The sequence below is a fragment of the Aquila chrysaetos genome, chromosome 13, assembly GCF_900496995.4.
Source record: "Aquila chrysaetos chrysaetos chromosome 13, bAquChr1.4, whole genome shotgun sequence".
NCBI classification, from domain to species: Eukaryota; Metazoa; Chordata; class Aves; order Accipitriformes; family Accipitridae; genus Aquila; species Aquila chrysaetos.
Genome location: NC_044016.1, coordinates 39,247,994 through 39,692,472, shown reverse-complemented (window position 1 = coordinate 39,692,472; position 444,479 = coordinate 39,247,994). Strand labels below are relative to the sequence as shown.

The following is a 444,479-nucleotide window of genomic DNA, read 5'->3' as shown; positions in this document are numbered from 1 at the left end:
ATAAGCATCACAGTGACAAGCTCTCTCTTTACTGTTACAGAATAAATAATATGAGACCAGAGGAGAACCACAGACCATTACCTTGTTTGACAGGAGACCATGGCTTCTATGCTATGCAATTAGGGATGCAGTCTTAATGTCATATAGTAAAATAAAGCTAAAACCACAGTGCCCATGGGGCTAAAGAGCAGCAAGTTATTTTAAGGCACTGTTATAGTAGGTACTGTTCTCCAGTGCCTTGCCCTTACGCAGTCATTTTTACCATGCAAAATGAGCATACACCGCAGCTAATGCTATGAAGCAGTGTTTTGCAACTGGCGCTTGCTAGGGTTTGAAATATTACTATGAAAGCCTCTTTATGCAAACAGAAATCCCACACAGGGAAAAAAATGCAGACATGTATCTCTGAGGAACTCTGTAGCCTTGGCAATCCACAGTAGTACCACACCAATAGGTTTTGTATTATTTCTTTTTAACAACTGATTTCAAAGCACTTAAACTTAGACCAGTATCATTAAACCCATTTCATATCTGGTGATAAAAGCAGTGAAGTGAGGGACGAAGACTATTCAGAAAGCAATGGCAAACACGGGACCTGCAAGTTTCAGTCTGGTGCTGTAGCCCAGAGCCTATAAATAAAAACATCTGTAGTGTCACCGATAACAACTTTGGGACCTTTGAATAATGAGCATTCTTAAATAGCCATAACAGTATTTCCTTCTTCTGAATCCAGATATTAGGCTTGCCTTAACTCCTCCTATTAAAACACATTCCCACACAGACTTTTCCTGAAAGGCATAAAAGGCTGCAGTGCTAACGTTGGTGCCGTGTCGATTACCTTTGCTCGCAGGATTCATTCCATGTGATCCTTTCCTGATGAGCTTGTAATGTATTAAAGAAACAATTCCAACTCTCCATAAAAGAGAGAGCAAGTTTCTCATAAAGTAAGAGCACGTTATTTCATGAGCAAAAAAAGAGATACAATTTAATCTCCAAAAATTAGCATAACTTTCCTATTATTCTAGAGACTGCTTGATTAAATTAGCCTATATCAGTTTTAAAAGAATGAGATATGAATTCTAAAGAAAAAGAGCTTAAAATTGAAATTCAAAGAATAAAAACCTAACAGGGATGCATAAAAGTGAAAAAACACAATATTACCCATAACAACAAACATCATGTAATCCCATAATACAAGACTATGTGTCAGTCCACCCAGCAGGGGGGACAAGTCATCAGGCTTGTGCTCTGACCCACTGAGACTGCATTCAGCCGGTGGTACTGGGGAGTCTTCTTTCTTAACAAAGACCCCGGTGTCCTGACAACTTGCAGATTCACTATAATATTCCAGCTTGGTCTTTCTCCCGGGTTGCCTTCTTACTTGCACTAGATAGATGATTTGGAAGATCAGTCACTCAAGTCCCACACTTAACAGGCAGGTGAAATAAAGGGAAGCTTACTGGACTCTTCAAATTGCAAGGAAGAGTAGACAGACTGGTGGGTTGAGCTAATACTTACAACAAGGCCTTTCTCTAGCTAATGCTTGAAAAATACTTGATAGGTACTGCAAGACAATAAAGGTAGAACTTAAGGCTGGTCAAGTAAGAGTTTTTGTTAGTACTTTCATGTAAAAGATGCCTTGAGTACCATGCTGCTATGATTTCCTTACCTGGGTTAAAGTACAAGAAGTAAGAATAACACTCTAATTGTCATAAGTTTACACAAACATGACTCTGTATGTAAATATACTGAAGCACGTATGTACTTAAGATATTAATAGAAGGTTTGTCTACATAGTATAGCATCAGTAACCAAGAGTGAGCGCAGTTTACATTGCAAAGAGAGAATATCTTTCTGACCAGAAACCCACACCACGGTAACATCAGGCTAGTAATTCCCTTTGAAAGAAGGGGCACGCTAGCTCAGTCTTGGCTCTGTCTCATTAAGTCCACACTATATGGTGCAAATACAGGCTGAGGACAACTGATCTTGAAAGGCAACAGGAGAGGAGCGGCAATATTTTCTTCACTCTAAACTATACTAACATTTTCACTGCCTTGGAATAATTGATTGCCTTTCTTACCCCTAGCAAAGTTCACAACCCACTGATCGAAACAGTGATCTCTCTGATCCCTAATGTTAGTTTTGGTAATGGAGAGAAAGGATTTCATTGAAGCCATATTCCAATTAGGAACTGCGGTTATCTGAACATAAAAGATCCAGTAATTTTTGCTGATGCGATCGTTATTGCAGAGACTTAATTGGCCAGAACTGTCAATGGCAATTAAATGCTTACAGTTGAGGCTCTCGGAGGCTCAGTGACTTACTGCGAGTTTTTTAAAGCATCCCATTTGTTCAGTCACACTAGATGACTGCGGTAGTGCCTGGAAACCTGAATTTTATTCTATGGTAACAGTTAAAATACCCAACAAGCAAATCTTGTATAATTGGTAGCTTTATAGGTTGCAATCAATTGTGTTATCTTTGCATAGAGAAATTATGCTTTTTGTGGGTTTTTTTCACTTCTCGCTATGGGAGATTATTCTGATGGGAGACTGTAATTAGAACCGCAGCGAACCATTTGAGATTTGAAAGGTTGAAAACATTATCCTTCTGGGATGCTATACTTTGAGAGCACTTTGGCTGGTGGCCAAACCTAAGCTTTCTTGAGTTCAACTCGGTGATGTAACCTCGAAAGTTTTACAAAAAGGAACCACAAACCTAAAACCTAGAGAGTCAAAAGGGTGGGACAGATGACTTAATAAATAGCTTGGAAGGCTGATGTAAGAAGTTGTCTCAAAAATCTTTCCTAGCCTCTTAAGGTCAACATTAGTTTGGGAAACAATACATGACATATATCACTTCCATATTATTTAGTATCTCTAACACAATGGCGCGACCACACACAGGTCAGGCTCCGGCATTAGATGTTATCCAAACATAGGGAGGCACAGTCACTTCGTAAGAACATCACACATCAAGGTTTAAAAAGCAGGAACAGATGCAGCAGGCATGATGACAAAGCTCATTTAAAAGCGTATGGCAGAAGTCTCACTGCGATACATCAAGGACAATAGCATAGAAAACAACCCACTGAAGAAAGGTCTATGAGATACTTCCTCTCGTTACGGTCCAGCCATTACTTCTCACGCAACTTTCAGCTCCCACAAATACCTACCTCCACACACAGGTTTTGATTTCATCCAAATTAAAAATCCCTTCTTCATCTGAATTGGTGCCAGTCCAAATCCAAGATAGCAAATCTGTGTTTTGGGAGTGGTGGGGGGCTAACAAAAGGTAAAGGCTGTTGCTGGACTGCCTGTTCCACTGATTTAGCCCTCCTTTTGCCTTCAGACAGACAGAACACCAAGCAATGATTCATCCAGTTTAGCCAATTATTTTGTATGACATTATAAAATGGGTACACACTCGGTAGATTTACGCGTGTTAATACAGAAAGACATTTTTCCCGACATACGGTACACATTTTTCAACAGATTATGACTTTTGAATATTAGTGGTCAAGAAACAACGTGTATACTTCCACCTTACTTTCAGCAAAGACAGAGCTTCCTTGCAAACCTGGAAAAAATTATTCTATAGAAGCAGAATTCTTTTTTTGAGATTGTTTTCTAATTCAAGGTCTTGTCTGTCACAGGAAGTCTCTCTGATAATTTAGAATTTATGTCATGGTGTTTGATACCTTACCACTGGATAAGAACCAAATCATACAAAACCTCTGTGCACACTACATAGTCTTATTTACATTCTTACTTTTTAACAACATTTTATCATAAGCCACTGTACAAGAAAACATATCATTAGTGTAAGAATTGGCTTCATGCTAAAAGAGGAAAAAAATAAAAGGGGGAGACACGTCCAAAGATCTGTAAAAGAAAATAAAACCACTGTATAAATCACTACAAAACCAGGTACCTTTATTCTAGTCTGGAGAAAGCTGCACTTCATAAAATCTGACCCTGTTACCTAGAGTCTACAAAAGGGAAATAGAAAAAGGAATTTGGATGCTAAATTTGCCCTTTATTTAGAGTCTGAAAATTATAACATCATAAATTTGGAATAAAACAGTCAACCTTCAGTCCCTTAGACTACAGGCATTCTGTATTATAGATTGTACGTTAGATACTAAGAATTTGGATGCTAAATTTGTCCTTCATTTAGAGCCTGAATATTATAACTTCATAAATTTGGAATGAATCGGATAACTTTGGTCCCTTACACTACAAGCATTATTATGGATTGTACGTTAGATACTAAATGTTAATATTAAGATGTATTCCTCTAGGAGTAGGGTTTTTTGTGCAGTCTTCATTATTTTTCACAGTTAGACAAGGAGCTTGGAAAAGGCAGCACGACTGGCTTTTTCACTGATACTTCCAGCCAGAGTAACAACAGGTAAGCGAAAAAATAGAGTAGCCTGACCCTCAGGTACTGAGCACTTGAATTGGAAAAATATTTTTAGCAAATCCTCTGGAAAGTGCAGTGCAGAAAGCATAAGGAGGAGGGAAAAGAATACCAAAACTTGTTTCAAACATGACTGAAAGCAAGGGCAAATATCTAGGGGGAAAAATTCAACCGCTTGCATAACTGATTTCAATTTTTGATGTATATTTTTCTTTTTCTGTCTCTCTCTGGTTTTTGTTTTGTTTGGGTTTTTTTTTTGGGGGGGGGGGGGGGGGGAGGTGTCTCTTTCTAAAAAAAAGAGTTAAATATTGGAAACAGAAGGGGATCCAATTCCTGGACAAAAAATGAATTTGACTTTTCATTTCAGTCACTAACCCACAGAAGCCACTATTTGCTCTCAGTTGCTCATACAGCTCCATTGATTTCCAATGAATTAAAGATAGATTACTGAGAATCTGGTCATAAAAATATATGTGTGTGCGGTCTTATAATTGAAAAACAGCTACCTTAGCAAGGAAACATTCGACTAGAAAACCCTGTACCTTAGTAAGACTGCTTCTTATAAGAACATAATCCCTGTTTGCACGGCTGGAGGTCAACAACAGGCTAACAAGAAGCATCTTGGCATCACGTCCTCCGATACAACTGGATGCATGTCAGCTGTACTGTTAAAATATGTATTTTTTAAAAAATGATGGAACATCTTCAGGCAGAGGTACACATGACATGAGAGCCTGCTCTAAGAGCTCCTGTGTTCAAAACTCCTGCAGTGAGGATGCATTCAAACCCAAGCCTCACGCCTTGGAGGTAACAGATCCCTCACCTACTGGGTAAACAGGATAAAATTCTCCTCTTTGTTTGCTGTGTAGAAAAATACACATACCTGAGCCAAAACTAATAAGTGTGACCTGAATTTGCAAGTAGTTTCTTTGTGACCCATTTTGAATTTTTCAGAAAATATTTTGTAACCACTAAAACCTCTACCTGGCTGTACCTGCCACATAAATATCAGACCGTGCTGCTGCACAGGCACCACTAACACCTCTGCACACGCAACTTGGTCCATTTCCCAAGCCAGCACGCTAAGGGAGTCTGAACAACAGAGTCTGTGCTTAAAATCGTCAAGGTGTTGAGGAATAATTGCAAGTCATATCCAGCTGCCTTAATTAAAAACAAATCCATTGTATTCATTACAAGCTATGTCCTGTTTCCACAGAGGGAAACAAGAAAGATTATAAACAACCCACTACATGGTACTTAAGAGAACAAAGCCTAAGAAACAGCAGAGTACAGCTGGCACGCAGGACTGCAGCCACACAGGACGGTTCTCACACCCTGTGCTGCTATCAGTGCAGATTTAGTAGCAGTTTCTCACAAGTAGTTGTGGCTGTGATGTACAATTTTGCAGGAGGTAAAAGGAAGGCAGCCCCAAAAGCAAGATCTGCTGCGTAGGAGGAGATGATCTCGGAAGTGGTCCTAACATGTAACTAAACCGCTACAATTCCCGCTCCATGGAGTATGACACTGGAGCATATAAAACTAGCGGTCTAAAAAAAATTCCACAATGCTTCTAAATGTGAAAAATGAGACCCATACAGCTTGTGCGAGCAGATGAGGTAACCATACTGTGCAGGGCAGATCCATGCTTGCAGTTTCACACCTGCTGAGGCTGCAGCCACCATTTTTCTAAAGTGACAAATAACATTGGTTGTCAAGACTGAGAGACTAAGGAAGTTTTAGACAGAAGAAAGAAAATCAGACCTTTTTAAAAGCTATGTGAATTGGGGCAAGCAAAGAAATGGATGCATCTTAAGTAAACTGCCATTTCTGGAAATACTCATCTCTTCATGAAAGCATTCCTTGGCAGGTATGTGCCTTTCTTGCTCAAATCTCAAGTAAAGCAAATGCATTGTTTGCAAATTCAAACATCTGAAACTCTTTTGCCTCATCAGTTGTAAGCTAGGTCACTACCGAGACCTCAGTTTGAAGTTTGGGGGGGTGGTGGGAAGCATGAACCACAGGAGTAAATGCAGCGTATGAAAAACAGAGCTAACAGGATGCATCTTTGTAGTAGTTATGGATTTTTTTGAGCAAAACGGGTGGAAAGAGGTAACGCTAAACCTCCCACTCAGTAAGTGAACAAAGTGTGGAAAGAAGATGAGCGATGTAGTTCACGTTTCGTGAACTGATTTTCAAGAGGTTAGAGAGAAATTAATTAGGCCTACAATGGAAAAACTTCCACACAGTAATTAATGAAAACACTATATTTGGACAGGTTGCCCAAATAGTACAATAGTATTTGCAGGATTTTCAGATATGCAAGTGTATAAATTCTTCTTTGTGCTCTTGAAAATCTTGCCTAAAATGAGGCCAAAGGGACCGTGCTGAAATCAAAACACTACTTATTGCACTAGACAATGCTATTAAAAAAATAAACTAACGGTGTGGATAAGCTTATAACAGAAAACAGAAAATTAAATAGAAATATTATAAGATACAAAAGACAACCAGTTGCTCAATTTAAGTAATCTGGAAGAGAATTCAGACAAACAATCCCCTGCCCAAATCACTAGAAGCTAGATGCACTAGTCCTACATTTTCAACCACTAATCTGGCAATGTGAGTTTACTCCTCAAATAAGAAAAACTTCTTGAATATCAGATGTTAAAAAGCACAAAGTAAGGTACATTCACATTGCCTTACAAACTGTTTTTGCCCAAATGTTTCATTTTTCTACTATGACAGCAGATAATAGTGGTGAAATGCTCACTGAATTTGTAAACCAGGTGACTATAATGTGGCATAAACATGTTCATTATGCAAATCTGATTGCTTAAATCTTCAGATGTAGCTCATTTATTTGTATGAGACAGAAGATACTCAGTTCTTTGCCTTTCCTTGGCTAATTCACTAACAGATCTTTCTAGATAATTGTTCATACTCCACCAAAAGCTATTCACTTCTCAGTGAAAGAAAAAGAAAGCACCTTACCCTGCAAAACAGTTCTGATAAGAGAAGAAAAAGTGACCCGGGGTTTGAGAGCTTGAATTTCACTTCCTAATTCAGTGGGATGGGTTGCAATGATAAGAAAAACATAAATGCCACATCTTTGAAATAGTTCGAGACCTTTTAATTTAATTCTTTGAATACCACTGATGTTGGGTAGAAAGAAACTCAATTGCTCTTGGAAATTGGAGGGTAGATACTAAATAATTGCATATCATAAGAATGAGGAAACAGGAGGACTGAGCTTAGAAAACACCTCCTTAGAGGCAAAAAAAAGGTGGATGCTTAGTCCATCACAACAATATTCCCTAACAAGACTATTCATCCTCTTGTATTTGTGGAGAAACTGGCTTCCCCTCTATAAAATGAACATCTTTTTCTTTTCCTCCAAAATCATAACATCCCTATTGAAGTCACTAGTGCCATTGCCATGTAAGTCTGCAAAAGGTGATGCACGTCCCAAACGAAACTTGGATGCTTCTGTAAAAATTTTCAACATATGGCTGCACACGTAAGACCTCTCCTCTCTACTGTTTTTCTCTTTCAAGGCAATGTGATCCTGTTCTTGGTGTTCTGCTGTGTAGTGGAAATAGAAGTATTTGTGACGCATCTCCTATAGGCCATAAATATATTGTTGTTCTTCCCTCTGTGCTAAGCGTAGGTGCTGACTCCGTGAAATCATTGTAGCTGGCTGTGAATGAAGCATGAAATGAAAAACCCTTGTCCATTCCACAGAGAGAATACTGAGAGTGCAATATCATTTATTACACTGTGATAAAGACTGTGCGCTATACAAACAAAGCAGCTGCTAGTACTTTGATATTCTCTACTACTTTATATTTTTACTCACCACAGTATCCCCTTCTTCCTTACCTAGCTGTATTGGGTTTGCGCAGCAAGCTTTTGGTAGCGGGGGAGCTACAGGGGCGGCTTCTGTGAGAAGATGCCAGAAGCTTCCCCCATGTCCGACAGAGCAAAACCAACCAGCTCCAAGACAGACCCACCGCTGGCCAAGGCCGAGCCCATCAGCAACAGCGGTAGCGCCTCTGGGATAACAGATCTAAGAGAGAAAAGTTGCTGCGCAACAGAAAGCTGGAGCCAGAGAGAGGAGTGGGAATAAGTGAGAGAAACGACCCTGCAGACCCCCAGGTCAGTGCAGAAGGAGGGGGAGGAGGTGCTTCAGGCGCCGGAGCAGAGATTCCCCTGCAGCCCGTGAGGAAGACCATGGTGAGGCAGGCTGTCCCCCTGCAGCCCAGGGAGGTCCACGGGGGAGCAGATCTCCACCTGCAGCACGGGGAGGACCCCACGCCGGAGCAGGGGGATGCCCAGAGAAGACTGGGACCCCGTGGGGAAGCCCACGCTGGAGCAGGCTCCTGGCAGGACCTGTGGCCCTGTGGAGAGAGGAGCCCACGCTGGAGCAGGTTTGCTGGCAGGACTTGTGACCCCGTGGGGGACCCACGCTGGAGCAGCCTGTGCCTGAAGGACTGCAGCCCATGGAAGGGACCCATGCTGGAGCAGTTCATGAAGAGCTGCAGCCTGTAGGAAGGACTCATGTTGGAGAAGTTCGTGAAGAACTGAAGTTCATGGAGGACTGTCTCCCATGGGAGGGACCCCACTCTGGAGCAGGGGAAGAGTGAGGAGTCTTCCCCCTGAGGAGGAGGATGAAGCGGCAGAGACAACGTGATGAACTGACCCCAACTCCCGTTTCCCCATCCCCCTGCGCCGCTGGCAGGGAGGAGGTATAGAAAATCAGGAGTGAAGTTGTGCCAGGGAATGAGAGAGGGGTGGGGGGAAGGTGTTTTAACATTTGGTGTTATTTCTCATTATCCTACTCTAATTTGATTGCTAATAAATTAAATTAATTTTCCCCTAAGTCAAGTCTGGTTTGCCCATGACGGTAACTGGTGAGTGATCTCTCCCCATCCTTATCTCGACCCACGAGCCTTTCATTGTATTTTCTCTCCCCTGTCCAGCTGATGGGGGCAGTGACAGAGCGGCTTTGGTGGGCACCTGGCATCCAGCCAAGATCAGCCCACCACACGAGTTCAATGAATCAGTTAAGAAATACAGATCCACTTCCAGCAACTAACAACTCTCTCCTCGTAAATACAATGGGGTCTGATTCACGTAAATCCATTTTAACTGACTCATTTAATATTAGAATGAAAGTGCAGAAATAAAGTCAATCAGAAAAATGCTGATATATAACATTTAGAGCATGCACATAAACAGTACCTTTGTTTAAAACATGTTAAAGTGTTATTTGAAGCTTTTCTTCAGCTATTCTTTTCCTACATGATCTGCTAAGATGATGTTTCATCTCACCTGTTTGGGAAAAGGGTAACTCTCAACAGGTCTTTTAGAAAATGGCTCCACATGAAGCAGCGTTCTCAAAGGGTGCAAAAGGCAGGTTCAGGGCCTGCTTCTTGCTGAATACAAAAGCAATCCAAGACACACCTGAAAACCAAATGGTAAAATATTCAGAAGTTCATAAGAAACATTATACACTAACAAACTTTTTCAGGGTTTGCAAATGTTTCTCAGGAGCTCGGGCTATGTCATATCCTTAAATAAAGGCAAGTCAGGGATCAACCGTTGGCTCTAAGCCAAACGCCATGGGCAGGCTCACACCTCCACTCCTCACAGCCAGCCTGCCCTACAGCAGAATTGTCTTCAAAAGCACTAATTGAACAAGTCCAAGCACTTGAGTTTACTCCTGGGCCTGTAGTGTAAGCATACCATCAGGGACTAAAGCTTCAGCATAGACTGGAAACCTGACTTTCTCAGCCCAAGATTCCAGGTCCTCTTTGAAAACGCTGATATGAAATTAAGCCTGCTTAACACACAAGGAAATACCCTGCATCCATTGCTGAAGAAAAAGAAGCTTTCTGTATGAGCCCTAAAAGATTACAATCTATATTAGACATTATTCAGAGTGAAGATAACATATGATAGCAGAAGGAAAAAAGAGCCGCATCAGTAATCACAGGCAAACTTAAATGAAAAATATACTTGTCGTAACAGTTGTGCTGCAGTTTGTGGAGATATACTTGTTCCATTGTGCAGTTCAAATAGGCAACTTTGGCGTTTCGGAGTAGAGTCTTTGGCCAGTTTTGATCAGATAGCAACTCGAATTTAAAAGTAAAACTAAGTAGTACTGGGCTTTTCCTCATTTACATCACATGTATGCAACTGTATCATGTACGCAGAACTCCTTAAATCCTATCTCATCATTTACGGCTTCTTAAACATAACATGGCATTGCAACAGCCTTTCTTTTTGTTACACCACTACTCTGGAAAATATCCTTGCCAGCAATTAGAAATGAGAGTACATCAGCACTAATATTAAAAGGTCACCACACAAGCACAAAAGAGGCTGCAAGAATATTGGTACAAAGGGGAATCCAGTGATGGCAGCAGTGGTGAAAGATGGGATTATTCTCTCTGTCACCCAAGAAGGATTGCTCCTGGGCTGCGCTCTCTCATGCAGAAGGTCCTCCACTGAAATACAAGGTTGTGGAGAATCATTATCAATCAGCAAACACTGAATTATACCAGAGGTACACTAAACAGCGATGGAAGTGATGCTTTAAAAAAAATAAAATCTAAAAACTAAAAAAAATAAAAAATTGTTGGGGTTTTTTTTTTTTTTTTTTAAACCTCCATTTTCTTACCAGACTTCTGAAGGTTTCTGAAGGTTGGGATTTGGGCGATTATTTTTAGCATTGTTTTGTTGTGAGATTTGGTCTGCATTCTACCTTCCTATCCTTTTTGAGGTGGCAAAAGAAGCTAAAAACCTGAAAACCCCGAAACCCAGAAGAACTCTTCAAATTTAAATTTGGGTTAAAAGATCTAATATGCCACTCACAATGTATCTAAATATATCCACCTCAAAAGACGCATCTCAGCTCCTACCCCAGTTTCCCGATGAATATGCTCTTTCTTGTCAGCTTGTTGCATCAGGGACAGAACAGCAGTAACTAGATGTGTACTTAGCAGAGAAATGTAAGAACAGGATGTCAGGCTATGTTAAAACCCAGGTTGTAAAACAGGGCAGCATTAATTTTTTTGTGATGAAATAATCATATCTAGAGTTTTGTTCTGTGTGAGGAGGAATGTGTTAGGTGGTGTCTTCTCAGTGTTAATTGCCCAGAAGTGAAAAGACTGACAGCGCAATGGTTCTGTGAAGTGATGCTGCTCATGGACTGCGTATGCCACAAAATTATTAAAATATGGAGGAAAGCACGGCTTGCTTTTTCTCTTAGTTCTATCCACCAGAAAAATCACAAAACCAAATCCTCACTGAAACTTCCTTTTAACATTCTATTTTATTTATAAATTGTAACTACTCTAGAAACACTTTGATTGGGTATGTCTACAATTAAGCCAGAGGTGTGACTGCAGTGAGCGCAATTAAAACAGCAGCAACACAGCAATGTCACTAGACTGCCAACACTTGATCAGTGTCACTGAGGGTCTGAGAAAAATGCCATACCCTGCACCGAACTCTGTGCTGCTGGGGTATATCATTCATTGCCCACAGGCTACCCACGTTCAGGTGTTCCAGGATCTATCTGCTTTAAAATTCAGCATTTTTAAATAGCATGTTATTCAGCAGAAGCATCTTAATTTATCAGACAGGTGGCCTCAGGACATCTTCTGAAAGCAAAGAAAGAGGCTATATTGTGCTGCATTCTGTATGCAGCTGTTTAGAAGACAGTCCCTATCCTAAAAGCTCACAATCCAAATATCAAATAGAGGCAAAGAGAGTAAAACAGGATGGTGCACGGGTCTGAAGGAAAAGCAGCAGCAGGAATACCACTCTAGCACAGTGCCACTGCTTCTCAGTTCTTCCTTTCCGCTATTCTTTACCTATTTATCTTATGAAAATTTAACAGGAACAATAGCTTCCTCCAAAGTCTCAGCCTCTACAGGGGGTCTTATTAGGTCCTTCAGGAGTTGCCATTTTGCACGCATGTTTGTGTATTTATACGAACGTACACATGCTTCTTTGTTTATTTGAACACCAATCTTCACTCCATTCCCTTTTGGCAGGTGTTTTTTCCCAGTAGCTAGGGATCTATGGAATCTAGACATGAAATCAAGCATCGAGCACATGTATACTCAAACCTGCCTTTTCTCCTCAACCTGCTGATATTTTGAATACTTAATATTCAAAGTAAGTTCCTGATCCTGCCATCCTCAAACAAGCAAAAATCTCCAGGGAGCAACTGTAGGATCAGAACCATAACGTGATACATGCCCCTTGGTCTTTATTTATTATTAACTTCTCAGCAGAATGGCTGGAATTCAGGCTGACAATAACAAGCCAAACTCTCCCTTTCATCCAGAAATTTACTATCTCGTGTTTCAAAATGCTTGCTATTATTAGAATACGCAGCACTGCATCCATGCAGAAATGATAGAGAGTTGTGCTTCATCTGGTTAGAATTCTGCACAGCCTGCATTCAGTGATAAAAATTAAGCTAACTCATATACATAAATGAGTTTAAAAAAAAAAAAAATATCCACTGCATCCTTGGTATTTTAGTTCCCTGGAGAATTCCCTGGGAGGTTGTGATTTTTCATCCAAGTAACTACTGTATCTCTATGATAAAACAAAGACTGCATGACATGTTTTAAAACAGAATTAAAATACATATAGTGGGCAGAGGGTCATGAGTGAGTCTACACTTTGTTGTTAGAAGAAATTTAATATCTAGGCACAAGTGAATGGAACAAAACCAAGGACTTAATGGTCAGATTTAGAAATGTTATTATTGCTGTCACTGAAGGCATCATTAACTTAAGAATATTTGCATAACTAAGTTGAAAAGATTTTAAATCTAGCAAAAAAATTCATATCTACTTTTTATTTTTATCCCTGCTCTCCAATTACTATTTGTGTGCTTATCTAGACACAAAGCCCCTAGTGATTTCATCAGGATATATGGAGATTATTTGATAACCTAGCTTCATGGTATTTAATTCCCAGAAGATAAAATTATTCTCCAGCAATGATAATATAACAAGAAAGTTTTAATATGTTTTTCATCTGCACAAATCATCACCTTGCTTTTTGTTCATTACGTGAGAATCACTATGAACATATTTCCAGGATAGATGGCAAAAACCCAGTGCTATGTAAGAATCTGCCTATTGTTCTCTTTCACATCCGTATCTTTTTAAGGTGAACTTATATAGTAACGGAAAACAGATTTTTGGACCCTGAAAGGCAAAGTTTAAAAGGCAAAGAACAAACCGATGCTGAGCAGAGAGATGATTAAGACTTGTTATGTGCACTTCAGTGGCTTTCAGGCCAGCACTAAGTACAAGGCACAGTGCCTACAGCAGAGACTTGGCGCGATAGCTCGAGACTTGGAGAACCACCGTCTGCTCCAGTACAAACCTTCTGCATCACACTGGGCAAGGAGAAAAGATTCTCAATTTCTTAGCAGTAAGAAGCAGACAGTAGTAGTACTTCCAACCCTTACTGCAGGGACAAGGAGGGAAGAGTGTTTACACCCCTAAATTGTTCAATTCTATGGCAATAGAGAGAGCATAAAACAAGCAGGTGAATCAGAGTACTCAGAGTGACCACGCACTCAAGCAAGTGTAGACTGCATATAATTCTGCTGACTTTAGCATAAATACATGAGTCTGTGCCAAGGGAGGATAGTATAGACCATGAACCTTTAGAAAGTTTCTTATCACTTCAAGAACAGACCTCTTTTCATCCCAGCAGGTTTGTTGGTCCTGCATTTCACATAAATAAGGACCTCTGGCAATGATTTTATGCTTGTCAGGTTCTATATTCTGTATAGAGATGTCAAGCACTGTTAACTCAACTTGGAAGCAACTTCAAATGCCTGTTGTCAGCAAAATTTGAGACAAAAAAAAAAACAAAACACACCAAAAAACTTTAAAACAAATCAAAATAAGAAAATCAAAATAAGATGGGGAGCTCCGTTCAAGATGATCCTACTGTTATTTCTATTAACACTTCTTATCCAAATTAAGAAAATCAGCTAAGGGAAACCTCATCTATAGCTAGCGTGTATGTACGTAAGCTTAATAGTGCAAGATACCAATGGCTTACAGAACTTTTATTTTCACTGCCGCTTGCAGCCGTCTAACTCCATGATCAAATCCTCCTACAAACATTGCTTTCCTGTCTCTATCAACATGCCTCTACAACTCTTAAAAAGGGTGAGCAATTATGCTAGTGTTGATGCAAAACAAATCCATTTTCATAAAGCCACCTCCTATCCCAATTAGAATTAGAAAATTCAGAGATGTGGACAGTGCTATTTATGAGTCTGGAAATCTTTTCCATGCAAATTTATAACAGGTAGTGAGCCATATTCAAGCCATAATTTTGTTGAAAATTACAATAATTATGATTCTTGGAATATATGGGGGGGGAGTGGGGGGAACCACAGAAAATCATCACCTGCTGTTTCTAGGTGCAAATTTCAAATGCTAGACTTCATTTTCAAAATGGAAAAACCCAGGCACTCTCCCTCCTTTTTGCTTTTTTTACCAGTTGGAAACCTTGATTGTATTTCTCCTTTTTTGTATGGCCCTGGAGAGAAAACTGGACTAAACATCTGAACCAAGTTTGTACTTCGAGATCTTTGGAAAAGCCTTGTCAGAGGAAGGAAACCAAACATATCTTCATCTAGTGGTGTACATTTTAAAAGCATTAATAGTCTAAGATGGTGAAATGTGTCAGGGGAAGGATCTTTATGTGCTGTCTCTTTTATTGTCCAGAAACATATTAGGCAGGAGATACCCCACTTAGGACAATAAACTGAACGTTTTGAGAAGCTGAGCTCTAGCTACAGATCAATAATGAACAAGAACAGCTTTGTCTCCTTGTGCCACAGCATTTATCCCAAGATGTAAAGCAGTGAATCTGAAAGCTTTAGTTCAAACATAGAACACAGTTACCATTTCTAAGACAGATTTGTGCATACTGAAGAAGTTGCATGCCTTAAACAGAAGTAATATGATCACAGTAAAACCAGGTGAAAACACTGCTAGATTGTGGCTGAGAAAGGAACGGGAAAAAGTAGAGCATCCTTATGCAATCCAGCAGATGTCAAACACACAGCCCTACATACTTATTTTTGCACTCTAATCTGAGATGTGTTCATCTCCAAAGTCAGTTCAAGGGATCTGAACCTGCTTCCTCTAGACCCCTTCATTTTACACACTGTAACTGCTGATCGTTAAAAACGTCAGCCATTCCAAGCTGCCACCTCACTGACCCAGTTTGGGAGGGTGGATAAGTGCACAGCTCAGTTTTGAAAGTTCAGTACTTGCTATTTAACAGCCGAGCTAAAGCCTCTGCCATAAATTGAATACTACATATACAGATGCACCTACATAGCTTTGTATTTTCTTCTTTTTGTCTATTAAGAAAATAATTCTGCAGCTAACACTGGCTGCAATAAATTGTTCTTGCAGCACTGAAGGAGTTCATTTATATGTAATTCTACATTCTTGGACCCAGAATATCTCTGGAAGAGATAAACGGGTCTATCCTATAAAAATTCCTGCAATTCTATAACTAAAGTACAGCAAGTAACACCGAATTATTGGGAGAAACATATCCTTGTTGCCAGACAAAGAGTTAAAAGTCTGTATTTGGGCTACTCCATATGCATTGCATGCCCTCTCTGAATAGGATTATGCTCAAATTCCCCACACCGGTAATTATTATATGTAAATACCCAAAGTCGATTTGCCAACTGCATGGTTGTATTTGACATCTGCATATTTCTTCCATACACCATAACTCCGCATGCAGACAGCTGCCTGCTTGTATAAATCTGCCATTTGACTTTATGAATCTCATGAGTTGTAGTGTAAGCAGGTCAGGTTTTGTGTAAGAATTTTGGAATTAATGAGACCCAACAGTGCAGGTATTTCTGGATGAACAGGTAGAGGCTGGGGCTGGCTGAAGGAGGCGGGTATATTGTTTGTTCGCAGAGATGATTAGCAGTAAAACGCTAATGGTTACGACAGAGCAAGTCCAGCGCTATTGCAATTAAAGCTAACTGGCTTAAAACAGAAGCCTTTTTTTTTTTTTTTTTTTTTAAAAAAAGATAGATGCATTTAAAATTCATCTCTATCACTTTGTTCGTGTCAAAGCACTCAGTCTGCCTTAGAGGCCACAGTTGCTTTGCAGTTATTAAGAAATTGAACTGTAGGCCACAGGTTAGGGATATGTAAGTGGCATTCCTTTTCCAAAGGCAAAAACATGAACACTACAGGTCCACTGAACTGGGAAACTTTGAACTGTTTCAGAAATGAAAGTCAATAACTACTTCATTTTGTCTTGAAAAAACGTAATCTATTATTTCAATTCATAATTTATTGTTTATTTTTAAAGAAAGAATTGAAAATATGAAAATAGAAAAATATTTTAACAAAATGCATTTAATATTTCTGGGTTTTTTCTTACAATTTGCTAAGAAGTAATTTCACACAAAGTTTTGGCAGGAAGTTTTCACTTAGCTCTAGAGTGAGTTGCTTACTTTATTACAGATCTTTCGATAAATGCAGTAAAAGTTCACATGCCTTAAAAGATCTACTCTACATTCTGGAGACATGGGGAAAAGCAAGCAAAAGGGGTCCCGGCATAGAATGTTCGTCCACTTGTGTTGAAGTAGTTATTGCAAGGATTACATAGAGAAAAACTGTATTACTCAGAGACACTGAACAACAGGATTATGGTAGAAAATAAAATGAATCAAGGACTCTTACTGATCAAACGATTCATTGACATGGAAGGCATTAGAAGATTACTTTCGGTTTCTGAAACTTACCGAGTATAAACAAATATCTTAAACAGTGATCTCAGAAGCCATCACCAAGGTGTCTACACTTTTTTATGCATCAAGGCAAAAGAGAGAGAAATAAATTTTTTAAAAAAGGATAAAAAAAAGGGGTGAAATATTACATCCTAGTCCTTGAAGAAATTTCAACCCACAGGATACTCTTGCTGCCATGAATAAAGGAGGCGACAAGGTCTAAGACAAGGTTTCAAAACCAGGAGGAAGAGAAAGTGGAAAAGAGAAGATTTATAAGTTTCATCCCAATAGCAACTAGGATTCTGTTTGCCAAGGTTAGCTGACACAAGCACAAAACTGTAATAGCTATAAATTTGTCTCCAACAAGATCTATTGTCACTTTGAGATGATGGAACCTGTTTTATCATCTGACTTTTAAAATATATACACAGAGCAAGACATGCTATTAACCTATAAAATAATACTGGTTTTGAAATTTTAAGAGGATACACATACCTGGTATGTATTACTTAAAGTAGAAATAAAATGAGTATGTAGTTAACTGTTTCCCTAAAGAAACGTCACTTTCTAGAAAGTGTGCACGAAAGACTTCCGGCCATCTTGTTCATGCAAATAATCTCACATAAATCACCATTTAAAAAAGAAGGGAAAAAGAAAAGACAAATGCCTTCGCACAACACTAGTTCTACTGAAAGCACAAAACTGAAACCACTGTAAGAACAGGACCTTCCTACTGAAATCTCTTTTCTTAGGGCAAAACATTGGATAAAAGAGGATGGTAGACAAACTTACATCCATTTAAATAATCATCAGAATTTCTCTACCTAAATAAATGTAAGCAAGCAGTGGCTTTAAAAAGCTGAAAGCTTCTTGTAGAGGTTTCTTCAAGGTACATTAGCTGACCACTTCTAGTGTTGCAATCATTAATGGATCCTAAGTGATATTACTCGTTTCCAAATTCACTGGGGCAAACAGAAGGAATAATCACTGCTCCATTTCCATCACTATGCAGCATGGTGTACTGCACACACTGCCACACAGCGTAAGCAAGTCACACCCCTATAGCTACACAAGTATACTCCCCAGTCAGACCAACTCTGCTGTATTTGTCCCTGTTGATCATTCTTTTCCTCCTAGTAATATTAGAGAGGTTGAGAGTGAGGAAAAGTCCAAGACTGAGAGAAGCAGTGATATACTGTCACTTGAAGTAGCCTCTAGTTCTGCGCTACAAACGCTGATGAGATCTGCGCAACTGAATCTCATCAGAAGATTTCTAGCAAATATCCGGCAATAAATAAAAAAGGTGAAGATTTTTCTATTAAAAGTCAGGCAGAAGGGTTCTCTAGAGCCCAACGTGTTTTAGGAATTCTCAGGTCATCCTGAAGAAATCAGGACCTCTGTCCATGACCACATCTATTTGTTTGACATTTTAAAAAACTCTAGAGAGGACACTGCTTTTTTTCTGGTTCTGAAAGTGGTCCCTGCAGGAATATTTTTTTAATGTACGGTGCTGAAAAAAATCCCAAATGTGATACAAGAAATACACTCACAGCTCAAGAAGGTGATATCCTAGATAAACAATGAACTTGAATATTGCTCCAAGCATTTAAAAACTTCACCTGTTCACAGCAAACTATCACCCTAAAATCATGTTGGAAAAGAAATCACGTTAACAACTTATTTCTCTGGTGTTGAAAAAGCAGATTAACCTCAACTTCTGAATTCACACAAACTCTGTGAGACAGAGCTAAAGTGGGTGGACACGTTATTATTGCAAGCAGCGATGTTAATGATGAAGCTAGGAAAAAATGATAGCAGGTATTTCTTTGAAACATTCCTAACCAAATAGTCTTTTAAATAGAACTGTAAACATTGGTTTTATAAGCATGTTGGTAATATAAATGCAAGCTCCTACAGACCTGAATGGCACTCTGGCATTTCTACTATGAAAATCTCAGTATAGTGGGTATCTAAAACAATTGCACAAGTTTCCTTAATGCCATTTTCCTAACCTCAGAAAAAACCCACAACCCATAGCTTTTGCTATTATCACCATTATTTTCTGCACAAGCAATGATTTCACTATCACCTTAAAGCAGCACTGGATAGAGTCAGACATTTGATGTGCTTTACTTTTTACTTTGAGGTCTGGTATGCAGCCTTGGAGCAGCAATACTGAAAAATAATAGTGTATATCACAGCCGACCCTTTGAAATAAATGGTCTTTTGAATGATATTTTATCTGCCACATAGGATTCTTCCCAATGGCACTGTATGTTCAGATACAGGAAAAATATGGGACTCAACCGCTTTTCCCTCTTTTCTCTCTTTAAAAGTTTCCATGCCAATTGTAAAACGAGTCTAAAGCACAGTTTTTCCTTAAGCATGAACAACTGAAAAATGCACTTGAATATGAAACCAGAAACAGGGCTGTTTTGAAACCCCTTTGCAGTGAAAGGTTTCTTCCAGTCATCACACAGACTTTAAAGCAAATCACTTCTAAGAATAAAGTCTGTGAAGATCTGAAACATGTTCCAGTGCTAGAAGTGCTGCAGGGTTGTAGGAATACGCTAGCTGGAAGAAGATCCACGAGCATGTAAAAATCTGCATGCATGCTAAAGGAGCTGTTGCCAAAGCTCAGAGGCATAAGATGCACAGGCACTGAGCATCAGATGCAGCTACCTGCAGGGGCAGGAATGCAGTGGCTACACTGGAAGGCGGTCCTGAAAATAAGACCCTGAAAAAGTCAGATCCCTAGACCAAATCAGCAATAATATGCAAAGTGCCATCAAGACAGCAGGCAATAAAGCAGACTTCCTTTCTCCACAGGGGCTGTGCCAACACTTGTCAGTTTAAGTAACTCCGAGGGACTTTTTTTGCAAGGGAGGAGGCAGCTGCGGAACCCGGGCAAGCCCTCAGAGGGACACGATGCATGTCTGTAGCTGTCGATTCACGCTTGGCAAATCAACAGAGGACCTTGGCTGGCACCTGTTGCCTTCCCCAACGCTCTTCCTGCCATTTGCCTTTATGGGACTTTGCACACTATTCCTCACCATCCTCTGAAATATTACCTGTAAAGCTGTCTTTAAAGGGTAGCTGTGCAAGAACCGTAATAACTTCCTTCTTTCTTTGTTCTAAAGCATTGCAGAGGAGAGTCGCATTACAGCCACAGAGAAGTACACCTCTGGATTGGAATGATTCATTCCACAAATTCTCTCTCGTATAAACACTAGCTAAGTAAAGGAAGCAAAAATATATGCCAGATGGAGAATTTGAGCCAAAATGTATGCTGAGCCCTTTAGTTGATGCAAATTAAACAAACACTTGCAGGTATCATTACCCAAATCCATCCCTGGTGCAAACACTACTGACTTCAGTGTGCGAGCTGGTGAAAAGTGCTGCATCTGTTGGCACATCAATTGTGAAAAGAAGCAGCATTACAGGAATAGGTTTCCTGCTATATTTCTCCTAATATATATGTCTCAGGACAGATCTATATATGCCTTTGAATCTATGCTCTCTCTGCTTCAGCTGCAAACAATTTTCTATGGATTGCTCTCCACAGGATCTATGCTGAGAACTCAGATGCACTTCACATTAGCCACCCATGAGCCACAGGACTTTCAGGAAGCCACCAGTTCTAAAAATCAGACAACTGCCAGGAACACTGGATGCCTTCATCCTGTAAGAGCTCCCTCCTCTCCACCTCCTTCTCTCTACATTCAGTTTTATATCTAGACTATAATGAATTATTGGAGACACATGCTGGAGGCATGGTTGAGCAGTCATGCACGTAAAATGGAATACAGCAACAGAGAACCTACAAGAGGTGTGAGTAGAGGTCAGGGGTATTCAGACAAGAATAGAAAGACTGTCCCAAGGGGCAGCTTCCCTGAAAATGGCATCGTTTGGTTACTAATATGCCTACTAAATAGACTAATACAGAAATACAGAAGTAAATAAGAATCATGTGGGAATAAGAAACCATAAGGGAGGAGATTTTCTGTTCTGTTGGGACCATATTAGCTCATTTCATCAGCCAGACCATAAAAAGCAGTACTTTACTTTGCATGAGCTCAGAAAAATATCCTTAACACTATATTCCTGAGACAGGTCCACAGCCTGTTTTACTGAGGGAGACAGATATGTAAAAAGCAGCTGAATTTTCAGAGCAGCTTTAACGTAGGCCATTTTACACAGAATTAGGTATCTCATTAGTAGAGGAAATGGCATGCATACCCAAATAAAGGGACAGACCATGACTTTGAATTAAATCCCAACTAACAGGGAGCATGAATTTGAGCTAACACAAAGTTTGCTTGGGAAGCTGCCAACAATCTACCCTATCAGGGTTTCCATTATACTCCATCATCTAGGAAGCCACAGCCCTCTCCAAGTTCTCCTTTGTTCCCCAGAAAGGAAGGTTTAATCCTGACTCCTTGGTATTTAGAAATTTCTTCTTCCTCACATCAGCTGGCCCACACACAGGACTACTGTACTCTCAATAAATGCCTTAGCTTGCTCAAGGATCGACAAGGGAGATTTTTAAATATTCCTCCAAACAATGTTTAGGGAAGATCTAATCTTAGCTTTGAATGTGGATTCACTTGTCTAGGACAAGTTGCTTCAGTTCTCTGCCTCAATTCCCCACCAGTGAAGTGATAATGATGACAATAGTTACCATTGCTTAAAGCTTAGTCCCAAGTAATATTGTCAGTATAAATCTACAGCACTTGGGGAATTAAATGTACTGAGTACTGTATAGAAACAAACCACAAGCTGTTTTATCATCCTACAAAATATTCAACAAATGAAATATTTTCTCTGCTAAATCAGGGTAAAAAATACAAAATCTCAAATTTCCTCTAACTCTAGTTATATAAAAAGAGGAGGAATTTCATCCAGCTTACTTATTCACTGGGCTATAGACTTGTGGGTTTTTTTTAAAAAAAAGAAAGAAAGAAAGAAAGAAAGAAATAGGCACTTCACAGGCTGATTCATCCCACTCTAATACAGGTCAGATAAATAGCTTTTATATCTTAGCGTAAAAGAAGCCATAAGAACACTCAAAGAATAGGCCTTTAAACTTGACTACCCAGCTCATATTAACAGAGATTAATTTCATTCTAACTGAAAATCCAGACAAGCTTTAATTTTGGATGAACCTTTCATTGTCAATTACATTTTTTCCAAGCCCTTCATTTTGTTTTGGGATATCGGTGTTCCCACAGAACAATTCCTGACCAGCTCTAATGATGGAGTATAAATTGCAGACTTGTTTTCTTTTCGGTCATGTTTTTTCCATAACTTATTTCATTAAACATAAAACAAACTTCCAATATAAAAAACAGATTCTGTTGGAGGTAGCATCCCAAAACCACAGGGTGCCTCAAGCTTTTGCAAAAAACAAACAAACAGCCCACAAAAACAACTACTGTCTCACCATTTGTGCCGTTCATTCTGCTGTTCTACAACTTAACATGCTCAGTTGGCAGAGCACTTTTACCCTAATGAATAATTTGGAGCATTTAAAACCCCCCCACCACGATCAACACAAAAGTACTGCGTGGCCTTGTATTTTCTGTTGGCTGTCCCACATAACGGTGTAATCAGCACCCAGAAGAGCTGGCAGAGGCACTGGTTTTTAAGCACTACATTTTAGTAAAAATTTAATGATTAGGCAAACACAAGTAAAATTTAGCTACGTGCTTATAACTCAGTACTGAAAAATCCCATCTCTCTAACAACACCACTTCAAATTGGTAAAATTGCTAAAAGGAAAGGAATTTGTTTGAAAGTATTTGCTATAAAGCGAACAATAGAATTGTTTAAACATCACAGTCATCCAAATTATAATTGGATCAAAAGCTTCTGCCATGTTTTTATTGTTCATGGGGGCTTGGGAAAAGTTGCTTTTGCTTCCATTAATAACACTCTATTTGATACTCGCTGATTTGAGTTCAGCTCTGCTTGTATTTCCATTCTATTCTTGGGAGCAAAGGGAAGTACTAGACTCTAAAATAAAATCCTCTTGAGATTTGCCCTCTAACTTCCAGTGACTTTTTATCCTCTTCATGTTTCAAACTCGTTTCTGACACGAGCCAAGCAAACGACTCCAAATGGCAAAGGTCACCCAGTATGGCTACTGCTCAAGTGGATAATAGGAAGGAAAGCCCATTACACTAGTTATTTTTCCATTAGATGCCACTGAACAAATAGTGCTCTCATAAGTGGAGTCTTGGCTTGATTCTCTTTTGTAATTAGGGTAGTTCTCCAGTTCACAGTCCTATAAAACCTCTCCACTTACTTGAACACATTTCATCCAGTCTAGGAAGACTGAAAAAGAGTTGAAATATCAGGCTTCATAATTCAGACCAGAATTCTTACGGTTGGGCAGGACATTACCTAGACAGGGTATCACAGAAGCCTGTGTCATGAATAGCGGAGGTGGCAAATAGAAAAAAGCTGCTCGCTGTTTCTCACACTACTAAAAATAAGAGGACTCTGATAAACTTCAGAGGCAGACAAGATAGAGCATACAAACAGAATTTCAACATTCAGAATGATTAAGCTGTGTAACTCATTGCCGTGGGATATAATGGAGGCAAAATTCAGAAGCAGCTGTCATTCAAGATTATATCACTTAATACCTTTCCATCTGCTCAATAAGTAAAAATATACCCCCAATTTTCAACTTAACCTCTATTTTTTCAAATAGATACAAATATTGGTGGGGGGTGTTTAATGTTAAACAAAATGGTTTGGGTTTTTTAATGTTTAATCCCTTTCAAAAAAAAAAAAAAAAAAAAGTATTTTGGCAGTTTCCAAAATACAATGGCAGTAAGAGCATTATATTATGACGATATTAAGTTGATATACTTTGATTTCACCCAAACATTCTGAATTTCATTTAAAGGTATTTCAACAAAATTAATAAACTCTTTTGCTGATCTGTTAAACAGCCCTTTCTGTGAATAAACAATTTAATTAAAGTATATTATTCACTTCTATATACCACAAATGGAACACTGTTAATTAACTATTTATCAGAGCAACATGCCTACCCCCCTTTGTCTAGATTCATGCTTCAAACATGCAAATTTATCTTGGGTGGATCTGCTGTCACCTCCAGTAGTGGTGTATTAAGAATGTTTATACCCATGAGGATATGTTGCTAGTGGATGAAAATGGGAATCTGATATACAGAAATTGGGAGCTTTTTCACTAACCCACTTAGACTAGCCACTAGATCTCTCCTTTTGCACATCTTACCATGATTATTATTAAAGCAGTTTGAGATTCTTGAACTTGAAGGACATTTTGGCAGCAAGTCACAGAGTTGCCATGCTATGCAACAACAGTTCTGAACAAAAGCAAGAATTAATACAAAACAAAACCTGTTTCATGAAGTCTGAAGTGACTTAGGATGATTCCACTGAAACACAACCACAGTAAGGCATTTCTGAAAACATTGCTCCCTGTGCTTAATAAGATCCTGCACTTCAGACAAGGTCATAACAAAACAAGAATGGCCTTTTACATCTGTTTACACACCATCAACCCAATTGGGAAGATGAGCTTCCCATTAAATCTTGAAACGCCTAAGTCTTGCCTGGAACCCAGAATTATATATTACAAGCCAGGCATTTTAAGTTGTACGTATTAATAGCCACAGAAGTACTTTTCTAGCCATCCCCTTCTCCTCCTCCCCTCCGTTTCAGGGAAAAGGGCTAAAAACCACTCCTGTGGACAAAACCTTCAGCCCAAATGAAATTACCAAGTATTAGTAAGATTGGATTTCATGCACAGGTGGCTCTTGCCCATGTAAAACTAAGGGAAGATACCTCAGTGCTGACTAGCTCCCTTTACTTAACAAATACTGTTGTGTGAAAGGATATTGCTCTTTAAAGACCTACCTAACCATGGAACACATGGAATATGCAAATCAGCAGGTCTTGACACTTTTTTTTTTTTTTTTTTTTTTTTTTTTTGCCTCTGGAACATAAATTACACTAGAGCAAAGTTGCAGCCCAAGCTGAGAATGCATCTAGCCCCAAGCCTCCGCTTCTCCAGATGCAGTGAGCTGGTTGCAAGACATTCTGGAGATACCAAACCACCAGTAGCTACACAGGCTCTGGCACTCTGCACCTCAAAAATCATGCCCCAATGCTATCAAGCTTTGCAAATCCCAGTCAGGCAACGCAAACGAGGCTTTCTGCACAGGATAGGTAAATAAGTCCTAAAAAAACCAACACACAAATAAGACAGGGAAGGAATTGGAGAATATACAGAACTGACCCTTGTAAAAGATGACATTTTAATTCAAAGTGGCACGGCGACACAAAAATATTACAAGGGCCTATAGACAGCAACAGAAGTCCTACAAGATTAGCATGCCCTTTAACAGTTGTGGCTTTAGGACTTTTCCGCTAGAAGGTAGTGCTCAGCCAACTAAACCACGTAATTGTAGCATGCATTACTACACAGTAATTTCCTACATCAGTAACCTGAAGCAACTCTGTGCTAGACAGCTTTCTTTAAAAAGAAAGTAAAATCCATAGGTAAAACGAGTGTGTACATTACAGAAATCAAAGTGGTCACTGTACAGTGTAGCACAGTTAATATTAAATATCAATGCTACATATAAAAACTGTAGACAAGACCTTTAAAGTAAACTGTGTCATACAGAGATGCTTTTGATGTGCATGAAAAGCAACCACATGAGAGGTTAGCTCTGAATTCATGCTGCACATTACTTCATGCTAACACCATGTAAGCAACTCCGACATGCTTTAAAGCCTCATGAGATCTAATGGTTTTGTTCTAAAACAGTAAGAGTTACTGGCATCTCTGAAAGACACCAAAAGACCCCAAGACATGGGAACACAAATTGTAGTTGCCTCAAGCTGCCAGTCCATGAGCTGGAGAAGAAAATGGAGGAATAAACTGAGAGAGGCCGAGCGCACAGCATTGAGGTTAGCAGATGAAATACGAAGGTTAAGACCCACAATAGCTGTGTGTCAAGCCTGTAGTGGTGATAGTCAATCTGTGGGTCTGAGATCAGGTGCTAGCACAAAGTGATTTATTTTAACTGAACAAAGTGTCTTGCCCCCTGAGGTCCAAACATAAATATAGCCAAGCTTCTTTCAGCTAGAATCCCAAAAGCAGTCATATAAATTGTGCCTCATTTTAGAAAGGTATTCTCAAGGGGAGAAACAAATAAAATAAATATTTTTAAGACCGCTCTCAACTGCAGGTACATTTCCATGTTTTACTTCCATGACAAAATGCTGCCAGGATCATGCCCCATCTCTACACAAAGCAAACCTCTTAATTTCATGTAGTTAATTTGACACAGAGAACGTTATTGTAAAATCACAGAAGAGAATTACCTTCTTCCCTGCCAGTTTCTGAGGACAATCTTCTCAAACAGGAAAAAAGAATGTTTGTTTGTTTTAGGGATGGTTAAAGAAACATAGCAATATTCAAGACTTCAATTTCATCAGAAGCTTTCCTATGCTTGCAGTTGTTGCACACATCCTTGGCATGCAACAGTCTTACCAAAGACGACAGACAGCAAGATAATTCCACAGTACCTTGGAGCTGTACTGTACTCCATCAGAAGTGAACAAACATAATATGATTACAAATTTTGAATCACATCACCAGATATCTTTTATCTACTTCTGACCTATTACAACAGTGTTAAAGAGTAGCATATGAATGATGCCGAGTATGAGGACTAATGAATACTGGAAAATATTCTTATAGTGATATGCACAATCCGAGAACTTCAGCAGAACTGAAAATAGAAAAGATATTAAACAGGAGAAAAACTGCTTTTGCAAGTATGCCTGTGATACTCTTTTGCAAAGAGGAAAATGCAGTTTTGTACGTTGGTGAGACAACAGGTTTTATTTCCTGGAAAAGTAGGCCTCCTTCAAAACACTGTGCTCTACAGCACCAAGACAAGATGTTGTGTCTGTAGTGATGGTGGGAAGACATGGCCCTGAAGAAGCAGCTGATACTACTTGCAGCAGAAGCATGCTGGCATTTTCCCCTAAGTGTCCCATTCAGCCCAATTTATTCATTTTGCACGTAGAACCTCAGGAAAGTGTTTTCTCAGGTGGGAACTACAAAAGCTAAAACCACAGCATGTTAAATAAGCAACATGCAATTTTTCAGCCTCTGTCATTCCTGCTTCTTCCTCCTGCTTCCACGGTTCCACAGGGGCTTACAGTTGCTGTTCTAAAAAAGCAAGAACCTTCAGGTAATTATCAGATGAAGTCTCTCTCTTGCAAGCAGAGAGTTTTCCTTGCAGGTACTGTGTTTTTCTCCTTTGGGTAAGCATGATAACACCCACTCAGCTCCACACCAAGTTCTCATTTAGTAACTACTTACCAGATCAAAAGAGTAAGTTCACAAAAATAAACTGGGCTGAATTATAGGCTTTTGATTTTTGGCCAAGGGAAAAAAAAAAAAAAAAAAAAAAAAAAACGAAAAAAACCCTAAAACAAAAAACCCAAATCATACAGCCCAAACCGCAAACCTTAAGCCAAAAACAATTCACCTAATGCAAACCGTGAAAAGTATACAACTATAGGAGGTATTTATGCTTCCAGAGCTGCAAATACTGTGCTGCAGGTAACAGTATTCTTCCTATTATGAAAGACAGCCATGAATTAACTCGAAGCAAAAGGAAAGATAATGATGATCTTTTTAAGGATGAATATGTGGAAAGTGCCTTTGAGCTTTTCTGTTCTGTCAGCTTAGTCTTACCATTAGAGACTAAATCAAATAGGACCTGTTTTTAAAAAAAAAACAAACAAAAAAACCCAAAACCAAAACAAACAAAAAAACCAAACCCCAAACAAACAAACAAAAAAAACCAAAATAAAAAAGATAATGAGGGCCAATCGATCTGCTGGTGTAAAGTGATGTTGCTTCAATGTCTTCAGAGCTCTAACATTTTACACCCCCAAGGACCAAGTTCATGCTGTGGATGCTCTATACACAGAGTTAATGTATCTCTAAATCATTGACTTCAACATGTTGCATTAGGCAGAAAGCTATTTTGTATTACTGCTTTCCAATTCACTTTTTTCATAAGGACAATAGCTTAGAAGCAGGCACCTCAATGGATAACAACCCAAAAGTCTGTCTCATATATTCTTTTCTGGTTTGTTTACTTACAGTGAAAGCAAAAGACCTAATGCAAACCAAACTGCTGTATTTTTAGAGCTTGATTCTCCCAACCATTTGCATCAGGATCAACCACTAGTAAATCCAGCAAATCCAATGCAATTTTCCACACCTAAATTGCAGGCTTGTAGAAAGCACAATGAACAGTTTACTTATCCCCCACACCAACAGTTAAACTAACATTAGTCCGAGTATGTCTTTTAATATAATTACCCACCTTTTTGCACTGAATGGAGCTAAGAAAAGGCTAGATACATAATGTGCAGCTGTCTACCTGTGCAAAGCAGAAAGCTGCTTCTTATATCAGCATTCAGCTTCTCTCTATTCGAGGTAAGAGCAAGCGGCCTTAGTCATCTGCTTGCATCATGCTTAGACACAGGTGTTACTGGTGTAAACAGCAAATGGTTAGGATCTTGCCTCCGTGCTAACTGCCCAGATTCACATCTCCTGTTACACTATATTCACAACTATTTTGGTAGGAAAGAACAACTTGAATTCCTACTATTGCACAATGCAGGTGGACTCACATGCCGCTACATGCTGCTGGAGGACTTCACGTGTCTGTCTGAAACTCCCAACACGTACCCCATCCTGGTCTGCAGTTGTGTTTCATAACCGACTCCAAGCAAAATGGTCAGGCTCGTTGCGTAACATAAAGCAGTCAAAGGTGCTGCGTCAAAAGGCAGCAAGCTATGCCATAATACCACGTAACTTCAAAGTAGATATACAAAGCCCAGGACAGTGAATATTTCATGCTAAAACCTGTTCTCTTGGCCTGCGATTTTACACACCATGTTGTCTACACTATTTTCTCCAAAAGGAAAAAAACCCTCTTTGTTCTGCAGAGAAGCAATAATTACGGCTTCCATTTACTGCTCTAAACTGTAAGATAGTGTAAGATGAACCAGCTTGCCTTCCCCATTCCACCTGCTTGTTTCCTGCAGGCAGGCAGCTGACACCAGCAGCCTGTAAGCCAGAACTTACCGTGTAGTATCTCATCAAGAGCCATACAGGAAGTTCTTAACACCTGTCTCACTCCAAGAAAGGGACAAAGAGTCAATAGCGCAGCCTAACCTCTCACATTTTGCCTGTATTATTCCTCTTCAATTTTTCTTTGTACTGTTTTATCCCCTACTGAAAGTTATATCTCCTTAGAGCACCCTAAACTACCCTTTCCCTGTGGGTGCACATACCTTTCAACTGCTCTCAGATAACTTTTATAGCCCAATTTTAAAAATTGTTTAGTCAAGCCATTCATACTTTGTCACTTTAATCTCTCCTTATAAATCAAAACCTCGATCATCATCTTCATTTCCCCTGTCCTTCCATAGCAGTCTATTCCTTCCTAGTTTCTATTCTCTTTGGCAAGCTGATAAAAGAAGACAGGAAATACTTGGATGTGTCCCACATTTTGCAAATTGTAGTAGTAGCTTTGTTGTACTATTCTGACCTATTATGTTGTTTACTCTGCCTGTTCATTGCATTCTTTTGCTTAAAATCTCACTAACCTTCCAGGAGAGAAAGGATAACCAGATAATCAAAATTCTGAATACTAAAAAGGTCAACATAATACTGTACAGTACCTGAGCTACTACAATGTATTGGGTATTAAAATTATTTTATCTCACACTTCTGAGAAGAGAGCCAGAGAGAAAAAGAGCAAAGGATGGAGCATTAATCCATTCAAGTGTCAAAGACTGCAATGAAAGAAGAGAAAGACATGTTCTGAATTACATATTATTTTGTTTTGGTTTGTGTTTTTCCTAAGGAAATGGATTTCCCCTTATCTGCTCTGAGCTAAATATTCAGAATAAAGCAGCCTTTCAAAAGTTCCTAAACAGGGATCTATTCCTGGCCTGGAACAGAATGAGTGGGAAGACTCTTCTACAAATAACTTAAGTATTTACTCCAACGATTGCATCCTTAAGATCCTGGTAATGTTAGTGCTGTTTATATGATGATAGTACACGTACCAAAATGAGACATAGGAATAAATAACCTTTCTCACAGAGGTTTTCAACTGCAATAGATAGGGCAATCAATGAAGGAAGATGCTCTGTTATTCATGCTCAGGAACAAGGACTATGAAGTTGCTGAAATTCCTGCAGAGAGCTCCAACAGCACATACACAGTAGTTGCATTTACATTAAATAATGGCTGAATTAAAAAAAAAATCAGCGTTTCTAGAAATTACTTAGCATTGGGATATTGCTTAATGTTGGATAATGTAACACCATGTCTTCAGGTAAGACAATGACAAAACTGAAGCTCTCCGTGAAAAGTGTATCTGACATTGCTTTTCAATTTTTTTTCAAGGGAATAAAAGTTACCACACTTCCAAAATAAAAAAGAAATCTGTTTTGCCACTTCAAACTGTTATAAAAGTGTTGAAGTGTTGAAGTGTATAAACATCAAAAGAGAAAGTCTCAAAACATTTCAGAGTGTTGTGATTACAGTTTTTTGTTACGTCATATTTTTGTTCCAGAGAACAGAAAGTATTCTTTTAGCTGTTGAAACACACACAAAAAGTCAATTTTTAAGATGTTTACAGAAGAGAATTTATCCACAGCTTTCTGGACAATGGCAAGTTCTAAGTAAAAAGAAACTAACAATTCATTCAATAAAACAGATTCTGGTTTATCTGTCCTGCTGCAAGGACAGTAGGACAGCATATGCATTACATACATGTTTCTTTTTACAGCCCTGCCCCTCGTTTACATTGTTTGCAAGGTCAAAAACAATATAAACACAAAATTTTAACTACATTTATGCGGGTTGGCAAGGTAAGTGACAGCTATCAGGCTGCAAGGGAGCTGTTGAACGAGGATGAATTTAGTCCTTTGGCTATACATCTGTTACAGACTGAAAGCTTTGAACTGGAAGATGGAAAGGCAGTGGCAGCAAACCAGGACTTCATTCATCAATTAAATTCATTTTTCATAGTAGCATAATGAATATCCAAGGGAGTGTTTAATGCCAAGCATAGGAAATAAAGTGGAGCAAACTTACACTTCAGAATGAGGACCTGGAGAAGCATCCTGCAAGCTGGAGAGATTGCTGTTTTCTTGCCCAACAATCCATCCTTCAGCTGAGAACGCATCTATTTCTGCAAGAAAAGAGAGGTCACTACGTTACAATATGAACAAAGAACAAACTTGTCTGAAGTTTGGCTCGTTAACATTCAGCCTAGAATTTTACCTGTTCTTTTCAAACATGTCAGCAAAGGCCAATACAGCCATCACTCAAAACGTGGGTTAGGGAATAAAAAAAGTAGCACTCTGTGCTCAGAACCAACTCTCTCAGTTCCCTTAAGCTATCGCAAGTCAGGTACCAGCTTTTATTTCATACAAATACCAAGCAGCAAAACACAACTTGGACGTATCAGCTCAGGTTTGCAATGTTGTACAGCCCTGTTTACATGAGTTAGACCTGGTGTAATAATTCCTGCCTCTCAGGAGCTGCTCTGAAACAGCACCACAGGAAGATGACCGTATTGTTTACGGACCCAACTTAGTTGTTGTTTGATGAGCTTGGTATTTATCCAGTTCCAGTTCCCAGAGGGTGTCAAAGCTTGCCTGTAGACGTATTATGAGATCCTTGAAAAGTGCCTGCCTAAGATGACTCACTAAGTGGTACACAGGATGTTGTTAGACTTCTCTAAACGGGGAAACTTTCTCTTCTCACAGTAATGTCGGTATCAATGCTGCGCGAATAGAAAACCACCACAGAAAATAACGTATTCAGCACTTTTTCTGCACTTGAGAAGCTGAAGACTTTTTAGAGTTTACTCATCAAAGTGATTCACCAAAGATCTTTTACAATTATTTTTAGGTCCAAAATCAACAAGATGTGAGCAGTTACTCAGAGCGTCATGGAAATGATTGTTTACAATTTGTGAGTACCAGGATGACAGGATGTAACAAAAAGGAAATTTCAGCTCCATTTATATTCTGCCACATACCTCTTATTTAACCATGGGCAAGCTGCAATCTTCCCTAAGCTCCTCTTCCTTCTCTGTACATTGCTTTGGGCCAAACTCCCTCTGGATAACTGACTGCAGAATTTGTTTTCTCTTTTAGGGTATATGTAAAAAATGTGTCACTTGGCAGCCTATCAAGAAACTTACTTCAAGCTCAGAGGAACTGAAGAGTTACCCTTTGTAAGGTAAACAGACCTCATTTACTACATTAAAGTACATAAAAAAGAATTGATGCCAGCTAATGCTATCATCCAAGTAGATACCTGATAGGACAATTACCAGGTGAAACAAGCACTTATAATATCCAGAAATGTTGACATAGCACATGAGATGATCATTACCTAAGTGAATATGGAAAATATGGAATAAGACAGACTGGCATATACCTCTTGTGTGTCTGTTAAATTGGAAGAATACACTAGAATTTCTTTTTCCTGAGTCAATGCCAAATTGCAGCATCCAAATCCAATAGATTTTTCTATTAACTACCATTTTAAGATAATTTTTTAAAAAAAATTTACAGCAATGGGTAGTTATGAAGTTTTTTCTTTAAATGTATATATCATCATCAATAAAATGTCTAGCACAGATGACAACAGTAGATGAAAGGCTAAAGGAAGTGGAGAAGAATACATTCAGATGACATAAATGGGTCCAACAGAACTGTTTTCTAGGGGGTTGCCCCTACTAGCACTTATGTTGGGCAGCGTACTCTAAGGACTGCTCCCCTCTCTGGTTCCTCACTATTCCATGCCACAGAAAACAGCCAGCTGACCTAAATCAGTGCCAACAGTCTCAGCTTAAGGTCAAACCTTTCTTGGGACCTTCCTCAAGAGCGCTATTGCAGAATAGAGGCGTGCAGGCAGCTGAGCTGTGCCGGTCTGGCTTTCCTTACATTCCTCTATCTTGATTACAGAGTAGTCCTGGATTCTTCCTTTCTCCTTTCTGGATCTCTGCCAAGATGCCAAGTGCTCTCACTGAATGCCAGAAACACAAGCAGTGACCGGTTTTTCAGCAATTTCTGCATGTGTTGCTTTCTAGCAATTACATGAATGGAGCATGCATCCAGCAACACACTGGATGAGCAAACTAAGGCAAATTAACACTCTCCTGTCATCTGAAGAGTGGACAGTAATCCCAGCATTGCTTTGCCTGGAAACATCGTGTTCTTTCTCCAAGGCAAAGATTCATCAAGGGGACTGGGAAGGCTGGAAAGTGGAGGGAGAAAGTGAAAAGGGAAGCTAGAGGGCATGTATCACTAAGTAGAAAACTGAAGCCACTGTGCTGCAGCTGGAGGAAAAAAAAAAAAAAAAAAAAAGCACAGTTTTGTCCCAAAAGCAGGTTCCTCTCTAAATTTTTCTTCATTAGAATATTAAAAAAAGACAAAAAGATGACATTATCATGATTTGTGTTTGCCTTTGATTCTTCATTTTATTTAAATCACTTTGCCTTTCACTTCTCAGATAATAGCTCGTTAATAATTTCTTTTTGGAAATCATGGTTAAGTAAGAGTGGAAACAGACACAATAAATTTCTAGATAAGTAACTTAAAAAGATATAATCAATAAAATCCTAGGTGGCAATAATGTTACCATATTAAATTTACGGCATCTGTTTAAACAATACTTTCCTTCCTCCATTATTCTAAATGTTGCTTCAGGAGGTCTTTTTATAGACTATATTTTTTCTTTTACGGTGGGACTGTAAACAGGCAGTTAAACTAATATTTTGGTACGTTCAGCATGCTGGGCTCCATTTTATGGAGTCTTTCAATAAAAGCTCATTGCAACTTCAAATGCCCTCTTACAGCTTGAAAACTGGAACTACAGAAATTTCCTTTCTACTATACCCAGACTCAATGTAGCATGAAGACTCGTCACTGCTTCACACAGGATGTGTTAGCAGCAGATAGGGAAAAACAGGAAAATGGTCTAAACAAAGACCTCAGGCAAAATCCCTATGAGCAAAAGTCTTTAGTTTTATGCCCAGGATGTAGGCCAAAATTAAAACCAAAGCACAGGGAAGCCTGCTTGTCCAAGAAACGTAAAGTTAGAAGGAAAATATAGGGGTTTTTTTAAAAAAATGAAAAAGTCTTCTTCATCTTCACATACATCAGACAACCTGCCCTTTGCTACAGATACAAAGAAAAAAATGAACCAAAAAGTTTAAAAGAGAACATTAAACACTATCAGGTTTCCAGGCATGACCCTGTCCCTCTCTGTGGGACGAGGAACCATTGCACTCGGGTGCTTTTCTCTCCACATCACCTGTGGGAACACACCAGTTTAGGGGGAGTGAAGAAGCAGCAAAGCCGTCTCAGCCCAAAGCACAAAGAGGGGAAGCTTCCCGCAGCATGCGGCACAACAGTTTCCCATTTGTCCTTTTCCATTGCTAATTCAGGCATATGAGTTCAATGTCATATAGGACAGAAGGAGCATGCCCTGACCAAATCCTGACTCCTTCAGCAAGATTTAAATGTGGACCAGGCACAACGTTTGGATTTTATGTAGCAGAAAGGTACAGAGTAAAGATGAGGGTTATGAAGCCACCGTCACAACTGGGGAAGCAGCAGAGCTGGCCGTGTTGCAACACAGCCCGCAACACAAGCCCTGCAGGAACAGACATAGGAAATGCTGTGGCAAAGCAGAAAACTGGGCAACTCTAGCTGGGCCATTTAAAACAGAATTTATTCGTTTACCACTCTAGAAGTTTCTTTAGGGCTACATAAACAAACTATTCTGTTGTCTGCATCCACTTCCTACTCATTTCCCTAAGAAAAAAAGATAAACTCTAAAATATGCAGAGACATAGCCATAGGCATAAATAGTTCTCTACGTTGATTGCATTTAAACATCAACTTTTTTGTTTGGGATGATACATGTAGGGCTTTTTGGGGTACTTCTTTCTGCAGGGGTCCAATCTTCCCTCTGTGTTTGTATAGCACTGAGCACAAAGAAGCCTTTCTGCATAACTGCAAGTAATAGTAATAATACAATAGGGATATGAGTAGGAAATGGCTTTGAGCGAGTGCTTTTCATTTTTTGGAAAAAAAACAGCACTGAAAAAAGGATGATTTCTCTGAAAAGAGAGTGGATGCAGGCTTCTAACCCAGGGAAGCAATAGTGCTGCTTTAAAATATGCCAGTATCCTGAGCTTTGTTTCATCACTGCTCCACATTAAAGCCAGCTCTCCAAGCTGCAGCACTCACAGGAACTTCTTGCCACTGTCACAGTTTTTGGGCAGCTGCAATGATTTGCTATCCAGGCTTAAACTGTCTCCTAAAAGGAAAGAGGCAGGTATTTATGTTCGAAGTATCCAGGCTTGTTGCAACTGGGAAAAAAATAAAAGGAAATGGAGGATATTAACTCTGTTTCTTATTTTTATTGTCTTTATTGATCAGGGGAATTAGTGCTAGGAAGGGACCTTCTGTAAGAGGTTGCTGGATTTCTCTGCATGCAGGTGTCATGGTCTGTGTTCTGCCCCAGATGGATGAGTTCTATGGGATTTAAAGGAAATACAAAAAAAAAAAAAAAACAAACCACCAACCAAACCACCAACACCACCAAAAAACAAAACCAAAGGATTTTTCATAAAATTAATAAGGCTCTGAAGAAACAATTCTAAAATTTTTTAGAGAAAGAGATTTTTCTGTAGAAAAATCAACAAACACTCTTTTCATTGCCTTGAATCAACTTTGGATTAAAATTACTTATCAACAATATTTCATAAAATCTGAAAGAAACTAGACTGCTCGCTTGAGTTACCCTTTGGAAAAAGATTCCTCCCCATAACAGAGACATACCAAAGCCTGGCTGGATTGCGGCTGTGCTTGCACAGGACAGAGAAATACTTAACCCACTCCAACAAGCAAGAGGGGAGCAGACAGTGCGGTGCAAGGAGAACGCACGGGCTCACTGGGCGTGCGAGTGCAGCTGGCTCAATAGCTCTGCAAGCTCTCAGGGCACCTCTTCACCACCTATCTCCAAGAGTTAGGCTTTCTGTATAATGCCACTTCATATAATATTCACTACCGAGGTCTCATATTAATGTGACTCGCCACCTGCAACTGCCTCATTACAAACAAAGCTCAGATGGGACTTGAGTAAGTGGAAAACTACAGAGTTATACTGGATTACAGTCTAGATAGTTCGGCTTTTCCCTCCAGTGTTTTTCTATATTGACTAGTTCAACTAATTATGAAACCTTGTTCCTAGCAGCTGATAGGTTGGGGGGGGGAAAAAAGCATCAACTTTTTTTTCTTCCAAAATAACTGGGTCTTTCAATATTTTTAACAGAAGTTGACTGAAAAAAACGCAGGTATTTGGCAGTTTTGAACAGAAAAGTCTCTTCTTAAAGTGTTTAAAGCACAAAAATAACCATGTGCTTGTTTAAATCAGAACATTTTTCCTTACCGGATACCCTACAATTTCAGTGCTCCTTTGACAATACTTCTTCACACAATTAGTTTGAGACAGAGTGTCAAGAGAAGATGTCATGAGAAAGAAAGGAGAAAAAAAAAAGCAGCTAAAGGGTTATTCATAATTTTGTGATTTGTTGTGGTTGTTGCAAATCTGAAACAAAAATCAATTTTCTTATTGACAGTCTTCTCTCTCCAAAATGTGTATATTCTGCTTTATTGCCAGCGGTTTGTCTATTGTGGGATCTTGCATTGATTTTTATTTTGGTAAGGATAAAAACCATTAATTTGGGGAAAACACCATGAAATATTGTGTAAAGCAGGTAACATAAAACCAGGCCACATTCTAGGGATAAGGTTGAATTTCTGCAATATTTCTAACTAGAAAAATTTACGCATCTAAGAGTATCTGAAGATCAAACAGGATCATTTATACAGTGGCTGGAAAGCTCTAATGAATTTGATAATAAGGGTCTTGGGAATTTGCATAGCCACATTTACATCGTAATGGCTACACTGACATTGTACTGGGTGTGAAGGACCTGGTAAAATGATTGATGACGGACGTAACAAACTAGAGAGCTATCCCATGTTTCTGTCAAGCTTGCTTTCTGTTAGATAATGGTAACTTTTGACTAATGCCTCTAAGTACAGAATTTCTGTGTATTCATCCCAGTGATCAAAAACACTCAGTTGATTTTTCATACTATTCTAGACTAAAAATATAGTTTTGTGCTTAAAGCCTACTTAGTGGTTTGAAATTAAGATGGAAATTCAGTTCCCTCAGCATATTTTAGCTTGTCTCGTTAACCTTGGGCAAATTACTATAGGATTTGGTTACGCAGTGGGTTGCCTTCGTCAGCCAAGTCAATTTAAGAAGTTCCCATTCCCTCTCCTTTTCTCCCCAGTCTTTCCTGTCAGGCGCTCTGGTGCACCCATATGGTCCTACACCCCATATGCATACAGACCTCTCTTACAGCCCCAACTCATGCTCAAAAGTGCTTGAGAAGCATAGGAATTTTGTTTTCATTATTTCCTATAGCTGTAGACAGCTTTTCCTTTCTGAAATACTTATCTGTCCTTAGGAGGAGTTACAAATAGTGAAGATGCAAATAACTAAATCCCATACTGGATTTGGCCAGGGAGTATCACAAGGCATAAAGACATCTATATTCCATTTATTACCTTTTGTTTGTTCTTAAATGCATCTAGGAGGTTACATCCCCTATTAACCATAATAAGAAGTGAACATGCTAAAAACTGAGTCCTAATCACTTAAATAACATACTAAAAGAAAGCAGGAAGAATAAACAAAGGATAGTGAAACACCTATTACAGAATCCACATCCTAAAGCATTTGTTCCTACACCTAAGCGATTTTTGCAATATTTTGCTTGAGCTAGTAAATAGTACCGAAAATTACACAGTATCATACACACACATACCTCCTCTCCCCCATTCAGGGTAAAACATTAATGAATTGTAGATTTTTTTTTTCTCATGACAAGTCTAATATTATTTGACCTGGACACTTCTGGAAGTAACAGACTGAATAAATCTCATTTCTGTCATGTCAGCAAAGCCTGACAGGGCATGAGTAGTTTTGAATATTCTCAATTTGAGCAGCAGGTACAGCAATACACACATCACCATGCAAAGTCATCATCTCATAAGCAAGGCAGTACTTCTCCTTATGTCAAAAGGAAGGGAAATGAAACCAGATTAACAGAGGACCTGAAGTATGAATACGGGATCCCAGGCATAATACCATAAGTAGTAAAAAAAGTAGGTAAGCATTTATTCTTAAAATATACTGAACATTGAAACACAAATATTGGTCCATCATCACATTAACGGCTGTCATGACCACAGATAATACATAACACTAATACATAACATTGCCTACCTACCAAGCACTAACTAAACACATAACACTATATGATGCTATGAATAATGGAAAAACTACGATGAGAAACCAGACAGACCTGACAGCCAAAAACCAATTTCTGTATTAATTTCCAGGGCCATTCTGTCCCTCACTTGAATTTGGCAGCTCAGTTTTTACTACAGAAGCATATAAATAATAAACACAGGCTGCTTGATCTTTCTTTGCAATCAGCCTCCCCCCCCCCCCAAAAAAACCCCCAAAACAACAAAAAAACCACACACCACCAAAAAACTCCATTTGGCAACAAAATGACACTTGACCTTGTCAGCTCGTGTGACACCAGTAACCTTCCCTCATTTGTCAGCATCACAGGTCTGCAAGAAATGCATGTCAGCAATCCAGGCCTATGTGCTACAGCTACCAGAAAGAGGATTTAGCCACACGTGATTAATAAAGATCAATATTACTTTATAAAGAAGGCCACATACAGGTCCCCTTTAGCCAAGTGGAATTAAGGAATATGCATTTTCGCAGAGGAGCAAAACCAGAAAGCTCTGCTCAGAAAAGCATTTGAGCTCATGCTCCATAACCAGACTGGATTGCCTGCCTGAGCGTGCTCAGGGCACAGCGAGCCTTGCAGCTGAATGCTGTGTCATGCAGTGATGGTGTTTCCACACTCAGTTCAGTGTTGGCTAAATGCTTACAAGTACACATACGCCCTTTTGTTTTCGAATTCAGCCTTGCAACACATTTATAAGCAGATGCTCGATATGTATTTGTAGGAATAAATGTTCTGGCACAGGGCAAGACTCCTTCCCTGGGCAGAGGGGCCAGAACATAAAAGCCTCTGCAACAATTAATCTCAGATTAACCAGAAACAGCTCTGCACAAGGGTGATTTCCACAGTGAGGATCTAGCTGGGCACCAACAAAAATCAATGGAAGTTTGTTGTTGGCATAAGTGAATCCGGAATGACGTTGTCAGGCTCCCAGTCTTGCAATATAAAAAGTAGCCTGAACCAGAGAAACACCCCGGCATAGATTTAAGGATGCATCTTCAAGTTAAGCATTCGCATCTGCTTTCTGAGCTGAATTAGCATGTTCTTTGCAGTCTTGAGCCTGAATTGTCATGATGGCATGTGCAGAGCCAAGCTATGGCTGACCCCATGGGAAGCTGGGCAGAAAGGGAAGAGCAGAAACATACCCAGAGACAAGACCACAGTTTCCAGTTGAAATGCTGCAGAAGTTCACTAAGGGCCCGCGCAACACACAAATCCTTCTCAAAACAAGGTTGGGAAGAAGCACTTGTGGAGGAAAAAAAGGCCCTACTCAGCGGTTTCCCAACCAGACACCAATGTCACAAACAGTTTTCTCTTCAACATTGACTATTCCCAATGAGGAGGAACCTACACAGAAAACCTCTACGCAGTTCCCAGATAGAAATCAAAGCATCACACTAACAGCCTGTAGCCAGACAGGTCTCCTGAATAGATTCCCATCAAACTTCCTTTGATATGAAGCAATATCAGTCAGCTGCATAAGCTTGGAAACAGAAGGCATAAACAAGAATGAAAGAAAAATAGGGCTAATAATCGTACTTTAAAGTTTATAACTATGTTATCTCTGTATTCAGAAAAAAATATGCTTGTAAGACCTGGAGAGCTCAAGGGGTCTTTTATCTGTAGATTATAGGTTCAAAGCCAATTTCTGTTAATAGCCACTTAAAGTTCATTTCCATTCAAAAGCCATTAGGTATCATATGCATGTACAAGCTTTGACACAAAATTAGTTGCAGAGGTGAAAATTATCTTGGAAATATCTACAAGAAAAAGACTGACACTACATTGTTCATAAGTAGGTAATTCAAGCTATGACCCGACCTTATCATCTTCTGGGTAAAGAGTGCTGTGTAACAAGATTCTTTTGATGCTATGGAGATGAAAATAAATTAAAACTACTAAGGATTGTTTTATTAAATTAAACATTATTATATAACAGTTTATGTATATGAAAAATTTAAACATTATTATATATTATTATGTATTTAAACATTATATGCAGACAAGACAATACCAGATCATATTGAATTATTAGAAGTGATCGTTATTGTGCTTGCCTCTTCTGGACAGCCAGTGGGTTGTAAAATTCAATAGGAATTGTCTTCTTATCCCTATGTGAAACATTCTGGAATGCTAACCATATAACCTTCATTAGGGAAGAAGGCATGCCTGATGAAGTCCAAGAGGCATGCGGACTTCTTTCAGACTTAAGAAATGCAAAATCAGAAGCTCTGGCTAATCTGCCATTTGGGTTGTAATCTGTTCCGAGAGAAACCTATTTGCCATATGTTGATTTATTTTTAGCCATATAAAAATCATTACAAAAATGAGCATGGCAGAAATCCCCTGCTATAAAGAATGGTAGTCACACTGAAGGCAGGACTAAAACACATACACTCTGTGTTTAGGTCCATTAGACTTCAGTATGATGGCAGAGTGATTACATAGTATCAGTAGGGATCCAAAGTCAGCTGCTAGAGCTGTGATTTATACTCCTCCCAAAAGCTGGCAATGCAAATGATGATGAGTGTGGTCTAATGCAAAGAGGGGCAGATTTCGGAGTTGCGGATTCTAGTGCTGGCAGTTTTACTTATCTGTGGGCAATGACGCTGTTCTACTCTGTGACATGCTTTGAGAATTAGGTTAGAGCAAAAAGAAAGAAAAAGAAAGAAAAAAGATGTAAAAGCTAGCTACATAAAATGCACGAGTTCCTGTGAACTGCCATGGTTCCTGTCCATTCTGTGCTTAACATGCTGGTTATAGCCAGCCCACGTTCTACCTCCTGTCGTATTCATGAAAGCCTTTTACTGCCTGAGACACAGCTATATGTATAAGACAATTTATGACTTAAGAAACCAGCTCCTACTCACAAGCTGAGTTATCAAAACGTTGCAGCAAATTCCTTTGTTCCATTCCATGAACAGGGTTGTTTGGAAGACCGTGATTTTTTTGAGGAATGGGGCATGAAACAGAACACTTTTGTTGGGTTAAAGCATTGAGCAAGTGGAGGTGCCTGTGTTACGGTCATACAGACACAGGAAACACCTTCAGGACACTTCCAAACTAGCCTAGGTGAAGCTTTAACTACATTCTGTTGCAGCAATAAATAAGGATAATACGAAGCAGCAGTCTCAAAAATTTAAGCATTTTAAAATCAGGAGACCTAGATAATGCATATGCAAAAGTTAAGAGCCGCGGCCCGGAATCTTACTAGATGCATAATAGTAGCTTTTAGCATATCCTGTGAAATCAAAGTCGTCCAGAGAAAGTAAAGAAACAATGTTGCTGCAATATCTTAAAAAGGTTAAGTGGGATGATCTTATCAGTCTGGGCAATAGCTATGAGAATAGCTAATAAGGGATCTGATTAAAAAAGGTAATATTCTAAATGTCAATCATATCCAGTTATAGAATATAGGCCTCATCAATCAATTTGCTGTTTTTACAGGATTATATGAATGGATGAAAAAATGTTGATATAATCTACACAGACATTGTTAATAAATTTAGCACTGCATGACCACTTCATAAATTAGAATAATGTTAAACTAGAAAAATGCACATTAAATCGATTTTTTTTTATATATATAAACAGGACTCACACTGTAAGAGAGCTGACCAAACAACAACTTCTTGTCAAATGTTTGTGTTTCCAGCAGAATACTGTGGCGATTTGCTCACTGTCCTATGCTAGTTAACTTATTAATGGCTTAAAATAGACATAAGTGACCATCACACTGACAAAGATGAAACAAGAGTTAGAGAAGTGGTTCCTGACAGAGGACAGGAGATGAGTATGAAATTAAGGAAAACAATGGAATAAATCAAAGGAAATGTGATTTTAGTTTCCTGCTTGTGCCTTGGGGGCACGTTTCACATTTATGTGAAAATACTTTCAACAACAGGATCAAGGTCTGGATTTTCCCGAAGCTCAAAACAGTTCTTCCAACACTGTACACTTAGACACAAACAGGCAAGTGAACTCGACATAAGGAATTTATACCAGGGGAATGTTTTTTGTGGCTGCTCAGCACAGACAGGTCATGCAGCTCTCTAGCCTTCTGTATCTCTAAATGATTAATACAGCTTGTGCTGCCTGTTTTCTATAAATAATTGGGGCCCAAGCAAAGAAAAGATAGTTAATTCCATTACGCTAGAAATGCCAAAAAATGCTAATTATTATTTTAAGTTTCTCTCTGAATAAACTTTATTAATGGTTTCTTCTTCTGCATGCAAATTTCAACAACTCTCACACCATAATTAAATTAGCATTGTTTATGCTTTAGAGTATTTAAAGTCTGAAATTACAGGCAATAACTATAAAATAGAGTGATAATTAATGTTAATAACTCATTCCTGCAGAAACTGGGCTGAGGCTTAGCAGTTACGACACTTTTTATTCCCAACAGCTACTTTATGGTACTTGAAATTACTTAGTAATTCTCCTAAGCTAATTTTTATTACCATGCAAAACTTTCAATAGTACAGGGGCAGGTTATTTGTGTTCACATTTAGATTGCCAGAGTTTTAGATCATTTCTGACTGCTTTCTCTGTGGCATTAAAATATATCACAGAAGTGGATTTGACTACAAGCAGACACCTTGTCCAGATGCTGAAGACCTTGGACTGAGACTTATGTTACGTGCTGTGCCTGGCTCCGCAGCTACATAGACATGATGCTGGAGAAGACCCTCTGTGGTTTGAGTAGACCCTTTGTTCTGCAATAGCACTGGCCATTTCCAGCCAAGCACGTTTCTTCACTGAAGAAAACTTCTCACACAACTTTGGCCAACAACAACAAAAGTCTATGGGAAGTACAAGCCTAAATTCTCCTTGTTGTAAAAGCTGGTACAGCATCTAAATCTTCAGATGTTTTTTGTGTTTTAGCATGGAACAAAGCTTTAAATCATGGAGACTACAGTAAAATTGCTTTTGCTTTTTTAAAAAAATGAGGCCTCATACACCACAAAGTCAAGGGCAAGAGATCAGCATGGCAGCAGCAGCAGCAGCTGAGGGATGACTGGAGACACTCGAGATAAAAACTATTAACTCTCCAAAGTCCAGATCCCCCAAAAAATCACAGGACTGAAAATACTTTGAATGATACGTTTGTCTGTTTTGATAGAGATCTGATACATTTTAAGCTTCTGTATATACAAGTAGTAAAGAAGTTACACATTGAAAAGACAAGAAATATTAGACATCAGTGTTTCTATGCTTTCCAGCTCTAGGTTTATGAAGTCAATACAGAATTGCAGACTCTCTCAGATGCAGCTATATCCTCCAGATATAAACAAATCCTTCACTCAAAATGAGTGCCAACTACCTGGAAAGGTGGAAGTAGTTTATCCAAGACCTAGATCAAAACTTTTACCCAGAGAATTCTCTCCCAAATATTTTTCTATTTCAAGTTCCAAGGCTGCAGCTGCTAACAAGACCCTCACATGAGATGGGACTCTCAGCTGATGTAACTCCACAGAGTTTCAAACAAGTGAGTTTGAAAGAACTACAATGCGCTGGTCTGCCATACTACACAAACTCATACAGGAACACCCAAGTACCACTACTACTAGCGCTACTTTCTACTCCCATCTGTTGATCCAAGAACTGCTCTATATAGGATCTCCACATCTACAGTTTTGCAGTACATGAAATAAACTTTTGTTCGTGTGCGCACACAGTCCTTATATATGCATTAAGTGAGAATGAAGTGCCACCCATGAACCCAACTATGTAGGCAGCTAAGCACACTGAAGGAGAGCAGGGTAACCACCTGCATTTATGAAACAACACAAAGCGTGAACAAAAGTTCTTGAAATTGCAAGGATCGGTTCCGATACACGTCATCGTGATTTGTATGACATGAAGTGAGATAGGTCCACCCTGCCTTATAAATGCCTAATAAAAGACAGGCACTGAAGAATTTACAGCCCAAACAGACAAAGATTAATACAGTGTGAGACTCCTCTCTTGAAAAGTGAGGAGAACTAATTGCTAACATTACAGCCCAGAGCCAGGGTAGAAAAGCCAAAGTTGCTGGACCCATGCTCCTCAATAGCTATTCAGTTAGCCAGGAATCTATGCTACTTTTCCTATACAAGAAGGATTTAAATCCAATTAGACTCCCCATTTTGTTGGCAATGTCTGTCTATGTATTTACATCACACTCCTTACTGTGGTATCTCAGCATCTGTTCCAGGAAATCTTTCCGAGCACAGCTAGGTCACTCTGTGTCCATCCAGTCAATTATTTTAGGAGTGGTTAGAGATTTCCACTTTTGCAAAAGTAGTTTCTTGGCAACTAATAGAGCTCTGAGGAGACATCCCTCTTGATTAGAGCATAGATCTTTACTCTGACACCCCTGAACTTTTTATGGTTGGTTGGAAGTTCTGCAGGCACAGAAGAGAGAAAAAATTCCAATCTTTATCCACTGACGAATGAACATTTAGCTGCTGCTGCCACCTTGCTTCTCAGGCTGGACACAAAAAATGTACTGGTCAACAAGACACCGTTCGTGCCTTTGCCTTGCTTGGCGTGAAAGTATCTATGCAAGGAGTACAAAAGAGCCGCAAGTACTTCACACCTACTTTGCCCTAGTATGAGTGATTTGTGTGAGCACAGGGTTAACAGACCCCTTACTGACCTCTCACATCAGGAGGAGCAATTTCCCTTCATCTTGTAAGAAGCATCTAGGATAGAGCAGAACAACTGCTCTTAGACCTGAGCATTTGCTCTCTCCCAGGAGCACAGCTGGGTCGAAATGGTGACTCAGTGGTTATTGATCCCAGCTTCCTCCAGCCATCCATTACTTCCCACTTATCAAATCCAACTTTGATTCGTTACATTTGTGTAACACACAAGGCCTTTTTCAGTCAAGTATCTGTACTAACAAACCTGGTATTTAAATCTCTTTTAGCTACTCCAGCTCATTTAGACTGGGAATGTGTTTAAAGAGAGAACAGTTAAACAACAGGCACTTGACAAAATATCTCAGGTAGGAAAATGGTAAGAGATCCTGGAGGTGCATAAGGGGCCTTAATCTCTTCAGCCAACACATCTGCAGCTAGAGAAAGCAGTGTGAATAAACCTGCCATGTACTCTCATGCATTCCTGCCTTCTTCCTCTGCTAATAGAAATTTGCATCAGTCCATTAGTACACAACCCTCTCACAAGCATCAGTTTTAACTGTACCACTTTGTACGACAAAGGGGAACTTGTGACTACGTCAGCTCTCCCCTACGTGTACATAAAGATCTTCCAGAAAGGCAGCATCCTCTCCCCAAACTATGCTGCAAGCGCTGGTTTGCTCAAAATACAAGGGCTGGATACAAAACTTCTGGCTCTTATTGTAGGCCTAATGCCTATAAAATGCAGACAATTTCCAGATTATTTCCTGTGTGCAGCTGTTGAAGGTGTTGAGCTGGCTGAGTGGGAAATATATGTGTTGTTTATTTGCAAAGCAGGTACAGCATGAGCATCACTGGTCCCAGCTTTCTCATGCTGCGCCTGCCAATGTATTGTACCTCATCCATGCCTGGGCTAAATTCCAGCCAGCAATGGGAGAATGAATGGGGCTGCATCCTATTATCAGTCCTTGGAGCCATACAATCCCCTCAGTTTATGAGCTGTAAAATATGTACTTCTGCCTAGTGGCTTCCTAGGGCGAGCATCTTCAGCACTGAAATCAGTAGAGCTTTGCCAAGGTACACTGCTGAGTGCATAGGATGCCATAGAGGAGCTGCAGGGCTGGTAAAGGGACACAAACAACACAGACAACTCCTCTGTAAATAGGGCTGAATGGGAAACAGATTTCCTGGCATTATTTCTGTTCATCAGATGGGAACGATAAGTGGATTATTTTTTTTTAACTGTCCAACTAAAAATTTGATACCGGGCAATCGTAGACATTATTATTTATACCTTGACTCATTCTAAATGTTCAAAAGATTTCCAAACCTCTAAAAAATACATAAATGTTGTTACACTCATCAAATCTATCGTATATCCCTAACATTGGATGAATTTTTACCTTCTAGCATTCTCCTCTTCAAACCTTTGAAAATTTTATACCATTTCTACATATATGTTATCAGTTGACTACATAGAAATCAAACTCCAGATCAGAAGAAAAGAAACCAAGTATTTGTCTTCAGTTTCATTAGGGCAGAGAATAGACCTCTTCTCCCTTTTCAGAGATGGTCTCACCACGGGAGATGACATTATCAAACCTATTCATTTTTCTGCCTCCTTATCCCACAATAAACAAAAGAAACATGGTGGAGCACGACTTTCCCACCACGTCAGCCTTGAGACCGTTTACTAATTCCTTGGCAGTTGAAGGAGACAGAAATCAGGAGCTGGAAAGTAGAGATACAAAGAAAGCCTGTCCATACCAATGTTTTTTCAGCTGCTTAGTCTCAGAAGAACAAGTTTTGGGCCAAAGCATGAGCTGGTGTAAACTGATGTAGTTCCAAAGACTTCACTGGGCAACAAACCAGTTTCTACTAGCTGAGCATTTGGAAAACTACAAGTTGCCCCGATGCAACCCTCGCATAAAGCAGCACTTTGAATTACTTCAGAATTTGTCTTATAGCACCCAAGTGCAAATTTTGTCTTTTCCAGAAGGAGGTATGAGCGCAGAAGTCATTGTTAGAAATACCCTTGGAAATTGTTTCCTAACAGTGGTGGCTGGAGGTCCGTGCAAAATCTAAGCTCCATTTCAGTAAACATTGTACATGCCGACATGAACAGCTGTTATTGGTCTAACATATACATTGATATTTTAACAGACAGGTCAGAGAAACAGAGATGAATTAACACACCAAGGTCACATAAAAAGCAGCTGACGGAAGCAGGGATATATCCAAGTCTCCTGACTGCCAATCTGATCGCCCAGCCACTTACGCACCTGCCTCCCTGGTTTGGGAGTCCAGCCACTCAGCCAAACATCTAATGCGTACAGCAAACATTGTGGATTCAAGGCGATAACCGTGGAATTAATTTCCATCCTTCCCAATCAGGGTTCAAGCACCAAAAGAAACTCGAAACAGTCTAACATCTAAGCTCCTCCTTCCTTCTATACTAAATGCTATCGGGAAGGTTTCATAAATAAAAGATTCTCCAACTTTCTAGTTTCTGTGTATAAAGCATGTTATAAATATTCATTTTCAAGGAAGCTACTTCCCACAAGTAAGTATTAATTCTGCTTTTTAAATTTAAGAGCTTCCTTCTTTCCATTAAAAACAAAAAAAAACCCCAAGCAAACAAAAATGACAGAAATTACAGCACAGTGATGGATTACCTGAAGCACAGCTGCACACACTGTGCTCCTACAAAAGATTTACCAAGTTGGCTATTAATTCCAAGAAATCGCGAGGAAAGTTGGAAGTATATTTCTTTGAATGGGAAACCTATACTCAGACACAGCAAGCAGAAAATTGGCTGACACAGCAGCAGCAGTTGAATGTAATGGGTTACCCATATGGGCTTCTTAATCTCAAAACCAAAGCTAAAATTGCTTCATCCAGTTTCTGCTGCATTTTCTTTTCATTCCAGGAAAGATCAAGCCCACTCCATTTCTTTTCCTGACCTTCCTCTCTGCCCTTTTTTTTTTTTTAGGAGACTTGCTTTGTTTGTTGAGATTTTTCAACCCTTCCTTAGCATATACCACGTTGAAATATGCTTGATATTTAAAAAGCACAGTGAATTCTGAAATTAAACTTAACAGCAGTCTACCTATATATGAAATAGAAAATAATGGTTACTTATCTATTAGATTGCTATATTCAGAGATTACATGGTTATGACCAGCAGATTCTTCTTCTTTCCTTCCTCCTTCATAGCTATGATCCGTTTCATTAGCGCCAGAAAAATCTCAATGTGCAGAGAAAAATATTCCCCTATACATTTACTGTTTGCATTCTAGTTGGGCCATCTCTCAATTTAAGCTGCAGATAGCTCTTTCTGCTCTAGTGTCTCAGTACAGCTTGCAGCTCCTCTGCGCAGCAAAGAGCGCTTCACTGGGGCTGGTTTGGGAATGAATTTCAAGTTCACAAAATCCCATGGGAACTGAGGACTGCAATAACCTCGGCATCTGTTGCTCCAAGTAAAAGGTACGCTTTTTTGACCTTGCCTTTTTTTTTTTTAAATAAAAAAAAGGAAAACAAAGAACCCAAAAGCAAAGCAATGACATAAAAACATGAACAGAAAACACTTTGCTGTGTACATCACTGCTTTTAGGGAAAGCTGAGAGAAGCAACCGCACAACAGAGCTATCAGTGATCCTAATTAATATACTATTGAAATGCACTCAAATACTGCAACGAGAAGTACAATAAAAGCTGTATAGAAATACTCAACTCTCCTACAGCTCTTACTCTGGGTACAGATTAAAGAAAAATACCACTCTGCCAGGATGATTGATTACAATTTCATTTGGTAATGAAAATTCTTCTAATAATTATGTTTTGCCAAGAAGTGCGCAATTTCCCCTTCTGAAAGCCTGGTTTCTGTACAGAATACAGACAAAGTAGAAGAGAGGAGGCTAACATCTGTTTAATTTATAACACTGCTGCCTGTAATAGCCTTACAACCATCCATAATTTAAGTAAGTTTCCTTCATAAAATGCCAACAATTTTTGTTTAGCATGCTATTTATTTGCTAACAGGACATCAGTGCCCCGTTTATTTACCTAGCACAGTATCTCCCTTCACCACCAGATGCTAATAAGACTGCAGCACTGAAAGAAATACCAAAGTTACAGAACAACTATTTATACTTGTATTTTACAGGAGATTGATTCAACTGACTCCTGTTACATTGTTTAAGCCGCTATTCACATTCCTCAGATAAAGTCTAAGATTATTTAAAGCTTTAATGCTGTTATTAGATTACTAGGGCTCCTATATTAAAGAAAAGGCAGCTGCTGGACTACCTACCAGTATCTCTGCAGCCACCAAACTTCCAGAACAATGTTAGTGCCACACTTTTCCCTTTGAAAATAGTGCAATTTATATGCACTGTGCAATGGTGCAAATACCTAAATGAAATGCAAAAGAATGCAGACTGAAAGTTTCCTTGCAGGAAAAACTGCAGCCCTAATACAAACAGAATGTTACACATGTAGACCCAGCTTTGAGTCTAATGATGCTCAAGAGCTGGGCTGTTTTTCTGCTGTTGTCAGAAGAACCCAGTACCATGTGTGTGACTAATGCAGGGATCCTTCCTCCTGCAGAGCTCTGTACCCAGAGCTGGTGCCCGACCAACAGTGGCGTGTCCTTACAGTTCTTGCTGTTTGATCGTGATCTCAAACTTGTCGGGGAGTGATTCATCACCTGCGCTGTCCCCAGGCAGGAGTCTGAATGTTCTGCTTATTAATAGCTAGACTGAAATGAACTCAAGTTTAAGAAAAAAAAAAAAAGTAGCAACAAAAATCCCAATCCACAACCCTTCAAGAAATCAAGCTAAAGAGACTTAGCTTAATTACCTGTGCTCTCTACAGCTTCCCTAGTAAAAGGCCGTGCTGATTCATCCTGAAAAGGATGGCGAGACTGATCCACAAAACTTTTCACCCGTTCCTTTGCCACCGGAGATATTAGCAGCCACAGAAAGATTTCAGAGGCATTTGATTCCTCATCAAATAAGACATCTTATTCTGCAGTAACCGTCAAAGCATTAGGGAGCATTTCTGAGAGGTAGTGGTGATGCACCAACTCCAGGAGGAGGACAGTCCATGGAGATTTAATGCTGTGCAGCCACTGAAAACGTGGGAAGGCAATTATAGCTCCTGCAAATTACACTGAGAACATCAATAGATCAAGGCAGTGATCCAGCAAAGCACTTAAGCACATGCTTAACTTTAAGAGATCACTCCTCCCAGGCCTGATTCTGCAGCATTTTAGAGGAACAGCAAAAATCCCACCAAAGAAAAGTTCTTTGCACTGCGCATACAAGCAACAAGGTGCATTAGCTGATTTACAGTAAAGAAAGATTGTCAGAACGGTTTTTTTTGTTACAGTTCAGCCTGCAAATTCCTCATCCTGAAGAAGAATCAATAGAAGACTACTGACCACGGCAGCAGATCAAATGACTAGAGTAACTGTAGGAAAAAATGTTTCTAATTGGCAGAGGGCACTTGCTAGAGCAGTTAAGTAACTCTTAAGCAAGAGAGATGTGTGATATTAAAAATACTGCTCTGGTTTTGCATGCGTATACTGTTGCTGAAGATATCAAAGTGCTCCAAGTAAGTTAAGCTTCGTAATTCATTTAGCAAATTCTGGTGTGAGTATACCACTATCTCCCTGTGTCTGTTGAAACGCATGATTGATGGTTTCTGAGAACTTAAGCATTTTTAAGCATAATTTCTTGTAGCCAACCGTTTAGTTATGGGATCAGCACTAAAAGCAGACACAGACAAAGCATAAGTAGCACAAACTTAAGCAATGGGATCTTCTTAAAGGAAAAGGGTGGGGAGGGAAAAGGTGTTGATCTCATATTGAATGTCAGTGGGATCTGAATACCAATTTAGGCATCCTCAGAAATTCCAGCCTAATTTTTCCAATTCCTTCCTCCTCTATTAATAAATTATCCATATGAAGATTCCACTTCTAAGCATTTTCTGTGATTCAGACTTGCTCAACGTGATTTATTACATATATCTGATTATGAATTGCTCATAATCATTTGTTGCCATCACTACTTTGAGCAGTAGCAATGTGCAATTTGTTGCCTTAGTTGTGATCTTGCAGCCAAATCAGGGAACAGAAGAAAATTGAGCAAGTCTGGAATTGATTACATAAGATGAAAAAACTTTTGTGACACAAACACCTTGGTGGAGGTTTACTTCATACTAACACTTTCAGTATTAATACATCAAGCAGAAGTTTGGTCCCCTGGAACTTGGAATTTGGCTCAGGATTAGGTTTTAGAAGACAGGTAATTCAGTCTCTGCCTCTGAGAGCTTGCACATGGCACAGGTTAGGGCTGATGCTATTCCTCACGAAGTCTCTAAAAATGCTGCTTCCTATTCCTTATCCTTTCCCCGTTTCATTTAGTTAGATAACAGATGCTTCCAGGAGGTGATTAGTTCTACTGAAAGCACAGCAGACCGCAAATCTTGGTTAGGCAACTAAGCATTTTTAAATTAAAATTAAGTATAAATAATAAGGCTAGGATTCAGAGTAGTGTTCCTGTGGTCAACAGAGCTGGCCAGCATTCTTCTGATAGAAGAGATTTTTTCTACAGAATATCAATAAAAGCAAAGACAGCCTATGCAAATACACTGCTTTCATTGAAATAATGTCAGAAATTAATAACTGCAGCAGAAAAATAACATTTTAAATCATTCAAAGCATCAGAACATTGAAGTCAAAGGCACTCACGTCATCTTACCATAACAAAACTGTTTGATAAGGTCAAAAATTCCAAGTGAGGGGTAACCATTTTGCAAATTATCTCTGAAAGAAGATCCAGTTTTGGAGATGCTTTAATTAACGCAGAAGAAATTAGCTTTCTGGCGTGACATGCTGCAATCAACCTCTACCATCTCAAAATCATGAGACGATGTCTAGGTGTAGACACTATAAAATAAAGGCCTAATTAAGTTAATTTCAAACAGCAGAGGTGGAAACTCTGGATCATATACACTAGGTTAAAGTAGAATAAACAACACTTGCAAAGTCACCAAGAAATTATTGCCAAAACAGTGCCAACAGTCAAGGCTCCGTCCTTCTGCCATCAGTCTCCAATTCCAACTCTTTCAAACAACTGTTTCATTAAACTGTGAGATTTGAGTACTGAATAGCTTCTTAAATGAAGAAAATCTTTTCAGTCTACATATCTTTAACATCAAAGTAGGAAAAAAAAACCAACAAAAAAACCAACAGAATCAGACTCTCCTTTGGTAAGCAATTAATAGAAGAGATGCAATGTTAGGGTGAAGAGCAGAAAGCTATCCTCTCTGGAAGCTAACCAGTTAGTTACAGATGTAGGTAGCGCATCCACGTGAGACTAGTGGGCTATAACGTTTTGCTGGCACCAGCCAATTCATAATTGCTACTGGGCTCTTAATCAACGTTCTACTGCCACCAGCATAAGATAACTTCATCCATGTCCTTGTCAAACTGCAGAACATTCAGGATATAAAATATAGACATACATATAGACTTTATTTTCTCCTTGGAGAATTTATGTACCATTACATTCCATTATATTTTTTTCAGCTGAACATTTAAATGATGTTGAATCAGTGATCACTAAACCAAGCCCCTTTTTATTCAGCAAGGTTAGGATCTTTGACCCCCAAATGCCTCTAACTATAAGACAAATCCTTTTATAATACTGATAAATTATTACTTTTCCGCCTTGACTTTTAATTAAATGTTTGGAGTCAGCAGCTGTCGAATCATAACTCCCATACCAGCTACAATTTCTAAGTTCTGTACATGACTTTATATCTTTCAAACGCGAGAAGCCAAACATCCTGAAAATGAAACACACTCATTATTATGCCCATTTGTGATTGAAGAAATGACTTTTTTTTATTTCATTTTCTGTCCAGAAGGGGATGATCAATGGAACACATCAATTCATGACAATGCTGTAATGCATTTTTGAAACATTGCTCATATTCTGAAACAAACACTTTTCAATTTGTAAATTTTCTGCAAAATACTTTCCTTCAGCTATCCATTAGTCAAAGTAAATTGCAGCAGAAGTTTGCATTTTAAACAGTTTCACACGCCCTCAGTTTTTTTAGGCAAAGAAACTACACCTGGAATGACAGCACACACTGGAGTGTCAGCAGGATATCAGAGAGAATCTAGCTCATGGGCTTCTCTGGCAAAGCTCCTGCTCTCTCCAAAGCCCCATAAGGATTGTTGATCAAATCAGGCATGGGAGCCTCTGCTTCACACAGCAGTAAAATTCTGCCAGCCTGCTCATCAATGGCAATCTCTTGCCATCAATTCCAATTTGTGCTGCAGCTCGATCCACCGCTTTGTCAGGAATCTACAGGGGGGAGCCACGCTCTTGCTGGGAGCAGGTGACCAGGTACTTCTTGTCCTCATGCAAGGCCACAGGTCTTGGCTGATGCTGAATTTAAAGCTATGCTTCTCCTAGTGAGGAGCCACGCCCTCAGATGTTTCTCACCACCTCTTAGCACTTTAAGCATTGCACAATTAGCTTGCAGAGCACAGGGTCTACAATGATTTCTGAGGTCAGGGATATCAGCCTGCACTAAGGGGCTAACGACACAGATTGAAAGGTGGTAAAACCTCAGTGTGTCAATGTGAAACAGACCCATTGGTTTGGTGCTGATTTCCTTGGGGGAAGATTATAGTATACCAGTGAGGTATTTTTCCTGTCTAGACCTACACTGCAGAGTTTCAGTGACTACAATTTCTTGTTAGACACGTGGGATGGTTCAAGATTATGTTTGCTCAAGCATTTAGGACACCCTCTCTTAGGCATAAACAGCAAGTACACAGCTAACTCCCATTAACTTCCCAGGGAAAGAAGGTACAGAGATTCAATTTGTGCTGCCGAAAGCCCCCACCAGTCTAATTTTCTGAGATAAGATAACACAAGCATAAAAAAGGGTGTTAGGTATACAGGAATTTTAACATACAGATAAAGAAAATGGAGTTTCTTCTTCCAATTCTTTATTTAGAAAACTATATGTGATTACCACGCCACTATTAAAAAGGCTGCAGTACAGGTAAGGAAGGAAAAACAGGAAAAGTTACTTTTAAAAATTATTTTTTAAGCAATTATAAAGTCAAATTTTCAGTGGGGAGAGGAGAGAGATTTGTTATTACCACATGAAAGGATGAATCTCTTTACACTAACTTGGGTGTGTTGCGTAAACTGGAAAACAATTCTACCTTTATTAGTTTTATAATAGACTAACTATAATTTGTTAATTAAAATCCTAAAATTGCCCTACACATCAAGTTAGACAAAATTGTGCATACTGGATAAGCAGCAACAAACATCTAAACATGTCATTGTCCTCCTTCTGCTTTGCTGCATGTGTAGAGGATGAGTTCATTTCCACAGGACAATTTTCTCTTCCAGCACTCTTTTCATGGGCTTTTTATTGTGGGGCATTTGGAGTCTTCTACCGCAAAACTACCAATAGTTTAGCAAATGCTGTCTGATTTGGGATTAATTTTTCTGGATGATGACCACTCATGCTACGGTTTTAACTACAGACATATATATTCGTAAATCACCGAATTTATACAAACCACAGCAGCAACAGCTTAGTTGCAAAATAAGTGGTAACCCAGTGAGAAAGGTCAGCTAGTAAGATACAGCAGCAAACTGGGATGTCCTCTTAGCTGGAGAGAATACTTTAGTACAATTGTTCTTTGCACATTATTAAAGACGATATGGGTGTTAATTCCATTTACCTGTGACTAATAACACTAGGAAATGAAATCCCTTGAAAACAATTACGTGTCTTCAAAAAAAATAAAAAGTACTTTAGACAGTAAAACAAAGGACATAACAGTGCACTTCACCTCCTAAATGAGTCAGAGGGTCATTTAAGTGCAGAACAATCTATTAATCTTAACTCTTAGAATAAGAAAAAAACCCCATAATCTGCTTGGTTAATCAAAATCTAGAGCTACAGAGAAAATGCCTATCATCTGTTCTCCTGCAGTTTCTTTAAAAATTCAGTAGGTAAGTTGTATTTGTAGAACATACCTCTAATCATCATAATCTACGTTTCTCAGTGTCTCTCACTGAAGGCTACTCACGGTACCTTAAGCACTTAAACATTATTGAAGTCAGCCAAATGATTTTGATGCATAATATCCCCAAGCCTCCCAGAAGGATCCAGTAGTTAAACCAGAACCAAGAAGGAACAACTTCCCTATGGGATGGGAAGAAAAAGGTTTATAAACCAACTTGCCACGGTGTCCTGGTTTCAGCTGGGATAGAGTAAATTTTCGTTCTAGTAGCAGGTCTAGTGTTATGTTTTGGGTTCAGTATGAGAAGTATGTTGATAACACACTGATGTTTTCAGTTGTCACTAAGTAATGTTTATACTAAATCAAGGATTTTTCAGCTTCTCAAGCCCAGCCAGCAAGAAGGCTGGAGGGGCACAAGAAGTCAATGGATCAATGGGCAGAGGCCAATTGTATGAGGTTCAACAAGGCCAAGTGCCAGGTCCTACGCTTGTGTCACAGCAACCCCATGCAACGCTACGGGCTTGGGGAAGAGCGGCTGGCAAGCTGCCCAGCAGAAAAAGACCTGGGGGTGCTGGTTGACAGCCAGCTGAGTATGAGCCAGCAGTGTGCCCAGGTGGCCAAGGCGGCCAACGGCATCCTGGCCTGTATCAGAAACAGTGTGGCCAGCAGGAGCAGGGAGGTGATTATTCCCCTGTACCAGCGAGGCCGCACCTCGAGTACCGTGTTCAGTTTTGGGCCCCTCGCTACAGGAAAGACACTGAGGTGCTGGAGCGTGTCCAGAGAAGGGCAACCAAGCTGGTGAGGGGCCTGGAGCACAAGTCTTATGAGGAGCGGCTGAGGGGACTGGGGTTGTTTAGTCTGGAGAAAAGGAGGCTGAGGGGAGACCTTATCAATCTCTACAACTACCTGAAAGGAGGTTGTAGCGAGGTGGGTGCTGGTCCCTTCTGTCAGGTGGCTGGAGATAGGACAAGAGGAAATGGCCTCAAGTTGCGGCAGGGGAGGTTTAGATTGGATATTAGGAAAAATTTCTTTACTGAAAGGGTCATCAGGCATTGGAACAGGCTGCCCAGGGAAGTGGTGGAGTCACCATCCCTGGAGGTATTCAAAAAGCATGTAGACAAGGCACTTCACAACATGTTTTAGTGGGCATGGTTGATGGTTGGACTCAATGATCTTGAAGGTCTTTTCCAACCTAAATGATTCTATGATTCTAAGTTGGGAGGGGATGCAGCAGCCAGGACAGCTGACCCAAACTGGCCAAAGGGATATTCCATACTGTGTGACTTCACGTCTAGTATATAAACTGGGGGGAGTAGGGGTGGGGGGATCACCGCTCGGGGACTAACTGGGCATCGGTCAGCAGGTGGTGAGCAATTGCATTGTGCATCACTTCGTTTGTATATTATTATTGTTGTTGTTATAATTTTGTTATTATTGTCATCATTTTTTTCTTCCTTTCTGTCCTATTAAACTGTTCTTATCTCAACCCATGAGTTTTACATCCCACTGAGTGGGGGAAGTGAGCAAGCAGCTGCGTGGTGCTTAGTTGCCAGCTGGGGTTAAACCACAACACATGGATTTTCAAACACTGTTCTGCTCAGTAAGGCATTATTTCACAGGTGAAAATTCTTGTTTTCCAAAACAACTAAGTACAGTACATAAGTACCTAAGTCATATTCATGCTCCAAAAATGTTACCAGCTTGCACAGAGGGTGCTAAGTACTTACACCAAGTATAAAAATGGTAATCACACTCCTATGAAAACTGTACTCCTAGCTCTAAAGAAATTATGTATCCGTAACATATGACAGAAAGTAAGTCATAAAGGACTGAATGTGCCTGGACCTAAGCAATCCCTTTCAGCATCCTTTAGCTAGAGGAATTCCAAAACATGGACACTGTTGGACTTTTTTAGCTTAGCATCTTCAAGTTAGTACTCTGCTTTTTCTTCAAAACAGCTCCTGACTTTCCTAGGGAGTTTGAGAGTGTCCATCGTAAATCAGCTGTTAGAGCTCATGACATTTAGCAACATAACAGATAGAAGAATGGAGCAAGGAAGGAGCGCTACCCTCACTCAGGCGCCTGAGGGAAGCATGGGCAAAGGAGACAATTTATATGGATAAACAGACAGCTTCAGACAGACAGCCGTGTGCCTCCAATTCTGTCAAACAGTTGCTCTAATTCTCATTTGGGATTAGGTATTCATGGCAAGTAAGAAATGCAGTGCAAAGGAGCCAAGTAAATGAAAAGGAGAATGTTATAATCAGTTACAATAAATGGATCTTATTTTCTGGGAAAGACCTGAGAAAGGGCAAACGTAGATTAAAAAAAAAAAAAAAAAAAAAAAAAAAAAAAAGAAACGAAACATTCTCTAGTTCCCTTTCCACCTAAGGAAAGGTTTCAAATCAAGCGTAGCTATTTGCTCAGCTAAAATTAAATACAAGCTTTAATAAAGTTGGACAGAAAGCTTATATCCCACTATCAGCCTCCTGGTACCACACACTGTTTACACTTAACAACACCCTGAGTTGTAAGGAAATATTTATAATCCCTTTCTGTGTGGAAAACAGTGTTACTAAGACATAAATTGCCTTGTCTGAAGCTAGAAAAGGCAAACAGGGAGAGAGAGTGGGGGACACAATCTATATTTCTCTCAGCTGAGCTCATGTAAAAAGAGTTTTGGTTTTATTTTTGACTCTGAAAATTTTCCCGCACCCAAGTTTCAACAATCAAACTTTTGGTTTTCTAAGGGTTTCTTCCCAGGACAAAATACAGGTTCCATGACGTCCTTTTTTGAACACCTAATCCTTCTCTCCAAAAGGATTCAAGGGAAAATTATCAGTGAGCACTATAACTGAGCCCTTGTCAGATATCAAAGCTACAAGGCTGGTTTTCCATATTTTTCCCTTATGAGTCTTGTATGCCCGAATGCTTTCATTTGGCTTTCACCCCCGCTAATAGAAAGCAGAACATTACAACAACCAGAAGGCAAATCAAGATATGACAAAGACCTTCTAAAAAGACATGAGTGCATTTCAATTAAAACTTGGATTTTGCTGTACTAATTGTTCCCATTATGTTAATATCATAATTGCTGCCATTTTCCTACATAATCTTGCTACTCCTAACAAAAAAGGAGAGCAACCGGTAGAAAGCTTGAGCGTGCCATAAGAAGTTTTCAAGGCAGAGAACAGGAGGTACAGTTAATTTGTGAGCAGATTTTGCTAGAGTACTATGGAATAACGCAACTCATTAATTCTTCATTAAATTTAGGAAGGCAAGCTTTTAAATCATAATTAAACAGTATTCCGCCCCCCCCCCCCCCCCCAAAAAAAAAAGTCTGTCAAGAATGTGCCTTCTGAATAGACATTACATTACAATGAATTTTTCTGCAATAGAATTGCTAATGGATTAATAATTGGGTAGTTTGCTTAATAGGAGAATGCTTATTATTAACAGAATTGCTAACAGTACAAGGTTTGGGAAAAAAGTCTCGTTAATGATCCCTTACTTTTTTAAAACTGACATACAGAAGAAGGTACATTGCACAATCCTGATGAGAGCATGTATCTTCTTTTGTCCTTTTTCCACTCCTCTTTTATCTTACTCTCCTCTCCTAGAACTTGCATGCTCTATAATTGGACAGTAAGATCATTTGCACCTGGAATGAGCTGTTCAGGATCTTGAAAGGTTATATTGAAGAAAATAATCCTCTTCATTTCACAGAATGCTAGAGAAGCTAGGACAGAGGGGACTTGTTTTACACAAATGCAGAGCAGGCTATTATCAGAAGCCCTTGCCAGCGACATTTCTTAGCTGTTTCTTCTACACTATGTTCTCACGCTGCTTAATGCTATAGCGTTGTGCCAGTATGTAGTTGCAATGAATATGAAAATTCTTGTTCAGTATGGTCACACTTGAGAGACATTTCCCAGTGGCATTTCTGGTCAGCTAACTATCTCAGCCAGCAGTCTTTGGTGGTTTAGTTGAAGAGATCCTCCAGTAGCCAGGCATGTGTCTTACATATCCCTTCCGTAGCAGGCAGCTTTTGATAGACTTTCACCCTCAAATACTCCATAGGAGGGAGAAAGGAAAAGAAACAAACAAAACAAGGGTGGGACCAATGGCACTTCTAGAGAAGGATTAAATGTAACCTGAATTCATGATGGTACCCAGGTAGGTTCTCCGCAAATGAGTAGTGGTTGATAGCTCAATGAATGCAGAAGGAATATTATTTACACAGATGTCTCAAAGCTGTTTCATTAGGGCAATTGGAACGTCCTAGTAACTTCGTAAGGTCTCTCCCACCCCCAGAATGTAGCTCAGACATGGCAGGTATAGACAGTGAAAATGAAGAATATAAATGTTGCCTTGAGTAAACTGGGGCACATCTAAATAGATGGAAATGTTCCTCCTGGCATCATCTTTCTGACTCTGGTGCTAATAAAACATAACTTCAAATGACATGTAAACTCTGTAAATAATAAGTGACCTACTATTACGGAAGGCTAAATGAATTAGCTTTACTGCAGTTCCCACTGCAAGACTGTTGGTAGAGAGTGTCTGATTGTGGTCTATTCTAAGGTTGATTTACATCATTCTGGCAGTGTAAAGGGGAATTAAGTGAACATAAATGTGATCTATGTCCACTTTAAGAATCCCTTCCTGCCTCTGTGATGAATAAAGGGAGCTTACTGTAAATAAGGCTGAGAAAAATGACATTCAGTTTGCTATTTTGGCAAGAGAGTAAAGTTAAGTAATCCTTAGGGTAAGAGGTCTGAAGCAGAGTAATTTTAGCACATGACCTGGGAAAGGAAAGAGAATCCTCACAAGGTACTTGGACAATAAACCCAACTCTCTCCCTTTAGTCAGGGAGACTGAAAAGCATCTTCCAATGCCTTTCCTGCTTAGTGAAATGAAAGCTGAGAAGTATAAGGAACATCACCATCAGAAAGGACTCTGCCAGCATCAGTTAACTTCACGACCAGAAAGTAACATCAGTGTATTGGCAAGAAACAAAGTTCAGCATTTTGAAAGTTAAACATTTTGAAAAAGATTAAATGAAACAAAATTTTAAAGCCAGGGTTTAAATAATCCTCTCCCTCAGCCCTGTACATCCAGTGTACATTTAGTTATTAAGGAGACCAGCTCAAGATACAACACCTCAGGTTCACTTGTTCCTTAAGGATATAGACTGCAGAGGAGTTTTATATGCTTCAAAGTCCCAGAGACTTCTCTCTGGAGCATAAAATGATTTAAATTCCTCCTTCCACCTCCTGTCACTAATGACCTCCATAATTCCCAGAAGCGATCTGAGAAAATATCAAATGTAAATAGATTTAAAGGGGCAAGTTTGGAGAAGAAACAGTGTTGTCTTCTTGGTGGCCTCTCCCCTTTGCATTGGGCTCAACATTCTGCCAGCTAGGAGGAGATGATTATCTGCCAGGAAAGACTGCAACAAATTCAAATGCCACAGTTACTTTTCTGTATGCAGTGAATTGCTAAGGGCAAATAGCATATTTCCTTTCTGATGAAGACAAGCTGATCTGTTTATCCAGGGATACTTGAGAGAATTAGGAAAGTATCAAGTAATTAAAGATAAAAAACAGTGTGTGGTGTCTGCGGAAGGGGATGAGGATTCAAGAGTTCTGGACTCCCTTGTAGAATTATCCTGTGACCTGAGACAAGTCATTTCACCTCTTTAACTCAGTTCCATGCCTGCTATATAAAGAAAATACTTATTTTGCTACCTATCTTCCAATGGCAAGCTCTTTTAGGCAGAGACCAACGGTGCATGCATATGCTACACCCATCCTTATGGTTTTGCATTTGATATATTGGGGTTGGGGTGCAGGGCAGCCACCCCATCCCCCCCAGTGTCAGCTCTTCCTGTCAGCTAAAATTCAAGCAGCAAGTTCAGCTTGTATAGCAAGTGCCACCACAATTCATGTCAAAACATCCTAAGCAGTGACTCTGGTGTCTCAATGGGACAAGACTTTTGAGATTATTAGATACTGGCAGAAAACAAGTGTCTAGGTATTTCTCTTTTGCCATCTGATTTTTTCTGATGTACTTACAGAATAGCCTGGTATTTCTATATAAAAACTGTGTGTCTGCATGAGCCTGCATCATGTCAGTGGACACACTATGCACGTATTACAATCTTTTTCCTCCAGTACTGAGAAGTCAATTCCTGCCTTTTCTCACAACTGCATCCTTCATTGCCAACTTGCTAAGTTTTCCAGCTGCCTTAATGAAATCTGAGACACAGTATCTCAGCCCTTGTTAGGAGCCATCCTACTATTTCCCTTCAAACTCTCTTCTAACACTCATTTTCTTTTTTTATTTTTGCAACAACAACAACAACAAAATCTTGACACATGTGCCAAGAACACTGTCTGACACAGTGACCAATGCTGCTCCACAGCTTCCTTCAACTCCATCTGTCTATACCCACCTGCTTCCTTCCGTTTTATATTCAGATTATTAATGCTTTGAAAAACACACCACTCTCTTGTGCCTAGCGCACTAGGGGATAAAAAAATATTTCAGTTAACCACATGGTCACCAAAACACCTTTGCAAATCGAGTCCCAAACCTCTTGTCACTTGCTGACCAGCTTCAGTCTACCTTACAAGGGTTATGCTGTTTCAGCTCCCTGTCTGCAGTGTTACAGGGAATGCTGACATGGCCTGCATCGACCTCAGCAACACATTTATGAATGTCTTGCCAGCAATAAACACCATCAGGAGAGAAAGAGGATCCAAATATCCTGCATTCTGCCAGAACTCAAAGCAAAGAGCTGCAGGGGCGTTGTGTCTTCCACGTAGAAAAGGCTTTTAAGACAACACACAGTGCCTTCAAGAAATACTTCCTGACTCTGTGGAGATAAATACATGGAAAAGAAAGAAACCATAGATGCCAGATTCCCGACTGATAAAAATTAGCAGAACACAGCATATTCCAAGACACTTTTGAACTAATGAAGACCCAGCACATCAAATGTACTTAGTGGCAGTTGTCACACGTTGCCAATAACCACCAAGGTGCATGTTGTGGCTCTTTTGATGGAGGAATATAAGCTGGGCAATCACAGAGCTTGTGGCTCCTATACCAGCTTGCTTTCATCAAGGCAACTCCGTTTTTTTTTTTTTTTTTTTTGATTCCCAGCTGCACTACATATTTGTCTCCAAGATGCAAACAGAGCAAAAGAGAGCAGGTCACATATTTAGCAAATGACAGTAATTCCCTGAAGATGATAAAAAGCAGCTTGTCTATCACCAGCCTCCTTTTGTGTTTGACTTTGAGGCACATTATCTTTGCAGAAAATAAAATGCAAGTAATGAAAGAGAGAAAAACAGAGCCTGTAAACAACAAAAAGCAAATCTCACAGGCTGACAAACTTAACTAAAGTGTAAGAAAAAGTTGAGTGCCTGCCAGTTTTGTATACTACCATGGGGTTCAGTACTCCCTCCAATATAGGCACTCACACGCCCCCACCATAAAGCACAAGAGAGGCCAGATAGCGCACACACTAACAGAACAAGCAACTTCCTACGCTTGTCCTAAAATGCTCTTAAATTTCTTCTCTCCCCAACTCAGCTTCCTTCCCTCCCACACAGATGTCCCAGCTGCAACAATCCACAGTCACCTAAGCTTGACAACAGTCTATCTTACTGAGCAGCCTTTTGTTTATTGCCTTACGTTTTCCCTACATGGCATCGCTCACGTCAACGTACACTACTCCTACACTTAAAGTTCAGCTTGAGCTTAACACGCTTTATGTTAAGGCAAAAGCCTCTGGTTTAGACCCAAGTACACAGCAGAAGACAATGTCTGTCTTCTTAAAAGGTACGTTGTTCTTGTGTTTCTGGGGAGGGGTGGTGGGCAGTAACACAAGAGCCACCTTTCTATCTTGGGGGTCCATGGCCTGTTACAGTGGATCGTAGGTGTCACTGATGAAAATAACACTAATAACCTTAGCAACTAGATCATTAAGCCATCCCTCCTACTCTCATAAGCTTCATAATTTCAACACCACATATCGTGACCATGTCCATCAAATACTTAGTTCAGTTAACAACATCTCATGTAACAATAGTCTTCAACACTGAGTCCCAGCATGAGACTTTATAAAGGAATTATTGCAGGGGATGCCATTACAGTAAATTTACCTACCACGCTAGGGTCATTCAGCTAAATTACACATATGACGAAGTCCTCATTGGGTGCACAGAAATTATTTTGTACACTAGAACAAGAAGAATGATGAAGCAGTAATTTTTAAACTATATTTCCACAATATTAAGGAATCAATGCTTCAGAGTGAAGATTATTAAATACAAAGTGGAAGTTAAAAAATAAAAAAGCAGAGATTTTAATCAAGATATAGAGGTGCCTCTCATTTCCACCTTTTAAGAAGAAAAGCGACTTGAATGAGGATGAACAGATGGATATTAGGCAGCACTGGAAGACAGTAATGAATAGCCTCGAAATTAAAAGCACAAGGAAGTAGAAAAATCTTTTCTGTTTTATTGATTGTGAGTAACCACACGATAGTGAAATAGTCTTGTGGTATATGAGAAGCAATCAAATACAAGCCTATGAAAAACTGGAAGTGTATTGCCACTAACAGCTGTTTGCCTTCAGAGCACTTCATTTTTTGAGACTACGCAGTCACGTTAGGACCGTGGTACATTTCACTTGGTACATTTGCCCCATTGTTTTCAGCTGCTCATGTTACATCTCACAATTAGGCAACGTGTAATGCAATCAGACACTTACTCTACAAAACTGGAAGCACAAACAGAACTAAACATCGCTGAGAAGGCAAGCATAAAATGCAAAAGCCTGACTGTAGCCCAAACCTCACCAGCAAAACACTGGTATCATCAATGTGAGGTCAAATTTCAGAAGCTGCTGCTGAAGTGACATTATTCCTCTCCAAAGGAGTGTGTCCCCAACACTGCAAAATACACCTGCATTCCAGTTCTGAGCAGCCGTACGTCCCTGTTGCTGTTATGCTGTTTGCGCGTACGAAACATCACTAAAGAGAGAGGACTTCTGTTTCTGCAAATTAAATTTGTCTTAGATCCCCACTAATAATATGAACAAGAGGTTAATTTCGAGTGCAGAAACAGACTTCCATTTCAGTGTTCTGCTACACTGTCTCTGTTAAGATAGATTCTTACTTCAGGCTACAAATACCATTACATCAGTACTGAGCCTCAGGTAAGGTAGACAGTTTACATTAACTTGAAGCCAAATGGCACCCCTTCACTTAAACAAGTTTATGGCTATGGAGGGCCTGGCCTATACAGTAATCCAGCTACCCTTTTATTACATTTCCATGGCACCACTGCCATCATTATGTGTAAATAAATACAGTAATTAAGATTCAGTTTGCATTACCTTCAGCAACCTCTGGTCTTCACCTTTCCACTCTTTGGCAGCTTGAAATATAGTTTGTATAATTTGAGAAACGTCGTGCCATTCACTGGGCAAAATCTTGCATATTATGCAAATTGCCATGCGACAACAGATTAGTATACTGTAATGATTGAGACTAATTTTATATTTAATAGTGCATTATTTTACATTTAATATTTGAAAGCAAACACCGCCAATAAAGACTAAAAAAGTCAAAATCAGACAGTCATCCCCTCAATAGCCTTCTCTCCTAACTGCAAACAATAAATCACTTCATGTAAGTAGTTTTAAGCCATAAAACTGCAAATAAGGCATTTTGTGCTGAAAATTGATTTCTATTGAGAACTATACCTCCATGCAACTTAATTTGTAACTGACATGGATTGCCAACAGGGCTTGCAGTACAAAAAATAGATGACAGTAACTAATCTAGCTGCATATTGGTAGTCTTGCATCTGCAATATAAATGGAACTTTGGGGTGTTTTTTTCATAAATGCAAAGTACCTAAAATAGAAAGCTATTTGTGCAAAATTGAAGTGCAAGTTAAAGTGCTGTTGCAATACATCTCAGGAGTTCAACTATGGTATACTTTAATTTTTCTTTTTCATTTGTTTTTAACATTTATTACAGCAGGGTATGATCACACATTAGGAAGGCGAGATTTAGTGTTTTACAGGAATCGGAGCAGACCTGAACAAAGAGCACTTGTACTGCGATAATGCCAAATAATATCTTTGCCCGATTCTAAGATACACTAAAAATAAAAACTCTGCATTCATGCACTACATTAGAGATGAAAAGGAGCCCCAGAGAATGTCTTATTTCTGCAGTGTGGCTTATCAAGCTGCCAAGAAAGAACTACTGCAAACTACTTTTACGATGCTTGTTACTGACTGATAAAATTTATGTTGTCACATAGGAAACACGGATTATTAATACTTCTACACAATAGCAGTTGTCAATGAAATCAGCCTGCTGTAAGCCAAAATAAAATAAAAATGAAAGTGAGATTATGCGCTGCACAATTTTTGAACTTCAGCATAGATACAAGGTGTTATGATAGACCTGAGCTTGTTCACCTTCTCATCGCTGAACGAATTGGATTAGTGGTTAGTTGTTTGCTTGCTCATTTGCTTCTTGTCTTTAGGGAAGCAGCTGGTTCAGTATTACCAGAAATGAGAACTGATTTAATACATTTCTATTCTACACCCTCAGAGAAGGAATGCAAGTAATAAAACATTGATTCTCTGAATCAATTAGGTTATAATACTCACACAACTGCCTGACCCAAATACTTTTCTGGATTAGAATTACACTGCTCAGTCTTTTGCAGGAAAAAATACTACATGGATTATTCCCAGTGACCGGTGAAGGTACTGCAGTTACTGAACTTCTATCTGGAATTGTCTCAGAGACAGAACAATGTCTGAAATCTTGGCTCCACCAAAAATAAGAGACTTGTATCATCAGCTTCAATGGGGACATTTTTTTCCCAAAATGTATTGTTTATAATAAATAACGTGCCTAGGTACACTTGATGTAAGGACTTCTTTTTTGTTTTCCCTAAACTGTAACCTGGATGCAAAGGTATTTTAAGCCAGCTACACAAAAAGGATACATAGTCTGCAGACATCCCTCACCATTCTGCTGGCCTTTTTACTGATGTGGGAGCCTTACATGCACATTAATACATTTACATACTCTATAAAGTTTATAAAGCCATCACTGAATATAATTAAAGGTATATTTTCTTCCAACTGATTTTTTTAAAGTAGGTCATCACGTTGATTTAAGTAACTGAAATTGTGCCTGTGAATGTTTAATGAAAATAACAGCAAGTTAGTAACATGTAAGCGGAGACAATTTATTGTCTCATTCCCATTTCATTGGAGTTTCTTATTCTCGGTTACAAAGACAGTTTCTAAAGTTGTAATAAGATCATTTCCTCTCCTCTCCTCTTCCCTTCCCCCTACCCTTTTATTCTGTGAAGATTAAAAAGAATAAAAGGATCTGGTCATAAAACCTGAAGGATACAAGATTCACAGTTAAATGCCTCTAATCCCTATTCAGCCTGCAGAGTGTATATCAAATGGTCTCTTTTTCTTGCATTGACAACATTCTCAAGTAGGTCACCATTTTTTAGACACTTTAGGTATCTCCACGCAGCAGAGTGCAGTACCATACAAAAACACCGAAGCAAGTGCGGAAGTATAACAGTAGTAACATAGTGGTCCTGACTGATGTTTACATGCTCTACTTCTAGATGGAGTTGTAACAACATTCCTACTACAACTATCCTGCTGCCTGCCCCTAAGCTAACATGCACGTTTCTGCCTTGTACTGCACACGTTATAAAAACCAACCTTATATCACAAGAATAGCAGCAGATTAAAGAGAGAATGAGTCCAGACTTCAGGACTCATTTCCTGAGCTTTCTACCACAGACTCATCAGTCTGGGGCATGTCACATGTAGTCAGACTTAGTTATATTAAGTTTATTTTACACCACCCCACTGAAGAGAGGACTTAAAGCCAATGTAAATAATTTGCTCCCCTTTCAGGTGTGTGCACAGAGGAGTTACAGCAAATAAGAATCAAGTCCTCTGTGTGTATGTCTTTCAAGGCCCTAGACTAAGAAAATCAAACACAAAATGAAGACTTTGTGATGCAACTGCAGTGATGATTAAACACCACATGATGACGAGGCTAGCTAAAGCACCAAGCTTTGTTACCACCCTGAAACTCGACATTTCCATCAGCCACAAGGTAAGAACTATGAGAATTCAGTGTGATCAAATAGAATTTACACTGTAGTGAAAGAGAAATATTAAAAACCACAATTACCTTTGTGCTCCTTCATTTTGAGTTTTTTTATATAGAGAGCCTAAATTTTCCCATAAATATTAATCTGTGAAAAATCAGCATCACGCAAAAGATTTTCAGTAAACCAAATCTACAGCTATATTTTTCTGAGAGATCCATTAATACCTTTTATTAAGCAGAAGAACACTAAGCAGCATTTGTTGAATCACAGTTCAAGTGGCATTCTCATTATGGGCTTCATTTGCAGCCACTGACAAAATAGGTGCCATGATTGAACTGAACTGGGTATTAATGACCAAACACCAGCTTAGTAGTTCTGCAAAAAAAAAATATGGGTGACTTTTTATTTTTGAGAGAGAGGGAGGGAGGGAGAGAGAGAGATAAAACACATAAGGTCTGTTGTCCAGGACAGGATACTACCTGAGAACAACTACCACTGAAAGATTAATGTTTTTGCGTACTGAGGTGATTCCCACACATTTGCAAGATGGAGTCAACAATGGTTAAAACACAGGAATCTAAGCTGGGAGATTTCCAGTTCCTCATTTCACTATGAACTTTTAAAAAAAGCCACAATCTTTCTGGAATGCAGTCAGTCTCTGAAGTGGTGCTCAGAATATTTCCATGCCTCCCAGAAACCTTAGGAGGATATTTTTTTATTCTGAGGATATGCCTGGACATCACTGCAACTGAGACCAAAGAAAACATGCATTAAAAATTCTCCTTCACTCATAGCAATAGACACCTCTCAACGCAGAAAGTTTCAGCCTGTCACAACTGGCTGAACCTTTGACTGCAATTCCACAGGCATTTCTGCACTTTTAAGCCTGGGCTGATACAGGTCCACCTCCTGACTGCCAGACTCGACTCTCCCACACGTAGCCTGGCACTAGTATCAACACTTCTGCGATAGCACAGCAAGACAATTTAGGAAACAGAGGGCTAACCTAACAGCAAAAACCAAAATCAGAAAAAGGGTTACTTTTCAGCTGGATCATCTCCATCAGTGACTGCGACACTCGGGACTCTCCTGGTTTAAGCTGCCATAGAACAGTGCCAGTGATGAAAGACCCTTCCTCTGTATGTCACCCCTCATCTGGCACAGCCAGTCATACATACTCACTCACTCCATTATACATTTGCTGGGTTTCTCTATATGCTAAACACGGTATTTATCTCCTCTAATTCTTTGAAGAAAGCTTTCTCATCACAATTTTTTTTTAACAATGCACATCTACATTTTTGCTCTGCTTTCCATAGCATCGTTGCCCACTTGATTAATTTTTATTCCACATAATATAGACCATATATTCACCTCTAGAAACTTGAGTCTTGGCCCTACGTGAACAGTAGCTGGAAGGATTTTGATATAAAATTATGGATGACATTAACATATGGTGTGGCACCATGCGAGAAACTCACTTATCTTCCTTCCTGAACATTACACAACAGCAATCTGCAAAGCCTTAGCTCTGCTTTACCAGTTGCAGCACGCAAGATCTTGTTTCACTGCTGAACAAACAAGACGCATGAAATACCATGTCAGTAGCTTTCATGGTAGGCAGTGAGCTGAGCATGGCTCCAAAAGGCAGAATGAGAAAAACACTGCTCAAATAGAGAAGACTTATAATTGCAATATCTACGGGAAGCCTCAGATGCCAAAAACAGAGGTGATAAATCTTGGTGACCACAGAGCACTATCACTCTGGCTCTAACACAGGGCAGATATTGGCCATCACTGGCTCAATATGAAGCACAACAGAAGACCCTTTTCTGTCACAGGTGCACCAAGTGACTCAATGCTGATAATACTCTCTTTCATAACTACCTTAATAATAATCAAAACCGCAGCTGCTTCTTTTGCTTCTTAAAACCTACTGAATTCCTTCCTGCAAGACCTTTCTCCTGTCAGCACCATCTGTCCTGACAATTTTTTTTTTTTTTTTTGTTACACACAAGTTGGAGATAAAGAAAGTCAATGATTTAATTACTAATGTGAGTTAGCAAAGTAGCTGCGCGCTTGTCACAGAACACTGGAATTGTATCTCGGGCACAACGGATATGGTATACTATTTGATATGGCACTTCCCATCTGATGGAAAGGGTGGGCCATGTGTTGATTTCAGTTAAAATTATAGTCAATTAACAACCTTACAAAAAAGACCAAAATTGTTTTTAAAAATATATTTCCATCTTCTCCCCAAACTGCATTTTTTCCCTTTTTCCAACTGTTTTATGTGAACCACATACTATCTACAAAAAGAGTGGTTCACTATGTCAAAAAAAATTTTTGATGCAAATTTATCTAGCTCTTGCTATTAGTGCTCTACAGTAAGTGTACCACGCCCAACAATGGCTTTCATCCACAAAGATTTCAACATTTAAAGGCATAATAAAAATGCAATACAGAACACAGTAACACAAATAAATGAAGGTCCTTACTAGACAGGTCCCCCTAGAACGTCATCTAATATTCTGGGAGAACTTGCATTTTTCCTACCCCTGCTATACTTGTTCCTCCATTTTTAACTTTGTCACTCACTGCCTAACATATAGTTGCAAATTTAAATGTGGAATTTAAAAAATTTTTTAATTGCATTCAGTGACTGACCTACTTGCACCTACTGATCAGTGTAAAAAACTTCTTTGGTTTTCGTCCTCTGAAAGAACTGCTTCTTTAAAGCTTTTTGTTTTCCCTGGCCAAATGTTTTCCAAGAGAAAAGCTGACTTGATTTTAAAAAAAAGAAAAAAAATCACAGAAATATTTTATTTTTTTCTGAATTTACTTGGAAAAATATTCCAAAGAATGTTGCTTTGTTTCCACAGCATTATTTTCACTCTTAAAAGTTAAGCATATGCTACCATTAAAATGCCAAAGTCAAGTTGTTTTGCCCACAGTGAAACAGCACAAATATATAACTGAGTGGAGATACAAATGAAAAGACAAAATTTCAGGATATTTGGATTACTGGGGAAAAAATTCTGAGAATTTTTGAATAGCTCATTTTAACACAATGTCCTGTGTTCCCATATCAAACGCCAGGAATTTAGGAACTACTGCACAGGACCAAACCCAGGATGACATACTGTCTCACAGTGTAAACCTTCCAGCCTGAAGTTTAGTATCTCACAAGATTGTAAAAAATTTGTCATAAACTACTACCTTTCCATGCTTGTCATATGACCAGAAAGATACTGTTTACTCCAAGAGTTTATAATCTAACTATAAGGATAAGAGGCAAGAGACAGATGAAGGTGATACAAAGAAACCTTAAGACAATATTGACTGTCATTAAAGTGACTTCCAACACATCTTCAACAGACAGGGATTTTTGTAGGTACCATAGCAGAGGAATTATCTTTAAGCATACTAAATCTGAGTATTTGCTGCTAACCAAAGCAATATTTTCTTCATCATTGGCATAAGGGGCAGTTTCATTGGATTGCTCAACTTCCAGAGTGCCAGAAACAAAGAGGTAGCTGCAAAAAACACCAGTCATGGAAAACTAGAAAAATTTCTATCTTTAAACATTTAGAACACCTATCAGCAATCTCAAAGATGAGAAAAACGACAGTTTGTTGAAAGTGTTAAAAGGCAGATGCATTACATAAACAGGGAATCTTACCCTTGCTGAATTCTAAGATTTATTTGAAATTTTTAAGAAGAGCTAACTGTGCACAAATAAAAAGTTGGATGTTTCCAGTCACATCAAGTATTTATTAATCTTTCAGGAATACAGCAAAGGAAGCGCATTCAGATAGAACTTCTCTACAGCTCCCTTAAAATGCAAATCAGGCAATTGCTTCTGTTCCAGCTGTCAAGCCATTTGATAGACCTTTACATGATCTTCACAGAAAACAATGCCTGTTCTGTATGCCAACAACTACATCACCAGGTCTAAACAAGTGTCCTGAGAACTTTTTTCCACCAAGAACACCACTCTCAGGTTTGCATGATTCATGCCAGTGCCCTGTGTAGTAGTTTAAAAAAAAAAAAAAGTTTACTTTCTGCAGGGGAATTCAGCAATTATTTTTTCTTCGGCTTTCTATTAAAAGCAAAATTTAAAAGACTCTACTTCGCTCAAAAGCATTAAGTCACATACATATGGATTTAAGAGAAACACTTTGTCCATTTGACTGCAGAGCTCTAAGACACTCTGCAAGTGCCAAAAAAATTAAGAACTTCTATGGACATTTTACAAAACATTATTGGACAATAAGTACCTTGGAGACAGAACAGTAAGAAAGGACTTCAGTTTCTGTAAACTTTTTTTTCTGAAGTTAATGGAAGCACAATGGTTCACACACAAGACACGTCAAAAGCTTAATAACACGAGCCCACTTCTTCCTCTCTCACCACACTGATTTATCTCTCCTTTCCCAGCAAACATTTTTCAAATCCTATTTATATCTTTTAAAAATATTTTTTCCCTTAATGGAATTTGGTGAGTTAGTTTGCTGTGCACATATTCATACACAGACTTCATGAACAGACTTCCAAAAGTGGACCACAGGTTTCTGCAGTTCTCTTTTGGTACAATTATTTCCAGCAGTTTTCTTCAACCCTCTCCATTTGCTGGGTTACAGTCTTAGTCCCATTAAAGCATTTAGAACTGGGCACTTTTAACAATGTCTTTTAAGGCACACAAAATCCAGTTTCAGTTTCTGGAAACTGGAAAACTATGATCAAGTGTGGCTATGTTCCTCTTACAGGCAGTATTAAGTCAGCGTGAATAATTGCTTCTTTTTCTTTATGACTGATCTGAAGAACAAGTAATTTCGTCAGTAAAATTTAATTAAACAAAACCTGGAATAACAGCAAACAGAATAAAAGTATTTCAATTATTTCTCATTTCAACTAAATTTTACTTTTCAATAGCACTTCAGGAAAGAAAGCTGAAGTCTTATTTCCCATGGAAGCATTTCCACTAATCTGACAGACATTTATTGAATTGTAATCAAATTTATAAAAACGTTTGATTACTCCAAAGAACATTTGTTGAAGTTACAAATCTTACACATCCAAAATATTTCACAAAGGTATAATGCCTATTCGTATCATGCTGGTTTTGCTTTTCTGAATTCCTATTGGGTCTTAATAAAACGTAGCATTGGTTCAGCCAAAGTTCCCATTCTATTTATGCATGTTGCAATATTCCTAAATGCAGAAAATGCCCAGGAAAGGTATTCCAATGAATATCGTTACTCCTGAAAAGGCTTTCAGAGTTATAGTGATTCACCTTGTAGAACTAAAACTGGCAACAGTGCTTTGTTACAGCAGCCTGTCCTCTAGGCTGTGAAAAAGCCAACAATGCTGATTTGTTAGTGGCAACAAAACCTTGAAAGAAACTTCATTAACAATTCAAGTTTGCTTTATGAGCCTTGATTCATGTTTTGATTGTTATAGTGATTTTATGTACATCTTTGGCATGAGTAACAAACCTGGAATTTGGATTGAAATTACACTCATAAAACGCAGGTATTTACTCTTCTCTCACTGTACCCACCACCTCATAAACTAGGCTATCTTGACCTGAAGTGTATTTAATATTTAAAGGTTACAATTCATAGAAAGGCTCATGTAATAGAAGATATAGACCAATTCCCAGACTGGCAAACCCCGTCCACAGAAGTTCAGACTTGCTGCCCTTTAAAGAGACTTTGACTTCATTAACAAAGGAACCCAAAGTAAGAAAGGTCATCTCAGTATTCTCCCTGGAGTGGTTATTCTCACGGTTCCTTTTTCCAGCCTTGCCTGACACCTACTTCTTCTTCAGAATCACTTCCCAGTAAATTAGGAATTTATTTACCCTTTTTCCTAAAGGTACCATCTGTCAGGCAGTGCAGGATGCTTCAAACAAACACTGCCAGTCCATCATCTCAAAAACTTTCAAACAGCTTTTTTTCAAGCCCATTAATTCAGAGTTTAGGAAAACTGATAGTTAATATTTAAAATATCTCTCAGAGCATGTTTTTAATTCCACTCTTGGAAATGAGACCTCCATGCTGGTTGCTGGATAAAGCACTGAACTCAGGCTTCTATTCCACATTCTGCCATTTCCAATCTTATATCTCTGGCAAGAAGCTCAAGTGACAGGAGCTCTTCTCCCAGGCTGCAAAGTTATTTATTGGGTGGCCTCAGGGAAGGTCACTTTCCCTTCCTTTTCTCACTGTTTTGTTTATTTACTATATGCACGTTATATATAAAATGCTATTAACTTCCTTTGAAAAGTTTTTTTGAGGTCTATGAATGAAAATAAGGTGGTATTAGTATTCTTAAATAGGTTGTTCATCTGATCCTGTCAGACAATTCTCTGCCTTTCTTAAGGGGAATTCAGGAAAAATAAACATGGGCATTTGCATGATTGGTATTCACCTTGAAAACATACATCACTGTAGATGGTTATAAAAATAAATAAAAACATTTCTATTGTGTCTCACAGTGTTGAAGAAAATCATCTCCAGTGATGGATGTTGCTTGAACTAGAGCAAAGCTACAGAAGTCGTTTCTTTAATGAGTTAAACCAACATACCAAATACTAATTCCTCTAACATAGATTAAAACTAAAGCTGACAGTATGTTGCCAGCCAAAAAGAAACAGAACACACACTATTTGTTTCAGAGAGAAGCCCCTGAAGTATTAAAAGAAGAGATTATTTGCAGCCTGCGTGGCTCAGCGCATTGCTGTGACACGTCTGTTGTGTTTCATCAGTGCTGAGAACTGAACTGCACAGCTCTGGGAGCACTTGTGACCAGAGGGGATAGAGAATGGGCAAACACTGCCAGTTTTCTTGCTGCCCATAGTCAAGCAAACAGTATGTTCTGTGAAGGGTGATGAGCAGAGGCAGCCACCAGCTCATCCGCATTCAGAAAATTTGGCATAGTTTCCCTGTCTCATTGCAGATGCAAAGTGCCAGATCTAGACATTTGACCCGGATAATAACGCTTGGTGTAACAATTGAAGGTCAACAGGAAGAGAGAAGAGAAAGAGACACCTGACAGTGCAACAATGCAGGAAAACATGCACAAGTTCCAAAACTAGATGTAGCTACTGATTCCCTGCAGTCAAATGCAGTGCAAAGACTCCTCAGTTAACCAGACCCAAGATAACTATGAATCAGCACAGAACCATGGAGATCTCTCATCACATTACATGGCTCTACACACAAGCTAAGAAGTGTCTTAAAAGTTCCTTCACATAAACAAAGCCAATTTAAATATCCATGCACTTATATACCATATAAATAATATAGAGTACCGAGTTCAATTGCCCTATCTGTCACAGTACATCTTCTAGCACAAGACTCTCCTCTGCATGCTATTTCACAATATACATTTTATGCTTGTGTGCATATCATGTGCCTTGAGTCTAGCTTCACAGTCACATACAACACAGACGTAGCAAAAAATATCTCATACTGAAGGAGGATAAAAGTATGAAACACAGAAGGATAATCTGTCTTTGCAAAACCCTGTCTCAAAAGCAGTTCTTGTCAGAGACTGTCTGAGGAGGACTTGTGCACACTACTCTCCCAACACGTTCCTTCCTCTAAAGCTAGCTAACTAAACGATTTTGATATTTCAACTTAGTCAGAGTTAACACACAGTTTCTACTTAGTTTTTACTGAGGAGGAAGGGGTGCCCAACATGGGACATGAGGAATTCGAGATAAGGGTAGTAATTGGGAGAGGTAACAGGCAAAACATGGGCTGAACACAACTAGAGAGCAAGAAGCAGAATGATTGTGGGGAATTTATGTTGTAAATGTGGTGAAGGGATGAGGGGTGGATTGTGTGTAAATTGTCCACTTTTGCTCAGTGTTGTGATGATGTTATTTTAATTTTGGTATGGGGAATTTTTTTGTTGTTGACGTGAGTGAAGTTTGTGAGGATTGTGAAGATTGTGTGATGAATGTGGATTTTAATGGTAACTCTTAAATATGTGATGCACAGAGGCAAGGGGTAGAACATATTGGGTTTGCGCAGCAAGCTTTTGGTAGTGGGGGAGCTACAGGGGTGGCTTCTGTGAGAAGATGCCAGAAGCTTCCCCCATGTCCGACAGAGCAAAACCAACCAGCTCCAAGACAGACCCGCCGCTGGCCAAGGCCGAGCCCATCAGCAACAGCGGTAGCGCCTCTGGGATAACAGATCTAAGAGAGAAAAGTTGCTGCGCAACAGAAAGCTGGAGCCAGAGAGAGGAGTGGGACTAAGTGAGAGAAACGACCCTGCAGAGCCCCAGGTCAGTGCAGAAGGAGGGGGAGGAGATGCTCCAGGTGCCGGAGCAGAGATTCCCCTGCAGCCCGTGAGGAAGACCATGGTGAGGCAGGCTGTCCCCCTGCAGCCCAGGGAGGTCCACGGGGGAGCAGATCTCCACCTGCAGCACGGGGAGGACCCCACGCCGGAGCAGGGGGATGCCTGAAGGAGGCTGGGACCCCGTGGGGACCCCGCGCTGGAGCAGGCACCTGGCAGGACCTGTGGCCCTGTGGAGAGAGGAGCCCACGCTGGAGCAGGTTTGCTGGCAGGACTTGTGACCCCGTGGGGGACCCACGCTGGAGCAGCCTGTGCCTGAAGGACTGCAGCCCGGGGAAAGGACCCACACTGGAGCAGTTCGTGAAGAACTGCGGCCTGTGGGAAGGACTCATGTTAGAGAAGTTCAGGAAGGACTGTCTCCCATGGGAGGGACCCCATGCTGGAGCAGGGGAATAGTGTGAGGAGTCCTCCCCCTGAGGAGAAAGGAGCAGCAGAGACAACACGTGATGAACTGACCCCAACTCCCATTCCCCATCCCCTTGTGCCGCTGAGGTGGAGGAGGTAGAGAAAATCAGGAGTAAGGTTGTACCCAGGAAGAAGGGAGGGGTAGGGGGAAGGTGTTTTAACATTTGGTTTTATTTCTCATTATCCTACTCTGATTTGATTGGTAATAAATTAAATTAATTTTCCCCAAGTCGAACTGGTTTTGCCCGTGATGGTAACTGGTGAGTGATCTCTCCCCGTCCTTATCTCGACCCCCAAGACTTTCGTTATATTTTCTCTTCCCTGTCCAGCTGAGGGCTGGGCAGGCAGTGATAGAGCAGCTTTGGTGGGCACCTGGAATCAGGGTCAGCCCACCACACCGTCACCTAACAATAATACAAATTATGTTTTCTGAAAGAAGTGGTGGAAGTTTATGCCTAAGCTATGTCAGCTAAGCTACAGAAAGCGCTCGAGGATGTGCCTAAATTAACCTGGCAAACAAATTATGCAGATGCCCTATGAGATCTGTCTACGTCTTTTAGGACTCTATTTTCCATTTCACTAAGTGCATAAAATTAAGCAAAAAGCCATCTTCAACAAGACAGACTTTAGTCAATTATTCTAACAAATACCTGACATACTGATGCGAATTAATTGGTGACTGATTATACATCTTTTAGGTGTCAAGACAACGACTTAATGTTGAATTTAACGAACAAAGCTGGAGTAGAGTTGCACAGCTACAGTTCATGTCATGCTAAATTAGCTGCATGTTAATTGGATTAAATTACTTCAAATAAGTTACAAAATGTTTGACCAATGCTGTTATGCAATGCCAAATTAGAGAGGTGACATTTTCCTATCTGTCAGAGCATTACAGGATGAGAAGCCAATTTCTTGTCCTAGAAGAGTTCTCGTGGCTGTGCTTTGTTGTGGAATGAAGAAGAGAACCCTAATAGCGATCAATCAGTACCCTTCCATGGAGAATGAACGAGGCAGAGCAAGGTCCTAAATGTTTGCCTCCTGCCCTAAGTGGCCCTTCTGCTTGTTATTCAGGATTGGGCAAGATGTCCCTCTCTCAAATTACATACCTAAAAATATTTCCACATAAACTCCTTGCAGTCTTGAAGAAAACACCCAATCTGCTGTATTCAGCATTTCCCACTAAGGGTAACACGAATTCCTGGAAGCATTAATTTCTTAAATATTATGTTATTGTTTGCATTAGGGTAGCGTCCAAAACCTCTCAGGTGGAGAAAGGTGTTTCTTGTGTTGTAACCATCCAAACATATGACTGGAACCATCATCTAACTATAAAGACAAAGAGCTAAGCAAACAACTGTCTTTTGCTATAATTATAGCACAATAGCAGCAAACTAGAACAAAAGTGTAATTTATTTTTTTTCCATCTAGTAGACCCTAAGAAAGTTCAACAAAAGCCAATGTCTGAAAAAGATTACTTTTTCCTCTTTTCTAAAAGAAAGAGAATGCCTTTAGTGCATAATAAATGAGTAACACTCCATCAGATCTGAAATGGACAGCAAGAAATCCACTGGAAAATCAAGTATGCAGGTATGCTTGATTCACATATAAGGCAAAGAAACTGTACCATTTCTGTGAACACGGCTTTTGAAGGATTATGTCTGTGAACAGGATGTAACACAGACTGGCCTCAAGTAGCATCATTTTCCCCTCCAGGGGTGTGAATCTATTAATGCCTTTATTCTACTGTAATTGCATCTTCAAAACTGTAGTGGCGAGGCCTTATACATTTAGATTCAAAAGTCTCGGATTCAATTCCAGCAGAGAATTTTTCCAGGTCTGTTGACAGTGAGATGAACGCATTTTGAGTGCATACTTGTCACAATACGGGAATGAAAAACTACCAATTTATGCCTTAAACTGAAGAAGAGAGGAAATGGAAAGACAACCATTTATATTCTATAAGACAAATGTGTTCAAAGTGTGGAACTAAGCTTGGCTTTAAGGGTATTAACAATACTTTGCCAGTAACATATTGTGATGCCCAATACTTTAAAAAACACTTGTTTTAAATGGCTGAAAAGTAACATAATAGTAAACTACTCTTTGTTGTGTCCCAATGCCTCTAGAACCTGGCCGTGGTGTGTGATCAGCATCCAGGATGGGCAGAAAGCTGCTGCTTTTCAGCAGATAGAGTCCCAGGTTAAACCAAGCAGAGATACCGTGCACTTTCAAGACTGGTTGATGTCAATTGGAACTAGTAGTATTGAACACATCTGAAAAAACAAGCTACACTTTCCCTCAACCTGCATAGATACTTCACATGAGACTCAGGAACTGAACCCAATTCAAGTGAAACTCAACGCAATGCCTTCTGTTCAGTCTCACAAAAAGCATATTTCAAGAAGTTTTCAAGTTGTTGTTTTTAGACTGAAGAAGCTGAAGCAATCATGATTTGTGGGTGCACACTTGCATCTTGTCTCTCCTCAAGACAGGGAGCAATTGACAACCAGTCTCAATCAAATTTCACAAAGGGAAAGAGATCACAGAAGAGCAGGGAGTCTCTGCTAATGCCTTTTCCCCATCCCACCCAGAAATTCAGACTACTTCTAAGCTTATAAGACACAAAAGAATCCATACACAACAGGCATCAATGCTACCCAAATGGAAGATTATGACTTTTTAGATAGCAAACACATCAACTCTGACTTACGTGATTTCTTGCTTGTTTAGTAGGGAGCAAACACCAATAAATTTTTTATACCGCCTCTTTTCTGTGTAGACTCTCCCATATTTAAAAATGGGAAACTCACAATACAACCTTCAAATAGGACATACTAAGTTGTGATAGAAAAGTTAAGTCACAAGACATGGAGCCACTGGAAAGCAGGCTTCGTTAGCTCTCACAGGCGTGGAGCTACTGTTTACTCACATAAAAGCAAAATGACAAAAGACAAGCCAACTTGTAAGCAACGGGGCGATTGTTCCCAAGTAGGAATAACTGAAAAGGTTGACAGCTTTCTACTTAAAAGGGATAGGGGAGAAAGGAAAAAGCTGCTTGTTGTTTACCCTTTTATGGCCAAAAATGGGCCTGATGTGCAAATTACACTGTTCTTCCCATCAGCTGCGTTTGAACAAGCCCTTTTAAGCCTGCAGAACAGAAAGAAGCTAAATGCCAACTAACTTTCTTGCACATCCTAACAGATGTTGAAATTCACATTCAAACACACAGGTTTTCTTTTCTTTCCCCACTTCCTCTCTTAAAGGTCATACCTAGTTAAAAAGCATTGCATGCTGAGTTACATTTCAGATTCCCAAAAGTAACAAATTTCTTAGGGGCAACTAGATTTCACCTTCAGATGTCCCATTACTTATCTGGGATTCTGTCTCAACACCACTGACTCCTTTCAAAACATTTTTGTTTGCCCCAGCTCAAAATAAAGAATTTTTCAATCCTATTTCTGTATATGAATATATATGTCTATGAATATATTACGGGTTTACAAATCTGTCACTGGCAACAGTTACCAGCTGACACACAACAAAGCTCTCAGGAATTGTTCTTCTTTCTCTTGTCTATCTAACCATAAAGGTCTTTGTAAACAACAATATAACTCTTACTTTCCAACCTGCATCTTCTTATATGGAATATTTTTAGTGCATCTGATGTGAAGCTTTCTCTTCTGCTGTGGAGTTTTGTCTCATGAGCACTTTAACAGAGCCAAAGGAGCTTGTTTAAAGCAAAGCTGAGTGCTCTCCCAGGACACATCTGGCTTGATCCTCCACTCACTCAGAATGATACAGCTCTAGAGCAAGTTGAATTTCTTTGTTCAGACTTTCTTATTATTCCCAAGTATTCTCCTCTCCACTAAAAAATAATAAAAAAAAAAGGTATTTCCTAAAGGCATCAATATACACGTAACATGGTTTCCACATTTCTGTGTGCAAGCTCAGAATTCCACCAAGTGTTAGAAAATGCACACATTTAGGCATTTGCAAGATGCCTTCTGAGTACATGAGGAGCAGAAAATGGATCTATCCGATGTAACTTAGATGTTAAAATAAAGAAAGAAGGGCCATTGTGCTATGAATTACTGCAAGTATTTCTTACAGAGCCTGGAGTTTCAGGCTCCAGCTTACCAGCATGTATAATCTCACCCTTAAAGTCCAGCTCCCAGTGTATTTACCAGGAATGCAAACCTCTGCACAGAAGTACATACATGCACACATACACAAATATACCGCTAGTCCTGAGAATTAAACCCAGCATTTTACCTATACCAATGCATGAAGTCACAGTAATTACACTAAAATAATGTTGTCTTTACTTCAGAACTCACGGAAAACTGATAGTTACGGCTGCAGCCAGCTCTCACAAGAATGCAGGCACACAAGGTCATTGTAGTCTATATCTGATATAGTGATATGGTGATATGCTACACATTCTGAGAAATGCCTTTGTTACCCTCTAAATCATAAATGACAAACTTCACATTAGGCAATATTCAATAACGAGAGAAAACCTTTCAGAACCATTCATATTTATGCAAAAGGGGAGATTCTGTCCCCAAGTTATGGAGAAAGCACGATCTAGGTGATCTTCACTCCCCCACCTAAAGCCCCATCCCCCAAAAAAGAAGAAAAAGTAACTGAACATTGAGAGGAAAACAAACACATCCACTAACACGGTCTGAAGATTGGGAATTGTTGCTCAAACAAGCTTGAATAATCAAGGTTATCCTTGATGAGCGCTGCTCATAAGCAGGCGTATTTTATGTTTTCCACCCTGACATTTAATAGAATGAAACACTATAATCCTTTCCATAATTTTATCAACAGTGGTCAGAGCCAGAAGGCAGGCAGTGAATATTGGCAGAAAAAAAATCATCCGTAAGCTCTGATATCTGTCTAAAGGGTGTGCTCAAATTGCTATGCAGCTCATTCAGTGAAGATGAAATATTCAAAGCATTGGAGAGGTATGACATAAGTTTGGACATTTTATTTTAAGCTTTCGTTAAATAATGATAAATTACAATGAGAAATCTGTATGGAAGATGGATTCTCCTACCAGTTATAAGCATTGCCAGAGAGTTTAATCAAATCAATGTAAAATATTATTTGAAATATTACATCTAATATTTACAAGCATATAACACATGTAGAATTTTGGCAGTTTTAAGAAAATATTTATGTTGAATTATTGAAAGAAGAGTAGGATTCACTCAAGTAGCTTAGGAGAATTAGGCACCCAGTTCACAGGATCTTTTGAAAATCCCAGACTAAATAAATCATCTTCTGGAGGCCTTTTCATGAGCTATCAGAAACCAGGGATTTTATTAATTTTTCTTTGTTATGATCTTTTATGAAACATTGTGACTGTCAGAAAAGACAGGCTAAGTTAATATAACTGCATGTATCATGAACAGTTCTAAAAAGAAAAAAGTTTTTTTAAATAAGAACTATGAGACAAAAGAATTATGACACTTGCCACAGCATACAACAGTAATGCAAAAAGTACAACATGGTCATTTCCCAGTCTTTTCCCTCTTCGCTTTCTAATATTATGCTGATTTTTAAGTGTCTTTTAAAACCAAAAAAGTTTTGGTTTTATTTTACTTCAATAGAAATGCAAAAATTACAATTAAAACTGGTAAGAACAAACACCAATAGAAGTTAGAAAGCAGAGCTCAAGCTACATTTTATATACATACCTGAAGATTTAAGACCCACCTGCCATTTAAAAGACCATCAACTTTTAATCCTTACTGTCCCCTGGGTTGGAGAGGGATTTCTACCACTGGAAGGGCCTCACCCAGCACAAAATGAATGTCAATACACAAGGGAATACCAGGCACTCTGAAGAGGTTATTTCTGGTTTTAAGCAGGAACTCCATTCTGACATCACAGCTTGCATGAAATCTTACCAGATACATTCCTACACAACATCAGGACATCATTCATACTCAAAGAGAACATATCCAAAGTTTGCTCTTCCATTTTTCCTTGTCAGTGAAGGAAATCCCATCAAGCTTGCAATGGGTAGCTGAGAAATGCACAGAATTTCCACCACAGCAAATTACTCTCTCTCCACTGCATTTCAGCTTTCTTCTTCTCAAAGACCACAAACTGGTCGCTAGGGAATTACTTGTAATGCAGAGAATGCTCCTGAACATCACACAGGGAACAAGGATGTAACACCTTCTATTACAGTTTGAAGTCTAGTAGAAAAATCTCTTACAAAGTTACATAGGGATTTAAAACACTGAAGTCATCTTGGAAAGGGGAGGCTTTTGGGCAGACTCCACTGTACTGAAGAAAACAACATATTTAGGGACGTGTTTTGTATTCTAGCTATTGCTCTGATAGAATCCGGTGGCCACCATTGAAGGAAACAAGGCAACCCACTAAAGGACTCAAATTATGTGAAAAGACATTGACAAAATCCAACCATAGGCTGCCTGAACTTTAGAAACTGAGGGGCTTTTGGTGGTGGTGGTTTTTAATTAATCAGAAAGAATTCTTTTTTACAGTTTTTTTGGTTGACTTTTCAACAGTACAAGTCTGCTTGCTCTAGAAAATTCGAGTTTTTTCACTACATGGTTGGAAGGCATAATGCTTAGGCTAAAAATCCAGAGATTTTGAGTGTGCAGTGCCATAATGCTTCAAGTTCTTTCCCATCTCTAAGGTGCAAGCGCTCTCCAGTTTTCTTCGCAGCAGCAGGTTAACAGGATTGTTACGACGCACCACTTAACAATAACCTGCAGAAATCTCATCAATAAAGCTCAACTCACACGAGTAGTGAGAGGGAACAGACAATATCAGAGCACCCATATGAGTTCAAAACAACAGTCCCCTTAAGTCAGTGTTACGCTTCCTTCAGTGGCTTGCAATAGATGACCACTGAATGCAAAAAGGATAGGGTAAGCATGAACTGACTCAGCTCCCCTGAAGTACTTCAATGGAATTATGAAATCAACATTTAACTTTTTTTTTCCCCCCTCCACTGAAAGAAACCTATTTTCCATTAAGCTTTGTAAACAGCCATTTGCAAACATACAGTCTACATTTAAACACCTACGTGACAGAACAAAATGGTCTGGTAAGTGCTATTCCTTTATCAGTAAGTTACCCGTTTGGGAGGTAAAATAATTAAAAATAAACAAGCAAACAAAACAGGAAAGTTTGTTTCTGCAATGCACTGCAAATCTGCATGGCAGGTTTGCAGTATAAACCAAGGGGTTTGGCTGCTGTTTGTGGGGGTTTTTTGTTTGGTTTTTTTTTTTTTTTTTTTTCCAAAATGAAAACTCAAACACAGACTTAGTCCATACGATTGGCACCACTTTGTCCTCTTGGCAGGAAGAGGCACCTATCTAGCACGTAAAACCACGCTATTCCCCAATGGGAAAAGGCAGCCAATTATCCAGAACAAATTGTGACTGTAACAGTGAAGATCATTTTATTATTGCCTGGAGGGTTTTTGAAGCTCTCCCTATGAAATTGTCTTGTAAATAATTCAATGAAAGTGATTTACTTTGGTGGGGAACTTACAAGGGAAAGCCTTTCAAAAGAGTATTCTGTCAAAAGTTATTTAACTTAATTTAATTTTAAATTCCAAACAAATTGACTTAGATCAAATTTCAATATCAATTAACAAAGGCTAGTAATTTCCTTGTGTGTTAAGTTAAACAGCTAAAAAGAAGCTAACAACATGCTGATATTCACTCTATTCCTGTCCATAAGTACTGCAACATGTTACTAAGAAGTAGAAGCCTCTGATCATAAGCCATGAAGAACTTGCAAGGATTTTAAACTGGCTTCTTTAAAGCTCCGCAACTTATCTCATGCACCAACTGTGATGCATCCTAAACTGAATAACCCACAGCACAGCATGCCATTATTCTTTGGCAAAGCTATTGACTGTATTTGGAGCTACTCTAAAGTTCATAGCAGTGCCATTCAGAGATAACAGAACAAAACCTTGTTTACGTAACATAAACTTACCCCCATGACAAATGGAATAAGCTTTTCACTTGAAAAGCAAGCATCCACCAACTTCCTGGACACATCACATTGCTCCTCCACTCCTAAAAAGCCACAAACGGAAAAAAAAAAAAAAAAACCAAAACCAAAACAAAACCAACCAAACATCTCTCCACCCACCAAATAATTGTGGTATAGCTGTCCACAAGGGACAAAGAAAAAAAAGCCAAAGTGAATGTTGCTCCATCTGATTAAGAAACTATCAGAACAAAAGAAGGGCAACCAGTCCTAAATCTGATAATTTCTTGCCACTTTGGGGGAATGTAACCACAGAATTTATTCCTAAATCTACTGTATTTTGCCTTGGGAGAATTTAACCTGGAAAGAAAGATCCTGAAGTGACTTATATTTAGTAGGGAGACTAAAAACACTGTGCCCCACATTAGTCCCAAATGACATTAGATCTCCAGCTCATACTCGTATGATGCAAACACTGTGGCATAGGGCCCTCATATACTGCAGTAGCATCCATTCTTGGCTAAGAAACAGAATGGTGCAGAACGAGAGCCTATGTCCTCTCATAACTGGGGAAGGAACACGACCAAGGCGGCATTTAATGTTAGAGATCTTGAAACCTCTGAATGCTATTATGGATTATGGTAACCTTAAACATGTCTACAGAATTTACTTAAAGGGGAAAGTCTGAGCGTATTCTGAAATACAGCCAGCAGAATGGAAAAGAAAAATGCCTTCACAAATACAATTTACAATGGTTATCTAACTGGATTCTTTTCTATCCTTTGCTATTATTTTCTTTCAGCTTTTGCTGTGCAGCTACATTTTACAGAAACACAAATATTTGCAAACCAGCTCTGGAGCATCTTTTGAAGTCATCTCAGACTCCTGCAAAATTATCGCATGATATCAAACAGGCTAGGTATTGCAGGTTGTAGTATAGAGTCCTCTAAACTAAAGCCAAATATAAAGAAGCACATTTTCAGTCGCCACAAGCTGTCTTTCATGAACTGCCAATCCATCTTTTACAGCTGGGGGCTTGAGAGCCTGTGAGCATGATTATTACAGGACCCTAATCAAAGAATCTAATTTTCAGAAACTCAGATTTTTCACGCGAAGCATGAATTTATAGGGAATTGGACTTTTCTACTAATTCACATGTAAAAAACGCTTTTTATTCAAATCTCTCATAGGGTTTGACAGAAAAAAAAAAAGAGTAGTAAAGGAATAGTAATGCTGTGTCAACTCCCTTTTGGAGTTATTGTTTCTCAGTAGTTAACACAGCTAGTGGGAGGTTATATCAATTCAATTTGCAAACTGAGCTTTCCTTTTCCTCCCCCTCCCTTTTGTTTTATACCAGGTTTTATTGGAAAACCAAGTATGCTTAAATCACAGTAGCTATGATTAAATGCATGGTAACAAGGTTCAGTATGTATCCAGGATGAATACAAAGGAGGAATGCAAACTATAGTAGTTTAATAAAGCACTGCTATATCATGCTAAAGGTGGATGGTTGTGCCACTTCAAAAGTGAGAAGAGCAAACAATTACATGCAAGTTAATCTACTGAGATAGTAGTTCTTCTCATCTTCCTCCCACCACTGAAGATACTTCCTTTTATCAGGACTGCACAAAGAGTTGTGAGTGACCTACCCTACTTCTGCATGATGGAATGGCGCAGGAGAGAATTTCCTCAATTATTTACAACAGTGTCACTCTTTGCCTCCACCTTAGACATAAAAGAGCAGATGCTCTTCATGAAGAAAGCCTCAGCAGAGAAGTGCTAGGAAGCAATTAAAAAAAAGGAACCATAGCTGGTGAACAAATGTTCCATCTGATCTGACTCAGGAAAAACAGGAATATCTAGTTTTTTCCATACCCCAAGTGATAACCTTAACTGCTCAGCTTTTATAGCATTGATAAGTACTCTTCCATCAGTTTTATTGCAACTTGAACTCAAAACATTTTTCTTTGAAAACTTTTTGCTGCATTCCTGTAAAACAGTTCTGCTTCAGTGTATTGACAGGGATAGATAGCAGTTAAGTTAAATATTCCTGACTATATTTAATTACTACCAAGCTAAGGTATAACACAGTAATGTCTCTGGCCTCGTTTAGAACTCTGGTTGTACCTTTTTATCCAAACCGCTGTTCATTTTCTATGACTATCTATTGTACTCATGGAATTAGGGCAATTCTTTCTAAAGCTGTGGACAACAGGAAAACAAATGTAAGGTAACCTGCATTTCACAGGGATTTGAACTCTACTTCTAAAGGACAAATCTCTAATACAGTTTTTAATAATGGTGAAACTTTGACATAGCCGTTTAGAAAATAATGCTATTCTACTAATCCTAATCATCAGATGGGATTATATGACAGACATTACATATTTTAATACTGCAGTAATCACAAAAGTGGAACTTTTTATAGAAGTATTTTAATGCTCTTATTAAATATATATGCTCTATTATTTATACCCAAAGCCCCAAATCTGTATTTTATGCAACTTCCAATTACTCTTCTAACATAGTACTTATTAATGTAAAAGCAGCGATACTTAGCAACTTTGATTCTACCAGATGGCTAGTAGCTTTGTCATCTGTAGGAACAGATTCACTCTTTCCAAGTTTGTCACCACTTTAGACACCTTAGATGTTTTCTAACCACACTCTATATTGCAGAACTAGTTCTCTCACATGCTAATGAAAAAAAAAAAAAAAAAAAAAAAGAGAGAGATGCTCAGGTAATACAAAATGGAATACAATAACAAGGCAGCTGCAGAGATTCTGAAACAAACCTCTTGGTTTAGAAGAGCTTTGGTGGAACTCAGAGAAGAAAAGGAAGAGATTAAGCAAGTGAAACAATAGACAATGTTAAATTCTGCGTTATAAACAAATAACACAGGGAAAGCCACAGACATTGAGAGACTACATTCATATTGTAAGAAACAGCCTGATCAGCTCACAGTTCCGGAGTTCAAGGTGAAGTTTACTTTTTATATACTCCATGTCAACTCTTGAACAACCTTTTCAGTAGAACCAGGAAGAGAATGTTCTCTTTTCTTCTATAATGCACAGCAAAAACTTAGGGTCAGATCTTGATCTAAAACTGATAACCAGAGAAAGAAGCTATCAAAAGGAAAAGAATTCAACCCATGGAAAATCTAAATTATCAGCAGCAACTATGTTTAATATTGGGTTATGAAGACAAACATGGCCAGCTGTGCAAGAAAATTTTAGAGCTATGCATTCACACACAGACACAAAAACAAAAGTTGAAAAATACTGTTACTATGTTTGAGGAAAGGGATTTTAAAAAGTAATTGCTGATTAAGGCAAGAACTGGAAACCAAGAAATCTAGGTTCTTTCCCCTGCTGTGGGGTGCATTTGTTTTAACTTTCAGAAAATATTTCCAGACAGCCATCTATTCCAAACAGGATTTAAATCGAAAGGAGACAATCACTTGTTATTCTTATACTCAGAAGCCTTAAAGACTGAAGGGACACTGCTAAAAGAGCTCTGAAACAATGGAGAAGATGACGTCCCATTTTGAAAAGTAGTATTTTAAAACTGAGTCCCACGAGACAAAAATCTACAGTGCTTATGAAAATTCCATACTGTGAAAAATCAGGGCATTTTCAAAATGCATTTTTCTCTTTCTACGGTCCTCTACAACTCTCTCAAGTTTTCCCCCTCTCCAAAAAAACCCAAACCCTTAAATACTAGCACAGTTTTGATAGACAAAGATTTATACATAAAAATCGTCTTAGGGAGGCAGATTACATGGTTAGGAATAGCTAGAGCTCCCCAAAAAATGAAGTAGTCTTGTATTTATTTTTGTTGTGTTAAAACGATGCCTGAACTGACTGCTTCATAACTTCTTGTGTTTCTGAAGTATTTTCTATCACCCAAAATGCTTCTGGAACAATAAATAGGAGGAGATCTCTCAAAGACTGGAGCAGCAACTTCAAATTTAGAGATTATTAGTTTGAGATGACAAGGTTACTGCAAAGGACAAGTAAAAAGTTACCTTCTCTTGAAAACAGAAATAAATAATAATAATAAAAAATCTATCACTCAGTTTCTTGTGAACAGATATCTGGATTTCAGAAAGAACCAGTTTTCATAAATAACCATAACATTAACTTGAAGGGACCTGAACACAATTTAAAAGGCCTTATTTTCATAATGTCTCAGCACTTGCCTTTCTTTAAATGAAAATAAGTACTTAGAAAACCATGGATCTCAGCATCCAGAAGTAATTTTCTTAAGAAAATTTGAAGGTTGTTCTTCAACAATAGACAAGAAAATTTGAAAGAAGAAAATTCATGCAGTTCTGCAAATGTTTAAGTTTTCAGTAAAGTAAATTCCTTACCTTAATATCTATTCTAATAAAGGTGAAGCAGAGAACAGGAGAGTTGAAGAAAGGTTTATTTTGCACTTTGCACTCATGATGACTAGAAAGTAGTTTGAGAAGTAACAAAATTAAAAGTTAAAATTACTGGAAGTTTTATCAGCTCCTCACTTTATGCAGTATTTTGTTGAATGTGAATAAATTGGTAGGCTTACTACTCATCTTCTGCCTCACAAGAAATTACATACAAGATTCTTCATATTTAAAACTGTTTTTCTGGATAGCCTATGGCATAAGCAGAATACTTAAAAAATGGTATCATTCAAAAATCATTAGCTTGACTAATTTGGTAAAGAATCCTAATTTCAAGCATTATCAAGACATTATTTGCAGAAGATTTGTTCCTTGCAAGACTAAAATAAAAACATCATGCATCTTTCTATGTTAACAATAAATACTTTGGTCTAAAGGTTAATTTAAAAAAATAAAAACTGGAAAATGGCTTAGAAGGTTGACCAAGAGAAAAAGAGGGTTCATCTAATTTGACTAAAGCAGGGGGGGAGGATCTCATTTTCAGTGATTGATAGTTTTGATAAACTTGCAGAGAGTTAGTTTATTGTTGAATTTTTCAATGCTTCAGAGGCTTAAGGAACAACTCCACTGCTCTGTCCCTTAACTCAAGGACTATGATGTTACAGAAGTAAAAATATAGTTGTTTTCCAAGTCCTGGTTACTAGTTTAGGCTGTATATTGTGTAAATAAATAAACTACAAACACCTCTGCAGACACTGTCATAGTAACTACTGACTTCAATAGGGAGGAGGGAGGATAACAAGTATGTGAAAAAGTCCTGCTGCAGTATTTCATCTTCTACTGTGGCTTGTATAACTGCATATGAAAATACATAGCTTGGAAACTGAAAAAAGCTCTTAGCCATTGAAACAATAAAGTTCTGTCCAATTTTCATAGCAAACAGGACTTCAAAAATTCAGTCCTTTTCTATCACCTAAATAAGCAGATGAAATCATGCAAGCCAAAATATTGAAATCAGTGGGAGAATATGAAGCATTTTGCTTGGGTTTAAAGGCAAGAGGAATGTCTGCATTTTCCTGGACTACTGAGAATATGATCCCCCAAAGAAGGCTCTTTTTCTTTTACCATGGACCTTCCCATATTAAGAGAATTAAGGAAGAAATGTATGGAGAGAGTGGAAGTCTTTCCACATACTGAAAAAATCAAGTACCTTCCCCTGATATCTTGCCCTGATTGTTAAAACAAAACGAACAAAAAAACCCATCAAAATTACTTGAATTTTAAGCTATGTGTTGTATCTGTCAGCAAACAAATGAAGGTCATTTCAGAATGTGCAGAGAATGCTAATTTCACTTCGTGAAAAAATAAAAATAATATAAATGAGCCTGTAGATTAAAAGAAAATCCTGTCTGAAAGGCTTATTAAGAGTAATTTGTTATGTTTTCCTCCTAATTACTGGAATTAATAGTAATAATATATCCTACACTCCAGAGATTAATGGGAAACGTTTCCTTTCTTGGTGTATACTTTTTCAGCAGGAAACAGTTACTCAAAGCCCCATTTTAAGAATTTGTTTCATTAGGGAAGATTCAAACAGGTATGAAATGAATCAAGTGTTAAATGTTTACATATAAGCATGATGGATACAGATATATAGAAATAATCTACCTCCTTTTTGGTTAAGCACATGAATACAACTAGAGTAGAGCAAAGACAAATTTCTTGCATGTTTGAAATAATCAAAGGTGATGACACCTTTAACTGGAGGAAACGCAGCCCTCTGGTCCCAGCCTGAAATAGGTCTCAATCAGCAAGCAGGTAACTGCAGCCTGTGGAGATGACCACTGGATCTGAAATTAAATGACTATTCCTGTGTCTACCGAATCTCCCATCAGTATCCCTTGGAACAGCATTTAACCATACAAATGCAAAAATATAGCTCAATTTTCCAGCTTTTTGCAGACAAAACAGCAGCAAATATCCTTACCTCCTTCACAATTAACTGTTTCTCAAAGGCACCTTTGTGTTTTACCAAAGTAACACTTTTAGGCAGATGCTTCAGTATAACCTATACAGCATCTCTGTCTTCTTCTGGCAGAGTCCTCACTACAGAGTGGATGAGACTGCTACTGCCTTGGCTGAACTGGATTTATTTTTCTTTTTTTTTTTTTTTTTTTTTTTTTTTTTTTTTTTAAACCTAAGGTTACACCTACAGGATAGTAAGTACAAACAGTATAATTTGGAGGTGGCACACAAGCATCTTTGATAGAGATGTGTGGTATTTAGCCATGTAGAGTTCAGTATTCATTCAGAAACATTACTTCACTTTTTTTCCACTCATCCTTAAAATGAAGACATTTTTAGAGCAAGAACTAGTTTGTAACCATAGTGGGATCTGCACAAAAAGGTAGCTATTTTAGCCTTGTCAACAATCCTTCTTTTTAAATATTTTTTTTTTACTACACTCAGAAAAAGTAAAAGGGGGGGAGGGAATACCAAAAGCCAGAAATAAAAAAAAATTGCAAATATTAATTTTAAGATCACTTACTTTAAATAAATAAAACATCCATTAGCTATGTCATGTCCTTAAAATAAATGTTACAGCAATGGTAATTGTGTAATTATATTAGCAGGCTTTTCCATCTCCTCGATTCATTAATCTAAGAACTTGTTGCAGAAAATATAGAATTAATAAGTAACTGGCTTATAAAACAGATTTTTGTAATTTATTTGCCAGTTCATTAAATAGAAACAATAAAACAGAAGTAAGAAAGCAGCACAGGGAGCAGTGGGTTTTTTGCTGTCTATATAGGCAATTTTACAGAAAATGATAAATTACTTTTTGTTTGTTGGCTTCTTTGCTATTAATACTGAGAATATGTATTAGAGAGAAAATTATTGCATTTGCATTGTTGCGGGGGCCAGCTATGAATGTTACATTAACTCTCTACCCACTCTCACAGCAGTTCCGACATCCAAGGGAAAAGCAATCTCTGCTAAAACAAAGTGCTCAAACAGCTGCAGACTGATCTGTTTGTCCATGAGAGTTTTGGTTTTTCTCTCTCATGTCCCTGAAAACCCTTATGGTTGTTTTTTTCACCCCTGCTACTTTCCCAGGTAGAAATAACACCTAAATCTAAACCTCTCGTTAGGATAGCCTAAGGTTTTGGTTGTTTGTGAAACAGGTTCCTCAATATAGGTCCGACTCCAGGTTTATCACCTTACCCTGGTGGTCCATGTCAACACAGTTGGTGGACCTCCTGGGTCCTCCTATTTTCTACACTGGGACCCACAGCCTCTATTTTAGCCTGGTGTGAAAAGACGGTTCCTGCTTCAAAACATAAAAGACTAAGAACAGGTCTCCAAGTCCACAAGCACAGCTTGATAAAATACATGCTCCAAATCCCCTCTTACACATGGTAAATTGTGACAGAGTAACACCCAACAGCAATGTGAGAACTATGTGTTAGGTAAAAATCCCTCTGGACTTGTGTTGTGGTACCATCTCCTCTTTACATAAACCTAACCTGGGAACAATGCTGGTGGCTGCTCAATAGTCAAAGCCCACTACAGTAAACACAGCACGGTTAGTCTTCAAACACTGAGGTTTTGAATCAGAATTTCAGTTTAGAAGAGGCGAAAGCATTGTCCAAATGCATCTCTGTCCCCTGCAACTTGTTTTCAAGGGAGAAGTCTTCTAGATCCAGCTGTGCTGGAAGGTTTACTCTCCTAAAATGCTCTTTTCTTCCACAACACTGGCTGAGTATCACCCACATCTCTGGGGAAAAGTTATCTGTTGAAACACTTCCAGTAACTTGTTTCTGTTAACTTTGCTCCCATTTTGATGGAAACAAATAAATGACAACTCATAAGTAGCTCTGCCAGCAGATTTAGGAATTGGTAAGCTCTATCAGCGAAGCAGTAACGAGCACTTAGCGTTGAAGACAGAAAATAGTAGGCAGTAACATCTGCCACAAACACAGCTGTTCATAAACTGCACATTTATCTACACCCAGAGTGAGTGCAGAGTCATGTCTTTGGACTCCTTGCCCTCAGAAACCATTGCCACAGTTTTGCCGCCCTACTCCTTCTCAGTATTTCTCTGTGAATCCCTATTGCTGCTATTATTCTTCTAACCAGAATAATTCATCAACTTCACCATCCAGATCCACAGTGCTAGCAGGCTAATGAACCATTAATTCTAATCAAAGACACTCAATGTTTCCTTTCCATTAATTGTGTAAATAATAAAAAATAGCCCTTTGCCGTATGCCCGGAATCTGCTTGTGTTATCAAGGCCACCTCCAAATGCTTTCCTCTGATAAGATGTGCATCATGATGCACTAAAATGCAGGGTACTCTCCTCCTCTTAAAAATCAGAGGTCTACTTCATGTGCACTGTGGGGCTGACAGAGATAATTAGAGTGGCAGGGTGATTGCCCTTGTTAAATCAAATGGATGAGAAACACTAATGTTTAGGAGACAGGGGAAGTGCTTGCTTCTATTTGCTGCCAGCCTTTCTTGATTTTGCTCATTTGGGCAGTATTGTGGTTCAGAATGTGCTCTCCTTTCATCAAATTAGGAAGCAAGAAGTACATGCTTTTGTGCTGCTGCATGAGCCCTCCAGTGTCCAAACTCTAGCAGTGTAAACAGCACAACAAATATCCCATACCTATGCAGCTCCTGAATATAGTTTGAATTAGTACAGAAAAGTGTTGAGGTTCTGGTAGCTAGAAGCTACCTAGTCTGCAACATGGAGTAATCAGAGATACAGGAATTCAAAACTGTCTTCGCACTGATTTTTAGGCATTGTTCAGGGCTGGGGCAAAAGCTGCCTTTTCACATCCGACTACTGATAAAGCTTGGTCAAATCCTCACTCTGCCAGCTGAGAACTTCAAAAGCAACTTGAGGGCTTCAAGGAATCTTGACAAGAGCTCCCCAAAAGCTTGCAAAGGATACTAAAGGAAGCAGGGGTGACTCTTGGCAAGGGCCAAGATCACGCGGGATTAACAAACCAACCACTAGTTCGATCACCACGGTTTTCAAACCCAGGGCCCAGCTCGTAAGTGCTGCAGATCTCAGAACCACAACTCCCTAAGGACAGCTTCAGCTTTTGATCTCACTCAAGAAAAGGCACATCCTAGCACAACTCATTGCTCAGCTTTTTTAATGTGTGGTTCACTGTGGGGAGGGGGGAATTTCTAACAAAGTCATCTTCTAGAATTGCGATGTGGCTGCTTACCAATCACTGAAGTCTCTCTCCTGCCACCTCTCTGATGTGACCACATATCCTTTTAAAAGGAATAATGTCTCTAAGCATCCCCTAAGCACAGTATTTCTCACTTCTCCCCTACACACTCCAGAAAGAAGCGTGTCACCATTACTTCATTTTCAAGACCATCCCAAATCCCCGAATCAGTCCGTAAGTCTGCAAGCTACATTCCTCACAGGCAGAATTGGCTAGCTCACAATCATTTAAATACAAGTCAGAAGATCTGGCTTCTATTCCTGCCTCTATCCTAACCTTATCTGCCAGAAGGCAGCAGAGGCATACAACCTCTCTCCTCTCATCTTGTCCGTTTGGGTTAAGCTGGATTTGCACAGGGCAGAGTCTTTTAGCATGTGCACCGTCTGTCACCACGGGGGACTCCTGCTGCAGCACGTGGCAATGCATACACAGGGTGGGATTCAGTTTTCCATGGTTCAGCTGACAGATTTTAGGGCTTTTGGAAACAGTGCATCCTGAGAAACTGTGAGTCTTAGCTGGCAGAATTAAGATTTCAGTTTGAATTCCTCCATGCATATGCTTTTAGCAGTTAATTTCACTGACCCCAATACAGCTGTCCAGACTCAAATTGGCATAAATGGAAGTCATCCCCCTGCTTTTTATCCCTAGATAATTAAAAGGGTTAAGAAAATTCATCCTTCTGAGGGATTAACAGCATAATTCAAAACATGTATATTATGTAAACATCTGCCTATGAACTTATGCAAGTAGGAATATTCCACAATGAAAGCAAATTCAGAGCTGTCACAACAATCCTATTCGATTGCCTTCATAAATTCTGGTAATGATATAAATGGGACATTTCACAGCCAGGATTTGGAGCTGAAGGACCTTACAGTGGGCAAGTCAGATTCAACTCCTCTGGAGTCACAGAGGTCGCAAGAGGCAAGATAAAACCCAAGCCCAAGAATAAATATAATATCAAAGTTCAGAATCACTTGAAACAGCCAACTCCTATAGTAATGGAAAAAAAAAAAAAAAACTATCATTTTGGTAAAACTGATTGAAAAGACTAATAACTGCCTTTGTGAGACCTACCTCACAACGTATTTTTATGAAATGACTCATCTAGTTACATTTACAAACCAGTAAACATTTTTTTCAATGCTTCCAGAAGCCAAACAGAGTCAATGTAAAGACTTTGCCAAGTTAAACAGCAATTGAGTCAGACCTTAAGGTAGCTGTCACTGGTCTTCAAACACACTTAGTGTCAGCATTCCCTGCTCTTTGCAGAAGCGTTAGAAAAGTAGGCAGTTCTACAAGTTTTGGCAAATTTATTCTTGTTAGAGAATTACCTCTCACTCTAGAAATAGAAATCATCTGCAGAAAAAGACTGCTTTAACACCAGAAAACCCATGAAAAGTGGTAGCGACTGTTCACACATGATGCCTTCTTATTCTCATGTTTCTGTCCTATCAGTATCTGTGTCCTGGTCTTCTGAGGACTCTGGTTTCATATCCCTACTCACCAATCCAAGATTAAAGAGGAATGTGCATGATACCCAAGCACTGCAAAGGCATTAATGTATATACAAGGAGAGGCTGAGGGAGCTGTGATTATTTAACCTCTAGGTGGGGAAGAGGAAATATTGTCAATGTGAATAAATATCTGAGGGTAGGGACTACAGAAGATCGAGCCAGGGTCTTCTCTGTGCAGTGACAGGTCAAGAGGCAACAGATGCAAATTGAAATAGAGGAAATTCTATTTAAACATAAGAGAAACTTTTTTTTGCTGTGAGGGTGTCACACACATAAACATGTTGCCCAGAGAGAAGGTAGACTCTCCATCCCTGGAGATATTCCAAACCCAATGGGACATGGGCCTGAGCTAGCTGCTCTAGTTGACCCTGCTTTGAGCAGGGGGGTCAGACTACATGATCTTCCAGCCTCAACCATTTTGTGCTATAAAGTTTCTTCTAATACTAGCTTTAACTAGTATATATTTAGCTATATATAAAAAAAACATAGTTCACCTGACAATATTTTGCATTTCTTTTCCAGAGAAAATATTAGCATTTTTCCTCATTGTGACTTGGAAAAAAAAAAAAAATAATCTACTTTTCAGAAGGAAGCATTTAAAATTGTTTCATGTCAGCTGGAACACTGCATTAAATTCCAAACTTCAAAAAACCAAAAACCTCTAACAGTCATTGTGAAATGACACACTAAACCTAGTGATTTCAAAAAGGATCTTCTTCGACTACACAACACTGGGATTTCAGAAATTTTTGTTTTCCCTTTTAATTTAAATAAATTAATTCCTATTGAAAATGTGCATGCAAAACACTTCAACAAAATATTTTAAACCACATTTTCAGAAGAGGGCAAGTTCTCACTTATATCCCCATTCAACATGGACTGGGGGGGGTGGGGGGGGGGGACGACACAAAACAACCAACGAAAACCCAACATCTGTTTTGATATAAACAAAAGCCTAGAGGTCTCACACTGGCTGTTAGGGCAACATAACCAAAGCCCACTTTGTAAATCTAAATTAAACCTGTCTGATATGAGAGTTCACTACAATGAAGTTCTAACTAATAAAGATATTCCCACTCTGAAGAGATTTACAGTAATATAACCATAAAACAACAGGGCTAGATTCTCCAGCATTACACCCAAGAAAAGTCGGTATGATTCCACAGAAGTAGAAACAAAATTGGTGTAAGGCCAAAACAAGGGTGTCAGGATTTTCCATTAATGGAAACATTGCTCTTTCCACAAAACAGTTTTAGAAATAAACTGTTTATAGCTGCATATTAAAAAGAGAAAGCAGATTCTACCAAGAAAACCTTGTTCCCTGGATCCCTGCCACAGTGCACACTGTATTAGGAAATCATTTGAAATATTAATACAGCAGTTTATCCTGGACATTTCTACAGACACTGAGCTCAAGCCATCTTCCTGGCTGTTTGTGCCAAGTTCAACCCTGCACTGGCTCCCTGGAGAGTCTTTGCTAAGCAGAACTGAGAAGGGGAAAAAAAAAAAAAAAAAAAAAAGCACAAAGAAAAACTGCTGCTTTGAAGGAAAGAGGGAGAGACAAAGGGTTGGAGAAAGCACAAAAAGATCCAAAGGACCTTTTCTTTCTACAGCTGTCTTCAGAGCTAAAGAGGTCACACCTTTTAACAAAGCCCCTGGCTTTCTAAGCCAGCAAGGAGTTTCATCTGTGGCCATCATATTAGCCCTACCCATCCCTTCCACTGCTCATAACTGAAAGAAGATTTTCCTCAGCAATTCTGCACCCTAATCTTGTCCAGGAGAAAGAAACACTCTGTCCTTTATTTCTTTTTCTGGACTGGCTTTCAAGTTGACCAACAAACTGAAAGTTACAACATGCAAGGGCTAAACAACCTTTCCCAATACTACCATTTCCATCTCTGTATCTAGGCTAGCCAGTTTAAAAGATGCTCTTCAGTCACAGACTATATATTTTCTGCCCAGGAAATCTAGCAAGCAGGTTCTGCAAACACTGCTATTACCCTCTTCACTGCTGCAGGGCTTTGTCTTATTACACTAGATTGGTTTCCTCTTGGGAAGAGGATGCTCAGGTGTCACTAGTGGGAATTTTTTTACCTTTTACTGGAGCACTCTGTCAAATACATGCAAATAGACATGCAGTTTCAACACATCACCTAGAAGCTAGTGGCAGTAGTCCACAATACATTAAATACATGAACCAACCTAAATTGATTCATCCTGCCAATATAAACAACAACTCCATTAAGTTTTGTAGTGAAGGTATGTACTAGTAACAGATAATAATAACAATAAAAAAAAGACCCTGTGAGATCATTGTCGTCCACTTTCCTTACTTAGAATATGGAGATGCCCTCCACCCGTCCTTCATTTGTACCAGGAGAGCATTGGATGAAATCAGGCTACCCAGGAATGCAAAATCCACACAGAGTAATTGCCACTCAAAGCGAAGAAAAAGAATTTATGGTAAAGGCATTAGATCAGAAATCCAAGAGAGTCTTCATTTCATAGAACTGAAACAAACTCCATTCTGATCTTAGGGCAAGTCAACATCTGAGTTTATTTCCTCCTTTGCAGAAGTAGATAATCTCTTTCTTCCCAGCTCCTATCTACATAGGCTGTAAAGGTTCAGAGCATGGGGTGTCTCATACATTTGGGTTTCAACCAAGCTTAACTTCATTCATGCTGGTTGTTTCAGTGCTTTGCTGCATAGTGTAAGAATTAAATAGAAATTCCCCCATTCTAACTGGTTAACGGAACCAAAAGTAGTAAGCAACAAAACATAAGCAGACTGCAAATTTTGACTAGCTACATTTCCTTGAGTAAATATAGCTAATGCAGATACTGCAGCTGTAAATCTAAAAAGAGGAAAAGGCGGGGGGTGGGGGTGGCAGGGATAGTCACTGAATGACATTAAAAAGACAAGAAAAAGATTAAAATAACTTTTTGGTCACTGCTGATTTAAAAAAAGAGGTTATGAAGCATTAGTAACAAATGGTTTAATGTTTGACTACAGTTTTCTTTAGGAAAACTTGAACATCCTTTGTAAACTAAAAAGATTACATAAAAAATACCTGACTCTTCTCTATTTGTTCTCAAAATGGGAAAAACTTACAGGACCAAAAATACTTGATCAGTCAGGTCCAAAAAAAAAAAAAAAAGACACAAAAAGATGTTATACCTGAAACACAAGAATCCCTGTTTGGGCATTAGTGAATACAAATATTGAATAATAATACAGATCAGTTTTGTTAAATCAGTCACTATGAGCCAAATTCAGTCTCAGTACATTGCCAGTAAAATCAATGGAATTATGTAAAAGGTTATTAAACTAAAACAAACGAAAAAAACCCACAACACCAAATCACCTTCATACAACTGCCACAGTAACCTGTTTTAGTTTGGGGGGTTTGGTTTTGGTTTTGTTTTTTAAAGTGCAACTGATTTTTAATCTTATGAACATTGTACTTTCACTAGCCATTTTACCTTAGAGTCTTACTGTTTGTTGGCTGAAGCAACTGGAGTCTGGAAATTCCTGGATCTGTTAGAAAAGTTCACTACAGCAGCATGGTAGTCAATACCAATGCTCAGTTTGTCTTTACCTGGCAGATCTAGGAACCGAGTGGATTAGCTGGCCCTACCTCCATTTTACCCAATATGATATGTTACTATCCAGAGGCACAAGTCACAGAGAGGGGAAAAAAAAACAAAAACAAAAACCACCCCACAAAACACAGAGAATGGGCAACCTGCATTGTCAGCATGAAATACACAGTAACAGCACAGCAGTGCATAATAGCATGGAAAACATCAAAAAAATACAATACTTTGCTGAACAGGAGGCATCCAGTGTAATTATTAATGCAAAGAATGAACATTATTACCATAATGTAACTCAAGCTGCATCTGAACAGGGCCCCCTGAGGAAAACAACTTGATGTATGTTTACAATCAAGCATACTAGGGAAACAAAAGGACACTCTAGCTAAAGAGATAGATTTATCTGTGCAGTATTCAAAAATGGCGAAGAGCGACTTCCAGATAAATCATCATCTTTCTAGGAATACAGTCTTTGCTCTCAATAACAGCTAAAGCAGTCTCTATTTATGTTAAGGTTACACCTATAAAGGGTACACAGACTGATAAATAATTAATAGATGTTACGGATGAGAATAGTACTTTAAGAGCACATCAACAAAAATTATTTTAGGTGGTTACAATCAACCTGCAGCTTCACAGCGTGTTCAATCATTTGCTAAAGTATTTATCAGTTATTGAACTTTTAAAATATTGTTAGTAGGGTCAAGTTAACAGATTGAGAAAGTCCCAGATCCTGTTAGAGATTAGAACAGAGAACCATGAAGCAGAAATAATGAGCCATCAGTTAGGAAATAAAGCTTGACTCCTGCTACAGACTTCCTGCCACTGCTACAGACCTGCTTCAGCCCCCTCCTCCTGTGTTACAGCTTCAAAATTGTTTATAGACCAATAAAAAAAAAAAAAAAAAAAAACAACAACAACAACAAAAAAAAAAAAAAAAAAAAAAAACCCACAACAACCTCCTGAACATTCTTGTGCATTCCTTTTCAGGCCACAATAATTGTATTCTGCCAGTGTCAAAACATGCCAGCATATTATCATATACCTGAAAAATTAAAAGTTATTAAAATCTTAGTGAAATTAATTTGACTTTCTGAAAACCAAGCTAGAAAGTTGAAGTGATTTGTTTTGACAATTCTTCCACTTAAAACTTTATCTAAGCCTACATCTTCCTGGGAAATGTTTCAATTCTGACAAAATCATGTTTTCCAAAGAAAAACTGTCCATGCTCAAAATGTTTGCACTGCCATGGCAGTGCATAAAACTAGACTGAGTTCTCAGCAAGCTCTTTAAGATGTTACTGTCACTGATGCAGCATATCTGGCACAAACCTGGGGGCAAGCAATGACCTGGAGGTCTTTGTTCAGCATATTACTGCTGTTTGCCTACACATTACTTTCCTTTAATGCTCTGGCACCTCAACCTCTCTGGTCTCCAGCAGATGTTAATACTTTTCTCTCCTAGAAAGCAGTAACTCACAGCTACCTTAGTTTAAGCAAATACTTGTTTGTATCACTCACTCTTTGGAGAATTTTTGGCAGAAAACTGCCTGTTGGCCCACTTTGTAGAAAGTGCTTGGTCAGAAAACAGTGAATACAGTGCATGGATCCAAATTAGCATAGTTACAAGACAGTTTGCATCAGTCTGTCTAAATAAAATGGTTTTCTTTACAACAAGGTGAGGGCTTTGTTAGTTTTTTAACACTATTAATAAAGTTCATTAGTTATAAAGATTCATTTAAGATGGTAAGGGGAAAGGCCATAAGTGCTCTCTAGGCTGAAGGAAGCCTGTAGGCACCATGAGTGTTAAAACATATTAAACAGCGCGAGCCCAAGAGCCCTCTGGAGTTTTCTTTGAGTGTATTACTTTTAAATTAGAGATGGGAAATTTTCCCTGTTGAAGCTGGACAGAAAACAGCTGTGCTCATTAAAAGAGGAGGAACTGCTAAGTGGTTATATAATCAACACTATGTAATTAACAGAGAATTATAATAGTACATCTAACACTGAGCTGAAGTTGTGTGCCATGCAGAATGCTAACAGCTTTGCAGTCGGCTGCCCTTTATGTTGCTCCCCGTGTTCAATCGCGTTGCCCAGGCTGCAGGATCCAAATGCTGCCTTGTTCGTCAGGCTCGCGTAGAAGCTGAGACAAGGCTTCTCCACACCAGCTCAGAGGGGTCAGTCAGTCCAGCATTTTCTTACTGCCAACATGAAAATATCTATGCTGTTTTGTAACAAGAGTATCAGGTAGTCAAGAAAAGCTTCCACAGAGTAGGAGGTGGAGGAACACATCCTAGAATTCTTGGAGCCTTCCACCTGAAAATTTCCATGGGCTCTCAGCCATTGTAAAAGCGTGCTGAGCAACTTGAGTGGAGTACTGAAGCAGTCCCATATGTAGAGCTGTGGAGACTCTATCTGCATGAAAAATCCCATATGCGGCACCTGAAGACTAGATATGAAGATGTCCCTAGCTCATACCATTTCTTTGCAGGTGCCCCTCTGTGGGGGATCACACAGGCTCTTTATCGATGGGATCACTGAGCCAATGAAATATTGCCAGCACAGCAGGTCAACGAACCTAAGACAGACAGGGTATCTGCTATAGCTAGAGCCAATCTGAATGTCAGAAAATATTTGAATGTAAGGACAGACCTCTGTGTGAACGTTACAGAAGCAAACAGCACTAGCATGCAACATGAGAGATGAGGATTCAGCTTCTTGTGCCATCAGGGAGCTTAAACAAACCTCTTTCAAAGATACTCCTGTTGCATAACTTCTACTGATTTTAATAAGAATTACATACACAAATACTTAAAAAAATCCCTGCCTTAGTCCCTCTATACCTATTTCTACTTCACAGACAGGAAATCAATCACTCCTTCCTAAACCATATACATGTCATCTGTAATAAAGGAGTGTGATACACTCCAGTACCATGGTAGCAATGAGAGTCAGCCCCAAATGCAAAAACACAGGGACCAATAACCCTGTGTCATTTTGTTTTAAGGCTGCTGCACTGTGTTAGCCGGAGGGCACCTCATGCAAATTCATTCTTTGGTGCCAACAGTTTACAGCAGGCAGGCTTAACTATGCCATAATTGTTCAGTGGAAACCTTCAAAATTCAGGGAGAAAAGTTGTTAATAACTAAACTATATACAATGCTCTGCCACCCTTGTCCTGCCATCGTCCACTTCCAACTGGCCTACGGGACAGGATCTTCCTAGCTGGGCAAGCGTGCACTACAGCGCCAGGCATCCAAAATGCCGTAAGGATGCACAATGACTATGAGGCTGCAGATTTGCCCTGCTAGTGCTGAGACCCTTCTCAGAAAGGGCTACTGTGGAAAGGAGAAATCCATTACAGCATTTCTCTTCCCCCAACTGCAACACATTCAAGCTTTCTGGGATTCAGCTCTACTACTGTATCCTTCATTGCAGCTTGTTTGCTGCCAAGAAGAGCAGGAGATAATACTGATTATAGTTGATAGAAACAAAAGGTACAGCTGGGAGCCCTCCACAAACTGCTGACATTGGAAGCGATCATTAGCAATGAACACAACTACTACTGAACCACCATAAACTGCTTTTAAGCTGCCTACTAGTGAATATATATACGAAACAGCTCGTTCTCTCCTCCATTATCCACAAACAGACTGACAAGCACATTCCTTACCCCGTGCCTGGATTTGGCACTCTGTGGGATATATAACTGCCAAACTGTTCTGGTCACATTTAAATACAAATGCACCAGAGGCATCCTCCCTGCATTTCCTGAAACAGGACTGAGTTTGCTTCGCATTGCCTCTGTACAAAAGAGTTCTGATGGTGGCACACACATCTTCCACACTTAGCTTTTTGCTTTTTCAAAACTGAGAAGTCAGCTGGGCCAAAAGCTGCCTAATCTGTTGTCCTTCTCCTCCTCCTCCCTTCCCCCAGAGAAATGGGATATTGAGATTTTCAAGTAAATTCATTAACCAGCAAGTTGGTAAGTAAATTTTAAAACATAACCTAGGAGTCCTAATTTCCTGGTCTTTTTCTTTAACCACTAGATGACACTACTTCCTTATATACCAGCCCACTTCCCCAAGGTTTCTGAGCACTTCCACCTCTTGTTGGCTCCAGCTGGACTTCTGGATGCTCAGGAGTTCTGGGTATCAATTCCTAACTTCAACACAGAAATAAAACGATTAACAGACTACAAGATAAACAGCTCAGCTACACTGCAAAGTTTTTCTTTACTATGTGCTTCACTCCTCTCTCCCCAGCCTAATCAGGCTGTTCCACTTAGATGTTTTGTGCTTTTTCAGTTTTCTTGCAGTCTACTGGAAATTCCATAATTACTGAGGCATACCAAAGCAGATAAATAAATAAGGGCTAATATTAACTGAGCCTTCCAAACAGCTCTTTAAAAACTCCTGCATGCAAGGTTATTCTTATGAGTCAAGACACGTGTTCAGGAGGGATTCACTTACAACAGAAAGTTATAGTTCCTTATTCTGCAACAGGATCTGCCAGAACACATATTGAATCATAGCAATTCTCAAGGATCTTAATCTGGATTCAGTGACTGGCATACCAAAACTATGACTTAGAATTACTGCTACTTCCTGTTTGCCCATTTTTAGTGATTACTCAATAGCGCAAGTCAATATTGCACTATTGCAAGTGCCACATGATGCATTAAAAAGTACTTCATCAACTGCTTTTGTATGGGTTTAATGATGAGGATTGGACAGACTATTTTAGCTTCCCACATTAAAACAGAATTGTGTATTTTATTTTACACTTCCAAACCTCCTTTTTTTCTTTTCCTCAAGGGTTATTTTGGGTTGGTTTTTTTTTTTTTTTTTAATTGCTTCTGGAATGGCACACTGTCATTTCACCCTCTTGTTCAGTCTCATTTTCCACCTTCTCTATTTTCACACACAATTGAACTGACTTACAGCAAAATAGAATTTATTAAGCTGAAGACAATGTGGGTAATCAACATAATGCACTGTCTGCTAATCCCTGGTTACTCCATTTGTTTTTTACTGTTTATTCGACTTTTGGTCTATATTGTTTAGAGCAGAGAATATGGATTTTCTTCACTGAGAAGAGTCATTCAATTGGAAAATGTGTGCGATACTTTATATGTTGTATGCACAAGTATGAGCACAGCACTTGATAAAAGAACCATCAATCAAATCAGTGCAAGGAGCTTCAATTCTCAACGGTCTAAAAATTCCTCTTTTAACAGCCTGTACAAAAGAAGCAGCAGCATGAGGCATTACATAAATGTACCTAGCAAAAGCATGGTCAGAAGGTTGTGATTATTCATTTCAAGCAGCATGTACGAGTCCCAGCCAAGACCTGGCTACCTTTGCATATGGGTTTGTATATGCACATTGGTAGAGTTCACCTGTATTGCAAAGGGTTTGCAAATCAAGATCTCAATCCCACAAAGACCCAAAAATGTGATTTACCATGCAGACACTGATTCACACCATCCACCTTTCCCACAACTTGGTTATCCTAAACACACCAGTAGCATAACATTCTGGAACACGTGGGACCATTATTGCAGTGGACATTGTGTGAAAGATGGATGTGTACTCACAACTATTCAACAAAGTACTATTATTTTACTATTTAGTATTTTAAATTTACACTGCAGCAAGTAAAAACAATAACCCAAACAAACAGTAGCAAGCAGGCCTATTTTCCAAGGGCGGGGGGGGGGGGACACGCGGACAGGGGGGACACACAAACGAAAACACACAATAATATAAGAAAGGCTAAGTGTTCGGTGTCCCAGATGGTTTGCTTCACATACAAGCAAAAATCACCATTAGAATAGAAAAATCTATCCTACAACACAGTATTAGGTTTGAGAAGCACAAGTATGGCAAACATGAAACACCAAACAAAATCCAACACATGTCCAATTTCCCCATGTCAAGGCATCTACTCTCATTTGAACAGGCAAACATCTAACCTGAATTACTGCAGATCTGTAGACACCCAGATATCAAATTACAAACAACAGATTCAGTCAACTGAATAATTGACAGGAAATTAAAAGCAGCTCTTTTACATACATCTGATTGCAGTATCTGACAGTGCTTTCTGTAATGCAGGGTGGTCGGAGGGAGGAACATGCTATTATTTGTACCAGACGAACAAGCTAAACTGAAACATTTTACCAAACATATCCTTATGGAGATATTTAGCCCTTTTTATTTTTCATTTAAAATAAATGATATTTCTATTTTTATTTAATTTCACTTTGTTTCATTTCTAACTGACATGTTATTATGCTTCAATTTGCTCCCTGTTCCAGAGCGTTCATCATTTATGGGAATCCAGAGTATTGTAAGTAGTGTGAGAAAATAACTCCACAGACTATATGCTAAAGCAGAACAAGCAACCACTCTCTGCTCACACTAATGAGCTACGGGAGAGTGTTTCCATTGTAGAGTTCTCATTTTGGACAGGGAAATTCAAAGGGCATTATCGGAGTTAACAATGAAATTTCAATGTGAGTTCACCACATAATGTTACCTTCTATATCCATACAAGCCACTAACTTCTTCCTATCTCAGCTACGTATCTGTCACATGGAAGTAACGATTTTCCCACCTCATAGAGTGCTTCAGCATTTGCAACGCACTTTGCTAGTGCAATGATGAGGGAAACAGAAATGCTTATATAAATTGGTCTGCTTAACTAACATAGTTACACTGTCTTCTAAACTCATTGCATGAGTTATTTCTGTGAGTCTTCAACTGTACAATGAAATACCAAATATGGTAAAATATTACCAAAATCTTGATAAAAGAGAAAAATTGCATTGGAAAATTTGGTTTCTCACTGCTGAGAAAAATAAATAAAATAAATTTTATTTGTACAATTTGTAATAAGTTTCCCAGGTTCCTGTGGTCTATAAGCTACACCACAGTTTTCTCTCCCTGTCCATCTCCACTGCAACAGCAGTACCCTTGGGAGTCCCATGAAAAGTTTTATGAGTTTGGAGATTACAGGTGTCCTTCAGTAAGCTCTGTTGTACAAGCAAGCTACTAAGAGATTTTTAAAAAATAGGAAAGTTACACACTTGATGCAGAAGCTCCAGCAAAGCCAGGAGGGTTTGAGCATTCAGAACCCATTTTAAGTTTCTGAAATTAGACACCTGTAGCTACTGCTGACCTTCAAAAAGCCTAGGTTGCTTCCAGAAGCTGAATAAAATTGCAACAAGTTATCTCAACATTTTTCCATAATCTTCATGACAGATAAAAGGTTTGAAAAGGAACATAACAGAGGACATGTTTTGCAAATTAAGTATTAGCTATGTATTTGTGAAGAAAATAAACAACTTAATTCTCTTCAGGTTCAGCTCTCTAGCAGCTAAATTGGATCTTGTCTGTGAGAGAGATAAAATCAACAATTCCCTATCTTTAATCTATGATTTAATAAACCCATTTTTCTCAAAGGGATAAGCAAGCCTGATTGCATTTCTGTAGTTTGTCAGGTGTGGGGTTTTGGGTTTTTTTTGTGGGGAACACGGGGGTGTGTTTTGTTCAAGTTGATAGCATCTTCCACTCTACCTTGAGCCAAAAGACAATGTTTAATGACCTCGCCACCTATAGAGACATAACTGACAAACAGTATGCAGAGTGTACATAAACATTTTTCTGTGTTCCGACTTTTCTAGCAAAGGCATTAATGCAAAATTTTGTTTCATTTACCAGTAACATAAGAAGAGTTAGTTTCCTGCAAAATAATCAATGAAATTTCTGCAGTTTAATCCAGTGAAAAACTATGAAGATCACCCTGTAGGGCAGAATTTATCCTGGCTTCGGTCTGCATACCATCAGCTTAAGTCTGAATAAAGCGATTAGATGCATTTGGCTGGTTCCGTACACAGGCTGGTATTCACCCATGAAGCTCAAAGAGGCTATTTGGGACACTTTGACCAATGTTTCCTACTTCTACGTATCGTATTTGAGTTCCCAAATACTGCCTTTATATTTTCTGTTCCATGCAGAAGTTCATAAAAATGGGTGAAATGTGCATTTCAAATGCTATTGCATAACTGTCATTTATGACATCTGTAATACAGGTACATGCATTCAGCAAATGTTCCTTACCACGTAATTATTGTTTTTCTCAGGAGAGGAAAAAAAATCCATGTACATACACAAGATTTCCTGTAAGAACACATTGTCTTCCCTATTAGCCTGGTGATAAGAAGATGCATAAGACATGATATGAAGTTTACGTGAACTAGGACACACGAGTCAAACTGCATGCATTGGAATTTACACATATTTTCCATTTGAAAAGGTGTATTTATTAAGATCATTCAGTCCAACTTAATTTTTCTCAAGGAAGATAATGCTATAAAACAGTCATAATTCACTGCTTGGGTATTATACGGATTTAGGCAGAAGTTAACTGGTACATCTTGGTCTTGGCCTGGGTACCATTATGCTACGAGTCAAACCACAAACTAGTTTATTCCTACACAGTTATCCAAGAAGTCCCCTTTCGTTCCTCATGTCCTGCAGAAAACACTTCTAAATTCTGATGGGTCTCATCTGTTAGAAGTAGTTTTCATCATTTTCTACCCTTGCTGCACCATTCCTATCCAAAACCTCCTCAGTAGTTTAAATTGCATACGTTAAAACTCTTCACTTCTTCCCTGAACAACTGCATCATACTCATACAGTCCTAGCGCTACTACAGGAACTGGAAAGAGATGAAAAGCCTGTGAGAGCTGAGTATCCTTAATGCCCTTCAGGATAAGGATCTCCAGCGCTTCCTGAGTTACCCTCGTGCCTGAGGACGTAGTCCTTCCTTCATTTTGCCTCTCCATTTCTAGCCATTTATTAACAGCCTTTGGAATCCAGATAAACAACAATTTTAACCAGTACATCCTCACCACACAAAATCTTTATTCGATTAATTGCCACTTTGTGATCCTTGAAGCCATCTTCATCCATTCAACAGGTTTATTTTCTGTATTTCAGTCTCTTCTAGAGACCAAGATTATTAGCGTAAGATACCGAGCAAAGATTCTGAAAGTGCATCATCTGAAAACATGAGACAAGGGCCAGAAAAACTAAATACCACAGGAGCTCCTTTAAGAACTAAGTGATTTACTAGAAACATTGGGAGACACTGTGGCAGAAGCAAAAAACATCCCTGAATCCAGATCTCACTGATATTTCAGTGCTTTATCCCTGAGTCCCATCTTTCATCTCTCATAAAATCTATTCACACAGCTAAGGCAAGTCGCTAATGCATGGATCAAAAGTTGAGAGAGTTCACATTTCATTTCTGCTATGACTGCCAGCTGTCCCCTCCAGCATGCAATTCAGACTCCAACAGGACAAACTTCTGTTTAAAAAAAAAAAACAAAAACAAAACCAACCCCACCACCACCCTTCTAGGTAGTCATTTGTCCTCCCCAACTTACAGAATAATCCACCTAGCTAGTAGAGGATTTCTACTGGTATTTATCAGTTTGCTTGCTTAGCCTTCCTTTCTCTCTTCTGACCATAGTTATCTCTATTTTTATATTATCCACACCTGCCCAATTTGCTACGTCTTATGTTTGCACCGTAGGACATTGGGAACATCCGACTGGCAAATTCAGCACTTCCACCGCCCAGAATACAATGTCCTGGGGAGTCCACCCAAAGCCCAGTAAACGCTGCAGCTTTCTTCTCAACATCTTTGAGTCTTAGATCAATACTGCAGATTGGCCTCACAGAATGCTAATACTCGGTCATACAGCATTTGCATACTTACTTAGCAAGCTTTTGTTACCCTTTTCAAAGAAAGATGCATTTTCAGCTACCTTTCAGTCTGGCCTATTGGTCTGTCCTTCCCAACCTTATCTCATAACATAAGTACTTCTCTAAATGCTTAATAAATCTGTTTCTCCAATAATGGAAAACTAAGTTGATTCTTCTATAGCTCCTGCGGTATGAATTTCTTGGAAAAACTCTGTCATTTTTGACAAATACAATCTCTCTGCCTTGCTGTGTAATCCTACTATAGGCCTAGCAATCAAAAAACTAATAGGCCCTTCACAGATTATATCGGAACTGGAATTACTTCTTTATAGCCTATGAACATTTTTCATATTAAAGTAGTGATGTCCATTTCCAAAAAAACCTGTTTGTCATTTTGTGTGACTTTTAAGTGTCTGTAACTTAAAGTACGACTGTGTTTACCCCCCACACCTTAACATGCAGAGTGAGCAACAGAACCATTATTAATACAGTTCTGTTTCACTGAAAAAATAAACCTCAGATTCAGGCCTGAAGCTAAAGACCTGGTAGACTGATGGGTATTTTTCTAGTACTTCTTTTACTGCAAAATGATAATTTATGAGTTTATGGCTATCCATATGGATTACAACAAAAGCTTAAGTGCCCTTGAGATAAGGGCAGGATGAATAGATAGGTAGGTATGAGGAACTGGATGGATTAGTAGCGTAATAAAAGGATACAGACAACCCCTCCAAACCTTGATTTTTCTCCCTACAGTCACAGATTTGTAGTTGCAAAAATTTATGTTTAACCATATAAAAGGCACTGCACCACACACAATTGGCCCTTTACAATTTCAACCTATTAGCCAAAAGCTGAAAGTATTTTGTTTCTATGCCTAAACATAATGAAAACGTGTCTACTTTATTATTAAAGAAGAAGTTATATCATCATGCTACCTATTTCAAGTCATTACATTGCTTTTAATATTTGGGAAGGGCAATTTACCCCTCTAGTGTTATCTCAAGGTAAGTTTTAAACTGACATCAAATAAGGAGCTCTCTGTTGGTCAATTCTAAACTAAAATTAAATTCTCCCATAAGAACTCCTCTTGCAATGAAAGAGCATGACTGCAATTTAAGAAATACCCATATGGGAAAACTGCATGGCTTCAAAGTTTTACTCAAGCAGTGAAGAATTTCAGTCCCCTTTAGGAACAACTCTGGAAAGATCCTAAAGCTTTCACTAAATACCCTTCATGAAATGGGTTAATTTCTTCGTTAGTTCAAGCTCAGAGTTGTTGCAACTGCTATGCAGCATTTAATTTCTTTTTGAACAGATTTAGGGAGTGGCTTCCCTTAGGTCACCCAGTAGTTCCGTGGAAGAGCTGGAAACCAAATCCAAATCTTAGGCTACAGTTCACAGCACTAGCTATGAAGATGCACAATCTCATATTTAAGACTTGGCCACTACCAATATTCAACATAAAGCATACTAAATTTTTCCATCTCTAAATGCAATTAATAATTTGCTTCACTACTCCACCCCTGGTGGAGTGTATTGCAACTCTTAAAAACATTTCACCATTTAGAACAATTTATTATCAAAGCAAAAAGTTTTAGTTGAATTTTAGCAGCACACATGAATACACAGACTACCACATCAATAATTATTTATACTTTCATTCCTTGGAACCCAAGATGATGCACATTCAAAACAGCTCAAACAGACCCTAACAAAATTTGAATTATTTGTTGGGATTTTTAATCATACTTACTGTGTAAATCAATACCATTCCATCTCTTAAAAGTTGCTGGCTATATCATTTTGAGATCAGAAATGGCCTAAATTATTGATCCAAATTACATATGCATACATGGATTTAACATTTAATTGGACCATCAAATTTTAAGGTTCAAAAAACCAATTCATTTTTACTTCTATTTTTTCTAAACTGAAATTCAATACCTGCAAAAATCCACTGCTTTGAGATACATTGAATATATATTCCAACATTCTAACACTACATAGAGGGATCTTTTATTATTGTCAAGGTCATAAAAGATGAGCAGATTCAATATTTTATATTGCCATCTATTACTTAACATGAAGAGGATTCTGAATCACAATGGTGAAAAAGCATATTTCTTCTACCCGAAAACAAGTCTTACACCTGACTTCAGGTGTATCAATACACCACAGTGCCACACAGACATAACTGACATTGTTCAAGCACCAGGTGTTGAACCTTCACATTACTATGATACTTCGCAGGAGCTAAGAGACTATGCAGCCTCAGGGGGGTCCATCAGGAAACCCAGGTAAAAATACAGTTGTGTTGTATCCAGCATCAAAGCTAAAATGTCCATATCCTCACACTGCAAGAAAGTATTTCTAATACAGCTTCCAGCAAAGTCACAGTTTAAGCGAAATGCACAAAGTCATGAGGAATTAAACCTTCGTCCTTCAAATTTCTTGCTAGCATCCCACACCCCACCAATATTTTTTATTTGCAATACAAATCCCTGGCAGGGGAACAAGAGGGTTACGAACTACTTAAACCTACTTCAAGAGCTCAAATTAGAACAGGGAAAGATTCACAGACCATTGTACTACCACTACAAATTCCTACTTAACGGGAGATGCTTCGCAATGCTATACACATAAACCCATACCTCATATAGTTGATATGAAAAAACTTACCTTTCAACGCACTTAAGCTCTATCCAGTGATCTCACGTAAGGTGAAAATGTCCATGCAGGAAGTTATAAAATAAACAATTGTATCACTTTCTCACTCCTGGCAGATCATGTTTATGTCAAAATTCAGGAGGGGTGTAAAATTTCAGCCTGAACATTACATCTCAACTTCAGAGGCTTATACACTTAGGCACTAATAAAATGAGGCAGAAATTTATAATCCATTAGAGAACTTTGTTACTTACTGAAGAGGTGAAGATTAATACATAAATAGCATTTTTAATCATCTTGAAGTCCAGCAATCCTGAACTGAAGGCAAGTGCAGGGAACACTGTGTTTAAGGAGAGGCAAAAATGCCTGGGCCCAAAGATTTCTGAAAGAAATGTTTTTTTCCCAAAAGCTCCAGAGACTCACAGGATCAGGGAGTCATTTGTTGGTTCTACCACTAACCCAGTGTGTGGCCAGGGCCAGTTGATTTCACCTGAAACAGAGACAGGCCCCAAAAAATAGTACCTTAAATACCCAAGACATAAAAAGGATACTATTAACTACACAAAAATGACACAGATATTTAGGAAGTCATTCAGAGAACAGTGTTTTCTCCTGTGTCTAAAAAATTCCTAGGACAATGATGTACTTTTCTAGGTGGTAAATGTCAGGCATTTACATAATACAAAATAAGAAATAAATTAACAAGGAAGCAATTAACAGACAGGGATAGAAACAAGCTCAAAGTATACAGTTTAGTGGCTGAAAATCTGAACAATTTTTTTCCAGCTGGGCTGTTTACTGCAATTACTTCAACATACAACATCATCTTTCTAATAATTAACAACCCTGTATGATGATTTCTGAGCTCTTATTGTAATCAAATTCTGATTAACTGAATACTTTTACTGATGTGCATGGTTTTGCCATTTTTTTTTAAATCTAAACACACTCAGGCAAGCAGCTAAACAGAAAGAAAAAGACAACTCATAGCAGTAGGTCTTTGCAGATGTCTGCAATAATTTATAGTCTCAATCTTACTTCCTTAGGTGTCAAACAGCACCTACTCCCACCTGAAAATAAATATAATTCCTTACCATTAACATGGTTAAGCTGATTAACATATACAGCACCCTTTCTGGCTGATGATTCACAAAGAAGCACAGATGTTTCCTTCAGAGGGAATACATTTCACATACCTCTTCACTTCAAGAGAAGGGATTTCCTGTGGCTAAAAAAGGCAGTTGTAAATGGCTACTGCCAGAATAAAGAGACAAGGGGAAAACTTATGAACTCCCAGAGCTTAAAAGCTTCCCTGTATTTTCCATAGTCAGTATAACTTCCCAAAGTATGCCTCCAAGCGTATTACCATGCAACTTCAAATTCAGGTGCTGCATACAGAAGCTTGGGCAAAACAGGTTATTAGTTCTGTTCATTACTCTATGCATGGTATTTTTGGACAGTTTCATCAATGGAAAATGCTTCAAAGAGCAGCAACAGCCATGCTCATATGTTACTGTGTTTGATACAGTTGCTCCTTATGCATTTCAAACTGCTTTCCAAACTCTCTTCTCAACATTGAGCATTCGCAGCTCCTGTTAAACCTAAGTGACCCTGTGAACACAAATACAGTTGCAACCAGTCCAAAATATAGTGCATTTTCTCAAAGAAGGATCCTGTGGTGGTGGCTTAGTCTCTGGGTCTTTCCCCACACACACCTTGTTTAAGGTAAAACATTTTGTTATGAGACTTCCTGGCTGCAGTAGTATCAAAGATGCTGTCCGAAACACTCAAGATGTTTTATTTTCTCCTTGGGACGTAATTGTTCCATGGACCATAAATAGCCTAGAAATAACTTCATTTAGAAAATGCTAGTTGAAGTACCAAACAGGCTGCTTGCTTAGTCATTACATTACACATATACTCCGTTCGATCTAATCAGTGAATACGGCAAAAAGCACTAAAGAGCTTTCAATAGTAGGTATACACTTAGTGCATTCTTTTTTTTGATGCCCCAAACCAACTCTTCTCATTTACCATTCAATATCCAAGGTTTTAATTGCAGCCTACTGTCACACACACTACACACTCTTGTTTCTGAAAATCTGTACCTTTAACAGAACTGCAAAGTGCCAAAATGATCTGCACTACTGAGCAGTATAGTAAGTGTTAGGAATGTAAAATAAATCCTCATAAAAATCACCTTTTGCTGTTAAAACTGTGTTCCTTAACTGTCGATCCACTTCAAGTTCTCTTAATCTCCACATAAGACACTAGCTGGTTTAAAACCAATATAGTACTTCAACTTCAGACTGTGGCTTGCACAAATAATGTAAGCTCAATTGCTACCATTTTATTTAGAAGGACCATATTTTATTTTATTTTTTCCTCCTGCTGCATTAAAAGTATAGGAAGAAAAAAAAGTAACGTTCATACACACATAAAGCCAAAATATTAAAAATAATAAAGGCTCTTGGAAGCTCTGATTCACTTAGTGTCCTAAGTTTCACAGATCAAGGACTTTTTCTTTCAAGTTCTTCCAGGTTGGAAGACCCTGACCACAAAAGCTGAAGACACACAACTCTGTCCATCACCAGTAAGAATTTGGCTACAGAACTGCATTTTCCTTGGATAGATACAGACCAATAAATATGAACATCAAGTGAAAACAGTGCAGAGGAAAGTAGCAAGAACAGCAATTCAACCTGAGTGGAAGAAGGCGTCTGGGGGGGGGGGGGGGTCCATAGGCTGTAAGCCAAAGGCTGATTTTCAGCAACAGGAAAGGGGCTGCAAATTAGACGGAAAGTAAACAGATAATAGTGAAGGGGATCATCTTATCTCCACTGATAAAGAACAGCTGATATCACTAGCCTTTTTCCTTCTCAGCCACAAGCAGCTTGGTTTCCCCTCCCTCCCAGGATTAGATTGATCTAAATTTCAAGGAAAGCCCCACAAAATAAGACAAGTCTTTGAGTATTGGCATCTCTCTCTGACTGCTAACTAGGATATTACATTACCTACTTAACATACAGGCATGAATCTACAAAATAGTCTCACCAGCAAAAAAGAATTAAGTCATCCCATACAGTCTGACTGACCTACAAGAGACCTTTTCGATGACATCTCGTCTCTACAAAAAATGAAGTTTTGTGCCACAACAAATCATCATAGTGTAATTTATTATCTACTACCTGCATGTGTGATTATTCAGTCTATTATAGATAATATAGATACATAAATAGCCAATGGATACAACAATTGTGAGTGAATCTCAAAGCAACTAAAGAAATCAATTTCATTTTTTCCACTAAATAAATACAAAAATAAAACCAAGTAATTTGACTTGATCAACAACTCTAAGTAGAGCCCTAGCATGGGTTGCAGTAGAAATCCAAGTTCTGGAGTCTCAGTCAGTCCCACACTCATTGGACACATGCAAGATGACACCAAATGGTACTGCAGGGGCAGTGTCGGTATGTTGTAAATTGGGATTTTTTCTTTATATTGAAAAAAAACAAAGTATGTTTATAAAAAGTCATTTCCCTCGAGAAGTCACATTTTCATGAAAAACTTTTTTTAAAAAAAGACACACTGATAAACCATTTTCAGTCAACATGAATACACCTGCAAATACATACAACATGCACTCCACATCAACCTTCATCAGTACTACTAGTGCAAGTAATAAGGCTTTTTTTCTTTCCTTTCTGAAAACAGCTCTGGGACTACACAGTTGAATCCCCCAAAGACTTAAAAGCATATATATTCTGTTCCTTTCACAACTCATAATTCATTTTTGGAGACATAATTGAGAATATCTATCAAAACCTACAAGCATTTGCTGACCTGGGAAAAAAATGTCTTCCTGGGACTCTGAATTAATACACTGCACAAAGACTTCAGGCATTGCTATAAGCTTCCTTGTTTCTGGGTCAAAAAAAATCTTAAAGTTCAAACCATATATAATGAAAACCATAAGCCAGTTATACAGTTTATTAGTTATAAAAAATCACACTTAAAATCAGGGCTCCATAGGGAATGTACAATCAAATTATATGACAGACAAAGGTAGGAGAAAAAATTAATATATTTGTATAGCTGTTTTAAAGAGGTGCCAGCTCACCTGGGGAAGAGGGAAGGGTAGTGGCTACACTTGCATCCTTGGCAGCTTTGTAAGCCATGTTTGCAGGACAGCAACCCAAACCATACAGGTTGTATTTCTAGGGAATAACCACATAAATGGAGACTCAATTTTGTTCACCAGCCCAACAAATCTCAGCACACTTTAGGCAGTCTAGGTCTATCACAGATTGGTTTACTAGATCTGGGTACTAGAAGATTGTGCGGGGGGTTTTCCCCCCCCTACACAAAGCCAGCTAAAGCCTAGTAGAATGATCACCTAAAGTGATACGTGCCTCTACTTAAGAGTTTTCAATTCCCCCCTTCTATATTTAGAAAAATCACTTTAAATTATTTTAGAATTTGAAGGAAAAGGTGTCGATGTGCTATCCCAGGCTTCATGTCATATAATCCCCCTAACTCCAAATTAGTTCCTCTAAAAAGCAGTTCAGATTCTATTTACCTTTTGCAAAAACGATTAATTCGTACCATGTATTAAAAACAAAACACTTCATTTTCCCTGACTTTACCCAAACATTCCTTATTCACTGACCTTCCTATTTTTTTTCTTTAAGGAATTTAGATGTTGCCCCAATTAGCACTGCACCACTCACAAACTTAAATGCAAACGGAGAAAACACTTAGATAACATAGTTCTCACTCAAATCAAGGTAAGGAGCCTAAAAAGAAAATCTCCATCTGAACCATTTTGTTCCTTAGTTCTTCACTTGTGAAAAGGATAATAGAACTTCTGTAACTCACAGAGGTGTTGTCAGAGTAAGTACATTAAAGATTAAGAGTTGTTCAGATAGTACAGTAATGGAGGACAATACCTAAGATAGTACTTCATTTATTCAAAGCCCTACAAAAAGTGCACAGCTTCAGAAATCCTGCAATCCTAAAATGCTAAAGTATTCTTAAATCATTCTAAATATATATATTACCAAGAAAGATGGGGTTTGTGGCTGAGTGTAAAACAGCTTTGTTCTTAAGAGAAAAAATGGCACTTCTATCATCCCTCCTTTTTTTATTTTCCCACTTTTATCCCTGTCTTCATTTCCCCTTTACATTGTAGTAGAAGTCAACAGTGTAACTCAAAGCTTTGTGAATATATGTTTGTTCAGTAAACAAGTTAAATGCGTTTGCATAACTCTTACTAAAATAAGATTCAGCCTTTACCGAATGGCTACACATTGCCCATTTCTCTCTGCAGATACATATCAAAAATAGTGAGGGTAAAATAAACACATAGACCACAAAAAGTTTCCAACTATGAATCTTATCACGAAGAGGAGAGCAAGCCAAGTTGTGCCAGGGAGTGAGAGAAGAATGTTATAGCAAAGAATCACTCAAAAGGTCCAATACATTTTCATGACAACTTTGCATGTACTAAATACAAGGACAAAGAGAATTATGATGTGAATGTTTCAAGACTAAGAAATACATCAGAAAAAAATTTAAATGCCCATACGCTACTACTGATTTAAGTGGAACTGGTTATGAAATGAAATACTGAATAAGGTCAGTAAAATTAGCTCAGAAGTCTTAAATAAAATCATAAGCAAAAGTGTTGGGCAGTGGCCTAATTCTGCTTCCATTGGAAAAGTTAATCAAAGAAAGCTATGTTTTACTTTGGTTTTCAGTTCCTTAGGGGATTACATTTTGATAGTTTTTGCTTTGCAAAAATGTTTGGAGAATTACAGAAAAAACCCTTCCTAAAACTGACACCTTCCAGCACATTCAATCAGGCATTCAATGACTAAAAATCCCCTCCCTGCAAAAAACAACCATGTATCTTTGAAGCCATGAGGAAAGCTGACTGTATTTTGAATGTATTTAACCTGCTTCTTGCCAAATCATGTGGCAAGATATATTATCCTATAAAACACACAGAGTTGACTGGCCTACCTGTTACATTCTCAACGCGTAATACTCCAGGCATGCAAAACTAAAAAAAAGAAAAACCAACCAAAAAAAAACACTCTCACACTTCTTTCTTGCTTTTTAAAGACTCCAGAGGCACCAATGTTACACCTACGCTGGGGCTGAACAACAGAACAACAGTCTGGAGCTATCCTTACACTTCTGATCTGATCGACTTTTGCCCTAGTCTCAGCTAACCTACTGAATTCCTCCTGACTGCTCTCCTTTGGTGAAAGAAGAATGACAACATCTATCCTAGCTTTCAATTTGCTCACCTTTCCTTCCTTTACTGACAATTTCCTAAAGAAGAATGAGAAACACCTACAGAATGAACCACCTCAGTTTACCTGTGCTTCTCTGAAGTCTTTCAAAATAACCTCTGTTATTGGTGCTTGTAGCTGATACATGTATCTGGACAGCAAAGCAAATGTACCAACACATTTGCAGCATCTGAAACAACTGTTGCACACATGCATACATTTACTATATTAATGATGTCTGACGTCAGTGCCATCCCAACTGCCTAATTGCAAAACTCAATGCAAAGTTTCAAGGCTGCGTATTGCTCTAGCTTTCATTTAAAGACTTGGCTCAAGTGAAGATTGTTCCTATGTTAGCCAGAGAAAAATAGTTTTCTGACAGCTTGTGTATAAATATTCCTAGCTTAAAGGCAGCTCTTTGAAGTTCATAATCTCTTCTCTCTTTTGCACCGTTTTTCAAGAAAAGAACACGTGTGTAAATGCTTTATCATGGCGACTGTGTCTTGGCATTGTCTTTGATACGGTCTTGGTTTGTGTTGTAAAGATAATGAAAATTCTAGCTGCTGGGAACCTGAACAAGTCCCCATGTGCTTTTTTTACTTCTCTGCTATTTATACCACCAGCTTTTTGCAAAGTGTTTACACAGAGCATTATCAGCGGCACAGTTTCTGTTAACACTGCAGTAAAGGCTATTTCTTCCCTAGCATTCTCATGGAGAAACGCTCTGCAGTCCAAAGGTAAAGTAGCAGTGTTCTTCCTTCACTTTTGCACCCTTATTTAAATCAGTAATGCTGTTTCATTGTGCAAATGGGCTTAATGTTCTTGATGGGCCTACTGGTAGAGTAGGGCACAAGCCCAAAGGGTAAAAACTCCACCTCTTGCATTCCATGACTGTGTCAGAATGTTAGGATACTTGTACAAGGGAAGTCATGCTTATACTTAGCCTCTTTTACTGCATTTGCACTGTACTAAATGGAATTACAGACATAATTATACATTACGGCAAAAATAACTCTAGCTAAGCGGAACCACCTCTGCTCCCACTCATTTTTCCTTGTGTTGGGGCTAAGCACAAAAAAATTCTGCGTGAACACAAATTAAGACCTTATTTACTCAAAATGATCAATTATAGTAATAATTAATAACTGACCAATTTTAATAATAATTAACTATGATTACTGCTGCTCGGAAAATAGTATTCCATGTACATCTGGGGAAAAACACTGTACATCAACAGAAGATACACTCGTCACAACCTATTAAAACTCATGTCACAAGAATTCTTACTGGACCACAAACCAAACAAAAATTCCTTTCTAAAGAGTTCACTGGTTCTAAGATCCCACCCAATATTCAGAGAGTTTCTGCCTACAGCTGACTGCTTTAAGCAGCAACAAAAGCATGACACAAACTTACTTTTACACAACTTCTAAAAACAGAGCCTTAAAGAGTTCAGACTTCCACTTATTTTTTCCCCTTGTAAAGGGGAAGACAACATTTCACCGGCTTTACCCTTGTAATTACTGTATGTAGCACAGTGTTTAAATACATAAATTTTGTTGATAGACTGTTACTTCAATTAGTTGACTGGCTGATTTTCTATAATTACAATAGTTTGTCACTAGGTTGTTTTCTCCAATTTGTCACCTCAATTATAGAAATTAAATTGATTTACGGAAGTATATTTATATAACTTACCTTCAACGAAGAATTTGCAAATGGAGCTCTCTATAGGCTCTTCAGCTCTTTGACCGTACTGTACATTTTCCATTGAAAAGCATCCCCTCTCAGTCTGTGGGAGACAGACAGAAAAACACTGAGGACAACCAAAAGCAAATACTGCTTATGCAAAGCTGTTCTTTCTTCAATGCTTGGCATTTTGCCTAGCCTGTACTTTGGAACACATGGCCCCTCCTTAAAAAAAAAAGTAAAGTAAGAGCAATTACCAGGTTTTTTCCTATGGCTAAGGGAAGGCATGGAGGGGAAGATATTTGTGTTTTATTTTCAGCTCTACCACCAACTTGTCATGAGCCCCTGGGGGACTCATTTAGCCTTTTGGCATCTTAACTCAAGTGCAACATAATTAATTCAAATATCTAATTACACATTCACTTTCATCAGGGGACCACAAAGCAACTCCCAAATTATTATTATTATCAATAGTTCTAAATACCAGAGGTCACAGCAATGCTGTTAGTCTGCTCAAGGCCATCATTTTAAAATGCTTCACTATATACATAATCTAAAACGTAAGGCATGTTGGTTCAGCTGTTAAAACGCAAAAGCCACCCAGAGCCAAGTCCTCTCCTGTGATGCACCTTCTGTCAACACCTACTTTAGGACAAAGTAAGCACGAATCATGACTACACCCAAAGTGTAGCATCCTGCACCAACTCTGCTCTAAAAATGAGCGGACTAGAGACAGCTTAGGAGAATCAAGATCTCAGGAGCAGCACTGAAATGCGTCTAGGTGTGATCACTGCTTACTCAAAATCGAAATAAAAGAGATTTATCTTACTTCCAAACCCTTAGAATATAACCCCAAAAGTGTAAGAGAACACCTTAGGATTGTCCCAATTTTCCCACATAATGCTCGATTTCCATATTTTCATATCACACAACATAATATCACATATTATTATTAAAATAATGGAAACATTCTTACTAAGATTTTTCAAAACTCCTTTCAGTTCATAGAATATAGCATTCTGTTCTTTACAACTAAGACTTGTCAGGCAGAAATGAGCTAAGTGCTTAGGACTCCTAAGCAAGCAAGCAAGCAAACAAAAAAAACAAAAAGAAAACCAACTTCTTTCAAACTTAACATGTACCATACAAAGAAATGTGACCCAAAAGTAACTCAGAATTGAGAATGGCTTTCCGTCAAACACAAGGTCAATCCTATAACCTGTAGCATTAATAACCTTGCATAGGCCTTTTTGCTGCAACAAAACGTCAAAAGAAAATGAAAAAGGATTTGCATAGAACTTCTTTCTTAAAAAAGGATGCTGTTCTCATTCACAGTGGCATAACTCAGGAGTCTTTCGCTTCAGTGAGACTGAACTCAGACTAACACAGTCACGTGGGCAAAACTAACATGAAATGTAGAACCTTTAGCTCAACCTAAACCTTTAGCTCAACATGTTCCACCTTTTGTCTCATCAGGCTACTTAATAGTTTTGACAACAATAGAAAGAAGTCTTTAAATGATTTGATTGATACCTTAGAACTGAAACATTACCTCAGGAATGGAGTCATCAAAAAGACCCACATAACCTCCAAGATGTGGATTCGATTTTATGCTCAGCACGTATTACCCACCTAGAATAGCTCACTGATTGTCATGTTGCCCACTTGCATGTCATTTGGATGCCTGCCCCAGGGCATAGGTGCTGAGCAGGAAGATTTTCACTTACATCATGTGGAACAACACAGTGACTGTTGGCTCATTAGCAGTCAGTCACATCTCTGCAACACCAGAGCCCATGTGTCATTGCCACACACTGCTTTACATTTTGGTGCATCCTTTTGCCTCAAATATCAGAAAGACTCAATCAAGTGTTTTCATTGCTCTTTGGTTTTGCCTTCCGAGCTTCAAGACAGACACCCGGCCAACCAATCGCTGTATTTCCTCTGCTAATCCGCCTAACCTCCTGGCTGGATTACATCTTTGCTGCATTTTATCTTTCAGTATGTCATTAGGGATAGCAACAGGCCGTCTGGATTTTCTCCACCCCACTGTTCTCTCCTTAAACAGCGAAACAATACTGTAAAAATCCCCTCTTGCCCAAACACACACATTCTTTGCTCTATTTACTTGAACATGATTTCTCCTGTTTCTACAAGTTATGGTCACTTTACTACTCTGCCAGACGGTCTGCGCAGACTGTAACGCGAATGGGCCAAATGCCGTGTCAGTAAAATGCCATTTCTTTCAGTCACAGCCTGGCTCGACAAAACACAGTGAGGACTTCACCTCAGACACAAACGTTTTACAGTTTATGAGTATTTAGGTTCCTGATAGCACAGACAAATAAAATTTTAAGAAGTTGAGCACCTTAAAAACTTGCACATCCCACTGAGACTTGTTTAGGAGCTTTTGAAAACTTTACCGTTGCAACTGCAAACAGTGAAATCTCACAGGGGTATTTGGCACCACATCTTTTTTTCCCCCATCTTTGGATCTTAGCGTCACAGGCAAAACTGTCTCAAGTCAGGGAATTTCACTTCATTTACCACCAATTACCATAAACTTTTAATTACTGGCTATGGTGCTGAGAAATAGAGACAACCAAGAATTAAGCAGGCGATTAGCGAAAATACCACAGCTTCGCCCCCAGCACCTCACCCTTTGTGCCTCCCTCCCCTATCTCCACGTCTGCCTCCTCCTCTCCTCCGGCATCACCTCACGCGTCCCCTGTCCGGACGCCTCCTGCCCTGTCTCAAACCTGTTTTCCCCGAGCTGCCGCGTGCTCCCTCCAGCAGTCGACGCCTGAGGCAGGCAGGTTGTCCATTTTGTCTGCCGCCGGGCCGGCTGGAACCGGCTGCCACCGGCTCGGGCCTCCCACACAGGCCACCCCTGCGGCCTCCCCGCCGCACCGCTACCGAACCCCTGCTCATCCCACCCGGTGCAGACCACCGAAAGGCAATACCTCTGCTCTCAGGCTTCTGAAAATACCTTTTGCAGGTTTCCTCTCTCCTGTTCAGGTGCTGCCACCAACTGTCCCGCAGAGCAAAACCCAACGAAGGCCCCACACGGCTTAGCAGCTCCTCAGCTCTGACAGATGGGCTTTCTGCAAGAGCAGAAAGCAGCGACCCCTCACAAAAAAAAAAAAAAAAGATTTACCCTCACTAACTATAAACCAGACAGCCAAGCAAAGCAAAAGCTGCCCCAGCCACTAGCCTTTAACGCAGGGAAGGAGCCTGCCTCCCACCCAGCTGCCATGGGAGCTAGCTCCTTCCACAGGCCCTACCAGCAGCCCCAGCTGCAAGGCTTCCCAATTTTTAAGTCCGGTAACTTAACCCTTTATCCATTCTTCAGGTGAATAAGGCTCTTTCACACATTAGATACACGCACTGTCAGGCGTTACAGCTCGAATTGGATGCAAAAAATCTCACTGCAAGTGGCCTGACACACCGAAGCAACAGATACACAGCGGAGGTGCTCTCGCCGTATATTTGTAAAGCTTGTCAAAACATAACCCACATTATTTCTTCTCCCCTTCCCAACTCATGAATGCTTTGGGAAACAGTCAGGGGATCCTTAATTAGGGATTTGTCCTGAGACACAGCTGCTTCTGAACACTGCACACCGCCTTGAAGCATCCAAATTACAGAGGCAAACGCGTTGCGTGCCAGCTTCTGCTGGAGATAACAGCTTTATTACAAAAGCCTACGTTGCGTACTCGCACTTTTCTGACAGCTGAGGAATCCCACTTTGTTCGTATTACCAGCAAAATAATACAAAAACAAGAGAGGAAGGCGTTCAACAAGCCAACGCCCACGGTGGTCTGGCAAAGAGGACGACGCCATGGAAAACGGTTACGGCACCAGCGGCGCGAGACGCGGGCTCCTGTTCTGTGGTCGTGGCTAGTGGTCAGAGCCGCCCGCGCTTCTGCAAGCCCAGGGCTGTCCGGTTTGTACTTGGTTGAGCCAAATCTCTTTGCTGTAAGCAGAAATAACTTTATTATTTGAATTAGGTGGCTGGGCTTTGTGGATATCCTCTTCGCTCAGTGAAACGAGGTCTGTCGTTAGGATTTCACAGTAGGTACTGCCTGAGGTGCTCTAAGTGTTCCTCGGAGAGCGCAGTCCTCTCTCAACTACCGAGGCAACCTCAGCAGACCAGCTTCCTGACTCCAGAGTTTATGTTCGGTATGCAACTTAGCCAGGGTGAGTCTCTCTCACGCTTTCAAGTTTAAAGGATATTGGAAGAGACGAGCAGAACTACAGCTTGGCTACAACGCTAATTTGAGCTGCAGTTCCACGGCAGCTTAAGTGGATCCATTTCATACAGCTAACCTGGCACAAGACTAACCCAACAAAAAAAAAACCCAAAAAAACAGTAATTAGCTTTCTGCTAAGCTTACTGACCTCCAACAGCTCTATACAGGGTCAGAGAAGCACTGGAGCTGGCACAAGCGAGGGTAGGGGACTACAGCACCCAACAATTAGATGAGCACAACATTAAAAGAGAGGCAGACCTCTACAGACAGCTGCAGCTTGAAGTAATGATGAAAGTTTATGATACCATACCCACCCTGGAAGAACTCCAGGATTCCCTCTCAGGGACTATATATTCTTTATAATGAAGCTCTTCAGGGCAGGGATCACGTCTGTCTGTGAGGAGGAGGTAGCAATAAGGGAAAGTGGAATAGAGGATGAAATACTAGATGGAGACAGAAACAATCTGGGATTGAGTCTGTTTCCAGCTGTGATAATTCAGACACTTCTATTCATGTATCTAGAATGAAAAGATAAAATTCCTTCTCCTGCCTCCTGTCAAACTGAGGTCCTGAAGTTGTTCAGGACAAGAAGGGTTTTACAGTGCCTGCCTCAGCTAGACTCCATTTTGACTTTGGTAAAAACACAGTGGTGCAATATTAAAGATTTGCAATGAAAGCAGAAAGAATACTGGAATACAGCTTAGGGAAAGAAGTGGCTGAATACAGTTTTGTACACCACAAGAAATCCAATTTGGAGCCTAAAGCAGAGAAGAAAATGATAAAGGTAATACACTTGACAAAGTTTCAGAGAAAGATACACTGAAGAAATCTATCCAGACCATTTATTCCTCTGTGAGCAACTGGATAGACTCATTACAGATTCTGCCTTTGTTGCTCTATAGAAATGAAAATGCTAATTGGTTTACTTGAAGTTTAATTGAAAATTAATAGAATTTCACTAGAGATTTGCAGAATAGGACTAGAGTTAAAATGACATTTGATTAAAGTCACACTAAAAATGTACTCAAGGACATTCTGAAGACAGCAGCAATGGCATTCCTTTTTAAAGTGGAAATAAATATTTATCATTAGTAGCAACCATTAACAAAATCCACTGTTTTTGAAGGAGTATAGTAACACATAGCAATAGGCACAGGCTTCCTGAAGTTTCCTGTGTGACACAGAGCAGAAAAAAAATAACTTGTTACCTTCCCTGGTTAACAGCACCTCTTTATCCCTCGTTGTGTCTTCAAGGACACCCCTCAAAGTGGTCCTACCTTCCAGCTGTCACGTCTCAAGGAAAGATCCTGCAGTCTGCTGCAGTTCATGAATTATCTTTATATTTCATTAAGACGTACATTTCTGGTCTTTCAGGTGAGATGAGGCTACTCAATAATTGCTCAGTGCTTTTAAACATAAGCAACATTAAGAACTGAAGTAGTTCAGAAGGAGTGTAATCATCAACTTTACAGGCACAGATTCGTCATCACAGGAGACCATTACAGGACTGGTGCTGTACCAGGATACACTTGGCCCTTTTAGGGATCTGGAAGTACATAAGGGAAAACTGAAGTGCTGCCAAATGGGTTTCAGTATAACAGCTTCTTGTTCTAAAGCTCCATAAGCTTTTGTATAAAAAACAAGATGACAAAAAAATAAAGCCCCAAAACTGTATCAAATCCCACGCTTATTGCTGTTTTCTACTAGCTTAATCTAAATGGAAGCCAAAACCCAGTGATGATTTGCATAACCCTGAAGTACTGGACACTACTGCAGAACCTGGAAAAAGCAAGACCTTAACTTTAGGCTATAATTGCAACAGTTGTAGCCCACTGGGTTAATTCCAGAAACACAAACCCTTTGCCCTTAAAAATGTAAACATTATTCATTGCTGTGAAAGAGCTTTGTGAACAGTCTATTGACTACCAGACTCTGGCTAACATCAGACTTGGATCTTATTTTCTTTTAGGTTCTAATGAAATTCATCCATTTACATGGATCAGAATAATCAAGACAATGGAGAAGAGCAACCAGTAAAAAAGAGCATCGGGGTTTTGGACAAATTGTGTTAAAAACTGTACTTGAAGCACCATCTTTTTTTTTTTTTTTTTTTTTTCTTTTTCTCCTTCTGAGATCAACATATAACTGAACACAGCCACTCCATTTCAGTCAGTTTTCTGTGAAGCTTGGTAATAGATGCTGCTTGGGTTAACAATTTTGAATGCTTAAGATCTTTAAATAAGGGGGGGGGGGGGGAAGCAGATACATCACTGTTAGACACCAGCACTGTTGAATGACACAATTGCTGGCCAAATACTTTGTTCATTATCATCCTGTAATAATGGAATAATGGCCATGAAAGATTTGGCGGGGGGGCAGGGGGGGAAGCAAAAACTCCATAGAAGGCAGATCCATCTTCTTGCCATCTCTAACACATTTCTACTTGCAGGCAATGTCTTTATCCTAAACAGAGGATATTTAAATCCACATAGCATGCGCAAGCTATGCATTTCACAAGAAAGGTGAATATGCAAGCTTAAGAATAGAAGCCTAACCAAGATTATACAGAAAATTTCCAGGGAAATCTTGAACAAATCAATTAGAATTTGTCCATTCATCTGTACACGACAGTATTCTCAAACATTAGAAAACAAGAGATATTCAACTGCAAATTGAGTCCTGTGCTGTTGCTGTTCTCTAAACAAATGAGGTCAGGCTCTAACTCCTCCCTAAGCAGGATCTGTAGAGCATTCTCTTCTTACTGACTTGGATATCTAGCTTCATAAAGATATAGAAAACTAATAAAAATTGAACATTGTCTTAGAGTAACAGTGCAATTGGCCAATGTTCAACAAAGGTATTTTCACAAAAAATGCTTTAAAGAAGAAGAAGAAGAAAAAAAAATGTCGGCCAACTGTAATAAAATCTGTGCTTGAATATCATCAAATACCAGTAGGAAATGAGCGTACAATACCTTTGTGGAAATTAACTGGATTAACTGAATATTCATTTGACTGAAATTAAATTTCTTTTATCATCACTATGGTAACTGTTTTGATGGCACTTGATATTTACTTGAAACATGTTACTATTTCAATACTATCATGAAAAGTGGGTCATCTAACTGCCATCTCCATGAATACATATATGCACACTTACAAATTCTCCACGCCTGACTTAATTGCTTTCCTTTCCAGTCAAAGCTAAATCAGCACTAAAAGAAAATATCTATTGATCTGAACCACAGTACCATCCGTTCTGAATATTGTCAGTAGTAGGCTCCATGGAAAATAAAGACATTGTCTTAAATTATCAGCTGCAATAGTATTACTATAGAATCCCTTGATCAGTTTTCCTAGGAGGTCAAAAGAAGGTAAGAGACTAAAGATTTATTGGAATGTAAAAAGCGTGTTTTAACTATACCATTTCTGTTAATGATAAAACCAGATTTTTCTGGATTTTCAGTGGATTTTTCTATTTAAGGACCTGACTGAGCACCCACATTTTCAAAAGAACTGTTACCAAGACAAAATATCCAAGGTGTGCCAATCATGTACGTAACAACAGTGTCACTCTCCAGGTCAATAACTTCTAGGGCATCGACTAGAATTTAAACCACAGCAAGAAAATCTCCTATTTATAACCTAAATTTTAATATTTGGGAATCATTAGCTTTTACTGCACACAAGTTGCCAATACGTAGGACAAGGAAGGATTAATTTCAACTCATAAAAAAACCCCCACAAGATTGTTGCACCCCAAGTGTTCACAATGAGTATTAAGTGGTAGGCAGTTGTGTCTAAAATCCATGCTTTCAGTTTTCCACTCAACTACTGCTGGCGTATAACCTTTATTGCTAATAAAAGGAACACTAAAAAATGTATACCTTCATTGCATCGTATAGCAGAAACATACATTGCCAAAGCTTTAACATTCATTTCTACTGAGACTCCTTCATTCCATTTCAGCATTACAAAAAGTCAGTAAGATTCTCTATCAGAATAATAGCCTTGATAAAAACGGGCATCAGGCCTACGCAATCTCTTTTTGCCACAACTAAATTAAGCAAGGATGATGCCAGTGAGCTTCATAATTCTGGTGTCAAACAGGCGTCATAACATTATATAAGTCTATTTATTCTTTGAGTACTTTCTTCATCAAGACAAGTTCAGTCCACAATAGGGCCCTACATATTTCATAATTTTCAGTCAGACTACAAATGGAATAACTATGGCACCTTCTCCCTCTGATAAATTCTCTTCCGGACCTACATCCCAGAAAACAAATTTCAGCAATAAAATTCCCGTCTTGTGTCTAAACCACCAAGTAGTCTTTTGGCATACAAACACATCTTGTCTGTCGTGTTCTAACATAGTACATAGCAGATGCAAACCCAATTGGAAAACTTAAAACCTCAGTTCACTGAAGTCCTACAGAACATAAGAAAACTTAAATAATACACAATAAAGATACCACATATTTGTTATGTTTTACAGAACTGGATGCCTCGTCCCCTAGAGAATTAGAAGATACCAGAATTTGAAATTGGTCTATCACTAAGAAATACAGTTAAAGCACTATCTATATCAGGAAACAAATGTTACTATTTCTTTCATCACTAACACCCTCCTTCTCCCAATATGTCTCTGCCCAGCAATTTGGCCTTCTAGAAATGACTTCCCAGAGAAAAATGAATCAGAGAGGTGTGATAGTGCTAAAACAATTCTCAAGAGTTCCCAGATGAAAAACATCTCAGCATAAATCACAGAGAAACTCTGCAACTATTTCTTTTCACACAAGAAGAAAGTTCAAAATTGGACAAACTACAAACAATGGCTGGCTGCAGGCTTCTGCTGCAACTCTGCCTTGTAAATAGGCACTAGAATTGTGATGAGTGACAGCTGTATAATAGATCTTGACCAGGTTAAAATCCAAGGAGTCCCTCATCATGTATTAAATAATAGCGATAACGGTCCCAGCATAATCTTTGTAAACAAAGAAAAATCTTTGCCGTTCCCTAAGTAATACCAACAGTAGCCAGCATACCCTGAGCAGAAAAGAGAAATCCCCAAGTAAAACTCCTTTAACATTGTCACTTAAGGAAGTAAAACATTTACAGTTTGTGTCAGGAATCTAAATCCTTGGGCTGTCATGGAAACCCCTAAACTTTCAGCAATAAACAAGGGGAGCAAAAGAATTTCTGAAGCTTTCTTCGTTAATTCCCCCTAATTTCCCTTATTAGTTTTATTTTATTTTCATACTTCTCCTTTTTCATGCCTATCTTTCATCCAGCACATCAAGAAAATGAAGGCAATATAAGTAAACAGTACAGAATAAGTTCTCTATCCCTCATTATATTTCACAATATTTGAGCTACCACCTTAATCTTTACAGCCCTTGCTGAACTTTAGAGCCTCACTTCTCCAAACAGCTTTAGGGGTTTCCCCCCCTCAAATTATTTTGTTTTGCTTCATGCTACTTCTTTCCTTTAGCTTTTGTTGCAAAACAAACTAATCCTTTCATTTCAAACTCATGTCATTATTAAAGCCTCTTACTTCGTTGTTGTACTGCATCTGTTCCAGAGCCAGATTTCAGCCTTCTACTCAAGTTTTACACCTCACTGTTTAACCTATCGGATATATTTTGGATATAACAAAATTGATCTTTGTTTTTCACTCACGGATGCTCACATGCATCCTCGCCTCCAAACCAGAGGGCAAAGTAACTACTAAGCAACAAAGTCCCATTTAATTTCATAGGCTTAATGTGAAGATCAGACTGCAGAGGATCTGTATGAGATGTTTTACACTGCTATGACCTCCGTAATCAGAGTTCACAAATGAGGAGCCTTTGTACTAATTAAAGCTGTCACACAGCTTGTGCCACAAATCCTTCCTTTTAATATCCAAGATACATCAGTGGAAGGAAAAGCCTAGTACAATTCCTGAATGAGCGACCGTGAACTTCAGCTCCAGTAACATTTAATCCAATGAGCTTATGCTGGCATTGCAGCTAGGGTTGTACTCAAGAATCAAAACACCAAAATTAGATGCAGAGACATCTAACAGAGATGCAGAGACTTGGGGCAGAAAAGAATTCATAGCCTACGTGAAGATGTTCATTGCCTTTGATTGGTACCATAATCATTCTTCCAATTTAGAGCGCAGTAGCTAGTTACTGTCAGCATATACCTGACCTAAAACATTTTGCTCTTTAAATATTTCATGAATCCTGTCATTGGGAAGTTATCAGCACACTACTACTATGCATGACATGTTTGAATTCGGTTGTCCCAGAAGGCAGTTGCTGATCACTAGACTGCTAAGTAGAATAACCTGAGTTGTACACGAATCTTTGATCAAACATGAAGAGCCAGTGTTAAACAGCTGTAAAGAAAGGAGAGGAAGAAATAGATAACAATACATCAGTCTCTGCTAGTTAGATTATTGGGCTTCATTTCTCACTAGGGCCCTGGGGGAAAAGTAAAAAAAAAGCTCATTTGGAGCTACTTAGTAATTAGAGAACAACTTATTAATAGAAATCAGTAATTTATGTTTTTTAATAAACATTTCTTCCCTTTTCAATTGAACAAACCCCCACATTTATGTCATTCTCTAACAAGCACAGGAATCAAACACCTGTACGTTACATAGACAACCAAACCTGATGTGAACACAGTCACCATCAGCAGGTTGACGACATCAGAGTTTCACTTCACCTTTTGGCATGCTTTAATATGTGCCACTGCAAGGGGGACACTGCCACGTGGAATACATCAGCTGCCCCAAATACACATGCATTTCTTTTCCCGAGGATAGGGGTGTAAGAATAGGAATGGAAATCTGGGAGAACAGCACAGAAGCAGCGAGATGGCATAGGCAGCGACTTATTCTCAACAGTGGAAGAGGCTTAGAAATTCCACATTTCTGAAACGCTCTTCATATCACATTTCTACGTGCTGCACAGGTACGTGTACATCACGCGCACGCTCCAAAGCCAGCTGACGATCTGCTACCACTCACCAGGGTAAAGGAACTCTACTGCTAATGGAAGAAACTCACCATCCCAAATCATAAGCTGACTATTCCCAGCTCTGCCACTGACAAACTGCGGAGTCTCAGATACATCACTACCCGTATTCATCCCTTTGACCTATTGTTTCTTTTGTCTGTTTAGTTAATAGAAGTGTCTTGCCTCCACAGACCTTGTGGAGACGCACATTCAGCATGCAGCGCGTTGGGGCCCACTCATTTTGCGCTTCTGGGAATGAACATAATACAAATCATTAAACAGCAGTAAAATGGACAAGAGCAGTAATTATACCAGCTAATGGCTGATCTGAGCTGGGCAGTCTGTATACTTTATTACAGTCATTCAGTTCAGAACATCTTAACAACAACATCCTCTTATGAATATGCCTACGCAAGGTCAAGTGAAAATAGTAGCATGGTGAGAAGGAAATCTTTAAGATGAGCACTCAGGGAACCATCAGTAATATAGGCAACATCAAGCACTCCGTTGAGAACGCAGGGTCCCCAACTGAGTATTCAAATATAAATTGGTCAACCAGGAACATTTGAAACCAATTACTTCTTTCCCAAGCAATTGTAATGGAATGATTATGCAGGCGGATGGAAAGGAGAGAATTAAATGCATTGGAGGAAGTGTGGGAGGACAGCAGCTCACTCAGTGATAAGATGTACTCTCTGCTTTTAATAAATAGCAACAAATTGCACGTATCCAGTTAAAGTCAAGCAGTGAGGCAAGTACTTGACTTTCCTGAACTGGCTCCAAAAAACTATTCTCATCTTTCTTGGCTTAAAAAAAAAAAACAAACACCAAAAAACCCCACCAAAAAAAACCCCCACCCAAAACCAAACCACCAAAAAAACCCCCCCCACAAAACCCAAAACCACAAAACCCACCAACATTCCCCCCCCTCCCCCAATTTTAGAGACCACTAAGGTGCCAGGATATTTCTTAACTGATATATCTCAGAAAGGGTGCTTGTCATCAGCTCCTCAAATTGAGTCATCGGTATTGAAATCAGTACTAGCTTAAAATACTTCTTTTTCTACTAGGTACTGTGTGCACGTATGTGATTCTGATGTAGGTTTTAATGCATGTTACAAAAGAATTTATTTTTTTAACCAATGCAGCAGTAAAACATTAAGTTCTCAGGAGAGATGGATAGACCAGGGCTCCTGCTGAAGCTGAATTTAGTATTGGTTTGGGTCTTGTTTTTATTATTATACATAACCTTTTCACTCAATCTGACATGAAACAATTCTGACAGGTTTATTAAAACCTTTTGTTATTACACTTGACATTTATGAAGGGTAGATGATAAATAAGCAGAGGAATGACATGTTTGCCAGAAATTCAGACTCTGGTGAGAAAGTCTTCTCCCTAGCCTCCTTTTTAAATGAAATCTACCCTCTTCAGTCATTCATGTCTCTCTAGGAAAAAAAAAAAAAAAAAAGATGTAGTTTTTCTGTACTTGAACAACTAGTTTGATCTGGCTTTTTGAATTCCAAACATTGTGACTTCTGTTTCCAAACCACAGAGATCTTATGCAAGTAAAGATTATTTGCTTTATTTAAGCAACAAGACAAAGGGCAGCCAGTTTTAGCGTAGTAAAGTCATGCTGAAATTTTATATACTTTGACACCAATTGTACCGATTTGAATTGCATATTGCCCGAGAAGCTCTTCACTAGCCACTAAAATGCAGCCACTAACAGGGAGCAACAAGGAAAGCATAGCACTATCTCAATATACACATACAGAAAGCATGCAATTCATGAGAATACTGTATTACTCCACAGGAACATATTAGAAAATTATAGGTAGTAAATCGACTTATAGTACTCCATGCCCAAAATTTTTGAGGCAGAAATAATAAAAAAATAATTAAAATAAGAATAGAGAAATTTGGGGGCACACCAGATGTACTTATTATAAGCCACGCAGACTCATGCGTTGGTTCAGTAGAAATCACCGGGTCAGTGTTTAAATCGCGTCAGATGAGCATCGCAGTGAGCTCTATAGACTTAACCTCATGTTGAATGTGGCTTCATCCCTACTGCGAAGTCTTATCCCAGCCCAACATCACAACATGATCACGAAGGATACCCAGATTACAGAGCTCAGGAGCATTCCCAAGTCCCCATATTTGGCAAGTCCTAACAGAAGGAAGCTTTTTATATTAAAGGATCAAATTGAATTCTTTTGCCTTTTGGTCTATGTTTTAAAGAAAGGAGCCTTAGTATGTTCCACATCCTGCCAAGTAGATGCATTTTTTGTTTCTGCCTGTTGTTGTGTTTTGCCACTGCTTTTTAATACCTCCTGGGTCTCAATTCTCTGATATTTCTACACTCCTATATTTTGGTGCTGTGGGTGGGCAGGGAAAAACGATTGAGGAATCTAGGCTGGCAAGTGATACACCGCAGTGAGCATCATCCTTTGGGCTTTGTTGCTGACCAGCCATGTGAGCAACTCTTCGAGATGCTTTTCTCCTTCCATGCTTTATATCTCTAGTTAGATAAGTGCAGCACAACAGGAGCTGTCATTCAGTGTATGTTTGTACAGCATCTATCTCAGTGATCTTGGGCAGAATCAGCAGGCACTACAGTAATAAACAAACAAACAATAAGGGATATTCATCTTGGCATTTATAAATTACTCCAAAGGCCCATCTCCTATGTACACTTAGCTTTCACTTAGCTTGTAAGCCCAGCGCGAGGGACCTTTTTCTTCTCATCTCTGTGTACAGAGCACAGGCAAGAACCTCTCTGCTCAGTTCCTTCGGTCACTGCTCTTTGAACCGTACCATGGCCTGTAGACCGTGCAGATAAACCCACAGTTTTCTTGGAAGGGGCTGATACTGGTCAATAAAAGGGACAAAACCTAGACAAGTTGGCCCACTGCTCTGGTGCAGTGTTAGCAAATCCAGCCTTGCTCATTATTCCAAATTAAAAACAACCGCAAGAGGCTTGCAGAATGCTTGGATGGGATCACCCTGCCATAGGGAAATTTTCTCTTTCAACTCCACTGTAAAGCCAGAGGTTACGTAAGGGGTACACATGGGAACAGCCATTTCGGTGTTAATGAAGTCCCCATAATTCAGTAAGAGTTAATAGCTGTTATATGCAAGTGCCACAGCTGGCCAGATCCCAAAAGATTCAGAAGGTTGACCTCCAGGTGCTCAGATTGGAGGCTGCTTTAGCCAAGCTGGCACGCCTGCTGACAAAAACAGTCATTTCTCAGAATTCAGCTTAAATCACTAGAGAGGAAACAGGCTTCAGTGGGGGCTCACTGATGTTTTTAACAACAGTGCATCTGCTTATTGAAAAGGTGAGATGAATAAACAACATTATTCAGAGCCCTGTTACACACTGAGATTGCGTTTAAGTTGTATTCAGCACATTTCAGTTTTTGCAAGAGTAACTACAGAAAAAGGAACTGAAAATGGTGAATGGGAAGCAATGTGACATCCATAAATGTCACAAGGAATACGGAGCAACTACAGAGCTCTACATTCATCACCAGTTTCTTACAAAGACTGCATTCTTTAGCAATTAGAGCTGGAGTTTAAGGACAGGATTGCTGAATTATTTCCTTGGCATTATTGTATTATTTAAAGGATGGTATAACATCGCAAATGAAAGTGATCTATGTCTGAAAATGTGCTTTAGGCAAATGAAAAAAGCTCTGCATTGATCAATTCTGTAAAATCTTCTGTGGCACTTTCTACTAGGAAAAAAGAAAAAATCAACCATGTTTCATTTCCAGTCAGCATTATCAAAACACAATCCTTTCACATTTCTTAGTAAAAGTGCTTTGGAGAACCTAAAGTTCATGAAAGCTTGAATAGACTGAGTTTTTTTGCTTTCAAGTGCAAGAATTTTCTTTGGAATAGAAGTTCCGGTTTTTATCATGTCTAATATTGTGGGTAGGCCCAAAAAGGACAAACCTAAATAACAGAAGTAATACAGCTGAGCAAACAGTATGAAGCTTGTACCACCTGTATTGGGCGGGAATGATGCTGAACAAATGCATCATTTCTGAACAGATTAGACATTGGAAGTTTAAAGATTAATTTGTTAAAAACATAATATTGAGGTTTTCTATATTTAAAAGAATGTTAAAGTTCTGTCACAAAGCAAAGGCATTCAAAGATTTGTTTTCTCCAAAACTACTGAAAACTCATTTGCATAAAAATATCACTATTACTGAGAATCTTTAACCTTGTGCAGGAGTCAGAACAACAAGAGAACACAGAATAATCCCAGGTGCAGCTGCATTATAGCACAAAATCCTCCACAGATCTTGCACTTTGCATTAGGGGAGGATGCAAATAGCAAGTCAGCCAGCGAAGCATAACAAGGTTATTTTCTTTCATATCATCCTTAAAAATGACAATAATTAAGACAATTTCAAAAAGACATGTTAAGAAGCATCAGAATTTATTTTTATATCATTTAAGCATTTGGTTACTAAACATTTTAAGAACTAACTCTGTAACTAACACTTCTTGAGCAAAGTGAAGAGTCTCAACATAGTCTCAAGTAAGTCTGCATGGAGAACAATGACCCTTCGATGCTTGCAATATTAAAATACTAAATACAATCAAAGTGAGATTAGAATTACTATTGCCTTGACAATGCTAGAAATAACGATTTTGGTTGTTAAAAATTAAACAAAAAAATATTTAATAAGTAGCTTGTGGGAAATTTTGGCTTTTCCTAACAGGAATTTTCCAGGGACTGAATTCTCTAGCTCTAAATAACCCTATGTATAACACTACTGCTTTTAAATTGTCCTTACATATGGTCATAAAAGTTTATTCAGAAGACAAATTTCATATCATTTGTAATCATACAGCACATCCTGAGGTCACATTATCCTCTGCCGCAGAGACATTTGTCTGCATTTCATATGCAGATGCCAATAACAGAGACTGAAATCATATTAAATACTGAGAGACTGTCATAAAAGCACATCTAGTAGATAAAGAAAACCTTTACAAGCAGCGTGATGCACAAAATCTGTAATAGGAAACAATCCAATTTATTGTGCACATTCCACGCTGAAAGATGTGCATGCAGGTACCTTTGAAATGATGGCCTTAGACAGCTTTTGGTTTTGTTGTTGGTTTGTTTGGTGTTTTTTGTTGTTTTTTTTTTTTTTTTTTTTTAAAAGGAAGTAGTGAATGTATGAGAGAAATCCAAGCCACAGGTCCTTTATTTGTGTATTCCTTTGACAATCAAAACCTTTCACACAGTTCATAATAATTTTGATCTCACAAGCCATTATTCTTGTCTATAGCCCAATCTTTAAACACTAATCTCATTGTGGAAGTGTGGCAGAAAATGCCCACTACTCCCTGACATGGGGATCCTAAAACATAGTTCCGAGACACACGCGTGTGAGTGTGCGCTCCAACTAATGGCTAACGCACTCCAACACATGATTTTCTCAGGTGTCTGCTCTAGACCACACTGCAGGTCCCCAGAAATTGGCGCAAATAAAAGGCTGCTGGAACAAATGCCTCAGTATTTGCCAGCCTATAGCTCTCAACCTGTGCTGTCCAAGAGAGCAAAATCACAGCAAGTATTTAAACAACTGTGGATGAAACATAAATCCCAACATCGTCAAACAATGACATGTATGCAACAGGATGTACAAATCCCCTGGCTGGGAGGGTAAAAAAAAAAATTTGAAAAGAGAAATTCATTTGGCAGATTGGTAAGTCAGAAACAATCAGTACCAGAAGAGTGATGCACCAAACCAACATAGCTGGGTTGTCACGGAGCTTAAGGCCATGACCACTTAGAGGTGTGAATATTTGCGGATCTGGCCTCACATATACAGATCATATTCAGATTAACTGCCTATCAGTTGTTACAGATGGCAAATTGTTATTTTTAATAAAGCACAGAAGTTACAGAATTCTGAACTAAAAATAAACAAAAGACTATTTCTTTAAATTGTACTTCTATTTCCTATAACTTGTAATCACGGTATTTAATCATTCACTGTATGTATGGATTTTAGAATACTCACATTAGTCTCCTGAAGGGGCAAATTTCTCTCCTGCTCCCTAAAAAGCAGGTCTCAAATCTGAAGTGTTTGGCTCCAACCAGAAAGATTCAGCATTTGCATCGCAACGACAAGGAAGCTCACAGGGGAGAATGACGCCCTGATGGGAAACAAGCTCAAAAGGCAGATGATGTATATTACTGAATGAGTGGCTTTTCAAGACTTCTCTTACTCTTCCATCAGCCTGGGAGATGACTCATTAATCCGGTATTTTGTGTTATGTTCTAAGTAGCCTTGCTGTATTTCTTCTGTGTTTTTAAACTGTCAGTTACATGTACAAAGCCATTCAGAAAGCTCTGAGGATGGCTGCTAATTATCTCAGAGAACAAACAGTAGTCCTCAGCTGGAGCAGCTAAATGGGAAAGCCTTTGTTATTTTTAGTACGAAGTCTCTACTGCTTTCCAGAATGTTTTAAAATATTACTTTGTTCTGAATATTGAATTGTTGCAGCCTGTAATAAAATGCACTCACAGCTGGGAGTCAGGACCACCTTTCTTGGTTCTGCCATTCACCTGCAGTATTTCACAGCCGGCTGTGAGACTACACATAAATAAGTCCACTCACACGCATAAGTTTCTAAGATCAGACTCCTAAAGGTGGAAGGGGTGGGGGGGATGCTCTTCAAGTCAAAACTAATAATTGAACAGGTACAGTTGCTGGTGTTTTAAACTTCAGACTTGTCCAAACTTAAGTAGCTGAAAAATCCATCCTGCTACTCCTCTTAAGGATATCATCACGCCACAGGGTTAAGCAAGATGAAAAATGAAGTGCTAATTAGAAAATAAAATACTAGAAGCAGTTTTAAAAAGGAAAGCAATGTCAAGCCAGTCAAGTTCAGTCTATGAAAGGAAATATAATGCAAAGCAAATTAATAGACATAATAAGGTAAATGGATGCAATTGTCAGGTACAATTTAGTGAGCCCAAATTAGTTCCTAGGTGAATTTAACTTAAAGAAATTCAGATCTGTTAACCTTAAATTAAGCAAAATTTATTTTTCAATTAGCTCATGCAACATGCAGCACAATTACAGTAATAAACAGCAATGGCATCTGACAAACTAGGTCAGGGTTTCTTATCCTTAAAATTTCTTTATTCCAAGATAAACTCTGCTAACGAGGTGGGAATTGACAGAGGTGATCAGTCCATGTGGTTTACTGTAGCATCTGTAACAACAGCCAAAGCACAGTTTCCCAAGTCAAATTTATGACCACTTTCTGGAAGAATTCACAACACACAACAGGTTAGACTGATACAAACCCCACAAGGAGAACAAAACTCAGCTGCAACAGTAAAGCTTGAAACCTACTGGACCGGAAACGTCTTTAAACCAAAAATTAAGGGTTCCAAGTCTTTACATTAGCAACCATGAGAGTCAGTGTGGGTTTGCACTATTCAAAGCCCTTCTCTGAGGGACCACAGACATCTCCCAACAAAGCTGAAGAAACACTGTCGCTTTGCCTTCCATCTCAGATGTTATCCAGTTCATTATTGACTCCGCAGCCCACTTTCTATTCTTTCCATGTACATTTGAATAGCTCCCCACAAGCAACGTACAGTTTAGAAACCTGGAGCCTGACAATATTCCACTTCTTTGACATTTACCAAAGAGTCTTAAACTCTCCATTGACTATGACAATCGCAATGTCACCTGTGCACTCAAAGTCCATATCATTGCTAACTATGTTTTAGAAGAATGCACATCTAGAAGCTTGCATATTACAGGTTCAGTCAGTTTGTGGTTATTATGGCAAAGGATTTCTGGGGATCATTTTCTACTAGTACTTCCTGTTGCTTTTGCTAAGAAATACAAATCAGCTAAATTTTCCAGTCCGTCTTACAAAAACCCCTTGCCAAGAGACTCAAATATTGTAATTCTTTATCGCTATCTTATACAAGACATATTCACAGATAAGCATAAAGACAAAGTCAGCACCCTATCAAACATCAATGTTCTGAGGCTCAACGTGAACTCTGTGTCCTACCCTTGGGCTGGGGAATGTCAAGCAGTACACCTTTCAAACAGCAAAGTGAAAAATCAAACACAGCTGAAATTAATAATGCCTTCACAGCAAATCCTCTGCACAGATTGAGTTATTCTCTCCTGGGGGCCCAAGCAGATGCTCTGCCCAATATATTTTTGATAGACAAAGTAAAACCAGAGTTCCTCCTACTTGCACACATTCAGTTGTTTCATGCAAATAACCCTTCCTCATCTCCCCATGACTTTAATCTCCATCTGCATCACACTTAAATTTTTGTCTGTTGCCTGCTTGAAATCAAGAGAGGTAAACAAAAGATAAGAAAGGCTATTTGGATATCCAAGTTTTAGCAACATGAAAATTGTTCTTTATGTTTGAAACTTTTACCTGCAGCCTTCCCGATTCACTCAGAAGTTATTCAGCAAACGAAGACCTCATGCAGAAAGAAGATGCTCAGCAATTTGGGCGCTATTGAGATTATGCCCCTCCCTTCCCCAATGGGAAATTCTTGGGCTTTCCTTCCCCTCTTTCCTGCGTACATGAATTACACAGTTTCTTGTCCATGGTTCCTGGCAAAATTTTGCCCCCTCCCACCACAAAGTTCTCCACTGCCCCCCCTTGCAACTTTAATTTTCAGCGCTTCACAATTGTCCAAACATATACCAAATGAAAATGTTGGAACTACACACCCTCCTAAATATCTACCAGGGAATTTTAGCACTCTGAACTCTAGGAGACTGAATGTACCCTGAACAAAACCGTGACCATTTTATCTACCTACTAGCAGAATTCCACTTGAGAGTTTTAGTAATAAGACAGAAATCAAGTGCCTGTAACAATTACCTGACAAAAAGATTACAACCTAGATCCTCAAAGGAAAAAAAAATATTGACGAGAGCTAAGTATCTAAATGTCTTTGTGGATATAATCTCTTATTCAATTAATTGGTTTGGCTATGTTAGATCACGATTTACCTAAGTGCAACAACCCGCAGAGGGACTTCGTACTTGTAGCCAACTTGGATCGAACCATCCGATTGTCAAAGTGATGCCCCTCTTCTTGTGACACACATCTGGGCAGTCAGTGTGTACCAATGTAGGGATGCCAGGGCAAGCTGTCCAGGAGAGCGTGGTTTACTTGAGCTCACTAGCCCTCCTTACTCCCAACTCAACTGCTTCTTCGCAGCCTTGAGCAAGAGGACAATGAAGAGCCATTATGCTTTTCCTAACCAGTCTGAACAAGGATCCAATGTTTTTGAGATCACAGGGGAAGGAGGCTGGGGCTCCATTCCCTCCATCTGATTCTCCTCTTGTACTACAGCTGCATAAACTATTCTGTATTTCTTCTGCGGAACTGCTGTGTCCCATCCTATTTCTCTTCTTGCCCATGAGATGAGGATATTTTGTTATCAGGTAAAATTATCCCCATTTGCAGAATTAATCAAGTTCTTTGCAATCTCCGGAAGAAAGCAGATCTATTAAACATGTATTATTAACAATAATAAATGCTTCAAACCTCTGGGTACTGCTCAACATGCACAGTAAAAGCATTATCATAAAAACCACATTCTTAAATTCTAAAGAAATAAAGCTTGGAATCAGTTTGGTTAAGGTGGTTCAGGCAGGGATATCTATCAGGAAAACCCATTATGATGAAGAGGAGCACTTATAGCACAGAAGGGCTTTGACAAAAAGCAATCAAAATGTTTTCACCAAGAATAATGTATGTGCACTGTAAATCCCAGCTCACAAACACACCAAGAGACACAAGTCTTTTCCATTTCATTTGCATTTTGTTCAAGTGGTTACCAGAATGTTGAGTTTATTTTTCCCCTCTCTTCCCTTTAAACAGTATTTCACACAGACAACTCAATGCCTTTGATTCCCAAGTCATGACAACACAGGGATCATTGTCCCTGTTCAATCAGCTACAGCAAGACTAAGCAATCAAAATGACCCATCTACTTCATTCTGTTATTCTTTGCCTGTGGAGGTGCCTTTATGCTTCTTGTTCTAGACGTTGGCATGCATGCAGCCTATTGTATAGCCTCACAAATTAAAAAAGGAAAAAAAAAAAAAAAAAGAAAAAAGTGAGATGGTGCTGTGATGGTGAGACTCTCTTTCTCCTCTCCCTATGCTATTTGTGGGTAATGTGGGAGCTAGGAAACCAACTATCTTCAGAGATGGCTCCTTATCAAATCACAGGGTTAGATTGTGTCCTTGATGTACAGATCTGAGCAAGTAACATTCCTAAGAGTTGGGGACCACAACTCCTCTCGTTCATGTCCTGCTTATCTTTTGACACAGAGACACAACAAAGCAGCAGGTCTACATTCAAACTCAATGGAGCTTCCCAAGATGCCAAAGGGAAGAGGCAGGCTTAGACATTTTGCTTAGAGGTGAACAGTAGCCACTCAGGCTCTATCCGCAATGAACATTTTATAGGAGAATAAGTGAGGATTTTTTCTGTTTTTTTTTTAAACTGTTTCACTTCCCTGCAATCCCCATCATAGCAACACCCTCAGCGTTGAAGTGCTAATTTGAGAAATGTTTTCAGTATCTCCTCCCATTACACTAGTGAACATCTACTCCCTGTAGCTTGCCTTTGTAATCAGAAGTCACAGAGAAAAGTAGAATAGTACCCACAGTGGAGAAGTTGCTTTTCACAACAAGCTATCAGACAAGTTGGCTCCCTTCAGAGCATCGAGTAGCTTGTGCTCAACAGGCACTATTTGCTGTACAGTGCCAGGGCCTTTAAACCAGAGCCCTGCAAAAGGACTCTGCAGGGAAATCCACTAGAGACAGTGATGGTTTGATTTCTTGTGCTAAACCTGGATCCACTACAGAAATCCTAAAATATGGGATTGGAAGAAGAGAAATGGAAGAGAGAAAGACAAGAAAAACAAAACAGCATCTCTACCTATATAAATCCTGACAGTTCAAAGACATTTGAACAACAGAGGAAGCAAGAAATATAAACAAAAATAATTTCAACTGTTTCTCTTCTGTCTGCCTTTCTCTAAGCACAAAGGGGAACAGAAAGGCAGGTCATTCGTTATATATTTTGTTGTGGAACATAACACTTCCCCATCATGTTTCTTTTAAATGCTTTCTCCGATACAAAATATCGCGTTTATACACAAACAACGCAGATCCCTGTTCTTTAAAAGCGATGAAGTGTCGAGGGCCCCATTACTCAAGGGCTCATTGCACGAACAGGCATAGCGCAAAGTGACAGTAGACCCTGTCACCTTCGTATTTGCAGCCAGAGAGAGGAACGCTGCTGGGGGAAACTGCTCCAACAGCTTCTTGAAAGAGTTGGTAATTGATTTATTTTTATAGCCTTGTTTCACCCCTTTCCTCCCCAAAAATACAAAGGAAAAAATAGAAAAAGAAGGGCAAAATAAGTCTGCCAGCCTTGTGAGTTCCACGATGTAGAAAATTAAACCAGGCTTGAAAAAAACACAAGAAGCCACTGGCTGGGGAAAGATCCCTGGACAGCCGCTGTGCAGCTTATGACAACTGTTTCATGCACTGCTAGGTCACTCTACATCTGTGGAAGCAGATGGAGAAGTTTAGAGACCAAGAAAAAACAACTGATCTTGCAAAGCTTTTTTTATCACTTAAAAAATTCATTTCTCATAAGAGAATTACTTCAGAAGTTGAAATGAACCTGTTGACTAAAAAAAAATTACAGAGGCTTTTGAGAACCTGCCTTCTATGCGTGCACATCAATAAACATCTTCAAAGGGTTTCTGAAGGTTTGGCACTATAATGGACATGGCAATATGAAATCAGAAGCCACATCAGTAGTTTTCCCCCCCAGTATATGATTACGTAAGCAAAGATGTCACCAGGGTCCCTCCAAAACTGCCCCTGCTGCTATAACCCGGGAAGCCATCGGTGCAAGGCAGGTACCGATCCAGAACCTAGATCTTGACTGCTCCAACACTTATATTCCACATCCATTACGCCACTGTGAATAAATCCATCAGAAATCCATGAAATTCAGCATGTTAGGGGAACAAGTACTACTGCTTTAAGCTACAAGCAAAGCTAAAGACAAACACAGTTTTGGAAGAACTAACAGCTGAGCCAAGAGACCTTTTGTGCTGCACATTTATCACAGCATGCATCTTGCTTAATAAATCTCACGCATTTTCACATATGGCTGTATATTTTTAAAGGGTTTATACATTTCATTTCTTTCTTGTTTTAGCTACCTTTCATGGTTCTTCTGCCTCCTAGAAAGCTCTGAACTGTGTATTTCACTAATAAGAACTAACTTTCAAAAGAAAATATTCCTCTCAATTTGTAAGGGAAGCCATTATTTCAACATCTCCCGAGACAAACTATTGCTTATAGAAAAGGAAGAAGGAAAAAAAAAAAAAAAAAAAATAGAGTACAGAGTTGAGCTTCAAAGGTCTGGTTTCCATATGATAGAGCCTGGAATAAAAATATATCAAACAAAAATGCGCGTTTGAGGGCTCAGCATGAAAGAAGTACACAGACTGCGCAGAAAACTTTTCTTCAGCCCAACCTATTTTTCTCAGCACAGACCTTCAGAACAGATTCTTAAATTCCAGCTTTGCTTCACATCCTTACACCATTTATTACCTGTATTTTCAATATTCCAAGAGACACTTTAATCACCACACTATGCTTTAATTGTTATTAGCATTTAGATTATATGGTAATCTTGCAGCCAGAAGTCAATATTAAATTACTGTCCTTGCCTGCTGAAGAGTAATATATATATAGAACAGAATTGAAATGTGTTTTAAAGTTTCAGTTCAATTTTATGTCCTAATTACTCCAGAATGTTATGAAAGGACTGTAACATCACACCATATATTCTTGTCATCCCATAGGCAGCTTTATAGTAACATTACAAAAGTATATTGAACTCATTACAGGGGAGCATAATTGAAATGATACAAAGAAACTGCTAGCTGTTAATAAAGCCATGTTGGTTTTTGCATCCTATCTATCCACTTTCCCTGGTTTTGCAGTATTAAGCTGGATCCTCAAAGATACAGACACACGATAGAAGCGGATGCATTTCTGACTCTCCGTCTGCTAACGGAGAGCCAGACCCTTAACTCGAGTCAGTGCAGTTTCAACTGACTTGGGATATGGCTAGACCAAATGGCACCAGCTGAGAATTTGACTCAAAGCATAGATTTTATTTAATTTTCATTGGGGGGGATCTAACACAACTGCTGTCAAACTCAACCAAGCACAAGTTAACCACCTGTTCAGCTGCGGAGGTTCAGCTCCGTCTTTGGGGAGGCAATTGTTCTCTATTACACCACCTTAGCGCTTCAGCACACAGAGCTACACGAAATTTGCATTGGCGAGTTTGAGAAATTTAGCGGGGTTTAACATTTGCTGTATGGATCGTAAACGTCGCTTTTTTTCAGTGCTATTTATGTGGTTCTGTTTCACTGTAGACAACACAAGCCACTGCGTGTAATATAAGACAGCAAGAAACACAAACACAGAATATTTCACTGAATGAAAATATAATATCAAGTTTTACTTGTGGCATGACTAGTTGAAGAACAAGAAAGGGACATTTGTCACCCTGTCTCCTGTGCAGCTGTACATAAAGCTCTCCAGATATGCTTTAGTTGGGAACATGTCCTGAAGAGTTTTTTTTCTATAAGCCACCACATGGAAATCTCCTCTTACTTCAATCATTTCACCAGAATTTAGACATGTATTCAGCTTTACTTGCCACGTCCTATCATAAAAATATTGCTCAGGAAATTGAACCGAAAACTTTTTGTCCAGCCTAATTTTAGGGAAATCCAGTGATACAAATTTTACCACTTTCTTCAGGTTATTTAAATGGTTAGCGCACACTGAGTGTTAATAGCACAGCTTCAACAAAGAAAAAATTACCATCCCGCTTTTAACACCAAATCCTCTTATTCCTTCACATCTTGCTAGTCCACTTTCTTCTGCTCCAGCCCAAACGATACAAGAACACATTATTGTGTCAGGCCACAGCTACACATACACTTTGTATATTCATTCTACAGAACAAACACACATTGTAGTAGGGTACCTGGAAATATCACTACATTCATTGATTTTATTTGGTCTTGGTTTTTATCCATTATTAAGATTCTCTGCTTCAAAGAAATTTTCAATTCTATATCCTAGCCTATTCAGGAAAATTGCCCTTTCACAAACAGCTTTTAGGTATACCATTTAAGGCAAGCATGCATTTTAAGTTTCTTAGAAACCTGCTTAAACCTAAGCACATGTTATTTCCAATTACATCCTTTGATTATCTCAAATCTGATTTAACACTGATTAACAAAAACTAAATTTTGCAATTTCTCATTTTGCCTTTGGAATACTTCCCAGGCTGACATCAACATACAAGGCTGCAAAACTACTATTAATAAAGCAGATTCTCCTTACTGTCCAAACAACCAGCATGTCTTTTAAAGGCTTCATATAAAGAATTACCCTTAAATATTTCTTAATAGCGTGGCAATTAGAAATCAGCATAAAATTGGGAATCTTTGCCTCAAATTACTGCTCTCAGTAGCTCTCCGAACAGATACCTGCACAAACTTTAGGCAGAATCAGGACCATTTATACAGCACAGACTTTGGCCAAACACTGCTCCTCAGAACATTTGTTAATCTCTCACGGTATTCTATCCATATGTACAAAAGCATTCTTCACTATATGGTTGACGTCATCTACTTGGACTTGCGCAAAGCATTTGACACTGTCCCACACGATATGCTTGTTTCTAAATTGGAGAGATATGGGTTTGACAGATGGACCACACAGTGGATAAGGAACTGGCTGGATGGTCGCACTCAAAGAGTTGCCGTCAATGGCTCGATGTCCAAGTGGAGAGCAGTGACAAGCGGCATTCCTCGGGGGTCAGCATTGGGACCGGCGCTGTTTAACATCTTTGTCGGCGACAGGGACAGTGGGATCGAGAGCACCCTCGGCAAGTTTGCCAATGACACCAAGCTGTGTGGTGCGGTCGGCACGCTGGAGGGAAGGGATGCCATCCAGAGGGACCTTGACAGGCTTGAGAGGTGGGCCTGTGCGAACCTCATGAAGTTCAAGCACAAATACAGGCTGGGCGATGAGTGGATTAAGAGCAGACTGGCAGAGAAGGACTTGGGGGTGTTGGTTGACAAGAAGCTCAACATGACCTAGCAGTGTGTGCTGGCAGCCCAGAAAGCCAACCATATCCTGGGCTGCATCAAAATCAGCGTGGCCAGCAGGTCAGGGAGGTGGACCCCCCCTGCAGTCCTGTGTCCAGCTCTGGGGCTCCCAACACAAGAAGGACATGGACCTGTTGGAGCGAGTCCAGAGGAGGCACACCATGATGATCAGAGGGCTGGAGCACCTCTCCTGTGAAGCCAGGCTGAGAGAGTTGGGGTTGTTCAGTCTGGAGAAGAGAAGGCTCCGGGGAGACCTGAGAGCAGCCCCCCAGTACCTAAAGGGGCCTACAAGGAAGCCGGAGGGGGACTTTTTACAGGGGCGTGTAGCGGTAGGACAAGGGGTAAATGGCTTTAAACTGAAAGAGGAGAGATTTAGGTTAGATGTAAGGAAGAAGTTCTTCCCGGTGAGGGTGGTGAGGCCCCAGAACAGGTTGCCCGGGGAGGTTGTGGCTGCCCCATCCCTGGCAGTGTCCAAGGCCAGGTTGGATGGGGCTTTGAGCAACCTGGGCTGGTGGAAGGTGTCCCTGCCCGTGGCAGGGGGCTGGAACTAGATGGTCTTTAAGGCCCTTTCCAACCCAAACCATTCTATGATTCTATACGATCTCAGACTCAGCACATTTTTAATTGCTTTAAAGACATTCACTTGAACAGCTACTCTGCATCAATGTGAGCAATCTTTAGTAGGACAGAGAATCTATTCTATCATACTAACAGCAATCTTTCTGCATACTAGAGCAGATGCAATTCTGTTATAAATGCTTCATGATCCCAAATACGAATGAAATATATAGCCAGTATAATTCTGACTAAGGGTAATTTATTCTTCTATACTACTCATGTAACATTGAAAATTTAATCAAAAAAAACCTAGTATAATTGCTGTTGCTATAAACCCAAATGATTGTTGACAGCTTTGTAGTCATCTACTGCAGGAAGAGGATATAGCCCATTATTAGCATATGATGATCTAGAAGTACCTATGGAAGAAAGATATTTTTTTTTTATAGATATCCTACTAGTGGCAGGCCAGAAAGGCACTTTACATGAAGCTAGCCAAATCCTGACCAGAGTCGGACATTTTTTTCATGGGAAAATTGACGGAGCAAACAACGTACCCCGGGATGCAGCAAATTCGCCATCATTTTCAGACTTTGAAGAAAGACTGGATATATTTGTAACAGACACCATCTAAAACAAGATACAGATTTGGCACACAGATTGCTGGGTGAGATTCAATGGTCTGTGTGTATAAGAAGCTCTAAGTGACCATAACTGCTTTTTCCTGCCTTGAAACCTGTGAGTACTTCCAATCTCATCCTTTCCGGGGTTGCAAATATCCAACACCTGGCTGTCGAATAGTTGCATGCTGTGCACACACCAGAGGGTGAGTGCTCTGATGATATTGCCACAATTGATTGCTCAGCTTATTAAGCTATTTTGAATATTCAGCTTTAAGCTACATCCTAACTATAACATACTCTAATGCTAAAGTCTCGTTTTTTTCTGCTTGATACCCACAGAAGTTAAGAAATTCATAGTTCGGATGCCAAGAGATTTCATACCATCACAATAACTGCGTGTTACATTCACATTATGTGAGGCAGCCAACAGTAGTCATTAATTTTCTCGGAGTATCTTTCAACATTATTTAAAGTTTTGGATATCTTCGGGTATGCGTGGCTTAAATGCAATATAACATTCTAACACTAACATTCACGTAATCATGGTATTTATGCAGAGGATTTGCTCTCATTTGTACCAGCTTCACACCAGAAAAATTCCGTCATTTTTTCCATGACATTCCTTTCAATGCAGGAGGTACTATCAGTTTAAGGTTTCTGGATGACAATAATGCTGTGAAAGTGTTACTCAGCCAAAAGTAATTTTGAAAGCTAGCTAAAATGTCAATACTATTCTTACAGTCTTCCCAGAAGCATGGTGGACAGTATAGCAGGTGGGAACAGACAAGCTGACAACACTGTGGAAAAAAAAGAATGCATGGTTTAGAAAGTGTCCCTAAAGCAAACTGAGCCCCTGCAAATACTGAGTTGCCATTTGTTTATTCTGGGAGCCACTCGTGAACTAGCAGGAGAAGCCAGAAAGGAATTTTATGAGACACTGAAGTCCAGCTGATGGAGCACTGGATGAGGATAAGAGTCCAGCTCTGCTGTGAGACTGAACACAAGTCATTGTTTCTTTCAAATAGCTACAGTTAAACTTGTTTTCCAGTGCCCTGGTAGTTTCCAATCAAACCCATATGGGTAATAAAACCCAACTGCTGTTTGGGAGCGTAAGTCCGTTGAAGTACGCTGCTCTTCCCCAGCCATCTGCAAGTAAGCAACCACAACCCAACACAATACCAGTCACTTCCATCACCACCAGCAAACATGGTCAGTCTCAAGAGAAAACACAGGAAGGAATGAAAAAGGCAACCCACAAAAATGGTTTCCTAAAGGAATCCAGCTGAGACCTCGCAACGTGTATCAAAGAATGGCATTTGGGGGGGGGGGGGGGGGGGGTGCGGGGAGGGGGGGGGGTGGTGACGACCCAAACCCAAAGTAATTTCCTTCCAAAACCCACATCAGGTCAAATCTAAAGCGCTAATACAGGTACACCCCAATTAATAGAACAGATTATCAAGTCCTTACTCTCCACTTTGGGCAGGGTACCCACCTGGACATTTATAAGTTGAAATGTGCAATACCTTAATCTTAAGGAACATCCTCTTAAAACTCAACCTATAGCCAAATCCCTAAATTCAGGATATGACTGAGCATACTATTAAGGCCATACATATACCAGAAAATATTAAAGGGGTTTTTAGGCTCCTATCCCAATATACAGGAGACGACAGTTGAAAATTATCTGAAATCCACACACAGACAGAATAAATCCTAAAGTGACACGTGGTTAATACAAGATGATGTGAGAAATAAAAATCCATAGAAGAAAATTGCTTCAGACATTACATTATTGCTATTGAATTGAGATTTTTCCTGGTGAGAACTAAGAGAGAATCATTTGAGAAGAACACTTACAATATTATGAATTAGACAAAACCAGTATAACATCTAGTATTTAAGTTGTTAGAGCTCCGTGTTTCTCGTTTCATTACAAGATCCTCGCAGATTGGATCACTTCTCAAAGACCTTAGTCTTACGTGTCATCCAAAAGATGATAATTCAGTTACTTCCATGCTGCAAGGCACTGAGTCAGAGCAAAGCACTCACTGGTGACTCACTAATGGCAATTCCTTTTCTTTCAGATTTTCTCATCCAGGTATTGACCCAGCCTGACTTTGTCTCGCTTTATGAGAATCGACAAGGCAAGAGACCAAGGAAAAACAGTTCCAAGTAATAAAGATTCCTTGTATTTAATTATTTTATGAGGATACAGAAGTCCAGAAGCTTACAAAATACAAGTTTCCACGTTAACTCTCTAACATAGGGCATAGCGTCCAAGACTTGGTTTAAAAAAACCAACCAAACAAAAATAAAACCCAGACAGACATCTCAAGAGGAGAAAGCAGAGCTTGAATGCCATAACACCTTTTGCCTTCAGAATTAACCTGTCTCATGAATACGCCCAGCCATATTTTTTCAAAGTAATCTTTGGTACTAAAAAAACCCTTTAAAAATTATAAAACACTAAACAAGGTTTTTATTAGCTTTTAATTAAGTGCATTTACTAAAACTTGAATTATAATTTTAAATCTAAAGTACTTAAAATTGAAGATGAGATTTTTGGCAAATGTAAAATCTCAATTATGTTTGTAATTGAGAAATAAGAAGCAAGGCGGTTTACACCATTCCACGTGAAGGCAGCTTTGCAAACTTTCACAAATGGGCAACCACCTCTTTTGAAGCAGCTCTGCTAACGACAAAGGACATTTCTGAAGTTTCCAAGAGAAAGTGTTCCTGTATCTTGATTGATAGCCAGAAAACTGCAAGGATGATGTAGATAGTAATTATTAATACTGCCAACTCTACAATCTGAAGGTTTCCAAGTGTTTTGCAAACACGAGTAGATTCAGTTTCATAATTCTTTTTAGTATGTAATTAAATCCTATCACCTTTCTACAGACAGAGAAGCTGAAGAATACTAATTTTGCTAAAGGTTAGCTTGGCTGCCTAGAAACGAAACCTCTGGGAATGCCTCTCCCAATCACAGCAGCAGTAGTTACTAGCTGTTTTGCAGTGCCAGCTCCAGGACCCACCATATTTCAGCTTCGTTGCATTCAATCTCCCTTCAGAGAGAGAATTTCAAGAGCACCTGCTTTTAGAGCATAGTATCTTCCTTCAACAGGAAAACGAAAACAAACAAGCAAACAAAACCACCCCAAAAAACCCAGAAGATGCCTTTATGGTTTCATTTCCCTCCTAGCAGTGATCCTTCCTGGAAGATTTTCTATTACTGCTCCAGACTGCAGTTCATTATTACCTACAACACACAATTTTAGTAACATTGCGCTGCCCACGTGATGCTGTTGCTGCACCATGCCATACACTGCCACCAGGTCCATGGCACCTAGGGACTGTTTTTCTCAGCGTATTTTCCCAGATGGGAGCAGTACGCCGAACAGAACTCCTAACAGAGTCCGCAAGACTTCTAAAAAACTGTATCTTTCTTGAATACTGAATCGTAGCAGATTGAAGCGCATAGAGTAATGACACAAGCACCGCGTACAACCTGTACCCTCAACATACAACGTAGGCAGGATTTGTGCCAGGTATAACCTTGTTCTGCCCTTTGCAATACGGAAGAATCTTCTCCAATACAGTTGTACACATCTGTTGCAAGTACAGAGTATTAAAAATACACCCCACATTACAACAAACATAATAGTTTGGCTAGAAAGCAAGAAAACCTAAAGTTAAGTCTGTAACTCCATCCTGTGGTACGTAGGTATTACAACACATTTATTTAAATCCAGGGACACAAATATTTTTTAGTTAGACACTCCAATACCTAGGAAAATCAGAGGGCCTTTCAAGATTTCCTTTGAATATCCTTCCTCACGCACGTGACCTAGATGCGATGAGCCTTGCCAAATTGTGTTTGTTCAGAGCGTTCTTTTGCAACTTCATTGGGGACACTAAAGGAGAACAGGTTCTGTCTGAACTGGTACAACTCCACAAGGTTCAGGTAGACAGATATTCCTAAGGCAGATCTCCAGTCTGATTGTATAACCCCAGGTTTCTGATTTAAATATATACAGAGTGTTTTCCTATTTACATGGAAAACATTAAGAGATGGAATTGTCTCCATCAACTTCAACATGCCACTGGAAGAAATTCAATCTACTTTTGAAGGAGATGCATTTGAAGAAAACACAATCCATGCCAGGACTGTCTATTCAACCTAAACAAGCACAAAAGGAACCTAGATTCTAATACCGGATCTCTAAATCTCCATATGCACTGTCCTGGGAAGCTGAAGGATTTTAGAAATTTGTCCTGACCTTAGGACACTTATATGTTTGATTTGTCTGACATCATTCTTCTTCCCTTACACCTCTTTTCAGCAGTTTAAACAAAGTTGTCTAGCCTTGTACTGGGAAGGTCAGTGAACAGACACACGTACCTGGCGTGCTAACACCATTCTCTGCTGGGGCTCGTGTTTGCTCAGCAAGGTAGAGGGGTACAAAGCTGACCCTGAAACATTTCAAATCACTCGAGCAAGGTTCTTCAGAGCTCGCCTGTCAAAGCTTAATAGGAGTTTGGCCATTGCTCATCCTGTCACCAGTCTTGCAAAATTTCTGAGCAATATTTTTCTTGAAGTCCCAGTACCTGAAATGCGAGAATGTCGTAGTTTTAAGGAGAGACTTACAGCTGCAGAAAATAGCAGTATGAACTAGAGGACTGGGAACTGAGAGATACATGAAATTAGCCCACCCTGATTTTCCGGGTATTCTCTAGATACATACTTTATTGTAGTGAGGGCCCAAGGTGTGCTTTTGTTCATACCAGTACTGAAAAAACTGCTAACAATATAATAAATTCTTTCTAAATCAATCTTTCCACTGATCTCAACACTTCTGCTGCTGAGGCAATGGAAAGACATCTGTTCTTTAAATGGCCAGGTCAGGTAAACATGTTGTTGCCTTGCAGTGTAACCCTTGGGCTGGAAGTTACCTTCTTCAAAGATCTGCAGGTAGGGCAGTTCGTGCTCCTTAATCTGCCTTAAGCAAAATCAGTCAAGTTAACTTAATAACCGAGAATAGTTTTGTAAGCAAAGGTGGCTGGCTTCATTCAAAGCTGATTAAAGCCAGTTTGCATGATCCCTGCAAGGAGCAGACTTCTGGGACAACGGTCTCAGTGCGTGCAGCGATAACTATCTAAGGGCAGGATATCCATTTGCACAATCTGGCCCAGCACAAAATATCTGACCGTTTCCAGTCAATGCGCACCAGCTTAGACATTAAGTGGTGCTACGCAGAATACCCTGGTATTGAAGAGAGAAAAAAAAAACCTGCTGATGAAAAGCAGATGATTTCCCACATCCCCTTTTTTCCTTTAGCCTCATTTTGTCCAGCTGAATCAACTTCTTGATTTGCTGCATGTTGCAATCAGGTATACAAAGCCCAACATTATTCGTAAGGAAAAAAAGCAAAAGAAAAAAAAAGAATCCTGCTCACTATAACATATTACCTTCAAATTTCTTCTTCGGGCAACTTCTCAGCATCACCATTTTTAAACTCTAAACAAACCTCTTACTGAGAAGGGTCTGACTGACAGTGGAAGGAAGGGAGGTTAATCACAGATGTGTGTACCCATGGAAATTTGTGTTTTAAGACAGACAAGCAAAGGGAAAAGCAATAGTTATATACCAAAACAAAGCAGTACCTCTTGAAATGAAACATCATAGCAAATAGCACAGATTTTCACTCATAGAGACATTAAAAAGAAATCTTTTTTCTTAGCTGAAACAGAGACAATCATATGTCTTGATTTTTCAAGCGTATATTGAAAGAGTGGCTGTCAATTTAGCTGAAGACAAGAAGTGTCCTTTTATAGCAGTTTTTAACATGCATTCATGAATTCTGTATGAACAGAAGTGTCCTTGTTAGCTTATCAAGTTCACATTTACATTCAAAGCAAAGCAGAAATTCAAACATATTTTAGCAGTGGTATGATCAAGTATGCACGAGCGTTTTCGCTAGTAAGGCCAGCACTGGAGGGAGTGCGTTTTCAGAGAAGCAGTACAAAACGTGGGTGCTAAGTTTACTAAAAGGTCCATTAAAAACCTGATAGTAAAACTGACCAAAAGCAATACGAATTTCCACATGAAGCTATTTGATTTAATTTCTAAACCTCAATGAAGTACAGAGCTGTCTAAACAGATCAGCTTTCCAGAAAACTGAGGAAGAACGCGAAACACTCATACTGATGGGAGAAACAGAATAGCTGAGACGTTTTGATCATACTGCCTGCCTTAACTTGCGGTTAGTTGCTCACACAAATACTGAACATAGTGCAACCCTAATATCTGTTCTTCCACCTTAATTGTCCAGTCTGTAACTGAGCATTTCTTTAATGCTGCAGCCCTCTGTCATCTGGGAGGGCTTAGCTACAACGTTTGGCTAATCAATTTAACTCCTCTTAGATACGTAGCTATTTAGATCAACTCACTGTGAAAAGAACACAATTTCTGATCCGAAAACTATGCAGAATCCAAAACCTCCCTGGTGTCTGCAGATATTTAAAGCCTAGCTTCGTCTAAACTCCTGTAACCAGTGCTGAGGAACGTGACTTAAATAGTGTTACACGCAGACTCAACCCCATGGCATCAAGCATCATTTTTCAACTGACCAACGCTGCTAACAGATGCTTCGATGCCATCATTGGATCCATGAAGGGGAAGCAACAAACCAAAAAAAGAATAAATTCACTCTCTGTGGGTCTGTCCCTGCAGAACTGAATGAAGCACTGGGATTGAAGCGTCCTGCATCCCTCTAAAAGGCTCTTGCCTAAAAAAACATTGCACCGCTCCTTCCTAAGGGGAGGGATGGTTCCCTTTCCTGCCGTCTGCCACTTCACCACAACCAACCACTCTCGTGCTCCTTCAGCCAGGAAAACTTTTTGCCCAGCCTTTGTTCTTCCAGCACGGGTTACAATACAAGGAGCCACAAACAAGGAGTAAAGCATTTGGATGCTACTATTCCCAAACTGTGGCTGAAGGGAACTATCAGTATTCAAAGCAGCTTTTAATTTGCTTTGTTTTAAAGTAAACTTTTTCCTTCACAAATAAGCAGCTCTTAAAGCATGTCTCATGGGTTTAAAAAAGAACAAAAGTTAGAAAAAGGAAAAAAATTGATGTTTCCTCTTCACACTCAGCAGTAGAAATACCTTGTAGAAAGATATCTATCATAAAATTTAAAACCTCGGGGCAATTTAACCCTCAAGTCCTGCACACCTGAGGAAAAAATAGCCTGCTTCAAACATGGCTAGGGCTCAACACGGTGCAGACTCTCTTCCCTATGTCAATAGTGCAGAAAATTGTAATTGCCCTGTCAGAGGCAATTTTGAAAGCTGTAACTGCACATAGATGTTGAGGAATTATCCCAATTAGCACCCTACCAGCACTATTTACAATGTGAACACATACTAATAAGCCTCTAGGTTTTTTTCTGCACAGGTAAATATGAACTATGAGACAATGTTTTGCTCATCCCACATGCTGACTAGGCTCATGGATCTGATATGCATCAGTGAACAGATATTATTTAATGGGAATGCCATACTGGGGGGGCCCAAACTGTCATTTGTTACACTCATTATTATTCTTTTACCGTCCATTCCCTTGATTTCTTTGTATTAGGGCTACTACTATTAAACTGGAAATAGCTCTCAACTCACAATTAAGCAATCCGAAGTCATTCTGATTTTGGAAAGTGTTGAAAACATCAGCTAGGCTGGAGATGTCTAATCCCTAATATGTAATGCCAAGAAATAAGGAAATTCTTAGGAATAATTGTGCCCTCTTGCTTCCCATTTTTTCAAATCATCGGCTTCATCTGCTGGTAAACGAGAACAGCGTTATCTAAAAAGATTTGGATTCAATAATTAAGATGCAAAGTTGCAGAGGAATTAAATGTGGTTTATGTGAGTGGGATGGAGTGGGTGGGAATAGACTAATCCTAAAATAGTACACATCTGTGCTGGAAAGCCCATTATTTCATTTTTCTCTCCAGGATAAAGTGAAGAGAGGGGAAGCATTTAGCATTCACCACAAAGCATGTGCTGACTTAAGACCATCGTACATCCTGCAACTGAAAACCTAACAGAGTAAGAAATTCAGGTGTATTAGCTGTGCCTAGTTTATTTTATAGTTCAGTTAAAAATCAGTGAACAACTTTGTGGTATCTGCAATGCAGATGAGGTCGGGTACCAAGATTAGAGGGGAAGTAAAACAGCCTGCAGCTCAGCTAAGTCTCTCACCAGGACTCCCAACACCACAACTCCTAGTAGGTTTGAGATTTACTTTTTTTTTCTTTTGTGTTCTCTATAATAGTTTGCATTAATTTATTAAGATTCCTTTAATTATGGTGCACATGAAATAATTAAAGTGGAATAGATTGTTTTGTGCATTAGTGATTTTTTTTCTTCTCTGCCTAGTCTCCTATGAGGTGTTACAGAGTATTATAAAATCTGTGGGGTTTGCGCCCCCCCCCCCTTACATTTTTTAAATCTTCAAAGCCCTATAAGTTCTTAGAGGAAAATTTACTCAATTTGTTTCTAGGTTGCTCTCCGCTTATCGAAGTGAAAGTTATCATTTCATTTGTATTAAACGGCAAGCCTCCTTCTCTTTCTCTCCCCCTTCCCTGCACACTGACCTCAATTACTCCCACAAATCAGATTAGCCTTGTTGACTTCCATCACTTCAATAATTAAGATACAGAATGATGAAACAAGTGCCTTCTAAGCAATTGTCCTCAGAGCTCCAATAATAGCCTATTCTAATAAATTCTGGCAGCAGAGTGTGTTTTCTCTGCATGAACTTTAAGGCACCTGAAGATGTATTGAATTTGGCATGTTCTCAAGAAACCCTTTAGGAACTCTTAAGTGGATGCTCACCTTGGATTTTATTTCATTTCCATGGTTCAATAAAATAGATAGCATGATGATTACCCAGAGCTGCTAGGTATTTGTCATTGCTTTAAATTCCCCTCACTGAGGGCCCAAAACAGAAGCCCAGTGTTTACATGTCCTTCTGCAATCACAGGATTTTTCACTGGCTGGGACACCGGGGAACACTACTTATTTTAACTCTAGTTCCCTCCTCTTTTCCCTTGCACGTGAACATATATCTCTTCCCATGATGATGCAGAAGATAAAATGGATTAATTTACCTCTGAAAATTCAGGATCAGATTCTCAGATGGTATAAAATGTTCTACTGACAGAGACTTGGAAGACACTAAAGCAATTTGCTCATTAATTAAAATAGAGAACATCACGATAAGATTATAATCCTAATGTTATTGCTTTTGTTGTTTGGGTGTTTGGGATTTTTTAAAATTAAGTTTAGTAGAGCACCATCCTCAAAACAAGTGATTTTTTTTACCCACGCCCTTCCTTCCTGTTAGGAAACTGTTTGAAACGAATATTGAGCTTGTTCTAATGAGAAGGAAACTTCTCAGGTCCTGATTTGGCCACTTAGGCTCATGTCAACCTCAGCCTTAATTTTTGCATATTCTTCCCCTTCCCCAGTGTATTCCCACATGATGCATTATCACAGTTTTCTCAGATAAGCTAATGAAGCATGAGTATTCTAATCTCTTGTTAATCATTTCCTTGGTCACCCCCAAACCTCTGCTCTGAATCTGTATCAGTTTATCTTCTTTGAATATGAGTGCCTGGAATCGTAAACAATTTTTCTGGACAAGATTTTTCCAGAACCATATGCAGTAGTACTAGTTCTTCCCTACGTCAATTTTATCAAGATAAAAATTCAGTGACACCAACTGCATTACTCTTGATTCATACAAAAATATATATTCTTCTCCTTTCTACTCAAGGCTCAAAAACAAAACCTAGTTTTGTTTTTTTCTTCACACGTATGTGCCCAATACAATTCCAATTCTGTTATCTCTTGCACAGCTGCAATACTCATGTAAGAAACTACTACTGCCTACTTGCACTGAATTTGTAGCAGTATAAATAAAAAAAATTAAATAACAGAGACCAACAGACAATCAGGCCCCAGCTGCTCACGGCAAGCATCACCTTATGAATAACAACCAAGACCGGCCACCGCTTCGTTCCGTTCTCTTGTGAGAAGTTACTGCTAACGGAGTGAGGCAGACGATCGGTCAGATACAGCAGGTAGCTGCTGTTATTTCTGCTCTCCGCAGCTAGATCGCATCCACGCAGCCCCGCTGCGCCCCGAGCAGCGGTGCCCGCGCTAACACCGATAGCTCCAGGACTAGGAGCCGTGCACCTTGTGTTCACGTGGGGCTGGGACTCGGCCGGGATTCTTCTCCTTCAGGATTCTGGCTAGCGCTCGTGGGCATTACTTGGCTACGGCACGTGGATGTGCCACGTCCAGCGGCTCTTTGCCACGTGCCGCTGAGCAATCCACACTCATACATGCAAGTACGGACCGATATCCAAACTGGGATTTGGATTCTGGCTATCTGCTTATTGCTTACGCTCCCCGGACCTGGTTTTTCCCATCTGTGAAATAAGGGATCAGGCTTGATCTCCATTATAAAACACTTTGACAAGTCCTGATAAAATGATGCAAAACACTCGCTGCCTGTGTGATACCAATTTTGCCAAATATGGCTCCACATGGGTAACCTGGCCCCAGGAGCAAAGCTGTTCTTAACATTCTTAAGATTCTATTGTCAGACTTCAAGAAAAAAGAATCTCAAATGTGGAAGGAAGAGCAAAGCACACCACCACTTCAAATCCCTCTTTTACAGCAACATAAAGTGGTCATCTAATGCAGTGCTATCATAAAATTAAATCATGCTCACTTGTCATTTTGTATGGTCTATACCGACAGATTAAAAACTACATGGCAAAATGTAATTTCCCAAACTGAACGTGTAAGAGGAGTTTGAAATATCTTCCTCTGCAGCGTCTGCTCAGTCCTGAGTCCTCATGGTAATAAAGCAACAGTCACAGTCGGACAGAATTTAGCACTGCTGTCTGCCTTCAGGGTACAAGCAACACTTGTCCTAACAGTGCCAAGGGAAACAGCGAGTGACAATTACAGTAGGATGCCAAGGTTATCTTTTTTCTTTAGAGAAATCCTGGCAGGCAGAGAGCTTTTCAAGTTTAAAATTTTATAAATGTACAGTCGAGAGAAGGGAAAATAGTTTTTCCCACTCCATCGTGCTTTCAAGTACAGGGTATGATGCTTATTGCAGCTGCCCGAGACAGAGATGTTGAGTAAGGGCTACACCAATCACCTCCGTAGCGCATCAAGACATACAACACAGGCAATACAGTGCCTTTCTACAGCAGAAACCACGTCAGCTAGGCTAAGCTTTGCTTCCACAAGAAACATTCCCATACGGAGCTAGCAAGAACACTAAATGCCATCTACAACCTACTGGAACAGGGTCTCCAGAGGGAGAAGGCGAGCAGCCCGAGTTAGTCTGCTCCTGCTACACGTCTTCCACGGAAGGGTTGTTGTCACAGGCACAGGCAGTGGGTGCCAATTTGTGCTCTCATCTACAGCACAAAACCCCGTAAATACAGACCAACTCAGCCAGCTACGCCGGAGTCGGTTCCAAGGTACCTGGAGGTGGTAAATCTGTTCGTACATGTAAGCAGCAGCAGGAACAAACAGATTGCCAAAAACATCAGGGCTGCAAATACAGAAAAACTCTGTTGTTAAGCTCAACCCAAAGCTTACTGAACCAAGCTACAAAGTGACATCGCTGGCCTTTAGCTCCTGCCGATAAGTGGTATTCAGTCCAGCACTTGGGAAGGTCACGCAAATGACTACAGGTGGCACCTGAAAAAGTGAGAAATGGTGCATAATGGAGCACAAGTATATCTACACGTACATACACATCGAATAAAATTAGCACAACCATTCCAAAGGTCTGCTTCTCATTTATAATGGCACCCCTAGATTGTGACACCTGAAAAAAGCTCTAAATTGGGAAGAAAAAAGCCCAGTACTTAAAGCTCAGAGTCAGCTTAAATCCCTTCCATAAAGCAACAATACAACATCTTAGAGAGATACTTATCCTGAATAAACATGCAGGAATTCTGTAACTTTACCGAAAGTCGTATATATTACAGCTGGCTATATGCTCTGGCACAAACTCTAAGCTATATTGATTAAAAGGTCTGTTAAGATTTATCAGACTTGAAAATGCACTCTAGTTGATTAGGATTTCCAACTTCAAACCCAGAGTCGATACGAGTTTTCATATGTGATGTAAAGTGGTTGGATTTCCTCTGTTCCCATCTGAAATTTGATATGAATTTTCTTAGTCCCAATACTGGAAAAGCAGAAACACAGCACTTCAAAAATCAAAGAAATCCACTTTTTGAGCAGAAGGGCCCCTCGTGCCCGTCAGGGCTATAGGAAAACATTTTAGCACAAGTGAGAATCACACTCTGTAAATAGGCAATAAATGGCAAATTCAGGCCTATGGAACAATGATTCTTGTTACTTCAATGATATCTCAAATCCTTCCCTCCGCATAGGATTAGCTTCATGCTAATATTCTACAGCCTCTTCATAAAGAGATATTTTCCTTGTAATGGAAAAATATGGGAAAAAATTACACCTTAAGTAGCACTGTAAATAGAAAGACATCTAACAACAAAGTCAACATGTAATTTCTTTCCTTAAAAGTTATATATGCATCAACATTTACAGACTCGATCATTTTTAAAAGGATACACCCCGAGGCAGACATATACATCTTATGAATTCATTCACATGCTCAGCTGGATCCTTTGGTTCTGACTACGTAACTGGTTTTCTCTCCGTTTAGCACTTGCGGTCAACTGCATCAATATTTTTGTGACCACACAATCACAGACAGAAATGATAACATTTTAAAGCTTAAGCAGCTGCATTTCAGGCACAGTCAAATAGCTCTTTGTCGGTTCCAAAAGGAGAAATAGATTTGTATATGGAGCTGGATGCTTGCACCAACGTTCCCTCATTTAATCTGGACTTAAAATATTTACGACATTTACGGAAGGAACCTTTTGAAATGCAACTGAAGGTGGACTAAAAGCTACAGGATCGTAGCCTTAGCAATAAGGATGAAGTCCTTGACAGAAACGTGCTTAAAATTCAGATTTAGAACAAACACTCTTAGAAACGATCTATAAGACATGATCACACTCATTTATCCTAGAAACTAGACTGATGCGGTTTTTTAAAAATCTTTCTTACTGCTGTAATAAGTAGCAGGTTCTCTGTGGACAAGCTTTCTGAAGGTGCCTACCTGCTTGAATGAGTAAACAAACGTTCTTCAGGATTTTCAAAAATACCGTAGCACATAAAAATGAGAGCAAATACCTTAAGAACAAAAAACTCCACCAAAACAAACAACTTATACCAACATGCTTCTTTAGATGCCTAAATACCTTAAAAACACTCAAAACTGTGCAGGGGTGGTCAAGCAAGGTGCAGCGTTCAATTTAACGTGGGAATGATGTCAGTCAGTCTCCTTTAGAAGCAGAGCAGAAGTCCAAGTTAGGAAAAAAAAGAAAGAGCCACGTATATATGAATCATTACGGAGTGCAGTATTAAAGCACTCGCATGTCTGCGAGGTGCTCTCCAAGACTCAGCAGCATATGTCATCCTAAAAATACAGACCAAAACAACATGTTATCTTAATTTTTGTTGTTTACATTTGTTGGCAACTTTGAAAATATGAAGTGGGATTTAATAGTGCTTAAAGCATCTTACTGATTCATTTCTCAAAATCTGGACCTCAGCATTCTCTTTGAGTCATCCTGCTTATATTTAGCGACAAGCAAATGCCTCGTGATTCTCTTAAAAATAAATATGAAGAGGCTTTAATCAAAGCTGAGCAGAAGAAACTATAACTGTCCTACAGTTGTTCTCTTTGAAAACTCTCTTAACATTAATTTTCAAGTGACAGGGACCCAAAAAAAAGGCCCTACTGGAGATTTCCAGCATCACAATGCTGAATAAAGCTGAACTGCCATTCTTGGTGGTTCACTGCAGCAGAGATGGGACCCGAGCAAACAGCATTAGGCTCCACCGACACACTAAGGCAGCCAGCTCTGTTAATCGGGATTGTAGAAAGCCCCAGCATCCACTTCCAAGCTGCCAGGCACCTACAGCAGTAGACATAGTAACCGATAGATCATCTGAATGAATTCCAGCCCCACAGACCCTCCCTATTCCTCTCCCATCCCCGTTTCCCAGTTAAAGTCACTAGAATCTCATCAAAATACCCAGACACTCGCCAGCGGAGGGATCACATTTCCATCAAAAATTAACCCGGAAACTGAACTACAGGCTTTGCCCCGTCCAATCTTGCTACATCTCCATCAGCCCCATTAAAAAAAAAAAAAAAAAAAAAAAAAAAAAAAGAGGACTTGTGAGCAGTCTTATCCAAAGTGCGGGGATTTTTTCCTTTTAAAGCACTCATTCCAAATTACACTAAGGTTTATATAAAATGCCGAGAGGGCCATTACATGCATTGAAATGTATTATAGGAACTAAATTTTTACTCAAGGTGATTCAAACACTGTTTTCATTACTATCAGCATGGGACAAACACCTGCACGTGCCCTTGGAGCGGACACAGCCACATCAGTGCCGCTGTCCATGCTCCCTTCTCCCCAGTAATCGATCTCTACTGGAGAGCTGCTTAAGCGGTTTTAGCACTCAAAGTATTGGCTTCCTCAGTTGCCATCAGCATATATTAGCATGCCTATAGCAGAGAAGCATTTGTGGTACCCACTTTACTCATTAACATCTATTTTCATTGCCCCAGGACACAGCCACTCTGACACCAGGTACCAAAAATACATTCAAAGAAAAACAATTTACAGGCAGCTCGTGCTGCCATAAGGAACCGAACACAGATTCTCTTGGCTCCGTCCAGGTCTTCAGTCTCAGAAGTACCCTTTGTAATGTGTGTCCTTTCCATATGTTTACCATCTTCTCTGGGAACCATGCTGCAAATTGACTTCTGCTTCCATCCTACCACTGCGTCTTGGCAGCACCATCTGACTCCTGGCATTGTGGACATTCCTCTATACGTGAGCCCTTTTGGCGATATGTTATGACTTCCAACATATTTCAGAATAAGGATCCTACAGTAAATGATGGAGAGTCAAGGAATTGGGGTTTTTTTTTTTTTTAGACAGTGTAAATCTGCTGCTAACTACAAAACAAGAATTGATCACGTCCATTTATCTGCAGATAATATTTAAGGCTGACAGGACATTCCTTTTTCCACTGCATCAGCCTGTCTCTGCCAGTTATTATCCATACCAAGTGTACGGCTACTGCTCAGCACCTCTGCATATGCCATTCCTTTTGGGGAACCTAATCTGGTTAAAACACACAGCAGTAACATGGAACTTGTCAATATTTGTATTGACAGATTGCCATTTTAGAGAAAACCTACAGGGACAACCCCCGTGGCGAGAGGCACAGTGGCAGCAGATGTATTCGCAGCTGCAGCAGCCCACTCCAACAGTCAGTACAGTGGCTTTTGGCAAAGTGGAAGCAACGTAGGGGGCTAGATTGGCTCTTTCTTGTGTTTATATTTGCCTTCTCCTCATCTAATAAGGCAGGGAGACAGATGCCCTCTCCTAACAAACACAAGCTAAGCTGTTGATACCATCCAAGTAGTAAGGAATTCATTTTTAATCACCATATTCTCTTCTTGGACTTAATATACTGCCTATAGCTTTAACTGCAGAACTGCCAAAAAGTTAGTTACAAAGCAGTAAAGTTTTTGCTAGCTAATTATTTCTTATATTTAAATCAACACCCTCTTGCAAATCTCATGTATTCGAATTAATTAGATTTACAGTCCTGAAAGGATGACCATCCAGCAATAAAAAAATAAGATTCCTATACAAATAATGAATTAGCTCAGTCATCCAATAAACCAAAGCAGCAACACAGTCTCTTTAGCTCTCTTACGAGCATAATTGCCATCCTTGCTCCAAATTAATAGCTTTTACCAAGTATTCAGGCCATCAGGGAAGCTGTTTCAGATCTACAAGGGTGAATAAGATTTTTTAGAAGAAAAAAACCCAAACCCCTGGGTCAAATGCAAGTATAACCTGCCTGGAAGCCATGCTTCAGTAATGAGGGGAGCTTGCTTGCATGCTCCTAGAGGCTGTGGTTTTCATAATGAGACACTGGGAAGAGATGTCAAGTGTTTCGGGCACTGCTTGGCAGTGCAAGAGTCACAGCTCTCCAGCCTCGACTGCTAGATTTCCAAGGTATCGCTTCATATGCAAAACTGAAGCATGACCACATCTCTTGACAAAACAGCACAGGAGAGCGTTTAAGGGGAAAGGAGGAGTGTTTGTGTCTGCCTATTGATGTTAACACTGAAACATGTTTGTGAAAGATTTCAAAATCTGGTCCAAACCTTCCTTCTACAAAAGTTTTGACGCATCCAACATCACCGCAATAAGATCCAATGCAGAACATGCTGACTCCGTGTATATGTTTTGAGAAGGTTCTTCTACAAAATCGATCCTGTATGGTGACATTTTCACAATCACCGTCATATAAACTGGCTAAGGAACCATTTTATTATTTTTTAATTCATCTTGTACTGCATTTATTCAAGAGGGCCCTAGGCTATATGACTTGGTTCCCTGCATTCCCAGGATGCAAATAAACTGTCACCATGATTTCTAATGCAAGTACTTGGAGTAATACTGCCACTGAATTTGGTCTTGTGTGTTCATTAAAAAGAAAAATGGCAATTGGATGTTTTCCAGTTACTCACCTACCCAGCTCTTAACCTTCGTCACTTCACAGCTCCCTTCCCCCTTTGGCAAATGCAGTCGCTCGGCACGACTGAAATCCACTATTGATCTGGAACCGGTGCAAACACCACTTTCCATTGCCTGGGGAAGGCCACTGGAAAGCTCCAGTCACTGTCTGCCCTATGCCTTTCACCAGTGCTAAATATCACCAGCCACAAAAGCTACTCTTACGCAGAACGAAAAATACGAGAACGCTACATATCATCATGGGTAATAAAACCAGCAATGTTTGGTCAATCATGGGATGTAAACCCATCTCAGGGCTACAGATCAGTGTTGCATTACATAAATGATTCCTTATAGTATCATTTAAAGATGTGCTTTAATCCCAAAGCACTACTCAGGCTATTACTTTCTTATGAGTGACTTCATAAATGGTGATTACCACTAACCCACTACAGTAAATAGGGAGAAACAGACAGTTTTTATTTTCCCATAGCAGAACTGTGGGAAAATACATAGATGTTTTATGCTTACTTAAGCAGTAATGATCCGTTCTGAGATCTCTTACTGCCCCGACTCTGCCCCTCAGGCAGGCTTCAGCCATCGCTGGGGCAAGATAACTCAAAAGGCAGAGCTGGAGTTGAAAAGGAGCTATTTTGCAGCAGTAAGTGACTTTAATTGAATGTGAATTCCATCTTTCACACCCCACACCCCATTTACCTTTCTGGACCTGACTTCAGGTATCTATTTTTCATTATGACATATCCATTCTCATTTTGTTCATCACAGAACCTAATGTGCAAGAAAGGAAAAAAAAAAATCCTCAATAAAGGCAGCCTGGCAACAGAACAGACACGTGGAGAAGTATAGGGTCTGACCATTTTTAGCAAATAATGAAAGTTTTTCTTTAACAAAGGCGCTGCTGTCATGAAAGGATATTTTTAATATTGATAACTTCTTCATGCCCAAACTCCTCCATCAGCTGTGCTATTACAAAGACTTCAGGCTGAAACAAGTACTCTGATAAAGGGCAAGTCATCATAAATCATAATAAGAGAAAAACCTTCTTCTTAGTAAAACCTTATTTGAAAAGGAAAAAAACAAAAGCGTCAGCAGGGCCAAGAACCATGCTATTTCAGAATTATTTTTAACTGGTGCAGATGCATGCCAAGAGACATCATCATAAAACTACCAGCTGGGTGCAAGAAACACTTTTAAAATCTTAATTTTCTGTAAAGCTGCTTGGCTCACTTTATACTCATCTGAGCTTCAATAAAGATTTTGTTTTCTTTTGTTTTAAAAGCACTTGTGCAGAAGCGTGAATCATCTTCTGTTGGTACCAGGGTCACACTTCTTATTGTTCGCTGTAAAAGGAGCCTGATGTCTAATGCACATTTTCTAAAGCACCTGAAAGGGCCAAGCACTTTGCATTCAGGTGCTCGGGTATTTAACTTGGCCTCGAGTCACTCTGAATTTGGCCTGTGCATACACTTTCTAAATAAGCCAAGCTATGCTCAACCTGTTCCAAATGGAAAAAATCTTGCAAAGCTCTGAGTAACAGTTGTTTGGACTGTGAGAGCTGCAGACTGTATCAGGAAACATCACCTTTCATGGTAAAATGAAATGATCATCAATATTATGATCTCAGTATATTGGCTAAATGCAAGCAAATACTGAACTACAGCTATTGTAAGACAGATTCTTCATACCCAAAATAAATCACACGGACTCGGTTCTCTCAAACTGCTGTGAATGCATAACATAACCAGAGGAAGCCGAGCAGGGTCATTTTCCTCCATAATCTGCACCACAAGAGAAATTAATGCCACACTTGTGGGTTAGAAAGTCTGTGTTTTAGCAGCTTAAGATAATTTGAAACTTCTTGCCAGATTGTGTAGCCATAGACACACTCCAGCACTTTGAAAATGCCAGCTTTCCCTAATCACTTTGACATTTCCAATCACTAAAGTGCATTGTATTGAGTGATGTGAAATCCATTTATATAGGGATCAGAAGGAAGAGGCACTTTTGCATCCTACTGATGGGTAAAAATACTATTGCACTCTTTCTGATATAAAAGTGATGATAAAAGAACATCTTTCATAATTTGGCTTCTCCAGCTAAACAGAACCACTTACCCGCGGTGCTAAATGGATGGCAAAGGGTTTTGACGGATTCTCCTACAGACCTGTTCACAGCAGCTGGCTCCAGCTTTATTTCTCTACCAGCACCTTGTGCCCAGGAATGCATTAAACCCGGTACCGATACAATAGAAGCTGAGGCACAGCAACACTGATCAAGTAAAAGTGTCTCAGGCACAATGGAGTGGACAATAGATCCCGACACGTTGCCTCCTGTAACAGGCAGGCTAGATTTGAAAGGAGCTTAGGTGCTTAACTCCTTTTAAAAACCTGACCCTTACCCATAAACGTAATCTCTCTTCAGCAAAGCACTTGAAATACATCAGCGGGATGCTGCAGAACCTGGGTGCTAAATGTGCCGGACAATAAGACACAAAATCAAAAACTCAGTGGAAAGGTACATATTAACACCATTTTAGATCCACAGCATAAAGCATTGGCTTTCTGAGATGTACTAAGCATAGCAGAAACAGAAAAAACACCTCTAAACTCTTTGGAGTTGCAGGTGAACAACTTGGCAAAAAACTTTGAAGGGTTTTGAGATCTTCAAATGAAAAATGCATCAAAGGAAAAAAACCCAAACCAATCAGCGTATGCACACAGGAAAGACTCTCCATGGGCATAGTTCTTCTAGGTCAGGTCCTCTCAGACTCTCAAAGGGCACAGAAATTAGACACAGATTCATTTTTTATGGTGTTATAACTGAAGTAAAGGTGGCACATAATTGCCATTACTATTTTTTAACAGGTTGCTAAGCTAAAAGAAACACCCTCTCCCCCAGCTAAACAGCTATGCTGCCACTGCAGTGGTATCCGTACAAGTGCTTTCCTTTCCAGTGGTCCCACACATAGCAAAACACGCAACAAGGCAATGCAACGTAGATGACATTTCAGCTAATTACGAGGCTACGAGCAACTAATCATGCAGCACATCAGTCACTTGAAAAAAGTCACCCTGAATGCCAAGGGTACAAATTAGCAATCGAAATATTTACATTTTTTGAAGATGCACTTTGCCCCAAAGGGTAAACAGAGAGAACTGCTGACAATTTCCCCTGGAAAAAGAAAAGCCAGTGGAAACTGCAGCAGCTCAGGACCCCAGTAAAAGCTATTCAGCACATCACAGCAATAGGCACAAGGCAAATCCCGTTCCAAATGCAAGCACAGAGGCCCCATGCCAGGCAAAAGAGCTCCAATTAACGTTATCAGCATCCTAATGGGCAGCCTGCAAAAATGCTCAGCAACTCAGCATTTAAATTCCGTCCTTTTAATACCAGGACATGATCATCTACCGTGTAACTCTGGAAAGCTCCTTTGTCTTCCATGAAACCACATCACCTCCCAGCAGCTGGGAACTGATGCTTAAACATTTATTTTCCTTTGAAAATGTTCCATTTTCTAATAAAAAGATTTTTCAACTAATTCTGTTATATCTCTGTATATTTAAAAGGAACATTAATTATACTTTAAATAGTTTCCAGCAAATCCTCCACATCCTCCCAGATTCCAGTATTATCTAGTAAATTAATCCTCAGCCACTTATCTGGCTTAAGGTTAATTGATATATGACTCAATCTCATTTCTTCCTAAAGAAATAAAGCAACACACATTCTATATTGATAGGTAGCTAGCTCCTATTCACAGATTTCTATAGACAATTACCCATCCTTATTCACAACTCCTCCTCCCTCAAATGTTCTATTATCAGTCTTCGTGTATTCAAGAATCACCTGATTTCACCTACAAATTCCTTCACACTTCATCTTGAAAATAATTATTCAAGAATATTTGGGGAGAGGGGAAGAACTGCGCAGAAATGCACATCCGTGAGGAAATAAGTACTTAATGCAAAGTCCAGCATCACCTGCACACCACAAATGCACATGTCAAGACTTTCCTGTCATATTGGACACCAAAGACAGACAGCGTTGACAGGTATACAAACATAAACATAGAGTACAGGACATTCTTAAAAATGTAACGCACCATCAGGAAAGAAGGAACTGCGGGCTAAGGGATTAAGGAACACACGATGACGATCAATGGCTGCAAGACTATGGATGACGGAGGAATCTGACACGAGAACAACTCTTTAGCCTGTCGAGGTGAGAAGTTTTTTCTCTGGCCATAAGGTAAGTCAACCTCTTTGTAGGAAAAACTACCTAGACAAAGCCTGACACCTGGCTGCCTTGACAGAAGAGAAAAGACTCTTTCCCGCTGCCCTTTGCTGATCACCTTGACATACGATTTCTCTGTCAGCATGCGTAGGCACATCTACTATTGGCCGTAAATACATGGAGAATTTACTACCTATGAGAGGCTCAAGCAATTTTCTGGCACTAGATATGCATCTCACTTGTGTGTGCATGTGTATAAGCACAACCTATAGCTTCTCTGAATTATTTATAGACAAACAAGTAATTAAAATTTTTATTCTGCCAAAAAAAAAAAAAAATTTACTTTATTCTTTCATCAACAAAGCTGCTGCCCAACCTCATAACTCTGTCTACATGTTGTAAAGAACTGTGTAAGTGGCTCCTCATCAAACACACTTTGCATTTTATGTGATGTACTGAAAAAGTAAGTGGCTTAGTGACTTCCTCCAATGTCAGAAAAGGAGAGCTCAAAACACAGAGCCTTCCACATCTCGTAAACCACACATTTTCCCAACACCCAGCTTTCCAGGAGCAAAGATGCAGGGATCAGAAAATGTCTGCCCAGTACTGGGTGAAAGGATTCTGGGGTTTAGTGGAAAAGTGACCAGCTCAACACCAGGGAACCCCCGTTTTGTTCTTGACTTTCCAAAGTTGCGAGTCATGCTTAATCTTCCTGTGCATTCATGCTCTGTTCAGCTAAATACCTTTGCAAAGGATGCCTGTAAAGGTGAAAATGGAAGGTAGGGTATTTACGAGCATGAGATGGGGAACCAGGGCGCTCTGCTCTTATTTCCAGCTCATACATTTTCTTGCTTTGTGACCCTGAAAATAACTACTCGGTCTTGCAATACAAAACTGGGCATAACCAATCCTATCTACTACACACAAGTGTTGTAAAGGCGACTGCTGACCGTTTCAGAAGAGCCCTGGGTTTCTTCTAAGAACCCAAATCCTGTCCTGGTAGAATAGCTACCTTGCTTTACGGAAGAAGAGGTTGTAATTACACAGGCAATCAATTGCCTTGGTATTTCACATGTTTATGGAAAGCCAATGAATACTTCGAAAAGAAAAACTTGCAGCTAAGGTTGGGGCTGGGACATGCTAGGAGCCATACCCGGTTGCACTCGGGGACCGTCACTCCTGCGCACCCCCAACAAACCAACCAGTCAACACAGGACCAAGAGGGAAGCATTTGTACCACCTTTAAATAAAGAAAAAAAAACTCAAGAAGAATAACAGAGTTGGGCCAGACCATCAGGAAGTTAAAGATAAATTGGTAAGGCCGGTTGGAAGGTGGTTTTCTTCTTGAAATTGGTTCAAGTACAAAAACAGGGGCGAGTCGGTTATTTTCCCTTCAGATCAAAAATTCCCTCTGGTGATTCTGAGTGTCAGAAAAATTTAAAAAGAGTTAAAAAGATGAAGCCAGAGGCTTAGACATAACACTACCTGTCTTCTCAAACCAGTAGGACTGGTCTTTCACAGAAATGTTTTTCCACTGTGAAAGAATTGAGAAGAAAGTGTTTTAGTGCCTAGTCAAATGCCAGAAGCAACACTTCCGCAGGGAACTGAGACATGCAAGGAAATGTAAGTCACAACAATATTTTTTTCTGGGGAAAAAAAAAAAAAAAAAAAAAAAAAAAACCACCACACCAAAAAACTAAACCAACCAAACCACAATCACTATAAATATCACATCAGCCTCCTAAATTATGAGTTCATCAGTAGCCCAGAAATAAATTGTTAGAGAAATGAAATTACTTGATGTAAGCAGAGTTTCTCTGTTGATTACACATCTGCATCAGACTCCCCAAACGTCTCACCGAGTGTTAAGGTGTTAATATTTTCACCTGTTTAGCTGTGCCAGTTGATAGAAAGAAGATAGTCAGCATTTAACAGAAGTGCCCCATGCAGAGAAAAAGTGATTTACAGGTTAGAGTAGAACCATGCTTTTACTAATTATGCTAAAGAGAAAGCTGCTATGCATTTGCTGCCTTTGGAAGAACGCCGCACTATTTCTTCTGCTGTGAGGTTTGCTTGGCAATATTTCTTTGCAGCACCATGAATTTAATCACATCAAAATGTCAGCAAAGAAAAATGAAACACACGCAGGTCTTTTTCCCTGGATTGATATTTAGCAAAAGAAATAGATGTTTTCTTAAAGAGGCAGTGGGCTACATAAGGTTTTACACCTCTGTTTTCACCTTTGGGCTCAATTTGGATTCCACTCTCCATGAATATAAATCAAAAGCAGTTTTATCATATTCAGTACAGCTTAGCAGCCAATTTTTTTTCCCTGCGTTTGTTCTAGCGCAGCATGGATATGAAATGATAGTGTTTATACTCCAGTGGATATCCAAGGTGGCAGAGGAGCTGCCTTCATGCAAGGGATGGGGTTCGGTACACCTCCATACATCACAGCTGGCCAAAAAGACATGGAATCAGCAACACCAAACATTGCTGACTTAACCCTACACCTGCAAGCCGTCAGGAATCTTGGTTCCTTCCACCAACTGCTGACCTCCAAATTAAAATAACGACGTACTTAAAATATACGCGTTCACTGTCATACTTCTCTCTATGGACACCCTGAGAGGAGCAGTGCCTATGCTAGTTACTATCACCATTAATAAGCACGCAGTTATTTCAAAGATATATAAGCATCATGTACAAAGCTGACATACAATGATACGGTACTAAGCAGAAAATATCAAAAGGAAAACATACAGCATAACCGTGCATAACTAAAGAATAATGCTTCTCAAGGCAAGCTGCAATATCTCTAGCGGCATATAAATTCCCCTTCCCCCAGTATCTCATTCTACATCTAATCATGACACTAACCTATACCACTGCTATTTAATGAGCTGTACCAAACTAAATACCTACCTCAAAAGCCAGGTAGGATTAAATGCAGTTGCTCCAACTAGAATTGTAATTAAAGTGAATTTATATTAATCCAGGAGAGCTAAAGGAAAGGACAATGATTTATGAGCAATATTGCTGGCATTTTCAAGAGGCATAAAAATCATTAAAAAATGAATATCTAAAAACTATTAGTTAGGAAAGCAGCCATAATTGGATAAGCAACCCAGCATCTCGTTAGGGCTTTTGGTTCCTACAGGGGAGAAATACCCAGATAACCTTTGAGGAAAAATAAAAAAAAAAAAACACATTTGCAACCTTAAATTATTTAATGAAAAGGATGAAATGACTGCTACTAAAATACACATACTGATTGCCCTATTCAAAGTGATTATAAAACACATCACAAGGTCTAACTATTGGTGTCACTGGGCAGATTTGTTGTTTTTGCTAAATCCACTCTTTATAACAATGATTAGTGTCAGTTGTCCTGGGTATGAATTTACTAGTATCCTCAAAAGCAGAGCTTCTTGAGAACATGGGTTAAGGGTCATTTAACAGAGTAACTGACCTGTGGTAAAGATTTTCCTCTAGACTCTAGGACCAAAGTTTCAAGTCCCTCCTCTGACCCATTCAGATCTCACATTCCCACATAAATGAGGCTCAGGCCTCTGACCCTTCACTTCACCGGATCTCAAAATCCAAATTAGCCAAAGGGCATATTACAGAGCACTGCAAGAAGATGAATCCTTCACACTGTCTTCTGATGACATAACGAAGGTAACTTCTGATTTTCTTTTTAGCCAAAGCTTCCTTTTTTTTTTTTTCTTTTTTAAATAAGCACAAAGTTCTCAAGAATTTTTTTTCTTTAAACAGACAAGAAAATCATAAACTGGGAAATGAAATTACTTGCCTGAACACAACCTAAAATATTCCAAGTCCAAACTTTCATTCATTAGACACTCAAGCAAGTGCAAAGGAAGGCCACAAAGACGATTATGGGATTGGAGCATCTGTCAGATAAGGAGAGGGTGAGGGTGCCGGGACCGTCTGGCCTTGAGAAGGCTCAGGGGGATCTCATCAATGTGTCCAAGTACCTGATGGGGGGAATAGAGAGGACAGAGCCAGACTCTTATCTGCTGCCCAGAGAGAGGACAAGGAACAATGGGCGCAAGCTGAAATACAGAAAATTCCCTTTAAACATAAGAAAAAGCTTCCTTACTGTGAGGGCACTCAAACACAGGAATAGGTTGCCCTCAGAAGTGGCAGAGTCTCCATCGTTGGAGATCTTCAAAACCCAAATGGACATGGTCCCGAGCAACCTGTTGTAGTTGACCTTGCTTTGAGCAAGGGGGGTTGGACTAGACTATCTCCAGAGGCCCCTTCCAACCCCAGCCTTTTTGTGGTGAACACATACAGTTACTCATCCGATGCACTGAGTGACCTTTTGAAGTACTTGGAGCAACATGTAAAACAAAACTAACCATCTACTTAGCCAAATATTCGCCTTTCAGCTTTATGCTTGTCTTGATAGGTCATATCCAGTTGAAACATCTTTGACTTTGCCTTTAACTAGATGTGTACATTCACAGAGCAATCAATATGTCCTGTCGACATATTTATCGGTCCCTATTCTCTGTAATTAAACTCAGCAAGAGCAATAACAATACCTTTAGTATTCATCCTTTAAAAGTTGTCCTCTGGTTCCTTTAATCTGTCTGAACAGATGGAGTCTTGCACTATCACCTTGCAAACTTTTTCCTTAGCTATTAAGCCACAGAAGAATTTAAGAGGAATAAATTAAATGCAGCAAATGTTTAATAATTGCTGTCACTTGTCTTCACAAGAGTTTTAGGCTAATGAATAAAACAGGTTCACAGAAGGCCAGTCTCTGGAAAGTCAACATAAAATGTCCCACTGAGTTCAACACGTTGTGCAAGAGATGTATAACCAATACTTGCTTCCCACGGAGTATTCATCTTACTACATTAACACACCAGAAAACCCCGCTGAACTAGGACCCCAATCCTAAATCACAGGTAAGCCAACAACAAATCATATAGTCAATAGTTCTGCTAACTTATCAAGGATGCTAATAACATTGCAATTCTTTTCTTCTCCATCTGTAGATCAATCATCAGGACTGAAAAGCACTTTAAGAGCCCAAACTCCTGTCACATTGGTGAGCACTTAGTCATAAGCTTACTTGTATCAAACTTGGTAAGATTATTCATTCAATCAAGTAATTGCCAACAAGAGGGCGTCTACAGCTTGGCCCACTGTCAAAACTGAGTATTTAATATGAGACATCATTTGGAGTTCAGATGACAGTATCTACTCAAGGCACAAATGCTGTTTCTACCTTTGTCTCAATAAACCTACTTAAATGAATAAAGATGCAAATAAAACCTTTATCGCAGCCACTTTGTTGTGAGGGAGACTATTTACTGAAGTCAATGGAAATACAGGAACGTCATGGAGAAGAACTTGCTTAACCTTATGGTGCTGAATGATAGAAAATTTCTCCTCTGTGGATGAGGTTAACACCATGCCCTCTCTGTACATAGAATTTCAGCTTCACCTTTGCCAAATTTCTGTAGTGCAATATCTAAGGCAGCTCATATAACAAATATCAAAAATGCATTAATTTTCATTGGTTTAGCCTTTCATACATTAAAGTAAATTCCAAAACCTGTAAATAGGAGCAGGACCGACCCCTATCAAAGTACCTAACATAAAACACAACTACCAGGTTACCAAAATTGACAGAGATTGTTTTTAATGGCAAAAAGAGTCAGGCTTACTTCTTGTGGATAGTTTTTCTTGAATATAGACATATTAGTTGTCTTCCCAGATTACATATTACATATGCCACTCCAATTTAAAAGAATGAAGGTAAGGATGGTACTGTCCCAGACAAGTTTAACTACAGCTTATCGAAAGGTACTCGCTGATCAAAAAATACAAATGTGCTAAGATACAAAAAGAAATCCGTAAAGTAGATCTACGCTAAAGCCAATTAAGTTTATGGGGTCTTAGCATTGGCTTTGATAGGATTTAGATAAGGCTTTAACCTCAGTGTGACTTAGACCACATACTTGAGTAGACAACTAAATTGGCTCGCTGCGTATTGGCAGCCAAAATCCAGTCCTGACTGATGTGAAAAGCTCTTCCTGCAATGGTCATCTCGGTCCAGAGTTTTAAAGGAAGAAAGGAGGGAGAAAGGCTGGAGCACAGCACAGCAGACAGCCTTGGAGAGCTTTTAAGAATTCCCTGGCTTTACCTTTGGTTTTTCAGAGAAATAAATGGTTACTTGTAAAACATGCATTAGCAAAATCTGCTATGGGTTTTAAATTGAAATAGAAGGACTCTTACTTTCACATTTAACAAATCCATTACTAGTCCATTTAATATACAGAGTATTGCTAATAATGAATGCTTTTGAACGAGGAAGGGAACAAACCTATCAACTACCTTACTAAGACTTATTTCATGCAGACATACACCACAACATTAACTCTCCACATTTACAGGGCAAATGCATTCCCTCCCATCATAATATGAATCTTACTGCACTGCCTACATTTACTCACAACCGAATAGAAAAAGATATCTTCTACTTGAAGTCTTCAACTGTAAAAATCAGTTGTGGTACTGAGTAACTTACTGAGCACACACTACCCAGGATTTATAGTACACAGACTTGATTGCTGGCTGTTAGTTTCTCTCATGTTCATTAATTACGTATTTGTAGACACCTCCTTCCTACAGAACAATTTTGAGACAACTCACCAAATTGAAGACACAGACCATGCAGCCCATTATCTTCTTCCATATGTTTAATGCAGCCAACTTTGGTGAAACCTTAAGGAGAGGTGAAGCATAACACCCCTGAATGTTTATTTTGGTTACATACAACACGCTGGAGGCTCACAGAGATTTCATAGACTTTGTGCCAGGTTGCAAAATACTGATCTAAGCGAACAACCTCCTGATGGTGCAATGGCTGCACAGCCATGGGAAAGCAAGCTCTCCCTCCACGATTCAGAGAGTTCCCATCACCCGTAGCACTCGCACAATTTTAACTGTGAAGCAAAGCTTAACTCCCCCACTTGGAGTGAAGGTCACACTATCAGCTCTCATTTGCAATACTTTCTGATGCCTCTGTACTACACAGAGCCACCAAAACAGCTCCTTCACTTATCCTCAGTACTCAAGAAGTTATCTTTTGAATTAGAAGCTGTTTACAAATACTGGAGAGTCCCTTGGTAAACGTTCTTCTTGCGTTTCACGTACAGCATCTTCCTGCCTGTACTAACTACTACAGGCTCACGTAATTCTTTCTGTTATTTCCCATTGAGGTAAAATTTGCTGAAAAAACATCCAGCCGAGACAATTAAAAATAGTGCATAAAGGGTATCGTTGGCACTCTGGAACACTGTTGACAAAATTAAGACATTGCTTACAATTACACTCCTAGTAATTTATGCAGTCGGTAGATTATGCCAGCACAGGCGATGCCAGCTCTGCTAATGAAACCGAAATCAATTTGACAGCAGAATGATGGTGGATTTTGAAAACAAGTACCAACAGTTTGCAGGTGGTTTAGGCAGCTATAAAATCTGATTTATAGGGGCTTTTTAATCCTTATTTTAATTCACCTTGTGGGAATGGACTGTAATAAAACATCCTGCCATGTTACCAATGCCAAGCTGTTTGAGATACAGTGTGGTTCAAACACAGCAAATTCTATAGATTTGATTGCAATTTTCATTTGTTTATACTGCAGCTATGCTTCCTCCCCACTCTCACCCCCAATCTCAGATACCAGGTTTCATTTCCTGGCATACATAGTTACATACTCATGTATTAGAGCGAACTGAAATAACAGAGGCACAACTACGCTTTAGTTGAAAACTAGCTATGACATATCATTAAAAGGCTGTAATTTATGCAGCTAGCATTGTATATGGAGGCACATGGCTGCTATCAATCTCACTGCAGCACCATTTCTGCTCCAAAGTAATAGGCAGTTCAGTGCTCCTCAGTGTCCTGTCTACATAAAACTGGATAGCCCAAAGGGGACCTCTGAAACAGTCTTTTAAACTTGCCTATACAAGATTACTGTAGTGCATAGGAAAGGTTCATAACATAAAAAAAAAAAAAAAAAAGGAGTACAGAAAAAAGAGGATGAATTTTAAAGAGGCAACTATTTCCCCATGATTACACAAAACATCCTACTTCACAAATAGAAATCTAGTAGCTCGTATTCCCTCTGTATTGAGCTGCCAGCACGCTGCAGGACTCCCTGCTTTCTGCAACATTTGTATTCCTGCCATCTCCTGCAATCGATTCAGATGAGATACTATTGCTGCTGTTCTCCTCTGCAAACACCTTCACAATGGAGGGGGATTTCAGAATTAGATTTCAGCCTATTCTGTAACTACTCATCTCTACAGGAATTAATGCATTTGAAAAAGAACCAAATATTACACAAGATGAAGTTTACTTAAAGCACATGAGATGAAAGGAGAGGACTTGTATAATCATATACATTTGAGAGTGCTAGCATTCTCCTCTTCTCAGCACTAGATATAAAACAAGAAAAAAACCACGGCATGAAGTCTCTCTGGGACTGTTAGAACTGTTGGTTGAAAACAACAGTTTCCCTCTCATGGAGGAAAGGAATTGGAGTGTTTTAACTCAACCTCAGCACCACATGGGTTCTTGAAATAGAAGTGTTGACCCTACCTGATCTCAGAGACCAGCATGATCACAAATCAGCCCGGGTGGCAAAAAAAAAAAAAAAAAATTATTAGTATCATTTGTCATAAGCAGATTTTACAAAGCGACAGGGTTTTGCTGGATGGAAGGTGAGAAGGGTTCAGTGACACTCAGAAGTAGAAAAATAATAGCAATTCTACATGGCAAAACATTACAAAATGTATCCAGAGAAGCTCCTGAAATGCTATCAGGGGCTGGGGGAAAAGATTATTTTCCTCATCACTTGACTAATAAAAACATGCTCTGTGAGGCTCCACATTTCCCAAGAGTTTAAAAGGAGATATCAACAGAAAAGTGGGATGGCAGATGCCACTGCTAACTGAGCTCCTGGCCAGCAGGACATCATCTGTTGTGATCCTAAAACATACATAAGACCATAGGAAGCAATCCTCTCTGCCTGCCTAGCAGCTAGAGAATTAGATCAGGATACGAACCTTTTAATTTGAAGGACTTGGTTTTATTCTCATGTGTTCTAATACCACTGCAGACATGTAAAAGGTCCTCTAGTCTTTTTAGTACTGTAAAAAGTGGTGTAAAGCAGACTTGAAATAAATTAGGAGCAGTCCCAGAACACTCCTGCTATTTTAAGAGACGTTTCCTATAGACTTTATGCATAGCAAGGGAAGAAAAAAGGATGTTAAGATGGTAAACACTACCAAAATCAAGGGGAAGACTCACATTGTACGTCACCACTGCCAGTCGCTTTTATTATAGTAGTTCTTAAATAAGCAACAGGGACCTATCACGTACACATCAGAAAAGACTGTCAACATGCCCATTTTCTAACAGAGCACAGGCTTTTACAGCACAAATATCAAGGATCTCTTTTCATCCCAAACATACTTTTCAAAACACCAACAGCACTTCATCGGCTGCTCTCAAGAAAAAGCATCGGCTTGGTTCACCAAAGACCTTCAGACACCAACATCTCCAAGGGTACAGCAGAAAGAACTTCTGTCTAACCGAAGTATTAGTACATTTAAGAAATCTGAATATACGTTACCTTCAAACTGACGGGCGGCAGAAACTGCAGCTACTCTCACAAAGTTGCAGAGCACAAGCAATCCCAGCTTTACTTCCTTTCCAATTCCTCCTGGGGCACTGATTAAATACCTATTTAGCGAATGAGCAGCACCTGCTGAACCAAAGCATCTGCAGCACCTGGGTTTTCCCTAGAGGTCTCCTACCTCACTGCTAATTCAGCCAAATCCTGTTTAGTTTCTGTAATTTGGTAAGTGCCTTTTGAATGGTTACAGCTGCATAAGCTCTTGGGTTTTAGTGCTGTGTACATCACCATAGTTTAGAATCCTTTGGGCAACTATTTCCCCCATTTTATTTTTTAATTTATTGAATGTTTACCTGCTAGACCACACCGGGAACATTGCTACTTTTCCAATCAATTATATCATAGAAGACATTGTCAGTGTGGGTCTATTAACAAATATATCAAATTGCAGCCCAGCTCCCAGAAGAGGCCCTTGGTGTGACTGCCATGATGATATCCTCATAGCAAATTAAATAGAAGAGAGTCTCAGGTGTTGTGAGTGGCTATTGCATAATTTATCACCAGAAGGCAGGAAGAATGATGGGACAAAGCAATGAAGAAAATCAGTTCCTTAACTGTGTTTGAACACTTCCTAAATCTGGGTAGCAAAAAGTTATTTCGCCTTGGTCAGATGGACTGTTTGAAAGAATAGACCCCACACGCATGCTGTGTAGGTGCGCTATTACCACAGCTGTACATTTACAGCAGCCCTGTGAAGACTGTATGATTAAGAATAAGGAAATAATAGTCCTACTAGGAAAGGTTATTATTCTGTATAAAGAATAAACGAACAATTTTGTCACGAGGAGGAGGAAGCAAGTGGAGGACTCATACGGGTGGTTTGTCGCCACGGGGCACAGCTGAAGGCTGTTTTTCATCAGTAACAATTCACCACAAGTCACCCCATTTATTAGCACTAATTAGATGCATCTCTGAACAGGAGGACCAGAACCTGGTCTGCTTTGATGTCCTCTAAGTCAAAGGGTCTCATATTCTTCATAAATTGAAACAGATGCGGAAATCACTGCTAATTTTCTGCCATTTCCATAGATCTCATATTAGCAACAGCACCTTTTTTTAAGGGGAAGGAAGTCAAGAGTGGACAGGCAAAGGGCATCTGTTAGAATACTCCAGTCAAGTAATAGGAAATTATAGGTCACTTCAATTACAGCTAATTAAACTTGCGATAATTAATTTGACATCTAGATCCATGCATACTCACCACTGTACTTGGCAGCTGAAAGGCCACAGGGCTTTGCTTGTATTTACTCTCCAGCATGATTTCACTCATGTGAACTCTGTCCTGCTCAATGAGGAGGTGAAATGAGAAGCTTGGATTTCTGCGGGGACATAGCAGGGACGAATTTGAAGCCTGAGTTTGACAGCGGCTGCACAACTGTGACATTTTGGGGACCTTTGGCCCTGCAACTTCTGACAATCAGCCTTCTATGTACTCCCGTGCTCGCTAACAGGGCGCAGGGTACATTGGCCAGCATCCGCAGACTCATGTCCTCAAGCGAACGAAGGAGAATGGGATTACAAACAGATTATAATCTCTTTACATTAAAGCCACAGCAACAAGCAACTTAATTTTAGAGAACAAAATTCTCAAAAATTAGGTGTGCAGAGTCACCGGAAATGTGATGTTTCTCAGTTTCTTGTCAAGACAAAAGTATCCACATGAAGAGCAAGGCATTTTTAAGTACAGGTCAAAATAAAGAAAAGCAAAACTTATAGCCTTTTGCATATTTTTCTGCCAACCACTACAACTCTATTTACCCTTTGCAGCTTTATATTTAAAAAAAAAAATTATCCCTTTTTCATATTTGTTGCCTCTACAAGTTCTACTCTTCTCTGACACTATGACAAGGCCCCATGATAAAAAAAAAAATCAAGGATGGGATCTTTGCAAGTTTTATATATCTGCCAAGTTTCATCAAAACAACTCACCCAGGGGACTGACAGGAGAAATACAACAAAAAACTATTTCACATTTCTCAGAACCCGAGTGCCACAAAATACATCCTCAAAAACCCCATCTGAGCCTGAATCTCAGCCAAACATTAGTTTTAGTGCAACATTTATAGCAGAAATGCAAACCTCAGTTCAACCACCTTTAGCACGTACGTGATCTCTAACAGCAACGCATTTAGCCTATGAAATGGTTTCTTAAAACTTAATGTGAACAAACTAGGTCAACAGTTGATTATATTTTTAAATTACATTTGCTAAAAAAGGGATAGATCCTATACTGCGTAACTCCCATCTCTGGGTTTAACAGCACTGTCTGAGGAAGAAAGTAATTTCTGTTTTATAAAGCCAAAGAATAACATTCCTGTGTTGATGCAGGATATTCAGAAAGAATAACGGAGTGCAAAGAAAAAGCGGAATTGATCCCTGTGTTTCACTGAGCAAAGCTGGATCATAAGCACATTACAGAGACAAAATGGGATTGAGAGGCTGCCACCATCCCACTGGTGACGGAGGTTTTTGTTTGTTCATTTAACTTTGCAGCATTGAGTAGTTCTCCCTGGTCCCTTCCTCTGGCATGAACTCTGCGGTAGCCTCCAGTAAAATGAAAAATGCAGGCCACCATTATTTCTACTCACGCACGAAGTGGCTTCTCCTGCTTCCTGAAATTTTCTTAAACCAAATTCTAATAAAAGTAACTGGTTGGCTGACATAACTGCACCAAACCCTTACGTCCTCAACAGGGCAGGGGGTTCAGTCAGAGACCTCCATTTCCAGCCACTCTGAGACTCTCTTCTCAGACAAAACACCCAGCTGATATTGCTAGAAATATTTTCGTCGCTTCTTTTCGCTCTAAGACCTCGCCATCTGGACCGCTGTGCCATCTCGGTGGCCTGGTCACGCTGATCCAATTGCCCTTAATCTACCCAGCTCTTCCCTCTGCACTTCACAGGGGCGCTCAGCCGCCCCAGCTCCGCTCGCGTTCTTTAATCCCTGGCACTAAACGCACAAAACAGATGAACCGAATCCAATTCTGACCAGCTGAGATTCACAATATGTCCTTGGGACCGAGCGCAGAGCAGAAAGCTTTCATTTATACATATGGTTTTTAATAGGATTCATACAATTTTTGACCCTTCTCAGTGCTTCAGGACTGCCTGAGCCATGCAAGCAGGCTCACTGGCAGCTGGTGGGAAGAAGACACTGTCCCATCACATCCTAATTACATCGAGGACATGCAGATGTTTAACCTTTTACAAGTCCGCAGAGGAAGAGAGGAGACAAGGCTTCGCTAGCCTCTGCTGTTACTGGCCGATGTTGCATGAAAGGCAATTTAATGATAAGAGGGTTTCTTTTATTTGGGAGAGGACGGCTGGGGGCAAGGGTTGTCTTGAAAAATGAAACCTTCCTACGCTTAGGAACATCTGTAATAAAGTGAATAATAGGGTGAGTTTGTTATAGCTCAGGACAGATGGACAAACCCACAACAGAGAAGTGACTCAACAGAAACTTTGTTTTCCATGGGCTGCTTTGTCTTTTTGGAATAAGATAAATTCAAAGATACTCTAGGTGTGTTATTTTTAGAAAGAACTTCTCCTTCAGCTGGACAGGAGGTTCATTTCTAAAGCAAGACGATAGCTTCCAAAAAAATCAGTCTTCGACAGTCATCTCTCAAGCACGATGACGCTGGACCCTCATACCCATTATTTTCTCTCCCTTTTTTGACAATCTCTGAAATTTCAATGTCAGCTAGATAACTAACAGCTGCACCCCCGTTAGTAGATTTCAGTAGACAGTTCTAGTCCTGTACTTCAACTATCAGAGGCAGAAGATGGTTCTTATATTTGCACTGCCGTGACCGCCCTACGTCCCCCAGTTTCACTGATACATATATACCTCCTTTGGTTCCATCTCTATGACCTCATTAAGATTAAAACTTTTGAATTTATTTATAGTTGAAGTTAATTTATTTTATTAATGACTAAGACAGCGGGAAGCATCTAAGCATCTCAGATGGAAAATTAAGAGCTATATTGTGATCTACATTATAAAAAAGCTGCTCTTTGTACCTCAGCCTGAAGACTCAACACCTTGAAGAGGCAGCTCCTTGGAAACCCCATTCAATCCCACTTGGCTTTGTTTGCTGATGATGAATATCTAATTCCATGTTAGCACACACATAAGGAACAAGGGAGCATCTAAAAATTATAAATCTTACCACAACAGATCAGAGAGATTCACACAAGAAAGCGCTTGTGTGTTTCTGATGTCCAAAATAGAACTTTTGTTTCATAAAAAAAAGTTTCATTTTCAGACAAGATGGAAACAAACTGTGGGCCACTACCAAAAGTCACAATCCGCAGCTGCTGGCATGGGTTACATGTATTTGCAAACACAGTATGCTAACATCAAATCTAAGGCAGAGCAGAAGCACAACCCTGCTGTCCTTTGGTTGTCACAAATAATAACAGTTTCTAGTAGTCTGTTGGTTAATTTGAGAGTATTCCAGCACAAAGTCTTCCATCCTAACAAAATGCAATGCACCAATACCAGCCAATTACCCCCAAAAGATTGTTAACACAAGATAAGCTAAGGTAAAAGAGGATTTACAGAAATTTAAAAGAAAGGCTTCCTAGACAAAAAAAAAAAGCAAGTACATATTACCACCGTGTGGCAAAATTTGCAAACAATTCTCTCCCAAATGTTTTATTTTCAAGGTTCGGTGGCGTGTCCTGTAGCCCAAATGCCCACTCACATTTGAGATAAAGGATATTTGTCTAAAACATTTAGTAAGAAAGAACTAATTAACTCTCTACTTTCATTAGTGAAAAATAATACCACAGTGATCTTGAACAAGAATGATCTTGAACAATTAATGTTAATTGCTTATGCTTGTATGAAAGACCTTGACAAATTTACAGTAATGGTTTATCTTCCTTTCAGGAGCAGAGAATGAATAGCCCTCCCTAGGCTTTAGGGACATGGTGTGATGTTAACTCTGACTTAGTTAACCATTTGAGAGGCAATTAAGTGTATCTGTGAAGAAGCGGGGGAAAAAAAGTACTTAACAATAATGGCAATACAGACAGATGTACACAGGAATGACTTAATTTCTTTCTTAATACTTTTAACACATACATTTCATTAATATATTTCATTAAAATGAAGGTATTTAATGAGGTTTGCAAAACAAGCAACTTCAGTTAAAGGAAAAGGAAACTGGCAGTCCCATTAATGAACAATTTATAAGGCTGCTTTAGTAGAAAGCTGTCAGCTATGTGTGTGTTACTCATTTACAGGCTGTTAGGGAAAAAAAAATTAATTAACATTTAACCTGTATAAAGCTCTGGCAAAACAGGTAAAAGAAAGATCTTCGACTATGCAAGTTTTTCTCAGTCAAGATATTAAAGAAAACATAAAATTTCTGTGGAATATGAAGAGTGAAAGGCATAACTTTTGCTTTCAGCTTCCTCATCATTGAAGTCTATTCAGTATTCAAGCGCATACAATGTTGAAACCATTCTTGGACAAAATGATATTGAGATATCAAAGCGGCACATAGGCAGATATTAAAATTCTACTGAAAGATTTCTTATGGTCTTTCTGTTCCCTGCCTGCTTAATACGTAGTATAGAAGGATCCTAATCAATGCCGAAGAGTTGTGGACGCTCCCAATATACTGCAGGCTTCTGCTGTATGAAATTGAGAGGTTATTTCCCTTTCTCCTTGCTATCGCGCCAGAATAAAAGCTTAGTTTCTCCCAGCTCCAGTTCCTATGTTAAAATAAAAGTGCTAGGATGTAGGCGGCCTTATTTTGTGTACAGCACATCCAACAGCTGTCTCATGTGGATTACTGCTTGGGAAGCTACTGCAACTGCATAAACTTGGCATGCTTAGTGCATACGCAAGCTGATTGAAAATTATGTTCTACTTTAATGAAAGAAAATGGAACTTGAGATCGGAAGGACCTTTTCAAGTATGTGGCTAGTTTCAAAGCACTAAAATCTTGCAAGTTATTTGAGACTGCTCACAGTGCAAATCACGCTATTAATTCATCTCTGTTTTGGAACACGCAATGGAGCCCTTTAGGATACCTTTCCCAATTGCAGCAGGGAGGAAAAAATGCTTGACAAATCTATCGCTTTGGGTGGTCACGAGCCCCCCAGCTCAGCAAGGCCATAATCTCAAGTTCAGGAATTCTGCCGCTCTTTCCAGGATGCCAGCACACAGGTGGATGGCAGTTCTTAGCTTCACATCAACGCTGCCTCAAGTCTGTCGAAGAATTTTTGCTGGGCTCAGTGCTGCAGCAGCGGAACGTGCTGTACTTCAAACACTGGTCACTCGTGGAAAAAGAGACAACAACCCAAGATGCTGTCTTCTCTTCTGACATTGCCACACTCTGAGAAAGTCAGCCCTCTCATCAGGCATCTTAAACACCATCTGTCCGTGTTGAGAATCCATTGCTAAAATTTGCTGAGCCTTATGATGTATGTCCCTTGCTAAAAGTAAAAACGCTGCATGGAAGATGATGAATTGGACAATATGCTTGCTTTAAAGCTTCAGACTGCTTTCAGAGCGTATGGAAATGCCAGGCAATTATTACACACCTCTGTAATTCTTGCTCAAAGATATTTCCCATTTTAATTCTCTTCAGAAGAAGGTGTTAACTACTTGGCTCCACAGGAAGAAAAAAAAAAAAGAGGAAAAAATCACTTTTCAATATGCATGATAAAAAGAAATAAAATCATATCTTTTTCTCTTATGCCCTTGAATATTCCTTGTCTTGGGCTACCTGATAACAGAACTGAAAAGATATTTAAAAGTCTAACATCACCTTTAGGGAAGATTCTAATAAATTGGGAGTTGCCCGTCCAGGTCCGGTTCTTGATCCCTCCTGTCCACATTGCTGTCAGAAACAGCCCAGCTGTAGCAGGTGCTGCCGGGAAAAGCACAGGACCTGCTACACTAAGCACTCCAGAAGAATTACACCCAGGCCTTCGATATTTCAGAACACCTAATCACTGGCACTATTTTAGCTCTAAATCTTCTCATTGTGCATGCCATTTTCCAATGCTTCCTTTGATCTCTTGTTCTTCATGTTCTTTAAGATTTAAAGAGCTTTCTGTAATATAAAAACAAGGTATTGATTCCTGCACAATGCTTAGTGGAGATTTGGCAGAACTGAGGCACTGAAGTTTATTTTATGGTCCATTAATAGAGTGACAAATTCATTGGTCCAAATTCTACCCTCAGGAAGACCTGACCCTAAGAAGAAAAATACATAGTTTCCACGGTACTGAATGTCACCGACAAGGCTTGAAGTATTCTCAGTTGACACAACAGTGGATATGTACGGAGGAAACTGAAGAACTTTTAGGATTACTTCTTATATTTTAGTGTGGCTTCTAGGACACTGTGTATATTAAACAAAAATTACATCATTTGACAAACATGGTCAACTTAAAGTTGCCCTTTGCTTTGGACACCATTGGAAGCATTGGAAATATATTCTGGCAGAACAGAAGTTAGAAATTCTTAGAAAAAAATCAAATCATTAACAGAAGAAAAAAAAAAGCATTCTTGTTTCCACATAGTGCTTCATATTTCTGAATCACACAGTCATTTAGGAAGCTATCAAGAGCATCATTTTATACATGAAAAAAAACAGAGGGACATAACTAAAAAGATTTGCAGAGTGATGCAGCAGGGAAAATTGCCAATAAAGATAAATAAATAAAAAACCCCACAAAGCGTCCTCAGACCTGGAAGCACACGAACTTTCTCAATGAAGTGGTGGCAAAAGTTTGCTGGATATGATATGAAATAGTCCTTACCCTCGGGGGCATCCGGGATCCCAGCCTGGAATTGCATCAAGCTCCTTCTCTGCGGTCAAACCCAGTGACAATGCCTTTGAGCATCACTATACATGTACATTTTCTCTCACAACAGCCCTGTAAATACCCTACCATTAGCAGTGCAGCTAAGATGCAGAGATGTTAAGGGACTTCCTTTTGATCACACAACAGCCGTTCATCATTCTCCAGGAAAAACTTCTATTTGGGAGTGTCTGGATAAAGGAGAATACTTGGAGTCAGGACACAGGTAGTGAGACATCACATCTCTCCAAGCACCATCTTCCTAAGATCTCTCTGGTGCACAAACTTTTCTGTAACATACTGATTCCACCTCTCTCTCATTAGAGGAACATTCTTACAAGCAACCAAAGTATGCTTCAAAAAAAATTCTCCAAAATAGAGGATTACCTCAAAGAGGAAATACAGAGAACTAGGTATTAAAATGCAAATTTGTTTTAATGCTACATCAAAGTTACTTGGTAATAAAGCCAAGGGATTATCCTGCTTTATGAATGCAAGTGATTCTACAGCCTTTTCTTCTGTTTAAAAAACATTTCCTGTACATTCCTAAATGGTTTGTGACAGGCCGCCTACTTTGTCTGAAGACCCAGATTTAGCCAAAACCATCTCAATAGTGCTTGATTTTAATAGTAACAAAACGCAGTCCTTCGTGCCCTTGATTAGTTCATTAGACTCCGTAAAGAAGATAAATGGTTTCTGTATGCGCACGCCTAAGAGGCGCGTGTTTTTCAACAGTTCCCTTTCCTCACTGCAGAACGTCACACCAGCTAGGTCGGAGCTACTAAAACGTTACTCACATCATGGCACCTGTTGCAATAACGCATTAGTTGTCAAGAGAAATTTAACTGAACTGCAGCTGCATGGTGAGGCAAGATCGGGGAGTTGGAGGACTGGTAGAACAAAGCAGCCTCCCGAGTTCACTCAGCGATGGGACAAGCCTCTGATTTGGGACAAACCACCGCAACTGGAAGTGTGATCAATATGGAAACGCAAAGACAACCTCAGGTTTTCAGAGAATCCCGACACGGACCAGATCTGGTGCTAACTACAGCCAATGAGAACCTTCCCAATGACCTCCTAAACACTGGATTGAGCCCTGGACCTTTGCAGCTCAGCAATATTCGCCTGCTCCTGCTAGCTGCAGGCATCTCCTCCCTATCACAAACCCCAAGTATTAGCTCATCTCAAGGGACGGCAATTTTAGTCCCAAAACCTAAACCTCACACAGAGAGGAGCTGGGATTGAAAATGGCATCTTGTAGAGAAGCCTTCCAACTTGGCACATCTTGCTGCAGGCCACCGCTGACGTAGCCTTACCCCTAAGGTTTAAGGAACCGAAACACAACCACAGCCTTTCCATAGACTTTAATTCTTCTTTCTTGCCTCCAAAATGGCAACACAGACAACTATCTCAGATCTATACCCTTCAAATTCATAATCTATTCCCCTGAAGTAGTAATCATACCTGGCTACTTGATTATAGCAGTGTTTCGTAGGTACTTGACTGCAGGAAACAAGAACAAATGAAAGAGGGCTCCACAAAGTCTATGAGATTTGATTCATTTCAAGCCATTCTTGAAACGAGCAAAAACATGAAAGCATGAAAACCAGAGAGTATTCTCATACACTGAAGTCTGCTGACACCACTTCTGAAACAAAACAGCCTGAATTGTTTGCTGAAATAGGGTAAAGGAAACTGGCTACCGGTAATCATATTAACTTTGTTCTGATAAAAGCAACTTACATAAAATGTGAAAAAAAAAATGGCTTTGCTAACATCAACGACAAATCTTTTCAGTTTTTCTTGTTCAGCAGAGCTACAATTTACCAACTGTAAACAAATAAAAAAATACTACTTCCACTTCAAGCAATTTTGTGAGTGTCTAACATCACATCCTTTTCCATTTCATAGAATCATGGAATATCTAAGGCTGGCAGGGACTTCACGTGGTCATCTGATCCAACCCCCTGTTCAAAGCAAGGATAACCAGTTGTTTCCAGTTCTTTGCCTTCCGAATAGTAATAAATGTCTCTTTCTAGCCCCTTTCTGATATTGAGCTGCAGTCAACTGCAGTGTCAGTCTAAAGACCCCTGCACAGAGAGCACATAAATTGGGGGGGGCCGAAGAGTACTCAGTAGCTGGTAATGCAAGTGTATTGAGATAATTTAACAGGGAAAACCCATTATATTCTGCCATTTGTGCACTGGTAGAGCTCTTCAGCAATCAGCAGTCAATTCTACACCGCTTTTTTAATGTCAAAGTCACTTTGAGTTAACAGCACTAATGATTCCTATGGTGAATGCCAGCATTTGAGCTATTCAGGGAAACACTGAAAGGAGAAAAATCCTTCTAAAATCTAAGATTCATTCTCCATCTCACCCCCTTCCCCCAATAAAAATCATTCAAAAAGTGATTCTTGGGGCCCACAAGGCATACTTTGAGACACACTATGGAAAGGATCTAAAGTTTTACTCCAGGCTAATGACAGAGCGTTGCTGACACTTTAGAAGTTCTTTTACAGTAACTACAGAAGACTTATTTTAGGAATTTACTGAGTCTCTAAAGTGACATCTTCTTAGGGAAAGAAAAAAAAAAGAAAGAATCATTTTCCGCATAGCTGCAGCAGGCATCATAAAACCTTTCTAGAAGCGCTTAAATGATCCCTAAGTCTGAACACCACTGTCTTTTCAGTATCTTAAATACCCATTTCTTTGGCCCATAGTAAGCTGAAGTTGGTCTTCAACCAATAGTTCATTAACAACTGAAAGCCAAGCAAAAACTACTTGATTTTAATTAAAATATTATTTCATAGCTGATTTAATGGCTAAAATGTAAAGTATGGGTTGGATTAATTTACTGCGTGGTGGCATCATATGACACTGAGGTATTTTTTCAAGTGTGTAATTGAAACATTCAAATAAGCACAGATAAGATGCTGCCAAATTGGCTGCAATGCTGAAGATGATGACTGGCAAAGAAGATCCCCTCTGTGTCTTTGCTTGCTTTTGTATCTGTTAGATGTTCTGTGTAATTCACTGTTAAAGCACTTCAATGTGGTTTTGCCTGTTGAAATAGTAAGCATACTTCTCTGCCAAAACAACATGGAATTCAAAAATTCAAATTCAAGTTTTGTTTTTCAAAACCAGAAAATACTGTTTCAGTTCCTTTCTGTCATCTGGGATGATAAAGGTAAAGCTTCCTTGGGAAATACATGTGTGTGTGCACACACAAATGCATGTCAAAAACAATCATTTCCATCGTACATAAAAGTATTTCCCTATATGAAAAACAAAACTTTATATTATGCAGGCAGCCATGAACAATGCAAGTTTGCCTTCTTCAATTCCTTACCTCTTACTGGACAGTCCTATAGCATTTTAAGACAAAGGGGAAAAACTTGTAGCAGTTCTGATCCAAAGAGAATTAAGTTATCTTGAATTCAGTTTTTACCCTAATATAAGAGGTCTGTATGACTCTTCCCTCCATGAAATTATACTCGGCTCTTATCTCAGTGAAGTTAAATACTTATGTAAACCCAAGACCCTATCTGCCTCAGTTCTGCACCTGTAAGCAAGCAGGAATAGTATTTCCAACACAAAGGAACATGCATAATCCTTTTGAACATATATTTGTATATAACCCTAGCAAAACAAAATAAACACTTTGCAAATGTAGAAAAAAATGCTGAGCAAAACATTTTTGTTCTGCTTCTAGGTAGAAACAGTGAAGATATTTTTGGTCCAAACACATCATTCTGTTCCAACACATTACTTTATTCAATTTGATGAAAATTGAATGACCAGAACATAATTAATAGTTGAAACTCTTTCTGTTTAACAAATTGAAACACTCTGAATACTAACTAGCCATATGTAAAGCTCATCAATATTAATGAAACTTTCTGAAATATATCATTATTTCTCCATGGACAGAATAGATATTAATTGGAAATAAGTCTTGTAAGTTAGGGTTTTCAGAGGCATAGAAAGCGATTAGGGAAAAATTCACAATGGTGTCCAAGAGATTTAGGAGCCTAAATTCCATTTTAAAACTATGAATTTTCTGAAAATCCCAGTCACCTATCCACACTATGAATGCCCAAACAACCTTACAGAAGTGGCCTTCGGTACTGAGAATCCTACTTGTTGTGTCTTATTGCAAACATGTGAGATCTCAAAAAGTCCAGAAAAGCAGCGAAGGGAAAGTCAGACTCTCAAATTAGGTTGTGGAAAAAAAAATAAAAAAAAATCACCATGCTGAAATAAGAGCACTTTAGAGTTAAAACATCTTAAAACCCAGTGTAGAACTGTCCATAGAGCTATCTGCGTTGGATTCACAGTCCTAAACTTTCTTACAGGGAGAGGTTAAACCATGTAAAAAGTGAGCCATGCTTTGATTTTAATATGGTGCCAGATGCCCTTGGCTGACAGTTTTACAAAACTACAAAATCCTATTTTGCAACAAGAAAGCAATGGACAATAAGGAGAACTAAACAAATGCGAAAAGAGGCTGCAGAGATGCGAGAACAGGACCACACTGAAATAATCGTAAAACTAAGATGCATAATGCACTACCAAAATATCCTAACCAGCCTGCCCCCTTCCCCGTCCTCCCCCCTCCCCAAGTGCTGCTTCTTAGGCATTACTGAAGAGCAAAAAAATTGCTATGATACATATGAAAAACATAATAAGTCTTTTTTTTTTTTTTTTTTTTTTGTAACATACTATCCAGCATTTTAAAAATGGAACAGAAAATCAGCAGCCCACAACCTTGACATCAAATTTTGCCTGATGAAATGAGCAGGTTGTTATCTTCATTAAGAATACGCAATTCATTTGCATGTCTTCAGGTGCAGTCCTTGAACACTGATGTAGGACATCATGTTAATGGCAAAGGCAGTGTATTACCATAACAATTATTTATTCAACTCCTCACATAATAAAATAAAATAGAAGTTATCTAACATTGTGTGAATTACTTGAGCGACAACTTCAGATTATTCTGCAATGTTGTGGACTGACTTTTCAAATATGTATTAACACAATTTTGTCATTAAGTAATTGCCAGTGGAAAGTTTGTTGTTGTTGGCTTTTCTACTTTTAATATCTTTCTCGTCTCAACTGTTTATTAGATTAAATTTAAGGGTGAGAGAAACATGAGTCATTAAATCACCTGAAGGTGCTTCCTGTTTATGAGGCAATAACCATTTTCCTGGGCTAATAAATTCAAGGCCCGCAGCTGAACATTTATTAGCCCAAGATACAGTTATTGTTAAGTTAATTGGAAGCACCCTGAAGTTGTTATTATAATGAAACTTCTAATGATTAAATATTTGGGAGAAATCATCTGTTTTAAAGTGTGGGGTTTTTAATGAGAAATTGAGGAGTTTGGGCAATACTACTGTTCTTGATGAGTTCTAGCACCAAAGGAAAGTGGTTGTATCTGACTCGTTCTGAGACCAGTAACGCACATATCTGACACGGAACGGCTCCTAATTTTTTTGCCAAGTTGCTATACGTGCTCATTAGTCAACTACCATTCTATCTTCCTCCCTTGAACGCCACCAAGACTGTAACATATTTGGAGATCGCTTCTTGCCGTGAAGACCTGCAGCTCATAGCACGGCGGATGAGGCCACTCTTGTCCCTCGCTAGCGGCGCTCCGTTTCAACACGCCATTTGATCAAGCCAACGCAACCACCTAACTCTCAGCGGCGCGGTGACGGCTTTGGCAAGACACCGTTTTCATAACTAAAAAAACCCAACTCCCACAAAGTCCCCAGCTCGTTGCCAACCAGGAAACCACTGAAGACCGGTGAGCACCCTCCTTTACCTGGAAATCGGTGAATGTTTGCAAAACTGCCTCTAACGGCGGTGTGAGCTCTGGCTGGGGGTGGTTCTAGCCGTGGACAGCAACACACCAAGTACAGGAGAAGCTGCAGTAACTCCTGAGCTGTATCGAAACAGAGATCCCAGTATCAGATTGATCTGTGAGCCTCCAAAGGCAAACATGTATTGAAATTTAGCTCAATAGAAGTCCATGAAAAAAAATTTCTATTGATTGCGGCATGAATTTCAGGAACTAACTTGTATTTTATTGGCAGGATTGACGCTTTTTCAATGACAGCCCATGGCATGAGGATCCCTACTGCAGGTAGATGCTAGGAGACAAATTTATACTGCAATAACAGAGGTCTGCTGAAACTTCAACAGTCCTCTCTGTGCTCCTATGAACCAAAGCCTAAACCCATCACCCTGGGGAGGGCATCTCCCCGTTGCCTCAAGCAGCGGCCAGCTCTGTAAGCCAGAGCTAAAGTAAGGCCATGCAGATGAGTGGATTATTTTGGTCTGGCTTACTGTGCCACACTCATAATAAGCAGGATGATGGGCTGGGGCCCAATTATTTTTGTGCAAGGGTTTTGGGGAGGAATCATTTATACCTCCTTCCATGAGGCAGCAAGGACAATGAAACAATAAAAATCCCCCCTGCAGGGCAGAAATACACGCTGCGGAACAGCTGAATGGAGAGCGACGAATGTTAAAAACAGGGTAAATAAGAGAAACTCACCCCTTGGCATGCGGGCTTGGCTTGCTTCGGCTTGGCTTTGTTCACCTTTGGTTCCCAAAGCATCAATGAACCTCTAGCCAGTATCATTCCACTATCATTTTTCTTCAACACCATCTCTTTGAGAGACAAATAAATTTAGAATATCCCTGCGGCTTTCCCCCAAAGCTTTGGGGGACAGCGAACACACAAAGCCAACTTCCCCAACAGCGCAGTGCAATGCACCGGTGTCCACAGTGCTACGCCGACAGATTAGAGCTAACACCCTGCCAACTTGGAAATGGTGGAAAATCCTCCTAAAAAATGCGCTGATAAGATCTCCCTGTGCATCACTGCCTTACTCTCAGTCATTTATTTTTAGACAACAGCCATTTCCTACTGAGATTTATTTTAAACAGGTCTGTTACAGAATGTGGGACAATGATAATTAGTGTGCCAAGTACCTAGAATAAGTTTTAAATGGGTAGTGGCCTGGATGAGATCATCAAGGAGTTATTCACTACAGCAGCAGCCCTGAAAGGATTTTGGAAGCTGTCAGTGGCAATACCAACTGCAGGAAAAGTGAGCAGGCACACTATTAATACTGAAAGTTTCTGAAACTTTGCAGTAATTTCAAGGCCTGGAGTACATAGAGCTATGGACAAATATTTGTCCATAAATACTACTTCCACTCCCTTTAAAGCAAAGGCCGTTTTTTCCATTGAGTTCAATAAGCACTGGATCTGATATAAAGTGATCTGGCTAAAAGGCGTGTAAATGCAGCTGTCATTCTGAAAATCATTAATCCATCTGATTTCCCATTTGGGCAGCTTAAATTAATTTGCCTTGCTGCTATACCCTTGCAAAGCCCACACACTCCAGTGTAAGTATCTATTCCTGGCGCCACAGCAAAGCAACAATTACAACAGTTTTAGCAGTTCTTACTAAGAGATGCACATATAAGCACACTTCAAAGCTTATACCAATGTGTGAACCTCAAAATATTATTTTTTTAAACAACTCCATGTATTTAATTTTATAATCTAATGCATGCATATAAGCACACTCAAAATTATCCTATATATCAAGCTTTTAGTTTTTCCTCAGAATTTTTTTTTTTGCTATTTTTCCTATATAATCATGTCTAAGAAAGCCTTATCGATATTTAGCTTGATTCACACTTGCCGAACAATGAAACATTTAATTAAACTCTGATCCTGTGAAATAAAATCTGTAGATTCTGTAGCTGTTTCTTCCTCTAGGTCCCCTACGAAAATATAATCGAGACTTATTATGGTACTGAAAGGTTTGGAGGTCCAGTGAAAGAGAGAATAAGCTAGCACCCTCTTGTTAAGTGCATCAGAATAAGATGGTATTTGTGCAGGACAGGCTTGGGTTCTCGTTAAGGCTTTGTCTGAACAAGCTGAATAGTGGAATATATGAACATATGAGCAGGTCCCACTGCTGGGGGGTTGCAGATGAGAGGAACTCTTTCCACATCTCTGCACAGCACTACAGGTTTCTCTGCAGCTCCCCGAACCAGGCACACAAGGTCTGGGCGCTGGAGAACACCAAAATTAAGGCTGCATTTGAAAAATCTTATAATAACAATAGGTTCTGATTACTTAACACAGTCAGCTCCTTGTATGTAAATCAGGAAGCTAGATGTACATCTTCAATGTATTTTTTTCCCTCAAAATATCAGAAAGCAGCTTAACCTTGAAAATACTACTTAGCTCACAAAAGAAAAAAAAAAAAAAGTAGTTTATTCAGAAAGTGGTAATTAATTTTCTACAGAGGCTGAAATCACTCTGCCTAAAGCAAAATCCTTCTGACATTATTAAATGTCACAGTGCAGTTAAAGCACAATTATAAACTAATTCACAGAATAAATCTCATTAGTTTCCTGAGGCCTTATGAATAAACTGACAGAAAAACGTTACCATATTTGACTTTCATCTTGGCTTTCCTGAACAGATACACAATCAAAAAGCATAACATTTTAATAATTACAGATGATTAAAAACAGATAGTTTGAAGAAACAGCTAGGTAAAACCGACTGCTGCATACTTGTGTACTACATATGGAGCAATGGAAAAGTGCTCCACCTTCACCCAGCACTATAAAATTCAATCTAGAACTGAAAAATACATTTAAATAAGCAACGAGAAAGTGATTTGAGAGGTCACCCGATCTGGTGGATCTTGCAGCGACCAGATTACAGGATGGTGAATATAACCGAGCATAACGTGTTGCATCTCCTGGACCATGCGGTACGTGTTTGCGCATACAGCTGTACCCCGGCTACACGCTTCCTTAATCAGACGGGTGTCAGCTCTGCTCCAGAAGCTGCAAAACTGAATTAGTTCACTGCTGGAATCCAGGAAAACAAGCTTCATTTCTCATTAACAGTTTAGAAAACAAATGCGTTTGAAGCAAGCAGTGGTTGCAAATAAAGGAATAGAAGAAGTTTTTCATAGGTTCAACTTTCAAATAAGATATTTCAGTATTTGAAAATCTTGGCGTGTTTTTTTTTTTTCTTAAAAAAGTTGCAGTAAAATCAATAAAAATTTGTGAAGCCTTTATTTTAGCTGTTTACAGCTCTCAGAATTTCTTCGAATTTATCTGTTTTACACACCCCACATGGATGCAACAAAGAAAGCAGGAACTAGATGGTCTAAGTTTGACAAAATACCTTAGTTATTCCTATTTCCTTGCTTGTGCTCTGCACATAGCTGTCACCTCTACATTAAGGCATTGAGGTCAAAATTTTCCGTGGGGACAGGTGCTGGGCTGAATCCAGATTGTTATCTACTTAATAGATAAATTAAATTCTGCTGGAAAATTAGGATGACTAAAAGTGGCCACTAAAGGCAAAAACTTGCCCTGCTGAGTTGATGACAAGGGATTTATTCTCCTAAAGTCTTTCAGATTGACTTGCATAAAGCAGTTTTATGAGCTAACTAACATGACGAAAACACATTTATTAGAAAATTCACGAATCGTAAAGACATACAATCTCCCTGTTGGATTCAATTTCAAAGGAGTAATTTCCTCCTCCTTGGTAGCAGATACACACACGTTACCGTCTCTCTTTGTTTAAATAGGGATGAACCTTCTGGGCCTGGGAATTTGGCTTTGATTCAATTACTGCTAAAGGCTAAGCAGCTTATCCCCAGCTTAGCTGAAGCAGAGATCCAGCTGGCCCACAAAGCCCAGGTGACAATTGAAGTTTGGAGCAGAAAGTATGGATCCAAAATTTGGTTCAAGACACTGAAAAGACAAAGGCCAATGGGAAAAAGTGATAAGGACTATCCTGTGGGCTAAAACACTGGGATGGGGTTCGGAAGATGGGACTGGGGTTCCTGGTTGTGTTACAGACCGCGCAGAGAAATGACTGAAACTCAGTCCTGCGAATCCGCTGCTGCAAAACAACTCAGCATTCAACTCAAAGCCATTCCTCAATATTTTCTTAGGCGTATGTTCCTAAAGAACTTCCACTGATACCCGTACACTACTTGAGTATTACAAATACTCATTTGTATCCTGGGCTGCATCAAAATCAGCGTGGCCAGCAGGTCGAGGGAGGTAGACCCCCCCCCTGCAGTCCTGTGTCCAGCTCTGGGGCTCCCAACACAAGAAGGACATGGACCTGTTGGAGCGAGTCCAGAGGAGGCACACCATGATGATCAGAGGGCTGGAGCACCTCTTCTATGAAGATGGGCTGAGGGAGTTGGGGTTGTTCAGCCTGGAGAAGAGAAGGCTCCGGGGAGACCTGAGAGCAGCCCCCCAGTACCTAAAAGGGCCTACAAGGGAGCCGGAGGGGGACTTTTTACAGGGGCGTGTAGTGGTAGGACAAGGGGTAATGGCTTTAAAATGGTCCCTTCCAACCAAAACCATTCTATAATTCATTCTGTGAAATATGGGACCTGCCTATGAGAAGCAGATAAACAAAAATGAATCTCTTCTAATCTTACTCTGTATAAAAGTGCAAACACAAACCTGCCAGATCTTTACAAAGCCCCCACAACCACAGACCAAATGTTGGACTTAAATGCAACAGTGGCAATTTACAGCAGCAGAGAACCTGCCTGATTCCATAACAGCAACTGCAGAGAAGTTTAAATTTCTAATTATGGGGCGATCATAAACAAGTAGCACCTGAAAACATAATCCAAAACAAATAAAAAGATGGTTGAAGAGTTCACTAAATAAAGAATACACAAAAGACTTAGATACTGCAGTAAAGAAAGCATGTTTAATATCCTACTATTAAATGGAATAGTAACATTTATTTTTGCACCACCTTTATAGTGTTATTTGTATCAGAATCAAATTCAAAGGTTTCCTCTTCTAGGGGTTTTGTGTGTGTGGTTTTTTTCCCCTTACACTGCTATGGTCAAGCTAAAAACATCATGTAATGGGAAATAATTGCAACATTTTTAAAATCATATTGGATATAAGAGGGAGAAGAAATATAAATCAATCTTATTTACATTGAGACTACGGTCTCCTGTGACCTCCTACCTGACAGCTTCTTTTCCCCTGTATCCTAATACATGGATAATTTTTGTAATAGAAAACTGAATCTAAAGCTTTTAAACCTTGGTGTTTTAAACAAATTCAATTCATCCATTAGAGGATATAATAAAACACAGAACACAATTTAGTGAGGACTTGAGTATTTTTCTTTTTGCAAAGGAAAGAGATAAACAGTCACTGTAAGATAGAGAACCTGAAAATAACCATAACTAAAAGACCAAAGAACCATGGCAAGAAGATGAACCTGCTCATCCAAAGAGAAACCTTAGAGAATAGAATTCTTTGCAGCTTTAGAAACACACTAGTCAAGTTAGCACCATCCTATGTATCACTGTTTTTTTCAGGAACTGAATGAAGTGTAGCAGGTAACTTTTTCATGTTACATTGACACTTAACTCCCGGACTCAACTCATCTAAATTAGGAAGCTGCACATGATAAATTCAGTCAACAGCAGACGATGAGAGAGGCAATTCCCAGGCGAGTCAGATCTGATGTAGGAGTGTATTAAGCAAGGCTGACTACATTAATGCCTAATATCAGATGAGATGGATTTAATCTTAGTGCTTGTCTGGGACAACCAATTTTAGTGATTTGAGAAATTGGTTATAATTCAACCCATAGAGCAATTGTTTTCTGGATGAAGCTGCAGCTCCAGTTTAACTCAGTGGGACTGTTGCAATCATCTTTAAGTAGGTGGATAGATCTTATGAATCAAAATCTAATCGTTTTAACGATACTAAAAAAAACAGGAAAAATGTACTTGGCATCAGAGACTGCAATCTCAGAAAGTTGCTAAAGCAAGGGGGAAACTGCATTTGTTTGTATTCATTTCCTACTGTGGTAATTATCTCTGCAGATTTCATGATAAGTCTCTGGGAAGGAGTCACTGAGAGCTATAACACATTATTCAGCAAGTGTCACTTTGTGGGAATGGAACCAGTGTTTATTAGAAAGCCATAAGCAGACTTTTTACAATGAAATTGTAACAAAGTAGGCTAGTTTGATGTTTGCAAAAGGAATACTAATTTCCCTGCTGTCTCTGGGAAAATCTGCTATTTTCACGAAGACTTTTCTAAACCAATAAATCCTATGCCAGCAAGAGGCCCGGTAAAGATGCACAGATCTTAGTAACTCATCATAATCCTTTGTAATCCCTTTAGAAATACAACCTGCTTACAAGGATGCGCAACTCGTGTTCTGCAAAAATATTCCCAATCATTCTGGATTGAAGAACCCAAGGGCTTGGGTTATTTTCTATGCAGCTGAGAAAAAGGCAGTGATTCAGAGAGTTGTGCTGCAGCAGGTGCAGCAGTTGTAGTGCACAGCACCACAGCTGTGAGAAGGGCTATTTCCTCCAACCCAAGAAAATTTACACCTCTACAACTCACATCAGACACTGCTCTTATCATGCCATTCCACCAGCTGCAAGGGGGAGACGGTCATTAGGCAAGGAGTTCACAAGGCAGGGCTCACTATGCTGGGAAGTTGAGCTAACCCTTCTCTAATTTCAGATCTGGAATTTAATCAATAATTTCAATGCCTCTGTTGATGGGGCATGGGGTTTTCTGGGCTCCCGACCCCAAAAGGCAACTGGGACGATCTGGGACAGGTCAACATTTCAGAGAATGAGACACTGTCTTGCAAAAGTTTTCCTGTATTTTAAGGATCTACAACCCAGCTCTTCAGAAAAGAACCAGAAGAACCAGTACAGCTAGATCTTTTCTCCTGCCAACCACTCCTCAGATACTTTCATTCTACCACATACACTGTCTCTAGCCACTTAGGAGTTATCTGTGCACAAAGTTTGCACTTTGTTAACAATACTGCATTAATAAAGATAAGATACTGTTGGTAGGAAGGTCATTCCTACTGGTCTGTTTGTTCTTGTATGGAAACAAAAGACCTGTACCTGAATCTGTTGGCCTAATTTGTCATATTAGTATTTTCACTCACCTAAATGTATCTTTATGCCAGACAAAACAAAAACAGAGAAACAATAAAAACTTTCTTTCAACCTAAAAACACACAAAATAAGCAAGAATCTGGGAAATAAACCAGCCTCGGCTGATAATCCGGAGTGAACAAAGGATTCTCAATGCTACAGGGAAAATAAAAACCTGCCTTGAGCTGCAAAGTTACAAGAAAGAAATTTGGTTGAAGTCCAGTCCAAGCTGTAGAAAAGTTTGATTTTTTTTTTTTTTCTCCCCTATAGATTTCACGTCTGATGGGGAACCAGTTAATTGACTTTCTGATCCACAAAGAGAAGAGGGGGGCACAAGATAATCCTTAACCGACAGAGGAAGGCCGATGGCAAGTGCAAGGGTAATTAATTTATCTTCAAAGTCAACATAGATTCATGCTCTGGGAGAATTGCATAATTAACACTGCAAGGGGAACTGCAGCAAGCAACACTATCGATGAACCTGTCCTGCAGGTATAAATTCAGATTCAGAGTTGACAGGACAGTTGATGCAGATCAGCACAGCTCTGTGGCTGGAGCCCACCGGCATCAACGGAGCATCTAACCCCAAAATTGCAGCAGGCAGTGAGGAAACAAGTTGGTGTAGCTGCACCTCACGATTAGGCAAGGTTTCCTCTCTTGTAAAAATCATTCCAGCCATTAACTGAACTCGAGTCAGCTCCCTCATAAATAATTTTGTTAATAAGTAGATGTTAATTTTATTCACTGGGTTGTTTTTTTTTTTTTTTCCTATTTCCCAAGTTTGTTATCAGTCAAATGAACCAAGGTCAGAGATATACCAAACAAATGATGCCTGCAGCAGATAACTCAGAAGTCAGTGGTGCTTAGAGACTAATAATTAAGGTCTGATCTTTTGCGTATCGGACACTTTAAGCAGCAACAGTCCCCAGTGTTGCTCATCTTTAAATGAAGGAATTAACTTCCCAAACCCTGTTCAGAGACCCTTACAAAACAAACCATTATGGTTAGCTATGTTCTGGGAAGTTTAGGGGAAGTTATCTACGGACATAACTATACAACTTAATGGTAGCACTCAGTTTAAAAAAAACCCAAACCACAACAACTACTACATGAATGGAGTACGTTTTATTCCAAAGATTTTATAAACAGAAGTGTAAATGCCGTACAAGGTGTTCTTCTTAGGGATGGGTTTTACTGAATGTTCTTAGCTTTCAAAAATGATTTACACTCTGAAAGACACAGAAGGACACATTGTGGACTTTTTGAAAAAATACAGGAACAGACCTAGATTCCCAAAGATCACATGCGTAACTCTCCACGGGATCCTAACTAGTGAGATACTGTTATGCCTAGTAGGAATCAGGAACCTAAATGTCTTTGATATTCAAAGCCTATGTTTAATCCCGGACTGATTTCTACGGAGTTAGGCATCTAACCCAATCAAGAGCTCCGGAAAATCCCACTAACACACCTGAATGTTTAGACACATACACATCTCTAAACCTGAGTCTTAGCCCCAGCTCCATGTGGTTACATCTGAGATTTTCCATTATCAAAGCCTACATAATGGTTTATGACTGCGTTTTGGGACGCTAATTATACAGCAATTGAAATGGCTGTGGCAGTTCGGCAGCATCAAAGTCATGTTATCTACCAAATCATCAGTATTGTTTTCTGCATTTCTTACAGGGGACATGCTCCCAAGCTTACTGGAGACAACAGAAAGACTGTCACTGGTTTCACTAGTGGTAAGAACGGGTATGTTACGCAGAACTTTCATCCGATCCACAGTCCCCTCCAAATCAACTACCTTGTGTGGTACATATATTATCAGAAACAAGACAGCTTAACACAGTTATCCAGTCAAGTGGCTTGCACAGGAGCCACGTGCACTGCTCATTAGCCAAACAGTAGCACTTCCCTCAGGTAAACTTAGCATTTAATATGGCTTAAGTTCATCATCAGAATATACGCATGCAGGCATTGGAAACATGAAGTAATGCTTAACACATACCTCTTTGATACAACGTTGGTATAGTCTGAGGCTTGACATCTATGGGAGAGCCATGGGAAAAGTCCTCAAACACATTTTCTGCAACATAAATAAAGGAATTTTTAGTATGCAGGAAAGCTGCGAGTAATAGAGCAGAAATTAAAATGCCGGTATCTGGTAAATATCCGTGCTGGCCATTAGCAATGGCAAATAAAGCTATTTTTACAAAACAGTTGCTGTAGAACAGAGGCATAACCACACTGGAGTGCAGTTACAGCTGTGTGCATGTAATAGAGTATTTTTGGTTTGCTGGAAGAAGAGAATTTATGACGGAGCCTTTGAGTTTTTGCAGATAAGAAAGGTACTTTTTATTTTCTGTATATCCATTCATAAGGAACATGTATGCATCTGTAACAACAGGAGGAGAACAACATTACCCAGTGAATCACCAATATCACTTGTTGCATTTCTTACCAGGAGCATGACTTCAAACCGGAGGAAGTGTGCACGCGTGTACACACATACATATACAAAATGTGCACACCTACACATACATATGTTTTAAAAAACACATGGGTTAATATCTATTCCATATACAGCACTACACAGACATCATCTCATTGCTTTGTCAGAATTTCTGAACTTTCAGTGATGCACTGAGACCAGAACGGAGACAGGATTTTACCCTAAGGTGATAGTTGACTATATAGGAAGCACATGACGCATCATCCACATTGCACGTGACAGCTCTTCACCAAGAAAGGCAACGTTTTCCTACTACAGTTTAAAAAAAATAAATTAAAAAAAACCCAAACCACACTTTCAAACTTTGGCCAAACTATAGCACAGATAAAATCTTGATGATAATGATTCGCCAGCCACAAACGAGACTGAAACCGTAACTTGAAGGGGGTTTGGAAGCTAGTCCTGGTACCGGGAGCAGTGCTGTCCTTCAGTGCCAGGCCCACTGGCATGGCATTTTAGCAGATCAACTGTCCACAGGCAAAGGGATTTTTAGCTCAGGTCTTGGAGCCAGCAGCTCCATTCTCATCATCTTCCTCTCCCCCCCGCAGCGATCTTTTGCAGCACAGCTCTGGATGTTCATGCAATCTGCAGAGCGTGACACTGCCGCAGATGTGCGCCCGCTCGCTTTTGGCTTTAGCTACGGCTGGTCTCCAAAACCAGGCAAGTTCTGCTATTGGCATGAGTGGGGGCAGAAGCAAGTCTTAAGGGTCTTATTTTTGGAAACTTTGAGCTCCTTCAATTCCTTCTCTGCTTTGTTCAATACCTGGGAGGATCAAGTCCAACAGCAAAACACTTAGCTGGGCAAACCCCCTCAGATTTGACGGGTTGGGCCAAAAATGATTAGACAGCTTCCATGTTCCCTCTCGTGTATGCATTTGCAGTGCCTGTCTCTAATAAAGCTAATTCACAAAGGTAAAAAGAAAACAGAATCAGGTATCTAGACTGCAGCTTCCTAGGACTCAGCTTTGCTTGAACCCTCAGTCATTGGTATTGATTCACATCAACAAAAGCACATCCCCACTTGCTAGCAATTTGCAGTATACATAAACGTGCCATCATAGAGCAAAAATGATAAACACAGAAAGCCTTCATTCAGCAATGTCATCTAACCTCCCTCTGTGATATAGATCTGTCCACTTAGGAGGGATCCTTGGACTAGCTATTAAGAACTTTGTAGAAATCCAGATACTATTTTAAAAAAATCAGAATACAAAGTATTTCTACAGAGTTTCTTTTTGCTAGTACACTTCCATGTGAAAAACGCAGTTATGCAAGAGACACATCCAACAGCCATTTGAGCTTTTGCTGTGCAGCAGCTAGCCCCAGAAAATCATCAGCACTGGATATAGTCTAAGCACACACACATCTGTACTGATTCCATTTTTCAATGAAGCTTTGATTAAACATACCAGACTGGCCTACAGGCTTCCTCAGCAGTTTGAAATGCAGGTCTGCTCCCTCCTTGCTGCATGCAAATGTTATTCTTAAACTGTTTATCACCAAAGAGCTGGATGTGGATTCTCCCAGGCAAGCAACAGACCCTGGCAGCTTTTACCTGTTGTTGGCAGAAATCAGTTCCCAAGTTCTTCACTCACTGACGCACACAATGCCTGCTTGATTGCTCTCTTCGAGATCAGTCCTTGAGGTGCTGAGCATGTCCTTGACTCCCCTGAATTCACTGGGAAACAAGCAGATACAGAAAGTCAATGATATCTGTATTTCCCTCCACCGTCTTTAGATGAGACGTTGTTCCAGGAGGAAAGGTGCTGTCAGTACCAAGAGGTTGGGGGCACATTGGTTCAACAGGGTAAGGAAAGCCAGCATTTCTATATTCTGTTAAATCAGTTTTTGTGGAAAATCAAGAAGCTGTTGGCTCCAGTACAGTCAATTCAGCATTTTACACAAGAAAAAAAGAAAAAGCCAAAATAAAAAACATTCAGAGCTTTCAAAACATACTCTTTTGTTATCTCAAACAACCTTAGTGGGAGCCAAAGATCTGCAGTACACATCAGACAGATGTGCATTTCAGCACAGAGCAGATTGCATGTTTTCAAGCTGCTGGTTTCCATCTGATTTAATATTCAGATTCGTTGGCATACACCAGCAGCTGAAAATGAAGGCCTTCCAGAAACTCAACTTTTCAAGTCATCATACAATTGCTCATGTGCAACAAAACAGAAAAAGCATATGGGGGCGGCACACCAGTGCTCTGTGAATAATTTCCCTCTCTTTTTATATTTCTGAAACGCAACGGGAAAACATTTTGAAATATGGGCATTGAAAAAGGAAGCAAAACAAAGGTTTATATACCATTTGTTACATGTGCTGGGAAGGAACCGTATGTTCCAGGAAAAGGCTATTCTGAACTTTGTACAGCTGCGAGCAGAGCTGATCTGCTCAGAGCAAGGAAAAATTTCCACACGCTCAAATTCCTCTAATTACAAAAGCGTTACATCAGCCCCAAGTTGGATTTAGAATTTAAAGGTTATCCCAAACACAGCCATATGTAAGTCAAAATTTACCATGAACATATATGATAGCATCAATTTTATTCAGGGTGACATTTTTCACTACACTATAGTAATTAGATTAAGTTTTGGGATACAGCTGTCTCATGCAATTGAAAATTCTCCCTAAGCTGTCATTTACAGAAGGTACTCCTCCATATTTCCCATGTGGTCCTTCATGCTTGTAATTTGAATAAATAATGCTCCTAAACTTACTTTCAGCCACAAAGTGATTTGAAAATTATCACTCTGATCATGCAAAGTCTCTCCTGATTCTAACGAGCTGTCAAGATTTTGGAACCAGCAGTGAAAGAAAGGTCATTAGTGGGGGCAAGGAAATAAAAAGCTGAGGAGCAGATTTTCATGCTGGCAGGAAGAGGAGAAAAATCAGACACTATCTCTCCTGGTCTTCTCCATGCTATAAAATGCTGCCTTCATTCCTTCCAGAAGATTTTGTCAAAATACTAAGGCTTTGATAAGATGCAAAGGGAAAGATCTAAAGGCATGAGGTGCACCTGCTTTTGGCCCAGAAGTTAGTATTTTACAGTAATAGAATCCTATTTCTGTATTCACAAGTAGAAAAAGAAGTCTCCTGGATGGGAGATGCTATATAAACAAAGTGAAAAGGACACTGGAAGGAGGCAGAAACACTCAGATGTGTTCCACATTTTACTAAGACTTTACCAAATGTTCAGGCAAAGACTTTGTCATGTAAACCAAGCCTATATAGTTTTGCCAAGGTAGCACAGACAGCGATAGCACAGAGATCCGAAACCTTATTAAAGATCCTAATGCTAGCCCGTATCCTATTCTCCTGTACAGAAACCAGGCTGCCCATAGATTGGTTTAGCAACTGTGCTGGTTTTGGCTAGGATAGAGTTAATTTTCTTCATAGTAGCTGGTATGGGGCTATGCTTTGGACCTGTGCTGGGAACAGTGTTGATAACAGAGATGTTTTTGTTACTGCTGAGCAGCACTTATACAGAGCCAAGGGCTTTTCTGGTTCTCACCCCATCCCACCAGCGAGCAGGCTGGGGGGGCACAAGGAGCTGGGAGGGGACACAGCCGGGACAGCTGACCCAAGGGATATTCCAGACCATATGACATCGTGCTCAGTATATAAAACTGGGGGAAGAAGAAGGAAGGGGGGACGTTCGGAGTCGTGGCATTTGTCTTCCCAAGTCACCGTTACGTAGCGTGCTGGAGCCCTGCTTTCCTGGAGATGGCTGAGCACCTGCCTGCCTATGCAAAGTGGGGAATCAATACCTTGGTTTGCTCTGCTTGCACGTACGGCTTTTGCTTTACCTATTAAACTGTCTTTATCTCAACCGACGAGCTTTCTCACTTTTACCCTTCTGATTCTCTCCCCCATCCCACTGCGAGGGAGGCGAGCGAGCAGCTACGTGGTGCTTAGCTGCCGGCTGGGGTTAAACCATGACAGCAACACATTCATATCTTCATCCTTTTGGAACAAATCAAAAGTTTCTGCCGTCAGCAAACTCTGACATTGAATGTCGAATTGAATGTTTCACCTTACACTAGGCAGAGCCTCCCAAACAGCTCTATAAAGAGCAAAGACAACAGCTGCTGTCTTGTGCTCTCCGTGGTGTACTATAACTAAAGACTTTCTCCCTGACAGCGTGCAGCAACCGCGTCATTATATTACTTTGTGCAGCTGAACACTGTGGATATAAAGAACTCAAGACACAACCTTCGGAAACATATTACAGATAAATAAATTGCCTTTGACATTCCCCATTCCTCTTACACTTCCAAAGACAGGATGAATGTTGGAGCACGATGAATTTTCCCAGAGATGTTCAAGCTAATTTAATAGGAATGATCTGTTTATTATAACACATATAGCTCCAACCCACCAATTGCAGTGTGGTTGTGTGGCAAGGCTGCTCCCTTGGGTACCATAACAGCTAAGCCACAGCGCGGGCTTCACGTTGTGCTGGTTTTGCCTGGGATAGAGTTAATTTTCTTCATAGTAGCTAGTATGGGGCTATGCTTTGGATTTTGGGGGGAAGTGAGTGAGCAGCTGGGTGCTGCGTAGCTGCCGGCTGGCGTTAAACCATGACACACGCACTCTTATTGACTAATACACTATGCATCGTATCTCAGCAAGAAACGTATTCCCAGTGGACCTTAGACTTAAAAAGAATGAGTAGGAAGAGAGTCTACGTGCAACCTGGATGAAGTAGGTGCTGAAGAGGAACAATAACACAGAAAGTCCATTTTATAGCAGAGACGGGACCTAAAGGGAAGATGACAAACTTGGGTAAGGGGTAAAGACAGAAAGAGACAACAAAACATATCGTTACAATCCGTCCTGTGGGTTGAAGACCTCTGGTTAGATTGCATCCCCGGGTGATTATAGGATAATTCGCACACTCACATTAAAACAAAAGCCCTGTTGTGTCTCTGGAACTGGAATTTCACAAGTATGAGTTCCTAACCTCAGATGAGAATCCAGCTTTTGTGAAACTGAGGTGCCTTGGACTGGGTTTTGGCTTGGCGGGGCTCTGAAATTCAGACCTGCAACCAGCCTCCCTTAAAGTTTGGGGAGTGTTAAAACATTAAAGCTTAGATCAGGTCATAACTCTGCAAAAACCAGCAACCTAGCTTTCTGAGTCCAAAACTTGTTTGGAGCTGGGAGTTTTTACCCTGTTGGGCCTGTGTGATGTTACTTCTCTAAATCTCTCAACCTCAGCCATGGTTTTCTCTTCGATAAGATAGGTTAGCACTCCAAAATTGTTAATTCAAGAAAGTTTTGGAAAATATCAAGATCTAAACATAAATGCAAATATACCTGACATAGCAGAGCTACAACAGCTTTTCATCTTCATAGGATATCTTTGACATCTAGCAGAAGAAATGCTTATAAACTAAAAAAATGCTTATAATTTCTGCTTACTCAGTCGATCTATGAACACATACATAGATATAACAAGGGTATTTCTGCATGTATAAGATTTAGAAATAGTGGGCAGAAAAATGTCTGAGACACCGAGAAATTAAGGCCAGGTACTTTTTTTTTTTTTCTTTCAAGAATATAAGCATTTAAGAAACCCAGAGCGACAGAATTTCAATGCAATTTTCACAGCTGAGGCTTTTAAGTTATTTTAAAATCGTAGTCTATTTGGCTTGTTGATATCACACAGAAACCCTGTAGGAGAGCTCCAGCTTTCCTCTTGGAAATCAAATGCCAATTTAGTGCCTAAATCATAAACCCAACCCTTCTTTTAGCACTGTGCACAATCAGACTTACAGTGTTTTCATCTTTATTACATACAAGCTCCAGAGCATGGAAAATGCACAGACAACTGTCCTCTGGAGTTCATGCAGTTCATGAAACTTGAGGATCGAAAAGCTAGCAAACAGACAAAATAACACAAATGGATGCAGCTAGGAACTAACAAAAAGGAGAGATCAAAAAAGGAACTGATCCAACCTATCCAAACAAAATCAGTGATATTTTAAGCATAATTTTTGCCCTGAAAGAATGGAATGGGTGGAAAAAAAAAAAAAAAAAAAGGGACCGTAGTATGTTTACTGATTTTACTAAAGTACGTAGACTGCAGTGATTGTCATCTATGCATATTGCAGCAGTAAAGTGTAATATGTGTCGTGAACTGACAAACGGATCGCACATCCCCCTGAGAAAGAAGCACTGGGCTCTACCAGGTCCATATTGTAAATGCCAACATCCCTCCTCTGCAGCTGGCAAAGGTTGATGAAAATTCAAGGTGATGTCTAAAGAAAAATGGACTGGCAGGGTAAGTGAAACAAAGGGCACTGAAGATCAGAAAGGATAAAATTACACCAGTTTCTGCAAGGCCAAGTGTATCGAAGGTGCTGGCAGGAGAAGCGCAGAACTGGAGCGTAGGACTGCACGGAAATGTTTAAACAAGTCAGATAAACAGCACTGAGATGTACAGGCACACTGAGAACCATGTAGTTTAATTTCCTGTTAAATGATACTGTTTTATAAACAAGATTCTGTACAGTTCATCTTTTTTTGTTAGTGGATAATAAACTGGAATGGATAGAAGATAATTAGCAAGAGTGCTTTTACAGTTAATTGGCAAGACTGATTTTACTCTGCACAATGCCAGGTGCTATCTGAAGCGCTCATCTTCTACGGCACTTCAGTCAGATGCTGTGCAGAGGCGAGCAGATGATCCCCAGCCAGCTCAACAGCAAAGGATACGTCGACGTAGGAAGGAATAAAACCACAAATATATTCAGGCCAGACCAAAACCAGAGGCACATAAGGGGCTCTTAACTGCCTCTAAAAGATTTAACATAATCAGTCTGATTTTGATTTTGTCAATGAAAATTTCAAATAAACTTACTACAAAAATGTATGAGCATCAGCAAAATATAAATTGTAAATTGAAATATAATAGAAGTTTCACTGCTAGGTAAAGTTTCTAGCTATAAGTATGGAACCCATGCTGTCAAGTGCTTATGAGTGATTAATTTTCACACTTCAGGAGATTACAGAAGGTTTTTTTCATAACATTCTTCACCGCCTTAAACCTTGTGAAATTATTTATAACCATGAAAAGGGTATACATCATTTTTATTCTGATTTGATATTATACTGCCAGGGCTTTTCACTAATCTGCGTAACTGTACAAAGCTTAGGACCCCTTAACTTTTCTTTCCATCAATTATTTAAACAGTGACTTGCATTTTTTTTCCATTGACCGCTAATTAACATTAACTTACTGCTTTTATACAATTTTCTTAGGCAGAAAGGCAGCTAGCAAATTCTCAGCAGGACTGAAATTGCATCAATAAGTATGGTTTAGGTTTATGCCAGCATTGCAAAAAAGGAAGTAGCTATATTAGGTAACAAATACTCTATATATAATATAACTATTTTTATGAATTTAATGATGGACCAGCTCATTAAAGACCATGTACCATCTGAAAACTTCAAAGCACTTAAGTCTAATTGCCTTGTACATAGCAAATTTTCAGAATATAAAAACTATGATATTTTCAAAAGACATGTTCAAAATTTCCAAGTTAAAGGTTTAGATTTAAACCTTTGTGTTTTATTCAGCACCTTGCCACTGACCTTAATAAATCAGGCATCACAGAAGAATCTGGAGAACTGGCACAAAGGGGCCTCAATCAAATTTCCACCACTTCCATCGTCCCAAAACATTTCCCCCCCTTCCACAGATACCCTTTCTCCAGTTAACTAAGCAGTAAGCAGCCTGTTACAGCATTTTGCGGCTCTATCAGCCCAATGCAGAGCAGCCACGCTGCTGTAGCACGTCAAGCAACTGAACAGTTACTTAATTATCCTGCCAATTTTAGCAGATATTTGATATAATCATTCATAATATAAATTACTTCTACAGGGAGCATGAACATTCCATTTTAAATATCACAATGCACAAACATCAGCAATTCCCAATTATTAAGTGCAAATGTAGGAGGCTACTTAACTGCAATTAGCAGCAGCCATCTTAGGTTTTTTTCTCAGTTTGTGTTTATTTTTAAGATATTAACACTTAATTTATGTCTAATATGCGAAATCTGGTTTTGAGTGAAGTTTAGAGAGCTAGGAAATCCCAAAGTAAATCATCCAAGATTAGTCACAATGCTTGTAAGAAAATTATATGTCATCAATATGCCTCCCAATTCCAAGAGAAAGAAGTCTTCTGTTCTGCATCAATGGCACATTAGCTTTATTAGAGGTAATTGTGTTTATTTGTTCTAACTACTAACAAGTTGGTGAAAGTGGGGGTGAAAAAAAAATCTTGAAAAAGCTCTTTTTTCCCCAATTTTTTTGTAAGTGATGATTTAGAGTAAAATACTGCTTGATTAGATTTACAGTTAACTCCAAAATAAAACAAATCTCCACATAAAAAGAAAGGGAAAGTATATATTCATTTTTTTCTACTCTGAATACTGAAATTTGACGTTTGTAAAAATTAAATTCGGCAAATCTTTGAGTACATCTTACATACACATGCTATTAACTTCTTAGAAAACATTTATCGGGGTGCAACCAAACAAAATCGCTTTGCACATGGAACGTGGCATCCGGGCCCTTTCTATCAACTCAAACCCCAGATGGGTGTTTTTTATGGTATGTACTGTGAAACTGAGGAACTAAATAAGGCTTCCTATCTCAAATGGCTTGTCTCCCTTCCTCAAACCAGTGTCCAGATCTTTCACCGCCCCCCCATTAATTTTTTCCCTTAAATTTCTAATTACTTATGATGATCGCTGCCCTTTATTGTTTTAACCTTTACAAATATATACATAGACTTTTTTTTTTTTTTTTACTTTTTTTTTCTGTTACTTTTTTATACAGGGTTATACCTCAGAAGGTATAATACCATCTCCCACTCCCTTTCATGCAGTTAAGGCTGCAGGAGGCGGCTTAAACCAATGGAGGTTCCTAGAGCAGAAATGCTGCACAGAGACACTACAGCTTTGCAATCCTCAGGGTATCAGTTGAATTTTTTTTATGGAAGTGCAGCAACATTTGGTGCAAGAAGTCTGGTCAACGGGTTTGGTTTCCCTTCCTCACCTCCTTTTACTCCAGATTTTTAGTTCTTCGAGTTCTTTGCACACAGCCAATTGCAGTAAATAGCTCTCAGCAGATTCATACTGACAAAGCAGAACAATCGTATCACCCTGATTTCAAATCAAAGGAGAAAAACATTTATTAAATATCTGATTTTTAACACAGTCTAGCAGATGAATGGCATGCTCATTTCATGCTCTATGTAGGTGAGAACGCATGTGATAAACGTGGTCAAAACCTCTCCTACACAAGCCTATGTAGCCCTCTATAGTCGACAGAGTTGCACTGATTTAAGTACGCAAAGGACTTGACCCACATGTTTGGGCTTTGTTTTTACTGCATGTGCATGGACATTGCTTAGCAAAAGAAATTATTCATTCTGCAGCAAGGCTTAAATGGAAAAAAAAGCCCAAGCCTCTGCAAATTTACAAAATATTAACAAAGTACATCTATCACGTATCTATTTGCAGGTAAGAATTTTAATATCAAATCGTTGTTTGAATTGCACAGTGGCACAAAGCGGACAGGTGAAATTAGACAAACCCATAATGGACCCACAGAGATTTCTCTGCTAACACTCTAACACTACGGCTTTTTGATGGTGGATGAAAAGCAGTTGATAATCTATCACTAAGTCTTTCTGAAAAAAACCACTTAACTTCAGTCAGAAGTTATCATCAGGATCAATTCAGGAATTACTGAGTGTGATTCTAGTGCACATTTTATGAGCAAGATTAAACCACAGTAGTCTGTACTGACCTTAAAAATCCAGGTCTATGAAACTAATCCTGCTAAGTCACTTGGTTTGCTGCTGTGGGTGAGGATAACCACACGCTTTAATGTTTATGGGATTAAGACCCAAGACTATGAGATATATCTCACCTCTAATTAAAACAGATCTAAAATGCACCTAAAACCTTCAATAACAGCAATGGTTGAGACTGTCACTGCCTTGAATTTGGCTCACATTCGCAAAATCTTGCCATAATTTTAGAGCTGGGTACTTAATGGGAATTATTTCTCCCTCAAGAGCAATGTGTTCGTGACTCTCCAAGCTTCTGATTTGCATTTAGACTGCAAGAAAAAAAAATTTTCTTTGCAACAGTCATCTCCCAGTTCTTCACCATTTGAATATTTCTACCCTAATTAATGTCACTTAATGTAAAATATTATTCTGTATTCCGCAGAGTGGCTGTAAATTATTTACTTGTAAAACATGTTGACTTTTCATGAGTTGTTTGTACAGTAAGCACTGCGCCATCTAAACTGTAGGGGGAGAGAGAAATCAATCATTTGTAATAATACCCAATAGGAGGTTTACCACATGTTATATCAATTTTTATGTCTGACACAAATAGCTGCAGCCATTACTTTGGATTTTTATTTTCTGAAGGGAATTAGAAATTCACTGTTACCTTCTGCTTCTCTCATGCTGCCTTGGAAATAACACAATTTAAAGGTGTTTGGAGCCTTTTTTATCCACTAATTAAGGCGGCACATTAATAAAATACCATTTTAGAATATTCATTAAGCACACAGTCTATATGAAGCGAAAAGCTAATTTGTGTGTAACTTAAGGAACCCAGCATAAAACAACAATATAACATCAAGTTAATGAAATGCTTTTTAAAAAAAAACAAAAAACAAAAAACCAAAAAACACATTTAAACTTACTGCTCATTCTGTATCCTACATATTCCGTGTTACTCTTTGCATGCATTAAAGTTTTAGATTTTGATTGCTTTCAGTGAACTAATTACTCCTCTTATTGGTGCTACTTAGTTTTGTTATTGAAAGGTGTCTATATTAACCCACGAAAAGGCACCCTTCATTTGAAGACCTATAAATAAAAAGCACAGGTTTATTGGCTTGCCAAGCACTTCTGGTGTTTTTCCTTTGGGTATTTCTACTCCCCAGATTTTTCTGCATCTACAGTAAACATTCTTATCCACGTAGGATAAGCATAAACCCGTCACAATACTGCTATGGATTTCAGGATTTCCCCCAGTAGCAAGCTGCCGTTACTCTGTGTGGCAGATGATCTGTGTTGAATGATGGATCTGAGGTTGCTCCTCTTACAGATATTAACTCTGTCAGTTGCCTTGGGCAGCGTTGACCATCTGAATACCTAAAAGATCATCTAAAGCTCTAGTACCGGGACTGCGTTTGACAGGTCCACTCCTCAGGCACAAGGAGACTTTCTGGCATAAGGATGAAGTTCATCTCTCCTGAAATCAGGGCAATCAGGGAACAGGTCCAAGGTTCAGGATGGACAAGGAGCAATAAAGCGAACCGGCACAAGCCTCACCACACCGAGTCAAGCCATCTTCTGAAACACCAGCGCACAGCAGCGTGTACATATACAGAAAATCCTGCCAACACGCTGTTTGTGAGAGGAAAAAGAATAGGAAGGTCATTATAGGAGAAAAGCAGGAAAATCAGAATAGGAAAAAACAGTAAAAAATAATAAATTTGAATTGCAAAGCTAGAGTCTTCTCCTCCTAATTCAGGCTTGCCAAAGGAATGAAAGGCTTTCAGACTGCCCTTGCAACACCACTGTCCTCTGCCAGCCGCCAGCACAAGTCAGCAATTGAAGGAATTCTCAGTTTAGCACTCCACTGCCCATCCAGAACTCCTGTTCTCCCCCAGCATGCCCTGTTCAAGCCACAAAATGGGGCAGAATAAAGTAATTCCATTAAATCTCTGCCACTCTTAGGCAGAAAGCATCCTCCGAAGGTTGATTCCACTCGTAACGTTATGCCTTATACGTACCAGATGTGCATTGATAAATGCAACGGAGAACCGAGGTTGAAAGTGATAGCGCATAGATCTGTAGTCAAGATGTAAACTTCTGCAGCAGTATTTCACCTTAAATTCAAAGCCTGAACCAGAATTCACAGTGACCGGTGCATATAAAGCACCCCGCCTGCAAAGCAACGAGCAACTTCTGTCTCTCCCCAAAAAACCCACTCTCCATCGCCTGTCATTTTGCCGCACGTCAGAGGTCCCATTTCAGCAAGTTCTCAAGAGCCGCAAACAAACCATGACCCATTCCACTCTGCTATTTTTGCAGTAAAGTAACACATAAGCAATGAATTATGATGTGCATTAAGTTTATGACATTTAGCATACAGAGAGGCTGTTAGATATTTATCAATCAACTCAACGGCTCGGTGTCAAAATGTTTGTTATAAAACTTAAACACAAAACAGATGTATGAAACTGCGACTCAAGATGAATCACCAATACTTTCTGTGTTCTGATCAATACTTTTACTTTGGTGAAATATGATCGCAACAAAAACTGATGTTGAAACCGTAACTGAAGCACCAGAACTCCAACAGAAGCTTTCCACTTGGAATATTTTAGAAGGGTCCTCAAATTCACACTACAGGTAAGCCTATTTTCTCTGTGACAATTGGCATAAATTTAAAAGTGCTTTTTATCTCCATCGATGCTTAAAGCATCATTTGATCCAAATTTCCCTGACATTTTCCCCTTTTCCAGCAAGGCTTTAGAGGACCTAAGTGACTGCAGTATAACTAGCATCGAACAAGAATGTGTCTGATAAATAGTAGTTCAGACTCTGTTCTCAAAAATTAATGAACAATGTCCCTATAAACATACAACCTATTCAGAATGACACTGGATGGTTTTTTTCCTACTCTTACATTGTGCATTCTTACGCTAATTTACATAGCATGATAAATGATTTAGAAATCAATTTCAGCTACAGAAAGTCCAGTTTACCCATTACTTACAGAAAAACATTACAGATACTTAAGTTTCCTATTATAGCCAATTTAATTTATTACAAAAAAAGCAACGTCCTAAGATTTTGATCTATCATAGGTACCAAGAGATAATGGAACGCTAGAGGATATTATGACCGTGAAACGTGAAGAAGGGAAAGAAGTCATTTCCATTTATAGTGGAAAGTAAATATTTGAGATAATAAACTGGCCAACGTAACTAGGATTAGAATTAGAAATGGAATAGAAGAAGTAGACGGATTCCATTTTTAAAGGCCTATTGGTTATTTATACATATGCTATAACTACCAGTTATAAAAGGAAGAAAAACAATCTTGTGATAAAAGCTGCTTATTGGAACTAAATCTGAATTCAGATTCTGACTGCTGCTATATGAGATTGTGTAAGTTCTTTCAACTGCCTGTGCTAAAACTCCCCAGCCATAAAATGGGAACAATATTTCTTTCTTTGCCCAACTTTCATTTCTCTGGCCTATTTAAATCTGACACCCTGCACAAAAAAGTCTGCTGCTTTCCACGAAACCAAAGTAATGACATCCCGCTCTTCAGAGAAGAATTTTGCGTCTTTATTTGTACTTCCTATGAAATGCTCATTAGTTCCTTCTAGCAATTTTTACCCCAGTTTACTGTCAGTCTCTCTTTCAAGCTTTTTAAAAAAATTCTCAAATAATTCCAGTAGACAAAAGGCTATGGCATTTCTAAACTGGTGTCTGGCAAAGGGACCACCATGGCAGATTGTCCTCCCTTTCAGTGGGAGAGGACTTAAACATGCAAAAGAGGTGAGGTTAGCTAAATGGGTCAAACACAGTACAAAACCTCCACCGGTTTTCTTCTCCACTGATTTTCTACACAAAATTTTTCAAGTCCTAGATTTTATTTTGCTTTCCTCCTGTATCAGCTATCTAGGTGTTTTGATGAGTTGTTCTTAAGCAGATACCTTGACTCAGCTTAGAAAAAAGGATGAGTTCATTTCTGTTATCCAGCACTGGGCAATTGACAAGTTACCAAAAAAATGTTATTTTAATCAAACCACAAAAACAGATTGAAGCCAACAGCTGTAGCAATGAAGGGAAGCTGAAAACCATTATACAATTTACCAAGCATCAGTGAGCAGGCTACAACTCAGTACTGTGCTCCAGCAGCTTTTTTTTTTTCTTATGTTAAAAAATTCAGTGCTTCATTGCTGATGATCCAAAAATGGCAATTTACTTTTCTTTTCTTTAAAAATTACATACTGAAGATGAAATGGGGCAAGAAGTCAAATACAATATCTAAATGACTGTTACAGTATAACTAAGGAAACATCCTGTAAGTCTGTTCTTCCTGATGGGTTTTCACTTAAATACAAAGCCCTGCTTATCATGGTTAATGCTTAGCCATCCTGATCAGCGCTGGGCTGAAATATAATAACACATTTATCTTTGTATATTTATGAGTTAGTTTTGTTACTGTCTAGACTTTCAAAAAAATTTCTGTTCTGAACTTTAGGCTTTGAAGTAGTCTTCCTGTAGTAAAATGGGACTATTCACCCTCTTCAAATTAAGGATTTTGCATGATTGGGATATTTGAGTTATGTCATATTTTAATACTATTGCCTTCCCAGATTGTTACTTGCACACATATGCCCTTTGAGTTTGTGGCTACATTGCGCCAGGAGTTGTACAAATACAAAACAGATCAAGAAGACAAATGGAAAAGCAAAGTGTTTCTGATTATTTTTTTTCAGGGTCATGCAGTTAAAAGCTGATGTTAGTAAGTATTTCAAACCCCACTTCTACATCTCAGCCATAAAAGCAACCTTCCTATATGCCGTTAACGGTAACAACGTTGTAGTCGCTTCAGTTCATGCAGCAACGAAAGGACGATGTGGTATTTCAATGGATTCCGAATACAGTCCCTTTCACTTCTGCAACTCTAAAACAAGAGCCACGGCCAAACGTAATCCACTAAACGTGGCACCAACAGCAGGACAACAGAGCTGCTGCTGCTTTGCACAAGCCAGACCCTAGCACCAACAGGAACAGATTGTCTTTAAACATCCTACAGGCTTATATTTAAATATTCCAGGTTTAATATCCATTGCCGAGGGGCGCAAGGGCTTTCCTGAATGGAAAGTACGTAACAATAAATCTGAATCATGATTTAATGCAGGTTGTGGTCTGCAAAGTGCTGGAATATTGATGTTGGTTTCCTCCTCTAATACCATGTATTAATTCAGATAAGCTGATGTTAGCATCTTCTTGGCAAGCAATCCACAGAGAATCAATATATCAGAAAAAATGAATTCTTTATTTATGCAGTACAGCTTAGCATAGGAGATCAATTTTACTTCTCCACCTGCCATTTAAGTTAACATAACTCCATAATAATGCTGATGTCATTATCTGAAATGCTGCTACTTTAGCCCTTTTTTCTATATCATTGAAAATAATTTAGTCAATATGTTTGCTTACAGATGGCAATTTTCCAGAGTAGGCAGAGAAATTAACCTAAAGCCAAATGTCATTCTGTAATTGTTTACATATTGTAAAATATCCATTTATTTTGTTTGCTCTTTGTGGTCCAGCTGATTTTATCATTGCAGTTTATATGGCCAGGCTGTAGGCAAAAATTAAGGATCTGACCAGCTGCAATTTTTCTCTCCCAAGTGTCCTTAAAATACCCTGACAGGTGTTTTGATTTTTTTTTATTTTTTTAAGAAAGAATTTTATTTTTTTTTTTTTAGAGGCAGCTAATAAAATTGAGCAACGTTCAAAGTAGGCTCAGCAAAGATTTGAGTGACAATGCTCAGAAGATAGCCCTTCCCACAGGGTCCCACACTGCCTTTAAGAAAGCAAGCTCCATTTTTCTCCCAGGCAACCACAATGACCCTTTGCCCATCCATTAATTCCACAGCAGAACTGGTTGTGGAACATTAGACATGATATTTTGCTGTTGGTTAGACACCTTGTAGTATGAATAGCCCAAAGTCTGCCAAGCTCTCCTCATGGGCTTAATCCAAATCCCTTTTACAATCCAAGCGAGATGCAACTTTACGTGTTGAATAGTGTCTAGCAGAAGAGTAGCTGAAGGACCTAACCATTAAAATCATGATGTGTCTGCGGACATCCCATGAGCAGACGGCACAGATTTCTTCTTCTTTAATAAGCAGCTTGGGAGTGTCTGCTCGTCTGGAAGACCTCCTGGGAATCATCTTAAATTATTCATATACTCTATCAATGCCACTTGAAAGAATCTTCCTTCCAGATTCTTATTTACTTATTTATTTTCAAGTGAACACAATCATCATCTCCTGAATCTTGGCTTTCCAAACCAGCGAGTGTTCTCCTGGCAATACAAATAAACACAACTGAGCAGCTTCCCATGTGGAAGGCCCCCAACTTCTGGTCTACGGAAGTCTCAGTAGTCATCACTGCAGTATTTTTAAAACACAAATATGGAGGTCAGAGATGACATCAAAATAAGGCACTGAAGTGCAAACTTTCCAGTAGCAGCTCAAGGCCCTTAAAACTTATTTTCCACGGTCGTTTCAGGGATAAAACTTCAGACGTTCAGACATCTGGAAAGGAATGCTGCCAGAGTGAATCTTCACAAAATTTCGCTTAGTAGCTGCAACCAGCAGCTCCATTTCTGACTTCCAACAGAGATTATATCAGACATTGATTTTAACTCACACAAGAAAGTACACGTTGAGATGCCTGCAACAAAAGCAACTGATTGCACCTTTCAAAAAAAATACCACTTAAAAGGGAAAGAGAAAAGAGCTTGACTTCTCAGAGACAAAAGTTATATCTATCATGCTATTAACTTAAAAGGTGGAAAAATCATCTTATTGCAAAGTTGCCAACTTTAATCTTTCTGAATTGGTTTGAAATACATCTTTACAGTGAAATGAAATATGTGGTTTTGTGTATAGTAATTTCTAGACTGGGAGGGGGTCCTCCATTCTTTGCCTTTTTTTTTTCCAGTTGAACTCATTTCTAGCAATTTACTGCTGTCTCATGATTGCCGAATAAAGGGCACACCATAACATTTGCTGAGCAACCACAATTCCTAAGAATTAAGTGCTAAAGATTTCTAAATTGTGTATGCTTTTATCATTCACCAGTAGCCTGAATATGTTGAATTGAAATGACTGCAGCAAGTGCCAGTATACAGCAAACTTCTTCAAACATCCAGGCTGCACTCAGGATGAGCTCCTCCCCAAGAGCAGGCTTTAAAGCAAATTTTATCATTTTGTATAACCCAATGAAGGACCAGAAGTAGCTATGGAAGGGGCTGGGAAGATGTTATTTTACCATATGAGCCAAGGATAGGTGAGGGAGAGAGAAAGAAAACCAAGAGCAATGGTGAGGAGGGCAAAGACAAAAAACCAGCCTAGTACCATATCAATGAGATGCAATGCCAAGGCACCTCTCTTCAGCCCACTTGTGTTCTACTGTCAAAGCATAAACATGCCTAAAGAGTTAAGGGTGACTAGTTACCCCAGCAGGCCAAGCCAAGTCACCTTGATTTTTCCATTACTGAAATTATCTTCCTTTCAAATGTTATAAATCTCCCTCAAGATTCAATTCTTCATGTCTTGGTAGATTCATCCACCCCCACTGAAGTTGCTTCCACTGTAGTGATGATTATATATTTGTGATTGGCTGCAATTTTACATGGTACGCTTCAGCTTGCTAGTCTGTCAGATAAAATGCTTTCAGAAATGACCCCCTTCTTGCTGAAAACAGGCAGCCAGAAAAGTACTTTCCTTCCCTTCTTCTCTCCACTTCCACACACACAAAAAAAATCTGTATCTGCCACTGCACAAAAGAAATCTTCCTTCATAGCACATGTCCACCTCTCAACAAAGATAGGTTAGTGCTGGAACCATTCATATATAGACATATATGTAGAAATTTTTAATTTTTTGTAACTAAAGGTAAGAAAAACAGCTACATATAGTTTCACGATCATATGGCTTGCAGCGCTATTGGCTGTGTTCACACAGGCACAGATTAACATTAAAAAATTCTCAAACACCAAGTAGTGGTTGAAAAGTAGTTTTGCCTAAAGCCTGTATCTTATTGATATTTTAAAATGTCATTCAGAACTTGCAAAACACATATGGAAAATACGTGAAAACAGCTTTTCTGTTCCGGAGAAAGTTAACATAAATAAAACAAAGGAAAGATTTTGATGATCTGCTCAGTTATTTTCTCATATATAACAGAGCTTTTTAAAACTCTGACTGGCACATACAGTAAGTGGGCTTTTTTTTTTTAATTTTGGCTTTCCTTGGCTATACATTAAATACCCGATATATCCAAATGGTCTGTTTGCAGAGATCTGAGATCCTCCAATTTTGGAAGCAGGGCTATGTGGTACCTGTCTGTGCTAGTGGGGAAACGGAGATTTTTCCCATCCAAAGACAAGGGGGCAAAGCCACGTAACGACGATGCCACACACTACTGCACGCATTGCCTACATACGGGACTAGATCTCCTCTAAGCATTCCTCATCAGTCGCTACCTGCCATTCATCAGTGAGAGGACAGAGGTAAGGATGGCACAAGCAGGCATTTCTTAGGTCCCTCCTACAAGAAGGGACTAAAATTACAATCTGCTGCTGCTATTTCTTCCCCAATCCATCACCTAAAGCCCCCTGCCACAACAACATCATCTTCCTTTCATCTGCTTCGCACGCCCATTTTATGGTTGTGGAAACTGAGGCAACAATATCTATTGAACTGATTGCCTTGAAATTCACTGGCAGCAGAAAGACGCTATTCTGCAGTGGCTGTTCCTAAAAATATATTCCTGTTTTGTTAAGCCCTGTATGAATGCCAAGCCTGCTCAAAAGATTCTTTATTTACTAATACTTAAACTAAGAAAACTCCATTTATTTAAGCATTTAACACTTTAGTTATCCTCAGAGCAAAGGAGAAGTATGCCAGTCCAGGAAAATTTTTGGCTTCTTTTTGATGTTTAAATATCGGATCCCGAGATTTTGCTATTTCACTTTTGCAAAGCTCCCTTGATTCAGCCTTTGCCGCTGCCTTCGAAAAGGTGCAAGTTGCCATGGCAATGCAAATCTCCATGGCAATGCACCACACAGCAAGACATCGTGGTGTCAGCACGGACACAGACCATGAACGCACACCCTGTGGGATTACTGGGAAACAGGCTAGGAGATTTTATGTTTGCAAACACATCACAGTATTAATTGGGCTCAGTCTTAAAGGTAGGATAGGAAGTAGGCACAGTCAAAAAAGCAAGCAACTGGAAAACAGACTAAGGAAAGAGCTAAAGGGAAAAAGAAAACCAGCTGTTGGAGTTTGTTCCTCTTCTAAAGCAAAGCTTGTATTACTTGAGCCTGTTTAAAGTACAGTTCCACCTTGAATAGTGGATAGCTCAGCTCTTAATTAACCTTCTCTGTGTTACCCTGCAGGCCTTAGAATAAATAACTTTTCAGTAAGTTACTGAGAGCAGCCACTCCTCACCATCAGTTACTCCGCAAGCCTTCCCCCATTCTGGTCTCCATCTCTCTCATGCACAATATACCGTGGGTTTGGGGTTTTTTTCCCCAGAAGAAAACTGACTGCCAGGGACTCATCTTGTTTTTCCTCCTTGGACTCTCCTTCCATCCTGTAGCTTTTTTCCTCCTCCCCAGCACAGTCTGGGGAAGATCCTCTCGTCTTCTCCTTTACATCCGCAGTGATTTCACCCTACCTCCTGATCTCCCTTCTCATCCCTTGGCTCACTCATCCCCTTGATCCAATACACCTGCTTCCCTCCCTAGATAGTACAGATGTATTTTATTCTCTCAATAAATAAAAATTAATAATAAAAAAATCTGACCACACTTGTTTCTCCAGCTAATGCTCCATCTCTTTTCTAAATCCGTACAGATTATTTCATTGTTTCCGCCCTCCCACATCAACCGTCTGCATGGAGAGGAACCGCTCCCGATGTCCTTTTCTCTTTCTTGTACATCCTGTCCCTGGGGAATCTCATTTGAAAGTACAAACTCAGCTATGCTGACAGCTTGCAGATCGGCCTGTACTTCTCCCTTTTCCCTTAATGAAAATTACATAGGCTTTGAAGATTAAATCACTTTGGGGATGGGATTTTCAAAACCGTTCATTCGCTTGGAAACAGATTAGCAGATATTTTCCTGCCCATCACCCATTCCTATGTATAAATTACCGACACTTGTTTTAAATAAATGACTGGTAAGTACTTAATATGCAACATAAAACCACCTGTGACATGATTCGTGACTTATTAATCACCAAGCCCTAGAAATACAGACCAATTATTTTTACAAAGAGTATCTTGCATATCTTTTGTCAATTCTAAGCCTACAGACTGCATAGAAGAAAAAAACATGAGGATCTCCTACATATCATCCACAAATTTGAATAAATCTAACCTCTTTCCAGTACTATTTTTCTTTCTCGGCAAGGGTGACATTTCTTTCCTTAAGTATCCTTTCAGTTACCAGGTACCTGGCCAGTATTTGATCACAAATATAAATAAAAGTACATGTAACCGACTGCTGGAAAACACCAGTAAATCTGCCATTGACTTACAACTGAAAGCCATGCAGTAGAAAATTGGTTTTTCCCTACATATGGAAAATCTGTTGGAATAAAGTAAGCAGGAACCAAAGGGATTAACAGAAGTTATAAAATTGAGAAAGAAGGTGAAAGAAGATTAAAACTTGGAGGGAAATATTTATAGTCTTTCTACTAGAAGAAAGCAGACCTTTCTTCAATGCGTTAAGGAATATCATATTCATGTCCACTGTATAATTCCACTGCTTTGAATCAGGACAAGATATCACCGCACAACACAGCATGTGCTTAATTCTACATGCACCGAAAACAAATTGCCAAACTTGGCCCTTATTGGCTTGCTTTTCTGCATGGTGGAGCCTGCAAAAGCTGCTTGAGAGGTAATAATAAAATAGTATAAAATAGAACAAGCCTAGATTTGAAGTGGTATTCAGCTTCACGTATAGACAGAAAACGTCTACGCAGACTATCCTTTAGCTAGTTAGTATAGCACATCCTGGTAGCATCCAGGATTGATCGTCCTTGAAGATCAGCCTTAGGTGGATCTCCAGACTCAGCCAAGATGGCAATTGCTGCTAAGAGATGCATCACGGCCCCAGGGGCTGAGTAGTGAGAGGAGAGGACCTGGTTCTCCTGCCTCTGGGAAAGGGATGGAGGGTGAGACTGGATGGTGGAAGAGAAATGATCGTCATGTTACACCAACGGTTTCCCTGGACATACATATTCCCAGCTGCTTCATAGCGCAGAGCGGCAAAACAGCTGAGATTTTGCCAGGAAAACATCCCTTCGTGCCATCACAGAAGCTCAATATTTGTAGAAATGTCATTAAAGGCAGTGACACTGTCATTTAGCTTTCCAAGGAGAGAGATTACACAAATACCTCTTATTGCTTTCCACTGCACTACTTTAGCCATTCATCTAAGTTTCTCTGCTGAATGAGTCCCTACGCTCAGAGCAAATACCACTGGAGGCTAATGAGCATTTGCCTAGAGAGGGGTTCAAACGCCTGGGCCACTGAATTATTGGAAACCATGTTATGACTGCAACAAGGGGCCCAATTAGTGCCAATTGTAATGGCAGGTTTTGTAACTTGGACAACCGTCCACTGGGAACTGAACTGGGACAAAGCTCCTAACAGTCAACTAAAAATAATCGGGTCCATGAACTTCATTAAAGTCTGTTCCTTGAATTCAGGCTTAGTTACATTGGCAATAAGCTGCTGTGGCAGAAAGAATTTAAACCTCGCTTGGCTATTTCACAAACAGAACAAGGGCAAACATATATCTAATTGTGCAGGGATACATGCATGCCCGGAATAACCAACCAGCTTTTATGTGTTCAAATTAAATAGCATTGAGCCAGCTTCTGTCCCTATAATATTCTACTAGCTTCAGCAGTACCCTGGCAGTGCAACCAGCTCGTATATCACATTTTCCTCCTACTTATTTTCACTGCTAATCTAAAGAAAATTTTTATTATTACTGTGTGAATAGTCAACCCAGAAGAGGAGGAGAATAACTGCGCTGCTAAAAGCAAGCAAGCAAAGTTTCCCCATAGGCCACTAACAAATGCTATGTTAGATTTGTGATCCTTCCAGGTGAAGTCCGTATGTGGGATTCCTGCCTGCCTTCACACTAATTTTCAGATGAAACAGGCCTCTAGACATTTGAAATGGGATAAAAACCATACACACGTTTGAAACTGTCCTTCTCAACATTATCTGCACTTTATTGCAAACCCCCCAAAATAAATAACCCAGGATGGGGAGTGCAGTTCATGTTTTATAGCAGCTACAGGCATAAGTAACTACTTAGCTGAAGCAAGCAATGAGAAAAGCAGCATTCAAAATTAATTCAAAAGGAGTCAGCATAAGATTTAATATAGTGCTTTTGTTACTCTGTAGAACCTGTTAGCACGTATGGCGGACAGACTTATGGGGAATCTTTTCTTACATTTTGAGGGACCTCCAAAACAAAACAAGAATTTTGTTGCAAAGCAACACTTACATGGCTCCAGAATCCGCTGCAGCCTCCGCTTTTCCCCTCATAAGCTATTTTATCTACAGAGCAGCACATCAATATCTGTATTTCAGTCCCTGACTCCAGGGGTGCATTTATTGTTTCAACATCAAACAGTTTTCTGCTCAAAAATGTTAAAGCAGCTCCTGCCTCCTTATTTCTATTTTCTCAACCACTCTTCCCCCCACTGTTCCTGCAAGAGCTTCCCCATAGCATCCCTCTGCTTTGTGAGCTGATTGCAGCTTTCTCCAGGAGAGAGGCACCTGATTAATCACAGCTGGTACTGCATTCCCCTCCCCTGAAGAACTACCATATGACCTGCATCAGCCTTAACAATGAGGGCTAAGGAACCTTTTCCCAAAAGCAAGTTATTACAAAATCAGCTATTGCTGCTTGCTTTGATCACTGGTCGACTATCGGATTGCACAAATCACTGGTTTCACCCAACTTTCATCTACTACAATGCAACAAAACAATGCGTCCCTCCCTTTGGGTTTGTTGCCTGCATTTCATTTCTTTCTGGGTGCCCTCTGTTTTGTTTCTCTCCCTTTCAGTTATAGACCCTGCTCAGTATTTCACATGATGCTCAAAAGCAGCCACAGAGTTTACAACTCTTCCTTCCATTCCAGGGGACACTGATTCATTGGAAAGCTTTCAGCACAAGTTGTAGCTGTGCCAAAAGGATGGAAAATTATAAATACTGGGAGATTAAATCTATCTTTCACATCTAAGAGAGTCAGTCCTTTGATACTTTTTGAAGCCCCGTGCTTTAAATTGTGAATTTAGAGCTCAAAAATCTATAGCCGAGAGATCCCAATAATAAAACATCATAAGCAAATGGGTGAAATTGAAATGGTACTATTAAGCTTTATTGTGCCCTAGGTGCTTTGTGACTCAAATGGATTTTGACCAAGTGTCACATATTTACAGGACATGTCAAATATTTATTATACTTTGTCAGTCAGCTTCTGCCAGGTGCCACTTACGCACTTCTGTGCACAACACTTTTATTGCCGGTTGTTTGGCTTCATTTCCATAAACCATTCAGTTAGCATAATCTACTGCATATGTCAGAGTAACACAAATACAAATTATAAAGGATTTTTTTCTTCCTCATATACCTACCCAACAAATACTTGAGCTTCAGAAATCTCTCCACACTTTAAATCACTACATCTTAAGACTGTATTAGCAAGAAAAAGCACATCTGACTTTGATCCTGTAAACATCAAGCACCCACATCACCCTATGGCTCTTGCAAGTAAGTAAAGAGGAAAATTAGAAAAAGTGCAGCTATATTTTAATATTAGATAGGCACTATTTTCTTATTTCTGTTCTAAACTGTTGGATGATATAACGCTGTATAAATGAATAGATCGAACTGACACAGATTTCCTATTGTGCCATGGCAAAGTTCTGAGAGTTTGGGGTTTTTCTTTGGTTTGTTTTGGTGCTGGTTTTTGGTTTTGGTTTTTTTTTATCTCAGAGAATGGGGACCTTCAATTTTTACCGGAGTTAATTAAAGTGGAATTTTGCATTTAAAATGCAAAACCCACATTTGATGAAATAATGTATATGCACTATAAAATAGTAACTAGTACAAGGCATAATTGGCATCCGGGAGTCAATTACTTTGTTCATACAGTGGTTGGTTCTATAAAGTTAGTGACAGAATTCAGGCTACAAATCAGTTACACTGCTAATCCTTGACAAGCCTCACCTGCATGATTTGGTTCAATAATTTTTATTTATTTATTTATGAGCAGTTACATGTTTCCTGGTTTCAAAGTCAGTTCTTAATTATTTCTCTACCTGGGAAATAGAAATCAAGAAATGAATGACTAATAAGTAGTCCCAAGATTTAAAAGCTGCAATAAAGACATGGATTAGCAGCCTTGATGAAGTATCGGGCTCTGAAAACGTATCAAAGCAAGTTTCACAGCAGCTTTCTGAAATATTTGATGCACATGAGAGCCTCCACAGATTTTACACGGAGGCAGAAAAATAACCTCTGCCAAAGTGTGGAACAACTCCAGCCAGCTCGGTTACAAACAAAGATGAGCTGAGCCCTAAGTCTACCAAATGCTCTCAGACTGATTTTGTAAAGAAGTCAAAGTTCCACCTGAATCTATTTTTGCCTCTTACTTTCCAGTGCTGCCCATAATTTTACAAGGCTGGCAAGTCACTAAGTCAGTGGTTAAGCCTGAAGTGGAAGAACTGCAGCACCATGTAGGTTTTTCAGCTGATCCCATAAGGGAACATCACTCCAAGTACCTGTTAAAACAACAAGAAGCTGCAACAGTCCTGTATAGTTGGGAAACTGGCAGTTGCTAATTGCCTCTCTTTTCAATTTGCTGAGAGCAGCATCCGCTAGATGAAAAAGTGCTTGTTCTGATAATTAAATTATAACAAAGAGTCGACAGATACTTGTGAAATTTACATTTTTATATCAAAGATGACATTTGATAGTGACAATTCAAATGCCTTGAAATCTGTCTTTTCAGCACTAATGTCTCTTACAGTAATAAACACCTTGTGCTGTGACCCTTGCCAGGCTCATTGTAAAGTTGAGGGGACGTTTATCGCTATGTATATGCCCATTCTATTAAAGTTATTGCCTAAAATAACCATATTCCTTCAGTTGCCTTGGTGGATTTATCCAAGTTTTCTGATTTTTATACCTTTGTGGTGGAGAGACTGCTTGCATGAAAATTTAGTATGCTATATAACTCCCCATGAAAAGAGATCTTGGAACATCTGCAGATACACAACATGGAGCTTATTAATAATACTCCTGTAGCTAAAGGGTACAGACAAAATTAGAGACCCAAATACCGAGCATTTTGCACATACGTAAGGAAGCTAAAGACACATTTCTGAATATTATGGTTTTTTGCCAAATTAGTTATCTGCATCATTAAGCAAGGGTATGAGTACAAAAATTAAAAAAAAAATCTGCGCGCACGCGCACACACACAAACAGGTCCTTATTTAAGTACAAGTACATATTTCTTTTGGGAAATTGTTCCAGGAGAGAACAAAAAAAAGAAAGGAATAAGCATGTGATTTTTTTTTTTTTTTTTTTTTTCCAAACCTGTTCCCAACCTCCATTCCTCAGCCAGTTACCGCTTGGATATGAATTACTGAAAGCAATAAAAATTTCAGCCACAGCTCCAGATCCTTGGTGCGGTACAGACACATATCCTATGGGACCATCTCTGCCCTCAATCCGTCACAGCTATAATTAAGCAGAATAAGTAAGGGGGAGGTTATAGAGCAGGTCAGTGGCAGAAGTAGGGAATAGAAGTGCTGTGAATTTCTGTCTAATGGACAGTAGGGGAACGGGTGAACCTCAAATAGGTCTGTTACTAAAAAAGCTTGAGACCTTCTGAATTCCACTAGCAGGGATGGGGTGGGGGCAGAGGGGAGAGGCGAGAGAAGTCAACAGAGAAGAAAAGGCAAAAGAAAGAAAGAACCAAATAAACCCCCAAGCTGAGTAAGCTTTGGATTAATTTTAGGGAAAATTTAATTAGTGTTGACATTTAAGTTGGGATGGAGGATAAAAAGGAAGAGTAAACCACCCAGCTTGCTAAATTCCTTCATTGTACCCAGAGCTTTCCTGCACATCTCTGACATTCTGTTCCTTTGCAAATCTCATTTGAAATCTCATCAAGGTGGTAAGGTTTTATTTAAGGGTAGGAGCATGTAAACAAACAGAAGGGTGCAGTGGAAATGTGCTTAAGGACAGAGGAACAGAGAAGGGATGGGCATCAGGGCTAATGAACCATCAAAAGAAACTTGTCAAGAACGAAACAAGAAATAAATTTACTCGTAGAGCCTTAAGTAAAGGAAATAAAGAACATGTCAAAAACATTACCCTAAACTGTGAAATATATAATGTCAGCAAAAGGCAGATAAGGCAGTGTTACTGTAACTGAGCCTTCATTACTGCCGTCAGGAAAAACAAGAAATTCCACATCGGAGTGCAACATTATTTTTACATTGACCTTGATAACTCATGCTTAAGCTATTAGCAAATCCCATGAGAAGAGCCTGATGAGCAAAAGAGACTAGTATAAGAAAGCCTAGGCAGCTGGGTGCTAATAAATACATTGGGAGAAAAGACTTTTTGGCAAAGCAAAAGTAGAACATGTCAACACATGAGGATTTGGAGTGCTGGAAAGAGGAAAGCAGAATAAAAACTCAAAAGCTATTTTCTTCCTCCTTTCCCCACTCTTGGCACCTCCTTCTCAGTCATTTCTGTCTTCCCCATGCTTGGCAGAAGCCCTGAGCTTTGGGAAAAGAGAAAGGGATGATATAAAATTACGACAGTTGTCTGATGAGCCTTTTCCATTGAACATCGTGACTTCACCAGGAGCTGAGCTCTTGGCATCTTGTGGCACCAGCCATCAAGTTTATCCCTTTTCACATAATTTGAAATCAAACCTAGGAAAGCCAGCAGAAAGGCTCACGCTAAGCAGTTGAGTAAGCCCACACAACACTCCAGACCACCCTCGGGTTTAGGTTCAGCGTCTGGTGTGCCCGAACACATCCAGGCGCTCTGGGGGCCATGGGAATGCCCCAAGCACGGCGCCTGTCTAGGGAACGTAAACCAGGACACCACGCCACCATACATTTCTTTTACAGCAGGGAAGAAATACAACAGCCAAAGTGCCATCAACTTTACTTTCAGTATCACACTGTCACAGCTCAAATTCTCCCGAGCTTAAAACAAATATTCACGGGCAGAAATCAATAAAATCAAACTCAAACAGCCAACAAGGCTGATGAACACCTGTACTTCATATGTTCACTGTCTTATTTATTTAACATCCAGCTAAAGCCTTTCTTCCCAAGGAAAATCAAATGGCAGAGTATTCCCCATGGGAGGTGGACTTTTTTTTCTCTTGCTTACGTGACACCAAACATTGCTTACATTATACAAGGCAGCATTTGTCAGTGTTCCTTTATTGACACCAATTAGTCCTTTATTACATTTTCTGAGATTCATTATGTGCAATAATTAATATACCAGGCTACCATTCAAATCAGCATCTGTTTAACATTTATGTAGGAAATGAACTAAAAATACAAAAAAAAAAAAAAAAAAAACCACAAAAAACCAAATCCCTCACACCTAGAAAAAACCCTTATCAGACAGCCAGGTTCCTCCAAGACAAATGAGAATACTTGACTTGGCACAAAGAAAAGGCATATAAAAATAATTTGTCGATAAGGTTGGCCCACATAAAATATGTGCAGGGTTTTTGAGTTTTTAGCCATCTAATTACTGAGCCCCAAATTAGGTAATAGAAGATAATTATCTGAAATTATATTAACATATACATATTTTGCTGCTTTTGAAGTAACTCTTGAAAATTGTTAAATCTCTCCTTCCATGAGAACTGGCACCTCTGACTGCTATTCCTCATCTATCCTTTTGACTCTGGCCTTATATACCATGCATATATTTTCACAGATGACTAAGTGCCTTTTAATATTCTCCATGAATAAAGCATCAAAAGCTTACTGAAATTAAGAGTATTCAAGAAAGCACTGACACTTTAATTGTGAGTAGTTTTTTAAAGGTGCTTAATTACAAATTGGAAATATGTATGATAGCAGAACCATTCATACTGTATATTAAGAAGATTTCATTATGCACAGGTTCTCTCAGGCAATCAAACATAGTCATTAAAGAACCCCCATATTAAAAGCTATGTTTTCTTAATGGAAGAAGAAATCATTATGTAACAGCTTGTTTGCCTTTTTTATTTGAATCCTAAGCCCTTGACTCTCCTTACTTGAGATTAAAATTCACATTTCCCTGAAACACCCTGCCTCAGTTCAATGCAAGTTTTGTCTGATTTTTTAAGGAGCTGGCTCAGATTTCCCCATGAAAAACCCTCTTTCCCCCTCCATGCCTTAAAAGACAGTTGTTTTCTCCAGCTCCCGGCCACCCCAATGTCACTTTGGGATGACTGAACTTCAGTGGAGACACGGGAGGACCGTTTCACTGGTCCAGTACTCAGGTACCGCAGTTCAAGGGGTCGTGTGGATATTGAAAGAGGGATGGTTTAGACCACGAGCCAAGCCGTTCACGGTACTTTTAAGAGCAAAGTGAATGATACGAGTCAGAGCACACCCAAAACGGTTCCCTGCATTTGCTCCTTGCACAGTTGGTTCAGCTTTCACAGAAACAGCAGGCTCCTGACAGATTGTTTCCTTTGGATGTTTTGCTCTTTCTGGACCAAGCTCGGTGCAAGATGGAAGAAGGGAATTGCTAAACGTGCTTATTTGCAGAACGCCGCGTGTGGCGGATTACAACAGCACGGTGTCACAATATTAGCTCAATCAGCTACACCAAGCCTTAGGTTCTCCGCAAAACAACACGGGAGAGTTTTCAAAACCTGACAGGCATGCAGCACAGCAGTTTGGAGAGATGAATTCAGTAAGACTGCTTTTCAGCGGAGCCTAGCCAATATTGTGCCAGGTACCTATTAAAAATTCAAGAAAAACTAAAGCTAAGTATTCAATCCATCACATGGAACCAGTGACAATATTCCCCTTTCTGTCCTACACATCCGTAGTCCCTTGAATTGAACACCTCATCCACAGCATGGAAAACATCCGCAGAGGCACGCTTGACTGGATGAGGGGTCAGTGCACACCTCTACCAGGCAGCTCTCAACCAAATATGAAGTTTATTCAACTTTTCATTTAGGGCTTCTCAAAATGAGGATGGTCCTTTCAAGAGAGGCACCACCTAATAACATACATGGTACTAGTGCTCCTGACTGCATATATGATGTGCATAAACTGCAATGATCATATTCATATTTGGAGCAATCTTCCCCACAGTCAGAACTGTACACCCAGGTATTCTGGATTTTGGAAGACGGTAGTGTTTAAAAGGGGTAAATCACATACGTGACTTGACACATTGTGTGCTCCTCACACAAACCAAGTTAGTAATATTTGTGCAATAGGGATATTCAAGCATGTTAGTACTGTTCAGTATGAACTTCGGGGTCAAAAACCCAACTGAAAATAATGGTGTATTTGCCTAAAGAGACCTGACTCCAGGGTTGGTAAATGCAGTGAAACCGATCCCTCAGCTTTCACACAACCCGCACACTGGGACAGTCCGTGAGGTTAACACACCGAATAAAAGGCCTTCAGGTAACACATAAAGACCTGCTTAAAAAACCCACAATTGTCAAGAAACACCAAAATTGTTTAACACTTCATCTAAATTTATTTGATTAACAACGTTTCAAAGACAGCTTTCCTTCCTAGTCCCTGACAAAATGTTCAAGACTGCAATTTAATTACAAGACACACGACAATTTGCTTGCAAATCCTCTATTTGAGGGGAACACGATTGATCAAAGGCGTAAAACCATTCGCCATGACACATGTTTCTGACTTACAAACCTGATGCTTACCTTAAAAAGGCAATTATAATTCATACCAAATAACTAGAAACCAGGCAACCTGGTCCTGCAAACACCGAAGCAGCGTTCCATTTCTTCTGGGAGCATTTGTTAGCGGTACCTGGCCTATCTCATTAAACTGCCGAGAAATTAAATACAATAATACTGCTGAGCCTATCTCTTCACCACCACCATCTGCTTTTTGTTCTGCACTGTTCCACTACACCTCAGAACTTGTTAGGCTATGAGCAGTATCTGCGCATCTCATGGACGTGAACGGATTTAGCCTGACACTAACTCTGCGCTGGGAAAGATGACATTGATATGGAGGGAATTGAAATTCAGAAGGTAAAAGCCTTGTCTGGGGTCACACTGGGTATCATGGCTGAGTGGAGAATGGAATATGTTTTGCTCTCAAGTTCCTGACAGTTGCCTTAAATCCATGAACAGTTTTCTTTGGTGGATTGAGATGTTCAACTCCAAGGACATGCAGATTCCCAACCCTTCTTCCCGCAGCTCTGCTCTTCTTAACATAGCATGTGGCAATTGAGATTTTATGCTTAGACTACTGGGAAGGATGCTTTACGAATTTTGAATACATAGGCCCTGCATTTCAAGTACAAGCTAAACCTCCTGAAATGAGAAGATAATGTATGTTTAAATGAAGTAGGACCACCAGAAGAAATAAAATGTGTTCGGAAAGTCAAAAAATGACCCCTTGCATTTTCTAGATATGTGGGATTTACAGCAAAGCATAAAGTTCAAGCATTAATAGATGAGTTAACCTGGACGTTTAATAGAACCTGCAAAAATGTTTTATTTCTACGGGAAAGTTCCAATCATTGCACTTTGATAGAACCTTTGCTACATCGACTTGATTTCCATCTGAGTCTGTCAAAAAATGCCAAAGGGACAGTCCGTGTTGAAAGTGCCAAAAATTTTATTCCCTTTCTTATAACTTTTGCACGATCCAACCCTTTATACATTTAGTTCCTGTTAGAAAACATACAACATCCTCCCTGAAATTTATTCCTCTTTTCCTACTTCTAATTACAAAATGAGAGGTGCTCACCCATGTTTTCTTCATGAGATAGAAAACTCTAGCTCTTTTTGCATGAAAAAGCTGAAATTTGAATAAAGCATCAATATAAAGTCATTTAAAAGTAGCAGAAAATTAAAACTGCTATCACTTGCCAAAGAATTAAACGAACTTAGAGTAGCTGCCAGACCATTTGCTGGGATGCCAACAACCCTACTTCCCACTTCAGGGGGCTTTTTCATCCATTTTACAGAATTGTAACCATATTCATTTAAATTGCATTGCTTCTGATTTTGAATGGTATCACTAAAACACAATCAAACTTAGAGGAGAATAATGTTTTCTGACAGAATCTGAATTTCCTGAAAGGGAGACAATAAAGACAGCTTCACTGTATGTCTCCCTGCCATAGGTTCCCTTCACAAAAAGGGAACTCCGCTTCTTTACCTTTGGTGTTTCTGTCACCATTATGTATCTGCAAGTTTATCATTAGTAGATCTAAAAATGATGGCTTGCCACAATATCTTTGGCTAAATGTATTTGAGTGAGATAAGAGTAACTCCACTCTAGGTGACGAAAATAAACTTGCACGTTATACTAAACAATAACGTCTATGAAAAGAGAATTAAGCACATTGTGTGTATGGTAATTAACACTTCCAGTATGTAGTTAATAGCTGTAATCTCCTGACCTGTGCTGTGTGGGAGCTCCAACTGTTACATTGTCTCTTTACGGACTTTATTTCATATTCTACAAAGCAGAAGAGACTACAACTCACTTCCCATAAACCCAAACACAAAGTGCTATTAAGAGAAAGTTCAGCTTGGTGCACGCTGAACGACAACTACACATGCAGACTCCAATTTTGCTAAGAATGACATTTCTGGTGGAAGCAAAGGGAAAAAGGAGAAACACCAACCGATGCATTGGCCATCTGCCTCTAACGAGACAACTCCTCTAACACGTGAAACACAAGCAACACTTGCTACGCCCGTCCCTTCCACAATCATTTACCACGTACAGGTCATAGCCATGAACCAGAAGCTTATTTTCCTTTGCTGGACCTACATAACCATCTGAAGAACAAGTGAAAGGAGTCAAGCGTATGAAAACTCAGCGATGAAGTATTTTCCATCTGCACCTACATGTGGACCTAGTTAAATTCAGCACGTCCTGAGCCAGGCTTGGAGTCCAGGTTGGCCTGGATCACCACATATTCACACCTGCCTATGTCTCATCCACTCAAAAAGCTTCACAGGATGATTTATAGAAAAACATCCCAGAGACTGGGAGCATGCTAAGACAATTGCTCACAAAATAATAGCTTCCTAGGCTAAAAGTACATGACCAGACTCCTCAGTTTAAAGACATTCTAAATACCCTGGAAACCCCACCTTTTTAAGGGAAATAATCTCTGCAATGATAACTGACAGAAACAAATTACAACAGTTAGCACAGCTTTCTGTAAAATATTAAAAAAAAAAGAAGTGAACCTCCCAGGTTTTATCCTCATTTCCATGATGTGATTCTTCTGGATAAACATATCCATCCAGTGTTAATTAGCCCGTGTCCATTCCCAGTAGTCCAACTGGGGAAAAACAAATTACGTGTCATCTAAAATCCTCAACTATAGTTTGCTGAACAGACATGAAGGTAAACAATCTCAGCCACTTTGTCTAAAAACTACTGTGGAAATATCCAGTATTTTAAAAGACATGCTCCTATCAGATAAATCTTTTTTCCGAATCACAGCCTCTTTTTATCCATTTCTTTCTTTATTAGATGGCACTCAGACAATTATGACACAGAATACCCTACATGTGTATTTTAACTAGCAATCACTTAGGTCTAGTAAATTGAATCAAGGGAAGAGCAGATGTTAAAGATGCCTGTAAATGCAGAACAAGGGATCAAGTTTTGACCCTGAGAGAGAAAGAGACTGGAAATTATGAAGTACTAAATATCTTTTGGCTGAAAACAATGGATTCCTTTTTTCAGTCTCTCTTCTTTCCTCTTTTTTCTTCAGTGCTAAGTCTTGGGTTGGTAACTTGAAGCGTATTTGCAGTCTGAACATTTAATATTTGTTGCGTCTCAGTGCAACTAAGTCCAGTGCAGTGAGTTGGGACAAATACTATGAACCAGCTCAATTCCATCAAAACCTCAAGACAGGCCTGAAATGGGACTGGTGAGGGGTTTATTTATTGCTTTATTATTGCATAATCCCAAGCAACTTTGCATATTTGTCTCAAAAATGGCTCAAACTGGACACTCGGGCATCAATCACCTCGGGGTGCAAAAGGGACTACTGTTCCAGGAACACCTAGAAATGTGCTGAAGTCGGCCAAGCGGACCTGATGTGCAGAAGTAGAATTTCTGACTCTGAATTCATTCCGAAGTACGCTTTCCCGGTCAAACTTCACAATACAATGTGATCTTTTAGATCCTGTCATTTTATTGTACCGAGTTAGCCACAGTGAGTACTACTCCAAATAAATTCAACTAGAGGAGCTTGACTGTAGCTCAGTTTAATGTTTTGATCAAAAGCCATTTCTTTGGTCTTTCATCACTGTTTTTAAAAAAAAAAAAAAAAAAAAAAAAAAAAAAACAAACCACCAAAAAAAAACCCCCCACACCCAACCAGCTTCATTTTCTTTTCTAGGCAATGCAGAGAGACATTAATTACCATAGGTTCAAAGAGTTCCTGTTCAGTCACTCCCCTCTTGGTGCGAGTTCCTGTGTTCAGAGAATTTAAGATTTAACTGAGCCATCACCTTTATCAAACTCCACGTACCTTAGTTTATTTTGTGCATTCATATTGCGTATCTACAGGACAATTAAGCCACAATCATTGAACAGTCTCCAAAATTTGCACTTATGCTTGTAAGTCTGCATCTTCTAGTATTAATGTTCTCCAGGACCCATGAGGACTGCTGGTGTCACCTAACATATCAGAAAGAGATGGATGCCAGACAAATTATTTCTGCTCTGCATGTCTGTATGCCAGCCACTGCTTCCTTGCAGGGATCATCGTAAGCAGAAATCTATACTTGCTGAGCTGCCAAAACCTGAACCGGCATCACGTACAGGAGCCAAACTGAGCGACTGAAGCCCTGAGATAACATTCAGGAAGGCACTGCTTTGCTTGTTCCAAGAGGGATTTGTTCTGAGGGTGTACGTGCAAGGTGAGGATTAGCTTACATTGCTTTCATGTTTATACTGTTTGAAGAGAAAAGAGAAAACAAGGAATACAAAGGAAAGGAGCAGGTGAGATGAGATCAACAAGCCGATGAAGGAGGCTGAGGACAGAGAGGAAACAATCAAAGAGAATATTTTTTGCATTACGGCAGTACCCATAGACCTCCAATGGGAGAAGGAAGACTCTTGCAAGGCACTGCACAAGTGTATTAACCAACAATCTTTGCCCCAATAATTAGCAGAGCCCATTCATAAGCTACAATGGACATATAGTGAATTTCGTTTGAATATTCTTATGCCAGTGAAGTAAGCCAACCCACGTGGCCGTGCTCTACAGCAGCTGGAGAACACATGCCCTGCACAGATGGTGGCTCACGGTGCAACCAGGGTAACGGGTATCTTCAGCTTATACGTTATCGCCTTCCTGATATTAAAATGAAAAGCTCCTCAGTCTGTGGTAATGAAATAAGAATAAGCATAATTGCTCCAGGTGAAAAGATGCAAGTCCTATCCTCCCTCTCCAAGGTGTGCTATTTTTAGTTCACATTGCGTAAAAATGAAAGTTGGGACAAGGCAGCAGAAAACACAACCATATCACTGGCAACCTGTTTTTCAAAGAAACGGTATTCCTTTTGGCCAACAAGTCTTTCCTACCCAACCCTGCACTCAAAATTCCCCCAATGTCAGTGGGATGATGAGACAATTAAAGACTTGAAAGAAAAAGCCAAATTTACTCACTTACTCAATTTAAAAAATAAAACTAAAGAGGCGTAACCAAACAACATCCAGGTCCAAACTTTTAGGTGCATCATACTCACAGTTCATATGAGATATTTCACAGCTTGTTATCAATAGGCTCTCTTTTATTCCAATTCTGAAGCAGAGCCGAGCTCTACAGAAACTTTGTCCAAATGTACATTCATTCTTCATTTTCCGCATTTTTATATATCAGTCAGAAGCAAAGTCAGGTAAAAGCAGCACATCAGTTGAAGTTGTACAGAACAAGTATAAAAACTAACTTGAAGCCTTAAAGCCTGTTTAACCATAAAGAGATGTTTCTTGACCGCAAAAGTAAAACTGAGCCTCAGAGAGCTACACAAATGGAATCTCAAGATGCCTTAATAATTTTCCAAACACTTTTCTGGCCAGTTTTTCTCCTCAAAAAACCAATCCCAGATGTCTAAGCCTGCATTGAAGATATTGCCCATCACATAATGATGTCTGTATCGTATCACCTAGGTACTGGTTCTCGATTACTGCAAACCACATTAATACGATGGGCTGCACCACAGAGAGGCATTTTACCAAAGAAAGAATTAGTGATCAAAAGCTGGAAATAGAAACCAGGACTTCTGAGGCAGGCTGAAAAGAAATCTGAGGACAATCGACTTTGTAATCACCTAAAATGGAGAGAGACTGAGTCTGAAAGGCTTTTCCACTTTCCGGTTCAGAATGAAAAGAGCAGAGAGAGATTTTACAGCCCGTTAGAAATAAGAAGAGGAGAAATGAGGTACAATTTTGTAAGCAGAAAAAGAACGATGAGAAGGTCTTCATGAGGCCCCAGTCTGCAATTTTAAAATGCAGTCCCTGACAGCCCAGGAGCCATGACAGAGTCCGTTCAATGTAGTTTTATTTATTCGCTTCTTATTAATCTCCAGTCATCACAGATGTTTACACTTCCTCTGTCCCTCAGTTTGCCTTATCATGAACAGACAGGACCGCTCACGAGGACTGCAGAACGCCGCCTAAACCTGGATGCTTTGGGATAGGCAATGCTGAGCAGATGTGAGGCAACGTGAGTAGATGTCACCAGACCAGCCAGATTGCCGGCACTGAACTGAAAAGCAACAAGAAATCTAATACAAAAGACGCTGTATGAAATCAAAGGTCTCTCCACGCAGCTTTCTTTAAAAAACAGAGTAACCACTGAGATATCCAGAGGCAGCCCATCTTGGCACACACTCTATTCCTACTAGTAGAACAAAACGCACCCGTTGTGCCAAGTTATTCAAATAATCATAGTGAGTCATCTTCGCTTACAGGGCTGATGCTGGGGTTCAGTAAGGACCTTAATTGCAGAGAGCCTGACAGCGACTCCAGACGCCTAAACCACGTGTTATTTCAGTGTCAAACCCCATCAGGGCTTTAGCCCTGAATTTCTTTAAGGTGGCCTTCCAGTATGTGAATGTACAGTATTAAATAAAAGGACCCTCTACTAATACTGTAATTTTAATAATTACCCACCTAATTCTAACAATTACATTAGTGGTGTGCACAAAACAGCTTAGACAGATCAGAACATCAAGTGTCTATTCTATATGTATGAACTGACACAGGAAAGGCATTAGTTAGCGAGCCCAACACTGAGTTCACGTCTCCTGGCTCCAGATAGTGCCTTAACCACTTTTTCAGCAGTTATAAAGAGGAGAAAAGGGCACTACGCTTAAAGCATGCAACTGGAAATACAGAAATTCCCTTTCCTAATTTTAGGATTTAATAAACACCTGCAGCTCCTATTGATTTAGGTACCTCTGGAAATCAAAACATCCCTATATTATATTCTCTCTCCTCACTCTACTTCCCTTCTAACCTCCCTCCTTTTCAACTGCCATAAATAACCAATCTCTTTTCCACATTTATGAAGCTTTTTTTTTTTTTCCCCCTCCTACAAAGCATGACAGCCTCTGCTGGTAGTCCTGTAATGATGCATTACTTTCATGCATCATCAAAACAATAGCACATAAATGATGTATTACAGCCATGGATTATCCAAATGACGGTAGCCTGATGACAGAGAGCCACAGTGCTATTAGAGCAACGTTGGCAGGCATATTGCAGGCGGGCCATCAGAGTTACACTTTGGTCAAAACAAGGATTAATTTCACGATGTGGGAACAAGCTCAGAGGGGAAAAGGAATGTAGTTAGAGTACACCGAACAATTACTGTACTCAACACAGTAATGAAATTACAATGTCTGTGTTTGGTTGGAAAATATATCACCATTGCTCTGTGCCTGGGTGCAAAGAGATAATACTGCTCATTCACCGGTGACAACCACTTGAAGTTTATTGGCTTACATTTCATAGACTGTTTTTAAAAAAATATCTGGAATAAACTAATAACCAAGTCTGTCGGTTTAAAGCTACAGAAGCATTCAGATTACATGCATACATAGAGTTAAAATTATAGCCTGATTCTTATCTCACTCATTTAATCCCTGTTACGTTTGTCTAACTTTAATGCCTTAATCTATTTTTCCAGAATTACACCACTGTAATTAAGACTGCAATTAGTCCTGTCATTTATAACACTGCAATGGTGAATACTCACTGATTTCTTTTAAGACATCTTCCACCTACATACAACTGCTGCCATTCAGGTGGCAGTGCCACATTTTCACTTCAGAACCTCAGATCCCAACACAATCGGAAATGCTGTATTGCATAAACCAGTTGAGACACCCAGTAATATTAATGAAAATTGGTGGATTTTCCATGACCTGCACACCACAGACCCCAGGGCTTTCCTGTTCAATTCCTTTGCTCTCCCTCAAACAACGGGCATTCCTTCAGGAAAAAATTGCTATACCTTATACATAACGTTATAATGTTGGACAGCTTCCATCTTTGTGAGCAAAGCCCATTTCCTCCTTGGTATGCTTGACTAGAGCAAATTGGAAATTTACATTTCAAATATTTTTTCCACTGGAAAAAAAATGCAAGAGGCAAGCAGTGCCATTGAGTTGGCAATACCAAAGTGGTTTTAAAATTCAAACTGATTTTGTAAACCACTTGCATCGAGTAAACCAAAGGAAAAATTGCAAAAAACCCCCAAGTTAGCATATTATATATTTTTATCTTTAAAAAAAAAGTCTTCCCTCTGATTTCTTAAGGACAGTGCAAACACTCTCAACCTTACAGTTCAGTTTAGTCTTGGGTGAAAGAAAAATGAATTATTGCAAAAAAAATACTTGGTATGGCTCAGCCATAAACTTCCATGTCCTCAAATCCACTCTGAAGACTGCATGGAGCCACTATAGAACTGAAATAAATTATTTTAGAAGTATAATGTAAATTTCCCCTTCTTGCGCACAAGGCTACCTTCTTCCCATTAGTGTCTCTTATATTGTATATTTGTTACGGGGCAGAGCGGGGTGGAGGAATATCAATAATTTCAGTAGCAACTGAACAGCCACTATATACGTGCCTATTGTTTCAGCACTAAGTTACAACAGTACTGAGTATCTAAAAATGTCTTTCCTTTAAAGAATAACTGTGAGATCATGTAAAGAAATAGAGTACGTCAGAAGCAGGCAGGCATCACATCTAAACGCAGTATAGACGGGAACGAGCTCTTCGCACAGGTAAGCTATTCGGCTGCTTCACTGGCCCTTTTCAAACACCGCGCATGTGGAGAGGGGTTGTTTTGTTTCTAATATTTCTAGTGCCATACTTCAGGCATTTTTCCTTCCTATGCAGGCTTCCATTCTTTTGCTAACAGTTATAATGATGTATTTATTCTTTCATATCTGAAAAGCATGATTTCCTTGCACAGACCCACGGTCTTACCAGGTTTCTGCACTCCCAGATTCTTGCTGTTACAGCACCAATTCTGCTCCTGACCACGCAGCTCCCCTGGTCTCCTTGGGTGTTTTTCTTTAGGGCAGCCTCTGATACCTCGCTCTCTACTTTCCCCTGAAACATGCAATCTTCCAGGCTCTGCTGTCAGCTTTTAGAAAGCACGAAGATCAGAGTTCACCAAGCTAGCTTTTCTGCCAAGAGCACTCCAGGGGAGGAACAGGACACGTATAATCCGGATTGTCTCAAGTAGTCTATAACTAACATGAAGAGGAAATAAAGTGTCCAAGACACTGTTTTTAGAGAGCAAACTGAAGGGTGGAATGGAGAAAGGCTTTCTGACTTCTGCCTACAATTTTTTGGGAAAAAGCAGAATATTACAAGTGGAAAAGAAATTAATGTGGAAATCAAGAATTTTGGTCTCCATTCAGCCCCCCTGAGAAGCAAGGTTACACAAAACAGGGAGCAGAGAGGCTGGGAATCTGGGCTCTGGAATTGAGCAGACCTGTAATTCAGATTTGGAGTCTGCTGCCTGGCTGCTGGTCAAAGTATTAACGATGGTGTTAAACTGATCTTTTTCTGCTTGCTTCAGGGCATGCCTGACTTTTTATTTATGCATAGCTAAGAACAGTGGTTCTTATTTCCAGAGAATAAAGCCATGACAGAAATGTATTTGTGAGCCTGTTTCAACCCTTCCATTGCCTTCAGTTATCTTCCTTTGAACTTCTGGATTTTTCTGATAAACACGTTGCTCAGATAAAGACTAATTCCTGACATTTAAGCAGCTGAGATGAAAAATCCTCAGCACTGCACGTTGGTTTCAGATTCTAAAAAAGAAAAAGGGGTTTAATTCCACTATGCGATGAAAAGTTTCACTTTGAGTTCCATCCCGCAAGTAATCTCAAATCACTTTACAAGCTTTAATAAAGGCACAATGCTAAAGAGATTTTGTCTACTCTAATTATTTTTAAATCCACTTTTATACAAAACACTTTCAATTTTGTAACCTAGTTTTTCTCATCCTTCCCACCCCTTTTTAAACTTTCATTATAAGCTATTACTCAATTTGCTTTTTTGTATGCTTGCAAAGGTCTTTTCCTTTTGGGGAATTAATTTTCAAGGAAAATGGTGAAATTACTCACATACATAAATTTTGTCAAATAGAGAAGCTAAAGAGAAATTGGCCAGCAATTTTATATTAGATCTCAAATTTGATGAAAACATCATGTAAAATTCTTAATGAGAGCTGCCGAGTATTAAGCACCTAGGCCCTAAATCCATTTTCTACATCATTCTCTAAAATGGTGAAGGTAATACTATTTCTTCCATATCCAGCCCAATTTTGCTCACTTTTAGAAACTGCAGTATCAGGGACAGGAACAATGTCACTCTGCAGTTTTATACAATTTCTAGCATGGTAGACCTCCGATTTACTTTAGTTATCTAGATATATATTAGTTATCATTTCCCACAGTTCAGGCACATGTCTGTTCACTCAACCACTGGGATACCGAAATCCTTGCAGGTCATGCCATTGACCCAGAAAATGACATTTTAACTTCACTAATTGAGTCAGATGTAAAGTGAAAGAATGAATTAATGACGTGCTCTCAGAGAAGCTCTCTGGAGTACACGACTGGCCTCATTCCTCCCCAAAAACCTCAGGACCAAGTCCATGTGTTCATTAGTGCTCATCTGCGGGTATTTTCCCTATTTAGCGGCCACCTACCCACATAGCTGCCGAGTTCTCCAAAGACAAAGTCAAGGAGAGCTGGCCAATTTAACCAAAATCCCTAACCCTTAATTTTTGGAAAACCAGAAGCTAGAAGAAACTTCTTGTAAAACCACCTTGGGAGGACATCTCAGGATTACAGTCCTTTCATTTAACCAAGCCTAGTCCTTTAAGCAGGAGACAGATAGCACATTCTGTTGTTTTGTGGGAGCCCCCAAAATATCGCTACTTCAAAACTTTGGGGAGCAATTACTTACTGTAATATAGCTTATCTGTACTGTGATACAGTTTATCTGCACTGGCATTGTATATATAGACGCCTCCGTGTGAAAATTACACTGCATTATTTATAGCATGCTTGGGGTGAACAAAACACTCTGCATTATTGCTTTCAGCAAAGCCTGTATAAAACATGCTTTAATGGAAGACCATCACTCAAAGGGTTTACAGGCCTCTGGATTGTATCTTATAACTGCAGATACAGTAGAAAAGAAATTATGAAAGCTAGTGGAAACCTGTAGCGTCCTAGGTGACTTTATCATTAGTGCAATGGCACTGATAAGGATTGTCAAAGACCTTTTTAGTAAAAATTATTCAAGAAAATGCTATTTAATAAATGAATATTAACACAGCAGAGACTAACAGACTGTGCAGAGCTTTGGGAATTGAACAGTACTTTATTCTAGATTTAAATTTAGCAATTGCCAATGCAGTCATGGAAAACTGTAATTTAACTTTCTAACACCATCTGTATGAGAGGTACTTAGAACCAAGGCCTGATAAAAAGCTGAGGCTGAGAAACAACAGCAACGCACATACCTAATTTTATGTCTGAAGGAAAGGAGACCACTCAAGTTAATGACACACGTATGTAAACACAGAACTGTTTACAGAATCAAGACCAATATTACAACTACTTTGCATAATGATTCAGATGGAGGGAGCCTTGGCTCGGTCCCCCTCTACAGAGCTGAGGAAACACAGGGCCAAGGCACAAATGGATAAAGCCAGGAAATAAAAAGCAGATCTCCCAAGCCTCAGACCAATACCGCAAAGTAAAGACCTTCTCGCTTCTTCATGGGCTTACATGACCAGCAAGACTGTACACAACACATGAAGCAAAAAAACCCCCACCAGCCCCTCCCAGTTAGACCGCTTCATGAATCAGAAAAGCCAGAAGGATACTGAAGTCTACTTGTGACCAAGAGGCAGCAGAAACTGCATCTCTTCATTAAGTCTAAACCTGTTAATGGGATTTTAAAACAAGCTTCTGCTAGCATTCAAGAGGTTTGGAGGTTGTTGTTTTTTAATTGCATGCTTATTTTTTCAGAAAAAGTCAGCAAAGCACAGCCTAAGGAAGGCAGCCAGGAAGACTGTTGTCATAACATATCTGCTTTGTTCAGTTTGTTAAAAAGATCGTGCAGACTTAAGAGCGACAGCAGGGCCTACATAGGAATTTCCAGTATCTATTACAAGTACTAGCAGCCAAAGAATTAACCTGGGATTCAAACCCAGTGTCTATTCCCAGACCTGCAGGCAGCCTACTGCCTGTCTGCGTCCATTCAAAAGAAGAAATGACCTACAACAGGCTACAAGAAAAATCTAGATATACCCTTTTTAATGACCAGGGGAGTCAACTGGGGCTTCAGACAGTAGCAGTCAGGAGTAAAGGCAATGAGATCATCCCTCCTGGACCTTTCGTGAGTCTAAACATAAATGATACAACCTGTAAGGATTCAGTTGTGTGCAGACTTTAAATTTCATCAAGGCAAAGGAAAACCATCGTGATTCACTGATTTTCTTCCTCTGTGTTTTTCCTACAAAGTTTGAATGTAACCCAGCTTGTTAAAGCTCGAGAATCACCATCTTTAATAAACACAAAGTACGTTATTAAGTTTGCTAACTGCTGTTGCATAGAAACCACTGGATGCTATTTATATTGAGGTACTATGGAAACAATAGTAACTGTTTTTCCTGGTTTTCCTATTAGTAAAGCCAATACTATATGTATTTGCACTTCAGGTACTTGGCCCATACCAGGCTGCACCGATTCAATCATTTTAAGTCCAGAAGGGATCAGATTCCTTACTTTGCCCTCCTGTAAAAGAGACTTATATACAGTTCTTTGGGTTTGTTTTTTTTTTCTTTTTTAAGCTTTCAAAGCATTTTCTGAGTCTCTCTTCTCCAGAAGCACCTACATGAACTGATTTGTCCTGCAGTCTTTCTTCCTGGGCACATCACATCACATCTGGCTGTATTAACCACACTGCTTGGAAGGGTCTGGGCGAGGCAGAGGGAACCTGGCACCTTGGTGTCCCATTCTGACAATGTGTGACGCCTATTAGTCACAGGCTGGTGAAGCAACGTCCTAACTGCATTCTCCAGTCCAGTCAAAATAACAAAAAGCACCTAGGACCTTGCAGGACGAAACCTTAATACAGAAGATAACAACTGCGCCCAGGATGGCTGATGCAGTCAACTGAAAAGAAACATTTGACCTGGGCATCTAAATCAGCTTGTCACACCGTATGGTGCTGGAAATAGGACTGTGCATTTGGGCAACTTCGTTCATCACTTCCCAAATATCTGTGACCTGAGCGTTTCAGGTCAGAGAAATGAAAGACAAAGTAGTCTAGCATCAGAAAAACAAGTTCAAGAGGGCAGGGAAACAATGCAGCTCAGTCTTCACACTAAAGTGGTTGTGTCTTTTGAGGATACTATTCAAACTGGCAGAAGCAGCTTTTGTAAATGTTCATCCTTTCGGATGTCCTGCATGAAGCACAGGATCTCTAGCTACCACAGTCAGCTCAAGTGAGCTCATCAGAGTAAGATGAGCTAGGTGTTACATCAAACCTGTACATTCCAACTATTTCTGCTAGTAGTTTGCAAAAGGGCTGTAATTCGGTTTGTAATTAAAGCCAAGCATGAGCAAATGCCGGGGGGGTGGGGGGATAATCCAATAGTCACATTCCTTCTTTCCTTGATCATCCAGATCCAGATCTGTTCTTCTGACTGGTCTTGAAAAAGTCATTTTAGCCCTCTCAGTAGCTTAAGTATCTGCATTGCTACCCTGGTCTCATACCAAATCTGAACATTCCCTTCTGTAAAATATTAATGCATTCATGCTTCCAACATCTGTATTTTGCAAGGAAGCATTAGCATACACTGCAAATGGAGAACGGAGGCAAAGAAAATATTTAAATAATGTATCTGATACATAAAAATATTTGGCAAAGCTGAAAATTGTTTTGAGGCCACCTGTGATTTAGCTATATTCCTGGAATAGAAAATTGCTCTTCTCCCATAATGCAAATGAAGAAAACCACATAATCACACTGCAGTTTTATTCAAGCCTAGCAACAGTCATTCCTCACTGCCACTACCTTTTATTCTTTTTCAAAACTTTTTCAAAACAAAAGGAAGCAAATATATTTGGTTTAGAAGGGGTAAACAATGCAAACCACATGCAGATAAACTATTCCTTAACCAGCTTTCCTGCTCCAGGACATACGACAGGACAAATTTCAACAAAGCGATGTCACTGCAGCAAGCAGGAGATGAAATACCACAGTCTAACACAGAACTCTTCCTCCTCCTTTTCTTTTTTAGAAAGCTATGCTGAAATCAGTCCCTCTCACACTAGTCCGAGCAGTCTCACTGTTTCTTTGGGCTCCCTTCCTGTCCCTATCCCTTCTCATTTTTTGTTTTACACATTGCCTGTAAGCTCTTTGAGTCTAGAAATTTTGTAGCTGGTTTTCTGTATTTTCAGTCACTAGCCCAGAAAAAAAAAAGCTGGCTACTTCAGTTAAAGCAGTATACAAATCTGAAAACTATCATATCAAAATATTCACCACTTGTCAGAAGGCAGTACCGTACACAGACCACGGCTTTGGCACTGTACAGGGTAACCTCAGAGCAATGAAATACACCTTTCCAGCCCACATCAACACACACTTTCCACGGCAAATATGAGGCGATTTAAACTTATTTAACCACCACTGAAAGAAGATTAAATCAAGCTGAATTACCCTGCACTCCACATGAACAGGATGACAAAACCACCTATCAGTTGGTACACAGTAAGTTATTACCCCGCAGGTTTTTGATCCAGCGTCTGTGCTTCGAGTCTGAAACGTATTAAAGGCCCCTTCCATTACACCAAATTGCCAAAGACCGTTCCCTGTCGATCAGATTCCAGTGCTAAACATGGGCAAGTGGATGAAAACCTTACTATATGCTATTCTCTACTTTAGGAGGTTGCCAAACTGAGCAGCGCTGACAAATTAAACGAGACCCCTGCACTCCCAAAGGCACTCTTCCAGTACAGCAAGAAAGTTCTTTGTGTTCCCAAAACCTTCAGCACTTTTTTTTCTCCCCCTCTAAAATAAACAATCTATGTTCATGTCTGGTTCTCTCCCCAGGGACAACGCGACAGTATAACTAGACAAACGTTCGCACCCCGATGAAGTTGCAATAATAGTAAGCTAGAAATTAAGCGTGTCCTGTTTTAACGATGGCAGGTTTGGATGTTGCACACAGCCTGCTTCATCTCTCTGGAGATGTTATACACAACAAAAGTGCAGGCTTTGGAAGGGGCACAGGCAACAGATTTCATTCTAGGCATCATGTTGTGTTAGTGAGGTAAGCCTAGTTGTTAGCATCTTATTTCCTACAGGGTAAGCTTAATTAAAATAGAAAATGTCAAAAGCCAGTACAAATTATGACATCCCTGTGGACACTTGGAGTGAATTAAGCACATCAGCAACTGAAGAGCAGGCTGCAACCCTCCATTTGAAGAAAACATTAAAACTATTGAGTAGAAAGCGACTCCTAGCTAGAGGACGACTGTTTGCTGAGCCTCGTATTTGACTGCACTCATCAGCCTTTTCCGTTGCATGCAAGATGGACCAACCTCGTTTCTCCGTAGTTTAAAGGCAATATTCACATCTGACACACATGTATATTACACTATTTCCAAACCCTTCATTTGCAGTGCTTTTCTGCACGACAATTTAGCCTCAAATCTAGTTAAGGATTTTTGTTGTTTGGGAGAGAAAACATCACTTACCGATATTGATTACTCACACTGAAAAGGAAATGCAATTAAAAGAATGGCAGATACTCACAGGATCAGTGCAGTCCCATTAAAGGAAAACACTTTTCACAGTTTTTGCATGTTCCAACGAGACTCATGCAAAACCCTTTACTGTACTTGCTGAAATTAAGCAAGCCAGGGGAGGCTCTCTTCTTTGCCTGCCCTTTTTCTCAGGAAGGCTCTGTGCAGACGCACATGTTAGAAGACCAAAATACTCTGAAGTATGGTACAAAGAGCCGTACGTGTGCCCTCCGGCTTGACAGGGAGAGATACTGCTGGAAGTATCAAGTTCTAAAACCTTTGAGTTTTTAGAGTGATGTTTGAAGCTTGGTCATATCAGAGCACAGCTTCCACTTCAAGAATTATTGGCGTGTCTTTTAAGTTATTGGTACTTCTAAGCAAGGAATCTGGTTTGAATACAGCGAGGATCCTCACGGTCTCTGTGTTGCACAGAGCATGAATACAGCTAAGGCAATGTCAAACCCTAATTGATTTTAACTTGCATTCCCATTTCAGGTGATGGATGCTCACAGAGAAAAACCTTATTCTCTTTAGTGTTCTGATGACCTTCTTCATCAAGCGCGTGGGAAGACAGAAGTGGAAGATATGCCATGCTTCAGAGCAGCACCTCACGGCCTGGCCAGAAAACTGTGTATGTCTACAAAGGATGCTTTTCATTTTCACATTTAGGGGGTTTGGGGGTTTGTTTGGGGTTTTTTTTTGTTTTGGTTTGGTTTGGTTTTTTTAAGTAGAAAGATGCCATTCACATGAGAAATGCAGAGGAATTGTGTGACACCTACTGCATGGTTTTTCAGAGCAGTGAATGCCTGCTACCTACCACCGGAGAAAAACACAAGATAATCCTGGAGAGTAATTCCAGTGAAGCCAATAGCGTTACTTCAAAGGATTAATTTAGCACATTGTTTCTGTAAGCATAATACTTGATCCTCCTTTTATTTATAGCATTGTAGACTGGGGGGATGCCATCAAATCAACCAAGTGACATGGCTGCTGATGAGAGGATAATCAAGCTCTCTGCAATGTCCCATTTCTCCTTCCAAAACCCTATAGGGAACATGTAAGAATCTCAAATGGCACGGACAAATGTTGTGATGTGTGGTGTATCATAGCGTTGAACTATTTAGTCAAGAGTCTCTTTCGCTGATATCCTGTGACATAATTGTAGTTTCCAAACAATGCATCATTAACATCTGAATATATAACACAGATGAAGAATGAAATACTGCTTTACATCTGCATAACAGCATTCACCAGAGCTTTGTTCAAATGTCTCTGCAGCCTGAAAACAGCCAGAGAAATGCTGTCGTAATTGTTGCGATTTGGAGAGAAGCAGGCAAAGGACAGACTCACAAACCTGTACTGTATCCATCTGAAACTACAGAGGGAATTTAAAATACATAGCATGTAATTATGCAGATGTGATTTTAATGAGGGCTTCCCAACCATGTTTATTTTCAGATTTTGCAAAGTTAAAATCTAAGAAAAGGACCTTCATCCAGACTCAGTTCACTTGGGCTAGTGGCATCGTAAATTGTTCCATGGTTGCCATGACACAACAGACCAGTTCACACCTGAATTCTCATCACTGCCAACCTGAATTGAATTCAAATTTATAATACCCTACCAGCAATCCACTAGCACCACTGCAGAGAATAATTGACATTGCTTAACGCTAAAAGAAAAAGAAAAAAACCAAATTACTGTATAGTACTGTCTAATTCTATGGGAGAAATACATAAAGATGGATACATCTGACATCCATTTTATTAATCAGACTATTTTTAGTAGATAAACCAGTCAAGAAAACAGCAGGAGTTTAATAAAGTATACATTAATAGAACAATTATGGAGTAGTTGCAGCAGACTGTTCCGTCTGATAGCGAGCAGCAGGAAACATTGTTCAGTTGGAACACAATATAGCAATGCAGTATTTAAGTGAATAATAAATTTCACGGTGAGTTAGCCTCTAGGTTATACTCTGCAAAGCAGGTTTTGAGAAAGTTAGGGAATGTCTGATACATTTCCATTTTCTGTCCACCCTTTCAATATCACATTTACCAGCAAAGCATCTCAAAATCATCAGTGGTTTTCTAATCTTCCTCCTGTATAAAGAAGTATTAATACACATATTTTGCAGACAGGGCTACAGGCCTGATTTTATGACTTAGTCAAGCGACGCCAGAGTCAGAACCTGAGCCTGTATGTCCAGAGCTCCTCTCCTTTTATAGGAACAACTCCTATTCTACACACTTAGGCTTAAATGCCCCAGATGAAGGCATTTCAAGAGAATAAAAATACAAAATACATCAAGCATTTTCTTCAGTCACAAAGCAGACCATTACATACACGTCTGAAAGTCCACTTCAATATTTTAATCTTTTTACTTACTGAAGTACTAACAGAATCCTCAAACCTGTACAAATACTGAATATGTGACAGACATCCTAGATAATTTATGTTTAAGACACTCGTGGAAACTAGATGCTTTCACCTTCCGAACTGCCAACTGGGCCCAGGCTGAAAGTTTTAATAAATCTGGTGTTAATCCAGAAGCCCCTAAAGAGAACAGATATCCTTTCATCAACATCAGCTGGTGCTGGATCAGTCCCTATGAAGTCAAGTGCTAACAGATGCACAAAATGATTGTAAGAGATGAAACAGAAAGGAGCTGCTCTGGCTACGACATCTCACTTTATTCCCTTTTGTCTGTACATTTTGGTAACCGCTCACTATAATTATTGAGGCTCATAAAAAATATATTTTATATAGTAACATGTCGGCTACTGTGTTTTGCTTCAGAATAACTTACGGGTACTGTATTTCCCCACTGCGATATTAGTCCGCTGCAGTAATAAAGTTGTCACACACCCTATGTGATAGACCACTTTGCATTGCTGTAACTGCCTTTTTTTGGTATTATAACAGTTTGCAACTTCATGTCATCTTCATAAATGTGATCAATAGCAATAATAAAGTCACAAGACAGCTTTTTTTTTTTTTTTTTTTTTTTTTCCCCTGCAACCCCACGAGATATCTTACCATTGGTGGTAGCTCTACTTCAATCTGCTCCTCCTAGTTTTTCACTGTCAGTTTGTTGAACTTCCCACAAACAAAAACCACTCCGCATACAGCACAAAGGAACCGAGTTTCGCTGCCCTTCCGCCTGCCAAAGATCTGGACAAAATGCTCAATCTGAATTTCAGTGGGAGTTAAACACCTACTAGTATTTCTTGCTGAATCAGGAATATAAGTCTTCCCTTCGACGCCTGGGCCTCCAGCTTCCACGTGGGATGCCTGTCACGTGGCGCTCGTCACATGACACTCTCTGGGTTGACCGCTTCCTACTCCCCAGGGTGCCGTACAAACCGAAATGCCCGCTGCAGACGTAACCTCGTAAGCCAACAAGGGCAGATCCTCAGCAGGAGAAAATTTAGGGAAAGAAGGAACAATATCAACTCGTACCCATCAAGATGGTGACGAGGTAGCTAAATGAAGCCGTCCTAATTTAGGTCTGTAACATACAACTGGATTCTGTCTGCTAGAGGAAGTGTTAACAACCTACGGACAGGTCAAAAAAGCAAGCAAGGGTTTGGGCAGATAAATCCTTTTCAATTCTGAAGCAAACAGTAAAACTGAAGCTGAACATGTGTGACTAGTTAGGTTAATCAACACAGCTGTTGCTAAAACGTGGGCACCTTGAAGTTTAAAAGAGGAAAAGTATCACAGACTCCACCGAATACATACTTGTCAAAATAAGCTTAAAGGGCGGGAAAAACACACTTGTGCATTGTTTTACCTATAATTTTCTTAATTACTTTGATTATAAACCACATGGTTTAGGGATCTGGAAATGGAAAAACATCATTGCCAACCTGCAGGTTTCTATTCCATGAGGCTCCTGCCTGTGCGTTTTGCTTTGAGTAATTCCATTAATTTCAGCCAACTCTCAGATAAAGCCGATACGCAAGGGTTTACAGAGCTGTGGCCTCAACGAGCACTGCTGCAGGGAGGAAATATTTGGCAAGTGTCATGCAGCGTAACGCCGCGAGGAATTTGATCTCAGGAAGATCTATTGTCTTGATGTCACAGGCAGATGGATGGCTGTGTCTGATATTTCACAGGTACTTTGAGATAGTTCCTATACTGACAGGGCTATCTGCCTCACTTGTCAGTTAACCTGAACCTATGGGTATGTAACGTCCCAGCTTCATCCTTCTGCCTCCCTGCTCAGCTACGTGACCCCTGCCAAGGAAAGAGCATGCATCCCCAAGCTGGTTGGCAATCAAAGCAACAGTAGGAGCTAGACATGTCAGCCTCCACATTCCCGGTGCAGCTTTAGCTGATCTATAACAGTTATAAATCCATCCTGGTCCTTCAGCTCTACAAAATTTCATTCAGTGTATCCTTACTGTGACTTGTTTTTCCCTGCTCCATTTTCCCCCTAGGCATTGAACGCTCGGTTGAAAGATGACCCTGTTGTTCTCCTCAAAAGCAACATATCCTCACTGTTTTTTACCATCGTTGCTTTCTCCCCCCTCCTTATTCTTCTACTTCCACAATGAGTCCTTAACAAAACTGTACTCATTATACACACTCAGCTCATCCTGATTAGCATGACAGCTTCTCAGCACTAAGCACTGGGGTGCATCAGCAGAGAGAAAGCTAACTGCTGCCTTGGAGAACTGCTATTACCAATAAGAATTTGCTGCAATTTTCCTTATATAACTCTGTGGCACCAAGAGAGGGCTGAAATGCAGCCTGCGGGTTTAGTCAGATTTATGCAAAACTTGCCTTTCCACAGGTTTGTGCGTACCTCAACTCAACCGTTTTCTTAAAACAAACTTGCCAGTGTTCACATGGAGGTTTTGTGAGAGATTAGAAGAGTTGTGAAAGGATATGCTGACGCTTCATAGAACCAAAAACCAGACAGACCTTCACCCAACCACTAAATCTATTCTCCCCAAACTTACAGAAATTGAATTTTATTAGCAGCCGTGGATCCCACCTAAATCCATGAGAGCTGGAGAGGTGACCAAATTGCTACAGAAAAATTGACTTGACAGAACAAGTCTCATGTAAAAACTCAGAATAAAGTAAAAGGAAACTATGGCAAAAGGGAAAGTGGTATAGTGACAGTGTGATGGATGAGGAAAAAACCCCTTGCAGTGATCGCTTTGATAATAAGGAATTTCTGAGTGCTGGGTACCAACAGAAAGTAATGTTAATTTAAGAGAGAGCAGAATGCAGGCTGACAGCACTGACTCAAGTGACAGCTCTGCAGACTGTGGCTGTCGTACTGACACCATGAAATATAGATAATGGCAGAGCATCTTGATCTATGGTAGAGCTGCTCTGTGCTGTTTGGCTGAAATTAGACCCTGATGAGAAACCCCCTCCACAAGGCTCACCTGGAGAAAGTCAACTGTTGCTGTTTTTAAAATGCAGTAATTGGGTTCATGCTACCCAAACATGTATCAATCTTAAATACAGGGCCGTGTGAAGATGAGAAGACAAACTACAAGATGATTGAATTTAATTAAGCTTGCATGCCTAGTCCCACACTTATTTTTATTTATCCTGGAGAGACTTTCCTGAAGACCTTCCCTGCTGCAAGGATTGCCAGGGCTATATAGTTCTGTTCAAACCAAAAGACAGGTTTGTATGCAAGTTGTTGCCAGGGAGATAGAAGAATATCTATTAATCAAATGTAACCATTACAGTCAGAGTTATTTGAAAATATGGGGAAAGAGAAGAAAAATCTGGCTTTGACACTTAAACCGGATTTGCAATTTATCCTGTCTGGTAAAATAGAATCATCTTAGTTTTAGAGCAAGAGATGAGATACAAGGAGCAGAAGTGACTTCTCCAAGTTCATACAGGGATTCTGTCACAGGCAGAAAATTAAAAAACAAAACCAAAAAAAACCCACCAAACCACCAACTTTCTTGCAGAGCCATCTATTCTGCCTGGTCTTGCTTGCATTCAGGGTGCTATTCCCAATTTCTTCTCAATTTCAACATGCAAAGTAATTTTTACTGAGCTCCACTCACAGGCACAGGATAGAGACTGCAATTATCTTCATATCTCTGGACAGTAATAGCACCATTACAGACTGTTCATTTTAATAGCAAATATTGCTGCTGTTCGAGTCATCTTTGCAATCCATGGGAGGCATGCATTAAGTGTTCTCCTGTGTCACATCTAAACAGGACTTTGGTCTCAAATTGCACCCACTCATGCTTCTCGGTTCCCGAAAGCAGAATGAGTTCCCATCGTTTCATGGTGTGATGACCACTAAGCCTGCGGGAGTTGGGGGTTTCACTAGGAGCCCGAGGGATGTGGTGGACAAGTTTGTTTGGATCTAACCCTTTGGACAATCCAAGGTCAGGCAAGAGGTCGTCGCAAGGAAGGGAAACAGATACTAGTGAAAGGCAATTAAGAGCACAACTTAAAGCCACAGCTGCCTGGATACGTGGGTCAGGTGGCCTTTTTAACATCATGAAAAGCAAGAATATTCAAGGTTCTGGCCATGCATCCTTTTCAAAGCAGCTGCTTGCCCCAAACCTTCGCTCAGTCCTCTGAACAGACTCACAAGATGCAATTGTAGCTTTCTTGCAAAGTGTCTTAGAGGGGCCTTTTAAAAGATGTCTGATCTATAACACATTAAAAAGAATAGCTAGGAAAAATTAGCTATTTGGCCATGAATGAGGGTATGTGAGCAGCCTCACTGCCTTGCAGAGACCAAAGAAGTGTGTCCCAAGAATATGCATGCTAAAGGAAAAAGCACTTCGAGTCTCATAGTCTCAGCTAGGTTCTGAAACTGGGTTCTCTTAATTCCAGAGCAATACCTTGTCACAATTGGCAAGACTCCGGATGAGGAAAATAAAACTGCTCAAGTGCCTCCTGTTAGCTATACCACCATGATAGTAATTCTTCATTTAAAAGAATTAGCATAGACAAATACCCAGGTTGAGCAATGATATGCTGTTAACAATAAATTAGCTGGTGTGAAGGCATTCAGCGATTCCCCAAAGGGCTTGTGCTCTACTGTTTCTCACTCCACTGCTAAAATAACGCAATCAGCCAAGCAGCACGGGGGAATCCAGAGCACTTCCCAAGGTGCCACCGGGCTCCCTAGTGGCCTGTGTGCTGGTGTCTCTATGTGCAAAGTGGCAGAAGAAGTAAATTAAGCAAAAACCCACCCAAAATAAAAGACAAGCCTAATAAAGCATTCCCCAATCGCTCACTCATGCCCAAGTTTCATACCTGTGAACGTGTGCAAGTGCTTCTAAGAGAAAGAAAATGTAAGGGAGCAGAGAAAATTGAAAATATGAATATTAAGATTTTAGTCACGTGGCTTATAAAGATGACTGCCTGGTGAACCAATTACTCACAGATGCACAAGACTCAGAAATCAAAATGAGTATGAATCAAGAGTGTAGAAGAGCTGGCAGAGAGCAAGAAGCTGAACAATAAACAACTATGGAGAGATGCAATTTGTCATATCCCCAGCCCTTTAAGGGAGAGTGACTGATGGACGTGATAACATCTATATTGTCTGCGTGTCTTACCCTAGGTATCAAAGAATCCAACACTGTCACAGCTTGAATGAAAATGAATGCTAAGAAGAGGTTTGATTATTAAAAGGGTAGAGTTATTTGTAGAAGTGAAAATCATCTGACTAAAAAGCTACCAAAACAAACAGCTACACCTGTGACACAAATCTAAATTAATCAACAACTCATTTTAATTCTGCAAATTCTGGCCTGGGAAAAGCTGCAGCTTAATTGTGCAGGTTGCCAACCCATGATGACAGGCTACGTTTGGTTGTTGAAAGAGCCTGCTCTTAAACATAATTAAATCACTAATCTTAAAATCACTAATGATTAAGATCAACTTAAAATCACTATTAATATTAAAATTCTTTTCTACCTTATTTAATATTTTCCTTTAAAATAGAGATATTTCACAAAGCATGATACTTGCTTTTTCCAAGCAGTTGTAAAACTCTAGAAAGGAAGACATTGCATTTGACCCACAGAGATTGTGAAGATGAAGGAAAAAAGACTTTTTTTTTTAAATAATAATAAAAAATGACTACAAATATGTGAGCAAATTGACAGAATAACCTGCAAGCTATAATTTAGGAGAGTGCTACATTATTTCACACTTGTCATTTAAGAGAGACAATTACAGAGCAAAAGAGCCCTGGTGCTGTGGGAGTGTGTCTTAAACTGCAAATTTATGCTTGTTTTATAAGTATTAAAATCTATATGAAAAATTAAAACTCTTGAGGATTTGTTGATGCAACAAATGCTTTGATGACATTTAAGAAAACGGGCTATTTACCTCAAAACATTTGTATTATAACGCATTCAGTTACTATCTACATTTCTGTTTGAAAATGTCCTCTAAGCCCTCAGAGAAAATAAATGGAGTTTCTCTGAGTTGTAGCTGCTCTTAATAAAAGAAATTCTGCTGTGCAATGAACAAGACCACAAATATCTATAATTAGCATGCTTCACTGAAATAATTAAACACTTGAATTTTCAATTCAGATAGCCTAAACTGCTTCCACATTATATTACAGATGCACCTCAGGAATAGAGCTGCTGGGAAAACAGTTCGGCCTGATGAAAAAAAAAAATGTTATAAAAGGTGTTATTTCTCCCCAAACTGGATTAAAAATAGAGACTTCTTTTTTTTTTAAAAAGGATGCTGGGCTAGGAGAGACAATGCCTACTGTAAAATGGATAAATTCATACTGGTTAAGGTTTTATGCCTACCCTGCCTTAGAAATCATGGGTACAAAATGGCACATCGCTAAGGCACTCAGGACAGATTAGAAACATTAGAAACCTCCATGTGGATCCTACTCAGTGAGAGCATTGGATGGGATTTTTTTTTTTTTAATGTAGTTTGAAATACTTTGGTCTAAGACTTAATGAATTGGGTGGCCTTTCAAATATCTCAGTAAGATGCAATTACCTTTTAAAAATTATTTTATTTCTTTTATTCCATCAGCTTTAGAGATAATGGGAAGACATAAAAAAATGCAGTAATAGCCAGGTTTAACCAGTTCTTCTGTACAAGTCTGACTGTTTCATAATCCCCTTTTATACTCCTCTTTGTGTAAAACAGCAAGGACGACACTATTCCCACTCCTTACCTTGCCCACTGAGACTCTAAGCACGATGACCAGAGACTTCAGGAGAAGGCGAAAGGATTTCCAGTCTTGTAATATTACTCCAGAGACAGCACTAGCATGATCCACAAGGAAACTTATTGCATTTAAGCAATTTAAGTTGGTGTTTTCTGCCAAGTAGCAGAAGATACTAAATTAAGAGAAGACTTTTTGGTCACTTTTTTCTCCAGTGACATTTCCCCAATTCCTCTTTCTCTCAGCTAGCCACATACTTAAAAAATGGCACATAAGGCTTCACAGTGATTACTGATGATACTTTTAAAGGCACTGATACACCTTCTGGGAGGTGCAGCTAACGAAGACAAAGTGAAAATTGACAAAAGCCCCGGATGGATTATAGGTAAAATCAATATAATTTCAAACAGGTGAGGTTGAAGTTGGCTGCAATTTGTGACTGTGTTATGTAATTAAGAAACACTCAGATAAAGTTTAGCAAATAGCTGGTTTTGCTACATACACCACAACTAGCTGACTTACTTAAAGGGCTAATTTCATATCTGAATAAGAAACTTAGGAGAAGCACTGACAGCAGTCATCAGTGATTCACCTAGGAAGGTCAGCCACTCCCAGGAAAAAAAAAAAGAAACCTTGACTTTAAATCCCATTCCAGAATATGTGCTGCTTTTCCTGCTGTTGAGAACAATACACTACCTCCAGAGAAACCCTTATTTGCAAAATTTGCTTTTACGTTTGTGACTAGTGTCTCAAATGCAGGTGAGAGAGCTCTAATGGGGACCATGCTTCTGGGACCTGCCTCTGAAAATAAACTCTCTGCTCTATAGAGAATGCAACTGCCCTTCTCGTTTCCTCCAAATTCTCTTTCAGGCAAAAGGACTTGAGCTATTCATGCTGAATGCTGGTGACATCCCCTCCACAAGCCTTCCAGATAGTTATCGCGCTGCATGCAGCTTTGTGGTCGTTGTAGGGACAGATATGTTAACACTTGTATTTTTGTTAAGAGGTTAGCATATGCCATGCCTGCGATAATGACAATGCGTTCACATACGTCCTTCTATCCAAGGCTGTCCATGAGCAAATCTCCATACAATACCTGTGGGGTAGAGAAATATTACTTTTTAATTCCTTTCTTTCCTGTCCACGACACGACACTGAGACGCTGGAAGTATTTATTTTAAGCGTGTGCACTGGTTTTATTCAGCGAGGAGATGAAGGATGGTAAAGAACGCAAAGAGTCCACACCCTATCGCCAACATACCACATCTGGCTATTACTACTGAAACACAAAGAGCAAAGCAACCCCAAAACTCACAAATAATCATGGACAGGAGAGTTACCGAGGTGTACGCAAATGCACGCTGCAGCCCGCGCTGCCGTTGCTCAAGACGATGTTAACCAGCGTTCACTAGCTTTTTATCTACCTGCCAGCGCATGTAATTTTATTCCCACTGAAACCATGATCCCATTGGGAGGAGGGAGGGATGTTTGGCCAGCAGTACACAACAGGACACGCTTGTGTGGGATGCCTGGGGGAACCTGCCCGGCTGTAGGTCTGTGTCTGACGTATCGGGGCACAACGAGAGTCGTTAGTACAACCCGAGCCCCCAGATCTGATGCTCGAGCCTTCCTCCAACGACCTGCATCCATAGCTCTATTTTACCATCCCTTGCACTGGGAGACTAAGGTAGGAACTCATTGATTTGAAAAGATACACCAGAGCCCAGAAACCATTTTTTGGATATCTTTCATTCTTCCTTTTGCTGCTTGTTTGCACTGCTCTGCATAGCTAATGAACTGTCCTCAGGTTAACCCCAGACCTGCACAGCTGGTAATTACTTCAGGTGACACATTCTGGCTGGGCTGAAAATTTCTTTTCGTGATCACTGTGTGTAAGTTCACCACAGAAAGAGGGCATTTTGACAGCAGCATGCCTTGAAATTCAATTTTACTGTCAGACTGATGCTACCAAAGTTCAGTCTCAAAAGCAGATCGCATGGGAATAAAAATGTACCTACTCCCTCTAAAACTGGAGATTCATAAAAATTACTCTAAAAAACCCTAGAAAATTTAGTTGATCCAGTTTTCTTTGGTCAAATTGAATAATTGAATTATATCCCTGCTGTAGAAATCAAAGAAATCTTCATCTTCCTTTTAGATACTGCAGTACACAATCTCTTCCCCAGCTACTTCATTCTGCCAGCTGGCATTGAAAGAGTACACTCCATTCACACTAACCAAATGAAATAAATCATTTTTCATTTTAAATATTCAAACAAGTCCCTAAACAAAAAGCTATTCTGAGGTTGGTTGAAAAATGTTGAGTCCATGCCTGAAGGAAAAGTACAGTAAAAAAAAATCCCAAACTGTTCATCTTGAGCTTTGCATTTTAAAACAAAAAAAAAAGTAAAATATATTACATATTAAATTAAGATCCCTCACCAGTAACCGGATCAAATTAGATTGTAACAGCTAGTGTAAAAAGACTGGACTGTAGATCATTTGTCTAGGTTAGATAGATATTAATCAGTTATAATCTAGCCAGATATTGAAAAATATAATTATAGCTGGTATCTAGATAGAAAGGCTGATAACTCATGCAGCTACCCATTCACAACTCCGCAATCATATTCTGTAGCACAACAATAAAATCCAAACCGGTGTGCCCTTGATTAAATACATGCCATCGGTGTGCCCCTAAGCCGGTATCCACCTCGACAGAGTCCTCGTTGTAGCTGTCAAGCAGCACAGGTATTCTGAAGAATTACCCCCTATCCGCAGCCCAGACCTCAAAAACACATTACGAGGGTCACCAAATGCAGTGAATCCTTTGGGCCTTTCCAATTGTTATAGTCGGTGTTCTGCCACCGGCCACTGGACGGGGTCTCTCCTTGAGTCGAAGGTACGTTGGCCGTCGGTGGATCAGCCTGCAATGACTCCGTTCCTGCTCTCACGCTACCGCTCATCTGCGCCGAATTACACGGGGGATGACATCTGCCATTAGTGAGAAAAGGGCTTGAAGGTTCACGTTTCCCATATCTTCCAAAATGTGTGATTATGTCCCACGAAATGGCCTCTCTGCTCCCGTCTATCCATTACACGGTGTCCTCCTTTCCTCAACAGGAAGACTCCTGAATTTAGAGGCACCACATAATTGATATCTAAGAGGATTGTAAGTATTTTTTTCTCACATAAAGACATCCAGCTGCCTCAGTGTACTGTCTGGTAAGAATTTCTCTGTTTTTCCTTAGAACTATATCTCTTCCTAATGCTTGCTTTAATGCTCCACATATTTAATCATACTCTAATAGGCAAGAGATGTTCGAGAAGGTTTTCAAGACCTTAGTGGCAGCTTGTGTGTTGTATTGTCAGAGGTCTAGTTCAAAAAAGCTCCCATTAAACTTAAATTTTGCTGAAATTGTACACCAGTCCTACTAATCGGTAGATTGTTGGTATAAAACCATCTCTTCTTAACTAGCAACTTTATTAAAATCACTCCCAACACACCTCATTATCAGCTGAAAACACTGGTGTCAAGAGTTGTGGCCGGAAACGTAGGATAACAGAGTTAGATGTGTATTTCTGTGTAACTGGTGTCCAGATGTGCGTCAGACGTGGCTTTGCTGGGTCCGTGAGGATTTCTTACAGGCAGGGCAGCTCTTGTGCTTCTCTGCTGTGGCTCTTAGGAACCGGATTTTTAATTGAATTTCATTCCCTAGGTCTTGTCTTTGGATGGAAATATATAGATTAATTTCCTGTATTTATGGCAGAGCTGTGAATAACCGCATGGGAACAGGTGGCATAAAAACTCAGCAACTTCCAAGCACAGTATAATACTCTGAACAGTAATACCTCAGTGGCAGAATAACCTCAACCTTCCTCCCCCTCCTACCCACGATTTAGCTGTAAAAATGCTATTGTGTATTGTTGCCTTTGGGAAGGTGATGGGTTGAGAAGACTAAAAGGGATATAAACTCTCCATATTCACAGCATGAAGCAATTATTCGGAGATAAAAAGAAAAATCTGCAGGTAATTCGCCCACACCTCACCCGTACAACAGAAATAACAGCACTGCCGCTCTACCTGGCTTAGTGTTAAAAGGGTAAACACACTGAAAGCCTTGAGAGTATCAAACATTGAAATGGGAGCCGTATAGATACCCATGGCAGTCAATGGTTATTGACGGGTTTCATGCACAAAGCTGGGCACCCAGCACCGGCCGTGCCTGCAGCAAGGTGCCAGGCAAGGGCGACCCTCGTTCTGCTCCAGAGTGGCACATGTTACTAACTGTCTCCCTTACGCCTACTAAACTATGCTGCTGAAACATGAATTTAAAAAATACCTTTCTCAAACCTTCATTTTATCATCGGTCCTCAGGTGTCTCTATATATGTTGGGGGGAAGTAATAGGAGCTGCTTCTTTTTGCATTCAATTGAATCAATTTGTTTTAGAATGCCATTTTTTAATCATTCCCCAGTTGAGAGCTGGCAATGCAACATTGCAGGCTGGTTTCAGGACTAACTGTGGCAGATTTATAAAGGAGATACCGACGAGATCTTAACTATAGAATTGTTAATGTATTGCTAAAGGAACCCCAGAAACATTGAGTGATTTTTATTGGAACATACATATTTCTTCAAGACGGTTCATGACATCTTATCAGATTTGCTTCTGTAAAGAAAGTTTTCATATGATAACTAAGCCATTTTACTGTTGCTGTGGTAACTACAGTACCAGTTAAAAAAGGTAACCACAGAATAAATGCAAGTGCTATGTAAAACTCATAGCCAAGTTTTCTTTATTATCTAAACAAGGAAAGAGCGGTGCTAGAAATATAAATGAATTAAAATTCAATAGCAATAGCAGTTGGAAATCCAAAATTAAAACTCAGCCTTTCAATTCACTGTCCAGCATCAACTGCGTGTCTTCCACTTGATTTTTATTGGGGCAGTGCTACCAGCTGCTATTTGTGGTTTTGGATCATCACCTATTTTTTGATGCTCAGAGACCCAAACTTCTTTCAACTCCAGAATTTCACAGCCACAAACCATCAGATTAGTGATCTATCTGAGCTGAATGATTTTTGATACTACTTTGCTTTAAGGATGTTATATTCACTGCAGATTAATTTTCTCTGGCTCGTTTTCCTTTAAAAATACTCTGCTTTGCACTTGTTCTATATTTTCATTCCCAAATCTCAAAACACTGCACAACGTAGGACAAAATGGTGTGCATAAACTCCTGGCTTCATCAAAGTGAGTTGAGGTTTTTCCATCACCTTCAGTGGAGCCAATATTTACCCAGACTTTCCAAATTAAAAGTAATATCAAGAAAGCATGGAAATCCTGTGAGTTTTTCCTAAGTCTAGTAGTAAGTCAGACCTTATACAGGAGTAGAAATTTTGCAGCATTCTCTTCCGAAATAGGGCAGTGGGTTAGCGCATTACCTGCTATGGGTGGGTAATATGTTAAAATCTGTACTGTATGCTCAAGAAAAACTCAGCTATAAAGAGACTTGCCCAAAGCAAGTCTATGCGACCAGGATGAAGTTTACTCTTATAATAACAGCACCCCAGAACAAACTGTAGTGCCAATCTCCCCTGTACCAGTAACCGTACGGACTTTGCGTAAAGACAGTCCCTAACAGAAACCAATTAGCCTAGACTTGTTAAATCAGGAACTGAAGGGACAACTGAGACAAAACATCATGTTCGAGAAGGCACACTGGAGCCAAAAGACCCAGGATCTTTCTCTGAGGACCGACTGTTTCTCGGTATGATCTGGGCAGAGGTAAAAGTCACAGGGTGAATTGGCAGGAAGGCTGGAATAATGATAGGCAGAGCTGCCCTCTTAGAAATTTTCAAATCAGACCTAGAAGCAGGTCTAGAAGCATTTCATAATCATACCTGCTCTTACTCAGCAAAATTTATACTGCGGCATTAAGTTTGAGGAAGGAAAGCTGTTGAACAGCAGCACCCTCTGGAATCAACGTCATCTCCTTTAATCAAGGAAAATAACATTCATAAATCATTTGGTATTTTAACTTATTCAGCAATGGTGGTTACAGTCAATGCCTGCTATGTTATGGCCTCTGTTGAATCTCATATACAAATGAATTTTTCTTAGAGTGCCTGACAAGAAATATTGCAACAGAACTATTAGATTGCTTCCACTTCCTTGAAATGAGCTGTTGCACATGGTTATACACTCATATCTGCACAACAGAGCCCTCAGGACAAAAAGTGTTAGGTGCAAAATTCAGCCCCGGCTTTCTGTTTTCAACCTACTCAAAAGTTGTCATTTTCCCTTCGGTTCCACAGCACTTTCCCAGAAGGGTTTGCGCACATGTACAGTAATGACACAAGTTAATTGCACAGTCGCTGAAATAATGCATGAGTCTCTGAGAATGAGACCTCGGAAAGGTCACAGACTCCCTCATTATCTCTTCGCTATCTTTTGTTTCTGTGCTTTGCCCTTTTTCATCCTGAGAAAATGCTTCTGAATGCTAATGCCACGGTGCTTGGCATCCTCTTCACCAGTCATGTCAGCATAATTAATTACGATGATAGAACAAACACCGTCTCACACAGGTCAGGTAAACCCCTTTTGACACCAAAGGAAGAGGAGACACAGCAGAACCATGCAAAGGACCTAAACACATTGCCAGGACTCAGTAAATAGTAAAATATAACAGATGGAAGTAATGGGATGAAACAAAGAGAAATGCAGCCTGCCTATCGCTGGAAATGTATTATACTGTGGAGTCACCGCCCGGGAAAGATGCTGGAAACCAAACTAACTGGAAGTTTGAAGCTCTCCATAGGCAGAGTTAGACCTTGCCTTTAGGCACAATGGGAGCAGAGAGTAGTGTACGAAAGCATTTATGGCTCATTTTCCCTTTTCCTTCTGTCTTGCTGGCTGTCAGCAAGATTGGCACTGAAATATTTTCCTACTGGTCTGATTGCTCCTAGACCTTACCATTGCCTGCAAACCCTTTCTGGGGGCTCAGTTAACTAGAACAGAAATATTAACTTGTTTCTCGTCATCCTTTTACACATATGCACATACCCATATTACAAAAAGGTCATTAGAAATAATATAGCCTTTAATATTGTACAGATTTTTTTTGCATCTTCAGTGAACCAGTTGTGCTCCTCAAGCATAACCTCACACGCACCACCACCTCTGTGATTAATACCACGCCACTGAGGCTACAACCTTAGAGGCAAAAAGCATGCTAGTTCTGACAAACAGAAGCAAAACGCTATCACTGCTTACAAGATGTTAGTCATGCTGAGATGCCAGTATCCCTCCTCAGTTAACACAGGCGCCTACGAGAACCGCCGCTGCCGTATTTTGGGCTTATGAATACAAGGAAATGCTCCTCCAAGTCAGAAGTCACCCTGGCAGTCAGACAGTTGCCCTGATGGGAGGATTCGAAGCAATATTCTTGCAGAAAAAACCTTCCCCGGCGTCTATCCAGCCACACCATTAGCTTGTCCTTACTGCACAGTTAAGCTTAATTAAAGCAGATCTTCCCCAGGACCCCACGCCTCGCTCGATCTGGGTGTCAAACAGGCGGTCGCTGGGACCACGAGCAAAACAGTTAATGAGGAAAACTGCCTCACCGCTCCAGACTTGCTCACCCTGGTGTTTCTTTGCTGTTTGTGAAGTCATTTACATTTGAGCACAGCTGACGTAAAATGCTTTTAATTGGGCAGCAGTACAGATGCTCTTTGCCTCGGTGAATTGGCCCAAAACTTACAGTGCGAAAGAATAACTGTTTTGAATGGAAGGTTATAAGCAACACACATTTCCCCCTACATTGCAGCAGGAGGAGTGCACACAATTATATTTCAAGAGCTAACCTAAGGGCCAAAAACATCTCCCCAACATGGACATTATTTTATTTTCTGTTAATTGCCCTGCAGAGGGAAGGAAAAATTGCTCTCGATGTATAGGAAAAAGAAGACGCTAGTATAAATTTCAGGTTTTAAAACTTTCTTTCTTATCTAAGATGAAGTTTGGGGGAGGAATGCTAATTTCTGGATCTCTCATATGCCTGATCAAATCTGATATTTTTAAATAGAAACTGTAAACTAAACAACTTCAAATGTCAAAATTTTTGCTTTGTGGTATTAATCTATTGATTCTTATGTCCTCTGACACGTGAAGAACACGATTGCATTGACAGAGTGGAAAAGTACATTTCTGATTACTTTAAATGTCAGTCTGGTCAAAATGTTATGTCTGATATCTCATCAAGGAAAGACATGATATTGCCTTCCTATGCATCAGAAACAGATTGTACATACGTAGGGAAGGGGAATACCTGCTTTTGAGACCACACAGTTGAAGGAAAACATCTGAAACATGAAAGCCTGAAGAGACAGCTCTGCATTTTGCTGGCATTTGTTTGCTGTCTGTCAGCCTTTAACAGATTAGGCTGAACTCAGAGCAGGAGTCCTTCAGGAGAAAGAAACTGAGATTGAAGCAGAGAATGGACAAATTCAGAACTAAATTATATTAGCCAATGGGACAACCTAAGAGAAAGGAAGAGTTAGTCCTTGCAGAGAGACAGAAACGTTAGCAAGGGAAGAGAACCAAGTCTTTACTGCCTTTGGACAGAGGGAAGCTGACCAACAACAGATAGGTACTGCTGGTGAAACCCAGCTGCTTCAACTGGCAGACAGGTTGTAGGTACCAAAACCCAACATAGCTATTGCCACTATGATTTTTAGTATTAAGAGATTAATTCTGATTTTCAGGGTCAACTTTGAACACAGCTTTTAGATCTCCCTTGGAAGTCCATTAGGATGCTATAAGATGTAGAGAACTTGCAAAGCATCCACGAAGCATGTCGACTCAGTGCAGGGCTGTGTCGTGCTGAGGAAACAGGAGATACTTCCACTTGCAGTTCTCTTCACTGCCATTTCTAATACTGTTGTTGTAGAGGTCCACATCTCTATTTCCACAGCACGCGAGAGAGGCTCTAGCACAGCTTCTCAATAAGCTAAGCTGCTTCCTGCAGCTCTCTGGGAATTTATTTCTTCCTCTCAAAAAGATGCTTTTCAGTTTCAAACAAAAATGGGTTTGTCAACTGGATGGATTTGATAGTTAGATAAATGTGTTTTATCAACGGAATGGATTAGGCTGTTTGCATTTTGTCACCACAATCTCAATCCATCCTGCCAATAAAACATATTTCATCAAAGCTTTAGGCCACCATGCTAACAGAATGTGTTTTGTCAACAGCCTAAATCCATCCTGTCAACAAAATCCATTCGGAAGGAAAATAACTCAATCTCTTCTGTCAACATCAGGAGTAAAATCTTGGTTGTTGGCGTATGAAAAACAAAACCAAACCCCACAGTTAACAGTCCATATTTTCAGGCCAAAATAAGAAAACCACAGAAGTATCCATCAACTTAGCATCTGTAAATGAAAACAGTGGGGAAAATTAAATAATGCGTTCATTTTTCCTGATGTGATTGGGATATGATCAAGCTATGGAAGCATCCAGGCTGAAACCTGAGGTTTCTACCCCCACCCCCCCACCTCAGACCTGAATCGAACACCTAGATCCCAGAGATGCTGGATACTGAATATGTATTTATTAAGAAAACACAAAGTCTCGGTAGGCAAATTACAAAAATTCATAGAAGACTGAGACCCAGAAAGCTAATTTCTCTTGCTGATGGAAAATCACAGTGGCAGAAACAGAAACAAAATTGTACTGTGGGCTCCATCCTGTCCTTCGTGCTTTAATTAGAACTTGCAAATTAAATGGACTGATCCAACTGTTACAGTCACGCTATTCCCTATAATAATGTGCTCGACTTGCTGTGGCTTTCCGCAGTCCCTCTGAAGGGCAGAGTAGATCCTTTGTACAAGGATCGTATCAGGGCAGCCAAAGAGCCTTTCGTGGGAAATGGCAGTGTAGATGAGGCCTTCTAAGATCATAGGCACATAAGTAGAAAAGAAATATGCTGATTTTCAAAGGACGCACAGATAGGTGGCAATTGTGTTTGTGTATGCACATGCACACGCATTTACATAGAATTATAACTTTTGCATTTTACAGGAGCAATTACAGGACACAGTCATTCCTGATTCATATGGCACTGCCATTTTGCTCCTCCTTTCCTTCCCCTTTTCACTTCTTAATAATATAACATTCATTTCCAAAATTTATTAAAATAGTCTCAAAGCAAGATTGCAGATATTAAAGTCTGATAACTCCAACTCCTTTACTTGCAAAAATGGCCTGTCTCCCTGCTCATTCGCTTTCTCAAAAATGCGTTGTGAATATTAGCAGTAGTTTTCATTTCAAGCCCTAAGTCAATAAAGATTGATTGTTATCATATAATAAAAGTCAGATGGGTTTTTAAAAAAGGTTTAATGGCTTTGGATGCCTACCTTGAGATGCTGCAAGAAAGCCTGATTTTCCTAAAGCACAAGCCATAGGCCTGCTTTCAGAACAGATGGTCTCTTTCAATAATCTCGAGTTGGGCGTGCAAAATCAACCACCTTTGAAAAAAGTTATATTCACTTCCTTTTCTCTGGAGTTTGGAGTAAGGCCCTGCATCGTGTTACATGCACATAAAGTGAAGGATGCAGCCTAGTCATGAGTGCTTGGAGGAGTTCCACATAACATTGAGGTTGGGCTTTTTGGCAGGATAGTTTGGGTTTAGGTACTTTAGAAGGTGTATCCTGGATGCAAAATAGCTAATGAATTCATTTTTATAACAACTCCCTTAATATGCAATTATTTCTTTTTTCCTTTCACACCCCAGCTCATAAAGTAATTTTAAAAGACAAAATCTGAAGTTTATTTAAAAATGAGATGTTTGCTTCTCTTGTGTGTAAGGGAAGATTAGCCATTGTGGACCCTAACGCCTTAAACATCAAAAGGCAAAAGAATTTTTTAAAATGTTCCATGACTAAACAGTCACATGACTTAAATGAACTGCTTTATTTTGTAATACTTGGAGTTGATAATATCGGAATAACCTTAAGCAGGGGAAGGTGAGAGAGGCGATGGAAAACATTTAATAAACAAAGGCAGATAAAAATCTAACAAATCGCATCTTTTTCAATAACTAAACAGAATATGCAAATACATAATCCTGGGGCTATTACAAAGCAAGTTTCATTCAGTATCTTAGCCTGTCCCAATTCTTTTTATTTGTACTTGCATCAGGACTTGTGTTGTGAAAGATGCTTTTGAGTACTGCATACTCAATTAGAAATTCATCTTGAGCAATAAGATGTCACATAGATCACTCCCAGTTAACTCCCAGTTAAGGAAAGGCTTGCATCATCAAATTTACTCCATTTCTTCAGCATATCCCTACTTCAGGTGAAATTCCTACTATTTTAATATTGGCTTCAGCCTTTTATTAAAAGGAGCCTTCCCTTCCTCCATATGGTCTATGCTAATTATCAGCCTTTTGAACTGCACTATTTAGGGATGTATTGTGAAGCAAAAGGATTCATTTTAATCACACAAAATAGAATAATAAAATTATCTCCACAGGGAATTCCACAATGGGTTTTTGCACCTACAAAATAGTCTTAAGTGTTTAATGATTTATTGATGTAGTTGCTTTGGCTTTCTAAGCTTTTTAATTTTGTTTAATACACATACTGTCTTCCAGACCCTTGATTACACCACTCACCTTGATCATTTGCAACTTCAGATCGGCTTAGCAGGCTCTTCCCCAGCTCTGTTTCATAACGCTTGGCAAATAGATATAAACAATAGCAGTAGGTATTTATTTTTCCTATTAATAGAGGGCTTGGCTCTTGCATTGTGACCCTTGGAAATGGGATGCTGCTCCTTCATCAATAGCAGGACTAAGTTATTCGGGCCAGGGATCATCTATTAATTACCTGCGCAGAAATTCATACCACTGCAGAAACATTGTCTTCCTCTGATCAAAATAAATGGCTTCTCTGCCTGCCAAATTCTCATCTGGGTCACACAAGCACTAATCCATTGACAGCTTTGCAGAATGACTTCTACTCTCTCTTATTAAATTCTTCTATACGTAGATTCACTCGTCCTCTATAACTTGTTAACAAGGGATATCGTTCAGACCAAACAGCTTCAGGAATATCAGAGCTGACCTGGCCACTAGGAATACAAAACTTCTTTCTTTGGTGCACTCAAAGCTCTCAGTCACATTGACAACAGGAAACAAAAGGAAAAAATAAGAAATCAGTAGTAACACAAAGCACACTAATGAGCTGTCACTGTTACGGTTCAGCATCGGGGCCAGACAAAAAGCATCAGAAGGAGGAGGGGGTCGTGTGTGCATGTGCGCATATATGTATATACGTATACCATCATCTAATACATACCATCTACATATACCATCATTTCTAAAAACGAGGACATACTTCCAGGGGTACCGTGAAGAGACAAATTTCTGTGACAGCACAGAAAACTGAGGAGCAGTGAAAGGATGGCTGGGACAGTTGAGCATCTCGACAGTTTACTAACTGAACAAGGTACTAACTGAAACCTTGATTAGCTGGGTAACCCAGCTCCACAGCGACAGGCATATAGACAGTCCAGCTGCACGTTTGGTTTCTTTTCGTACAAAGGCATTGTCTCATTCCTGAGTTCCCCACACCAATGGATCTCACCCCACCCAATTCCAAATCAGCCAAACTTCATTTTCATAGGCTTCTTATCTAATAGGTTTTCTGGCACAGGTAGTTTAAACCTCTGCTTAGTTCTGAACAGACACCACTTCCATCACACGAAAGGAAACAAACCACACAATCCTTGTCTAGCCTTTAACTCACGTTTGCTTTCCTCATTGAGGACAAAACAACGATATCCTCAGCTTTTGGCACCTTGCAGCACTACTTGTTCTTGATACCTCTGAGGAACTCCAGGCTTGTTCCCTCTGCTGCTAACAGGAATCAGGGGTTTAGTCCTGCGTTGACTGCCACAGTTCTACTTTATGAGGATTTGAGTAGCATCCAAGGAAAGGAGAATTTTTATTTCCCCAGTGAGCAATTGGTTGACATTTGACTTCTGTCCTACAGTCAAGCCCCAGGTAGACTGTGATACCTCTTGAATCGCTACTGAAATGCTGGGATTTACAAGCCATTGGAAATGGTTGACTACAAGATAAGACACTAGGCTATGAGCCAAGAAACCTCAGTTCAGTCACTGCTCTGCTGTTACTTTGGAAAGTCCTTTCATTTCCCTGTACCCACTGTTTTCTCTCCCATGCTTTATTACATATTACGTACTTGGACTGTAATTTTTTCCAGGCCAGAAATGTGTGTGTACAGCAACCTCTATAATGGAGTCTTCATTTCAGTTGGTCCCTCTCTGGACTGTAGCAGCCTTCAAAGTACAGCTGCAATTCCCCCATGACCGCATTTCCACAATATTTAGAATAAAAAGCCCCACGAAAAAGTGTATTCATATTCATCATCATCACGGCCAGAACAAGTAGATTATTTTACTTTTAAGAACTTACTTCTAGTTAATACTCATCACCTGTGCATTTCTAGTGCAGGATTTCTGTATTTGCATTTTTATTAAAACCTTATCAGGTCTAATGCCTCCATTTGTCATGGTACAATTATATGAAACTGGAGATTAGGCAGGGTCTTACACATCCCATTTTTTTAGGTATTTTATCATGCCCTTGTAGTGATGGCATTTATCAAGTCAACACCAAATGGCCCTCTCTACCATCATAGGTACTAATGGTTACTTTGCTCCTACTGCCTGTTACCTTTGTTTTTTCCATTGATGCTTCCTTGACAAACTGCCTTTCAATAACATCAGAGCTGCCATTAGAAAATCAGCCATGTGATTTGTCCTAGGCATTTGCAGAAGGGCTGGGTGGAATAGGCACCGATTAGAAGTGAACTCAAAAAGAAAACATCCAGATAAGAAACCAAAGGAATGACTCTTAGCCTTTAATCCTAGCAATTTAAAAAATAGAAGCAGCAGGTATATAATTCATGGAAGCTTTCTCCACAAGGGCAAAGGATATTGTGTGCCCCTGCAAAATCCATAGCATTCATTCAGAGTGCTGAATCATTTCAGATTAGTCAGACAGACACCCCTTTTCTGGGAAAAAAAGCTCTGCGATGCTCTTTGCTTTCTGGAAACAAAACACTGTGTCTGTAATGCTCTCCTGGAGGAGGGATTCGGCAGCATAAATTCATCCATTAATTGGGATCCTGAGCCACAGCTTTGAAGTTGTCGCTGCTTACTATTAAATGCGTGTCAGCATTGCTTGTTAGACACTGAATTAAAAGCCCTTTAATTTAAACACAACAGAAGCAGTGCCGAAGCTGACTTCACTCCAGTTCCCAAGGCATCAGTAAACCTGAGAAGTTATTTCAGCCTTCATAGACCCTCCCATCACGTTTGTCCTCTCTGAAGACACTACCAGTAATGTCCCCGTTCTTGAAGTGCAAGAAAAGTATCCTCTGCACCAAAGTGTCAAGCTTCTATTTTAAATCCTACTGTAATTTTTAAACCTGTTGCATTTCGGCCAGCACAGAGTACTTCTGTGAGCTGCATCCTGCAGCAGCGAGAGGGGGAAATGGGTCTTCTGCTGCCATCGCATCCATGGGCAACCCCTGCCCTCATCTAATCACCGCTCAGAGACCCGTCATTACGCGTATGCAGACAATCAGAGACAAAACCACACGTAAAACATTCCGTGCTGATTCACATGCCAATGCTAGAGAATGCTCCTCCCTATAGAGGAAGGATTTTGCATGGCACACGACTGTGGTTTTCAGAAATAAATGCAAAGAAACTGCTTGCCGAAAATCTTGCTGCTCTGCAAGGGACAGACAAATAGAGGGGCCAGATGGGATCAGCTCTGGGGAAAAGGTGTCTGATCGTTCACAGTGCCTTTGAAAACGTACCCATCAAGATAGAAGATAAGGCAGTGGCCAGGTATCCTTGACTGGGAAACTTATGTTCAAGCCGAGGCCCTTTTCTTGAGGGTTCATGTTATTAACCTCAAAACAATTCAAAACCAAGTGCAATACCAAAAAGTCTTAACTCCCAGTGAAGTCAATGGGAAAGCTTGAACTGAAATTATTAAGGGAAGAACTGAGCGGACCCAATTCCCCTTTTAGTCTCATGTGACTCCATTAAACTCAGATGAGTAACTCCCAGGTGAATGAGAAACTGTCTTTATCTGAAGCCTGCTTGCCCTGCACGGCGGCTTTATCAAAAGGAGATACAATAAGGGATGGCAGCAACCGTCTTGTGTGGAAGCGTTACTAGCTTGCTCTCAAACTTGGTTGGTTCAGAGAGCAAAGATCCATATTACCACTAGCTGGAAATAGCTTAACAGACTAAATATTTCAAAGTAGACCTCTCCAGATAGATAGCATCATTTCTATTCCTGAATTCTCTAGGGAAGGAGACACCTCTCACCTGAGCTATTACCTAAGCTTAATGAAAGAGAGAAGTGGAGAGGAAAAACCAAGAATGTGTGTCTCTAAATTTTTAAGTGTCTTTTTATCCTTTTAGTGAATCACACTGCAGGCATTGGGCAGAGCCACAGAATGACACCGTCAGATGAGGAACAGCTACCTCCTCTCCCTACTTACCTTCAGCTCAGAAAGCATCTATTAGTTCCATGCAGCAGATTCCCTGGATGGAGAAGAGATGCAAATTGGTCCACGGCTGGCAAAGAGCTTCAAACTGAGCAGATTGGGGAACAAAAGCAGGCTGACATCTCTTCTTTCTTCTCATTTCAGTTACAAATACGCTGCTACTATTGTTGTAATTTATTAACTGTGGATTAATTCACTCTCCCTTGAACTTCATCTGGAAAGCATCTTCCCTAATTGCTGCTCCTAACCAAACTCTCAACTTCTGCAAAGTTACTTTCAATGTGAGCAAATGCTGTTGCACCCCCCCAAAAAAATTTGCAACAAATCAGTGAGGTGGACTGATGGTGCTTTGAATCAAATCATTGGGAAAAACCTCACTTGGCACAAAATATTATAAGCAGCAAAGCTAGTTTCTAGCAGCATAGAGGAAAAGAGGCTTAACGGCCCAAGCATTACATTTCCCGCACTGTAAAAGCTGGTCAAATAATGGAAAAATTTATGCAAGTATAAAGTCATTTGGTGATAGATGGGGAGGATTAAGCTCTGTTGAATAAGATATCCTCTGCAGAATATATTTCAGCCTTACCATACTGCTTGACAAATAATGGACAGATTAACTGGCTAAATTTTGCATAATATATTGTTTCCTAGGGTTGTAAACTACCTCTTTAACACAAAAAAAGAAAAGTAATTTTTTTTAGCTTGAAACTAGTTTTCTGAAAATTCCTCCCCCCTCTTAAAAATCTTTATCTTTACAAAAGAACACAATAAAACTAATCTGCATCAAGTCCTAAAATGGATTTATTAAACTGTATTAAATCCCCATGAAGACTGTTTGTTCAATGCAGTTTAATATCCTTCATAAATGGAATACAACAAATTTACCTAAGGCTACTCTGAATCTGGATGAGAATTAACAATGTGGTTTAATTAATCCACTCAAAGTTCAGAATTTCTGTTAATTAAAAAAAAAAAAATTTTAAGACTATGGAAGTTTGTCTGCAATGTTGCAGTCATGAAACTCAGTGGAAGCTGGCTCCTAAATCCCTTACATGTTTGGGAACATCTACTTTAAGACTGACTTCATTCTGCATTATCATCGGACAACCCATTGCATCTTGGAAGTTGTTCAGGATTCAGTGCAAAATGGGTCCTCAAGTTTTAGATACATCCTAGCACTGCCTCTTGAAAGTAATGATGTTGAAGAGATGTGAAATCATAAATCAAAACCAGAAAAAATAATTTATATATTTAAATACAGAATTGAAGAGTCATATGATTTATTTCCCTTCATGAAGATACACAAGTGAAATTTTCTGGTTCAGGCCACACCTACATCTACAATTTTTATCTGAGGTGGATTTCTGTTATTTAAAAAATACACTTCTATGCATATAGAGTACTGAAAGCTTGTTTTTGTCGATGCATCTCACAGGACTCTATTAATACACACTAAACTTCAGAATATTTTTACTGTGAGGCAAAATGCATAAGTATTATTCTAATTCCTATTGCACTATGGAATATTTTCACATAGGAGTCTTTGTTATGCCAAAGCAGTGTAAAAGACACTCACAATAAATGATCTGCATACATCTTTCTCGAGTCCTCTAGCTGAAAGTGAATACCAGTAGCATCACTTAAATTTTCCATAAAGGGAGCAAAGCCATTTTTCTTACCTTCCTGTCTGCTTTCTCCTCCCAAATCAAATAAATTTTAAATATTTAAGTGAATTAAAAGGTAATAAATCCTCACCTGAGAAATTGTAGAAGTGCATAGCAAACACTGTTCTTAAATAATTTAGAAAGATGACCTGCGGTGATATTATGCCTTCTGAAGTTCAGGTATTTATTAGATTGCCTTCCTTTGTGCTCTGGCTCTTTCATGAATATCATTACATCAGCAAAGGTGCCCCATGCTGGGGTAATGGTTCGATGACTTAGCGAACCTTTAACAACTCCTCACATTCCTTTCTGATGGCTGTGGCATCTTGAAAGGAGAACAATGATATGGTCCATAAATTGCATAAGGCCTAAACAAGCATAGAGGCAGGCAGAGGTAATGCTTCTGCTGTGCAGGGTTACGAATCTGCTCAAAATCCTCCCCCAAAACTCAATGAAAACCCAACGTTACTCGGCGTCTCCTCCAACTCCAGCAGAACTACACCAGTGACAACTTTCGTCCAAAGCAAAACATGTTAAGCCTGTGGGTCCGTGAGGGCTAATTGTCCACAGCAAGACATCGTAGCTCATTTCTGCAAAGGTTAATTGCAAGAGATGCAACGACCCAACATATTTACAGTGCTACAAAGGGAAGGTGGCTGCAAGGCGGTGTTCTCCCGAGAGAGCGATTGTTGACATCATGTTGTTCCCAAACCAAATGATATCCTTGCCTCCAGAGTCAATACAAAGCTGAATAAGAGCAAAATAAAACCAGATTTCAAGAGGTGGAAAGACGGTGATGTCACTGTTTTAAGAAACACTTTTGGAAAAAAAAAAAGTTTGTTTCCTTAACCTTTCCCAGATTCCCTATGTGATTCTAACGAACCATTTTATTTCTGTCCCCCACCTGAAAAAATAAAAAGACTAAATAAAACTTCTTCTTTACCACTCATTACCTTGACTGTAAGGTCTTTGGGGCGCAGTCTGCTCCTCGATATGCGTCTGAATACAGATTAGCAGAATGAGCCCTTGTCCCTGTTGCAGCATCCATATGTTAATGGGATGCAAGTAAGCAAGCACACTTTCTGAAAACATTCACACATTTTTTCACAGTCTAACTAGGTTTTTGTCACTATAAACATGCTGCTTAGAGTACCCTAAGTGAATTTCCATTGCAAAGGCCTGAGAAGCAAATCATTTGCTGGAAGAAAATATATAAATAGAAGCTCCAGCTCGCAAGACAGCATATGAAATAGGAAAGAGCTTGAGAATCGTTGCTCTTCACATAACATTGAACTGCCATAAGGCTCTGTCAAGAGTTTTATATAACTTTCCTTGAAAAGCTTGTATTTAAGTAAGCAAGACAGGCAAAACCAGAGATAACAGAAGGTTAATTCCCTTAATTTTACAGAAGGGGCCGCAGCTGAGATCATCATCTAACCCTGATCACTTCCACTAAACCTCTTGCTTTCTGGCCCAGCCTTTTCAGCCAGGCAGACACAACTGCTTGCGAGGCTGTATGGTGGTCAGAATTAAAAAAAAAAAAAAAAAAAATATCCACCCCATCCCCCCCAACTAGGTTAATAACAACCCTTTCTTCTTGCAGGGTTATTTTTTAAGCTTCATCAGTAACCTTATTATTTCATATGTCAGTCAAACACCATACCCTTCCTATCTTACTCATCTCCCAGACTTCAGCTCAGAGCCTTCACATTGCTGATACTCCCAAACAAGATATTTCGTGCCCATTTTATAAAAATGTTCACTGACAGATATTGAGCCCACACTGGTAGGTAACTTAATCAATAGTCAGGTCTCCAGCAGTCTGTGTAGCAAATTATAGTTGGCATTTAATAGAACTGCAAAGCAGAAATAGCTTTAACATACCAGTTGGTATTTTAAGCCACATAATAAATCCACTGCTACCCAGTTACATATCAATTAATAGCACTAAACATCTTTAACATATTAACAAAGATGCCATTCAGATATTTAAATTCAGTTTAATTAAAATAGCAATAAGGTTTTAAATGTCCAATATTTTAAAATTCACCTGATCTTTTCAGTCATTACAAAAGGCCCTTTAACTAACACATAACTGCCTCATAAAATTTAAACTGCAGGTAAAATTAAAACATGCACTTGCAAATATTGCTACAGCGTGTTTGACTCCAGGTCAGCACAGAATGAAACAGCCAGAGCCAGCAGCAGCCCAAAAGCAGCAGAATTAACCAAAGAAACTGTCTTAATATTTGACATGAGCTGTACTTGACGCAGTTCCCTGCACAAATGGAAATCAAGTAAACTGTTCGATTTACACCCTCACAAGTGGCTCTGCTTTTCTGTATATTTACCCAGCAGTTTCTGGCTGGCTGGGCTGTACTGTTAACAGGCAAAAAACCAAACAGGAGCACGAGAGAGGCCTGTCTTAAGTGGCACCTGTTGACCTGTAAATATTAAAGCAAAGAAAGGCCAGAATAAGAGGCCAGGCTTATCCTGACACAAGCTTTTAACAAAGAGTTACCTCCGAGATTATTATGGCCCACTCAGAGGTGCATTATTTTTTTTTTCCCACTGACAGTTTCACACTTTGCAACTTGTCTATTTGTTTACTCCCTAAGACGAAAACAAAATGCTTACAGGGGCACCAAAACAGTATTTTTCCTCAGAGAGCTTTACTTCCATCACAACATCAGAGAGATACGTTTACAACAGGCCTTTTGCCTTTTATTCTTGGGACCCTTCACATGGAGATTTCAAAGACCTGAAGTCAGTGTAGAAAAGCTTTCTATGCTCTAGGACTAGCAAATTACGCTAGCAAATCTAACATCATTTTCCCACCCCTGCCTCATTAGCTAGGACCCCAAGCTAAATCCATCAGCCTTCAGACTCTCAGACCGTCTCCACTTTTATGCTCGCGCTCTCTCCCATGTAGTCCCACCTCACCCTTTGCTGCAGGCTCCGCAGAAGCTGCTGATGCCCAGAAATACTTGCCGGTGCTAAGTGCGAGCTTCAGCATCTTTGCTGCCAACACCAGAACTGCTCTGAGCTGTTGTAATGCTGGGGGGGGGGGGGGGAGGCTAATTGGAATAAAGGCTAATCAGGCAGGACTTCCTCCCATCCATTTGTTATCATAGCAGATACATCCTAAAGCCTATCTGTACCACCCAGCCGCACCGACCCTCAAGTCCTGGTTCTTCCCAAGCAGCAGACCACCACCACCACCACGCAGTGGCCGTCGTATAAACCCGGTGGGGATCAACTGGTTTCACGGGCTCATCCGAGTCAGATTGCCCTCTGCAGCTGCTCCTAAAACTTACAGTCTGCCTATTCCCGCTGTGCCCGCGCTCACATCCACAGCCAAATGCCCGCTGAATTCCTATCTAGGCTCTGGTCTATGTTAAATTCTAGTGCTGAAAACACTAAATCCCAATATCTACTGTGATTTACTTTCATTTTGAACAGCAATCAAATTAAGCTTGACTTTTACTTCGCTGCCTCCAGGTGGGCACCCATGGCTGGGCCCTATCACTTAAAGCAGTAGGTGTGTAATCAAATCGAGTTAGACAGTGATTGATATTTTGCATAGCCTGTAATTATGGTATTAAAGATCTGGCACCTTGTTGGATGTGAAATGATGTGTGATTGCTAGAAATGAAATGCAATTCATTTCTTCTTTTGGAGTGGGGTGAGGAAATCCAGTAATGGGTTATGGGAGACACCAGCCATTTTCTGCCAGCTTTTGGGGTGCACTTTAGCTGTGTACATGCAGTTTTGATATTCATCAAAATGGCAGATTGCCTGGCCACTCATTAATCCTTAACTGTGCCCGGACCTAACAGACTGTGTATTGGTACAGTTCTCTAATATAATAACATATAGTAATGTACCATGCTGCTCTAAATCTGCAGCTACTTGAAGCTTCAGAGTGACATGAGAAACAAAACTGATTTTAAAACATTGTGGAATCTGTTGTACCTACAATACTGTAATGGGGATTTTCTAGATGCTGAGATGTCCCAGTATTCCCATTCCTCTGGCCAAGCTCCAGTCTCCTTCCTGTTTAACATTATGGGAAGACTATATTAGTGGCAGTTCCTCATCCCTATCTATAGATCTCATTCTCTTCCCTCCACCCCTTCCAGACAGAAAAAACTTTAACCTAGGGGCTTATCTACACTTAAAAGTTAAGTCAAGGTGAGTCAGGCAGGAAGTTAAAGAGAAATAGGTATTCTTTAATAACCATACAGATACAGCACCTCTAGAATAAAAGGACTTTATTTAGTTTAATACACTTTCTGTAATCACTAATCCTAAACAGGTGATTAGCTCTTTATTAACACACTGAAACCATATCTGAACCCTTCAAAAGCCATTTCTTAGAATTCCCTGGATAAGGAGTGTGGCAGCAGCCTGTAATCAAGCCCAGAGTGAGAGTGGTGTTCTGTCTTGCAGAGCCAAGCCAAGGACGGAGTCCCAGGGTCAAATCACCTTTCTCTAGTTAATAATTGCACGCTCTGGATAGAGGGCAAACTTCTCAGAACTGTTGGCTGAACCGCCCCCTTGTTTATTTACACATTCAGGAGAGCTTTGGAAATCAGGTTTTTATGAGCTGTTATAACAGCCCTCCAGTACGGAGCCCTCGCAACCAGAGATTTCAATTTATTTGCATTATCATTTAAGAACAAGTTGTCCACAAGAAAATGACTTTAGAGCATCATAAATAACACACTGCTAAGACTGAAGCTTTGTAAGAAATCCCTCACCAGAGAAGAATTAAAGAAATTTACAGAAACTCCAGAAATGCAGAAATTACACAGGAGAAATAACAGAGACAGGAGATACTTTCTTAAGCTTTCACAAGGAACTAACAGCATTTCATTCTTGGATGATTTATTCCTTTTATTTAAATTAGAAACATGTCTGCAGAAAGGAAAAGTCTTCCCGTGTTTTTTAAAGCAGAGAAGCAGGGCGAATAGCCTTATGGCAGAGTCTCATAGGTCTGGAAGCTTGGCCCTGTACTTAAGGGTGGGGGCCCTAAGGAATCAGGACCCCCCTTCTCAACTCTCCCACAAAGCCCTAAAGTGTCACCGAGCAAGCCATGCGAGTAGAGATTTTCAGAAGCACTTGGGTACAGCATCTGCTTCCCATGGACTTAAGACACTTTGGGAAAAGCCAAAGTACAAATCTGTGTGACCCGCTTGGTTTCTTCAACCCTTACTTCCCAGGGGTGTTGGGAAGGAAAATACCTCAACGCTGAAAATATATTCAGCTACTTTGGTAGGGGACATCTATACCATAAGAAAGAATTAGTGAGGGAGTTTCAGGGCTTCACAGAAATCATGCCAAACATGCAGATTTAACTCATCATATAGGTTTTTTTAAGGAAGATGCAATTATCTGTTCTTTCCCATTTTTAAATGGTGGGGAAAAAAAGTTTAATTAGGTTCAACAGGGCTTTTCAGTCAGACTATAAGAAGTCCAACCAAAATCCTACAGTGGATTACTGAGTAGATGCTCGAAGCTTGGGAGCATTTGAAAATTGAATCCGTATCTAAATTCATTTATATTACCTTTGTAAAGCAAATTATAAGGGCTTTAGTCTAGAAGCAACTGGCGCCAGGAGAAGAACCTTAGATTTTACTGTGTTACACGATGAACATGCAGACCACAAGTTGATCTGCGTTACAGTGATGAAGACCTGGATTAACTCCATCCACTTCAAAGGTGCTACCCCAGATAAGGTCTGTAGGATCACAAAGCACACAGTATGTGAGCTGTCTCCATCTCAGTTCTTCAGTATGCTTTTACCTCCTGTGAGATCACTTAATCCTCGGCTTATAAAGCATTATAAGCGCCAGAGAGCTTTTAAGAGCAAAGTCTGACCATTCAAACCGTGCCTGGTCCTTGCTATAAAGTTTGGAGTCATATTCAGGTTCATGGTGTTGAGTACAAGACTTTTGGAGGTCTTGGGCTGCTTTTGAAACTCAGATGCAATTCTGGAAATTTAAAACAATTAGAGCAGTATTTATGTCCACATCCATCTCTAAAATCAATAAATAATGAAGTTCTTTATTGCAAATTCACTTGGCATGGCAAGTCTGAGAATTAAACAGCCTCCTCTCAAGTCAGGCTGAAACATAGGTGCTGGCTTCTGATTGCAGCTAATCTTCATTTCGAATTTCCCAAATGTTCCTTTCAGATGCTCACAGACAATTCCAGGAACGCCACGCAAACCTGAACTGAATGCTCTGCACGAGCCAAGGCGAAATGAGGAGGTGCTGAGCTTTAACCTTCTTTAGCATTTGATCATCTTGCACGCAGGGTTCGCTGAGATCTCAGAATTGAGACCTGCAACTCCTTCTATTCAAGCTTTTCCATGTTTGTATTCATTTGTTTCCATCCCCAAGTGGTACGCTGCTGTTCTAGATGCACCTAACCCTTTCATAGTATATCATTTCTGAACTGAAGACTGGTGCTCTCGGTTCGCTTGCAGCGCTCTAGTGGTCCGTAGCTCCTTCAGCTAGTGAAAAATTATCTCCGCTACAGCTGTTTGAATAACTCGTTAATGATGCTTTACATAAAGAATAGCGACAGTAAAACTGGCAAGGAGTGGTGACTTCAGAGCTTGACAGTCTGGGTTTGCTTTACAGGCAACCAGCAGCTCTGTGGGACAGTCTGAGAGGGGAGAAGGACGATCAGGAGGAGAGCAGGGCTTGTCCTGCACATACACGTGAGACAATTCAACAGTTGTCATCTTCTGCATGGGACCATATTATTTTTCAGAGACCAGCGACTGCCATCAGCACACTATCTCCTACCTAGGGATGGTGCACAACAATTTCAGGACAACAGCAGCTCCGTTGTAAGTCTCCAGGGGATGTTCCCACTGCTTTTACCAAAAATTAGGTAATATGTAAGCTCAGGTCTCATTTTGGACACTTGGGCTACAGAATGTGTGTGCATACATCTACCTTAATACGTGACAGAGACAACGGGGTTGCTCTGTGTATTCAGGAAAGTCAACCCTCATCTTTGGTATTGGCAACTCTTGTGATTTATATAATTTGAAAGTGATCCTCAAGCCATTGCTGTTGGAATGTATGAGTACATAAGTTTTGTTCAATTAAAAGATATTTTAAGAGAGCGGCCAAAACTTGAAAATACGCCACCGTGCCTTTAACACTGATGAAGCAGAAGACATTATTTTCAGAGATCCTGGTTTGTGATTTTCAAATATTTGGCACTGGGAATGGATATTTAGGTGTTCAAGATACAAATTTAAAAGTCTAACACGAGGCTGAAGATTTCCAGACGTTGGCCTTTTATAACATTTCTTCTCACTGCATCAGGTGGTCAGAAAGGGAGGCAGAAAATAACCAGACAGAAGCCAAAATCCAATTCATGTTTGTTTGCTGCTTTTGTTCTTCCTGTTACAGGTCATTCGACCTGCAGCAGTTGTTTGTCATGTGTATGAGCGTACAGGCATTTCAGGGAGGCTACAAATGTTGTCAGCCAGATGGAATCACGTTTATGATCCAGCAGAATGAACTAGATCTATGGGTTCAATTCTATAAGATGCTGAGCCTTTAAATTGAGTGAATAATACAAACTGACTTCTTGCGTGCTAGCAGCTAAACACTTACTTAAGCACTGGAGGAGTCAGGCCGGCTTAGGATGTTCTTGCCTTCCCCAGAATCGGAATCGACGTGAGGCTTAAACACCTAACTTACCTTCATTAAAAACCACCGTGGGGACTGCATAAATCTTATCTGGGCTTTTAATATTTTTCTCAGACAGTCTGTAACAAAGCTGCTTTCACAACCTCACCTAAGAGCTGCCAAAATGATGCTAATACTTGAGGCCTCAGCATTGGGCATTCAGATTAGCTTTAATTCTTCGTGTGAAAGCTTGAGAAGAGCCTATTTTGAGGGAGCTATTCTTCAGGCTGCAATGCTGAAAATCATTTCTGGGGATTAGTGTTTGGGAAAGTCAGTAAAATCTGAATCTCCAGAAAGAAAGTTAGTAAAACAGCAATGGGAAATATCAGTTTATCAGCAATACCAGTCGTTCAGCTCCAGTTCACGTCATTGGCCACGATAACATTATTCATGTTCATCATGTTGCGATGAGGTTTGTGAGAAGTTCTTAGTCCCTTCTTCACTCTGTCTCTGATCTGGTTTTCCTCTCTCATTTATCTGTTAAGGATGAAACTGTTTCAGGACAACACGTCTACTTCTAGGATTGCAAGAAAGCTTCAGTGCAAAGAGGCATATTGAGTGTAAATATAATATAAAAGTAATAGTACCTTAAAAGAATTGTCAAGCGTACCATGTTTTTACTTTTACAAATTATTAAAGTTACCAACACTATCTATTACGCTACTGTCCATTCAAACAGTTCTTTTAACTAGTTCACATACCATGGCATGCAAAGTAAATGTTGGCATATTCAAAGCAAAGACGAGGTAACAAGAACCAGGAGTTATTTACATAACATGAAGCAGGTCAGCAACCAAAGCAGCAGAACAGCAACTCCCAGCACAGCAAGGTACCAATTTTCTCCACTATTCCGAGATATTCACCAGAAAACAAGGTATTAAGTCCAGAGGGAAATGTTAAAAAGTTTACTACTGCAATTATCACTTTCACAGAATGTTTAGCACCCTGTAGCTCAATTAAAAATAAATAGGTCAGCTGGATTGAATGAAAAGGCACTAATTAAGGCATTTTTTATTTCTAATTTTGCCCATAAGAACTGAATACTGAACTAGTATTTTTATTGAAGCTACCTGATTTATATAATGCTGGATTAATTAATTTTGAATCACTATTTGATCTTTTACGATATTGCTTTACTTTCTTCCCCCTGCTTGCAAAGAACGATTAGGCTGTGCCACTAATGAGAAAGATTAATTTAATAGTTTTTAAATACATCATTAAACTCGTTTCTTGAATACATTAATATTTCTGATTTATTTTGAATTCAAATACCAGCTTTCCCCCTTTAAGCAATGAAAACTTCATTCTACATTTCTAGTGTGATCAGTTGATGGTGTACAGGGGGAAATCTGTCTGCCTAGCCCTGCTTCTCTTTATTAAAGCATGGAAACTGCTAAATTCAACCATAGGCCTATTCTTTCTTTATGATGACATTAAAAAAAAAAAAAAAGTAGCAGAAGTCCTAATGTATCCTATATCCCTAAATGTTCCTAAACATAAAGCATACTGTGTATTTCAATTGGAGATCCACATAGTCCCTGTGGATAGATTTCTGAACAAGCTAACTCATTAATCCCTAGGAGAAACAACATTTTGCCAATATGCAACAGCCAAGGAGCTTGCCCTGGGTTTTAAATATTGCCAAGAAAAGTATTTGGCCCCGCATCAGATCCCTGAAAAGAATGCGGTGTCTGATGTGACATTACTTGTTCCTATAAGCATTAAAATGGAAAGGTAAAAACCAACTCTTTCACAAGAAGGGTGGGATTTTCTTCAGCTTTTCTTTCTGCTGAGTGACCATGTTATTACGTCTCTAGTGCTTGGTACAATACACTGCTCCGACTCATTACACTGAAAACGAATCTGAAGGTGAAACCGAGGGGAAAAAAAAAACCAAACCATCTTTCTTCTGGGGTTTAGTTAGCTGCTTCTCTCTTCTCGTTTTGATGTGGTAACAAATACAATAATGAAGAATATAATTCCATCAGCACTTCAAACAATGATGAGTCTTCAAAAGAAGGGGCGTTCTCGTCTGTCTTGTTCCCTCTTTCTACCAACGAATAATGCAGAAGAAGAAACACAACTGCTACCATTGGGATCACACCTGGGACAAAGAGAAGAACGAGCACAATCAGAAGTTCTATCAGCTGCTGAGGGGGACAGGGTGTCAGCGCCAAGGCGAATGGCAGACAACGCCAAACACTACCGTTTCCAGCGGCTTCCCTTCAGACGTCGCATCGTGAGCCGGTCTCACAAGGAAGGTTTTTAGCTATGTGTTGTATCAGCTGTTTTGTACAGTTCAGTGCCTTTGGATGTGCTCGCTTTAGATTTCGTTTGACTGCATCTGGAATTTGTTTGGTGATAGATTGCATTGAGAAATGTAAGGAGGCATTTAATAGCAATCACCTTCGATTGTTTAGCTTGTGCAGTCAGACAGAAACATACTGGTCTGTACCAGGGTAATGCAATAATGAATTTCGGCAACAGGGCACAGACACATGTGTGTTTGTGACAGCAACCAATATCTCTGAACTACCTCCTTTTCCTATTTATTTAACTTGAAACGAGAAAAAGGAGACCAAGCAGATATGTATCAGTCTGTGAAAGGTAGCCGAGAACAAGAAACAAAAAACCACATTACCTGGTTAGACAAGACTGGAAGAAAAATGAGGTGCCAACACACTGAAGCTGAACATTGCTTTTGCTGTTGGACAAAACAAAGCGGGTAGAGTACATACATACGCTGTTCAGAAAAAAAAAGTTAGCTCAATTCTGATCTAATTATGCTTATTTAATAAAATACCTTCCAGTTACTGCCAGTTTACACAGGCCTATGGTGCCAGTTTGGGAGCACACCTATAACCAAGGTAGCGTGCCACTGAACATCCAAACAAGTAGAACATACTCGGTGCACATCTCAATCCTTTGCTGCATAGACAAGTCCTGCTGCGTGTGTTCACGTGAGTGCACTTTGCCGACTGATCCTATGGAATAGTCTCATGCCGTATTTTCTCTCTCCTCCCTTGCTGCAATAGATACGGTGAGACTATCTGTAAAAAAAAAATCCTTTCTACTACGTGGTCCTGGAAGCATGACCTGAGGCTGCCTGTCATTGCAAGAGGCTGATTCCTGCCCAGTTTGGAATAACGTTAATAATGGGATGAGTTTGAGAGAGGGAAGGGACACCCGCATTTGGGTGCTGGACTCAGTGAGATTCAGAGGAAGGTTTTCTGCTTTTATAGAGACTGACTGGTTAAAAAACAATTGACCTTTAAGTTCTTTGCAAAGCTTTGCCCTTTTTAAAGAAAAGCGCTCTGCCTCTTCTCTTCTCCCTGTGGTTATTTAAAAGTATTTTAAACAGGGAAGATCTTCTTCCATATGTGCACCCAGCTCATACCACTGTGATGCCTCAGTCTCCCAGCTGCGGTACAATAAGCAGCAGCGAAATTTCTTTGCAAGATCAAGCCCAGGAAGGGTCTTTTTTTTTTTTTTCTTTTTTTTTAATGCAGATCTAATTTATTGGTGAACAATAAGGGCTATAAAAGCAGTCATTTCAAGGTTAACGTGCTACTCAAATATCCAACAGTCAAGCTGAGTGAATAATCCATAACTAATTGCTTATTTAATTGCACATTCTTTGTACGAGGCAATTGTAATACTCCTGAAGGCTTTAGGTTCCCCCCCCTTTTAAGTAAGCTATAAAACTTCTATATCTGTTCTTCAACATGTGTACTTTGTTGCTTCACTGTATCAAGCAAGTAATATTATTTCTATTCCCCAATTAGATTGCTTCTGTAGCCATTAATTAATGGTAGCAACTCATGAAAAAAAAAAAAATCCTGTGAAAAGGTTGTGTAATCCATTTTTAAAGACTGGATTCATTTTCATTTTTTTTCTGAGATAATGAAAATCAGTCTCAGAAACAAGGCTCCTGGAAAAGTAGAAAGAAAAGACCCACACCGAAGATCTCCACTGAAGGAAACAAGCAGAGCACAGTACACATTTGGTCCAGCAGCAATCACCAGGCCAACCAATGTTATTTAATATACAGTCAAGCAACACAGATAGTCCCAGTTACTCAGAAATGAAGCGCAGGGTAGCATGACACAAGCTGAATTACAAGCCTGGTTTTAATCATTCCATTGTTAATTGCTTTGTTTTATATTTTAAATGAAAACAGAACATTTTGCTTCATTACATTCCAAACATGTTAGACTTTTGAAACTTAACAACTTAATTCATTTACTTATTAACTTAACATATAGGAACATCAATATTTAATAGCATCATTTGAATTTTTCTGAAAAACTCCTACAGAACGTCCAATCAACAGACTTGGCTATTTAATACTGACTCAAATACTTATTGCATGCCAGAATTTCCTTAAACTAGATATACCATTATTCTTAAGATATTCTTTAAGAACACAGAACACGGTCCTAAGCATAATTTGTGCAGGAACTGCCCTAAAAAAAAAAAAAAGTATTAGCTAGCAGCATAATCTCATATTATTATTTATAGATTTGTATCTATACTTTGGAACAGAAAAGGCTGACTTGAGGGTAAAAAAGCTTCTTGTACTCTTTCAGATTACCTCCTGACATAATTTGAGTTTCTCCATTTCAACAAGAGTATCTTTCTAAATCAATACTTGGAATAAAAATTTTTCCATATCAGGCTACCCCTATTAAGAACAACAGACCCTCAGCCTACCACGCTTGCTGACATCCTTCAAGTGCATCCTTTGATGCAATCATCCAAAATTAAACAGTGCACACCAAAAATAGCCCGTATCAATTTATACAGTTCACTTTTCCATGCAATAAAAACGACTAGCATGTTAAACTACAAATCCCTGAAGCAGACCATAGCATCCGGGAGAAAATGTCATGAAGAGTTAAGATGGAAACTTAATTTGGCGAGCACTCCTACCAGACACTGGCTGGAGCAGAGGGGGCGAAGAAGAGGTGTAGGAACCTTTACCAACAATGCCACTTCCATCCTTCTGCTCACTTAAAAACCCAAAACCCAAACACGCCAACACAGGATCACCAGTCAAAATAGAAGTTACGCATTTAGCCAGTTTGTCCTGTGAAGAGAGACTCTTGTTTTAAGGAACGACAGATTTAGTGGATGACCTTTCGTTATTCTGATCGACACGAGTTTTGAGGAAGAGGCGGGAGTATATTATCATCTGCTTTACATAGATCACAGGCAGCAGCACACCCCCTCATGTTTAATGCAAGCATGGCAGCACTACCAGCTTTAGCTTAGTTACAACTGCTCTGTCCCCGAAACAAGGCTGGGAAGGAGCTGCCGCTGCACCCCATCGGCTCGTGAGCAGAAGGGACCCTCTCAAGGATGCGACAGCGAGCGGTGGCGAGTGCCTCCGGCCGCGGCAGCAGAGGGAATTTGCCATGCATAAATCGCCTCTGTGCTGCCTTCTAACAAAACCCAGAAGTGGTTCTGCTGTTATTCCGAGTTCATGCCATTATTGTCATTTCAATGGTTCTGCACAGCTATGTTAACCTTTATTAACCTTTATCTGTAAAAATCGAGTTTCCGCGCACTTGCACTGCAAGTCATGAAGATGCTTTCTACCAAGGTAGCAGCTCCTGCTCCCGCGGGGACAAGCTACCTGTGTAAAAAGCATTTCTGTACCAATTTATCTAATTCTGAAGTGGAAAGGTGCTGTTCAATTACACCAACATCAGTTAAGCAGCAGTTTTCCAGTGCAGACAAAACTTTTACCATCACTTCCAGCTCACAGAATGCCCTTTTCCTTCCCCTTCTTTCTCCATGCCCTTTTCTAAACTGACCTCTAGCAGACAAAATATCACCCCACATCTGGATTATACCCACAAGTGCTTACAACAGAGCAATGACATTTTACCATTAGCCAGCACATGTATTTCGCTGCCTACCTACAGCAGAAGAGAGGGGTGGTGATATATAAAAATTCTAATTCTATTCATACTGACATTTACTGTGGAATTCCAGCAATCGAGAAAACCTCTCATTTTCAAGCCTTGCTCAAGCAGACTAACGTCCTAGGAAATGAGGTAGAAGTTTTCAACCCCTGCAAGGAATTTGCAAAACCAGCTAGCTTCCTCCACAAAAACACCAGAGTGTTTTCATTAATGAAAATAAAATATTTAAGAAGCTGCCCAACAAACATTTTTGAAAGACAAAGTGATAATTTCCTACTAAAGGTTAGTCACTAGCAATACGTTGGTTAGGGGTGGTGGGGGTGGTGTTTGTTGTCTTTTTATTTGTTTTAATTAAGGTAAAGCCACTATCATTACAGGATCATCAATTCAGTCAAAGGGGAATTGGACATTTCTACCCAAATAAGACTTTAAGGAATCTTTTAGTGCAATATACTCCACCTAATCATGGCAGACAGCACCAGCCACACAAAGGGTCTCTCGACTGGAAATAAGAGAACAGTTTCTTCTGACAACAGGGGTGCAGGAAATAATTTGTGGTTGCAGCTCGCAAATCCAAAAGCAATTATTTCCATTCCCAAACACAGTCATTTACTCACTGTATTCAGCCGACTGTGTGGCACACGATAGAAGAACCCTAGCAAGGCACCTTTTGCGGGGTTTTAAGGCTTTAGACATACTGCTTGGCGACCCATTGGACCCAGCCCCATCTTTTTAGTAGGTGATCTTTTATTCAGCAAGGCACATAGGTAAAACAGATATCTGGCCCGTGACAAGCCCTTTCCTCTTTCTTTTGCATTTTAAGGATGCTCGCCATGAGAAAGACATTGCTCAGAGGGTACCCTCTGTCTTGCTTGCTAGAAGTCTCCAAAGCTGCTGTCCTCCATGGCACAGCAGGCTCTTCAGCAACGCTTTAATGTCTACAGTTCAAAACGGAGCCATGCTAACTACAGCCTCCGGGAGCCTGCAGGCAGTGTCACGACAGCGGTGGGCGACAGCCCAGCAGTGTAAGTGTGCGAGGGGCTGTTGGAAGGCAGGAGACCGGGCACTCGCCCTCCTCTCAGCTCTAACACTGCAAGCAGAGCAAGGGGGGACACAGGCTTTGCCCATCCACTGAAAGTAGTATTGAAGATAAAGCTGGAGATTAATTCTTTGGAAAACTATTTTAATAGCTCTCAGATTACCAAAACACATTGGAAAGTGTTTTAGCCCTTTTCTATTCAACATGGCAATTAAATATAAAGCCATAAGCATGTGCTTTAAGTCTCAGAAGTTGTTAGGCTCACCCCTGTGCTTGAAATTAAGGAGGAACATAAGGAGGAGCATTGTTGCATCAAGTAAAATCTTATTCCTCTAGACTACACCAACCACTTCTTTGAGGAAACATTTTGTATACTGAAGTAGCAGCTCAGGCCACGAGAGACTGATTCAGTAATTGCAAATGCAAACAGGCCTTTGCTAAACCAGAGGTGATAAGAGGCTGTCAAGAGCCTTAGATGGCATTTCCTTAGCGTGTAATTTATTCATGTAGCTCAAGTGAAAGCGAACCTGCATGTTTGACTAGTCTGACACCTCTTACCATAGGTGCAGTAGGGGAATTGTAAGGGCAGTGAAATTCCAGAGCGGTGGTTGGGTTTTCTGCAGGTCTTATCCTCTCCCCTACCTCCAGTTTCACTGAGATCTCAGCTGCCTCTGTTGGTGCAGTGCAAGAGCCATACAGAACAAATTATCTTACTTTAAAACCTCCTGCAGATACTTCAACACAAATGTAATTTGAAATTAAAACCTGAAGTATTTTCAGGAATGTCTAAATGCACCAAATCTCATAAGAAAAACCTGACACCAGTTGTTTTAACTGACTCTCATTCCTCAATGTCTCTAAGAAACATGTCCAGTTCTTGCACCTAAAGGCTGTAGGTTGAAATCACAGCCCGTTTCCTTATGTTATGCTGCACCAGGATTTAGAAGGATACTGCGTAATGATAAAGAAAAGCCTTCCTGTCCTGCAGCTGCACCATTTTCTACCAGAAAAAAACCTGTCTTGGTCCACCTTTCCCCAAATTCACATGAATCTAGAACTGAAGTGTTCCCTGAAATTGAAAAGGGCAAAAACCTTGATTCTCATGAAGTCAAGTTACTGATTTCAGCAGGGAACCAAAGAATTGAGGCTCATCCAAATGCAGTCACCTCGTTTCAATCCATCCAGCCATGGTCCAGTTGATAACAATGGATTAGTGGCAAAAAAACCATCCATTCCAGTACTTCTGCTCCTGCGACATATCTCTTCCCTGGGCAGGAGACATTTCCTGAAGACCTTACTCCATCCTCCTCTTCTTTAAGTGATGTAATTTCAGAAAAAAACTGGAGAGAAACAATTTAAGATTAAAACACGAATTGAATTATTTTTTTTAACCCCTGGAAATGAAGATGTTTAAGTCACTACCTGCCCCTTGGCAGTAATTTACATAGTGATGGATTATGTGGGGTTTTAATATCTAATTGTTTTTTAATTCAAACTGAACTGTTGCCATGACAATCCCTACATGCTATGTAAGATGTATTATTTAGTGAAGTGTCTCCTTCAAGGAAAAGCCTACCCAGATACTCACTGACAGCTTCAATGAGAGACCATAAGCTAACCTGTCCTAAATGTCTGCACACTCCAGTCATCTCAAAACCTGAGATTCGAAAAGAGGGGGGGGTCAAGAGACTAGACCAGAACCATTAGCCACTTTGAATCTCTGCTTTACAATAAAACTCTGACAAAACTGACATATGTCTTTCATCATTTTCTAGCAGGGAAACATTCTTCAGAAAATGCTTTTGGTTTTAGGCTGTTGGGGGGTTGGGGGTAGGTTTTTGTTTGTTTAAATTAATTGCTTGACTTAAGCAGTTACATAAAGAAAATTCCTTATCAACTACGACATTTTAATCCTCAAGAGGATTAAAGTTCTCCTATCAGTTTATTAGCAGTAGCCTAGAAACGCTCAGTTTATTTCCTATCGGTCACAGACTTCCTCCACAACCAGCATTTGAAATAATAAATAACTAGATTTTATGCTGTATTTACTTCTTTAAATGCAGAAGGTTAGTATTTGTCTTCCAAGACCATGAAGCAAACCTGGACACAATATAAATACATTATATAAATTGACATGCTGAAAAAGGCCTTTGTTGAGAATAAAAATCACTATGCTGGATGACAGCACGTCTCCTGCCAGCCTCAACACTCATACTTCATCAAAACTAGTTGCCTTAAAACTACATGATACTCTGGGGCTGCTAATCAGCAGTGTAATCATTTAGCTGGTGGCTAAAATAATGTTAAAGAGATTGAGTAATTTACTTTAGACAATTAAATAAATAGTACGTAGAAATATAATCTATTATCATGGGATTCAATGGGTAGGGATCATTTTGAATGTGGGCATTTGTGTACGTGCTGGAGCCCTGGTCCCTCTTCTGACTGTCGGCTAATGCTGGCACATTCCCCAGGAAAAGTTGGCAAGAGCAACCAGAATGAAACAGAATCCCTTTCTGAAGAGCGTGGCAGCTGGATACATATATAAAAATGCTTGCACACATTTGCATTGATATTTCTGTGTGCAAATGCTCATTCTAAGTTAATTAAAAGTGCCATACAAAAATAGAGTTAAGAAACTTGACCCTGGGACATGTAAGCTATTTAGATCTGATATTAATTGCTCTTTTCCCAAATGAAGGTGATTGAGCAATTCATTGCAGAAAGTTGATATAGTTCAGCACAGACTCTTACTTCACTCAACTTACACGGTGCCCATGGATTTAGCACTACGGTTTTGATGTTGGAAGAGAAAAAGGAAATGCGTGAACAGAAATTAATCTCTGAGATTCCAGGATTCACATAATACAGTGGTTTTCTTAGATGTTCTGTTGTCCAGAGTAATTAAGAGTTGCCAGGCCAGCCAGGAGTCGCAACACCAGATTTTTGCAGGATCACAAGCGGCATTTCTTAGATTAAACAGTTGCAGCGGTGAGAGGGACAGGAGTTGTTGGTAATGCCTTGTCAGCTAGATTATTTGAAGACCTGTACATATTTACTTGAACATTTAAAAATGCATTTAACATTTACCTTGATCTAAGTAGATTACAATAAGTAAACGAACACTGTGCTATTATTACTAGATGTTGGTCATGTTCTTTCATCTTTAAATTCTCTTCTATACTATTTCTACCACTAGTAATTTTAATAATTTGTAGCCGAAGCCCTCTAGATTTCTTTGCACAGCATTCCTTTACAGCTCCCAACTCCCATTGCACCGTATATATCAAACTACTCTTTCAACTCCTGCACTTCCAAACATTTTAAACACCTTAATGGCTTTTCTCACTGAACCATAAAAATTATTTATAAATTCATTTTGAGACATTCGTACAATGAGGAGCTCATAACATGTCGTGAAATACAAATTATGTTTACTGGAGTATAAAAAATTCTTTGGGTCTATGTATATGTAATGAAGGAAAAAGCCAACAGCTTCTCAAAGTGGACTCTTATTATAAGCAATCACCAAATGCAAGGTGAGAAGGGAATGAATTATTTGCTCCAAAGTAATTTTTTAAACAAACAGCTTGACAGGAAAAAGCAGTATCTTCTAAGACTTAATTTGAATTAAGTACATTTGGTGCAGTTGCAAAGAATAATCACACTACTTTACCCAGTATTTTTCACAACTAAGTAGCTGCAGCATCTGCTTTCCTCTAAGGTTAAAGCTAACACCATGGTCTATTAATCTTTGTTACCTCTTTGCAACTGAGCAAGAGAAATCACCCCCAACACTGACATTTCAGGGGAAATGTTTTTAATCAATATTCATACATTATTAGGGCTCCAGAAGAAGGAGAGGTTAGTTTTTAAATAACTAATGATATGTGAAACATGGACAGCTGGCAATCATTTTGGAGACCTTCAGCCATTGGAGGCAGAGCTACAGAAACACAAGTACATTGAATCAGATATGTAAAACTGTAAAAAGTACATTAAAAAAAAAAATCTAAAACTTAAAATTAAATTCAGGCTCTTCAAAACACAGCCAGCAGTTATTACCTGAGACTCAGGAGAATCGTGTGCCACGCTTGCTCTGTAGGTTACTATGCAGATGACTAATAACAAGTCACGCCTTGGGCGTGAAACTTCGCAGGTAAGAGAGGGTCTCTCTCCAATTCTCTCTGGTTCCAGATACTCCTAAGCCCCAGGCCACCTTTCTCAGGAGGCTTACAGCTGTAGCTCATCCCATGGCACTATAGCACAGATGTTCAGACTCTGTTACAAAAACTCCAGGTATTAGCCAAGAACTCTTGGATATACTCTCATGCCCACCTGGTCACCTTTAGGGCATCGCCTCAGCCTATTTTGTCCTTCCAGATCTTTTTTCTGGCTCTGTCTGTAAGACACTGGTCCTCTGTAATGCACATTCTCTCTCCCTTTAGTCAATAGCACATACAGAGTAAAAGCTCATCATTATCACCAGAGGACCATTAAAGTATGATGACTTGGAGAGAGGGACCTGTATTTTAGCATTGATGGACTGGGGTTCTCTTCTCTGTGGCAAATGGGTCATAACATCTCTTTTCCAGTTTATAGCAAAGTATTTCAAAGCAAACCTTAATCTGCCAGATCCATAATGTAGATTTTTAGTAAGATCCTTTGTGCAAGGAAAAGGACATAAACCAGCTGCCTTTGAATTCAGATGGAAACACTGATGATCTAAATCATCCAAGCCTGGTATATAAATGAAAAGCAACAACCAGACCAGGGATTGATCCCTAGAGAACTCACTTATGATTCACTGTGGAAGATGAAAAGCTGTCTATGTAAACAAATTGTTTATGGTCTGTTAAGCAAAAGTAAAACCAATGGAGTGCAGCAGATGCAATTCCAGCTGAGGATTCAATCTTACAGAAGTGCATGCGTCTGACCCCGCAGCCCTTTTTCATAGGAACGGTTTCCCTGCAGACACTGGAACAAGCAAGGACTGTGGTATTTGCCATCTGTGCCCCATCAGTCTCCGATGAAAAGAGTCAAAGCCTCAAGAAGCGCTTTGTGCTGCCATTTCAATGAACACAGAGATGCTGCAGCCAAAGGCAAGCTCTGGGACTACAATGGCATCGTTCAATTCTTGACTCGTGGGCATCCAGACAAACCTTGAACAGCTCTGTTCTTCTGGGTTCCGACCTTAACTCGGTTAAGAGCAGTCTTTTCATCGATTTGATGGACGCTGGAGCAGGGTCACGAGGGAACTACAAAGATAACGGGGATTTAGGCTGTAATTCTTATGAGCAACTTCACATCCCCCTCTGTCCTTGCTCTACCCCATCCACACCACGTCACTTAAGTTCTCAGAGAAGGATATGGGACACGTGCAAGCGGGCACACGATCAAACGAACAAGTTTCAAATGATCTCACACTGGCAGGTGTATTTAAACACTACTAGAGATCCTCACGTTCATTTTAATCAACCCTGCCTAATTTTCACCAGCCTGCCATTTCTAGTTTATTTTCAGACATCATTACCTTCAACCTTGGATTTCTTCGTTAATCCAAGGAGCTGGTATTTCCAAGGCTTGAACGGCAGCTGCACCACGCTGAGTGAAGGCAGTAAAACATCTGCTTGCGGTGTGCTCATTTGGGCAGATTGGAGTTATGGGGATTCAGCTAATAACCACTGATGTGCTTTCATGCTCACCTGGCCACCCTTATGGCATCCGTTAGAGCATCACCTCAGACCGCGTTTTCACTTTGGTTTTAAAATTAACGAACCTTTGGCGTTTCTTGTTTACAGGTTCATGATAATTGGCAATGCTATTAGACACCAAGAAAGGATAAATACACTCTTGTTGTAGCTTTAGGGAAGGAATGTATGATTGCATAACATAAATTTACAGGAAAAATAAGAGAGATTTCAAGTCCATTCTCCCACCCATCATGTAACTGAGTTTTAGGGTTTGAAACCACCCCACGAGTACTAATTAAACCAGTTTGTGCAGACTTACGCCACAAGAACCATCAGCTCTCCTAACTGTAGAGGTATAAGTAGGGTTTTGGCACTGGGAAATATTCAAACAAAAATCCAATCAAGTGTGAAAAATAGGACACTGGAAATAGAAACATGTTACTGATGTTAAGCAGTAAATAATAAATAAAACCAGGCAGGCATCGTTCGAAAGTCTGGCCACTGAGCCAGGAAGAGTTTGCTTAACTCAGATAATTGTCTTTAGAAAAAATGGCAAAGATTATGAAATCTGTAGCATTTTCATAATTGTCTGAGATGCGCACACGCATAAAACAGTTGTCCTAATTACTTCTGAAGGGGATAAAGTTTATCTCATTACTAAACTAGTGCCAACAGCAGAGAGGGAAGACGCTACACCAAACCAGCTTTTAATAATTCTCAAATGCATTTGAGAATTATTAAGAGCATTGTCTAAATGTCCCCATCTCCACAAGGCAAAAAAGACTCGTAACCACAGGACAAATCCGATCTTAATAAGCAGGAAATCACAGGAGCTTCCCACATCTGTTTTTCTCTTACTAGATTAGCAGTGGTGTCACATCCGATGTCATGCTATTATACACTGACCTTCAGCAACTTGGCAGATTTTTTTAAAAAATTTTTTTAAATTTTTTTAAACACCAAGAAAGCTTTTTGGAAGCTACTTTTCCTGGCAAGGAACATAAATACACACATCATGTAAGGGTGGATTTCTCTAGGAAGTGAAAGAACTGCATGACTGGGGATTTGGGGAACCCAGCTGCAAATATCTTCACAGAATTCAATGGTCAGGACTCCAGAAGTCACCAGCAGTTCTTGAAAATATCTATTACAATTCTTTTTGGTGTTGGCATTTCCAGAATCCTGGGGTATATTTCAGCCAGGTAAAATTCTCTCAGCCAGGCTGATCGCACTGGGATGGCATCTGGAATACAGGCAACAAGGACTCAAGCATGCAATATTTAAGTTGCCAGACAAACTTAAAGTATGTGGTGAAAGATCAGGACTTTCATCTTTATCTGAGAGATCTGCAGGGGTGCAGATGGCCTCTAGTCCCTTTTGAGTTCCCTTTAAGTCAGAAATCTAAATGCCAGTTTTCTTTTTGCAGAAATTTTTGCTGCTCATTAGAATTACATTTCAATTTTTGGCTGATTTTTCCTACCACAGATATTGAGAGACTTAACAAGTATCTGGACTTTATCGCTCAAAGCTATTTTATATTGAGAGAAATTCCAGTCCTCAAAATTATAATTTTAACAAATATTACTATAGACTCATGTCTTTCAGTTTACCACATCACAAAACTTTCTTACCAACAGTTTCTGAAAGCTAGACAAATCCTGCCATGGTTTTCCCTTGTTCTTCTTCTAAAAACATCAGGACTTTGCTGTGTGACAAGAATCCTGATCAGTAACAGCATTTTATTTCTTCTGCTCAAGTGTGGAGCACAGAGGCAAACAACAAGCAAACTCACCTCCTCCAAGCAGAGCAGTTTTGGTGGTTTGTTTGTTTTAAAACCAGAAGTTTCCATTCCACTGGAAATGGCAAAACATCCGGACTTTAAAACATCCTCTCTTACCAAGTACAAAGCAAACAAATACATTCTCCAGGAAACAAGGAAAACAAATAACCCTGAAGCACTTCACTTCAGACACATCAAATCAACCTGGTATCTTCCCCATTAATTTAGATAACAAAAGTTTCAATTACATTTTCTGACCTTATCAAAACATCCCATTTAAAAAACTGGCAAATGACCATGTGAAATATTTCAGTAGATTTGTTTTTTCCAAGGGAAAATTGCTGTCTTGGAAAGTACTCAGCTATGGCTCTTTACCATTACCAAAAGCATATCTTAATGACAGATATTCTTGAAATACTTACAATTTCAAGTATTCTTGAAATACTAGTACGGCTAGAACAACTGCTCTTTGAGTAGGTCAATGTTAATGACACCTGTAATCTCATTTTCAAAAGCACCTATCATTTCCTCCTGAGGTTCACAAAGAACAGATTTGTTTCGTTGCTTCCTACAAGATGTAGCGTGTAAACTCTGTTCATAGTGATATGAGTTCACAACAGCGTCAGAACATCTGCTTAATTTCTGTGGACGTCATGTTTATCAGGGATGAATCTCTCAGACAAACAACGTTCAGCAGCCCACACAGCTCCTCCGATCCCTAACAAGCATTTGCCTTAAAAACAATTTTTAAAACTATAATTTTGTGTGTTTAATTAACCACAGAGGGAGAAAAGGAGGAAGGGAAACACTCCAGAAATCAACAGGAACAATTGTGCAATTATGCAACCAACTAATTATCTTCAGGAGAGCCGCTGTGAAACACAACTATAGAAATTTTCGAGTTCACTGCAGCCATCCTGGAAAGTTAGCAGAAGGTCATGAATAGTTAAGTCATTACTTTGCCCGTGGATATTTTAAGCTGGGAGAGCAGCCCTAGAAAGGCTTTTTCTACTGGCTGTGAACAAGGACAGCCTGATTTAGGGCAAGGCGGTGTTTAGTGACCCAAAGTATTTGAACTTCACACTGTTACTGACGCTGTAAAAAGGTCTGGACGATGCCGCAGCAGCTAGGTTCTCATTAGCGCAGGAAAGGACTATGTGTACCAGGAAAAATTCCTTCGAAATCCACAGAATACATGACCAGGCTGGGTCTCTAGGAGGCATTCGCAGGAATTCAACACCTTTTTGTGACAGTCCCCAGCACGAGGCTTGTATCTGTTCCCTGGGAAGAAACAAAGCCCAGCGGTGCAGCAGCTGCCGTTTCAGGCAGTATCACTTCTTCCACAGGCAAGCTTGGCAATTTTTGCGATGCTGTCAGGATGGAAAAAAGGACTCATGTCATTGAAATCAATGCTCTTACTCTCTGTTTTGTTAACGCGCTTGAACGGGTTGGTATTAAACACCTTTTTATGTCTTTGCTGGAGCTCCTTGAAGAGCTCAAAAGGAAGGCACTCTGTACACATTAGTCCATGAAGTGGTATGCCTGCAAATAACATAATATTCATTGTGATCAGACAGGAAAACTGAGGTACAGATGAGCTTTTCACCTTTGTGATCCTCACCGGGAATTTCTCCTAAAGCTGTAGTTCACCCCAGAGAAATAAGGCTTTGTTCAATGCAACATCACTTACCGCAGAGTCTGGGAGCACTGATTTGGCAGAGGTGACACTCCTGTTTCCTGATACTCCCACCAGTTCAGAGTTTAGAAACAAAATTTATTGCAGCTAACAAATCGTCTTCATTCACAGGAGCCTTAACCAAAGGGTCAGAGCATGCAGTTGGCAGAGCAGGGAAGCAAGCCATGAAAAGCCATTCCAGACCCCTATCTCCAGGTCATATCCCTTTTCCTATTAAGCCCCTTTTAATCCATTCTGGAACATAAGAGGTGCAGAACGAGCGCTCTCCAATTGTTTTTAACATGGCTTCTGAACATGAGTCTTTGACATAGTTTTAAACGCATCAATCCTTGATGTGTTTATCTATGCTGATGAGCATTACGTTCTGCTTCAAAAATATGTATTTCTGCACTTGGGTTATTTTATTTCCCTATTGTTAAAATTAAAGATTGGCTAAACCATTTCAGCAGTGCCTGTCAAACACTCCCTTTCTCCTGCAAATCCTAAAGCTCTGATTTTCATCATTAAGTCACTGACAATATGAAGACAGACCTCTTCAAATAAATCGTCATCAACAAAGATAAATGCACAGAAATGATACAGAAATTGGCCTGCAGCATCATTGCAGCATAAATAGAACTTTCTGAAGAGGAAATACATTCACATTCACACCAGAACTCAACACAGAACAGTAATGACCTGCATTTTAGAAGCCCTCTTGTATCAAATGCTGTACAAGGATTCAGAAGATTTTCAGACTTCATAGACCATGTGAGAAAAACCCCTCCATTCCACACAGATAGAGCCATCAGCTCCACAAGACAACAAGAACAGTATAATTATCAACCACTTCTCCCTGTGAAAATGCAAGTCCAGCTGAAGGTCAACCCAATAGTGCGCCTAACCCAGTTTATCTGGTAGCGGATGCTTAAAGAACAGCACACTCAAAGACAAGGGGAGGATGATTTGTCACCCAGCCTCCTAACAATCAGAGAGTTGTATTTTTTCAGAGCTGGAAGTGGCATCTGGAACACTGGTGAATATGTCCTCCAGGACATCCCTTAACCCTTTTTTGAATTCATCTATATTTCGAGTTGCTGCAACGCCAATTGCAAGGGTCCTACGATTTAATCATTTGTTTTCTTCAACATTACTTCCATTTTATTTTTGAAACCCACTGCTTTCTAATTTCTAGTGCCCCTCTGCTTCTTCTGTTGTGAAAAATAGCATCCCACAGTAATCATTCCCTCTGTGTCTTCTCCTTACCCATACTGATTTTTTAATTTCTACCATTTAATCTAAACTGAAAGCCATGTCTTCAACCACCTTTCTTATCCTGCACTTGCTTTCTTAGCAGTCTGAGCTAAGGAATACCAAGCAGAGCACGGCACAAGGGGTCAGACTGCAGCTGTAGGAACCCACATTCGCACCTTCCCCAGGCACTGGACGTACAGTTTAGCACTTGTCCAAACTAAGAGTTGAATCACATCCTGAACTGAGCATTTGGAAGTCAACTGGGAGATTACAGTTGCTGCAATTAATCCAAGTGTGAAAAGATTAAGAACAGTTTATCCAGCTTTTATTCTCCTGTGACTGACTACAGTTAATTCTACTAACACCTCCAATGACACACACAGCCCAGGCCCAACAGCAGCTTAATTGTTCCTACACTCTCTATATTCTTTGCTCCGTCTGGAGCATAGCCTTGAATGCCACAGCACTGCCAGAATATTATAATCAGAAAAAGACTCAGGAATAGAAGCACAGCATTAGACAGATGGTTGAGGTCCTTCCTTCATTTGCTTTTCAAATTAACTAAGTGTGTCCAAATGAGACACTTGATAACTAAATATCAGTTTTCCTTTTCCCATATAGCCCCACGTAGCCACACTCTGGAAGAACTTGATTTTTTTGCCTTCCTTCGGATGAATGCTAGTCACAAAGACTCAGCTTATATTTGGGAAAGAAAAGGTAAAGGGTGCTTCTGAACCTGACTTTATGGAGCCAAGTTTTATGAGACATCAAGCCTTTTTAAAGCATTTCTATGCAATAAACGCTGCTTCTTTCATATTGTATCTGAAATCACATCAGTGAGATACTGCCAGAGATTGCACGTATTCCACACAAGCAGCCTGGGACAGTAAGGTCTTCAAACGACACAGCTAGGTCTAGAAAAGTGCAGCTAAGCATGCCTGGGTAGGGAAGTGGTCCGAGGTACTGAAGCCACTATTTGAGGAGTTGGGGAGCTAAGTGTGACGGGGTGGCACGCCAGGGTAGCATAAAGCCTCTGTGACAGAACTAAAAATATAACGCAGAGCTTGTGAGGATCAGAGCTAAGCTTCCTTTCTTCTCCAAACAGCTTCCAAGGTAAGAAAATAACGTGCCAGAGGAATGACACACAAAAAAAACCCAAACAAAAGAGAAAAGCCATCCTCTTTCATTTTGTGGGGCCATTCAACCTATTTGCTAGAATGTCTCCTTTGTCCTTTCCCTGAATATCTGCAGTGATGGCAACAGTGCAAAACAAGATTTCTTGGAGCAAGAATGCTTCATAAACAGATAGCCACATCTTAAAGTACAAAACAAGCAGACATGATTTCAAATGTTTGGCAAGGTGCAGGTACATCATGACAGCATGTTAAATGCATTATTCAACACACTACAAAGTGTAATGTGTCAAAGTGACAATTCATACTGTATTTACCTCCCATCAGCAAAGGTATTAGAACAGAACGGTGAGTGCTTGAGCAACAGAAATAACACAGTGGAAGAGATATCCAACCTGGAACAGCAAAGAGAACAGTTTACCAAACTCTGACATCTTGACCTCAAAGAGGAATTTAAGGAAATACTTTGAGCCAGAACATTTTAGTGAACAAACCCATTGCATTTAATTTGCAGACATTGTCTCCCGTGAAAAAATTTTGCAGTCAGATTTCTAATATCCCTAGGGCTTCATATAAAAGTGGGTTCCCAAATTATATCATCTACCATTTCCCTTGTATTCTTAATGATCCAAAGAACCCCAGGGGATTTTCTGCACTTAAGTCTACTCAGATACAGACGTAGGAGATCTTTTCCGAGTACCTTTTGCTGAGAGTGTAGCCTAATAAACTGGGGTTCAGTAGACCTGGCTTATCTCCCCAGCTTTGCCACTAGCCTGTAGGCTGACCTAGCAGCGAGTAGGTCCGTCTCCCTGCACGTCAGTCTCTCCATTTGTGAATCGAGGATAACACTGATACTCATAGCAGAACCCTTAGAAGCAAGTTGAAGTGAAACATATTCTACTAGAGCAGGCATTATTCTTCCAGTTAGTGCTGTAATTAACCACAAGACCTTTTTGTTTCCCCTTTTCAAAAAATTCTCTCAGCTACAAGCACCCAAAATGTTCTGAAAAACTTATTTAAGCTTCCAGGCTTAAGTAGATAAACAAGAAACCTCGGTTGCCTGACTCAGGCACACGAGCATAAAGGCAATGACTACCTTGAGAACTCAGGTTACTCACCGTCTTTATTGCTGCGGCAGCCGTCGGTGCTGGCCTGCGTTACACAGCCGATGAGCGGCAGCAAGGGGCCATTGCTTATGTTTATTGTAAGTCATTCACTAAAATGTATGTTACACGACATTAAAACTATGTTGGATGTCCGGGTGCAATAAAAAATTAATTTACCATTCACAAAGCTTCTCATTTAGTTAAATCAGCTGTGTTTCAGCTACATTATCTGTATGTTTCTAACGTATTTATTCCCTATATTTTTGCAGAGCTGGCTCAAACTAAGCTTTATTTTTTATTATTAATTTAATGTAATTTCTATGTATTCCTGGGAGTAGGCCATGGTGTAACAATTATACTGCCACACTGCCATCTCCAGGCAAGCCAAATAACTGTACAAAAAGCTTTTTCAGAAGTGCATACGCATATACATAACTTTTTAGAATAAAAATTTTAAAAATGTACACTTTTTTGAAATACTCTCCTATCTCATGGAATGTATGAAAAGATGTCAGTCATTTGCACTGTGTTTTACATTTAGAATATTTCCACAGGTACAAGCGCACCAAGGCAGACTTGCATCCAGAGCAGCAGCTCAATGCTAACTCTTCCGTATGAACTTGTGCCCTCCAAAAACTGCAATTTGGTACTAAGAGAAATTTTAAATGTACCCAAGAGCTACATTGGTCTGTATTATTCCTAAGCTGACAAACCGCAAGACAACAAGTCTATACCCTCCCATCAAGCTACTTCCAAGAGCTCCGACTGACAAGGACAAAAAGTCAGTCATTTCATATATACAACTTACATTTGATTTTAACGTAACCTGTCACATTACGACTTCCAGCACATTTATAAGGAGCACTACCAAAGATATGCCCTGTTTTAAATTTTGGCCAGGAAGGGCCAACTAGCAGCGCCGTAGGGATTTCTCAACCTCACGCACACTTTGACTGAAATGTAGAGGCACACGATAGCTGCGCTGCCCTGTTTTCAAGATAATTAAGCTGTTCCAACTAATTACTATACCCTTCAAGTATCATGATGAGAAATGACATATGTAAAACTTCTTGGAAGCGTTGTTCACTCAGCAACTTCCTTGCTTTAAAATTAAAGGACCAAAACTAATTGTTAAACCTATTTCATTGAAACACAGATTAAGACTGTATTTACAGTAAAATTTTCAGGAACTATCATGGCTCATAGCAGAATAAAGGTCAGGTTTACAAAGGCATAGGGATGCATAATACAGGCCAGGTGAGCTGCAAAAGGAAGCAGATACTCATTAGATGCAACAGAGATTCCCACATCATCTCCCACTCCCTCCATCAGAGGCGGTTGGTAACTCAGCACTGACCACAATCCGTAACGGTTCTCGGGTTCACCTTCCAAAATGGAAATACGGCCTTCGTGAGAAAAATGCTGGCAGAGAGCTGTCCTTCCCTGGTAGAAACATCTCGCTACAGGGGCTGAGGAAGGAAACTAAGCCTACTAACTAATAATACATCAGAAAAACAGGCAGAGTTTTTCTAAAAAGCAAACATCTGATGTTTTACAACAGTAGAAGAAAGGCAAGAAAGAAAAAAATCCTGCCTCTAGTGCAGACACAGACATACCAGTAGATTTACTCTTCACTGCTTCAGCTCTTACCTAAACTGGAAAAGTGGCAGTTTAGTCAAATGAGGAAAAAACAGAGCCTGGGCTGTCTTCACTGCATGTTCCTTGTCAACAAGGATGTGCAGATACCATCGAAGACTTCAAGGCTGACAGGAGAAAAACCCCAGTTTGTCAGATTTTAGGTTTCTTTTTTGGGTTACATGTTCTCTCGGAGGTAGAAGGTTTCATCCTGTTGTACATCATCTGATGTAAACAACTCTTAACACATTTGTAAAAAATTAGTTTAGTCCCAATACCCAAAGAGCATGAAGCTGAAAAGAAAAATGATTCATTCCAGGAAAGAAAAGAAGAAAGAAAGAAAAAAAAAGTCCTGTACTTTCAGAACTGAAAAGCTTCATTACCCAAAAAGGAATTAAAACTGTGGTCTTCTACTATGCTTGGTTTCTTCTCAACTCCTTCTTGTGGGTAGAGGTGAAATAATAATAATAAAAAAAAAATTGTTGGATTCCTCTATCTTTCACCAGCTACAGTGACATATGTCATCATAACCATGTTAGCAACACTTACAAGTATAGATGCAGTGCAGTCCTCTGGAGGAGCCAAACCCTCACTGTTCCTCTAAGCAAAGATATACTAGATTATTTTTTTTTTCATGATAGCAAGCACCTTGTATACATATGGCTTCCCTCAGCAAAAGCTTGACATGCTGACCTGGCTCTGTTCCCACACAGGATGGAAAATGAGCTGTACCAGCAGCATCCACCTTCGCAGCAAAACAACTTGTTTCTCAGCAAGGCTTGTTACCTCCGTCTCAGTTCTGTGGTAACACCATTTATACTTCTATGCCAATACCAGAACAATTAGTTCAATTCCAAAAAGTAAAAATTATTCATATCCCTATTGAAAATACTTGCACTTTCACACTGAATACAAAGCAGAAAAAGTTTCAGAGTAAATCTCCACTCACTACTGTTTGATACCAGTAAGAATGTGTTGCAGCTTCATAGTTCTTTCTAAAACCTTGTCCACCACAGCAACAGGATAAAAAATTAATAATTCTTGGAGGGATTTTGTTTTTAGCCTGCACTTTAACCGAACAATAAGTAATTTAAATTCCATTGGAGGAGCAAAAGGAAACATTAGTCAAATTTCACTTGACATGCTTATCACCTACTTAATGTCAAATCAAAACATTTTGCTTTGTTCCTCAAATTATAAAACCTGAGGACAAATTACCACAGCAAAATCAGACTCAGCATATTAAAAGCCAGGACAAACAATGTCTTGGAATTTTTTTTTTTTTTTTTTTTTTACTATGATTACCAAATTATTAGAGCTCTACAGATGTCAGAAAGAGATTGAGAAATTCAGAGTTTAGAATGCCATTTAGAGAAGAAAATTTAGAAATCATTTGGAAGAGAGCCTTTTACATGGTGTTTTCAAACCAATCACCAATTTCCTATGTCTACCCCACAGCATTTTGCGGAACCCTCTACTAATCATGAGAGCTTCCTAATTTTATTTAAACGAACAGAAAAGCGTACCTGTTCATTTCTCCACAACTCATTCGTTCAACATTAGTGCCTTGTAGGGCGTTGTAGCAGTAGTACATCTGCATTTCTAAATCTCGGGCTTACTCCTTGCCCTAATCAGTTTAAAAGTCAGTTAAAATTCAAAGGAACTAAAAATCAGAGTAAGTTTCCATGTGGATGTCTCCTGGATATAGGTCAAGCTCAGCTCTGTTGTCTGCACTTCAAGCTAGTCTTACTAGCAAACGTAAGACCAGATGGAGGAAAATAGAAGGAAACATCATTTCATCTCCTCCAAAGCTTGTCTGAAGATTAAGCTATAGCTCAAACATTTTATGGATGCCTGTCTGTTCCTTGTAATTTAAATGGAAGTACTATTGCAAGAAAACACAGCTAGATTTCTATGCTAATAAATTTCAAGATACTACGCAAATGAGGACAGTATCATTACACTCATTTTACATATTACACCCCCCCCCCTTTTTTTTTTAAACCAGAAATCACTCTGTAGCACGCTGGCAGAACCAGGAACATAACCAAGATCTATATATGCAAGATTTATATAAGGTTTCTATGGGCATTATACAAACAGAATCAATTCTAAATCATTTTATCCACATGCAACATTTTTTTTCCAAGCTGCTTTCCCCCCCTCAATCCCCAAACTGCTTAAAGGCACGCTGAAGGTCTGTCTTCTAGTTACGTCGAGTAAAATCTACAACACTGCATCGCAAGAGGCAAACAGTCTTTTGAAGCTGGGTAAAATGTTCCTGAAGTTGCCATCAGTCCATATTTTCCAACTGCCTGTTGAACAGTGTAGGAACTCTTCAAAACCCCAAATTACTAGGTGTCTTTTAAAAAGGAGACTTCAACACCTGGAAGTATGGTGGGTTGTATTTCCCCCAACAGAAGTTAGGAATAACTTCAACCAGTTGCAGCAGAGAAGTTCTCTGCTTTTTAAAAGGGCTGATTTCTGTCCCAGCCCTGTTATTCACAGCTGCATGCCTGACATTAATTGAAGTTATCGACAGGAGTGTTAAGTGTTAATGCATCCTCATTAAGCAGATTTACCACTCCCCTGCTCTAGTGCTTTCAAAGGAACCATGGAGCTACCTTGTTCTTCCTACTCGAACAGTTACTTTACTATTAACCAAGGAAATCAACTAGCAAAAAAAGACCAAATAAGACCAAAAAAAAAAAAAGTATAGCTCAATTCCAAAGGAGCATGCAGATCTACAGGTTCATATCATACTGTGTCCACAGCAAGAGAGTTCCTTTTTTCTACAGCTCACACTGACAAAACTAGATATATTCATACAGCTGTCTTAGCTAATTGGCATCTGAGCCAGCAGCCCAAGCATTGGAGCCTCTTTAAATGAAGCTTAAATATTGTGGGGACAAGGCCAGAATCCATGCAAGTCTCCAACGCTTCACTGAAGACCATGGGCAGGCTGATTTACACCACTGAGAGCTGGCCCTTTGCTTTTTTCAACCCAATAGGAGCAATTTGCCTTTTTTTGAGTTGTTTTCTAACCCTGCTAAACTCCTGGATTTTCAAAGGTGATGGGCTCTAAGTCCTTAAAACAGAACCCGTTTTTCTTCTAAGCCAGCATTTCAAGAATTAGGAATGATCTACTGATCATTAAGTTCTAGCTGTAATTTTAAATGTTCCAAATAAACCAGATGTGAATGAAGAGCACAGCCAGTCTGCAATGCCATCGATGCGGCTGTGCACACGCACAAGCTACATAAGAGCCATCCCCTCCAACCGTAATCTAAATTATGCAGCAGTGTAGTAAAGCAAGGCCAGCACCAGCCCAGCTTTTGGATGCAGCCCTCAAATATAATGCTGGTTTTCACAAGCCACGTGAATACAAGACACTGAAGTCACGCAGATAAAGCACACATCTGATTTACCCCAAAATACACCTATTACTGAGCGCAATCATTTGCGCTTCTGTTGGCACATGTTCATAAGAAGGGAATCAGTCTTGGTTTAAGCAGCCTACTCTTCTTTTGGTAAGGTTTAAATACACTGGCTACTAATGTTACCGAAAAGCTCGGAATGAAGAACTTATCAACACCAATTTAGTGTAGATAAGCAGACACTTCTTTATTGACGGCCGGGTGCGCGGGCGAGTCCTCTCACGAACCACGCACACCTGTCACCAAAACAATACACCTTATATTAGGACTTATTGATGCATATTCATTAGATTTCCAAGAAAAGTTATACATATTCATTAAACTTCTGGGAAATTATCAGCATATGTAAATGTCCTTTACGCAGGCACACTGAAGGTCTCTGGTGGTCCTCAGGAGTCCTCTGGTGGTCTTTCATAGTCTTCCTCACTCGTCCGTTTCTTGACCTCTCAGGTGTCTCCAAGCAACAAACTGGTGTCCATAACGGTTTCCTTAGTTTCTAAAACAAACACTACAAGACTACCAATCTTTGTCAAGACTTCTGTGGTTAAATGATTTTGAACAATACTTACGGTTACACATTATACATTTTCTAAGCTCCTAAGTTCCTAAGGCTACATTTCAAAATTAACACTCCCATACTTATGCTTCACAATTTTCTACTTTTTAGTCAAATCAAACTCTTTTATAATCAGATTTTAATTTCTTTATCTTGTTATCTAAGTTCTAAATGTTCCTACTAGATGATTTTAGCCACTTTCTCCGGTCTTGGTACGGGGCTATACAGGGGATTTCACAACAGACACTGGTTGGTGGTTAAATGTATAAAATACAACATACATATGATTTTGCTAAAATGTTAAAACTAAATATGATTAATTCTAACTAACAACAAATCAATGACAAATCAGTAACACTAAGACTTGCATCATATTTTCAATATTAATTTATCTACCTTTCACTTTTCAGCCATTTCACCATGTTATGCATTTGTCCTTAAGATTAAGAGCAGAGGTCCATATTTACTGATCGCTGCTACTGAACCTGCACACATACATTATTAGTATTTTTCTTCCCACAGAGAAAGCAAACTTAAATAATTAAAAAAAAAAAAGCAGCAGCATTTACCAGCAGCTAAAATACGTTGGCTTGAACAATAGCTAAAGAAATACCTTAGTCATGCTCTCCCAGTATTAAATCCCTCCTGCCAAATAAACTCCAGTGAAGAACAGAGTTCCTGTGAAAGAGAGATGGGGCCTGCCTCTTCATCCGCTCTGCACCGTGTGCATGCATTTGCATTATTGTTGAAGCACTGTTTTTCAACACAATATTGGGTTTCTATTCCCCAAAAAGAGTCTACTTTTGGCAGAGGAATTCAAATTTTCACTGGGGAGGAATCAGACTGAGAAGTTGAGAGATACATATGTCTACACACACATGCAAAAGCACCACTGCAGTATCTCCGGACTTGTATTCCCTAAGGCATGTCTAAATTAAATTTCCCAATTAAATCTCTCTTGATTTGCTATGGCAGAATACAACAGCATTACACCACAGCAGCTCAGCAAAAAGGACAGTGTGATATATCATGAGTTGCAGTGCTTAGCCAGAGAACTGGGCCATCAGAAGAGAACATATCCAAAAAGTAACTGAACTACAGCGCGCACGTAGGAACAGGAGGAGGAAGTTTAAAGTGTTTGTTTTCAGTCTGAAGAGTCTTTTTTCTCTCCCGTGTTAAGCCTAACTTTTCTGCCAAAGCAAACAGTTGAAAATATTATCAAACATTTCTAACCAAGAAATTCGTAACCATGAAATATGAATACAAAGTGAGTACAAAGTGATGGCAAACATGATGAAGGTCAAAACAGCGTAGGATTTGATCTGTTCTAGGGTTTCATTTCATTAATCAAATTTTGGATATCCAACCCTTGACAGCATCTCTACAAGTAACAGATTTCTGCCTTTTGGTTTTGTTTTGTTTTTTTTTTTTTTTTAAAATCTTTTTACCATAGTCCAATGGCATATCATCAGTAAAACACAGATTACAAACAGAAAAGACACCATCGAGGACCCATTTAAAGCAGAACAGCAGCGTGATGTGATCTGCTTTACCAATGCTCTGTTTCCACAGGACACCAAGAGTCTAGGGGAAACCACAAAATAATTCAGGCACCATTTTCAAGCTCATTCCTCATCTTGTGGAAAAATGTATGTGGCAGAGAAACAAACAGTTACATGCTTCTGAGCATATTCAATGAGACCCGTTGACACAACAGTGCTGCTGAGGCCATCCAGGCCTATTTATTCTGACTAATTTCCATAATCTATTGTGCCTGCATCTGCAGGCATTTGACTCAATCGCTTTCAGAGGCAGCTCAGTTTTCCAGACCTGTTATTTTCCATTCCGCTTCAATAAATGCCTTTTTTTCCTATTTTCACTCACTCAATTTTATTACATCTTCATGTGAAGAATTCCCTTTGGATCACTTGGGAAAGAATATAACAATCCAGAGGGAACTACAGTAGCAATTTCCATGGGGATCCTTCTCATGAAGGCAGCTAACCTATCCATAAATATTCATCACTGCAATATCTAAGGAATAAGCCAAGGTAAGAAAAGCCTTCCTGTAGCATTTTAAAAAGTCTAACGCTAGTCACATACACTGAAACAATACATTTTTCATCTTCTTTTTCCAGAAGCACCAAGCATGCTGCTTCTGCAGGACTCAGTGCTGGGCTAACAGTCTCAGTTAGGTATTTAAACAATACCTTATTGTTATCAGTATAAGTGCCTTGCAGCCCGTATGGCATTTATCTGCAAAATCCCAGAGGGGCCTGGATACATTCCCATTCTGCTGAGGAGGACACGAAGAAGCGTACAGCTATTTTCCAGGTATTGAAATGTGCTGAAGAAAAAACCCTTCGTATTTCAAGCTACAACACTGCTTCCTGCAGAGTTATTTATTTTAATTCGAACTTATCTGCCCTTCTGCGAGCAGATGACAACTCCTAAAACAATTTTACCAACTTGGAAAAAAAAAGAATCCAATAAAATTAAGAAAGAAAATCGAACACCTTGGAAGATGTAGCAGGATACACGAGCAAAGAGACAAATTACTGTTGTCTCTCTCGCTTTAGATCCAGAAACAAATTGCACAGCTATGTCAGCACAGCCTTTCGCTGCAGCTAATAACCTGTGATGCCCCATTGCTTTCAGGCCCAAGACAAATCTCCCTGCACGGCACCATCCCGTGCCCCTCGGGTGCGCGAGCGCGGGCAGGTCAGCCTCTGCTCTCTTCCACGGCGCGGCAAGCGGAACACGAGCTCTCCTCCGCCATACCGAGCAGCCCTAGCGCAGCAGAGACGTGTCGAGAAGCCCCGGATTAAGCACGACAGCAATTAAAATACGCATCTCTAAGGAAACAGCCTCGCACAATGAAAAAGCGGCACTTGCGCCAAGCCCGTTCGGTGCCCTGCGAGAGGCAGAGAAGACAGTTTCAACACTTGACAGATGCTCTGCGACAATTAACCAAGGTCTAAATCGGTCTAGGAGTTTAATTTCTCAAACCATGGTCTCTCAGACTTCAACTTGAAAAGGACTTGTGGGGCAGACGATGGGTCGATCGAATCGCTGCTGGTGGGGACAGAAGGGATCTCTTCCCATGTTCTGGGCTGCAACTAAACCAGAGCAGAAAAACTAAATGCACTGGGGGATTAGCATCCCAGAGCAGCAATAGCCTCGCTCTCGGAAGAAGGATGCGAGTCAGATAACCAGAGGTAATGAAGGAGCTGCAAACCATGTTTTCATGACTTTGCAGAAAATTGGTCATAATTCTCCCATCTGTACAACAGAGAAATCTAAAAGTGCCCCGAGTTCTGTGAGTGAAAAGTGGAAAGTATATTATTATTAGTATTACTATTATTATTATTATTCATAGCCATCAATCAGCCACCTTTCAGCAGCACTAAAAATTCAGTCAGAGCACCTCTCAGCAGAATTGCTCCAGAACAGGTCAGGCTGCATAATGAGTGTTCTCAATTTCAGGACCGGTTGGCTGATACAACGTGTACCAGCCCTAGCTCAGCACGCTGCTCAGCTAATGCTTCCTCATGTACCCAATTATACTCTTGTATTTGTTAATGTTACATGAGAAATCTTTACAATTACAGTAAATCACCCACTATGAATCCCGGAGCTAAAATTTTTTAATGAACATTCATTATAGGAAAAAAATATCTCCTCAAACAAAACCATGGGAAAAAAAATAGTTTTATGAGACATGAAGTTCTGGCTTTCACTATCTGTTTAGTGTAATTTGTTTAGTAGATTTAGCTCAAGATGCAGCTCCTGCATACATAAACAGTCAATGTTTTAGATTCCATCCCATCGGTTGGTAACTGGGAAACTAAAGAGTGTCACTGACATTTTGGTTTCATTATACAAGCCAAAATGTTTTGTCTGAGCCTACAGAGAGTTTGGCACATCCTCCGGTCAGGAGCAGCTCTGGCAAGGACGGACCCTCAGCTGTACGACACCGCGTGCAGCTGTACAACACCGAGGAGCCAGAATCTAACACCCATCGCTTCAGACACGAGTCAGAGGCAGCGTGGGTCAGTGGGAAGATCAACCCAGCCATCAGCAAATGTCACGACAAATTTAGCTGGCATTACTTGTGGCTGAAGCGAACCATAGGGAAAGAATTTATTTTGGTGCTTTGAATCACCTGTAAATCCAAGACCTGTATGAAGCACCTGAACACGTTTAGGTAAAAACCACACCACGTTCTATAAAATCAGCAGGATACTAACCGAAAAGTACGGGCTAGTATGGGGATAACTGGGCATCGTTGCTCTTGAGAAGGTGAGACCTCCCAAACAGATTTTCTTCCAACTATTGCAAATAACGGCAATGGCAAATCGACTGACACACAAGAAAACAAATAAAGACCATGAGCAGAACAAATAATTACATGTGTGTTGATTTGAAACAGCTAAGAAGTCCTTTACGCGATCTGCTCTGGAGAACCTTGACTTGGAAAAAGTGCACTATGTATTTAAGAGTCATGCAAGAATCATGAATTTTGCTAACATCTGCTTCTTCATGTCTGGAGGGTTTATGACCAAATACAATACATGAAATTGAAACAAGTCCAGTGATTTCAGTCCTATAGAAAGCAGAAGCTGTCATATGGACATGAACTCTTGATTAAAGTAACCCAAGTTAAAGCCAGAAACAAACTGTGCTTCCTACTTCCTCAGCTGTCTTAAACCAACTTAATTAATAAAATGGTAACAAGATGGACAAATTATTCAACAGTTTGACATGAGTGAAGGCCACGCTTCCCACTGCTGAGCAGGGCAGTATAAAATGGGATCATGCCACCTTCAGGCAAATTGGTGATCTACTCCCTCAGCGCTACCGACTGTAATTTCCAATACTGAATATTATAGTGAGTGAGGTTTATTAGGTTACAGGAGGAAAAAGCAGAGTCTTTAGAAGCTGTTCATTCCCTAGGAGAGAGAATCAAAACCTTTACAAATAGTGGTAGTAAAGTCAGGGAACAGCTCAATTACTGCGTCTGCTGGTACTGAAAACAAATCTATGTGCCAGAGGCACAAAGAACAACAGCAGCGGCACGTAAATGAAGACATTAATTCCAACGCATAATGAAATTCAGATGGAGTTACATATTATAACCACGAGAAAACTAAACGAGGAGTTCACGGCAAGCAGCGCGGTGGCGGTGACAACCAAAAGGACTTACCCTTGAGTTGGCAGCTCTCCGTCGGGAGCTGCGCCGAAGGCAGCGGGGCTCATCGCCTGGCACCATCCCAACGGGAAGCAGTTCCAGGGCACAAGGGCCACCGCAGTCCCAGTTGTGCCGACAACTCCTTGGATGACCTTGGGGGGGACTGCCTCTTTATTCAGTGTAGCAGTGCTACATATCAAGGTGCCGCAATTAGATCACTGGTCGGCCTGGACCAGGGAAGAGACAGATAACACACATGGTGTGAGTGCCAACTCCGTCCTTTATTGCGCAGTTAATTCCTTTTATACTAACAATGGTAGGTGGGATTACTGATATGTCATAGGGAGGCGACGACTAGCCTTCTACCTTTCCGTGACATCGCGAGATCTTCCGAACGGTGTTCCCTACAATTCAGCAATGGTCGTGTTGCATTACCTATTTCAAAGCTAGGCCTCCCGCTCCTCCCTGTATTTTTTTTTTAATTCAGCCCAGAGTTGTAAGTTTTTCCACATTTTAATCCTTAGCCTGAAAAACATTCTGCGGAATATTGGCATTAATTTTCAGCTAAATTTTTCCAAAAACCATACAAGAGAAGAGTAATACCAAACAGCGGTAGCTGGAAGAATAATAGACAGACTCTGATGCACAGATTAATAGATGAGTGAGGCAGCATCCCTGCAGAAAAATGTGGATTAGTGATAACTGATATCACACATATCTCCAGGTACCAAAAAACAGAAAAACAAAGAAAAGGGTCAAAAGAAAAGCGTGTGGAATGAATGAACGGTGGGGAATAGGAAGACAAAATATAAGTCTCTGGGCCATAAAACAGAAAAAAGTCTTGGTAAAACAGCTTTTATCACATATCTCTTCCCCATACTGCAGCAAAACAATCTCATACAGTAGAGGAAGAGAGTGTGGGAGCAGGAGCTAAACCATGCTAGAAACTTGGCATTGGCTCTGGCTGCATAAATCAGGTTTAAGGAGCAAGTTATTTGGTCTGACATGTTTTCAAATAAATAACCCCTGAAGAGGTTTTCTAGGAGGTCCCCTGAGGTCAGACCTCAAGTCCTTCAAACTGGTTTTGAAATCTGAGTGAACCTGGATCCAGCTTGGTTGAAAACACAAAGCGCATTGAGGTTTAGACAGCTTTATGCCCCAAATCCATACGAATTCTTACTTATGCCATAGAAGCACTGAACAGCCTCCGGTGCCAACCACATGCAGGTTGTGCCCTGTGTAAACTCTACTCATAAGAATACACACCAAACCAGCTGCTTCGCTCAGAGCCACAAGGGAATTTGCAGGGCTGCCAGTTAATGGGCAAAATAATCCTTTTACATGTAAAAGTGTCTGACTTCCAAATCAAATGTGCTATAGTGGTTAACACAGAATCTCATTACACCATTTCATTTTATTTTTGAAGAGAGATGCCAAGCAAAAGCTGACTTTGAAATCACATATTTTTGGGCAAGTCTGTGTAATAACTGCTCCTCTCTAATTATCAACTGTTTTTTCCATCCAGTGCACTACTCTTTCCCATGATGATCAGGGGGCTGGAGCACCTCTCCTGTGAAGCCAGGCTGAGGGAGTTGGGGTTGTTCAGCCTGGAGAAGAGAAGGCTCCGGGGAGACCTGAGAGCAGCCCCCCAGTACCTAAAGGGGCCTACAAGGGAGCCGGAGGGGGACTTTTTACAGGGGCATGTAGTGATAGGACAAGGGGTAATGGCTTTAAACTGAAAGAGGGGAGATTTAGATTAGATGTAAGGAAGAAGTTCTTCCCGGTGAGGGTGGTGAGGCCCCAGAACAGGTTGCCCGGGGAGGTTGTGGCTGCCCCATCCCTGGCAGTGTCCAAGGCCAGGTTGGATGGGGCTTTGAGCAACCTGGGCTGGTGGAAGGTGTCCCTGCCCATGGCAGGGGGCTGGAACTAGATGGTCTTTAAGGTCCTTTCCAACCCAAACCATTCTATGAAATGTTTGATGGCTGCATAAGCCAAACACCCCAGGAGAGGGTTTTCAGAGAGATTCTAAATAGACCCAAGTGCCCAAAGTTTACAGACTCTTCAGCCAAAGTTAACAGCACACAAAAAATCTTTGAAAGAAGTTCAACAAATGTTTCATTCTGTGTCTCATTACAGCCATTTGCAGGAACTTGGGAGTGACTCGACAGAGTCAGATTTGAGGGGCTGCAAGGAGAAAGACATGGAGATGGGTCTGATTCTTAATGAGGATTGCAGTCTTACAGTTTCTTGTTAGATTCATGCCTGAGATGCATTACCTTTGTAATTGCGGTAAAGAAGCCAGGTTCTCAAAGACCACGATAACAAAATGCTACATCATTATCCTACTGTAGTTGAGCTAAGAAAAGGGATAAGAGGAAGACACCCTGTTTTTCCATGAATGGCAGGTTCTGTCAATTCACAGAGGGAGAAGAAAAAAGCTGTCTCAAAATGATTATGCAAAATTCCTTGGTGGCTTTGGGAGGAGGGAGGGAAATGACATTAAGGTCATTTTGTAAGACCTTGAATATTTTTAATTCAAAATATGTATCACATTTTAATCAAACCAGCTCTGTGCTATTTCTATCCAAGTAATTTGCATTCTGGCTATGTCATGGGGGCAGTTATGAGTCAGCTAAGCTCTCTAATATAATAACTATCAGAAAATTGTCTTGCATTATTCATGTTAATTATGCTGAACCAAACACTGTGGACAGGAAAATGTATTTTCCATTGCAATATTTTTTGCCTCGTAGAGATTTTAAGAATTGATTGGACCGAGTTTCTTTCTCAAGATTAAACCTTCAGACAAAAAGGATGTCAAATATGCATGTGTCTTGGCAAACAACAGGAGTTCTGCCTCTGGATTTTTGTTATGTTCAGCTGGTATATCTACAGTGTATAGATTTTGTTTCTCCATAAACAGCTAAAATAAAAATAAAATCCAGTGCCCTGAATTAGCAGCACACTTAACATTTACAGATGCCTGGATCATTCAAAGAAAGGCATCTGTTAACAGGAATGGTAATTTTCCTGGCTTGCCTCCACTCCAGTCAGCCTAGTATTTTGACTTTTGAGTTAAAATGTTCAAAACCAACTTGCTTTCTCATGAGTAGCCTTCTTAAGTATCCCACCCCACCCTGTAATACAAGTACAACATCTATAGCTGCTTCTGCAATATAAGCAACATAACTAGCATGAGACAAGTTTGTATCATCTGCACCTATAACACAATCTTACTGGGAAACTGTTGGAAAATAGCCCCATAATATACCTATATGAAACAGTCTGTACATCCACCCATCCTTCCTGCACTGAGACCATGCTCTGCCAGCAGCCAATACCAAAACCAAAACATCAGAAGATGTTGGAAACCACCCCGCTGCACACCAGTGTATTGTCAGTACGCGTTAGAAACTCTGGCAGTAGATGGTGGACGATTACCTGGGTACCGTCAACAAAAGTCATTAATTCAGGTTTGTTTGTTTTTTTTAAATAAACTTTTAGCAATTTTTTTGTTATTTTTGTTACGTTTAACAGACCAATTAATTGAGCTCCCTCGGTTGCTTGCACAGCCAGAAATTCTCCTTCAAATTGCTAAAGGAAGCATTTATAAAAGTAACCTGGTCTTAGTAGAACTGTGACCAGCTCACGTTTAAGGTGACATTTGTATTCTTGCTGTCAAAGCCTTATGAAAGTAACTTTCTGGAATGGCAAGGGAATTAATGGGCCAGTGAAGACGTGGGAGGGGAAGGGAAGAAAGAAAGTGAGGGATTTAACCCCCCAACTTGTTTTTCACAACTGTGTCAAGCCTCAGTGAAGGAGTTCGCTAACAAACACAAAGGCGCAGGGGCCGGGCTGGGCAAGCTGCTTTTAATTCCAGAAAGTTGAGGAGGTTACGTACCTTTTTCACGCCAATCTATCAACAGTGAGTAAAATAATGAAAAGAAATTTATCAACACAAAGCAAGCCGGTTCACATCCATTTCATTCCACAGATCCTCAACGGCGCTCTCGAACCCCATTATCGCTGTATCCTTGAGGATGTCTAACATAAAAGGCTATTAACTCCCCTTGTAGGTGGAGACCTGAACATAACCGCTGGCAGATATATGCTACGGCAAATACAGACGCTTGATCAAGTCAGAGTCTGTGATCAGTAAAACAGATTGATAGTCTGAGCACGCTTAACCCTAAAGGGCAGAGTGATAATACTTAGTCTTTATTACAGTAATTCAAAAGGTATGTTTCAGATAATTATAATTGGAGGTTTTACATAATTATAATTCAAGTTTCTGGTAAGTTTATCAGATATGTGCAGATCCAGCAAGATAACATATAGGCAATCTGCAGAATTTCTACAGAACATGTGCTAATGGACAGTGCCTATAAGTACCTTCAAAGAAGTCAGAAAGGTTTTTTGAACAGGACAGAGCAATAAGATACCTCCACTGTTTGTAGCCTGAAGCAAAAGAGACCATATAAGAAATTTAAGAGATCTGTGGTTTTGACCTGAATCCAAGAATCCTTTTAAGCCTGTGTTTTCCAAAGGCTTTCAACAAGGAAACAAAACAAAACCAAACACCCCCCCCCCCCCCAAAAAAAAAAAAAAAACTCAGCATACGAACTTGTCTCTGAAACAAGTTTTAATGAATGTCTGTTACTCTCATTTTTCAGAGCAGGCTCTGCCAGGCTTTGGGGACAGCAGGCAATTCCAAGTGCAGCAAACATCAGTATTTGTTTTTAAGAGATGCAAATGGAAGATAATAAAAGCCAAACTTGACATATAAGAATGAATACACATGATTAAACTGACACAGGTACAGAAAACACTGTTGCCTTCTACTACCTCTTTTAGCTTCTGCAGAGACTGTTGTTTTTACCTCTATGAGAAATAATTGTACCTAAAGTGACATCAGATTTTTAACAGTCAGGCTTACTGGTATTTTACCCATTAATCACTGCAATTACCTAGCCAGGCGTCATCGGGAGGAACCCCAAGTATTCACTATACTACATCCTTAATTGTGTTTAGAAGAAAAACTTGAATGTTTGCTGATAAAGTTGCAAAGGACATGCCTTTGATGGAGCCAAAGGCTCTCATAAGCACCTACGGGCCGTTAAGCAGTTTGTCACTGCTTTTATTATTTCCTTACTTTGTGTCTTGACCCTTGCTAGAGATGGATACTAGTTTATACCTACTGTCTTCTCTATGCACCGTGTGTACCTGTATGCCATGTAGGTTCACTTGCACACAGACTTCGTGAGCCTGAATATCAGCCAGCACAATTACCCCCAGCAACAATACACCAATTACCAGGTCAACTATAGTTGTAGTAATTCTTCTTAAGGACTTAAATAACCTTTTTACCAGCTACATAAAAAAAGAAGGTCAGTCAATGCTAATTAAATATAATGCTGCTTTGTGCAGCAAAGGCAAAAGATGAAGCAAGCCCGCTAATGAGCTAACAAAACCAAAATTAATGGTTTTATGTAACAGACCCTATCAATTATTTTACAGTAAGCATGTCAGGCAGCACACAGCAAGTCACACAGAGGTTTACCATGTTGTTGTCAGTTTGACCTTAGAAGCAGTCCAACAAGTGGGGCATTAAACAAGGAATAACAACTTGCATGTAGCTTTGTCACCGGCAAATTCCAAGAGCTACTTCACCTTTGTGCCGCTGGTTCACATCTCACCTCCAGTTTAATTGGCAAGAGTCATTCATTACTCTACAGCACCATCCACAACGTGCACAAAAACTTATGCTGGGGTTTCAAGCTCTAGTGAGAAATGCTATTCAGAAAGGTGTCTGCACCAACAGATGACCATGAGAAGCAGCTTTCACAAGTTCTTTTATATGAATGTCATCGGGAATTTCTGAGACATTGCAATAATGCCAGGAGGAGGATAATTGTGCCCATTTGAATTGTGCCTTACGCAGGAATTCAGAGTGCTTAACGTGTTCATTAAGGGTCCTAATGCTCCTTTAGGCAGGTATTTGGCTTTGTATGCTGGAATAAGCTCACACATGGCAATGCAGATGCATCCATCTAATAGCTGTGACAAAGGTGAAAAAAAACTTGAGAATGCAGATTTCCATTTGCCTACCTTGGGATAACATTGTGCCACTGAGAAACTCCAGGCCAGTTACAGCAAACAGATTTCACTGGCACTGCTTGGAGAGCGGCAAGGTACTTGACATGAGGATGGCAAAGCAAGGTGTTTAATCATCAGCCCACATTCCCTGCAGTACAATATTGTATTAGTAGTAACTCCCCTAGATATTTCTAATTGTGTTAAGCCAATAAAAGAGTACAAGTTTATGTTCAGTTTTTTATGTAACTTTCCTCACTAGATGACATAAACCAACTTCAAGTCTTGTCTATACATATCTGCCACAGGTTTCAAAGTCCCTAAGCTAGACCTTAGCTCCAAAGGTCAAACATATAAACTCTGACTATACCATGACCAACTTGGATTTAGATTTCCAAAGTTCAGTCCAAAGTCAATTCTTTACTAGGCGTTTATCTTCCTACTCCTTAGAACAAAATTTCAAGAGCTCTTACACGTGTCGAGGTATGTCACAGGGATGCATACAGAAAAGCTCTTACAACTACTCTTCTTAGCATCCAAGTCAGTCATTCAGCACCTCCTAGTCTAAACCCATTAATAAATTTGGAAGCTGCCTGGCAAGCATTCAAATAAGTGATAAGGATGATTATCAAAACTGCTGAAGAGCAGCATGAAATACCAGATTTCAAAGGAACTGAGCTTTTTCCTCCTACCGCACATGCTGTCCTTCCATCCTCGCCGATAATAATGGGTAAGTGGGACAGTAGCGGGACAGTACCGGGGGTGTCAAGCTGGGACCTGGAGACTCCCTTGCAGTCTCCCTCTACAGTGAAGAGGATCATCTGGGACCTTTGGCACAGCCAAACAGAAACACTCCTCTACAAGAGGACTTAATTTGCTACAAGTTGACCCTGCTGGCCTGCAAACACATGTAAGTGGGGTTTCCTTATCTGTTCTGATTATTTAAGGGAGTGGGGGGGGGGAATCTGAGTCAAAAAGGTTGCTTGATTTTCCAGTGGGATCTAACCCTCCTCAAAAAAGAGAAAGAAATTCTTGTCTAAATGATGATGAATTTACTATAGGAAACTACAAATCAATCTTTGGGTACTGATGGTAGTACAAACTGCAAAACCAAAACTTATAAATCAGTCTTAGTTCCCAAAGACTAAGTTCAATGCATCTATCTTCACTCATTGTTCTCCCTATAAATCTCTTTTGCTAAGAGCAATATCAGGTTTCCCAGGGGCTTCATTTACTGTTACAAGCTCCATTCTTCAACTGATTTTGAGCACAAAATTATTCCAATTTTGGAATTCATTTTTTAAAAGTTTGCAGTTCAGTTTTTCAAATAAATAAAGCAAAGCTTTAGACAAAGTGGACTTGGACATCCAGCCCCAAAATCGCATTTGTGTTTCTCAAAAATCTCAGACTTCCTTTCCCTCCTCTGTATTTCCTTCTGTTATTTACCAAATGGAGAGTCACACTTTGCCTAAATTATATTTTAAACATATCTCTTACAGATAACAAGCATGGCTATATATACACCAACAAGAGATGAGGAAGCAGCGCAGAGCTTAAAGCCAAATCCCAAACTCACAGGTGTTCAAACCCAGTGTTTATTTCTCCTTTTTAGAGCTGACACTCACAGCTGCAAACTCTATTTCAAGTCCTCACTAAAGTTCTCCAAAAATAAGGTTTAAAGTGGTAGGCCAGGGAAAAAAGCCTAAGGGATTTCATTCAAATCACACTTAATATTTACTCCACACCATGAACTCCCATCTACAAATGGGCTAATTTTGGTATCCAGCTTGCCCAGGTATCTCTACATCACTGTTCCCTGGGCAGTTTTAAGATGCACACTTCAACCCAAAGCTCCTTCTGGTGTGAACTATTTATTTAGGCCATAAACTCTGAGGCAAAAGCCATCCCACATTTTATAATCACTTATCCAGCCATGCCCAGATGTGACAAACGTGGGGATTCTACCAGAGCAAAATGGCTGAATAGTAGGAAAAAAATTTTATGTTTCATCCTGTGTTTCCTATTGCAGCCAATTTCTCAACACAGTGGTGGCTGCCTTGGATGAATTGCAATGCAAAGTTTGCTTTCCAATCGCAGCAAACTGAAAATGTATGATTTTCCTTTTGGGCTATAACTATGTAAACACACGATCACTGTTGACAGCGGCTCTGGGCTGAAACACACACTCCTTTACCTTCCTGCATTGCACTGGTGGCTGACTATTTTCATGATGCTACGGTGAGCACTGCAGTGCACCTCTATCCAGACGAAAATAAAAATTTTAAAAAATGGTAGTTGTTTCCAAAGTATTGCAATTTGGAAAGCCCAACGGCAACTTCAAAAAGCAAGCTTCATTGCAGGAGACAAAGATGAGATGTGACAATTACTGCAGAACCATCCATCGCGAGGAACGCTCAACAACCTAAAAATGTCAGCTCCCGTCATGTTCCTGACACTGCTGGTGATTTTAATTGCCTTTCGTCCTTCTCAAGTGAAGGATAGAAAGGACAGGTGGAATATTAGATTTTAAACCTCTGGAAGTTTAGTCCAACAAACATAAAACAAATGTAAAATCCTTGTCGTGTCCTTTGCAGCACAGCGAGGCTGTCGAAGAGCAACTTCACAAACACAGGGCCAAGAGGAAAACTTTTAATGGGACAGTGTTGTCCAAAACCCATTGAAATTATAACACAGTCCAGTCTGTTCTGCTTCGCAAACCTTAACTACTTGCACTGTTGTAAAACACGAGCCAAAGAAACTGCTCTAAAAAAAAAAAAAAACAACCCCAAACTTATTTGTGTAGCTTAACATATCTATCACAAAATGCCATAGCATAAGACAGGGAACGGCAAAGGATAAAACAGTAGATATTGCTACGAAAGAACAATATTCCCTGCTGAGACCCGAATGGAAGCAGAGACGTGGAGGTGGAACAAAGGTGCAGACTGCATTAGACATCTCCTTAGGTCGTTAAGGACGACATGGATCAGCATTAAATTAAACATCGCTCTACAGCAATCAGAAGATGACAGGTGCCTACCTTAAAACTCTGGAAAATCTCTTTTGGCTAAAGGACAAAAGTGATGCTTCCCTCATCCTAGCTCCACACAGAAAAGGAAAGAGCCCTTTCCCTAGAGCCTCTTCTCACATTTACTCCTTTTGTGACAGTCACAGGTAATTAAAGTATTTTGAATAATAACAAAATGGGGTGTGCTAGAGCCTGGGAGACTCCTCCTTACTAAGGGTCCTCCTCAAAAGATTTGGGACATTTTCTTCTGTAATTTTTATGGCATCATTTCCTTTACAGCTGAGAAAAATGTTGTAACTTTTGATTCTTCTAATTATTAAACAAAAGGCAGAACACAAGGAAAATTCTTAAAACTATTGAAATTAACAGTTTTCATAACCACAGCTTTTGACTTTTCCACCATCTACAACTTCAATATTTTCCAGCAAGTTTCCAAATGTATTCAAACATCTAAAGCAAGAATTTAAACATTTCCTAATAAAAAGGGCACTTTCTGTTCTGAGGTGACGTATTCTTTAAGCTTCATGAAACCCAAGATTAACTTTAGATTTGCTGGTAGCATTTTGTAAATCCTTTGTATTGGTCGACTGCCTTGGGCATCTGCACTCATCTGACTGTGTTGCAGCGTAGCTGTAATGCAGTAGGATTTGCATTGTAGCACTTGTAGCACTAAATCTCTCCAGTTCTTGCTTGGAAAGAAGGTGTTTCCACTTGAGTTCAGTGGTTCCTCCAGTGCTCTTGGTTCAGTCAGGCTGGCCCGTTACCCTAAACCATGGCATGAACGCAAGCTCCAAGAGCTAACGGACAAGACCTGCAAGGACAGACACACGCACAGCGCCTGGGGGGAGAGCTGTGAGCAATTAAACCCATCAGCTCTGCAGCTAAACCCAATAAAACCTGTTTCCCCTTTCAGGATTTGCAGCCTGATCGAATTAATGGAAAGGCTTCCGTTGACTTCAGTGAGCTTCGTGTCCAGCCCTGGGGTCTTGGCAGGTGTTTTGGAAGAGGCTCTCACTGCCCAGGTCTCTCCTGAATCACGCAGGGCCCTGGGATGATTTATCCCGATAACCCAGCAGGCCAAAGGTGCTGGTTCTTGGAATCGATTCCCCTCAACCAACCCTCCTCACTCCAAAAAAGAAAGCTAAGCTTTTAGTAGTACATTATTAAAACACTAAATACCACATACAAAGTGTTTTAAGGCTAAATGATGTGCTGGAGAGCCGTTAACTCTCACAGCAGTTTTTTTTAACATTCCTCATCAGCTTGTTTTGCCAGTTTTCAGCCCTGTTTACCACAAATTTAGTTTAGTGTTCTTGAAAGGGAAGGACTTCAGGTGTTTTAGCATCATTTGGGAAGTTCAAGGGATTCGGTGGGTTCATATCTTGAATGCGAAAAGCCAATTCCCACAAACATATCCCGCACCACACAGGCATTTATTCCAAGTTGCTACCCCCAACTCTGTCTAAACAGATACATGTGCAATGAAAAAGTCAAAAAAGAAATACACCCAAAACTTGGGGGTGGTGGAATCATTCCACTGTACACAATTCCCTGGAAAAAGAGTAAGACCAGAAGAGGCTTGTGAACAGACAAACTACTTCAGGGAATGCAGACACAAATTTGAAAAGAAAGGTCTTTTTGTTGGGGTTTCCCCCTCCCACAGATAATGTCTTCATAAAAGTTGGAAACTTGGAAAAATCTTTAGCCATTAGCTTCCTTTGCAAGGGAAGTTTCAACCCCTTGGGATATTTTGACATATCAACAAATCTAGAGGTAACTCATTGTAATTCCTTTCAAATGGAGCAGAAAAAGCTGTGAATCTATGGCACCGAAGAAGTGTTTCCAACAAAAAAGTGATTTAAACCTGAAAACGTCATTTGGAGACAGCAATATAGTATCTACACAACTCTTTGAATCTCAGGAACTTCATCAAGCTGAAGTTGGGCCAGTCTGCAAACACTCCTGACATGCTTTAAGGTGAGGCTTTATACCAACTTTTAAGTAGCAAGCTTGTTTTTCTTTCAATTTGAAATACAAACATTACTTTTCCTTTTATAACTTTCTGTAACTTCTTACCAAAAAAGCTATAGAGTACACTCAGCACTTGAGATTTCTCTGTCCACTCAGTCAAACCTTGGATGGTTGTCAACAAATTAGTCTTCATAGTATTTGTATCTATGCAATAAGCACATGCTCGTCTATTTTGTAACTAGAGCAGAAAGCACTTGCATTTTCCAGCAAAACTAATAAAACAAATCCTGCTTATGATGAGTACTGGTGCTGAGCCAAGTGATTAACCATGGCTTTAAAAAACCACCTTTATCCCAGGGACCTTGGACTGTGCTATGATCCAGAGAATATGACAAATCACAGCTTTTTTGAAAAGAATTGGACTTCAAGGGGCTTTGAATCAAGCTTTACCTGCAGCACACACCCAGATCGTGTCAGATTAAAGGCAGAGTTGTAACAGAAGTTATTACAGCTATGCACATGCAGTGTATATACATACAGCAGATGACTTCTATCCTCTGAAGAGTACAGTGGGACGCCTGACACTCACTGCACAACAGGTCACATATAGTCTTGGGCTGTATGTCTCATTTCCTTGATGTTTTTTACTAAAAACTGTAGCAACATCTTGACTTCTTTTCCCTGTTCTCTGCTACACACATACCAAGAACTTCTCCAAAGTTACTCATGCAATGTATTTGTGGAGGTTAATTCAGGACAAAAATCCCAGGAAGCAAGTAGCACAGAAACTACCAACATATTCTCTTTTTTATTGTTTCTGACAATCAGTAGTAAAATGTGTTGCTGCTACCAAGGGAGGCAGTTCTAACATTACTCATTTTACATTAGGGTCCAGAAGAATAAATCCTTCCAGAGCTCTTGCTGGCATTAAGCTAAAACATAAGTCTAGATTTGTAAAGGAAATGTATTAAACAGATGAGACAGCAGTGGAATACAGATATAAAGGAGCAGACAGACATGTATCTTCCTTCCCTGTATACTATTAAAGAACAAACAGAAGGCAACCACATGGAAACAGCTGAGCTGCAAATAACTTCATCAACTAATATATAGATGTACAATCCTAACTACAAGAAATAAATCACTGTATTCCACTGTGTTCTAGTCAGATTCTGGAGGTTTCTGCAACAGCAGGTAAAGTGACCTCTAAGACAGGAACCACACTGTTTGGATGGAAACTGCCCAAATCTAGTCTCTTACAGAAAAGCAGAGCACACATAAGAATATAAGAGAATTTTTCTCTATCAGGTATGAAAACAATGCAAAATTAGGAGTTTGTTCTCCTCGACTGGGTAGATAGAAGAACTTGTAGTGAAGAAGCAGAGAGAAAATTAAATGCAAATACTTTGACAACTATAGGAACAGGTTTAACTACATCTTCTGAGCCTGGAAGAAAAAATAACTGATGAGAAGATGGGCCACTAAATGCCTTTTTTGCTAGGTTCACAGGTCCACTCCTCATATCAACCCAGCTGGTTTTGCCATGGTGCTAGGCAGAAAAAAATTAGAGGGAAGAGAAAAGATGATCCAGTCATACAAGCAGGGAATGGAAGCTAGGAAACATGGCAGCTTTGGTGGTCAGCTCTACCAGGTATTCCTCCCTGTGTGCTCCACAAAACACTGTTCCAGCAGTAAAGCAAGTAACCATTTTCTCTTGAACATCTACTCTTCTCTTGAAAGCCTGTAGAACCACTGCACAGAATGGCCACACCAGGTTTTAGCCCCTACTATTTCTTGTAGTATAAAATCATAAACTTGACCACTAAACTTGCAACAGTATTTGCTCAGAGAATCAGCATGGCTTAGGCACTAAACACCACAGCAGAGAGGACCAGAATGTCTCAGGAATGCTACGAAACCACACTGTGTGTTTTTAATGCAGTTATCCTGGACAATTTTAGGAACAGCAGCAGAGATCAATTAAACTGTACTCGCTAGGTTCTCAGGGAGCAAGCGCGGAAGTTTCACAGAAATATCACAGCTGAGGACTTGGTTTCTTTGTCATCACTACACAAAGCTTGAAAGTCATCGGTTTATATAGGCTCCAGGTCCAGCAGAGCCTATTTAAAATGCTGAATCAGGACCATTACACTCCTTAAGCATTATAAGTGACTAAAAGACTTCAATAGACATAAGGGCAGTTATTTAGCAGCACAAAGCAACTCCTAACCACTGCCTGCAGTGTTCATGAGCTTGCTTGTCACATCAGCATCTCTAAGCATTCGGGTCTTGTTAACAACTACCTTGTCTTTCCCAATCACATTGAAGTCCTCGTGACAGCTATTGCGAACATTCATAGGCAAATTAGTTTTATGTATCTAGAGGTAAAAATAATAGAAAGACAAGACTACGGGAGTTTAGGTGTCCAAAAAATTCAGTTTAGAAAACTGAATTAAAAAAAAAAAAAAAATCAGAGTTCTCAAAAGGATTTAACTTTATTTTTCAGTATTTGTTTGTTAAAAGGTATTTGCTATTTTCCAGTGGAAGTGTAATCATTGACAGCTGCTTCTGTTCTACACAGTGCCTCTTGAGGCTCCTCTTGTTTGTTATGATAAAACGTGAGCTAGGAGAGGGAAGACGCACCCAGCTAACGTCGGGTACACAAGACGTGTTCCAGCCACCTTTGGTACGGGGCTTGCAGTAGCTGTTGGAGTGAGTACATGGGTACCAGCACAGCCCAGCATTTCCGAAACAAGGACTTCAGTTAGTGCAACCCCAGGCTTTTATGCTCTCTTAGGTAAAAGGCTCACTTCAACTTTCTCATGTGTTAGCTATCCACTCCTTGCATTCATTCAGATACCAACCCGTATCAGATCGGGATACACCCCTTTTTCCATGAAGACAAAGCTCGAATGGCTGCTACGCTACGCTTGCATACAAACAGGCAGACTGTGACAACCAATGCGGTATTTAAGGAACAGACACACAATTTCACTCCCGATCCACAACCGAGAGAGCACTGCAGAGCAGAAAGTAACCCAGCCAGGGACAAAGAAAGGTCCTACTTGTCTTTAAAAAGTCAGCACATCTTTTGGGCCTGATTAAAACTCAGCTCAGATGCAGTATCATTTCCTTGCCTGTCACACAAGGCTGCTCAACAGAGGTGTTTGAGCAGGAGAACAAAATCAAATTGTCTGTGCTCACCAGACAAAGGGAGTGAAAAACCACACTGGCTGTCAAGGTAGAAGAAAGATATAGGCCGTGATGTGCCAAAGGCTGGAGCAATCATAGGAAGCATCAAGCATGGCGGAACAATTACAGCATGACAGATAACATGTTGATATTGCACTGCACAAGCAAGCTGGTGAAGAGGTGGGAAGTGAATGCTGGGAGGAAAGGTGTCAGCTTGGTTTACATCAGTGTGCTTCAAAAGATGACCTGGATGTATGGTGATAGAGGAGTCTCCCATACCAGTGCACATATAACAAGCAAGGAAGGATCAAAAAAATTGCAAGTCACACAGACATCCTCGTCCAGGCCTTTCTGTGACAATATCATTTACACTTGTCAAGTAAGGCTGCCCAGGGCTGAAAATTGATCTGCAAACCGTCAGTGCATCAAATTAATTGTTCTTTGTAAGGCCTTTATCCAACCCTCCTTAAATATTTGATTATTTTCTGCTGTTAACAGAGACAACATTGTCTGCAAAGAGAGATATGGCTCCCCTTGGATGACTGCCCATCGAGCCCTTCCAAAAGCTTTATAAAACAGTCGCACAAGCCAAGCGAGCATATGGGAAGCAGTGGCTGAAATGCAGTTCCTGGTAGCTCAGGACCAACGAGCCAACCACAACTAGAAGCATGCAGACCAAGAACGTCTTATTTTAAAGGTGTTTTCCAACCAGCAGTAAGAAAGGACATCCCTTTTCTGGCTACAGTAGCAGAAAGGCTGCTCTGATAAGGTGACATAAAACATCAGCTGCCGATCCATCCTTCTCCATCCATTCCCTCCCCCGGGAATCCACCAAACCCATCCACCACTCCACCAACACTGGGAAGCGGCAGAGCGACCTGCCCAGCCCACAGTATTCACAGGCAGCACTTCTCTGCTGTGAATGTTCAAGGACAACGATGTTGCCTGTGACAAACCGGCTACACCAAAAGACACGACAGCCAGCTAACCCAGGCCTACGTGGCAGGACTTGAAGCTCTCAGCAAGCCACCACCACCCACACATGGGTTTCGCACCCGGTTTCACTGGCCTCGCTCTAAGAGTAACACAAGTAATTAAGCATTCGGCCCAGACCCTGCAGAAAAGGTGCTTTTCGCATGCTTTCTACAATGAAATTCTGCCGCCTTCATTCACATTTAGAGAAAAGGCAAGGCTTGTTTGTAGCACAAGATGTCAGTGTGGATGAGAAATCCATTGTCACTTCCACCACCTGCTCTCGCAGGCCTGTTCCAGTGGTGAATCTCAAATATAGCAAGTGCTCCTCAAGGTCTTAATGCGATCTTCGGCACATCTTGCTAACTTGTCCAGCAGCAGCATAACACGGATAACGTTAACTTCATCTGTGTGCCCTGTAAGAAGGCACAACACTCCCCTATAGAGTGTTTTTAAAAATACAAAACCTCTTCAACAATTACTTAGTTTTCAAGTCTCGTTCAATGTGAAAGAAATTGTCTGTAGAACAGAATTTTATGCTATCTACCTGAGCAAGGCAGACCTGAGCAGGAGGCTATATTCATCCGTGTGCTGTTCCAACAGTTGGTTTCAACAGCTGTATTCTCTTTATGTTCCTCTCTTTTATGAAAGAGCTGAATTTCAAAAATCACAATATTTGGGAGAGTATTAGAAGAACCAATACAGATCTATTAATACAGAAAGGAGAAATGTTCTATTAAATTTAATCAAAATTACACGAGTCGAACAGAGGACACTTTGAACACTTTGGAGAATATAGGCAAACCAAAAAAGACTAATAAAACTTAAACAGTACCACTTAAGTGTTCCAGAAAAAAATAAAGATTCTGCTCAAGAGGGAAATTATAAGCCCAAGCACTACAGTTACTGTTAGCAGAAACGCTCATATTTTAGTCAAAACTTAGTTTATTTCCAGCTACTGAACTGTGTCGTACATAATTATAGGGCAGAGATTCAAATACGCTGTATTTGCTTCACTTAATACTATATAACATAAATGTGGCCCAACACACAAAACAGTGTTATCGGGAGAAAACAGATTAGGAGTCCCCTGCTACAGTATTATTCCAAACGACAGCGGTGTTTTACCATGACTCTGCATGAATAGCAGCCATGGGTGATCATAAAGAAGATTTGCAGGTACGAATGCGTAACCGTTACGTCTGCATACAGTGTAACTCCAGAAGGGCAGGACTACGTATTGAAGGTAGCAAAGCTCTAGATAGGAATGGGTTGTTATTTTTTCCACTAGGAATAATCATTTGCAGCCTAATGGAAAATGTTATTTGTACCAAAATAAAATAGTTTATTTCCATTTGAGTTGGAGCAGGTTGCATTTGTCATTTAAGCAAAGCTTTAAGGTCAGATATTCTAATTGAAATACATCTCATAAAAAGTGGCAAAAAATCTCACTGGCAAAATTAAAGCTATATTCTCCCATGCTGCTCCCTGGCTGTTGGGAGCTCACCCAAGACAAGGCAGTCTGGTTACCTGCCCCTGCTGATGGGGAACCAGGCACAGCAAGACGTAATGACCTGCCACAAGAGCACACCAGGGTAGAGCAGCCCTCTGAACCCCAAAATCCCAGGTTGCTGCTCTTCCCTCCTCTCACTAAAAGCTTCAGGGTGCTGAACCTACTGGTTTTGTCCAGCATCTAACACCATGAGCCTGGAGACTGCCATAAAGCAGAGAAATAATCTTGGCAGGAAAAGATAACCAGTCTTGACTTGCGTCTAAGCCTGCTGAAAGAAGAGTCGTTGACACAACTCTAAATACAGGCCACGTTACCAAATTCACTCATTATTGAAATAAATACTATTTCTGCACTACTCAGATGCCAGCATTCATACTTCAACTGCTTTTTTAATCAAGTCTTCTTCCAAGTCTTGACACAACAGATTATTCTTTGATAAGACAAATTAAGGTCTGTACAGACTTCTGAAGCATCACAGTAAATGACTCAGTTTACTTTTAGACCCATGTTTGTAAATTGATATGTTTTAGAATTGATACAGTCATGCTGCTAGAAAAGTCAGAAATATTCTCCTGAATAGCACAGCAGCATTTCTTTGAACCTGCTTGGTTCCGGGTATTTGTGCCTTTGACTCACCAACTGTGCTTCCCTTAGAGTCCTTTAAAATAAATTAAATTGCTGCTTTGGATAAAGAGGGCACAGCTGTGGGCTGCAGCCCTCAGATACCTAGGAACATATTTTGACTTCAACTTCATTTATTTCTGATTGAAGCTGCTGACATCCTATTTGTGACAGACACCTGTGTATAGTGTGTCCCTGTTCTAAAAGCTCCAGCAGACCTTGAAAAACATCTCATACCGAACACCAGCGCTAACAGCTTCAGAAAGCTGTTCGTGCCCTCTGCAACTCAGTTGTAGGGGAAATTTCATGTGCAGCATTACCAAAATCACTGAGGGGGAGACTCCAGCCATTCTCTTAAGCTGGCATTTTCAGATTTTATCTGCAGCTATAGTTGTTTGCATTACAACATCTACAGTTTAAGTATCTGCACAAAGCTTTACAACAGTAAGAACAAACAGCATGCAGGTGCTTTATCTCCTGTTCTCTCCCCAGCTATCTGACAATATTGCCAAGGATAAAAGGATTAATGCGGAACTACGTCTGACAAAGAGATGGGAAAAGGACTCAGACCCCCTACTTGCAGTGGGCAACACCCAATTTGAGGCCCGCTGAAGACACCAGAAGTCTTCCTCCTGAGCTCAGAGGACTTTCTCCCGACTACCTGGACAAGGTGTTAAAAACCAAGCTAGCGAGAAGCTGGACAAGGTATTAACCATCCTCCATCCCCTGACCAATGCATACATACCTACCTCAGGGCACATGCAAGACAGCCAGATCTAACCACGCTGGACTTGCTGGACAGGGTAAATTCAAGTGCGAGGTTTATTGCTGTGCTGAATACAAGCTGCGGTGCAAAAATTGTAGGACAAGCAGATCTTTATCTGTGCAGCAACATGATAGCTGGTAGAGCATTTTACAGCCTGCTAATAGATTCTAGAAACAGAAAGAGGTTAGCAGCTTTTTTCCTTGACTCACTCTACTATGAATTAATACAATTTAATGAAGCCAGCGATGTGGTGTAGCAGATGGTTCACTGGGTTGTATTTAAAGTTCAGCTCTCTATAGCCCTCGGTTCAGCTTTGTCCATGAGAAGACAGCAAACATGAAGCAGACTAAGCAGGCAGCACAGCTCCTGCAGCGCTGTGCCTTCCCAATTCACCTTTATAAAAAACCAGAAAGTATTGAATGCATCCACAGCCTTGACAAGATGTAGTGAACGAGGTGATAAATGTTAATGGAAGTAGCTGTGCTTCTTACAATGGTTTCATTATTAGCATCAAACAATGCATTAACATTTGTTTTATTAATGGAAAAATATAGCTTAATAACCTAATCCATTGCTAGCAGAGCAATGCAGAGCTTAATCAAAATTGTGTTCTTTCCGATTTTTTTTTAATCAGCAAAGCAGACCATCCTATACTTCGGCTAAACAATAGTATCTGTAATCAGCAAAATTTACTATATCCCCTTCATTACTTGCTTTCCCTCCAAAGTAATACCTCTGCAATGTTTAATTATGCAGTACATTACAGATCCATCAACTTTACAGCAGAAACAAGTATATATGAAGAAATCTTTCAATTGTGAGTAAGAATATTTTTTATGGCATACAACCTAAATAATGTAACATGTTTTTTGGGTTAGTTACCCAGCAAGACTTAGATTTCAAGACTCATTTCTTTTAAAAAGGCTCTGTCTTTTAAAACTGGTCTTGCATTAAAGATACACAAATATATACTCTGCTTTGACAGCCACATTTACGTCTACTCCCGTACCCACAATATGAACTGACACTTGTATCCAGCGACCTTAATAGCATCCAGGTGGCTATCAGTAAATCACCTAGGAATGGTGGGGGTTTTTCAGAGAAAAAGATGCTCCATTAATGGAAGTCCTTCACTGGCAGTATTTAGCTCCCCTCTTTGCCACAGCATTTGTGTCACCTTGAGCAAGCCACTTTGTCTCTAAGCACAGAGTTCACCGGTAAACCAAAAATTATAAAATAAGACTTCCTTAATGGGGGATTATCAAACAAACACTCAAAATACCGCATTCAACTACTCTTGGATTGAGGGTGATGTTGGCAGAGCCAATCAACTGATGGTATTTCCGTCCTACCACAGATTTAGATTTCAGGTAAGTAGTTTTTTCATACATCCCCATATGGGATCTCTCAGACCCAAGGCAGAGGCAAAGCCCTCTGTGCTTTAACACCAATTCAACCACCCTGAGTTGAAAACCAAACCAAGACAGACGTCAGTCCTTCAGTACGACGCAGACAGAAAGATTTCAGTAGGTGTAAAGGAACATTAAAGGTCTGCCTTTGAGACCTGGGGATGCTCAGAAGTTTCAAAGGACAGATTAGACCTACATCCTCAAAACAACCTTTCAGGAGCTCTTCAAGCTCTATTTTTTCCATCAAAAGTTAACAGAAAATGTTTATTTCTGAGGTAGCACAGGAAAGTAAGAGAAGGGCAGAGAGCTAAAACCATCCAGTGCGGAAAAGAAGGTCGAAAAAGAGACAAGACTTCTCTACAGGCTTTATAATAATTTCTGGTCTCCTCACATCCCAATCCAAGACCTGATCCAGGCTATGACCTAACCCTCTAGGCTGCTCTGTTTTACACTCTGCTTCCCATTTCCTTACATGATCCCCAGAAATAAGTACTGCAAAGCATACTCTGACATTGCCTCTAAAACATCGTATGCTGGGAGCTGTGCCAGTGTACAGCTTTCATACAGCTTTCAATACGGCCATTTCTGCCCATATTGAAGCTGCTTTATTTTACAAGAGCACATGAAAAAGGATTTAGGATGACGGAGAATTTAGCCCCAATAGAGACAAAGTTTCAGAAGTTAGAAAACAGATGATTTTAAATGCCCCAAGCTGATGTTTCAAGCGAAAACCCAATGTCTTCAAAATAAAGCTTGCCTGTTATTTTGACAGCATTCCTGCTGCTGTTGCAGAGCCTCAGTTTCATGAAGCAAGTATTAAAGGCATTTGCACATATATTCTAAAGGCTAAAATTGAACCTCCCCACTCTTTTGGCCTCACCAGACATCCTCCTGGGACAGTAAAAACACAACCTGCAAAGGCTTTGGGAAGGAAGGGAGGTTTCATTGTAGCTGCAGTTTTCCATTTCCATTCCAGCTGTGAGTCTATGCTTTATTATAATAAGTTGGGGAATAAGATAATTGGGACTCCCAGACTCTATTTCCAACTCTGTCACTAGCCACATTGTCTCTTGTCACCCAGTGGGCTCAAGCAGTGACTTGTCATGAGTGAACCAAAGGGCTGAGTTTCACATCTAAAAAAGACAGAAAATGTATTCTTACATGTTTCTTCCATGTGAATGCCTTAAGACCAAGAAAGCCCTTGTACAGCATTATCCAGGTGGAGCACTGCAAAGCCTCACACCTCGCTCGATCAGATTACAACTTTCCACCTATGCCAAAGGCCTCCAGTTGAAAATTTCCTTTAGATCAATAGCAAGTAATACACTGTCTCCAAAACATAACTTCTCCCAGTGGAAGAGAATTGACTACAAACTGTCTCTTGGCAAAAACCATAAAGCCCTCGCAGTCACAAGTTCATGGCATGAATTAAGCTGCCTCTCAGCTTTCCTCAGAAGCCAGGAAAAACTAGAGAAATACATAAACCAAGATTGCTAGTTGGCTTAATTTCTCTGCCCTGCAATGAGGTCTAGCTTAATTCTGAAACTCTACCTGGAACTGTTTCTACAAAATGAGTTTCAACATCTTGCTACACATACGTCCTCCTTGGAAGCCGATTTTAGTTATAAAGAACGCAAGGCCCAATGACACGTCGCAGCCAAGTCCAGAGCTATAATTAAAACTTGCATGGGAGGAAGGTAGGTGGCATCAGACTTCCTGACGCTTTCTTTAATATATTGTTCCTGCCTGTCTAATGCCAAAGCCAGTGTGCAATTCAAACAGCATGCTCCTTCGCCTTCCCACCCCTCACCTTTTAAAAATGAATGCCCACTAATTGGTGATTAACCACCTTCCTCAAAGTTGCATATACCAAGCGGAAATTTGATTGCTACCCTAATGACCACAAAAATGTTACTTATGCTATAAACCTGACAGGTCTATTTTGCACAGCCAGAGGGAACAGTTTGAGGCCTTAGTGCCATGTGCTTCATTTGCAACGAAGCAGGGAGTTTCAGGATTCGGTAAGGTTGCCAGCTTTTGCAACTACATCCCAAGTTTCCTTTTTTTTTTTTCCTGGATGCAAAGAATGATGCTTGCTACCTACCCATTTATAAATGTTTCAAGCCCTTAATGTTTGCAAATAAAAGGATGAAGAGAGGTAAAGACTGGAGCTTTTGCACAAACACAAGAGAAAGGCAGTTCCTGATCCACACAAACATCTCGATTCCACTTACTCTCAAGATGGACAAAAGAAGGAAGGTTAAAAAAAAAAAAAAAAAAAATCACATGCCAAAAATGACCCCTAGATCAATTGGAAAGTCAAGAACATACAAGCTGAAGCTGGCTCAGCACCATCCCGAATGAAATGGTAATTGTGTACTAAAAAGTCTTTCTTGCCCCAAAGCTGCCTTGGTAGAGGGAGTGTTTCCTTGCTGTCTACAGCTCTGGTTGTTGCCCATGTCCCGGAGTACTATCTTTTCTCTCGGAGCTTGTTCCAACCTGCTTTCAAGAGATGAAATTGCAGGCTTAAAGGGGTTTCTGGATTTCTTTGGTGCTTCCCTCCAAAAAACCCATTCCCTCACCCCGTGCTATTATTTGACACTTAAGCATTTGTGCAATAAATAAGCAAGCAACAAACAGGATCTCCTGCTGCTAGAAGATTTAAAATACAAGAAATGATACAACCAGAGCAGATTATCTCTCACCAGGTACATTAGGCATTTCAAATTAAATTGTTTGGGTGTGTTTTCTCATGTTTACATCCTCGAGCAATTTGAAATTGTCCCAGGACTGACAGCAGGAAAACATCCTTTGTGTCATACAAATCATTAAACCTTAAGCAATTTCATTAAGTGTTTCCACACTCATAGAGCAAATGAGAAAACAGCCGGTTGCTCAGTTTTACTGAAATCTTTGCTTGCACAGACAAACAGATCCTAACACTTGTGTTAATACGGGCAAAAGCTGGTACAACAGCAGATCTTTACAATAGGATTGATAAGGTAGTTAAGATCCTTAACTGCAACAGCCAAGCGATACTGTGTTTCAGAATAAAGTATGCTATTTCCCTGTTTTATCTGATAACCAACAGGTCTTTTGCCTGGATAGGACATTAGGTGAAAGTCCACTGAATAACCATCTAAATCGGAGAAGGTTCCTTGCGTATTTTAAAAGCCAATTTTCTCTTACATCTATAAGCAGCAACATTAAAAAAGAAAAAAAGTCACCCAGTAAAACTCTGGAATCACAGGGTCCATCAACCTGTTTCCCCTTCCATAAAAATTCGCTCTTTCCACTGAGCACCTCTGTCCCTTGGTGCCATTTCTGTATGCGGCAGGTTTGGAGGCTGAGGAGCGTTGGATGTTGCTCCTTGAAAGGCTCCTTTGTAACGCACAGGGAAAGGCTCAGTTAGAAGAGTTGTTTGAAAACAAGTTACGCTTGCTGAGTGCTACTGCCCAACACATCGTTCGCGGTTCACACCTCGCCCCGTCTTAAAACATGTCACTGGCCTTTCCAAAGTGCTGACAAACCATTATCTTCAGAGTCAGATCCTGTTTTCTCTGCTTTTCTATCACAAAGCCGAGTGAGTGAAGGGACTTCAATAGCATCGATTGCCTCTGCAGGCCTTTCCCTCTTGTTTTCCTGGGGTATTGCTGGGGGTTTCCACATTCCGGGGCTCGGCCATTGCTTTTTCACTTCTTTAGTCCCTTAGCCCCATCTAGTGCCAAAGCAAAATAAAAAGCCTTGCTCTTTCAACAGTCTAAAACTAGTCTTCAAAGTCCAAACCGGAGCACGACTCCTTTGCTTCATAGTGAATTCTGCAACTCGTGTTGTCTCTGCATAGGGACTTCTGTTAAACCGATGCCCCAGACAAAAAGGTTTTGCAGCCTGTACTTAGAAAAATGCATTAGGCAAAACACGATTATCAGGTGTTCTCAAGGCAGTTTGCAAGCAGGAAGATTTAGAAAGCCAGTCTTTGAATAATACCCACATTGTGGAAGGATAAACTGTTATAAGTTAAAAATATTTCCCATAACAAAAGCCTGATTCTTGTGGCTTGCCTTGCTCAGTTTTCAGTGGGATAAAAAGAGAGTACTACTTTGTGCTTTTAAAGCTATTATACTAAGATAAGTTCAAAATTCATGATTCCCTTTTGACAGTGATTTCAACATTTCAAAATGTTTTTGTTTCAAAACTTCCCTGGAGATCCTCCCTGAAACAAGTGATTTTTAAAGAAATATTTGACACTATACTTCACAAACAATGAAGAGCTTTTCTTAGAGTTTCCTGAGGTATTTTCTAGTGGCAAACTAGTTTAGTAAACACTATCTAGCAATCCTACATAAACATGTTCTTAAGTCTGCCTTCTCCAAAACTTAGGACACACAAAATGTTCTTGAGCCCTTAAACACAAATTACTTGGAAGTATTGTGTTTTTCAGTTCTGCAGTGCTAATGATGGTGGAGGAAAACCTGTGCTCAGCCCCCCCAGTAAAAGTGTCTTTTGGTAGAAATGTTATTTTCTCAATGGAAAACTTGAAAAACAATGCTTTTTAGAAGTCAGAGCTTCTGTTCTCTTTCCCATCACTTTTCCCTAAATGCAACTAAAGAAAGATCAAGAGGATGGATACATTGCGTTTAAATTGTATTAGACTGGGATCAAAATCTAAATTTATTTTCTAACATCTGCTAAAATGTTACTGAGCAATGACTAGTGCAAGAGCAGAAAGGCTTGCTTTTGACCTTACAGCAGCCCTGATTTTTATTTTCCTGCCATGAACACTAGATTAGATCATCTATTATCAACCTCTGTGGCTACACAGATTTGTCAAGTCTTCCATAGCAAATATCCACTGCAGCAAAGCAGGCAAGGGAACTCGGGAAAAAGTCTTCTGTGATTTACATTCCCAACACATGAATTTGGGCTTTTCATTTGGGAGAGTCGGGGGGGGGTCCTTTCCTGGCATTTGCAGTCTAAATAAACTGTACTTTGAGTCTTGCAGGCCTTTGGGCTACGTGTTACTCTGTTATTAGATCACGCTTTTCATATCCACACTGACTTGCAATTACTCACTGTGGAAAAAAATGTACTGTGCTTTGGATAATTCCCAGCATAATTTGAGCACTAATTAAACAAAATGGATTTTTATCATGATTCTCAAATATTTGCCCAGTGCAAGAAGCATCCCCTAAGAACAGACACTTTACCACACGCTCACTTAGGAACTTGATAGTGATACAATACTGTGTGTTACCTTATTTAATTCCAGAGAAAGGACCATGCTGCCCAGGGAATAAGTACATGCAAAACAACTCAAATTTTATCAAATGAATTAGTTCTTTTTCTAACTGAACAAATGAATCCTTTCAAATTGACCAAAGGCAGATAAATGTGAGAAGGAAGGACAGATATTTGGTAGCGTGCTGCCCACAGCTATCATTAATGTAATCCTGAACTCAGAAAGAAAGGTTCAGAGAGGATGATCAAGGGCAACATTACTGGAAAGTTAGATTAGACCAAACATAAATTGCATAAAGAGCATTTTCTCATGATTAAACCCCTACCTTTCTGCTGCAGTCACAGTATAATCTTCAGATCTCACCAGGCCAAGCTACTAATAGATCAAGCTTCGTCTCCACACGCTCTATTTAAAAGCTATCACCACCCCCCTTCCACCAGTAGAAACATTGATGTGATTGCTCCTAATCTTCTCCAGGCAGAGTCAGATTAATTTATTAGCTCTTTATGCTAATTTGGGTGATTCTGCCCCAAATGGGTTTGGGGATGACAAGGTTCTTCGTGCAGAGCACCATGGAAAACATTTGCCAGTAGTTTAGATGATCAGTTGGCATTTATAACTCTGTTTCCAGAAAACAAGATGTGAGATTCACTTTGAGAACTGCCCTGTAGAAAAACCATGGTTACTGTGCAAGCCAAAGCTTCATTTTTCAGTCCTTTCCAGCTTCTAATTGCCACATGTTTAGGGGTGTCATCACAACATGTTTGATCAAGCCTTATGCCCAGATCTGTGGCCCACAAAAGCCAGCACTGCCACACCGTTCACTCCAAAACAGGACTTGAGGTTTGCCATGTGAACACGTACAGATTTAAGGATTAATATGAAACCAGCCAATTCCTATGGAGCTTTGTTTGCCCAAACTTTCCCCACAGTAGACCCCAGACAGGATTAGATACCTACTCACAGATTTTTTTTTCTAAAAGCCAGGCTCATCTTGGCAGCCGAGCTGTGCAAGGGCTGGCAGCATCTGTACTGTGTCTTCACTGCTCAGCTGAGACAGGGCTACTGCCCATAGGAGGGCTGCGGCTTTGTTTCAGCACCAAATCACTCAAAGCATCTGCAGCGTTGCTTGAAGGAACTTGTTTGACAGAGCACTGAGATGGACTAGGAGCATTTGCAGTCAGAAACTGCATCTGTGCTCGGAGAAGCCATAAGAAAGCCGATTAGCCCAGGCTGGAAGCCTGCTTAGAAAAAACAGATGACAGTTAAGGAATACTCCAGGGTTGTGTATAACTGCAGGCTAACGCTGTAGTGTAAACATGTTAATAATTAATAACATTTAATGCAAAATCAACTTCTATGGTCTCTGTTATAGTGAGCTAATATGTTAAATCTGACAGTGAAGTTCCGAGAGCCTTTTCCACAAAGAGAACCAGCCTTTCCACGGCAAAGCGTAAAGATCGTAATAGCTGTTAGCAGGAAAGGAGACAAGTATATGCGTGAGTAAGTGCCAGAGTATGTCAAGGAAAAGGACATCAAGGTAAGCAAGCTCCCTAAGGGTAATAAAAATGCTATTTTAAGCAGTTGTTGAAGCCAGTGTCAAGAACAGCAGAAAAAACCTTCAAGTAAGGCTTTTTGTTTTGCGGGACGTCAGATGACCTGCTTGCCTGTTGCAGGCTGCAGCACCACTTTCATGTCTCATAATATCTTAAGGCCTGCTCAAAGGACATCAACTACCTGGAAGAAGCAATCTCAAAGACTGAATTCAAACCCACGTGAAGCTCATACCCAATGTAAATTCAACCTAATCTGTATATTGGTATTTATGCCGTTCACAAGCCTGGTGTGGTCTCTCTGAGTCGATATAGAAAGGGTCAGATGGTGGGTAGGCAGCGGCAGGAGCTATGCACTAAAGCCAATTTTCAACACATTGAGCAACATTGTTGGTTCTTACTAGCATATGGACAGAACTGTGTATTCTTAAATTCTTATTTCTGGCACATTAACTACCTAAATATATACAGGCATAGCCCATATCTTAACTGGGTTAAAAATGTGAAGCGAAACAATGAACCTAGGGCTGAATAAAAGAACAAGGGTGAAAATCTGGACTGGAAACCAGTTATACTACCAAAGCAAAGCAAAAACCCACTAGAATTCCCATAAAGCTTACTGCAGTTTTGAATACTGGATAAAAGCATGTGCAGGTGCCTCTTTTCCTGTATGTAAAAATATCCTGTATTTACACAGATTCTTAAAGTGAACAGAAGAACTCGGCGTTGTGCTGGAGGTTTCTAAGTCAAGCACAGGAAAATAGAGACAATAAAATACAGTGAAAAAGATAAATCGTTTGACTTTGGAGACACTTAATGAATCAATCAATGCTTAAACCCTAGTGTTTAAAAGGACTGAAGGGCAAGAAATTGATATATGCCACGGGCTCCTCAGAAACAACTTGAAAGCGTAATACCAGATGACAGGATAAAATGGGCTTATAAAGTGAACAATATTGTGATTTGGAGTGACCTCCAGCCTCCTAATCTTTAATAGCAAAACCTTTTTGACACCAAGGAAAGCATGATGGATCTTTTATGGCATTCAGCTGCTTCTTGAAAGACGTCACATGCTACCTGAGATAGTTTATCTAACTCTAGTCTTGAGTGATCAGGGAGGCTAAGGGGATTAAGGAGTGAATCTGATGCAGTCAGGGGTGCTACATTTTGGGAAGACAAACTGGACATCAAAAGCAGTGATTTAAAATCATTAAAGAGAATGAAGGCAACCATTAAAGCAATCTGAGAGGGAAGCAAAAGAAAAGGCTTGTTCCACGGTCAGAACAGACAGTGAAGTATAGAGTACATAAAGAAAAATCCCCACGGCTAAGGTGACAGCTAAGGACTCTACTGCAACTACCACACACGCTGTTTGACCTTGCATGATGCAGTTGGATGGAATCTCAGTCCCATGTATAAAAGCGATAGAATTTATCAAACCTACTTATTACATAAACTTCACAAATGTACATCTCAAAGGATTTTATAAAGGAGATAAGCATCACTACCCCAGCTGGACAGATAAACTGTGGCTTGGTGAAGAGCAGTTATTTGTTATTTGTCCAGCAATACCCAGGCGTAGTCACAGGATGCAGCTTCTTAAATAAGGAACCTAAATTCACCTGAGCTCCTAGGAATGCATGGAGGCAGCGCAATGGCCTCATTGCTCTGTGCGATAGTCCTCAATATGCTGCCACTTATTTATTCACCCTTAAAAACAATTACATCTGGGAGGGTATTTAGCGCTCATGCCGTCAGACAGAAAGCGATCTTCAGAGCTGGGAGGAAAAGCAAAATAGATGAAAGAGTAATGAAAGCCTACGCAAGCTTAAACAGTCTTGCATCATTTAAAGCAATAAGGGGTTTGCCTGTGCAGGGTCTGCCCCATTTGGCCCTCATTAGCCTTTTCATCTCCTCCTCAGTAAAGTAGCACCTTCGATTTCCCAAATATGATGTACAAATACGATGCCTTATAATAATGTCCAGTTCAATCACAATGTACTTTTAGGCCAAAAGAAACTGTGACTCCTTCCAACTACCTGACAGGCCAAGGGGATTCAAAAAAAGGCCAGAGAAAGCCAAGTATGCTCTTTAGTTTGGGGGTTTTTTACAATAAAAAAATTAGTCAAAGGTCTTCAGCCATAACGTCCTTACAGATAGGGGACACAATTCAGCTGGCACTCAACATGTGGTTATTTCCACAGCCACATATTTACGGCTGAGCATGCCCTTGTCAACATGAATCGAGGTACAATATTATACTTTGAATAGAAATTCTCTGAAGTTGCAAAGCCGTAGGGGGAAATCCTCGCATCCTCTAACTCAGGCACCAGTTGGCTGTTCAGTGAACAGCAGACTGACAGGCACATAATTTCTTTAAAAGATGAAATGCCAAAGAGCTAAACACCGTTCTGTCCTGGACCCTGCTTAATCCAAACAATCACAAAAAAGCAATAGCTCTTCTAAAACAAGTCCTTGCAATGCTGCATTTATTTCCGTTGCTGAAAAGAGAATCAAAATGGAAATTTCAAAGACCAGATAAAAGTGGGAAATACCTGGTTAGTGGCTAGAACTTGAAAAAACACCCATAGCCTTTCTGCTCAGTCTGAATTCAAGCTCCAAATTACTAAGGCTCTTTGAGAATCAGTGCAAAGTTCTGAGGCAAATAGACCTGTCCATCTCTCAGCACTCGTGCAGGAGTGATAATGCCTGGAAGACTTCATATTTCCAAGTGCTAATTACAAGAATGTGATGGATGCACTGCCTGAATTAAATTTACAGGAACGAGAGAGTATGGAAGGGAAAACAAACAGAAACTAGGAGGAGGAATTAATGATGCATTTAATGAAGAGAAATCAAAACTCATTTGTTGTTTTGGGAGGGGAAGGCAACTTTTAACGCCATCGCGGTACTAGCTGAACAACATCAAATTGATGTCTAGCCTGTCAGAGCAAGAGTAATAAATTAATATTTTCCATTATTTAATTTTCCCTTTTCAAGCAAATACTTTATTCTGTTCAGCTTTAAAGAGAAAACCACATTATTTAAAATGACTTTAAAATATCAGCCTAATGAGCTATAACACAGACATTTATAGAATGCAACGTGTTTTTGTGATGAGGTATTTAGCTTCTTATAAGTAGCAAAGAGAAACATTTTTTACTAGGAGGTGTATTTCCCAAGCAATTAGGCACAGGAGCCTAATTAAAAATTAAGTCAATGTTCAAATAAGCACAATAGAATAATATCTGTAATCTGCAGAAATGGAGGAACAGCTGGAATGCTACTTTGTTTTACTACTTCCTTGAAGAATGATGGAAATTTCAGGAACACATTCCAGAACGTGCATTTCCAAGGTCATCTTTGGAAAGAAAACATTGCTTCACTCTTAGAAGAGAGTGGAGTGAATTGGTGGGAACAGACCTGGGAGGCAGGGATGGTGTGACCGCCACGCGAGGTGCAGCAGGTAGCTCTTTGCTTGGCGTGTGTAGGGACCTGGTAATGAAACCTGCCTTGCTTGCAGCTGGACTTTATGTGTGTGTGTGTATATATATATATATGTACACATACATACACACACATACATGTAGAGATATATAGACACATGTATAGGTAAATCTGGCTATACACCTCAGTTTAAAAAGGCAAACAGATTTTTTTGCAAATTTGTTGTCATCTGAGGTTCAGATAACATAGCTAGGGTAATTCCAAGACTCCTTTCCAAAATTTGAAGGTAAAAAGCCAAGGTGATAAACTTTAATACCACACTATAAGCTATGCAAATATTTACCACAATAAAAAAAAATCACTAAACCATGCAAACAGACAGTTATCTGTAAGCTGCAGGATGAAGGCCTCCTCCAGAGATTCGCAGACTGAAACTGCCATTAGAAGTTTGACATCTACATCTCCTCACAATGTCATCCGCCAGGTCTCACGTACCTACAGCCGCTCATATATGTATTCTTCATACCTGCTTGTGAAAAGATGATACACCCTTTACAGGAGGCAGACTTAACCTTATCTCTGACATAAGACATGAGTCAGGGATGAAGCCATCAGCCTCAGGTCACTGAAGGCTACGTACGTGCTTAGGCATCTGAAGATCTATACACACTACAATTTAGCACACTAGACCACCACAGTTAGGCATCTACATAATTTTAAATATGGTTGCTTGGGTAATTATAATACTTCTGCCACTAACATCTTATAAAGAGAAATCTGCATATAGAGATTCAGCTACCATGGTATTTAATCCTACGCTGACTGTATGCTACCTAGTACAACCAAGCCAATCCAACTCTCACCACAAAAGTCTTCACCCCAAGATACATTTCAAAGATCTGTCAACAAAAATTACTTTTGCCCCCAAGGATTAAGACGCCTACATAAACTGTGGAGGCAAATCAGCAAATCTTGGCTTTTCTGTTGCTTGAATAAGCTGCTTTCCTGAAGGACACTAGCAGAGACCACCACCATTTCTCAGTGGGGATGAGATCCATGGCCACACACATTTTGACAGCTGTAAGCCTTGGGGTCCCATGCAAGTGTATGTCGTCTCCTGCCAACAGAACCAGTCTGTGAGACAGTGGCATCCTCAAGAGCTGTGAAATGTCCCCACGCGCTGGGAACAAACCAAGTGCATAGCTGTAAGGCAACCCGTTTCCTGGTGGCAACGCCTTCCATCTGAAAAACGAGGCTTTAGATTAGCCACATTTTGCATTACAAAATCAAGAGTTAATAACATTTTAATCGTATCTCAGTCTACGTATTTAAAATGAGTTGGTTGAATGTTAATTACCATTAAAGGGAGAACTTTTTAGATTTAATAATTCTGGGTGACAATTCAGGTCTCTGTAATGAGCACAAAGCTAAAGCAGATCATGAAGACTGTGATTACACAATCGATTAAAGCAACAAGGTATATTTTTAAACATGACACTGACATTAAATACATTTCCGGCAGGTTAATTGGAAGTCAATTAACATGGAGAAAGTTAATTGCTAACGCTGTCTTGTTTTCTTTCGGTAAAATTCAATTGCATTTGGACAAACCCTCACAAACTGCTCAAGAAAAAAAATACCAACCATTTTGTAATATATTGGCACAAATGTCAATAAGTGTTTGTTCTTTAAATAGAATTGGAAGAAACCCCACGGTAACTAGCACTCATTATTAATTCATCCCAGAGGTGTCCAGAAAACATTGCTGATTGAACTTATATGGGTATTTAAAATGCAATTGGTACCGAGTGGAATTTACCAACCACAGAAACAGCCGGGTGTCTACACACGTGGACTTTAAGTACCAGAAGGTGTGTACCTACAGCTCAGGCACCAAAATATCATTTTTAATCTCACGCAGGATGCCTCCTTGCTTTCACAGCTAACCAGGCCATAGTGCAGAGAACTCATCATCCGAGATGAAAAAGGGGTTGGAGAAGAAAAAAATGATATATTGCGTTGTTGGATTTTAAATATATTCACCAGGTGACCTATAAGTGAAGGAGCCCTCTAAAATATTAGCCTTTAAACCCTCCACTTGAAGCTGGGGAGAAAGGAAGCTGTGAAAGGAGTCTTCAACTGGAAATGAAAACGTTTTGACTGTCATGTCATACAGACCCAGGAAAAGCATTCCCCTCAATCCCTCTCCTGAACAAATAGGCTCTCAGTAGCTTGCTTTATTGCTGCTTCTAAACTGATTAGCTGTGGCCTCTGTGCAAGTCATATTTGTCTTAGGTTGCTCCCTTCTAGGTTGCTCTCAAGGGGCTCAAACAGCTGGAGCAAGACAGCACAGAAATAATGACAACATGAATAATACAAAGCTGTTCTGCCCTGCCTCGGGGGAGTGTGAGGGGGCACTCATTGGCATACGCTGGTAACAGTCGTTCAGCAAGAGTCCTTGTCTCTAATTGTGCTGAAATTGTGCATTGTGCTGAAAGGCTAGTATTATTTCCAACGACCTAACTAAAAGTAATAGCACCTGTTCTGGAGAGGAATTGGTTGCATTCAAGTGGTTCTGAAACACTGCATTTTGTTTGACTTTGGACAAAAATTGACAAAAGAAAACACACTGGGAACAACCAAAAGTCAAGGACTTGTTCTCAGGGGTAGCAAGTGCTCCTGTTCCAAAGAAGACCTGGGAGCATACAGTATCTCGGAAAACAAGACTGTGACAAAAACCCATCTGAGGATGAACATTAATTACATATATTAAGAACAGGAACCACTTCACAGGTAGAATTGCACACACAGTACAATCGGTTGGTGTGAAATAAAGCAGATACAAGCTGGAAAATTGCTAAGTAAAACCCCTGAAGTTTGAGATTGCATTTTATTGAGAAATCATTGTGCTTATTAGGAGAACAGTACAGAACCACATTAAAGACACAGAATGAAACAGACATCCAGGACACTGAGAAAGAGATTAAGCTGCAATATCTGTAATGGCTGGTAAAACACTCTGAACCTCTTGATTTCTGGAAGAGAAACGTACAAATTTAAGATAGAATTAATCATATCAAAAGCCCTTCCGACAGGGGAGATTATTCTGGACTACAGAAGACCAGAAACTACAAATCAAATTCATTCTGACCTCTTACCTTTTATATACACATGCCATTCCCTCCCAAGTGTCCCCCAAACCTCCCTGGCTTTAAAAAAAAAAAATAAAACGCCCCTTGCTCAACTCGCCAGCGCACACCGCTGCCGCGTCTGCCCGCAAGGGAGGAGCCGCGTGGGCATCTCGGTTGAAGCTGCACGACCCCGGGCGGGCGCTCCGGGCACGTTTCGGTGGCCGTGAAAGGCCGTGGCCAGCGAGCCTTCGCCCTGCTTTACGGGGGGCTCGGACCACCGGCGGGACAGCTTAAGGCTAGGGATGCCATGGCACCTGCCAGTCCCCCAGGTACGGGGCAGGCCGGCTCCGGCGGGGAGGCAGAAGGCTCTTTCTCTCAGATTCAGGGCCCGCACCCCGCTGGCAGGGGGGTCACGGCTTCGCATAAACCCAGACTCTGCTTACTGGCGGGGTGGGGGTCCCAGAGCTCAGCCTTCGCCCGCCCAAGAAGAGCGAGGACTCCCCAGCCAGGCAGCAGGGCAGGCTGGGCAGAGGCCATGCCAACTGGAGCCCGTACCCTCATATTCCAGTCAAGGCAACCCCTGCTCTGCAGAGCTTCGCCCCACACCGCTGAAAGGTGTTGGGGGGGGACTCCCACCTCCTTACGGGGGGGCTCTGGCCACCTCCCTAGAGAGGGACTGGCCAGCCGGGCTGTAGCCCAGCACTGTCTCTTCAGGACCTCAACGCCAGCCGCGGGAGGTGTCACGACCCAGACGGGACAGACCAGGGTGTCGTGTTTAATTCGAAATTCCCTCGGGCTAAATTAAGGTGAAACGACACCAAGCGATCGGTTAAAGATTTTATTCATGACAGAAGCAAACGGAGCTGCGGAGGCGTGGTAGTAGGTGGCAGGGTTTCTCACAACAGGAACTGGCGTAAGACTGCTTCTGTAAACCGTGTAACCATATACGTCGATTCAGGGAATAAGGAGATCCCTCCCGTTGAGTCACGAGGTTCAGAGCAGACCCCCTTGCTTTCCAGACTCCTCCTTAGAGAAGGGTCTAGGGGCAGCTGGATCTACTCTTAGTCTCAGACTTGGTCAACAGTTTATATCTTGAAACGGATGAGGTGTAGGGATTGTGGAAAAGGAAAGAGAGAAGAAGACAGAGGGAGAGAAAGGAAGAGAGAAAGATTTCACCGGTCCTGGGTCCTGCGTTGGTTCAGTAAGCTGAGGGGTCCAGTCCCGGTGGGCTTGCGCACCCGGGGCTTCAGCTGGTGTCCTTTTATCATCCTTGCCCCTCCTTCGGGCGGGCACCCGAACTCGTCAGGCTAATGAGCAGTTTGTGAGCCTTTGGGCTTGGGGGTCATTTGTGGAGTAACTTCTTCTTCACTGCAGACGTGGCCATGGTTTGATCTTTGTATCAGAACAGCTTATCAGAACAGGGAGCTGCGTGCCCTCTCCTCCTGTTGCTGCTGTCTGAGCTGACGGGCTTTTCACCTCGGTTCCTCGCTGTGCAGGTTTTGTCTTTCAGCAGAACTTGCCCCACCACAACGTTTGAGACGTTGACTCTTTCAGTCTCTCAACGGGCTCCACCTCTGGTGACAGACGAGCCCTGCTTACGGGGCTGTCTCGCCGGCAGGACAGGCAGCCGCACAGGCAGAGGCTGTCCTTGCCTACAGCGAGGCCATATTGCCCGGAATTTTACCAGGTGGCTTAGCTCTGCCCAGTCCATTTCTATCTAATGAATTGCACCTAAACAGCCCATCGGTCTTGAATTTTGGGGACTGTCATGGCAGGGTGACTGCTCGTTAGTGAATTAATTTTGTATTCTAGTGGGTGTCAAGAGCTCTTCTGGAGATTTCGTGGTGTTTTGACATTAATTGATGGACACTCAAACACTAACATATGGCACAAGTGAAAATTCAAGCGCTTTCCAGAAAGGATCAATTTTGCAAACAGCCAAGATTTTGGCCAGGATTGGCATTTTCTTTCTAAACGGATTTATCTATTATAACCCTCCCACCCGGTCCGAGAATATAACTACTGCCTAATACTGAGAGGTTTAGTCCTTACACATGTTGAATGATGAAAATATATGCAGACAGAGCATGTGAAATTCTCACCCACGGACAGTGCAATTCAGTCCTGTGTAATACTAAATATCTCCTGGCAGCTGCTTGACACAGCAGACCCTGAAGTTTCATTTGGCAATGAAAGAGCAATATTGCTTCTGGAAATGAGCCCTAAAAAGGGGAGATGTGTCTGTCAAAGCAATCTGGGCTCTAGCTTTCCATCACCTGTATGTAATGTCAGTGCGTATAGAGAATAATCTGCTCAATATATTCTGTGTATCTGACTTTACTTGCAGTGGGCAAAGACAAACGTAACAAGAGACAGGATTTAAGGGCAAATTCAGATTCCTTTCCCAAATTCCAGAAATCACATCAGAGAGATCTTCATAAACTGACCGGCTAGCATGGATTCCTGCCTCTCACTGGCAAAAGAAAGCATGAGAAATTATTCTAACACTGATGGCTACGGCTGATGTTAAAAGCATTTCTGAGAGCAGAAATGCCATTGTGATGAGCCTTGTGCTCATCATTTCAGAAGAATAGTCAGTGTAAATTCTTAGGTTAACGGGCTCATTCCCATAAAAATCTTGTGTCAAATTAGTCGCAGACGCTTCAATAACAGTTGATGGTCTGGTACTGACTAATTACAGCTGCTAATGCAAGATTATACAGTGGCAAAAGCAAAATGGAGAAACCTTTGCTCAAGCCTCCGTACATTTCCCTTTCTATTTCTTTCATCTTTTATCTGAAGTTCAAACTAGAATGTGCCAGAAGACCTAGCAGTGGCAGACCATGAACGTTCTCGTTTGCTCAGCTGGCACCGTGGATATTCAAGCTCGGCATGCTTCCTCAGGCTGGTGCCCAGAGCCTGGCTGTACATAATAAGGCTGGCACGGGAGACTTTAAAAAGAGAGGTATTGGGGAGTGGGGTTGGAGAGAAGGGGCAAGAGAGAAGACACAGAAATTCCCCTTGTGGCTGTTTGGGGAACAGTTAGGTTCAGATCCTCAAAGGCGTTCAGAGACCTGCATTTCATTGCTTTTGTCTGTTTCCTTCCTTTCTTATCTTTTGCCTCATATTTATGTTCTTCAGAAAGCAGACATCACTCTTAATCTCTCTAGCTCATGGAATAACAGGGCTCTGGCTTCAAGCAGTAACAGTAGGTAGTATTGGACCACAACAGAGAATATTCTCTGAACATTTTGAATCGGACTGTTTTCTTTTCTTCTGATTGCACATTCAGGTGACTTCCTGATGTTTTGGGTGCCAGACTGCAGATAAGGAGCTTCAGATGTCCCAGCTCACACTACATGAAACTTTTTCACAGGTTGGACTCTAAAATCCACATTTCTCTAGTTTTTCTTCTTGTTGTGAAAGTGAAGAAGAAAGATTCTAATTTTTTTTCCCCTCCCTCACAAGCTGCTATAGGTGTCAAATTTCTCAACTGTCCAAGGGAGGTAATTAGATATGTGAAATGCAGGAAGCTGGAGTAACAGAAACCGTTTGGGATTTGATTTGTTCTGGATGTGATTGAGATGGGTTTGCAAACTCCAGGCAGTAAGGCAGGGGTTAACTCCAACAGCAGGTAAGAAGCAGCTAGGAGGAAATCAAATTCTGCATGATAGAAAAGCCTGAGGGGAAATAACAGAGGAGGAACCTCTCACAAGAAAGCTGAGAAATAAATCAATAAAGCAAAATGTGATTTCCAAGATGAGGCTGGGGAAGTGCAGAGGCCACAAAGTAGCCTGGTGTCTTCTGTAAAAGGCAGACCACAGATGGTGCTCACATCCCAGCTGTCATGGCTTCTTAGCCACCTCGCCGCATTCCTCCTGGGTGAGATGACCCATGCCAGAAGTTAGGATGAATTTTATATTTCCCCTTTCCCTATGCAGTCTAAGAAAAAGTCTAAGAAGTTCCAGAGCTGCTGTAAATTCCTACGAGCTCTTACAGCCTTCAAAATCTTTCAGGAATGGCTAGACTTCAGTTTTTTGGACCATGCCTTCTGTTCCCCAGCAACATATTCTGAAAGATTGAAAAAACGTGTCATGCCCCTCATTCTCCAACAAGTTCACTCTGTGGGAGGGGGGGGCCCTTCATCCTAGCAGAAGTCTCCTGATGTAAGATTCTTCTGCCTCAGCAGAGTAGCAATATCCCAAGAACAGGGTCTAAATGTCTTTTGCAGAATAATATCCTTAAAACAAGTTTTTTAAAGCAGCATCAGTGAATTACTTATGGTGGCTCAAGATACATGACAACTTTCTTAAGTGTTTTGTATTTATGAGTCTTTAATGTGTGGGCTTTATTCCCCCTCCTTCCTACTTCCCAACAAAATAATTATGGTTATTAGGCTGTCTGCTCACCTGTTCTCTGCTTTCATATTTGGCATCTCGATTGCTAAGCATGGTCTGCCAAGAGATTTTAATTAGCTTTGAATGAAATATTGTTCATTAATAAAACCTCAGGACATTAAAACATACGCCAATTAGTTCAGGGTGCAGAGGGGAACAATACATACTGCTTGCAAATAGGAGTGTTCCTTATTTTTAGACCACAATGCATTATGTTTATGGTGACTTTTTTAATTCAAATGCAAAGAGAAAAACCACAGAGCATTTCAGGGGTTGCCTTGTACCTTTTTGGTAAGATTTCTTATCTAAAATAAAACCTAGAAAACACTGAGTATTTAATGCCTGACTTTTTTCACGCTCCAGGATTTTTGTGCAATCAGGGTGCCTTTGTAAAGGTGACATACAATGTGGGAGGCAGTGGTTTGTACTCCGCATAGCTAAGAAGAAGGTAGTAGGTATCGCAGTTATGGGCCTCTGGGACTAAGTGCTGTGCAGATTAATAGAGAGCGTAGTGAGAGGGTAAGGCAGTTACATCGGGTCAGCAGCGGTTGAAGCCTGCGAGGGTCAACTTCTCCTCCTAGACGATTTCTTCCACGCTACCGAGCAAGTCAGAATCCAGAGTTCCGAGAGGTGCTTTAGAAGCAAAAAAGCTTCTGGTTGCCGTTTACTGCCTCTTTATAAAGCAGAGAGATTTTAAAGACAAACAAACAAACAGCTATTAGGTAGAGAATAGGTGGGTGGAAGGGAAATTTCGCGGGTTTGTGTGCGCGCAGTCCCAGCCAGCCCACGGCAGAGCCGGCAGCGGGGCTACGGCTCTATCGCCACTCTCACAAGCCTGCCCGTTTGTAATAGTTAAATCTAGCTCCACGGGGCGGGGGGGGGGATTAAACTATAGGGGCACAGAGCCGGGGGATGAGCCAGACAAGGTGCGAAGGAGCAAAGCAGGAGCGGTGAGCGGCGACGGAGGGAAGAGCCACGAGAGGGAGCCCAGAACCCGCTGACGGGGCCGGGGCGGCGGGGGGGCTGGAAAGGACCGCCGCCTCCCGCTGCTGCTTGCTGATTCCTTCAATGGCGCACTTCATTCAGGCTCCAAGCCTTCGAGCTTAACGAGCAGAAACCAAATACTAGCTCTCGGGTTAGATTACGGCGTATTTAGGCTCCTGCGGGTGTTTAACGTTCCGCCAAAACCCAAGAGGCAACGGCCAGAAAGACCAGGTCTGAGTGCCATAATACGCTGGGCATCGTTCACAGAACCGACTGAGCCCTTCCCTTTGTCGTGCCCACCGTGTGAAGTAATAAAAAAGTTTTCGTTTGTCAACGCTTTTCTCGGGGCCTTGGTTTTGTGCGTATGTGGGGGTGTAAAGGTAGATGGTGCTTTATTTGTCAGTTTGGCGCCAGGTTTTCTTTGTTCACTTTCTAAATTATCAGTTATCCTAGGACCATCTGAATGTTTTCATCACTAAGATTTCCTTTTAGGGTTGGTTTGGGGTGTGGTTTTGGTTTTTTGAGGTTTTGATAGGAAAAAAAAAATTACTACCTCCAAAATGTCATTAATTTCAGTGGTGTTTTTCCTGACTTACACATTTGCATGCATAAGAATCTGATTGATGCTAATTTTCTGATTATGTTGATGTCATTTTCCTTTTAATTTAATCTAATTTTCTGCAACTTGTTGTGATTTAACAGCAGAAACAGCCAAATAAAAATAAAAATACAACCCTTCTAGAACTTCAGCAGTGCTTTTCAAATTTATGCCAGGTGGAAAAACATTATTTCTAAATATCTAATTCTTACGTGTTGTGAGGTAACTATGGGTAGGAATTCCTGAAGCACTTCAAAGTTCTCCTGAATTTGGAAGTTATTATAGTGAAACACACCAGATGTCTATTTTGTTTCTGTCACTGTTGCAGCACCAGCATCCACAGGCTTTGATTTATCCTCATACAGCTCTCAGGAGAGCGGTGTATTTTGCTTTCAGAATACCTAATAGTATTTTCGAGTCAAATCAGATGTGAAGCTTCTCGGCATTACTTCAAACTTGTAACAAATAGCACTTTATGCAGTTAAGAGTAGAAATGGAAACTCCTGGCCTAATGACTGAGCAAATTTGTTCTCCATTAATGCTTCACAGTCAGCATCTTTGCAGCTTTCGCAGGAGAAATCAAATTTTTGAACCTAAGAATCTCTAAAGTTGACAATTAGACCTCTCTAGAATCCCTCCTTACTATCTTGTGAGCTGGACATGAAAGAGACAGAGGCACACAGAGAAAGAGAGAGAATTTGCATCGTGGATGGCTAAGGAGAAACCCAAGCTCTGAGCTGGCCAGACATGAAAGAGTTCCCATCCTCAGCTGCATGGATTCATTAACACAGCATTAGAACCAGCCAAATTAACGTTTAGTCAAATACTACCTGCAATATCTTGCTGGCTCCACAGATAAAAATACGGTACGTTTTTTTTAAAGCATTTGACTGAAACCCAAGATTCCCTGCGCCCTTTACATCTCAATGTTTTAGTCGTGATCATTTTTGTTCAGCGTTTGTAGAGCCCTACTACAGTGGAATTCCAGTCCACGAGGGAAATTTCTGGCACTATCACAGGACTATCGCTTTTCTCTGAGAAGGCAGACTCCCGGCCCTTCCAACGTCAGGGGCAGACTTCCCAAGACGGGCCCAGGGTGGCACCCAGGATGAGCTGAACACTCAGCAGCCCAGAAGTTTTGACCTGCAGGCCATTTCATATCCCCATATGTGATTAAGCCCTCCCAGTTATTTTTACCTTGTTAGTGTAGGAGGTAAAGGGAAAAAATCCTCTTCCTAGGCTCTTTTCGATTACCCACACTCTAAATTTCGCGTTCCATCTTCTAAAACATCTGCTATCAGCAATGTCAGAAACAAGCTCCTTACTCACCAAGTCATTTTACTGTGACTTGGCAGAGCAATTCCTGTCATTTGTTATAAATCATGAAAGGCTGACGATAATTTAGCAAGGAGGGCTCTGGAAGGAGAAAGATAGAATTAAGTCTCAGGCAAGCCACCTGGGAAAACAATTTGGAGATACTGGGGAAGTGAGCAGCCACAGAACTAGTATTTTTTGCCCTTTTGACTCATAGGCTCGTGAGTCACTTCTCTGTATTGTCACAAAACCTTCTAGCTGACAGCAATGTCCTCTGTGTAATTCATCACCTTTATTAAAGAATAACTGAGCTGAGAGGAGATACCTAAAACTCAAGCACTAATTTTTCTAAATCCACATACTGTATCATGGAAGTTTCTGACTCTTATCCAGACTGCATTTAAAAGTCAAGCCGTGAAAAAATAGTTTCACCTCCCGAGCAGACAGGCACCGTGTGAATTTGGACATTACACTTCTGAATCTGTGTGTCCTGCCAAAAGCTGTCCTTCTCTTTGGAGTTCAACAAGACATAACCCTTTTTATTACAGTGATTTGCACCCGTGTGCCTCTAAAATAATTTTCTGTCGCATCTTGAACATGCAGTCTGGATGACTTGGTCTATAAATTGGTACTTCTCAGTGAATATGGGAGTTGATTCACCTTTTCTAACACGTCCCAAAATGCCTAGTTTTGTGATGAAGGGAGCTTGCATGTGCCGATTCACCTCCCAGGGCACAACGCCCTGCCTGTGTAATGAAGACATTGATTCTGTGCTGCCTCGCAGCGAGGACAAATTTGCTGTGGTGGGTAATCAGGGGAGGACTCCATAAAATCCATCAGTGAAGAGAGCTCTATAAGCTACCAAAGGGAGGACTCCATAAAATCTGTAAAGAGATCTCCATGTGTCTGAGGCTTGAGGCATTTTATTGGATCCTGGATAGTGTCAGACAGCTCCCCCCTGGTTATGGGAGGATAGACATCGCAGGATTCAACTTAGAACCATGAATGTCTTTTGTTTATACTGTCAGACAGCTAAACAAAAGTGGTTTAAGTTACAGAAATGCTAATCATTCACAGCTCATGTTAGTGTTGCTGAGTTTGCATGGGATCTGGCCCATAGTTTGCACCTCATTTTTTTTTTCACACATCATTCTTCTTTGCTAACATATACTCCTATTTATTCCTTTTTATTTTAAAGGCCAGCAGAAATGAAACAAAGGCAATTCAGACCACACCCAAATAAAAAATCTGCACTTGCACTCTTTTCTCTTTTTTTGAGAAAACTCAGAATCTCACACCCTAAGATGCTGACTATGTATAAAGTCCCTGAGATTAGAGGTCTTGCTCTTCCTTGATGTACATCAGCTTGCCACTCATGATGAAAGTTTTGCTTTACACCGTCCAGCTTCACTTGGAACAGAAATGTATCCATGTGGAAATTCAGATTACATTTGGAAATACAAACTGATGTTTTCACAGGAAGAATATTAGTTTTTCTTTTGTTTTGTTTGCCAGTTACATAATTAATTTCTTGTAAGTCTTAAGTTGATGTGACTGCAATAAGCAAGCTTTCCTTCCATTAATTTAAAGCCAATTAAACTAGATAATTCTTTCAGAGGGAAGCCTCTATGCCTTAGGAGATCAGAATGTAACAGCTGATGCCACCCCTGGGAAGGCATTAAAGGAGCACAGAGAACAGTCTCCTTGTGTGAGAACAGGCATCAGAGATTCTGGATTGTTTTATTCACTGTAAAACAAACAAGGAATATAGTATACAGAGCCCAGTATGCCATTACTGGAAGGAATTTGTCACCTAGTGCTTAGAGCAGACTGTCTAGTTTCTTGTGTGGCTCATACTTTGACACTTGACATTTAAATGCTGTACAATAAAGGGCTTTATTATGTATTAATGCAAGATACACTCAGAATTTATGATGGTTCCCAAAGGGGCTAACGCTCAGACACTCAAAATCAACAGGAATTAGGTGCCCAGATGCATTTCAAGAATGAAAGCCAAGGTCACTTAAAACTTAATTGAAAGTGATGGGGACTACAGCCAGCAAGTAACTACAGAGAATGTCTCTCCTGCATTTAAAGACGGCTTAAGTCCAAACCCATCTTTACCCAACTGGTTGAACACAAAACCTCCCACACTTTGGCATGTTAAACTCAAAGACTTGGTGGACAAGCCTTAACTTAGATTTATCCAGAAATCTGAATTTAGCCCTGGTTTGTTTCAGATCACGGACGGTCTGGTTTTACTTCAAACTGCCATTATCATTTTCAGTTTCTTAAGCACGTGCTTGGCGGTTGGGGGAGTTCTGATGAAGCAGTAGCATCCCGTTTTTATATTTTAGATCTGAAGTATTTTGGAACTTTTGATTGGTTTTGTCGTCAGTTAGTATAATATATTGCAGTCTTGTGCAAAAGAGAAGTCACAATGAAATGGTTTGAGTGTTTCCACAGACCTTCCAAAGAAAAGATCAAATCAGAACTTTCCCAGTGTGGAAGGTCCTGTCTCACCTATTAGCCAGCAAATTAGACTTGAACTATGTGTATGTTGTTAACTTCCACAGCTTCCTAGCTATTTTTTTGCTGGTCTGAGTCATATAATAAAGGTTGCTGTACTGAGTTTGGATTCTCTTATTGATTCTGTTTAAGGAAGATACCTGACCTCTCTGTGCCATCTCTGTGATGCAGGGAGAATAAAGCAAAGCAGCAGCAATGCACATCCAAGTGGGAGGGCTATGGGAGCAGGAAGGGTTGATGATGATGATTGTTATTATTATTTTAAAAAGAAGAACACCTTATCTTCCATCTGCCTTAAATCCATAGTGTACTCTTAGTCTGTATTTTTAAGCCCATTTACTTGTGGTTATGCTTGTCTTTATGCAGAGTAAGTTGCTAAGTGCCATTTTGAGCTTACATTTCTCATGATTATTGAACTTTTCTGCCTTCTACAGTTAAATCCTCTTTAGTGTATGCACAGAAACATGCTTGAAGGAAGGAATCGACTACTGGTGAGGAAAAGAGCATGTTTTATAACTTGACCTCCTGTGACTTCCAACTAAAAATGCTGGGACTCAAGGGACATGTCTGCTGAAAGCTGCCTGGATGACCTTAGCCAAGATATGTGACATTTCTGCTCTTCACACTTCAGTCAGTGCAATGGGACTGACAGTACTGTTTTTCTCCCTTCCTGCACTTGAACTACTGAAGTTTTTTTGGAGTGGAAGGGTCTCTTGCCATGTGTCTGCACAGCAGTGGCGCCCCAGTCCTGCCTGGGAGTGCCACAATACCCATGCTTAGTGAAGGGGAATTGCAAAGATTGCTTGAGCAGGAGCGTGCCGCTCTTTTTCTCTAACTTACCCTTATGCGTTGCATCTAACCGCACCCAGAAAACATTACTTATCTTTAGGCACCAGGTTCTCTTTTCCTGCTTGTTGCAGGGAGATGAAAATCTAGGTCGTCTTTGTCAAATGTCTTTATGCTGAGTACCTGCAAATATTTTTCCAAAACATTTCCATCTGAAGCATCCTCCTGACAGCAATGGACCAAATTTCAGGAGTCAGAAACAGACAGATAGCATTCCCCCTAAACCTACCCCCAGGCTGCAATAAACTCTGTGAGTAGCACGAATGTTTCAGATCAGGAGGAGACTCTCAAATTCTTTTACAATATCCACTGAGGAGTCTTCCCAGATACACCCTATCCGTTCCACAAATGGATCCACGATGACACAATTGCATCCAAGGACAGAAAGGATTTTTTTGTGTGACCACGGCACAATGCTTTGGCATCAAAACATCCTTTCCCAAACTAAATGGAGGTTGTGCTCTTATAGTACATACAGCGAGTTTTGCTCAGTACTTTGTAGAATGGCAGGGTGGTGGGCTATTTTAGTTGCCCAGATGCTACCATAGTAAAAATAGATACTAACAGTCATTTAAAATGGAAATTATTGGAGATTAGCTTGTAAAATCTGACCACAATCTTGCAAAAAAACCACCCATCAAAATCCAATTTGCTGCTCACAGATCCATGAAGAAGTCATTTGCATTGTAAAATAGGACTTAAAGCACAACATTAGTGTTTACTGCTGACTTCTAATCATGCTAAGCAAGTGATGTCTTTCAAGACTACTTGTCACTTCCTCAGTCAGCAGGATCAAACATACTACGTATTTTGCTAAAATGCTGTGCATCGTTTATTGGAATGGGATTGTATTCTGAAACGGCACATCTTCTGTGAAAAGTGCAGTCTCTTCTGGCACCAGCTCATCCTGTCACTGGAGCTCTGACCTAATATGCTGGAGGATGACTTGGAAGCCTCCTGACTGATCACCTTTCTCCCATCCCGGGCAGCTGAGTCAAAGCTAGATCCAAACACTGAACTGACGATAAGAGCAACCCCAGAAAATCCTATATGCCTTGCTGCAAACACAAGAGAAGATGGGTAAGTCACGGCTGATAAATAATGGATTCCCTGTTCAGATTACTTGTGGGGAGCCAGGAGCCAGGCTCTCAATAGCACTGCAGTTCAGTTATCGTTCCTTTTCTTTGTTGAAATCAATGTCTGACGGCAGAGAACCCAACCAACCACAGTGACTAGAGGAAACTGAACCGAGCCCACCTCCCACTCCTACAGTTACTTGGTGACCTCGCTTTCCTTCTACTGCTCTATGAGGAAGAAACAGAAATCCATTTTATTACTTGTCTGCAGAATCCCTATAATCTCATTCTGAACTATTCTTCTTGATGTGTCCCAAGGGCCAAGACAGGTAAAGTGAGGCCAAACATCCCCAGCAGACCCATTTGTCCCACATGTGTTTTCATTCCCACACTAAAGAAAGCTCAGTCTATTTCCTCGTGCACTTTCTGCTTCTTCTCAGTGTGGCTGGAAATTAAATTAGTCACTTTAATCCACCACAAGTATGTGATCTGGTTACAGTATTGGCTCATGTTTGCTTTAGCAAGCAAATCACAGAGACACTCTAATCCTTTAGTGCTTCCATCAACATTTTTCATGTCAGAGGAAAAAAATGAATCTACAGACTTTTTTAATGGGTAAATATACATCGTGCACAACATGCTGTTCCAAAAGGTTGAGAGCAGTATGACTGATAGGTAATACTGTTCTTTTCCTGTTCCAATTCTGTACTATGAAAAACTAAATAAATGAAAAAAGTATTTCTATTTTTAATGCAGTAGCATGGACTCACCGCAGTCTTTGTTAAACTTTGCTTTCTGCATGTACTTAAGCTGTCTGTCCAGCAAAGTACTTACACTTGTGTTTGACTTTGACTTCCAAATACTTCAGGTCTACTTCTCATCTGAATATTTGCCAAAACTACAGCCCGGATGAGCAGGTCTGAGATGATTATCAGAGTTCATTGGGAGGGAACTCCTTTTTGATTTGCGGAGAACAGCTTCCTAGATGTGGAGGAGAGCATCTTTTCCCTTTAAGAATATTTGGCATTAAGAAAAGAATCCTGGTCAAAATCAGAAGAAGAAAATGAAATGTGAATGACACTAGGGAAATATAATACAGATCAATAAAACCATGTTTGCCTTTTAAATGTATTTAACTATACTTACCTTACAACTGTAAAAGAAATACGACTTTGATATTTGTTTTTCATTTCATAATAAAATAGTGAGGCAATGTAGATTTATTTTCTGACAAAATTTAGAAATAAGAAATTCAGCAAAAGCTCCTGTCATTTTGGCAGACTTTTGTATATATAATACATCATTTTTTTTTCTCAGAATCTTTTGCTGAAAATTTCTAGACAATGACTTTTGTTCTACAAATACAGAGGAAAGCATTTGCTATGCACTGGTGGGAATTTCTGCCTTTTCTTCTATTTTCTTCCTGTAATGTGTGTGTCTGCTGAGCAGGAGCAAAGTGAAATCTGTATTTGCTACAGTGCACACTCACAATTAGAAAGTAAAGCATGTTCTGAGAAACTGAAGAATCAATGCAATCTATAGAACAGACTGCCTTCAATAAAGTCAGTAGCTGGGCCACAAATATCAAATTGAAATTCATCTCACTTAATTTAATTCAGATGAAATATTGTCTTCCTAAAGCCATGCAGCATTTTTATTGCTATACATTCTCCTCCTTCTTCTGTCCTTTTGGCCGCTTGAAATTGTTAAGAATGAGCCAAAGATGCCTACAGTCCTTGATTCCCTTATCTTTCCTCAAAGTCATCAAATTAGCTTAAAAATGGAGGGAGTAATAGCTGGCTAAGCGTGACTTGTGTATACGGTTTGCATTCAGCAGTAATATTGTCCTTCTCTGTGGCAAAGCCCTGCCAGCCTTACTAATGTGGTAATTGATTTAATTCTATAGGAAGCCAAATTATCTTCAGGAGCACTTTGAAGAAGTCTGCTGCGCTTTGCTCTGAGCCAAGAGTCAAATCTGGGACCATCCATTCCCCAGGGGAAGAAAGCTAGCAGGAATTGTCAGTAAAAACAAAATAACATCTTTTCCATGTTATGTTTCTGGAGTGGTTTCTTTATGCCTGTATCCGTATGGAAAAGGGAGATGTATAATAAAACAGGCAGTCTTCCCTGGCCGCACAGGGAGAGCGCTGTAGCACCCCAGAATAAGGTAGAAATTTATGTAATAAATATTCTCTACAGGAGCAGGCTGAGCTGCGACAGCTTGTGAAACAAGGACACCACCAAAGCCTAAGCTGGATTTTGGGTACCTCTGCAGGAGGTATTTGCTTAATCAGAACTTAATACAGTGATGTGTATGATATACACAGCTGATGCCCAGTTGAAAACAGCTGGTAGCAATATGTTTGCAGAACCCAATAACATCCCCCCCCAGTGGGCCAGATTCTGCTGTCAGGATCTCTCCTGTGAAGTCCACGGAATGAGTTTTGTTGATACTTGTGTGATTGCTGCTGGATCTGGGCCCACGAAAGGCATACTGGCGGTAGCTGGCGAAGGGGCTGGCTGGAGATTTTCTCATGAAATGGGTTTCCGCTGGAAAATGTCAGTTTCTCAAAACCCAAACTTTTCGTGGGAACGTATGTACCACATGCAACAAAAATGGTATTCCTGGTCACAGTGGGAGAAAGGGGAAACAAAGAAAAACAAAGAAAGGAGGGGAAAAATTCTTTGCTATCCCAGAATTAGAAGTATGAGTGCTAATGACATTTACATGAGATGCTGAAGTCCTGTTCCAGTAGTTATTTCAATGCAAAGAGAAATAACTGATAGGATGCTGTGGTGTATTTTGAGTATTTAACAGATATGAGATGAGCCTCTAGTCCTTGATCAAACTAGGAAAACAAGTTTTCTGTTAATTATATTAATGTTTCTGTATCGTCTTCTCTTCAGCGCACATTTTTTTCACAAGCATATCAAGCTGCTCTCTTCACTTTGTTCTGCGAAAGTTTAGCCAGGCATGAAGTGGTAATAGTAGTGCTGGTATGTATTTTTCAAGCTTAATTAATGGCCATAAGAAACTTCAAATTTCTTGACAAGATTTTTTTAGTGCAAGTAAATACTACTATCTTGTTCAGACTAGAGCCTGAAATCCTGGGGAAGTTTGCTAGAGGCTTATCAAGTCACTGGCTGTTAACAGAAAAGTGATTGCAGACATGTTTTAGCAGATAATGTTGTCACGAAGGTGGAACATGGTACAACTGAGCACTTGGTCAGTGATTTCAGAGACTAAGGAACTTATATTTAAGAGTAGAAAACCCTCTGTGTTCTAGCTCATCCACTTCATGGACCTTTTAATGGAAGTTGGCACCCCTGCTTGTTTAGGAGCAGTGAGAAGAATTAGTACATCAGAGACACAGGAAGAAAAATTACTGAATAACAGGTGCTATCACCTACTGTGCTTTGACTTTCTTCTAAAATCCTAGCTTTCAAGTCTGCATATGGTTTGATGAAGTTTGAATTACATATGACAAAACCTTACTTAGCATTTTCCAAATAGCCTAAGGATGTCAAGTGGTTTATTTACACTGGCTTTCATGAATTAACTGGATGTTTAATGCCCAGGGCTACAAATGTATGCAGGAACTTAATTCCTATCTAGGTGTTTAACCCTAAAATCAGTAGACTTTGTATCTTTAAATACTTGCAGATTTGGACTTAACTCCCTTAGTCTTGATTAATCCCTGCCTAAAATATCAGGTGACTTGGTTACAACACACGCAGTGTGGAATAGTAATGAAAAGAACACGGTTATATGTGCAAAAACATCCACGTGTAATCACCTGCAGCCATTAATATCATAGGACAACAAGGTTTAAATTGCCCGAAACAAGGGCTCCCCTTGGTGAGGTGAGGATGCCCACGTCGGCTGCATATCTACGAGACAGAATGGCAATTTCAGAAAGGTACTTAAAAGTTACTAGATATTGTATATCGCCAAAACCAAACTGTTTTGAGGAATACTCATAGCTGAAAAAAGGCCATCTGGTGGCAGAGCTCCCCAGGGTTTTAAAAATAGCACGCCTCATTCGCAGACACAGTTCCTTACGTATTCACATGCTGATTATCCATCTGATTTGTTACGCATTTAATTCTGACAGCTGCTTTGCAAAATTTAAGTGTGTGCGTTAAGCACTCATAAAAACACTTATGGACATTATTGTACATCGCACACTGTATGCGCCAGGCAAAAAATTAACATAAGTGGATTGTTATTGTCTCCAAGCAAAAAATATTATTAGCACAACTGGAACATCTCCAATTCTCTAGCCAATCATGCTCAGTTCCCACTGCTAATAGGATCTTACTCATTTTAGAATCCAGAAGCAAGACATATCACCATGACAAGAGCATACACATAGGTCTAAATGGTGAGAGAATGGCTTAGCTATATAAATGCCAGATATCAAATCCTTACCGTCCCAGCAGGATTTGCTAGGAAGACTTCATCATTCATGGGTAGATATAACAGAATAACTGCAGTAACCAAGACTGTCTTGATGATGTTATCCTCCTCAATATGCATTGTCGTGAAGTCTCAGAGAGCTATTAACAAGATTTAATCAATTCTTTCTTCTAAAGTATGGGCTTACTTTCACAGATCCCATTGGAGTAGTAAATGAGGGGTCTATAAACTACAGACTGGCTTTGCGTCGGCTTTGTAACGTCATTGAGGTCTGCTCTTGCTGTCATGGCCTCTTGCAGCGTCTGGCAGTGAGGGAGAACGTCCGTTAATGGCAGTGAGTAAAGCCGCACAGTTGTCATACGCTTCTGAGCAGCTTGGCTCCATGCATCTTGTATGTGTTCATGTCTGTGAATTCTATTAGAAGATTTCAGAGTGCAGCATTTCTGGCTTTGAAGCTGTGCTTCCTTGTACAATCCTGGAAATTCCCCCAAATCTACATATCTGATATCACTGAAAACGTGGTCTACCCCACTTTTCTTTCCTAACAGCCAGAGGCGAGCTGGACATAGGGTGAGATGTCTTTTAGTTCAGTGCGTACCAGTGAGGATATCCCAATGGATGAGGCACTCCAACAGTTTTGTCTGCAGCTGAAGACTCAGTCTCAAAAAGCCTTTCCTCCTCAGTCAAAGACAGCAAGGTCAGAACAGGATTTATTGCAATCTTTCAGGCAACAGAGGTCAAAAAATAATGCTGGAGATAGTTAACACCGCTGCCTGCATTGCAGTCACAAGTGATTAGCTTGTTGTAGTGTTTGAGTCCACACTACATTGTTCATAGCTTTTCATTGTCTCAAGCTGTCATAAACTGGTAGTATATATTACAGGAAGATATATTAATGGGATAAACGTTTTCAGTGGGAGTTTGAGCAAGTTATGTGTGGAAATTCAGAGGGAGCGGATCAATACTACTTTTAACAAACAGCTTTTTTACAATATTGGTCTGCTTTTCCTTTTTTCCCTCCTTCTCTTCTGCTGCCTGCCTCAGCATATTTAGTTATAATTTGTACTAGACAGTAAACTTATGCTGAAGGATGATTTGGAGAGTTCTTTTATTACATAGCACAGCAATAACCGTGATCAAGGCATTACTGCCTCCAAATGCAGACTGAAAATAATATCAATGGCCACCACACCAATATCCTTCCTTCTCTTAAAGCCCTTTACAGCCTCCAAAAAAGCTGCGTTGTTTTCTTCATCAGCAGCCTCTAAATTTCTTTCATTTCTTAACCCCTTGTGTTTTGCTTTCCCCACTGAGTGGTATGATGAGGAATTTTGTCCTATCACAGGACCCTTTTTCTTACTTTTTGCCATGACCTAGCAGTAAACAAGTCATACCATTAAATGTGCAATGCTTTAGACAAAATATTAATTAATATTTCATTGTTCCTGAAAGTCAGTTAAAATATCAGCGAGGAACACGGTGATCAGCAGGTTATGGTTAGCTAAAAGGAATTCCAGAGGCATTTCGAAGGTGCTGGTCTTGGGAATATTGGACTCTCGTTTTTCCTGATTTAATCACACAGTAGAAAATCATACGTCAATCAGCGAACAATATAGTTGGCCGTTCCCTGCTAGTGCAGTTACAATACACTGGGAGGATAATAAAATGTGGTTAATAAAATATAGTTCAGAGATGAACGTAATTATAATTCAAAAGACAAAATTCTCCACTCTTACTGACTGATATTTATAAAGACCCAAACTGTAAGACTGTGTTTCAGTTATCCCTCAGTGCCAATGAGATACGAAATAAATGAGACTTTATCTTAGCAATGCAGAGTAACAGCATCATCATCCCACTGAAATTACCGCTGCAAAAGATGAGCCAGACACTGAATGATACAGAGCCTGATGTAGGAGACCGGCAGGGGAGCTAACCTGGATTTTGGGAAACAGCAGGGTGAAGGGTTCCTGGCCATTCCTCTGTAACTGCTACATGTGTCTAGGATGTTTTGGCTCTCATTCTCTCAGGACTAGCTGGGTTGAGGGCAGTAAGGTGAGAAGTTCTGCTTTATCCAGGTTAAAAGTGTCAGTCTCTACCTGTTCAATGAAACATCAGGATGTTCATTCTAGGGAACACAGTAGATCACAAGATACACACCTAATCAGCTAGTCCTAAACAGGCATTCGATTCTAAGCCTAGAAATGGTTTATATAATTAAGAAGCCTAGTAATAATTTTCTTTTGAGCTGTGGTTAATAGTCCCAGTGACTATCACTTAGCAGGCTGTTGAACGAAGGAAACCAAAAACATCGTTAGAGTAGCCGGAAGTTTTGCCCTCTTCCGTCACTTCAAATCCAATACTCAGGTTCGTTTTTCCCTTCTATTTTGTTGTTTCCCCAGTCTGAAAGTTACAGCTCCGAGTCACACACTCACAGAATTTCAATCAGACCCGGGACAGGAGGGATTTGGGAATTCAGTTTGTGAGGTAGCAGATGCTTTCAGCTAAAGGTCTGGGCAAGCTGGAACAGATGCCAGTTTGTTCACAAAGCTGATAGCATGCTGGCACAAAGCTAGCATTAGGCAAATGTTCCCATCTTCACAGATAGTCATACTAAGTGAAATCTCATCCTACTGAAGTCTGTGGGAATTTTGCCATGGACTTCTGTGAAGTCCTGTTTCTTCTCCATGGTGCTCTGGTGCTTAATCACAGGCCCTCTTCTGCATAAAGAGTTCACTCAATCCATTAGCTTTCTATAGACTTTTTATTTAATATAGCAAATGCAGCCAAATATTTATGATGATTTTGCAATGGTAATTGCATAGACTGCTCCTCTGTGGCTTAGGAGGACTCTGCCAAAATATCATTATTGTTAATTAATCAAGTCTATTTTGAGCCAACTTCTGCTCCCACTGAAATCAATTGCATACATTTCAATGAATTCAGGTTCTTTAGAATTTGGCCTTCTTTACTACTATGCTCTCCATTTCTTTTGTTTCATTACGCTAGGTTGCCTTTCCAGCAATTCCTAAGATTTCTGCTTTATTTTAGCAAGTTTAATCAGAGCAGCTGCAAAAGTCTGAGGCTAAGCTCAGTAAAGCTGGATCAGGTTGCTTGTGTGTATCAGATCTAAGGGGTTTCCATAACGTACCAGCCAGAATGGAGTTTTGTTTCACCCATTTTGAACTTGCTAAGGAGAGATGCAGACATTAAAAAGAATAGAATATGCTACACGCTTGGGCATCACTCAATAAAAGAGTTAGGTCTGTTACTGAATTTGGGTAAACTATGAGGTACAAATACCAATGCTTTGCTCCTTGGAGGCCTTTGAGCTATTACTGACTCTCTTGGTCAAATGCTCTCAGTGTCACTACCGAAGAATTTTATTTAAGTCTTGCGAGTGCCACAGTGTACCTCGTTTGTGGACAGTCAGAGTATCTGCAATCTCAAAATTCTGCCAACAGCTCTTCTTCACACATATTAGAACAGTACAAACAGAAAGAGAGGTAAAAGAGGAAATCGTAGATTTGTTTGAAATTATTTTCATTACAAACACTAAACACCCCAGTTTAGGATACAGTTGTTATGAGGATATTAGAAAATCTAGGAGGACACTGTTTTGTGTTTCTGGGCTGTTTTCTGGCACCAAGTGACATCTGGTCAGGCCATGCACAAGCTCTCACAGCTGATCAGAAACAGACCCAAGAAAAGCTGTGCAAATCCTGTTTCTAGGTACAAACATGTTAAAATTGAAACCCAGAGGAATTCATTTCCCACCCTTTGTGTGCTGTCTTCTCAGGGTAGAACTCACCCTTGATGCAGATAGACCATGCAGCAGTAAAGGCAAGTCCAAGGACTCACTTTGAAGAGTAAAGCACAGAGCATTTCTGCTGGTCTTTGGTACGGTGGTGAATTTAATGTACAGCAAGTAAGCAGGACCTTACAAACTGCCATAAGTCAGTCAGTGCACTGCCCAAACCTGCAACAGCTAGAACGTATACCACAGGGGAAGGTGTAAAGAGCAGCAGTGGTCAGTTATGGAAATCCTGTTACTGGAGGAAAATAAGTCTTTTCCTAAGCTCTTGAGTTTTGAACTTCAGTTGATTGTTTTGTTTATTAAAAAAAAAACAACAACAAACCCTCATTATTGTAACACAGAATGTTTAGTTCTCCAAATGCGTGCTTCTTTTCCCTCAGTCCCCTTAAACGGCCTTGGTCATCTTTTGTGATGAGGCATAAAATTATCCTCTGACGTCCCCCAATGGGTCACAAATATTTTTTTCTCCGTCCTAGGCTAGAAACAGCTACTGCATTCTTATAATTCTCTTACATGTCACTTCTTAGATGGCCTACTTGATTATTCATCTGTTGGAGCTATAGCATCATCAAAAGTGGGCCATTACCATTTGTGTGCTTTCCTCCTATGTGAGAGTACAGGAAAGGGAAGGGCAGAAAATTCTCAGCTGTGTTGGGATGGCACTCATTCCTCAACAGTTTTGTACAGACAAAAGTTTGCTGTCCTCTTCTAGACCTACTGCTAAATCACCCAGTTAAATGGTTTAAGCTATCCAAACTAGTTTTATTTTAGTTTTTAATACTGGCTATCCATTTTCAGCTTTTTATGTTCTTTTGCTTCCCCTGTATCTGCTAATAACTTTTTACCTTTTCCTAGAAACAACAGTGATGAAGTTTCCAAGAGCAGCCAACATCTTTAGTAGCCAGCAGGGGAGATGATGCATCCTCCCTCTAAAGAAAATGTAGGAAGCAGCCTGCAGGTTAATGGTTTTTTTAATCAGAGACAGATGAGAGCACCTTGTCTTCACCCACCATCACTTGGTTCATAGAAAGGATGCACTGGTATTTGCAAGATACCCCTTTTATTTACCAGAGCTGGAGAAATTGGGTTTATTTGCACTTTGGACTTACTCTCACCTTGCTAAAAATAAAATAATCTGCTGTGCAAAGCCAGTTTAAAAGAAGCAAGAAGCACCTAATTTTTGGTGATTTATAGGAGGATCCCACTGGCAGTTTTAATTGCAGACAAGTTAGATGTGAAACCCTGCACTTGAGTGGAATTAAGCACAAGTTGTAAACTGCAGTGTTTGTTCAGTATGTTTTTCAAAAGTGGTGCTCAAATGGTGATGGAAAGAGACTCGATCAGACCTAATGAAAATAGTTGGGAAGCTTTCCATTGACTACCATATGCTGAGAATCAAATACTATGTCTTAAAGATGATTATTGACTGTATCAGGTCTGCTTCTAAACCCCTGCAGTCATCCTTGTTTAGAGCTCTGCAGTAATTGGAGCATTACTATTGCAATTGTTATGGTGGTTATGCAGTTATTTTCATTATAGTATAATCCAGAGACACCAAATTAAATCAGGGTCCATTGCTAGGTCTTATAAGAAAAACACAAGAATCCTGCCTAGTTTGTAACTAAAAGGGCTTTTCAGTCTTGGCAATGCACGTTATCTGTATAGCACAAATACCTAAAGGAAGGTGAGTAGGAGAAGATGGCTATTTACAAAGCTTTCTCTAAGATGCAGTCTCAATCAGCCTGCGTTTTACAGTATTTGTTTATTCCAAGTACGTTAAACCTTGCACACTGGTTACATTTAAGAACAATAATTGCCTTGGGTCCACTGGCTCTTTGCCTGCAGAAATAAGGATTTACAGGATATATGAGCTACAAGTATCTGACAGCTATTACATGCTTTGGTAGAAGTGGGTTAAGAGTGCAGCAGTTCTCATCCCTCCATGCTACTGCTGTCCTAGAGCCTGGCAACATTGCATGGGACAGCAATATTCTCAGATGGGACAGAGGGGTTATTTTTCTGTAGCAGATGGAAACAAGGGGGTTTTTTTGAAAACCAAGAATTTTAACCCTCTATGGACAAGACAGGAGATTTGAGAACTAAAAGATATCAATAAAGGTAAAGGATGTTGATACAAGAAGATACTTCATGTTGATGGACAAAATGGGCTGTGGTTTAGTACGGTGACGCTGATTTATTCCTTATCTCATTTCATTGACATGTGTATAATTACACAAATTGCCCTTGCAGGCAGAGAAGAGATTTCTCACTGTCAGGGCTGAACAGATTGGCTCAATCACTGTCAACAGAATTGTTTCGTTAATGTAATGATGTGAAAATTTTTCACAACCTACTGCTAACTCAATAGCTGAGTTAGGACCAGGAGTGCTGTTAAGTGGGTAGTCTGTGCTTCCCTTACATGATTCTGTCACCCTCCAGTGACTGAAATCTTTGAGGTGGTATAAACTAACAGCTCAATCTTTTACTGTAGACATAAAGCCTTGTTCTTTAAATTAAAAGATCCAAGGTTAAATCCCTGCTACAAAAAAAAAAAAAACCCTGCTGCACAGAGACATAGAAAATGTTACATGTATTAAAAGAATAGCAGACCTCTTCCAGCATAAGTAAATAACGTGGTTGTCAGGTGCCTTGTATTCACAATTCCCGAGGGATTCAAGTGTCCTATTGCTCAAATTACCTGGAGTTGAACAGGGAAATCTATCACAGGGAAAAAATTCTGCATTAGTAGATGGACATGTTGCTTTAACATGTCCTTGGTGTGCTTTTCTCACTCCTCTGCATACATAACAAGGACAAATAATTTAATCTCCATGCTCTTCCTTTGTCCAGCTGTATAAGACAGAAAAGGCTGCACACCTTGAGCACTGAGCGAGCTGCTTTTGGGGAACAAGTAGGTCTATGTAGCTCCCTTATCTCTTTTCAAATGACTGTGTACAGGCTTTGATTTTTAGGAATGTAGCTGCTTTGAAATTACAGATTCATAACCCATTCCTTGAATAAACCAGCCCTGGCAATTGGCTGGTCACAAACCATTTGCTGCAGCCATTGCTTTAAGGCCTTGCTATTCACATCACGTGCTTCAGCTCAGAGATCTTCACGGATTGTTTCTGTTGCCTGGATGACCCACGTCCTCATGATGATATTAGCACTATGTAGAAATACATTCTATATTTAACACTCTCTCTCTCTTTTTCCTTTCTACTGTCTTTCTTGGCAAAACACTTCTGTGCAAATATGTTTGGAAAGCAAATAAAAGCTAATACCAGTGCCACCCAGCAGACCGGCATTTTTCTCTGTCACTGGTTGCTAATGTATAATTTTCTTTAGCATTCGTGTTGCACGCACTACTGGCCTCCCAAAAGCAGCACACTCCTAGGTACCACAGGTTGAGACAGAAGTGATAGGCATATGCGGGAAAAAAATCACTACAACTAGTAAGGCAAATAGAGTAGGGGATACATTTGGAACCTGGTTGTGTGTACTTGCAAAAGAGAGGACTCATCAGAGGTGTTTAATGCCTTGAGATGAACAGGAATTAGGCACCTCGTATGCCAAGGTGCTCTCCAAAACCCCTGAGGTGCTGATCCATATCTTTAAAAGCCTCCATCTCCCTGTTGCTAGTTAAGTGTCTAAACATAAAACAGACTTTAAGCACACAGTGCACCTGGTTTTTGCATGCTGCTCTTCCTTGGGAAGGAGATCTGGTTTCCCCTCTGTGTCTCCTGCCTGTCATCCCCTTCCCTGGGAGGGAAAATGCTCTTCCCACAGCAGTCCCACTCCAGCTATTTGGTGTCTCCACCATGAAATAGATCCGAATATTTAAAACAGAGCTGTTTGCAAAATCAGGTTTAAAGCGTGGCTATGCAATCAGATGAATCAACACAACCGAAAGTGCGTTATGGAAATGGCAATAACTGTGAAACCGGGAACAAGGGAATCTCTGAAAATGTGTTTGCCACAGAAGGAAAAGAAACGTGCAACCAGAGTCCTACAGTCTTACAAGGGGCTTTGCACCCATCAAGTTGAGCTCTTCTGAAATAAACATACTCTTATATTTATAAAGCACCTCTCATCCAGAGAACAGAAAGTGCAAGGAATTACTATTAAATCTTATATTGCAATGCCAAGGCATTCCTAGATTGTACCAAATTATTTTTGCATTTCAGTAATTTATTGAAGAAGTTAATTCTTGAGGATTTTACTGTCAAGCAGCCAGCAGGACTCATAATTAATCTACAGTTCCCCTCATGCCAAAACAGCCAAGGGAATAGGGGTGTTAGGTATACTTTTCCTCTTGTTTTATGGTAAATAACATAGCTCACATCCTCGTAAGCACTTTGACAGATCTGGCCGAGTAACGCAATATTCTGGAAAGCCAACAAGGAAAGGTATGACTACAAAGGCACCGCAGCTTTGCTCTAGCAGAAAAGGGAGCATGAAATTGTTAAAAAACCCTACAAATCACAAAAATAGAAACAGTGAAGTTTGCCCATGGTCTCTTGGCTCCAGTGAGCGTCCTGTGATGCCAAAGACTTGTCATCAGAACAACCAACAGAACATGGGAAGAGCACGCTGCTCCCCTGCTCTTGCTGCTGCTCAAACTCCCGCTGTTTGTGTCACTAACTTCTCCTGGGAATTTCTGCAGATAAGAAATGCCTTCATGCTGCTGACACAGAGTTCATGAAAGTAAAATAAAATACCTGTTGGTAATATAAAGAGTAGATTTCCTCCACATGAGAAATTACATGCCAGTGGGTGTTCTCTTTAAGAATCACAGCTGAATATGGTTAAGTATTTCAAAAAGGGATTAGTAAATATTTTCAGTTCTCTGTTGTTCATAGAATCACAGGAACCAGTGCCTGAAAGCACTGGGACAACTGCTAGATAGTTTATTTTCCTTGTTCCCTTTATGCTTTGCTTTTTGTGAGACTATTTGCACAACCCCCAGCTGAAGTGGACTTTGACACCAAAGTTTTTTTTTCAGTTTCATCATTTGTCACTGATGCCTTGATTTAGTTCTTATTCTACAACAACATAATTATCAAAACTCCACTGCAGTCAATGAATTTACATCAATGCAACACCAGTAGAACTGAGATCAGAACTGTATTTTAAGGACCTCACATTGCATTTGCTGAAGTCAACGGGAAAAGATGTTAGTTTTGGCATGTTTCAGGTCAGACTTGAAAAAAGCAAATTAGGCCTGCCTAGAAGGGGTTGGAGGTGGCTAGAGAAGCAACACGCTGCAGTCTAAGGCAGAACAAAATGGGAACTTAGATGAGAATGGATGAGCGACCTTTGAAGGAGTAGGGAAAAAAAGAGTTGACTTATTTTCTACCTGTTTGAATGTACTCTGTCTCTCCATGCAACTCTTCCACTTCTTATATTAAAACCTTTTAAGACACTGTGCAATGAAGAGGGTCTGGTCCTCATGCTGGGAGCATTAAAGAACCATAAAGTGCGTTTATGTTTACTTAAACATCTTCCTACTAAAAAGGCTTTGGTGTAACACAAATACCTTTTCAATAGCTCTTTCTTCTGCCCTTTCAAGTAAAGGTCTATTACATTCTTTCATCTCATACAATCCCCGACAGTAGAATCTTAACTCATATTTCATTCAAAGCTATTCTGCTCAGGAGCTCAAGAGAAATAGAGTGCGGAGAACTGAGAACAGTTTACAACTTAGATATATTAATGGGTCATGCTGTGATGTAGATTGTGAAACATTAGAGACTGAAATAGCTGCTATTATTATCTTTTGTGATGCCTTGAAGTTACTTTGCCATAAACATATGCCTCCTCAAATACTATTGGAATAGATTACTGCTGGCACTCTCTTACTGTCTGTAAAGTTTGCATTTTTTGCAGACAGAAAAGTTTCCATTTTTTTCCTTTGCAACTAGAAGGATTTATCAACATTGTTTAATTTAAGTCTGTAGATAAATGATTCCATTTTCAAGTTCAGTCTTCCTCCATTTAAGCCATGACTCTTAAATGATGACAGAAATCTCTTAGACTCATGCCAAAGTGCAGAGGTAGAAGAATGGAGAGACAACCAACTAGTTTTGAGCCTTCTAACGGATTTCTCAAGCCTTCATATTCATCTAGTTGACAATTTCTTCTAAATAACAAGAAAAATTTCCCTGCCAGTTTTCTGTATGAGGCAGTGCATTTTCCAGACACTGCAGTTTCCAAAGATCAACAGGAAAAAACTGCAAATTAATTAGTTCTGTTGTTGTTCTTGACATGGGCTTCTTACATCTGTCTAGAATGGGACAAGCTGTAGGATGTCTCAGAGAAGATGATTAAAGCATCTTCATATGTTTACATTTAGACTTGCCAAATAATTTGTAGAAGGGAAGAAATGTTGCATATACCCTGGGAGGGATGGAGCAGTTAAATTGCATATTCTTAAAGAACTGTACAGAGATTCAGATGGAAGTGGTTAAGTGAGTTACATCAATGGTTTTTCCCATTTTCACAGATATTGCTAACAAAACATAGAAGAAAAGAAGGTGCAAATCCTACTACTGCAGACCATCCAGAAGACTGGGCAATATAATGGGAATCTGCATTAACTTCTCTCTTCTTCTGTCTTCTCTATTTTAGGTTTCAATCTTGCCAGAGCAAGGAGTCCTTATCATTTGTTGTTAAAATACCCAACGCAGAGACAGTACATCTCAAATAATGGTATATTGCGAATCTCTACCGGTCACTCTCCCGTCAAGACTGGCTCGCTCTCTGCAAGATGTCTTTCTGTACTTCACCTCACTCGGCAAGATGACCATAGCCTCTCTGGCCACACAGTGCAAGGGTGAGTACTGCTTATTTTAGAACTGCATGCTTGTGGGACCATACAACCCCTACGAAGAGAACAAAATAAGGTGGCAAGCTTTGTATGAGGCTTTGAATATTTAGCACCAAAAGACAGCTTACCTGGATTTAAAGAGAACAACGTATATTGTTATAAGGGACAGTTAACCTGGATACAATGTGTCCCATCTGTGTCCCACTCTAATTACAACAGATGTCTCTTTGCCTCCGAAGAAAACCTCTTTGTTGGCTTTGCGTGCTCTTAGGGTGACAGTATTTGTTCTGGGAAAGCTCAGAGGATATGAATCATTTGGTCTCTACAGCTTGTGGCTCCGCTAGTTTATTAGAATCTAAGCCTCGCAGGTCACACTTCTAATCTAGCACAACCAGCTGTTCACAGCATGGTATTAGCTGATCAATATTGAGTGACCCAGGAGAGCTGTGGGCATTCAGTTCTTTACACAGTGGTTGGAAGCGTCTGCTGGTCCCATATGAACCATTGTGAAAGCTCTTTCTATAAATAACATAGACAAGCATTGTTACATCTCATTGTTAGCAGCGGCAAAATAAATGAACAGCTCCATCTGGGTTTTAGCATCTTCTCATATAATCAGAAGAGCTGGGAGGTCCCAAAGTACTCCAGAGGATCCTGAGGAACAGGATACTGTGGAAATTAAAATGTGGCACTTGGGGTGAAGTTGAATTTCCTTTCTGCTTTGCTGCAAGCAGCCTGTGGTTGTACACAAGCTTCTGAGCTATATCCCCATCTTCAGAAAGCTAGTTGTTTCACAACTCAACCATCAGCCTCTATCATTCCTGTTATTAATGGCTGATAATCCCTTCTTATGCTTGCAGCTTCATAAACATCTTGCACTGCACAGTGTTTACTAGCCTATAACAAATCAACACTGACGTATTGTTCTCAAGTTTGTAAGAGGAAATCATTGCAGGATCAAGGCATACATACTTTTAAATTACATTAAAATGCAATGTTTAGATGAATGTTTTTCAGTAAATTAAATCAAACTTTTGTTATTTTTAATTACATTGTATACAAATGAGCATATATATAGCTTGCCATTAAGTAGATTACCAATAAAGAAGAGGTTTTTTACACTTACAATTTAAGATGACCACTAACGTAGAATTAGTTATAGTTGCCTTACTAATTTGCTTTCATTTCAAAGGAGAAGCATACATTCACACACTAATAGAGGACAATTATTCAAATGCAATCGTAAGTACTAAGAATAAAACAAAAGCTCATCTGCGTGCAAGTAGCAATTAAATGGAAGAGAATATCATTACATCTTTCAGTAATATTGAAAAACTTTTGTTAAAGGTCAAATCATTTGCTAAAGACTTCTTTTATGATTAAATCTGAAGGAATTTAAATGTTCACTTTATGATCTTTACTTTCAACCTTTCGCTGAGTGCAAATAATTGTACTAGGCTGAACAATTTACATCTGCTTTCAGATATACTTACTTTCCAGTTACTAAGAAATAGTGCAGCACTGCATGATACCGAACAGTATTGTTGTCATTTCAAAGCATATTTTTTTTAACTAACTATATTATTTGGTAAAGCATCTTTTTACTGAAAACTAAGTTTGTAACACATTCAAATATGCCAGATTTACAGTTAGGACTGGAAATTCACATGTGGGTATTGCAAAGATGCTATGACAGAGCTAAAAACTTTTTAAATCCTTCCCACGAGCAGTAGTCTGTAACAGAAGAGCTGTCTTTATTACAAGTGTAGATTGGAATTACTCATGTGAGTAGGGCAGGCTAAGAAATAGCTCCTTTTTGCTAGGTGAACACCACTGGCATGGCATCATTACAGGCTCTGTCCTGTGACACACTGTAGATACACTTTAGGCATAAACTTGGTAAAACATGCAAGTATCTATCAGTTTTGACTTAAGTTTGAGCATGACTGGAGGAATTGTATCATCTGCTGTCTCATAAAATACTGAAGCAAAAGCTTGGAAAGCACAGAAGAAAATACTAGTAGGGTTCCTATAGTATCTCAAGTTTCCTTGCTAGGGGATCAGAATCTAATTGAATGCCAGTCGTTAACAAAATCTATACTCTTTTATCTGATGCTTCAGGCAAGACTGTTATATCCAACTAATTAGTTGAAACAAGATGAGGCCAACAAACACTCTTAAGAAGTTGGCATTGGTGTTGCAAACTAGCTCAACAGAGTTAGCAAAACAAGATGACATCCAGCTATCCTTTTCAATAATCTTTGTGTTACTGGAAGCTCTTTTGCTAGCACAATAAACAAGAAGAGCAGTACCTCTTCCTACTCAGATAATGGATACAAATTTAAAAAATCATTTCACGGTGGATGAACAGCCAGCTTATTTGTAGCTGTGCTATCATAAAGACATTGTAAGCTGTGAATCGAAATGGGGAGAGAAACAAATGAAAGTCTGGGCAGCCTGTGCTTCTGTATTTGTTGCTTCTTCCACAATCTTTTGCAGGACTTTGGAAGCACCCTGCAACGAATGTGCAGGTTTCTGTTTCAGTGGCCAATAAATATTTACCTCAGTAAAGGGCAAAGTTAATGCAGTGTGTTTCAGGTTGGTTTCTGACAGACTTAACCTTTCGGTGGTATAATTCTGTCACCCTATCCCTTCACCCACCTGTCTTTAAAACTCGGCGAGAGTGTTTTTGCTAAGAGTGGGCACTTGGGGTTTCAAAAATATCCTGCCCCTAACTACAACCATTTTGCAGACACAACTATGCTTAAAGCTCGCCTTAAGGTAGAATTAAATAGTGGATTCTGGCTTGTGCATCCTTTGACCTCTTCCTTTATAACGATGTTTTTTTCCACAGATATGAGAATTAGACACTCAAATCCTACTTAACAAGAAACTCTGAGTCAGCTGTTGGCTGCTTATCACTGCCTAGGGAAATATTTTAATCAACATTAAATCTGGTGGGTTTGAAACCACCTTGTCTTAGCACTGCAATGAATTCATTTCACTGAATGGGTTTAATTATTAAAGCCCAGAGGGAGAACTGTTCAGGATTCCGAATAGCCATCCAACATTAATATCTTTGTTTCCAAACTAATAAGGCAACAAAGGGAAAAATACCATAGACTAAATTCATTTCATTCTCTTACGTTTTGGGGCTGAACGCAAACAATCAGCTTTGGGATCCAGGTATAAGAATCTGAATTGTTATTTATTACTTGTCTGCCTGTTAGCCTTGGTGTCTCCACACTTTTGTGCCTTATCTAATACTTTCCTTCTTGCTTGGCTGCTTGAGGTTCTTCACTCAGGTTTACTTTAGACTGGAGTTTGGGAGTAGCAACAAAAATGGGATGATTTATTCTGGAGTGCTAAAACACAAAAGGGGTATGCCTAATACAAAGTAATTTAAAGCTCATAAGATTGTGGGATACACTTAGTTAATATTGTCTTCCTGCCTTTGTCAATTAAATACAACCCACCTACATTCTGTTCTGCCAAAATAGGTGGCCTAGTTTAATATATATTATTAATAAATACTTTGAGGTTGTCCAACATCAACCCTTTGATTATTAAACGTTGATAATCTTGAGTTTATCAAGATCATTTTATGAAGAGAAATACCAGCCCTCTCATACTTGAGGGCCACTAGCTCTGTTAATGCTGAAGGTTATTAGCATAGGCTATCACAGAGATTGGCATTTGGGATAATTGGATGGTTGGGACCATGCCGTGGCTGGAAGAGACTGGAAGCAAGGCTATAAAATACAGTGGCTGTGACAACCTCAGTGAAAGAGTGTAGAGGGCTGGGATGGCAGCGTTTCAGCCATTAGTCCAAACTCAGTCACTGTAGCTGTCTACCAGAGCCTTGGGTTTTATGCTGATAAATGAAACTAATTTCATCCTTATCTGATAAAAAAAAAAGGCCTTAATGATACAGAAGGCCTTAAGCCTGCCTGTCTTACAAATATTAGCTATTTCATGTGAACTGAGATTTAGTTACATATGTAATGTAATCTGCCTTCTAGCCATAAAACCATTCCCCTTGATTAGTAGCATCAACTTCGAGAACAGAGGAGTCTGAGGCTTATGATCCAATTACGAGATCCCAGATTCGTGTCACCTCCTGAAGTCACTCAGGCTAGAAGCGGTCATTCCTCCACAGGCAATGGAGAGTTGGCTGCTTCCAGACAGAGACCTGCCACCCGCTCTGGCGATGGCTGGGCGTCCCCGCTGCCCGCAGAGGGACTCTGGGGTGACGGTGCTCCTCGCTCGCACAGCTGAGGTTACAGAGCTCATCCCAAGGTGCCGAAGTCCTTCACGCCTGTACGTACCTACAGGGTATATAACCTTTACTGGCCCACGTCCAGCAATACCAAAGAGCAGCAAAGGAGGATTTCTGTTGTCACAACAGCATCAAGGCAATTCAACCTATTTCTTTTAAAACACAATAGCTAACATACTGTGTTAAGGTAAGCGTGCATGATAGTCTGCCAAGGTAAGGCTGATGTGTCATGGTTTCTTAGGCTGATGGCATGTAGCAGTGACACATCAACCACAAATACTTATAAAGACGCAATTGGCTGAAAAACGACGTCATACTTTTGTTGTTAGTGGAATGTAACTCATTAATATGTATATCACACACCCATGAGTCACTGCAGAGTAGAACTATTAAGATCTAAATATATTTTAGTATGAATAGTAGGAGGCTGACCCACACTGCTCCCTCCATTACAGCAATAGTTTAATAACCTATTCTGGTGGTATATTACCATTTCGTGTTGTCAACAGCAGGTGTGTGACTGATGGATTGAGTTTAGCGGCCATAACTTTTAGTCTTCTCAGAACTATTAATGAGGTCATTAATATAGTGAAATGACAGACAAAAGACTCAAGGTGAAAAACTAAAATCAATGAGTGTTGATTTGTTTTTATCAAATAGTTTTCCTTGAATTTATTAGCTTCTAGTACTGCTGAGCAAGCAAAATTATCATTTACAGTAACTGACTGCAAATGGTGACTGGATAAGAAAATTCAGGAAGAAAATATTCCAGCCCACCACAACCAAGCAGGCAGAAAGGCTGAGATCAGATCCTCAGCACTGTGCCACGAAAGCCTTTTATTCAAATAGAAAACCTACATTGCAGCACATTCAGTAACGGTGACCTTTGAAGCCGCATTTTTCTGGTCATGGTGACATCTGGACCTTATAACATTTTAAGACAAAGAAGAGGAAGAAGGTGGTACACCACTTGGCACTTTCTTGCCTGGATTATGAGAACTTTGAACTGCTTATACATCTCAAGGGATCAGCAAATGAGCTTCTGTTTTATCTAGTTCTGCTATGTAGTGGGTGCAGTGTAAGCGCAGGCACGCAGGTTTTAAAGAACAATTCAAATTTAGTTTCAACAGCCACAAAACCTCCAATGTGAGAACTGGGACTTGTGAGAGCTTCTCCTCCCGTTAATATTCTTTGCTGTCCTGTCCTGGTGGTTCTCTCCCCAGAATCCCATCTCCATGAGGGGGGTTCTGTGTCCTAGACCTGCACAGTATCTGCAGTACTGGCAGCTCCAGGTCACAGAAATAGAGCATTCCTTTTAAAAGAGGGATTGGTCAAGTCGACATTAACCTTTGCAGATGTTGTGCTGCTTTCCTTACTCACAGATAAAAATCTAATAGCCATTTAAAAAAAAAAAAATTATCTGCAGCCTTTGAAGAAGAGGCCTGGTGAGAGAATTAGTTAAAATAGAACAAAAATGTTTCCATCCTTCCTATGCTCTAATTGAGGTCATAAGAGATCCTTTCAGTCAGGAAACTGTTGGGTTTGCTTAATTATCTTCTCACAGAATGGGAGAGAGAATATAAACTGTAGCAACTTCAATTTGTCAATAAAAACTAGAGTTCTTTGCTTTTTGTCTGTATGTGAGTATATGTCTATTGATTATAAAGGCTACCAAAGTAACTAGAATCATAGAATCGTTTAGGTTGGAAAAGACCTTTAAGATCATCAAGTCCAACTGTCAATCTAACACCACCATGCCCACTAAACTAGGTCAGATACGAGCACGTGCATTGCAGAGATAGGTGCAATGACTTAGCTGAATATACTAATTTACTTGCCTGGGCCAGAATAACTAAAAAGTGGCACTTATTACCTTTTGTTGAACCAACCCTTTCCCTGGGGATTTGCTAACTTAATTTCTTAGCACTTGGAAGCAGCACAGGAAACCAAATAATTTACAGTTCGTTAATAACTTTAGGTACATTGTCGTGTGTCTGCTTTCTTTCATGTCCTCCTCAACACCAGCTTGATTCTTTTGTGAGAGAAGATCACATTTCTCCTGAATAATTTTCAAGCCGCTAGAGCTTTGATATCGGAGGTCCCCAAATAAGTCCCATTGCTGAGGGAAATGGCAGAAGGTCTCTAAGTCTTCTCTCATCTGGTTTTACTACTTCATTCTCTCTGAATGGCTGTGGTTGCAACTATTTATCATGAACTTAAGAATGGATGTTGCTTTGGAGAAACGCACTTCACCAAATTCATTATTCAGCTCAAGGCGGCATTAGCTGTACTGTCCCCTAAAGAGTTCCTTGCTGCAACAACTTAAAGAACCACATAAGAAAGGGTTAAACCACCCACCTAGACATTATCAGTAGCCTCTAAGTGCCAGAATGGATCACTTGCAATAGATTCTTTTTTTTTTTTCCTTGTTCTTGCATCAAAAAAAAAAAAAAATCTTCCTTTGTCATCTCTGCATATCACTGCTGCCTTACAGCTAAAGTGCTGCCTTCTTCCTTTTTGTTGAGTCTCAAAAGACATTTTTTTTCATTCTACAGAAAGTTATTTGAACAGTTCTCTCCTCCTCTGCAGCTGACTCATCTGCAATAGCATTTATTCGTAATATCAGCTCTCTCCCTATGTGGTATGGAGTTTTCTGGTAAAAACAAAGAGAAAGCTGAAACTTCAACTATCTCAGAGTGGATTTTGTAGTGGACAGTTTGTTTCTCATTCAAAACAAACTCAGTTTTCTAATGCAGAGAGAATTCCAATTACCACAAGAACATAGCAGAAAATCTACAGCCTCTTAACAAAACCAGTAAGATTTACAGGTACTATTCAGAATACTTAGACTAAATAGAATCTTTGTAGCCCCTGAGATTTCTTTCTGCAGTGATTACACCCATCCCTATGAAATCTAATTGACTGTACAACATGTAAAGTGGCACAGTAGTATCTAAGAGTATGTGTCTGGCATTTAATACATAATTTTCCACTTCTTACTTTGGGTTATTGCCTCCTCATTTCATTTACTTTTTCATATTATGGGGCTCTAGTGTTCATGATGATGATAAAAAATCTAATCCAAGAGGCTGCCAAGTGAAATTTTAATCAAAGGCCTTTCGTAGCTGAAAGACTGGCTTTGTTAAGTGATCAATATCTATTGATGGAAAGAGCCTAGAAGAAAAATAGTTCTCTTTGGTTTCGCAAAGGAAGAAGTTATTAGATGTTGTTAGAAACGTGGGCCAATATGCCCCTCCAGCACCTCCTAGGAGTCTGGATCCAACCTTAAATAGATAGATGGGCTGAAATCACCACGCAGCCGGTTTAAGACCTCTTCTAAGCTGTACTGTTAATTAGAACCTCAATATGAACAGACTGCTGATATCTGACACCTCGGGAAAGAAAAAGCTACTGTAATTATAATTATGTGCACCACAGAACTTGTTCTCTATCTCAAAGCCGCATTTTTTACTTAGCTGTGCAATGGGCTAAAGAGAGAGACGGGGCTAAAAGTATCTGTGGAAATCTGCCAGGCGCACAGGGGTAGAACGGTGAAGAGCACTAATTAATATGCTCGTTTGGCAGCGTAGCAATTAGGATGCAAAGACAGGGATCTGGAATCGGATCACGACAGAACAGGAAAGGGAGGGATGCTGAGAGCAGGAATAGAGGATCTTACTGCAGTTTACCACAAGATGCTTCGAAAGGAATGTCCCTTCTGTCCTGAAAAAAGTGATGTTTTGCAACTTCATTACGTGGCAGCAGGTTTCCAACCCCTCCCCCCTTCAAGGATGCCCATTCCAGGAATCCTATTATTGAGGAAAATACAAAAATTACTGGTTTTGTTTTCCACCAATATCAGTTCAAGTCCTTTTCCGAATCAAGGCCTAGTTGATCAGGTAGTGCATTTCAGAGCACGTAGGAAACCAGTAATGGAGCAATTTAGTGGGTGGTGGTCTCCTCTGTGCCTCTCCAAGTTCCCTGTCCCTTCTATTTTTAAGTGGATCAGGGGAGATATAATAGCAAGATTCGTACAAATTTCAAGTATGTACAGTTTCTCCATCAGATTTCTGATGTCGTATGCACTTTCACATACATTGCACATACAATTAAACACTTTCCCCCTTTCTCAAGGTATTTTTATCCATTCTCTATCAACATAATTCAGCATATCTTTCCTATCCTCCTCTTAAAACCTTGACAATTTATGCTAATGCAGCATGGTTTTGTTATTTTGAGAGCTCAGGCTTTGTCTGTGTTATTGAATGGCCATTTCCCAAACCTGGGGCTCAGATAGGAAAGTTTTCCTTCCCCTGGGAAAATTAACTGTGTAAAAGGGTTTTGTTGGCCTTACAGTAAAGCCTCCCCTAGACAGCATTCACATGTAGCACATCAGAGCACCAAGGCGGCAAGGGAAAAATCAAGTCAGTCCCAGGAAGATTTAAAGATCCGAGACATGACCAAGACAGACCTTCCCTTGAGAGCTCAGATAAATATTACTCAGGTTTGAAGCTTTTTGTTGGACCCCACTCTAGCAGCACAATCCACTATCCTTTTATTTCTAATATTTTGGGGGATGGCAGGAACACTTTCACTGAGTAGCGGGTTGATAGACTAGCCAAGTTATTTTGCAGAGAGCAAAAGTCCAATATTGCTGAAGCTGCATTTGTGTACTTTGCCAAAGAATTAACTAAAGGAAGAATCCTTAGACAAAATGTACCTACTATACAAATTTGCTACAAATGACACTGTGGGCAGAAAAACTTAAGATTTTCACAACTCTGCTCCCCTTAACAGCAACTTCTAAAAAGACGAATTTGAACCAGAGAAACAAGCAAGTGATGATTAGCGTTGCTTTAGAAAGCCATAGTTATTTTTTGTAAATTGCTCCTTTCTTTGCAATCAAGCCTGATCCCCCCAGGATTTTCAAGACTGTCTGGATTTTTAGGTTTGCTCACAAAACAAAGGCTCTTCTCCTTGCCTTAAGGTAGGCTGGAGGCAGAGCTAGCGGGTCAGCAGTCACCGATACTAGTCTGCTTGTGTAAGCATGGGATTTGTGAGCATTGCTGCTGCATGGCAATGAGGTTTGCTTTTGAAGAATGCTCAGAAAAATTGAATTCACCCAGGGTTAAACCACAGGCTTTTCAAAACTCCCCTAGTTGCCAACTAAACAGTCCTTGCTGACCCTCTGTCCTGTTATCCTTTCTCACTGTCTCGCATTAATAAAAACCGAACCACTCCCTGCTCCATCCAAAGTGGAAGTCCTCAGGGTACATGAAAGTCAGGCCAGTTATGTATGTCTCAGCTAAACTCTGGAACCAGTTATTTTCCCTTAGGTCTAAAAATAGATAACTACAGTTGACTGCATTTTGCTTTGGCTATCCACTCTCCCCATGCCTGTCAGCAGAACCCCATTTTGACTTCAAGGCATCAATCACAGAATGGGGAGTCAGTCCTGAGCTGGTAGAAATTACCCGTGTTTCATGAGTGATCTCACAGCTTGCTTTATGGGGTTTCTGGCCAAATTCAGCCCAGGCAGGAGGTCTCGATAAGCATCTTGATTGTGTGCTTTCCTGACCTCGATGTTTTATGTCATGGGCAGATTCCGAGTCAGATGAGTCAATGTCAGGAAATATATTTGAATGCAGAACAAAAAATTGGGACAACCATAAAATACCGCTTTTCTGGTAAGCCAGGCTGATCCAAGTTTACTGCTGTGCCTGGCTGCTAACCAGCAAAACCATAATTCCCAAATATACCAGTGCCCTCAGAGCATCTTTAAAGTAGCGATAAATTCATGAAAATGGAAAGTGGATACATTACTTTTCTCTCTTATATGCCTCGTGGACATCGTTTAATCCATTTCCTACAGCGCAACCTGCATTACAAAACCAGAGGAATTCAAAGCAAATGAATGGATCCAGCCTCTGCTTGACTGCAGAGCGTTAATAATTTTGCTTAGCTCCCTGCTTAGGTTGTTTTTCACCTAAAGAGATATTTACTGTAATATCCAAATACTGCTTCGAAGCAGGCAAGGAGCATTCCTACAGATGAAATGCAATCTTCTAGATCACCAGGAAAGGAAGCAGACTTCCTAAGAAAGAGATTTGTAGTCAGACGCGCTACCTTTTTGTGGCAGGCTACATGCCCAGTATGGCTAATGTCCTAGTTGAGAATAAAGAGAAATGTCCTATTTTAGATGGTGAGATTAGCTCCCATTGGGAGTCGATGAACCCCTGCCTCTTGAGATGCTCAGCAAAATAGAGAATAAGCCAGAGGGAATAATGCTGCAAGCAGAGATGGGAGATGGTGTTGGTGTTCTCCATCTGTGCTTTTTGTGAACAAACCAGCAGCTGTAATCTCTTAGATGATGTAGCCATCAGGATTGCTCTTTGGGCAAAAGGACCGATTTTCCTTAGGTAGCAATTTCAGGCTGCGGTTTGCAGCGGGTGTTTGATGGTTTGCAGTCGGGAACGCCTGTGGAGTCAGACATCTCCCTGCTGCCCGCAGCCAGGCACTACAGTCATCTGGTCACAAGCACCGTGCAAGAGAAATCAGAAACCACCAGGAGCTCTAATAAATGTTTTTAAAGACAGGCTTGTAATTTGTATCAAATAATAAAAACTAAAATGAATCTGAAACCTGGAAGAGTTTGCACTGGTATTCCACTCCCCCCCTCCTTTAACACATTAGAAGTGTTTTAATTGTTTCTCCATCTCCATTTTGTTCTTTTCTTAATGCAGTTACAGTGACATTTTAGCTAACCACAAGTGACCAGCTTTTTTAACGTTAAAGCCTTGGAATGGCCTGCCAGCTAAATGCAAGAGAGTAACTTTGTTTAAAGCAAAGAGATTGCCAATACACCACCTTACATATAACAAGTCAGCTTGCTAAAAATACAGACATTTCAGAATTACAATTACTTCGTTCCTTGCTCCCTCTCTCTGCGCTGTGAGCAATTTCAAATCCTCAGCCTGAGCAAGCAAATGCTCGCAGAAACAGCCTGTCTCACCTCCTGAGCACGGACCTTCAGATCCAGGCAGCGACTGCTCCTTTGTGGCAGGAGAGATATAAAAGCGATGCTGGGATGTGGAGATGAAGAAGCCAATAACAAGATGGATGATATAAATAAAAATAACAAAGTAGTCCTGAGTATTATAGTGTTGGCTTTGTTATGATAATAATGCCACATAGATACTTAGTCTAGTTTAGGAACAGCCCTAAAGAAGGATAATTTTATCTCCATTTTACAACCGAAGTAGAGACCTTACTCAAAATAGAGAGCTTTGCTCTCCCCATCCCCATATCTAAACCATAAATCTTTTCCTTCCCACACTGCTATATTATTTTTTATCTTGATCTCTAATAAATGTCATGTTTGTGAAATATGTTATAGCATATGGGGAGAAATAAATACAAGTACATATCCAAAGAGTAAGTCTAGCAGCAAGTGTCCCTTATACCTTGCCAGTGTTCCTCAGCACTGAATTTAAAGGCACTGTGTTTGACTGTGACAGGGTCATTAGTCTGCACAGACCAGCTGCTGTAAGTCTTGCTGAGAACCCAAAGCAGCAGCAGTTTTATAGATGACTGCAGACATGTGGCACCAGCAAGAAAGAAAAAGCCACGAGGGTAGAGCCGAAGGTTATTTGGGATGTCTGGGATCACTTCTATGCTCCCAGAAGACATTATTTAATCTCCATGTCTCAGGTTCCCCCCCAGTAAAATAACACTTCCCTATTTTGCAGGGGCTGTTTTGCTTAATATTCAGGAGGGTCTCTAATACTGCAAAGTTGGAGCTGCCTCCGGAGTTTTGATGACATATGTTACTTTCCTGTAAGGCACAGGATAGCTGAATGATGAGTATGACTTTTACTCTTTGGAAATGTGAGCTAGAATTAAGGCAGCTATGGTGGCTATGTATTGCAGCATCAGTTCCCTGTATCTTCTAACCCCTTAAGTTGGAGCCCTGCTTATAAACCAGTGGCTTCTAAGATTTTATTCCAGATACTCTGCCATTGCTGCAAAGGAGAACAATGAATCATCAAGAATATCTGAGTATAAATATGTGAGCAGTGAATGGCCGGTAAGTGTGAGATGAAGTTAACGCCTGTCCTGGTGCTAGAGCACAAATGGAAGGTTACAGATGGAAGAACAGGACGTACTTTGCTGGGCTAAAGGAGACGATTTCTATGTTCATACCACAGTCAGAAGATTAAAATAATTAAAACAGTGACACTGCAGACGTGCCCTCAGTACATTGTGTTACAGAAATCTCAAGGAGTAAAGAGAAAAGGGGTGGTATCGAGGATGCAATGCTTTGAAGCAAGTGTAGGTACCTCCTTCTAGCTTGAATGGAGGGAACAGTAGGAGGTAATTGCTCTCGCCTCAGTGTGTGAAACTTGCACATCTCATAGGCCATAGAAATGTGCTCAAATCCCAGAGGCAGATGGCCAAAAAGCCCAAATTTCAACACGTTTGGAGAATCAATCATGGAAGAAAATAGCCACCTGGTATAAGCTGAAATATTTCCTTTCATTATACTAGAAAGTTTCATTTTTATTTTAACCATATTAATTTCTCTGCTATTTTAAATAAATTCTGCAGCCGCATAGTTTGAAATAACCAGTTTTTCCTCCATTTTAAAATTATATTCTATTGATTTTGCTAGCATTATTGTTATTTTAAAGTGTCAAACCTGGCAATTTCCATAGAAAATGTCCTTTCCAACATAAATGTTTGGATCCGTGCTGCTGTCTGTACTTTAACCTCACAGCTCAGTGTATTAGGTACTTCGCAGATGACCAGTACAGACTGGTCTGCCCTTAAGAGCTCAATCCTACAGGCATATTGAGTGCCAGTAAGCACAAAAAGTTTTTACAGCATGAAAATACAAATTCACTGTTTGCTCAATGAGAGAAGGCATAAAAGCTTGGGAACCGTTTGAACACTGACCTAAAGTGAAAGCCGCGGCTGTTGGTTGAAAGCGTCCATTTAGCTTGCAGGGGCCAAAAAATAAATGTTACAGCACAAGTGCTTTGGTTTGCCTTGTATAGAAGTAAAAGGAGGATGTTTCCCAATGTGGCTGGATTCCTTGCTGGCACAGAAATGGAGGGGCTGGCAAAAAAAAAGCAACTAAAATCAGGTCCATCTGCTTAGAATTAGCTTCTGAGTTTATGCAATCCACTGTGCAGCAGTAACGCACAAAAGGAGAATGAAACCAGAGGAGTGTGAATTACAGCTGATCAGAACATTTTCAGCTCAATGAAATTTTGAAAGAGAATTCTCTTGCTGTGATGTGCTAGTTTTAACAGTTTTTGTCAAGCAGAAGCTTTTATCCAGAGCTTTTTAGTTGTTTCGTTTTTCCGAGCAAGCTGGTGGACCTACGTTAAAGAAGAGCAAGGATAGACCTGCATGAAAACACTCATGTAATCCCGAAGTAGACAGGCTGATGTTAGTCTTTTTTGGAGAAAAATTTTGCTTCTTTTCTAACATGGGATGAAAATGAAATATGGAAGTTCAGCCATTATAACAAAATGGATTTATCCTCTCCCACTTGCCTCTAATAAGAATATTTTTGGACAGAGGTCAGGAAGGCGATTGCGTATGTGCACAGGTCCATTTGAAGTCTTTAAAGAGACAATTCCTGCTTCTTCTGCTATCCATGAGCAACTGCTATGTCCCAACACAAAGCCCTCAGAAAGTACTTTTTGGACAAAAGAAGCTGTTGAAAGTTAGCACAGGTAGTCGATAGCTTTCCTCCTGTGAGAGAGGTCACTGCACAAATGGCTGTGAAGTTGGTGAGGTTTCTCTGATACTGACTCACTGAAGTGTTAACTTGCTCTAGCAAGAGTCTTTCTGGTTGAATTTCCCTTGATGTAACATATGGATGCTGCACATCTTTCCAGTGTCATTTACTGATTCATAGAATGGTTTGGGTTGGAAGGGACCTTAAAGACCATCTAGTTCCAGCCCCCTGCCACGGGCAGGGACACCTTCCACCAGACCAGCTTGCTCAAAGCCCCATCCAACCTGGCCTTGGACACTGCCAGGGATGGGGCAGCCACAACCTCCCCGGGCAACCTGTTCTGGGGCCTCACCACCCTCACCGGGAAGAACTTCTTCCTTACATCTAACCTAAATCTCCCGTCTTTCAGTTTAAAGCCATTACCCCTTGTCCTACCACTACACGCCCTTGTAAAAAGTCCCCCTCCGGCTTTCTTGTAGGCCCCTTTAGGTACTGGGGGGCTGCTCTCAGGTCTCCCCGGAGCCTTCTCTTCTCCAGGCTGAACAACCCCAACTCTCTCAGCCTGGCTTCACAGGAGAGGTGCTCCAGCCCTCTGATCATCTTGGTGTGCCTCCTCTGGACTCGCTCCAACAGGTCCATGTCCTTCTTGTGTTGGGGGTCCCAGGGTTGGATGTAGTACTGCAGGTCCTTTCTTAAGGGCTTCCTGCTTCTCCTGCTTGTCTGTGAAGTGTCTTAAAATACCCTTCATACTGGTTTGGAACTGGCATCATGCATTTTCTGCCTAGTATTCAATTTTTTTTTTTTTTTTTTTTTTTTAAAAAAGACCATGCATCACTCCAGACACTCAATTTTTCAGAGAACTACTGCAGTTCTGGCCAATTCTGATGACTTGAGAATTTTGTGTTCTGATGTGCTGTAGAGAGTAGGAGGAAAAAAACTGCAAGGAACAACAATTAATTTCTGGTTTCTCCATCACCAAAACGTTAATACTTCAGTTCACTATGACAGTGTCCCACATCATGCTAAACAAAAGGACGAAAAATCCAGTTATATAGCTCTTCTCATTTAAAAGAAAATGTAGCTTTCACAACTAATTTTTAAGGTGCATTTTTACTGCAGTAGAATAAGAACCTCCTGGAGGAAGCAATCAACCTCAGCTGATATGAAAAAAGGAACACCGTTCCAGCCGCTGAGAGGTGGATTATTTAACATGATTTTTTTATGTATTCCAAGGTAATACTACTTGGTTAGTGTTAACACTGGGAAATCCGCATGGTCTTTTTTTATTACCCTGAGTATTGGTTTTGTAAGGAAGTTCATCTGCAGCAAAGCATACGGTGAGATATTACTGATATAACTGAATTAATGAACAGATTTTTTTCTTTTTTTCATTTAACTGCTCCTCCTTTCTCACCTTCATCTCTTTGCTAAAATGAGTCACTGTTTGAGCCCCAGCACATTGGAGCACTGTGAAGATATGGTTCAGCAGCAGCCAGTGTGCCCCCAGTACTGGGAACTCTATTATTATTATTATTATTCTCCTGAGCAATCCAGGCTCAAGTATTAGGCCAGAGGGACATTTTTCCCCCTCAGAGTCTGCTAGACCAACAGTCAAATAAGCAGCAAAAGGGGCAACACCCCCTATACACACTTACAAAACCACATGTGTACTTTCTAAACTCAAATCTCTCCTGGATCATTGTTCTTTGCCTAGGATTTTCCAGTCTATGAGACAAGAACTTAAATTAGTCAGCAGTTAGTCTCGTACTCTAGGTACTTAGGACTGTGAAGTACTTGTCTCCATTGCCTACAGAGTTAGGCACCTAAAAATAAGTGATGCGACTACTTCCTCCGCCTCCCCATGCCATGTTAAGTTTAGGACAAAGTTTCATTGCGAAATCCAGCACTCCAGACTTATTCCTCTGATGTTGAGTCACAGGAATTCTGTGTGTTGTTTGTGTATGGAAAACATCGGAGGGGAAAATCATTTTGCTTTGGGTCCATTCTTCAGTATATAAAGAACATCGTGCCCCATCTCTCTGCCAAAAAGCAGCATGCACTGACACTCTGACCCCAGCCAGCCTGGGAAAATCCGTGCATGTTCACTGGGGCCCAGTTTCAAGGTAAGAGAGCAGCCCAAGAAGTTCACACCTTCACGTGCTTGAGTTTTGAAGCTCTAGGGAGCAAGGGTTTTCTAACACATGGATACGATTAGGAACACGTCTGCCTTTGTAGCAGTTTTCCTGGTTTACATTGGTCACTAGGGAGAACCAATTCAACCTGAACAGGTATGAAGACACTTGATATTTTGGTCATCATTCCAAGAGCGATCAAAAGCAGTTCCCTAAGTCAAAGTCCAGTCCTGTGTGAACACTAACAACCATGTGTCAGCTCAGAAGAGACTACAGAACATGTCTACAAATCACTTTGCCACAAGCCAAAACCAGTTCCACACTCTGCACTAAACCTCAGAGACCACTTTATTAAAAAAAAAATAAAATCTAAGGACTATGATAAATACAACATGCCATGGGGAAAGGGTAAAAGTTATCAAGGGAATTGCTAGCGTTTTATGTCTCTGAAATAAGATGGCATTTATTAGGCGACAACGAGCATGTAACGCTAAGAAACAGTGTTTTCGGTAACAATAAATTTTGACTATCTCAAAACACAGGCAACATAAGCATCAGCTGGAGAACTGAGAACAGAACCCAGACAACCGTTCCTAAGGCTGACTCTCCACTGCCAGGCATCTGAATGAGATTATACAGCATCACCGCGGGAGCAGCACTGCTCCTTTCACCTCTTTTACACGACACACGTAGGCACAAGTGCACAAAGCAAATCGGAATCCTGTTCTACTGCCCCAACCACAAAACATTCCATAGCTCTAGACAATAACCTATCCACAAAAGTGGAATAGTCTCTGACTCCTTTCACATTCTTAATTGGTATTTAATCTGTAGCCAGATTATTCCCTGGAAAGCATCAGTGAGAAAAACACCTATTTTCTTGTAGTTGCACTCTTAGTTTCTTGGAAAACCTACTGCTTGCAGTTATACTTGGGTCTGGAGAACAATGAACAGCACAACACACAATTTCTTCTCTGTAAAATGGCTTTACAGTGTAATAAACAAACCATTTCTTTTTATTCTGCTTTCACCCAAATACTTTATCATTTCTCATTTTAGTTATTTAGTAGTTTCCACTACAGTGAAAGATGCCAGAAATAAATCTCTGCTTTTTTGAACTTTAATTCATCAGCACGGGAAAAATGGTGGGGGAACTTCTGCCACAGCCAGCTTTACAAACAAGTACTCCAGGAGGCTCAAAGAGTGTGTAACGAATTAGGAGCAAGTTCTTTAATTCTTGCTCCACCACCTTCTTCATCTAAGACTATTCCCTGCATGAACATTGAAGAGCTTCTGAGACTAATTCAGTAATTTGTCCTGTCTATTTCTAACTCACTTTCTAATCTAGATGATGTTAAAAACAGACCTAGAGAACTTTGCAAATCATGTATTTGGATTCCTGTTTTGTTACACAATTGCCCATCATGTATCATCTAGAAATTCTCACTAAAAGCCCAAATTTGTGCTAAATGAGCCTAGGCAATTTTACTATTATCCTCCTACTCTAAAAATGAACATTAAGTCGTGGAAAAAAGCATTTTAAGAATATAAATATTTTCATTTATGGTTTTTAACTTGGTGTCGTGTCCGTCCCCCCCCACTGTTGAGCCATGAGTATTTTAGCAAACAGTAAGCAAATCTGGGTTTGATCAAAAGTTCAGCCATAGCTGCAGCTGGGATTTTTGCTCTCTCCAACGTTAAGATGAAGAATTTGTGCTGGCAGCTTTATATCTGGGCACAAGAGGTTTGATTCGAACTCACTTTTAGAGAAGTGGAGGAAGTCTAATAAATAGTTTATTTCCTTCTGGACACTAGAATGCTCCTTTGTAATACAACTATCTTGAGGGTTTCCCCTTTAGAAGCATCCAAGGCACGGGAGCAGCCTCCGTGCTTTGCCGTCGGAAGGGTTGGAGCTTCGTGGAAGGGGATTCAGGATTCTTCCGATCTTCCAGCGAGCAGGGGCAGTCATCTACCAGCCAATGTTCCACCATCACAGCTGTCTGTGGCTGCCCTCAAAGTTACTCCAAGGCCTCATTCCTCACCTGCCTCATCTCCAGGGGTCTAGAGGGCAATAAATAATAGCACAATGCATCTTTCCTTCCCCTACAGGCTTCGGCCACGTAATAGGAAAGACATTTCTACTTCACATACAAGTCTTCCAGGGACAGACTCTGGGCATAAATAAAATGTACAGTGCTGTTGAATTAAAGTCCTGAACATGTAAAAGCATTTTGCTCTGCAAATCTAATTACCATTCTTGCCTGTTGGTGTTTTAAGTAGAGTTTTAAAATGTCAGGCAGTTGGGAGGGTTTGTTTGGGTTTTTGGGCTTTGTGTTGTTTCTTTGTTTTTCATGAGATGCTAATTCGCGCTAATTGTGTTATGCAGTCATAAGAGCCTGGCTCGATGGAAGGGAATTATTGGTGTGTGTATCTTAGTAATAACGATTAAGAAGCCAGAAAAAAAACAAGGCAGGAGAAAGAACATACTATTAAAATGCTCACATACTTAGTAATAAAGCTACAGCTTGTTGCTTTAAGGGAATAAAAAACTGTGTAGTATCTCTCAGACACCTATGTCTACTGGCATGCCATCAAGATAGAAACTGTATACGTTTCTACAGACAGCATTAATTTGAGGCAATTAAAGGAAATGAAAGAAGAAAAGGGCAGTGATTTTTGTTTGAGTACTAGGCACATGGAAGCTGTTAATTTCTTCGGTGATTTGAGGTTCTTAAGAGAAAGACCCATCAGGAGAGAAAAAAAAAGCACAGTTCTTTGCTGTTGGTGTTCTAGCAATTCCTTGATATCTTAATTAGGAACACAGCATGCTCTGGTCTGGTCTGAACTAAAAGGCAGCTCCAGCCCCATGTTGCTTAAGTCATAAAACAGCAGTTGGGTAAAGGAGCAATCGGGTGCATCAGGAGAAGGGAGTGAGTTTAGCCTGGGTAAAAGGCGACATGGCTCACCACCCGTCTGGCCAAAATCATCAGCTGAGGAGGTAGGCTGGCTTGGAAAAGGTTAAAGTAGTGGCTACAGTGATCTTGCATAGGTATGACGTCGATTGTCTGATCATCTGTAGATTTGTGGACTTACGCCACAAATGTCTCTTCCTCTGGAACATCCTGTGCTGGCCACTATACGACAGGCTCCTAAATTAGACGGAGCACTGATCTGTTCTGGCATGGTAGTTTCTATCCCTGAGAGAAAGGGCCCAGTAGCCTCAGCAGACAAGTTTCTGGAGCTCCAGCTACTGGCTTTGACTTCAGGGGGCTTCAGATCTCCTCCCTGCCCATGCCAGTGCTGCCGTCAGAAAGCTGCTCCCTGTAACGCACTGCCAAAAGCACTCGTTGTTGCCACATTTCTTTTAAAGCTGCTGACTTCTGCTGTCATCAGCTTGGACCCCTTCCATTTCAAGGGGATCTCAGACAAGATGCAGCAATAGCAAATAATGGGTAAATAGACGCCTAGGGAAAGGCCGATACATCACTAACATGGTACATCCTTTCCCTAAACAATATTCTTCAACATTTCTAGCAAACAGTTGCTGCCTGGAGATGGCAGGGGGTGACACGAGCTTTGCATTTACAGTTCCAAAGTACCACAGGTTCCGTGTAGATGAGAGGCTCCAGATATCAAATGTAACTTATCATTATGCTCTGAGCTGCTTGGCAGATTACTTGGACAAAAGCTGCTGTTCGAGCACTGTAGGGAGGTGGAGGCTTTGCAGAGATGACAGAATTATGTACAAAGTCACATGGCAAGTGAAATCTAGCACGGCCATGCGAGATGCCCTAAGCTTGGACAACCAGCCAACACAAGGGGACAAATAAAGCTCACAGGGACTTCCAGCCCCCCTGGAATAAGAGAACGTTCCTGAGTAAAGACAGAATTTCTTCCCCAGGATTTTTCGGAGTCACGCTTTAAAGCAGTCAAGGAATTTGCTGTACTGGGTGCTTTGGATGGAAAAGAAAGCCTGTAGGCCTGTAGTGAATGCTGAGGCACAAGACCAGACCTAAATCTAGCTCAGATCTGGGAAAGATAAAGCAGCACGTTGGTTTTATTTCTGTCACGGTGATGTTATGCGGATTGCAGTCAGGACTGTTGTACAAAGAGCTGGATGGGCCACACTGGACGCAGTCAGAGCTCTGGCCCTAAGGAGAGTTCTGCCTTGCCAGACAAAAGTTGGAAGGAGAACGGGAGAAAATCAGGTCAGCAGCATGAAGGCAGGTGTTTCAGTGCATTGGATCTCATTGCTTCTCACATGTGGGCAGGCAGCAGATAAAAACCTGAATGAAGTATTTAAACAAGACAGTCCAAGATAGGTATGATTTAGACACACCTTCAATTCCCCCAAACTGTTTTAGGTATTAAAGACTAACATCAAGCTAAAGCAGAGAAGAGTGGCATAAACTCTCACTAGAGGGAAGCAGCAGGCACATCATGGGAAAGAACCCAGCTAGGCACTGGAGGTAAACAAGAAAGAAGCAGGAGGGATGAAAACTGAAGTAGGCACTCATCTCTGGATAGATTTGTTTCAGCAGTAGGTAAAAATCAATCTTCCTGAAGCTACAAAATAGCAGTGTCCTCTGTATGTGGTTAGACTTTATCAGATCACCCAGGTAATAAATCAAACCAGGAAATTCTTCGTGAGTTACATAGAAATGAACATTTAACAGCCTCTCTCTGTAATTAGGCAGCCTTCAGACCCGCAGCTGTACACAAAATCCAGTGGCCCAAATCTTCCACTGTTGTGAATTAAGAAAGTACCCTTAGCTTTAATGAAAATGTCTTGATTTATGCAAAAGCATGGATCTTGTTTACCTAGCATTAGCCTATGCTTAAGTGATTTAGGAACATGGTGGAAAAATTCCCTATGAAACCCAAGATGGAAAATTTTAGACACTTCTAATACTTGGACACCTCACTATTAAAGTGAGTATGAAATCAACAGGCAGATCTATCTTCTTTGATAATTTCAGCCCTTTTCGCCCAACACTTTTTTTAACCCACGGTTTGAATGCTCACTTTGAGTTCTCCACATGGCTTGGATAATTTTCATCTTTGCTTCATTTATCTAATACATATAGATCCTTCCATCAATATGTCACCCCTAGACTTAAACATCATTGTACTTGCAAATGAGGCTGTTCAGGAAAAGTAAATCATCAGTACTGAATACACACTACTCTCTTCCAAGTCTCAGATCACATATAGCACTATCCTGCAAGCTCCCTATTCTCAGTGCAAACTGATTGTCTTCAATGTATGAGCAGCTTCAACCCAAGAGCAACTATGCTGGCTTGATTTTTTTTTTTCTTTTTTCTTTTTAAATACTCAGAAGTTTGCAATTTATCTTCAACTCAGCTGTGCTATAAGCTTTGGGCTGTCCAAATCTTAAAAGACAGAGGAATGAGTCTACTTCCAGCTTCAAGTTTAATAGACAACATTCAATATCACTTGCCTTTGGGTGGGTTTTCTTTCTTACCCTTACTAAACCCCGAGGGATGACTTCTCAAAACAACACTTTTCACTGCTTTCTGAAGAGGTGAATAACTAATCATGTCATAGCCTATAGCACCTCGGAGAAGTTATTCCACTCCTGGTCCCAGACACGGGTTGCCTACGTGGTCTGGCACTGAGCTAAGCAGATTAACAACAGCACTTTTTAAAATGGCATCAGACACACAAGCAATGGGATGCTGGGCCTTTGTATGACATACTTGAAATGACAGCGCTGGCCAAAAGCTAGGGTTTAAGGCTCTGATTTTAACAAAGCTAGCAAATAAGAAAGGGCCAGAGGCTTAGAAACAGCTGAGCAGGTGGGCATTGCCCAGAGCCCTCCCTTCGGGACCCTCTCACCTTAATAGGTATAATTTACAACGCAGAAAGCAGAGGATCTATTTCATCTTGGGTGCTATCTAGACAGAGTAGATACAACCCTATACCAGAAGGATTACAGTCCAAGTGAATAAGAGAAGGGAGAGAAAAGCATCCTTTCCTCTACTTCACAGATAGGGAAGATACACTTAGAAATGGACTTGCCAAATATCACCAAAGAAGGTTGCAATAGAAACAACGACCACGTCCAGGACTCTTGTTCCTTCCACTGCCTGAATGCAGAGACCTGCCTTTCTCTATGGATCTTAACTGTAGAAAACCATGTTGGGTGGGACCCTATGGGGAATTTAATCCTCTCTCAATAGAAAATGAAACCTAAGTTAAACACTGCGGATGATCTTTGCCTAATCTGTTCTTAAAACCTTCCAGCAGTGGATATTCATAACCTCTACAGGCAGTCTTTCACGTGGCTTCAGAGGTGCAAAGTTTGACATTCAAGTGTTCCCCCTTTCCCAGCGTCACAGGTCATTTTTTCTAGACTTGTACCATTCTCACTGCTTCCTCCTGAACTTTCTGATTAGTCCAAAACTTTTAAATGGGACACATGCAACTCCAGCGTATCTTGCAAGAGCTAAGTACCAAGACTGCTTCATAAAACTTAGATGTGACAGTAATCCAGCCCTGTCCCTCTTTACCTGATAGCATACTGTACTTTGTTCAGTGACCCTTCTGACCTTGGACTGTTAGTGGGCTCTAAGTACAGGAGTTCTTCGCTGTGATGCATTATTTTTTTCTCTGAGGATTTTAGGGAAAAAAACCTACTGTCTGGCACTTCCTTCTGCTTCTCCCCCCACCTCCAGAAACATGTCCTCTAACAAGGGTATTACTCATAAGTGAGCTGATACTTTGAGTACAGTGGTAATGACTGAAGCTATGAATATAAATTTATTTCCCTTACGCATTTAAGAGCTTGGAACAAGCCACCAGTATGAAGAGGTCCTAGGTATCAGTAGAAACAAAACCCTGGGTGGGGTTCATCTCTCTTCCCTCCCCTGAGTCATTTAGACTCATTTTCCAATTGATCGAGTGAAATAAAGTTGCCTCATCCAAAGACAGGCATCTAAAATAGGTCTGCTGAATCATGGTCTTTAAGGGTCTTTAGTAACTCAAGATTTCCTTTATTCATTTAGACTTCGCTCTCTCCCAACGTCTTTTGTTACTCAGGGAAGGACGACGGTACAGCCTGACACTCCGGTCTGTGCAGGAGCTCAGTGTTAGCTCAAGACCTCTCAGCAGCCTTCAAAAACAAGTGTTACGTCTACAGAGCAAGCAGCACAGGTGCCAAGAAAACTGCAGAGAAATGGAAGCTGAGGGTTTACAAATCACCTCTCATATTTGCAAGGTTCTCAAAATTAGTTTGAATTTTTTTCCCCCTCCCCTTGTAAAGCCGTTGGAACAGTGATTAAGGCTACTGACAAGCCAAGCTCTGCATTCGGTGCTCTCCTGGGGTAATCTGAGCATCACTTTTAAATTTACCTCTGTTCAGGCAACACATGAATCCAACAAAAAAAACTTTCCCTCAGAGTTACTGCCCAGGAGGAAGAGGTGGAGAGTCTGTCATGCCAGAACAGGCACATGGTTCATCTGCTTCCCTGTGGCTATAGGAATTGCTTTCCTTTGGCCGTAAAAATCCCAGTCGGTTTTCTGCTTCCCTCCTTTCACTTCAGGACACCATTTTTATATTCGTCTGTTCATCATCAGTGACTTGGGGCACTTCAAAAAAAAAAAAAGGCAGTTAAAGAGCCATGTGAAAAATCAATCTCGCCTCAACAGAACATTCTGCTCAAGGCATTTCATACTTAAACCCCCATCTCCAGGTTAGCTGTGCTGCCTACCCCAGTACTTTGTCCCAGCATGCAGACTGCACGGGCAGGGTGGCTGTCTCTCCTTGTTATTTTCTTCATGCTCGGTTTGTCTGGCAGGCAATTCTCTTGGTATAGCACAAGAATTACTTGTTAGCCTAGAAACAGGAGGTTGTTAGCTGCCTTCCACTTTCTGGTGATTTCTGCAGGAACTGGTAGATTCGTATGGGGAGAAAAAAAAAAAGTTTAAAACACCACTTGTCATCAGATTAAGTGCTCTTTCTTTCTGAGCAATACGGGAATGGCAGGGGATTACGGTAATGGCAAGGATACTGCCTGCTACATCAGCAGAGCAGTAAAGTTACTGCTGCTCCTTGACAGTGTGGAGCTGAGCACTGCAACTGGGGAGGGATCCCTTGAGGGATGCTGGAGTCGAGCCCCTCACCAGCATTGGGATACAGGGAATCAGTGCGACTGGGAGCTGCCAAAATACTAGTGGGGGAATAAAGGGAGGAAAGCAATGGATTTCCAGGCACAGAGTCCCATCTCTGCATGAAGAGAGGAGCCTGCTGTGTTGTGCTGTGAGTCTCCTTTCCAGATGCTCAGAGGAGCTGTGCTGCCTTCTAGAGACTAAAGAGGTGAGTGTGGATTGGGGCAGGCACAAGGGTCTAGGGTATGCTCTTCCCCAAACGATCTCTCTCCACAGGTTGAGTATTATCTGGTCGGTTTTGAGCATGAATATCTGTCAGTCCTTTCCGCTGCATCTCCCTGACTTACTGGGAAGTTTTGCTGCATGCGCTTAAAAATCAAGTTGGATAAATTCTTAATTTTCTAGTCCACCATCAACCCTATAATGACCACAGTTATAATGGTTAGAGATGTTCGATGCTACAGTCACTTTTCATTGATGTGCTTAGTAAAATCTGTCCTTTTCTTTCTTGGAATTATTCTTCAACTTGTTCCCTCTCACAGGAAAGAAAATATAAGATCCAATTCCATTTCACTGCACGGAAGGCCAATTGCCACAGTGCAATACCTTTTTATCTCCCCTCCCCCATCCTTCCTGCTTGTGAACTGGGAATTTTGGGGGTTCAGAGTTTTAAATGCCTTTGCTGTAGGAAACTGCAGTTTTGAGATTCAGCTATGTGACAGTTGGTGCTGCTTAGTGTTTGTGTAAAGTGCAATCTGAGGGACTCATCTGAAAGACCTGATATTAGGACACTTAGAGTCTTACCTCATCTCAGAATTAACAGGAGTAGTCTTAGTGGTGGTTTTTCACAGGTCTGATCAATATTTTGGATGGGAACACTATATCCACATCTAGGTGCTGTGAAAGGCTTTTCAGCCTACACTTGTAGCTTTCCCCTTCGTGCCCCCGGTGTCTCAGTTCCCAGGCTTATCCTCACTTTTCCATCTGATGTACCTTTTCTCCATATTTAGTCAGCTAAGCCTGAGCTTGGCTTCCAGATACTCTGAAATGTTGTGTCACTCAGTAGGAAACTTGTTCCTTGCAACATCTTCTGCTTGGCAGGAATTGCTTTTCCCTATAGATTTCTAAAATGGGCAGTTTAGCTGGACTAACAAGCAGTTTAATGGGTGAAGGAGTCACTTAATAAAGACATCTTAGACTAAAGTCTGGACTTATAAATCTGCCTCACAGTTTGCAGTCCTGAATTGTGTCCTGCAGGTTTCCATCTCACCTAGCACTGGTCTCTGCAGGTGAACTGATAATTAAGATTGATTGCTATCCCTAAAGGACAATGGACTGCTGCTGAGAACATGGTCAGAAAATTCAAGCAACAAAATCCGTGTTGGTCTCTTTGTTGTTGTTAAACAATACTGGGCTGAAAAAGGTTGGTTCCACTGGCTGGAGCCAGCCTGAGGAAGGCTCCCTAAAATAGCCTCCCGCTCTATTCTTATATGGGAACCATGGCAGTAAGCGAACATTGCTTCTGGGAATCATGTTGTTTGTGCCTTTGTCTCTTTCAGGGGGGTGATGATCTGCAAAGAGTACAACAACGTGCATCATTGACATGGCAAACTTCACTCTCCCCTTCAGCGCAAGCCAGAAGCTGATGTAAGTGAACTTTAATTCGCAGTCCAGGAGCTCAAGTGGCAACTGCTCCACAGCATGGAGAAGCTTAGATTGACACCTCAGACCCTGAAGATGGGTAGTGGCAGGTAACTCCAATGACACTGTTGAGCAGACACAGCAGGAGCCTCCACCTTGCCAGGTTTCTAAGCCAGTTGTAAGGCAGAAAGAATCAGGACTTACACAAAGTAATTAAAAGCATCAGTGATTTCCTCTTGGGAGAAACTTAAAATTGAGACCCTTTGGAATATTTGTTACTTAAATATTGAATCTTCCCAAAAAGGCAGAAATGATTTTAACCTGCAATTCCAACCTTTCTCATCATTTAATCCTGGAAAGTAAGATAAGTAGCCTCTGTTTTGCGTAGCCTCGCTTTTGCACCCCAGGAAAAATGCAAAAGGAGTTAAACTTGACTTGGAAATTCTGGCTATGAACAGTGCAATAATGGTAAAAACTTAGGGAGAAAGGTAGATTTTCTAATATGTTTCTGGATCCTTCTCATTGTTCCTGGTGCTGCACGTCTAAGATGTTCTTAAAAACCCTTTTCCTCAGCAAAGCCAGGCACGTGTTGCCTGTAGCACCTTCTGAGAACTGATCTCATCACTCTTTCTACCTGAAAAGGGAGTGAAGTACAAGAGCCTCGCATGAACATTATCAGCCACTCACCATGGCTTTCCTCCCTGGAAACTCCTCCGACTGCTCCAACTGCACCAACTCTGTGGGGCCTGTGAACATTTCAAAGGCCATTTTACTAGGTGTTATTCTAGGGGGGCTGATAGTTTTTGGGGTTTTGGGTAATATTCTGGTTATCCTCTCTGTAGCCTGCCACAGACATCTTCAGAGCGTTACCCACTATTATATAATTAACCTGGCTGTAGCTGACCTCCTCTTGACTTCCACTGTCCTGCCCTTCTCAGCTACTATGGAGATTTTGGGCTACTGGGCCTTTGGGAGAATCTTCTGCAACATCTGGGCAGCCGTCGATGTCCTCTGCTGCACTGCTTCCATTATGAGCCTCTGTATCATCTCGATAGACAGATACATCGGGGTGAGCTACCCGCTGAGGTACCCAAGTATAGTGACAGAGAAGAGGGGCCTCCTGGCGTTACTGTGCGTTTGGGCATTGTCTCTGGTGATATCGATTGGACCTCTTTTTGGCTGGAAGGAACCAGCACCAGAAGATGAGACCATCTGTCAAATCACCGAGGAGCCTGGCTACGTCTTGTTCTCTGCTCTAGGCTCCTTCTACCTCCCCCTGACTATTATCTTGGTGATGTATTGCCGGGTGTACGTAGTGGCCAAAAGGGAAAACAAAGGTCTGACTTCTGGTCTGAAGACAGAGAGGTCTCGTTCTGAAGAAGTGACCCTACGGATCCATCGTAAAAACGCTCCTGAAGCAAGCGGATCAGCATCCAACCCCAAGAGCAAGCATCATTTCTCAGTGCGTCTCCTCAAGTTCTCCAGGGAAAAGAAAGCTGCCAAGACCCTGGGAATAGTTGTGGGATGCTTCGTTCTCTGCTGGCTTCCTTTTTTTGTAGTAATGCCTCTTGGTAAGTAAAGCAAAACCCCCTACGTTTTACAGCACCTTCCCCGGAGGGAGGGCCATGTTTGTGCCTGTGTACAATAATGCTGATCAAAAAAGCTCTGAGGGAATAATTTTCTGTTGCAAAGCTGTCAAAATCAAAACATTCACCGTCACAAAGCAGTGAATGTAAAAACTGAAAGTCTCAAATGAAACAAAACGTCTCTGGTGATGAGAAGCATAAAATTCTGAAAATAATGGAAAGGATTTAGTACTCCTTTTCCCATACAGAAAATACTTTCAGTCTTTCAGAACTAGGACTGTTATTTCTGACGAACTCTGCTATAGGAACAATATCTTTAGATGTATGTGTTTATATCTAAGTTTGCAGCCAGTTCTTCAGGTGATACAAATAGGTATAAGGTCAAGATATAAATGCATTCAGGGTCAAAGTAGCTGTTCACAGTCTTGGGGCCAGATCTCCTGCACTGCTCAGCACCTAATACTTCCCACTTTAAGAAAAAAAAAAAAAAATCAGCTTCCTATCAGGAAATTCACACTATGAGATACCATACTCCAAATTAAATGAATGTATTTTTTAATTTATCGTATGACCAGTCAGAAGACAGCAGTGAGGATCCTACAAACTAATTTTATACTTCTCTGGCTTGCATCTATTGTGGAAACCCACTGAGCCCACTGGCCAAACACTGGTTTCAACCATCATGCTGAATATGAATATTTATTCACCAGTTGTAATTCTAAAGGGGAGGAAAGTCAGGGATTTGTTCTGCTTTGCTATCACTGAAATATAAAGTAGCAATTAGAATTTTAATTAAACCTTGCTCAGTCACCTTTGATGCGATTTCAGGATTTAGAAGCAGAATACTAATTTCATACCTGTATCTGAGTGTGATGTATGTTGCTCCACAGCAGCTGTACTAAATATTAGGTTTTGAAACATGGAACCTTAAATCTGTGATTTGCTCAATTTCAGTAGCTTTTCTTAAATATTGAATCTTCCCAAAAAGGCAGAAATGAAATGGAAAGGGTTTATGCTGTACAGGAAAAATAAACTAAGATTGTGTTCAAGTTTTAGCTATTAACAGAACAATGTGTACAATTAAGAAAAAGAAAAACCAGCCTTACCTAAACATGAAAAGAAAGATTTGGGGATTTTCTTTTAATTTTTTTTTTTAAAAAAACCTTATAAAAAGCTGTTCTTTTTCAGTTAAGCTCTGCTGCATTTACCAAGATTACCAGGCTGCTTCACAAAAACCTGTCGCTAATGTTGCCATGTGAAGAACCCCAAAATACAGAATCTTTTCTGTTGGTCAATACCAGGAAGTGCTAGAGTAAGAGATGTAGATGTTTCATAATGAGGAGCCCTGAAAGGCCTCTGGCTCGTGCTGTCCAGGATGTCAGCATGTTGGAATGTTGGTTGCAAGATGTCTGAAACATACCCAAAAAGGGTTTGCGAGAACACATTAAACACTTCGTTTTATCTGCAAATGTGGTTGCCCACACAGAGCTGTTGTTAATTAATTTGCTTTGGATTTAAGAAATTTTCTGGACTCAAGAGGGGCTTTGCATCTTTCTTTGATCCCTTATAAGGAAACTTTCTTGAGGTTAGTTTCCTTATCTTCATGGGGTTACTAAGTTATTTTTAAAGCATATAGTAAGTCTTTCAAAACCTGTTTGTTACTTTTGTTTAAAGACAAAAAACTATTAAACAGACAAGTTGCACAAAAAACACATCTTCAAAAAAAACCCAAGGGAACACATCTTGAGGCAGGCTGTCCCACCCGGAGATGATTGCATACGGCACTCTACATCTATTCTACGCAGAACACTTTCCAAAAGACAGTAACCACTTTCAGATCTATTCTTCAGACAGGTGAAGGTAGGCATAGGGAGGCAAAGTGATCCAGCCAGGATCACGCAGCAGATTAATGGCAGAAGTCAGACTTCTCAGATGTGCAGAATACTCCGTCGCTGAAACCGTTGGCAACTGTGCAGTTCACAACACAGCCAGCGGGGCAACATGAACTTTATTGTGCAAAAGACCAGCTCTGCAGCTTTGTGGCCATGGGACACACCTATAACAGCTCCCATCAGCCAGGCTGCCCTCAGTGAAGGTTGCCCATGAGAGAGACATTCTTAAACTCTTCACAAACCACTTCAGACAACTGGCAGGTTGTGACCACCCTATGCAGCAGAAGTTCCCAAAACATAAGTTTATTTTACTGTGATCTACAGCATCTTCAAGATCCCACATCTATTAACATCAACTCTACCAGCCAAGAACCACTTTAAAACAAGAAACACCGGGCTTGTTAAAACATACGATAAATGGGGGTAGAAACTTTTGGGGTGTAGGTATGGGAAGAGCAAGAGCGATAGGATATCAGGAGGGAGATAAAGGCATGACAACCATATCAGTAGATGCTGCTGAAAATAACTGGACAAACAGTTTGAGTATCCCTGCCATAAGACAATATCTTAATTGAAATTGGTGTATAAAGTTGCCATTTACAATCTGAGTAATGTCTTTCTTACCTTCTTAGATGGATGGAGTTTCATTCCAGGCAAAGGGTCTGTGCAAAGGCTTTCAGTCTAATAGTCCAATACACCTTCTTCTCACTTGGCTTTGATGTTTGTGCAATAAGCCAGGGAATGATAAACCTGTCGCATGAAAAGACCTGAGGTTAAGATTTGTCTTTTTCTCTACATGCTGGAGTGCAAACCCACCCTTCACAAAACTTCTGTAAAATAAGAGTGTCAAAATAGCCAATTTCCCCTGGAAGAGGTCAGGTTTTAATTTCTGCTCGTGCTTCCTCTCCCTCTTTAGAGGTGACCGGTGGATCTGCTCCTAGTCCCAAAGGTTTCCTGTAAAAATTTCTTTAAACTCAACATGTCTTCACAAATTATGTAACAAAACCTTCCAAGTCAAAGCTCAAGTGTGTCCTGACTGGATCTACAGTCTTTTTATTCACCTAATTAAATCTCAGTTCCTTTCCAGACAAGTAGATTTGCTAGTGCAATGAGAGGTCTTTTTCTAGGATAGTTTAGGGAAGGTTTAGACTGACCAAAAAGCAGGGTAAGAGGTAGCAATCAGCACCTAAGAGCCAGCAAGAACTGTGAGGTCTTTTGTCTATGTCCATTAGCCTCTATACAAGACACCTGTTCTTAGTGAGCTCAAATTCTGTCTCTGCTTCACAGTAGTGGAAGTCTGACAGTGTAAAGTGCTTTTTATTCTGCAAACCTTCCCTTGAATTGTTATTACCCAAAAAAAGCTGTAAACCCATTGCTGAATTAACTTTGTCGGGGGAATTCTGCACAGAGTCTTCCTGTAAATGTCATTGCCTAAGAGCAATCATGTCCAACACTTTAGCCCCAGCATTAGGTTGTAAAGAAAGAATGATGTCCATGTACATCTACAGCTGTCTGCAATTGCTTCCCAAGCAGAAGATTTTTCAGATATGTCCACCAAACTCTCCTAATTCTACACTAGGCATCCACCTTTCTATAAGGATAAATATACGAGGGATATATGCAAGAGAAGAAAGCGTTAATCTTCTGAATAGATTACTTGGCTGTTTAGGAGCTCTGAATACTTTCACTGGCTGCCACTTGTGTAGTACAGGCTGGTGTTTGCTCCAAGTGGACTACAAGAGCATCCTACCTCTTCCATGTAGTCTATTATTCAGCCGTTCAGAGAAGGTAGCTAGAAAGGATGTTTCCCTGTCCAGTTCAGGGCTATTGCTCTCACTTATCATCTTCTACACATGTTGCATCATTTTCTTAATCTTTTATTTCTCTTCTGCAACAGTTAATCACCATATTCCAGACTGCTAGCCACTTGTAAGTGACTTGAGCTTCTCCATTTAACATCCCCTCATGTTAATTTACACAGCAAGAATAGCTTTAAATGCTTTTTATTGCTGGCCTTCACATTTTGGTTACCCCATGCTTGGCTCCTTTCTCAAAATATAACTGCTCTAAAGCACTCCATTCAAATAGGTAGGAGGAGTGCAAGCCAGGTGTCACGAACAGGAGATTACATCCCATGCACTCCTTTACATGAACAAGAATACACAGCTTTACTGAAGGGAATTAAGACCTATGATCTAGCTAGGAGAACTAGCAGGTGATTGAGCTGAATTTTTGTTTTCTACATTAGTCAAAACCTTCTTATCACCAAGTTTCTTTTTTTCAAGTGCACTATAAAGCGAAGCGCTGCTTCTCTTCTCAAAGCTCTTTAGCATCTTCTTTGGCACATTGCCAAAGTTCTTTAAGATCTTGGGGGGAAAAAAAAATGCCCTAAAGTAAGCAATATGGTTTTTTTCAAATTGGAGCAACCATATTCTCTTAGGCACCAGTAAATAGGGACTACTTGAAGCTGAACAAGAAACCTGAGAAGAGGTTCCTAGAACAACTTGAACGTCAAGGAGCAGCAAGAAAGAGCAGGGCTGCTCCAGGGGGGAGAACAACCCAGGAACAGAGGGTGACAACCGCGCAGGCAGGAGCCATGCCCTCCCCAAAAGCGTGCCCTCACCATACCTGAGCAGAAGCAGGCAGCGGTGGCATCTACGATGGGTTCAGCTTACACTCCAGTAATAGCCCAACAAACACAAAACAAGAAAACAGAGCAAAAAAAGAACAAGCCTGAACCTGTCTACGTCACTCAAAGAGAGTTAAGGAGAAGAGCCTGACCTTATATGCAGCTCCTAGGCCAGTGGGCAGAGAATTTGTGGGTAGAGGCCACAGATGAGACTTATCTAGGCAATTAGGGCTTGTTGGGCCCCGGCACTCTGCAATAACAGCCTGCCACGCAGCAGGTTTCTTCCCTTTCTGGTTTTTGTTGCAATTTCTAGAAAGAAATATACAGAGCAAGAAGAGTCCAGAAATTCAGTGCACACCTGTAGTCAAGTAAGCTCATCCTCAACATCACCTTGGAAAGTGGTGCCAACTGACAGAGCAGACCTTTTCCTGTAGCTGGAAGACACTTAATGGGTTGCTCTGGGAATTTTTCAGAAGGTTTATTTTCAACAACATAGGTGACAGTGTTTGGAGGTTGTTTTGAGGTGAAACATGCACAGAACTGATGGAAAAAAGAAAAAGCGCTTGGATATTACAAAAATGGTCCTAAGCTGGGATTGATGGTTCATCTTAAACTCGCAGAAGCAAATAAACTCGCAGAGCTTTGTTTGTTGTCCACTTTCTGTGACAAGCTAGCTTAAATCTATCTGGTTGTAGATGTTATGTTCAGAAGCAGAAAGAAGGAAAAAGGGAAAGTCTGAGCCAGGATGTCACAGGGGAAAAAACAATCCAGACTACTAAACTGGGCAAGGAGAGGAAGGCTTTTAGCATTTGTCAATCATTCTCATGATGAAGAGAGCAGAAAAGAGGATACGCTGGAGGGTATTTATATTTGTAGTAGAGTACTAAATTAGTCTTGTGAGCTGACACAAACACTGTCAAGGGAATCCTCTAATCCTGTCTACGTGCCTGTCTGCAGCTGGTTTCTAATTACTATTTTGTGTTTGGGGTTTTTTTAAATGGAGTCAAATAGAATGACTCTCTACTTTCATTAGAGGTAAACCAGAAAAATAAAATGCATTTTTCTACCTCTACCATTGATGCAATTTCTCAGGAGGTCACAAGGTGAGGAGTAGGAACGTGCACCAATGCCTGGAGGTTGGCGGATTTTTCCCTGTATTTTCCTGGGAGGTTTGCATTTGTTGTCTATATCTTCACTTATTATATGTTTTAATGAGGTGGCTGATTTAACTATCGCACCTTGCTTGGGCTCCAGAGGCCTGAGTTCATACCCAGTCTACTCAGCTGGAAATGGGAAACTTATTTTTGGAAGTCAAAGATGGCCAGACATGACAGAAAAGATGCAGTTGTTTGTATGTTATCAGATCCGTTTGTATGTTATCAGATCCAGAAATTCATCTACCTTAATCATGCTGCCAAGGCATGATTGACCTGTCCTCCTCTATGTTGTATGCTGGGACGACACGAAGCTTCCATTTTGTCTATTAGGGTACAGTATTTCCCAAAGGCTGTGCTTCAGGGACCCATCTGATCTTTGGTACCAGTGAAAAACATATCAGGTATAGCTTTATGGCCTCTTGCTCTTTTCATGATCATCTGAGTCTCGATTCAATGTGTTCTCCTGGCAGAACATGTTCAGATCAACTCCCACGGTTTCTGCATAAGCCATCCTGGGTCCTGCCCACTTACTGTCAAAGTAATTGGGCTTTGGACCATGTTCCTTTGTCACTGTGAACCAGAATATGACAGAGTTGGATCAGGGAAGTAAAGGCAGGGTCTCTGCTTCACCCATGCCTTGTCACAGCAGGAGTTCAAAGACCTGCTACTGTCTTGAAGTTTATACGCTGCAATTCACTCTGTTCCCTACCTCCTGACTCCTTCAGACAGCAGGGTTCTAATGAGCAAAATCTGGGAACACCATTTCAGAGGAACACACAGGCTCCAACTGCTGTGAGATTCTGAGAGCAGTTTAAATATGTTTTTTAGGGTCTTTTGGGGCCATAAAAAGGCAGTGCTTGTGATTCATCCATCCCTCATAGTTTAAGCAGCAGTACAACGGGATCTGCCGCAGTGTGAGATTCGGCAGTGAGCTGGGATCCCTCAGTAACAGGTTAACTGTGGGTGCTGAACAGAAAGTCACCAGTTTCCTGCAGAATTGAGACAATTTTCATTGATGATACTGAAGCAAAGGGTAGTATTGTGTTATCCTGTGAAGGCAGTGTTAAAGAGAAGGTGTTTACGTGATGGGAGGGTAAACAAGTTTCCTGATGGGGAAAATAAGGAAGAGAAAGCAAAAGTTTTTCTGGGAAGCAGAACTGTGTAGAATTGCACCAGCCTTCCAGGGAATCACTATACTGGTGGTATTTCCCCATACAGAAAGTAAATAGCTTAACTCCTTTGTATGAATCACCTCTTTTCTTCTTTAGAATTGGATAGATGGTCTCAGAGTAGTAAATGTAAGCACAGGATCCTCCGTCCCTCCTACCCCTTTACTTGGAGGGCAGAGAGTAAGGCAAGCAGCCCATGCACTCCCTTGACATCGTCATGGCTGGGTTGTCCAAATATTCAGAGAAACAAGGATCTGAATCCTTTTTCTTTTCATTGTTCAGCTGATAATAACATAATAAAATAAAATGAATAAAAGCTGTGACAACCTAACCCTCAACATAGTTTTCATATCAGAAAATGCTGAACTTCAGCCGTGGAGGAAATATTCAGAGCTAGATTCCCCACATTAGTATTTCAGTGTGTTCCCTCAGTGGCAGAAAGGGGAAAAAAAAAAAACCAGAGTAAAGCCCCAGCTCATTCTCTGGAGCACAGGTCAGGGAGAAAAAGGGTGTTTACACTCCTTGAGTCATGGAGCACAAGTCTGTGTGTGTGTGAAGCCATTGAATGGGGAGAAAATAAGCCACGAAGATAAACAGCCAAGATATTTCCTTGGCAAGGTTGGGTTTTTTTGCTAATCACAAGGGGCGTTTTTCATAAACACAGGCTGGGAAGGCTTTGTTGGTCTAGGCTGATAACTCAGCTACACTGAAGCCAATGGCAAAGATCCCACTGCCATCCCTGTGGCCAGCATTTCTCCACCGTTACCGAGTCCTAAAACGTTGTGTCCCACTGACTCATAACACAGCAAAGCAGCGGAAGGAATTAGCGATATTAATAGCCATTTAAACTGAAAACAAGGGAGAGAAAGCGGAATCAGTTGTGCTATGTTTTGTGATTCACTTCTACGGCTCTCCTGCATGCACTACCTGTCAGAGGAGGTTTGTCCTTGTCTTCAAAATGTTCCCGCTTTGTGTAGTCACCACTTTCAAGTCCCTGGAGTAAATGAACCAAGAGTGTAATTTTTCACTCACTCTCAAATGTCATGGTGCAATTTAGGATCTTAGTGATTGAAAGGAGATGAGTGATTTTCCCACCCCACCCAGCAAATGTCAGGATTTGTCTTCAGTTTGGATACACAAGGGAGAGATACTGAGCTTTTGCTGAAGAAGGTAATTCCTGTATTGCTAACCCCAAGGATTCCAAAATCACGACTGACAACTGCGTAGTGACAAACTCGTGAGACAGGCTGAGGTAGACTCATCTTTTCAAACTATTCTCTGAACCACCTGCTTGGTGGGGGGGTTTAATTTTTAAGGGAAAGCTAAGATTTTGTTTTAAGTGCATGACTCCGGAGCGAGGGCTTTGGGACGAATATCAAATATCTTAAAAATGTGAGCAACAAGATCCAGAATCATTCCACTGCAGTAACAGCACAGGAGCTGGAATTTCAATGACAATGAAATTGATTTGTAAAACAATGTGATTATTTGGGTTTGCATGTCTAACAAAACCTCAGTTTACCTTCCCATGGTTTTTTATCGGCTTTCTAAATCTGCAGCTGCCCACAGCGAATCTGGAAATAGTTGCTTGCTGAGATGTTTGCTCTTTGCCAGAAATATCATCCATCGTAAGTGGGTACAATATGAAACAGAGCATAAATTAGGCCTGAAAAAGTCCAAATAATAAAAGCACTGTTCCCAGACTGACCCATTCCTATTGCCTGTCCTTTCCACTCTCACCTGTGTCCAAATACCCGCACCCTCCTGGTGCCCCAGAGATCTGAACTCAGGCCCTTGTGAAGAGAAACAAACTCTCGCTCCTCCTTCTACATCTGTTTCTTATGGGTCAGGGATATCTAGGCACAAAGTTACTCTCATTTTCCCCCTGAATCAGCCACAATATTCCAGGCCCTGGGACAGGCACAGCTGTAAACGTGCAAGACTTGCCACATGAAGGCTTTTGCCCCTCCTCACGTCTATGAACCGCAGTTCTGCATTTGTTGCGTTAATTTGATCGCACAAAACCCAGAAGCCTTTTCTACTGTTCAAGGGTTCTCTGATCCCATTTTTTGTTCCCACAGAAAATACTTTCCATAAGGGAGCAGCTGGGTGAGACGTGCTGGGAGAGCATATATGTCCAGAGTGCAGCTGTTGCATGTCTGCAGCAATACATATACATATATAAAAATACACTTTCCAGAAGGTGGTTTGACCCAAGATGCAGTATCGAATGCCAGTCTTATGGAATAAAGTTCAGTGCTAACATTGAGCTTGGGAACACAAGATGTAACGCATTTATCAATGTTTGTAGAGCAGATTGCCTCATGAGAGATCTAAGGTGCCCCTGGTACAGAGTTAATCTGTGTGGGGACATCAGTGCTCCTCTGCGCTTCATCCTCCGGGTCTTTAGGGCAATTGCTCTGGAATAGCTGCTGACCTCTAACTTGACCCCTTAGGGCAGATCCCAGGACCTGAGTTTTAAGCTTTGCCTCCCTGTAAACCAGACCACTATGCCTGTTTCCAGTTTGCTGTGAGTACAGAGGCGTATTTCCTATACGTCAGAGGCAAGAGGTGCTAGGATTTTTGTTTGACTTCTGTGCAAGGTTTAAAAAGGGTACTTCTCCTGATTCCCTAGGACGCTTTAAGCCCTGAGAACAAAACACTAACAAATACAGTTTGGTTTGCTGCTCACAAGGTGCACAGGCACTGCCGTTGTCTCCCGAGTAGAGTCTGCAGCTGCTGCCTTCTAGGTACTGCAGGCAGCTACTCATCGCGAGCTCCGAGTACACGGGCATGACGGCTTTGCAGGTTATTGCTGGTCTCTCATCACATATGGGTACAGCCCTGATCTCACCATGCACCAGTGTCACCATACAGCCCCGCCTGCCTTTTCCCATGCTCGGACTCAATCACCAGATTTGTACCATACAACATAAAAAGGGGAAAACAGTGGCCAACCTAAACAGAGCTGCAAGATTTAGTAGTGGAGATGGATTTTAACACCACTGTGGGTCTGCAGGTCACAAAAATGTATGAGATCTTATTCCCATGGTGCTGACAGAGACAATACAGGGTAAACAAATAACACAAGCTTCTGTAGTCTGGCAGCTTCTAAATCCCTCTTTGCTGCCCATCAGTGAAACGATGCACGACATCAGTACTGGTTTTTAAACAACCTATAATCAAGCAGCTCTCTAACTTCTGACAAATGACAAAGTCAAATTACATCTTTGTGACTGAATTGGCACTTACTCACCAGGAGGTACATGGAAAACTTATCTCTCAGATCTGAAGAAACTTTGAGTTGACAAACAGGGAAATAAATGATGAGGGAAGGGAATGCAGTCCTGACATTTCAGGGGTGAGTGATGAAATACTTAATGGCGAAGGATCTCAGGAGGCTAATAGTACATTTTATTTTATTTTATTTTCTTATAACAAGCAATTGAATTGTGCTACTGACACTTGAGAGTCCTCAACCTTTTGAAAACAAAGAGGAATTCAAACGTTGTTTAGTCAATCTACAATTCAAAGGCATTAAAAGATCAGTTAAGTTTTATTTACTGTTCCTCCAGCACAGACGGCTGTTCATATAAGATGAAGCCTCTAAACTGTAATCAGTTCTGCAACTATTTACCATTTTATTCCTGACAGGGTCCTGGGGAAGAATTTAAGGCCTGTGAATAGGATAGAGAATTAGTTTTAAGAAAGAAAACTTTTCACTTCTCAACTGCTGCTCACTGTCCAGCTCTATTAGAGGATACCTGGATGGCAGCACTTTATTAATCTATGATTACACCTAGCCTAGAGTGAAGGAATTGGAAAAGCTTGCTCTGGCGAATTAGGTGCTATAATAATTCTTTTTTCTCAGTCCTGGCTGCTAGTAGGCAAGTGCCCAAACCCGAGTGGACACTAATTGGCAGCTGCCGAGTGGTCAAGGATTGACTGGACGTGGACTCTGAACTGCTCGCCCCACTTCCACCTGGTTTCTGTCCTGCCTCGCTGCTACGTGGAAAACAGTCCGTCTTATGATGTATACCTTAGAGAAGAGAGAATTCACCACTCCGCTTTGTTGTTTAATCTCATGGTTAATTAAGGTCATTGTTTAAAAAACCCCACAAAACCTATGTTTTATTTCTACTTTGAACTCATCTGACTTGAGCTGCCAGCCCCTGCCCGTTTCAATATTTCAGCACACTGAACAAAACACTTATCCCCGGGCTTAGCAGCACTGTTTGAAAATGACTCCCGCTTGCTACCAGATACATCAACCACTGATATTAATCGTGACAGCAACATCACTGAATATTAAAGGCCTGGAAGAAAAGAATAGATTCTTAGTATTCTGTGGGGAGGAACACGATTCCTCACAGACTTGGAGAATATGCTATTTTTCCCGTTTTGCCAGATACTCAGGTAGCCAACAGAAGAGATTAGGGCAAGTTTCTGAACTACAGAGCTAATCAGGTGTCTGCAATAGAAAGGCATTGTTTTCTGCGGCCCTTTGAATCGGACATCACACTTCTATAGAGGCACTAAGCAAATGCTGACATGTCAATAGCTCCTTACAGCAGTCCTGCAACACACAGAAGGATTTTGCTCATTAGACACAGAAGATGCAGGAGGTGAAATATTTTTTTGCACCCTACACAATAATTAGTGCCTTAAGGTTTAGACATGCTGATCTTGATTTATATTGCTCTGGAAGTTGAATAAGCTGTCAGCATAAGTAAGAAGAGGGTCCAAATTATTTCTACTTTGATTTTACATCTAGCTCTGTTACATATTGGGTGCATTGACTATCAGTTCCAGCCTCAGCCCTTTCAAGATGCTGCTGACAATATTTCTTCCTATTGACTTTTGTACTGTTTCATTCACAGGACAACACACAGTTATAGAAGCCTGGAGACAGAGCTTTAGCTGGTCTAAACTTATGAAACATCACTGACTGGCACACCCAAATGCACAGCAGAGCAAAGCTACTGTCCTAAAGCCCGAGTTGTATCCACCACTGGAAAGAAAGTGTTAAAGACAGCGTGTGATGGGGTCTACAGACAGCAATGTTTGTATGCTGTTAAAGATACTTCGTTTTGTTTTCCCTGTGCGTTGTTCCAAGGCAATAAGTCTCTACGCTGATGAACCAAAAAAGGTTACATTAATAAATTAGCATGTAGATCCCCACCCCAAAAAAAGAGCAAGAGACAGACTCTGACACTGGCTATTTTCTATTTTTAACAGACTTTGGCAAGGCACTAGCATTCCATTTAGAGTGAGCCAGAAGTTGCAGCAAACAGGAATTGTTATTGTTTACCCATTTTTACACTCAGCCTCACACAGCTGATTCCCTAAACCAAGATTTGTTTCACCTTTTGTCTTAACACCAAATGGGAAAGCGGTAGATATGGTGCAATTAAATGAGGAGATAAAAGAAAAAATTGAGCATGATTTGGGCATTTAGAAGCCTTTAATTATTTTTCATCTGCCAATGACTTCAGCCAGAAAGTTCTTGCAGAACGTTATTTAGTTGTTTTTCACTAAAGGAAAGCAGCATTAATTTGCTGAGAAAAACTCTAGGTCATGGATATGCCTGCTCACTCATGCTTAACCGCAAAACAGCATTTGCTTTCTTTAGCACAACATTTTTGGTCTTAAATCTGGTTGAGAGTGAAACTGCTCTACCTAGCCAGCTCGGAGCAGCGCCGAAGCAAGCACGGAGGCAGCGGGAGTCCTGCTCGATGCCCAGGTTGTAACTGGGGTTGGAGTCGGGGGTCCAGCGGCTCCAAGACAAAGAGCAAGCTCCTGCGGCGTGTTCTGCGCTGCCTTTGGGTATCCCGGCTCAGTCTCACCTCTCTGCTGCTCCGCCGTACGCCAGACGGCCCGGATCTTTCGGGACCTCCCCCAGATCAGAGAGAACTGGAGGGCTTCTCACCCTGCCACGTCTCCTATTGCTCCCCCGGCAGCGGCGCGTCCTCTGCGCCCGTCGGCTCCGCTCAGAGGGCAGGAGCTGGTGCCACGGCGAGAAGACATCGCTGCGCATTTCACAGCGGAGCTGGTGTTCAGCAGAACGAGCAAGTCGTTAATCACACCGCCCTGTTTGTGTCTCTGGTTCGGGCAGTATTTTGACACCTTCTCACACCGGCAAAACCACCCTGAGAATTCCTCTCCGGCTTTTGCCGCTTGAAAGCATTTGCTGCACTTGCTGTAGCTTTGTTTGACAAAGATGGGAAGAAAAAGATTCAAACCAAAGTTCGGCAACTCTCAGAATTAAATTAGAACACCCTCTGATTGCATTATTACCTTTTCCTAAGTCAGGGGAGGTCCAACAAACAGATCTATCCCTGTAAAGCTGAGAAGCTGCTTAGAGACATAGTTGAACTGCAGAGGTTGACAAATGCATCGATGCCTAAATCTTCCACAGTATTTTTTTCAACATGCACAAGCTTACAATGTGTCCGGGGGGAAGCAGGAAGACAAGCATTTGTCAGTGCTGAAAGTTCTGTTTATTATAAACTTGACTATAAAGTCCAAAAGAAGCCAATTATGTTTTCTGAGAAATTATTTTTCTTCCTGTGCCCAAACTAATTACTGACATTGGTATGATAGAACCACTTTTCCCCCCTTTCTTTTAAAGGAGGCAAGAAACAGCCTTTCACCTTGACAACATATGGCAAATATTTTTCTCTTTCTCTGGTTCTACATTCATTTTACAAAATTGGTCTTAGAAGTGCTGTTATCGCTTATTCCCACCCCCGCATCACACAGAGTTTAGTTTTCTGCTTCATTCACGTTCAGACAATATTGTTTTTACTCCTAAGCAAAGAGAAGTACCAAATAGGAGAATTACAGGATCTTGTTACAATGGCCATTTTCCAGCGTCATTCAAGAAAAGCAACAAGTTTCTAAACAATTCTCCATAAGCAGCATTGTTGACTCTTTGATATCTTTTAATATGTCTCTATAGCTTTATAATAACATCTCCCCATGAGTAAATCTCTTAAGCATTTACTGACATCCTATTCAAATCATTTAAAGTTAAAAACTTGCTTGTACAAGCAGTAAGCAGCTCAAGTTGTAGTTAAACAAAAAACCAAAGGTTTGGCATTAGGAAAAATGTTCCCAAGATTTTAAATCAGCAGATAACTCATAATTAAATCCTATGTTAGCGTATATCATAATCTATTTTTTAAAAATGATATTAGCAATGCTATTTAATCTTCAATTCACATGGTCACTTCTAGCTGGCTGCTGTTTTGCCAAGACAGTGAGGACTAATGAATGCACAGTTTATGATTCTGTCACTGATATGCTGAATAAGCTTTGTCAAAAGATTCCAAATTTTCTGAATGTTATCCTGCCTTCTATAGGATAAAAAGTCCCATAGTCCTTTCCTTACTAAGGAGCCATCTAAGTTCTTGCTCTTTGAATCATCTCTGGGAGGTAATCTTGCAAGTATATACGGGGTGTGTGTATATATATCTCATGGTTGCCCATGAGACACTCTCCAGTGTTCCCTGAAGTAGGAAGGAACATTTCCTTTAACTTCTCTGAATTTTAGATGCATTCTATGAGACAGAAAAATGTGGATAGTTAGTTTTTCTAAAGGTTTCAAGGGAAAATGAGTACCCAGTACTTCATCATTTTTAAGACTTTTAGCTGGAAGGCAGTCAACTCAGTAATCCTACTTTTCACTTACTCTGAATTCTGAAATGGTGTGATTGTCTTGCCATTTGAAACCCCTTTTGATGACCTCCTAGATATGACTGTTATTTGGCTAGCTAATCTTGAATTAGAAGTCCCAGAGAAAGCAATTTTCCTCTATTACTTGATATCCGTCCTCCTGCTTGCCTCTCTGGCTGTAAATGGGAATACAACGCTTGTATAATAAAGCAGATGTCTTGAATTGATTTCTGATAGAACATCCATGTAATTGTATGACACCATATATTCTGAAAGAGTTGTTCCTGCAGGAATTGGGCTTCGAGTCATAAATTTTCCAAGACAGAACAGAATCTTATTTATTTTTTCCAGTGTTTCAGTTTCTTTGGTTACCTGTAATTTCTCACTGCCTCTGCCTTAACACTCTGTGTATTTTCTATTTTAGGTTCTTTCTTTCCTGCAATCAAACCCCCGGACACACTTTTTAAAATAACGTTTTGGCTTGGATATTTAAACAGCTGCATCAACCCCATAATCTATCCGTGCTCAAGTCAAGAGTTTAAGAAAGCATTCCAAAACGTCCTGAGAGTCCAGTGCCTCCCAAGGAAGCAAGCAGCAAAGAAGCAATCCCCAAGTTTCAACCTCAACCATCCCACTAGCCAAAGCATGGAGAGCGGCAAAGGTGTGGTCCGTATCCCTGTCGGTTCGGGAGAAACCTTTTATAAGATTTCCAAGTCGGATGGGGTCTGCGAATGGAAGATATTCTCCGCTGTGCAAAGCATGCCTGCAAAAAATGCAGTTTCTAAAGACTGTACTGCTGCCAAAGCGAAAAGTAAAGGTTTCCTCCAGGAATGCTGCTGTGCAGGCACTTCGGGGAACCTTGCCCATGAAAACTGTAAAGTGCCAACCATTAAAATACACACCATCTCCCTCAGTGAAAACGGGGAGGACGTCTAAAGGACTGAATGTGCCTAGCAGCATAGGCTGGCAAACTCGTGGCTCTGCTAATGGGATGTTGCTCTTTTTATCGGGAAGTAGAAGTAGATGCTCCAACAGTTGGAAGGATCCAGGTGAAACAAACAGCATACTGTAAATCCGGGCCAAATCTTTTGAGGAGTGATGTCTTTGAGTGCTGGTAGCCTGAACGAAGCCCCTTAAAGACAGTGAATGGCTTCAGTGGATGGTGAGCACCCTACAGTCTTCCGAGTGACTGGCCTCTGCAAGTCATTTACCTGACATTTAAAGGCTTTCTTTTTCACTGTATTCCCCTGTTTCAAATTTCCTACTGCTCTGATTTAGGTGCAATGGGGGAGAAAGAGCAAACTACAAAGACCCCGTGCTGACTTCAGCATGGATACTTTCAGACAGCTCCACATTTAGAGCCATTTTGTGATTCTGCCCCCCCAAAAAAAGCTAAACCTCGATTCAACAGCCAGGAGAGCTGAGGTTGGGAGGCTCAGGTCTTGGGACAGTGTTTACAGATCTCTGCTTACTTTTCATTAAGGGACTGTGGACAAGAATGTTTTCCTACCATGTCTTGCCTCTTTTGTTCATGTCCAGGTCCTGGCTTGGTGAGGTCCTGCACGCCTTGTTGAAGAGACCAGGCAGCTCTTTGGATTTGCATCTTCAGCTGGGCAGCCTCCTTGGTCTTCATCCCTGGGCTGCACCAGATGGGGAATTGGTCTTCTTTAATGCCCACAAAGCTGCTTGTCCTCAACCTGTCTGGAAAAGCAGTCACTTCAGCTCACAGGGCACAGCAAAATCACTCTCTTGGCTCTTGCCCTGCTTGGAGTCGCTCTAAGTTTCCCTTTGTGCTGTGGATTTCAGTAAACTCCATTGCCAAGGGAAACTTGATCCAAGTGGCTGCACTCCACCTAGCTTCAGAGACCAACCAGAACTCTTCTTTTTTGTACAAACAACCTCCCAAATTTCCAAACAAAACCGAATGACGATTTGCATGCATCCTAGGTTTGTTTGGAAGGTCTCTGTGCTTTGATGCAGGTCTAGTAAAATTCAAAACTAGGTAAGTCATCAAATAAGGCTCAGAGAGGTCATTTTCACCCATCCATTTGTTTTCCTTGTTCTGAGTCCAGCAGGGATCTGCTTAAAGACTCAGTAACTCCTTGCTCAGGTGCTTGCTAGTCAGATCAGTGCCACAGTCACTGGAAACGCTGCAGACATTTTGCTGTCTCCCTGTCTGGTGTTATGCTACATTCCTTTTCTAACTCCTTCAAAACCAAGTGCTCTAAGCTTTCTATGAGATCCTGGGTACCCTGGAGTCAGGAACTTTACCCTCGTTCTGAGCAGTGGGAGTTTAGCATGTTAAATGGCTTAAGGACGTACATCCCCATGAGAAAGGGCCATCCTTTGGGAATTTGGGAGAAAAGCATTTGGAAGCATGTTATATTTTAATATAGCTAATCCAAATAAATAAATAAATGAGCTGTTCAGCATCTGGAAGAAATAGTGGGAGGAATTCTCTGTACAGTATTAGAAATAAGCAGCTCTTGACATAACTCCTCCTGAGCCTGCCAAGTAAGAATGCAGCTTTTTGAAACAACACATAAGCCTTTACTCATAGCTCAATGTCAGCTCCTGTGCTGAATATCTACTGGCTTGAAAAGGGAAAGGTCTTAAGATAAGGTTAGTTTTTACAGGATAGGACCTTGAAAGGACACCTTGATATTATTGATGAGGAATCTTGTTTATTCATCTCTCATTCAGTATTAAGTCCCCAATGCCAAGAGAATTTCAGTCTTCTGAGTCTTTCATTTATGCACCAATGAGATTTCTTTCCTCCTGCAAACACATATTTGCAGCTAGAACATTATCAGACAATTTACAAAAGTAAAATCTGATCCCTGGAGTTCTTGCGTTATTGTTGCTTTGCACAGTCCTGGAAGCAGAAAGCAACCTCAGAGTCTAAATGCACTTCTCATCTATACATGGCCAGGATGCTAATCAAGCACTGCCACTCTAAATAAAGGTTGAGCTCAAAGTGAAAGAGAGTAGATGGACCTAAGCCTGTGTTTTGGGTAGACAATTCACAGCGGCAGAACAAACCAGCTCATTTTCCCCCTACATTTGGCCTCGTTCTCAGTGCATTAGAACTATTGCGTAATATCGGTACACCTAGGAAACCTACTACAAAGTGCCCATTTACAGATCTTGCTAATCTTGCAGGATCAAAAGTAAAATCTGTAAAAGTAAGAATCATGTCTTTGGGCAGATTCACCAGTATTTACTCAGACAACACCAGCCTGATGGAGCTATGTCAGAAAACAAGAAAGGTGTAAAAGATGTGGTAAAGTTGGCATCTTTTTTTCTGATGTAATTACCAAGAACCCCTCAGGTCCCATATATGTCAGTAAATTTTCCTTGCAGCACTTGCTGCCTAAGATATATGTCTTTTAGGTGTTTTCAGGTGCTAATATGTTACATCAAGCAGAGGGCTTGCTTCTCCCAGCCTTCAAACAAATGAGTATGCAGCGATAGGGAAGATGAAGCTAACCATTCTCAACTCAGCCTGCAGCGGTCCTGAAGACATTGAGAAGGGCTTGGGGGTGTTGGTTGACAAGAACCTCAACATGACCTGGCTGTGTGCGCTGGCAGCCCAGAAAGCCAACCGTATCCTGGGCTGCATCAAAAGCAGCATGGCCAGCAGGTCGAGGGAGGGGATTCTGCCCCTCTACTCCGCTCTCGTGAGACCCCCCCGCAGTCCTGCGTCCAGCTCTGGGGCTCCCAACACAAGAAGGACATGGACCTGTTGGAGCGAGTCCAGAGGAGGCACACCATGATGATCAGAGGGCTGGAGCACCTCTTCTATGAAGATGGGCTGAGGGAGTTGGGGTTGTTCAGCCTGGAGAAGAGAAGGCTCCGGGGAGACCTGAGAGCAGCCCCCCAGTACCTAAAGGAGGCCTACAAGGAAGCCGGAGGGGGACTTTTTACAAGGGCGTGTAGTGGTAGGACAAGGGGTAATGGCTTTAAACTGAAAGAGGGGAGATTTAGGTTAGATGTAAGGAAGAAGTTCTTCCCGGTGAGGGTGGTGAGGCCCCAGAACAGGTTGCCCGGGGAGGTTGTGGCTGCCCCATCCCTGGCAGTGTCCAAGGCCAGGTTGGATGGGGCTTTGAGCAACCTGGGCTGGTGGAAGGTGTCCCTGCCCGTGGCAGGGGGCTGGAACTAGATGGTCTTTAAGGTCCCTTCCAACCCAAACCATTCTATGAGTCTATGAATTTGGAAGCACAGTGTTTTTCAGACCATTAAGGTTTTATTGTGTTTGGTGGGCCAGTGAATGGCACTGTCTACCTCTTCTTATATTTGTAAAGTGAAATATCTAACTTAGCTGATTAGCAGAAGGAAACAGTTATTTGTTCTCCCACATGAATGCTGCATAAGAAAGATACAGAACATTCCAAACAGGTTAAAATTAGAGAAGAACTCAAATCAAATCGCTGGACCCAAACCCTTATTTATTTCCAAAAACATGCACTCACGGACAGCAAATCTGTAGCATTATCCCATTTTTAGTTTAAATAGGAAAGCCACCCCACCCTTAAAGCTTTTCTTAGGGTTTTTTAATAAAGTCTAGAATTTGAAACTAGACCTGTTGAAATACTATGAAAAAAATATTCTCATGGTACTTCAAGCCAAGAGCAGAAGCAGAAAAGCTGGAAATCTCATAAGAAAGTCACATGAGACTCGTGGCCGAGGTTTTCAGTCTCACAGGGTTCAAATACGTGGGACGTTTACTTGAACAAAACCAGAACTCTGAATCATTTTGAAAAACACCCATTAAATTGAACAAGACTAGCAAGATTTGAAATCTTCACTACACAGACTTGCTGCCCAACTCTATCTATATACTTATTTTATAACCTGAACCAATAAGGGCATTTGTGCCATCTCTCCTTTGGAGCTGGGACATTTACACAGGGTCTCTCCGGTAATTTTAGATTTGTTGAGGTTTCATGGTGTCAGGCAAGGGGTTGTTGTGGAGCTACACATAGGCTGACACAAATGGATTAGTCTTTTAATTCCAGAGCAGTTCTGAAGTAGCAATATAATCTGAATCTGTAAAATGAGGATAAATATGTCACCATGCTGGTGGCAATGTCTGGATAGACAGGCTCGGATAGTCACCTTTGTGGCACAGCACTCCTGCTTGTGAGAGAGAGAGGTTAGAATAATGAAGTCTTGTGGTCTCATCTTCACCCTTTTTTTCTGTCATCAAACAGATGCTAAAGGACCTCTCTCTGTCCAGTGACTCTGAAAAGCACTTGGACCTCAGCATCAGGCGAGCTTGGTCCCAGCCACACCTCTGCTGCTGTCATATTTGCCAGCAAAAACAAATACATAATTTGTTTGGCTTACTCGGAGAATTTCTGCATGAAAACTGCCCTGTTCCCTTGTTGCAAGCAGGGTCATAGGCACTTGGCATCTTGATGGACATTTGGACTGACAAGTCCCAAAAACCATAGAAGGAGCTCTAGGAAGAAGAATAAAAAAAAAAAAAAGGAGTGCAGATTTAAGCAGCCCACATTTTTCTGTTATTTAAAGTGAACTTGGCAGTGGTACAACAGCTGCAGCCACAGAGGCTGAATGTATCTGTCTATCTAAAAAGCACTAGCAGAACAAGAGATTTCCCAGTGGCTTGCCATCAATCATCATCACATATAAAATCTTTCTTCGATCAGGACTCTGTTGTGTGAAATACCGTAAGAGCACAGAGCAGAGAGCAGAAGGTGGTCAGATGGGAGGTAAGAATGCAGCGGAGTGCCATTTTTTTTCTCCTCAAAGCCACATCCAGTGGACCACACTGACCTGTCAATGGATATGTCCTGACTGAAATCTTTGAGGGACGCGTATGACATCCCACCGTCCTCTCTGTTCAGTATTTTCTGTTGAGAATGACAGCCAAGATTTCCATCTTTAGGGGAGCAGATAGTGTCTGCTGCAAAGAACTGAGAGCTGGAGCATCATATAGATGACTTTTAATTTACACAGGTTGAGGCTAGGCAGATAACCAATCTCTCTTCCTCACAGGGCAGGGAAAGTGCAATATTCCAGTTTCCACAGTTAAAGTTCATTCAGATTTACTGTCTTATGGTTTGGGGGCTTCATGTACTCTGCAAGATTATTCAAATCCCAGATACTTAAGATCTGCCCACTATCCGAATAAATCTGTCTTCTTTTTTTTTTTTTAATTTTCCTCTGCCAAGTCCAAGGATAAATTATGTACTGTGTAAAAGAACATTTTCCTTTGCCAGGCTTTAATGTCTTGAAAATCCATGGCATTGAAAAGAGGAAAGATTAAGCTGGGAATATTTCTTGCTTTTCTACTCATCAGAGTGAGCAAATGGGTTTCACAAAGCTTCTTCAGTCTTAGTTGCAAAATTTCCCTGCCTGACTTCTTCAATTTTCTGAAAGGTAACAGTTACAGACTGGAGTATCGTATACCGATTGAAGTCAGTTTAAAAAGATCTTACTGCTTTACTGAAGTGGAAGTTGCTCAGTTCTAGGTATGACTGTTGGCCACATGTTAAGTAACGCTCATGTTTGATTGGGTTTTTATTAGGAACTCCATTTTAAGATAAAGCTACTGAGGCATAGAGCGACTCAGTGATTTGCTCAAGGAAGATTTCAGCTGTCCCATGTTGAATCCATGCTTGGTAATTAACTCTGTGTCCTACTCAGAGATACCTTTATCCTCTTTCCTCTCTTAATATTGGTTGGATAAGCAAGACAATGCTGAAAACCAACTCAATGGGACAGGCTGTTGACACCAATTATTTCTGGATGATTGCTTCGGGCAACAGCGCCGAGGAGAATAAGCCAGTCGGTCTTTGAGACGTTGCACTAAGCTCAAGGCATATTTGGGACCTGCCCCACACAGTGTCATCATTTGCCAAAAGGAAAAGGTATCTAATAGCTCACGAGAGAACTGTTGTGACGAGGCAGCTTCGTGTCCCTGCAGTCCTCATACCCACTTCCAGTCACTCTTCTGCACAAAGCCTTTAAGTCTCACTAGCATATCAGCCTTTCAGTTGTTTCCCAAGAAGCCCAAGAGTCAAGTAGCACTTTCTATGAATGAATCTATCCAATGTTTATTCTGTTTCTTGTCTAATTATAATGAGACTCACAGGGAGAAGGTTAGACTGTCTGGACAGACTAATCCGGTCTTTTCCTATCAGTGCACACAAGTAAACTAAACCTTCTCCATCTGTAAAAGGGAGCTAATCCATAATCAACTACTTTTTGAAGGTATTCCCAAGCAGATTGTTTAATATATGACAGTATTATGAAAATCCAAGGCGCTACAGAGATAGCTTGTGGTGCATTAAAATAAAGATCTTCCACCCAGCTTGATAAATGTAATTGAATCACTTATTTCCCAGGAGGAGATTAAGCATTTGTATTAGGGATTCGAGTAAAATGTCACGCCTTCTACGCAGAGCGTGCTGCATATTTCTCATACTGACAGAGAAGGAGAAAAATAGCAAGCATGAGCTAAGGGGAAATGAATTGCTAAGAGGAGAGCTATGTATTGCAAGCAACTATCACATAAGAAATAATGCATCTTTTAGTTCCACAACACACTCAAAGATCTAGTTAATGCAGATTACTGTCTGTTATACTGAGTTCAAACCCAGGCTGAGAAATATCCTCTCCTTTACCATCACGATAACATTAAGATCTTTTTCAGAGTCAAAAATGCCCAAGAGTTAATACTGAAAAGCAAAAATGATTTTCCACTACTCATTGTCTCGGACTGAATGACAAGACCTCCTTGCATTGACCCGAATTTCTTCTGTGATCTGCAAAAACTCGGTCCTTGTAAACCTTTTTCTGAAGTAAGAATACACAACTCTCACCAGCATTTCAGCAGTTTTCTACTTAAAAAGCAATTCCACTCAGCTAATGATCACAGCATCATTGTTATGTGATACAAAACCTTTGCTGAATATCGCTGAATACTCAATTCTACTTACTGACGTTACGACTGTGGGAATTGTATGCAAGCTGGTTTGGGCTTTTTTTGCTTTGCCAGCCTTTGGTTGCAAAACTGTTTTCTTTTTCTTCTGTCTGCTGCAGCATTTTGCCTGCATGTTGTACAAGTTTGTCTGCCAGTGGTTTTTAAAGATGTTTCTTGAAACAGGCACTGCATTTTCTGAACATAGTATTCCGATGTCATTGAATTTTCTACGTGCTGTTTTAAAAGGCCCATTGTTTGTCATGCGACATATTTGAACAGTCATGCTGGTCATTTTCTTGAACAAAACTGAATGTATATGAAATATTGCTAGGTGAACAAATAAATTATTGGGGGAAATGTGCACTTTGTGAAATGTGAGCTACAAGTCTGTTTGCTTGTTTGTTTTTTTTCCCCAAAAGTATTTATACAAACGTGACTTCTCCCTTTCAACAAACATTTCAGGATCAGGTAGAGATTACTACCAACAGGATTGGTCTCATTGGGTTTTAGTGGGAGTAAGGTACAAGGAGAATAAAGGGATCAAACTTGTATTTCTACTGTCAAAAGTTAAAGTTAAGTTCTTAAGAATTCTTGAAAGGAGATTGAAAAGTTCATTTGGGCCCCGGATCCTTACCATGCTTATTCAGTCTGCTTACAGTAAAACATCTTGTCCCAGAGGAGATCCAGCCCATTTTGCTGTATTCCTTATAAACAAACACTAAGAGAACAATCCCTATCAACCCAAGAATGTAAATCCTCTTTGGGAAAGACAGTGCTGAATTATTATTTTCCATTATTTACAAAGCGGAGAAGTGAGACACAGAGAAGGAAAGACAGATTTCCAAAACAGCTGATACACTAGGAACCTAGAAAGCCCTGGCTGTAGCTGTCACCAGTGAAACCCTTGAAGATTTCATCCTAGGTCTCAGGGAAACTGGAGAAAAACTGTAATTGAAGAAAACCAGTTGCCCTCCTGCTTGTTTTACAGGTCTGTTCGTCCTCCAGCTTACAACATGCATTTACCCTGTCTTACTTTGTATTGCAGTAGAGCCTGGGAGCTTCAGCTAAGGACTGAGATCTGGTCCTTAACTGATACAGACCTTGCTCTAAAGAATACCCTTCCAAACTTATAGATGGACATGAAAAACGTTGCAACTCTAATAACTTAGAGTGTCAGAATGCCTTTGTGATCACTAGATTTACTGTCAGATAAAAGAAGTAGAGTTATTTTTAATCAACAGTAGGAAATCTCCGTTTTTGCTTGGCTTTATATTATAAATCCAGTTCAGTTAAGATTACGTAGGACTACATCAGACTGTCTTAGTAATGGGGCTCTAGGTCCTTCCTCTGTTACAGGACACACTCCCTTGCTGTGAACACGGCAGGTGAGGAGAGGAAGGAGTTACACTGGATGAAGATTTTATTTTCCTAACCGGATCAGGATTTTCTGACCTTAGGCAAGTCAATGCATTTACACTGTGTCTAAACTCCCCTCTGCACAACGGATGTGATATATCCCAACTGTCCCAGGAATGTTGAGCCTCAAAAAATACCACCAATAATTTTGAAAAGCTGACATATGACAGGAAAAAAATAAAACCTGTCGGTGCATTTGTTTCATTTCATTGCAAGCACATGAATTCGGCAAATTCTGCTTGTGCTTTTTGGGGATAAACTTACTACCCCTTTCTGGTTCCTCAGATGTCTTTGCTAGTTTCTCAGCCGCTTCTGTCCACTCAGTCTCATCAATAAACGGTCTCCATTGCATCTGTTTTTTTAATGGCCAAGGTAGGACAGAGTTCTTGCTGCTAATGGCACAGTGAAGAAGAGCCACTAGGTTGCTACCTCTGCCTGTCTTAAATGTGAAGGCAAAAAGGTGCAGCTTTCACTCCTGCACTGGCCATGGGCCAGCATAGCTAAATACTTCACTGCCAAGAGGCTACTTCTGAGGCTACTATGGATTATTTCTCTGTCTTGAGCCATCAGGGTGAAATAACACATGCAGGAGGCTTCAGAAGGTCCTTGATTTCCTCCAAAATTACATAATCCAGAGGAAAAGCAACATTTCCACTTTCCCCATCTCTGTTCTACACATAAATTTCAACAATAATGTCTGTGTTCTGCACTACAAATAAGGTTGAAACAAATAATGTAAAACAATTCTTTGTTTTATATGTGATCCACCAACAAATCCCAGAGTTGCTCTGGATTTTCTTACCATTACAAGATACAGTGTTACAGATGCCACAGTAGTGAAAACACCCTAAATACTACTCATGCAGTACACTTCAGTCAAGTACCTCCAAGTGCTTTTAAACACGTTTCTTAATCACGCCTTTCCAATACAGAAACTGCGTTATACATATCCCCTTAAAGGTTCCCAAGCTGTTTCATTAACTTTAACTTAATGTAACTTTAAATTAACTGTACGAAAAGGTAAAGTCATCCTCCACTCTGGTGTGAAAGGAAGCATCTGGTTTAGTATCTACATTAACATCACGCTACAGCTTTGATAAGGAAACAGATATTTCCTTCACCAGTGAGAACTTCAAGGGAAATGCAAGTGGCAGAATATTACTGCCCAAATATGACTTTGGCCAAAGCAACACAGTCAACACAACTGTTTTTCTGTCTGAATGCAGAATATTTAATAACCCATGGACGGGTGATGCTAATGGGACTGCTTCATCTCCCAGAGAAATTCTGCTAATGCTCTCAAGAACTATTGAGGGTTTTTTTTCATAAAGATTCAGGCCCCAAGAGAAATTTTATGCCAGTTTCAATCACGGTCCCCTGCGGGATAAAAATCTTAGCGCTGCAGCTTTTATTTTGTTAATCTAGCTGCAGGCAAAGGTCAAAGCAGTCAGGAGCTTTATGGAGGTTCAGACACCTTTTGCAATGATAAGTGACGCTGTGCTGGCAATTACAGGAGAAGCGAGAGCCAAAAAACATCCAGTTTTTCTTCCAGCTTGTTATTGGCCTAATGCTGTCATAGTTCTTACAGTAAACTTCTGCTGTTCATTAACGTGGTAAGTGAGCCAAACAGGTATTTGTTTAAATCCCCTAGTTCACATAATGCAATTACCAGCCACTGATCTTTATCAGAAAGCTGCAGAATTGACTGAACGACTTTGGGGAAACGGCTTTTTTCTCCCCAATATCAAGCCTAATGCCGTTCTCCAGATTTGGCCTGGGCATGAAGTTGACATCATCTTTTGTATGAAGCAAATCGATTCGGAGCAGCTATATGGACAGGCTACCCATGACCTGTTGCTGCTGGCTTAGTTTATCACTGTAATGATTAGCTCCATAAGGATAGATTCCCAGATATAATTAGAAGCGGTCCTGTTAATATAATAAGTCTATCTCCCAAAGCAAGGAGAACCTGCAGAAAATGCATCAGAGAGATGGGTAAGAAATTCTGCATAAACATTTCTAAGAGTTTAACTGAAATCGTGGCTTGGGCTCGTACACAAGAAGAGATGTAACAAATAAGGAGTGGGATTGAATTTCAGCTGAGCGTCGTACCCAAACACACTTCCACACCAGAGCACATCTTTTAGCTTTTACAATTTGTTATAATTGAAGTGCTCTGTTTTGTTTTCAAGAAAATACAGTACACGATGAATAGAAGAATTCTGGGTATGTTTCTTTTTCTTTTGCATTTTCTTCCTGACATATTTTGGCAGAAAAGGGGAAAAAAAACCTCAAAAAAAATGAATGCCTCCCATATCCAAAAAAATGAAGGGCTGATCTTGTTTCCCCTCAATCCTCCCCAATTAAAATTATATACTGAAACAGATCCAGCATTCCTCACCCATATTGAGCAGCCAGTCACCAAAGAACAACAGTAGGTCCAGGACAGCTCACCAGTGAGTTACCAGCGGGTTACCTCCTTAACCTAGAGCAGAAGTATGCCTGGTTAATGCAAACCAAATCTCACAAAAACGATTACCAGCATGTTAGTATCACAGGCTGAACGTTGTTCCTTCACTCTCATAAGCACTCCCTGTAGGGAAAAGAGTAGCAATACTAGTTTTCAGAAGGATGAGCAAGAAATGCTTGCAGACGTAAGAGTACTGAGAGAGTCAAAGTGATGGTCTTCCCGTGTCATACTGCTGTTCCCCGCAACAATATGAGGGGACAAGCCCTTTTATATATATAATACTGGGTCGAAGATCTCCTGTTACCTAGCAGTATAAACTCACCCCTTTCTTCATATGGGGTGTAACATCACCATCCAGACAAAGCCCTGAGACTTGGCAATGATTAACTTCACTGGGACTCCACTGGATGTACAACTGAGCACAGTTTGATCTAACAAGTAATGAAATTAGCACAGGCAAATGATTCTCCAGACCTACATGTTTTATTTCCCACTTGGCTTATGTGCAACACAGAAATAAAGACCTGTGATGGTACTGGTAGTAGCAAAACAGCATTTACATTCCCTTTGCATAGCAATATGTTAGGATACCACTTAAGTTCCCATTCATAGATCTGCTGACTAAAGGGAGCACACCTCCTTTTCAGCCTGGCTGTCCAGACTATAGTGGTTGCATTGCACCTCCAGAGAGAAGAAAACTATTGGTATAGTGGACGGACTGAAACCAACTCAATATCACATTATTATAAGAGTGCATATATATATATATTTGTGTATATATGTATAAACATGCAGATCCTGTCTAACCTTAGCCCAGAGCACCCTATTCGATGTCTGAAGGCATTTTCACAGGTGAGACTGATTGAAAAAACTGGGAGAAAAAATATAGTCTGCAAGGAGTAGAAATCTGTCAGTTGATCTAAAGATTGATTTTAGAAACTTGAGCTCTGTATGGGCTTTATTTTCACATAGAAAAACCTGCCCTGAATTTGTTGACCAAGAGTAAGAGCACATACCTGATTTTGCAGATTCCTAACTTGCTTCTTCACTCCTTCACGTATCTATCGCAAAGCAAAGGGAAGAAAGCGTTAGAGGGCTTCATTAAATAGCTCATTTGTTGCTTGTTTCCTCACTATGGACAGCCATACGCTCACAGTTGCACATGGCTCTGCATTTTTCCCTCCCTCACCCCATCACCTGATTTTTCTTCCAGCAGCTGATCGCTACTGATGGACCTGGTCAAGGCTGTGGAAAATGGGGTTTTTGCAGCTGCATCCTGCTTTCTTAATGAGTGACAAGTCCTCTACTGACTAACGCTGAGGAGGCAGCGCTTTCACATTTCATTTTTCTTCATCAGTAACACATGCTCAAGCTCACAGAAAACAGGGTTTGCCAGGAGAGCATGTAGGGCTAGGCAGGCTTAGTTATACGTAACACACATGGTATTAGTCCTAACCTATAGGGGAGCTGACAGCTGGGAAGTAACAACGCATGCTGGTGCATGTGGAACCCAGCTTCTGTCCAGTTTTCACTTTAACCTACCCAGAAGAAATAATTTAGAGGAGTGAAGTGTACATGAACACAGCAACACATTCCTTGGCTAGTACAGTATTTCCCTCCCCTCAAATATCTCTCAAAAACTCCTGAGTTTTTAATCAAAACAGACCAGCTCCTCAAAGGTGAAAATGGGAGAAATTCCTTTCGCACTCAATGAAATCCATGGCAGTATTTCAGCCCAGCTAAAGCTCTGCTATACTAGAGGTATTTTTTTTACTGTTTCTTTTTTTTTAACCACTAAATAGTCTTTTTTTATTAAAATTCACAATCACATTGTGTTGTTTGGTGTTGACATAAAGCTGAAGAGCTGCTGCCTATTCCTTTACTGGTCTTTTTTTTTCTCATTACAGCTGCTGAAATGGAGGCAGCTGGCAGCGAATGAAGCCTTCATGACAAGTTAGTTTTTTGCTAACACTACCTACCTTCAGTTGTGGTGCTTCTTTATCATCCAGTTGCTGCTGGAAATCACACTGAGCTACCTCGAGATGAAACATTTACTATTTATTAGTGAATCAAGTAACAGTATCGATGTTTATTGGCCCCATGCCTCTTAAACGAAATATCCCCTATGTTGGCAGCTCCCATGATTTATCCTTGAGAGAGACCGTGCTATCTGAACTCCAGCTCAGGGACTCCAAAATGCTACTTCAGTTTCAGGAATGTTCTGCATTTCCCTTGAGAGCCATAAAAATCTCAAACTAATGGTGCTATATCCGGAGATGTAGTGGAGGAGGGGGCATGCAGGATGAATATTACCAGGGAGTCTTAGGTTTTAAAAGCATTTCTTTCCTTGAGCACTTGTAAAAAGGAGGACAAACAAAATCTGCTGGTTACAGGCAGTATTGTTAAACCCAGGGGTCACTAATTACCCCCCCAAAAGTAGAAGGCACCAAACCTCCCCTAACATTTTATTTATTTAGCTTTAATCACAAGAATTTGAGAAACTCAGCTATTTTGGAAAAGGGAAGAACCTCTTTCGGTGGCTTTTGTAGTCTGAGGATGCCCAGTCCCACAATATCCCAGACCTGAACTCCAAAGGGGTAACATAAAGGTGATCTCATGGAGAGCTGCTTCCCCTTCCAAAAACTGGCATTTCCAAAAAAGACGTTCCAGCGTGCAGGGAGGAGACAACCAACACTACAAAAAGCAACCTTTTCCTAAAACACACATAAAACTTACAGCTTTTTGTTTGTATTCAAGCTTTTAAGTCCCCACACCCATTGTGGATTTTTTAACATATTGTGGATTTTTTGCAAAACCCAGTCTTTTCATCACATATTGTGTTATCCAGTGTATCAACCAACCTCTAAGAAATAAGGCTTTCTCAAAAATCCTGAGAGAGATCCATTTCAGAGATGGATGGGGATTATTTGGTTTGGGGATTTTTTTTATTATTATTATTATTATTATTATTATTATTATTATTATTATTATTATTATTATTATTATTCCATGGCCTTACATTTCTCTACACTCTTACAAAACTGACTCTCTTTTCCAGCTTCAATATTCCTCATTCAGAATCCCATCACAGCATAATCACAGGGAAAAAGATCTCTTCAATCTGGGGCTTTTTTTAGTACTTAGTTCAGGCACTACTGCATGGTGGCTTGTACTGAGACAGTTGTGTTTAATCACCAGACTCTGTGTGTTTCTGCCGTTCTGTCTGTCTTTTCTCTACTCCAGACTCAACCCTGTTACTTACCTACTTCAAGAAAGGCATTTTGCTGCTACCAAATATCACAAAACGTGGAGGCAACAAACTGAAATTGCTGTTTGCTTTAACTCACTTGCTGCTGCTGCTCCCGTTAAGGAAAATAATATTTAGAACAGGTTCAGTAAAACAAGCAGCTTGTTTGGTCTCAGGATGTTAAAGCAGAATAGGCTTTGCAGGAAAACTTTGAATAACCAGCCCAAGAGGAATTTCCTTGCAAGGTTAACAGAGAACTTGTGCCAGACAGTTCAAATGGGATAAATTCATGTCCCCCAAAAAAGCCTGTGCATTCTACTGTCTGAATAGTTATATGAGAATTTATAAAGTGCATGGCGAATCTGAAAAGCCAAAAATGTGCCAATGCAAAGAAAAAGGAACATGTACTTATTTATGAGCACTGAGTCCAGACCCATAAATCGCCTCCTCCTTTTGCCAAAAGAATAGGTTCCATGTGGTTGTTAGCAAGCTATTTTAAGGCACTTTCATGCCTTTCACTATGTTGTTATATCCAAAGAACATTTGATTGGGAATTCAGTTGTCTAATTCTGAATGCATGACACATATCCAAAAAGAGGCAGTTAAATTAAATTACAAGGCTTGGTTGGGTTGTTGTTTCATTTGTAACATGCCTGAAGTGTCTGCTGGCTTCACCGGCAAATATCTGAATATAAATCTCATCTCAAGCTATATTTACATATGGATCTGGGCATATTGAAAGGCTCCAGAGGACTCATCAGAATCATATGCCCCTTCCTGGTGCTGCAAAGGGATCATGCCTAAATACTCCAGAACGCAGTGTTCGCATCACCGGGGACATTTGTTTTGCTGGAAGCTATGTATAAAAATACAATTCCGTATCTATCGAAGCAGGTGGCAAACAGCAAATTGGCCAATAAACACCTGTTGCATCCGCAGTAGCTGTTCTGGGCATGGTCTGTACAGCCTTGCCATCTTGTGGTCTACCCCGGTCTGCCAGTTTGAAAGCAAAGCGGGGGTAAGAGGATCTGAGAGCACGGTTGGGAAGAGAAAGCAATGCTACTCTAACTCCTGAAGATGGGGAAAAAGTCAGGGGAGAGGGGGAATTGCCCCCAATCTCTTTGCCCTCCCGTTTTACACCAGTATATTGCTCCACTGTCTGCACTGGGACAACCAATTTACGCTGGCGGTTCAGAGCCATGAACTTTGCTGCCAGATTTTATTTCTGATCCCATGAGCAGTAACGGCAACATACAGGGAGGAAAATCTACCTTCCTGTCTTTGAGGCATGTATAGGCTAATACAGGTATCTATAGGCTCATCCTGGACAGGCACGTGCAACGGGTGACTCTGCAAAGGTGTCGCAGCGGTTCCGGCGAGATGCCGGAGCAAGCCAGGCAGACGTCAGCAGGGAGGCAGGTTTGGAAAACTTCAGCCTCAGAAGCATCAGCAGAAAATGCCTGCAAATAGAAGACCAAGGAAATGTTAAGACTGACATGGCAAAATTAACCCTTCACGTGAAACTTTCTGATCACCGCAGTGAGCTAACTGAGTACTCTTCTTCCCCTCGTTTTATACAGCCAAGGCCCCCCGGTTCTTTTTGGATAAATTTTGCTCACTCCAACAGAGCAAACCCTGCTCCAAGGGTTTTTTGGGGAAGAGGAGGTTGTGAGCAACTTGTCGGTGGGGTACAGGTTCAGCTGCTGTAAACAGATTAACGCTGGAGACGTGAGAGCCGGTAAAGCAATACTCAGCCGGAGGAGTTAGGCTGCTTTGCAGTTGCTGATCTTCTGCCTTCTTCTCCCATGAACTCTGGGAGCTTTAGAAATGTGTTAGCCTAATTGGTGTCATTAATCTAACTAGAATCATATTATCTTAATTTGTATTGAGGTTAATTTTTGTTTAGGAAAGAAATGGCTAGACCTTTGTTTAATGTAGCTATGTATGCCTTTTAAACCAGCGATTTTACTCTAAATGATGAATTAGAGGTATAATTTCCTTTCAGGTTTTGAAAAGTAACATCTAATTATTCTTAACCTAAGGGATATTAGCACTTCTTATGAAAGCGAATAACACTCTAATCTAAATTTAGAAGAGAGAACTTCTCAGTAAATGGCAAGGCTGGAATTATTCAAAGACAAAAGAATCAAGCCACCAAAAAAAATTAACATTTAAAAAAAAAATCAGAAGTAATTTTTTAAGACAACCAAAGAAAAAGGAATCTGCCTCTTTCAGACCTGTATTGGTAATATTATCCAGCAGCTTCCAACCCCGCAGCCTGAGAACAGCGCAGTATAAGCAGCATGATACAGCAATGGGATTTCCATTCTCTGTGGGACCACTAAGATCTCTTTGAAGAAACTGAGGCTATTTCTACCCTTTTGCTTCATTTTAAAAAGTCAGTGTCTGGAGGAAAAATTAGAAATTGGATGCATTTTTTTCATTGCTGAGAGCAAAACACCATCAAGATAGATTACCAAGCAACATGACAAATTCTCCATCTCTGAAAGACTTTTAATAAGACCAAATGAGCGTCTAAAGGATGTGATAGTTCAGCCTCAAACTCTTGGGCCTGATCTTGGAACAAATCAGGGAATTAACCAAAGAATCGTAGTTTAAAAAAAGACTTAATATTTAGGAATCTAAGTGTCTTTGACAGCTACAAAACTGGAAATACTTGTCTTCTTTCTAAGTGCACAAAGGCACAGATCATTTTTCTGGCAGATATTTCATTATTTCAGAATTTCTCTTCTAATGAGAAGAAGCATTTTCTTTTTCTCTTTATTCTTAAACCGCAGATTGTTACAGAGAGAACTGCAGCAACCAGAAATAGGACTGGATGTAGCCTGACAACTCATTACTCGTACCTAATGAATTAAGTCTCTTTGGAGAAGGAAGGCAGCACACGAAAGGCACTTTCCTGGTAGGATCTCCTTACTCTTTCAGACCGACACTTCTGTCCTCGCTGTCTCTATTGAAGGTTCCCCAGTGAAACGTCCTTAGTCTGTATCACATTAGCTCATTAATTCTCATGTTCAAGCCAGAAAGGAAGCACTTGCCTTTCTCTCTCGGGGCTTTAGATTATTTTCCCTTCCCTTTGGATGTCAGGCTGAAGTCATTCTTGCATCCTTCCATCGTGAGTGCCTGTCACTGGGAATACTTTCATGCAACAAAAAGCCAGCAGGTGAATGATTTCTAGCCCAGAGCAAACACAGCTCTATGACTATGGCATCTGCAGTTTGCCTTATTTCTATATCGAACTCATGGGACAGGCCTGATGCCAAGAGGTTTTTCTCAAAATAGGAGTTTCCACTCTCCCTTCATATTGGGTAGCAAACCACACTTCCAAACTCGGAGACGTGCTAATGTTATCTTCTCAGATGTTCCTGAGCTTTCTCCTAAGCTCTTTTGGTGCTCAGCTGAAGTGGTTTTAGTGCTAGCGTAAGTTTTGGCAGCCCTGAAGACTGAAATAATCTCAACGCAAAGCGGAGGGTGGCCAGGGTAACCAGCATGTTTCCAACCCTTTCCTTTTGGTGCCCACCATACATACGTTGGCCAGTGGGATCCGGCAGTGGGGAGCCCAGCTGGGCTGGCAGGAGAACCTTGTTGAAGCAATGGCTTTGACACGGATCTTTGTGTTAGAGTTTGGGCACATTCCTCATTCCTGTTTTGTTGATAAACTGGCAGCAATTCCTTCTCCAGCCCCAGACTCCTCCTCACCTCTGCTGCAGCTCGGAGATGATGACTTTCCCGGTGGAAATAAGGTCTCGGTGCTCCCCAGGGCTTTTTTGAACTGTTTTTACACCCTGATGTAGCATCCTCAAGACCCAGGGTATGAGGAAAGACGTTTTAAAGTCAGTCTAATCTTCCCACGTACGCTTCAGGTCCAATTTTTCTGTGAGCAGTAACGCTGAAGGAGGCAGTTTGTCTTTTCGGCACAGCCACGCTAAGGGAAGGCATAATTACAGGAGTTTATCTTTTCACTCCACACCGTATTATTCAAAAGGGCAAGATATTTGCCTAGAAACAGTACAGTAGGTGGGAGGGAAAAATTCCAGCAAACACTGTGCACTTCCATAGTATCTTTCATCAGAGAACGTGAAAAGGCTTTATAAACATTACTGGGGAGATTTTTGTCTAAGTATTTGGCATTGGCCAAAGCTCTTCTTCCTGCTGTCCTTCCCCGTCTAAGCCCTATTAAAGGTTTTTAACGTCCATTTCTTCAGCTGTAAAACTAGAAAATGTGGCTTTGCCCTGAATCATACAATGGGCCAGTGAGGGATTTAGTGTCTTGAACCCAGGAGCTCTTTATATTCACACTTCTGGAAAATATAGGTCCAGATGTACTCAGACGGAAAATTTAATCCAGATTTCTTCCTCCTCCTCCCCAGCTGCGCATGGTGTGGCTGGGGTTACGTCCATCGCTCCCTTCGGCGTGTCTCTGTGAGTGGTTATGGGAGCTCTGCAGGCAGCGTCTGGGCTGGGGTCTGGGATTAGGACCGTGGATTTTCCCCTGGGAGGCAAAATAGGATTTCAAACCTCAGGCTTCATCAATGCCCATTGCAGTCCATCAGCTGGAACCATGCCTATAGCCAAGCACGTGCCAACATGCTCTGCTAAATTATGGGCTAAAACTGTCTTATAGGCACTTACCTGGGAACGCGCATACCGATGAGCACTGCTGACCCATTACAGCACCAGGCAGACATAGCTCTTCAAAGAAGATTTAAAACAAAAGTTGCAGGGTTTTGGATCACATCCCCTCTGTTGCCGTGGCTCGTTCATAACATGGGTATTTAAAAAATAAACTTCTTATAAATAAAAAGGACCATTTGACAACCAAGTGACAAGTTACAGTGAAACCCACAGTGTATAAATGCCAGGGGCTTTTTTCAGTTTATAAAACCTTGTTTCTAAGTTTATATAAAACATCTTGCTGGTTTTGTTGGGGTTTTTTTAATACTAAAAGAACTCTAGGACCCAATCCAAAGACCACTGAAATGGATGCAAATACTCTCATTGATTTAAGTGAGTTTGGATCAGCCTGTTTTTAATATGGGATGGCTGCACAGGGAGAGGTTTCTCCAACCCAGGCTGGGGGACTCTTGCCCTCTGGTGGCTGCTGCTTCCTCTAGAAATAAACTATCAGGAAAAACTGCTTTAGAGTTGGATTAGAAAAAAGCCCACCAGCCAGCCTGACTGTACTGGGAAGGGTGAAGTCTGCAGTAACAGAGAATAAATGTCTGTTAACACTAGAGTGGCTCCACAAGAGCAAAAAGGGCAAAAACTCTTTTCTATTTTTTCCCCTCTGATGCTTCCAGATTTTGATCTGTTCAGCTGCACAGAGTGGGGCTGGAGGAGGATTTTTCAGAGCCGTGCTAATGAGTTCTCCGTTGTTCGTCAGATCAGAAGGTGCTGCCCAATAAAACTCAGCACCATCCATATGCACGCATTTAATAAAGACTGATTGCCCGTAAACCACAAAGATAGTTGCCCGAAAGACCATAAAGCCCCTGTTACAGCCGGGTTCCTCCCACCGCAGCCCTGGGATTTGGTCACGGATGCTCTGAGGGTTTGCTAGACCTTGTCAGGGTTAAGGGAACTGCTCTACTCGGTGATTTTTTTAATGTTGGTGAAAGGCAGAGCAGTTCGGTCGTGAAGGACACGGTCTTTGTTGTTGAAATCAACACTGGACTGTCAGAAGAAAGAGGAAAATGGATCTGAGCTGAAAAATTTTGAGCCCAAGGGGTTTTTTTGCTTCTGAGAATCTGATTTATTGCTCTGGCATAAGAATAAACCTAAGCATGTTTAGTTTAATAATATAGTTTCTGTGTGACAGTTTTCATCAGGAGACCTCCATGCTGCTTACAGAGGTAGTCAGAATTGTATTTCTATTTTACAGAAGGTAAACTGAGGCACGAAGCCAGCCCCCAAACCAGAAACAGGCATAAGCATGGCACCAATTTCCAGCGTCTTCGGTGCAGGCATTCCCACCTGAGTTGGATGAGTAAAGACTCTTGCTACTAAGTACAGGGAAAGAAGCACTCTTAGGCATGTTGCAGCTAATCCTAGGAAAGAAGCCTTTCTCCCCTGCCCAGTCTGTGGGGGAAAAGGCTTTAAATGATGATTGAACATGCAGAATCACAAAGCGGCACTAAGGTTGTATTTGAGCTCTAAGTGGCACCTTTGGGGCTGTTTTCCTTATTCTTTCTGTTGAGGCAAGAAGATGCTGGCTAAGTTGTTTGTACAATAACGTGAATGCCAAAATATATTCTTTCTACTCCTACAAATGGAACCTGAAGTGGTCCTACGGGCACTTTAAAACCAGTGCATGTAAAGCAATGCACAACAGAGGAATGGTCCAAAGCCAGATGTGTGGCTGCAACGTGGGATGAACTGAAAAGCATCTGCAAAACTCCCAGAGGCACCTCTGCCATGGCACGTTGTTTCCCCTCCTGATTTTTGTAGCCACAGCTTGGCATGTTTCTAAAAGCATCTACGCTGATGCTAATAATAGCTCACCTTCCATCTGGATCCAGTCCTCAGGAAGGCACAATGTTCCCTGTGTAGCAACTACTGCTTCGTCTTCCGACCCGCGGGGCTGCCAGGCTGTGAGGAACGCGTACTCCCTTGCCGGGGTGAGTCATTGCTGTCCACTAAAGCAGGTAATGTTCTGGGCACTAATGTGGAGATGAGTGAAATCTGGAGGAGCGAAAGTGATGAAAAGAACCCTAGTTATTCATAGGGATGTCTCTTTCTCTCTGTTTGCACTGTCTAACTGAAAAAACAAAGTGTTCAGAATTATTTTTGAGCTGATTTGTTCTAGCTGAAGCTCCCAGCACAATTGTTTAGCCAGAGCTGGAGGGAGGGAGGAGATGCTATAAGCCAGAATCGGATCTGAATTACCAGCCTATGAAGTTCATTCTAACTCTTTCCATGCCCAGGATGATTTGTACTTTATAACCTCAGATCCAAACCCAGTGTGGATATGCAGGAACATTGTGAAAACAGTAAGAGTCACAACAGTAAAACGGGGATCAAAACCTCGTATGACTCCAGAGTAGCTCTGCTAAAATAAAATAGAAAGATTTATATAGATTAAATAGATCTGAACATATGCCTTTTGGGTCAAAGTTTGTTACAATACAAAATCTTTCACATCTAAGCAGTTGGCCAAATCCATAGATCACACAGTTTATGCTGGTGCAATTTAGTGGTGATAAGCAAATGCTTTAATGGCATCCCAGGGACTGGAGAATCTGTTACCAGTACTGTATTCATATTTTAAAAAGGGAAGATAAGCCTGCTTTGGTTTGCCAGCAAAGGTGCTTCCTGAAATACTGATTCTAGCACTGGGGAACAGTGAAGTGATACATCATGTCCTGCAAACATAAGAATCCATCTAGAGCCAAACCTGTGCTTTCTCTGAAAACACCTGACGGAGGTGGGTTAGGCTTCTCCAGTAAGGAGAAATCGGTCAGTCCCCCCAAGGCCGAACCCTGATCCCAGGGTCCCCGTTACCCAGCCACCCTGGAAAGGGGCAGGTCAGAATAAAGTATCTGCTTATAGTTAGTTTTAAAGGACAGTTTCCTGCACAGATACTTTTATAATCCCAGTATGCAGCCTCAGCAAGATGTCTCCTAGAAAACACTGATGCTCTGGTATGTCCACCTACTACCTTCACCAAATGGTAAAGAGACTCAGCACTTCTGCAATATCATTCATGCTAACCTGAATTAGTCCACCGGGAGCCACGGTTGCCCTGTAGCGGCTAGGGCATGGCATATCCCATTATCTGCAAATTAATAGGGTTGGACCTTTAATTCGTGTGTTGATCCAGGTGTCTCTGAGCTCAAACCCTGCTTCAGACCTATGCCCGAGCGATAAGATGACAAGGCAGCTAGCAAGGCAGTCCTCCATGGGCAGCGCTCCTGACCCCAGGAGGCTCTGCACGGCTCGAGGATGGTAACGATAGCACAACGCTGACAGCATATGCTGCTTTCAGACACAGGGAATCAACTTGTGCCGAGACCAGGCAGATAATTCAATATTTACACAGGATTTCAACAGTAAAAGAATGTTGTTATGCCTTAAAAGCTTTTGGAGGATGAGATCCAAGATGGCACAGCAGGGCCATGGACCAGCTCCAAATTCTATTTCTTTGTGGGGAATTTGTCAAAATGAGGTGTTGACTCTGTAAATCGCTCAGCGAGCAGATGTCGCCCCGTTCACAATGCCAAAGCTCCCAGTAGCCCTCCAACCTCCGGCTGCCGAGTGTGCCTTTGACCTTGTGGTTCAGTGAGGCTCCAGGAGACGAGGCTGAGGAGCCAGGGTTAGGCTGAGGAGTCAGCCCTAGACGTTGTGGCAGCCCCTTTCCCTGTGCTCTGCAGCCCAGCGCTGGGCTGGGAGCAGCAGATTGACGCATCTCCTGGTTCTGCCACAGGATTCCTGCATAACCTGGGATGACTCGCTTCATCTCGCCGGGCCTCTGTTCTCCAGCTTTAAAATGGAGAGTGTCATAGGCAAGAACACAGCTCCTTTATCTATCTTTTGTATTAATGCTCCGCACGGTCGTGTTTGCCTCAGACAATGCCCCAGTTTTGGCTGGATTCTCCTCTACTACCACTGTGTCATAGTCATAATAGCACGAATTTATAATAACCAAGTTGTGGTTCTTTTCCTACACATACCGCAGGAGCTCCTTTCTTTATTCCAATTCCTGAAGCCAGAGGCAGTTGCACAAAATCTGCGTTAGAATATGATACATGACAGGCCTTTGAAATCTGCCATTGAGCTGCTATTGTTCTCGCAAATGTGTTTACGGATTTAAAGAGACAAAAACTACTGAAGGGCTTTAATCAGCAGCCAAAATCATGGGAAGCAATGCAGCAGGCAGGAAACCCCCTCTCTTTACCTGGCTCTGCCAGGGAGAGGGCTGGTGATGTCTGGGGCAAGGCACTCTGCCTCTGTGCTTCCCATTCCTACGGATACTCGGAACGCAAGTTCCTCATGGCAGGGACTCTTTCTTAATCTAGACTTCACGGTGGGCAGATGGGACGGTGGCTCTCATCCTAAATTGCTGCCATCAGAGTAACTAAGCCCAGCACCCTCCCTCTCTCTGAGAAGCTGAACAGGTACATTGCAGCCTCCCTCTTCTCCATGCTGCTTGGCTCATCAGCTGTGTTTGTCCCCTGGCTTTTCTTTCCCCATCCCTCTCCACTTGAATTTTAATCAGAAGCAGCAGCTGAACAGAAGGTGCCATTTCCATAGCTACGGAAGAGGCATCGACAGCGAGAGGTGATGGAGAGGCTTTTACCCAGATGCAGTCATCATTAACATTCACCATAATAACCTCGCCTGCAAGCGCAGCCCTACTATGGCAATAAGACGCTCGGGCTGTAAATCCTTGGCCAGGCTCATCTTTCATCACAGAGAACAATACCTTTTGGGGTCATATTCCTAATCTGCCAATTAATCATTTTTATACGTGGTAATGTTTACATATAAGCAGAGACCACTTTAAACCACGAATGGCTACACCAGTGGTTACCTGGGCTTAGGCACGGGTGGACAATAATTGCCCTTTCTGCAGTATTATGCGGACGCACACGCACACAGACGTACACAGCATCTACCATCTGTGTCCTGCTCCTCCCATTGGACTGGTTTGTGCCTCTTGAAACAACACTGTTCAACAAAGACAGTCTCTCTGGATTTCTGGCTGTCCCACTGAGTTATTTTGGGATGCTGGGTACGACCTTTCCTCTCCATTGTCACTGTTTAGCTTTTTTTTCACTTGTCTTAGACCTTCTGTCTGTCCTTCTCAAAAGCCTAAACCAGAAATATTCCCTCCCTCCAGGATCTTCACAAAACCAATATATTGTTCAGGGGCAATCCCCCCCCCTTGTCATGCCACAGGTTTTCTCCAGGCCCATTATGGTTTGTGTTTCATTTCAGGTACAAAACCTAGCCAGTGGGTGAACCAAGAAGCTGTGTGGCATCTTTGGGGGACATATTAGAAGGGGACCAGCTCTGGCATTAGGTTGGGGGTCTCTCTGCAGCACCGGTTTGTGCCTGTCACAGTGGAAATCTCTCCCCTGCAGAGCTCCAGCCTTGGTCGCTTAGAGATTTCTACCCAAGCTTCCCACATGGCAGCGCAGGGTGAGGAACCGGATGAATAAAATTGAATTTGAACGTGAGGGAGGGAATGCGGGTAGGAGAAAATAACCCTTTGAGTAATTTATGAGGCACGTTTATAGCTGTTATTTATAGAGCTCTATGGGGGATTCACATTGTTCTCTACCATCTGACATTATTTGGCAGTTTAGTGGTGTCTGCAAAAAAAAAAATACCCCAACCCCCCAAAAACCCTCCTCCAATACCACATTTTTCATTAATAATCTTGAAAGCTCAGAGTGTCAGCAAGTCCTCAGAAAGACTGTCCCTGCTCTCCTCTAATAACTTATGGCTTAAAGGTACAAGGGCTTGATTAAAACTCTCATCACAGTAAATCAATGGTAGCTCAGGGAAAAGAGGTCCTTTCCCTCCCCCTTTTCAGATAAAGTTTACTCGCTTGTGCTTTTCTGGCATTTGATTTTGCATGCATGCAAAAATACTAAATCAATGCCATCAGTAAAGCGCTCACTGGGGGTGCTTAGTCCTGTCCATGGCAAGCTGAAAGCATGCTTTTTTATGCATGTGCTTTCAACATTAGTTTTGGAGAGATTAATGAATTCAGGTGCAGTAAAAATAGTCTACTGCAAACAAACAAATTCCTCCTTAGCATACTGGAAGGATAAAGAATGTCGTCTGCAGGAACACAACCTCAGTGATACCCACGAACGAGGCAAAGCAATTGCACCATTGCTGTGGCTGTTTGGGGCAGTGGATGTCTTAAATGACCTTGCCTGTTAGGAGCTGTTAATCCTAGGATTTACCTCGGCTGAGGCACGACACACATCTGGAGATGAGCAGAAGAAACCTTCCAGCCCCAGTTATGTCTCTACATGGGCACAATATGTGGATCTAATTATAGGAGTGAGGTTCGCAGGAGGCTGGAAAATTAATGCTGATTCCTCCAAGTCTCCATGCTAGCAGAGTCGGGAAGGACTCATTTCCATGCCTACCCTGTTACCCTATGAGAGGGAGAGTTTTTTCACTGTGTTTCTTAAAATACCAAATCTCGGGAGACTTCAAACTGACTGCTCAGCCCTGGTCACAGTGGAACCCCCTCAGCCTCTGTAGGGTCTTTCCTGCACTCAGCAGCGCGGCTGCTGCAAGTTTGTTAAAGGAAAGGACAAAACACAACCGTTGGCTTAAAGCAAAAACGTGGGATGGTAGTTCATTACAGAATTGGCCCGGAGCCTGGGAAAGCTTGGTCCTATCACCAGACAAGCTTTAGAGAGGGCAGGAGAGCAAAGGGGAGCAAACCACAGGGTCTTCTGTAGAGCTTCGGTCAATCCACAGATAATTTGGGGCTCAGCCTTGAAATGGCCAGATGGGCTGAGTTCTCTGGGACTTCATGGTTCTCTCTGACCAAGAGGTAATATGAAATGGCCCAGACAGGAAGGCCACGTTAAACCTCATGATGTGCCTGCTCTTTAAAGTATCACACGAAGCAAGCCCTTCCTGGGGATTGTCTAGCATTTGGAGCCAGAAGCCAGAGCGTAGCTGATGAGCTGTGACATCTGAATGTCATCTAGTCCCAGTCCAACCCCCAGTTGCTGTTTGACTTGGCAACTGGCTTCCCCTCCCTGTCCCAGAAGGGCAACGCTCCACCAAGGTGGCATCCACCTCCAAACCTCTCTACCTCTCCCCTGCTACCTTTGTCTTTGTCCTACAGGAGGGAAAACCTACAAACAGATGCATAAATGAAACAGGACATTTTCCTGCTTAGTTAATGTCATTAAAGGAGAGAGAATACAGCAGTTTTCATCATGCTTTGACTGTCTTGTAACAAAAATCTTGCAAGAATCTGTAGAAAAAGGCTATGGGGTGACTCTGACAGGGCTCTTAGAAAATCACTAGTAAAACTATAGCTTTGCTGCAGAATTTTGTGTGCGAATTAAAAAATGCAGGGGAAAAACAGATGATTCCCTATTACACTTAGAGCCAATTTTTATTGGAAAAAAAAAAAAAAAAGATTATTTCAGCTGTGTAAGAACCAGCATCTATCTAATCTAGGACAAAGTAAAATATGGCAGGTTTTGGTGTCGCGAAGCATAACAGATACAGAAATGCCAAGGCCTGTGTCCTTTGTATTTAAGTAGGTCCATAGCTGTTCGTGGAGGAAGTAATGTGCAGAGGAGGGAGAAAGAGCCCCAAGAAACTCAGAGAACTGCAGCTTCAACACGTGTATCTGGTGCCATCCTGTGGAAATGAGCCACTTCGGGGGAAGGGAGCAAATCCTGCCTGGCTTTAATGAGCAGAAAGTTCTCAGGGGTAGGGATTACTTTTTGGACTTAGATAGAAACTAGACTTCAGTTAGCATTTTAACTAATTGTTTTCCAAAAATCTACTACTGTGTGATTTTCTGGGCTAATGACTGAGATAGTTTTACATATTATTTGCGTAGCTGTAATAATCACGCCCCATTCCCGTATCACCTAACTGTTAGTAAACAACAGTCTCTATTAGGATGTGTATACTCTGCTCACTCCTATTTTAGGGACTGGCAGAGGACAAGATGTGGCTCTTGCACGAATGAAATTGAAATTTATGTATGTGAGTTTAAGTAAAATTTCTGAACACTTGTCTCCGAAATCTGAATGAAACAAAGCCAAAAAAAGGGTAGTAATCTTCATGTTTTGAAATTGAAATCCAGAAAGCAGAACAAGCTATCATCAGACAAAACTGCCTAGGTAACGCTGATTTCTGATCTACTTTACTTATTCTTGCATTTGCACTACTTTATATCTTAGGAATGTTTTGCATGACAGACATTAAATATAAATGCCCTCGATTGCTGTATGGGGTCTGGCTTGCCCACCGAAGCATGAATTCCTTGCCATCCTCTACATTCCAATCCTAATGATTCAACACTATTGGTTAAATAAGATGACTCTTATATTCACAGTTTACATGGGAAAAATGAGCAATTTAAAACTTTTTTTTAACCAATAAGCATTGCTACTTTTTAAACTGCACTCAGGGGGAGCAAATATTGGCCTTATTTGCAACTTTAAAAAAAGGACTGCTGCAAAAAGAGGCTCTTCATTTTCTATATGCACTTACATATACCAGCAAAAGGAATCCACATCCATAGCCAAAACCTGAAGATCGTAGGCTCGTCGGGTCAGATCTTCCACAGTTTTAGACGGTGTTACGAATCCTCTGTAGTAACGCAGTCTTTCATCAATTCGGGCTGGCCGGACTGCAACTCAAGACGAATAGCAAAGGGTCAGCGAGGGGAAGGCATCGCAGCCTTCATCAGCACACATTAGCTGTATAAGCTTATAAATATTCAGCGTGCTGTTGGTTGCAGATCTATTGCTCTCATCACACAAGGGGACAGGCTGCATCTCTGCAGCAGGACGTGGCGGGATGTGGGGTGGAAGACGGCCAGAGCCTCGGCGTTCGGCTCGGCAGCTGAGCCACCCCGCTTCACCCCGGAGAAGCGTCCCACGTCGGTCTTAGAGGGATCTTTCCTCTATTGTGGGAAGGCATAACAAGAACTACTGGCAAGAAATGAAAGGCAGGCCAATTCGAATCAGAAGCAGGGGAAAAAAATTAACCATGAAGACGATTAATCCATGGAATAAATAACCAAGGGATTTTCTGCCATTTGAGGCTTCGCAAGTCAGCACTGAAAGACTCGCTAGAAGGCGTCTGCCAAGCTTTATTGGTTAACGGTCAAAAAAAACGCTTGTGGAAAGAACACCGCGCTCAAGTACATAGTGGTAAATCCACAGTTAGAGTGCCAAGGCTGTAAGTCAATCACAACTCAGCAGAGTTAGCAGAGGGCAACTTCTCTGGCCTGTGTTACATGGGAGAAAAAATAGATAATCTCCTCTAATTGTAGAGCAGTCACTTGGCAAAGTTTGCAGTTTTACGAGAAGAAAGAGGAATAGGAGGAGCAATAGCAAAGAGGGAAATGATTCTCCTGCAGATATTAGCCAGCAGCTAGCTCTTGGAAAGAGATGGTAGCACAGCTTAGTGCTGAACAGAATTAGCTTTGATTATTTTCAGGAAAGAAAATGGTTTTGTTTTCTCTGAGTGGTTTTTTTTCTAAGGGAAAACTTCTCGTGCTACTAGTAAAAACAACACAGAGCAAAAAAATATGCATCTTTTCCAGGTTAGAGAGGAAGAATCATTAGGGGAGTTTCGTACTTCTATTTTTTACTATTTTCTCAATGAGAAATGAGTGGAACAACTGATATGATAAACCAAACAGTTGTTCGTTCTTTCCCTCTTTTTCCCCCTCCACCAGTAGCTTCTTATGCAGGGAACAGCTGCACAAAGCCAAAAGCCAAAAAACTTGTTAACCACAGAAGAGGGGCAGGAAATGGCAGGGAAGAAACAGAAGCATTTCAGAGGAAGGAAAACACCGTCATTTCTTCAAACCTACCTTACCTCTGCTCTTGGACATCGGACATTTGTGGAGAAAAGCCAAAATCTGTTTTAAAAAAGAATGTTTGGGTGTTTTTTCCTGTAACTAAATTGATAGATAAACTTTATGGCTTGCTCTGTATTTTATTAGAGGAAGGTGTCTTGTTAGGCTTAAACTATAACAGAATACACTCAGATGATTCATATATTTTTAACATTGAAATACTATCCAATATATTAATATAATAGAGAGGATATATGCGTATGTCATCTCTCTGTCACAGCAATCATAAGCCCTGTGCATGTTCTACATTTATTACATCCTACATCATTCTTAAGATGATCCATGCGCCTCAAGGGAGTTTGTCCTTTTCATTTTTCATGTCCTGCTGCCACCTAATGGCAGCGAGCTCAACCTTCACCCTTGGTGTAAAAAAAGAGGAGAAAACCCGTTCTGAAGCTTCCGTCCGAGTAGAGCAAGCAGCTAAAAGTACTAAATGCTTTAGAGTCATAAAAATCTTGGGAAATTTAAGTTAATTAAACTTAGTATTCATTAATAGGATTTATGTCCTGCACAAGCTATCTAGAGTCATATATAGTACCTTAAGTTAGGGGCGTGATACTGTGTTCCCAGCCCACGTGAGGGTGCCAGTCATGGTAACCCACGCTAAGGGTTACCCACCAGTGGGGTTTTTTGAAGTGCAAACAACTAGGTCCGCATTGCCAAGGAGCCCTGGGGGCCTGTGCACTCAGACACCCGCAAATTAATGCGGGGGAAGGTATCAAGCTGCAGAAACACCGGTTTTAGCTGGTAGGAAAACAGTGCAGACTAGCCTTGTCTGCTGCAAAACCGGTTGGGTTGGACAGAGGCACACAGGTAAGTTTTTATATAGATTATATATAGAGATATGAATGAGCCCTAGGTCAGAAAAGCCTTGGCTTTGGAAGTGCTGCGCCAGGTCTTGGCACACACTGAAGCAGGACATCCGAGATGCAAGGACCAGTGACAATTATCACTCCCAACACCCTGTCACTAAGGAATAAATCAAACGACGTCGTCCTTAGCTGTAATAACCCACCTCTCCTCACGAGCTGACAGCTAGTGTTCCAGGTCACTGAGTCAAATTCATCATCTACTTTCTTTCTTTTCCTTTTAGCCGCTAATTCTGATTCAGTGTTAAGATCCGATTCGACCTATATGGGGTCTTACATGCGTGGCCGCAGACCAGTCAATGGGAGGCCTGCAGAGAACCACATCAGCGCATACGTAACGAGCCACGAGTGGGGTTTATTGCTGCCAGCATAAAGAATTACCTGGATTAACTGGCTGACAAAATATGGCTATTCCTGTGCTCTTCTGGAGCAGCAAACCAGCACTGCCCCACGGACCTGAACTGAGTATCTTCCTGAGATTTCTCAAGGGGTTGGTTCCTCAGTACACGTTAGGCTTAGATCTGGCTG

General features: G+C 40.3%; 1 protein-coding gene and 1 long non-coding RNA gene across 2 annotated transcripts; one reads left to right on the top strand and one right to left on the bottom strand.

The window, feature by feature from the left end:
* Positions 1-9,762: 9,762 nt before the first annotated feature.
* LOC115350345 lies at positions 9,763-271,885 on the bottom strand. Its single transcript, XR_003926401.1, has 5 exons — positions 271,786-271,885; positions 203,050-203,172; positions 119,656-119,749; positions 31,466-31,562; positions 9,763-9,888 (listed from the first exon to the last, which is right to left on the bottom strand). It is a non-coding gene; the product is annotated as an uncharacterized LOC115350345 (long non-coding RNA).
* Positions 271,886-397,902: 126,017 nt separating this feature from the next.
* ADRA1A (adrenoceptor alpha 1A) lies at positions 397,903-414,607 on the top strand. The gene is made up of 2 exons (XM_030036168.1): positions 397,903-398,848; positions 413,812-414,607. The coding sequence occupies exons 1-2, from the start codon at positions 397,966-397,968 to the stop codon at positions 414,321-414,323; spliced, it is 1,395 nt and encodes a 464-aa protein (XP_029892028.1). The 5' UTR covers positions 397,903-397,965; the 3' UTR covers positions 414,324-414,607.
* The last annotated feature ends 29,872 nt before the right edge of the window (positions 414,608-444,479 follow it).

Coding starts and splice junctions, on each gene's coding strand:
- ADRA1A (XM_030036168.1), top strand. CDS start 397,966: ATGGCTTTCCTCCCTGGAAACTCCTCCGACTGCTCCAACTGCACCAAC. Junction 398,849..413,811: donor TTTTGTAGTAATGCCTCTTG/GTAAGTAAAGCA, acceptor TTTCTATTTTAG/GTTCTTTCTTTCCTGCAATC.